The following is a 576,716-nucleotide window of genomic DNA, read 5'->3' as shown; positions in this document are numbered from 1 at the left end:
GAAATGCAAAATTAACACTAGCCCTTTCAAGCTTAAATGACACAATAAATGACAAATCAAAGGAACAAAAAAAGTAAAGGTAGACAATACATTGTGATCAAAGGTCTTAGCTGGAAGGCGTGGAGCCAGACAAAACTCTGAAACAAACTTTTTTGCTCTTTCTTTAAAGTTGGATGTTTCACCCAGTTAACTGACTGAATAATTGCATATGTACTGGTTATCATTAAGTTATAAACTAAAAATAATAATAATGACCTTAATGTATAATATAGGCTGAGTGATCATTACATATTCTTGGAGCAACAAGACTTAAACTGAAAGCACAGTTTCCCAGTGTTCAGTGCCACATAATGGAAATTGAAAGGAGACCAGGGTACAAAGAGTACAAATGACATTAATGCACATAGGAATTTAACAGTTCATTGGAGTAGACAGGAGACAAACCATTCAAGATTAACAGCAGTATTTTAAATTCTGTTCTGCACTCCACAGAGTGCCAGTGCAAGGAAGCTAACAGCACAATATACAGTATGTTCATGCATTTTAGCTTTGGTTAAAATCTGAGCAGCAGAGTGCTGAATGAATAAGCAGAAAGAAGTATGTTTGGCTAAAAACAAGCACTGCATATAAATATTCAAGCATAAAAATGACAAAAACATGCATTCATTTTTCTGCAGCCAATTGGGAGAGATCTGTATGGATACACATCATTTTACAAAGATGGAATAAAACACCTCCACAACACTGCAAATATGAGCCCTAAAACACTTACAAACATTCACATGACAGAATTCATGCAATTTACAGTTTTGTATCACTAGGTAAGCAGACTCAAGGAAATGTAAGTTTTAAACTGGAGAAAAGCTTCTTGGTAGCCAGGTAGTATAGTATTTGCAGAATCTTTCTTTTCGATCATTCTTTTTAAAACGAATTTTCTTCTGAACTTCCAGAAAATTTGTTGAGACTTGAAGGAGCAAGGTGAATTAGTGTTTTTTTCATTAAGAAAACCTGACAAAACACAAGATTTAACATATCATCCTCTAAACAAGAACAGTCATCAAGGAAAGACCAATTTGATTGTCTTAATATATAGTTATGTAATACAATATATTACATAAGTATAAATATGTAAATATTACACATATAAATATTACACATTCTATATAATAAGAATGTGCAGAATTGAAAACAGTGGAAAGGAAAAAAAAAGGAAAAGGTTTCTTTAATTTATATCAAACAATGTATTATCCATCCACATCTAACTTACCCTGTAAGTCCATGATTTTGCATAAAACCTTGAACAGTGTTCAATGCATAATAACAGAATATAAATTAATCTAAATGAGAATGAGATGTAATCATTTATGTAATTGTAACAGAAACAATTATACAGTACTTATTTTGGCCAGAGGATTCACAACTCTATATCTATTGTAACGCAACGGGGGTTCAGGCGGGCGCCCTTGCCGCATTAGGTCGGCCCCCCACCGTCGGGGGCTCGAACCCGGGACTCCCGCGTCACTCAGCAGGGACCCAGCCCGGTGAGCTAAAGAGAGATCTCTCTACAGCCCAGGGGCTGTAGTCCTGCTATCACAGGGAAGGGCGGTGACGTCACCTGCTCTGGTAAGAAGGCTCTTACACAGTATCTGTCGGCCGTAAGCGTTACAATATTTCCCACTCCCTGATTTATGATAGTTTTTTATATTTTGGTGATGTATGTTGAAGGGACATTTAACTGTGATTCCAAGTGGAAATTATTGCATGTATTGTAGCATACTGTAGTATCTTAGACTTTATAGCAACTATCAAGAAAAATTAAATTTATGGAAAGCAAACTACTGCTGCAAACGCAAAATTGATTTCATATGAATGTTATTTTGATTGTTTTTTCATTGTTTCTACTATATGCAAAACATTTCTTTTTTGAACTAGAGAAACAGCTGTCTTTACAGACAGCCGATACAACCCTCAGGTGAACTAACCATCATTTTAAAATCTTTAAAATGATTCTAAACAATTCTATTGAAATCAAAACACTACCTCACACGTAATTTGCCTACCATCTGTTGAAGTCTGTCACTCCCAAATGGATTGATTAAAAACAAAATGTTTTACAATTTTAAGATACTTACAGGTGCAGTCATCTAGAACGTGTGAGGTATCAGTAGGTATACTGTACCACAGTAGGCACTGTGGTGTCACAGATGCAAGAGTGGTATGAATTTTTTTTCACTTAATCTGATGAAGAACGGCATTACTCTGTAAAATTACCAGGTTGTGCAGTGAATCCTTAAAGTACTGTAGCTGTGTGTGATTGTCAGAAAAATCAGTGCAGTATTAAATGTTTATTAATCCATTAGTGCTTTCCTGTGCTTTCCTAATGTACATTCTGTATGCATACTAGTGACAATTTCATTAAATACAATAATTACATTGTTGAGACATGAGAGTCACAATAGTGTGTAACAATTATAGAGTTATCACCTTTTTAATTACATAGAGTACTGTATATAGAATTATTAGTATCAGTAACATCTAGATAGAGGTGCTGTATGCTGGACAGGTCTTTCGATTACCGCAGAGAGCAGAATTTCTTGGTTTCAAATGTTTTGCATTCCAGTAAGAAGACATGGGTATATATTAAAGAAAACATTAATAGCCCAAAACAATTAATCTTTCCGGTTTTAGGTTCAATCATTAATATACTGTATATCTCTATTCTGAAATAAGTTCAGAACTTTTGACACAGATTTCTGTTTGATGGAAAAGACTGACAATGAAAGGCCATGCAAGGTGGGGATTTTGAGTTCCATCAACTTCCAAATAGATATCAACTTCGTTACAAAACGTGACATTATTTAAATATTTTTTAAAAAGGCCACCATTAGCATGTAGGTTCTATCCACTACAGTAATAATGCATTTTTAGAACCTTTTGATTAGTTTTATATCTTCTTTCACCCCTGTTTTATAAACAGTTAAGATCTTCTCATTAAAGGTAGAATAAGATTTTATTTTTCCTACAAGATCACAGTCCTTTTTCACTGCCCACCTTAGCCTCTTGGAAAAAAAGAGGCAAATAGAAATGTGGCAGGCTAATATTTTCATTTTAATATATTTTTTAATGAAATCAACCAAATAAAATGCACAAAGCATAACAAATTAATTCATTTTATTTCAGTGTATTAAAAAAAAGTACAGATCACAGATGCAATTTCAGATGCCATAATTTTCTTGGCCATTCATTTATTAGGACCTTAATTATAAGCCTTCAAGTCTTCTTTTCTGTCTTGACATGGCTTGCCATATACTACATATGTTCTATCTCGTTCAGTAATAGATGAAAACATCCCCTGCTGGCTGCCCCTCTTTTCCTCTAATATCCAACGTCTGTCACCAGTCCAGATAATTCTGTCTCACAAATGTATCACTTAGAAGTGTTCATTCAGACAGATGCTTCACTAAGAGGTTTATCCCTAAAGATGCAGCCAGTTCAGCTTTTATCACTGGTGAAGTCCCCAGAAGCTTCTTTTTTCTCATTCTTTGGAGAGCCTTTTAATTGGTAGCTTTCTTTTTTACAAATAATAAAAGTCAAGGAGTTATGATGGATAGCTAAGAATAATGTTCATAAAGAGAATTTCGTGTTTAGAATTTGCAAAAAAAAAAGAACTTTTGACCCAAATATACTGTACACACCACACAAGATTAACTAGAGATACTCAGATTATCTCTGCAATGCTAAAAATTGTACTTTAACATGCTTAATATTGTGAATACTATTTATATGGGTTATATCATGACACAATATGCCATTACTGACCATGCATGACCACTACCATGTTAGCTGTTGTTGATACCAGGGGCATCATATTATTGCCACATCTAAGAAATTACACTCTTGGATATGTACAAGGTGACAGCAAAATGGACCTCTGTGAAACCAAAGTCTTAAATACTCTGTTCTACAAATTGAACAGTGGCTCTGTTCAATATTGTATTGATGAGAAATCAACAAAATGACTATATTAGCGTATATTATGGTTATCAGCTGAGCTTAAGATGAGTTACCATGGATATGGCAATCTTATTGATTGCTGATGAATTTAAGTAATAGAGAGGCAATAAATGGATGTGTAAATTGAGCATCTGCAAAATCTGTAGTCAGTACAAATGCTGAGTGTGACTGACAAGTGCCAATGAAAACAAATACATTGCAAATGTATAATATCCCAGAAAATATTTTAATTAATTTAAGTCAGTATTTACTTGCATAAATATTCAACCTTCAAGAATAAAAGTGTGTTAGCATTTTTTATTCTGCAATTTGCCTTGCTTTACAAAAACACGTACACACCAGGATTTATCATGCTTAACAAATTTAAGATGGTTAAGTGGACATCTGATCTCTCCCAGATGTTACTAGATCATCTTTAGAGGGGTTTATCTTTGTTTTTTTCAGAGTGGGTACAGCAGGGATTCTGTGTCACGTTGAAGGGAATCACTCCCCAAAACTTGGAATTCCAGATCCATGCTTTTTGCACTGGATCATGCAAATGTGTCAGTTTAGTAGGACACAATCTGGTGGACATGGAAGAGACTATCATGTTTTTATACTGTAATTCCCATTCAGAAGGGTAATTAATGAATGTTAATCCTTGCAGAATATCTCCTTCAGACCCTGTAATTTCCATTTGTCAAGTGTCCTTTTGAATTAGAATCACTAATATCGAATTGGACTGATGTCTACAGATTTAGATGGCTATTTAAGAACATTATTTTGTGTGCAGTTGTCAATGTGATGTACTATTTGCATCATTGTCAAGGTTGAATATCCATTTTCATCTAAGCTTGAGCTTTTTGGCAGAAAGAACCAGCTGTCCGGCCAAAATGCCCTGGTACTATTCATGTTGTAGTTTATGATTTCCTTTATGTTGACAAGGGCTACAGGTCCCATACAGTACATTTAATAAAATCCTGAAATATGTTTTAGGACCACATTTTCACAGTGGGCATGAGTGTTTTCTAAACATGAGCTTCTTTTTATTTACACCAAACATAACTCTAATGATCAAATTAAAAGTTTTTATTTAATCTAACAATCATACATAGTTTGATTGTCTTTAAAATAATGTTTCAACGGTTGGCAAATTTGAGCCAACTCTTTCTGTGAGTTTCCCATTAGACAAGTCCTTTTCCTTTCAGTCTAGTTACGGTATGAATGCGAAATTTACATAGGTAACTTCAAATGATAGTTTTCAATACTTTGCACCCTGAGAATGTATAAATTAGAGATGTCCAAATGTTGCCTTTGAACATATGGTTGCCTCCCTAACAGCTTATCTCACAGCCAAATGGTTGTAAGATACAATTGCATCCTTTTCCTGGCAGGTTTGCCAACAGTAGTCTTAAATGTCTTCATAATTGACATTGTGGCGCAATGTGGCAGAATGTGGTCCATTCTTGTTACAAGCACAGCCGGCATCAATTAATTCTCATTATTCAATCTCCTCTCCCTTCACTATTTAAACCCTCCGGTCACTCCTAGTCGTTGCTTGACATTAGGAATCTATCCACCTCCTGAGCTTGATTCGTTCTCGGACCTGTGACCACCGACACGAAGACCCTTCTAGTCTTGGACCTCTCGACTACCCTTTCATCTTGCCCCTTTCAGATACTGTATGTTTGCCTCGCTGATCTCTCAACCCGGTTTCGACCTCGCCTGGAACTCCTGACCACTCTGCTGCCTCGCCCCTCTCGGACTCGTACTGTAAGCCACTGGACTATCTTAGAGACTTGCACAGGGTTCATAATAACTAGCTCACAACAATTCTTTTGTCGATTCTCTTATGGCCAATAAAGGAATCTACAAAAGAATGGGATTCATGACCATTTTTCTTCAGCCCTTTGGCCTTAACTAAGAAGATTCATGCTACTATTCAATGTTTCTCTTTCTTTATTACCTCATATACTGCAAGTTCCTTGAGAGGCCTCAATACATTTTCTGAGGCTTCCATTGTTCTTTAAAGAGCAGAATGTTCCTGTAGTTCTTTTTTTCTTTTTTATTTAGAGAAATACTTACAGGTGTGAGTAAACATGACACCCTTGTTTTCTGGAATTCAGTTATTTACTTTATTTACAAGTATGCCTTTGTTCTGTGCAATGGTAATGTTTTTGTGTGTACAATTACAGATAATGTTGTTATAGTTTTTAAATGAGACACATTATTCAATTCCTAAGTCATTCTGCTACGATATTTTTATATGAATAAATCTGGAGGGCACTATATTTCTACTCCGATATGTACAACACGAGGATATGGAAGTAGTGCCCTAGGTACCATGCTACCACCAGGACATTTTTTTAGTCTTCTATCAGATCTTTGGTATTAATGTTCCATTTTTATTATTTGCTATTTCATGACCTTTCCTGACACTGAATTCTGTGCCTTCTGAACACGCACTGGTGTGCAACATGGAACTGAACTTTGTCAGTTTTTTGCTGATATCGTTATAATTTTTGCAAGCAGAGCCCTTGTGTTTTTCTGCTGAAATTGGTGTGATTTGTGTGATTTAAGGCTGCCTTCTTGTGCATTCATCTCATATATTATGCATCCTATTATTGTTGTACTTATTGAAAAATACAACAGAATCAGAGAATTTTATGTCTTTGTTATTGTAAATTTTAAATCAAGGACCCAGTGACAGTGAATAAATTATATTTTTTTCCCTCAGGAGTACTTTCCTGAACATAAAAAAGCTTAATAACAGGAAACTGAACGCATATTACTAAGGAATTTACTCCTATCCAGCCAATTCCCCATTTCAATTCTATATCACAGGATTTAGATTTTTAGGTCGTAGTCATTTTAATTGGTGAAATCTATATCAAAGGCCAAAGTCACCATTTAAGTGATATTTACTTTTAAAAATCATCTGTCTGCTCAGGAAAAACACTTATTATTATTATTTTTACTTATTTTACTTATAATGTGTTTGTTAATGTTCTTAGCAGTAGTATTTTTCTGACAAGACTCCATTGCATCTTGCAAATTCTTTCCTAGGATATAGACGATATGTTACAATGGTACATGGTGGCATAATTTTGAAATTTATTTTATTGTGAGTTACTTCTGAGCAAAACATGAACAATGAAAGCGAACACATTATGAAATACTTAAAGTAAGCTATGGGATATACAGGCATTTTGTCAATAGCTTTGAATTCATAACCAAAGTCTTTAAACTAATCCTACTAAATGATAACAAAAATGCTTTCAGTTCGAGTATACAATACTAAATGGCTGTGAGGGTCTCTTATTGATACAGATAAACTAACATCCCCAAATTCCCATCAGCAGAGACAATTAAAATGAAGAGGTACAAGTACCGTACAATCAGTAAACAGGAGTTAAACATTGTAGATAATATGATGCAAAAATATCATCGTCTATTTCATGCTTTCTTTGGATAGGAGGATTGTACAAGTAATTGTGTACACACAGAAAACTGTAGTAGATATTCTTAATTTAACTCTGTAAATTTCTAGCAATGCATTATTTTGCAAGTCCAGAATCACTAAAAAGTCTCAAAACTATATTAAATGTCCTGAAGAAGGTATCTTGCCCCTCAGCATTAACCACGATGTTCTGGTGTCAACAGCAAAGTCAAGGTTGAGGCACATTATGGACATGGTTCATCTGATGAAGCATAGTGAAGGAAGTTCTAAGTTGTCTCTAGGCTGAATAACAAAAACAAAACAGGGAAAAAAACAACAAAAAATGAAATGAGTTTAACATATAGCAATTTAGTAGTCGTGTATAGCATTAAAGTACAAACTATACAGTAATCAATGTCAGGCATAAGCGTATGATACTGTAGGCTATGGCTGTAATAAAATGGGTTACCTAACTCATTTGCTAGCTCATGCTCACTTTTTATTTTTCTCCATCTTGCATGTCTTTGCTCAGTGGAGTTGGTAATTTACTCACAGTGATCTTCTAGAATTTGTACAATAATATATTTAAAACAATAACTTTCAAACCCCAATTATTTCCTGGAAGAAAATGATACATTAGGTTGATGCATGATCATCCAAAACTCATAGTCACAGATTCTCAGCAGTAATTACAAGCAAGAGAAAAGGTAGCATGGGATCTTACAATCTCAGTGTCCTTGTGTAAAGTACATACAGAGGACTCATACTGTATGACAATAAACTAAAAAGCATATCCTGTATAATATCGATAAGAGTGGATGTACCATAAAACTAGTATTTACAAAATATCTCCTTCACAGGGATCAAACATTGTGTACCAAACCACTAAATGCTGTGGTAAAGACCCAGTAACCGTGCATCTGAGTGGCAATGTAGTCAGTCTCCATGCATATTTATTAAGGCAAACACCTTTACAGCAGCTGGCATCAGAATCAGCCAAATTTAGCAAGGTATGCTGTGTCTGATAATGGCAGGTTGATGATGTCAGTGTTTGAAGCCAACTTTGAAAATCTGATCTTGACAGATTCCTCCATGGACTCAGATGTGCTGTTTTCGTGTGTGTGTGTTTCCTGAATGTTTGACGTGCTTCTATCAACCTGGATGGCAAAACATACTGTAACAATGTGGCACTCCAAAGGCATCTCTCCCACCCAGCCTATCTTTTACAGCCTTTTGATACAGCTGGTTTTAAAGAGGGAAAGCAACAGTGAATGGAGAAGTTGTGGTACCATGGAAATGTGTCTCCGTCATGAAAAAGGAAGATTTTCCATCTAAGTCAAAGGAAGACCTTGAAGTGGTAGAGTTACAAAATCTGTATATTATTAGAACTCTGGGAAAACTGACCCTGATGAGCATGTCTGTGTCCATGCGGGCCCTGCAATGGACTGTTGTCCAATCCAGAGGCTATCCCTCCTTGCACCTACCACCATCTTAATGGTGTACATTTTTCAAAATCCTAGATAGTTTTGTTTGTTGAAACGATTCCTGGGTGAGGTACAGTCCTGTTCAAATAAAAACGTTGCTGTTCTTAAAAGAGATACTCCTGCACAGGGGTGTAGCCAGGAATTGATTTTTGGGTGGGCTGATGCAAAAGTGGGTAGCCAGGGCTCTAACTGCCAGCATAGGGGCACCTCTTCAACAATTTGCAATCCAATCCTCATGCAGTATAATCAAACAGCAGAATTAGCAGAACCTTATACTGTATATATTGTAGTGCAACGGGGTCAGACAGGAAGGAAACAGGAACTTGGGTGCTTTTATTTAAGAACTCGGTGCTTTATTAGTCAGACGTGCGTCTGGCACAGCAACAGAAATAGTAATACATAACACACTGGGGTAATTTGAGGTACAGATAAAGTACGTGGATATAGGGTGGTAAGTAGGTACAGGTATAAAAGGGGGTGCAACTGGGGATAACCATTTACAGGAATCTGGGCAACCTTTACAACGGTGTACAACTGTTCCGGGTGGTCAGCGGCACTGGCCAGGGGCTCCCTTAATCCCTGCCCTGGCAACTATTCACATCCTGCCCTTCGCTGCACACCTCAGCCGGGCGCTCTTCGGCCGCAACGCCAGGCAAGGGCATCACAGTATATACATAGATCAGGTGGGTAGCTGTGTCAGCATGCAAAGGCTGTAAAGGACAAAGTAATAGGTTTACTCCATGCTGAAAAGAGAAGAAGCTTACACCCGAAGAAGGCTCCACAGCCGAAATGTTGTGTTTTCTCTCTTCTCTTTTCAGCATGTAATAAACCTATTACTTCTTCCTTTACAATATACACATACTGTCTCTCTCTCACACACACTCATGTTAAGCAACAATTACCTACTGTAGGCTGCCTAACGCTACTGTGCCGCAGTGGACACACACAAAAAAAACAACTAGTGCCTACCTCTGTTGTGAGGTTTTGTCCTTCTAGACCAGACACAGGCATCAGGTCTTGGAATTGACTATTCTGAAAATCTCACTGTCTTGAGAGTTGACAAGTTCCCATTCAAATGATAGCATGATCTGATGACACTGAGGATCACAAACACGTCTTGACCAGATTAGCTGAAAAGAGTCTCTCAACACTGCATGATGTACTTTGAAGCGTGAATATTAATCTCAACAGTGCATTAACTTGCTAATAAACCAAAAACCTTCCGCTAGATGGCTCTAAAAGTTTCTGACTCTTTTAGCCAATTAGGCTATGCTATGCATACACTGCCCCACTGCAATTACATAATTTTTTTAGGTCACAAAAGATAAGGTGAGCCAAAAGCAAATAACATACAGTACCATTAAAAAATCAAATCAGTCCAATTACTTTGGACTGATTGGGTAGGCCTAGGATCAATCACGGTGGGCCTAGGCCCACCCAGGCCCACCCAGGCCCACCCATGGCTATGCCCTGCTATGCCTTGCATACTTGTCTTTACCACCTTCACCTCCAGTTTTAGCTCGATGATCCTGGTTTGAGCCTGGGTCATGTCACTGGCTGACTGTGACTGCAATTTCCCTAGCAGTGGTGCATAATTATCTGAGCACTGCCAGGGTAATGTCATTTGGCCAAGTGTTCCTCTATTCTCTATCAGAGAAACAGTGCCTCCTGTGGCCTTCTGGGGCCTTGCAAGTATGCGACAATGTTGGTAAAGGCTGTGGTGTCTGTGCATCTAAAAAGATGTGACTCAAAGATGGCAGGCTGGAGGAGACTGCCTACACTTCCTCATTCTCCCTTTTGTCCACTGCAGGGGTACATAACCCTGAGTCAAGACATGAAGAACCTACAATTGAAGATTCCAAACTGGGTGAGATCAACAAGAAATAATTGTTAATTTTACATTTAAAACCCCAAAAAAATATTACGTTTTAAGAGAAAACACCATACACGTAACAGCTCCCTACACAAAGCCCTTTACACCAAAGATATAGTACTGCGGTGACCTCAAGGAAATGCACATGTAATACAAGTGGTTTTGGAATGCTACAATATGTGCCTACTGTATTTCAGTTGCTAACTATTATAATTTTTTATTGAATTTTTAATTACAAGTAAAGCACATAAGTACTGTAAGTTCTGTTATCATTGAGAGCATTTACCAAGCTTTCAGAGCAACGTTTACTAATTTTAAAATTAGCAATTACTCCTATATTTCAATGTCCTTCAGGAAGAAAAGAAAATATGAAAGCCTCAAGCAAACATTTTATTTGATGAAATTCTATGGCTTAAAGGGCTTTCATTTTATGACCTCTGTTGTTTATTGTACTAACACTGGCAGTTTCAATCTTGGCACAGAACATCTAACAGAGAGCACAAGGACAAAAAGATTAATTTTATAAATTCTGTGAAGATAAAAAGTTGCCTTAACAGGATTTCACCACTTGAGGACAAGACCAAAAATCCCAAGTATTGTGGACAACATCCTAGTATGTAATTTATGGATAATGTCTGACTTTCTAACAAATACGTTTGGCATTAATACAAAATGTACTATTGGAGTACGTTTAAAAACTCTACATTTTTTAGGTAACAGACCTGTTGAGTGTGTGTTTGGAGAAACTGAGACAGTGTACCTTTAACCCTTTTTTCTGTGTTTTCTTTTTGTAAATAAATTAACAAATAAAACAAAACACAGACAAGTTATCCATACATTAATATGTTTCAGAAAGAAACTTGACAAACTAAAAACAAATGTTAAAAATAAAATCTAAAAATGTCAGTACTTAAATATGAAAATAATTAAAACTTAAGACAATTCCTTCAAAATATTGTATTAGTTTCCATATACAGAAATTTCAATTAAGATCCATTGTAAGCTGAAAATGTAAAAACATACTGTGTATTAAAAAACTGTAATAGCTGTTCTTGTGTTTGACCTGTGTATCATTTAATGTTTACTTGAAACAAAGTTCACTTGAAAATCAAAGCAACAAGAATGTTAGGCAGATTATTTGTTATGTATTAACCAGTAACATGATTTAAAAACAATGCATTATGGAAACAGCTAGTTGACACTGACAGCTGCATCTTACTCATAGGCTAGGAAGTCAAATGAGAGGACTGTGATATCTGAGGACGGATGGAAGTGAAGGACTAATTAGACAGTGTTTATACTGTCACAGCAAGACTACAAAATAGCTTCTTCCCCGGAGCCGTCAAGCTGGTGAAGCCCCCACTCCCTCCCATCATACTATGATCTCTCCTCATTTCTTCCTGTACCCACAATGTCTGTACTCCTACACCTCTACACACGACAACTGAATGTAAGCCAAAATTGTACTTAAAACTGTACTAGTTGTACCATTTAATCATCGCCATATTATTTTTGCACTGTTCAGCGTATTACCTTTGCACTGTTTTTGTCCTGTTTGTATACTTTTCTCTGTTTGTGTATTTGCACAGTTTTTGACAATTTTGCACTGGCACCATACTGTTGTTTACACTGTTATTGTCATTGTATTTTTGTCTATTGTCTTGTCTGTTGTTCTATACAGTACATATACTGTATACTGCACCTCAGAGACTAATGAGGAAGACTTTTCACAATACTATGCACCAATTAAGTATAATAAGTCCGCTTCAGGACAAGTGATTTTTTAATTCTCCTTACTGAAAATTATTTTTTCTTTTTTTTTATGCCTAAAAGAGCTAAATTGTGTTGGCCAGATCAAAAGTTGTAACCAAGCATTATTGAATCTAATACTGTATGTTTCCAAGAGCTTTTATCAATGCTTTTGATTGTTTCACACAACATAGACAGTTTTTACACTCAGCGCTCGATTTAGGGGCCAAAGCCAGTTTTAGAATGAGTGATCGTTCCTATAAGAATTTTTTTTTTTCAGAGACTTTTTGGTGCCTGGACAGCACTGTGCATCGCTTGGTAATTGTATCCCCAAACTGAGTCAGTTGGATCAAAAGCTGCAGCCAAACACTATTGAATAGAATACATTTGCAAGAGCTTTTATCAATGTTTTTGATTGTTTCAGACTCATACTTCCTTGTTTGGGGAACATGTCAAAATCCGATGCCTGGTGAGGTTCAGATACAGGATGCAGAAAGGTTCATTTGAAACCCCAGCTAGGGTTAGTTTTAGCATTCATACAATACGTATACAGTTTATACGTTCAGTGCTGGATTTAGGGGCCCAAGTCAGCTTTAGCAAGAGTGATTTCTTGCTTCTAACTGAAATTGTTTTTTCAGAGCATTTTTGTTGCCTGGGTGGCATGGTCCACCAATCGGTAATTGTATCCCAAAACTGAGTCGGTCGGATCAAAAGTTGTAGCCAAACAATATTGAGATTAATAATTTGCAAGAGCTTTTATCAATGGTTTTAACTGTTTCACATTCATACTTTTTGGTTTGGGGAACATGTTAGTTTCAGATGCCTGGTGAGGTTCAGATATAGAATGCTGTGTTGACACCTCAGCTAGGGTTATGGTTAGGGTTAGGGTTCACTCACCAATTAGACAGTTTTAAAGATGAAATGTGTTTGGAATATTAGTTCAACTCTCAAGAATTATAATGTGAATAAAGAAGTTTATACAAAAAAATTCTGCTGGCCAACACATCCTTGATGAGTTAAATTTCCCATTGTGGATCGGCTCGTGATTCGACATAGCAACTGCTCTGTGCTGCAGACCCTACAGATCAAGCATTGTTGGGTGACTGACTATGCTCTTGGGCTTTAAGACAGTGTCCAGATGTGGTTGTAGCTCTCTGCTAGATGCCAGCAGTGGACATCTATCATGGTGAGTTACTAAATGTGTGTGCATTTGTCTGGGTGTGCTTTGTGATGGACTGGTGTCCCATCCAGGGTGTATTCCAACTTGTGCCCCTTGCTTGCCAGGGAAAAATCTCGCCTGCATCCCTGTATTGAATAAAATGGTTAGAAGATGGATGGCTGATCAAATGTTTGCAGGGAACAACCCAAAATTAAAATATATACAGTGCCTTGCGAAAGTATTCGGCCCCCTTGAACTTTTCAACCTTTTGCCACATTTCAGGCTTCAAACATAAAGATATAAATTTTTTATTTTATGTGAAGAATCACCAACAAGTGGGACACAATTGTGAAGTGGAACGAAATCTATTGGATTTTTGAAACTTTTTTAACTAATAAAAAAATGAAAAGTGGGGCGTGCAAAATTATTCGGCCCCTTTACTTTCAGTGCAGCAAACTCACTCCAGAAGTTCAGCGAGGATCTCTGAATGATCCAATGTTGTCCTAAATGACTGATGGTGATAAATAGAATCCACCTGTGTGTAATCAAGTCTCTGTATAAATGCACCTGCTCTGTGATAGTCTCAAGGTTCTGTTGAAAGCGCAGAGAGCATCATGAAGACCAAGGAACACACCAGGCAGGTCCGTAATACTGTTGTGGAGAAGTTTAAAGCCGGATTTGGATACAAAAAGATTTCCCAAGCTTCAAACATCCCAAGGAGCACTGTGCAAGCGATCATCTTGAAATGGAAGGAGTATCAGACCACTGCAAATCTACCAAGACCTGGCCGTCCCTCTAAACTTTCAGCTCAGACAAGGAGAAGACTGATCAGAGATGCAGCCAAGAGGCCCATGATCACTCTGGATGAACTGCAGAGAACTACAGCTGAGGTGGGAGAGTCTGTCCATAGGACAACAATCAGTCTTACACTGCACAAATCTGGCCTTTATGGAAGAGTGGCAAGAAGAAAGCCATTTCTCAAAGATATCCATAAAAAGTCTCGTCTAAAGTTTGCCACAAGCCACCTGGGAGACACCCCAAACATGTGGAAGAAGGTGCTCTGGTCAGATGAAACCAAAATCGAACTTTTTGGCCACAATGCAAAACGATATGTTTGGCGTAAAAGCAACACAGCTCATCACCCTCAACACACCATCCCCACTGTCAAACATGGTGGTGGCAGCATCATGGTTTGGGCCTGCTTTTCTTCAGCAGGGACAGGGAAGATGGTTAAAATTGAGGGGAAGATGGATGCAGCCAAATACAGGACCATTCTGGATGAAAACCTGTTGGAGTCTGCAAAAGACCTGAAACTGGGACGGAGATTTATCTTCCAACAAGACAATGATCCCAAACATACAGCAAAATCTACAAAGGAATGGTTCACAAATAAACGTATCCAGGTGTTTGAATGGCCAAGTCAAAGTCCAGACCTGAATCCAATCGAGAATCTGTGGAAAGAGCTGAAAACTGCTGTTCACAAACGCTCTCCATCCAACCTCACTGAGCTCGAGCTGTTTTGCAAGGAAGAATGGGCAAGAATTTCAGTCTCTCGATGTGCAAAACTGATAGAGACATACCCCAAGCGACTTGCAGCTGTAATCGCAGCAAAAGGTGGCTCTACAAAGTATTAATGCTAGGGGGCCGAATAATTTTGCACGCCCCACTTTTCATTTTTTTATTAGTTAAAAAAGTTTCAAAAATCCAATATATTTCGTTCCACTTCACAATTGTGTCCCACTTGTTGGTGATTCTTCACATAAAATAAAAAATGTATATCTTTATGTTTGAAGCCTGAAATGTGGCAAAAGGTTGAAAAGTTCAAGGGGGCCGAATACTTTCGCAAGGCACTGTAATACATAATATATTGTACTTATCATTCATATTAATATCATAACGACACAGATACATTTGATTACTTTAAAGCAATAATATAAGTTTTGATTATCTTGTTACAATACTTTTGGTAGGAACTGTATGTTTATATCTTTAGCTTCACACCTTCAGCCAGCTCTCAATGTGTACACTTAATAACCACACTGAAAATGAAAGCTGATTGGACCTTTAGATTAACACCTTCCTCCAGCTCTTAATGAGCTTTAGTTTCCATATGTGAATATTAAGTGTTGATGTGTGAACAGTTGCAAAGAAAATATGGTGTGAATGTTGTTTGTGTCTGAAATGAAGGACAGATTAAAATCTCATTTACACTTGAGTTTCTAGGACAGGACAGGAAAATCACAACATCCTTCATGTGAAAATACTCATTTCATGTGAAAATAACCAATATCTAATCGAACTAGTCTACTATTTCCCAACTCAAAATTACCAACCAGGTAGAAAAGGAGATTAAAATAATAAGCAATTGCATTCTAATTCAAATGAATATAGATTATACTGTATATAGTACAATATTTACAATATTTGTATGGATAAATCAAGAGAATACAGGTAAATAAATGCATTTTATTTGTAAAGTTATGACATTATATTCTCAGAATATAGTAAAATGGTGATAACTCATTAAGTCAAAATCCTATTAGATTAAAATCTTGAATTTGACAATGATTGTATTGTTCCCTCTCTCTTTAAAATATACCCATGCAGGCTATAACCCAATGCTTCTTGTTACACGTTCCTTGATGTGATGAATAAGAACTATCTACAGATCAGAACAAGTCATTCAGCCCATTTAGCCAGTTTTGTCTTCAGTAATTAATAAATCCAACAACCACATCCAACTGTTTCTTGAAGGAAGGCATGGTATCAACTTCAACAGCATGGCTACTTCCTCTTGCATGAAGAAATGCCCATTGTTCTCAGTTATGATTGCACTTCTACATAGTTTTTAATGCTTGTTTGGGGTCCCCTTGTAATCGATTATGTTTAAGACTAAAATATTCTAAGATTTTAAGACTTTCCTCTGTTTCCAGAGCAGCAGTATCTGATTTAATCATATTAATATTTCTATTTCCATTTAGCTTGAAAATGGCAAACATATTTATGATGAGTTCACCTTTACACTTCTTGTCACACTTTATTACATTGTTTGTACTAATTGTTAAACTGAGAAATTAGAACAGATGATGTCACAAGACAGGGCCAAACACTCCCTGTCTTATGAAATGACCTATTCTTAGAAATATGTCAGCTGAAATAAGCAGTGGATAGGTTGAAAACTTATCAATAATAAATCAAAAGATAAAAGAAAATATTCCATGGATTAAATATTTTAAATGAAGTAATGTAAGATATTTACATTGAGAGCACAACTGTGTAGACTTTTGAAGAAGGAAATCCCTCTTTTAAAAGAGTCTCAATTTGCCCTAGACAAAAAATAAGTATTAATGGTATTTACCTATACCTGTTTTTATACTGTATAGTGATTTTCATTCTTGGGACTTTTCCCCATTACAGAATGTATGGTTTGTGCAATCCTGTAGAAATACTTCAAAATGTTCTTAGCATTAAATTGGAAAATTGTGACCAAACAAGGCAAAATAGCAGACAAGCCAGAAAGAAGACAACGATTATTAACATTACTGTTGTTATTTTATACTTTTACTTTTGGAAAATCTATTTATCTTTGCTCGTTACCAATATGGTAATCTTTCATCAAATGACCTCAATCTCTTTTGCGTTTTATCACATTTAATCTCTAATTAGCAATACCTTCTTAGCAGTAAAGTAAGAAGCAACTAATTATTGATTTCAAGAGAGATATTGTAATAGCAAAATAGTTCATAATTAATTGCAATATATATGCACAGTAATGAAATAAGGTTAATGAATCCCATTGTAATTAATTGACTCAGACGGACAACTGTGCAAAGAATGTGTGATTTATTACCCACTAGTGTAATTACATAGCACAAAGGCTGTACTTAGAATAAACTAAATGGGTTGATATATGTCAAAGCAATAAATTAATTATAGGTAAATGTATAGCTGTGAGACGTGCAATGTGATATGAAGTACTTTACGGGCTAAAGCTGAAAAATGTGAAATGTGATGAAGAATGTGATGAATCATCATTCACTTCTATGTCTGCACTTTGATTAGTTGTGATGCAGTGGCCAGATCTTATATGCTGTATGTGTGTGAGATATCAACAATCACACTATGGACATGATATCTTTTTGTATAAATTACTATTTTTAGCCAAATTAAGTGACGCTTTCTTTACGTTCCAGTTTTATCTCTTCATTTATTACGTTTATAATGGGTTATTCTGTGTTGAGATCAAAGCTGCTGTTACCGTTAAGTTAGTATTTGTTACTGGGAAGCTACATAAAGGCTGTGACATGAGAGATGACTGTGAAATTACATCTGAGGGTATGATATAGAAGGCACCAGGGTAAGTGATTTTCTTGCAGCTGCCTGCTGGATTGCACCTGGCAGCTCTTTTCTAATGCACTACATTGTGAAGATAATATTTCACAATTAAATTAAGTTTTTTATTTCATGAGATTAGATGTAGTCAGTCATACAGTATATTGCCTCAGATTAAAGGCAAGTAATCCACATGTGCCACTCAAAACTAACCTATCGGCATGTAGCTTTGTGATTTATTATTATTGACAATTACCGACAACCAATTCAAAGCTCCAATGAGTAAAAATCTGTTCAAGTCCTACTGTATATTCAGCCCTTTTTATAAATGCAAGTTCTGTCTGTAGCAAGGTAATGAGTGATGCAAAAGGTCTTACCTGTGCTTAATCATGCACATTTTAGATTAATAATATGAGACCAGATATTTATCATATTCATTTAAGCATTTAGAGATTTTGTGAAAAGATTTGTATACCAATGAAATTTTATAATTTAGCAATTTAGTGCTCGTAACACTTAAGAGTATTGAATACCTCTCATGATCTTTTTCCCTTGTTGTATAACATTCCTCAGTTGCTATCATATAGATATTTAACCCCTAGTATGTGCTACAAACAGGACCATTTGTCTTTGACCTGATAAGACAATGCCTGACTGACATGGTATTGATGGATACCTGTAAATTATGAGAGCAGTCTGACCTCAGGGTTTCTGCGGCACTGGAAGGTCCCTAGCAGCAGTACCAGATGGGTGCCTCAGATCAAATCAATTCTGGGACCTTAGCCCTCCCTGAGACTAGGATCTAATTTATTCTCACGGTCATGGGCTAATTAATAAAATGGCCAAGACCTGCACGCTCCCAGACTAGTTTGCTTTATTCCAAGACTTATAAAGGCTGATTTTACATTTTATAGAAAAACTTTTGGTGTTGAATACTGAACCAATACTTGCAAAGATCTTTAACTCCAAACCAAATACAGCTAAAGTGATTGATTAACAAGTCACTGATCACCTCACCTTGGGCCTAATTAATGGGATTAATGCAGTTTTATACAGTAAATTCCTTATGTCTTATGTTTCTCACAGTGTGCGACGTAGCCTAGTTATCATAAGATAATGCTGCATAAAACAAAATGAATTAGATACACTCCTTATAAAGAACACAAACATAATTTGAGGAGTCAATTCACTTTTTGCATTCTCTTTAACGACTAGCACATCAACAGTGTCGATATAAATGATCAGTTCTGTGCCCTTGGAAGCAACATTATTCCATTAGTGGTAGCTATTCTTTGCAATAGAGAGGACCATCGTGTGGTCAAGGATTACTGAATCGCCAAAAACATATAAAATTCAAATATCTTTTTCATTCACTTTCTATCTGCACCCAACTTGCATTTAACAAGATCCCTGGGTGTCTGAGCTCTCTGCTAGATGAAATTCCTAAATGGTTCTCAAACATCACAGAGCATAGAGAGTCAGTCAAATCATTTTTACCAATCATGATTCCGAATGATGAGATCAAGGGAATAACATGGGTGGACAACTGGTAATTTCTTGAATGTCCAGCAGTTTTTTTTATTTCAAAGAGTTTCACATACTGTATAGGAGAGGACCATTGCTTATTCACAACTAAAATGCTATATAGTACCATCCTGGGTGATGTGCAGCAGCCATTGTCCATCAGCAGCTCCACTAAGCACATAGAGTTAAAAATGGGCATTTTGATAAGAGTCTGATTAATGCAGCTGATGTTATTTACTTTAAAACATTTATCCTGTTCTATTATTCCATTATACAGTATTTATTTATCCACTATGATTTTAGGAGTAATTAGAATTTTCAAGAGGATTAGTATAAATCAAGGTTACAAACACAGAGCAAACATTATATTGCAGAAAGTAAATGGATCTGTGGATACAGTTTGTTGTTCTTGATCGTGCCTTGCAAAAGTATTCATCCTTTTCAAATTATTGTGCCATTTTTAATTAGAAATGATGAATACAAGTTTATTCGTTCCTATTTTTAAGTGAATATTCAATTCAGTTCAATTCAAGCCAATCTTATCAAATGTACAAAGAGAATAAATTTTCAGAAAACTGTCATGGGGATCAGCTGCTGAGATGTTCAAAAATAAAGTTAACTCTGGATTACAATTTCTGTCTAAAAGAAAAAAATATTTTTGGCCACAGTATTGAAATAAATGCCACAAAACCGCTACTCAGATTTGGAATACAGTATTTCAATATTGTTGATATCTGAGACTGGGAACCCGGTTGAGGCATAGGATATATGAAAGCACTCATATCCGCACCCAGGATAATATCAGAAACAGCAGGCTTCAGTGGGACTTGGCTAGGATATTAAAACAATGTCTGTGTTAAACATCCATGGGCATAGCCTGAAACAAATGCATGTTTTGTCCTGCCAGCTACACTTGTTTTCCTCAAATACAGGCTTACTGACTCCATCACTCTCTGACAGAAATCTATCAGTTCAAAAAATAATTTGCAAGACAATTAAGGCACCCTTTGTTTTGTTCTCCACAGAAGAGGAGACTCCCCTTGGGTCATCTTTATTAGTAATGTACCAAGTCCCATGTATTATGATAATATCAATGTTTTCCTCAAAGAAGAGGTAACCAATCAGTCCATCAAGCTCACTGGTTTTATTTCTTTTTGGTCCCATAGCCAGTAACAGCTGTACATTGGACCTCCTGAAAATGTACAATCTGGACTTTCAAATCCAGTGCAACCTGCATTTCCCTGGGAAGGATTTAAAAATGATCTTTTTCCATAAACAATCTCAAATTATGTCAAATGCAGTTTAAGTATAAGACATAAAACAACCTTTAATATTAAATGTTTAGTTGCTATAAAATAGGTTTGAACTTGAACTTCAAAGCTTGTCAATAGCAAATTATGGCTATTAACAGAGAGCTAATGCCATTCAGGAAGAGTGTGAACTTTCAAAGTTTATCCTGACGTGAAAACAGTCAAACTGGGTATAGAGTAACTAATGAAGACAATTGCTAAAGAGCAGGAATTACATGGTTTCTCAATGAATAAATACCCAATTGGAAAAGGTTACGCACTTTTGTGAGTTTGTTTAATAACAAACAGGTATGCTACACTGTGGTAAAGGTGTCTTCAAAGTTTGTTTGTTTGTTTGTTTTAATATTTGGGTACAAATTCAAAAAATATACCAGAGAAGTGAATTATTTCTTAGTGAAGGTTGACATTGATACAATTTATCAGATCTGCACCTTTAAATATTTACAAGTACTTGTAGAGAACCATGTCATTTTTTGTCCTGTAAAATGCTTTGAAACTTTTTCCTGTATTACATTTATTCAAGAAATAATAAATGTAATTACTAATAATCAATTAAAAACAGAAAATGTAACCTTGAGAAGACAAACCTGGTTAAGAGATACTCTGTTTGCAATTTCTGTATTAAAATCGTAGGTTTTTCTAAAATATTCCACATTTAAGAGTATTATTTGTATCTGATATGTCAAACTGTATTACATCAAAGACCACACTCCTACCTATTAGTATACACTCCTAATATACAGAAATATTGATAACATATTTGTTTCTTTCTTAAAAAAATATCATTATAGAGTTTGGTGAATCACATATTGATATTTAGTGATTAATATTGTTATGGTTATTGGAAGTGGCTGTTGAGGTGTCTCAAAAATAAACAGAGAATAGCCACACATCTACAGTAGCTAGTGTCGACATTTGTAGTTCTCAGGATCTTCAAAGCAAGAATTATTTGTAAAATTAAATGTGTGTCTGAGACACTGATCAAAGGAATCATCTGGTTAATAGAGATTTGGTTAAACGGTTAAGAGTCATCAGTCGAGGTCGAGGAACAGAGGATAACAACTAGCGGAGAAGAGGAGCACAAAAAATAGAAGAGGTAGAGTAGCAGAGAGGAAAAGGACATGAGAAAATGGACAACAAGACACAGGAGAAGAGGAGAAGGGACAGTTAATAACCTTGTTAATAGAACTTGCCATTCTATTACTTTTAGGAAAGTCAACTTTCCTGTATAGAGAATCCCGAGGTTAAAATGGCTTCTTCTGGTTAGAGGATACATTTTTAGAATAGGGAGATACTGTAGATTCCCATTCATTTTGTAGCATTTTATATACAATATAGAGAGATTTAAAAATTATTCTGTATTCTGTTTAGTGCAGGAGGTAGGTTTATCTCTGTTCTTGGGTCAGTTGGGTGCTATGTAGTATTCAAATACTTTTTAGCAGACAGACAAAACAGGGGGCAGGTGCATAAAATCAACTAAAATACGAAAGGGCAGGAACGCCCTTAAGAGGAGGGATTATGATCGTGACAACACCAGAGCTAGTTTTCCCAGAAGACAATTAAACTGCTGGTATTTCTTTGAAATGTGGGAGGAAACCAGAGCTCCCAGAGGAAATCTGTGGGGGGAGATCTCACAAATGCCATGCAGATAGCACCCCAGGTCAGGGATGTAACCCAGAGCGGTGAGTCAGCAGCACTACCGTGCCAGCCTCTGAATGAACCACATCATTAAAATTAATAAGAGGAACTGAAAGGGTAACTTTTTAACTCTATCATTTCCCATTGTTCTCAAATTCTTATTAATAATTTATACAGTCAGTTTCTCCTAGGAGCAATGTAAAAAACTAGACATACAGTAAGTAACCTCCAAAGTCCCCCCTTTCAGAATGCTGGAAAAAATGTATCCTTATTTTTCAATTTATTATGCACTCGAAGCAGATGAAATGCACAGTGGTTGTGTATAATAGTATTAACAATATGCAGCAGTGAGTCTCAGGAAACAAGACTTGACATTAGATATCATGTACCTAATAGAATGCTTAACTACTAAAAATAATTTCTAATTCAGGCTTGATAGCACTTTACTGATCTTGTTGGGACTGATCACTGGCAATTGTGTGTAAAGGCTAACTGGTCCCTCAGTTGGTGTCTCAGACAAGAATCTAATTTAACCTGGACGTGTAATAAAAAGAACAAAATGTGTCTTGAAGCTAAGCAGTTGTGATTTTTTATTGTTTTAATTATAATCTTCTGTAATCTTTCCAAAGCTGAAGTGTGACATTTACAAAGTCTTATGGAGAGTGCTTGTTGCAAGAATGTTCCCATCAATTCAGTCTGCTGCCAAATCATTACCATGGCTTACCAGAACTCCTGAGTTGCTCAGCTGGTAAAGACATTTGTTCAGAGTTCAGGTTATGACGTCAGTGCTTGAGCAGTATTTGTGATGTCATTAGCGTAGCATATCACTTATGTTTCCAGAAAGAAGTTTTAGCATAGAAATTCAGTTTGGAAGAAGTGAAACGCAAAGGGAGTATCTTTGAGGGATTGTGCACATTGAACAAAGACCCTTACTCGTCTAAGAGATGAGAAAAAGCTGTAAATTCAATAGTTTAATAATATTCTAACAAATGCAAGAGAGATGAGACATGCAGAGCATATTTTGTGTAACTCACCTGGTAGATTTTCAATGTGTGTTTGGGTTTTTGGTAAGAAAGAAAGAAAGAAAGAAGGCACTGTGAGGTTCAGATCATAGGTGAGAGGTGAGGTGAGAGTGAGAGAGGCTAGGAGTTTAATAGTTTGATAGTGCGTATCATCATATCCAGATTAACACCATAATTTTTTCTTTTAAAACTATTGCCTCTCCAGTTTCTTATATACCACAAGTCCACTCCAAACTGCCTTCCAGCCTGATGATTCCTATGTTGTTCAGCACACAGGATCACCCCCTTCTTGAATGCAAAAAAAGTGTCCTGTGATCTCTTTTTAATTTTGGATAATCAGAAAGGAATATAAACATTTTTATCAGTTGATCACATGCTGGAAACAAGCAAAATGGTGCTCTTACACATTACGTGCAAATGGTTCAACACTGTTCAGCAGTCTGGTGGTAAATTTGTCAGCAACGAGATCAACTTCCAACTATTTTTACTTTTATTCGAACATAAGTTGCAGACCAACTGTCCCATCCTGAAATTTGGAAAGAAAATGTGCCGCTTATATTCAGATAAATATATCCATAGACAAGTGTAAGCGTGTGAGATTTGGTTCTAACTTTATTTACAAATTTCTGTTCTAAACTCCATTATGCGAGTTGAATGTATGTAAATGTAATTTTCATTATTTTTGAAGTTGTTATGGTCCCTTTTTTCAGCTTTGGAGATTTGTGATATCTGCAAGGGAACTTTGGTTTGGGTGGCAATCTTTTACAGACACTACAATATGAAAAAAAGAAATGCGTGAAAAATATTTCTTGAAATTTGGTAGGTCAAACATAAGGTTACTAACATTTTTAAGGAGGAGTAGATTTGATTTTAGGCCTTGAAATAGATACAACTACATATCAATGCATTCTTTGAGACGTATATAAAGTTTACAATATTTAGCAAATACTGTATGACAGTGGATAATATGTGCAAACTGTCATTCAGGATTAAAACTTTTCTGTATGTTATTATTCCATATAATAAGATTGTTTAGAAAACAATCTGTGCACAAGAAAACTGTAATAAAACAAGATTATTTATATTAGCAATTATACTTTGAATTTTGAAAAAAAAAAGAAAATGTATCCCAATTTAAATTACGGTACAAATGTTCTCTTCTTTGCTAGTAAATGGGTTTCTCATTAACAGCCTCATTTCTCCAATTTAACCTTTACCATTAGAATTCATGTTAAGGATATCAATTAGAAAGTACTGTTTCTAACCTGTGTTTTTATATTTCAGTTTAATGAAGGTCACAAATATTACTTTACAGCAAGGATAGGTAAGGTTGATAATGTTTTTGTAATTGATTAGCGGAGAGTGTTCATTTACTCATGACAAAATGGGCAGACTTATGATAGAGAACAAAATGAAAATAGAAAAACTGATAAAAGTTCTGGTGCCTCTGTAAGCTCATAATTTAACACCGATAACAATAAGAGAATAATCAGATTTCACCTCTAGCAACTGTATACAACACTGTTACAATACTGTTCTTCCATTATGAAGATTTTATTTAAAGTTCATTTCACAGTGGTGGAGGCTCTGTAGAGTGGAAATATTCATTTCCGTGAGTACCCAGACAATTTATTGTACGTCTTCTGTAAGAGGAAGCATTCATGGAGCTCACTGCTTTCTATGAATAACAGTGTTCTTCTGTCTTGTTGAAAAGAAATTTTCAGAGCTAAATGCAAACAGTCAAGCTTTCAGAAAGGATACTTTTTAAAAATTAAACTGTTTTTTCAGCACATTCATGCTAGAATATTCTTGTTAAATTAATCAATCCATTCACCATTTATTTATGGATGCTAGTTCCAAAAGCAAGTTTGTCAGCTTTAATTCCATTCATTAAGCTGAATGTCTCAATTTAAAAAAAATGTTCCTTCAGTATTGTATTTTGATATTTACACCTCTTAAGTTACAATATTTGTACAACAGTTTCATTTTGAAGGCCAACATGTGTTGAATATTTAATTTTTGTACTAACTGGACAGGTATTGAATTTTTTTTTAATGCAATAACAGTACATCTTTATGCAAGGAAGGAGAATGCAGGAATGGAGTCAATGGGAAAAGAACTGGAAAGATAAAGACCTGAAGGAAAAAGAATGAGGATGATTTGAATGTCGTTAGCAGTAAAACTACAGTATAAACATGGGAGAAGATTACTGGATCCAAGGAGCAGATGTAGACAGATACTGTAATAGTGTGGAATCCAGAACAGAATCTTGGGGCACACCAGTGGAGAGAGCACAGCAACCAAGAGACCTGGTACAGTATGTGTGATCAGCTAAGTGCAGGTGGTAGGTTTGTGTCACTGAGCACAGTGAGATGTCAGAGTCAGAGAGGGGCAATAGTTTATTTTTCCTGTAATATTTAGTAGGTCTAAAAGAACCATTTTGGTCTAACTTTTCCTCAAAGACATATTACATTTCAATTGTTGATAACCGCTTAAGGTGGAGGTTAAGAGGGCTACACAAAATGGTACTAAATTAACATTTCTAAACTTAGACATTTAAACATGCTAATTAGATCCAGGCTAATATAACAAAACAAACTCTGTTTCCAAAACTTAGCACAGGTTGGTGCTTCCTTTACTATCATCCTTGGGAACAGTTTCCAAACTTTTATTAATATATATATGAAATTAAATACAAAACCATTTACAAAAACAATTATAAAAGTGAATAATAAATTAAATAAACAGCTAGTGGGTTCAGCAGTGCTCCTTTTAGAGCTGTCTAGGAAACAATTTAGATTATAATTAAATAAAAAAGGAACAAGTAATAGGTTTATTCCAGACTGAACAGAGAAGAGAGAAAACAGAATGTTTCGACTGTAAAACCTTCTTCAGGTTCTCTTTTCAGCATGGAATAAACCTATGACTTGTTCCTTTGCAGACTGTGCATGCTGACGAACTGTAGCTGCCCACATCAAATAAAAAATAACTATTCAAAAAGCAAAGAAAACATCCAATTTAAAAGTAATTTTGACATTTTCTGTTTTGTATGCATTAAGGAAAACCTATATTTAATAGGATATCCTTTCACAATAAACAACAAGCCTAGGTGTGTCTACCGTCTGTAGCACTACAACTACATTGAAAGTAACCATCATCTGTAATTGTGAAGTATTGGAATTTATATAAGTGATTGACACTAACTCGTTTTCGGGTTAGCTCAAACAAAACAAGAATTTTGCACCAGCAATGCCATGAGCCCAGTCTTTTTTCATGTTATTATAAACATAAAAAATGAATACTCTACAGATCTATATCATATGGGTAAATTAATGCATAGACATGAGTCATGGTAGCTGCCTATTACACATTCTTTATCATAAAAGTGCTGCACAACATTGCCGTTATAGAGAGAGATTCTCAAAATCGTTTCCCAAAAAGTCAGTCCCTCTGTTTCCAAAACTTAACAGCTATTTCTAAACACAATAAATTATTTTGAAACATAAGTTAGATAAAAAAGAAGGCACCTTACAGATTGGCGTTTTTCAGGACCCTATGCAGATGGCAGAATCCGGAGGGGAGTGAGACAAACACGGGGAAAAAGACTGGCATCGGGGCTGGAAGAAGAACAGGGGGGCATGTTGACGGTGCGCTGGTGCTCAGGGGAGCGTGTTCCAGGCTAACAGTCCAAGGGGAGTCCGAAGGGAAATCCAGGGCAGGCAAAGGTCCAGTGCCGGGTAATCCGATCCATGACAAAGTTAAAAGCTGGAGCAGGATCTGGTGAAGGGTCGGGGGAATAAGAAGGGGTAACAGGGCCTGGCGCTCCAAGCCCTGGACCCAGATGGTCAGGATGCCTTTGCGAAGTATTTAGACTTAGAAGCAAAATTAAAGCATTTAGAAATGAAAAATCAGGATGGTTACAGCTAAATATGAGATGTACTGTAGTCCCCCGTGTGCTTTACTTATTTATAACAAACCTTGATGACTCTTAGCAATCAAGATGTGTATCTTAATACTAAATTGACTACAATGTTTCCTAGTCATGATCCTTAACTAACATAGTGTGAGTAATGAGGTATTGATTAATTAAGTAATTAGCTACTACATTGGAGTATGTAAAATTAGGTATTTGCAGAATTTCTGAAAAAGAAAAACATGCTCACAGTACACTTAACGACTAAGGGGACAAACTACAGATGCGGGTCCCATCCACCAATACTAAATTAAAAGGCTATGAATTACTAAGAATTATGAGTGACAGTATATCTGCAGCACTTAAATCCTAGTGAAAATCATATTACTTCAGTCCTTGTAAGCCCTGCCTTATCTTTTGGCTTCCATGTGCTGGTTTATGACTGGCAATGTCTTTCCATGTCTGAACAAATGCATAGAAATGTGCTTTTCCTTGATATTGCTACTTTTTGTTGTGGAAATGCAGCAGATTCCAACAAGACATCAAATATCATCTTGAAGTGCAGCAAAAAGAAACACTCAAATGTATTCCTGTTTTCTACTGTCAGCCTGGGGGACAGTAAGAACAAATATGAGGCTAACATTTTTAAAACTTAGATCATTGATCAGAGAATAAGGCCTTGTGTAGCACAAATTCTTTCCCAAAGTTTTCTATTACATCTTTTTGCATTGATTTTCATTTATTTCAAAACAATTAAAATCTTAAGAATGTGATGAAAATGTCTCTGAGCAATTTTTGTGAATGGCCTTTTAAAAACTGACCAAATGTCTAGTCACATGTAATAAATGTGTTGTAGGTTCATGGAGCAAATCACAAACTACAAGAAAAAAACAGTTTTATTACAGCTGTTTTATTAAAAAGTATTTTTACTTTGATTTAGAAAATGACAGTTGAGAAATGGTCTTGAATAATTATAAACAGCAGGAAAGATGTGAAGAAGGAGTCATAAGGGATACTGCACTGAAAGATGAAGACAGTTTATTAAAAACATATGCAGAATATTGAACCCTGTTAAAAATAAGTGGGGTTACAGAGAAAACAGATGAAGGTACACTGCAGGTACTGAGAAAAAGTAAAGAAATAATTTAAATCAATGTAGGTGGATTGCCATTAAGTAGTTTTTTATTTTTTAATTTAAGTTTCCTAAAAGTTTCAGATTGTTCAGCTGTTAGTAGAAGGTTATAAAAATAAAATAAAAATGTATTTAGTGTTTGGCAAGTGCAGTGAAGACTCTCTTTCTGGTGGTGTGGCACTGTCAGGTCGGGACAGATTTTTTTCAATCTGTGTAACTTCAGTTTGCAGCTGAACAGTTGCTAATGAGTGTGATAGAGGGAGGAAAAGATCTGGAGGCTGTTTGGTGTTTTTTCTCTTCTAGCTGAGAGAATGGCAGCCTGACTGTAAGGTTGAGGCTGACCGAAACTCCGTCTCACATTCACAAGGAATAAACCAGGGAGCTTCTGCAAGGGTGTAGATGGTGGTGCGAGGGGTGCTAGAGAAATACCCTAAGGGAATTCCTTTTTTACAAGTATGTTCTGTATATACTGATATGGTATATATACACTGTATGTGTGGGTGAGCAGGTGAAGATGAGATTAATTTAACCTTCCTCCCAAATGTATGTTATAAACTCAATTTATCCATACTGAACTGGAAAACAGGGCTTATCTGGCACTGAGCCCCTGAGAAAAGAGGCACCCCTTTGGAATCTGCATAGCACTGAAATCCCTGTGGCAGGACGTCTGCTGTTATTCTCCTCTGGGTAGTATTGCTGTGTGGCTCTGAAGCCAGGGTTGCCCATAAAAGACCAAATACTGGCTAGAGCAGAGCTACTCCTCATACTAGTATGAGGGTTTTACCAGGTACCTGAGACAATTATTCCAATAATAGAAAAAATAAGAGTATCTGTGCCATTTTTGTATATTATTTAAATTCTAATTGTACATGTATTAATATTACCATTATAACTAAGTGTAAATGGCAAACTAAGGAATTACAAATCATTTGTCTGTAAAGCCAAAATGTTTTTGTTTTCCAAAATAAATTTAAAAGCAAGCCAAACTTGGCATTTCTGGAATCATTTTTAATATAAAAATGTCCTCTTTAATAATAAATCATAATATATTCATAATCAATGGTTTAATAATGACTTATATTTCACAGAGTAAGGAAAATTGACTGAAAATAAAAGCACAACAGTTTGTTCCATGTGAAAAAGTATATTAAAATCTGTTGTGATATAGTACAATTTTAAAGCACTTAAAATTTACAATTTAAATTTATTTAACGTTTAACATTAATACATTTTTTGTAACTAATTAAAAGGAATTTTGAAAAGGAGTAATACTGTATGTATAGGGTATCGTAAAATGTATATCATATCTACACCATATTGCAGATATAACACTTAATAAAAAGCATAAACTATCCAATCAGAACAGGAGTGTATTTGGAGGTTGCAGTACCCAGTATTAATACATTTTGACATTAAATACAATGGGAAATAGCTTTTAGATCACACACATAAATATAGAAAATAGTAAGAAATTGTGATTTACTCTGTTCAGATGTTTTAAGCTATAACAGAATTCACATCTGAGTTTTACTACATGCTTAGTCGATTTTCCTAATTGGCTACTCGATGCTGCTTTCATTAGGATTTTCACCTTTTTAAATCTGCACACGTCAGTCTAATCTACTAAATATGAAATTCTGATTAAGTCCGGAGGATTAGTACTTCTTCCTAGTAAGACACAGGAAAAAAGGCAAAGTAGCCTGGGATATTCTTAATATTTACTCAGTTAAACTCACAGGGGTCTAGAATGAAAGTCACCATGATAAGTATCATTTAAATGAAAGAATGTTAGTTAGCAATCACATTGTGACTTGCATCAGAAACACTACAATAACAATAAATAGTAGGCAGGTGAATTTAGATTTTTAACATTTAGATCCATAACTGAGTGCCTTTATCAAATGTCCAGTCCAGGTTCCACAATTTTTCCAAAGAAAGTAGCATACAATACCATTCCTTTTCAACCAGCATATTCAAATTTACTCAAAAATATAAAAAATAAAAATACTGAAAGAGTATTGTGAAAAGAAGAAAGAGAAAACAAACGTCAAGAATACAAACGTCATATATTTTATGGCACTGAGATTTTCATTCTAAAACTTCTTGATTATTGCATCATTTTGTTTTTATTTAGGCTACGAAACAATATGTCTAGTGCTGACAATATGAATCTATACAGCAAAATAATATACAAATGTATACACAGCTAAGACATGGAAGAGGACAAGTCACAGCTCTGGAACTCAAATGTTTAAAATATTCCCATGGAAACCTCAAATACCTTAAAGAAATAAAGTGGATAATTTCAGCATATACTACATCTAAAGACATGCTGTAACAAAGAACGATACGGTATATAGTAAAGGCAAGGGTCTTTGCTAAGCTTTCTGTGAAGTAATTTTAAACATATTATATTACAGTTGCTTTTAGGTTTTGCACCTAAGGACTGAGGAATCCAGGATTACGTAAATAACCCGGAATACAGTGATGCAGCTAATGCTACTCTTTGGGTTATGTACAGTAGGAGTGCAAAGGAATAAAAAGAATACAGCTCTTCTTTGTTCTCTATTTACATTTATATTTAGAATTATTCTCAATTCATTGAACAAACCTGCCCAGTTGGTTCGATTGGTATAAGATAAGATCACTTTATTAGCCATATACAATTTCTTGCATTAGGAATTTGTCTTTTCACATACCCCAGCTTGCTCTCCATGAGACACACAGACAGGGAGAGAAGCTGGGGTTCAGAGCGCAGGGTCAGCCATTTATTCGGCACCCCTGGAGCAGCTAGGGTTAAAGGCCTTGCTCAGGGGCCAAACGGAGTAGAATTACTCTGTCTGCCGTGGGATTTGAACCGGAAACCTTCCAGCCACAGCAGTGACACGATAGGCTTTTCCAATTGGTTCTGATTCTCCAATCAGGCATTGTGGTGCTCATAGTATATAAAAAAATGAATGGCTTGTACAGGTGTGTGAAATTAAGTAGCATACCCACACAACATTTCATTCCTCATGTGTGGTTCAGAGAGTGTTACTGTACAGCCGGGCAAAAATAAAAGGCAATTCTAAATTGGATAGGCATAAAATGCTAGAATTGGCAACTATATCTCACTAACTGTAGTTCATAATGAAAGTTCAGGAGGAGTGACAACAGCCAAGTCACTTTCACCCCAAAACTATGAATAATGTAAAACACTCTTTTTTGTGCACATTTGTCTTTCTGCATCCCTCCACCCCTTCTCCATCCCTATCTTCATCTTTTATTTATTTTAAAATAAAAAAACTCATAATTTAATGGGAATACAGTACCCATGCTCACACAGTTGTGATTTAATTCACCACATTAAAAAAACAAACTTATTTGAGATATGCTACTGCTGTGGTTAATAAATAAACTTTAAGAACAGGATAAACCCCAATTACTGCTAAGCCTTGGCTCTCCTGGGTATAAATAAAGACCTCCATGGTCCCCAGCACTAATGCCTAATGCCAATGCAGAAACTCTGCAATTTCTTGTAGGGAGTTATTTCCTCATCCATATGACCAGGCAGTCTTCCTGAGGTCAGCCATACATCAAGATATGCTCTTTTACATCATGCGATCACATTATTGGAATTTGCCTGTGCCTTCTGAACTTTCTGAATATACAGTACTGTAAGTCTGAAACCTAATTGCAAAGTTGAAATAAGTGGTATTTTATGTTCATACTGTATGTATTCACCAGGTTCATGGTCCTCAATTATCAGTAAATCAATATGTATTCAAAGGTAGAATCCATCCATCCATTTCCAGTTCTCTTTTCCCAAAGGTATACAGTTAGATATTAATGTAATTTTATTCATTCAAAATATATAACCTCTATAAACAGGAAAACCCATGACTTTATTTATAACCATATTTGTTTTCAGTGGTAGAAGGGTGAATATTGCTTAACAGTACACCAGATTTATATACAGTTGTGGTGATTTGAAGGTTTTCATTACTGTAATAAGTTGGAACAGTAAATTGCAGGAGTACTTTAACGACTGTTAGGAATCAAATCTCATGCATGAATTCTCAATCTACAATATACAATTTATTGATACAACTTCCAAACATGCATAACACAACAAACATAATAGAATAGATTTGTGAAATGATTTGCTACATACAAATACAAAAGGCCGATCATTCGCTTATTACAAAAATCAGAGTTAATAACTTCAGAGTGAAAGTATCTTATATATAACGTAGGTTTCATCAGTCTCAATACAAATCACATTTATATTCTCACATATTAGTAAATATACATTTATTATCATGAACTAAACTACCAAACGTGTTTGGAATAATGAGAATTATAATTTGAATAAAAACATTTTATACTCTAATATCCTCTGGCCAAACATTCTTTTTAAATTTAAATTAACAAGTTAAATTATCCACTGGAAAGGGTTTGTCAGTGGTCCAACTTGGTAACTGCTTGCTATGTGGTGAGAGTGTCCAGGTACAGAGAGGAGAGAGATAGAGAGTTTTTACTCCACCTACTGTATAGCTTTTATTAAATATATTTGGAAATTCAGGATGTTGCAAAAAAGAGTCCAACTATCTTATTTCATCGATCAGGTGGAAATAGCAGTGGGTTAGAAAACACAATATTTCTTCTTCTGTAGAAAGAATATCTTGGGCAGAATTTTGTACTTTTACTGACTTACATTCTTGGCATGGTGTCTTTGAGAAACGTTTATGTCCTGACTAGAACTGCTTGAAGCACTGTGGTTGGTAAAGTCAAATCACCAGTTCAGCTGGAGGGAAAAGATGAACGAGTCAGTAAATAAAAATTATCTGGGCTCTGGCTTTGAAGGTACTGTATGGCATCACAGTTAATGATTGGTCTTGTATGTTATCAGGTATAATACTGGTACCCACCTTGTAGGTCCCTCATTGGTGGATGGCAAATGGGTGATGGGCAGTCACCTGTACTCTTAGCAGAAAGAGGCAAACTAGAATTGATGAAGCTCATCTGCTCCATATATCCATAATGGGTTTTAGGTTAAAGACAGCTTTATGACGTCCTGGTCTGTGGACATCTTTGAAGATCTTTCTTAAGTCTTGTTTTAGCTGCCTGATCTCTGCTTTTACACACAGAGGCTCATTTTAGTCTGGCTGCAAAATGGCAGAAAATAACTACTGTAGAAACCACTAGGAAGATACACAAGACATTTTGTGCACTATTAAACTCTCCAAGGGCAATCAAAAGCTCCTATTTCTTTATTGGAACAACTAATAGGTTTATTCCATGCTGAAAAGAAAAGAAAGAAAATACAACGTTTTGGCCGTGGAGTCTTCTTCAGGCGTCGCCACTGCCGAAATGTTGTGTTTTCTTTCTTCTCTTTTCAGCATGGAATAAACCTATTACTTGTTCCTTTGCAGCCTATGCATGCTGAGGCAGCTACCCACCTGAACTATATTTCTTTATTGTCTATCTGGAAGTACAGTACGTTGTTTCCAGCTGAATATTTCTATCTGTACTTCAAATCCAAATCTGATGAGTACAGTAAGTTCTCAATGTGTATAACATGTACAGTACTTCACATACACCTGTGGATGCCACACACTTCATTTAGGGCTCTGTTATAACAGGCACATGGCTCCTCATCTAAATAAACTAATTTCAGTTTTGCAATATCCTGGACCTGGATCTCCTGGACCTCACTTTATGTCTGAATTTGTATGTGTGCAGATCCCCGAGATGGGACTGCCTTAGTTTAGGATAGGATCTGTAAAAGGTGGTTTATGCAGTTTTGGAACCCTCAGTTTGGTAGGAAGTCAAACCCTAACCTCACATTTTTTCTCTCATACTTACAATATAAATATATTGTCTCTAGAGCCCCATTCACCCTCCTCTTTCCATACCATCACCCTTGCAGCAGCTACTTGACTCATTCCTTTCAAAGTAAGTGGGGATTCCATCAGCTACATCTTTATGGGCATGTAGCCATTGCCTTAGCCAATAAAAATAATTTACTGTAAATCACACCGCTGATTGAATAGGCTTTGGCCAATCTACTTACCAGTAGTTTGGAATTAACTAATGATATACAAAATAATATTTTATTAAAGATCAAGATGGGGGAAAAATTAACGCAAAGGAAATCAGGTATCAAGTCACTGATTTAGAATGATAACATTTATGATTCATTAAAATTTCATGGAGTGGCTAAACCTGAACACATGAAGACAGGTACAATAATAACAAGACTTTTTTAGATGCTCATAAGTCTTGTATTTTTACTAGTTCAGCAGGATGTAGTTCTGATATTTAAAAACAGCTTGAAATGTACTGAAAGTAGCACTCCTAGCATTGTTCGAAAGCAAATATAGTAATAACAGACATACCAATGTGAAAGGTTGCAAATGAAATGGATTAGAGACTGTCACTTTTCATTTTCACTTATACTGTATCAGCTTTCATATGTGTGTGAACATATTAATCAGGAAATTTGGCAGTTCAGGTTGGATGCTTTTCAAATATTAGCAGTGCAAGAAAATGAAAAATGAAATGAATAAGAAAATGAAAATGAAAAAATTCACTCCTTTTGTCCAAAGATACTTAGTACACCCACTGGGTTTTTGAAACACGGTTAACCTACTACATTTAAAGAGTTCTCATAAAATGTAGCAGCTACATTTAAGTCAAAACTTTTATGGGTAATGGGTTTGTTACAAAGAATGCATGGTGAGGTGAAATTAAATTTTTAATCTTCTGCTATCAGCTGAAGTGTCTATTAAGAAGTCTATAAAAGGTTATGGTATAATTACATAAATTAATTTGAAGCAAGGCTTTCATTAGACATTTCAGTTAATTTGACCTTGAACATTTAAAAAAAAAAAGAACTAAACTTTTCCAAGTGCTTTAATTGGTCTTATTGGCCTTTAGCATGAAATCAGACACATTTAGATTTACAAGCCACTGAGGCATGGACTAAGGAGATTGGATTTTAAAGCGTCGGTTCCTGACTAAATAAGTGCAACACAATGTAAGAGACAAAACAGACAAAAGTACAGGGTACAAAGTACTATATCCAAGTTATAAAATTATATCACAAAGCAAATTGAAATGCAATTCTTAAAACTAAAAGATGCCAATTCAGCATTAATATGCTAACTTATACTGCTTACCCTTATACACTGTACGTTCTGCACCTAACAAAGTTTGTATGTTCTACTTTGTTCACAGTTGCTGGTCTTAAGATAACTACTTATCATTCTTGCCATCCAAGAAAATAGGAAAAAAGGTTGAAGACTTGATTTAAGGAACATGGGAGTCCTAAAATAAACCCTTCAATAAGGGATAAGGGCTGTTGATTAGGCACAGTAGGAGTACATGATTTCAGCTACTTTAAATACTTACTCATTTTAATATGAAATTAATCACCTAAGGTGTCCAAGATGTTTCAAAGGTACAAAATGTTTCGGATACAAAGACAGACTGCAATTAATTTTATTATAATGTGTAGCAGTACAGAAACATGGTCATGAAAGCATATTGTAAGAGTATAAGAAAGGCTATAAATGAGAGGAGACCACCCAGCAGAAGTAGCTTGCTTGGTTGTGCAGTGATTTGAATTTTTTAGACAATCGGAATTCTCACGTAAGAAAGGAATGTACTGTATGTGAGAATGCTGTTTGTTGATTACAGCTCAGCATTCAACACCATCGTAACTTCAAGGCTTATCACCAAGCTCCAGGACCTAGGACAAAGCTTCCCTCTCTGCACTGGGATCCTAGATTTTGACAGGCCGACCGCAGGTGGTGAGAGAAGGCACAAGTACATCCTCCACCCTGACTCTGAACACCGGCGGCCCCCAAGGCTATGTGCTCAGCCCTCTCCTCTACTCCTTATTCACCCACGACTGCGTCAACAGGAACAAAACAAACTCCATCATTAAGTTTGCGGATGATACAATTATCATCAGCTTAATCACAAACAGTGATGAGTCCGTAAACAGGGAGGAGGTAGAAACACTGAGAGGATGGTTCCAGTTCAACAACCTTTCTCTGATCACCAGCAAAACTTGTTGATCGTGGACACATTTACCCAAACATCCGCTGGCAAATACTTTAGGCAACCTATTTGAACTGATAGGGTGCACCGGCACCCTTCTGTCACTTTGCACTCTCAGGACACATATGAACAGCACTAAATGCCTCCTATCCTTATGTTACTTTCACACAATCTGTCATTGTATTGCAAATAGTAATTGTATAATTTATTGTCTCGTTATCTAAACCTAATCCATATAAATTTCTGTCCTTCTACTCTTCTATCCCTCTTAACCAGCTCGCGGATAAAGCTGTATGCAGATCTGTTCGTGCATTGATAAATAAACCTTGATTGATTGATTGAGAAACTGAATCATTAAATTCAGAGGGTAATGTTATGGCTACAGGGAGTTAATCATTTTAATGAAAATTCAAGGAGTCTCCTTTGGCTTTGGCTTTAATCTTTCTGTATACCCTCTCTACCCCATCTTCTCCTTAGCATGTCCCCCTTTTGTGGAAATTCTCTCTGTATGGGAATCCTGACTACCTTGGCCTACAGCCAGGTGGTTGGCCTTCAACCAAATGGGTTAAGCCAAATGTTCTCTTGCCTCTGATTCCTCAATCGGTATTTGTATTGGGTGATATTATTCTTTGTGAAATCAGAATTATTAGCAATTGGCACACATGAATCCAAAGAACACAGCATTTTATTGAAGAACAAGTTGAGGTTAATTCCTCACTGAATTACATGAAGAAGTTTCAACAGCCAAAACATTGTTTTTCTTAAAATTCACTTCTTCCTTTGCAGCCAATGCACACTGATGCAGCTTCCCACTCAATTTTATTAGGATTATAACAAATGTAGCAATTCAACTACAACAAGTGTAAATCAAACTGTCTTAAAAGCATTAAAAAATGTTACAAACGGGAGGAAGCCAATCAGCCCAAGTTTTCTGTCTCAGTTCACAGAAACATTGTCTTTTTATGAAGAAATACATGGCCTATAATTACATCATTTTGTTTTGAGTGACTGCTGGAAAGTATTAATGGCACATTAATAACTTCTCTTGTTTCCCTATTATTGAGTGATAAGGCCTTACAGTGTTTTACCTTGTCCAAGGTAAAACATTATCCTGTTCATTGAGGTGTTAACACCGATGTCCTGCATCCTGCCCTGTCTAAAATTCCTGACGTGTTGTGTAGTGGAACAACAGGAGCAGAATATCTACCATGTGCCACCCTGTGACATGTACAGTAGGTGGATGCTACAATTGCGTGGAGCATGAAGTGGGTCCCCTCCTATCCCTAAAGAGTTCTGTGATCCTACATTATGTAAAGAAAAAAGCTACTGTACATAAATGCAAGGACTGATTAATTAATGGTAATGTTGACTCTAGATGTACAGTGCTTGAAATGTCATTACAATTATGAAGTGTTTACAGACTTATTCTATTTTTGTTTGTGGAGGAATGTCATTTGCAAAGAAGTATCAAGATAAAATTAATGTTTTATAAGTAAGGAGCATGTATAATTTAACAAACATCAGATATCTTATTGCGTTTGACTTTGAATGCTGTCAAAGCCTGCAGTTTAAAGTGTCGTGTGTCCTCTGGCAAGCGGCCATCGTATCTTTGAAGGCCAAATTTTCATAGAAGCTTTGCTTCCGCTTGATCTATAAATATCTACCCTTCTGTTGTGTTTTCAACCACTTCATAAGATCTAGACAAGATTTAAAGGTTTTTTTCTGCTCATATTCAGTTCACATTCTTTGACAAATCTAAAAGTGAGCCCAGTGTTAATAAAAAATACATTTGATACATTTTTATATCTGTAGAACATGCATTCTCTTTTTGAGTTGGGTATTTATTATTATTATTATTATTATTAAGGGCTATCATCAGATTTGGAATGATTAAAGATTTAATAAAATTATAAATTTGGTGATTGCTACAATAATTATTCAACAAAGGCCTTGTCATCTAAAATATCTGTCCAATGCACATGTGGCTACACTCGATGTCTCAAGAGGGTTTTAATTGCTACAGTAGTGAAAAAGGTTTTCTTAATAATGTTTATGGAAGAGTTTGACACTATTATCTTGATTAATTATGCAGAAATTATCTCCAGACTAATGCCTGCTTTTTTTCTTTCTTTGACTCATGAACTACAACTAGTGACCTGAAAGCATGTGCTTTATTTTAAGGAAATCAAGATGTAATAATATTATGAGTGTGGTCTATGGCTATACTCCCACAAAATTAGAATAGGAACATCTTGGCAGTCAAATCTATTTTCAGTGGTGTGTATCCAAAATGTCTGTGTGATGTTAGCTTCTATTTTCTGCTTAATGCATATCAAGGTTTGTTTCATTTGGTCTTGTGTGCGCTGAGGAGGGTCATTCAAATTTTTTTTGCTAAATCCAAGATGGCAGCCAAACCACGTGACTGACTAATTTTCATTAACAAAAAGTTATAATGAATAACAATGTAGCCTGAACATCCAGGTTTCACACCTGTAAGATGTTCAACTCCAAAAAACAAAAATTGCTGAATGTTGTCAAAATTCCAATAAGGCAGCCCAAATTCATCTAGAATTTTCTACTAGAAGAATTTGTATTAGCACAGAAGAGACAGAATCATTACAAATATAAGAAGTATTTAAACTGTTTTTCAGGGTCTGATGGTGTTCTGTTATGTTCATAGATTGTTTCATAGATTCATAGATCATTAACAAAACCCTTCCAGTACTTAAAACTGAAGTAATACCCATTTCCTAGAAGATGACTAATGCAGTACATATCCATTTAAAGGGTGATGAAAGAAAACAAAACAATGATTTTATATTGTATAATATCTTTAGAGTAAATTAGAGATTAATTAACAGAGTATGTTAAAATTGCAGGCAGTAGGCATTCGGGGTGATACATATTTCTGAATTGAGAATGTGTTAATGGACAGAAAACAGAGTAGAGAAAAGTAATGAATGCTGAAATTAAGATGTTGTAATTAGTGAAGTACTATGGAATCTGTTCTGGGACCACTGTTTTGCTCTTTTTACAGTATACACTATATCAATTATATAGATTTTGATAGTTAGTAAACTACTGTAAGTAGTAATAATCTGCCATAGTTAGTAAAGTAGTTAAGTTTGAAGATAATAATAAAGTGGGAGGACTAGCAACAAATCTGCAAGATATCAGTACTTTCTTGATAAACAGGCTCATGTGAAAACAAGCAGAATGTATCCAGGGCAACTTTTGTTAACACCCCTAATCTTACAAAAAGTACCAAGGGATCTGAAATGACCACGTAGTTAGAACCCTTGATTAGATTCTAATCTAAAGAATGGCATCCTCTGCATCACAGTGACCTTACAGATCATTGGTTTGGAAAGATTTTCCAAAGAAAGAGAACCATCAACTAGTCCACCAACACCACTTACAGCAGCAAACAGTTTCCCCTAGAGATCTTTTAATCCATTACTGAGCAGGCATAGCAATGATTTGATTCTGACATAATATAAGATGAGGTTATGAGATGTTAATGACTCTGTCATGTTATATGCCTCTTTACTTCATAATTAATACAAATTGCTTTAATTGCCCTATTACTGGTTATAAACAGTAACAGAAATACCTTGATTTAATTAAAACCTTTCTTAGTTTCTGAATTTATGACAAAGGCATTGTTTTTTTTAATGTTTCAGCAGCAGAGGAAAGTTACTTAGTTCTCTTTTAAATCATAAAGTGTTTGCATTTGCTTTCCTTTTGTTCACAAGGGACAACATCCAAGAATGTTTTTAGGTAGGATAGTTTTGGCTTAATCTACTGTACTGTACAGTACTTGGTGAAGGAGCAGGACCCTGGCCATAGTAAGAGGAGGCTCAACCCCCAGGAAGAAACAGACACACAAGCCAGCTGTGCAGAGAAAGATGAAAGGAACAGCAGATACTAAAATAATACAGTGATTTGATCGAGTTGGTTTGAAAGTATGTGTAGAATGCCCATGAAAATTAGCAACCAAGTTTCTTACCTAAATGGTCAGGAAGCGGCGAACTGCGAAATGAGTGACCAGAAATTCGTTCTGCAGCAAATCCAGATTTTGTCTAAATTTCATGAAGGTGAAGAAGAAACCAGCTCTGAAATACTATAAGAACTTTGTCTCTGATGAAGAGAGGAGAACACCAGTCTTGGGAAATGCTTGTGTTAAACTGGCTTGTTCCAGTTCTTTCAAGATGAAATTTTAGTGCATTCAAAGATAATCTTAATGTCTGTTAACTAGGGATGAATAGAGGAATTGAAAAATGTAAAATAATCTGTAAAGACAAAATAGACCGACAAAAAGAGATTCAAGGGTTTTATCAATAATGATGAAAGGTAGTCATTTTATAAGCAAGATAATTTGTGAATGTGATATGGACTCCCGGATAGATCTATAGAACTATTTATGAAAGAAAACACTCAAGAAAAACATAAATGTAGATGTTTTGTTTAGTTTATCGAACAGGGATTACATACTGTACAGCTCTTAAGATGCACCAAATTTAGGTAAAAAGCTAATTTACAACTGTTTTCGATTTGCGTGGCACTCTCCATAGCTAAGTTACAAGACAGACAACATTTACTGAAAAAAACACATTAAGACGTCCCTCAATTGGAAGAAGCTTTTAGAAAATGGATGGATGGATGGATATCATTACGTACAGTATGATGAACAGAAAATAGATTTTGCACATGGCAAAGTGCACAAAAATGGCATATTAAATTAATACATATATTAAATTAATAAATATTTCTAAGGTTGCAAGTTACATTAGAAGACAATCACTTATCAAGATCAATGACATTAAGTTAGTCATTAAAAGAGACACCAAAATATTAATGAATAGAAGATTGATTTACTTGAGTGTTTCTTTGCAGAATCATATGAAGGAGAAGATTAAGATTAAGAAGCTTAAGATATCAAAAGGAAAGTTAGTGAGGTGAGAGAGATGAAATGATCAAAAATACTTCCATGCTTCCCAATAACCTAAGTGAACGAGGTGCAATTCCTAATAGACTTTCTGAAATTGGAAAAGAGAGAAAACATTAGTACTTAAATAGCCTGGGATGTTAGCTGCAACGATTTAGAATCGATTAGTAATGCCCATTTGAGACAATGGGTGAAATTCATTATAAGATTTGAGGAAGTTTTGCTTAATTGATACTGTGAATGATGGCAGATTTAACAGAATGAATGAGAAACTTTTTCCAGTTGTGACCCTAAACAAATGTGGCAAATACAATTTGGTATAATTCAAAACCATAGGATGATTTTGCCAGTTCACTACAGACCACTGACATTAATAATAGACTCCGAAGCTAATGGAGGGGCTACAACTGTAATCAACTGTAGGTCTTTAAAAATATTCATTGTAGATTAAGGAGAGCCTACTCCAGTTCTTCAAGAAGAGATACCATAATCAAAGCTTATGAAGAGAGATCTAAAAAATATTAAATAAGCACAAGACATTGTGGAATGATTTGCATAGAGTAAGTACTGTAAGGTGACCCAACAAAATTTTTTGTAGATGATTTACATTTTAAATATGTGGACAGAAACAGCTGAATGCATTTAAATGTATCAGGAGGCAAGGTACTGTAAGGGAAAGGCTGTCTGAATTAAGAATAATTTCCAGAAATTAAATGAGTATAAAAGGCCCTGGCGTTTTTTCTGTGGTGAGAGGGATACCTAGTTTTTTTAAATATGAGATTAGGATGGGCAAAGTTTTTGCATGGGGAGCTCTAAGAAAATCAACAAAGAAAATGAAAGAAAGTCAGAGACAAGATGAAGAAGGAAGTGAATTTTGTAGTTATTTATTAAGATCCAGCAGAAAGCTTTGGTTGGTTAACTTCTGCATCCAAATGTTTAATGAACTGCAAATCAAATTTTAACCAATATATGCCATAAAGTTGCCAGAGGCTTGGAAATGTCTGGCTTTAATAAGCTATGCTCCTGGGCCTGTTTGCTTAATTGCAGAAATGGCTTAATCTATGGTGGCATAGTAAAGATTAAATCTTTACCAGTAAACAAGGTTTTGATGTTAAGAATACTGTAGATGGGTTATGTGGAGCATAACTGATTATTAATGTTTCTTCCTGAATATTTCTGGATTTTTTAGAGATAAAAAACACGTTGCTGAAAGTGAAAATTAGGAAAAAGGTTAGACTCAGACTTAAAGGTGATAGTGGGACATAGAGTTGAGGAATGATTTTGAGCAGCACAAATGCTCCATGAGATTTAATGGGTTTTAATGGGTTTAAGCTCCCCAATAGTGTTGTTAGTTCCACTGGAGTAGGTGGGCTGCAGCTGTAGTGGAGAACTGTTTAATATATCCATAGAAGAAAAGTGCCCCGAAATAAATGGATACATTTAGAAGAATATGTAATTGTTCGGTTCTTGATGTCAATTGAGGTAGACCGAGCATATGGTGTCTCTGCATTTTTCAAAAAGCAAAATACAGTTCTGTAATTGTCCAAATGGATTGGGAGATTTTTGATTGACACAGATGGGAGTGAAACTGTTGGTTCTAGTTTGAAAAGATTAAATGGAGCAAGTATGATTAACATCCTCACCTTGTAGGATTTTGCTGGCAAAGTGGAAGGAAGGTGGGGTGGAAATGGCAGACAGAAGAATGGCTGTAGCAAAGGAGTAGCCTTTAGCTACCAGAATAGAAAGTGAGATGACCAGATGGCAGGAGTGCACACTCAACTGCAAGAGGTATGGGGAAGTGACTGAGACACTGCAAGGGATGGTGCGAGAGTGACTTCCACCAACCTGTGTTGGACACCAGAGAATAGAAGAGCAAGAGGATTTTGTAGGACGCCTGCTGATGGAGAACGAGGTGGTATACCAGACAGACCTGGGGACAAGGAGGCGGCATTAGAAACAGTAGGAGCTGAGGTCACCAAATATGTAGGTTTCCAGCAGTGTTGGATGCTGAAGAACAGAAGCAGAATAAAAGGCAGAAATAAGGTTACTGAATAGAGAAAGTATATGAAAAAAACATAGGGCCTTTTTGGAAGCCAGTAATAGATAGAGGTACTGTAGGAGGAAAAGTGGACATTAAATACTGTTGGAAGCATGTGGGCTGAGCCACGGGCAGGGACAAAGGCATCAGGGGTGTTTTGCTTGGAAGAAAAGTGGCGAGATTAAATGGTTGGATATTTTGTTCATATTCCAGTGCTGTATAGGCTGCCATTCCGAAACAGAAGTAGATTTTTTGTTTTCTTCCATCTTTTTTTTTAAGTCGTTTGTGAGAGCATGGCCCACGCGTCAAGCTATGCAAACATTTTAATGGAAGTTTTTTGTTATATATGTTATATATACCGTCTAAAGCTATTTGCAGTCATGATTACAATTAGGAACAGATGAGTTACATTGAACTGTTGTTATTACCCCTGTTGAACTTCAGTTAATAACTTCCATTAAGCACTATATATTCTCATTGGAAACTCTTAATTTAGAGAAAAGAGAAAATGATCATTTCTTATTATCAAAGTAAAATGTTTAGCAATTGTAACTCACCCCCTCACATTCATTTTTTTTTTGTAACAAATTTACTACTAAATTATTACACAATGAAGATATTCTTCATACTTTTGAACTAAAAATAAACATAAAGATCTGTGTTTGCTTTGAGGTATTCAGATCAGAGGACTTAGAAGTGATACACATAGTCTGTTTATTAAATTATTAAAATGATTAATACTCAATAGACTGCCAAGAACAAATCTGTAAAATGTGTTCAGAACTGTTTATTTCTAAGGGAAACAGTAACTGTCTTAAAAGGTTGTTTCAGGAGAAGGAAATATGACTTGACTATCATTTAAAAAAATTAAGTACTGGGATGTATGTTTCTAGCTGTCACGCTGAATATGTTAAATCAATTTTATTTTGGTTTAATTATTAAACTATTAACATGGTGTAATCCTTAAACCCAGTAGTTAAATTGGATTATGAGGATTATCTGAAAGAAAGAAACCAATAAAGAATTATATAAAGATTACAATAAAACAAATAATCCATTTGGCTGATTGGATTTAGTGAAGAGGGCCTTTTGCCATGCAGTTGCCAGAACCCCAGGAGCACAATCTTTCTCTGGTTTGTAGAATAAGCCATGCCTATGCCAGCAGTTCCCAGCTCCGATTCTTGGGTCTGGAATCCAGCAGGTTTATAACATCTCCTGAAGTCAGAAACATCCCCAAACCTGACAGAAGTGTAAGATTGATCCATTTGAGGTTTAACTGGCCCTATTTATCTCTTCTACACAGCTGTAAAATGTTGACGGAGCCCCTGAATTGGGAATCACTATCCTAAATTATTTGCTAATATTTGAAAGCCACTAAATAGTTATAGGGGAGAAAGGACTTCCTATAATTTTAGACTTCCATGTAGTAAATATTAGATGTACACATCATCTATCCTATTGTCTTGGTGGAATAGGAAATCTTGTTTAGCAAGGAGCCTAATAATTCTAAATTTCTGCATTATGGCTATAGATTTGCAAAGACAACTTAATGTATTTGTTTTTGTACTCTTGATAAGAGTGAAATATATAATGTATATACCAAGGCACAGAGGTGCCTGTCTGGCACCCCTGTCTGCATGGAACAGGCTCAAGAGTGACTCATCTGCGAAGAGAACCTGATGCCATTGCTGATGAATCCATCGTAGCCTCTGTCTCACCCAAGTAAGTCGGGTGTGATGTCTAGGAGGTGTGAGCAGAGGGCCTCTGACAGGTCAACTTGCTCTAAGGCCAGCAGCATGGAGACTCACTGCCCTGTCACTGATGCGAGCATTGTGTCTGCCAGCAGTTTCAGCAGCAGTACAGGTGTCAGATCTGAAATGATCTCTCAGATGGACAAGTTTGATGTATGAGTCCTGCTCTGGTGTGGTCACACGAGGGCAACCGGATCGTGGACGGTCACCTGTCCTGCCGGTCTGCTGAAATCTTCTCTGCAGTCGGGACACAGTGGTGCAGCTTACTCCATAGGGTCTAGCAATGCTGACACATATCACTCTGCAACTCACAACTGGCAGCCCACTGAAGCTAAGCAGGTGTGAGCCTGGTCAGTACCTGGATGTGAGACCCCCTGGGTAAAACTAAAGTAGCTGCTGGAAGAGGTGTAAGTGGGGCCAGCAGGGGGCACTCACCCTGTGGTCCATGTGGGTCCTAATGCCCCAGTATAGTGAGGGGGAAACTATACTGTAAACAGGTGCTGTCCTTAAGATGAGACATAAAACCAAGGTCCTGACTCTATGTGGTCATTAAAAATCCCAGGGCGTTTCTCAAAAAGAGTAAGTGTGTTACCCCAGTGTCCTGGCCAAATTTCCCATTGGCCCTTACCAATCATGACCCACTAATAATCCCCATCTATAAATTGGCTTCATTACTCTGCTCTCCTTCCCACTGAGAGCTGGTGTGTGGTGAGTATTCTTGCGCACTATGGCTGCCGTCGCATCATCCAGGTGGGGCTGCACATTGGTGGTGGTGGATTGGAGTCCCCACTACCTGTAAAGCGCTTTGAATGGAGTGTCCAGAAAAGCGCTATATAAGTGTAAGCAATTATTATTATTATTATTATTATTATTATTATTATTATTATTATTATTATTATTATTATTATTATGCCTGCCCACAGCATGCCAATGGCCCTCTCCCTTGCTTCTGGTGACATTTGAGGCATTATGGCATGCAAAGAAAACTGACTAAGTGTGGCCCTTTTCTTGCAGTGACCTAAGCTTTGAATTAAAGCCTTTTTAAAGGTGACATGATCAGGCATTGTTCCACCTGGACCTGGTTGGGTAAAAGTGCATCTAACGAGCTTTTGTGTGATTGGCCAGTTGTAATGCCTCACTGAACAAGATGTATTGCTGGTCAGATAGCTTAAAACAAACTTAAAACAGCTTTTTGTGAAAGAACATAAGCTATAACTGTAGTACTCTCATTCCAGAAAATATTGTGTTTCTTTTTACCATCAGTATACATAAAATTGCAAATGTCTGACAATGTATTCATCTGTTATAATATTGCATCACTTTGCATCAATTTGGCCAAATTGAAAGAAGGGCTATTGTAATTAATATTGCCAGTGTCTGTGAGAAGCAGTGATAGGCAGTCTTGTTCCTGATGAACACCTGCAGAAGCACAAGCCCTCCATAACCAGGAAATCCCACCACTAGTGAAGCATGAAACCTGTGTCTCATGAGGTCTGGGCTGTGGCCACCTACCTTTTTAAAGATGCCTTATAGCTGATATTAAGTGGGTGCATCAATGTGTTAAAAAGCACAAAATACTTATTTTGCCTTTATTCTCCTCTTACGGAATTGTTTATTAGAATCATGATGCCACAAATGTGTTTACATTGTTAATTAGTTTTACAGAGCTTGTAAATATATTGAACTTCTTGAACACAATTTGTTCATTAGGACTTTGAAACCTACAGCACTTAAATATCTCAGTCATGTTGTTTCTATTTTCAAAGTAAAATGTTCAATTCACAGTTAAGGCAATACTTAAGAAGACTGAACTTGGCATCCAGTCTATGTTATCGGAACTGAACTTTTAAAAAAGAGAGTTATTTTGAACAACCTATCACTTTTAAAAGGTACATTTTACAACCCTGATTACATTAAGGAAAACAGATTAAGATAGTGAATGGGGTGAAATGATGGGAATGTCTCAGCTGGCAAGCAAACATTACCAGGGGAAATTTAATGGGCTGCATTCAGTGCAATGACAGTCTTTGTCGGAAGCTGTGTTCTGAACAGAAATAACATTAACACAAAGCAGACAGCCAGCAGGAGGGAAGTGAAAATGGGGGCAGCGACAGACTGACGGTTAATCTAACATGACACTGTTATCCTGTAGGAAGCCACAGCAGGTGATCTTACATCAGCCTCTTCTCCATTCGGCCAGTGTTAGATACAACAAAAGACCCACCACTCCATGACTGTCAGAATGAGCTTTTTGAAGTTTCATTTTTTAACGTCCCTAGTTTTCCACTTTATTATTATTATTATTATTATTATTATTATTATTATTATTATTATTATTATTATTGTTTGGAAACTTAAAAAAAAGGTTTTTCATGTCACCTACTGTACATATTTCCATTTCCAGGAGAATCTTTGGGCATTCTCTGTTATTCTATTCGATTATTGTTTGTACTCTCATTTTTGCAGCAAGAAAAGCTTCTAAGAGATTCCCTAAGGATGAGTGTTTGCAGGGGACGCTGCTTTACGGCTTTTCTTCTGAGCACAGTACTTTAGCTCGGTTCCTTTTTCAATTAAGTCTTCATCAGAATAATTACCTCACTGTGAGTGTCTTCACGTTTTGAAAAATACATATTATATATACAGTAATATATTATATCAAATAGCATCTATAGCATATTAATATGTTGCTATATATTATATTATGGGCTATCTCCCTTACAGTATATTATTGTTTTTAGAAAAATGACACTTGGGCTGCAGATCTGTTTGATTCAAATAAAAATATCATGAAACAAAGTATGAAGCAGACTTAGTAACTGATACTGTACATTTTGAAATTTGACTTGTATTCATATTAATTTATATTTATGCTCTCTATCGTTTAAGAGAGGAGATGTCCCTTACAATACACAAACAGCACTCATGGGACAGAGTAATGATGAGTCATGACATTACCCATAGACATGGCTTATTTAACTGAGCATGATTGCAGGAGGTGTATCCTGATACTCATATTAAGTGACACTTTATATGATTTTCCTAGGGCATACTGGAAGTATTGACCGTATTGTGAATTATAATGGTAGTGAGATCTGGGTATTTGACAATGATGCTCAGATGGGTTAGCAGACATAGATCTTAACACTGGCGTTGTCAGTTCATTGCACATAGTTCAAAGGGTCTGGGTTGATCACAGGTCTTCCCATCAGCTGGTACCACTGCTGGAGTCAAGTGATGATGAATGGATGGCTCTAAAATACCCTAAAGACATTTCTGCCAGCAACATTTCCAGAGTGCATTTCCTCTGTCTTTCACTGAACTGTGACACTCCTGCAATGTGATTAAAACTGGTGAACCTGTGGAGCTGTCAAGTAGTCCTGCCTCTAAAGGTGCTTGCTCTGAGCACTGGTGCAAATCTGAACTCACCGGAAGCTGCAGTGAGTTCAAGCCTGGGTTACATCACTAGCCATTCCCCTAATTGGCACTAATCATTGCGAAGACTGCCCTGCAGGTTGTATAAAGATGGGATGTGCTGAAAATTAATGGTTCAATGGGTGCTCAGAAGCCACTGCCACTAATCGAAATGTAAAGATACAGTAATTGGTGATTGGCAACAATGTGTATGTATAAATTTAAAAAAATAATATGAACTTCTGTGTCCACTGTGCATGAGCCCATCACCTCTGTATGTTGATTGTATATTCAAATTGAAGTTAATTGTATATTCAAAATCAAATAGATGCACATAGATTTTATCATGCATACTGTATGTTGTCACTCTTTTTCTAATCAAGAGTACAAAAGGATGCTAAACAGGCTTATATTTCACATTCATCCCTAGTTAATATTTGAATATACAGTATGTTTACTGTTACATGTTTCAGTACATATTATTAATATTATTGGCTGTTTTTGATCAACTATTGAAAGATGGGCGAGAAATACACTGGGATTAACTGAATTTAACATCTTGCCTCACTTGAGTTTATGTCACATTCAATGCATTGCTCTTTGAGGTGTCCACAGGAATGTGACTAATTTAATAGGACCAAAATTAGCCAAGAATTTTCCAGATGTTAAAATTGATACTACGGCTTTAGGAGGTTTCTCATTTAAATAACCTTACTTAAAATAGTAGAGAGCTTCATTAATCTCTGAGTCATTTCCAAGGATAAGTGCAAAGAGTAATTATAGTTAATATGCATTCATTTAAATTTCTGAACGGATTTCCAGCTGTCTGCTTCCTAGTAATGGGAAAGGATTATTCTGAAATTGTAGCACCATCATAATGGTACCAAACTGTAGGTATGATTTATTATATATCATGGTATTTTTATCTTATTAAAACCATAATAACCACAAAAGAGAAAACTTCAAACATCTTTTAAGAACATAAGTAAGGCTTCAAAAGAGAGGAGACCATTCCACACATGTACTGTATCGCATTGGGTTTAGTTTATTGATCGGAGGATCTCATCTAGCCATTTCTTGATAGAAACCAAAAGATCCAATATCATGCCAGTCTCCTAGGAATCACTATCCTTTGTCTTTTCAAGCATAACACTTGTAAATGGCTGAAATTCCTAAAGAAATTTACTTTGCTTAAAAATGTATAATCTTATTTAAAAGTCACTGTAGGCATTTTCAGCAACTGTACTTCACATCATTACAATCGGTCACAGTTCCTCTGAAGAGCATCTGTGAAAATGATACAAACACAAAGTAAAGTTAGGGCAAAGTGAACTTTCTACAATTGGATTTGTTCCCTAATCTAAAATCATTGTCTATGGGGGGAATTGAACTAAACACAAATACACATCTGGGTCTATTGAGAGATAAATGTGAGAGAGAAAAAAAATGTAATATCAATTTACTAAATGTATAGATGACAACAAAGTGCTCTTTAAACTTTCGATTTTTAAAAGCTGTGCAGAAGTCTGAAAGTATTCTGCAGAATGTCTGTGGCAACTATATTCAAATTTAATCTAAAATCAGAAAGCTTAAGAAAAAATTGTTTCGTAAAGGAGTACCACGATGTTCCATTCTTTGATATGTAAAGAGATATAAGATATAATCCACTTTAAGTATGAATTCTTAATTCATTTCATGAGTGTGTGGTATTATGTGTTGTCTCATTTTGCAAATGCTGGTAGAAAACAGTTTATATTGCCTCTCTAATTAAAGTGTATTTACTAATGAACTGCATAGTAATTACATATGTACTGACATATAGTTGCATTATTACTCATGATTGCATTGTAAATCATGCAAATTCTTTTATTTGGGTATGTAACTTTCTAAAGCAAATTAAACTATTCAATTTCAAAAGAATAATCATAATATTGTAATTACACTGTTGAAATTGCTTATTTACTTCATCCAATGAGAAATATAATCATGAGGTTCCTCAGACTGTTCTAAACCACTGGGATTTTTTCACTCACTAGATTGCAATTCAAATAAAACATTGGTGCTCTGGTAAAGATGGTGTTTTTTTTGTGTTCAGGAGGGAAATATATTAAAAAACTTAAAAATAAGACAAGAACCAGGATATTCTTTCATTGTCATTGAACTGATATAAAAGCTTAAATAGCCATGAGATCCACAGCAAAAACTCTATATCAGAGATGCTTTTTAGGATTTATAACCTGTTGATAAGCTAAAATCGACTGGGACAGGTCACAGCATAGGCACACAGGGCACATTCCTTAAGCTCAAATATTTAGCAGGGGCTCTGTCAGGTGTGCTAATTGTTTAGGTGTAATTTTACAACAGTCCAATTTTTTCTATTTAACTCTAAATGTTTAAATTTAAAATCTAAGCTAGGGCAATTTATTTGTTTTCTAAAGAATTCAAGAAATATTCCTTGATGCTGACTAGTTCACGTTATTCTTTCTATCATTAATGATATAACAATCTCTCTCCACCTTGAATGCTGTAAGGAAAATAAAACAGGGAAGTGATACAATGAAACATAGTATTTATTCTGAAATGAGTAAAAACAACTCCCACAGACTCTCAAGAAAGTATGCTGCAGAGATACACTTAGTTCAATTAAGACCAAGGAGAGAGATTGAGCTTACCACTGAGTGTAACCACTGCAGGGACTGAAGGTTTTGCAGTAAATCAGAATCTGTTAAACATTTAAATTCACCTTTTTTCTTAGATATATAGTACTTCAACTGTGGAGCATGAAATTTACTTTTCATTGAGGAATTAACCTCTGCGTTTTCCTCTGTGACTCTTACGCTGACACAGTTCCCCATTCTCACCTCTTATCTATATATATATAGATCCATCCTATTAACCTTTGAGTCAGCACCAAAATTAGTCTACATAAAAGTTACCTTAGGGTAGAATTTTTCTTTTCAAGACAGTCTACTTCTAAAAGACACTTTATTTTAAAGTAGAGCTTATCATTCTGTGTGAATGAAAAACACTTAATACCTTCAGATTAACCCTAGTATTGAGTGGGTTTAGCAGGTGAGCAGTTTGATGTAGAGGTTTGGCCTTTAATTTGCTTGTCTGAGGGAACAGCAATCTGAGGACAAGGCTATCAGAACCCCCACACACACCAAACTTAATGAGTCTAGGAGCTCCTGCAAAGGCAACAATATGGTGAAGGGAGTGTCATGATTACATATAAATTCTGGGAGATGGACTTTTGCTTCTTGCATTTATTTTGTCATGGTTGAGGCTTCTTAGCTCTCGACTCACGCTGGAACATGTTATTACATTTACACCATATCAAGACATTTGTTGGGCAAAATAGACTTTTCAATATAATCTGCAAACTCTTGCCATCAGAAACAAAAAGTGACATTTCATTCCTCTCTTGGAATATCTGACAACCATGAACTCTATTTCACAGCTACACAATTTGAAACAGTTACATAAGGCATCACAGCTACAAAGTGGTAATAGCAGAAGTTCCCTGCTTTTTGGAATTTTAACCTTGTTTAGGTTTCACTATTCTTTTGTCATAAATTGAAATATGAAAGCAAGCCTAAACAGGATCAATGGAATACCTGAGCAGAAAGGTTGTTCTGTTAAAAAACCCCAACATATTATGACAAAATGACAGCACACCTTATAATAATTAATAATAATGATTACAATCTCGTATGTGGTCTTCAAATGTAAAGATAGGAGTTTAAACGTTTGGTACCAACGCCTGCCTTTAACAGACTCGGCTTAGTGCCAAGATTGCCAACACAACTCTTGCTCTGCAAATACGGGGGTCTTATGGCACTTATGGCTCTGGCACTGCATACTCCCGCAGTACCTCCCACAAGATACCCCAGGTATAAGCCTTCTCCAAGTCCACAAAACATGTTTATACAGGGGTGGCATACTCCCATGTCCCCTCAATTACCACATCTGTGTGAGGATAAAGTTGGTCTACTGTTCCATGGACAAGACAGAATCTGCATTATTCCTCCTGTATCTGAGGCTCAGCTATCAGGCAGAGTCTCCTTGCAAGCAGCCAGCACAGGCTTTTCCAGGGAGCTTGGAAAATTTGATCCTTCTGTAGCTGGAAAACACCTTCTGGTCCCCATTTTTAGATGGGGTTACACCAAGGTTACACCCCTACTCTTTTCGAGAAACGCCCTGGGATTTTTAATGACCACAGAGAGTCAGGACCTCGGTTTTACGTCTCATCTGAAGGACAGTGTAGTGGCAAGGCTTATTAAAAATACAGGAATTAAGTTTGCTGCTCCCTTGCCAGTCTCTGTCTCTCATCTCAGTGGTGCTGGATACAGAGAGGCCATTCCATTTGGTTCACATTTAAGGTTTTTTTCTAGCTGATAGAGTGTCCTGATAAGGAACAACTCTCAAGGCTGAGATTCTCCATCAACCCTAATAAGTGGTCATCTCTGGCGCTGTACTGTCTGGGAGATTCCAAGGGAGAGTCTCATCCCAAGTTGTTTACAACCCTAATGTCAGCAACCCTTGTGAACCCACCGCGAATGCTCACCTGATCAACAGGTGAACTACGGTCGGAACTGTGGACAGCTGAATCTCAGGATTCACGACTAGCGCTATATCAGGAACGAATCGGTCTTCTTCCTGTCTAAAGAGTGTGATCTGCTTGGACCTGCAGTCACTTTTCGTGTGCACAATCTCTCGCTAGTAATGCCAGAACTAACTAGCTGGTCTTCAGAGAGCCTACTACCAGAGCATCGCAGCAGGAATCTCTCCCACTTCTTTCACACTGAACCACCACTGCCTGGCACCGGCAGGTTTACACAGCAACAAGCCTGCCACTGCTTCTTTGTGTCCGCGAGAGATCTGAATCCACAGAGATTGGATGAGTATTCAACATTCTGCATTACAGCTCGAGAATTCAATTGTTACCCAGTTGATATCTCCCAGACAGTAAGCCGCCAGAGATTACCATTTATTAGGGTTGCTGGAGAATCTCAGCTTTGGGAGTTGTTCCTTATCAGGAAGCTCTATCGGCTAGAAAAACACCTTAAATGTGAACCAAATGGATGGCCTCTCTGTATCCAGCACCACTGAGATGAAGGAGAGAGGGACTGGCAAGGAAGCAGCAAACTTAATTCCTGTATTTTAATAAGCCTTGCCGCTACAACGGTGCCTTTTACAGTATAGTGTCCCTGTCACTATACTGGGACATTAGGACACACATAGATTGCAGGGTGAGCGCCCCCTGCTGGCCCCACGAACACCTCTTATAGCAGCAACCTTAGTTTTTCCCAGGAGGTCTCCCATCCAGGTACTGACCAGGCTCACACTTCAACAGATTTCTTCTGAGGTAATAATATGACAAATTATGTCATGCCTGTCCACTGGACTTGAGTCTCATTAAACATTTTCAGGATGAAATGTGGCAAAATGTGACAACGTGTTGCATCTAGGACTAAGAGACCAGCGAACAAGTACATGCTTGTCTAGAATCTGTGAGAGAATTGGGACATAATCTTACAGAACTGCATCTGTAACCTTATGCAAGGCAAGTGTTACAGATGCAGTATAGCTTTAATTGCTTTCAATGGTGTTCATACACACTACTAGTCTGTGACTTACACAGTAGACCCCCTGTTGATCAACCCCATCGATTACAATATAATCAATTTACAGTATGTAATGACTGCTCATGAAAATATCAGTATGTGTGCAATATTTTGTCATTTTCCTGATAACTCTGAAAACATGTTATAGCTGTGTCATTTCTTTTGATGTGCAGTATATAAAGCAAAGTCCAGCAAATGAAATTCAAATCAACAACTTAAAAAAAAAAATCAATTCATAACTATGACTTCCTTTTTAAATAAAAAATGTGAAAATTAAAATAATACTACATAGTTTTCCTGTAATAACTGTCCTTTAAGATTTTTTTAATTACTGCTCTAATGTAGCACAGTATATCATTATTGTTGTTTTAATTATTACTGTAATCCAAATGGAGAACATCTTGTTTGGACAAGAGCCAACCATTCTTCACTGGGAAACGGTTAAGTACACTCTTGTAAATGTTTCTTTTCTATCCTTCTTAACAGGATATATCACAGTTAGTATGTACATGCTAAGAGGACCAAAATATCTGTCCATCTTTTATTAAAATTAACATTTATGTATTAAATTAATTGTATTAACTTCTTCTCACCCTCTTCTGCTCCCTTACATATACAGTAAATGTCTCACCTCCTCAGCACCATTTGGGCATGTCTTTCTCACTCCCCACTCTCCAACCCATCTTCACCCTTGCAACCAGCTTCATTCCTCACAAGCAGGAGGTCTTTTGAGCCTTGACCTTACAGTATGGCTGCCATTTTCTCAGCCAGGTGAGCTACACCAAAATTTAAATGCACTTTCCCTATAAGCTTCATTGTCTCATTCCATTAAGAATTTGTCCAGACTGCTGACTGACTTTCAGTTCCTTTTGGTTATCATTGTACTGTAGTACAGAACTAGTTTTCCTTGTCAGTTACAATTACACAATGATTCAAGGTTTAGTACATTTGTTTTTGCTGCAAAGGGCATAAGCACACTGGATGATTTAGACATTTTCTGACCCCTTTTCTTCTTTCACAGTTTCATGCCCATGTGCCGTATATACAGTATTATATATTGACACTGTCCTTTCTGACTACCTCAGAGATGATTCTCTGCAGGTCGAATGGAATACAATATCAAGTGCCTTTTACGGTTCTCTAAATGGTTCCAGATTATAAATAAATGAGGCAACTCTCTTAAATGTCTGCCAAAATCTGGCACTTTTGCTGACAGTGCAGTGGGATCCTGCAGTTTGCCGATACACATGCCAGCAAGAAGTGTTTGCATGTCACTGCATAAAGTTTTACATCCAAGTTAAGGTCTGTTGCCTACTGCTCAATACCGTCCATTTTATTTCAACATAAATTATAATTAAAGGTATGTACCAAAAGAGAGAGCATTATCTCCCTAGTCATATCAGCTCTCTTTTTTTCTTTTAAGTCTTAAATGTCCTGCAGGCAATACAGTACATTAATCTATGCATTGTTCAATATATTCTTATTAACAATTATAACTGTATTCTGTTCTTTTGTGTCTGGATCTTTTAGAGAAATTGCAGAGCAAGCAAAGTAGATTTTTTTTATGAAAGCCCTGACTCAGATAATGTAATATAAATTGATTTTTTTAACTAAGCACTCTCATTTGAGATCTGCTTGTTTTCACCATATTTCCTATACCACAAAGTAAACTAAAATCCAAATGGTTTCTCATAACAATACTATTGTGTACAGAATATGTTACACAGATAATGACAATAAATGTATCTACTAAGCTCAAATGGCTGTCAACTTATTGTCACTTATCATTACATTACTGTAATGTACAATTGTATGTAATATGCTGTGGTGATAAAATTATTCCAAATTGTATTTATGTGATGCACTGACTTGGGAAAATTAATAAGAATAAGGAAGCTTTCTTATTAATTTATTATGATTGTGATTTTCAAAGACAAATACACACAAAAAAGTTCCATAAAGGAAACATTTCTAGTAACTTAATTGCAATTTATATGATGTTAATCAACATTGTGCCAATATTCTGTCACTACTGTGCTAATTAAAGTGTTAGATAATATATTATATTTTGATTTAAACAAATGTTTTGCCATAAAAATACTGTAGCCTGTAACCAAATACCTGGTGTGAACCAATGCATACTTAAACTATAACATCTGTTAGTTTATAAATCTAAACATAATTATACTCACTTTTTCACATATGCAAACTTTTCGTGTAACAAAAGATGCTGTAAAGCTCTTAATGTATGGAACTACACCAATAGGAAACATTGTTCGTTTGCAGCATTGAAAATCATTGCATTAACTATGCAAATTGTTAAACTATATATGGCTATAAAATATATTATGTACAGTATATACCATATATACTGTATATATAGGTGCATATTATAGCCAAAAACAGATAAACTGTTGATAGCCAGTTGTTTGGTTTTTCCTTCTGTGCTCCTCTAGTAAAACTATGAAGTAACACTCATTCACACCAGCAGTTCAAGTCTAAAGATATGAGAACTCTGAGATGGAAAATGTATTGGTTCTGAACTGGCCCAGAGGTCACAGCATTTTCAGAAGCTGACACGTGCTTGTTATCTTCTGATAAATAGCTACTGTCCCATCTTCTGTCAAATGACTGATGAATATACAGTAGCTCAAGCCAAATTATACAGACTGTATGCTCGACTGAAATGTCTCTAGAATTACACCATGAAATCCTTTTTTTATTCCATTGGATAACAAAGTTTATTTCTTCAGATTGTGCTGCAATGCCAGAGCATATGAAACACATGCAATGTATTGTTGTTGATGTGTAGCTTTCTTTAGCAGCAGGGAAGTAATAATGATGTACAGTCCATGAGTGCTGTTCAACCTTCTCTGACAAATCAGCTTTAATGGAAGAAGACCTTCTCTGACCCTAGTTTAAAGCCTAATGACAGCGTTTAACTGTAGCCAACCACAAGGCCGTAGAAGAACAGTCCAAAGACTGATGAATTGCAAACTCTCCTAAAACCCTGAAGGAATAAACTATAGCATTAACTAGGGCTCCATAATATTCACCTTGGGGGAATGACTAACAATTGATGCAGAACATAACCTTCAATTATTTATTTTTTTGATGATGAACCTCATTCATAACATTAGTAAGTTGGTCATATGCTGTGTTACGTCAGGGCACAAAGAGGAACAAAAAACGCTTAGACACTTAGAAACCATTAAAGATAGGCAATCAAACATAAAGCATGCACTTGCAAGTGTTTTCTCCCTATTCATACATTCATCAATAAAACAAGCACCAATTTTATCACTCTGCAATACATTTTGACATATTTTTTGTCTTTTTTTTTAAATATGCAAATTACTGTTCAGCAGCTGTTGTTTTTCTTTTCTTATTGTTTTTTACCTACCAGATTTTTTTGACTTCGTGACCTTCAGCTGCTTCTCCTCCATCCCTAATTTTCAGTAAAACATTCCAAACATGAAATCAGAACAATGTAAGATTGGCTGTGCTGGAGCCCAAAGTTGCTAAGGGTTGAAATCAAGAGTATTTGATAATAAATAATAATAAAGGAAAGGAAATTGACTGAGAAGAAGGGAAGGTGTTGCCTTCCATGGTTGGAGTTTGGAACTAGACTGAGTAAGAAGTGCCAAATCTGATTACAAACTGGACTCTGTATGCAACAAGCCCTTAAAATAACCTGGAGCTAGATCAGTGCAAAAGAGCAGGAAAATCAGGTTCACTCTGAAATGCACAGGGAGTCAGTACAGTTTGAAAAAAATAAAAATTAAGTAATGACGCAGAGTACTTTTAGTTACACATGAAATGCAGAATTTTGGACATATTAACTCCTTTCTACTACCTGGTATGATAGTACCAGGAAAGTAACACAGGGTTTTGCATACAGCTACAGGAGCAACAGTATATACAGTATGTAAATACAAAATAATAAACAGTAAGACAGAAAAGTCTACCTATAAAAAATACTTAGGTGTTTATGTTGACACATCTTTTACACCTTCTAGACAATGTGGGGAATGCAGCATTGTTAAAATGGTAAACATAATTTTTGGTCAATTGTAGCAGACCAGCTATAGAAAGACATGTAATTACAGCTGAACAGCCACTAGGGGCCTCAACACAGCTTCCAGTCTTTGTAAATAGCCCTACAGTGGGTGATAATTAGATGATTGATTAGTTTAGTGGTGAAGTGTGTTCCTGCACTTTCTTGCATGGGTGTAATTAGATGCTTGTTTGGTATAAAAAGAGCTGGTACAGCATTAGTTGTTGTTTTCTTTTTTTTCAATGCCGACTTTTCTCGGTTGCCTTTCTCCTGAATATGCAGAAATGAAAGTCTCCTGGACTTACTTAATGTGGTTTTGTTTGTGCAGATACTTGGGGCTGCTCTTTCACAGATGCACAGTATAGCTAAAGGTGTGGAATTGATATCAAGGGCTGTTATGTTAAAAGTGTATGATGCTCTGGAAAGACCTCATGTAGAGTATTGTGAATTCACCATGTCGTAGAAAAGCTATTACTGCTCTGGAATCATCTGGAGGAGAGAAACTATACATATAACAGATGTTTCCTCCCTCAGAAGACCTGTAACAGGCAGGTTGCACCTTGGAAGTGTGCTATAATGATCATTCAGCTGTTTTCTACCAGCACCGCAAGATGGTTTTAATTCACTTGATTAAAAAATGTATTATTTACTGTCATCAAAAACTGGCATAGAGGATAACAGCTTTTCAAGGCTATCCTCTGTAGTTGTACTATGACCATGATCATTCATTATGCAAAAAGGCAATGTGAAAACCTGGGAATGGATTCAAGCTGTTTGCCTTTCCAATCTCCTTCCCCTGAATATTTTAGAGTTGACATATAATGTGCCCAAACAGTTGGCACTGAAAGTTATTTTTCTTCAAAAAGGTTGGTAGAAGAAGAATTCTTTGTTAAGTGTTTACCATTTATAACTAGAATTTTACACCTGACATTAATGACCATCACTTTCTAATAGCACCGTGGTAGAGAATGTAATTAATTCTTGTGTTTCTGACACTCAATTTGTGTGAAGTGGTATCACCTACTCAGCAGCAAGTGTGTCATGGTGAAAAAAACACACTATATAAGGTGCAAAATATCAGGTGCAGACTCAGAGTATGAATTATAATAATGAGCTTGTTATCTTGGGTACTGCAGAGCAAGCTGCATCTGTCATTGAGCTCCTGAAATTGCGGGAGGTGAAAACTATCGAAGTATGTCAACACTTGGCCATTTAATTCAGCAATACTTTGAAGCACAATTATATTTAATCTTTTCAATTTCAATGGAATGTATTAAACATATGTAAAGGATATTAAAATTTCTATGAAACTGATATCACTGCTTAAAAACAGCAAATCAGGATTCTATAAAATATTAATAATTTCTTACATTTATGTAGTGCTTTTCTTTTGAAACTTCATTCAAAGTGATTAAATATGGAACCGTAACCTTGTGATCACAAAATGTTGCGTATTGATGTTCCAGTGGCCAGTGTCATTGATGTTCACAAAGGTGGCAAAAAATGTTCAATGAATATAGTGTCCAATAGAAATAGAAGAAAAGTGTAACCGATGAGAGGAGGATGCTACGTTTACCTTGCTTGTGGTGCTAATTCAGTAATTCAAGCATCTTCTCAAGATGTCTGTCTTTCCCAATGACGTAGCTGTCTCAATAGATTTCTGTTTTTTTTTCAACAAATAATGGAACACTACATTTTCAATATTAGTTTACTAAACATATGAGAAGTATCTAGTTCAAAAGGAATCCATTACAGCAGATCATATTGATTATTAATTATTTCTTACCTATCAATTCCAGCATCTTATTGAGATTTTCTTAAAAATAAGAAAGAGTTAGCTTCAAATATACAGCTACTATGCACTGCAGTTTGATTTTTGACAACCAAAACTATATATAAAGGAATTGCATTTGTTTTCAGTCATAAATGCACCAACTCATTTTTCATCTTGTCATATTAGGTCACTGTTTTTTGTTGAGTTGATTTTGTCAACAACGTTTTAAGATTATGAATGTAAAGGACTCATATACCCTTGAAATCGACTTTGTCCAAAACTTTGGAGTTATTGGAGATTATTTTGATTGCTCCTCTTTGAAAGCTTTCCAACTTCTAGGTGTCTCCTGATTTGTAACGTACTGTAACGACAGAAGTGTACAATTCCTAGTGAAATAGCTCTCAAAAGGTTTTACAACTTTCATTTATTTCTCTGCATTTGTTAAAATATCAATGCAGAAAAAGAAGAAAGTAATAGTGTGGTTAAATAGTGGCTGGACACTTTGAAATTAACTTCGAAAAACAAGCTTAAACAATATGTCTTACCAACAGAATGACATTTATATGCTCTTAATAATACCATAATACATTTTTATGTAGTCATAAAATCAAAAAAGTCTGTTTTCAAAGTAGTTTTAGCAAATCAGCATAGATGTAGCTGCAAAAAAATCCATCTTAACATTTTGCACTATAATTTTGGGAAATCTAGTGAACGCCACAGAAGAATTAGATACTTTATATCCAAAATACAGTATACTGTATATCCAAAAATTTCAGAAATTGCAGAAAACAGATTGTTTTGCCAAAGAGGACAAAAGAGTATTGAATGCCACACACATCGCTGTGGCCTTCCCCAGTCCCATCAGATAGAAATGAGTGGCCGCTGTAGGTGCCTGGCATTGTACAATGTAATTATAGTCATAAATTAATCATGAAACAGCTCTGTATTTACAGAAGTATAAATGCCTCTATGCTTACACTACAACACAGAAAACTATAGAAATCACACAGATGTACCACTAAAACCACATATACTGTACTTATTGTACCATATCCTCTATTCATGCACTATATTACTTATTTGCTGTTATAGTGATGCTTACTGGACACAAGATCCTTAGAGCTGTCATTCTTCTGCCATACATCTCCCCCTGTTTCTGCAGGCTGAAAGTGACTCTGGGGGATTGAGTGTGTAGTCACAGATTCTCTACAAGAGAGGCACTTAGGTGTTCATTAAGGGCGAATGGCTGTCTCAGGAATTGCACACACATCTGTCCAAACTGCAGAAAAAGACTAAGGACTGCTCTTTAGTAACCAGCTAAACACGTTTCAGACTCTTAAAGAGATGAGTTGAGATCACAACAACAACAGGTAGAGTTTAGGTAAGACATATTACTGTATGTAATGGCTTTTCATAAAAATTTAAAGCTTATACATTACACATCTGTTAAAAAAATTAAGCTCATTTAACACCAGCCCTATAAAGCAGAAACACAATCTGCATTGTAGATTGAAAATTAAGAGCCTAATATTTTTTATTTTGAAATGATTTTGCCAAGCAAACTCATTGAGTTCTGTATAAACACTTAATAGTATACAGGTACAGTATATGTATAAGGACATACTGTATCAGCACTTTTTAAATAGCTCTGTAATCCTAATTACCAAATCAATTTCAATTTTCAGGACAACAGATAAGTAAAATCTAGCCATCCATCCACATTGTATCCTGGACACAGTTTTATCAGTTATTAGCAGAAAATAAAGAAGTAAAGGAAACCAAATGACGTTGCTGTGCCAACAATAAACACAGAACAACACAAAAAGGACATGCTTACCTAGGATTCAGCTGAAAGACTCAAGAATCCAGTATTTTAAAGAAATTATTAAAGCAATTGCTGAACATTAATGTCAGTTACTCCTTAATTATAAAAAGTCACATAGCAACATAGTGATATTCTGACATTTCTGTAACTCATAGACTTATGCAAAAGCTTAAACAAAAAAGGAGCTGTGAATTGAATTAATAGTTCAATACAGGGCAGAGAAAATGGACCCAGGAATACTTCAGGTTTCAAGCTTTTTTCTTTAAAATAACTCATTTCATAAGAGGTGTACGCAAGTATACTGTACATAAGTTCATGATTTTGATTATCGACGTATCTTTGTATTTATATACTGTAGCCAGTTATAACCTTAATAGAAACAGTTCACTGTTGGTCAAACTCTTCTTCTATGCCCATTCTGCACCTACATTCGATTTGTGAATGCTGCTACCATTTGGGCTGCAGCTGATGTTCATGCAGGAGATGAAGCAGCAATCTCATATCTCACAATCTTGCATTCGTGCCACAGCCTGTGATGTGCAGAACTGCAGCAGATGGCCCTTGTGAGCTAGAATGGGGGGTGCCATAATTTTGGGAAGGCTATTAGGGGCTGCCAATGAGGCAGTCAAAAGACGTATTTCATAAATAATTGAGTGCAATGTCTGTGTTAGTACAAGGGGGTGATTTTTGGACAAAGGCTATTCATCAATGGGAGCAGGCCAACCACATGTGTGTAGGAGGTGCCTATGCTTCACTCAGGGTCACTGGATGAGGGCTCACAAACGAGAGAAGTAATCGTCGCAGCTGCAAAATTAGAACAGTCCTGCGAATAGTTTCCATCTCGAAAAAAGTCTGTTAGCTTGTGTTCAAACTCAGAAACCAGAAACCAGCTTGAACCTTTTATTCAATTCAAACCATTTATTCCCCTTATATTGCAGTGGATTGTCACCTGTGCGCACTCAAAGATTCCCTTTAACCACCCACCTTGGGTGAAATGACAATCCTGGGCTTTCCACAATAATATACAGAACAGTACAAAGATTTTAATTTATGTCCTTGAATGCCACTGTTAGGTTCTGCTGGGAAGAAACACATATTAAAGACAGATAAAACTAAAGCTCAGTTAGACAGGTGACATATGTAACCATCTGTCCAAGAGCTCATTATAACTAATAACATATGTTTATTGGGTACAACCAGGGTGAGGTTTTCTAGAAATTGATACTGAGCAGCTTTACAGACAAAACATTGATGAGTCATTGACGCAATGCGCATCTGAATAAAGGCCTTGAGTAGGCTGTTCCACCCCTGGAAAAGAGCTTTATTTTCAAAGAATCTTTGGCAGCATATGACATTGCAGATGCTAGGTTTGTGGCTAATGAGTTCCATCAATGTTGTGTCAGATAATGCTGGAGAAAGCAACACTTTAACGCTTCAGGAATTGTAAATAAGTCTGCCACAGGAGAACAGGGATTTTCATTTTGGAAGGTCACTTGACATTTGGACACTAACAGTAGCTTATACAGTTGCTTATAGCTCCAGAATCTCAGCCAAAAAAAGTCTGTGACACAGGACTGTTCAATATCAGGATCTCTTAAGACTGTGATCCTGGTCTTAAATGTTCACTCAGCCTTGACCTGTCTAGAATGCTAGTTGAAATGGAACAAATTGAAGTCTTCAGTACTTAGACAAAATTTAAGTTAGCAGTTCTACTAAAGTCACCGGTTCCCAGTCTTGGTCCTGGAAGACTTGTAACGAACAGTTCTTTCCGGACCCTATGCGGACGACACAGTCCGACGGAGTGGGGGAACACTGGGGAAACGTCATGCAGGAAAACGGGGCTGAAGACAAGGGGGCGTGTCCAAGGTGTGCTGGTGCACGGGGGAGGTGTGGCCAAGGCGAACAATCCGAGAGTAATCCGTAGGGAAAATCCAAAACGCAAGGGTAAGTCCAAAACCAGGAGATCCATCAGAGGAAGGAATTAAAAACCACGAAGGCTGGGTCGGAACCGGCGGACGGGGAACAGGAACGGGAACCGAGGTTAAAACCTTAACGGGACCAGGCGCTTCCTGGTCCCGGACTCGCACGATATGGAAATCAGATGCAGAGCCCGGAAGAGCGTCAGCGCCTGGCTTTTAAGGTGGGCAGGGAATGGGAAACAGGTGCAGAGAATGAAGTCTTTAGTGAAAGGGCTGGAGCACCCTTAAGGAGGGGGGACTATAGTCGTGACAAGACTATTATCTGGTCTTGTTTTAGCTTGACACAAAATTAAAGTCTTAATCACAAGTCAATTGATTTTGATTGTTTGTTTTACATTTGTTTTAAAATTTTCCTTCAACACTCATAAAAAATGTTAAAGTTGTTGGTATATAGCGAATGTCATTTTCTGATTTTCATATCCATCTTTATTCAGGGCTGTTGAGTAAATTGTAAGGGGATTGAAGCAGAAGGAAAAAAATGCTAATTATGAGATAACTCATCGTCATCGTGATCCCACCTGTGTCTGTTGTATCATAAATCTATCACCTATCATTCTATCACCTATCAAATGTATCACCTATCAGCTTTCTAGTTAAAAATTAACGGTGCAAGTTCTTAATTGGGAAGTTGAGGAGTGACTGTAAAGTTTTGTACGGTGATATTTTTAGAAATGTTATACTCTACTTAAATTATAAATTATATCATTATAATAATTTATCAAGGACTGGAAGCAGACACAACACCTAAATTGGCAAGCAAATCAGTTAAATGTATCAATTAGCAATCAATGATTAAGGACCCAATTGGAATATAAAGCAGCTTATAGGACCAGGACTGAAAGCCACTGTTACAGGTCATCCCTAATCAAATGTGTTTTTAAAGTATGGGAACACATGTAAGTTAAATTCAATTAAGAGAACCTTGATTCTTGAGGGTCCCAGTCCTGGTCAGAGAGTATTCAGATTTATTGTTTTGAATGAATACTAAATATTCATTCAGTGTTTATAAATCAAAGTACAAGCCAATGATGATGATCGCAGTTAAACTGTTCCTGATCTTCAGAAATTACTGATGACAAACTAAAACCTGCTGGGCAGAGGATCTGCAGAAGCAGTGTTCGAAAGTTTTTGAATATTAAAAATGATTATGGAGAGATGCCTTTGGACTTTTACTTTTTAATCTCTATGTCAAGAATGTGTTCCTGTGTAGAGTTGTTAACCTCTTTTGACTCCTTAGGATTCTATTTCCATTAATGTCCCTTGACAGTTACACAGACCCATTTCCCCACTTACTGTACATTACATTTCTGATTACTTCTAAGAGATTTAAAAAAAATGCAGTGTGACAGAAGTAGTTCCTTTTCAAAGTTTAATTTCACAGGAGAAGCTTAGAAGTACATATCGCTAAAAACAGGGCACATTGCTTGAAGGATAACAGGAATCTCTCAGAAAAAAAAATTAATATGACAAAACATCTAGATTTAGTTATTTAGAAACTGTTGTATAATCCAATATATTTTGAAAGCAAAAAATGTCTCCTTCTTACTATTGAGTCGCATCGATTGAGATTTATCTGAGTGTCCAGATAAAGAATGTGCTTTTCTTCCCTCATCCTCTGTGTCAAAAAGTTCCTGCTAACCTTAGTTTTAAGTGCATAAGAATAAAAGAATGGTTTAAAACAAGAGGGGGCCATTTTACCAGTTTAGCCTATTTGGTAGTTGATAATCCTCAACAGGCCATTTCTTGAAAGGAAAGGAGGCTTCTTTGCCTCCTTCAACAACATGGCTGGTTAGCCTGTTTCATTCTTCCACAGCCCTATAGGCAAAGAAGCACCTCCTCTTCTCAGTTTTAAATGCATGGCTATATAATTTTTTCTTGTGTCTTCTGGTTAGTGTTTCATTGTCGATTCTGTATATTCTGTACTGTCTTCAACCTGCATACACTGACCTTGAAGTTAAAATAATGTTAAGCAGCTTGATTTGTCAAATTAAACAACAACAAAACCTAGTGTTCCATGAATCAATCTATTTTCAGGAAGAGGTTTTAAGTGATGTTAATGCACTATTGAATTATATGACACTGGGACTTTGACAGAAGACAGACTAATGTTCAATTAGATAAATATTCAATTTTAATTTGAAATCCTGCTTTGTATAATAATTTGGACAATTGTATGTTTTTGCCACCACTTTTATTTATTTTTAAAGTGTGATCATTTAAAAGAAAAGGTGGATTTATTTGTAACACAATTGAAATGCAGAATTGATTTTGATGGAGCAGGGTTAACACCAACCTGTCTCAGTCATGTAGGGCATTTCTGCAGGATTACAGCAAATGTTCATTTATTCTCTTGAAGTTACATTGAGCCTCTGTCTGACCTATTATTGATCAGTTTCATTGATGTTTTATGAATCTGCACTGAGCTTTCATATTGTTGGGGCAATGCTCTAAACATGATCATTCGGGTATCTCATTTTGATAAAGTTAAATCAAAATTTAATCAATTAGATTAAATTGAATTTTAAGTCTTCAAATGTTGTTATAAAAAGGAGATGCTGAAATGAAAGTAATGGACACAACCAAAGTAGTGGACACACCTGAAGAAGGCTCCACGGCCGAAATGTTGTGTTTTCTTTCTTCTCTTTTCAGCATGGAATAAACATATTACGTACTTGTTCCTTTGCAGCCTACGCTTGCTGACACAGCTACCCACCTGAACTATAACAACAAAGGTATGTAATGTACATAATATTTACTGGGGTGCTGATAAACCGAAATTCCTGAAGGAAGTGGAGAGACTGGAGTCTTCCAAAAAAGAACATTCTGAAGTCAGCTGCTCTTCATCAGAACTGCAAATAACCGTTGGAGTATTATATCAGCATCCTTGACTTTATATTGAGCCAGGACTGTTTTGGGATTTCTGGTCCCAAAGAGGATATGCTGTCCGCATAGTTAAAAGACCCAAGGCTCTCCAAAATAAACAACTGACACACCTGCACATACTGTAATGTATACTGTAACTCAACTGCCACAGAGTTCATCAAGACATCCCCCTGTTTAAGCACAGCCTGACCTCGATCATACAAATGTGTCTGCACTCTCACTAATTCCGAATTGAGGAGCTCCAGCACTGAACTGCATACTCAAGTGCTATCCATGCCCTTTCATCTGCAAAGGAAATATACAAATCCCACAGCACATTCACATATGTTGCTTAAACTACAGTATGCTGAACAACATACTGTAGAAATGTCCAGAAATTGAACCAATGATTTAAAGCATGCCAGAACTTTGATACTGTAATTAATTACTATATAATTCTGTCAGATCCCTAAAATTGGTGGACAGTTGAGTGAGGAATACTAGAGCTGAAAAAGATGAAGGATTCCCAAAGCCAAGATACAGATGCACGAATATACATGAAGCCCTTTACTAAACATGACCCAGGTCATGATCAGATGTTCCACACTTCAGCTCAATATTCTGTTGCAGCCTTTTGATTAACTATTAAAAGAAAATGTTTTCTGTATTTCTTTGCTCGGGAACATTTTTTGATAAGCTTTTCAGAATTATAAGATACAGTAGGAACTATCATTACATGAGGCTGCTTATCAAAAAAAGAAAAAATGGCCTTACATTGATTATCCACTGCATTAAATCCACAGCTTTAAAAATATTTTTTTAAAGAAAAGGTGGGATTTATGTATTAATTTAAACATGCAAATTGTAAAGCAGGGAAAAGAGCAAACTGTAAAGTGCATATTAACAAGTTTTTTGCTTCCATCCTTCTATTTTTTCTTAAAATACGAAAATAATGGACCTGCATTATTTATAAAAATCAGTAACCTGTTCATTCATTAATATATTGAGAGAAAAAAAAGCTACCCTGGAAAGTATTCAACACCGATATTTTATTTTGGAAAAATTAGCTTTGACATTTTCTTGCTGTTCTTGTTTATGAAGAACTTGTAAATTAATATCTCTAATATTAATATTTTTGCAGTTTATGTATAATCCAGGGCACTTTTCTATTTGTTAGGATTATCATTACATTTAAGCAAATAAAACACCACACGCTGTAATTATTTATTATTTTCATTTTCTATAATATTTGCAAATGTGTATGAAAAACATTGTAGTGAAGCCTGTGAAGCCTGTAAAAGTTCTTACATCTTAATGACAAAATATTAAACATGATCTACAGTAAAAGTCACTTCTCTTCTGGCCTACAATATCTATTAGTGCCAGTGTGGAATTGTTTATTTTAGCACAAAGGTCAACTAATCTCTCTAATTTTAATACAAATCAATTAATTTTACTAAAAAATAAATTGCAATTTGCATCGTACATATTCTAAAGCTTTTTGGAAGCTGGGAGAAGGTTGTATTTGTGGGAGTTTTGTTAAAGAGATTGTCTTGTGGGTGTTTTTTTAGTTGTTACAGCTGCATAACGTCTTCAACTGCAGTTTCTTTAATGTCAAGGCAAACAAAAGCATTGCACAATACACAATTGACTGCATAGAAAACTGTCTTCCTACTCATTTTTTGCATTGTGTATTTCTATTAAATTCAATTAAATTTATTTTTATATAGTGCCTTTCACAACAAGCTTGCCCCAGAGCACTTAACAAAGCTGTGCGTTTTTCTTTCGGGTTTCAGCAAGCCTCCAGAATCTCTGAGCAGATGCCCCCTCTGCACTTTTATTTCCCCCCTCCTCTCTCGCTCTCCCTACTCTTACACCTAGGAGTTCCTGTGCGCTTCTGTCTTGTCTACCTCCCACCAACCCATCTACACTGCTGCGGCCATTCCTTCGCCCAGTCCTCGTAATACCGAGGGGGCATGTGCCTGGTTCGTTAATTCCCAGATATAATGTGTGCATCTCATCTTTTCCTTGCATTTATTGATCTAACCGAAATACTGAATTACATTATAGGTTTTAGTAGGTGGAATTCAATCATTTTAAACCTTAAACGCATCAAACCTTGAAAACGATAGACCAACTTTATCCAAACCATATTTTTAACGTTTTTGGTTTGCTTAAATTTTTCAAGGAACTCCTTTTTTCTCACCTCAGATGGTGCACACAGTCTAAAGATATTTCTGTTCACGTAGTGTGATTGTACTGTACAGTATATGCATAAGAATGCAGTGATTAAAGTCTTCACTGTAACAGATGTCTCTATGCTTAATTATAAAAAGTAACTGCCCCATAAGAGGATATAAGTTCAATAATATTGTTCAATACAGTAAGTATCAACCATAAAGGAGAATTTCTCACTTATAAGTGTTAATGCATCTTACTAAGGATTTCAGTTAATTATATCGCAGTCATGCAGGATAAAAGAGCACCTCTTAGAGAAGATTTGTAATGTACTAAAAAGAAAAGCTTCAGCTATTTCAGAGCAATCCTCATATCCTGTTTTCATTATGTGAACTATGCATTTTCCTTGAAACATGACCTAATTCTTGATACCTAGGGGAGAGAATCTGATTTGCCTTTTCTGTATCTTGCTTCCCACCATCAGTGTGGGAAAAAGGTTGCAAATGCTGCATTATTACATAAAGAGATATATAACAAATGTAAGATTTAAAAGTGAGCATACAGCTGCTGTTGCCTAGGTTCAAGTTCCAGTTCATCCGTGACCATCCACCAGATCATGTAGACATACAGGTAGTGCCCACTGTAGCTTCTAATTTTAACTCATGGATTTCAAAACAAAATGAACACAATGTTCACTCAGATACGTCTTGTGCTTTTATTGCGTGATGATTTATTTCAGCCTTGTCAAACATAATTATCACTGTCATGCAAATCTGTAAATTATTGATCTGGGGTGAGCTCTTGCTCAGCTTGTCAAGTCAATCAATAACTTTAAGAAAATTTAAAGCTGATTTCCTTCAAAGAGCTATTTGTAACGGAGACGGTCCTGACTCCTGAATGTGTTGTTTAGGACCCTATGCAGACGGTATAATCCGGAAGTGACTGGAGTAGGACATCAGGGGAAACACAGCAGGAACAGGACAGGATGACAGACGGGGGCATGACGGTTGTGATCCAGTGCTCTGGGGGCATGGCGCAGGCAAACAAGTCCAACACCGTCCAAAAAGGGAAACTGGGGCTCAGTCCATAATCCAAAACCGGGAGGTCCATCCAAGACAAGGACAATTAAAATCCCCAGGAAGGGGGAACACGATCCGGAACACAGAGTTTAAAAGGATATCGAAGCCAGGCACTCCGAGCCTCGGACCCAGATGGTCAGGATGCTGGGGTGAGGCCTATGCCGTCGGGTCACTCCTGGAGTAGAAGGTGGGCTTCCAGGAGTCCATCTTCCCGATGCTGAGCTACAGAAACGCCACACTTACATAGTAATCGGCAAACAGGGGGCAGGTGGACGTAATAACGAAACTAAAATACAAAAGGGTAGGAGCGCCCTCTAGAGGAGGGATGATGATCGTGACATTATTTTAATGTTGCTTATAGAAGTTTGATTCTACTTAACATGTGAAAATGTAAAACAGTAGAGGTCAAAACGTTCCCTACAGAATGGTACATGATGAAATAAAACCCCAAAATGCACATTTAAACCATAAAAAATTATACGCAAACAGGTATTTAGTAAAATATGCATGTAGAGTCATTTGTAACATTTTGCCAGGGCCGCTGTATACCAATACCCTCTAGAAAAGTTATTTAAAAGCACAAAAACAAAGCTAAATTTTAGCACTTCTATGTCTTTATACTATACTGTAGGTATTAGCCACCTTTTTCTGAGTATTCACAGAGAAAACAGTGCCTAGAACCTTGTAAGTTGGAGACTAATGTTTGTATAATAATGGATATGTTTTTAGGGAATTTAGATCTGTCCCTTCCTTATGTACCACAGTACATTCACTCTCCTTTGCAATTCAGAAATTTCAAATAGAATCATACAAAAGTTGCTGTTAATTACTTTCTGGTTACAATAAAATATTGACTATGAGATACTGTAAACACATCATATGACATTAAAGTTGCATTTTACTGAAATCACAATGGTACTTTAAGCAGAACTTGTCTCTTTCACCCTTTCCTGGAATTAAAATATGAATGGCCAGTAGGTCCCATACTGTTCCAGAAGTGCCTTCTGTTTTCATTTTTAAACACACTTCCAGATATTTTCCACTTGGTACATGATTCATTAATAAATCTGAAGAAGTATATAGGATTGACTTTGTCAAATCTTTTGATGATTTTAAATGCATAAATTACTGTACTGTAGGTCCAATAATAGTCTGTTTTTTCAAGACTAAATAGATTAATTTATTTTAGTCTGTCAATTTCCCTTTCTAGTTACTCATTTCTGAAATGATTCCAAATTACTTTCTTATATTTCCAAAATGCACATACTATTCGTAATTACATTTTACTAGATCATTGTAGTGAAACATTTCCTGATTTAAACATCAAACTATATCCTTAAATTCTGTTTGTGTTTTTTTTATTTCTTCCCCACATTGCCTGAAATATTAAAGTAATGTTTCAACACAAAAACCTAAGATTTTCTTATACTGTATGTAGGGACTATTTTTTTAACATTTTTTTTAAATCTTCTTCTGAAGACTTGTTAATTTAGAATAAATCATTGTTAATATACATGTTGAAAGAAATGCACCATGCTGAGTCTCTGGCATTGGGTTGTCTGAATCTTAGATGGCATACATTTTCCTAAGAAGAATATGCCAAGATTGTTAAACCACTGATCATGTATTGAATTCAACTAAATGGGCAGAATTATTCTGGCAGGGGTTTCCCTCTTATCGTAAGTAGACTACATGACCTTTAAAATAACCAATCATAATCCAGTTTATAGCCAGAGATATCAAATAAAAAAAGCGTGTAGTTTCCCCTTTGGGTACTAATAAAATTCTTTTGATTATGTTAGCGTGGAGCTTTTATTTTGTATGCAGATAAGCATATATCATATCACTGAGCGTACAATTTAGATTTTAGCCCCTTCACTTAATCCCTGACTTTTCTGGGTTTGCTTTTCAGTGAGTGCTTTTCTGACTGCACAAATGCTTTGTTGATGTAACTAAGTGCTGTAATTAGGCAGCCAGAGCATATCAAAATCTCGTAGCAAGTTGGTCAAGCATGATGCTGAAAACAAAACAGTTTAAAGTTATATTTCCCAAAGTGTGTGTAAACTTGTTATATTAATAAAATCACATTGGGAAGTTAAGATAAACCTTCGGGGTATTGAGAGTGACTGCTTGATATGTAAATGACTAGGCCAAGCCAATTGTAAGCAATAAACATGCTAATGCAGTAAGCACTTTTGCAGTGAGCACTTATCGGTAACGTTTTTAAAGTCTATTCTTAGAGGATTGAGTGTGAGTGTGTGTGGTGGTTTTGAGGTGGAGGGTATGGGGGTTGGTTTGGTTTACTTTTGTACTATCAAAACATTAAATTGTGTTTTTATACCAAAAAGTGATATTGTACTGTAGCTACATTCAAGTCACGCACAGAAAAAATACATTTGAAAATGTTATTCCCTGCCTAAGATGCATGCCATTTAAGTATCCATAGCTGAGGTAATGCTTTGAAAGTCAAGGCATTTTTCATTTACTATCAGTGTATTGACTTGGATGTTAAGAGATGTATCTAGATCAGCTCGCAAAGAGCACACACAAGCTGAATAATATGAAACTGTAGACCAGTTGATTACTAAATTACAGCCTGACAACACCATAAAGAAGACAGAGCAATGTACAGCAATAATGAGAAATTCCTTTCATCAGTGAATACAAGGAATAATGGTTACTTTATATGAGAAAATAACTCAGCGTATTGTAAAGTACTTTAATATACAGTATACTGTACTGTAACATTCTTTGCCCTGCTTCAAGCTCTTCTATTCAAATCATGAAGACCTAAATCAGGCTATGCATCACAGATGGGGGAGGAAAGATTAAAAAAAAAATTATAACCATTCTGCTTAAAATGTAAGTAATTTCATATTCATAATAGACTGTTGTTTCTGTTACTTTCCTCAGTATTTATGGCTTTTGCTGTATTGCTTCTTGAGGGTTTTACTGTACATTAGGTTTATATTTTGGGAACTAGAACTGTATCATGTACTGTATGCCACCACATGTAACATGTGAACTCCTATTTCTGGACATAAATTTATCCATTAACCATCCACGACTCTCTACTTCTGTCTATTACAACCCAACAGATTCACACAGCTACAGTATATCCTGTACACCTCATTTAACCCCACACATACTAAAAATTCTCTCCCTTTTTCACAGTTCCTCAGGCTCCGACGACGTTGCAGTGACGACATGGATTTCCAAAACCAAGCCCTCATAATGTCTTATTTTTTCATCAACAGAGGATACCCCACCCATGTTATTGACAGGGCCCTCTCCTGAGCCAAAAACAGCACTCGGAGCATCAATTCAATCAGGAACTCCTCCTCACCTCTAATGGCCATGATCACACTGATCTCTCTGTCTGCATTCTCAAAGAGGGTTTTGGAACTCCTATTGCAGAAAGACATCCCAAACCAAAATTATCCTGAAACTAGGATCACACCTTCCTCCTTCTCTCAACGACGGACTCGTTTCCTTCTAATCCTCTATATCATTTGCAGGTTTCGACTTCAGACCTCTCTTCACCTCTCTCGACTTCGCACCACCTGAGTGCCCACTCTGCCTCCCTCCTGCTCCAGCCCCCTCTCCACTCCCGGATTTTGTTCTCCCATGCTTTATCAGCTTCTGATTTTCCTCTCTTTCTCACGCACAAAGAAGGTTGTGTTTTGGCTAAGATCAAGTGTAGTATCTTGTCTTCTCTTTTCAGCATGGAATACACCTTTACTTTTTCCTTATAAAAACATAAATTAGTTCTACTAAAAGATGAATGGGTGAAAACATTACTGAGAGTCGTAGAAAGTACGGTCAGTAAAAGTGAGTAAGGGCAGACTCTCAAGCCCTAAAATGTACTTTGGGCGTACAACGTCTACTTAACGAAAGGAACGCTTTGTGGTTACTTTTATTTTCAAAGAAAGTTTTTGGAACTGGAAAGGTTAAGATGAAAACTGGGTATGAATTTCTAAATCTAAGTTCAACAGAACACTGTTTTGCAGGAGTGATCTGGATTTTCAACAGCGTTCATTCTGTCAACATAATAGTATTTTTTCTAGACACTGCTTGTAGGGCAACCAGGGAATATAAAATGATTTTGAAGGTTTAGAAATGAGCTGAGGTTCAGAAGAGGCAAAAACAATAGAAATGTAAATGTCAGGGAAAAATATATAATGCAAGAAAAGCCTTTCTTTTGATTTTACACCCACTTAATTTTATTCTTTCTATAACAGCTTTTCAAAAAAGCTCTAATAAAAGTCAAGACAACAGTGATCTACTTTATTTTTTTTTAGAAAAGAAGGTACACCATCTGAATAAGTTGATACTAGTAAAAGGTCACAGATATTGTGAAACCACGTTTTATGTGTCATTATAGACCTGGAGCAGCTAGTGAATATCTGTTTGCATTACATTGTTTATTTTTAAGATGAAGCAGCAATATTGTATCTGTGTAATATTAATACAGTAATGTTCTTACTGTAGCATTTATGGGCTCTAGAATAACTTATTGATATACAATATACAGTATACATAATATACGCATGATATACCGAAGAAGGCTCCACAGCGGAAACATTGATACACAATATTGATAAGGAACAAGTAATAGGTTTATTCCATGCTGAAAAGAGAAGAGACAAAACACAACGTTTCGGCTGTGGAGCCTTCTTCAGGTGTGACCTGAAGCTCGTGTGTCATTTCCACTTGTGTGCTCTGGAACGTGTTTGACTGTTTAATTTTTAAGAAGCCCAATGCATTGACTTTGCCACTGCCTTTAAGGATTTCGAACACTGGAATCAAGTACCCTCTCTGTTCAAGACTAGAAAGATTCATGTGGATGCTGATATTATTTGTTTGTTATTAACCCTTTTTTGTATACCAGATGCAGCAAGTCAGCTGAGTACAGATTTTTACATACTGTACCAGGAGGTATCCAAAGCCACATCCACAGCACCTCAAGTATGATTTAAACCCAAGTCCCTCCAGACAGGAACCCAAACCAGTTCTGCTGCCAGCGCTCTCCTGAGAACAGGATGACAGCTGGAAATCCACGACTAGATCACTGCTGCCACATTTATATCCAAATCAAAAATCTACATTTTGATCTATAAAGAGGTACTGTCATCAGTTTGGAGTCTAAGAGGTACTGCGAAGACTGATTTACTTCATACAGTAGGTGCTCAATGTGTCTTATCTGTAATATTAGAAATGCAAAAAAAGTTACAGTCACAGCCATTCTGAAATGACAAAATATTTAAATATTTATCACCATGGTAACCTAAAGTTAACTATCTCGTAGCAGGTGTTGCTTGGCAATGTTAGTTAGATCTGTAGCTGTCTAGCTGGCAGAGCATTCTACAAAATTGGTTTACCAATTATCAACCTTTCTAACAGCAGAAAGTAGCCCCTTCATTTTAAACCAATTAACAATGAAGTACCAGTACATCCAGAACTATGGCAGAGAAAAAGAGTAATTATTTATCACTGTAATTACATCTTTTTATTTTTTTAAGGATTAACAAAAAGGTATTCTAATCTTTCCTATTTGTTGATCATTTATCTTGTTGTTTTAAACAACTTAACTAGACTTTTCTTATGCTCTCATAGTATTTGTGCTATAAAGCCTGGTTGTAAAGCAATAATTAATGTTTCTATATAATACATATATAAAATAGTTTTTGATACTACCATTAATCTGATATACACTCCATAGTTACAATGCTAACCAGTGTTCTCATATATATATATAAAAAGAGAGGTAAATGAAATAGACAAGTGAAATGTTGCCCTGCTATCAAAAATAAACTGTAAGAACTCCTTTGCACTGGAATTACAGACTTAAGTACTGTATGTAGAACTTAACTATGTTATAATTTAGTTTATATTAATATCCAATATCCTTATCCTCATACAGTATATTGGAAAATGCTGAAAGATCTGTGTAATTTCCCAGACCTTTGTATACTGATTTCTTATAAGTGACAAAAAACAGTTAATTAAGCATGTAGATGGTAAAATGGTAACATTTTAATTTTCAGAAACATATGAATTCATAATAAAAATGAATATGTGAAATTTAACAGTCAGGTAAGTTAACCCATTAAACTCACTATTCGAATCATGCATCTGTTTTTCTTTCTCTCTTGACTGCATCTACTGTCACACTACCAGTTGTAGCATTGTGTGACATGAAGTTGTGATTAATTCTGGCAATAAAAGTGGCCTTCATTAGTTAAACGTTTATTTCTGTTGTGACAGGGGAGCTGACGAGCATATACTGACAAAATATGCACATGGATGAGAGGGTTGGTATGAGCTGTGCGCAGGCATGTTCTCTATTTAAGAGCAAGTGAGTGAGTGATCCTGATCGACCTAGGGGCGTCAGACCCTTGCTAGCATGTGTTGCAGTGAGCAACACTAGTCGACTCAGGGGAGACCAGGTGTGGCATCGAGTCTCAGGGGGAGCTCTTTAAGTCAACTTTGAGAAGTGTCAGGGCGAGTGATCCAAGGAAGTGCAGTTGTACCATTCTTATTAAGGAAGGAGCATTTTCGTCCTTACTCTTCTGCCTGTTTATTGCCCGTGTTACAGTTTTATTATTTAGTTCAAGTAGGTGGCTGTGTCACCATGTGTAGGCTGTAAAGGAACAAGTAAAGGGCCATACATTTCCAGACTGAAAAGAGAAGAAAAGAAACAATGTTTTGGCTATGGTGCCTTTTTCATGTGGCTCACGTACCCTAAGAAGGCTCCACAGCTGAAACGTTGTGTTTCATTTCTTCTCTTTTCAGCATGGAATAAACCTTTACTTGTTCCTTAGTATTCTTTATGTCATAATATGTGGCCCCTTGTTAAGTGAGGGTCACATCAGTTTGTGCTGAATAGGAATAATAGGTTCCACCAAAGGTCTGAAAATAATTTAAACAATGATATTCCATCTATTATGACTGTAAGATAATGTAGATTACATACTAATTTTCTAAAGAAACTAGAAACTATTAGATTGAAGAAATTGCCTTATGCACCTGAAATCAAACGATATACATTTTACAAATAATACCAAGTAGTCATTTTCGATCAAATGTTTAAATCATTTAATAGTATTCGTGTACAAGGCTACTGTAATCATTAATGGTTCAGTAATACCTGTACTGTACCTTCAATAACAATCCATAATATAACACTTTGTACACTGCATTATAAAGAAATAAAGATTGGGACTCTGGATTCTGGTTCAGGGGATTATATATTAAAACAAAGAGTAGGATTCTTCTGTTGTATGCTTGAGCAAGGTAAATCATTAAAAAACAGAATTTGAAATTGGATTTATTCTTAACCAAGTATGTGGAAAATAAGAGATGCACAGTACTAACACATAGGAAGAAAGATGTTCCTAATAATAGCATGTCTCATTGTATTGAAGTAGTTCAGAACTGCTTGGTGTAACTGATCCCAGATTACTGTCTATACTCAGTACCTTTCAGACAATTGTGTGAATTAAATGTTGGGTGATATTTATATCTGTATTCAGTGAATGCTACAGGAATGTTTGGGATGAACCTTATAGAAAGTGTTCTGATATTAACATGCTAGAAAGAAATATGAAACTGATCTACTCTTCTGGTGCACTGGACAGCTCCAAATGATTACATTTGGAGAAGTCCAGTATAAAAAGCACTCTTGCTGCAACATAGGCATCATTCGATCTCTCGATACATACTGTAAGTGTTCTTTTTTAGAGAAAAAACATGCTTTACTGCAGTTGTAAGCCATAGAGTCAAGGCCACAGATTACATTATCTTAAATGTGCCACAGATTACATTATCTTAAATGTGCAGCAGATTAGTAACAACAAAGCCCTTCATTATTAATAGACAGTAGTTTCTGATGTGTTCTGGAACTAGAAGAATAATGACCTGAAAGACAATTGTACAGACTGGCAGAAAATGACCATGAAAATGAGATGACATAAGATCTGACCACTGTATGACACATGATCACAAATCCTTTTGAGACAAGAGGTTCAAACCCATGACAAGTGTCAAGTGACCTAGCCACCTGTAAAGAGTGGTTCTTTCCTCACAAATCTCTTTGGGGGTGATGGAGAGATTTTAGGCCGTAAAATGAAAATGCTTACCCTTTATAAGATTCATTTCTTTTATGATGGCTCAAAAAAGAGGATAAAGACTTTCATTTTCATATATTTGCTAGAGGACTAGAGGAAAATATAGTACTACACAGAAAACAGGGAACATGGATGTTACCTGTTTCCCTGTAAAGCAGAGAAGTTGTTCATGGAGTCTCCTCTAAGGCACTCTGAGGAATAAGTGAGCCCATAAACCCCAATTGAAGTTCGAGTGCACCAATCAAAACCTGACACGACTAGGAACTATTAAGCATAAGTGGATTTCAACACATGAAGTGAGATATTGTTCACTTAGACAAAGTATTGAAACGCTGAAGAGATAAATTACAATTTTGACAAAACAATACTAGGAACTCCATGAAAATGCCTTAATGCACAAGAAACATTCAGTGCCTTGAATTAAAGAGAATTTCTACTAAAAGCAAAATAAAAGGATCGATAAAGAAAATTTGATCGTGCTAATAAGAATACAGATCACTGGAAAAATAAAAATGAAACAAGTTACAAGAAAAATATTACAATAAACAAATGAAAATGATTAGAGAAAAAATGTCTCACAGCCATCATCAAAAATGAGGTGAGCAATGGCATTAGAATTACAATAAGGGTGTGTAATGAGCACTTAAATACCCACTCTGAAAACTGCACATATACTGTACATGCATGTGTGTCTCCCATCCATTAACAGAAAGAAACTTTTTCTTGGTGAGGGCTGCAGAAAATTAGGACTTCTCATGAAAGCAAGGGACAAAATATGGGACAGTACCCTGAATGGGACACCAGCCCATCACAGCAACACACAAGTGCATGCAGATACAGCGGAAACCAGAGCACCTGGAGAAAACCCATGATCATGCAAGTGTTTCAGCTGAGAACTGAATGCATGACCTACTGCCATGCCACAATGCCTTGACTTCAAGATGTTAATCAGTCCTTAGTAAAGACTGTTAATATATAAAGTGTAATGTTTATGTTTTTCAATATTTATAGACATTTGATCAATAAAGTACAATTAGGACATTTACATAAAATAATATTGATTTATTATTTTGTTTAAAAACTAAAATCTACATTTTCTCTGAGGTTTCCAAGCTAAATCTATTGCAGTGCATGCCATGAATGTTTCCATTTTTACTTCCCATTTTTGTGTAAGAATTTCTTTTATTGGGGTTTTCAAGCTAAATACTAAATTATTTCAAGAATTGTCAAAGAGTGGCGAACCTGTGCTGTATTTCCCTATTAGATAAAATAGATTGACAAAAAGTTTTCAAAAAAGTTTTTTTCTGTGATGAATTCTCAGATGGAGCTTCGAATTGAAGAAACTCTGAGAAAAAACATCTTCTACATTACTGAACCATGATAAAATACACAGTGAGCTGTGTGTGCATTAGTTTATGGATCTCGCAGTAGGGCAATTTCTGGATGATGCATCATTAGACTTTAGAAATGGATATCAGAATCTCAGACATTCAGACTGATGAGCTTAATTTCCTTTATTTTCTTTCCTGAACTGCCCCGGCAGTGATGACATTTTTCAGGTAATAAATGGTTTTAAAATTTTAATCTAGAAAACAAATGAAAATTATAAATGTAATTCGACCCTTGTCTGCAGTGATAGGCTTTTTAAACATTAAAATTTTAGAAAAAATTTGGAAGTACATGCAAATGTTTCCCAGGAGAGAAATATAAGTGTACATTAAGTGACGTATAATAATAAAGATTTGTAAGTTATTATATAGTGTAGTAGTTTATTTTTTATCAGCACAAGATTTAAAGTAATATATATAGTAAGCAAACAAAGCACCAAAGTATCAGATATTTCAATACACCATTCAGAGAGATTCAGAACAGATGGGCATTATGCAGATCTTGCTCAAAGCTTTCTTTTGCCCTTATTGGTCGTGTTGTTGTGTGAATCTTTGAAACTTTGTTTCTATCACTAAAACATCCTGTTCTCCTTCTACGTGCAATTCATTTCCTCAGACCCAGAGCAGTGTGCACAGTCTCAGAGTTCAGTCTAGATTGTTCAGTGTGAGTGCTGGAGTCTACCAATGATATGTCTTGTCTCCACTCATGTTCATGGTTTTCATGGACAGGATATTAAGGAGGAGCCAGGAAATGGAGTTTACTGTATGCACTGTATGCAGGGGCTTGGAGGTGATGTACAGTAGATGGTCTTTACACTCCAATGTGCTGTTGAGTACCAACTACAAATCTGGGGTTATGGTTCTTTTCTGCATAAGAGTGGATTGCCCTTCCAGGAAACCACTGATCCTAGTGAAACAGATCTTGTTGTAAATGATGGTAGAGGGCAGTTCGAGACTGGTGCAGCAGACTGATGCAGCCTCTGCTGCACTGTGTGCCTTTTATTGGGCTGGAAAATAGCTTTTGTGAAGCAAGAATTGAATTGACAGGCAATGTTCCCAGTTTAGAGGGTGATGTGCATTTCCATGCTCACCTACTGTATGGTCCGTAACTTTGGATAATGCTTGAAAGGAAGTGATTGCCATTATTTGCTTAATCTGATACAAGGGAGCATTAATTATTTTTACACGCAGTGATTCCATCTCTTAAAGCATTACCTGTCCTGTATTTAATTTACAACCAATGATGAAGTGCAGCAGGCAGTTGTCTTGGCATCAGGAGTTTCATACCAATTGCATGCTGCTAGTGTGCAAAGTAAAGTATGCAGTGCTGTCAAGTTGGAGCATGAGCTAAAATCTGTTAGGAGACTATGGGTGCCACATGGATGTGTACCACAACCTTCATACTGCTCATACCTGCTACAGGCGTTTGTTTTGTTATACTTTGAAACACACTTGCTTAAATCTTCTTTAATTACTTTAATTGATAAAACTAGTGGATAAAGTGTTTATTGAACTTCAAACACGTCTGAGTCTTGATGCTGAATTAAATTGGCATAAGGAGAAGAGGGGCATCACATGACTCACCCAGCTTGTTTTTTTAACTGCGAGAACTAGCTCACAACTATAGTAACTGCCAGGTTTGTGAATGTTAATCAACAGAAATGCAAAACTGCCTGTCACTTGTGCTTTATAACATCATTAACAGATTAATGAAGAGGAGTGGAAGCCAAGAAAATACAGAAACAGGAGTAAGTGCCAACTACTATACATATACTGTACTACGTATTGTTTTGCTTGTTGGTTTCCAGGGTATTTCTGGAGATGAACTATACTACTGATAATAATGCAGAGTGTTTGGCTGTGTTGCTTTGGTCTTTCACAATCTTTATTCTCTTACCCGTTTCATCTTTGACATAATCCTGGGGCATAGGAAAATACAATATATTTGTATTTGCATATCTCCATCACCATTATTATTAATATTGCTTATAGTGAATAATATTAATATTTTAGATATGTGTAAGCCGTTACCTTTTGTCATTGTGTTACCTGTGCTGTGATATTAAGAATTAAGTGTTATTAAATGTTTTTAATAATGTTTCTTCATGAGACCATATATCAGCAGCTTAGGCCTCTCTGTGTTAAGCATAGCAATGCAGCTGCAAGGGGCCTCTCTGATAAGCAGCATCCAAAGTCACAAATACTGCAGGACATTGTCAGATTGGTCCAGTCTGAAACTACCTAAATGATGGCTGCCCCCAGTCTGCTGCCCCTCTTTATCTAAGACAATGGATCAGAAGTCATCATCCATTATCCAAAACATGACCAACCAATGAGAAATTTGCATGGTGGATAGCAATATCATACCTGATGACATGCTATCCAATCACTAACTGTGATTTCCTGTTTTAAGTGATAGTGCACATCTCAGTTCTTAGTTTGGGTGGTTGGCTCGCTGGTTTGCCCCTCTTCTCTCTCCATCTAACCTGGCTCTCTGACTTTCTCAACCATGTGACTACAAGAGTCAGGACTTAAACTTTCTTCAAGATGCAAGGGCAACAGAGTGAGTTAGTAAAGAACAGAATTCTTCCCAAGATATTCTTTCTGCAACAAAGAAATCTTGTGTTCTCAAACCAATTTGTGTCCTGCCATAGGCAGGACAAACCAAGCTTCTCAGATGACTGTGCACAGATTGTTAAAAACAAACGTTCGGCAAGACGCTTTTCTTTGGAGACACTCTTCCTTGGAGGGCTTTCTTCAGCAAAATGCTGAGCAAAATCGTCCTCTCTGCACTGGGACATGTCAAGCACAGAGCAAGCTGCAAACAAAAGTGGACCACAGACAACCTAGCCCAACTCCATCTTCAGCAGGAAGTTCAAACTCATCAAGAAATGTTTAGTCAACAATTGAATATAAAATTTTCGTATTCATATTATAATTCTCGAGCATTACACTATTACTCCAAACAAATGTGTAATAAAGTTTAGTTCAAGATAATTAATGGATATTTACTTGTCTTTGAGAATATGAATGGGATTATATATATATGATACTGCTATAACCTGTGAGGCAGATAATAACAAATGTTATTGTCGATATATTTTAATTCTGTTATTAATTTTTATGTTTGTAATCCCTAGTGAACAATTAACCCTTTTTATCACAGCAGATGGAGTCATAGTTTTCCTCTTGTTGGTTTTCTTTGCATATTTTGGTGATGTATTAATAAATTGTATGTTGTATATTTAGAATCTATGTGTGAGTCTTTAAATCATTGTGTTTGATTCCTAAAAGGTATCAGTGCAATCTCATAATTTACTGTTCCAATTTTAAATTGTTTCAGTAAATTAAAAATAACACATGGTTGGTCTAAAATGTTGCCCTTGTCTCCTCTCTATTCTGTCATTTTGTGTTGATTTAAAGACCCTAACTCACCTGTGGTTTAAATGGAGCCTAATCTATCCATCACACTGAAAAGCCGAAATAAAAAACGACATTTCATTTGTTAATCGAGTGTTTTCATATTTGAAGAAAACATTAACACTTGAAATGTTTCTTTTTTTTCTAATTTGCTGCATGAAATTAACCATAGGATTGCTTTGGAAAGCTTGCAGAGTATCTTGCCAAGAGGGAAACATTTGAGGTAGAGTTTTGAAAGTAACTACCAGTGTACTAGGAAATCATTGTCAACTAAGACCATGCTGAAATGCAGACTTCAATTTACGATCTGTTTATGACCACAGCAAGCATGTAGCCATCTGAATGAAAGTATACTGTAGATACGATTGAAGCTTAATGTCAAATAGCTATACAGTAACAGTGCACTGCACTTGAATTAAATATGTTCACAGAAAATGTATTGCTTTTAATTTTAATATAAACAGTGGCTGCTCTCTAGCAGCCATAAATGCCACACTGATCTTTTTCTTTTTGTGCATCCTGGGGCATGGTGATTACATTGGTACTTTACATGAACCCAGTTTTCCTCAGCATTTCCAGAGGAAGAATACATGATTATGATTGTATCTGTGTTATATTATTGAAATCATTGTAATCTTGTGCCCGACCTCTTCTAAATACTGGGTTTTGAAAAATGCTGCCTTACTGGGGTCCCTGACTTTAATTTTTCTTGTGTCTAAAGTGGATAATGGACAAGATAATGTTTATGATGCTTTAAATGTTCTGGTATACAGAATATATTGTGTTTTCCAAAGTGGAGCTTATCGTTAAACTGCAATTGATTGAAGTCAATGGTCTCAGGCTGCCCTCACACCTAAGCCAATCTAAATCAAATTACTTTTTAACAGATTCATTTTGAGTCATGTTAGATTTACAGTATGCTCCTGGGGCATAAACGAAGACGAACTTGCCTTTAACAGATCATAATCAATATTACAGTTTATGCCATAAAATGGCATTTAATTTCTATGTAATTCATAGTGAGTAAAGATTGCTTGTTGTTGAAATGAAATATCTCTCTATGGTAACACCTTTTTTTGAGACCATTGATCTTCCATAAGAAATGTCTGTTGGTTAAACTATAAATCATAACTATAGTTTAATAGATAATTACATCTGTGGTACGCAGTTCATCCTTTTAAAAAATGCTGAATTCTTCAGTTCAGTTCTCCTTCAATTTAATATTACACATAGCACATAGCGCTGTACGTGCACCTCACTGCTGTACAATAAAGAATGTGCAGGCACTTCAAATCTTATTTAAATTCTAATAGCAGTTGTTCATTTTCTTGCAATGTGTTATGTCTTTATATTACATGTGACTTTTATTGGCATTTTTCTAATTAACAAGGCACAGTTTCTCTTGGCTGCATTTTAACATGAGTCTTCAGAGACAGAAGATGGAGCTCTTAGCTTTTAGTTTCAGCTAACGCCTTGCATGTTTCTCACATCTGCATGGAGGCAGGCAGTGCTCCATAGCACTGTATCATTCTGTCCCCATTAGTATTGCTTAATCTGCTTGATTAGAGTTTGGCTGGAATTGAGTCCTGTTGCAGAACAGATGTCTCCAGGATAATGTAGCAATACATGTGAGGATCGCCCTTTAATCGGACTGTCTTGTTTGCATCCATATAGCAGAGTTTTAAAAGGAAGCTGGTTTGAAACTTCATTTTGAAAGATATTGATCATGAGGTCCATAATGTCAGTATATCATTTTAATTGTTGCAGACTGCATTGAGAAGCAATGACAAATGCAAACAAAATATAAGGACATGTAGTTAAAAAGCCAGAATTAAAAAAAAAAATGTTATGTAATAATTTATAATTGATTGGTAAGATGGTAAAACAATGTTTAGAATATTCTGTACAAGTTTGGTCTCCATTTTTCCTAAAAGATATTGCTGCTCTGGAAATAGTCCAAAAACAAACTAAACAAACTGAATCTTTGTCATCTTGAACAGAGAACCTGATTTAAGTATTCAAAATTCTCAAAGGCACTGACAAAGTCAAACTGATGGACATCTTCCAAAGCGAGAGTGAAACACAAACCAGATAACACATACAAAAAAAAATACATGGAAATGTTTGCAGAACTGAAATTAAGAGAATTATTAATCCTAGTTCTCTTAATCAATCCTACAGGATATTAAATCAAAACATTCTTGTAAATGTCCAGTTTTCTTTGTTAACCATTTTATTCAAATTTAAGATATTTTAATGTTGAGTTTTTTTTTTACTTCAATGTTATTTAATACTGCAAATATTTGTTCTCAATAGCTTTGTAAGTATCAGGAATTTTTGCCTAAAAAAATGAGTTAATATGATCAATTTTGTAGATCTTAGTCCATCATGATGATTATCATAATTACCCTATAATCATCATCACATCAGTGTTGCAACCAAGGACAGAATTCCAAGTAATTTTCCACTATTAACATTTAGCCGATGCAACATGAAAACAAATACCAGTCTTAAGACTACTACATCTTCACAACCTGTATTCAAATGGGTAACTCCATACCAAGAGAATTGAACTTCGTCCTTTCAAGTCACAGGGTTTTCATGTTTTTATGCTTTCATGTTTTTATTCCAATCAATTAACATTTGGCTGTACCATATTTTAATCAGTTCTTAAGACCACTGTTGATGATGAACACATGTGTTGTATAAGATCAGCAGTACTGTGACTTTCCAGGATCTGGGCTGTCGATCACTACCCTATACTGATTTTGTTTAACTCCCTTAATCTGAGAAGAAAGTTAAAACAGACCCTGTGCACTGACCTTCATTCTCTTGTTTTTATCTGAAAAGCACATCTTCTGTCTGACCAGTGATAAGAGCTCTTCTTTTGCTTCCAGTGTCTTATACCTGGTATGTGCACATAGGGAGGTTAAAATATTTGAAATGGAAGTTTTGTTAAAGAACATACAGTACAGTCCTGCAAGCCAGGCTCGTTCTCTGATGCATGTATGCAGTCTTGACAGTACAGTAAGTGCATGGCTCAGACCTGCAAACTCTTTAAAGTTTAATGTTGAACGTTCAAGTCAGGCTTCAGATTTACATACAGTAGAAAACACAACTTACTGTTTGTTTTAGCTATTTCTAAACAGAAGAAACTCATGAGGAGTCACCACAATGACCCCTGACAATATGCTGTTTCATATGCTTCTTATTTAGAAAAGGAATCATGTTGTTAACATTTACAGTATGTCAGTCTCTTTGACCACACATCACTTCTAATACAGGAAGTAATTACTGTACCTTGCTTAAATATGGAAATGGAACCCCTAACAACTGATCAAATCTAAAAGTCTGTTAAAGCTTTTGTGATTATATGGTTACATAACATAATATATAACAACATAACAAGGACCAACATATTGTATGCCAGCTATAAAAACAAGGTCTGACTGAACATTTGATAACTTACTTATTCTTACAGTCTGTTGCTATCTTGTATCCTGTGGTTAAATAAACCTTTTCATTGAAGCTTAGCATAACTACTGCATAAATACACACACAGAACAGACACGGTATAACTTTATGGGCCAGACCCATAAAGACTGATGCCATCTGAGAGCTTCAGAACCACATTCATCAAAGTAAAAAGAAACAATTGTATTGAACAGCAATAAATGAATCTCATCTCATATTGAGGATTGTGGCTTTATCTGCAGCTAGGGCCAGTCTTCATGAGGTATTTATAGTTCTCTGGAACAGAAAGACTTTTCTAGGTCACGTACTGTAGGTCCTGTTTGCAATTCTGATCTTGTTCATACTGTCTGTAACTGCTGTCTTGAAGCAGTCCTGTCTGTACTATTTTATTTACAGGAGCCATGAACCCATTTTACATCTGGATGTGCCAAGAGGACAGGATTCCTAGATTTACCATTTTCAAGGAAGCAGCAGTCTAACGACTGGGGCAGAGTTTAGCCCCTTTGCTTTTCTACACTACAGCAAAAATAGGGAATTTCACAAAAAGAGTCATTGTAGTTTGAGGATATCTGGGAGAAGATATACAGCATGGAACTGGGGCAAGAGAAGCGAGTCACAAAAGAGCACATTCAAAATAGGAGCCTTTTTTTGGATTTTGGAGCCATGGCACTCACTGGTAAAATTGTAAACACCAGAAGATTGGTTGTTTTTCCGTCAGTTTGCCTTTACCACATAGACTTTAGAAGCTTTTTCCTCATTGGTTTTTTTAATTAAAAAATACTGGTTCCAATTTAGAAATACATTCAGTAGCAGCTGCTAATATATCCTAAACCATTACTTTTACATTTTAAAGTTTTACCCTTAAATTTGTGTAGTGTATCAACTTTGTCTCAGGTATAAAGATAGCAATACATTGATTATGAGCCCCATTTCTGATATACAGTACGTCTGGAAAGACGAAGAGAAAAACAATTAGAGACATTGTTGGGGTAGTCAAACTTAAATGTAACTCACAAAGTCTACTCCAAAGTTGGGGGGCACAAGTATTCCCTGGTTCACAGGGGAACAAAGAATGAATTGGAAGCACTCCTTAATTGAATTTAGATGTACTTCACAGATTTTTCAAGGTGTGTTATGAGTGTCTTCTTTAAATAAATCCATTAAGAAATGGCTTAAGAAGACTCTTGTATTGCATATCTCTTAGCAACTAGAAGCATAATGTTTAATCTTTGTTTATTGTAGGTAGTCAGTCAATCAGTGCTGATTTGCAATAATTAAAAAAAATGACTTTTGAAGAAAAATAAAATGTTATATAAATCATATTAAATCTATTATACTTATGACTGTTACTAGTACATCTAGAGCTTTTAAAATCACTAATCATTAATACATGTCCAATTATTCTTTAATATCTTCTTCATCATTTATAAATCACTAACTTATGTATGAGATAGCACAGGTTTTGAAGAACCATTTAGTTCAATTAATTACATAAAAACTTTAGTGTTCAGACACAAAAACCTTTTTAACTTAAGTTAAAAAATGTCAGAGTTCATTATTTCCACATAGTAAAAAGAATTATAATCATGAAGTGACAAGACCTTGCTCTAAGCTTTTAAGATGTATTTTACCATTAAATTCAGTCCGCATGCTCATAATGTGAGAAAAATGTTTGTCATGAAAAGTTTTTTTTGATTTTCAATATATACATTTTATGGAAATTTTATGTCATACACCTGCATTTTTTTCTTAATTTTGAATTGTACTTTTGAAAATGGTATTAATAAATTTGCAGTGTTTAAAAAGAATTATACAATGTACATATGTGAATAAATATGTTAATTAGAAGGTTGCTTATTTATTCTGATTGTTACAGACATTACAGCATTGAGCTCAAGGAGGGCAGGAAAATTAAGAAATTAATTCTGATTTTAGAATAAGCAAATACATATTTTGATAAGTGTACAGATTAAGCTTTATAAAATTTAAAATGTAATACATTAAGTGGCATAATATGATTTATTTAATATATTTGTGTCACAGATGTCAGAAGGGACAAACCGTGGAATGGCAGGAGAGTGAAAAAAGACCCTATGCGTAGAGGCGGGATGAGGTTTAGCCTGGGCTCAGCAGTTCAGGAGTCGTATAGAAACCAACGCCCTCAGGTCACGGACGTGGGGCAACCTGGTGCTAGGCGGGTCTCAGGACATCCAAACCTCAATGCTAAGCAGTGAATCAGTGACCTGGAAATATATAGCCCCAGAGAGAGAGACACCGGAAGGACAGCAAAGCACAGGAAACTAGGGACAGGACAGAGTAGAGTAGCCCCTCTCATGGGCGGCTCCTAACACCCAACAAATAAATGAGCTGCACAGCACTGGGGGGAGAAAAAACCTAATTTAACTGAAAGAAAACCTCCGGGGGTCCACGGCTGAGAGCTGCCCCCTCCTCCAGTGTAGAAACCTTTATTGGGTAGAGGGAGGGGGGCCGGGTTGAGCTCCGGAGCGTTAAACAAAAAAAAAAACATTTACAAAAGCACAAACAACAAAAATAAACCTGGGAGACCAGGGTAACAAACCACACAAAACAGGTAGGAACCAAGAGTTCCATGACACAGGGGTCAGGGGGACCAGAAAGAAGGGAAAACCAGGAAGTGAAAAACCAAAAGAACAAGAGAAAACAAAGTAACCCGGGAATAAAAAAATAGAAAAATGCCGCAAACCGGGCAAAACGTGTTCAACATTCTATCATTGATATTGGAATAGACAACCCAAAGAAAGCCAGGCACTAGACCCGCTCACAGGCACGGATGTCAGGAGTAATATCCAGCAATGAGAATAGAGGAACAGACAAAAAGCTTACCATTCTATCACCGATATTGGAGTGAACAACCTTAGGAGAGCCAAGCACAAGGCCCACTCACAGGCACGGATGTCCGGAGTGATATCCAGCAATGAGGATAGGAGAGCCAGCTCAACATTTAATCACGGATGCCGGGAGAGACAACCCGAGGAAAGCCAGGTATTCGTACGCGGATGTCGGGACAGCATACCGCTGAATGACCTGCTCACAGGCACGGATGTCGGGAGTAGCATCCCGCGATTTGAATAGTGAAAAGTGAAAAAAAAGGGCCCAAAAAAGTGCGGAAAGACAAATAGTGCCAGGAGGAGAATGGCAGGAAAGTAAAAATATACCCTACTCGTAGCACCGGGAAGGGGGTTAGCCCATGCTCAGCTGTTCAGGAAATGCTGTATAGAAACCAATGCCCTCAGGCCACGGACAGGAGCGACCTGGTGCTAGGCGGGTCTCAGGACATCCGAACCTCAATGCTGAGCGAGAAGGAAAGCATGACCCGTAATTATATAGCCCCAGACAGAGACACACCGAAAGGACAAGCAAAGCACAGGAAACTAGGGACAGGACAGACTAGGAATGCCCTCTAGCTGCAGAAGGCATGACAATTTGCTAGAAACAATTTAGTTATTATAACACATTTATATTTGTTTTGCACTGGATTTTCAACAGTAATATGACATGTTGCATTATTCATTGCTAGACAACCATTTATAGGATACAAATATTAATCTATTTTATGGCATGTTTTAACAGTTTTCTGTTTAATTGTGTAGTTTTAATGTCTGTGGAGAGACTCTGTCTCTAATGAATCATTTACAGAAAAGCAAATCACTCAAACATAGAAATTGCAAAAGAAAACAAAAACACAATTCAACCAGTTATTATGTTTCTTCTGACTCAGAGTTCACACTTCAGGAATGCCAAGGGTGACAATGTAAGTTTAGAAATGTTTAGAAAATCCCTATAAATATCATTAATGCAACAGAGAGATTATTGTACAAAACTGCATGAATGAGGTGTAAAGATAATTTGAATAGACAATCATATCTAGTGACTGTATCCAGGAAGAAATCTGAAATGATTTATCTGAAAAGAAAGGTATTTAATTTAAAGATCTGAATTAATGACTGAGTAACCTGTTTAAAATGAAACCACTTTTGTTAGCTGGGAAATTAGGCTTATCATTTCAATCATTTCAATCAAAGGATATTGTTTGTTTATTCTAGGCCCTCTTGAAATATTTGGTTTGGTCACAGCATCAGTGAGACACGTTTAACAATCATCCATCATGCCAAGTCTTTGTTTTTACAAAATCCTTGTCAGTACTCATCACATATTCGTAGGTATTAGCAACTGAATGCCAAACGAGACAATCTGAATTTCATTGCTTTGTTTGTTGACAATGACTTGTTTTAATCTGATCCATAAATAATGTTTAAACTAAGCATCAAGCAGCAGGACATTATTATGTTCCTTTCTTAGATTTCTCTTTTCACACTGTATCATCCCTCAATGAAGCATATATTCTTCCCTGATTATCTCTGAGAAGAGAGTCTGTAGGTGGGCTGCTTCTTGTGACCCCTGCTCAATTTGATTGAAAGCTCCCTAGCAGCCACTTAGCATGAAGGAAAAACACTGTGTTCCTCAAATCTGAAAGCAAAATAAATTCTCAAAATGCCTCAGGATGGTCTCTTTACACACTGGCGTACTAAGTCCTTAGAATGAAATGTAGTGTTATATGTTCATTTCTTTTATAACACGTCAGGTTTTAATCTTTTTGTTTCATATTCATACAAATATTTCCATTATTTATGTTGGTTAATGATGAATTAAAGCAGCTCAACAAGCTACAGTTTCATTATTTCAGTCATATGTTGATGATAGTAGGTAAATTTGGGATAAATCAATATTTTTAACCAGGAAATGTGGCTTTAACACTGAAATTATGTGCATAAATGTAATTAGGTGCAAGTCCTGATAATTTAAATACAGCCAAACATTTTCAGACATAAAGGAACATTTCAGAAAAACAAACATACCGTATAGGGTGCTCAGCTAGAACAGAGTTATACAAGTGCCTCAAACAGAGTACAAAAATATCACTAGACTGACTCATTTACTCCATTAGACAGTGGGAAAGAGACAGACTCTGATGGGCTTAAGTGGCCATGGTAGTGCCCGCCCTTCAGCAACAGAGCAGCTATCAATGGCACTTCTTTTGAGCTGTTGTGCAAAGACATCTGTCCTCATACAGTGAAGCGCAGTAACTGGAAAAGAACATTTCTGACAGTAAGACTTGCTAGGAAAAATAATATAGAAAGCCTGCAGAAAGTAACACTCCTCTTAGTGTGTCCAATCTGATTACATTTTATTTTATTGCTTGAATTGTGTTTTATCCCTTTGTGTCACAAAAGCCTGTCCTTGAATGCACACGGACCTATTCCATCTTCATTGTTTCAACTTCAATTGCTGCCTTTAAGTCAGCTTGAAATACTCATCTATGTCTCCACCACAGATTACAACCACATGGATTCAATTCAGGTAACCTAGGTGGGCAAGGTGATTGAACCATCAGGTGGACTGTTGGACTATATCTATAACCTCAAGGGTCTGTTTGGAGTCACCGGGACATCTGACTCTTGAAGGGGGGACAGTGTAGTGCCCTCGTCAGGCAGTGACAGGGCACAGAGCAGACAGATAGATGGGGCAGGTGATGTCAGCCCTAAGAGAGCCTGCTGGGATAGATGGGATCCTGTCTGGAATAGTTGGGAGCTTGCAAGGACATTAACTACTGGGACATGGGGGGAAGGACAGGAGTTTGTGTAAATTTATGCAAGTGTACGTGTGTGACTGTCCCATGTTTCCCCATCCTGATCTGTGGTCTCAGGTTCCCAGCCTGACCTGCCTGGCCTGTGTTTGTCAGGACCACACACCTTCACTCTGTGTTATAGTGAGTGCAACCCTTTTAAGGATAACAAAACTATGCTATTCTGATTAATGAAAGAGCTCTTCTATTACCACTTGTCTGTATGATCATTACTCACATTGCAGGACTATCTTGAATATAAACTGTTGAGTAAATACCTATATGACAACACTATTAAATATGTATATCAATGAGCTGGTTGAACTTTTGGATAGTCTGCAGCCCTGGCCTCACACTACACAACACAAAAGATCAAGCCCCCACTGTTTGCTGATGACCTGTGATGACCTGGTCCTGCTGTAGCCCATAGAACAGTGGCTACAGCAGCCAATCTGGACAAGACCAGAGTCACAGGTTTCCTGAAGTACTACTTCACATTAAACAGCAACATATAGGAACACAACACCAGCTACTGAGAATCAGTTCATCTGGAAGTTTTGACTTGGCAAAGAGGTCACTTAAGGAGAAGGCAGGGGTTTATACACTATACCATAAGAAGCAGGCTTTACAATATCAACTCCCTAGATTTCTAGATTCTGGATCAGAATATTTGAAAGTGTAATCAAACCCATTGCCCTGTATGGCAGTGAAGTATGAAGTCCTATCAAAGACCAGGATTACACTTAATAGGACTAAAACAACTCGTATAAACTCTGCAAACAGGGTTCTGTGAAAACACTCTGTGTGCAGATGAGATGGTTAGAATAATAAAAAAACTCACTGAAAGGAGTGACAGTAAAATAAACTAACCTGAAAACAGAGATAAGAAGTGTGAAACTTTAAGCATAGCAGACACACTGATTAAGGTTTAACACAAACCTTTGTAGTGAACACTTACAGCATGTGTAAAATCAGTTCATCTTTAAATTAAAGACCAATTTGTACATCACAATTTGACTTTTGATTCACATTTTAAGACAGATTAATATTAAGTTTTTATCATTTTTAGTCACCGAGTATACAATGAGTCATAAAAAAACAATATAACAATGCTTTTATTGTTGAAAGGATAATCATTCTCTAGGATGAAGTGCAAATTGTTTAAGACAATAACTTTAAGACTCGGCATGAGCTTAGTTTATCACTTAACTGAAGAACATAGCAGACCTAATAATTATTATCACCGATGCTGTTTTGTCATTATTTCTTAAACCACTGCCCAAAGAAACAATTCCCATTCTGATCAATTTAGTCCAATCAGCAGGAAATGACAGAGCTGTCAGATATGAAAAAAATGTGAGGATATAGTGCACAGAACTCACCTGGAACAGAAAATACATATCAATACATCCCATATACATATCCCCGACATACCCCCAGTGCATATCCCATCTGTCACTGCTGAAACAACCAATTTGACATTTAAGGCATTATTTGGAAACAGTGCTTTGATCAGTTCACATACAGTATAGGCAACTCCTACTTAGTAACAGTGTCTGAAAAGCTTTACTGGAAGAGTCTACTGCAGGGTATGTGTTCACACACACATACTGTATACGGTATTGTACTGTATATACACCTCTGTTATACTCACACATTCTACAAGCTGTAGATACATTCTACATATACTGTAGATGTATATTGTGGTCATTGTTTCCCCACTAGAGGTTTGCCAGGGAGCTACCCTGGAGATGCCCTGTTGGCCGTTCTGGAGGGAAGAGGAGGGCAGCCAGTGTCAGAACTGGACTTTCCCCTAGTAACCCCAAGGGTGCCATCCTCCCTCAGAGGGTGCGTTAAGCACAGGGTTTCGATTATGCACAACAGAATATATTAGAATATATTAGATATATAGAAAATTATCTTCTAATTATCAGGAAACATTGTTTAGGCTCTAGCCATTTTCTGTTGTTATAAAGAAGAGAACACCCTGGGTATTATCAATCGTTCAAGAAACATTTCACACTGAAATCTGCTGAATCGGTGTTTGTTCTTACGTGCACCAGAGCAAAGAACACAGGGCTTTCCCAGCTATATTCCTTTTGTATGATATGTTACGGTATTACAGATATTCCTAATGGAGTTCTGTGCTTATTTATCAAGGTAGAGGGTAGAGTAAACATGCAAGTTACCTATGTTTAAAGTAGAATGGTTTCAGTAGAACAGAAAAGAAAAAAAATAGCTCAAATGAAACAGTTTGTCGTCAACATGAATAATGACCACGCAATACCATTTGCAGTTACAGTAGTTAAATAAGAACAAGTGCAAATCATTTTGTTGAAACAAATGTAAGAGGACAGTAGGAGGAGACAAGAGGGAGAAAATCCATTGCCCTCAATCGCCTGACAAGTACAATGATACAGTAGGTTAGATGATGGTATAACACCAGGAAGCGAAGGTTTCTTGGGAAAGTAGATTGCATGCTGCCTAGGAAGAACTTGAGGAGAGAATTCAGGCTCATGCTGAGTCCTTTAGAGACAAAGCTCAGGAGAGCTGATGGAGCTCGCCCATAAGTCTTGTTTCATACAGTAGCCTGTAGGACATTGGAGACCTCATGCATCTTTCTTCTAAAGCAGTGCTTGGACCTCATTTGTCACAATTTGGAGAGCCATCATGAAGCCATTATATCACTTTTGAATGACCTGTCTCTGGAGGCTCACATTTTTCCTCTGAAGTTCTGTATCATTTCCTTTGGGAAGGTACATTCTGGAACATGATGAGAACAGAAGATACTCTTCTCCAATCCGTAGCGGTAAACTGAGATTTTCTCCATTTTTTAGTCATACTTCGTCTTAGGTAGCAAGAAAAAACAGTGGGGCCAGTCTCCCGGTGAGGAGTAAGAGGCTTTGACAGTGTGGTTTTGTGGGCAAGTGAGAGGTAGAAAAGAAAGACCCAGCAGGAAAAGAGAGGAGAGAAGAGGGAAATTGAAACCTACAAAGCGGAAGAAAGGGAGGTGGGACCCAAACTGTTAATGAGATAGAAACAGTAGAAAGGGAGCCAGGACCTAGCATTTCTTTGGATTCCTCTCCATTTACTAGCAACCTCATAGAGAATCCTGCTTCTACACCAACGTCCATGGATGACAGGATATCCAGTTCTTTAATACCCACTTTTGAGAGGAACTGAGTAATGACCCTATTTTATGATACACTAGAAGTGATGGTAAAAAGCAGATAAGGGATGAATTAAAGGAAGCTAACTAAATTAAGACTCTCTGAGAGGGCAGAGGGCACTTCATAATGTTTCAAAATGACCATTGTAATCCTTCCCAGACTTGATAAGAAGCAACCATTCTTTCTCTAACATGAACACAGATTTCTTTTGAACAAATCTGTGTGCTTAATTCAGATTATTTCACTTCCTGTTGATCAACTAATCATTTGCGCATGTTTTGGTGCTTCTGATTCTGTATACCCCTTTAATCAAAATAATAAGGGTGCACTTCCTTTTTCACACAGAGATATTGAATGCTGTCTGATTTTTTCAAATACATTACTATCACAATCGTAAGCCCCTCCTCTTAAGGATGCTCCAACCCTTCCTTGTTTATTTTTGATTTCCTACACCTGCCTCCGGTTCCTGCCCCCGTCGTACGAAAGCCAGATGCTCCTACCAATCTGGGCTCAGTTTTGGAACATGCCCGATGCCCCCCTACCAGCAAGTCCAGGAGGGGCTCGACGGCATAGGCTTCGCAACGGCGTCCTGACCATCTGGATCTGTGGCTGGGAGTGCCTGGCCCCGTCAGCTCCTTTTATTCCCCCAACCATTCACCGGATCCCGCTCCGGCTTTTAACTCTTGTCTTGTCTGTCAAGATGGATCACCCAGCATTTGCATTCTCAGGATATTCTCACGGACTCCCTTCGGACTTGTTTGCCTGGACCACGCCCCCCCAAGAACCGGCGCACCTTGGACAAGCCCCTGTGTTCTTCCAGCCCTGATCCCAGTCTTTATTCCCTGTGTTTGTCTCACTCCCCTCCAGATTCTGCCGTCTGCATAAGGTCCTGAAAGGTCCTGTAATTCTTGACAATTACAACGTAGAATTTATGTTTGTTATTTGTCAAATGATGTTAGTTTTATCTAACATTAGGGCTCGGTAAGTATAAGGTAAGGCCAAATATTTTTATTAAATATGCTAAACCAAATGTACTTGCATTTTCACCACATAAGTCCTAAATCAAAGGGTCATTAACTCCTGCAAAGTTTCTATCTCAGCACACTTGCCAAAACATGTTTTGAGACATGTTGATGAAGCCTGTGGTCCAAAGGTTTAACACTTACATACCACTGTGATCAATTAGTACATCTTAGTCTATATATAAGACTGTAAATAAATATAATGAAACATAATCCAGCATGCATTTAACTGATGTGCATAACAAGAGCAGCAAATGGATATACCAATGTGAGCAATTCATTTTTATATAATAGTGACAGTTTATTTTTCTAGTACATTCTAACTTGAAATATAAAAATTACATTAAAGAAGGATGATTTGATTCAGGATTTTTTTTAAATACAATCATTTTTTAACCTTAAAGGAATCCCAGTAAGCTTTGCACAAAATAAGTTATTACATACAGTATGCCCTGTTGTATTGAAGGGACAGAATGTGATTGAGCATATGAGCAAGTGGTTGCAATTTTGAAATTATCAATAAGATTGGTTCAATAGTTATCTCAAAATGACTTTGATGAAGTTGCTAATTAGATAATTTATCAGTAATAGGTTCCAAAGTCATTAATCAAAGACATTGCTATCCATACATTGTACAAGTCAAAGGTATAATCTAATTTGAATTGAACAATCCAGTGTTATTCAGTGGAAACCAGATGAGTTTGGGCATGTTTCCTACAGTAACAGAAAAACACTTTTTCTTTTTTTTTTTTCTTGAAGATAACTTTCCTGTGGAGTTTATGAGCCAAGAATAAAATGAAAGTATGAATTAAAATCTTTTTAAAGGAAGGAAAGATTAAATATTTATACAGTTTGTGGCAATTAATTGAGCAAAAGAGAAACATAAAATTGATTTTGTCATTTTGATCAAAAGTGCAGAAGATTTAATGTGAGGGAGAAGTGTGCTGCAAAGGTTATGGCTCCCTTACAAAGCAGACAGAGTGTATATACTGCATATGAGAGTGCCACATAATAGGGTTACATTATACATTATACAACTCATATTGATTGCATGGGCCAAGGTAGCCTGTTGGTTTAAGCAATGGCTGCGTTGTGTCAGCGTAGACAGAAACACTGTCTCACACTCCACAAACTGTAGTGAATGACGATAAGAAATTATTACCCAACAGAAACAGAAATCGTGAAAGAAGAAATTCTTAATTGGCTTATATTGAAAATTCCATATTTCAACACATTAAGGTCTTCTCACTAGAACTATACACCCATTAAAAAAAAACAAATATGCATGTTATATTGAAGAAATGCTAGAGAAACACAGCACAGATGCAAACTCAAGACCTGCCATGGTGCATCCCTGATTCATAATTACTAATAATTAATAAGAATGATGAAAAGCAAATCTCGTCTCCACTTTGTTCTACTTTGCGCTGTCTCTACTGTATGTCAACAAAATGTTACAGTCCTTGAAGCCTGTGGAGTTTTGTTAAATCCTTTGAAAAGTTGAGGCTAACAACAATAGAGTAAACTACTTCATTAAAGACTTTACATTAAAACATTTGCAAAGTCATTATTTTTTACTGCAAATATCATGTAGTTCAGCTGTCCCAAAACAGAAAATAAAGACTAATAAGGAATTTAAAACGGTATACCAATAATGGGATACTGTACACTTATATTTAATTTACAGTACCTACTGTGAATCTGTAAAGAGTGGAAGGTTTAGTGGGAGTACAACCCCAATACTTTGATTATATATTTGTTTACTTAATAAAATTTAATGCAATTTTAGGTCAGCATATTGCACCTTGATGATAAGATGTTTATCTTAAAGCTACATCCTCATTGTAAGTTAAGTGGAATTTCACACATGAATAGAGAAAGAAACTCTTAAATAGAGAAAGCTTTGTTTAATTTTTCCTGCAGCATCTCTGCTTCCAAAAGGATGCAGTGATTTTAACATAAGAACTTTTTATGCAAGTACTGACAAGGATTCATCAATCACACTTGACAACAATGTGCAAGGGGCTTTTTTCTGTTTGATTGGTTATACTGTACTACACATTGTGGGATGAGCTATTTATTTTTGTTCTTCAGCAACATCATTTGCTCTGTTGTAATCAGGAAACCCTGGTGAATCCATGAAAAACAATAGTTTTAACCAAAAACTAATAACACTAGCGCTTGTGTTAAGTTATCTGTCACGGCACTGTATGTGGTAAAACATGCAGTAAGTAAATGCATACAAGCTCCCTTCCATGGACTGCCTTATTGTCCAGGGAGGAATTTTGTCTTGCTTCTTTTGTTTGCCAGGTTAGGATATAGTTCACAGTATAAAGTGGGCAGTGAAAGGGATGTCCAGAAACAATGGCAAGGCCATTACAAAAAGAATAAGACAAAAGCATGGATTGGGTACACACTGAATTAACTAAATGTAGTGTTGATAAATGCAGAGTGATCCACACAGAAAGTAGGACCATACTCTCTACACATCACATGGATAACTAGAGAAAGCTACATATGAAGAGATTACAGAAATATAATGATATATGGAAGATTATATGAGGAATTTACTTCATAGAAAAAGTAACTTCTCCTGTGTCTTCAACAAGACATTTAAATTACCCATTCCAACCATGGTCCATTTGATCATTACATTATTTTGGAAACAGTCCAAAAGGTTTCTGAAGCAGAATTCCTAGCCAGGTGGTTGAGTTGCGAACTCCAGGAACTTTCAAAAAGCAGCTGGATGAAATTTATATTTACTTAGTTACTACAAAAATGATCAAGAAAGAACAGCTTACACGCCTCCTCTCCTTTTAAAAAATAAAAAGAGAAAAAGAAAACACGCACAGATCTTTGTCAATTCATCAATATTAATTTTAACACTCCCAAGGCTGTACATAATAAAATTGCCAGTACTGTATATTATTTTATATAAATTTGTTGTGAATGTACTCTTGACTAATGAAATATTTAGTTGGAAGGAAAAGCTAAATATCTGCAGCAGCTATATTGTCTGTAAATAAAACATTAGATAAGGATTTTGATTCATGTAGAACAGTCTTTATCATACAATGCCTGGATACTGCACATTCAGGTTGTCCCCAGAGTGAATTTGAACTTGTGACTTCTTGCTCAAAGACATACTGTATGTGCTTCCTCAGGAACTACTAAAAACATCAATAAACCAGTTGTATGATGTGCTTTGAAAATCTGTAAATATCCTTCTGTGTTTTCTGTGTTGGAGCTTGTTTAGATTTACATGCTTGTTCTATTATTCTAGTAACTTTTCCATAAATAACTTCAATAACTTCTCCAAGACAACTGCTTCCACATTGGCAATTTCTGACAAAAATATTTCAGGAGCCAAACGCACCTATTCTATTATTCTCTAAAACAGGTGCACAAAAACAGCTCAAACGTTCAACAAACGAAGAATTGTAATTTAATTTTTTTAGTGTGGAACCCTACAGTGGTGCAAATGTGCATCTGTTGCACATCAACAACATTGGCACACTAAGCATGAACACACATTTATTCGTGAAGAATAATAATTAGATCACAGAATCATGCTGAAAAGTGAGAACAGCCAGTTTTCAAATTCAGTTCCCACCAGAAGATATCCCTAGCATAATTTTTACCATCCGTGACCTCCAGGTACTGTAGGTCTGTAAATGGGGACATCACTGTTAAAGCTCACTGCGAGCTGATTGTAGGGTGACATTTGTCACTGTGTGGATCACTTATCAATATGAAATTTCATTTGCCATGTTTCTGCTCACAAGGTTTTGTCATTTCCTTGCCACTGCTTCTGTACACCACTAGCCCAATTTTTGTGTCACCTGCAAATTTGACTAGCTTACAAATTATACCAGAATTCAAATAGTTGTTACAGATCGGAAAGTAACAGGCTTATACTTTAGGTTTAGATTTATGCAGCACACTTTTGCTTACATCTGCCCAATTGGAAGTTATTTCCCTTAAAACCATGTGCTGTTTCCTGTGCATTAGCCAATTCTAGATCCATGTGCATTACATTAGATCCCCATAGTTTTTCATTTATAATTGTCAAACGCTTTCTGCAAAAATATATATCATGTAATATGTTTTACCATGATTCTAATCTTGTTGCTTGTTTAAAGAATTATTGCAAGTCAGACAAAGACATTCCCTATCTATATCCAAATCAGGTCTTAAAATGTAATTATATATTTTATCAAGAATTCTAACTTAGTTCTGACTTTCTTTTATATAACTGGAACAGATGTTAGACTGATTTGTTTATGGTTTCCTGGTTTCATTTTGTTCCCCTTTGATGTATTGGTGTTTCGTTTGCAACTTTCCAATCTGTGGGAGTACTGCTTCTATTCTGAGAACTGATCTGTGCTTAAGTAGGGGTCTATGAAAATCAATCTTCCTTTCCTTACATATGGCTAGTGTAGCAACAAGGCTATGAATATGCTTTCAATTAAGTTTACAGAATCATTTTCAAAAGACTTAGATAATAAGAAATAATTATCTCACTCTCAACTGACAATGAAATTTTGAAACTGCTTAATTCCTTTGAGTCAGGTTCTTAGGCATGTTGCTTAGATACGGGACTCCACAATGTCCTGGCTCAGTAATGCCTAAACTAGAGAACCCTGAAAGAGATCCATCCTAAAGCCCTCAGTACTTAAATCAAAACCTTCAGTCAGGAGGCACATCTGGACTTAGCTGAAGGTCTGCTGTCATAATTTCACTGACGGGGCCTGACTGGCCTAACAATGTGGAACCTGCCAGGTGGAGATCCAATCACCACCCATGACAAGGCAATTTAAAAGTTTCTGAACAGCAGTTTGTGAAGCTCTCCAAGATCCTAACAACTTGAAAACAAACTAATCATGTGAATGTGACCACCACTGACCAAAAACAGATCAGCAATGGTAAACAAACTTAGCCAAAAGTAACTGCCTCACTGAGAGACTGTACATAAACCAGAATTCTGCCCAAGATGTCCTCAGCTACAAAGGCCGATTTGCAACAAGTTTCCGATTGTAATTTAATCTTACTTTAATCAATTGTAATCTCCAAAAAAATACAGTTGGACATGTTGTGAGACCACCGTTCATGACAAACTAAATCAGATGTTTAATTTTGCAACTACAAAAAAGAGGACTTTACATGTCTTTCCCCAATCTAAGCCTCAGTTTGAGTTCCCAAGTCCTGAGACTACTTTATGTGCACATTCCAGCGTGAGACCAGACTTCATCTCACTGCAAAGCAATTGATGTGATTCATCTTATGAACATGCTTCCTTGCTAACCACTGTAGGTTACAGAGCAACAATTCTTAATCTATCCATGGCATTGATCTCACCTGGGCTACTATCATATTAACACATAAGCCCAAGGGAGGTTTATTAATACTAGGGGTTGCAGCTTTTAGGCGCCTATAAATAAATCTAGGAATCTAACTAAATGAAATCTAAAGTCACTTTAACACCAACATTGATCTCAACATCTAACTACTTTTTCAGTGATTAATAGCTCTTCTATATATTCCATTTCAAGATTTTCATCTGAAGTACTTCTACATAACAATGCATGCTAATGCATTATGCATACTTCTGGTTGTTGCCCTGTGTATTGGAACCTTATCTTTTAAAATACACTTTGCTTGGCAGTTTCAATAATAATACCCAAAGATGTATTGTATATATATATAATATTCCTGGGACTGTTTTATACTAGATATATACAGTAGCAATATATGTATTTACAATAATAAAAACAATTAAATATTTAGACCTACACCAAGTATTTCTGCTATGGAATAAATATGTAGATCTGCACCATGAAATCTTATTCTTATTCTCACATCCTAACAAATTATCACCCATTGATTGTGCTAAAGTATCAATATACAGAATATAAGAACATAAAAACAGTTAAAAATGAGGGGAGACCAATCTCTAGTCGATTTGGTAGTTTGGTAGTTAGTACTGTAGTTACTGTGATTGATCCAGGGATCTCATCTCAAGAAAAGTAACTTATATTCTTTACATTGTGGAACACTGTCCCAGGAAAAAAAAAAGTTTAAAGCAAGAATTTGGATTGTGGCAGCAATTATTCAGAAAAACAAACAAAACAATTTTTCTAGGTATTTATAAGAACGTAATTTTCAGAAATTAAGGCAAAATAACTTTATGTAATAAACAAGAAACATTATATGAAATAATATTTTGGTATAGGCTACTGTGGTACCATGCATTTACAAATTCATACAAAATGCCCACATCATATCTAAGAGTATTATAGTAACATTTTTCCTAATACGGTATTGCCAAAAATAAGCAGATGGAAGTGCTTTCATGGCAAAACTGCCTAGTTAATTAGACTCAAAGATTTTAATGAAATTTGTTATGGGGAAAAAAAGCCCTTCTGTGTTTACTTTTACTTTACTCAGAGACTGGTTTCTATGGATACAGCCGTAGGCGATAAGTGTGGCGGTTACCTGCTCAGGTTCTAGCACTACTTCAAAGGACAGTCTTAGTGTGTTTTTGCTGCCCATAGATGAATGCATTAGCAAACTCTGGGCCTACTTCATTCGGTTTTTGAAAAAATAATTGGTGTAGTAACAAAAGTCTTCAGGTTCAGCGGAAAGGGGAAAATACATTGTAAAACATAGAATGGACTTAATAGTTACATTCTCTGGTGACTGATAAAGTTGGGAAGATGGCTCTTCAAGGGGATTTTGCCACAATGAACATGTATAGACCGTCGGATGTCACTTAAAACCGACAGGTGTCTGAAACAGACCTTTCAACTGCAAAAGAGGTTGTTTAATTTCTTTGAAGTAACACCCATCAATAACTGTAAAGGTACCCTTTGACAGCATGGAATCTGAAACACAGAGATGGCTGAAGTGGATTGTTCTCATTGCACTCCAACACCAAGAAGGAGCTGGCGGACAAGGATTGAACCCATATTATAACCAAGCTGATTACCTTATTGCTATAAGATCTAGGCCGTAATAAGGTTCTATATGTCCTACTTCAGTGATAAATTAAAAACCTTTTATTGCAGAAATAATTTAGCATTATTCATATTTTGTAACATGGAATAATTAGGATTATGCACAGTCTTTAAACACTGTGAATAATGAGTCATGGATTAAAATTATTGCAAATGATTATTTCTCATCCATTTTACCTATGTAGATAAAGGAACATTGCTTTTAGACTTATACTAGGATTCTTTGAGACTCCTTTCTTGAAGCTTCTCTTAGAATTTAGTTTACTAATTGGATTATTAGCCTTCTCAGGTATGCCTGGGTATAGATTGGAGGCATGACGTGGATTCTGATCCATGGTCAAAACAAGGAACAATCTGATCTCCAAACTTGCTGGTACAACATGGAAAGCTGCCACTACCACTCTCCGGACCTAATACTAATATACTGTCTTTCTCAGCAGCACAGTACTGTGCCACTCTCTGGTCAATGTCATCACATGCTCAGAGAGTAAACATCCAGCTGAAGGCCACCATGCGCATCATCACTTGACCCTATGCTCATCCCCTGGCTCCTTCACAGATCTGATGCTCCTTATCTGCCACCATACTTAATCTACCAACGACACATCTGCCTTCAAGAAAGCCAATCTGGAAAAACCCTTCCCATAAGATGTCAATATAGATTCCACCTGGACTCAAGAATGGGAAACATTGGACTGAAAAACAAGCACCTCATAACATCTCCTACCCAACAACCTGCCAAGTCTCTCCTTCCAAGAAAAGGAGCAGTGCTCTCTAAATTGCTTGAGAATTAGTCATGGTCCTGGGGAATTAGTGCAGCCCTCTGTGTTCCTCTGTGACGGAGCAAACTATACAGCCTTTCCTAGAGGCCTGCCAAATCCACAGTCTCGGTGGAGGACTACACACCCTCCACACAGCCAGGCCAGGAGCTATCGCTTTGCCCAGGGACTTTGAATTCACTACATAAATAAAAATAAAAGAACTGAATATTTTTACACATAGATACATATGTTCCAAAGGAAACTATGATGAATCAATTGAATTGATGAATCAATCATATCACAAGTGCAAATCAAATTAAATCTTGATTTTAAAATAAAAAAAAAATGCTACCTACTATCGGAACAGATTTCATCCTGATTGTGATTATTTAAATCACAAAAATACATCTAAAACAGTATGTTTTTGTACCTTTGCCAGCAAAACTGACAACAAAAAAGAAATCTAATGTATATGGAAGGAGAAACAAATAAATGAATTATATTATTCATATAATAAGCAACACAAATGAGGAGCAGTTTTATTTTTCAAAATTATCCCCTTACAGTTTCACACACTTCCACTTCAAAGTATCAAGGAATCTTCCGATGTAAATACATTTCTAATTGTCCCTGATCACCACCACCTTGTCTTCAGTGATATCAGCAATGTTCTGACCCAAAGGAGCATTGGGCCAAGCAGATAGAAAACTAGTAGTGAAATATCAGTGATTGGTGGGTTAGCTTTGCAAAACCATAGTCATTAAAGTGCAGCTTTCCTCATGTAGACATGCTCATGGTGATTCTGCAAAACAGCAGCAGTGCTGAGTGCCTCACAAGATACCATGCAAATTACTGGTTTCTGTTTTATTTGCGCAAGTGTAGAGAAGTTTTGCATTTTCTACCATTTTAATGGTCTACATTGACGTAAGTGTTAAAAATATGCTTCTGCATTCAGAATATCCTTATTTCTTCTTTGACTATGGTTGAGTCACATATCAATGGTGATGAGTGTTTTCATCACCTGGATGCCCATTTACTCTGGAGTTTTGCAGTGACAAAGAAATGTTTTGTTTGTGGTGATGATATGTGACAAACGCATTGCCTTTTTAGAACTAGCAAAAATCCTGTCATATTCTCACAAGTGACTGTTTGTGTTCATCAGTGAGCATTTTTGATGCTCTCCTAGGAATCCAGGCTTCTCTTCAACAGAACAATCTTGTCGCAGGCAGCCGTCTCTACTGTATTACTAATGGTGCCATGCATATTGAAGTCAGGTAATAAATGGTGGAGGAATGGTTCTTTTTTGGCTTTGTATCTCATATAATGTCATTTAACTCAGTTCCATGATACACGTGCATCTAATTGAAATTCACCAAATGTATTATTTACCCTCAAATATTTTATTGACTTACCCTCAGATGACATGACTCCTGTGCTCAGTTCACGAGTAGCCAAATAAGTTTTAATTTTTCAATCAGGAATCTACTAATAAGTTGGTTAGCAGTCGACTGCAAAGAACTGATTTCATACAATTACATATCGAGATATTAACTACTAGCTAATTATAAATGATCCCCCTTTAATGACGAAAGTTTAATTATAATTATAATTAATTGTAATGGTCTTCCAGAACTAATGCTTTTAAACAATAGCTACAATAGAGTATTATTTAATAGCAACTGTATGAATGTTTTAGCAATGCATATTTTAGAAATAAGGAGAAATAAATTTATGTTTCACTGGTGTTTTAATAGCAGATATTATACTGTACATATATAATGAGAGGCATAAAAATACTGAACCCTTACTGTAACAATTCCTCCTATTCTCTTTTAAATGTTTTATATGTATTTCCCCCATAGCATTTACCTGTGTCTTGTGGTTCCTGGTTCAATAATTATTCTGAAGAAGTCCACTGGAGTTTCATTGGCTTTGAGGATTAGATAGATTAGATACTTATTTTATTATTATTATTATTATTATTATTATTATTATTATTATTATTATTATTATTATTATTATTAATCCCGTGAGGGAAATTGCAGTGCAACAGCAGCCTGGCACAGTTAACACAGCACAGTGTAATGAAATGATATAATAATACAACAATACAATACAGTAGGTAGAGTCAGTGGGAAGTCTGAATCTGAATCAGAATCTCATCATGAAAATGCAAATAAAAAATACATGGAAAGCATCCAAATATTTGAGCACTCTGTGATTACTTACTGTACTGTATATCTGGAAAGCAGGATTAGAGTCTTTGCAGAATCATACATTAATATGCAATATTCTAAGCTTTGCCTGTGTAATTTTATTTTAACTGAACTGACAGACGAATGTAATCCTCCATGTACAGTAAATTATCTAATACTCATGAAGAAATTAGTTTATCAATATGAGGAGAGATTGTATTAACAGCAACTGAACTGTAGGATCATTATCCAAATTACCATACTTTCTAGCACTTTTTTGTTTTTAATATGTAAGGTCCTCAATTAATATGTTAGTGGGACAAATGAGATAAAGGCATAAAAAAGTTTTCTTTGCCAGACAGACTATCAGTGTAGAAAATGTCTTCACCCAAGACAGTTTGCAGCAGCATTATTGAATTATTTACACCTTTAACTTGGAAGAATAAACATTCCTGTTTCATGCTTCACTGAATTAGAATGTAGAAAGTGGACAGAGCATGTTAGATTTACATGACTAAGAGCACATTACAGAGTTTATATACACACCTATAGGCCATATTAAAAGGTTAAGCTGTGGAGTAGACACTGAGAACATCAATATATAGATTCCCTCCCAGGACCAACAAAGCTGTCATGTTAGGTCTGTTTCTGGTTCCACTTTGTTTATTGATGGTGTAATGGGTTTTGCTAAGCTTCTCAATCTTGATGGATCTTTGTGCGTTTGCCCTTCCAATGACTACCAAGCACCATATGGACTGAATTACAGCAGAGTTTTGAAAGTTTTCAGTGCATAATTTAGGCCAATAAATCTAGAATTTTTCTTGCATCTTTTACTGTTAAACTTAGTATTGTTATAACCTACTAGTGAGGTTTTCCTAAATTCAATACAGACATATACAGTGCAGTGTATCCAAATTTAAATTTTGAGATTCAGTTGTAACCAGCTTGTATGGTTTTGTGAACTAACCAGAAATCCATTCTTTAATTTAATCTATAAGTTGTTCCTATGTTTTCCTTTATATTTCCTAAAATCCAATCATCCATCCATTCTCTCACCACTTTATCCAATACAGGGCAGGATACACCCTGGATGGGACACCGGTTCATTGCAGGGCACACACTAACACCAGGACCAGTTTTCTCATAAGCCAATTAACCTATTAGTAGTTTCTTGGCTTTTTGGCTAAGATCAAGTGTGCGTGGTTTGACTGCAGCATTGATTTTCCAATGGTCTAGAAGGTCATTGAAGGCCCATGAACAGTGCTTGAGCTGAAAATCAATTTGGGTTGAGCCTATTGGGTTAAGACCAAGCAGCAGCTCTTTCCTCTTTTTGCCCTCTGCTTTTATTTCACTCCGCCTCTGAGATTCGGAAGAGTGCTTGAGCTAATACCGCTTTGGGTTGAGCCCATCAGGTTAAGGCCAAGCAGAAGGTGATCTGCGTGGGAACCAGCACTATTCTCTTCTTCTTCCTTTCTCTTTCTCTGCCTCCTTGCCCTCTAGGTGTTCATGGCCTGCCCGTGGCACTTGCTGTCTCCTTGAAACTCAGAAATGCTATCCTCTTCCTTTTTCTCTGGCTCTCCTTTTGGTTGGGACTGTGTTTGTGTGGCTTGCCTGCAGTACTCATCTCCCTCCTAGAGACCAGTGAAGGCTCTCTCCAAATCCATTACCATGCGCATGCACCTAGTTGGTCTGAGGAGTCCAGAAACAAAAGGGTGATCCATAGCCTGAGACAGAGAGATGGAGATGAGGTGCTGGAAGAGGTGACAAAGTGAGGCGGCGACCATGTTCTACAGGGAAAGCAGAAAAGCAGATAGAGGTGGGAGCAGGAGGTGTTTTTCTGGATGGGCATAAGGTGAAAGAGCTGGAGAAAGTTAGGGAGGACTTGGAAGGACCGATAATGGCAGGAGAGCTGAGGGTTGCACTTTTTTGTTCCATGGCAAAGTGCCAGGGCCGGACGGACTCCTCAAGCAATTCTACCCCTGCTTCTGGGACACCCTGGAGTCAGACCTGGTGGAGGTGGCTCAAGACATCTTCCGCCAGGGGAAACTAGGACACATGATGAGGAAAGGCATCGTCTCCTGCTCTTCAATGGGGTGGTGCAGCCAACCTCAAAAACCGGAGGCCAATAACAATGCTCTGCGTGGATATCAAGATCCTGTTCATGCTACTGGCCGGCAGACTGAGGACCGCCCTGCCCCACATAATCAACTGGATTTCATCCCCCAGGAGGCTGGAGTATGACAAGGGTGTCCTCTTTCACTTCTTCTCTAGCCGTTGGCAGAGGTGGTGAGACAGGACCTAGTCATTGATGGTCTGGTGCTCCCAGGAGGCACTGGGGAAGTCCTTAAGATCTCCCAGTACGCAGACGACACAATGCTGTTCTTGAGACAGCTGGTTGAAGAGAGTCCTGCAGGCTTTGGGATTGAAGCTCATCTGCCGAAAGAGCAAACCCATGATAAAGATTTAGGCACGACAATATTGACACATATTTATTTGATAAAATGTTTGTTAACAAAAAACTTTACTTTGAGCAACTGCATTAGAATACAAGAATATAGTTTTCCCACACATTGGAACATAAAATATAGCCCATTAATTATGTAATTTATTTTATACAGCCTTTTTTGTTCATCTTTATCAAAGGTACCAATAATTGTGGTGGTGACTGTATTAACAGGATGTGATGATAAATGCTGAAGTAAGGCTGGAGTGTTCTGCAGTTATTCCTCCAAGCTGTTTTTTTTTTCATTCAAAGATGAATTCTGCTGAATAGGTAGTGCAATTTATCACACTCCTAGATGTGAGCTGTGAAAACACCTCATTGTTTTAATAAGAAGGAATGACTATATGTATTCCAAAGACAGCAGTTGCACTAGCATATACTATCCAACCATTATTGGAAAGCTGCTTTTTCCTGGTAAGACTCATGGCAAACTAAAGCATATATTGGGAGCATAAAGGACAAGAGAGGACTATACACTGCATGAGACACACTGGGACAATTTTAAAGACCACTCAAAAGACATCATTTTAAAGATATCACTTAACCTACAGTAGCCAACATGTCTTAGAACTGTAAAAGAAAACGTATATGGACAGCATACAAATCCCAAACAGAAGCTGCTCCAGTCCAGAATCGAACCCATGACTCAAGATTTAACCACCAGGCTACTGCACTTGCACCATACTTATGCCAGTCACTGAATTAACAGGAAAAGATGAACATATCACATGACACAGAATTTTATCAGAATTCTTCATTATTTTGAAACTCTTATAATTAATTATCAAATATATTCTGTAGCACATTCTAAGGAAAACCATCAATAAAAGACGAATAATGTTAGTAGGATTCTAGATGAGGAAAGCGTTTCAGCATCTTCTAGAACTCTGCCAAGAAAATAAAGTGAGGCCTATTGGTTAATGAAATATGAAGACCACAATTATGCACTCAAAATAATTGAATAAGAATAAAACAGTTCACATCATGGCAATATCATAGTATGGCATATCAATACTATGTGTATGTGTGCCCCGTGATGGACTATGGTCCTGTCTCGGGTGTATCCTGCCTTGTGCTCCTTGTTTGCTGAGAGAGGCTCTGGCTCCCCCTGTGACCCTGAATTGGATGAAGCAGTTAGAAAATAGATAAAATAATGCTTCATTACCAGTATGATTAGTGCTCCTCATAAAAGAGTATGGTAAAAACTTTTAAATGAGCTGAGTTGTCTGACACCCTACCCTAAGGAGAACTTGGCAGACACTGATGAGTTAAAGTTCAGAATTCAAAGGCATGTGTCCACTGCAGCAAACTTGGGACGTACCTATATCTAACACAATCTATAAACAACTTTTTAATGTCCCTTGGAGGAGAGCCAGTTACATTCTTCAGATTATTAAGAAAAAATCATAACATCATATTCTTTAAGTAGCTAATCCCTTAAGCGAATTTATTCCCTGGTGTCTGCTTGCCTGGCACATATACTGTTTTGCTACCTCTGCTAAATAAAAGAAACTTAAACAGTGAAAGATGGGCTAATCCTTGTAGCCATAAACAGCAAAAAAGAATTATTCCTAACAATATAATGCAGGAACATATTTTCCCCTTTGTACCACCGTGCAATTTTAAATTAATTTCATGAAGAAACATGAAATAGCCTCTAAATAAATGCAGCAATTAGATAAAGTCTTAATCAGTCCAAGGACTTGTTGACAAGTATTTTAAATAACCATAGCATATTTCCAACCCACTAGCAATTAAAGTAACTGGATTTCATTTTTCATTTCCACACTGATGTGTGAATCACGCTATCACGGGGCCCATTCTGCTTAGCAGTCTGCTTGGTACTCTTGTAAAAAACAACTGCAGGCAAAAACCAAGGAGCAATTGTTTTTTCTCCCCTTGCTACTATTAATGTAGTTGCATCCTGTTGTTACCACCCATAATGACTCTTAAATGGTTGGTTTATATACTGTAGTTCCAGACACATGCAAACAACAATGACATGATAAATAACCATAATCTACCACACCAAAAATGAGAACTTAAGAAAGATTACAAATGAGGAGTAGTTCAAGTAGGTAGCTGCGTCAGCATGCGTAGGCTGCAAAGGAACAAGTAAAGGTTTATTTCACACTGAACAGAAAAGAAAATAGACACAATGTTTCTGCTGTGGAGCCTTCTACAGAAGAATGAAGAATTTGCATATTTATGTTGATGCACACGGTATATTAGGTACAGTATACAGATGTGATATATACTGTATATAATATAGAAGAGCTTTTTCCCATGTGATAGCACTACAGATTCAAACAAGATGGCAGCCCTGTCAGGACCACATTCCCCAGAATGATGTGGGAAATAAACCAGAGTCACAGCAACTAGTCAGTCAGCTGACTAGTTGTTGGAAAATAATTGGTCAGGTGGCAGCTTCAAAAAGGAAGCAGAGAGTTTCTGGTTTTGTCAGATCTGCAGAGAAGTGTCTTGGAGAGTTTTTAACAAGCTGTTAGTTATGGACTTGAAGAAATCTCGATAGCTTCCCTCACATTTTAAGTAAAAGGTATTTGTATGTACCTTATAACTGCATTTTGTGTCTGTTGTCACATCCTGTATATGCATATTTCATTATTCACAGACATTTCAGGCATGTATCCCTCACTGAGGGGTGAGTGTACAGTATATACTAATTTGTCTTATTTATAGCTCACCCTATTGTCTAATAGATGTAAATGATGTATCAACCAACATGAACACCTTTTTTTTTTCCTAAGAAGCCACTTGGTCTGTTTTTTTTTAATTTTGTTTTTAATATTAAGATGGGCGTGACCATTCATTTACTACAACTTTCGTGTGTTACTTGTTTCTTTGAAGAACAAAGTTATGTTATCAAAGAAGATAAGCTAGGGGCTTTTTAGCACTAAATAAGCCAGTTAATGATGATGTCACAGTTGGCAGGTGTAGCCAGATAGTGATTGATATTCTAAGTCTGTCTTTGTGGTAATCTTGACATAACAAGGAAAAAATGTACTAAAAATACACGTGTACATTGATAAAGTAGGAAGGTTTGTCAAGGTAGTCACACTCATCTTGTGCAAGAATGTCAAAGAACACTCTCTTAAAAGTCATCAGAAGGTAAAATTTAAAAACTCTTGACAATATTGTGTAAAATATAATTATGAAACTAAAGAGATATTTTGCTGAAACCTATTGCCATGGGTTCTGAGTACAAACAGTGCTTGGAGCACAAACCTGAATACCAAAGGAATGATACTGTATGTAGTGACTTTATTATAACTAAAATTTAAAACCGAAAATTAGACACCAATACGAATAGTTTCACTGTTGTACCTAATGCAGTTTATTAGGTTCTCAGTAAATTGCACTTCTGTTTTCAAAACTTCCTCGGTTCATAAGAACTTGAGAAAAGTTACAAATGAGAAAAAGACCTTTTTTGCCCATTTGGCTCTCAGTATCTAAGTGATTTGAGGATCTGTTGCTTTTTCATGGATGAGTGCTAAGTTAGCAATTTTCCAGTCAATGAGTTTTAAGTGACTGCTGGCAAAGGTTTATTAACAGCCTATTAAAAAAAAAACTCTTGCTCCTTCAGCCGCAAGGGGTCTTTGCTATTTTGTTTTTATTATTCAGATGGACTGGACCGCTCATTTACTACCACTTTCTTGCGTTATTTGTTAAGTTTTGTTAACAACGTTTTATTATATAAATATTTGTTATCCTTACATATCTTGTTATAGAATACGACCAGGTTCCGGAGATGGGTTAATTAAAGTACTTCTAATATATGTAACACTTCTTCCTCATGGAGCTGTAGTTGATTTCTTCCTGGATCACCTGACTGAACCATCCGTTTAAAGCTCTGCCATTTTGCTTTTATTGTCTAGAAGTCTGTTATTATCCCAGAGAATGTCTAATTTTATTCTTCCTTTGTTGTTGTTGTAATACTAAAATAAATCCTTTAAATATTCATTTTTCTTCCACTGAGACTTTCCTTATCTCTCTCAGTCTTTCAGAATATTGTCTTTCACCTGTGATTGCAGTTTATTCTATATTTCTTTTAACAGAATTATGTTAATTCGTGTAAAGTGTTTTCATTCCCATTATAAGTTTAAAATGATTTATTAAGAAATTTGGGCCACTGATTTCTAGCCTTTGATTTATTTGAGAAGTATTGTTCGGTGTTTCAAACAGATCTTTAAATATAAATAAATATCTTTAAACCGCTGTCATTCATCATTCAAATGAATGTTTCTTAAACTCTAAGAGCCAATTTCTTCATTATCTGATTTTCTGAAATTGTTAACACTTTTTAGTGTTTACCTCACTCTGTCTTGATTATTTGTACAGTCAATACAAGCAATCGCCCTGGTAGAAGCTCTGGTGAACTGAAAAAGAAATCCTTCGCTATCTAAAATGTAATATGTGATTTTCCCTCATCCTGTTTAACGAAATTTTAAATCTTTCACAATAAATACTGCTTTGTTTACTCATACAGTATATGTCTGGTTTCAGCATATACAGTAAGACTGCATTTCAGTTTATGTCAGGATGTAGTAATCTGTAACCCAAACCTAACACAGTACCCTGTGAATTTCTTTTTATATGTCTGACCCATTGTAATGGGGAGCCTCACAGGGCCTGAAGATATTTTTAGCCATGTTTCTGTTGTACCAATTAGATCATAATTGCATGTTAGTGCAGAACCTTCTGTTTCTTGCATTTTGTTCTGACAATAGTCCTGGGGTTTCAGTATAAGCACTTAATTAGCAGGTGCATTGACATTTTGTTTTTCCCCTGGGTTCTTTTTATTGCCATTCTTCATTGTGTATCTCTTTAGCAGATATTCTTTGGATTTTTCTTCTTTCCTCTGTAATTCGAGTGTTTTTTTATTTTCTAGCACCAGCCTTAGCCCACTGGTGCCCATCTCATTTGATGTAATGCATTGGGTCTGCGCAGATATTCTATGCCATTGAATGCTTTTCAGTGTCCCAAAATACTGAAGTCTTCTTCAGCACATCATGTTCTCAGCGTTGCACTGCGTTGACAAATCAACATTTGCAGTTATTCACCTTTACATGGCACAGGCAGAAATCCCTGAAGAGACCACTGACCAGTCTCCCAGCTTCTATGGTCTTTGAATTTGGATATCCTTATGGATAATGTGTTGCTCATGTTGGGTTTCTTTTTGTCAAGCAATTCATGTTCCTTAACTTGTGTGCATCACTGCTTTTTGCCAAGACCCATTCCAATCAATCCAGTGACTTTTTTATCCAGTTGATTCCTACAAACAGCCATGCCTTTTTTATATAATGCAGTGACCAGATGTTTAAGTCTTTTGTTACATATAAATACTGTACCTGTGCTGCTTCTATAGACTAGAAATAGCATTCTGTAACATAAAAACATTTTTTGTTTTTTTTTGGCTAGAGTAAACTGTTCTCACCACTCTTGTTTATTATCTTCATAGAGATGATTGCTTTTGATAGTAGTCTTCTGTAATGGTCTTAGCTCACATTCAGTACCTTAAAATTAAACTAAAGCTCATTAAATTTAAAATTGATAATGGCTGGTTTGAACCTTGTTCCAAGATAATCTGGGATATAGTATGATTATAGCAAAATGTTGTAAACTATAATTCAGGCCACAATAATTATATTAACTTTCCTTCTATTTCCACTGTCCAGCCTTTTTACAGATTGCATCTTCTGTGTCTTTCTCACTGCTGGTTTTCAGTATTCATTTCCTTCCTATGGTGCCATGTTAAATAAGAAACTGCAGCATATAGACTTTTTGAGATTTTATTTAAAACCCGAATGTTCATTCTGGAACTATTCTAAGACAAGATATGTTACAGTAAATGTCAGCAAAAACTAAAGAGAAAAAAATAAATACATTGATTACATAAGAATTCAGATCAGTGAACTCAATATCTGGTGAAAGAACTCTTGGCAGCCATTGCAGCCGCAAGACTTTTTGGGCAAATCTACCAATTTACATTTGCTCTAGGTTTTTCAAGTTGCTAGTGGATCACATGTGGCCAGGTCTTTCCACAGATTTTCAGCAGGGTTCAAGTCAGGACTTTTCCTATGTCTCTCATGGACATTGTTATTCCCAAACTATCCCATTGCGACTTTGGATCATTGGACCATTCTCCTGCAAATCAGTTTAAAAAAGTCTGAAGCAAGTTTTCCTCTAAGATCAGCAAGCATTTTACTCCATCTATGTCTTGACAAACTTTCCAGTACCTGCTGGATGAGAGATAGGTCTATAACATAATGCTGCCACGTGTGAAAGTAGGGATGGTGTTGACTGAGTGATGCCCTACTATGGTGGATTTGCATTTTATAAGGAATAATGACATCCAGGAATCAGATGCTTTGTTAATGTTTATTGAGTATTTAATTATGTCTATTAGACTTGTTTGTGTATGGTGTATATAGAATGTTTTTCTAACTCCAAGTATACCAAAGTAAATCCCTTGTAGATTAAATGTACTTGGCGGACAAAAGTAATTCTGATTCTGTATGTTCCTCCTGTCTCTGTTTCTGCCTTGGTAGTTTTGGGTCTGCTTGTGGTTTTTTGAGGGTTTGAGCCTCCTAGTCCTATGCCTGATCATACTTAAGACAGTTCGCATCTAGGAATTCTGGTTAAGCATAAAGGGAGCCCTAGGAAAGAATCTGTTCAAATACTTGTGGTTTTGGTCATAATCTACTAATAACGTCTTCCTGAGGGACATTTCTGAAACATATGTAACCTGAGGCTGAGTGGGAGGGATCATCAGCAATCTTTCCTGGCTTTCTTTTTTGAGCTGGAATTCTCAATGGAGGGCAGATGACAGGCAAAGACCATCTCAACAGAGTGAACAATACACTGCAGTTTGACTTTGGACTGGGCAGACACATTGTCAAACAAGCTGCAGAGGCAGTAAAACTGTGTAAAAATTGGTTGAGAGACAAGTTTTTCAGTTGGTGCAAAAAAGTATATTCTCTGTTGTACTTTGTCATACTGGTGTTACTCATGTCCCTTTTAAGGACATAAGAGATCATAATTCCCATAAATTTGAAGGACTCCACCACACTCATAGCCACATAGTTGATTACCAGGAATAGAAGGAATATTAAGCCCCAGGTGGTTGTTAGCACACCGTGATACCAACCAACTCACCTTCCTGCTGTACATGGTCTCATCATCACACAGGCAATAGGAGAATTTTGCTTCATTTTAAATGACTGAATGAAAAGCTTATTAAATGTTAAACTTTAAGGAATACTTTGATGTCCTTCTAAGAAGACCACACCAATTCAAAATCAGTGACAGGAAATTGTTCTCTGGAGAATCCAGAATTTTCCAAAGGTGAAAGATGAACCATGTACAGGACATAATGAGGCCTTTTTATTAATGAATAGAGGAATTGAAAACTAGACAGACTATTACCAATATTGAATAGCTTGGCATATCAGCTGAAATAATTAAGCACTGATCATTAATAGAAGGCTATTTAAAAAACATATTTTGTTCCAAATTGAGAACCCAAAGAAAGGGAGTGAAGAGTATAGTACAAAAAGGAAAAATGTCCATAATAGGATGCCTGCTGACTGAGTAAGGGGTAGGACGCCAGGCAGCCCAGGGCCAAGGAGATGGTATTAGGAGCAGCATTGACGGGGGGAAGGAACCCAAGTCTGAAGGCAATAAAGTTGTTGGGCTGTGCTGGATGCTGAGGATAGCAGCAGTAGGAAATGCACTTAACTTTAAAAAGAAAAGGAAGAAATTAAAAGCTATAGGATGCCTGTTGACTGAGGTGGATGGATGCTCATGGATGATGAATGTTGACTGAGCTTCAGGTAAGACGCTGGACAGATCCAGGGCTCAGGAGATGGTGTCAGGGGCTTAGAGGGAGAAACTCGGGGTTGGGACATGTTAAACACTGGGGATAGCCACAGGAGACAATGCAAACATAAAAGGAGAAGGCAGACATTATAAGCTGTAGGACACATGCTGACTGAGCAGAAGAAAAGACACTAGAGAGTCCTGGGGCCAAGAAGGTGGCATAAGGAGCAGGAGGAGACATGGGGGACGAACCTGAGTCTGAAGGTGATGGGCTGTTTTGGATGCCTGGGATAGAAGCAGAGGAAAGCACAGGAGAAAGCAGAGATTAAATTTAAAATCTCAAACTCTGAACAGCTTAAGTTAAGAGAAACAGAAAGAGTATGAGAAGGTGAAATGGAAGGTGTTAGCAAGAAATATACAGTACTCTTTATATCAAAAGACAGTACTGATTGTGCTTTAAAAGTGCTGAGTGAAACTGACTTTGTCTGTCCTCATCCCTCCTGAAGTTCAGTTAAGAACTTCTGTTTAGACTAAAAAGTTCCAATTTGTGTTGCCACAAATCCCTTTTTTCTACCAGTTTATAGTATCACTCAGATACTCAGTGATGAGATGTTACATACCCCCTTTGTGGAGTGACCTTCTGGACATTCTCTTCCACCTCAATCACTCACAGTAACTCTATAACTCTTTCAAAATGGTACCTCCTGGTACCTCCTTGTGTTTTCATGTCTTACAATTCTCAATAATTGAGGTCACTTTGCTAAAAAGAAATATTATGGATCTGTGATTTTCTGTCTCTCATCTGTGCCTTTATACAGCTTTACCCCTGTGTTGTTTTGAAAGCTCCTTGGTCTTAAAAGCTGAATCTTTGCTTGACATTCACTGATTAAAATATGTTACAGAGATGGTAAGAGATTTACAGTGATGTTACAGAGATCTCTGTAATACAGAGCTGTATTTGTTCTGAAATCATGTGATCCCTTTTTATTGCACAGTGGTAAGTTTTAATATTTGTTTAATACTTATAAATTTTCCTTTTTTCATATTATATACAGTAGTTACTTCTTTTTCTTTGCTTTGGATTTGTGGAGTATTTTGTGCATGTAAAAATATGACTGGCTGCTTCAAAATGTTATGACTCAAAGCTTAAAATGTGAAAACGGCAAAGGGTCTGAATATATTCACAAGGCACTGTATATGAAATAATTCATATTCTTGTATTCAGGCTCTCAGAAAATATTAATATTATTTGATGAAATAATCCAAAATTGCATTTTTCTTTTTTTTATTTGCATTATGGAATTTAATAATTTTTCAATTATGTGATGTACTGTATGTGTTAAACACATCTGCCCCTTCTATGTACTGCACTTCGTTATTTAAAGGGGAAATCTTGTTCAGTTCAGAACGTACTTAGTCACTGTAAAATAATTTTATGCTCAGACAAATAATCTTCATAATGCCATACTGCTGACCTTTTTCACAGTGCAGTCTTGAGACTGATGAAAACTACCTTGCACTCATACTGCAGGGAAGAGCACTTGTACTGACAGGATCTGCATGTCCAGTGTACTATTTGCAGTTGCAGGGAAAATCCATGTGGAAGCATCACTTAAGAGCTTTGTAAATCACAATATTACATTCTGTACATTTAATCTTGAATCTTTCATGTACTACCCATGGCCCTACAATGTTTAGAAAATTAATTAATGGACAGTATACAGCATATACCTGTACACTGAGCATCAAAATCGCTTATAATTGCAAAAGTTTTACAAAATTACCATTAGAATTTGATTAGAATTAGAATTACATTTCTGAAGTGGGTGCACTGATATTTATCTATTAGGCCAAACAGGTATTGTAAATTCAATGTTAATTAAAATGTGTCCTTAAAATGTTGATCATAGTACATCATAGGTTAGTAGCTTGTGTGGTCACTGTTTGAAGCAATACAAGATGCACATTTGAAATGTGACCTTTGCAGTTCTATTCTAATCTGAGGCTTGTATGATTCTGTCCAATTATCCTCATAGATCTTGGACAAGCATGTGTCTTATCAATGGTCTCTGAATACTAGACGTCAAATGTCACCCCAGCTCATCCTACAAGTCTTAATCGAATCAAGTCTATCAAGTAAGTATCCATTGCATAACTGTCACATTCTCATCCTGCAAGGTACTTGACTTAGATTGCTTTATTAATATCCCAGCTCTAAAAATGGGACATACATAGTGCAAATGGTGTCTGTACAACTGTAGCTTAATGAGAAGCAGTCTTGGCAACATCGGCCTATATTTTGTGTGATAATATACGCTTATCCAGTGTCTCCTTTACTGTCTGATTTCTGGTATCATAAATATCCACCCCAAAACAGCTCTCAACCAATATAACATAGTTTATTCAACTTGGTATCTGTAAATAAATAGTGTATGACTACTCAATGGTTATTTCTAACAGATGTTGAGATAGACATAGATAAAGGGGTAATTTCCTATTAATGTAGGTTACTATTCATGTGTTTGATTGTGCAAAATGTTTGTTAGGATCATGTATCTACTGTGAAACACCTGGGGGGGTCACACCTGGAGGAGTGATACAACACTCAACTCTAGTCGCTTAACTCAGATGACTCAGCAATGTGTATTCAGTCTCAAACTGGCTAGACAGCAGCTGGCTGATCTGTCTCTCAAAGTCAGCCACTTTATTTTTTAGGCTCTCCCTCTGCTGCTCATTATCTTGAGAGCGTCAGAGTCTTTGCAGAATCTCTTGTCAGTGTGATAGACTCTCAACTCTCAATTTTTTGTCATGCTGGCTTCTGCGGCAAAGCTTGTCTGAGCACTCAAAACGCCACTGTTACCGGACAAGCCTCCACTCAACCCGTAAACTTGCCTGATACCATTGTACCAAGATAGGGAAGAAAATCTATCCCACCTGTGTGTAGTACAACAAAGCTTGCCTGTTTATATTTAAGACCAGAGATGATGACATTAGATGCTCAGTCATCCAGTCTTCTCTTAAATCTAGTGTTGCTTTAGGCTCTGATTCTATTTCTTCTCGACTATGCCTCCTGGATCACCCTTTTGTTTTGTTTGCCTTCCTGTGTACCGACCCTGCCTGTTTGACGGTGTACTGGACTTTGTACTGTACTTAGAAGACAAAATAGACAAACAGACCATGCCTGTCCCACATTTCGCCATTGGGTTTCCCCTTTCGATTCTTCTGCAACCCTTGGCTTTGATCGCTTCTTGGTGTCTCTAGACAGCTAAGGTTCATACTGGGATCACAACAAGCCAAAGAAACATTGCAAAAATGGCAAACTCGTAATCCAAAATTGTCTCATGAAGTTCCCAAAAAAATCACATTAACCGATACTCCACAGGTTCCAGAGTCACTTGGATACTTCTGTCTTTACCCCCTTCACCCTCTGAGGCAACGCAAATCAGAGGTGTGACACACACAGCAGCCATATCCATATCATAGCCATATCACTCTGCAACTCAGAACAACAAACCCACTGAAGCACAGCAGATGTGAGCCTGGTCAGTACCTGGATGGGAAACCTCCTGGGAAAAAGAGGTTTCTGCTCGAAGTGGCATTAGTGGGACCAGTAGGGGGCACTTACCCTGCAGACTTTATGGGTCCTAATGCCCCAGTATAGTGACGGGGACACTATACTGTAAAAAGGCACCGTCCTTCAGATGAGACGTAAAACTGAGGTCCTGACTCTCTGGTCATTAAAAATGCCAGGGCATTTCTGAAAAAGAGTAGGGGTGCTACCCTGGTGTCCTGGTCAAATTTCCCCATTGGCCTTTACCAGTCATGGCCTCCTATTGATTGGCTTAATCACTCTGTTCTCCTCCCTACAGATAGTTGACGTGTGGTGAGCGTACTGTGTGTACTTTGGCTGCTGTCACATCATCCAGGCGGGTGCTGCACATTGGTGGTGGTGGTGGTTTCCCCATTCCCAGTTGTTCTCTTGTTTCCATTTTTTCCCCTACATTTTACAATTACACTGTATATAACACGTCACAAAAATATTACGCTTTTTACAGTCACAGAAAAAAAAAGAAAATTATCAATTAATATATATTAAAAAAGCCCACTGGACAAGGTATATACAATACTGTATATATGGATCCACCAAGTCAATAGCACTGTCTGAATTATCCCATTCTGTTAGAGGCTGGTAAGTTCTGATAAGACAGAGACTCTTGTCTGAACCACCTTTCCTGTTAGGCAATGGGAAATGGTAGAAGAAAACTGGTCAGGTAAAGCCAGGAAGCTGAGGCTTTCAAGTGCCATTGATCTCTGCTGACTAGAAGGAAACCGGAGCCTCTGACAGCAAAGATAGAGAGATAGGATAGTAGAGAGAGAAGGACTGAGCTTGTGGACATTATATTGTGAGTTTTGGAAAAGTTTGTTTTTGGGAAAAAGTTTATTTTTATCTCAGAGGGAGAAAGCTGTTTTGGATATTGCAAGCAGCTTAGCTGCCCATCTGTAAGGATAGATAGAGAATCTGAAGAATTCTAATTAGAACATGGTAAAAGAGCCATGGTTTTGCTTTGTTGTGGTCTTTGTTCTAAAATAATGAAAAAACCTGGAATCCTTTTTACATTGATGTTGAAGTGGAGTATTTTCACGTGCAAAGGTCTCTGGAGCATGCTTCCAGAAACAGAGACCTTTCACAACTTTTTTTTAAAGGTTAGAATGCAATTTGTACCTCTCCTGAGGTTGTTTGCTTCATAAAACCTTAAAAAAGTGATTTCAAAAATGGGTTTGTTAAAAATAAACTGTGTTTTACAAATAAGTTTAAAAATAAATCAATGATTAAAGATTTTGTTCATATTCAATTTGTCAGTTTGTCTATTTTCACACAAAGCTGAACCCACCTGGGTAGAAAAGGGTCTGGCTGGTGTTACCTAAAATTCTAAATGATTAGTGTCAGAGTGCCAAAGCCAATTGTGGTTCAGTGCCTGTGGGAATGGTTTATGTCCTCTTGGCATAATGACCCTCATCTGGGATACATATCAGTGGGTTTATGTGTCTGGGAAGGTACCTAATTCAAGATACTAGTTTAAGCCATCTGCATTTGTGTTGATCTGTTTCTCCTCTGTTTTGTAGGCCCTTAGGGTAACATTCTTCTGACTTGGATCTTGCATACGGTATTTATCTGTTTCAAATATTCAGATATAAAAGCTTTTAGAGTATGATGATTTAATAAGGATTTATTTGCTTAGCAGCTACCCCTATCCAGGGTAACTTAAAAATAAATCATTCATGGTTCAATTACATTAATTAGCACGGTTTCGTGACCTGCTCATATTTGACATATTGTAATCTTCTTTGTATAGTCCCCAACGGCTCAAAATCCTAAAATGAATCTTTCAGCCATGCTTACTTTATGAGTGATACAACATCTTTATGTCTGCCCTTGGCAAAAAGTTTGAATACAAGAAATAAGCAACAAAACTGTGACTTGGCTAGGTCAACATTCCTGAGGGGTTTATTTTTAGGTTCAGATTAAACGAATTGCTTACTTGAGCTGGAAACGTCATTAAACATGCTCATTATTTACAAAGGGTGAATAAAGGCTTGATGTTTGAAACTTTTTCCTAAAAGTGATAGACTAATGGATGGATGGCAGTATTGAGAGAAGGATAGATAAAAAACTGAACTCAATAGACTACTGTCCTCCTGAAGGTTTGTATGCTTGGAAAAATTGTAGGTACTGTAAGTATATTTCACTTTGTCTGATGTACAGTAATTATAGTTGTTTTCTAGATTTCAAATCCCACCCTTCATACTCACCCAGGAAGCTGGCCAATGAGCAATGACCCAAGTTACCTGTTATTCACTGAAGTCCTTTTAGGATCAATGGCAGAATGGGTAGAGGATGTACCACCTGAAATAGCACAACTGGGGCAAGAAGGATGCAGCAGAATGAGACCGCAAGTACACCATTGGTCACATTGCATTTGGAAAGCAAAGCCAAAAACTATTTTTAATTTACAGTCAAGCAGTCTATATGTGTGTTAATTGGCTTAATATTAAAGATAAGTTCAATGTAATGTGTTTTTTTTTGGATGATTCCACACACACAAATTTTAGGAACTTTTTATCAGAACAAAAACATGCTTTGTGTTCAAGGCAGTGATTTCAAGTGACCATAATTATTTGGACACATTCATCTTAAATCAATTGCAAAAGTCAGTATTTAATTGCATATCCCATGTAGACAATAACTGTGTTAAGTCTGTGTGTTTTCTTTGATAACCTTTTGTTGCAAACACTTTGAGTCTTTTCTTTTTCTTGGGGTGTTCTTATTTTTCCTTTAACATGTAAAATAAATGCTCAGTTGGATTTGAATCTGATGATTTGATAAACCTCTGACTTGACCAAACAAAGATTTTCCACTTTTTATGCCTAATGAACTCCTTGGTTGCGCTGACCACATGTTTGGGGTCAACAGTAAAGCTACAGTACATGCTAAAGTACTGTACCATTCAATAAATAAGGAAAAAGTTCCTACTATACACTTTAACATTTCCACCACTTTGGTAAATATTTATCTTGGACTCATTTATGCATAATTCTTCGACCATTTAGTCTGTTTCTCTGTTCTTGGTACTGATGGGAATTTGATGTTTTGTGATGAGGCGAAGACTGATATCTGAGTCTCCAGTAAACTGACATTTTACCCAGTTTACTGGAGACCACTGAGTGTGTAAGAGCCGGCTTACCAGAGTGGCGACGTGGCGAGTGGCTTCGGACAGCAAAACAATGTCTGGGCTGAGTGTGGTCGCTACAGAGGTGACAGGAAGCTTAAGCTGCTTCCCGGCCTTCAGCTGCCTGAAGAGATCTCTTGCTGTTAAAGTTCTTTGGTTTTCATTCTGACTGTGAACTCCAAACACCGAAGTCAAAGTGAGAGAGGTTGTTAGAGGGTATACATTTTGTCATGCCTGGACTAAGTGTGGCACACAGACGCATCGCAGCATCCTCACGTGTCCCCATCCTCCAGCCCAGCCCATGAGAATGAGATCAGGCCGCATGTCTGTCCATCTGGATCTTTATCAATCAGGCAGCCAATCATCTAATCAAGCCGCCAATTAACCACAACATTCAGGCTTGATTAAGGCTTAATCTACAACCTGATATTGGGCTACTGACTGCCACAGTGTTAAGCTCTGTGTTTGACCATGGATCCTTGTGGAAGCATTGATTAAACCATCAGTCTTTTCATCTGCTTGGAACCCGGGCAGTCTCATTAATCTGCTTGAACCCCCAATCATCCCTGTCCCACCCATCAGTCTACCAGGAACCCTGGCAGCTCTGCTCATCTGCTTGAATCCTGAGTAGCAGCAGCCCTGCTCCGGTCAGCCCCGCCTGCCTGAACCTCCACCCAGCCCTGTATCTGACAACCAGCCTCCTTGAAAACCCTAAACAGCTTGTTTGTTCCCCTGAAATTGGATTTTGGGCAGCAGCTCCACCTGCAGCACAGCAGTGCAGGAACTAGGGGTGTAACACATTGGTTTTATGATCCTAATTATTCAACAACAAATAACTGAATGAAAAGAGACACCTATTACCATATTGCCAATACTTTTTCTCCTTCAGAATAACTTCTTGTTTTTATTTAACAACCACAATGCTGCCTAGAGACTATGGTCTCTCCTATCACTATGGTAAGGCATTGGTCTGGAGAATAGGGCAATCCTTACTTTTCCACCAGTCTAGTGTCCAGCAGTGAAACGATCTTTCTTACAGTATACAGTATGTGTCTCACCGACATACCAGCTTGGCCCAGCCTTGCAAAACGTTTGAGTGCTGAAGGCTTCCAGGTTTTACATCTACTTGTGTTTGGTTGTAAATAACTAAAAGCTCATTGATACTTGTTGTACATCTTGAATTAACTTATCAAAGCTTCCAGGCTTAAAAATAAATTTCCTGGATATGTCTTTGTACAGTATCTGATCACTTTACTGTAATTGTTTAATAGGTTTGATTGCTGGACTGATTATGTCTTCACAAAAAGAAAAGTGTACCTGCTTCTTTCAAAAGACCTAATTCATTTCCTAAAGCAGATCTGATTCTTCTTGTGATAATCAGATTTAGAACAACACATCTGGGGCACTATCTTAAATCTGACCCGTAGGAAAGCAAGCCTGCTAAAATATGTATGAGTACTCATTTGATTTTTTCTACAGTAGACTGTCCCACAATTAGAATAAACTCACTCTAAAAAGTGAAGGGTGTATTCCATTTTCAAGTGAAATATTGTAGTCTTCTTGGTGTGAAACACCTTTTATTTAGAAAGGATTTTCTTTTCTTTAAAATAAAGAATCCCCTGAGTTTTGAAATAAATGTCACATTATCATACCTTACTCTATCCCAATTTTTGCTTTATGTTTAGGATAAATCACTCAACTAAAATAATTTTTGTTGGTTTTACAAAGTTTGTTGTGTTTTTCTATTGCATTTTGTGTTATTGCTGGTGTCATGTTTGGGCCTATGGGAGCACAAGGGCATTGAAAACTATCTTGGAATGCTTTTTCTTATTTTGTCTGTTAAAAAAAATCAACTAAGAACAAGCAATGCCTATTTATGGAGCTTTAAAGCCTTTTAAAAAGGTTGTAAAAAGTACAGTCACGTGAAGTACTTTTGAAATGTGAAAGTTTAACTACTGAGCAAACAATTTAATAAATGACTAAACACGTAAATCTCTTTATATCTATATATATTTAAAACGATTAGCTCACTGTGACTAATAGAAGATAAAAATACTTCTTTTAAGGCATTTTCTGTTTGTACAGAAGTGTTACTGACAATTTATTTGACTGCTTCCTGCAGATGTGCTTTTAATATGTAGCACTGGTTAGAAGACAGGATGTCAAGACTGTCAAAAACATTTATAAATGTACAGATTTTTTATTTAAATCACTGAGGCATATAGTAGTTTGACTGCAAAATCCACCAAATTGTTTACACTTAGAAAATACTGAATACCCCTCCTTGTCATGTTGTTTGTACCCTTTGATTCTTCAGGGAATGTGGACATTTCAGTAATAGTAAGGTTTGAGAACTACAAAAGCAACTACTGTACAATTTATTTTTTTTATTATTTAATATTTAAAAATTATTATTATTTATAATTATTTAAGCAATTAATAGCTAATATAGCACTGGTGTGCTTGTGGTCATTTATGGTCTAAATAAAGAAGCCTGATGTATGAAACGCTAGGGTTTCTTAAAAAACGCTGTTCTGGCTTTGCTACATCTGTTGTCTATGAAAACAAATCTTCCCGATACTTTCACTTATTCACTGGGGGCGCTATGTAGAATGACCAGTTTGCAACAATGAACAATCAGGACATGTGCACTTTAGTGGTGGTGGGGGCAGGGGCATAGAGAGAAACTATTTTTCCCTGGAACAATTCTCTCAAATACTGCCTTTTCCAAAGTTCTCTTTAAAGGGTTTGAACCCAACAAGTATCACTAAAAATAGAAACAATATTACTAAATCTTAATTAACTGTGGAATTGGATCTGCATCTGTTTCAAATACAGTACATTTAATTGGTATGTATTTTCAATGATAATTAGAAACTGTTCTTAACAGTTTGAATACATGATTTAATTAAATTTTCTGTGTTATTGGTTTGAGTACAAAGTTATTTTGTTGTAAACCTAACCTGTATTATATTCTTTGAGCTATCAGACCATTACATGTTTCCAGTCAAAACAATTCAACACAACATTTTTTTTTACACATACAATATACTTTACCTGCAACTGCTCCCATTGAAAAACACCTTGAATAATCAAAAACAGAATAATTTGTATAAACAGTATAAACAGTGTCAGAGACTTGAGACAGCAAAGTCATGCAATCATTATTGGTATACAATCAATATATTTGTATTTGTGAGCATGAGAATGGCACACAGTTATACATGCATCAGGAGTCTAGCACATCTGGGAAAGAAGTTGTGTGCTCTCTTCTGGGAATTCAACACACTTTGAGCTGTAGTTCACCATCAAAGGCCAGGAGGATCTGCTAGGCTTTGACGCACTAGCACATCCACGTCCCAGCAACCTAGACCCGCTTTAGGCTTTCCTCCTAGTTACACTCATCCCATGACGCTTCATGGAGAATTTGGCCTAGAATTCAACACTTAACTCTAGCAGTGGAAATTGTCTTGCTCCAGAACATAAGAAATACTTAGGGTTAGACAAAGGTTCACCATCTACCAGATGCATTTATATATACAATATTTCATCCTGCTGCACAGAACATTGACCTGACCTTGTGTCCAATCTCCACTTTTTACAATTTCTCCTTAATAAGGAAAAATCACCTACCATGATAAAAGTCTTCCTTACAATCAAAGACAGTATTTTTGACAATACTAGCTAACATGACCTGGCCTCTCAACTCCTCCAAGTAGCTTGTTGCTTATGACCACCTATCTGTCCACTGCCCAAGAACAGTGGTTTCCATTTTTCTCACTAGCCTTTTTGCCGTTATTTCTCAGTCTCTAATGAGAACTACTGTCCTCTCAGTCTTTTGATTGCTCTAGCCTGCAATGGATCCAGACTAGCCCGCACACATGCTCTGCCCAGTCCTATATTATTACTGTACATAGAACACTTCACCACTCTTCTCCTGTGCCTTCACAGGTAAGGATGGATTGTCTTCCAAACCAAGGTTCCCTGTAAAGATATGCTATCCTCAGCCTTTCTATGGTCCCTCTTAGCTGACGGTCCAGTTCTTAGTCAAACATCACCCACTGAGCAGCCCCTAGCATCTCATTGTCAGGGGCAGACCCCTTGGGATGATGTGGCTGCGACACTATGGGACTGATCTGGTATATGGACTTCTTCATGAAGGACTTCTTCCTAAGTGATGACTGCATTCCACAAACCAAATTGTAAAAGTTATGTTATACTTTTAATTTAAGTTACAAATGAACTTTTATTTTTCGATCATTATATATATACATACCTATATTGTAAACATTAACAGCAAAGGCATTGTAAGAGAAATACAATCATTAAAGAAGATTATTGCATTTATGAAAAAACAATGTGCTGGTAAAAATGCATTGACAATAATTCTGGAGAGTCTGAACCTCTTCCTCAACAGGTTCTATTGTCATCAGTAACAGATTCACAACAACTGTAGTTAGTAACATTGTAATACTATATTCAAATATTATTATATACAGTGCCTTGCAAAAGTATTCGGCCCCCTTGAACTTTTCAACCTTTTGCCACATTTCAGGCTTCAAACATAAAGATATAAATTTTTTATTTTATGTGAAGAATCACCAACAAGTGGGACACAATTGTGAAGTGGAACGAAATCTATTGGATTTTTGAAACTTTTTTAACTAATAAAAAAATGAAAAGTGGGGCGTGCAAAATTATTCGGCCCCCTTGCGTTAATACTTTGTAGAGCCACCTTTTGCTGCGATTACAGCTGCAAGTCGCTTGGGGTATGTCTCTATCAGTTTTGCACATCGAGAGACTGAAATTCTTGCCCATTCTTCCTTGCAAAACAGCTCGAGCTCAGTGAGGTTGGATGGAGAGCGTTTGTGAACAGCAGTTTTCAGCTCTTTCCACAGATTCTCGATTGGATTCAGGTCTGGACTTTGACTTGGCCATTCAAACACCTGGATACGTTTATTTGTGAACCATTCCTTAGTAGATTTTGCTGTATGTTTGGGATCATTGTCTTGTTGGAAGATAAATCTCCGTCCCAGTTTCAGGTCTTTTGCAGACTCCAACAGGTTTTCATCCAGAATGGTCCTGTATTTGGCTGCATCCATCTTCCCCTCAATTTTAACCATCTTCCCTGTCCCTGCTGAAGAAAAGCAGGCCCAAACCATGATGCTGCCACCACCATGTTTGACAGTGGGGATGGTGTGTTGAGGGTGATGAGCTGTGTTGCTTTTACGCCAAACATATCGTTTTGCATTGTGGCCAAAAAGTTCGATTTTGGTTTCATCTGACCAGAGCACCTTCTTCCACATGTTTGGGGTGTCTCCCAGGTGGCTTGTGGCAAACTTTAGACGAGACTTTTTATGGATATCTTTGAGAAATGGCTTTCTTCTTGCCACTCTTCCATAAAGGCCAGATTTGTGCAGTGTAAGACTGATTGTTGTCCTATGGACAGACTCTCCCACCTCAGCTGTAGTTCTCTGCAGTTCATCCAGAGTGATCATGGGCATCTTGGCTGCATCTCTGATCAGTCTTCTCCTTGTCTGAGCTGAAAGTTTAGAGGGACGGCCAGGTCTTGGTAGATTTGCAGTGGTCTGATACTCCTTCCATTTCAAGATGATCGTTTGCACAGTGCTCCTTGGGATGTTTGAAGCTTGGGAAATCTTTTTGTATCCAAATCCGGCTTTAAACTTCTCCACAACAGTATTACGGACCTGCCTGGTGTGTTCCTTGGTCTTCATGATGCTCTCTGCGCTTTCAACAGAACCTTGAGACTATCACAGAGCAGGTGCATTTATACAGAGACTTGATTACACACAGGTGGATTCTATTTATCACCATCAGTCATTTAGGACAACATTGGATCATTCAGAGATCCTCGCTGAACTTCTGGAGTGAGTTTGCTGCACTGAAAGTAAAGGGGCCGAATAATTTTGCACGCCCCACTTTTCATTTTTTTATTAGTTAAAAAAGTTTCAAAAATCCAATAGATTCCGTTCCACTTCACAATTGTGTCCCACTTGTTGGTGATTCTTCACATAAAATAAAAAAATTATATCTTTATGTTTGAAGCCTGAAATGTGGCAAAAGGTTGAAAAGTTCAAGGGGGCCGAATACTTTCGCAAGGCACTGTATACTACTTACAATACTGGTGTGTAAAATCTTGCATGTTTTGCATTGTTCTTCTCTTTTCATTCAACATCCTTCTTTTGACACAAAAATATGAGGTGATTTTCAGCTTAAACTTTAACATGATATGTTTTAAGATAACAATTGATCCTGTCAGAGTGACATTTTGTAGTACAGCAAGCATCATGAGTGTGTATGTAGCGGAGCTAGTTCGGACACGGTGACGTCATCGCCCTCCCTGCGCGTAGCAGGGACCTCGGCCTCCTGGGCTGGGGGAGGTCCCCTTTAGCTCACTCGGCTGGTTCCCTGTTGCGTCAAGCTGGAGACCCAGTTTCGCGCCCAGGTTTCACAGGGTGGAGTGGCGAGGGCACGAGCCCACGTGGAATCGCGGTGGTCACATGTACAGAGAAACAAATGAGTCAATTAGATCTTACTGCAACACATCATACTGGCTCCTGATAGTTTGTCATGAGTTGTTTAGGAATATTCTGCTCAATGAACAACAGGCTTAGTTTCTTCACCCTGAAACTAAACTTTATCAACAACTGTCAGAAGAAAACACTACTGGAAGCTTTGACTAGATGCATCACACATGGATACACTATATTGTATATCCATTAGTTGTCTACGATTTTTGCACAGCATTATAGACGCTGTATAAATTAGTTGAAAGAATTTCACAGTGTTTATGCCAAATGAAAGTGAATCAATTAAATGTTTCAGGTCAATCCAAACAACCAAGAATTAATCTATTGAGGTCTTTCAGTACCTGAGGTATTGGTTAGACAAAAGTGACACATAACAATAGTTTTATATATGTACAAGTTTACTCTAGTAGGGAGGTATACATTTGCTTTTAATAATTATTAAAATTATTCTATATATTTATATTCTGTCGTGGATTGGGATAGGGGACTCACTTCATCCATCACTGAATTGTAAGAAGGAACTTGAGGTAGGCCAGATTGTGCATTTTTGATGTTATTATTATTATTGATCTTTCCATGTGAAAACAGTCTTCCATTCCCCTGAAATAAGTACAGTACAGTAGTTGTAAATGCCTACTGTAAATGCATGTTCCTCATTACCGTAAGCCTGTGTATAATGATATTAAAAACATTGTGCTGAACTGCAGCAGCAAGAAATAAAATATCTACTAAAACTAGAAAACTAGGCCAAAGCAAGAACATATCATTGGGGGAAAATATTTCAAATGAGGGAGCAGGTGGGAAGAACATATGTCCTGTTAAGTGACACCCACCCCCACACGACTCCACTGAAATAAAGAAACAATGTAAAAGTAGTGAATAAAGACTTAAGAACAGATTATCAAAAAACTTTCTTTTTTTTTGTGAAGGAGAATTCCCCCTTCCCTTCCATTAACACAGGCCTTTAGAAAAAATGTTTCCAATTGTAGGGGAAGAAAACAGGAATAAAGTATTCCAAATTTCTAGCAGGTTTTGGTGTAATTATGTAAATTGCGTCTTAGTGTGAAATTACAAAAAAAAATCAGAAAATACAGAAAATTAGTTGTAAACACTTTATTGAACATCTTTGGACTTCATTTAAATACCATTTAAATGTTTTTTGTAGGGGGATAAATTAGGAAATAATCCTTTTTACAGCTAGTGAATTTACACAATTAAAACTGCAAAAGCAGTACACATCGAGCAGCTAATGTAAATAATTTACTTATTTGTTGAAAAAGACCATGGAAAAATTGTACACATAGCTGATCTCTAGTTGAGTGATAATCTTTCCATTATTGCTTGTAAACCTGACTTGTTGCCTTTACTTTGTAACCACTGGCTGACAAGTTGAATTACACTGTATATCATTCTGGCAACATTTAACTCGATTACAAAAGCAGCTTAATATATATTTGACCTAGTTGCCCCCAGCAGATGTAGAAGATGGAAGTCATAGAATATTTTTCTAGTGTAGATTATATGACATGTTTTATTATAAACACATTAGAATGGTGTTTTTCCTTTGGTAAAATAAAGGAGCACTGTTTTAGTTTTATGCCTGTCTTCCTACCAGCCAGTAGTAGTAATATAAGAGTTTAAGAAAAGTTGCAAAATGAGGAAGCTGTAAAGCTCATCTTTCTTCTTTGACCCAGAATTTTGTCCAGCCGTTTCTTGACAGCAGCCCTGTCTGGACCACATTCCACCGAAACCCCTCCTGCTCTCAGTCACCTGATCAGTTTCTCAAACACAATTGGTCAGGTGATGCCTCCTGCATTAGTTACCTGCTGTCTGAAGGGAAGAACCTCTTTGTGTGTGTGTGCTTCATAGGAAGGAGAAGGGCTGACCATGGATAGAATGATCTGTGAGTTTTTGTTAAACTAATCTGTGAGGTCTGAATATTTGAGTTTAAGGCTTGAATATTTTTAACAAGAGTCTCAGGGGAGACATGAGAATTATTTGTTTGAGTTTAGCTGCTCGTGACACCAGTTAGGAACATAGAGAAGTTCAGTCAGCAGCTCAAATATGACTTTTGTCTGGCTTACTGTGTTTTGGTGTTTCTTTACTTGGATTCCTTGCACTGCAAATAAATTCCTATGGTATTTTCGAACCTTAAAACCGAGTGTTTAGAGTGTCTGTTGGCCTGCACATGCCCATTTTAAAGATACCATTACTACATGCCCAATGGGCTGTTACAATACCTGCATATTCTGTTTTCCTATTGTATTGCTTATTCACATTATTTTCAGGAGGATCCAAAGGACTCTAAATGAACACCTGGACCTTTGTGAAGCAAACTGTAGCTTCCTGCAGCTCCAAATCAACCATGCCATATGCATTGTGTATGTTCCTATTCTCTGCAAGGCTGACTTTCCACTTGTCAAAAATACTTTTCATTTGCCAAGTGTTACTTCAATTTTGTTTTCTGTAGTTCCCCTGCTGTTCTCTCTGGGGGTTCCTGCTCCCCAGGATTTTGGCACCCCAGCTGAAGTATACAGCTTGAAAAAGAGAGAGAACAGACGTGAAGGTCGAAATTGGTATATTCATTCATGAACAACACTAAATCTGCAATATTTTGTTTGTTTGTTTGTTTATTAATAAACATATTCATTATCTGTTCTGTAGCTCAATGATGAACAGCGCTAAAACTCATTGGAGTATAATTTTCCTTGCTTGATTATGTCCTCCTTTCTCAATTGGTGCTACATTTGCATTTCTCCAGTCTGTAGGTACAGATTTCAGTGATTTATTATTTTTATGTCACTCTAGCCCCTGCAGAAACCGCCAGTTATGCGAAAATTATACAGTATTGATAGATCTCCTTCTATTACTCCTGCCAACTTCAGCGCCGTGTTTTCAATCCAGCCTAGCGGAAGTGTGGTGCATGAAGTCATCCCTAAATTTGGACTACAAATGACAGGCGATAAGAAATACTTTTTATTCCTTAATTGACACATCTTATAACTGATGTGTACATGTCACACAAGCTTATGAATGGTATAATTAAAATAAAAATTATCCAATTGTTTTTAATTGTAAGATAAGTCATTGCTGAAACTTTCTAGAACTGTATATTGTGTGTTTGTAAAACAAAAAAAGTAAAGTCCTTTGTGGTAATCATTGACATGAGAAAGCATCAGAAGGAACTGTTACTTTTTTATATGATACATCCTTCAGTAGTCAGTGTCAGCATTTCAATCCAGAAGTATTATTTCCAACCGCACTTAAAAAATAAAATGCAGGTCTGGCTGCTATAAATTCAAGCCAACTGTTTCAAGATACTGCCAGAACATTCCTTCAATCTAACATGTAACAAAACCAGATGGAAAATTAGCAGTGCCACAAAGATGTTTTTACAGTGACGTGACTGTGATTAAAGGAAAATGTTTCTTATAACAACAAATGTAATGGAATGTTAATTTGGACAGCCGCAAAGTAACACAAATACTCCTATCTAACATTCCAACCCAACAGTTCATCAAAAGAATTAGTAGACCCATATGGTTGCAACATTTGTACTTTACTGTATATTAAGAATGTTACAAACATTACTATGTTTGACATATTTCTGGAATTATTCTTTAAAGATTAAAAGAGTAAGACAAGTAAACCAAAAAAAAAATGCTGAGAATGTACTGGGAGCAACAGTAATCCCTGTCCTGGCATTATTGGATCCTGGTCTTTCTTAACATGCTCCTTTCTCATGTCCTTACACTCAGATTCATGGTAGTGGTGTAGAGGAAATGGAGGTTTGGATTGCTGCTCCAATAGCTACAGCTTGGATTTGATTGAATTGCATGATTTCATTTTGGGGTCCTTTGGCAGGAAACAAAGGATGTACTGTACTGTACCACTGATGGGAGAGATTCTATGGGCTGGTGCAAATTAAAAATGGCTAACATAAAAAAAACAGATTCAGTTAAATTTCTTTAAAGCCATCTTTAAAATATTACATTCAATGCTTTCATTTTAATTAACTAAAATGTTTAGAAAAGCAGAAATGTACTCTTTATTTGTCATTGCTAAAAATTTGCTAAAAATAACTTTCTTAGAAAATCAGGTATTTAGTGCACTTTTAAAAAAAATGTTTAGCCAAACATATCGGACATTTTAGGTACAACGGTTGTACAAGATTGTATAAAATGAATTTTCTGTAAGCCATCCAAAAGCAAGAAGACATGTTTTTAACCTAAGAGCAAAGACTGGAGTATAAATGGATAAGTACTGCTTCAGCAAATCTTCTGATATGATCAAATTAATTACTTCCTCTGTTATTTTGTGAAGTAACATGAGTTACAGTAAAGTTTCCAACTTATGTTCCAGAAATCTTAAATTGGGAAAAGTGCAATGGTATTATAATGAAATGTTTGATATATACATTTTATTACATAATGCAGTTTAGCCTTAGATTTCTGTGAGAGTCTTTCAAATATAGTGAACATGAAGTGTTAGTATTGTTTCTTTACAATATTGGAATAACACCATGCACTAGAGAGAGGTGTGGAATTAATTACTAAGCTGAAATCTACGGCAATAAAAAAAATAGTTGAAGTATGCCAGGCAAGAACTTTGTATAATGCCGTGTCTTAATCCAGTGGGAAAATCCTATAATATTCTCTTTGGAATTTATTCATTGTCTGTTCTCCAAGACTCCTTAATTTGCTCTTGCATGCTTTTTCTCTTTGCCGCGGGTTTTTCTCAGCATAGCTTAAGGTAATTAATTTGGTTAAGAGAAGCTCTGAAAAGATTAAAAACATTCAGAAGAGGGATATAAATAAATAAACTTGATGACAAATGAGATGAAAAAGGATTAATGGGTACAAAAACACATCCCTGAAAATTGGTCTAGATGAACAGGCTACCACCATAGACTAAAATGCTCCTAATTCTCCCTTCTGGTGAATTACTTAGACATTTCTACTTTCTATAAAAGAAACTGTACTGTACATTCATACAATGACTCAAGGTTTTGACAGAAGACAAATACATTAAAAAAATGTCTTTGTTGGACTTGTCTATTCTCTCCATTCGCCTGGGTTTGGACAGTCTTGACATTTTAATTGAACTTGAACCTGCCATTCAATAATCCTATTACATCGATAAAACTCCCTTCCACAGGTTGCTAAGAGCAGTCAAAACCCCTGGAGTAAAGATACACAAGTCTGGTGTAGCAGTTGTATGCGTCTTTGGGCTATGTGGTTTAGATACTCTGAGGTGTATTTAAGATAGTTTCAAACTTGATGTGAATATCAGATCACACAGATACAGAAATTAAAACAGCCAGTAATGTATCCACTTCCTTCTTTACTCTACACTTACAATTTCTTTTTATATTATGTAGCTTTCTCTTCTACCATCTAGTAGAATAGAAAGCTAGCATTCAGACCACCTGTGCCTATGATCTGAGAGACCTACTGTACATTTCCCTCTCGTCTTCAGCTGCGTCATCCAATGATATCCTCAATCTTTTAAAAAAAACTAAATCTTTTAACACGGTGTCCTCGAGATAAAAGTTTAGTTCGACTCGTACCACTCATCTATCACATGCATCCACATAAGAACATTAGAAGCACACTGTACGAACAAAAGAAGGACATTTATCCCAACTAGCCTATTTGGTAGTCAGAGCTAACAACTGTGGGTGTGTGGCTTAGAGACCAGCCAGAAAGAGAAAAGTGCAGGCATTCACATGAGGTTAAAATAATAAGAACGACTACAGCTGAGCTCAATCATTCTCTAAAAAGGTTCAGTGTGCAGACCTTTATGTCTAATTTGCTCGTCGTAAGGTTGCTAGTTTAAGGCATACAGTTAGGGAAAATGATATTAATTTCCTGTAGGTTAAAATGGAGACGCAAGCCGGCTCTCCCATACAGTAGGTTTCAAAAGTGCAGAGTTCACTTTGCCTTAAGGTTGAGGTTACTGTACAAAAAGCACAATATTGTATACAGCAGATTTTTATATTAACAGTAGGTTTTAGAATGAATCAGCACTGATGAGTGCATTTCAAACACTAATAAAAGTAAAATGTACACAGTAACATGTGAAACCTCCAATTTACATCACAAAACAGATGAACTTTCCAGTTCTGCGCAGCGCCATGTCCTGCCATTCAGAACGAGGCAGCAACATTTCTGGTGACGTGTGCAACCCTATAACATTGTAAACAAGCAGCTTTCTGAGTAAATCTCTTATAAAATCTCTTATAAATCTCTTATCTCCAATAGAAATATTGCTCTTAATTTCAACATGGTTTTGCCAACAAATACTACTTACTTGTTAACTTTCCATGCAGATTAAGTTGGAACATTACTGTGGTGTAATGTCGGCTGTACAACGTGAAGCTCGTGCATCGCATTATATTAGTCATTACGGAGACTACTGAGCAGGAAAAGCTGCATCTCGTCTCAATTCGTGGGAATTCTTTCCAAAGTTCACAATTTTGTGCTTATTCAAAATCAGTCATTTTTTTTCTAAAATGTCAATGCATTTTTTTGGGGGTTACCAAGATTTAATAACCGGTCTGAGAAATTGGGGCTGGAGTTCCCCTTTAAGATCCAGTTTACAGGGGAATCAGTAAGGTAAGGGCCAAGTCAGAGTGGGAAGGTTTTTGCACCAGTGTTGGTCCAGCCTCAGCCCTGGTTTCACAGTTCCCCAGAGTTATTATAAAGGTTACAGCATAATAGAGGGAAGGTATCCCATGACCAGGGGTTTATGATCATAAGTAGTCCATAAGCTAACTCAGCTTCCACAGCTTTGTATTTATAATTTGTTATTACTACTTGCATGCAAAATCATGTCCACATAAAAGATCATCAGCCAGGTGTTAGCCTTGTCATATTTCTTATCTCAATGTTTTTAATTGAATTTTGCTGCTTCTATAGTATTTACTAATCTTGTATCACCTGCAGCCTTGAAGAGTTTAATAGATCATCGATATGAATTAAAATAGAGCTGTGACCATAACTAAGACCCCTATGGTACTCTGTTAAGCTTCATCTGAGCATTCATCCCTTGTCTGTATACTCTCTTTTCTGTTAACCAGATCCCAATGCAAACTTTGAGCTTCCTAGAATGCTAAATTGCAATTCAGATTTAATACTGTAACACAGGCAATACTCATATACTGTACAGTAGACAAGTGGTAACAGAAGTGCTTCTAACCAGAAAGGCACAGGATTACTATTCTTAAAACAACTGTTCTCATCAGCCAAAAAGAGTAAAAACTTCATATTACAAAGTCAAGGTCCAGGGTCCTGACTAATACAGGCCAGGAGTGTCAGGGTGGGAACCTGAGATCACAGAACAGAATGGGGAAACACGGGACAGTTACTGTATACCTGTATACTAGCACTATATATACAAAAACCCCTGTCCTTCCCCCCAAGTCCCAGGAGTTAACAATGTCCCTGCTAGTTTCCAACTATTCTGGATAGCTTCCCATCTATCCCATCATGCACTCCTGGAGCTGTCATCACCAGCCCCATTGCTTTTCCGTTCAGTCCCCCATCACTGCCTGATGAAGGTGCTACAATACGTTATGAGGAACTTTAAAAAATGCCTTCTGAAAAGCTAAATGTCTTCTTGTGTCCTTTAACCCCTCTTATGGATAGGTATTGCATAAGCAATTCGTCAGTCAATGGGTACTGCGTGAGTGAGTGCTGGAAGAGATGTCAATGGATTCTAAATAACATTTCTTGTTTCCTTGACCAGAGTCCGTAAATTATCTCTTCATGGCCAGCAGCCATATCACTCTGCAGCTCACAACTGGCAACCCACTCAAGCTCAGCAGGTGTGAGCCTGGCCAGTACCTGGAAGGGAGACCTCTTGGAAAAAACTAAGGTTGCTGCTGGTAGAGTTGTTAGTGGGGCCAGCAGGGGGTGCTCACCTGAGGTCTATGTGGGTCCTAATTCCCCAGTATAGTGACAGGGACACTATACTATAAAAAGGCACCGTCCTTCAGATGAGAAGTAAAACTGAGGTCCCAATCTGTGGTCATTAAAAATCCCGGGGCATTTCTCGAAAAGAGTAGGGGTGTAACCCTGTCATCTTGGCCAAATTTCCCATTGGCCCTTACATAGCCTCCTAATAATCCCCGTCTATGAATTGGCTTCATTACTCTGTTCTCCTCCCCACTGATAGCTGGTGTGTGGTGAGCAAATAGACTCATTGTGTGAACAGAAATCTTGCGTAGATTTCCTTTTCCGCTTATTCACTGATTGCTAATTCCCCTGTTTTGGTAATCAACTCTAAACTCAATGAGTTTATTAATTACTCCAGATCATTGACATAAATTGGAGCAAAATATATATTAATAACTTACGAAAAGAGCAATGGTCTTAATACAGATCCCTGTGGTACTCCGATGATTATGTCACCACAGCTGGTGCTTTCATCACTTACGGTATATGTACACTGAGCTTTCTATCCATTAACCTTCTCTTAATCCAATTAAATGCATTTCCTTGAAGGCCTGCTGCCTGCAATTTGGGAATTTAAGAGTACATACTGTATATCACTTACTGAAAATCTGAACATATTATATCATATGCTCTGCATGAATTACTGTTGTGGTTTCTACAAATAATAAGAAAAATATGTTCTAAATCCAGGCTTGTTATCCTCTAAAATACTATTGTCTTGTAGATGATTGTCTATTCTCTAATTATTGCTTCCATAATCTTATGTAATAGCAGTTTATTGGTTTATATTTACATGGTTTAGTTTTGTCACCTTTCAATAGTTGGGTGTTTTGAGTAACTGTTGGAAGAGTTGGAATAATTTTCTATGAATAGCATCTCTTGTTACCTTAAGTGATATGGTAAAATATCAAGAAACCGTAGAGATTTGTTTATTTTAAGTGCTTTTAGCACTTATGACAATTTTGCTTCTTCTTCTGCGATAATACTATTTAATACAGAACTTTATCTTTGTCCTGAGGCTTGCTATTGATTTCTTCCTTGGTATACACCATTATGAAATATTCATTTAATACATAAGCCATCTATTTGTCTAGAAGTTTCCCTTTTTTATCTGAGACGTTTCATCTGCATTCTGACAACAAAATATGATAGTTTATTCGTCATAGACTCTTGAAGATGTATTTGTTAAAATTCAGGGACTTTTAAACATTTATTTCTCATGCAGTTGGACTTTCCCTTTAACTTTGGTGCAACATTATTTAAATCTCTCCTTGGAAATAACCCAGCACCAAACTACATACTGTATTACTTTCTTACTCAATAGGTCTTAAAAGCTGTAAGTTTCTCAATGCAGGAAAAAAAAACTTAAAAATTAATCTACTTTGGTGGCTAGTTTATACAATATTTCCTTCTGACTCTTCACATTTTTCTAACTAAAGTTAACATGAGTAAAATGTAAAACAGAAATCCAACAAAGTATCCATGAAGGTGAAGAAACAACAGGCTGTTACTATTACAATTATTGTTATTCTTCTCATATCTGTTACTGATAACTATTTTTATTATGTTGTGTCTCTTTTTTGTCCAGGTAATAATAATAATAATAATAATAATAATAATAATAATAATAATAATAATAAACTTTATTTTATATAGCGCCTTTAAAGGTGGCTTCTCAAAGCGCTTTACAGGATGACAATAACAATAAGAAGACTACAACAATAAATAAGATTTCACAAGACAGGACACAATTATAATTACAACAATACAACAATAACAATAGAGGAGACCGTGGAAGGTGGTATTAAGAAGAGCAGAGGGGTGAAGAATGGAACCAGTTAAGTAAAGGCTTTTCTGAAGAAGAAGGTTTTGAGTCTGGATTTGAAGGAGTTTAGAGAAGGTGACTCTCTAATATCCTTGGGCAAAGAGTTCCAGAGCTTGGGGGCATAGCAGGAGAAGGCCCTGTCGCCCATACAATGTAGACGGGCTTGGGGGACAATAAGGAGGGCAGAATTTGAAGAGCGGAGGTTGCGAGGTGGGGAGTAGGGCTATAAAAGTTCAGACAGGTATTGAGGTACCTATTGTTAATTTGCATTGATCTTGTTAAATAGTTGTAAGACAGTATAACTGTTGTTTACAGTATATCTACCCCCACTCCATCGGAATGAAAATGAATACTGTACATAATCTAGATATGCAGTGTGGTTTAGGGTTGCATGGGGGTGCAGTGGCTGGAATCGATGCCTTATACCACTGGGGACCTGGGTTCAATTCCTGCGATGCTATCAGTGTGGAATTTGTACAGTATGTTCTCTGGGTGCTCCGGTTTCCTCCTACAGTCCAAAGACATACTGGTAGGTTCATTGGCTTCTGGAGAAGATTGTCCTTGATGTGAGTGTGCGTGTTTCTGTCTGTGTGTGCCCTTTAGGGGACTGGCATTCCATCCGCGGTGTATCCAGCCCTGCTCCCATTGTTTGCCAGCATAGACTTGAATTTGAAAATGGATGGATGTATCTAATATTTAGAACCATGACTAACACATTTTTCATTTCGTAATCAATCTAGTAGGACCTTAGTTATGTGTCTATGAAATTCACTTTCTGTGACCAGTCTATTGAGCATTAAAAAGAGAGAAACATTCAGGTGTCTTGTGTTGACTCAGGGAAGGAGATGAGCAGAGAGTTAACTGAGATTGCAATGCAGAGATGTTCAAATGAAAAGTGTTGTGTGAGTATAAGAGATCGATATCTTAATGTCTCTTAGCGACTGTAGGCTAGTTCCACATTATTTTGAAGATATACAGTAGAGCACATGATTGTGATAGCCTCCGCATTGCTTTAAAAACATAATTTCAATCGGATTTCTCTTACTGATAAACCTTTGAAAAAACTCCTAAGCCCAAATTCAGCTGGCCTTTAGGACTTCGTCTGCAGACAGATTCTGGATCTTTGATGATGACTTACGATTTTCAGTCTTGATGGGTGAATGTTGAAGCAGTGACACGATGAAACTAATAGGTGTTTAGGTGACAAAACCCATGCAATCTGTCTACATCCACTGGCACATTGTATAAAAAAAATGACAGGAACCCCAGAGAAAACAGAGCCATCTGGACTTCAGTTTTTTTAGCATCTGGCTTATGATCTTATGAGTATGTATAACTTTTATGGAGTAGAAACACAGCACATATATACTGTATAATGGAATAATGTTTTACCTTGAGCGTATCTAGTAAAAAAATCCATAAATATACAAGAAATTGTCTTTAGAAAAGTAAATAACAGGACATTCAATTATCTACTCATTCTGATATTTTTAAATCATAATTGCTCTTCCATTGCACAGTTGTTAAAACAAAATATCCAGTTACAGAGTATGACAATGCTTTTATACTTTAATTTCATGTTGATGAGCTTAAGTAATTCTGTATTGCTACCCTTGTTAACATTTCCTTATTTGTCATGCTAATAACTATCCAATCACAGAAGGTTAAAACATTGTGTGACGCTATTGTAACGCTCACGGGGTTCGCCGACGGAAAGAAACAGGTCTTAGGCTCTGGCTTGGGTTGCCAGGACATTTATTACAGACGCTGAGGGGGGTTACACACACAGGGACAGGGAAGACACAGCACTGCACCACACCTACACAGACACAAGAGGGAAGCGGGCGTCCCCAGCCCTCGTCCCACTATACACGGGCGGCTAGTCCCGCCCCTCAGCCGCCGTTCCCAGCTTGCCTTGCGTGCGCATGGCTACAGCGCCCCACGTGGGCGCTACAGTATTTTTTTTTCCTGTGAGCAAATTCTAACCAATTTTTTAATCATCTATGCAGAAAATCACCAAAAACACACATAGCAGGAATTACACATATCCAGGTAGAAACAAATTTGCAGAAAGAGTAAACTACCCTATTACCGTATAAATGGTGTTAATAAGTTCCATTATGATATTTTACTTTGCAGCTGAAATTAGAAAGAAAAAGCCACATTAAAATAAAATATATAGAAGCAGCTTAAAATAGCGATAGTCTTTGTATTTAAAAAACGCAAAATGTTGTCATCTTTATTAAAAGCATTCCTGAATAATTGTAATAACTATTTCTAAATACATTGTAAAAATATTAGGTTATAATGTCATAAAGGTCATAACAGGTCATTCGACTCAGCGTGCTTAATGGTTTGAACTTGGTTTGAAGCATTTCTTTAATAAAACTTCAGTACAGTATTTACCCTTTTTGCTTTAATTAAAACCTTATAAACGACCTTACTGTCGAAAAAGAGCATTGCATCATTTAAGATTATATATAGTATATTTGATGCTAAGGGTTAATTTTATAAAGACAAAAATGCCAGTATATGTACCATTATACAGTACCTGCATGTATAAAAAAACGATATATCTGATTTGCGGAATGTAGCTTATTCACAACGAGTAACTGAACTGTTTTTATCTCTGACTTATAATGATGCCAGGAAACTCTCAACTTATAATTTGTTGAAAAAAAAATTAGATAAACGGGAGCTTGAAAGAGATGAACCGCAGCGATCGCTTGAAATGCATACCTGCTCTCGTCTCACTGCCCTGTCTCTCTTCCCTTGGGTAGATGATGTAGTTGGGGGGGGGGGGAGGGAGAGGAGAGATAAGGTAATTTAGGTCCCACCCAGCTAGATTTAAAGTTGCTTTGTATTGGCAGCAATAGCACGTGTGAGGAGGAGCAGGGGTTGTCTCTATCAGTAAGACAGCGCCCCAGTTGGAGAGCGGGGACCGTCTGTAGTGCGCGCTGCTGCTCCGTCTCTGTTTGTATACAGTGCGCTCTCTGATCGGGACCTGCTCGCATCCCCTCTCTATCGCATCGTGCGGCACTGCAGTTTAACGCGGAGAGTCTAGTGCGCTAGCGCTACTGTAATCACTTCCCAAAGGCACACAGCCTTGCGTGTAGCCCCCGTCTCTCAAGAAGGACTTACAGAAATCAATTTAGGGAATACTTACTCACTTTCTGAAAGAAACCGTGGCTAACAGGAACTGAAGGACTTTTTGTCACCGTGGACAAGCAGACAAAAAAAAATAAAATAAAAGAAATCCCAAATAACCAAGGGATGGGACCGTTTTTTGTGATCGTATTGTGCATAAGCGCCGCTGTCCCGCAGCTAGCAAAAGGTGAGTAACGAGCAATTGTACGGATCAAAATGCACATATACTGGAAGATTTGTACCTCTTCTGGTTCCGTGACACTGTAGAACGTGATTCGTGGTGCGAGAAATCCAAGATGGGATTTTCAGAGTATGTTTCAGAGTTATTATTTAAAGGTCCCGTTTCGGCAAATGCTTTTAAATGCATCAACTTAAATCACGCAATTTATAACTACACCTGCTCTGTGTTTAGAACAGTGCACGATGACCCTTTGTGTTAATTTTCAAAAGTTACTTCATTGTCTTTGGGTCGTTATTTATTGCACAGTACAATAATTTACTGTATCAAACAGTTAAAGCATTTATTGAATTAATGACTATAGTTGGATGTTAAACTTGCAAAACATAACCATGATCACAAAAATGACTTACCACCTCTCTAACCAACAATAAAAAAACATCACATTTATGTTTTTAATGTGCGAATGGCGGTTTTACCATGTAACTGACGAAAAAAAAGAGAAAATAAACTGCGCTGCACTTTGAAGCAATATTTTCGATTCTGTGCGATATAGTCATTTTCCATTTAAGAGAGTATCCCGGAATAACACGGTATATACTACCGATATTTGTCTTTTTTCTCGTATATGTTTTTTTGTCAGTTCTTAAAAGATTACTTACTGTTGTTTGTTAAAGTACAGCACAGTATGTGCAAATGCTTTTGCTTGTAAGGTGCATGTGACGTGTCTGTATTAGGCGTCAGTCACTGTGTAAATTGCGTTATTCATCGTTCTCCTCCTTTAATCGGTTTCATAATCGTTATTATGCGCAAAACACGCTTAGGAAGGTTCTTAAATTATTTGGTGAGCAACAGAGTGGCATCTTCTGCAGATACTACCTGCGTGTTTGTTTATTTTTATCTGCCCCGATGGTGTGTGGAGGTCAAAGACGAGGCTTGGGAAGTACCGTACAGTAGATTTTTGGTCCCTCGGCAATCTCTTTTGTTGTGAGGTTAAGTTGAGGGTATTATACTTTGGCTTAATTCTTACTACTGTAAATCACTGCAGTAGGTTTGATACATTGATACAGATGGGGGAAAGACGTAGAAATGATTTTCTGATGTTGAATAGATTAGTATATTTTGTGGAGTATCGAGAAACAATGCACAATATTTTGGCAAAGTACAGTCAAAAGGAATAGTATGTATTTAATAAAAACTGCGGGTAAAAATCAGTGAACAATGTGTTGCGGAAGAACTCATACAGTGTATATATAAGTGAATTATGCGCAACGGAGTATATTTTCAGTTCGAGAAGTGCCTTACAACACAGCAGCAGGGTGCGTAGAAACCGTCAAACTGGATAAATACAGTCCAAACAGTACATCATGCATTCAGTACATTTCCCGGCGATTGTCCTGGAGCCGAAATCAAACTGGATATTAAATCCGGAGCCACATTATTAATCACCTCTCTGTTTTAAATCAAATAACTTTCAGAAACATTTGAGCTAGCGAGCATTAGAACCTCATTTAAATATTTGCCCTCAGACCAACTCTGTAATGAGTCTTAGTCTGACAATCACACGGGTCTGCAGGCTCCTACAACAAAGGGCTTCTGTGACAGTTCTAGGTACTGCTTATCGTAATTTTGTTGACAGCTAAGCTAATAAATGTACTGTCATGCCTCCGAAAACTAAAGTCATAGCATCGATGACCAAATAGAGGAAGGGTTTGGTAAACAAGTACTGTGTAATTGCTTGGCAAATTGCAATAGTTTCTACTAAACCATCTGTTTATGGTAGAACGAAGTTCACTAACGAAGACCTGTCCAGCAAAATAGCCGCTGGACTTTGTGTAGCATTTATTTTTACAAAGCCCGCTACGAAATGATGGAAATGTACAGTATGTGGTAGCCTTTCTCAATACATTTGAAAGATTGCCTTTAGTACATTTTCTAAAAACTGCTTTAAACTGATTTTGTGGTAAGCTGCCGTTGGCTAAATTCTTACAGATGGCGAAATTCTTATCACTTAATGAAGAAACATGAAATATGATTTTCTTTTATCGGGTACAACTGTTCATTTGTACATACTGCTTACTATCACGCTGTGCACATAGACATTACCTTTTAAGATTTAAATCTTTTTTTTTTTTACCGTGACTTTCGATCGAGGACGGGCAGTGCTGTTGGGCGAGGCTTTGTACGAGATAAAAAGGAAAGTGGTCATTCATGCAGAACACAAAAAATTGATGGTATCAGTACACGGAATATACCTGCGAGTACTGCTGTGGATTAAAGGGTGATTTATTAAGCAGTAGATACAACTGAATCTTGGTCAAATGATATTCATTACTGGTATCTGTGTATGCTATGTACTGTACATTGGATGTACTGTACTGTATTAGTCAGAAAAGACCTCGTTCTTTTCCGAGATCGCGCATGGTAATCTGGGGTACATTTTAGACACTGGCTCATTGGGTTTTTGCTAGTTTTATCCTTTCCTTGTGTGCCGTGGTTATTAAGATTAAAAAAGACAAAAAAAATGCTAAGCAATATGTTAAGATACATTTGACCGATACTTTTTTGTCGCTATTCTAGTATTCTGCTAAAAATCCATATCAACACGATTGCACTGTAAAATACTATTTAATGTTAATGCATTTTAAAGAGATTACAAAACCACATGATTACACAAGAGCCAGAAGTTAATGTAGCGTAGCCTACTTTAAGAGAGTTTCAAATGTTAGAAAAAAAAGTTGCCTTAAATTAGAACCTATATTATACAGTACGTAGACACACACATATATATGTTCTATTTTTATATGCCTAAGTTTATCTGTTAAAAAATGATCCATTGTTCATTGCGCCTTGATCAGGTTGATTTCTTTGGCATTATGGAAGGCTTTTGGATAATGTTGTGGCTATTTGCCCAAGGCAGGTAATAACATTGGCCTCTAATTTGATGGTAACGCTTTTAGGCACACCAGACTTGCCTCTGGAGGTAAGGAGATGGTTTAAATTGCAAAATAACTATGAAGAGCACAGCTATAGCCACTTAGTTGTACTGCATCAGAACTTGGAATAGCTGAAAAGGAGAAGTACAGTACATCTGTTACAACATCAAGTTCATTTCTGGAGATTTTTTAAATTAAAAGGGCACTTTGTTTGGGGTCTTTAAATCCTCTGCAGTTCTCTAAAATACATCTTAACTGGTTTTCTCTATAATTTCTTGTAGCAACATTGTACATACACTTAACAGATGATCTGTAAGTGCCTATGGCTATATCAGTTTTTTTTTATAACTAATAGACCCATAGTTTAGCCTACAGGCAAACTAGCAGTGTTCGTCTAAGGAAATGTACTGTACATCAGTACCTGCACTTAACACTGCTGTTCTTGTTACAAAGGGTGTTTTATACATCATTACCTGCAAAGTTATTCCTGCTGTGTTAAGTAGAACACAGCCCGATTAAAGGGTTGGCATTGCCTTCTAAATAGATACGGCAGATTGATCTCTCTGCTTAAATTGACTTCTTATAATGAATTCTGTGATACCTGTAGCTTGAAATGCAATTGTAATATGTAGCTCTGTCTCATGCTTTTGTGCTGGTCATCACTAAATACAGGCAAATAGCATTCCCCAGTTATATTACAGTGTAACTTAAAGAACTGGTCGATACAAGGGTTTACTTTTTTCTAAAAAATTGAAGCAGTATATTGCTTGGCCCTTGCTGGTTTGATGAAAAGGTAATTAGTTTTAGATTTCTGATGTTTTCGGTAACATATAGTTGTGTGTTTTTTAACTACTGTTATATATGATAGGCAAGGTAAGGGTTTGCATTAAAAAATGATCTAGATTGCATACATCATTATCTATACATTTCACAAAATCTTCACATCATGTTAACTTTACCCACTGATTTAACCTGCCTGATTCCCATTCAGATGATAGAGCCTCCTTCAGCGGTGAAAGATGAAGAATAAAAATCTTTGTAGTCTCCTGCACAGAAATATTGGAGTTGATGGAGCAAATGATATGTCTTTATGCTGAAGAAACCTCTTTTACAAACGCATCTTAGTTTTGAGTACTTTGTCTTGATTGAGATTGATGTGTTGTGGAGGGGAGGGGGTTCTTCAACAATGTACAGTATGTGAAGGTCAAGCATGAACAAATCTGCTCATATCATATTGACACTGAGTAAAACACAACCCCAGATTAAAGATTAACATCTGATAGAATTGAAGCGTATTGGTTCTCTGTTGAGGAGCAAATCTGAATGTTGTGAAATGGTATGTTGCCTTCAAGCCATGTGATCAATACCTGTTGTGTCCAACATTAACCTGCAGACCACCAGAAATGAAGTAAAGTGACTGCAGGGATGTACCCCCATTCAGTCAGTGAAGCAATATTCTGTTTTTTTCAGTCTGTGACACAACAGCAAGGCTATTTGGCAGTGGTTGGCATTGATGTACAGTATGCCTCTAACCTTGTGTTTGACTGGGTTAAGATCCAGGGATACAGAAGACCTGTTTGTGATGTTGCTTCACAGACTGAAGTCCAGAACGTCCCTTGTCAGGTGGGATCAAACATGATCTTGTTGAATGCCTAAGAGTTTGCATTGACAGGCTTTCTGTGTAACAGTGGGTGGAGTGCATGCTTTACAAATGTGGTTAGGATGATACTAAGGTGAAATTAGCATTAACAAGTGCAAGATTGTTAGTAAATGTGGCAATGAAGTTCCCTACACCATTAAACTATCTTCTCTCAAATGAAGCTATTCATTTACACCAACGTCCGTAAAACCTTTTGTTTTTATCTATATGCTCTGCCATCACTAAATGAGAAGTAGGACCACAGTTCAGCATAAATCGGCATTGCAAGTTCCAGTGTTGCAAACCTCTGGCCCAGTAATGTAGAGTTGCAGTAGCATCATTAGCGTTGCTGTAATAACACAATCCTTTTACTGGGGTGTGAACAAACACCCATTTCACCAACACATGTTCTTGATTTTTCACTCTGAGCTTGAATAATGTAGCTTACAGTACCCCAAGTTCACAGTTAATTCATTTACTTGTGAAGTAATATCTTACTTCTCCACTTGAAGTTCTGCGGCAGTTGGCAATCAGGTGTCTTTGCATTTCAGTGGTACAGTATCACATTTCACGGTACATCATCTCAAAGCATGCACAACAGAACAATTATACATAAAATGCTTCAGGATCCTTTGAAATAAAATGTGCCAAATAAATGCAAATATTATTACAATTACAACTGGTAACATCTTCACTGTTAGATCTTTATATCCTTCTAAAGATGCTTATGCAGCCCAGGGAGAAAATCTAATGATTCTGGTTTTGTCTTGTGCTTTTAGTCACATTCTTTAGAAATTATTGTAATATTGTAAAAGGCTCCTACATGACAATTTTGGTATTATAAGTATCTCAGCTATTTATATGGTGTGTCATTCGGTTGGAAGTGCATCCATTTCATTTTGAAATAGTGCCCTTTAGTAAACAAAAAACCTATAATAAAAAATTCACTGCTTAATTTTGTTAAATGCTAATAGGATTTTATCCTTATTGGTAAGTGAATGAGTAATGTTGGAACAAACATCTGTCTTTTGTTTTAATAATGTTTTATTATAATGACCAGTGTACCAGGTCAATTAATCGCACATGTGATAAATACTGCAGAAAGAGAAGCTGGCCTTCAGTCAGAAGGAGAGCAACTACAGTAGATACATTCTGTCTTAAGGGAATGCCATGCACAGTTCAGGAGGGGCTTCTTTACCCCAAAAGTTGTAGAAGTATGGAACAAACTATTAATCCATGTTGTTGAAACCAATACAATACCCAGGCTCCTTTCAAGAAATGTCTGAACACTTGGATCATTCATTAACTACTGTTTGTAACCTTTTGTTATTATATTTTGTTCTATCATTTAGCCTTGGGGTTACATGTGTATAACACATTCTTTGCTTTGGATTCAGAGCAGTAGGGTATTTCAGTTTTTTCTCTGACAAAGTATACATGTGTGAATTTGTTCATTTTGTAAAGTACTGAACTGCTGAGCCTACTTTTCCCACAGGTAAGACGATAAGACACATTCTTTGCAAAGGACAGCAAAATTGCATGGTGAAACAAAAACACAATTTTTTGTGTGATTTTTTTTCATTTCTGTGTTTATTTCTTTGCTGTTGTCAACTAGCTCACTGCATGTAATTCTCTTACTTCTTTAGACTCTCATTCTTCCACATTTATTAAGTTGCGATAAGGGCGGTATGAATTTGAATGCTTCAGACAGCAGTTGAGTATTGATTTGGCTATGCAGTATCTTTATAGTTGTGCATTAATGTCTGAGGAAGAATGTAAGATTGTATTGTCAGGATGTATTATCCCTTTCTTTGTCTGCTTCTGCTAGAAAGCTTTTATGAGTTACAGTATTTGCTTCTTCTACTACATTGTCAGGCCAATGTATTAAGATCGTCTGCCTTACTGGACTGGCATCGCAATGGATTAGAAATGAAAACCTTGTCTTATTAATCTAAAGTATATGACAAGAACTATCAGCATGGTGAAACTAGAGGATGATTGCTTACCGGAATCAACTTAAGGGGAAGATCTAGCTACCTATGGACGTTGTTGGAAGCAGGTATCACTTTCTCAACATCATGAATACTGGGGAAATGGCACTAATATAGTACACTGGTATTAATGATATGTGACAGAGTGAAAAGGCAAAGCTGAAAGGGCCCTGAGAGGATTGTTCAGTGCAGGGTAACTGTTTGCTGCTTTGTGCTTGTACATTCCTTTGAATTTCAAAATCCAAAGTCTGGTGAGGGCTGGTGAAACAGCATATACACTAAAGTATAAAATAGCTCCTGATAGAAACAAACTTGAAATCTACAGTATCTGACTTTGCTGTGAAGAAAGATGTCTGTCATAACAATAGAATATGTTTTCTGAGATCTAAACATCAGATAGATTTGGATTAGGTGGGAAATGTGGGCTATAAAATAAAAGTGTATTGAATTTGACATTTGTCAGTCTTGATTGATCTATTCGAAATTTATTAGCGTACAGAAGAAATTTACATTGAAGTTTACCAATAATATTGAGGTCTTTCCCAAGGAATCACAAATGATGTGACTTTTCTTCCCCCTTAGATTATAAGCCTTTGGTGAAATGGAGAGCTGATGCATGCTTTCATGCTTTCAGGAGTGGTAATTTGCCAGGTAACACAATGTCTGTGAACTTGGAAGGAGAGGCAGCATACAGTAGCTGATGATTGAAGTGCACAGATGATATGGACACAGGCAAATATATTCATTAGTTATGCTTTTGATAAAATGCTATCACTCATAGATTTTGTTCCTAGATGTCAATGGTTGTGTAAGCTCTTCTCAGAAATGTTAATTTTTCAAGTTTCTTCCTTTGGTTTTGGGATGCTCTTGTGTACCTTTTCCCCTCTCAAAACTTGGTTTTTAATGATTAATAAACATGCAAATGTGTCTGCCACAACATGAATACTTTGATGCAGCTTAGAACTTGGAGACAGAATGCAGTAAGCAGCACTATGATATTCCAGCAAATATTTCTTGAGGTATATTAATATTGAGTTAATGTGATTTCAAAGGAATTCATTCTGACAAGCTATTGGGAAATATGAGTCTAATTATATTCACAGAATTACAAATCTTTTGAACCTAGAAATGTCAAGACAATACACTTAATCCAATATCAGATTCAGTTTAAGATATAATACCTTTTAATCTTGTACATAATCCATTCCGGGCTTCTTTCTCAGATAATAAGACATAAGTCAAGAAAATGTTTTAGAAAGAGAAGTATTCTTATTACTGTGAATACAATTAAAGTAATGTTTTCTGTTTTCTCACAGCTGGACAGAATTGCTACATTTGAAATTACACTTCATATTAATGTGCCTCAATTACTGTATATTTATTATGAAATTATATTTACTCAATTATGATAAGCCTCTTGGGGCAACGAATCAGTGTTTGCTTTTATCGTTTTAATTCTGATATTCACCATTGGTGTAATGCACTCAGTCACTAATACCTAAAGAAATCAATGTTTAGGTTTGTAAATTATTGAGGAAGTAATTGTTCTTAATATGTCAGACCTCTCACACTGGAATCTTCCCTTAGTTTTCTCAAGCTATTTGACAACCAAAGCACAGAAGCTAAAAAGTTGAATGGACTGAATGAAGCCAGATTTGGGTAGTATGTAAGAGAAATAATTTATCATTGTACAGTTTAGGACTAAATGATGGTACATACAGTAAATTAAAAATATTCTTATGACGATTTCGCCCTAAAATCTAGCATGAATGAGATTAAGAGATTCACCTTGTAATTTAAATCTTTTGAGATTTGTTTTTGTCACGGGAGCCGGTTCTGACTATGCGACCCTATGCGAACGGTAGAATCAGGAAAACACAGCTGAGGAAGGTACAGCGGGGTTAGAATGCACAGTGCATGGGGTATTTAAAGTGATGGAAATTAAATTAAATATATACAAATGAAGAGTATCTTCAAAGATGTTCGTATGTAAATTAACATGTAGTGATGGTATTATTTATATTTAATTTGCTCAAGCATGAATTTACACTTGATAATCTACTGTGCATAGATTTAACTTTTTGAGGAGTTCTAATAAGTTGTTTCAGTATTTTGTTTCATTTAATAAATATGCAAATATTCACTTCTGGAGACTTTGACTTATTCTGAGTATCCTGTAGTGTTAAATAGACAGGTGTTTTAGAGTGTATCTGAATTGCTTAAATGATTCCTTCAATTTTCAGAAAATTCAAAGACTGATTATGTTTCAAAATACATAATAATTTTGACACATTTAACATAAATTTGTACATTCATCTCGCTGATATTCATAATCATTAATAACAGTCATTAGAGGTAAATTCTTTACCAGGTTTGCACACATCAAAAGTCACATTGTTATTAACTCATTTGGTTAAAAGAGTAGAATTTCAGTGTGGGAATGTTATGATAACAATTACAAATTATTAAGACCTTATTTACATGAATGTGTGTATACTTAAGATGTAAGTTTGTTAGAATTATGCACTTGTTATACGGGGCTCATTAACTTTTAACTCAGTGTTCGGTACTGTATATCTGCAATAATTAATAATACTTTGTGCCGTGTAAACTATTTAACATTAAAATAATTTTCATTATTTTGTTCCAGATATTTTGCTCCAGATTTTTCTTAATTTGTTTTGGTCAAAGATTCACTTGAATTATGGCGTTTTAACTCTTTCCTATTCTCATTTTAAAGACAAATAACAGTGCTGTAATGAATCCTCATTTTCCATTAGAGGTCTCCAACCCCACTTTTGAACAAACTCACTCCAGTTGTCACATTGAATTCCTAACATGGTTAAAAATGAGAGAAGCCCATTTGACTCTTTTAGCCTGTTTGGTAGAAATAAGTAATTTGTTCAATTAAGAAAGTGTCCTGGAAAGCTGAATGGTCTTCAGATTTTGCTTCCACATTTTCTCTTAATCATTTAATTTAACAATATTTGTAAAAATGATCACAGTTTCCACAGTTTGGAAATTGATTATTTAATGGTTTCCTATGCAGCCTTAATTTCTCTTAAGATGGATGAAGACTCTCCAGGAGAAGTCACTGAATATGCTTCTGCTTCTAATTTGAATAAAATGATTAACAATGAAGTATATGAATTACAAATTGTACCGCAAAGGCTGAAAAAGAAAGGAAAGAACTTACAAGTTCCTTGGATTTTAAGTGAATAAAGTTAAATATTTAATTGTTTTAAAAACGATTTTAATGACCAGTGTTTAAGATGGATACCTAACATATAAGCCAAGTTATGTTTTTTTTTTTATGCGAATGGTGAGCATTCTATAGAATAGATGCATTTTGGGTAAAACAAAATGAATGACTGACTTCCGGTGAGGCAGTTGAACAGAAGGATATTGCAGTGGGTTAGCATTGCTACCTAGCAGTGCTGGGGATGGGGTTTCAGGACCTGGTAAGCTATCTGCATGGAGGCTGTATATTCTTCTCATGTTTGTGTGGGTTTTCGCCGGATGTTCTGGTTTCCACCCACAGACCAAAGACATGTTAATTGACTTCTGGAAAAATTGGCCCTGGACTGAGTGTGTGCATGCTTGTGCCCTGCGATGGACTGGTGTGTCCTGCCTTCTGCCTGTTGCAATAGGCTGTGGCCCCCTACAACACTGTATTGGATGAAGTGGTTAGAAAAAGGATGGCTTCATAATATATTGCCTTCTTTGAAACAACTGTAATGACTTAAAGTGACTGTTGAACATATGGAGCTTTTAAATGCTTCTGTAACTCTTCAAGAGTTTAAAGCGACTGTATAAGCTGTGGAATAATGGAAATCTGCTGGCCATGATAACATTTCTCCTGAACTTCTGCTGGCTGTCAGGGGTGCCGGTCCAGGCTCCCGTGAAGTGCATAGTTTAGGACCCTATGCAGACGGTATTATCCAGAAGTAACTGGAAAAGGACAACTAGGAAAATACGATGAGGATCAAGACGGGATGACAGACAGGGGAGTGTGGCGACGGTGATCCAGTGCTCGGGGGGTGTGGTGCAGGTTTCCCAAAAAGGGAAACCGGGCCGTAGTCCTGGGTCCAGATGATGGGAGATCCATCCAAGACAGACAAGGTTAAAATCCGGAATGGGATCTGGAACAGGAACAGGGAACCAGGAAGATAAAACCAGGATAACGAGGCCAGGCGCTCAGATGGTCGTAACACCGTAAATGAAGCCTATGCCATCGGGTCTCTCCTGGACTCTATACTCTATACAATATCTCCACAGCATGTACAAGTATATTTGTGCTATAATATCTTAGTTTGCACTTAGCAGAGTCACTTGGCATTCATATTCATTTACATTCTTCATGTTTTATTCTCTGAGGCATTAATATCTCCCCACTACTTCCAGTAGGTTTGTAATAAGAAAACACTTAATGTTGTTAACAAAATCAAAACAGATGTGATAAGAGGCTCTTCTTTATAGGTTGTCTACTACAAGTTAGGATCTGCATTATAAAAAAAATAATTTTCTTCCTATTAAGTTTTTTTTTTTCAATTTTCTATGATCCAGTTTGATCTAAAATACATTAACTATATTACAAATCTTTTTGAATGGGCAAGTAATCCTGCTTTCAGTTGACAATTTCACAATGTCCTAAAGATAACAGTGACTAGGCTGTACCTTATTTAATATTATTGGGCTTTTCAGCTAAGGGTCTTTATGAATTGGTCAGATCCTACTCTTGGCGCCTAACTGAGGAAGCAATTAGACATCATGATATTTTATTTTCTGCCACTGAGGGCAGGACTTTTTCTTTTTGAATGTGCCTAATTATAGTAAACTTTTTGGACATTTAGAAAATGTCAGCTACTTTCTTGGCTCTCATCCCTGTATGTCATTTTTATTATAAAAATATTTGTAAGTTTGTAAGATAAATATTTGTAGGAGACATTGTCTCTGTTTCTTATGCATGGGATGGAGAACTAAACACCCTGATGCTAGTCCACAGTGGGCTGCAGTCCTCGGAAATATTTTTGTCAATATTTAGCACACTGGTTGATCTATTCTAAACTTTTTTCACAGGCTGTTTTTAACACCACACAGATGCTTCCAGATGGGGATATCTCCCGATCCTCTCTGTCACTGATATTGCTCAGGTGTGACTGGCACCTATTTACATATGGTTTGGGAATACCCAGTGAAACAGCACTTCTGGCTTTGTGCAACTGGTGCAATATCAGGTGTAATTGCTGTAACCATACCAATGAGCCCCAGACATCTCCTGCTCAGTGAATTCAATGAATTCACAGATTGCCGTCGGCTTTCATATATGATGTCTTTTGCTGTCAAGTTTTACTGCAGCCAATAAATTGATCTCGTGGGGTTGGAGGGAGACCCAAATCCCTTCACATCACACATGGTTGCATTCATTTGTAGATACTATTCTTATTGAGAGCAAAACAGCTACATTTCTTGGTTCCACTCCAAAATCTTTCCCTGCCTGAAGTCCTTTTTTGATTTCCCCAAATTGTTTCAAGAAAACCCCTTTCCATTTTTTCTCTTTCTTCTTTTTTTGTTTCTGTTCCTAGCTCCTTCTTTTTGCCTTTTATTGTCCTTATATTTTTTTTTATTTGTATCTATGTTTATGTATTGCAGTCTAATACTTAGAAGAGAGTAAAAATAATGTTTACAAAGGCAAGAAAAGGGAGCTTGACTTAAAGAAATGTCCTGCACTAACGGGTTATTAATTAAATCTTTTTAGTCTTGGACAGGGTATCACAAAGGGAGTTAAACAAGTATTTAAAATCATCAAAAGAAGAGGTAGGCACCATTCTGAGTAACAGCAGGCATTGTTTTAGGAGCAATGCAGTTTCCTCTAGTACTTCTTTCTCATCCCAGGGACAAGGGTTGCCTGAGTTATGCCCTGCATGCATTTTTCATTCAGGAACACCTGAAGAAAATTGAAAAACAGCATCATTCAATTTTTTTGTCTTCCGGCAATTGAACAGCAGAATATTCCACATTTGCATACTTCACTATTGATGCTGATGATGTCTGCAACAGACAAGTGTGCCTGTCTATGGAAAGGGTGCCAAAGTCTGGCAGGTATCATATAATCTGGACAAGTGCTGTGTATTACTGGCAAATAGCAACAACTACAGGTTCAACATGGGAAAAACCAACCTTGAATAAAGGCTTAGGTATTTTTGTTGACACATCATTTACAACCTGTAGACAAAGTGGTGAAGAAATGAAAAAAGCAAACAGAATGTTAGAATATAGGGTTAAAATCATATAATTTAAATCAGGAAATGTTACATTAAAATTGTACGATGCAGTAGTAAGACCTCTTTTGAATACTGTTTACAATCCTGGTCACCACAATACATCAAATATATCTCTACTTCAGAAGCATTCCAGATAAGAAACATTCCCTGGCTTAAAGGAATATTTTACACTAACAGGCTAAAAGAACTGAATCTTTTTAGAACTGGACAGAGAAGACGATAAAGAGATCTGATTCAAGTGTTATAAAGGTCTTGAGGGCATATACAGAGTCAATCCAGTGGACATCTTCAGAATCAAAGGTGAAACATGAGCCAAAGGACTTGAGTATGAATTACAGAGAAGCATATTTAAGATTGAGAACAAAATGCTCTTCCTTATGAAAAAGGATTTTAAGCTGATGTTAGGCATCATTTACGAAAAGACTGCATATCAGTCTCCTACTACCACTCATACGCACTAGATGGGAAGAATGACCTCCTGTTTGTAATCAGTGTCATATATAATAATTACTAATATATAATTAATATAATATTAATATAATTAATGTGTGCAGTAACCGATTGAGTCTGAGCATTCCACTGAAACATGTCTGTATTTTAGATTGTCAGAACAAATTTTTAAAATTTTTCACTTGTCTACTTTCAGTTTTCAGCATAGAATTAACCTTTACTTGTTCCCATGTTGCACATACAGTATTTTAGTTTTGCTGACATTTAATTTTTTTAACCTACAGAAGTGTTCAGTTTGAGCAGTCACGTTTTGGTAAAAATATTAACTTTAAAAATGTGTATTAATTTCATTTGTAATTCAGCAAAATGGCATACCATTTGATGGGACTGAATATACTTTATAATTCAGGGTAAACATCTGGGACAAGCTGAGCACTGAGAGCAAATGCAGTGCTTGATTTGAGTGCTACAAAGCTCCCATAAAATTGATTTACTTTTTGATGAGGAATTGTTCCCAGATGCATGTAATAAAAATGGTACTTTTTTTGTATTTTTCTTCTAGTCTACAGTATCTTGCAAAAATATTGACCTCCCTATAAAGTTTTCACATTTTATTGCAGACTGATCTTGAATCAGTATTCTTTAAATTTGAAGTTTTCATGTTAGATCCTTCAAAAATTAAAGATTTTTTAATCTTTATATACATTAAGTACTTATTTGCTACGGCACCCCTACAGTAAATCAGGTCAGGTGCAAAAGAATAGTTTGAAAGGTCCCACATTATGAATAGTTTGAGAGGTCTCTGTGTGTAGAAACATGGTTTAACTTAACAGCATATATTCTTTAGAAGAATACTTTTTCTTCATTCTTTAGAAGGTGAACACTTGAGAGACCCCACTGTATTTTTTTCTTCACCAGATTGGTTTAATTTTCCTCTGGAAAAATACAGTTGCTATTGAAAGTTCTGTATGTTGTCCAAAACATCTAGAACTAAGAACTGGGCAGGAGCACACCTGACAAGAATTAGACATATGTACTATATTTAAAGTGCATTTTATTGCAGTTTAACCTATCTGGTGAATGCGATAGTTCAAAAGTTGTTGATTTGTTTTGCATTAGGGAGAAGGATCCAGTAGACCTTCTCCTATTGATTGTTAGTTAACAAGGACATTTTTTTTGTTTTTTATCCAAATACTATAGACAATTTACCAAAATGTATGATTGCCCGACAGTAGCAGAAATATTGCATAATACTGGTATTACAATCATAATACCAATCAGGTAGCAAATACACTACTTACTTACATTGGATGTCAGAATTGCAGTGCTATCTGAACAATTGTACTGAGAAACAGTTAATAAAATAAGAACTGGAATAAATTATTAAGTTAATTTATATGAACATGATTATCCTTTTGAAAAAATAAAATTCAACAGAATACATGCTTTCCTTTCATTTTAGTGTAAAATTACCTCCTTTATAAGTAACACAGCTACATGTACTTTAGACTTACTGTCTAGATGTATTTTAGAGTCAGTTCAGTTCTAAGAGACTTGAAACCCACATTTCTGAAGGTTACAGTTTTTTTGACAACCTCATTGAAGAACCTTCTGAAGAGATTAAGGTCAGGGCTGTGGTAAGACCATCACATCAGTTTTTAAAATTGCTTTTCTTTCTGACTGAAGAGAGGTTTTTTTTATCTGCTTTGTTTAGTCAGACAGACATTCTTGGATATCACATTTGAATAAGTAAATTTATAGCTACATGTTTAACAATATATGTTTTAGTTTCTTGTATTCAGCACCAATAATATAAACAAAACTAATGTGTGATCTCGGCTTTTGGTATTTTGGTAATTTTGCCAAACATACCAGTGTTTCTTTTTTTTTACAAATGATAAATTATACTTCTTTGTATTTTTCTTCTAATCTACAGTGTCTTGCGAATGTATTCACCCCCCACCTTCATGCACAAAGTTAGCACATTTTGTTGCTGTCTGACTTTGCAGTCATAATACTTCAAAATAGTTTATATTTAGAATCTACAAAGTCTAATCAAAAGTGATGAAGCTAAAAACAAATTAAAGTTTGCAAAGACTCCCTATTATACAAGTTCTTAACTCCTTTGCTATGGTAACCTTAAAAAAATTCAGGTGCAAAAGAAAGGTTTGAAAGGTCCCAAATTATGAGTAGTTTGAAAAGTTTATGTAGAAACATGGCTTCTACTTAAGAATACTGTAAATGCATCTGTCTCTGTATGTTCCCTCAGATAAATATTGAATTTCAATCCACAGCTCACATAGTCAAATGGCAGATCAACTGTGGAGACCAAGAAAGTTTTAAAGCAAATCACAGATAAAGTGGTAGAGGCATAGATTACAAGAAGGCTACTTCTCCCTTTCAGTACATTGGAGTCAATCATTAACAACTCAAATTTGCAGCATACTGCCCAGGCACTACCTAGATCAGGCCACCTTTCCAAATTGAGCAGCTGACCAAGTAGGTAAGTGTTTAGGAAAGTAACTGCGAAGCCAGCAGTAACTTTGAAAAATCTGCATAATTTGTTAAATTGATTTTTCAGCAAGACTACAAGACCAAAGCCTCTCTGAGGTGGTTTCACAAGAAGAGAGCAAATGTCCGTGAGTGGTCCATGGTGGAGATAGATGATTGCACTTGGTCAACTTTCCACAAAAAACGTATCAGAAATGGAGCAATTGAACCAAGAGGAATGGGCAAAATTACACCACCCCAATTCGCAAAGCTGGTAGAGATGAATCCAAAAATACTGATAATTGCTGCCAAAGGTGCTTCCACCAACTAGAGTCATAGGGCTCAATAAGTAAATTTGTTTATTTTCTTTGCAGGTTTGATGACATTCAGGTTCCTTTACATATAACAGTGTTCAGTTTTAGATCACATATATTTGAAAGTAATTATTTACATTACTTGTAATTCATCAACATGCAGTATTATTGACAGGGGGTGAAAACTTTTGCAAGGTACTGCGTGTATTTTGTTTCCAGTGCGGAGCTCAAAATGAAAATCCTTAGCCAATGGATTTGTTGTCAAAATGCTGATTATTCTGCAGAAACATTAAAACTGCTTTACAATGACCTTGTACTTTAGGCACAACAGTGGCTGTCAATTTAAATTGTATGGAAAGTCAATATGGATGAAGTCAACAAAGCAGGAATATAGATGTAAGCCTTCTTAGTTTTCTTTGAAGACAGAGATGTTATGACAAATCGCTCAAAAGCTTTTCTGAGCAAGAAAATCAGAATGTTTCTTGAGGCAAAATTCTACTCAAAGGTAAACAGCTGGAGAAAGTTTTTTTTAGGATTCTAAAGTGAAATGATGAGGCTAAACCTCTTTTGTATCAGGATTTGGTCCTAAAACTACAGCTACTGTGTAATAAATATTCCTTAGTGTTCCAAAATGTAGATTTTCATCAATAAAAACTGAGGGGAAACAGCTGTTGTCTCTTGAGTTCTTATTTTCTAAATCATCTAACCCATGTACCTCTCCACAAGTCCTTAAAGAGTTGCCCACACACACCTTATCAACTTGGCCCACATTTTCTATCACTTCTATTTCTGATGTATCTTTAAAGAAAATCTGTATTAAAGAAAAAACGTATTTTGGGCAATAATCGGACAAAGTGAAAAAAAACCTGACAAACATGCACAACAAGCTTACCAACTATCTGAAATGAACATTATATAGGAAGAGATTGTGCTTATTCCAAGTAGTGCAATATCCATCATCCATTTTCTAACCATTTTATCCAATCAGGCAATCAGGGTCATGGGGGAGTCAGAGCCTATCCAGTAAGCAATGGACACAGGACAGGGTACACCATGGATGGGACACCAGTGCATTGCAGGATACAGACAGACTCACACCAGACCAAGTTTCCCAGAAGCCAGTTAACCTATCAATATGTTTTTGGACTGTGGGAGGCTAACTAAATGATGTTTCATTAAATAATACTAATACATTAAATAAAACAAATAAAGGAAAGAAATGGCACAATCTCTTCATCCTGCTTATAAAATCCAATTTTTTGTGTGTGTTCTAAAGAAAGCTTAATTAAAATAGGTCCATTGGAATCATTAGAAAGATTATTGAAATTGTATCGGTAACTTAGTTTCATTTTGTCTAATCACTTTTATAAATACAGCGATGCTGATATTGGAAACAATGTGGGGGGAAATGTAGATTGATTCTTTTTTTATAATGTTCCTTAATCCACTTTAAAATGTCAAAACATGCAGTTACAGTATTTCTAAATCCGATCTTCTCCTCAGCTCTTCAGGAGCATTTTAGCAGTTTTTCCCTATTTGCAGGTGAATGATAAGATGAATTTTAGGTGAGCAATATTACTGGATTTTTATTGAGATCAGGTGTTCCATTAGCATACTGTAACTCCCTTAGGTTTATACTCCTTATTTCAGGGTTTCTGTCATCAGTTTGCTCTCACATATGAAATAAAATAAATGAAATATTGAAGGTTGTTCCAGCTGCGTAGAGCAAACTAAAATTTAGTAATAAAAACAGATATGCATCTCTTACATATTCTTTGGAAAAGTAATCCCGGCACTGTCAGGATTTGAATGTTTTTTTATTGCGAGATGTTGTTTTAGATATCTGATGGCTGAATAAATCAATTTTGTCCTTAAGGCAATTGTTTCTTCTAGGTACTTCTGTGTTAAAAGATTTTCTCCCAAAGGTACATTCTCATAAAGCACAGTCGGTGGACAAGATTGGCACCTCTTTCAGAAATGCAACACCAGAGGCACAGCTGTTGAAAGTAAATAGCAGGAGACAAAACATGGTTAAAATTCAAGGACCATGTCTCTCCCTTCAGTCCTCTTTGGGTTCATATGTAAATTCAGAGAAAAATCAACACCTTTGGAAAACAATAAACAACAAACAACTCTTTAATACAGTATATGTCTTTATAGGAGGTGAAATGAAACCATTTTACATACTGTGATTCAGGAAAAGTGGGCTTCTTTTTCTCATTATCCGTTTCTAGTTACTGTATTGGACCACTATACGCTGGTTCCCACAAATGGTATAGCAGTATTGAAACTCCCTGCTTACCTATTTATTAATTTCTTAATTTGCACAAAGCTGCTCAAGAAAATGCAGAATTGGTTTTGATAAGGGGACTTGAAGTTTCTATATGCTATGTGTTGCATAGGATCCAGACTCTATGCAGACGGCACAATCCAGGGTAGTGAGGAAACACTGGGGTGAAAAGCCATGCAGGAATCGTGAATGAATACGGGGGGAGGGAACGTGTCCAAAGTGAGCAGGTGTCCAGGGGGGTGAGTCCGGGGCAGTCCAAAGAAGAGGTCCAGAGGAGAATCCAAAACAGTGCAAAAATCCATGGCCAGGTGATCCATCCAAAACAAAGGATTAAAAACTGGAACTGGGTCGGGACCGGCTGGAGGGGAACATAGAATAAAACCTTAATGGGACCAGGTGCTACCAGGTCCGGAACTCGCACGATGCGGAGATCAGATGCAGAGCCCGGATTAACGTCAGTGCCTGGCTTTTAAGGTGGACTGGGAACAGGAGACAGGTGCACAAAATCAAGTCCAAAGCCCTTAAGGGGGAGGTACTAGAGTCGTGACATTTATATTCTTAAATTAATTAAGTGGATCTTTTTAGCTCAGCTCAGCAGTAACTGGTAAGGTGAGGCACATACTGATTTAAGAGGATTTCTCTGTTTTTCAGTGTAAACACATTTTAATACAACAATTTTATAATTAAACCAACACTGAATTCCTTCCTTTTTTATTGACAACCTACATTTGGGTTCCCAGGATAGGTGAGTGGAAATAAAGTATTTTGTTCAACATACAGGACAGTTTTGCAAATGATTTATGTATCTCTGGATTTTAAATATACAGATTCATTTCCCGCTGCCCCATCATACCTGTAAAAAATAGAACATAGTTATCAATCATGTTTAGCAAAACCAAACAGTGACAACCTTCCTTGTGATGAGTTCAGTTTGTTTGTCAGAAGCCACTTTCTCCTCTCCTGCTGCTGAAAATAACGCACAGACTACAAATGAATGCAAAGGCAGGAAATACTAATTTTGTAATTACCAAGTCTTTAGCAGGGTCCTTTCTATTTTAATTGATATTTTACAGGTTAAAACCTGTTTAAAGGCTTGAAAATTCAAAATTCCTTTTAAAGTGGCTGAGGACTCACTTTTATAAACCACCCCTTGTTCTTTAAGCCTCATGGAAGTAATGCTGAGTTTTACAGGAAGGATCATCTATATTTGAGCTACTTGTCACAACTGTGTTGGTAACTGACACAGAAGATTAAAAATCTATAAACACAGCGTGGAATTCATTTGTAAGCAAATCAATCACTTCATGCTATATCCTGAAGGAACCCTTATTCCTGCATACATTTGAAGTTATTTGCCTCACAAAGAACATATATTTTATTCTGTTCTCTGCATTTAACAGCACTTATTTATTTCCTAACCTAATCTTGATAATAATCTAATCATATTTTGGATTTTAAAAAGTAAATCAAATAACAAATGAGTAGATTAAGTGAGCTACATTCATTTTAGTAGTGCGATGCATTCATTGACATGGTGAAACTGATCTGAAAAGTTGGTTTCCTTTTTGCTTTTATAAAAAAAAATGTCTATTGAATGTTTGTAACCAAAAATAAGTTAAATGGTGCCTGCCGAAATGCATATGGGGGTATACAGGTAGTGAACAAAAAAACCCAGAAACACCAATGTTAAGTTCATGGTGTGGCCTGCGCTGTGGCTCTGCAGCCTGACTGCTATTCCTCTATGGAGTTCTCGGCAGACTGGTTTTGATCAAACCGCTGCGAGCTCTCCAGCTTTAACATTGCAGTCAGTTATTCTACTGTCACTTGCCTGTTTTGCCTTGCAAATTACCACACAGATATTATGACGGAGAATGCACTTCTGCTCACTGTTGCCCTTTTCTAATTATGTCTTCCCTTCCCATTTCCAAGCTGACATCGCCTTAGACACCGTTGCTTGTAAAGCGTCAGCGGGCTTATCCTGTAGGGCAGGGGTCGGCAACATTTCAGAAGGGCATGCCAGGAGTTAGCTCATGCACTTTTATGGATTTGAGTGTCATTCGTGCTCCTTTAATGTCAATATGAGCCCCATTTATATTTTGATTGATAAAAATGCAACATTAAAATATAGTAGTATCTGATATAAATGCGTTTACCACATTTTGTGTGATTCTTGTCCTTAAATTCCTCTTAAATAAGGCTCGAAACTGGAAACTGGAGCACCCGGAGGAAACCTGATTAAACCCGGCAAGGATATACAAAATCCACACAAATAACACCCAGGAATTGAACACAGGGCCCAAGAGCTGCGAGTCATCAATGAGTCCTACTTGAATCTTTGTTAAAAAATGTTTTCTTCTCAGGGAATTAAAATCTTTTATTAGTGTTCAGTGTCCTTGCATTAAGGACATCTTCATGTGTCTGCATGGGTAACGGAAACAGCACATGCATGAGCTAGCAAAGTAATGAACTTCTCCTTTACTCTAGGTGTAACCTGTTCTGAATGATTTGACGTTGATCCCAGTTTTAAACTAAATTTATTAAGATGATCAGCCTCTGGCTGAAGTGGATTACAGAGCTGACACATGCCTGGCAAACCACTGGGGCTACATCTGTGTAACAGATTGGGAAAACTGTGGCCAGCTCTGGCAGTGCTCACCCACTCAGGCATCAAATAGTGCCGCCAATCACAGCTGGAAAACCTCTGGACTGTAAGGGCAAATCCCCTCCGATTTGATGCCTTTACCGGTGTAGTTCAGCAACCCCTGTAATGACTTTATAGGGATATTAGTGTAAGGGTAGCTTACTTGCTAGAGTCGTGCACTACCAATAGAAACGAGGACTCCCCTTCTCCACCTGGATGATGCGACGGCAGCCATAGTTAGTGCACACTGCCTACACACCAGCTGTCAGTGGGGAGGAGAACTGAGTGATGAATCCAATTCATAGATGGGGATTATTAGGACGCCCCGATTGGTAAAGGCCAATGGGAAATTTTGCCTGGATGCAGGGGTAACACTCCTACTTTTTTCAAGAGACACCCTTGGATTTCTAGTGACCACGGAGAGTCAGGAATTTGGTTTTATGTCTCATCACTATACTGGGGGCATTAGGACCCACACAGACCGCAGGGTGAGCGCCTCTTGTTGGCCCCACTAATACCTCTTCCAGCAGCAACCTTAGTTTTTCCCAGGAGGTCTCCCATCCAGGTACTGACCAGGATCATACCTGCTGAGCTTCAGTGGGCTGCCAGGTGTGTGTTGCAGGGTGAAATTGCTGCTGGCATAAAAAAAAGGTAGCGTACATCATGCTCTTTGTGTTATTCTAAACTCCCCAGTTTCTGAAAAGAATATGGCAAAAAGGTCATAGAGTGTGTGGGGCACAGTGGCGCAGTGGTTGGTGTTGCTGAACGCAGCTCTGGAACCTGGGTTCAATTCTTGGGGCATAGAATTTGAGTGTTCATATGAGTTTCCTCCAGCTGTTCTGGTTTCCTCCCACAGTCCAAAAATATACCAGTAGTTTAATTAGCTCATGGGAATTTTTTTCCTTGTGTGTGTCTGTCTGTCCCGTGATGGACTGTTGTGCTGTCCAGGGTATTCCCTGCCTTGTGCTTGTTGCTTGCTGGGATAGGCTTCAGCTCCCTGCGACCCTGAATTGGAAGAAGCAGTTAGAAAATGGATGGATGGATCTTGAATGAGGGTTTTTTCTACATGTGCTTTTATAAGTGGGATGTCACTGCAGTCACTCATACTGAAGTTGTTAATTTTTTCTGAGGTTGCAAAATTTGGTGACCACTTTATATTGTTTTAACTGTGTGAATTTAATTAATATGTGTTAAGCATGAAAAATAAAACAAAGAAATGCAAGGTTTGTCTTTTTCAGGAGCTAACTCATCTAAGGCAATTCAGCTGTTTCTTAAAAAAAATGGTTCAGCGCAACAATATTGTAGAGAAGTTTGTTCTGAACACCCTCAATCCTTTTAATAAAATAGTGCCTCCTTTTTCTGTTTTAAATGCACTTCTGTATGATGTTCCACATTATGTTACTTTCCATATCTCCTCTGCTTCATGTTTCATTGTAGATCTTAAAGACATCCACAGGATTGACTTTGTTAATGCCTTCGAGGGTTCTGAATTTTGTAGTCTTCTCTTTTCAAGACTAAAAAGGTTTGGGATGCTTAAAAAAGGATGTTTTCATTTAAGTAGCTCTAAGATTAGATTTTGGAAAGATAAAAAAAAATACACCAGCCCCCTTATCTTTAGAGGGTGACAGTGAAGTGGAGTCTAAACTGGTGTCCACAGGGCACAGATTACACCTGAAAACAGTCCATTGCAGGGCACAAACACGCACATACAGTATGAGCGTCAAATTAGAGACACTATTGGTGTCTTACTGAAGTAAAATAGTTAATAGGGAAAACCCATGCAGACATGGAGAGAACACACAAACCCAAAAAGGTGGTGTCCCATAGAAATCGAACCCAGAACCCAAGAAGTGTTTGCTAGCATTTCTTACTGCTATGCTACCCATTAGTGATTGTTACAATTAGTCCTATTTAACATTCTGCTGGGAGCACAGGAATGAGCATTAATCTGATGTTCTCTGATTCTCTTTCAAGCGCTTGTACGTTTTTTCCTGTTCCGTAATGAGGTTCTGTTTCAACAGGGATAAAAAATAAAAGAATAAAAGTTTTGAAGATTATGTTACAGGTTACATAAAAATAATTTTCTGTGTTCTTTTTCAAAGACTGAGTAGTCCTGCTCAAGCATAATGTGTAATGAAATATCTTGAATACAGATGGTTTTCATAACAGATAACGGGTATTCTCTTGAGACATAATGTCCTCTGAATAACGGGAAATGTGAATGTAAATGTTCTAAAATTATTATGGTTTGCACACATTTGTGCATAGAAATCCCAGATTCCAGACAGAAGAAATTAATATTGGAACTGTATTTACTTTAGTTTTAAGCATAAAAACATGACCTCATGCTTTTCTTTTTGTGTGTGTGTGAACTCCCACTCTTTGCATATGTTCATTTTTGTGGCTTTTGAAAAACAAACAGAAATGTTTGAAAATGACTTACGGCCTTTAACACAAGCAGATGTGATATGGGAATATGGCTTTTTTTGTCAAATGAGTGGATCTTCAGAAATTATTCTTGAGAGCAACTCTTGAAATCCTGTATGCTTCATATAATATTAAAATTACTACGCGATCTATGAAAGGTTCCACATATATTCCACATAAAGACATAAAGAACGTTTATTTCTGTGATTATCTTAGACCCTTCGTAGGACTGAAGCATATACACCATGAACCTCATGACACCCTGCTGTTTCTAGTACCTTGAGAAACAAATGCTGTTGATATCATGCATGTTGATGTATTTCCTAAAACTGAATTTAAATATGAATTATTGAGAAATTTGGATGTAGCTGAGTGATTTAGAACCACTCGTGTTATCAACATAGCTCCAGTTTGTAACTGCATGTACTGTAGATATTGTAAGATGTGGAATAACCATTATAATACTGATAAGTTTACTGTATGATACATTAGTGAAATGTTAAATGTTTAGGCTACTATAGCCTTTGAATGGTAAACTTAATATAAAGCTGTTTACACAGAAATCCTTACTGTACTGTAATTTACTGTTCACAGTTTGATCTTATTTTATTAATGTAAAATGGTATATTAATAAAATTTCTAGAAATCTTAGTTTTTATAGAATTCTTATATATGACTAAATTATAAACATACTTTGCTGTTAAAATAGATCTTTAACATACTGTGTTTCCAATATATTGCAATATATTTCAATATTAATATTATTTCATTAGATTAACTTATTTCATTTGTTGATAAATGGAATGTTTTTAATTTACCTTTGACCTTTATTTAACAGCTACAGTTCTGTGAGAAAATATACATGCCCTTCCATATTTTCTGACCTTTTGCTTATTTTAGCCACAGAGCTTCATGTGGGTCCTAGTGATATATAAAGAGAGCCTGAATGAACAAATAACACCAAGTATCAGTGCTTGTTTAATTTATTTCAAAAACAAAGTCAGCCAACTTGTTCATGTGTGAAGTTAACTCCCCCAAAGTTCAATTAATTAAATTAAAATGATAACTAGGGCCAGCAGTGGGAATACTTTATCCAACAATAAGGACTGATTTGGGTGAGCCCTGCTCTACATAAAACTGACAAACAAAAGTTAACACCACACAGAGCATTATGGCATGCTCAACAGATATTTCTGCATACCTCCAAAAAAGGAAATGATGTTTAAAAGGTGACAAAACCATTTCTAAAACACTCAAGCTCCATCAATCCACAGGGTCTTGAAATGAAGGTTTGGGTCGATGGTGAATCTTACCTAGAGTGGCTGACCTGCCAAAATCATTCCAAGAGCACAGCTCAAAATCTGCCAGGAAGTCACAGAGAACCCCAGAGAAACATACAGAGACCTACTGGACTCTCTCGTCTTGGCGAAAAATCAGTGTTCATGACTTCACCATCAGGAAAGCACTGGTAAAAATGGGATTCATTAGAGAGTACCAAGGCAGAAACTGACTTTACTGCCTCAGGAACTGGATGACTTGTCAGTGAAGGAAGTGTGAGTTCTTTGGATCAGCATTAGAGGAAATACCAGGGCATTTATCCATCAGCTGAAGTGCAGTTGTGTCATGCAACAAGAAAAAGCAAGTGCAAGCAAATCTATAAGAGAATGGATGAAGGAGAAAAAATGTAACGTTTTGGAATGGTCAACTGAAACTCCAAACCTTAACCCCTTAGAAATGTTGGGGCAGGACCTGAAATGAGCAGTTCAAGCTAACAAACAGCCCTCAAATGTTATTCAGTTGAAGCAGTTTCATGGAGGATTGACTAAAATAAATTAAACAAACTCCAAACTGTGGTGTTATTTGTTCACTCAGATGCCTTTAATATATATCATTAGGATCCCCATGAAGCTTTGATAACACTGAGTGGTGAAAATATGCAAAAATTCAAAAAATCTGAAAGGGGGCGAATAGAAATGTATTTTATTTACATAAGCCAGACTGCCTGATTAGCTGAAGTAGAGTTTCCCAGGAGTACATACTTGCTTAATATTTCTCTGAAGAAATGGCAGCTAGTTATCAGAAGAAACAAGTGACTGGTTTGATAAAAAGAAAAACAAATCTCTAAAGTAGAAATCAAAGGGTATGAAGTAGTTAACTGTAAGGAATTTGCTTCCAGGCTTTAGAAAGCAAGTGGCAGCTTCAGAATTTACTATTCTGTCTGTAAGGCTTCACATACCATGTCATAAGGCTTTAAAAGCATGCATAGCATAAGCATATTCTACAGCCATAAATCTGTCCTTTCTGCTTGCACAACTAAAATATTTGAGAACAAATCCTAGTTCAACTTTATATGGAAACCAAACCAACCATGACAAATTTTAAGAATACGTACAGTATGATAACCTACTACAAATCAGTAAAATGTTCATTTGTGTTAATTATTATACAAATGATTTCTAGAAATTATATGATTACTTCAAATTCATATCCCCAGTCTGTCAACGTAATTTATGCTCTGTATATTTCTGTGGAAAACTATAAATAAAATCCCCTCAAAATCGTTTCTTTGCTAGAATTATGAAGTACTGAACGAAGTATATCAGATATTTTTACCTGTTGAGTTGTTATATAAGAGCTTGTATAAGAGAATATTGTTATTGTTGAATAACAGTTGATCAGTTAAGATTAAGATGAAGCATGCATTTGAATGCTGACGCTGGAAGAGTTATTGTTGGGTGCACTGACAATATGCAAATAAGTTCAAACAAGAAATGACATCTGAAACCTGTACTATCAGTTAATATCACACATCCTGTGGGATCATTCTGATGTAACAACATTCCAGCGGAACTGTCACAGTACGTCCCCGTGTGTGCCCGTATGTAAGGGAAAAAACTGAACTTTTTTTTAGTGATTATCGTAAACTAAATGCAGTCACAGTTCCTGATTCGTTTCCGCTACCACGAATGGAAGACTGCATTGACAATTTAGATTCCACTCGTTTCGTAAGTAAGCTCGATTTATTAAAGAGGTCTGACAGGTTCAGCTAACTCCCCACGCTTCTGAAATCTCTGCATTTGTGACTCCAGATCAGTTCTTACAATATGCCGTAATGGCATTTGGGTTACGTAATGCACCTGCCACATTCCAGAGATTAGTAAACCTAGTTTTAGCTGACATGCCTAATTGTAATGCGTATTTGGATGATTTGAAAGTGTTGGTTAAGATTGTACATTGTGCACACGTAGCTGGTCTTTGTATTAGTAACACTAGTTTAGGACGGGTGAGTGCCTTTTATCTTGTATGGTTTAGGGCAGTCAGCGAAGGTTAGCGAGGGCGTTAGAAGACACTGAAGACCGAGTGTTTCAGGTTTTGTTTTGTAGTTAGGTCAGCTTCCCCTCACTTTATTAGCCAGCTCCATTTTGTTTGATATTTACTTTCCTTTGGCAGCGCTCAAATTCTTTTCCCTCTGTGTTATTGTGCCCTGTATATGTACCAGTCACTTATTCACTTTAAAATAAATCACTTTTGCACCAAACTTTCGTTGTCACGCTTTCCAAGTCCCTCACCAGCAACCCACCTGCATCCATATCCATCCTAAATCTTACACCCCTTTACCCCTAGACACCTGGGTTCGTAACTGCCCGTATAACTATGGCTTTCTTGCTAAGTGAAATCCACTGAACATCTGAGATGTGCTGAGATGATTTGTGGCATCCAGTGTTCAGAGACCGGTATGTTCTTGTTTAAGGGTTACATAGGAGGATGGAATAAAAAAAGATAGCATCTGCAATCTGATGTAAAGCATGTGTTTCAGATGTACAGCACAGATTGTTTTGCTACTAGCCTATGATTTTCACAGGAGACTCCCTGTGGATCACATTTGGTGATGACAAATGGTAATTAGCAGTAAAGTAGCAAATGTAAAATGTAATTCTTTCTGCAGAACAGTTTCTGTCCTGTATTTTAAAAGTTTTTTTATTTTATTTACTGTATACAGTAAGTATTAAGTGTCTTTTCATGTTCAGTATACTTTCCTATTTTTTTTTCCTACTTCATGGATCTAAATACGCTAGAGGGGATGATTAATAATAGGTAAATATCCAAGGTACAAGGATATTTTGACAATATATTCCTCAATAAGGCAACTGCAAAGTTTAATTACAGTACATAATTAATCATATGTACTGTATGAAGTCATGCTTCTGTTAATGTGAAGAATGAGTAACAGCGGTTCATTGAAACACATCTTACTTGGATAGTTAGATTGGCATTTAATTTGGTTCTGATGAGTTATTTAAAAAAAACATTTTATATGTATTAGGAATATTACAATTGTGTGTTGCTTGCTGGAATAGGCATCAGTTCCCCCATGACCCTATGTTGGATACAGTGGTTAGAAGATGGATTGAAAATTGCTTTTCTTAGCTTGTTTAGGCATGTTTCTTCCTAACATTTGCTCCGCAAATGTTATAGAACATTTGTATACTATATTTTATTCCATCTTCCATAAGCCTGAAATATATTCTCACATACATACATCACACTCATGATCATCATCTAAGCGTCCTCGCTGTCCAATCCTCACTAGGATTGTAAAAGTCCTGTAAATCTTGTTCCCGTTTTTCCATGCAATTCGCATTGAAACTGCTGGGTTTCTTGGTAGCACCAGCTTCACTCAGACCTAGACACAATATTGGTTGGGATCTGTTGACAGGATCCCATAATTCGGTACGTGGTGTTGTGCGCTTTCTTGAGAACAACCTTGCATCAAAGCCTTGTCTGTTTTTCGCTTACTTAAGTTATCTTCAGTCTGTTTTTAAACATACTTAGTGGGTTCTTGTCTGTTAGGATGTAGGGTTTTGAAACCTCAAGGCTTCTTGTTTGTTTTTCAAATGTATTTCTGTCCCTGATCTGTATTGACTGTTCCCCCACCCCCCCATTTTTCTATACTCCATGCAGTTTCAAGCAATTAAAAAACCTCCTTTAATGTACTATACTTCATTCTTACTCATTGTTGTCTTTTGTGAATACCATTATTAAAACAATTCTGAGAGCTTTGTGGATATTTTGATTTTCTTCATGGATTCCTCTTCCTGAAAATCAGTTTTTGCTGTATGTGGAAAATAGAATTTCTATGATGAACTTAGAGAAAATACATTTTTCATTTGTAACAGTACAGCATACCTCACTTCTTAGATCAGCTATCCTTCCAAACTGAACATCCAGGGAAGGAAGAACCTGTCTAGAAGAGTTTAGATGGGAGAAAATGTCCAAGAAGAATATCAATATTCCAGTCGCTTGTATGTCAGTGACCAACCCTATCTCCAGTCGCACATGGACGTTGCAATGATTGATCTAGTGTTATTGGAACCAGGTGGAAACAGGTTTTGTAGTCTGATGGGACAGAATTTGAACTTTGTCAGAATCATAAGCTGGTCGTGTATAGGACCAGCTGTGGAAAAAACACCCCCCTAAATCTGTTACCCATGCTTTGTACCAGGTTTTAAATACGGTCTCTGGGGACATAAAAATGGATATGCATATATCTTTTAACTGGTCTCCATTCTCTGGATGTTATTAAAGTTCAATGCAGGGTTAGAACATTAATAACATAACTGTCACGTTCTCCTTTAGAAAGAAAGTAATTCTTGCATGAACAGGATTAAGACGTGCTTCGTCTCGCTGGTTTGTTGTCATGCCAGTATGAACATTCAAGAAGGACAGATGTAATTCCAGGACATGATCAATATACTGTAGCACCATGCAGGTAGGCTTCTATTAATTTCTACAAGTTGAGTTCTTTAACAGCTAGACACTCTTGTCAGCGTTATCATCGTTGGTCATCAACATCAATCACCGTTGCACACATCAATAAGAGTAAATTCTGTATTTCTGATGTACCACTCTCCTACTGTACGTTCATCAATTTATTGCTAAAAGGACTTGACTCCACTGCTGGATGATATAGTCCAACCTCCAGAATACTACTAACAAAGGCATTGTTCACCTCATAACAGGGCAAATCAGTTCCTTTCAATGTTGTTCTTTTATGATTTCCATTGGTGACTTTAATGTCCTTACTGTACATTTGAGACTAGAAATTAATCATAATAAAGTGAATGAGTTTTCTTTGTAGATGGCAGGGACTTGTGTGATTAATGCTTAGGGTTGGAATTGATTCTTGTTAGTGTGCATTTCTTAGCTAAACATATTAAATGTTCCTTTTTAGGGGACTGTAGCAATTAACCTTTTGGACTACTGAGAATGTGTTAAGCATTGCCAAACTGGTTATATACTATGAAATGCATTTTCAGTTGTAATTTTACGTGGAAAACACTATAACTGTACACAACTTTAATTACTAATGGCATAACTTTAAAAGAAGTTCATCTTTCTAAAGTTGCACCTTATATAAAAAAAAACTTTTACCTGGGATGGGTTTAATTCTTTTATGGAACCACTAATACAACACCCCTCCTAATTTCAAAGCTGGCTTTCCAGCAGCTCTTTTCTTGTATTTGCAAAAAAAATATGCCATGGTTTAAGTAAGTAAATGAAATGGAGGTCTGACTAAATTGACACAACCATTGATACACAGCAGTAACTAATAGAGGTACTGTACTTCAGAATGAAGAGTGGAAACAGATAGCGATACTACCTTTTCCATCTTTCCCAATTAACACTATCCTGAAAACACATTTAATCCCCAGTGACACACTAGCAGTATATTAGTACAAAATTGGACCGACTATAGAGTACATGGTGCCAAGGGGATTGTGGCCATCATCTTGGGCATGGTTAGGCTCCCATTCGCCCCGACATGCCCCTTTTTAGCCTCTTTGAGGTTCCTTATCTTCTTTACACACTCTCCTCCAATAGTGACATTTACACTGGCCCCCTCATTAGGGTAACAGGACACATGACTCCACATTCAACTACTTCTGGGTCCTTCGCCTGCAGTCCCAAACTCAAAGTTTCACCCTGTTGTCCTCACTACTAGGGACCTCCTACTCGCAGACACCAACACGGAGCCTCCCGTTCCTACTCCATTAGGCTACTGTCTCACACGCAACCAGCACCCCAGACTCCCAGGTCCACCTCCAGCCCCAGCATCACCAGGTTGGGGGGATACAAACATTTACTGTATCTATATCACCGAGTCTCTTCTATACGCCGTGCTGAGACCCAATACACTGTCCATCTCTAACACACACACATTCTCTCAGGCATCTCCCTCTCACACCCCTAGGTTGTGAACTCACAGCTGCCAGCACACCTCACTCTGTACCCAGACACCACTGCACTACCACACATCCACACAGCTGCCAGCACCCCTCAGTGTGCCCAGCCACCACTGCAGTACCTCTCAGACGAATGCAGCTAGATAGACCCCCGCTTGCTTCCCCAATACCATGTATTGCCAGGAGGAGGGTCCCTCGACCACACAACCCCCTCTCACTAATCAGGTCACAACTCACTCAAACAGAGGACACCGACAGCTCTGCTCTCAACCCTAGTAGGATGCGGTCCCTTTAAATCTGATGATCTTAAACTCCATTTCTCCCATCAGTCTCCTCCCACACTAACATTCTCACTCTTTTCCTCGCAGGCTATTCCTCTCAATCCCCTCCGGGATCGTCATTCTTCTCCACCCCTTCATGGGGTTACTGCAGCGGCTAATCAAGTCTTTGTTCACTCATGCACGGCAGCGTGCTCTCCTAACATCGTCCCAGCTAGTAGCGTCTCTCACCCGCTACTGTCGTGCTTCAGCCCGGCTCTCTCATAGCAGAGCCTCTGCATTCGGGAGAACTAGTCTCCCCCATACTCTCAACAATGCAGCCACGACAAGACTGCGGCCCTGCCAGTTCTTTCCCCTTCTAGGACGTATTCATGCTGTTTTTAAACCACTCCCACACCCTGCCAGTTCTTTCCCCTTCTAGGACGTATTCATGCTGTTTTTAAACCACTCCCACACCTGCTGTTCATTCATTTATTCACGTCAGGTGTGGTTTCCACGGCAGAACGTCTCCCTTAATCCGGTGCTCCGCCCCCCACACCTAACACTCCCTGCATTACACCACAAGTGAAAAAAACATCCCATCCCATCAAAATTGGCCCAAAAACAGTGATCACCATAATTTTAATTTTTAGGCAGTTTCAGTTTATGCACTCCTTTTAACTACCGGTTACTAATTTATCAGGGCTACATAGCAATAATGACTTGGCATGCTAAAGTGACTTTTTTGTAATTAACAGGCGGAGTGCAGTCGTTAACAAGACCACTCATGACAAGCCTATCATAAAAAATAACCAGGTACAGTAACTGCAGGATTCATTAGCCTTCACAGTTGCAGTGTGTGAATTTACAACATCAAACGTGGCGATTCCCCTACTTTTCATTCCCAAATCATTAGAAATAAAAAAGTGTATTAAAAGTCTTTACAATGTAAAAAACACCTTATCCAATAACAAATATGTACAGCTAAGAAAATAAGGCAGATACAGGAGAAATAACAAACACAAGAATGCCTTGCTGGAAAGTAAATATTCCCATTAGATTTAGAAGCACTGAATGTGGGCGAGTCCATGATTTGTCTTGGGATGGGATATCAACAAAAAGCCCCATCACCCTGGGAGCTTAGACAAACAGTGGAAAAAGATAATAAACCACATCAATTTGAGGGAGGGCCAACATGTCAAGACATGAATGTACTGTAAGCAGAATTATTTTTAAAATCAGAAAAAATGGCTGGAAGCCAGTGCAAGGACATCAGGGCAGGAGTGATATAATCACTTGTTTGTGACCTACTGTATTTAAAGTAATAAGTATTAAAAGTACTGTATTAAAAGACAAACGTCTGGATCGTTTTTTCCTGCTACAGGCATAGACAGTATAGGATGCAGCCCGACAATATTACTCACATGGAAGAACTCACATAATTCAATGTCTACAGTATTCTACACATGATGTTAATCCAGAATCAAAGAGCACCCCCAACTTCTTCATTTTGGATTGTAACTCAAGTTTACAATCTTTTGTCGAATTCTACAGAATTGTTGAGAGGGACCAAACAATGTAATTATAATTGAACGAGAATTGTCATTTTCGCTTTCATATTAAAAAAAGTGACAAGAAAATACATATTGCTACCTCAATATGAGGTTTAGCGTGCACATACCTTTGAGTGTCATCTTCCAATAGTCATTTGAACCAAGCCATATTAGTATTTGACCAAGGAAAAATATACTGTATAAATGCTGTGACCAAGAAGAAATATATACAGTACACGCTAAATGTAATCTACTGTAAGTCATATCAGTGGCACAGATTGTTAGCTTTCCTGTAAAAACAATAGGATAGCCTCACTAAAAATAATGCAGTAAGTAGCACAGGTGTATTTGTTTTTTCTACACCAAAGTTCGTTCACTGGGTAGAATGCTGTAGAGAATTATAGAACAGTTAAGCATAGTTTTTATAGCTTTTTAACGTAATTTCTTTGTGACTTATTAGACTTGGGTTGCATGTGCCATTAAAAATCCCTTTGCATGCCAACAATGGCACATGTGTGAATGCTGACCCCCGTTTTAAAATCTTTGAATGAAAACAACAATGCAGATATGGACAAGAGAGTGTTCAGAATGTTAAAGGACATGATATTTTCTTTTGCACTGGCTTATCTCCAGCAGTTACTAAAATTGCTAGTACCATGTCTGGGCATGGGGAATCCTTTATAATGTTAAGTATTAAGGGACAGAGAAACAAGAGTGAAATAAAGCAAAAAGGATACAGTCTCCAACAAACAGGTGGTGGGCTTCATACACATGCAGGAGAATTGCTAAGGTTTATAGACTGTAAAGGAGTGAAGTGAGATACAGAAAACTCCAGATAAAAAAATAACCTTGTCAACATAAAGAATCAAAACATAGTTAGTCAGATTGGAGATAAAAGAACTCTTAGTGGTCACTGAATCCCAGATGTTATGAAGCGGATCATGGACAAACTTTGTAAGACCATGAAAATCTGTAAAATCTGATACCAGAGCTTAGGGAATCATTTACAGTATTATGTTTAGCATCAAGGGGCATAAGGGAGAGAAACGGGAGTTAAATGGACTGGGTCCCAGCAAACAGGAAGCACGTGTCATATGTGATATCAGTTCAGCAAGGTTTGCAGGAGTAACCAGAGTAAAATGAGGGACATGAGAGCAAGCAAAGTCAGGTATACAGAGAGCTGTGCTGCAGAGGCATATGAAGAATTGAGAATGTTATGCCAGTTTGTGATTAAACTGAGTGATAAATTGTGAATTGATAAATTGATAAATTGAGCATATGCAGTCCATCCAGACTTGTCCCCCCAACAGGAATATGAGCAATGTGTGCACTTCTCAAGCCATGCACTTAGGCTCTTCTCAATGAAATCAGAAATGTATTTTTCCTGAGTTATTATGCACAACTGTATAATAAAGTAAATGTATAATAAATGTTACTAAAGTAATCTCTGACTTTAAAGTGATGATGAGTGATTATTACTCATAATAAGTAATAATTAGTGATGTTCTAAACCCAATTGTTCCCCAAAATGTAGTTTTATACTTTTTATACTTTCAATATAAAAAGTAATTATTAATAATCTAACCATTATTATAGCTAACATGTTCCTACCTGGTTGTATCTATAATTATAAAAACAAGTCATTCATGTATTTGTATAGCCAAACTGAAAATGTAGCACACTATGGTTTTGCATTCATTTTTTATCTGAATCTGCATTGGACAGATCAATAAAAGATGCAGAATTCACCTGAGGAAAAATAACAAGCTAACAAGAACAAGCTGGATGAGATCCTTGGATCAGTGAACTACTGTACTAACTACCAATTAGGCTGGATGTCCTGCATGGCCTATCATTTGTACCCTTCCGTTTTGTTCTATGATCTTGTTTAAGAAAATCTGAAGTTTCTTTTATTACCTTACATGCATCTTTTTCTTACTGCCAACGATTCCTTTATCACCAAACACTAAGTTCAGATTCTCTGGGAGCAATACTTTTAAGAGAGTACTTGTCTTTTAATCGCACCGCAGTCCACCAATTTTCAGTTTTCTGTGTGCACTATGATAGTTTATTATAATAATAAGCACCTTTTTTTCCTGGCACATTTTCAATTCATTAAGACTTGACTGTGAATTGAATAGACTAAAAAAAATAAGTTGACCTTGTGATGCCTGAAGCACTAAAGTTGTGGGAAGGCATAGCACAAAAGATTCATTGGCAGGTTTTTCCAAGACATCAGCATCTGGTGTATCAGCAATGACAAAGGCAAGAGAAAGTGGTCATTAACAAAGAAAACTTCAGCAGCAATAATTTAGCAAAGGACAGAAGGTTATAGTTTTTTGAGTCTGACTAGTATAAAATAGTAGTTGGAAGAAAAGAAGGACTGCATTGCATTACAAAAGATGAATGTCCAAATCTGATGTACTGACACTCAAATACTTGACATTTTATTATTATACTCGGTTTTGAATATTTGAATTTATTATGTTAAGTTTTCACAGTTTCTTTCTGGGGATTTTTAAAATATAGTTTTACCGTATAATCACACACAAAACATCATGCAGCAGACCATTCAACCCATTTTCCATGACTCACAGGTGGTAAACTATAAGTCACATCTCTCCCCCTCTTCCTAATCCTATCCCTGTCCTGGTGATAGTCCCTGCCTTCAAAACCACAGAGAACCCAAGAATAACCAGAAGAGTATAGTGCCTGGGGCCTGAGGGCCTTCAGCTCCCCTACAGTATCCCAGAGTGGACTTGAGAAACTGAGAGATCTAGCACTGGGTGACTATCTTCTCCAGCGGTAATAAAGGAAGCCGTATCCGCCTCTGCTGGACAGATACTGAACTGTAAGTCTGGGTATGAGTTGAAATAAATTCAACACAAGAAACATTGGAAGCATTTAAGTGTTTTCGATGTTTATATGTGCACAGGACTGTGAATTATTGTATTTATTTATTGTGCATACCAGCAATGCACATGAAATTTTTAAAAATTAAAAAAAGTGTTTCTCAGGTAGACATACTGTAAATTGTGTCAGATTATCAATCTGCGTTCTTTTATGTAGTTAATTCCTGTGTGCACTCAAAATTAGAACATTTTGTGTGCTAATTCCTGAAATAAAAATTGGATATTGAAGTGTACACTTCTGAATTCCAACTTTCTACATTTTCTAAAATTATCTAGCTGATTTAGTCTGTTCCTGTATATCAGCCTACACATTAGTTTTCCATTTCATAAAAACCATGGAAATCTTAGTTCTTTTAATGTAGCACATTATAAGCAATCTAATGTTCCCTAAATTCCATAAATATAATCATGTTAAAAAGCACATTTGGTATACTTTCAAATGAAGCTGAAAACATTTTTGTCCTCTTTAAACAAAGTTTGTTAATCCCAGTAATTTTGCTAGTGTTAAACCCTCTACAAAATATCCAAATGCATATCACATAATTGGGTTTCTAAGTCATTTGTCTAATCTCATTCTTATTTATATACTATTATCAAAAGATAGGTGTGTCTGAATGTGTGACCTTGACTAGATTCCTTTAGGTAAGACTGTTCCCTATCAATCTAGTACTTGGGAAGATTGGTACTCTGATGGTACACTGATGGTGTAGCAATGATGATTTGCAGAAATGTTATAAAATGGCTTGATTTTTTCCAGCAGCTGAAAATATCAAGGTGGAAATGCGTTATCTGTGTCATCTAAAGATCTGATATTTAACATAAAATCATATTTTGTAAATATGTGTTACATTACAAGCTAAGTTGATATTCTCATTGCTACAATATTATTTTCAGAAATGAAAGTACACTAGAAGCTGGTCCTTTGATACAAAAGCCTTTCTCCTCCCTCTCTGTGATGTCCCAGTACATTATTTGTGTTTCATTAGGTACATCTAAGAGATGTCTTTTAAAAAAAGGCATACAGTACATACCAGAATTAGGGATGTACAACATTAATATATACAGTAAATGTATACTTGTCAATATTAGGAGTCTAAATCAAATAAAGTGTATTGAATATACTGTATACAGTTAAATATTAATGTGTGTAACAATCGCTTTAAAAAGGGTACATTTTATGAAGTATTCATTGTCTGTGAACAAGGCATTAGTGATTTACTGAAGTTTTCAAGGTTGTGTTTTGAATCATATCCTGTTATTCAGATATCCATGTGAACTTGGAAATAACAGTATAGCACAAGCAACAAAATCAATGACTCAGAAATAAAATGAACAACAACTTCGATGCTTCTATGCATTGAAAGTAGTTAACACATACTCAGACTTGCTATATTTACTGTGAAAGGAATGATAAAGAGATCAGTGATACATTGAATTCAAAGTGCATGTATTATGCATGCTTTAAAATAGTCCATTATCTTAGGTATAAGTATGTAATATTTTTACACTGTTTTAACTCTAACTAAAATAAAAATATAATTCATAAATTATGCATGCCATTGCATCTGAGGAATGCCAAAGTGTTGCAACATAAAGAACCAGCTGAACAAACAGTTTTTTGGTTGCCATCTTTGGAATGGAATGTTGCAGCCATTCTGTGCCTGTAAACCTCCCATCAGTTTGAGCGGGGAAATGTCCTGAAATAGCTAATTATTTTAGGGAGGGAGAAATGCAGACATGAATCATCTTATTAACCCATAATGGATTTGGTCATGGTGCCACTGTTAACACCCATATATTGTACAGTCGTTACTGCAGTGTAATGTCTCCTGATCAATGTCAGTGTTTTTTTTAAGTGTTCACTGCAAGGTGCAAGGTGCAATGCTTTTATGGACTATAGAGTTAAAGCTAAAATTTCCTTACCTTACATTACCTTAAGAGATGCAGAGATCTGGCACCAGATATTCAAATGTAAGGGTTTGTTGGAAGAAGGAACACTGTAGTTGTTTGAAAACAGTTTTAGCCCATGTTTATCTCTTATTTAGAAACTCCATTTATTTCTGTTGCATCGCTACAATTTGGAATAGTAAGCTGGGTGAATGTGGCCAAGGACCTCATGACTGCACAAGGGGGAAATGGGAAAGTGTAGGGAGACTCCTCCGTCTTGTCCTCCTTCGAGTCACTCGTTTAAACCACCACAGGCTACACAGCCCCGTTCCGGGGAGTTCAGCATCCACCAGAGGCTTCGGGGGGCTCTGTGTCACCGGCAGTCAAGCGCGCAGTGTGGTGACTAATCCCACCCTCATCTTGGTGGCACTTTGCCAGTTGTGAACCATCGCTAGTGACACGACAGAGGAGCAGACTAGGATCATAGAGCTCAGGATGCTCTCTGTGCAGGTTTCAGGAGGCTCTGATTAACCCCATTCAGACCAACTGTATTCAAATCTCTGATAGCACAATATTATTCTGTGCTAGGTTTAGGTTTACCTGCCTACAGGTAAGGTTTATGGAATAATTACTTAACCTATAATTGTTCAATTTTTTCACAGTACTTTCATGCTAATGCTGTAAACATCAGCTTCTGAAAGGTTGTCTGCATCAAACCAAACATAAATCACAAAGCCCAGCTACTGTACATCCTTTCTGTGATTTGTCAGAATGGCATTAACAGTGTGACAGGGCAGCTAATTTTTATAAAAAGAGGGACTTATTTTTGAGTCATAGAAGCAAAAAATCTTCAAATTGCTGAGTGAAAGCTGGTGTGCCTGTTAAGATTGAAGGAAAGCAGACATACTGAAAGTGTGCATAAGAGGGATGTGCTGAGCTGTTAGCAAGTAATGACCGATAAAAGGCAGACCCCCTGATCTGTACTCTATCATTGCTAAGATTTTTACAGTTTTAAACAGGAGAGGTGACTGAAATAACTTATGGGCTGAATATTGTTTTTGAAGTGTCCGTTTCCTTCTGTGTTCGCAAGCAGCTTGCACTCATCCAGAAAGTTCTCACTTAATAATTAAACCATATCATCTTTTACCATCCTGATGACTGCCACTGAGCCCTGCCTCAATAAAATAAGCAGCCTTGTCATACTGTTAATACAACCATGAGAAATTAGAGGAAGGATGTAGTGGGGCTTTGTGATTCATGCTTGATTTGATGCAGAAACCATTCAGAAGGTGATTTTTATAGCTTGAGTGTGGTAGTACTGTGGGACAACTGAATAATTACCCTGTGGTGGAAGTGGTTAAACAAACTAAAACAAACTAGAAACAAACACCTTTCACAGCCTTCAGAAATAACATTCAGAACTGTGGTATCTTGCTAGAGGAAAAAAAACACTGTGAATCTGCAGTTGAACTTGCAATGGTTATTTTATGTATTGGACATACTTTGAGGCTGAAGATGAAGGGGGAACCACCGAGGTCACTTGGACCAGACCACTCCCTAGATGATAGCTGTAGTGGTTCTGATTCTAAATGGTTTGGAGACCTGCCATAAGTGCAGTTGGTTTTGACCCTTTGGATTGACTTCGAGGGACGGTGCAATGCAATGACATTGTCACACAATGAAAAGGCTATTTTTGAGTTGGTTCAGTTCTTCTTTTATTTTGTTTTTGGTATTTAATGCATAACATGTTTGATAGTTTTGTGTTCAGCATGAAAACAAGATAATTAAAAAAAATCAGCACACAGGATTTATAACACAACATATTTGTCAGACAATATAAAAAAAGCCAATTGGACAAAACAGTACATACTGTGCTTGTATTGTGTGAAGAACACCCATTATGAGTATTTCAGTCCTGGATTTTGTGTTAGTCGGAACTGAAGTTGTCAATGTGCACACGTCTTATTTTTCTTGTTGACTCCCTGCCGCGCTGTGTTTCAAAGGCATATTAAAAGTTGCTAAGGGAAAGGGTAAAGGACAGCAATGAAAGCTTCTTACAACTTCAAAATAGACAGACAGAGTCTAAGGTCTTTTCTCTGAACAGCTTTGGATTTATTTAGAGCTAAATGTTAAGCTTGTTCCCTTGTCATCACTACCTTTTATGGTCTTCCAATGTAAGGGCTTTGGCAGAGTTTTTATTTATGTCTCCCCTTTGTCTCACTCTCCCTTTTCCTGTCGTTTGTTTCGAATGTGTTGCACTGAGCTTGTGCTGTCTTTTATGTTTGCTTCTGACACAAAGAATCTTTCATCAGCAATGTCTTCTTGTCTTGGCCACCAGAAGCTAATCCTTTTGTCCACTACAATTAGCGGAGTAGTATAAGTAGTATTCCTTTATTATAGGGATGGAACTTCAATTACGTCTGCTGCCTTTTCTACAGAATCTAAAGAATATAATAGCATTTTGACAGAATAAAATAACTTTACTATTTCATAAAGTATGTGTTTATAAATGACAGAAGTCTTCATTATCTTAACATTCTGTTTAAAGTGACTTCTGATCAACTTCCATAGAACATTTTTTTAAATAATCCTCATTTACCTGTATTAGACTGATTCATTACAAAAATCCTCTGTAATGAAACTGGTCTGAGTTTACTATGTGTTTAACAAAGGTTTTGGTTGACCGACCCTGCTGAACTCCTTCAAAATGTGCTTCCATAAGCCTGGTAGTACACATAAATTTAAGATTGTTCTCTCATCATCTAAACAAAAAACTATCCTAAAACATAAAACATAACTTCTCACAAATCTCATATCTTGTTTCCTCTGGAAGTTGAAACTAGGAGTCGGCCTATAAATTGGAACATGGCCAAATATGCTTTGCATGTTTTAATAAATTCATGTGCCAGATTGTGGTAGCACAGTGGAGCAGTGGTTAGCATTTTGACTTGAGTGCTGGGGCCTGGTTCAGTTCTGGTGGTGTTCTTCCCATGTTTTCGTGGGTTTCCTCTAAGTGCTCTGGTTTCCTCCCACAATGCAAAGATAAATTGGTAGCTTCATTGGCTCCTGGGAAAATTGGCCCTGTTGTGAGTTTGTGCATGTCTGTCTCTTTGTGTGTCCTGTGATGGACTGGCATCTGGTTCAAGGTTTACCCTGCCTTTCACCCGTTGCTTTCTGGGATAGGCATTGACATTGAATTTGATGAAATGGTCAAACAATGGATGGATGAATTTACCAGATGGCCTTATCTCGGATGTTTAAACTCATCAAGTCTTGGAGCATCTGGGCATTATTTCTAAAAGTACATCTTGTATCCTTAAAGAAAATGAATTTGCAATTGCTTAGTTTCAATATTCATACAGTTTGCTGCATAAACATACATAGTGTTTGCAGAATGCTAAGCTTTTTTTAGAATATTGCATATTGAAAATGATTTAATTAAACATACCTTGTGCCTCACCTGCATATAGCATTACTGAAGCTTCAAAATCCTCTCCATTTGATTCTGATTTGATTCTAAAATCCTAGTCAATGAAACATTACCTGGCTCTCAGTATTGTGGAAATGCAGAGTCCATTTTTGAAGGTGTAGAGCTCACTTTGAAGTCACAAGTGAAAGCCAGGCCTCATTTTGCTGGACCGATATGATGCACTCCAGGTCAGTTTTGCAATGTTAAAATCGCATGTCTGAATGACATACTGTAGATAAATTTGAAAAAAAAAGAGAAAACAAGCATGAGCTCAAGTAATTGGGGAATACAGGCATTACTTTCTCATGCCAAGGAACTGGGTGTTCCTGTGATGGCTACTCTTTAACCTTCCTGTTTTTTTTTATATCTCTCGCCTCCACAGGGGAAGTGTGTGAGCCAAACCCATGTGAGAACGGGGGTGCCTGCTTTACGGGGTTGGCTGACGAGCCGTTTTCATGTGAGTGTCCCGCTGGCTTCACAGGTCCCAAGTGTTCTAGTGTTGTGGAGGTTGGTAAGTGAAAAGCACAGACTACGGCCACACCTTTTATCCTGCATGTTTGTTTCTTATGAGGCCCTGAGCTGTCACGGATTGCGGACCTTCATGCCGGCATTCTGTGGCCTGCTGTCGAGAGCCTCAGTTAGTGGCATTCCTTGTGCAGTTGCTGTCTTAATTCTTGTTGTCTTGTCCTGTGTTGGTGTCAGTCTTTTGCGGTGAACAGTAAGTGTCCAGTCTCAGTGTCACTGTGACAGTAATCGTTCTCCTGTTGTAAGGTGGAAACCCTGTGGGCATGCTCATTGTAAATTTCCAAAGAGGCCTTTTTGAGGCCTGCTGTCTTTTTGTGTGCAGCGGCTGCCTTTACAACACATACAGCATCTTGCTGTCCTACTGTCTTTAGTCATGCAGTGCACTGCAGGCTGCCCATAATCTGAAATTATTCATTCTTATCAACTCAAAATTTCTAAAAAGTCCCCTTTTTGAATTAGTTTTCCTATGAACGCACTATTCTAAATTCATGAAAATGCCTATTTTGGTTCAACGACCCAACCCCTGGTGCCTCTGTAGTTTGTGAAAGGCAGAAAACCTTGAAGAGCCACAGAAATGTGCAAATGTGACAGCTAGTTGTGTAAATTCTATCAGAAAAATTATGCTGATGCTGTCAGCACCATTTAGATCTTAAGGTGGATTATTTAATCAAATACATTTAGGGTTGAAAACAACTTTAATAATCACATAATGTTGCAGTGATAACCAGATGATCATTTGTCCTACTGAGTAAAGAGAACCCACTGTACATTTTGCTGAACAATGGAAGAACAGCCCAACTCATCTGTACAATTCAGTATTATTGGGAAAGACAGAGCTGTTCTGCTCAGATCTGCACACTCTGGGTTTTAAATTAGAGGTTTTCAAGATTTTTAAAAAATATATAAAAACTAAAAGAATGTGCAGTAAAATATATAAAAACAATAAACATACTAAATTTAATTTAAGTATTCTTTCTCACTTTCATTTAAGGAGCAAAGGATTCTGAAGGACCGTAATTGTATATAATTTGTCCTGAAATACTTTAGAAATTAATTGTATTAGGACTATGAAAGTTGATACAGCATGACCCTTTCATTTGTCTGTGACTCTAGACATTTCAGCCTCTAAATGCATATAAGATTATATCCAGACATTACCTCATAAACTATGATGTTTGCTTAAAAGTATTATGGGTGGTCTCAACTGCATCTGAGGACTTGCTTCAGCTATACGAAACTTGTGGTTTTAAATGATTTTCTCTGAAATGTTTAGACAGTTACATCAGCATTGCTTTATGTGAGCTTCCTGACACCACTGGAAAAATTCGGACATTTCACATACACTTCCAATCTTGCTGAAACTTAGATAACTTCTATTTTATTTTTTTTTGTTAGAATTCAGGCATAGCTAATAAACAAATACAATGTGTTTTGGTTCCTTTTACTTATAACTGTCACGATTGTAGTCCCTCCTCCTTAAGGGTGCTCCGGCTCTTTCACTTTGGATTTGATTCTGTGTACCTGACCCCTGTTCCCAGCCCACCTTAAAAGCCAGGCGCTGACGTTCATCCTGTATCTGCATCTGGTTTCCGCACCGTGCGAGTCCGGTACCTGGAAGCGCCTGGTCCCGTTAAGGTTTTAACCCCTGTTCCTGTTCCTTGTCCGCCGGTTCTGACTCGGTTCGTGTTTTTAATTCTTTGTTTGGGTGAATCACCTGGCTATGAACTTTCTTGCGTTTTTGGATTCCCTCTATGGATTACTTTTGGATTGTTTGCCTCGGCCACACCTCCCCCGTGCACCAGCGCACTTTGGACACACACCCCTGTTTTCATCCCCGTATTCCTGCATGACTTTTTTCCTAGTGTTTCCCACTTCTTCGGATTGTGTCGTCCGCATAGGGTCCGGAAAGAACTGTTCGTTACAGTAACAATCTCCAACACCAGCATCAAATTCCAGCCTCATGAGACACAAGTTAAGTAGTTACTTCTCAGAGTATGTGCCTTGTTCCAATTGAATAAGGTGACTGGTTAATTCAAAATACAGTTTCGAGCCATTTGAAATCTCAATATCTTTGGCTTTATTCTGTTTTTTTAAACATACTTTACAGTAGGTTACAATGTTATGCATTCATTATATCCATTCACTACAATAGAAATTTTTTGATGCACTACAATTACATTTCTCCAATATACAATGTTTAATCTTTATCGTAGTAAATATTTCTTCATTGTTAAAGTCAGATTTATTATTAATTTATTCATATAATATATATTATGCTAATGGTATTTATTTTACATTTTCTTGATACGACACAACATCTAATGAGTGTCATTTTTTTTATTTCTCCTGTCAAACAATATTTCTCAGTGATTGGCTGCTTATCATTGTCAGTGTCATTATAATGCTTTTTTCAGTCGTGTGTTTTCATTAATTCAATGTCTGCTCATCAGTGTCTTACATCTTCTGTCCCTTTTCCTATCAAGAGTACTTTATGTAATCATGTTGCACATCAATTGAATACATTTTATCAGATGCCCTTTCTGGAAATCTACTGGCAAATATTTGTTGAGATCTACTGGTAAATATTTATGAAAAGCTTAGTGGCAGTTTTTTGTAGGTTTTTGATTGTGGTTATAAACAAAATGACTAGACTGCCTGACTAGATTTTCTAAAGAAGTACTGTAGATCCCAAGTAAAAGACATATGGTATCACAAACATTTTGCAAGCTAATTTGCATATTCAAAATGTTTGCTGTTTTGTTTTGGTAACATCAGGAATACATTTTTCTTTTGCTAAAGAATTTGTTTTGTTTTAAATGTTTTATGTAAATTGTCATTCCAGTGAACATACATATAGTCATTTTTTTCAATTATTTTTTATTGGAACAGAGGGATGTTGTAAAAACATAACAATACCTGTATATAAATTAAAAGCTAAAACTTTAAAACCAAATTAGTGAAAAAAATCATTTGTATTTAGGGAATAACAGTGACATTAAGAGACTGCTAGTCATTAATCTTGTGAAACGTAGTCTGTGTCCAGTTAATAATTCCTTATACTTATATTGTTTATTATTATTATACCACTTTCAGCACCAACTATAGCTTCCCAGAAGTCTCCCATCCAGGCTCACATCTGCTTAGCTTCAGTGGGTAGCTAGTTCAGAGCTACAGGGTGACATGGCTTGTGGCCTTATGGGGAATAGTCACTCTTAAATTCCCATTCATGACCATAACATGGTTGGACCCTCTGTAACACTTTTGCAATTTGAAAAAGGTGGGAAATACACCTTCATCTCCTTTGGTGTTCTCCAGAAATGGCCATTTTCACTACAATTAAACTAATCTCAATCCTTCGCTGGACTGTGCTGTGACTTCTTGCATTCCTACAACAGTTTAACTTTAAAACAGAAGGCAAAACACAAGATTTAAAATGTGGATTGCCAATTTAAATTTATTAACAGCTGAGGATTTAGAAACAATATGTTTCCAGCAAAGTATACAAACTAGAGGGTACAAGTGGAAACTACAGTATGTAGAAGTGCCTTTATAACAAAGGGCTATGGGAGCCCAGAACAAGCTACAGAGCCATGTTGTTGAATACGATAAAGAAATAAAATCTATTACCAGCTAAGTACTAAATGGACTGGAATGGGCCAAGTGGCCTCCTTTTTTTTGTTATCTTTCTTGTGTTCTTAGAACAATTTTGGCAGTTGTACTGTAACTTTTCTCTGTGAATGTGTCATGTGTCTAATTTTCTGCCTGATGCTGGAGAGTATAATTCAAGTGCCATTGCAAAAACACTTCTGAATTCCTTTTGGAATTTTGATTCAATATTCAATTGTTTCCATTGTATTTTTCTATTACTATGGATTAAATAATAATTATAAACTTTATTTATAGAGCACCTTTCATACAAATAACATTGCTTTACAAATCAAGCATAAACATAAAATCTTAAAGACTGTAAAGTTATATTTTGCAAGGGGGCTTTGCAGAATAGCTCTGTATCTGACAATTAGTAACAAATAATCAGGCTATTCTAATCAAAGCCAAATGTGAGGGGAACAAGTTTTAAACGTTATGTTAAGTGGCTTTTTGACAGCTCTGCCAAACACTTTTTTGTTTCTGTTTAGGAAAAATATGGAGCCGGGGAGGGACCATTGATTTACAAGGAAAAAAAAGTTACAGAGGGAACGATTTACAATTCGTGCCCACGAGATAATGAATTCGTTCCTACGATTTACAGTTTGTGCTCACGAAATAACTAAATTGTTCCCTCGTTTTCTTTCATTCGTGCACACGAAATAAAGTTTTCTTACACTTTCCTTAGTTTTCTTTGCGTCGTGGTAGTCGCACGCACCTCAAACTCCAGCGTTATCTTCAGCTCCGAGACCTAGACATTACTGTCCTGAAAGTATCTTAATTTTATCAAACGCTAGTGAACACATTGTCACATCTTTTTAGGCTATCATATATATATCAAGACGAGGTAACGTGTTAACTAGCGTTTGATAGTGTTTGCTCAGAGCCGGGGATGATGCTGGCATTTTAGAAACTTTCTACAGTATGTGCACTATTGTGACACAAAGAAAACAAAGGAAAAGGTAATTTTGTACGCACAAATTAAAGAAAATGAGGCAATGAATTCATTATCTCGTGGGCACGAATTGTAAATCGTTCCCTCTATGTAACTTTTTTTTCCCCTACAGATGGCCCCTCCCGGGCTCCGGAGAAATAAAATTGGTGATTTTGTTTTGGGATAAATTGGTAAATGCAACAACAACTGGAGAATTTTCTGGACTAAACAGATGCTGCTATGTAATGTTATATTAACTCAACATTTCCTTTTCTTTGACTGTTGTGGAGAATTGGTGAAGACTGAAAGTTTTCTTAAATGGAAATTCTGAAGAAAAAGACAGCAGACATAACAACAAAATAATGTAGCACTTTCAGGTTCATGTGGGTATGCACCCTCACTGCTTCCACTTCAGGCCAGCCCCCCACTGCTGGGGGCTTGAACCCAGGTCTCCAGTATCACTCAACGGGGACTCAGCCAGCTGAGCTAAAGGGAGGTCCTTGCTATTCACAGGGAAGGGCAGCGACATCACCACGCTGGCAAGCCAGCTTGCACAACCTGTAATGTTGGCCATATGCGTTACACTCTCTCCCGCTTAATTTGCTTAATACGTCATCCTCGGCGAAGGGCTGGGGGCTCGTCCGTGAACATATATGCCATGACTGCATTGACCATATGTTTTGGGTCATCAGCATGATACAGTACATGTTGCATGTTGCATGTATGTATTTTCTTCTTCTACTTATGCAGCTGCCATCATTAATTACATCATGAACAAATGTGAGTGAGCCAGTTCTAGAGATGACCGTGCATGATGTTACAGCATCATTGCACTGTTGTTCAGTACTCTATTATTGTTTTCTTGATGAAGGAATGGAGGAAAGAGGAAGCTTAGATAGGAGGAAGCTTAGGTATACACCACTAGCTTCCATCCCATGGACCTAATGGTCTTAGGCTGAACAGTCCTGAATATGATAATCAATGTCTCAATAGATACAGTTTGACTCTTAATAATACTACAGCTTCACTGGTCTCAATAAAGAATGGACAATGCATAACACAAAACAGAGGACAGTTTATGCAGTTCTTGAAGAATTAGATCTGAAAGGAGAGTGGATTTACTTGTTATAATAATAGCTCCGAAAGAATTATGAAGGGTAAGGATTTATTGGTGTGATTGCATTAAATTAATCCACCTCCAGAGAGCGGATTTAAGCCTTTCATGTAGCGCTTTAAAACAGGCATTCTTCTCTTAGAAATTTGGAATTGCTATTTGAGACTGTACATTTGTTATACTGTCTGCATCATGTTTGCATTGTGAGACTGTGGGGCTAAATGAGACAGCCAGAGCCTAAGAGCGAGGGTAGATGCAGTTCTCTTCAATAACAGTACTCACTCAGGAATTCTGTATTCATTTTGTTTCTGTGTGCATTTTGAAACACCCTGTAGAAATACAAAGCAATCCTTCCTTTGCAGATTCAGGTACAGTAGTTCATTAGAGTACAATGCCTAGCAAGCGACAGTAGTATTGATTTTCAAGAGGAACAGTGCTGAGGTTCAGGAGCACATTAAACTGCAGTGAAGTCACGAGTTAGTTGTCAGTAAATCAAAATGTAGGAGATTTCTAGATTTTTTCTAATTATTCAGAAAAAATGGTTTTAATCACAAACTAAGCTCCTCACCAAGACAAGTTTTATATTTTGAAAATAGAATGAGATAATTAAATTACTTTTTTAATGTGCTCAGTTGATGTTATGTGATTTATCATTTATATTTGTATGGTGTGCTAATTCTGAGATACATGGAAATTAATTATACTACGCTTACTGTACAGTGATATACTAACAATGTACAATAATTACAAGATCAGTAAAAGAAACATCTAATATTTCCAAGTAGTTACTCTGAATAATCTGATCTGAGTTGCCCTTAACCCCAAAGCACATGGAAAAAAATATATTACCTACACCTAAACTGTCAATGTCTTTATCACAAATTAGACCATTTAGACCTACTGTATGACCTCAAGACTGACTAAAACAGTATATGAAGAAATGCTGCACAGCCTGCAGAGCAGTGCATGTCATTTGTGAGGTTCCTGATGATGATGAGTACTTCAGGCTTTAGCTGACTATGAATCAGTGTGATGCTCAGATCAAGATAGGTTTACAATGACCCCTTCAGAACTGAAAGCAAATATATCTTACAAATAACCAAAAAATATGCGATCAAAGTTAGACCACTTAATATTGTGAATACTCCTAAATCCTCTCTGTTCAGTTTGGTTTTCCTCTCCTCCTGTTCCTCCTGAATTGAATTCTCAATCTCTCCTGCTCTATGCCCATTTCCTTACTACTCCCTGCTCCTTCTTACCTGCTCTGTCTTTTTCTCTCCTGTGACTTATTTATCTGCTATTTCCCTTCTCTCCTTCACACCTGAAGAAGGTCCACAGCTGCCACAGCGTTGTCTTTCTTTTCTTTACCTTTCAGCATGGATGAGCCTTTACAGTACATCTTCCTTCACTATATACTGTATCTACAGTATATATAGGCTCTATTAATCTCAATATTAGAGCCTATGATTGTGTAAATGTTATGATAACTCAAGCTTGTTTATGCCAGAAATAACATTTCTGTGATTCCATGTTGTCAGAACTAAAGATTTGGCTAAAATCACTTATTCTTCTACAATCTGAAATCAGAAGATACTGTTAGAAATCAACTATGTCTTTTGTGGAAGTGTTATGCTAGTAAAATATTATTATGTTCAAGTAACTGTGCCATTTGCACACATCCAATGGTATTGTAAAAGAAGTTGTTGTTCAGTAAAGTTTGTTTTTTTTCTGTGGTTAAATATTTACAAGTCAAGGAGGATATTAGGATGGACAGATAGCATTTATCTGTAAACTACTAGATGAAAAATGGTCTACTTATTATACACATTTGATGATTTTATAAGGGTCACAGTGGGCCTACTGTAATCAAAACCACGTTTAAATAGCTCATAAAACTCCTCTGTCCCCTTCTCTGAAATGTATTAGCATACCAGGAATAAATCTACAGTCTGATTGGATCTTGCTGGCATTAAGTGCTACAGTAATTCTTCTTTTCACCACTCCAGCTGAAATGGACTGAATCTGCTGTAATGCATGGCAATATTTGTAGTGTCAAAAACAGCTCTAACCAATACAGCATTCAATTAAAACTGGTAAACCTTTTGTATTGATCATTTCCATTCCACCTGTAGATTGTAGACGCTGAATAGGCAAATTGATGTTTAGGAGGATTACTGCAGTGCTATGTACAGTAGTGAATGAATTAATTGATCTGTTTATAAATAAAATTAAATTTATTGACAGATTTAGCTATTTCAAAATTAACATCTGCCATTGCAGTGCAGTAACTAATTCTTGCATCTGTGCACAACAGGTGCTTAATGCTTCACTATAAGCAATTTCTGCAGAGGAATGGATTTATTTACATGCAGACGAAAAGCTAAATGTATATATTACAGTAAGCATGTGAAACCAGGGATTTTGAAAATTTAATTTAATGGGTGGGTTTTAAAAAAAAAACCTAGTTAAATATTTATTGGCAATCACAATAAATAAAAAATCCCTGGTATCACATTCTTTGTGAAACATAAACCGTACTTCCTCACAGCTCTCATTCATTGGTTTACCAATTCTAATCCCTGATTAAAATTCCAGAAGGAATGCAGAAATAAATATCAATCCCCCTGAGGTAGATAAATTGTATATTAAGAAACTCACTGCTTTTTAATTTCTGGGTGGGTATAAAGTCTCAAAACCTAAATACTATCATGCCATTAACCTACCATCATAGTACCATCATAATATTATCTTTAACCCTTACATTTGATTGTTTCATGAAAAGAGTTGTTGTTTACTAAGGTATTAATGATTGGAGAAAATAAACTTAGACATGTACAGTATATACCTGTCTGAGCTAAGGAAAAGAGTTATACAAAACATTACAGAGGGTAAATCACCTGAAATTGATGACATTCCTGCTGAATTAGTTTTGACATTTTGGTCAATAGGTCCCATCCCACTTTAAATGATGTCCATTAAGAGTTAAGAAGGGTTTTCCAAGAGGTAATCAAGACTTCTTGTTTACAGTGTAATTGGGCCTTTTCACATCGCCGGACGTTTTGTTGCCTTGTTCAAAATCACAGAATATGGCGCTGCGCATACCTGGAAAGTTACATATTGCTGTGTGCATTTTACTTTCACTGCAGGTTGAAATGTACAGTAATTGTCAAAATTCTTTCTGACCCTGAAATATAAAAATAGCATTGTAGTTCCCCTATATATGGCCTTTACATACGAATCCTTTACTGGATAGTGCCCTGTTTTGCTCTGAGACTATCCTTCCATCACCTTTAGACATAGGTTATAAATTTATGACACCAAGACTGTCTTTATTAAAAGCTGTCTTACATCTGCTAATGATAATTGCCTCTTCCACACCAGGAGCGATGCCATGCACATTGCATATTGCATATTGGTCTTTTGATCAGCCCAGGAGGGAATATCTGTTGTGGATCATATGGGCTGGGGATCAGGTTTCAATAATATGGTTGAAATTCTATACCCCAATCCATCAGGAAGGTGCTAACAGGCAGCAGTTGATCCCAGTGTGCCGTTTCAATGTGTAGTCACTAATGATGTCCACTTTCACCTTTGATGTTTGCCTTGTCTCTGGAACTGCTACATTAAGTTAAGTCATTAAGTCAAACTATCTCTCATCCTGTTTTAATTTACAACCCTTAATACAGTGCTTCATTACCGTTGTATGCTTATGCTGTTGTTATCATATTATCAGTAACATATAGTAGTTCAGGTGGGTAGCTGCATCAGCATGTGTAGGCTGCAAAAGAACAAGGAATAGATTTATTCCATGCTGAAAAAAAGAAGAAAGAAAACACAACATTTCGGACGTGGAGCCTTCTTCAGATGTGAGCAGTATGATATCATATGATATCAATCTAATATATGAGTAAAGAGAAAGATGACAATGAATTATGAATGACACATCAGGAGTGTTTTTAATTTAATAGATGTGAAATATGGGAATGTGAATATGAATTAGCTCTGACCATTTCACAGTACTTGAAGGCAGAGCCATCTAGAAAGACTTTTGATATACTAATTACTTATAATTTACATAAATAAAGTCAAAGTTAGTAGCCACGGGCAGTTGTTTAACGCTTTTTAGGGCTCATCGGTGTGTCATAGCTTACTTTGACCAGTTAGAGGCATACAGTACATATAGTATGTATCTTACAAAGAAAATATTTCATGGTCCCAATGTCTTTTTTAAAGAATAATTATTCTATCCATCTATTTTCTAATCACTTACTCCTCTTTGAGAATTAAGTAAAAGTGGATGTGAATCAGTTCTTAGCACAAGTGAAGTTCAGTACAGAACAGAACCAGTGCCAAAACATCCAAAGCTAATTCATATTTACATTCTTGTAACTCATAGTGACTGTTTGCTCTTAAGAAAGGACCCCATAAACATGAAAGCTGTACTTTGTAAGAATGGTGAAGAGATTTTGTGCAATTAGTGAGTTTAGAGGTTAATGCTCAAAATAAAAGACTGAAAAAAAGAGATCACAAAATGTTTTGTTTCATATTTGTGACAAAGTGTAATCTGTTAAAACCCGCTAACCAAAAAAAATTATAGGATCCAGTTGTTTCTACATAATATTATGGTGAGTATTATTAGATAACTTATACCAACCCTTGAGTCACTTGAATCCTAATGGTTATCATCATAGTAAAATATTATGTGAGCAATATAAAATTTCAACCTTATAAAATCTACAAAATGTAGAATATAATTATCATAGCTGTTAGATTGTAAGGATGTGACAGATCATCACTAATAGATTTGATTAGTTGTTAACCCATATGATCAATTGTGAATGAACTCACATTTATGAAGGCAACCTGGAGCATACCGATTTATACAACAGGGCGTTTACTGTAGCAGTTTGAGTGAACTTCTGTACGTTTTCAGGAGTAGAAGAGCAGCCTCCCATCTGAGAATGAAATCCAGAGCTTCCTGGTCAAGAGTCCAGATCACTACTATCCATTAATCCACACTGCAGCTCCTCTCCTGGATTAAAAAAAAGATATGAAAATGAAAGCACTTTTAACTCTTTTACATTGCAAACACTTATGTGAAGTATATACAGTACTAATAGAACATTTTATTTCCTTAAGGGAAATAAAAAATACTTTCTTTCACATTTCACTTTGTCAAATTTAGATGATTTTGCCAAACATAAGAATTACAACAGGAAGGAGGCTGTTTGGTGCACTTAGCTCACTTGATTGCTAGGAATAGTGATCTGTGGATCTCGTCCAGCCATTTTTTGAAAAAATTCCAGTTTCAACAAATAACGGACTAGTCTGATCCAGGCTCTCACAACCTCTTTTTTGTGTGAAACATTGTCTGCAGTTTTACATTTTGAATGTACTTCCTTGTAGATTCCTTCTGTGTGTTCTGGTGAAAATTAAGTGAGTAGACTAGAAAGGTGTGTCCTTTTGTTGACATCTGTTCCTTCTCAGGGAAAGACAAGGCATGTCTTTCCAAATGTAGCGTATTAATTATTCCTCCTTCGATCTGCATCAAATTCCATATGTGCAAACAACTGACTTGCAGGCACACTGCTCTACTACATTTCAGGCCATGGAGAACTGTGAACAGACAGTTATGCCCTTAGATCAAGAATGAGTGACTGCAGTCCTCAGACGTGGGATGAAAAACTAAAGCAATCTGGACCTTGAGAACTGGAGTTGTTCATCCCTGTCCCAGACATTTGCTCAAATTGAAAAAAATAATAAAAGAAAAATTAATGAGGCAAAAAGGTCACTCAGTCCATCAGAACTCAAAATCTCCCCTTATACCAAGGACAGGCTACAGAACAATCTTTTTGAGTAACAGTTGATATTTATCCAAAACAAGCTGAATTATGAGAGAGGTGAGAATGGCTTTACACTTTATTTTATGGGTTAATAATTCTCTGTATAAACAAGAGCTTTTTTTTAATACCAGTGCAGCGTCTTCTCTAAACTTGTTTACATTTGTTTGTTTATGTTTGGGTTGCAGAAATTAATTTGATGCAGCTCCTAGAGTCAGTTTTATTTTTTTTTCATGTAATCTGTCAGTCACCAACACCAGCTGCAAGAGGAATGTACTGTAACTCACAGTTGAGAGGGACTCAGTTGTGTAAGTCGATTGCAGACAGTTCTCTGATTTAGCGGAAGAATGAATCATTGACATCTCTATATTAGGGCTCATTTCTACTCTGAGCAAGAGCCTCAATAGTCTGAACATTTTGATAGCCCATTGTACTTTGATTTAAAAAAAAAACTAGTTTTAGGCTTTGTTTTCTATTTTTAGGCTTAGCAACTACTATAACATACTGTACATCTATGCAGTGGCATTGCTGACAACTGAAACACATACTGTATATTAAACTGTATTAAACATGCCACTACAGAGAAAGCAAATGAGATGGGCTATAAATATAATTTGAGAACAGCATTCATTGAAGAGATACTGAAGTACGTTGGCTGGGAAAGCTCAACCAGGGTGTCCTACTTAGAGGGCTGGAATTAATGACACTAACATTTTAGCAAAAGGAAATACATTACATCTTAACTATTAATAAATGTTGGTGTATACTAAAAGGAATCAAGCATATTAAGGCCACATGTGTTTTGACTCTGAGGAATACTGTACTGACCTCCATGTCTCTGAAGCCAAAGCTTCTGAAATTCTACAACTGCAGGCAACAAGGCACTGTTAAAATCAAGCCAGCTGCACTAACATACCCTAAATCCCCTATTTCTTGCCTATTTAAAACTTATTGAACAGATTTTTATGCATAACATAACAAGAGGGGTTACAAAGGAAGAGGCCTGTCTAACCTATTTGGTGGTTAGTAGCTAATAGATCTGAAGATCTCATCTCATCCAGTAATTGCTTGAAAAAAGCTATTAAATATTTTGTAACAGCTGAGATGAGTATTTTCTTTGTGGTTTTGTGGGTTCTTGAAAAATGAAAAGCTTTAACTGTAACAAATTGGAAAAACAAGCACTTTTTTGGATGTTTGAGAGATAATGATAGGTGATGATTTATTAGAAAAAATGTGTAAGGCCTATTATACGGAATATTCCTGTGTTTAATTGTAATTTACAGGTGATATGCTTATCCTATATTTGTGTGCATTCTGTGATCTCCCATATATTGTATATTACAAAGACGTATTGCAGAAATTACAATAAAATGCAGTTTTCTTGCATTCCAGGATATAATGATTTCAGCTTTAAATAATTAATTATCCAAATACGTCTACTAGCAGACAGATATTGCATCTTCAATTACCTCATTTCGAAATGGAAGGAAGAGCAGCTGGCTTGAACAATCACAATTTTTCCATTAGATGGGGGGATCTGGATTTCAGGCTGATCAGTTTCTGGCTCCTGAAAGTCATTTTTAGATTTGATGTAAGGGATTATACTAAGTACAGTAAATAATATTTATTTACATTCATGCTGTATAGTGCCTTTCATCACAAAAGATGCCAAAGTGCCTAACATACTGTAGAGGAGGGACTCACTTCATTCTCATGTGAATGGGTGATGCTCAGCAGCCATTTTGCACCAGCATTTTTCCACGATTCCGGGATTTACTCCCCTACCCTTCAGAACCGGCATCAAAACATCTGTTTTGTTTTTCCAATAAATGAATTTACTAGCAAATCTAACAGCTGTAGAGACCAAGAAAAAAATAAACACAGCAAATTAAGCTACACATTAAAGTTAAGGTTAAATCATAAAAAATGTGTAATTGAATGCAAGTGAATAATCCAAATTTGAAACATTTACCCAGAGCTGTACCAGGAGTTTGCTTAACTACTATTGATGCCCTAGCAAAAAAAAACAAGAAAGGTGTTAACCATTATCTAGAAGCCCACCTGGTGTTCTTTGTCCCATTGAAACAAGGACAGATAATTAGCCAGCACGTCAAGGTGTGCAGTTTTATATTCAGAGGGGAAATACAGCCAAACAATCAAGAGCTGAATCTTATCACAACGTCTGCAGAACGTCTTTAATGCATTAATTTCCTTCATCTCCATAAGTCATTGCCCTTTTCACAGGCCGCGGCGGATTAGGCTTTGTTTAACTATGAGTGATGTGTGATTTCAGAAACTCACATGAACAACAAATCCTTAACGCAGTGGGTAGGAGGGAGCGGGAGCTAGCCCAGATGTGTGCTTGAGTACAGCTACATTGTTTTAATAAAGGAACAAACCCACTCCCTTCCCCAAGTAAAAACAAAACATTTCAATTATTAACTAAAGGCTTTTATAGATTCCTTATTAAAAAATAGAAGGAGGCTGGCAAGAGGGAGTAGTTATTTGGTCAAATTGCTTGGCTTGGTTTCAGACAGGGACGTGCAAACACTGGATGACAATGTGCATTCAACAGCCATCTGAGTAGCTCTGAATGGGTTTCCCATATCAAATTACTAAACCGAAAGCTTTTATTCGTGCATTCCTGTGGGTTATATATTGGTTTTGGAACATAGAGAAGTACTGTATGCTTAATACTGAAAAAGAGTGATGTTAAGGCCTCACATTAAGGACTGAAACACGTGGGGCACAAGAGGTAAAGAGAACACTTTCCTGCCTCTTCTGTGCCATTAACTGTGATCCAATGCAAATCCAACTTTCATTTGTTTAGGTGACTGTTAATATTCATTAAGATGCCTACTAGAAACAACATTTTGAAATAACATTGACATTTTTTAACAAATGTGCAACTTTTTTAGTATATATTGTACATGTGCCCTCTGTGCTTCAGTAGTGGAAACTATGCAGAAATGCGTTTAGAACTGAGAACAGGAGGCACTTCTTTACCTAAAGGGTTGTGGGAGTATGGACCAAGCTACCCAGCCATATACTTGGAGCTGATACAGTGGCTTCTTTAAAGAAACAGCTTATATTTCAATATATTGACGCACAATTCCTTTTGGCATCAATACTAAAATTAAGATGACTTTTTTTACCTTGTGATACTGCTCCTTGTGGTCCACAGTACATTTTGCAGCTCTGTAGTTTGCTGTGCTCATTAAGACTACAGGGATCCAGAGTTTTGATTAAATGCACTTCATGAAATTTCCCGATGTCTGTAATGTATGGAAATAGCAATGTAAAAGGTTTTCAAACATATGGCTAAAGTAGTTCCTGTTAAAATGAGTTCAAAGCACAGATTTAAACAATTGCTTTAAACCTGCATAGTCAGCAATACGTGATAAGTATAAAAGTCACCATAAAAAAGCAGCAATGCACAAATCAAAATGAATCAAGCCCAGATTAAATAAAGGTAAACCATGGAATACTTGGAATACTGTGGAGCAAAATAATAGAGTCTAATCACAAAAAAAACACTGAAGTTCTAGGCTGTTTATAATTATAATTCATAGCAGAAACAAATGTGATTCCAATAAAAAGAGAGTACAGTTTATAGTAAAAACTATAAAGAAGAATATGTTATTCTGATTGGAATCATATTGACATAAACCATTAAATGTTTTGAAACACAACTGCCTTGAATCACCTACATGTTAAATAAACACTATAGAAAATGAAAGCATAGATAATGACTTCAAAGAGACAGAGGATAAAAATCTAAGATGTTATGATTTAAATAAATATGATTAAAAATGAATAAGAAAGTCATTTTGTGGTCAGGTAAATAATGTATTCATTAATTTGAATGTGGTTAGAACATTTTAAATCTTATTACAGAAGGAAATTAGTCTCTTTTGGTGCTGCTGCTGCTGCACAAAGTGGATGTTTTGTATTTATTATTGAGGTAAACCGTAACAGAAGATCAACTTTTTTTTTACATCAAATGTTGACACTCAAGAATGATGAATAAAATAAAATTCATTAATGCAGGATGAAAGTGCATTGAAGTATCTATATTCTCAGAGCTCATTACATAAGACACACATGATGCCTGCAGCCTTTCTATTGTCTTGAAGCAGTGGTTTCCATTCCTAATCCTGAGGGACTCCTCTATGTCTGCTGGTTTCTGTTCCAGCTGAGTCCTAAATCACCAGAGTTAATTGGTGCTTTTTAATTCATCTGCTTCCTTGTTATGACTTTTGTTTTCTGCACACAGTCCTGAATTTAAAAAAATATTCCACTTCAAGTACTGCATATTGTTTGCAACAACTTCAGCCTACAGATCTTTACACGGTCTCTCAGTCTTTCAGCTGGCTTTCCTTTATTTTTGACTGCACAACACTTAGTAGCTGATCAATATGTAATGAACAGATATGGTCGGAATGGCACTATATCAGACACATTCATAGCATGAACATTGCTTTCTTTCTCCAGTGGTCTAACTAGTTACATTGCATTTAATACACCTGCATGAGCAGAGTTAAAAAACTCACAGATTAGTTTAGTGGTGCAATGACAAATCCCATATAATGTTTCATGAGCTGAAAGCAAATTTATCTCAAATATAGAGCTAAAACAAACTACAGTAACTTGTGTGTACAAAACAGATACTGTAATTTGTTTAATGTGAATTGCAGTCTGAAACCTTTGATTAAAACCTTAAATTACGTTTTGTACTGTATGCTAATTGAACTGATTATAATTTCAATTTTATTCTAAAAGGCCAGGTGCTGCACAGTAGCATGGAGGTTAGTGCTGCTGTCTCATAGCTCTTGGATTCTGGGATTTATACCAGCATCTAGCAGGTAGTCCTCTTTGAGCTCACCTGAGTTAAACCAGGAGCTCCAGGTTCCTCCCACCATCTTATCTTAGATTTAGTTAATTCATGCCTCTGCATTGTGCCTGTTGTGTGTGTACCCTGATGTGGACTGCAGTCCTGTCTTTGGATCCTTTATTTATATATTGCCAGGTAGGTCAATTGAGAACTAACTCTCTTTTACAGCAGTGACCTAGAGACCTACAGTGCTTAGTGGAGCAGTCTGAGCAGCATTCTTTAGTTAAAACAACAATGTTCCACTTGGGTTCTGAATCCTTCACCAGCATCATGAATATGTGGCCTTCAGATAATGTATGATTGAATATAATATTGGTAGCGGGGGGTGTTCAGTGTGGAGGCGGAGTCCTGGATTATGGGGTGATGTGCTGCCTTAGCAACCACAGCTGTCCTGGCTAATTAAGAATGGGCCGCAGCTGTGGGGGCCCTTAAAGACACACTGGGCACCTCCCTGGGGGACGAGCAGACCCCGCAAGTGGAGGACCTTCCAGGGATAGTCCCAGAGGGGATTCTGATGAGTGCGTTCAGGCCGCATTTTTCCTTCATTTTGTTTTGTTTTCTCCTGTCTCACCTTGTATCTCCCAGTGGGACAGGTTGAGCTCTTTTTTTTGTTTTGGCCTTGGGCTCCTTTTCTTCCTGTCTGGATCCCGCTAAACAGGGATAAGCCAGACTTAATACCGCTGTTCCAAGCGGTTCTTCTTCCCCAGGCTGGACCCCTTTAGATAGGGTAATTCCAGCCTGAACGTTGCTGTACACAGCAGCACATTTTTCTTTGGCCTTTTGTTTTGTTTTCTTTTTGTGTGTTTTTTTTTTTGTTTTCGCGAGCCTCACACTCAGAAGGGACGTCGACTTTTGACCCGTGCTCCCAATCCCGCGTTGTCACAGTAGACATCAAATAAATTGAAAGATGTTTGTTTCTTAAACTGTAATTACATATTACACTTATATTTAAAGTATACAATTCCATGTAGTTGGCTGTATCAACTCCATGGTAAGTCTTTATATGTGTTTTAAAGTAATGTTAAAGATGTCAGAGAACCAGTCACAGTGGAAACGAGGATGGCATGAAACACACAAGGCTGTAAATGGGAGAAATCTCTTTCTGAAATATGCGTGTTTCATATCTACAAAGCTAATTCCAAGTCATTTTCTGTCCTGACAAAAAACATAAAAAAACCAGAAAATATCAGGATTCAATTATTCCATCTGGAATCTAAATGTATTTGTTGTAGCCCACTCTCGTCAGAAGTCATTTTTTTTAAAACCAAACCAAGCATTTCCATCCTACCAGTTCAATTTAAAAAAAGCTTAGTTTTATTGTTGTTTTATGGAAAAATTATACCTGGAAAATTACTTTATGGTCTTATTGCCAGGAAATGTGCTGATAATGAGTATTGGGAAAGCAAAGCAAATTATGTAGCTCCTGAGATTGGATGATGGGATTATGATACTGTGGTTTGTAAATAATCTGCATTTCATTTTGGCTTTCTTGAAGAAGATACAATAAGTTATATTGATCATGTATAGTCATTGAACTTCTTTCCTGATGTCTTTTTATCTTTTTTTCATAGACTGTTCTTTTTTAGAAATTCATTCCTCTTTTCTTATGAGATAATTGTGTGCCCTTTTTAAACTACTTTAGCAAAGAATTGATGTTTCACGCCTAAGTACAGTTCAGGATAATATTTCCCTAGAGGCTGCTGGTGAACTGTTGAACAGAAGACAATGACAATGAAAGCAGTGCGATAAGAGATATGTCTTTCTCTTTGTGCTGCAAGTTAGAAAAAAGACAAGGCATATGTGATAGGGATAGGGTGGACAGAGCTCATTCTGATAACAGAATTGCAGGCAATTGAAAAGTGGCCACTGATGTGCATTGACACAAGGATTTCAAGACTACCACTTGGACCAGTCAAGCTCATAAGATTGTGTGCTACCATGTCAGCGCTCCTGGGCACAGTCACCCAGTGGCAGAGCTTGAATTTTAACCAAGTTACAGTTTCCATCCTGCACTCTGAGCAGAGCCTTGTACTCAGACTTTGAGCCATTCGAAACATTTTTGCTACTTTATTAAGGATAAAGAAAGAATACAGTATACTGTATCAGATGAATATATAGAACATTTCATGGAGATATTCAATATACTCTCTATTACTGTATATGCCATGCATGACTAGAAGACTATGTTTAATGTATGTTCCTCATCTTTTAAGGGGACTGTGTCAATTAGATAAAGTGACAAATTATAGTTTTCCCCTGGAAGGCTCCAAGCATTAATGGCACCACTCTATAGACATCAGACAACCTCACATTAGAAAACCACTCCATAGACATCAAACAACCTCACATCAGAAGACCTGGTTTTATGCCACAGCACAGTTTTACACAGTCTAGATTTCAAAGAGCGCTGATGTCAGTGCATGAAGCTGTTCTGATGGTTCTGTCATTACTGTATATACTGTTCATTAGATCAAAAAGTGTGTGGAATAACAGGAATACAGTCAAGGCCATGTGACAAGCATTGCTCTGTATCTATGTGAACAACACCAACTGGCTGTCAGACTGCACAATGGTCAAACAGTCCATCGGAATTAAAATTTTGCAAAGGACGACTTGTGCATTGTGTCATCATAGAAATCAAGAGCTAGCATTTTCCGGCCATGGTGAATCAGATCAGAAATTATGAAGAGATGCTGAATCTTGTCAGGGATTTTGATCCTTTGCTGATGCAGCACTGGAATGGCTCAAATACGTTTTAGGTACATTATGTTCAAAATAATACAATTGCACAAGAATGCCATTGCCATTCTCCCCATTTAGGCCTCAGGTATAGTCAGTAAGTCTTAGGTTTCAAAAGTACTCCGTCATGTGACCAAGGACTATAATGCATATTTGCCAGCACATTGATGAGGTGAGGCACAAGTTCAAAATATGAAGTGACAGGTTGAATGCCCAGATATGCGATTCTGCAGCAGTAATGGTAGGCTAAGTAAGTGACTTTCAGAACTGTATGTGTGAAAGCTATCCATCTTTTACATATTGTACTGATTTTTGAAACAAAAGAAAAAAGTAACGCTAGTTTTTTTTTCTGAAATTTGGAAGGAATAGCAGTATTTTTCTCTTGATCTAAAAAGGAGTCTGACCTTCTTCACATCACTGTCAAATAGAAACTGCAATCAACTAATACAACACAGTATAATTTTTATTATAGGCTCATGCAAACTGAAGTAAGGCAGACAGACTCTTATCTAGTTTTTGAAAATGTGAAATTGCAAAGGTTTGTGGTGTAGAAAACTTCAGACTGGAACTCTGCATCCTCCGTCTGTACAGAGACATTTGTGAAACTACAAATGTGTTGTTCGGTGTGCTTGAAGACCATAACATGACACAGTGAAATTGATTTTATATTCAGCAGACTCATCAAATGAAACTGGCTTCTGAAAATGGAAAACAATTTATAAGTGTCAGAGCTCAGTGTGCATGTATTGAGGCAAAAAAAGAGCAAGAAAGTTTAGATGACCAAAAAAAAAAACATCATTGATAAAAGCACTGAACAGCTGACAATTAGAATCAAAAGAACAGGAACACGAGAGATTCACCATAAGATAAGAACGCTCTTTCTCCAGGTCTATGAAGAGTCTAGTAGACAGATTAGACAGAGACATTCAAATATTAGTTGTACACTTTATAGTCTGCTACAAGATAAAGACATATACTGTATTAAGATTTTAATGAACAGTTAACATTAATTTAGAAGATGTAGATCTGTCTTAACTAATGTGTTCTTTGAACAACCAACAGTAATGAACACGAAGACTTTTGACAATGTTTCTCATTACAAATAGTAATTCTCAAATTGCAGGCAGTAGGCATTCAAGAAAACTGGTGTGTTTGGATTGAGAACTATGTAATGGATAGATAGAGAGAGTACAGTTAAGGAGAGAATGTTCTGACTGGAGTGATGTAATTACATGAGTGCCACAGAGACTCTGTATTAGGACTCTTTCTTACTTAACAGTTTATCGGTGATCTCATTTATGGTATTGTATAGTTAGTAAACTAGTCACATTTGCTGACTCCCATACCAAAATGGGAGGAATAGTGAGCATTGTAAAAGAGACAAAATAAATTCCAAATGATGTAGACAAACTTCAATACTAGGCACATACATGTTAGATAACATGTAATATAGACAAATGTAGAGTTTTATATGTATTGTAAGTAGCAAAAAGGTAGACACAATAGGGAAACACTGAGCATGAAGAACATACTGATAAAAGACAGATGTTTATAGAATGTTGATGATTCCGTGACAAATAGCTAAATTGAAGAATTCAAATCAAGCAACACTATTATAAAATTGTATAACCCACCACCATTAAGATCACATTTCAAATGTTATGTAAAATGTTGGTGACCTTGTTATGAAAAGATATTGCTGCTCTGGAATAAGTCCGGATATTGTACATTCCCAATCTTAAAGGAATGCCCCCTGCAATCGGGCTATACAAACTGAACCCTTTAGTTTTGAACAACATAGACTACATGAAGACCTAATTAAATTATAAATCAAAATCCTCAAAGTCACTGACAAAGTCAACCCTATTTGTATAAATCAGAGGAAACTATGTGGAAATACATTTAAAATTGAGAACTTCTTTATACAATGGCTTTTGGGAGTATGGAACAAGTTACTCAGCTATGTTATTAAAGACCATAACCTGACTTTCAGGACAAGTCAAGATGTGATTGTGAACCAGTAAATGCAATCACTAGTAATCCTGTATGTTTTATTGTGGAGGGACGCTGTAGCTACAGTACACAACAGTTTGTTTGTGAAAGCAACTCATGTCACTGTGCAAATTTATTTTTCCATACACGATGTTTCCAAGGTCAAATTGAATTTTTAATCCAATAAATATGTAGAACATAAAAATGATAGAGGCTTTATGACTGAGGCAGTTTAACAGATTTTATACTGTATGGGTTTCCTGTTTCACAGGAGGTGGTGTGGTGGCTCTGTGGCTAAGGATCTGGGCCTGTGGCTGAAAGGTTGCTGGTACATATCCTGCAGCTGGCAGAGGGATCCTACTCTGTTGGGCCCCTGAGCAAGGCCCTTAACCCCCAACTGACCCTGCTCTCTGACCCCAAGCTTCTCTCCCTGTCTGTGTGTCTTATGGAGAGCCAGTTGGGGTATGTGAAGAGACAACTTCCTACTACAAGACATTGTATATGGCCAATAAAGTTATAACTTTTCTTAAGTGCTGTTTTTGATTACTTATTTTTTGGAGTCTTGGCCATTTAACAAACACCACCTTTTTTGTTGTTAATGCTGTTTCTTGTGATTTCAACATACTGTATGAAAGCAAAGGTAGATGCACTACAAGAACTTATAATCAGGAGCAGAAATAAACTACTTTGGTTTCTTTAAAGATGGCTCTGAAATCTGAGATGATTATAAGCACAAAATATTACTATATTTTTTTGAGTAAAGCTACAATTTTACTTGCCTTTTCAAACACTTTCCGTTATTTTTCAGTCTGTGGAATTTACTTTGCGGCTGTTTTTTAAATGAAACTCAGTCTGGGTGATGCACTGTGGAAAGTTTTTTGGTATCTAGTAGTATTTAATTAATAATTGTTGAGCCTTCTACACTTTTTAGAGTCGAACTGAATGCGCCCAAAGAAGTATGTGGAATATGGTCAAACCTTTAATATTGTAAAAGTTTGTAACACATAACTAAAGTATATTAAAACCCTGTTGCTGTTCAATGACGTACTGTATGAGATCCTTACATTCAGAAATCATGTAATGCAACATTTCATATAGAAATGTTTAGATATACTGTATATATGTTACATGTGAAATACATTTCCTGAAATAAAACCAGATTTTAATTGGAAAAGGTAAAAAAGAAAATGTCACCATTGTTTCTGAGTCTACTGTTTAGTTTTGCTTTTGCCTGGGGCCATTTCAAATATATTTTGCCCACATTTATTAAGGGTTGAGAGAAATCAACATCACTTATAGATGTGTGTTCTTCTCACACTATAGTAGTTGCATAAATGTAAAGTTATTTTCGGTAGCAGTTCTGACAGACACACAGAACATCAGAGCTTCCATTGTTACAGTACCATCATCAAATCTTCCTGCTTGTATTGATTAACGTAATTGATTAATGTAATATCCTCTTCAAAGTATAGTATATGATTTTGTGGAAAGCATGGACCTAATTTCACAAACGGCAATGGTTTCACACACTGGGATGCTGGGATGTTGCTGTCACTCCCCAGATGACAATTAGGCTAACTGAAGGGTGGGTGGATGACTAGCTGTGTGAATATTGTACACAAGCACATAGCTAGGGCTTAATACATATAAATAACTTATTTTAAAATGAAACCTGATAAGAATTATACAGGAAAAATCGCTTAGGATGCTTTTATTTGTAAGTTTTATGATTCCAGTTTGTATGTTTGTCTGTAATGCATGTTGTAGAATTTCCAGAAATTAATTAGTATGTTTTATAATACCTATCATAATGTATGTCAATTTATTGCAACCAAATAATTCAAAATGGTTTTAATAATGCATACATTTAATACTTTTACCAGAACTGGAAAGAAGTTCCATTTTCAGGACATTCCATGGTGAGATGTTTTAAAGTACTTACAGTGCAGTAAGTACTCTACAATACAGTTAAAATACTTCAAACTACAGTTGTACGTACTGTATATACAACACCATTGTCTTATTGCTGTAATTGGTAACATGCTCCCAAGGAGCTGCTGCTAGAGTCTTACCCTAGATCATTTTGAATTTAACGGCTCGATCTTGTGAGATGTCCAAGAACTTCTTTCTGAGACACAATCTGTTGAATGGAATTCTTGTGATTTTAAAACTGTGATTGTTTTCTTTGAAAGGCCAAACTAGGCAAGAAAATACAAGTAGTTTAATGACCAGGTTACAGTATATATTTTAAACAGAAAGAGGAAAACAACAATTACTAGGGCTCAGATATAAGTCCACTTGTAAGATTTTTGCAAGTAATAAACTATTTTAGGAACAAATCTGCTCAATTTAAGTACTGTAAATTAAAAAAATAACTTGGATTTTCACACACAGTATTTTCTTAGCTACAATTATGTGGTAGATGAAAATAAATGTTTATAAATGGTAAACCATACTATTATGCTCTTTGTAGTAACTTCCATTACAGTTTCCTTGATTTAGAAATCTTTTTGGGCTGTCACTATATCTCATCAGTTCAATACAGAAATAGGATTCAGTAGTCTCTAACTAGCAACCAGTTGTCATGGTGACCGATAGTTAGGGAACTAATTGACAAGGGCGAATATTCAGGTCCAGTTCTTACCAGCAGTAAGTTAAATGCTGCTTGACAAATGGATCACCTTTTTGAACAGCCAGTCTGTTTCTTTGTCTGGCCTTGGGCAAGGGCAATCTTTTATTTTAATTCAATTTTCTGATAGTGGTTTTCATACTGTTATGAAGTTGGAAACCAAGGTAGATACAATAAAAAGATAAGGTGTGTTTGTGAAGCCATCGTAATATTATTTTATTTAAGGTTATGCAAAAACTTCCGGGAGCAGCTTGCAAGCTGGGATGTTTGTGTTGTTTTTGGCATGGTAACAACCTTACGCTTACATCCAGACTAAACAATGCACAACTTAATTTTAAAAAAATAGGTTTTCAACTTGATGACCTAGTTCTCCGACTCCTACTGACCTCAACAGATAAATACACAGGGAAGCTATTTACAAAAGAGTGAAAAAGAAATGTAAATTCCCGTTAAAATGTTCTCTAGGGGAATGATTAGTTGGTAGTTGAAAGTCACGTACTATTACAGTTATTTTTATGTGCAGGTGTGATAGTTAACAAGGTGGGGTATATTCATGAGAAACTTTTTCAGCACAAGGAGTCTCTTGTTCCATTTTCCTTGGAGGTGATTAATTTTACATATGAAGCGATATCTTAGTGTTTTGCAATAAGACAGTACTGGAAACCCCATAGATTTTGGGCCAAAGTAAAACTATAAAGTAATTGATTCATGTGTGGAAAATACATATTGTATATTGTTTCTGATGCTTTTAGGTTTACTACTATGATCTGTATATGCAGCAATTAGGTTATGGAAAAGTTATGGTAATGAAAGTAGAACTAGACTATAAGAATGTGTGTGTGGCAGTGAGATTCTAGGGGATAGTTAGGAGGAATTTGGAAAACTAGGTCTTGCTGCTTAACAAGTTAGAGTTTTTTTTGAGCAGAGAATAATAATAATAATAATAATTGCTTACACTTATATAGCGCTTTTCTGGACAATCCACTCAAAGCGCTTTACAGGTAATGGGGACTCCCCTCCACCACCACCAATGTGCAGCATCCACCTGGATGATGCGACGGCAGCCATAGTGCGCCAGAACGCTCACCACACATCAGCTATCAGTGGGGAGGAGAGCAGAGTAATGTAGCCAATTCATAGAGGGGGATTATTAGGAGGCCATGATTAGTAAGGGCCAATTGGAAATTTGGCCAGGACAACGGGGTTACACCCCTACTCTTTTAGAGAAACACCCTGGGATTTTTAATGACCACAGAGAGTCAGGACCTCGGTTTTTACGTCTCATCCGAAGGACGGCGCCTGTTTACAGTATAGTGTCCCCGTCACTATACTGGGGCATTAGGACCCACATGGACCGCAGGGTGAGCGCCCCCCATTGGCCCCACTAACACCTCTTCCAGCAGCAGAATAGCATTATAAAACTCCTACATAGATAGTGTTATAAAACTCCTTTAGAATAAGATTAATTCTAAAATTGAATGTAGTAGGCATACGAGTAAATGTATTTATTATAAGATACAGGCTAATGCATAGAAGGGAGAGTTTATAGATAAGAGATGAATGCTTAAATTAATTATGAAATTGGAGTACCATAGGGAACTATAGTAGGTTATATAGTATAGTTAGCAAACTAGTTATGTTTGCAGATGATACCAAAATAGGTAGATTAGCAAAACATTGTAGAAGCTGCAAAAGAAATTAAAATAGAATTCAAGACTAGGAAAACTGGCAGGTGACATTTAATTTAATGTAGACAAGTACTGAACATTTTATGTAGGCAGCAAAACCATAACACATACATGTGTCAGACAATGTGTGAAAGGGATTTTAAAAGCCGAAGAGAACTGTAAAATATATACAGTAGTGCAATAGAGTAGAATTTAACTGAAGGGGTGTTACATTAAAAGTGTGATATAATAATAATAATAATAATTGCTTACACTTATATAGCGCTTTTCTGGACACTCCACTCAAAGCGCTTTACAGGTAATGGGGACTCCCCTCCACCACCACCAATGTGCAGCATCCACCTGGATGATGCGACGGCAGCCATAGTGCGCCAGAACGCTCACCACACATCAGCTATCAGTGGGGAGGAGAGCAGAGTAATGTAGCCAATTCATAGAGGGGGATTATTAGGAGGCCATGATTAGTAAGGGCCAATTGGAAATTTGGCCAGGACACCGGGGTTACACCCCTACTCTTTTCGAGAAGCGCCCTGGGATTTTTAATGACCACAGAGAGTCAGGACCTCGGTTTTACGTCTCATCCAAAGGACGGCGCCTGTTTACAGTATAGTGTCCCCGTCACTATACTGGGGCATTAGGACCCACATGGACCGCAGGGTGAGCGCCCCCTGCTGGCCCCACTAACACCTCTTCCAGCAGCAACCTTAGTTTTTCCCAGGAGGTCTCCCATCTAGGTACTGACCAGGCTCACACCTGCTTAGCTTCAGTGGGTTGCCAGTTGTGAGTTGCAGGGTGATATGGCTGCTGGCCATATCATGTACCATGGCCAGATATGTACCAGTATGATCTTACTTAGGGCATTGTATGAAGTTTTTTCCTTGTCAATTAAGAGAAGGACAATGAGGTACATCCCCAGGCTTACAGGGAGTGTCCTAATCTTATAGCCTAAAAAGTAACTAAATAATTATATAAATAATTATTACAGGCCATAAAACCAAATTGTCTTTATCTTAAACAAAGAGTATTATAAGGGGACCAGTTTCAAGTATTTGGAATCCTTTGAAGGCATTAACAAAGCTTATACTGTACATAAACCTATTTAGAAATGTGTATCCGAGGACAAGGATGGAAACTAAAAGGAGGCATTTCCCAATCTGTGAACAAGAGTTGTTTATTCTTACAAAGGATTGTGGGAGTCTAGAACAAGCTACCCAGCCAGATTTTGAAAGGAGATACCTTTTTTTTTTTCAAGAAATCTTCAGATCAGTTTTCTAAAACATAAATAAAATAGATGGGCTGAATGACTATTTTTCTTCCATACGCTTTCTTAAGGTGGTGAGAATACCTAAATAAACAGTCCTGGATTCAGTTTATTTAGATATAGTAATATTATTTAACATTTTATCCCACTAAAGACTTACAATAATATTAGTTTGGCATATTTCCACACAAAATGGGGTTTGGTTTCCCAGTATGCTACTCTATACTTGGATTCTGACAGAAGATTTTTTTGTGGGTTGAATAGTGAAAAAGCAAACAAAAAAATAACCAGTGCAAAAAGTTTTAGACGTGAGTGGACATTCAATGTGCTCTACTATTTCAATTTAGGTATGAAAGAGTACATTTTTAATTTAATTTCTACATATATCAATAAATCAAAATACAAGGATTAGAAATAATGCTTTATGCAAGTTCTATTGTATGTTAAGACATAGATGTAAGACTTATTTTGTAAATATCCAAACTGATATAATGATAAGAAAGTTACTCAGTGGTGCAATCAAATTCTAACTAGCCTACTTGAAATGTTAATTTATTGGCTCTAAGGTATTGTAAGTTCATTTCTAATAAGCATTTAACAAGCATTTGGTTCCTCTAAGCAAAATATGTTGAGAGACTATCATCAATAAATTACAAATCATTATCACATTGATAATGAACCATTTTTACTGTGCAAAATGAAAACAAAGTCTTCCATCTGTCTTGCATCTACTGAGCACACACCCACTTTTTAAAGGTACAATTGTTTATGCTGGGGCAGTAAAAGTAGGTTCATATGTTGTGCAGTTTTTTGCTGTACAATTATCAGCAATCCTGGTATGTGGGACTAGACTCCATTTCTGGCACAATATCCAGAAAAACATATAATACCATGAAGCAGATTTAATGAGACATTTTTTAGAATCAGTTGAAGACAGTTCACATGTACAGTATAGTACTTATTATCTGTGCATCATAACTGTGATATTGCCTGCCCACCCACTGGACATGAACTCTGTTGAGTACAGTATATACTATATATATATAGTATATACCTCCTAATAATCCCCATCTATGAATTGGCTTCATTACTCTGCTCTCCTCCCCACTGATAGCTGGTATGTGGTGAGCATTCTGGCGCACTATGGCTGCCATCGCATGATCCAGGTGGGGCTGAACACTGGTGGTGGTTGAGGGGAGTCCCCATTACCTGTAAAATGCTTTGAGTGGAGTGTCCAGAAAAGCACCATATACTGTAAGTGTAAGCAATTATTATTAATTATTATTATATACAGGCAATCCTCAGTTTATCCCTGTGAAAATCATGACAAAAGTGAGTCTCCAGCACCTTTTGTGCCAAGTATGGACTGTCTTTCAACAGAATGTGTAAATCTGCTACTCCGTATTGTGTGTCATGTTATATTATTAATTTGTAATAATTGTTGTTATGTATTATGTATTTTTCCTCTGATGCTTTTGTCAGAAAAAGTACCTTGCTAAGGTGTATAACAACAGTATCTCACTTGAAATGTGAGTGCATAACCTTGCAGCTATGAGTCCAGAACCTTAACCACTACACAATATAATCTTTCTTTTGATTGCAATCATGTAACAGATGAGACTGTCTATAGAAAAGGTAGCAATTTTTAGTCGCCAGTAAATTATCTTAATTATCTGTGAGGCTTATTATTGACTTATTATTAGTTCACAACTTTGACACCTTGGATTTTTTGGGGGTATATTAGCTGTTGCCGCTGGTAACTACTATAACCACAAGCAAAATGTTCTTGGTGGTAAGAGTTGGTTCCTCTTGGTTGAACAGAGAGAACAGAAAATGTGCTACATAGACATACTGTAATATTCTCTGCTTCTGTGTTCTGTTAAAGGCTCTCACTCCCAGGAAATACTTAAAAAATCATATCTTTTGAAATTATTGTAATGCCTAAATATTTAATAATAGTTTTCAGTTTATTATTACTGTTATGTATGAATCCCATCTTAATTGAAAAATTGACCAGGACACAATCCCTGCGATTTAATTGTGCTCTGACCTTCATCAAATACACACTGACACACTTTAGGCTCATTAGGAGCTCAGTTACTGAAGAGGTTGTCATTTTTGGGGTTCCTACTACCTTGTCTCTCTAGCCAGGTTGTTGATCCCTCAGTCAGTTGAGTTAAGTCAGCAATGCCACCAAATTTCAAATTATGCCTCTACTCTGTTTTAATTAGGTGTCGGGCTGAACTAATAAAACAGATTTTTAAACAAAAGTCTGGGACAAGGTCAAAACCCTGATGATGCTTACTTCTTCTCTCCTGCATATAAATATGATATCTCTAGAGAACTCGCACATCATCATTCGTAACCCTCCCTCCACCCCATATTCCTCCTTGTAGCAGCTCCCTGGCTCATTCCTCAGACTGAAGGGGGGTTCCAACCACCACATGGACTTCTTCAGGTCAAATTGTTCATTTGAATATAACTAGGAACATCAGAGCAAAAACAATATACTGTGTGCAAGAAACATTGCAAGATGTTTAATAGGTTTCCTGCAACCCTCCCCAGACCCTCCTACAATCACACCTGCCAGTCTTTCATGTACTCGAGTTGCAGCTTCACTCCATGTCTTCAGAGTGGCATAACTGGCCTTATTTACTCTGGCGGTAGACAGTTTCAGCATCACTATGTATCTGAATTATCACAACCATTGCCGTATCGGTGGGCTATGATGGGGGAGCCAGGGCTGTGCTATCAGTTTCTTTGCTGCAGTCAAGCCAGCGAGCTACTGTAGATTTTCCATTGACTTAACTTTTTGTTGAAGTTGTGAGTCCCCGTTAAGTAGTAACACAGTTAGATCCATTGGCATGTTTCTCCCTTGTGAGGATACAGCTTTTGTGTGGCATGTTTTTATAATGGATGGCTTATGAATCCTTTTCGTTTGATGTAACATATTAATTATAGTTATTATTAACAAACCCTCTTGGTATTTTTCTTTCAGCAAAGATTTAGTTAGTCAGGATTTGTATGATTTTAATCATGCTTCTGATTGTTTTCTCCTTGTTTTCCAACAGCTGCGGATGGCGAGGAGCCTACTTCTGCAGGTAGGATATTTCTTACCCCAGAATGTGTTTTGATTCCTTCATTTTTTTTCCTATTCTTTTTTACTTTATTTTTATTACTGACCCTCATACCTTACTTGTGAGTTTCACATGCACTAACCACTTGTCTAATAATAATCTTGTAGTATATGCTGTTTATTTCCATATGGGCTATATTTTATTTGTGTAAAAATGTCTAATTTAGTATTTTTTTTTCGTTGTTTAACAAATATTACTACCAGGTTAATTCCATACCGATGCCTCAGTGATACATTAATTATAAATACAGTACATTGATGAAATTGGAAACAAACAGAAAAGATGAATTTGCAGTTTTTCTGAGGGGGCAAGTGTTGCAGGAAATTGGCAAAGTCATTTACATTTCAGAGTATTTTCACATGTTCATGTACTAAGAAGAAAATAAAAAAAAATATAAAACAACTGAAGATTTAAGCCAAGCGAAACATGTAATTGGATGCCTTTGTGCACAGATTTCATAGCATGAACCACTGTTTTGTTTTTTTTTAAATAGAATTACAGAATTGTACATCTTTTGGAAATGTTGCAAATTTTCTGCACAGCCAGGGTAACAACAGATGAAGGGAAACTGAGAGCTATGAATTAAATGAGATGGAAATAGCAAAAACACAACAAAAGTAAAACATACAGTATTTTATCCTTTGATCTCCCTCAAATTCTGACATGCTCCTGCAACTGAAGAGTAAGAAATCATGTTGCAGGACTGGAGCCAAACCACTGTTATGGAGATGTATAGGTTGTTTGTTCAGTGTCACTCAGTTTTGTGTTGGATATAATCTGATACCAGACTGGAAAATCCTGGTCACCACATGATAGGCTTGATTGATTGCTAAGTGTCTCTGCAGTCTGCTTGCCCGAACACATTTTCTTTTATCCCAGATTCAGGCTTAATAAAAAGCTCAATAAAATTCTTGGATTTCTCTCTCTCTGCGAGAGAAGCCCCAGTAGATAGAGACAAAAAAATTGCAAAAAATTAAGTAGGAGGAACTGGCTAACCCAGCCTCAGCACTGTTGTTTTTGTTATGCATAATATTTCACTTCATAAAATTCAGACTGCTTCTTCTATCATATTGCTGTCTTGCTTTGCACCTTAAAACTGATCAGAATTTATGATCATTGTGTTTATGTGCTATTATTATTGCAATTAATACAATAATTTAACATAATGCAATGCAATAGCCAGAATAATGGTATCTACATAATTGCAATGACTATTATAATAAAACAACAATTTGTATGTTTAAAATGTAAAAACAGTTTAATTTGTTTTATTGTTTACACTTAAATGTTCCCATTTCCATTGCTAGGTGAGACAACAAGCGTGCAGAAGGTTCATGGGCATCGTCTGAATCTGATGTGTGTTTCCTGTAGTACAGTAGATGTTGCTGTGCACATTGCTCGTAATTGATTAATTTTGTATACATTTTGATGATGCACAACTATATACAGTATATATATATATTTAGTAAGGTAGAGTATTCATTTAATAGAATTATTTTATTAGGTCCTCCAATTTCTCCTCACAGTCTCTGAAAATTGTGAGTTTGGGCATGTCTGTATCTGTGTGTGCCATGTGGTGTCCTGTTCAAGGTGTATCATACTTTGCACCCATTGCTTGCCGGGGATAAACTCTTGCTCCCCTGAGACCCAGAATTGGCTGAAGCAGTTAGATGGATTTTATTAGTGACTTATTTCACCCATGGGGGTACAGTACCATGGGATACATTTAGACTAAGATTGTTTGGTTGATACAGCTACATTATTACTTCTTGGGAGGGGTTTCAGTACTTTTCTTGCCTACTTGCAAGTGTTTCCTGCAGGTATTGACGGTACAGTACCTGCCACCTCTCAAAGACATGCAGAGCACGTCTAACTGGCTATTTTACAATATATTGTCTATTTCTTTAGGGTGATGGGCACAGAACTGGCCCTGGTGCTGCTTAGCCTGTACAATTGTTCTAAGTGCAGCTTGAACAGAGTATCAGTATCGTCAGAAAAAGTGTCTCTTTAATGTTACTTTTTCTTTTACTCTTTAGTTGTGGGACAAAAACATATTCTCCTTTGGTTTCTGTTTGTGAACTGCCTTATTAAGTTCTAATGTTCACATGTTTAATTGGATTGGACTCTAGAGTTTATTTCATGCTGTTTAATTTTGTTTTGTGCAGTGCTGTTGTTGTTGTTTCAGTCATTACTTGTTCTTATAACTAATGTGTATTTACTATATTGTAAGTCTCCATGGATGAGGGTGTCTGCTAAGCATATAAATACAGAATTAAAAATATCAATCTGTAGCAAAATGCTAAGGTGCTGCCAGAAGGTGATATTATATACATGGGGATATGAATATTATTTAGCTCTCATTGTTCCACAGTTTAGAAAAACATAAGGGTCTAAAAAGACTTATAGTGCCACTTTGCTGCCACTTAGCATATATAAAGTCAACATTAGCAACCACTACCCTGGCTGCTTCACCCTTAGAAAAAACAGAAAACGATTTACCATTATTACATAGTTTGCCAAATGAAAGAAACTGGAAAAGAATGTTTTAAGAGTCTTTTATAGTCTCCATTTTCTTCTGTACTATAGGGATTGGTGTGATAGAATGAGCATTCATCTCATCATTGCAAGATCATATGTACAGTATGTGACTGTTGCACAGCAGACACAGGTCTGGACGAAATCAAAACTTTTGTTTGCCTGCCAGGTGTCTGTCAAGAATTGTAGATTTTCCTTAAGTAGAAGGGAAAGGTTTCTTGTTAATTAAAAGAAAACACCATGAAGTGCTGGTTTGAAAATTTGTGATTGTTTAATGGGTCTTAGGTAAAGTGGATTTACTATAGCTGGCTGTGCTTATTGTGTATAAAACCCAACCTCTTTGATTAAGCAGGGCACCTACCTGTAAAAGTGCAGAGTAATCAAATATAATAATGCATCTAAGGTATAAAATGCTGTATAAGCTTATATAATGTTATGGTGAAAATATAAATACCACTGACTAGTTGAGGCGCAGCCACATGGCTGGGATCTGGTCACTCAGGGGTAGAGAAGGAAGAAAGATTCTGTGCTCCAAGATACTCCTACCGAGATCAGTTTCAGAGTATCTGGAGGACTCCTACATCCTACATGAAACCGGATAATTGGAGTGCTGCATGGAGCTGAAGCAAGACATTAGGCATCCCTGGACCTGTAGAGAATTGCTTTGAGAAGTGTTGTCTTATGAGTGGGAGCTTGACCCTCAGGGCACTGAGGTAGGAAAATTAGTCAGTAGATAATCGGGTTGGAAAGCATAACCGCTGCTAAGGATAGTTTGCCTGGGGTCCCGTCTGGCTCCCTTAGTGAGAACCTTGAACTTGAACTTTATTGCCATATGTAACCGGTACATATACTAGTACAATGGAATTCCTACTTACAGTAAGTCTCTCGATTGTTAAAACAAGTGTAAAAACACAAAGTGCAGACAATGCATCAAGAAGTGCAGACAGTGCATCACCTCCCTTGAGATCTGGCAATCTGAGGTTGGGGAAGTGAGCTTCACCCATCCCCCAAAGGATGGGCCCACAACCCAACACTCTTGCCCAACATCTGTGAAAAAAGAGTGTGCCAATGCATAACAAATAAAAATAACAAACGAAAAGAGAAGGGTAGACAAACAGGAGCTGGGGCATGAAAACCTCTGGTGCCAATTTAGGGGAAAACCTCTGGTGGTCCTGGTAGAACAGACACCCCCACTCTGGGCAAATCTAAGGGAGCATAATGAACACAAAGGTTATTTGCAGGAATGGAACAGCGTCTTAAGGTTTAATTAGATAGAGGTCCATCCAATTTTGCCCTGGCTCCAATTCAAAAGGACCGGAGTGTCCACTAAAAGTGGCTGTATGGACATTGGATGAACAGAGCAGTAAGTAATATGTGTCAATTGTGCATGGGCTGCTGGCACATTGTTTCGTACATTGTAACACAGGTTAGAGGTTCAGTGTCAGCTGCATAAGAGAAAATGGTGATTCTGGAGCTGGAAGAAAAGAGAGAGTTGCTGAGGGTATCAGATTGTGGAATTTGCAAGTCTGCAGATATCTGCGAATATTGCAGATAAAAGAGCAGTAGCTGCTGGATTAGAGACTCCTGAGAGGTATCAAGCCATAATAAAGAAGTTATTACTTGTTGTTAACTGAAATAGATAGATACATACTTTATTAATCCCGTGAGGGAAATTGCAGTGCAACAGCAGCCAGTCACAGTCAACACAGCACAGTGTAACGAAATGATACAATAATACAACAATACAATACAGTAAGTACAGTCAGTGAGAACTGCAGTAAAAAAATGGAGTATGCAGAATTGCACACAGTACAGAAGATACAAAACAAAACCAGAAGGTACAGTACACAAGAAGATGTTACAGATATGAGCACTGTGAGTGCTAAATATACGGAGGAAGAGGTCAGTATCAAGAGATCAGTCCCCTGTATAATTGTCCACAGCAAGAACAGTAGCTGCTTTGGCTGAGGAAGCTTTGTGATATCCGTCGAGCATAGAAACACTATAACAAATTGAGAGGTCTGCTATGTAGTAGATGAAATGATCCAATTCCCAATGTCTGTGAGGACAGGCAGAACAAAACACACCTCTGTAAACAGAAAAGGCAGGGAATAGAAGTCTTAATTTTGAGAGTGAAAGCAAGGTCACTGAAGTCCACTACGTTGTGGTCAACAATTTCTGAAGTAGCTGGGGAAAGGGGCGAGATTTACCTCTTTACCTTCAATAATGTGGTGGTGCAAAGGAGGAGCAAGGGGGTGGTTGTTAATGGTGGGGCTTGGTGTGAACGTGAAACTACTGCAGTGCTGAGGGTCAAGGGGTGGGACAGAGGGGACTGGATGTGGAGATAGAGGTGGGGGAAGGACTTTCCAGTTTATCCCAGTGGGGTTTGAGGTCATTGAGAGCGAATGAGTAGCTTGAGAACCTGAGTAATTGTTGAGAAGCCTAGAAGGGAAGTCTGGCAGCTCTGAGACAAGAGGGGTAGAGGGAACACCTGCTTTGCTGAAGGTGTAGAATAAATAGGTTGAGGTTGAGGAGGTTGAGGAGCTGGTAGCTGAGGAATGGAGGGAAGGGGACAGGACTGGGTCTGCTAAAGGGAGTCACAGAGTAGAAAATAAGAGGCCAGAGCGATCGCTTTGAGTAAGAGTGGGAATAGATTTCAAAAAGGAGATTTCAGGAATTGGTAAGAGGCACGTCTTTTTGTAATTAAGTCAAGCTGGCATATCCTGGAAAGTGAGGTGCCGCTTGAGATGGCATAAGCCTGGCACGGGCTGTGTACAGTAGGAGAAGCTGGGAAAGAGGTGTTGTTGGCAGGAGGCAGTGAAGGAATAAAAGAAATTAATTAAAGGGCTTGCTTGGAGCACATCAGCTGGAAAAAAGCAGGAGGAAATATCTTTCTCATCTTTGGGGAAACGGAAGAAAGTTTTGTAGGTAAGCCATAGTAGTCTAGTGAGAGATAAACCAAAGACTTTAGATAAACAGTAAGCACTTGAGAGCTTGAGGTTTAAATACAGAACAGGCAATTGAATAACTGAGAAAGCAGAGGAGCAGCTGCTTCTCACCTCAAGCCTTCACCTGGCGGTTAGCAAAACACATTTTGCTAATAGCTAAACTGAGAGAATATTTTACAGTCTCCTATGACAGGATCAAGGAATCAAATGGTATTGCAAATGGAATTATTAAAATGTTTAAATTGTAGAAAGAGAAGATAAAAGATTCCAACAAAAATCACATGTATAATGTGTTTCATTATCTGTATAGACTTAAATCCATCCATTTTCTAACCACTTTATCCAATACAAGACTGCGGGGATGCTAGTGCCTTTCAGCACGCAACAGGTACAAGAAGGGATACACACTAAACGGGACACCGATCCATCGCACTCACATCAACACGTTAAAAGAGGTTAGCTGGAATGATTCTTTCGTGGGCTTGATTTATCAATACCCTGATTAACCATCACGCTAAAGTAACTTGTGCACCATCTGGCACAAGACTGTCAGATGTCCTGTGTGCAGCTTTTCCACCATGACCGGTGCACTGAGCCAGTTCCATACCATAGTGGATACACCACAGAGGCTGCTGTCAGGTCAACATTCTCTTGGAAACAGACCAATCCCTACTTCACGAGGAATGTCAAACACTCAAGAATAAAGCATCATGGAGCGAAACTGTGGCTTAACCCGCTTGGCTGAGGGCTGGTCTCCCGGTCAGAGGACAAGGAGACCAGGACCCCCCTGCAGGGTGACTGAGGGGCAGCTGCAGAGGGAAAGATGGGGTGGAGATGGGATGCAAGACATGTGCAAGAGAGAGAGATAGGGATCTCGTAGGTATTTATAGCATTTGGGAGAGGATTGTCAGAAGTGATTGCTAATTACTGACAGCTGAGTCCAATTGAGCTTGGTTGTCATCCCTCCTGAACTTTTGTTATAAACTCCATAAAAACATCAGAAAGCTCCAACATAATTGTATTTGTTTTTTTTTTCTTTGGTGAAACCATAGAGGGTCGTTGTTTAATATGGTTCACTTTTAGGATAGGAGGTGGTTTAGTTTCCAAAATATTAAAATTCAATGTAATCAAAACGTGCTTATAACCGCACTTCATCTCATAACAGTGAGCTGGTATCACTATATCCTGTAGGTCTATGTCAGGGGTCTCAAACTCAAGTGAATATGGGGGTCGCATTCATACTTACTAGAACTGTTATTTACGTAACAAATGGTGACATCACCGGAAACAAAAATGACAGCGGCATAAAAAAATAAGAAAAAATTATAATTCCAAGGCTATTATTGAAACAGAAAAAAAATCTATAAAATAAAAAAAATGTATTGTAGCATACGTGGGGTTCATACAGAAATAATCAAGACAGCGTTCTTGACTGCACCAACAGTTTCTTTATTAACAGTGCTCTGTCAGCCAGTAATCAGACAACAAAGAGACACACCAACTTGAGTCAGGTTAACAAACTGTACACAAGGGCTGTGAATAGAACACACACCCAGGTTTAGGGTGGTTACAAGGCAAGGGACAAAACAGGAGTAAACAATTAACTGCTATTTACTGTACATTTAGTAACTTTTTCTTAGTCCAAGTGAGTTGTTGCAGGCCGCATGTTTGAGACCCATGGTCTACAGTACAGTATGTTCTGTAACACAGATTCAAATCTCAAGCTGTTGAATTTGCTTTGAGGAATCTACCCGAGCACCTGTATTTGTTTGCCTTGCTTTTGTTTGATGTTCACATTTTTTCCAGTCACCTTCCAATAAATACTGTATATACATTATTCAAACTCTCATAGAAGAGTTTCAAAGCAAGATTTCAGGCTGTTTCTGCTAGTGAGATTACTTCAGAGCTTTCATGAATTTCGCACATGGCAAAACAGCAGTGAAGAAAGTTCTTTGGATCTGTATTATTGTAGCAACATAATGTATATTGCTTCTTATCACTTATCTTTGAAGTGACTATAAATACTACATTAAACCTTCTCAAGCATTAGAGCTATTTGATGCACTTTAACATAAGACTGGCTATGTCTAACAATTATATTAATGCATTATCGTAAAAGCATGCTAATGCAAACACAGCATTGCTATTTAAGATCACATGCCATTTTCATTAAAGTGAAGCACACTATGATAAAACAACATACTGTACATCTTTTATTACTGTACTATGATATATACTTTGTTTTAAAATTAAATAAATTATAAATAAATACCATTCATTAATAAAACCATTTTACACAACAATTAGTGAAGACTTAGTTGAATTAATGAGTAGTGAAATTCCTAATTTTTATTGTAGGCAGAGAAGATAAACGGGTAACTTTATCGATGTGTGCATTATAAATGTTTGTTTTACTGTCCCAGTTTTACAACACAATATTGGATCTTGCATGCATATATAACAGTGTATTTGCAAAGGATTAAAAAAAATGACAGAATAATTCCTTGCTTCTCTGTATCATTTATTAATTTGCTCTTGGCATGTCACCTTATGTCTTGCAATCTAGCCTTTCTTAAAAACCTGTACTGTAGGTGATTTCTGGTCTAGGTTCCATTTTACAGTCTGAATGCACCATAACAGAGCTCTTTTCATTTGGCTGTTAATTCATTTGGGGAAGTAGACAACTGATAAGATTTTGAAGGAGAATCCTGTATATACTTATCCCTTAAAAACATTTGTGTGTGTATAGCCAATTATGTCTTACTGAATTCAGATAGTGCTCTGTCTTCTTTGCTTCTCACAGTGAGTAGATATTTGAAAAAGACACTAAAGAGCTCTGAGTCAAGCTTTTCTTTTTGTTGTATTCCTTTGAGAACAACAGGATAATTGAAACTGACATGTTTGAAGTGCCAAAAACCGCCTTAATATTTTAACATCTGAGTCAAATGCCCTGCCCTTTTATCTAGCTGAAATTCGGAGAAGAGGTCACCGGGTAAGAGTTATTTTTCATTTCAGCAAAGAATGCAAGGCACTCTTGCATGCAGAGTTTTAAAGAAGGAAATTCTAATGGTCTTTTTCTGAATCATGTTTTAAAATAACCAGGAAATGCTGTTGCTAAAACAAATTAAAACACAAGATCAAAGAAATAAAGGAAAGTAGCTCTTATTTGTACACCAGCAATACAGTATATAATATGTCATTATTATGCATACATTTAGAAGTGTGTGGGAGTCTTTCTTAAAGTGCTGCACAAATAATTTCCTTAACAGCCTAGCATGAGAAAGTACTTGTGGACTGGAGGTTTTTTTGTCAGGTGAGGGCTGGCAAGCTGTTTTTAAGGCTCAAATAATTGATGACACCTGTAGAGATAAATTGGGGAAAACACTATGAAACCTTACTGGATGTTATTTATTTTTTTCCGAATTCTGTGCCTTCAGATGATGCTTTACATAAAATACATTTTAGTAATGGCAGTGATTTGCCTTAGCCAACTTGATTTAAAACAAGCTGAATGTTACATGGCCAGTTTAAAGTAGAAGTTTAAGAGACAGCTGTTTTTGAAAGGCAATGCTGTAAATGAGGATGGAAATTAATGATATTGAAAGAGCCACCTGTGGATATTGTATGCTGATTATAACTACACAGTATTTAGACATATTAGCTATGGTTATATTTGAGCTGTTTCCTATTCTTAGAATTTGTGGTATTTTCACATTTTGTGGTCTGAAGTGAAAGCCACAGTTTAAAAAGCTTGTTGCATTACATGAGTATGATGTGCACATTCCAGCTGTGTATTGGAAATAATAATTGATTAAATTGATACTGTACATAACCAGCATACAATATTGTTAGTTTTATTCTACCAGTAGGCATTTTAATACAATCAGAATGAGCCATTAGCTTTTTAAGCTCTCACCCGAGTTAACAGTTTGGAGAAATGAATTCCATAAGCATACAGTATAACAGTGAAGTGACTCTGAAGTTACTACACAATGGTATCCCACAAATACTTTACATGTGACTATACAAAATGTGGACATGTAAGGAGTTAAACCAGATAGGTTTCTTACGGGAGGAATACATGTATTGATAGTTACAGTACGATACAGTATACGATACAGCTGTTTCTGTAAATGAATGTGAACTTTTTAATGCATTACATTAATATAATGACTTAAAGAGAAAACCTTGCACTGTTCGGTGCAAAATCGTTTTCCCTCCCCAAAGTAATCAGATAGTAATTTTAGAATGGAATTGGTATGTAGTCTTAATGTCGTGGGTAACAGTTGTGAAATGACATATTCACTTAAACTTTTACATTGCATTGATCTTTCTTTGGGTAGTTACAACAGATTAGTAGATTAGGCCCCTGAAACACTTCAGCAATTATTGATTTCCGGATCCCCAACTATTACAACAGACAAGCACATTGACTAAAAAAAAACATATGTACAGTAAGGCATACATTTTTGGTCTTATCAAAATATGTTGCCAGATATTTTACTTGTTGACACCTGGAGAGAGTTTGAACCCTGTAAGAAAGGCAGTTTTGTTATCAACCCTGTGAAGAATCATTTACTGGAATTATCATAGAACATATTTCTTTTTCAATTTATTGATTAAATATTTTACTTGACATTAGTGGTGTTACAGATCACTAGGTATAGTATTTAAAGTGTATTTCCTGTTCAAAAGGATGGACACTAAAAGACAAATTAAGCTAGATTAAATATTTACATATCTGTATCCACGTTATTGTTATCACTAAAGGGTGATCGTTATCACTGAAGGCAAAGAATTTCTAACAGAGGCAAATGTGCACTGGAGGTTTTGCAATGCTCATTGCTTTTCCTTTCTGTTTCCTGAAATGAATTTTAAACCTTGCAAGTTCAAAGGCGAAAAAGTGTAAACATACTCTCTAGAGAGCTTGGGGGAACAGAAATAGGAAATAACATCAATGCTTTTTTTTTATTTAGCTGTCATGTTGACGTTTATTTGAAGTGTGAAGAATCAGTGAATTTTGCATAGAAAGAATAATAGCATTATCCTGGTACAATTAAGCACTGTAGGGAAAGACTTACTTTGGGATTGAATTAAGCATGGAATAACATTTAGGCTAATATAAAATACAGATTTCTATGTTTCCTCCCATTTCTTTTAAAAAATAAAAACTCAGAGGAAGGATTAGAAGTTATTGCATCCCATCATTTGCATGTTTATGAACTCCATCTTTCAGGATTTCCTGTGAACAACACTGAAATTTACTGTACACTTCTTCTTGAACTGGAACAGGCATGATCGAGCAGTAAATATGATCTTTTACTTGTAATAAATTTACCTATTGCGTGCCTTTGATGACTGTGTCCCACATTGTGTGTATTTCCACCTTGTGCAATGTACAGTACAGTGTATCTGGGATAGGTTCCATGTTCCCATGACTCCTAAGGAATGAGCAGCTTTCTGAGGGCTAAATGGTTATGGATGGATGGTGGCCCTGAAAATCAAATGAAGGGAATAACTACAAAATAAGGGAATAAGAAACAAATTAGAGAAACATACAATGAATAAAGTGTGCTCAGAATAGTATAATTTAACATTCAAATACATATCTCTGCAAAAACATTTTTCACAAGTAATGACAATGCCCCAAAATCAAAGCGTGGTGAACTATTGGGAGTGAATATTTGGCTTAACCCGCTTGGCTGAGGGCCGACCTCCTGGCCATAGGACGAGGAGGCCAGGACCCCCCCGCAAGGTAACCAAGGGGCAGCTGCAGAGGTGGAGTTGGGATGCAAAAGTCGCACGCGAGGGAGAGGGAGATGTCGCATTTGGTATTTATAGCATTCGGTGGAGAAAGGACGAAGGGAGTGATTGCTAATCGCTGACAGCTGGGGATGATTGAGCGTGGTTGTTGTCATCCCTCCCGAACTTTAGTTAAATAAACTCAATCTTTCAGATCAGGTGAGAGATTTCTGCAGTTCCAGGTGCTCTGCATTCAGCTGGAGAAATGAGATGAAAGAACCGTTTGAATTACAGTGTACTAATGGGAATCAATGCCGTATGAATATTGAGAGGGTGGATTCATGTGGAAAAAAAAAGTTTACATTAAGTAGTTATTGTAAGTTTTTTCTGTGACTCTATTTTCACCTCAGGTATTCCCTTTTTATGTAAATTTTAGTGGTAGATACTAGTTCAATTTTTATTAAATCTAGTGGTATGAATCCTTTTTGTTCTCTCATCTGCCTTTGACATTGTAAGGCACTGCACTCTCAAGAATCACTGACCTAGTAATTTCACACTTGATTCTCCACCTATCTTATTCATATCAGGCCTCCACGTGAGGCTTGCTCTTTGCTCTTTTCTTTCTCACCACTGACATCTCACACTAGGTCCTTGATCTCCTATGGTTCTGTCTCTCACCTTCTCGCTGGGTTCTCTCTCATCTCTCATCTCCTCCCATGTTGTTTAATGTCATATTAATGCTGTGATGGTTGAATCCTCCCCTCTTTCCCCCCACTGATACTCATGTCACCTTCCATGTCTCTGCCTCTCAGAATATAAGCTTCAGCGGCAGGACTGTTGTCTGAGCTCTCAAAACTCTTTGTGTAAAATTGTCCCCCAGTTTTAAATGCACCATTCCTGTAAATTTCACTTGTGACCTCTGCGTCATATTTCAATGCTGATTCTGAAGATATCTATTAATCCATTAGGTTGACTCTTATCACTGCCTTTGAGACTTGTGAATAGTTGAATCAGGTTCCCCCATAGTCTTCTCTGTTCAAGACTGAAAAATATTCAGTTCTTTTAGCCTGTCAGTGTTGTACATTCCTTTGAGCTTAGCAGTGTATCTTTTTGATCTTCTCTGCACTGCAGTAATATCTGTAACGAACAGTTCTTTCCGGACCCTATGCGGACGACACAATCCGACGGAGTGGGGAAACATTGGGGAAATGTCATGCAGGAAAACGGGGCAGAAGACAGGGGGCGTGTCCAAGGTGCGCTGGTGCACGGGGGAGGTGTGGCCGAGGCGAACGATCCCAGAGTAATCCATAGAGTATCCAAAACGCAAGGGTAAGTCCAAAACCAGGAGATCCATCCGACGAAGGAATTAAAAACCACGAAGGCCGGGTCGGAACCGGCAGACGGGGAACAGGAACGGGAACCGAGATTAAAACCTTAACGGGACCAGGCGCTTCCTGGTCCCGGACTCGCACGATACGGAAATCAGATGCAGAGCCCGGAAGAGCGTCAGCGCCTGGCTTTTAAGGTGGGCAGGGAATAGGGCGCAGGTGCATGGAATAAAGTCTAGAGTGATAGGGCTGGAGCACCCTTAAGGAGGGGGAACTAATATCGTGACAGTACGCCCCTCCTTTTCAGGGCGGCTCCGAAGCCCTAAGAAAAAAAAAAGGGAGAGAAAAAAAAAAACCGATGGAATCCAGGCTGCCAGGGTGCCGTCCGCGGGGTCCAGGTGTAGGCTCTGCATTCTGTAACGAACAGTTCTTTCCGGACCCTATGCGGACGACACAATCCGACGGAGTGGGGAAACATTGGGGAAATGTCATGCAGGAAAACGGGGCAGAAGACAGGGGGCGTGTCCAAGGTGCGCTGGTGCACGGGGGAGGTGTGGCCGAGGCGAACGATCCCAGAGTAATCCATAGAGTATCCAAAACGCAAGGGTAAGTCCAAAACCAGGAGATCCATCCGACGAAGGAATTAAAAACCACGAAGGCCGGGTCGGAACCGGCAGACGGGGAACAGGAACGGGAACCGAGATTAAAACCTTAACGGGACCAGGCGCTTCCTGGTCCCGGACTCGCACGATACGGAAATCAGATGCAGAGCCCGGAAGAGCGTCAGCGCCTGGCTTTTAAGGTGGGCAGGGAATAGGGCGCAGGTGCATGGAATAAAGTCTAGAGTGATAGGGCTGGAGCACCCTTAAGGAGGGGGAACTAATATCGTGACAATATCTTTCCTATTATGTCGTGATCAAAATTGTATATATTGTTTTAAATCTCTGTAGATCTTCTATGGTTATACCCTGCTCATAGGATGCATATATTCTTTTTTAATTTGCTTTTATTTCTTCATGCTTCCATGTATTTTAACCTTGGTAGAGGCAATTGGCAACACATAAGCTCATGTTCCCATTATATTGCCAGAGGAATCAGTAGGATTGTATATGGACTGTCTGCCTGTGTTTAATCAATTTTGAGCACTCTCAGATCTAGACCTGCATGCTGTGTTGGTGGCTTCATGGCCACTGAGGCGCCATTAGAAGCAATGATCGAGGTCAGTGGTAGTACTGGCCCCTGAGATCCCACAACCCCCTACTTCCAGTAGAGGGGAACTGGTGACAGTGGAGTACCACTCTTCCCCCATGGAACACTCGATATACAGTACAACCTCTAGCTGCCCAAGTACAATTTATAATTGATCCAAGGACATGGACTGTAGACATCAACTTCCCAGTGGTTAGGTAATGCTTGGTGTGATGCAGATTATGTTTTATCATCTGCTTGGGACTCACTTTATTGGACAAATGCAAGGGCACTTGCACACCTTTATTCCTTGTGAAGTACCTTGTGCCACACTAGGAAGAAGCCTTGTCTTTGTGCCTACTGACCATAAAGTGCATATGGCTACACAGCTCTCTAACCATCATAATAACTGCAGGCATGGATCCTACAAATTCCTGAATGATGGTCTTGCAGGACTATAGTACCAGGGTTAAATGTTTGTCTCAGACCTTTCTTATGGATGGTTGTCAGGGTGGTAAGATTCAGTACATTGTATCTGTTGCAGGGATTCTTAGTACTGGTGTGTCCCCAGGCACAGGAACACTTTGCTAAATGTATCTGACACAAAGTTTCTCTTCTGATCCCTATGCCAATCTTCTGGTGCTCCCAGCCTGGTGAATAAGCCCTCCAGGATCACACCTACAACAGTGGTGGTGCTCTGGTCAAGCAGCACATATGCTTTGAGCCACTTTGTGAAGTAGTCCTTGGCCTCTGGCATGTAGCAATTGTCAGCTTCCTTCTGTGCCTTGCAAATAGCATAAGGCAGGATTCCCTATTGTCATGTTATGGACAAAGATGATAGTGGCCATTGTATTCACTGTCGTGCTGCTTGTCCCTGGGAAGTCATTTTTAACAGGAGAGGAATGTCAGTAATAGTACTGCCCAGTCTCTCCCCTTTCTTTCAGAGTGGTTCACAGTTGCAGAAGCATCTTTCTGTTGCCTCCAGCATGGTGTCTGCAATTGCTGCAGTTAGGGTCCCTCAAACACTACAGTGAATTCTTTAACTAGTGGGATTTCTCCAATGCAGTAGCCTGTAGAAAGATTTGAAACTGGATCTTATATGAATTCCAGCTCAAATGTCCCATAAAAGAATGGATTCAGTTTGAGTCCCATCCCGTCTTCCCGACTGGAGGTGGCCGAGCCAGGTATCTGCTATAGTTGTGAGTTTGAAGGCAAGGACTGGTGTTATCATAGTCGCTGGCTGCTGTCTATCAGGGAGAACTGTTACACTTGAGAAGTTTTTTTTCTGCCCGCTGTGCAGGGTGATCCAGATGAGCACCCTGTTCCCCAGTAGGACTGCTGTTGTGATTCTGGCAGACACGGAAATACGAGGATTGGATTGGGAGAATTATTTCTCTCTAATCCCTTAGTATTTCTTGCGGAAGCAGCTCTTCTCTGTGCTGGCAATGGGTGAAACAGCCATTCCCCTCTGGGTAGCCAGGTCTGCGAATACAGTACAATGTTTTTCATGTTATCCAGCTCGGCTCTGACAAGGCTGTAGTACTTTATGTAAAAATACTGTGGATTCCTTGTAATGTTTGGATAGAGAGAAGTAATGGGTCACTAAGTCTACAAGGAAACATGGTACCCTGTTTAGTGCAGAGCACAGCACTGCAGGAAACACAACTAGGGGCCTGACAGCCAAACTCATTGTCACACTCATGGTGGTGTCACAGGCATGAAGAGAACAAACAGTAGCAATTAAAACATAAACTAATAATATCAGCATTAATAACACAAAGATATAAAACACATTCTGTTTCATCAGGCCCTCCCAGAAGCTCCTGGGGATGAGGGCCTGATTACAGTCTAATTCAATCCATGCTGTCCTGGATAATATGAGTAGTCCAGAGGCCCTCAGGCACCACAGTGATTTCTAGCTCATTTCAAGGAAATCTGGACAGACACCAATCTTTGCAATTCAGAACTAATCTAAAAGCAACCTTATTTTCTGAATGAAAAAAAAAATACTGCCATTTTCTTATGTCTTATAGACACCCACCATTGAGTGCTATATCACATTATATTTAAATTGATGCTGAATGTTTGTATAAGAGACCTCCAAGAGACAATTACTTAGGTTTTCAAATTTTTTTTGGCTTTTATCTCTGTTATATTTTAATATCCAGAGGAGAAATACGTATTGGTTCTACGTATAATATAAAGACATCCATGTCATGGTAGGCTTTAGTGTCCTCTGGAATGCCCATTCAGTAAATGCAAGTGGTAAGCAGTAATCTCATTTGATCCCTTCAGCCTTATCAGTGATTATTCATATTTAAGGGAAGTAACGTGTAAGGATGGCTTAAGAGTAGGTAGGAAACCAATGACATTTTGGTTACATTTTACAGCGGTTTTGCCTTTTTGTGATTCCTGAAAGTCTTTCAGGGTGACATTGAACTTTGTTCAATTCCTGTCTCTTGATGCATTCAGTTTATCTGACATCCCTAGAACAGGTTAATGAGTGCTTTCTTCTGAATTATTATTTTTTGTTTCTTGATTTATTTATCTTACTTGTGTCTAAATATACTTTTCACTTTATCTAAGAATTTGTCTATTTTGTTCATGATGTGGAGTGTACATACACCAAACCTGCCGTACAACTGCCATACTTATTGAAGTGTACTCTTAACATAATTGTTTTCAAGGAGATGATTCACTGATAGTTTCAAAATTGCTTGTTTGATTTGGTGGGTGGAGCAATGGCCCTGCCAGTCCTTGGGATCAATTACCAAGCATTTCCTCAATCACACTGTCATGCTTGTAGTGGTGTTTTCTTTTCTATACCCAGTCTGCTCTTTGCATTTCATTACAGCTGTAAATACTGATAATCATCTGATTCAAAACCTCATTGTGGTAGAGGCATTCTCACTAGTTCTAATAGAATCAAGATTACTCAGACAAAAAAGAAAGACTTCATATTCTTTTTGTTTCTGTCTTTTCAAGTGAAAAGAGAGATATTTGTATAGTTTGTTTCCATGTTTCTTGTTGGTTTAATCTGGGTCAGATTCCAATGAGTGGTGTCATCAATAAGGTGTAGTTGCTATTGATTATTTCTTTTTAAGTACAGTAATGCTGTTATGTGATGAAATCTTGATTCTGGGCTCATATTACCTCAGTAATGTTTACTAGACACTTTGGGGGTGAGGAGATAAACTGAATTGTGACTATGTGATCTGCAATCGTTAACCTATTTAATGTCAACATGAAAATAGACAATGTTGCCCATGTAACAACAGTAAGATGAGCTGACTTGTTTAGTGAAGCTCTTGCCAAATGCACCCCAACAATCACCCTTACTTCAAAGTCAATGAGACTTTCCCTATTGCAGTTCTATAGGCCATAATTATTGGCAACCTGCCCTGACCAGCATTTTAATGCATGGCCTTAAGCATGCTGGGATGTTATTGGTTTAATTAGCACGTGAGCTTTCAGTTTACTTGGTGTATCTAATTCACCCAGGTGTTTCATTTTTTGTTTCGCTACCTGTACTAAGATTTTATTGATTGATTCAATTGCATCTAAATGACCTGCCTCAAAACAGATGTAAGCTACTGTACAAAGAGGCAACCAATGTGGAAGCCTTTTTTGTCTAGTCTGCATAATGATAGTAGTTTTGTATCATCTGTTGAACAACCTGAAGAGGACATCTTGTTAAATTATTTGTCCACCTCTTTCAGGTGATCGAAGAATTGCAAGGCCTCTTGTAGAGATACAGTTTGTTCTCCAACCTCGTGTTGACTGTGAAAGTGGCCACTAAATTGTCCAGTAATCATGGCAATCTTTCTTATTATACTTGTAACTCCAGAATGGAGTGCACATTTGTATGGCTAGAGTAAGTGTCCCTATAATTGCCTCTCTGCAAGGCTGTTTTGATTTTCTGCCCATGTCTTTTGGAGTGAACTTATCCTGACATTACCCACTATCAGCAGGCAACTGTACAGCACCAAATTCAGACTATGGAGGGATACATCTTAATCCAGGTCCTAGAGAGCTACAGTATATGGTCCTTCTAGTTTTCATTTTCACTTCGATTCTAATGACCTGCAATGAATAATGTATGAAATCACCCATTCTCTAAAATGATTTTAATTGCCACTGTTTCAGATTATTTAGTCATTAAGGATCTTGAGTTCTCTGTAAAACCTGTTTTGAATTTCTAACCCCGGGATAGTGATGAGTGAGGATTAGTTCTATAGATTGAGGATCAAATTGAGCCACTTAGTTTGAAAGCACAAAGTGTTGCTGACACTAAGGAAACATACAGTATAAAATAACAATAACTGTTTACACTTATATAGTGCTTTTCTGGACAAGGGTAAGGGCCAATGGGAAATTTTGCCAGGACGCCGGGGTTACACCCCTACACTTTTTGAGAAACACCCTAGGATTTTTAATGACCACAGAGAGTCAGAACCTTGGTTTTAGGTCTCATCCGAAGGACAGCGCCTGTTTACAGTATAGTGTCCCCGTCACTATACTGGGGCATTAGGACCCACATGGACTGCAGGGTGAGCGCCCCCTGTTGGCCCCACTAACACTTCTTCCAGCAGCAACCTTAGTTTTTCCCAGGAGTCTCCCATCCAGGTACTGACCAGGGTCACACCTGCTGAGCTTCAGTGGGATGCCAGTTGAGAGTGCCATAATAGTGAGACATTTCTTCAGATGCATGGCAAATACAGGTGAAGATCTATTCTAAATGCTAGGGAACCCTTAACAACCCTCACTATCACAAAAAACACCCATATCAGTTTGTAATTATGTATATCATTACAGTATGCAGTTCACTGAAGAACAACATTTGCTAAAGATCTGCCAATGATGCTGCTATTTTCCTCATCTTTTATAAGGATATACTGTACAAAGAGTGAAACAAACGCAATAGTTAAAATGTAACATGTTGCAATAAAGAAGTGAAGAGTGAAGAGGTGAAATGTCAAGCTGTATATAATACCAAAGCTTGTATGCTTATAAACAAGAGGAGGCCATTTTATTGATCTTCCTTTCAATGCTGGTACTGTAGCTATTCTTAATATCCCTTCCAGCTGCTCCTTTAATATTTTTGTGCCTCTTATTTTCAGAGCTATATGCGCCCTTGATAGGCAATTTCTGTGGTCACTCATTTTAAAGTCTTTCAAGATCAGGAAGGTTATTTTTTTGTAATGTGGAAACCAAAGCAATTTTAATATAATTAGCAAAGTGTGTACATTAAGGTTTTATGTGCACCTACCTCTACCTTTCCATGTCCTACTTTTTAAACAGTATGTGAAAGTTTTCTTCATGAACTGAAAGGAAGCTTAATGATTTTTTAAAGCAACAATGTGTTTTGCTGCCTTTTATATGCTACTAGAATTGAAAGTGATGAACTGAAGCTGATGTGTGGCTTCTATGAACTGAATTAACAATCCTTTTTTATTCAAATGGAAAGATGCTGCATCATTAAGCTGGTGCTTGCAGTCTGTCTCTGTAGTTTTAAGGGTCTCATAAGTGGCAAAAATGTAAAACCTTTTTAGGTTTTCTGTTTTAGTTTTTCAAATGAATTGAATGGGGAAATGGATAACTAATAGAGAGCTCTCTTAAGTAAATTTATATTTATAAGACCTTATGGAAGGTCTGCCAATACTGTGGATAATATGGAAAAAACAAGCAAAAAACTTGCTTTCTTCAGTATGTAAAGGCTTTAAGCTATATTTCAAAGGATATTGTGCATATTCAAGCTGAGCATACATTATTTTTCCTGACCATCGTATTCAACTGCTTTCTTCATTAGAGCCATTAGTAAGTAATTTTCATGTAAGTACGATTCAAGATTTAATGTTTGAGAGTGTACCTGCCTGAGCATAGATGTTTGCATTAATAGAGCCATATAATGCTATTATACATATTTTAATTAGTGGCTCATCTCTTTAATTACCGACTGAGGCCAACATGAATTGTAAAAGTGAAAAAGCTACTGAAACAGGTAGATACTGTTGTAAATGGTACCATATATTGTTTGTGTGTGCATTTTCTTTGCTAAACCATTCTATCATGGCTAGTGTTAATGAACATTAGCTTTGTATTACAGAAAGTGTTGCAATGCAGTCACATATACAGTGATTAAAACTATGGAACTACAAAAAGTGTTGGTGTTCACTTGAACAAATTATTAAGCAAGTGACTAGGAAAGTGATTTCCCACAAGTAATATTTTTACAGTAGAAAAAGTTATACTACAGCAGCTGTTTTATTTTATTTTGTGTTTCCTTGTGAGTTTATCATTTAAAAGATGAATTCTTTAGATTAAATAGCTGGATTTAGTATTTCAGTTTCATGCAATGCTGATGGCATGCTGGATGGACTTTAGAAGACTTGTAACACCAAAGAGAATGTGTAGGATGGATGGAATCGTGTTGTTAGGACTTAGCAAGGTCATGTCCAACACAGAGATAGACATTACAGTAAATCAATTTTCTTTTCATGTTGCAAATGTTGAAGAGGATGATAATTTGGGATAGAGAGATGATATAATAAATAATCATGATAATTCTCATTCTTACATAGGAAGTATTTAAAGAGTGGTATATTTTATTATTTAATGATGGGGAAGTTTTCCTTTATATCTGCTTTGAATCTGGGTCTTTAATGCACTGGAGTGAGGCAATTAGAGTCTGTTAATGTCAATTTTACTGTAAGTCGTTACTGATTTTCATGAAGAGTGTGTCAGTTGCAGGATACAGCTGATTGCCCATCTCTAGTTGACAATGGTATGTTGTCATTTTCATCAGACTGTGAAAGAAAGCGTTCTATGCAGACAATCTTTTAGAAGGTGCTTTTGATGGAAGCACTTCATTGTGTTGTTTTATCATTTCAAAGAAAGGAAGCCAAGGACAACTTTGTGAAAGAAAAGCAAACATGAGATGAGCTCAAATAATAGGAAAGCTGGCAACCGAAAGGAGACCTATCTTTTCTTGCTAGTTTAGTAATGAAACTAAAATTTCCAGCCATTTCTTAAAACTGTTTGGAGTTAGCTGCTTAGCCTTCTCACAATTCCTTTTGCAAAATAAATTCTCTTTAAGTTTAGTTTCCCTTTGTGTCCTTGTTTCACTAGTAAGCATGAAATAAATCTCTTCCCCAGAATTAAGTCCCCTGAAGTAACCCTACCTTATACCCAATAGAATCTTCTATACATGAATCAAATCTCCTCTCAATTTTCATTTTTAGACTGAAAAGATTTTTCTCCTTTAAACCATCTGTATCTGGTAATCCACTAAGAACAAGAATCCTTCTTGTGGCTTCCTTTTTGAACTCTTTCTAAGGCTATACTATCCTTTCTGTGGTATTGAGAACAAAACTGGACACATCATGACTTTCCTGGAGTCCACACGACAAAGGAGAGCCATTCTGAGCTGACACGATGAATCATAAACACCCAAATCACTTTCGTGTCATTTCCTGCAGCTCCATGCCATGTCGTCATCCTATAAACAGTGTGGATAACTCAGCACTTATCAATGTTAAATGTCATGTTCCACATGCGTGCCCGAACCATGATTTTGTCTAGATCATTAGTAATTCCTTTGCCACTATTTCTTTCTTTGCTACATACTGTGTTTAACTAGTTTTCTAATGATATTCATTAGATCAATCAATCAATATTAAATTGATATAATGATTATATGAACAACAGGCCTACATGCTGTACAACTACATACATTGGAGGTGATAGCTTTTAAGATGTCTTGCTGTATCCTGTTCTTTATCCATGTGCGTACTGTACTTATTTCAGAATTCTCTGGCTCTCAATTTAAAAATCAGGCTTTTGTAAGGGACTTTATCAGAGGCTGCCTGGAAATCTAAATATGTCATTAGATTTTTTTTTTACCTGCTGTCCTTGTTGCTTGATTGAAGAATTCTAGCAAGTTATACAGGAGATTCCCTTTCTAAATCTATGTTGTTGGATGCTTAAAATGTCACTGATTTAAAAGTATTAATTTAATGTATCTATAATTTCTAGATCTTTACATTACATTAGTAATCATTAGTAATGATTGGTCTATAATGATTGGTCTATAGTTTCCTGGTTCAGTTCTATCTGCAATTCAGTATTTTTTTTCTGTGGCACTAATAGGCTTCAGTAGTCCTGTAGGTCCTTCCTCATTATACATTTTAACTACTAGCTCTGACATGATGGAGCAAAGACAAATATTTACAAGACATTTGTATTTTGTGAGTGACATTTATTAATTTTACATATTTTTTTTTTCATTCTAAACGGTCTGTTTAACACAGATTTGTCTACTTGTCTCCCTTATCAAACACACAAAGCATGGACTGTACTAATTTTTAATAGTACAGTTCTTAATTCATGCTGAGAAGAAAAGAAACACAACATTTCGGGTGTTGACGCCCAAACAAAGCTCCACAGCCAAAATGTTGTGTTTCTTTTTTTCTCTTTTCAGCATGGAATAAACCTAGTGCAGGAAAGCACTAATGGGTTAATTAATGTTAATATTAACAATTTGTCTGATAACCACACACAGCTGTGGTACTTTAAGGATCCACTGTGCCACCTGGCAGTTTTACAGAGTAGTGTAGTCCTGCATCAGATTATTTGAAATGGTAAAAGAAGTGATGAAGCAGTGCACTTGGTGACACCACTTTATACCTAGTGACACCTTACGCATTCACAGCCTTGAGCCCCTGACACTTTATTGGGTTTTAGCCACTATAGCTCCTTTAGAACCTCAGTATCAGTTTACTATAGCAATACCGGTGACAGGTTCTAGATCATAAAACATCTTAATGACATTTTCTGTTGTGAAAATCTGTGTGAAATATTAATTTAACTGGAAACACACAACATAACCTGTAACCATCTGACTAAAAATGGCAAGAATATTAAACTAAGAGTAATTAATCATAATAATTAATTAATCCTGTCCATGCTTTAGCACAATTCTTATTCTAGTGAGGGGTGTGTCAAGCCAGCCTATCCTAGAAGCATAGGGTAAAAGATGGGACATAGATCATGACTGTTCTGAATGAAACACTGAATGAATGCACACATAAATTCACTAAAGTTTCCCATTTCTTTTATGTAATGATTCTCTTGCCCACACAAATGTCTCACTAAATGTCAATATGAGAAATTAAATCATACATTTTTAACAACAGCCAGAAGCTTGACTCTTATTATGTTCAGTTCTTCTGCTCTGATATTGCATAGAATAAAAGCAAAATAGACCCCCATCCTAAGAACAATCCTAATAAAACTTGTTTGCAGTCATATAATCAAAATCATCTATCGTCCTTTCGCAGAAATGCTTTGTAAACTCAGTCTTTCAATAAATAGAGTCCTTGTTACTGCATATCTCGACCGTGCGGAGCGGTGGCTCTGTGGCTAGGGATCTGTGCCTGTGGCTGGAAGGTTGCCTGTTCAAATCCTGTGGCTGGCAGAGCAATTCTACTCCGTTGGGCTCCTGAGCAAGGCCCTTAACCCCAACTGCTCCAGGGGCGCTGTACAATGGCTGACCCTGCGCTCTGACCCCCAGCTTCTCTCTCTCTATCTGTGTGTCTATGTGTCTCATGGAGAGCAAGCTGGTGTATGCAAAGAGACAAATTCCTAATGCAAGACATTGTATAGGGCTAATAAAGTGATCTTATCTGGGGAAAAATCCAGTGCTGCTGAAGCACTTGCTGAACTGGAAGGTCTCTCAAAGATCTACTTCCTAAACTAAAACCTTATGTTGAGTTGAACCATGTGGATGTGAGGTTGGTGATTTCATTGCATATCATATTGGGATTCACTGGAAAGGCCACTTAGGCCTCAAAATCCCATGGTATGACTTTCATTAGTTTCCCTCAGTCAGAATATGTCCAACCCTAAAGTAATCAGTAATGACTGTCCATCTGTCATACTTTCGAGAGCTTGGAAGGGGCCTCTGAAAAAGTCTATGAGCTAAAAAGAGGATATAACCTGAAGATGACATCAGAGGAGTCCTTATTGGAATATCTGATTATATGTGTCAAGCCGGTTTTATGATGATGTAATGAAAGTCACAAATCACCTTTGTGTGGAGAAGCAGAAAAAAAAACTCAAAATTACCAAGTTCTCATCTACGCAAATCAAGTTTTTCTTTGGAATTGTTGGCACATTAGTTTGGTTTGGGCTGCATGTTTTAAAATTTAACACAGGCAGGGTTGGACACAAACAATAATTAAATGAGGCAAAATCATAAAAAACGTGTAGATGGGTTTGAAGGATGCACCAGCTTGTAGATTCTTGTTGCATTATTTCCTCAGGGTTTTATTGTATGCAAATTATAATTATGAATGTTGCTAAATGGTATTTTTCATCCCGAATACAGTATAAAGCAGGGGATCCACTTCATCCAGCAACACCACCTGCGTCACATATAGCAAACATTACGCGTCACCTATCCCACTACACAGCAGATCTGGTGGAAACATGAGAAAGTAGTTCACTAATCAAATTAAGGGGAAATCTGCAGTTAGGCTACTGTGGAAACCCAGAGTGAAGCCAGGACACTGCTCTTCCAATCAGAAGAACAGGATCTGTAATGATAAAGTAGTAGAATATATAGAACCTGTGTCTCATCTGAACAATGGCACATCTCAAAGCACAGTACACCTGGTCAGTCTACTGGTTTGGATATTCAGGTATAGAGAGAAAAGTGCCCCAAATAGAAAGCAATTAAACCTTAAATCTGGGGACATCAAATGTTTTAAATGATTTCATGTAGTAAGTATCTGTTTTATTCTATTACAGGACCTTGCCACCCAAACCCGTGTCACAATGGAGGATTGTGTGAAATAAGCGAGACTTACCGAGGTGACACCTTCATTGGTTATGTCTGCAAATGTCCAGCTGGCTTCAATGGAATCCACTGCCAACACAGTAAGATTTTTTTTTTTTTGGGGGGGGGGGGGGGTTCTTCTTTTTCTTTCATGTTAATATGCAAAAATCCAAACAATATTCTTGGGACAGAAAAACTGTACTTCTTGAAAGTAAACATGCCTGTTTTTGGAGGCAGTATGCCTTTGTCACTAGTGGTGACTTTGGAAAACTCAACCAATTGCAAAATAAAATTAGTAAAATGTAGTCTGAATTATTTTATTTTATACATCTCATATTCTTGCACATAGCTGAAAATTGTGGATATTTGTACATTTCTAAAATATTCAGTGTCTGCTGATTGCATTATTTTGTAGTCTGTGTTCTGTATAATGCATCAGTAATAGGGGGTTGTATAGAATAGGTGGTAAGCCTTTGACATCTGATAGGATGTGGGTTCAAGTCCCCTCTGCAGTCACTGCTGTTGTACTTTCAGTGAGATGCTTCACTCCAGTTGCTCCTGTAAGTATACAAACATTGCTGGGGATAGGTGTCCCATCCAGGAGGACGCCTTGTGCTTTCTAATCTGCTTAATGCTACAGAGCCCAGAATAAGCTCTGGTCCAATGAGCTGGTCTGGTGCGTTTCTGGTATGGACTTAACTTTTTTTTGCAAAAGTGATAAATCAGGCAAAACAAAAATAAAAAAACATCAAAGCATATGGGTGAAGTTATCAAGTTTTCCATTAACAGTATATAACAGTTGTCATTTGGAAACACAATGCAATATTTTGAAACTATTAAACTAAGGAATTAAGGTACTTTCTCCAGATATTCTCTGGGGTTTAACAGCAGCTGTAAATTGTTTGGAATCCAGAACCCCACTGTTTCCTTTTGAATCCTTTTGCTAAGTTGACTACCTTTCCTCCATTTTTATTGATGCAGTTTACACTTTGGCTACAACAGCTACTGTATGTTGGCTGCTATCCCTACTTTCCTGCTGCCAGAGCAATGGAAAAACAGTTCACAGGTCTGCAGGAGCTCCTCAAAATGGTATAGCACCAACACATATTTATAAAGCAAGCTGTGTTTATTTTCATTCGGCAAATGTGTTTAAATAGAAAAACAAGTTGCATTGAAAACAAATGATACCATTCCTAAAGTACAGTTACACCTCTGTATTCTCTGTCCTTTATAATGCTAGCTCTTTATGATAGAGTTAGATGATCAGTCTTTACATCCCGGTGGTTATTAGCAGCTGTAATGAGATAAGACAGAAGAAGCTACAAAAAAATCCTATTATGCACTTACACCAGTTAGAGGGGATCTGTGGATAGACTTTGTGCCTAAAATTAAATCCTCTCCTGTAAAGATCTAAAATGCCAATCAACAACCTACAGGTTCAGGTAACATAAAGCAACAAGAATGATTGTAAGATGGCTATACCATATGTGGTTCAGGTGGTTAGCTGCGCAAGCATGCATAGGCTGCAAAGGAACAATTTATAGGTTTATTCCCTGCTGAAAAGAAAAGAAAAAAAAACACAATGTTTCAGCCATGGAGCCTTCTTCAGGTGTGACCCTTATATTGTGTGAGACCTTTTTCCTTTGTACTTTTCCAATACCGTATGTATATATAAATATATAAAAAATAGTGTTAGTAGAATATTGCTATAAAAGTATAATTAACAGTAAAATATTTAATACTCATTTTACCATTTAAAAGAATGCTGTGGTGTCTCCAAACCAGTGGTGGATTTGATGGTCAAAAGAACTTGTTTGTAGTAAACAATACACTGGGTTTTTGTTCTTCTTTAATTTTCCAGTTTACACCATTTCAATGTTTTCACCTAAAACGAAATCTGAACATTTTACAGATTACAGGGCTCTACTACAGTAGGTATCTTGGTTTTCTGTGATTTTGATTTTGTATTTTTCAGGTAATAAGCCTTACAATTAACATGGCTAATTAGTTAATAAGTATGTGTCTGATTGTACTGTATATTACTATAATTATGAGTGTCATAATTATATTTTATTTCAGCATTTTGTTTCAAAACCTTGTTATGTGCCAGAAACAAAATTAATCTGTCTACTTAGACAGGGTATTGTGCGTCAGAAGTGTATTATTTGGGGGAAACATAGTAAACCAATCAAGTTCATGTCAGCCCTGTAAATTCTGCCTATAGCAAAAACGTAATTGATTGTCTCCACAGAGTAAGAGAGTCACAAAGCTTTTTTTTCACATTAAGTGCAAAAGCATTTCTGAGGTGCATGTCTTGTTGGATCATGCATGAATATAGTAATTGTAGGCAATTTCATCTACTGTAGTTATTTAAAGTAAATAAAAAAGTTATATGTCTTTAGTTATTAGTAAACAGCATTTAGTGAATGTTTAATTTACCAATTAAAAGAGACATGATAGTTGTGTGGAAAATTACTGCTTAACATGCTTTGTGACTGCAAAGACAGACTTTAATTGCTTCTGAGTTTAACGGAAGAGAAAAAAAGTTGAGACTCTTGGATTTTACCAGTTTTTAACAAACTTGAGTACATGTTCTGTTTAAATTTAATCTTTTCTTTATTACAAATTAACAGTGTTTGTAAGTTTACAAAAAGTAATAACATGGGGGAAAAAGTCTGAATATGTTTACAGTATATAACAGGTGGAAGTAGGGATAGACTCATCATAATGTTTTGTCTTATCAATGCCTTTGATTTGTGATGTGTAAAAAGTGTTCCAAATTTTCCTTGCCAAACTGGACCTAAAATAAATGCATTGTTTCCCAAACAGTATTCTAAATATCTTGCTGTCAAACAGATTGAATAACAGCTACTGTACTGTAATCCAGGGGCCGACTAATAATATCTCCTTCCATTTATTTCTTTAGTCAGATGTCCAGGTGAGGTTTTGTCACAGGGATTATCATGCCTTGCCACACTGACAGTCAAACATTTGAGTTCAGACTTGCAAAGCCAAATAAAGCTGTGAGGTATTGGACCATACAGCTAGTCAAGATTTGTTTAATTCCCATATTTTAAGATGCTTTCATAATCTTAAAAAGATAATTACACTATAAAGAAAACAGTTTACATGTATATTATTGTCTGATTAGCACAGATTTGTGGTAGTGAATTTTGTCTAAGTTTTACTGTTTGAGAAAATTAGATAATGGGAATCCCTTATTTTAGAGCTTTTTACATTACAACTGTACTGAAAGTGTTTTTTTTTCCATGGGCTAGAGTTTAACACAGTGTGAATGGTACATTTGTGATCAGATAGATAACAGTAAGCTCTAGTCTTGCAGAAAAAAATATAATAATATTGCAGTCGTCATCTTACAGTTTTTTACAACGCATACTGTAAAAATCACATACTCTATCACAGTAAAAGTAAAAAGTAAGATTACCAGACTAAAAATGAAAACAAAGCAAACTCAACAGATGTTGATATGTATAGAAAAACATGCAATTTTAAACACATTTAATGTTTCTAACATAACATAACATCACTTTATTAGCCCTATACAATTTCTTGCATTAGGAATTTGTCTCTTCGCATACCCCAGCTTGCTCTCCATGAGACACACAGACAGGGAGAGAAGATTGGGGTCAGAGCGCAGGGTCAGCCATTGTACAGCTCCCCTGGAGCAGCTGGGGTGAAGGGCCTTGCTCAGGGGCCCAATGGAGTAGGATTCCTCTGCCGGCTGTGGGATTTGAACGGGTAGCCTTCCAGCCACATTATGTTAGGATTTGCAAATATGCAGTTTGATTGAGTTACTTTTTTTTTCTTTTGGATTTGTATTCCAGTTCTGTGCGATATACTGCAACAATGAAAGGCCCTGTCACTCTTAGAGTGGAGACGAACAGATAATGAACCAGAACCAGTTGAGAGTTTGTTTTGTGGAGCCATGCAATGCCATGCACGGCCTTGAACATAAACAGGACTAAAATAAATTAAAAAAACAGGACAAAAAGCATTCATTTAAAAAATGGACATAAAATGAAACAGGAAGGTATTGTGAGGTTTCAAAAGCATGAGGGATGTGGTACTTGTGTGTGCCTTAGCCAAGATTTTAGCTGTTGAGTTCTGAACAGACTAAATTGTGAAGTAGGGCATTACAACAATTAATTAAAAATCAATACATCAAGATCAAGAAATCTCCACCAACGCTTTGGAGTGAACTTAAAGCAAAATATAATCATATGACAAAGTTACAGCATTGGTTTTACATTACTGATGGGAGGAACTCAATAATAGAATTTAGATGCAAAATATTGTAATCCAAGTTTTCATATCAGAATTTGAGTGTACTGAAAAGGTGTGATATAGATTTAAGAAACATTTGCATATAAAGGGTAATTCATTACCATGTCATTATAGCATTTGACCCTGTGGAACACCACATGTAATCAACTCAATCTCAGGCCTAAAACAGCAAACATAATTAAACTATTGATCCTCAATAAGGTAAGATACATTATAAGCTTTTATGGGCAGTGCCAGAGATGTTAAACAAATACATTAACCAAGCTAACCAAAGATCAAATTTCTTAGTTTCATATGCTACAACGAGATAACAGACAATGCATACAAATCATTAAATAGGTCTGCTATCTAAAGCATTTTAGTTCAAGTGCAACCATTTGTACCCTAAACAGGTAAGAATGCTATCCCAGGCAATACCTATTATAGCTTAAAAAATCTCAAAAGCTATTACTTGTAATGTAACATGGCTGTTAGGCTTTTCCAACTGATTAATGGTGGAAAACCAGTATATATGATTTTTTATTGTCCTCGATAATATGGGAAAATAACTGGATCTAAAAAGTTGTCATACTGTAGCATCTGTATTAGACCAAGTACTGCTTCCATGTCTAAAGATACACTCTCTATGCTCCAGTTTATTGTTGAAACTGTTGCTGAGTGCAGCTGGCTGTAAACAGTGTACTAAGGTACAGTATCTAATGTATGTATTACGGAAATGTTGATCAGGTCCATGTTATCTTTCAAAAAAAGAAAGTGAAGAAAGAGCAAAATTAGAAAATCTAATATAAACAAAAGCCATAGGATCAGAAGTACACAAATAATGATTAGTCAGAAGAAAAAAAAATGTATTATGACAAAGGCGAGTCATGAGTTTGTTGATTAATTATTAAAGTTACCGTAGATAATAAAGTACAGTACATATATGACTGTTTTTGCCATAGACAGCCAAACTGATTATTGTATTAAAGCTGACTTCCGTAATAGAGTTGACATTAATCTGTAACCTGTAGTGCAAGTTACAGTAGGTTAATAAAGAGTTTACCACACATTATTTCACATGTTATGCCATACAGTTTAAATAGCATGGCTGAACAGCTTGTTCCAGCTTGTCTTACAGCTCTGTGTAAGAGAACAATTTGAAACTAGCACACTAGAAGATAATTAAAATGAGTCCTTAACAATTCATTTAGTATACTTATTCGAAGATTCGGCTGGTGATTTTATCCAAAGCAACTGATAGGGACTATTTATTAAGACTGGACATGTTGATACCCATTTACAGAGCTGGGTATTTTAGAGCCCTGAGCAGAAACCACACTTCTACAGAGTATGAAAATAATGGTAAACAGAGTCAATGCCAAATTCCAGTCTGGCGCTATTGGGCACACAGTCATCGCCAATGCCTGCTCTCCATCCCTACAGTAAATGCAAAGCATTTGGGATGAAAGAGATACTGCAGAGTAAACTGTAATGTCAGTGTTTGAGATTTTTTTTTATTTGCTGCTATTTATAGCAGTATCCTCTTGGCTTCAGCAAGACGTCTATAGGGATTATCATCCGTCCGTGTGGGAGTTTGTGGGATCCAGTGTTCCATTTAAAAGCTGTTTAGTAGACTTTAATAATACAACTCATTAAGTCTACCTAAGCCCTTTACCGTCTGGCACACACAGAGAAGAAAAAAAAATCCTGGATCTGACTAATGGGTATTTATAAATCTGCTGCCTCCAAATACAGAACACCATGGGTGCTTTTTCCAGGTCTAGATGCACACAATGGCATAACAATATAGGCTGCAAAGGAAACTCTTCTCAACCAGAAACAAAAGTTGTGGTATACTAGTTTACATAGTCCCGTGAATATTACATGCAGCTTAATTGTGTTTAATTTGATCCTAAGGGACTATTAATACAATTTTTTTGGAATACAATTAGGAAAGTATCAGATGTTACTGTGAACCTATAGGTTGAACTGAGGTTATGTTTGTTTGGTAATTGTAAAAGCATTTAGCAACAATTTTAAAGATAGTTTTTTAATGGTCTCAAGTGGCTTTAGAATACACTCAGAGGTTCACTAGGTTAAGTATGAGAGCATCAACACTACTGTTTCTGTACTGTAACCAGATACATAATTCTAGAATGTGTGTTTTTTCATAGATTACACATAGGTACAGTAAATACTGTATGTGCGAATCAGGTTGTCTGCTTAGACCCTTGTACCTGCTTTTCAGAATCCCGTTGTTCCTCTTGATTAATGACTTTGCAGATGTCGTACTGTAAGTGTGCTAAGCTGCTTTCTCAGGTTTTGCCAGATTTAAATGTGTACAGTATCTCTTGTACCAAGGGGTTTAAATCCGACAATTAAAAGCACTGAAATACATTGCAGAAAGATATACAGTATAATACACAATACGTTAGATGTCAGGCAGACAGCTGACACTAAAATTAGAAAAAAACCCTAAAGCTGTATTTTAAATAAACAACTTCCTTGAAATATTGTTCCTTTGGGCATTCTTAAAACATATGGCATTTTTTTAAAAGATCAAATCAGCAGATTAATAAAAAAATGAGAAAATTAAGACATGATAATTAACAACAAATGGAGTTATTTTTACTCCTAAGTTATCAATCATCAATTAGATCAATGTTGCTTAAACATATGCTCTAGAGCTGAACTGACTCCTCTTCTGTACAGTCTTTCTCATGTTCTAATTATGAAATACTGTAGTACCATACATTAAGAATTTATTGTCGTGTGAAGAATGCATTAAAAATGCAACAAATGAGTAATGGAACCAATAACATTTGTAACATTTTAATTGCTTCTCAGTATATAGAGTGTAGAGAAAGTCTGCTAATTCTTCATCAGTTAAATTAATTCTAAATGAAGAATAATTTAATTAGAAGAATTTTGCATTCGTTTACATAGATAAATACACTTTTTATGTTAAAATCTTTCCCATGTCCATGGCTCTGTTATATGTGGTTGTGAAAAAAGACCTCTGTGGTGGTATTGTCATTTTAAATTCACGCCTATATCTCAACAGGACAAATAGGCAGATTGGCACAGTACTGGATATGAACATAGCCAATTATTATAATGAAGTGTCAAGCCAGTGATGTGAGTGATTGCCTCATGGGCATGTATCTCCAAAGATTGTAAGTACTATCTCTTATAGAAATTAGGAACTCAATTTAAACTCTAATGGCATGCATTTATGTAAAAAAAAACAGTAGATTTTTTAATTCTTTCAATTAAAACTTTGAAAGACTTCACTTTATGGAGGGCAGACAAAGCCTCAAATGCTGTAAGGGACTGACATGGTAGGAGTAGATAAGATGGTAATGGCTCAATGGAGGTCATATTTTTTCTTAGATAAGTGTGTTGTCTAATAAAATGATGTTTCCCTCTGAAATGGGCAAGTAAAAAAAAGCCTACATTTAAATTCCACATTCATTTGTCTCTGCATTTTCACTTTAAATGTGAAAATTACAGGGACTGTCTGTGAGTAAAATCAAGTCAGCCATGTACACTTTAGTACACACATTGTGCATGTTAACATGGTTTAGGTGTTTTAAGATCATCTTTATATGCAGCTCAGCCATGAGAGTTTTCTTTTCTTGATTCTGTTTCCTTATCTGCAATCTAAGGCAAATAGTGTGAGATTTCTTTCATCTTAATTAGCTGTGATGGCCATGAGATGATTAAGACACGGAGATTACACTGCATCTGCTGTACAAATTCTCATAAAGCAGAGTGATCTGGATGCATAGTGACCTAATTAAAAATACATATTTCTGTTCTTTGATTTCCCCCACCAATAACCTTTTGCTTACCCTACTGAATGTGACTTTCACATCTGCATAGATCTCAAAAAGTTTTAATGTCAGCATTTTAAAACAATCATCATTTTTTACTTCTAGGATGACAATTTGAAGGGTATGTGGAAAGTCACATTTATAACTGCTTTATAACTCGATACCTAAAATATTTAAGGTAATTTATGCTGCTCTATCTGTGGTGTAAGAATGAAATACTTAGAATAAGAACTGCACTATAAAAACACATTTTCACATTTTGAGTCTGAATTGATATTTACCAGTTTATCAAATTCTGAATCAAAACTAAAACTTGTCACAATAGTGGCAGTAGCAGCAGCATGTATAATCTCCATTTTCTTGTTAAAAATTTAAATCTCTTGCAAATAAAGAGACGATTGCCGCTGTTCTCTGCTGTGCACTGTGTGCTGTGTGGTAATTTTCACAGCACAGAAAAGTAATTTTATATATATATTCGTATAGCTGGAAGATTTCTATAAACAGCACAAAAAAAGCCCTCGACTCAAATCCAAGGTTATGCCTTTTCTGTTAAAATTGCATTTAATTTAATTTAACAACATGTTTGTTCACTGCAGATTTGACCGTTTTTCTCTGTCAGGAAACCTTTTATTTGCTCAGCACAGCAGCGGCACTTCACTGTGCACTCCAGGTGACAAGGCCAGACAGGCTTCTGAAGGTGTCAAATCTAAAGTAAAATATGTCTCATCAGAAATTCATGTATCAGCAACGTTTTAAGCATGAAACACCAAAATAATTGAACACTAAATATTGATGTAGACCTTTATGTTTTTATTTATTATTGCTAGCTCCAAATGTTTTGCAGTCTACATTGCTGTGACTTTTTGAGTCTTGAGCATAATTAATCAACAATTATTCTTTACTTCTTTCTCTGAAAGATGATGTGCGTTGACCTCTGAAAACAGCTGCATCCAATACAATGACACTTTGAAGTTTTACAGTTTCACAATAGCTGACAATGAAAAAGGCGCTGGGTGAGAAACACTGTTTAGATAGGCAGAAAACTTAGGCTTAATAATTGTGCTACTTTAGAGCACAATGGGCTGTGACTAATTTTCTGGTTTTGCTGATGCAATGCTTCATTGCAATGTGAAATCCAGCATATGCAAATGTCATTTAAGTATGTATAGCCAATTGCTGGGTTAGAATGTACATTAAGCAATCCTACAAAGTGATTGCAGGTGAAATCTTTATGCTGACTAATCAAGCCTATACTGTAGGTATAGAATGGACTGCATGTCTAGCATTTGAACAGTCTGTGAAAGAAATATGATGCTCTGTATTTCTCTCATTGTGTTCCATTAGACTGCTCAGTCACCACACATACTTCATACCGTCCTCTTTAGACAAACAGATGTTGAGTTTAAAATTTCTTTTGGACAATCTCATGAATTGGATAGAAGTATTTTTCCATTTGGTTATCTCTCCTTGACAGAGTCATCTCCATACCTCCATTCCGGTGTTGGAATATGATATAACCACTCTCTGAACAAATAACATGCAGATTTGTGAAAGGGATATTTTGCTTTTTATTTGGATGGCTAATTCTAATTAAGTTCTTTATTTCTCTGAGACTGACTATAAAAGACACTTTTAATAAAAGCAACAAAAAATGATTGAGAGACAAAAGATTTAGCCAAAGTATTTATTGGAAAACTATATTGTTCAAATTTCAGTTTAGCTCTGTCCTTGACAATTCCTCTCTGTTCTCCACACTGAAATTCATTGCAGCTTCCTTCTTGGCCCAAATCACTGAATCAATTCTGTTTTATTTGAATTGCATTAATTACATGAATTACATCAGGCCCATAGATGCTGTTATGTTTGCAGAGACATTTCTTCAGTTTTGCTAAAAAAAACTCAACATAAAGCTGGCAAAGACATGACACCAGTAGAACACATACTATACACAACACAGCATGCAGAGATTTATGTGCATTTTATATAGCACAGGATGAAAATAGGAAATTACACTGCATAGTCATATTTAATTTTGAAACATTTGCTCTACTTTGAGACTACAAATTTCCTGCATTGTGCCTCTTGGGATGTGCATATCATTATGCCTTACAAACCTTTCTATATTTATTTGTTTGCATGTTGATACTTTTTTGAGGGGGAGCTGGAGTCAAAAGGTATATATAGTGTATACTGTACATAAGCTGGCCATGAACTGCAGCATGAGCAGTATGACCTTTAAGACCCATCATTGTTGGTTCCAGTTCAAAAGTTCTCTCATTGCTGTAAGAAGACAACAAGCAAAATAAAAAAAAAACATTATTCCTTTTCAAACGAAATACCTGTGACACAAACAAATGTAATGCTGTTTAATCGGAAAAAAAAACATACTCACATACTCTCTTTAAATTTATGATTAGTGATGTTCTATGCATGTACAGTTGTCTATTGATCTGTTCCTTTCTTGAACTGTATGTTCTGAAAGCTAAAAAATCAGATCTGTTTCCTTCAAAGTTTATAACAAAGGAGGAAAAAGCCAAAGTTATGTAAAAATGAAAATTATTCATAAAGCAAAGGAAATGCTTTTATACTGTACATATCACAGATTTGTGTTTATTATTCTCTCATTAAAAAACACCCTTTGGGAGTATAGTGTTTTGCATCTTATAATGAGGTGTGTCCTTTAATCAAGGGACTTTTAATTGGATTTAATGTTGCTTGGAGCCAAAGTGTAGTCCATTTACAATGAGTAGTCTAGTATTCAACTTCTCTGCTTACAGTATGTCTATTACTTATTCATTGTTACTTAAAAAGAAATGGATCAACAACAAAACAAGTAGATTCAGGTGCCTTTTGTGAGATTTGTAACAGTGTTTGTAGAATATCCTGTCTCCAAAGGTTACATATGAAAAGGAGAAAATACAGTACCTACAAATATATCTGCTAGTCTTTTTTTTTTCTGTGGCAGCAATAGATGCATCTCAGAAGATAAATGATTGCCTGTTTAATTTATGACAAACCTTTTCAACTGAGTCTACTGCAGACTTGCTTGTTTTATGTTCTCATGTGCAGAAAAAAGGATATACAGTACAGTACATTAAGATCACTTCATGAAGAATAACAACCCACAAGAATGAATTGTGTTCCAGGAAGTGTACAGTATATAGTATTAAGGTATAGTGAGATTTAGCTTAACCCACTTGGCAAGCTTACTGACCATAGGGCAAGGAGGTTAGGACCTCCAAAACCTTAGCCCATGGAAAGGGTGGAGGAGGGGTGCATGAGAGAGGTTTGCATGTGATACAGTATATTCAGTATATACTTCAGAAATGACATCAGGAATGATTATGCTTTAGAACAGCTGGGACAAAAGTGTCTTGGTTGACATCATCTTTCGCAAACATCAGTTAAGAATATCCAATTTTTGCCCCATATGGACATAAAAAGATAAATGTGAAGGTAATTAGTTATAGTATATATGTTATTAGTTATACAGTAGGTAAAACACAGCAATGTGTGTTACCCTCTTTCAAACACAGTAGTATTTGTTTTTTTCAGTATTTTCTATACAGACGTCAATCAACAGAATGTGAATGGTATTTCAATGTTAAAGAAGGGGCTTCTTCTAAGCAGCCAATTATGCTCATCTATCCCTGAGGAGCTTTTAAAAGCTAAAGTATCATTCACAGTAGAAAATCACGGTAGAGAATGAACTGTTGAAACAAAAGCCACAAAAATGCTAGAGCTGGAAATAGGATTACCAAATGTACTGTGAATGTGAGAAAAGTCAAGACCATGAAACTCTGGTTTTTCTACTACTTTTGACGCAACATTTGCCAACTCAGCACCATAAGCAATGCAGTGAATGTGCCATCTCCTAAAGCATTTACTCAGCTGATTTATCTTTCTGGGGAGAGAAGTCACTTGTAATGAGCATGTTATATTGTGTTTTCTGTCAGACATGCCACACTGTAGCCTTTGCTTTCAAACTCTGCAGCAATTTCAGCAATTGGCTTACAGCCAGTGTATAGAAGAGATGCACAAATAAAACAGTAGGACAGAAAACCTGCTACTTCTCCAGAGGTCAGCACCATTTATTAAAAAAAAATAAACAACACTTTTTGCTATGGATAAGGCATTCTGGACAGAGGGAAGGCCTCCCTGGCAAAATTTTCACATTCATCAGGAGATTTCTTCCATGCATTTTTTCAAAAAAAGAAATGCCTTCTTTCAATGTTCCTGAATCACTTCTTGAGAACCAGATGAGTTCATTTCATTTTTTGTACTTTTCTTGTGCAGGCAATTCTGCCAAATTGGCTAAAAAAAATAATCTTTTCACTTCTGCATTCCTACCCTACATGTACATATTCAAAATTCACTGACCCCTGGTCTGACAGATGACACCTACTGTACCTGTATGATCACGAGCAAAATATCTTCAGATCCTTTGCAAATAAAGAGAAAAAATTAAGAACATAAGAAAAGCTATTAAGCCCATCTTGCCTGTTTGGTTGTAGGGCATAGTTCTAAGGATTTCACCCAGGCATTTCTTGAAAGAAGTCAGGGTTTTGGCTACAACCACATAATTTGTTTCATAATACCATAGCCCTTTGTATAAGGAAAAGACATAAATCTTTTATGTGAGTTTATCTTGCATTGCACAGAACTTTTAATTACAGTATATATTGTATCATTTTCTTTGCCTTTTTATTATTATTCCTTACATTGTTTAGAAGATGATGTGTTAACATAAACATATAAGTCCTTTTCATAAGTGCAAAACCTTGCACTTGTCCACAGTAAACTTCATCCACCAAGTGTCTACTTGAATTTTATCTAAATCTTTTTAGCTGTTACAGACAATTTGGGGATCAAAAAACTAAAATGTAACTAGTATTCTGTCCCTTTTAAGATTAATTTCTCTGGTCTGTATCCTAACTCCTGGTTAGAGTCCTTGCTTTTTTTAGGACACAGGTTTCTTCCGTGCCTTCATAGTGTTTATGTCTCTAAAATATCAAGAATTCTGGGTTTTCAGTGTCTATAGAAGGCAGCGTTCTCACTGAACTATAAGTGTGTGTATATAGGCATGACATGTTGTGCGTGTATCTTAATATCTGTAAGGTGTAAGGTTTGTCATAAATTAGTATCTGTAAATATTTGTTTGTCCCATGTAAACCTGCTGCCTATTTATTACTCAATTATCAAGCTGTAACAGAGAACAAAAATCACATGCTGTGATATGCTTAGAATTCCCTGATTATAGGGCGTGAAATTATCATTAATCTTTATAATGTGCTTCCATAGCAAGCTGGTGTCAGGGTCTCAGTTTGATTCAATTTGATAACTCCTTATTTTATAATTATATCACCCCCTATTACCATCAATAAGGTGATAACAAGAATATAGAAAATAATAATGGATAGAAAAATAAATAACAAAAATGTTAAAGGAAGATACAAAAGGAAGGATATCCTGAAGGAAAAAGGAAAATTACAGTAAGTTAAAATTCTTTCATGACATAATAACCTACGTTATTTTAACCTATTATTTTATTATTTTTTTTAACCTAAAATTATTTTAGGTTGCCTTTTTAAGTGCAGTATTTTCAGTTTTGTTTTTATACGTTATTTTGCTAGCTGCATTATGCATTTGCTTTAAACATCATCTGTCAGGTGTTTGACAAGTGCTGAAATGTATCTAGATTTTTTTTAATTTACTTTTGAACTTCTACAGTGTTTGTTATAAGACTTTAGTGGCTATGTGGATGCATAATTTTCAGATTTTAAACACTGGGGAATTAAGAGTGTTATATGCAAGAAATAGAATCCTAAACTACAAATTTAAATGGGAGAAATTTGAGCTTAAAGAAACAGCTACATAATTTACAACTCCTAGACAATGTGAGAAACAATTAAAATGGGTACTGTATGCAGGTAAAATTGTGTATCATTTAATTCAAAGGAAGTTATAAGAGATAAGATAACTTTATTAGCCATATACAATTTCTTGTATTAGCAATTTGTCTTTTTGCATACTCTGCATACTAACTTGCTCTCCATGAGACACACAGGGAGGGAAGCTTAGGGTCAGAGCACAGGGTCAGCCATTTGTACAGCACCCCGGAGCAGTTGGGGTTAAGGGCCTTGCTCAGGGGCCCAACGGAGTAGGATTCCTCTGCTGGCCGCAGGATTTGAACCGGCAGCCTTCCAGCCACAGGTCCTTAGCCACAGTGACACCGCTCTGCCCTGTGTAATCTTGTCCTGTATAAGGTATTTATTATCTGTTATGATCTGGTCCCTGATGTATAGGGATCGTGATGAATGGCGAGCCAAACTGAAAGAGCTGGTGCTCAGAGGGGCTCAATTTGGGGAAAGTGAGAATATCTGTATAATTCCCTGTCTAGACGGTGCTCTGTGGTTGTGAAAAGAATAAAAAGTGCTCCAGTTCAAGGTAGTCATACCAAGTGTTGGCTCAATGTCAGAGCACTGAACAGGAAGGGAATAAACCTTAAATAAGAAGCTGAATTAGATTATTGAGGTGTGCCTGAATGCTAAATTAATGGAGGCTGGGAGATGTGTCACAAATGAGTTTGTGGTCCCCGTGTGAATGCGTTGGTTGTTAGGGGCAACACTGGGACACAAGTCTCTCCCAGCCCGGGTGTATCATTATCATTGGATAAAGTGAGTGGACAGATGCACCAAAATCAAAGGTTTCTCTGAAGTAGAAACCACAAGTCTGGAAGCTACAGTATAGTGATCTGTCATCAGTTCCAATGGACTTGGTATGTCATCCATTTTTCTGACATCAGTCTTTCAGGTTCTCTTCTCCCATTTTAGCCAAGGCAGTCACATTGGGAGAAGCCAGTAGAAGTGTATCACAGATACTGTAGGTAAAAGCAACATTGCAACATGGAAGAAATGCAACATTGTTATCAACACCACAGAGATTATGGTACTTTACAGAAACAGAACCTGGGAAGGAACCTGACACTTTGAGATCCCAAGATAACAACCAAGTAACAAGTAAGCAACGCTAGCACCACCAGTGGGTTTCTATCTGCCCGGGACTCCACTGAGTTTTCTGTGTCTGCGGCCCCTCAAGCCACTACTGCTCCATCATCAAATACAGTAACTTCCTTGACACATCTACAGTAGTCTGCATGTTTTTACACTCCCTATTCCACTTCATGTTCTCCCTTCACCCTCTAAGCATTATAATCTCAAATTAGCCATTCACATTCCGCCCCATCACAATGCCCTCATATTCAGTTCTCCTCTCACACCCTTTCCCCTGCACCAACAACTTATCCAATATGCATTATGCCGTCATCTGTCCTCAAAAGCTCAATTTATCCCGCAGTCCCATATTGTAGACCTCTGCATTTCTGCATCACGTTGAAATCTGCTGCTTGTTCTTACAAGTCCCCAACAACCTCTGCCCTTAATTTTCTGCTTTGCATTACATTGTGTGCTCCCTATATTCTTAAGCAGTGGAATGAACTAGACAGCTACAGGTATACAGTATGTCCATAAGCCTTATCTCACTTTTGCTGCAGTGCTCATGTTCCTCAGAACACAACAGATCGTTGTTGTTCAAGGCTGCATTCTGCCTCCAGCAGTAGAAGCATTGCATTTACTGGTAGAGAACGAGATACTGAACTTTATTGTCTCTGTTGTACCTCTTTACTGCAGCAGAAGCTTGATTCCATTAAGATGTTTCTCACCACCTCCCTCCAATCTCACTGTTGTTTGAAGTGTAATCTCCTATCCCTCTTCAGACACCCAAACTATGCTGCTGTATGTACATCAACCTTCAAAGGGTGCTTTTTTAGTTTTTATCTCCACATGTCTTCTATAGCTTTACTTAACATCACTCTGGACGCTGACTGCAGGGCAGAAGGTAGGCATTGGAATCTGTTCCCAGGGCAGTGGAATCTTCTGAAGACCTCCAAGTGTTTCATGATGCTACAGCTTCTATATGTTGCAATACGTGGTACACAGGAAAATGTTTCATTGCGTCTTGATGGCTCTCACATTTACCCTGTTTTTGGATTCTTCATCAGTGTTCTTTAAAGCTGTACCTTGCTGTCACTTATTCAGATTTCCACTTGGATCCAAGAAAATCAGTCTTTGTTCAATTTGACAAAATGGCAATTTTTTCACATGGTAACTACAGTAGATAGTTTTCTCACTCCCCACATATACTGTATCTTCGAACCCATTATGAAATACTTTGTATATTACTTAAAGGGAATTCCTGTCTTGTGTTTTTATATCTATAAATTTGTTTTCACCTCAAGAACATTCAAAAGGCAGAAACACCTCTGCTCTCCCAGCTCCTGCCCCTGACTGTCACATATAACTCAATTTTATGACATAATCCTAGGCATTTTATTTTTATTGACCTTCTTCGATTTCCTCCAATATTTAAAATTCACAGCCTCATATATGACCTCTGACCTTTTTCTTCATTTATTTATATCAGATATTATTCTTATTTCCTATAATGCATCATCACCTAGATCTCAGAAAGAAGTAAAAACAACCTACTGGGCCAAAGGACATACTTTATATTCATTATTTTAAATTAGATATAGTAATCAGCCCTTGCAATCAACCTTTCTCTTTACTCCTGCTCCCAATTATAATTATCTCAAGTCAGCCATACCATTCCACCCTCTTTGAGAAAAAGTAGTCACTTACTAGTCACTTTTACTGGTTCTGCCTTCAACACATGAGCACTAAAGCTTCATTGCTGATAATTCTCAACTCATCACTTCTGCTTCACCTGCTGCATAATTGGGTGTCCTGGGCCCCAAATTCAAAATCTAAGGCCTTTGCACTTCTCAAGTCTTTAAAGTGTTCATCAGATCGTAAATGGCTTAAACAAGTTAATTCTAAACTCAGGAACTAAAGACTTCTGTACAGGCATTGTGGGGGTCACACTCCCTCATTTTGGGGTTCGTATAGCTTCATCCTTTGCTGATCTCTTAGCCAGTCAATTAAGCCAATAAGTCAATCTAATTTAGATTACTTCTGTATCCTGTTCATTTAGGGTGTGTCTAAACTACTGAACTGGAATTTTAAGTCACAGATCCAGGGAAAGTCATACTCTAATCCCTGCCTGTGAAGACTAAGTGGGGTCTTTCCAGCTTCATACCTGTGTCTATGCAGAATTCTATGGGCTTCCCTATGCCTCATTCTCCAACATAAGCAGATGCCTAGATTTAATTATAATTAATGTATCTGTTTGGTAATGCTAATATTAGTGGGTAACACCAACTATATAAAGCATAATACACTGGACTGCTGACTTTTAATATGGTGTGATCTGCTTTTATGCTATATACTGTATACGAGAGGTGTTTTTTTTTGTGTGTGTGAACAAAGCAAATGAAGTTCCTTGTGGAAAAATAAAGTTCTTTTAAGTCTAAATCTAGCTTCACCCAGTTCCGAGCAGCAAGCATTTGTGTCACGTCCTCTACAGCTAGAGGGCGCTCCTACTCTCTCCTGTTCCTAGTTTCCCTGTGCTTTGCTTGTCCTTCCGGTGTGTCTTTGTGTGGGGCTATATATTTCCGAGTCACCCTTTCCTCCTCGCTCAGCATTGAGGGTTTGGGTGTCTTTAGACCCGCCTTGCACCTGGTCGTCTCCTCCGCAGCCAGAGGGCATAGGTTTCTTCCTGACATCGTCTGGATAAAGAACCTCCTTAGCCCGAGCTAACCTCCGTTTTTGCCCCTACGCATAGGGTCTTTCTTGCTCTCCTGGCCATTCCACGGCATGCCTTTCCGACATCCGTGACAATTTGACTTCAGTCTTCTTATTTTCGATAAGCATTGCGAATGTAGCACGGTTGCTCTTTATCACTTCACACCCCTCCCTTCACCCCACCATCGCTCTTGCAGCCGTTTCCTGTCCCTCATGTTGGAGGGAGTGGCCCTACTGACCTTGTCCTTACCATAAAGTTGTTGTCATTTCAGCCGAACAGCTGCAATCAACATAATCGACCTAATTCAAATTACAGTATGTCTGTGTTCTGTCATAATTATGGTTTATCTAATTATGGTGGAAATGGTGGATACTTGTACTCTTGCTGTTCTTCCAACTTTTCAACTTTGCTGAGAAACCTTAAACATCTAATGTTTTGGCATGAATGTTCTATCTCCAACAAACACAAATGATAAAAATGAAGAAGAATCAGTACGTACCTTAATCATGCTGTACTGTATATTCACTGAATTTTACATTGGTGTAAACTGATAAGTTTTATTTTTAACCAAGTGTCACTTAGTTTCTTTTGTAATATGTACAGAAAAGCTTTTTTTTTTGCTCATAGGCAGTCTGGATTTGCTAAGTTCATTCATGTAGTACTTGATATTTCTCCTGCAAATGTTAGGACAGTTTCTGTTTTTGAAGGAACCTAGGACTTCAAATAACTTTGCCGGCAGTTGAAATTGTGTCACAAATGTCAGAACATTGATGGCGCATTAATAAAAATAATTGACACCCTGAAAGTGTTAAAACAGAAGGAGATAATTTTTAAACTCTCTAATTAAGCAGGATTAATTTGGCAGTAGGCTAGTGGCCTCAATTATTTTACTAATGCTTGGAAAAATGAATTGAGTATAGGGCCAGACTGGATTTCAAAGAGTCATGCTGCTTTTGAATGTGAAAATCAAAATGTGAAGTGCGTTGAGGCAATGTGATATCCCATGCTGAGAGAAAACGGCAAGCTCTGGCTTATTTGATTTGCAGTCTGGTTTTAGAAGTCTGCTGTTTTTTAAAAGTGGAATCATTAAAATGTGCATGGGCATACATTTGTATATCTTTTCTGACTATTTCCAAAATTCTTGCGTATTGTTGCATTTTTATTGGCACGTTTTTACATAACAAATTTGTGTTAACACTTTAATATTTAGCAGTAGTGTTAAAATAGTTGTACTAATATGGAAATAATATATATATATAAATCATTGTATTTGAAAAAGAAAGCTGTTTATAATCGGCATATACACAGTATATAATATTATAGTAATATTAATTTATCATTCTACTGTTCATACATTGTTAATTGCTCTGAAAACATTTCTAATGTGATTGCAATATTCATAAGTACTGGTAATTAGTAGGGTAACACTTACAAGACTGCTCTCATTAACATGTCTGAAATAGGTCATACTTACAGCATGGTGACCTGCCATACTTTGCCTAGTCAAAGAGTTTAAGGTGGAACACAGGTGTAGAAGCCTATATTCTTAAGTTAACTTGATTAGGAAGGACCTTAACGTTCTCTGTACCTGTGCATTTTCAGTGTGAGATGCTCATGATATAACGCTGTTATGAAATGAAATTAGCTTTAGTTTATACAGCTTTAGAGAGATGACACTATGTGCATGTTTAAACAGTTTAAAGTGGCACATCATGTACTGCCCTAGATGTAAATTGATGGACCTTTCGTTAATTAACCTCTTGCAGATAAAAAAGCACGATACGTGTCTTTTAAGTTCACAAACAGTGATGTCAACATTTTCCGTATGTGTACATCTGTGTATGCACTAGGTACTCAATAACCACGGTTTGGAATGGAAACAAATCACTGTGGAAACTCACCCCTCAGCCTCTTGGGGGAGGGTGGTTGAGGTACAGTAAATGCTCTCCCAGGAATTGTTTTTAAATTGCATGCAAATTCTGCATTGTGTTGATGGGAAGGAAATACATACAGTATCAAACCTTTATGAGACTGTAACCAGTAGATTGTTTCCTGTCTTTTATATTTAAGCCTTTATAAAAATAACTCTCTGAAAGTGTGGACATGTTTTTTTTTTCTTTTTCATTATAACAGATTGAGTCTACACATCAAGAACAAAAGTGTTCTTTCTCAGTGCAAAGCCTGTATTCTTTGGTTTGAGGTGTAAAAAATGAATTTTTCACACTTTCACCTTATGAAACATTTAAACTACACAATTGTATTGTGTTGCTAGTGGAAGAAACAAACAATACCGTTAGTCACACCTGGAGCCCTGACATAAATTGATCTAAATTGATCTTTACTGTCCTTGTGTCTCACTGTCGAAATCTGTAGCTGGAATCTCTCAGAAGTAAAGAACAAAATATTTAATTCAATATTTAAATATTCAATATATTTATTATTATTATATTAAATTAAATATTTAAAATAATGAGGAGGATGATGGGGATGGGTTTTTGGGTATGAGTGTGTGGCAGTCACCATGAGAAATGAGAGAACACAGTCAATGTCACTTGTTTCCACTTTAATGTTTGTTTGTTAATTGTGGAACCCCAGAATGCACTCACATAGAAGCTTATTTTGTTTCTGTCCACCTGTCACATTTGTATAAAATTGCCTTTTTCCAAGTCTTTCATTTAGGGGGTATAACTTGTTCAAGCATTGTCAAACCATGGTAATGAGCTTTTCTGGACACGTTCTGTATCAATCACAATATTCTTCACAAAATTATGCTTTGTGACAGTGTGCTAACAGTGCTTGGTAACTTTTTTAAACACCTTTTTGTATGAACTCTCGCCAGATCGACAGTGGCAGAGGGCCTCACTGCCCACACACCATCCAACAACGAAAAACACCTACATTTCCCCAAAATACAAATATGGCGTTAGAGCACTACTGTAATAATAGTATCAATATTTTTTGTTTTAATAGCTTTCAATGTGTCTGTTGCTTACTACCCAAAGTTAACTAGTGCAGGCAATATTTAATATTTTTCATGTCAATGCATAATCAAAATTACCTGCACAACTATTATTTGTGTGGCTTAGCACATTACTTTCAATCAAATGTGTAAATATTAATGTTACAGTATATAGTGTATTGAACACATTACAAGTGGTTACATGCAATATGTTGGTTTTGGCTAATTAGCTCACCTCCAGAGAGAGACCAATGCGATCTGAAGCTGGAAACTCATGTAAGATCAGGTGGGGCAACTATGACAGTGGCATGCAGGTGAGCTAATCAATACCATTTCTCTCTTGGAATGGATCTGATCAGGATGTCTTTCAAAACGTATCTTGAATCTTGAATCTTGATCTCTCTATGAAAGTTCGATCTCATATTTTTGCTTTGTGAATGATGTTCCTAAGCATTCTCACCCATTTCCACCAGGGGTTAGAGTATATCAGACTTCTTGATGGTGTTAAATTAAAGACACTGTCTTGAGTTAGAACATTTATGGATCTGTACATTTAAAGTACTGTATTTAATCTAGAATTAAAGATATAATAAATATAAGTTATATACTGTAATACTATATCAATAATATATTATATTTATATAATATAGTATGCAAAGTATTATTATTGTGGTACTTCACTTTTAGTAAGAAAATGTATGAACTGGGATACCCTACAGCAGGCAATTTTAAAAGCAGACTCCTGGTCTTTGTGACCCCTCCTGCAGATTTAAAACTGATATTTCTGGAAACTTTTTTTCGATCAACTGTTGCAATGCAATGTTTTTTATTGGATATAATCAATGACTGCAGACTTACTTCCTCATACAAAACGCTAGAGGTTACTTTAAAAAGATGATGGCATAATGATACACTTTCATTTCTCATTGCAGCTGAAACAGTCTTACCTAAAAGCAGGGCTGAAGAATGGAAATGGCATGTTGTTTTCATGTACTGTAGATTTATCAGTGGAGTAGGGGAGTTGGAGAAAAAGGAAGAGAGAGGTCATATATTTTAATATTAAATTAAAAGTTTAATAGAAAATAAGTAATTTTTCAAGTAATTTACTAAGATTTTCTCATGAATACCCCTGGGCCTTGAAGCAAATAGTATCCATTCCAGTGGTGTGAAGAGCTGGAACAAACTCCACTCCTTGTGACTCCTGTCAATTTTGGGGCCACTCAACACTCAATTAAAATATACTGTAACTGAATAAACGTTCAGCTGACAATAGAAGGACAGCTCACTCTACTGTAATCTATAAAACCAGAGGGACTGAGTGAAAATATGTATAAGAAATAATTAACTGTAGCAGGCAGAGTGAGGCCATACTGTGAGGAGATTCAATTTCATCCAGCTAATTAAATGTTGGCCGTTTACAAATATGACAGGGCCACATCAGGTTAAAGCTGATTGTAATGAAGGTTAGCCTGGGAGATACATGATACATCATACCCAGATGTGCTTTGTTATGCTTTATTTGATATGATCCTGCCTTTTCAACATTGGGTTAAGATTCCCTTATCTATAGTATACTGCACCTTGACTTTTGTTTGCTTCAGTAGAGCAGTTAATATGATCTTCCTGATTGGGACTCTCTGTCTCCTCTTGAACAATGCACTTTTACAAGTCAAATACTGAATCTTTTTGAGCATGATCTAAATGCACGTTTATAGTTTTGAAGGAAAATGTCTTCAAACCAGGGGACATTAACTTTTGCCAAAGTTCAACTTCTTTCCTGGTTTGTCTGAGTCTGAGTAGGCTTTGTTTGTTATTTAACTAAGTCATATACAGTACAGCCACTGAAGAATAAGAATAAGAAAAATACTTTTCTTTCCAAGAGATCCTAAATCACAGAACATACAGTGTAGGAAGGGGTATGCTTCATCCAACACTGAAGTCAAGTTCCAAACTGAGTAATGACCGCCAGCCATTATGCTCCAACAGACCCACCACACAGCAGATCAGGTAGGGAAGTGAGAAAGTGCATGAGAGGAATTTGACTTGTCATATTAATGATCTGTGAGTTTAGTCTGCCAAGTTGTTTTATCCAGAGAAAACCTCTATTTGTGTATGCTGTACTTCTGTCCCCAGATGTGAGTTGAATTAAACTCTCAGTTGGATTCGACTTACCAATTTAACAATATAGCTAATGATCCCAAATTTTTAGTTTCATTATATTATTTGAAAAGACAACTTGGCTTCAGATGTGGTCTTTCGAATGCTGTCTTCCAGCTTCTGCTCACCTCTTGCGATGCACACAAAAACAAGATGGGTTCACGATCTGTGAGTTGAATGTCTAGTCAAATCTGTTTTATTGCTTTCTTCTGTATATTTTTTTCCCCTGCATATCAGACCTCCGGTGCTCAGGAGAATCAAATTCAATCTGAAACAGTTTTGCATGATTTTTTCTAAGGACCTGTTCAATAGGGGTCACTGCAACCCACTGAAGGGAAAACTATTATCCTCATTCTTACTCACCCTGCTCCCTGTGAAGCGGTCAATTTTAGGCTCACCGTGATTCCTCCAGACCTGTATTTATGCTGGTCATTATGTCATGTAGGACAAGGGGTTTGTGCAATAGATAGTAATTACAGATAGATTCAGTACAGGCTCATTCTCAGGATACAGAGATAGGAGGTAAATAAAGACCTTTTAACATGCCTTCATTTTAGGATCTAAACAATGATATTAATGAGCAAATTCTCATGGTTGAAATACAGTTCTCTTATTACTACTTCAACTAGTAACATTTTACTTCTGGATAATTAAACTCTGGTGTTAACCCTTCTTTATCAGACAGAGGAATATGTCTTATTCCAGAAGCTTCATATCTGTTTTTTTATTATTATTATTATTATTATTATTATTATTATTATTATTATTATTATTATTATTATTAAAGATAACTCTAGTGAAATGTAACATCATGGACAATTACAGTGAAAAAATGGTTTGCTGGAAATTAAGATTCATCCCGAGGATTTGGACAAAAACACACTTGAAAAGGGCAATAGAGCCAGTAGTTTCGCACTGCATGTCTGAGTACATGAATTAAGCACTTTGCTGCATCTCAAATCACATCTCAGCAATCTGATTTAATTGTCGGAAGATTAATTCTAGCAGAGGCTTCCAGCATTTAAAAGCACTACGGCTCTTCATGAACAAAACATATTGATGCATGAGTGGAGGAGAGGCTGTAAAATGTGTCTTTTCATCTCTGGATTGAATATTGACTGGAATGGTATGCTTTTGTAAAATCACTATTTATCAGGAAAATGAAAATCTTTTTACTTTTTACTCTGTGCCACAGAGTTATGAATTGATCCACATTTTGAAGATGACATTTTTTCTCTCCAGAATGATAATTTCTTCTGAAAATGAAAACATTTCAGCTTCTTTCTTAACAATATTATTTTCTCCTGTTGTATCTGCAAGTTGCAGCAGTGGGGGAGGGATTCTCTGGATAAATGAACACAGAAAGCACTGAAATGGTGTCAATGATATTCTACGAATATTAGCCGATAAGCCCTGTGCCCCTGATGAGGCTGTGAAAAATGGTCTTAAGTGTTTTGAACATCAAATCAGGTTAAGCTAGCACTGTCTGCTTCACAAGCACTTCATCAGGCACATCCTTATAATCGCTTTAAGGTTTCTTGGAATGCTTTTGGCCTCACTTGTTTGTCATATTGAATGCAACCTCTGAAAGTAGAATATGTTAATGTAGACAGATGTGCGTTGAGAATTAAGTAATTCAAAACATAAGAATAGTTGGGAAACTGACAAGGACAGAAATATATGTGTGTACTGTATCTGTACTTGCAAGGTTCTTTAATATTGGGTTTAGTGTACGCTGAATTTTAGTGAAGTATATCTATCTTTAACACTCTTTAACACTCTTTATGCATATTAATATTAATAAACACTATCGCTCTTTCAGTGTATGGAAAGGAACAGTCAAGATAAGCAATGTAAGATTCTCATTTGCCATCTGATATGTAAGATTTCAGAGAACGAATATTGTAAGCTTAGTATTAAATTGAAAGTGTCAGTAAATTATAGTGTTAAGCCACACTCTGTAAAATGCATGTCCAATGCTGATTTCCATGGCTGTGTCCCAAGAGACATTTTTTTTCTATTTCACCACCAGGAGCTGTCAACAAATGTGTTACATTTCCTGCCTTTGACAGTAATATATATATATAATGTGTGATTAAGTAAAGTAGGTGAATGCAATGTAGAGAGGAAAAACTGTGCTGAACTTCTCGGAGCATTTTAATTCAAATAAAATTGTGATTACATTCTGCTGGAAAATTGTCCCTTTTTTAACAACAATGACGGGGTTAGTTCATGAAATTGGTACTAAAGAAGAAGTTTTATTGCTGTTGCTAAAGGATAGATATTGCACAGAAAAATAATACAATTGAACAATAGCTTGTGTTAAGGCTTCCTGAATATTAGGTACAGTACTTACATAGCTTTTTGATATGCTTTGAATTATATTTTGAAACTGCACGTGGAGACCAAAACATTAATTGTAGTTTTGAAAAAGCAGAATACGAAGGAATAGGACAGGACTTTCTGAAGAACAATGGGACAGGATAGATATGGAATCATTTCGGAATTGTAAATGGTACAGTACATCACAGAATGGTTTGCAACAATTTAAAAATATACTGCTTAAAGCGCAGAACTGATTTATATCAAGATTAAGTAATAAAGTAAGGATTGAATATAAAATGGCATGCAGCAGGCATTCGAGGTGTTACTACATGTGTTTGGAGTGAGAATTGGCTAATGGACAGAAAACATAGAGCATGTACTATATAAGAGCACCAAAGGAAGAGCACAGTAATACAGAATGTAGTGATGGAATTAGTGAAGTACCTCAGGGGTCAGTATTAGGATCAATGCTCTTCCTAATTTATAACTATATTATATTCTTGCAGAAGATACTCGAGGATATTCAACAAGATTTAGACAAAGGGTAATACTGGACAAACACCTGGCACATGACATTAATTAATATAGAATTAATATTGCTGTAGAATGTTACCCTAAACAAGCAAAAACTGAAAGTACAGTATATACATAAAATGAGAAATGCTGAGCTTGAAGTCACAACCTATGAATAAGACATAATGTTCAAAATCCTTAAAGGAATTGCAAAGTCAAACTTCTTCAGATTCCAAACAAGCTAGATGGACTGAATGGCCTCTTCTAATTTGTAACGGTTTTTATGATGAAAAAAATGTGTTTATTCAAGAGTTATTAAAACATACTGTACAGTATATGATGTTATATTTCAGCAGCATTTGATATGATTGCTTGTATCGTATTCTGTATGATATTATGCCATGTTGCATTTCCTTGTAGAGCACAGCAAATAAATCTAGAACTGATTCATAATAATGTTTTGTTAAAAAGCAGTACCAAATAGTCTGTTTTCTTTTTTTAATTACATTTTGAATATAAAAATACATTATTCTTCAAGAATAATACACCTTTCAATTAGGTTTAGATAATCTAGGTACAGTAGGTTTATCTTGCACATTCTTAGGAAATGTGCTCTTTTACACCTAAGCTACTGGAGTAGTTGCTTTACCTGAGACTTCTTATTTTGTGAAACCTCCTCATTCAGTATTTCATGGACGTATTTGCTTTAAAATAAAGCTTCCTGGACTGAAGAGAGATGAAACAAATATAAAAGTTGATCTGAACTGTGTGTGCTTTAGCTCAGAAAACAAATATGGCTGTTGTAATGTCATCTCTTAAGCTTAGTACACATCTGCACATACAGTATATAACAGCACACCACAGATGTTCTGGACATCAGGGAAATGGAAAATATTCAAACCAAGAAATTAGTTTGAAAGAAAAAAATATAGTTCCAAGTTCAGATCCAAGCATTAAATATATTTGCAAAATTTTTCACTGGAATGTGAAGTCGATGTAACAGAATGAAAAGAACAGCAATTTACTATAGATTTCATCCACTTGTGTTAGCATAACAATCAGTTCATGATTTTGAATTGATTTATTAATTTTGTTCATTATGTCATTAAGTTTCATGAAATATATCATTGTGTGAAGCACACTTCCTTAAATTTCAGTACTAGGTGGTGCATTATCAGTTACACTTTTAAATATTCGGTATACAGAAATTATCACGAAAGCAATTGTTTTACTTTCTGAAAACCTTGTTTCAATATGTAATGTGATGCAAATAAGGAACTTGTACAGTATAATGATCCAGAAGTAATTTATTTGTAAACCTACAGGGGCATGTTTTGTTCATGTCAACAAAAATCGAGATGTTTTGGGAATTGCCTGAATCCAGTTTTCACACAAAAGGACAAGGACCTGGTAACTTTAATTCCATTGACCCCCCCCCCAAAAAAAAACATACCAAACATGAAAGCTTTATATCTTGCCATAAATGCAAACACCTTTTAATGATGAAACTATTGTGGGGCTAATAGTTTGTAGAAACCCCTGCTTTGCCTTTGCCTTATTCAGCATAGTAAACTGCTTTAACACGGAGAGGACAAGATCAACAGGCCTTCCTTGTGGGATCACAATCCCATCCTGAGAAGAGCTGTACTTACTGAGACACTTTCAGAAGGATGTACTGGGAATAACCATTTATATTTGTATCTAATGGCCAGATCACAACTGAGTTGTGACGAACCAACTGAGGCACGTTCATCTTATATATATAAAAAAAACACTGCCAGCTTCTGTGAGTTGACAACCGTTAGAGACAGGAAGGAACACTTCCAGGAAAAATCCTGACAGATCAATAGAGCAAAACCTACCAGTTTCCAGTAGCTGCCCAAATTATGCCCAGCATAAAGGACAGTAGGGCTTGACAACTCAATCTTTTTTCATATTCTTCAGAAGACTGTGCCTGTAAACACAATTCCTAGGATGTCCTAAAACAATTTCTGTGCTGGGACTGGACTACAGTGCTACAGACATAGGCTGCTGATATCATCTATAGATGGTCTTGTAATAAGCAGGTGCTTTTCCATTTTATCTTACTATTTTTAGTCTCTCTGCCTTCTTACTTCATGTAACTTCAACTTGTAGTTTTACTGTACAACAACAGTACAACATTAAAGTATTTTCTTAACATGAGAAGGAGACACGTTTTATCTCCTACCTTGATAAACAAAATCTCTTCTCAGTAGAAAACAGACTACCATCATTAAACATTTGAATTAGGCACTTATCATTGCTTCTCTACTGCATTTTCATTACCTCACTACACACAGAAAACAGTATGAAAAAAGCAATAAATCAGTGGCATTTTAACAGTTAATGAGGCAAAATTAGTTAATGCTAATTAGCTTTTTGTCAGCAGTAGACCAATATATATACTTAAGAAAACTACTGATAGCTTAATAGCTGTTAACAAGCTCATTAGAGCACTTTAATGTTTATGAATTGCCATACAATATAATAACAACCTGGTTTAGTGATATTAAGTGGAATTATCTTTTCCTAAACTACAGTATTAGATGAAAAGTTACCCATTTGGTAACAAACATATTTTTGATACATTTGTATAAGTTTAATCATTAAGGAATGTTTCATTTCTTTAATTTAATTTGTATGACAAAGTCACTTTGTCTGATTGTTCTGTATGCTTAAAGCTTAACTTTGTTAGCAAAAGTGAAAGAAAGCAAACATTTTTCCAAAATTGGAATGTTTCTGACATAACTAGGCCAATTGACAGATGTTAATAAAGTGTGAGGGAAGATTAAACATTTTCTATGCTCTCCTAAGTCAAAAGCCATTTATGTTTCTATGTTTAAATCCTTCTTGAGTATTCAGATGTAACTGTACAGTCAATAAAAGAGTACTGGGCATTTCTCCATTGGGAAATAACCAGGATGCCCATGATGTGGTGAAAGCAGATAGCATTGTGTGTCTCTCAATCAAACATGCGTAGGTTTATAAATGAAAAAAACATCTTTAAAGGACCAAGATCTTCCATGTTAAAAGAGTCATAAAATGAAATACAGGGGTCTCCATTTGATGTCCAAAATGAGGACCTGAAAAGGGTGATTTCAAGTGAATCAACGTTAAACTAATTGATGAAGCAGGAAAGTATTTCCCATAAGAAATAATGGACATAGGGGTTAATGAGGAGGATGTAATTTTTTCCTGGATGACGTTAAATGCAACATATTTCTCCAAATTGTTGAAATACTCAATGTATAGTTTCAACAGTAATAGGGACCAGAGAATGATTACTTAAGTCTGTTGTAGTGTACATTCATATTTTCTGTGTTGAAAATCATTCAGTTTCCTGGGTTAAACAAAATGATTACTGGTGATGAGTGGTGTATCACACATATACAGCACACACAAAGAAGAAAGCAACACACAGCAAAGTATTTTTAAAATCAAAGTATATAGAGTATGATACTACATAAAGTTATATTATGGTAGGTCATATTAGAGCCACTACAGCTGCTCATAGAACTGTACAGAAGATAAATAAGGATATCTTATACTGTAAGATTACTAAGATTACTGTAAGATTAGAGTAAGATTACTAACATTTTAACTTAAGGAGCAACAGTCTGTGCCTCATGCCACTCCATTAGTTTTTCAGGATGTAAAGTTTGTGAATAGAAAAGATTGCATAAACATTTCAAACACATACAGCTATAATACAGTAATAATATATCTATAATGATTTCTTTATATAATACAAACAAAATGTATGATGATTTTACAAATTTGCCATTTTTTTACACTCTGGACTTAAGGTTCAGTTTACGTCCTTTGGGCATAAAGTCTGAACATTTTTATGTCCACAGTCATAAAATATAAATGGTGTAAAAGCGGGGACATTAAGCGTGGATACCTTGTACTGTCATATTTTATTTAACTCAAAATCTAGCAATAAGATTCTTCTTTTATTCTCATAAAATGTTTTCATAATATGCTGATATTTCCAAGGGTTTTTATAGTTTCTTCATAAAATGTGTTATATTGTGTCTTACGTCCATACTGTCTCATTTTTGGCAAAGCTAGAGTAGTTGCAAGACTTCACACAGTCTATAAGTGTACTTTATATACAGTGTAATGTCTTTAAAGCAAATTGCAGTGCCACCAGCTGTTCTAGATGTCTAATTATAGTACTGTTAATGCAGTGACATCAAGGAATCAATCAATTAAGCAGTTCAATACTGATCATCATGCACAAGCATTGTGTAGCACAGAACACAGAAAGACCATTTAAATATCACATGAAAAGGCTTATTAGATTTATGACATATATCCTGTACAGTGCATAGTGTCAATCAGCATGTGTTTCTTCCAAAAGGGCATTCTGAACCCCAGAGCCATAGTGTCATATGAAAGGACTGAATCATGATATGGCAACCTCCTGCGGTACTGCAGCAGGCTTGAAAACCTCATGGGGATCGGAGCAAAGTGAAAGCAAAAAAGAAGGAATACGGAATAATTAGGCCACTGAGGTAGGAAAAAGAACAGTACCACAGTTATTGACATAAAATGCATTTTAAAACTTGGAAGTTTCTAAGAGCAAAAAAACAGTAAGCAGTCCTGAGAACTAAACTGGCACATGCACTGGGATCTATCCCAGTTGTGTAAGTTGTCGGTGCAATTTCAAATAAGGGTTTCAAGACAAACCACAGAATAGTCTTGGAAACTGCAGCAAAGGAATCAATAGCATTCAAGCCTACTGTATCTATAGATTTTTTGTAGGTTAATTTCTGAAAATAACCTTTATATTTCTAATATTTTTCAAAGGAGATTCGAGTTTTTAGATTGTAACGTACAAATAAATGAAAAAGAAAAGAACCTTTTTATGCTATAGACATTCTAGATAGATAAATATAGAGCTAAATTATCATAGGAATGGATATTCGATTGCTAAAGTCTCAGGTGAGACAACTGAAATGTTACATTGAGACTGGTAGAGTCTGTTAGAAGATTAAGGGAACTTAAAAATGCACCAACGGCAGCCATTTTAGATTGTCATAAAAGTACATGGATTTAAAGAGGTCTTCCAGCGAATTAAATGTGACATTAGCTAAAGGTGGAACAGCTAAGGTTAAGGACCTTATGGTAATGAGGATAATAATGAGTATATGGTAAAGAGGATAATAAGGCAGATGGCTTAGGGATATACTGTATAAACTGTACTGTAGGTACTGTATATGATGTATAAATGTGTTCACACTGCAGTTCAGCCTCTCATGGTAGTTTGGACCAGTTTCTTGGACCAGTTTCTTGGACCACAAGAAAGACTTTTCTTGTGAAAATGGAATTTCGAAAGAATAATCAATTTTCCCACAAATAAGCAGGTTTTGAATAAAATGAAGAATGCTGAATCTCAAGAATTAAGGCAACAACTACTGAAGCCAAGATGTACATTTCAGTCCATTGCTCCTGCAATTGTGTTATGCTTATTTTATATACTGTATACTGTATATAAATGCCATGTGGTATCTCCTCCATTTTAGTTTTTTTTCTTCTTTCCAGAAAATAGGAAAAAGGAATCCAATGGGGAGTTATATGTCCTATCATATACAGAATTGTGCTTTTCATGCACACTCTCAGCTCCAAGTCCCTGTGGTGTGGAATGTACTGTATGAGCATACTAGTGCCTTTTTCACTGTCACTTCATGGAAATGACTCGCATCTTCATTTTGTTTGAAAGATGATCCCAGTGTTGATTCTATTTGTGTTCAGTATATTTCAACCCACCTTTTTAAAAACAAAGATTGCTCACTGTTCTATCATCAGGAAAGAGTGGGCAAGAAAAGAACTATTGATTTTTATGTGCGCATGATCAGTCCTTATAATACTCAATGACAGTACAATAATAGTGTAGCCACTATTTTCTACTTTAGGTTAATGAATATTTAATGGAAGGTTAAGACCCAAGTGGCTTTAGACATATAAGAAGTGGTATTAAATACACAATAAGTGTTGGAATTAATGGTATTTGTAGTATTATTAATGCTTCCCAGTGCATTTTGTATCAAAGCAATAACAAGCAGCCTATTAATGCAATTACGTTTTTGGAGTTGTTTTCTTTTAGTTTTTAGGTTTCTTCCAGTCTAGTTATTATTATTTAGACATTGATCGTGTTCAGATGAAGGCTTTTTTGTTATTGCCATTCTTATTCAATATGACATTCACATTTCAGTGTACGAACATGACCTTTTATCTTTGGGCAGTTTTGTGTTTGTAGATGTGTCCCACACAGATCTAAAAGCAGATCTAAATATGAATCTGACCAAAATACATTTTGCAAACAAGTGTAAGAGCTTTTGTTTGATTTAATTTAACTGAATTCATCAGCATGCAAAACAGAACTATAAATATGACATGTTATGTTTCTCTAGTATCCAGGTTTGCCCTGCTGTGTTGATAATTAGAACAGGGCTGACAGCTTTGACATTATATTTTGTGCACACGTTGTTGCTATACTAAGGAGACAGATGTCATGCTTTAAAGGGAAAATGAAATCTGAGTTTCTGCAGAGATATAGATATTTAATATCCAGATGTGTGAAGAATAAGTGAGAATTCACTGGAGAAGGCAAAAAACCCTCACTAAAAAAATACATATACTGTACCATGTATATACTGTACAGCAGTTTGAAAATAAGTCTAATTAATGATTTGTATTGGTGTTGGTGAAAACTTTTGTAAAAATACTTCCTTCTAATCCATTCAACAATTTTGAAGTGGATATCTTTAAAACTTTTATATATAATATTTTTAATATTCCATTTCCTTTGGCAAAATATGCGAAAACTGATATTAACTGCTTTTTTTAAGGAAAGTAAGCTATTGTTAACATTATAAGAAATGTGGCCTTCAGAGGTCAAGGTTATGTTCAAGAAATCCATTAGTTGCAGTAGCTTTACCTCCATCTAGTTATTAAAAATAAGATTCCATCTTAAAGGTTTATGATCACAAATCAAATAACATCTCTGGTGTTGTAACCCCAGTTTAGGCTGCACCTTTGACGTGATATACTGTAGTGTGAGCAGTCGAACTGAAAAGAACCTGCAGATTTAGAACATAACTACATAAAAACATGACTGATTGGCTTATCTTGATCTAAGGTTGTCTGATAGATTTTGATAGGAAGCCGCCTCCTAAGGTGGGAGGAATAAGGGATAATTGCACGGGGGTGTCATGGTGCTGACCAGCTAGTGATATTGTCAGAGTACTGTATGTTTATTGAAGTTCATGTCAGAATGTTTTTAGAGCAGGCCAGAATGGCTCCATGGCAATTTTCCCTACAACAATTCATCCCCGAAAATTGGTCCTGGCAACAATTGATCCCAGTGATAATTCACTCCCCTGATTAATTGTCCTGGCAACAATGCATCCTAGTGATAATTGGTTCCCACTATAATTCATCCGAGTGACAATTCCTCTCTCCACAACAATTTGTCCCTATAACAATTCATCCCGGTGATCGTTTCTTCCCACAGCATTTCATCGTAGTGGCAGTTCTTCCCCACCACAATTCACAGCAGCGTCAATTTTCCAAGTGACAATTCCTCCCCACAGCAATTTGTTCTTGTGACGTTTTGTCCTGTTTATAATTGTTCCCAGAACATTTCATACTGGTGACATCTTCTGTCTCTATTTTTTTTCTTCTGTTGTCACCAGCCTTCTCTTTTTCAATTAAGAAAGGGATAGTATTCCATTACAGACTGGCTAAGCTTGTGTGTACGTCTGTATCATTGCCAAATATCTTTAAATTATAGGTAACATTTTTCACATCAATATTGTCACAGCTCATCTGAGATCAAGATGGTGCCCAATTTCCTCCCATGCCTCATGGAAAGTGTGATTGAGCTTAACAGAATTAACCTACCAGGTTGTGACAGCTGTAATGTTTTTAAACATTTTGTGTCATCATACATGAATATACTATGAACATATCACCATATGCTGCCAGAGCACAATAATGTGCTCTGTACTGTGCACACGGCTGTGTTGTAATAGATTTAATAGAAATGTCTTAAAATATTATATGAAACTGTTACTATATGTGTTGTGTAATGTTGTGTTATATAACGTTCGGTATTAATCTGCTCATAGTTAAATCATCTCAGATCTTGAATTGCTCAGGTTGAGGATAATTTGCTTGTGACCATTAATGACTTTTCTGCAAATGCTGAAGGTATTTGTTGTGATTGTGTACTGTAGTGGTATGAATCTCACACTCTAAATTGTTTTTAAGGATGTACTCATTGTCAGGTTACGGGAGGAACTGATGGACAGATCATTGAGCCAGAAAACCATTTTATATTTCTGTCTTGATGAGTGAATATGTTTAGTGCTCAGAAGCCAAACAATACTCATGCACCTCAGACAGCTACAGTATGTTTTACATCAGATAGTGATTTTGCCTCCTTAAGGCTGAAATGTTGTTTAACTTACAGTATTTCCACTCCAAATGAGACCCACGTTTTTTAAAAGAAAAGCAATAACTGGCACAATAATTTGTATAAATGTACATTTTTCAGCTCCTGAAAAGCTGGGGAATTCTATTTGCTTATAAACCTATGAATAACTTGAAAACATCCCTAAACATTTAAGTAATGCAAAACAATCAATTCAAAAATCTAATTAGTAAAATGTCTTTAATTAATGTGTTCAATTCAGAAAATGAGAGCTCTGATGTACAGTAGGTAAATCAAGGCATTCCCCATACTGCAAAACAAAAGTGTCCAAGGTCCTTGCACCTTGAAGCAGGAACTGGAATGCAAGATTAATTTTCCTTCCTAACCACATTTAGGAAAGCTGATATTGATAATGGTGCAGAAATGTCCTGGTCCTGGAATTGTTGTGGCCTCTGAATCAGAAATAACTTAATCAGAAGTCCTTAAAGGGATGCAGAAATAAAAGATTAGCTATGCAGTTGCAGTGTCACCTGGATAAAACTAAACATTAAAATAAGCAGAGAATGAATGGAACTTCATCACTAATTTCACTTATTGTTTTCTTTAAATCTTGTCTCTTAATCTTGTCTGCTAAATCAGTGGCTAATTCTCAATACAGGTTTTTATCTCCTTTTAAAACTAATGCTGCAAAATGAATTGAAATTGTATCTAAACCTTTTCTGTTTTTTGGCCGCCTTTTTCCCCCCATTTAAAAACTGTACGATGCAAAACCTAAATTTTCCAGAAAATCATGTGAATCATTACCAGTCCGCAAAGATTTTTAGACACCTTCTAGAAAGGCAGAATTACAGCTTGGTGTACAACGCTTCGGCTGTTTCTGTCAAAGCCTAGTTAAATATTTACTAAGTCAACACAGGATGCTGTGTCTTAGGCCTTTTAGCACAGAAAACAAAGAACAGACCCAGCTGTTTGGCATTTCCTTAAATGCATTTAATTTCCTAACATCACCAAGTTGACAAAATGAGAATTCAGATTGTACTTTTCACCTCAATTTCTTAGGTACTGCATTAAGACATTCTATTTTTTATAAATGCCCTTGAAAAAGAACATTTTATAAAGCTGTTTACGGTGAACTACATACTAAATATACAAAAATAAAGTTGTTTTCTGTAAATTGTGAGAAAAGTTCTCATTTCCTCACATATTTAAGTTTTCCTTTAAATTTTCTTTCTGCTAACACCCACTGATTATGAAAGTGCTGTATTTGTTCTTTGACTCTCTAAGTTAATGCAAAAATAAGCACTATAAATTAAGACATCTTAAAAATAATTTTATAAGAAAAACTTATCTTAAATTGTGCCTTGTTCCTTCAAAGTTTGCTTTCCAGCAATTGTAGGCTTTTTCTTTTCGACGAAACCTGAAGGATTTCAAAATATACTTCACAGCCCAGTTCTCAATTGATTCTCTTACCTCGGGTTACCTTATTCTGTGTTTGTTAAAAAAAGACAAGATCAATTCAAGAATTTCCCCTTGTAGGTTCTCAGAAAAACTGGGTAAGAAAGCAAACAGTACCCAAGTCTACCATTTCTACCATTTTCTGCTGCTGACTTTGCTATAGGTTTGTCTCCAGTCTGTGAGGGCAAAGTTGAAGTCTCCCATACACCTTACTTCTTTATTTGCACCTAAATTCTTAATACCATTATGTGGTGTTGAATTATAATCTACATATGTATTCATACATGCAGCATATAACACTACACCTGACACTATCTTTCCTGTTTCTCCAGAACAGTGCATTTCCATTATTTTCATCCCCATTGTTAAGCTCACTTTCTGTGATTCCAATGACATTTTGTGTAGATCTTAGTGTAGTAGGAGAAGATGAACGAGTAAAGGTTTATTCCCTGCTAAAAAGAGAAGAAAAGAAACACAAGGTTCCGGCTGAGGGTGTGAAAAAGAGAGGGAAGTCGGAGTAGGAGAAAACAGAGTAACCATAGTCAGCAGTTACGGGGAAGGCTGTAAATATCATACAGTACGCAGTGTAACAATGTGGTTCTCGGAGCCGCAGTGAACGCTGGTTTGAGTCGATGTCTCTATGAGATAGGCAGAGACACTGATGGGAGATTAGCGTGACAGGCGACCGCTAATGCTATTCAGACACCGAGAGAAAAAAGAAAAGAAAGAAAAACAATGCCCTGCGCAAACGTGGAGAAAAACTGCTCTCTGGAGAGCGGAGAAAAACGCCTGAGCCATTGGTGAAAATCATGCTAAACACCCGTGCAGCCGCGTGAGGAATTCTTACAGCTGAGCCGAAATCGGACTCAGCTGCAGTCGCTAATGCAAGCGTCGCATTCTCACGCAGCTCTGGAAGAGTAAAAAGTAATAATGGTGGGCTTACAGCGGAGCTTTTAGGGAAAGAAATGTCTCGCTGTGGCATTTTCAGAGATTACTGACTCCACCCACTTCTGAACCTTGTTTGAGAAGACCCACAGTACATACAGAGTGGAGAAAATTGGAGGATTGATGAGCCCAGGATAGCCAGGAGCCTGCTCCCTTCAGTAAATAGGAGGCAGTGCTAAAGGGAGATTCCATTATTAGAGGTGTAGACAGTACACAGTTAATAGCAATCTCATGAGGCGTGTTGCCTACCTGGTGTCCAATGCGTAGACAGCCTCCTGGCAAGAACTAGGATGGATCCAGTTGTTGTTGTCTGTGTTGGAGCAGCTGACTTGTAGAAAGAAATGACTGCAGGACACGTCTATGAAAGTGTCTTGTAAACTTCAGTTGTCTTATCAGGAATTATATTGGTGCAGCATGCAAGAGCAGGTATGGAGATTTAACAAGTGGCGATAATCTTGGAAACGATATCAGGGGTTTGGTGTATTTGTCTTTAGAAATCCATATAAGATATATAACTTGTATACAGATGAGAGTTACTTGTGAATTAGGAAGTCACCAATATACAGTATCTGATTAATATATATGCAGAGGATTTGAGGAATATTTTAACTAGAAGAAGTGCCGTAGTGTTTACAGTTTGTTCCTTTTTCTTGATAGGTACTCTATCATGTGTTTTATTTGTATGTCATGCTGTCTGATGGCAAGCTCTCATATTTTTTATTAAAAAAACAGCTAATGCCATTTGTGTCATAGTGTCTGAAGATTATTTGTGTGAAATAGTTTATTTTACTCCAAATGCTCCAAGTTTGGGTGTTGAGCCTCAAGTTGTGTGAAGTTTAGTTGCTCAGCAATCAATTTTTGTATTCACAAGAGGATCTGAAGTGCTTTTGTAATTCATTGTACCCAAATGATTTTGTTTAGTTTTGTCAAATATTCAAAAGCTTATCACACTAGTAGTGGTATCTCTGCTTGGGATTACACATACAGTATATACAAAATGCTATGCCATCACCATGCAAGTGTTTGAAGCCGATAATAATTAGGAATTATTACTTACATGAATAAACATGATGCAGTTTATTTTTTCTATCAAGAGGGGATCAGTCTTTTTGCAAAAAAATCGTACAAAAACTCTTCTAATTAGCCATCTGTCTGTATACAAATTAATTAACTTTTGCTTGCTTTTCAGATGTTAATGAATGTGAAAACGATCCCTGTAAAAATGGAGGGATTTGCACAGACATGGTTGCCAACTACTCCTGTGAATGCCCTGGAGAATTCATGGGAAGGAACTGTCAGTATAGTGAGTATCCTGATCCTTTTTACTGCTGTTCATATTGGAAGTGATGCCGTAGTGAGATTCACGCCATATCAGAGTGGCAAGCTGAAACTTCTAGTCAAGAGAGGAAGTGATTTTCTACTGTCATCTTTAGGACCATGACAAAGGTCCCAGATTACAACAGCTTTGGCTTCTACTCCTCATGTGCTAGCTAGGAGAATTGTCATCAAATGTGTTTGATGAGTACCTCAGGGTATCAGCTTTAATAATATGGTTACGCAGTTTCTTGCCAAACGCCTCACATATTTATGAGTAAACTAATTTTGCACGTGTTGACATGTGTGTCCTTGGGTCCTGGAGTTCTTGAATGAGCCTGAAGTTGCTATTTGGGCTGCGTGGGTGATGTCAGTCATTTTCAGGTTTTTGAATACTGATCTGTGAAATAAGTATTTTTCATTCATTTATAATGGCTATTCCAGTTAGCATTGTTTATATAGGAGCAGTGGTTAGAATTCTGGGTAGCTGTAAGTTCGAATCCCAGGTGAGAGACTGCTGCTTTATCCTTGAGTAACATACTGTACTTCACTCAGAATGCTCCAGTAAGATACCCATCTGTATGAACGAGTACATACGTACGTACTGTAAGTTACTTTGGATGAATTAATTAGCCAAATAAGAAAGCTATCATAATTATAATTCTATCACACATAGTCTTTGATGAATAGAATTAACTACTGTAGACAGGATATTCCAAGTTGTAAACAAGAGTACATGACATGGTATTTTTATTTTATAAAATCTATTTTATTTTATCTATTGATAAAGTAAATTATGAAAGATTAAATCTCACATTGCAGACAGTAAGCATTCAATGTATTGCATTTCTTTGGACAGAGAACTAGTGATAAGAGGTGAATGCTCAAGTTGAGATGATATGCTGTCATTATAGGACTACCATCGAAAACTATATTAGGATAACCAGTCTTCCTATATCAATGATAACGGCTTTGTTATCGCTGATAAACAAGCCCATAGCTGATACCACAATAGGAAGATTAGCAAATGAAGATGTACAGAAAATTTAAAAATCAGAATGTACAATGTGTTGTGTTTGTGATTTTTTTTTACACAGTTGATGATCTATACAGTACTTGTAAATCAGCAGATACAAAACAGAATGGTTATATATATATAAAATTTCAAAATGCAATATTGGTCATCATATTACAAAAGGACGTCGTTGCTCTGAAATCAGTCCAGAGAAACTTTGATCAATGGCTTGATTTCATTTGTGACCTTCTTATGTGCTTATTATCAAAAATAATAAAATGTTAAGGTAACATAAATTATTTAATGTTGCTTCCGATAGTGCAGACATCTAGATATAAGAATGATTCAGATAGAACTAAAATTAAGGAGGTCCTTGGAATTTGTTAAAAGCGGAAGCAATGCAGTAATCTCACAGACATAGTCTACGTAAGCAAATAAATATTGTATGTTTTAGCAGGAGATGTAGTTTTGTGCATTATTTGTCAAAAATGAGCCAGTAAGAAATAAGAAAAGCTGTTTTCCCTAAAACATTCACAATAAATAATAATATTTAATAATAAAAGAAACTGCAAAACCTAAGAATGATTACTCAAACTGCTGTGTGGCAACTGTTGAATAGTTGAAAATAAATGCTTTTATTTTAATGAACCTTCTGTTTTGAAAGATAGTGCTGTATTAATGATATTGGTATTAAGATGTTTAGATGTTCAGGTAAGCTCCCAGTTTTTTCATTTTTGCATGTTTTCACTTCACAGAAAAGTAGCTTTCAGATTAAGGCTGTTAATATCGTGTCAGTTTTAGCAAACATGCCCGATTCGCACATGATTAAAATGACAGAGGGCGCCAGAGTTTGAAATTACACAGGAGATCCCGATATCCTGTAAGAGAAGCAGAGGACATCTGTGAAAATTATGAGGGACTTAACGAAATGCATGATTCACTTAGGGTCAAATTTCAACAGTCGATAAAAATTCCAAAATTCTAACATCTCACCATTTTAATGTGATGAGTTAAAAGCCCGATTAACACAAAACTCTTGTCTACAGAAGCTTAGAATACCAGGCGATTCCTTATTTTTGCAATACAGAGATAAAATACCATGAGGGCAAAGGAAAGCAATTACACAGATATTTTGTTATTCGTGCTGAATGGCAGTTACACACAAGTTCTATTTTTTACTCTTTAAAGTGCTCCATTGTTACAGCCTTGGCCTGCACCTGAAAAAAGGCAAGTAAACATTTTATAAACAAATTAATTTGGGCATCAATCTTCATGAACTGCTCAGTATCGACCATTCAGCAATGTTCCTTCAGAACAAGACAGCTGTCACTGGGAGATGAAGGAATTCTCAAAACCGATTGTGCTGCCATTTTCCACTGTCTCAAATTTGATTGTAATTGCTGTATACAACAAAAAGTTCATTATATTGAATTTCATGCTGGCAGTTCAATTAGGCGCCTGTGACCCTTGAGACGTGGTCAGAGAAACTCCACTAAATACTATTTCCACCGATAGTTATCACAGTCTCGTACAAGCAGTTCGGCTTGTGAAAATCTGATCAACACATTGAAAGTTCATCAGCAAATTTCTGTTCAAGGCAAATTAAATAGTGCATAAATTCCCTCAGATTAGTCCCTTGGTATTCCCATAAACAGTACAAACTTACCCCAATATTTCTCTCATCATAATTGCCTTTCATAATCCCTGATTTCTGAACTATGGGGGAGTGGGTGAGCTAGTATTTTAAATTTTATAGCTTTACATTGCTTTAATCCATACATACTGTGTGTCCATTACAGTGTTTACCAAGATTATATTTATATTTATCTTATTCTCAGAAGTCAGCTATTATATGGTTTGTTTTATTTTGCATGTAATTTATAAGGAAGTATGTTTGCACACAAACAAGAAAAGGTTTTTAGACCACAAAATATTTTTGTTGTTTCTTATAATCCAGTTAATTCATGTTATGATTGTCATCACAGACCATGATTAATAGTTCAATTTAAGATTAAGATTACAGTGTGACGTATTTTGATGTTTCTAAGCAGATTTCATTATACAATTAGGAAAACTTTGTGTTATATGCTTTCCTTCATTCATGCTTCATTGGGGGTTATGTGCATGAACACAATATTACATATGGGTGGCATGGGCTCTGGCCTCAATTTATAATTGAGGTAATGTGTTTGCCTTGGTTTTCTCAGGTGTTCTGGTTTCTTGCTGCCTTCCAAAGTTATACTGCCTGGATTCATCTCTCTAAATTCCATGTGCGTGTTAGTATGCCTGCAATTGCCTGGTGTCCAGTCCAGGGTGTTATGCTTTTTGCCCTAAATTTGTGGGATAGACTCCAGTTTCCGCAAATTTTTCCAGAAAAAACTAGAAGTGATAATGGATAAGTTACATAATTCTGTTCCAAACATTTTTAGATAGAGCTTTCATACCTAGATATACATACCTGAGAGAAAATGTCAACTGTGGCTTAATTTCAGTTTATTTTGGCTGGTGTGAAGTGTCCAAATATTAGTTTTGGTATGTGACAGGCCTAAAATTCACCTGCAAGCTGTCTAAGTTCTTTGTTTCTGGAGATAGCAACATAGTCTAAAGGCTTAAATCTTTGAGCCCCATAGTATAAAATGAGACTATAGTTGTATTCTGCAGGACTTGAGGGAAATCAAACTCCTTCCAGCATGAAACCATTCCTTTAGTTTAGCAGTTTCAGTACATAAGGTTGTGTGGTCCATACGGTCAGAGATGCTTCTGAGATGGTGGTTGAAATCCAAGGTCCAATCAGACATGATATACCTGTACCCAAAATATTGATTTAATTTTTTACTTTCTGGGCTAGTGCCCTCCAAACCTATTCAGTTCTTAATTTGTACTTCATCTGAAATTTCTAATAACTATTTTAATTGTAGAATGTTTTATATTAACTTGTCCTGAATTGATTGATGACATTTTTGTTAAACTCTGAGGTAATTTACATCTAAAATAAGACTGTGGAATTGAAGTTGATTGTCCTCACCACAGCACTCAGGATTTGTAATAGCTTTACAGAACTAAGTAATCTTGGCTCATAATGAATGCACATATAAGCTTTTACCTTGAAGGCAGTAACAACATTTATAACAAGGTTTAGGATTATTTAAAAGCATTTTGAATAATTCTTAGTTAATGCTGAATTTCTTAAAGGCACTTAATAATAAATGGCACCTCACTTCAAAGAAGTGCCTAACTCATTTTTTTTTGCAGCTGGAATAGGGTATTTTACTTTCGCTGCTGTTCAAAAGGGTACCTATTGAAACCTTGAAAAATGAATACATACTGTATATTTCTGAGCAAAACTCTTAGACATTTTAGATACAATCAGCAGCTGAAATATGTGCATGTTGTATGTTCTCAAGACCTTGGCTAATGTTTTCTACTATTATAACAGCATTGGCTGTTATTAATATAATTGTGTGTGGTTGAGAAGAAACCAAGTTTATAATCTTGACTTCGCATCAATAAAAATCCTAAAAAAAACATGATCACAACAATTCAAGGTCAACTATATATGAACAAAGAAGTTTTATAAGAAGCAGTCCATCACATTTATAATCCAAATCTAATTGACACATATGGGGGAACCGAAGCCTACAGTATACTGGCAAGCAACAGGTACAAGGCAGAATACACCCTAGAGGAGACACCAGTACATCACAGGGCAGACACATACATGCAAACACTGACACTAGAGCCAATTTTCACACTAGAGCAGCAGTTCCAACATGTGCCACCCCTTAGAACGTTATCTGAACATTTAGTTCTGCATGCAGACAGGAAGGCATAGAGAGAGAAGAGTACAGCATTGAAAAATGCATGATGTCTTAGCACAACTGTGCATACATTTGTATGATTTAATTATTACACAGCAGCATGGTGATGCAGTGGTTAGTATTGCTGCCTAACAGGGCTGCGGCCCTGGGTTCAATCCCATATATTTGAAAATCCTCATTAATAATAATAACTAATAATTAATAATTGCTTACACTTTTATAGCGCTTTTCTGGACAATCCACTCAAAGCGCTTTACAGGTAATGGGGACCCCCTCCACCACCACCAATGTGCAGCCCCACCTGGATCATGCGACGGCAGCCATAGTGCGCCAGAACGCTCCCCACACATCAGCTCACAGTGGGGAGGAGAGCAGAGTAATGTAGCCAATTCATAGAGGGGGATTATTAGGAGGCCATGATTGGTAAGGGCCAATGGGAAATTTGGCCAGGACGCCAGGGTAACACCCCTACTCTTTCGAGAAACGCCCTGGGATTTTTAATGACCACAGAGAGTCAGGACCTCGGTTTTACATCTCATCCGAAGGACAGTGCCTGTTTACAATATAGTGTCCCCGTCACTATACTGGGGCATTAGGACCCACATCGAACGCAGGGTGAGCGCCCCCCTGCTGGCCTCACTAACACCACTTCCAGCAGCAACCTTAGTTTTTTCCCAGGAGGTCTCCCATCCAGGTACTGACCAGGCTCACACCTGCTTAGCTTCAGTGGGCTGCCAGTTGTGAGTTGCAGGGTGATATGGCTGCTGGCAATATCACCCATTATAATGGAATTAAGAACAACTGGTTTATAGTCATTAAGACAAGCTATTTTGTCCTTCTTTAGTACAGGGACAATAATGGAGGATTTAAAGCAGGAAGGAATCTTACACTGATCCAGACACTGATTAAATGTGTCAGTGATCACCAGGGCTCACTGCTCTCCACAATGCTTCAATGTAGCAAGGGAGACCAGGTCAGGTCAGCTTTCCTGCAGTCCTGCCTTGGAAAGAGCTTCTGAACTTCCCATTCTTTTATAATCAGAGGAGGCTGAAGAGGAGAGGAGCAAAGTGAGATCTCCATGTGTGCTAGTTGGGGGTGAAGGGAAGAGGAAAACAAAGAGTCTGAGGAGGGCTTCTGAATCCATGAGCTACAGTATGATCGTCATTAAGAAGCCTCTGTTTTTCAAGCTTGCACTGAAAGCTATTCAGTGTGTCTGACAGAGGCAATTCAGTGATAACACGAAAGGTTTCTTTTTATAATTTGTGATCATCCTCCAAAGAATATTATTATGTATTAGTCTTCATTCATATTTTATTGGTTATTTGTATGGTAATAATCCAAGTAATAATACACAGACTCTTCAGCTAGGAGGTTGTATTGACACAACCTGTCATTTTGTTTTTCCAATCAGAGTTTGAGTTTTAGGCAGGATATCTTTTTTATTTTGTCATTAGGTCATAGACCTTTTTGGTGTATATATGTGTTTCACATAATTGCATTCTAAGCTGTAGCCAAAGTTTCATGTGAAACTCTAGTGTGTTGAGAGTATAAAAACATTGACATAACATGACGTAATACATGTACTGTAGTGCCAAGATGCAATAATAAAAACTCTATCCATGTATTTCATAACTAACTCTGTATCATTTGATACCTTATCTGTATTTTTTTCATTTCATTTCCCCTCTCTCACACTTCACTTGCAGCTTCTCTATCTTGTGGCAGACTGTTTATAGTTTCCATGCTTGCAGTCAAATTAAAATATCAGCAGTAGGTCATCTTAATGGTGAAGTAAACCAGACAAAATAAAAACAATAGCTCGCTGCACATTTCACTGTCTGCTGCTCAGTACAAACCATACACATCTATTTAAATTAGTAGGCTATGGTTTTCACTTACTGACTCTCTACTTTCATGTTTAATCTAGCTCCTTGCCCCTATGTTACATACCGTGACTGCTCCAGCCCATATCTGCCATTCCTGTCAGTGGTATCATTAATTCTACAGGGAATACTGCACCACACATGTTGAATTAAGACCTTTAATTTGTCAAACACTAAGCAGAGGATGCCGTCTACAACCACATAAACCCCCACAAAGGTAATTGAAATCCATGAAATGATGCAGAAAAAATATTCTGACAAGCTGGAAATGAGAAAATAATGTACTACTGCTCACGTCGCTTAAATCCCATAATGTTGCTGAAAGGAAATTATATGTTTTTCTTTGCTCTTGCTTTGAAAATACTTCTTCTTTAATGTGACTTCATCCATATGTATGGAGTTGAAATTACATGAACTGATTTAAAAGGGGCGTGACCCATATCAGGACAGCATGCAATTATTTGCTTCTAATAGAAAGTCAAAGCTTTCTCCTCCCCCATCTTCTGGACCTTATAGTTCAGTCCCTTGGCTGGTAATTAACCTATAGCTAGTGGGCGACAATCTCAATTTCAAAGCAGGTGGCTCACTTTATCATGTTGTTAATTCATACTGTACACTGCTGTCATAAGATTATTATACCTGCCTTATCTGCTCGCAGATACTGGATAATGTACAGAGCCTTGCCATATGTAAAACATAAGTATTTGCCTCCTTCCAATGATGTACTATTTTGTTAATTGTAAAAATGATGTACTGTACTGTAAACGCAATTTAAAGTATTTTTTTAAGTTAAAACTTTGAATGCTTCAACTGATCACTTGTATTCGTGAAAAAAACTTAAATGCCAGCAAAAGCCACAAAGAAATACCAAAAGCACTTTGTGTGGGGTTGGCCACTGTATGATGTTATACAGTACTTACAGCAAGGAAAAGCAATTCGTTTGGAAGGATCGGCCGATCACATTGATAGCCAACATAATCACTATTACAAAATTATAGTGATCCTTCTGATTAAATGCAGTATGTTTGCAATCCATCTAAACGGTGATTTATGACTTTGAAAAAAAAACAGGATGCATTCAGCTTTATATTATGGCCTTCATTAATTATTTTTACAGTTGGTGATTAACAGTTGTTTTAAATTAATTCATTTTTCCAATGCAGCAGTGCTTGATAGAATGCCTTTCATGTGTACATTGTGTTATTTGTAGGTATTTTGAGAGATGCAATGGCAAATCACTGTGCACTATTTATGCAGAAAATAATTTTGCTTTCTGGGATGGTTTCTTGGTTTACGGATTATTCAAGGTGTATAAAGCTAGTCATTTATGATCAACATGATACTCTTATTAATACATCATACATTTACATTTGGTCTTGTATTTTTATGATAATACACTCCTCTTAATCAGTTAAGTAAAACTATTAAAAGCATTGCTGAGTGGAATGTCTGTGAGAAGCTCACGTGAACAAAAGACAACCAGGCCAAAGTACCGTGTATCACTAAATGTGGAAAAGATGTTCTTCAGGACATTTAATTGACTGCACATCATTAGGTGATTAGCACTGAGGTTTGTTGGCATTACAGCAATGTTAGCATTGCCCTTAAATCATAATGATACAGCTCTGAAAATAATGAATCAAACATACATTCCAGTCACTTGACATAGATAAATGTTTATTTTTCAAATGGAATGTGTGGAGTGGAGAAATAGTTTTACCTCTGTCTACTATGAAGATTAACTTACAATAATACAGACCTTTACACAGTTTTCACAATTTGTTTCTTTAAAGCCTGTAGTCGTGACACTTTGAAGTAGCAAATACAGTATTTGTTATGTACAGTAATCACCTTTCTCTGCACACTCAAAGCAAAAAAAACAAAAAAATAATAATATGAAAGAAAAATGTAAATGTCACGATTGCATAAGTGTTCAAACACTTTGTTGTGGCAAACATGAATTAATTAAGATGCACATTTTTTTTTTAACAAGCCACACGGTTAGTTGAGTAGTCTATGTCAATAGTGCATGCAGAAATTGTGGTTCCCTTGATTTCAGAAAACAAAATGATCTCTTCAGTCAGGTGCTTCAGTCAGGTAATGCATTATAAGTAAAAAATACACAAAGACTAAGGAGGTTTCAAAACAATTTAGGGTTAAATTTGTAGAAAGACACAGACCAAGAGAAGCAAATAAAAAAAAAAAAAGATGCAAACACACTGAATATCCCTGTGAGCATGGCGAAGTCGAACATCAAGGGAATGGAACGTGTATCATACCCAAACTGTACTCAAACACTGCCTAGATCCACATGTCCCTCCAAAGTGAGCAGTCAGGTTAGGGATACTAACTGTGAGGCCAACAGCAACTTTAAAAAAGCTACAGAGTTCTCTGGATAAGGTGGAAGAAAATGTCTGTACTGTAAGTCAAAGCTGGCCTGTGTGGCAGACTGGAAAGAAGGAAGCATTGCTGAAAAAAAAAACACACACACATTGCCTGAAGTTTTCAACAAAGCATCTACGTAAGTGATACTACAAGCATGTCCCAACATTTGTTTTGTGGTCAAAATTAAAATATTTAGGCTTAATTCAAAATATTACATCAAGTGCTTACTTTACAGTGCATCACCCAGTCATCGCCTCCCTTTATGTAAAGCATGGTGGTGCCAGTGTTATGTTATGGACCTGCTTCTCAACAATGGAAGTAACAAAGCACAGGCAAGTAGAGCAAAATCTGCTCCACACCTAAAATTGACAGAAATGAAACTTTCAGCAAGACAGGGATTCAAAGCACAAAGCCAGAGTTACACTCGAGTGAGTTACAAGGAGAACTGGAATATCTTTGAATGGCCCAGTCAAAGTTCTAATTGAATATTATTGAAAATCTGTGAGTAGACTTGAAAACTGCAATCACTCAGCAACTTAATAGAACCTGATAGAATCTGCCAAAACGCCTGAGCAAAAATATGCACATACTGTAGCCAAAGTACAAACTTGGTAGAGAAATACTGCTGTACAGTAAATGGTGCTAAATTATTGAGCTCACGGGTTTACTTGCATACTCACATTTTTACTTATATATTTATACTGTATAACAAATACTATGAGGGAGAAACTATAGGAAAGGTCAGAGATAATGTCGAGGTAAGTGATTGTAATATACTGTAGCAAAGCAGTTATAAGTAATATAGCAAAACAGTTACTTTAAGACATTAAAAACCACTTTTGTTGCACTGATTGCGTGTTTATGCTGTAGGGCTTTTTTTACAGTATTTACTAGTCATCTCTGACTAATTTAAAGACTAAGCATATGCACTGTATCTCAAATTATAAGAGCAAACAGCACTTTGAAGCTGGCAGACAAGAGGTGTTCTCATGGTGTTAAAGAAAATAACGTACAGCTGCCATCCACACACATTGCCAAACAAACTTGCTTCACTCCAAGGTGTGAAAACAGACAACTTAGACATGGAAACTCAAGGCAGTACTGTTGGTCCCAGGACACCACCATCAGATACTATTCAGAAAAACAACAACAATCTGTACCAGAAACACTAAACTCACATTATAAAGTGAACTGGTGGTTGTTGGAGACCATTCTTGGGAGTGAGGTACAGATCAAGGACCATGGAATACAGTATCATCAGTATCCTGTCTTTATGGAACTGAAGTGGCTCTCATCCCAGCAAAGACTTCTAGCTTCACGCAAAGGCAGGTGAAGACCAGTTGTTCTTGTTGGGACAACAGGCATTTCTCAGTTGCAAGAGAAAATCTGCAAGTGATGAAAGTAAAAAAAGTCTCCTAGGGGAAAAGAAAACCCCATAAAAAAGCGTAATTAAGTGCTCCTGCCTTAATCTACTTAAAAGCTTGAAGAACCAAATACCAAAATGGAAGGTACTGTACTATATTAGCAGTAGATTATGATGTACTGTAACTTTAATCACTGAAGCATGGCTAATGGAGAGATTACGCAGCATTTCAATAAGTCAAGAAAGATGGAAAAGGTGGAGGTGTAGCACTATAAACCAGTGAGAGCTTTCAGTTACAGAAAGTTAAGCTAAATCAAGCTACTCTAGTTGTGAAATTTGATTGGTGAGGTTTATAATTATTTTATTATAAGGTTTGGTTATTAAACCTTAAAAGGGTATAAAGTTAGGAATGCAGTATGTTACAGAGTACCAAATTCTGAGATCTGTTATAACACAGATTTACATAATGACATCATGAATGCATCTTTAAAAATGTGAGTAAATTTGCTCACAGATTGGCTGTGTGCTGAAATGGTAGACAAGGCTAACGACTGCTGACTTTATCAAAGCGACTACCAGAGGGAATATTCATGCTGATCCAGTCTTTTCAAGCAATCAACATAAAGTAAGAAAAACAGAGGTGAGAAACCATTAGGGGCAGGTAGATTCACAAACAAAGGCTTAAATGTCTGGAAAGCAGAATATGAAGAAATGAGAGAGAGAATAAGAGAAGCGGACAGGGACAGGATAGGTATGGTAAAGATAAGGCACAGAATGGATGGAAACAGTTTAAGGATATTCTTCTTGAAGAACTGAAATGGATTCATCCCCAGAGTAGGTCAATCAAAGGTCAGGAGCAGCAATCCAAAACAGATAGAAAAAGATTTAATATATCACTTAATGAAATATGAATAAAAAGAACAGAAACTAGTTAACCAAAAATAATACAATAAATTGCAAAACCAGGTTAAGAGGGATGTTTGAAAAGCTAAGAAAGAGAAAAAGGATATTTTAAGGGAAGCTATTTTTTTTCAGTATTACTCCAGCAAAGGAACTGTAAAACAGTAACAAATATTTGAAATGATCTAAAGTATTTCTGTCTACTGTCTCTTTTTAGTCTATAAAACAATTGTTAGGAGAATTTGTTTTGTTTGTTACAATCCCTGTGGTGGGTAAATAAAGTGCAGCTCTTTCTTGGTTTTGTGTTCTGTGGTCCCACAGCATCAACATAATTTAGTTGAATAGATTATCAAGCAAAAAACTCAATTAGCTTTCCTAATGTGATAACCCATGCAAAACTGTTTATTATTTTAAAACTGAAAACAACACTGTATCTCAAATCTGACTTTTAAAAAGAGCTCTTTATTTGTTCTATTAATACTGTTAATGCTTGAAAGAAATAGTATCCTTAATGTTCTTTTTGTTTTTATTTAGAATTGATACAGATGCAGCCATTCAAAATGCATGGTACAAACCCGTACCACACACAACTACCCACAAGCAACTGTGGCATACCGCGGTCTTTCATTGGAAGGTTCGCCTCTTCTACTTTGAGAATGAAGAGGGGGAGGAAAAGTACCCATGGTCAAAACTAGGGAGAAATTGGAATACTAGAGTGTATTTTTTCTTTAAAATACCAATACTAGCCATATACAGTTTGTAACATAGGGATTTCTATACGTCTTTATTTGGTGGTTACATTAGTGACAAAGGCTAAACTTTTAGCTTCAGTAACACGTACGCCATATGGAATACATGTTTGTAATGACAATATAGTGTTGATAATATTTATTGTAAGTAATAATATCAGTAGCAGTTTGAAATTATTCATTGTTATTAATAAATGACTTAGCTTCGAACATGTTGTGATATTTAGAAATATAAAAAGTCAATATAGTGTCCATGATATTTGCTATTTTAGTTTTTTAAAGAAATGTTTTTTTTATTTAAAGAAAACTCACGGCAGTAGCTGGGTTTGAAGGCCAGACCTCAGGCTTACAAGTCAGTCACGTAAGTCATCAAGCCAAGGACACAGACACGTAGAAATCGGTGAAACAACCTTACACATATCAATAGCAGCCATATACAGTTTACATAATATGTTTATATTCCTAAATTAATATCATTTATGAGCATGTGAAAGGCATGGTGAATCGGAGATTCTCAAAACTTACTTTGTATGATTGGAAACAAATACGTGATCGGATCAACGAAATGCTGTGGTGTTACTTTATGTCAATGAAAAAATAGTCTTTTTGTTTACAAAGACGGTTACAAAGAAAGTGGACCAGGGTAATTCTTTGAGTTTACAGCTTATCCAAGGTCATTCATTATTAATTCATTATTAGTAATATCTTCGGTAAAGACTTTGATGGATAAAATATTACTGCATAATTAAAATATTTATGATAAAGGTGGTAAGATGTGTACTTTTGTCCAACTGAGCAATCTTGCTTTTATAAAATATTACAACTTTTTAATGTTTAATGATTAACATGCTGTAATACACAGTTTAAAATTAAAAGTCTAAAGAGTATACAACTTAAATTCTTAATTGAATAAAGATTGTCCCTCGGCAGTCATCGTGATTCAAAACCAAGTGTTTTCTGGTGAAAGCTCAAATTCTGTACATGGGAATTTAAGCTTTATTAGCTCCACCTGGTGGTTTTACAAGGTGTTTTTGGATATTATTAACATAATCCTATTTGCGTGCGGTAAAATGCGGTATGACACGTTATGACGTGTTTTTATGCGATATTCCCACCACGTTGTACCGCAACATACCACGCTCGTTTTGAATGAGTGCATCTGTACAATGAGGGCAGTACTGGAATTGAAACTCAATGGAGAATTTCTTCAGCTGTAAAAATATTTACTTTTTTAGGAGATGATCTTGTGAATTAAAGAAGTAAGACCTACATTGTGTTGAAGGAATGCATTTCTGCATGATATGTACACTGCAGCTATATACTTTAATGAATAACACAGCTCATTCAGATAATGTGAATAAAATAACTTGTCTGACTTTCCAACCAAAATATCATCATTACAGCTCGTTCAGCAAACAAGTGCAAAAGAGTAATGTGCTTTATGATTGGCCAAAGCAAACTTTCAGGAACACAGTCATAAAGGGATCACAACCTTATACTGTATGTTGATTCTAATAAACATGACTAATTTCTTCTTCCTTCTCATATTTTTTAAACAACATCCAGTACCTTTCTGTTTACATTTTTTATCAAAACCTACAAAGATGTGTAAATAACTAAATGACTCATTCGTGTCTTTTTTTGTCGTTATTGCAATGTTTTCCATGAGATTATTTATTCTGACAGTTTTTAGGAAGCTCAACATAATATATACTTTTGTAATTCATTTCTACTGTTTTAATAGAGAGTTTCATTCTCTTATTGAATTTCTTGTGAAATCTTAACCGATTGTAATAAAAGCTTAAATGTCCTCACTGAATCTTCTGGCTGTTATGTGAAATTGTAGAGGATATTGCTTTTCTTTTACTTATTTTAGATAACTAATGGAACAAAATGATAATTTTACACTTCTGTGTCTTTTGTCAGGTTTTTTATTTTCTCAATCCGACACAAATAATTCATTTTCAAAGACAAATCTAATCTATGTATAGCTGTAATTTAATTACAAAAAAAACACTACAGGATAAACTACAGATCAAAGGTAATCACAGCTCTACTGCAGAACACTGAGGTAAACAATTTATTCATGTGTTACCTAATTACTACTATTAATTAACATGATGTTACCTGTGACATTGGAGAATTGTGCTTTGGTCAGTAGATTAAATATTAGAAGTTACTGTGAGCATGCAATTCTGTTCCACAATCAGGAGGAGAAAATGATAACTGCATAGCTCTAATTATATGGAAATAAATATAAATGCCTGAATATGCTGGAAATTGTTTTTTAACTTTCCCTGAATTACATACATCTACAGTAGGTTGTCATATCTAGTCATTTCTATATATTTGAGTCTGTCATAGCTATTTTAAAAATCTAAATTAATTCACTACCACATATTAAAGCATATTAGATTCTAAAATGCAGACCTAAATGCTAGCTTTCAAACAGGATAAATAAACAGCAATAAAGGTTTAAAAAAAACACTGATTAGACTTTATTGATGTTCCTGTAAACTCACTTGTCCTTATTAACTTAATTGCCAAGTTTTTCTAGCATAACGTATTTTATTTTGATTTGGAATTAATGCTAATGCTTGTCTGGTAAGGAACCATTGTTTAAATCGACGTTAAAGTTTGTTTTGACATTTTCAGTCTGCTAAATAGTTATTGCTGAAGTATACTGTAAATGACAAACCACGTTGATGCTGAAAGGCTTATAAAAAGGAACCTCTTAAAAGTTCAGGCAGGAGAGCTTGTGATTTTGATCCCTTTGGGAAAGGGAGACCCTCTCAATTACACCGCCCTAGTTGAGAAAGTGACCTATCAGGAAGGGGCAATCCTATTGACTTACTGATCAGTATAAAAAAGCAGCAGTGTACCTTTCTTGACTCAACCAGTGACCTGGTATAGATACCCTTGCTGAATTATTTGAGCCACTGCACCCCCAATATGAGCGTTAAAAGCCAAATCCAGAATTGAATTACACCTGAACCCCTGATTTGTTAATTACACCACATTACACTTGAGCCCTTAATCATCTAACTGCAGTCATTATGTGCTTAACTGGTCTACTTGAACTCCCAAGTTTGAAAGCGGCTAATAATTTAAAAAGAACTATAAAAAGCCAGAGCATTGTGAGAAATTGCACATAGACATGCCAGAAGCATGTAAACTCTGAGGTACAGACCGTTCCCAAGTCCTGTATCAAGCTCTGAACCTAAGAGCTGTGAAGAAGAAATGCTAACTGTTATGCTTCTGTGTTGCTCTCCTTAACTGTATAGAAATAGGCAGAACCTAAAAGAATGTTTGCAACTCACCACTTTGATTTACACAAACGCAGCAGTTTTGTGGCGAACTGGAAAGATGTTTGTTTCACATTCCATTAACCATAGTGTACATGCTACTTCTTTTCGTAAAAAGTCATTTGGATTTGTGCTTGGAGAGCTAAATCAAATATACCACTCGTATTCTGTGTTCTGTTTGGTGTGGCTATATGGTACTGTACATAAAACTGTGACCTGTTTGCTTCATGAGCTTGGGAATGGTGCTTGAAAGGGCAGAGAGAGTGTCAAAGGACAATATTAGTACCATGGGCTGTGCTGGTTCTACGAATGTGAGTATCAGATTCCATGAATGCAGTGCTGTTATACTTTCATGAAAGGAGAAAATGTAAAGATTAAATTTACATGGTTGCTCTAAATCAAAATATTCATTCTTTTCACTTCCTGCAGGTTTTGTGTTTTCAGATCCATGCTTTTGAGGCAATATATTGGAAGTTAGTATTTCAACTTTGGTGAAGCTGTTTACCTAATTGTGAATGTATTTGATGCTGTTTACGTTTATTTTTACCTTAAATATGCACCCATTTCTATAGCTGGGTATTTTACTGGAACAATTTGCTTACACTAAATAACATTGCTCAAAGATACATCATCAGTATCTCATCTGATCCACAACCTTCCAGTTACAAGTGCAGAACACCAGCCACTGTGTATTGTAACCCATAGCTCATGGTAGTTAATTATTGCACTTCCCAGTTTTCAAATAATGTAATTGCAGTGTATTTTATTGAGTTCAGTATAAATGTAGCAGTGAAATTATGTTGCAGTAACATAATATTAATTTATAATAATTGATGCTTTCAGTAGGAATGCTGAATCAATGCTGTAATGCTCTTGGGTCACAAATATTCTGTCATATTCTTAGTTTCTATTTGAATGACTGTTTTTAGTCTTACCATACCTTAGTTCATACCATGCATATCACGCATAATCATGCACTTACAGATGCAGCCATTCAAAATGCGCGGTAAAAACCCGCGGTACGGTAACCTACCCACAAGCCACCGCGGGGCACCGGAGCATACCGCAGGGCAAGTGATTGGCTGGCCAAAATGACCGACAGGGGCACTCGTGGTGCATTGGTTGGTAGTGCAAAGATTGAATCATTTAATGTCTTTACTGTGCACATTTTAATCCGCTTAGTTTTGAATATTTATATGGATTTTACCACTAAAGGGAAATTTTAGTAGCTGAGCATAAAAAGAAGAGGAGCATAACGCATCTGAAGGTCATAAACGATATTAATTTAAAACATTACTGTATGTATGTAAACTGTACTGTGTATGGCTGGTCTTGGTAGTTTAAAGAAAAAATACACACCAGTCTTCCATTTCTCCCTAAACATTTTAAGCATGAAAGTTTTATGAAACGGTACCCAAATATGCGATTGCTGTATAGAATGAATTTTAATTTAAAAAAAATATTTAACACGAACATTAAGCTGTTTACATCTTCCGCCTGAGAACAGTCACCCGTTGCTACCCAACGCAGAATGGTGATTGGCTGACACTATCTGACACCCCTCTGATTGGAGAAAAAAGACGTGCTGGTTTGCTATACCAGGAAGAGAATTTCTTTCAATTCTAAACGTGTATTTTAAAAGTTTAAGAAGTAAAAACCTTACAGCGTACACAGATTTCTAAACTGATCAGGATCGTTATCTTTGTCTTATGCATAATAATGTTCACCGCTCTGTCCAGCAAATTAATAATAAACTTTATTTTATATAGCGTTTTAAACGAATAAGTAATTAGATTGCTCATAAACCTAATCACTTGCTTTTTCTTTTTATTTAGGCTCAGATTACAACTATAGATCGAATTATTAATAACCATAATAACAACCAACCAACAAAAACAACCATATAAACATAATGGTGGTGCTGGACCTTCCAGTTTTATTTATTTATTTTTTAATCGCGTAACATAAACATATTACCGTATGCAAACTGTACTGTATACAATATGTACATGTATATTTAATGTCTTAACTGTGCCCGTTTAAGTATTGAATATTCATATCTAATTTTACCACTGAAGGGAAATCTTAACATAAACATACAGTATATGGCTGGTCTCGGTACTTTAAAGAAAAAAATACACACCGGTATTCCATTTCTCCCTAAACATTGTAAGCTTCGAAGTCTTTAACTAACGTGATACCGGAGTCAACAAGCATACTTTTAGAATTTGATTAAAAGGGAATATAATATGGAATCGCGTATCTCAAGAAATTAATAACGATATAATTATATTCATGTTGCAAAAGAACTGCAACGGACATAAAAACTCCCTTGCATGGTTTCATTACGACCAGAATCGGTCTTGAGATATTTTTAACTTGATTTACAGTATTTGAGAGGTATGTCTTAACACCGATACTACAGTGCTTAAGTACTGGTCACGTAAATGTTTCTAGGTTTATATTATGCATTTCATACGGTCAAATTACTTTTGAGCAATAAGAAGCGAGAAACGGTATGCGTTTTACTTTCGTTTTGTGCTGGGACCCGTGGATTGATTAGAGATATCAAGTACATACAAGTCATTTTTTAAATGTTGTAGTTCGTCTTGAAAAAATGTTACGAGTACATCATCTATCAACAATTACACAGGTTCTGTTTCCATATTGCGGATTTTGGTTACGTAATATTATTTTCTAGATTTCACGTTGTGAATATGATGGGATGTCTGATGGGATGTTTCTAAAAATCCACCCTCTGTAAAACGTCTTCTCTAGTTGTCCTGCATATGTATTCGCTAATGAAGCTGTGTGTTCTGAGCCTAGATCTCTACATTTCTGTATGAACCAGCTTAGAGGGCTAAAGACAGCTTGTGTTTAAATTGAGTGTAAGGCAATTTATGCTTCTAAAGTCATGGTCAGCATTTATCTTTGTACTGTGTTGTAAACTTGTTCTGTGCCAAGTCACATTATTTTATAGCGTTTTTAAAGCGTTATCAAATACGGTGTTACTGTAGTTTACTGAGTCCCATGTCACATGGTCTGTGATTGAAACCTGTAAAACCGGTTTAATTCGTCACAGCCAGCACTCTTCAGGTGTGAGGGTCTTCTGCTCAGAATGAAACGCTAAAATGTTTGTGTATATTCTAATGGTAGTGGGGGCGGGGTGTGTGGGAATAAGTTTGGTTGAAACATTTTCTCTGAAAGCATTTTCTTCTTGTAACCGATCTTGTTACAGCATGTTACAGTTTACTATTATTAACCATATTAATTTTAAGTGCTTAATGTAAAATCTTGTAAAAATATATTTTCATTGTTCAAATATACATTAAGTCTGACTATCATATAATAAGTTAAATACAAAACTAAAGAAAAAATAGGGTTAAATATAATTCAAAATATTTTGCTAACAATGTTAACTGTTTATGAATAATAAAATGTATTAACTAAGGAGTAGGATGGCACAGTTGTTAGTATGTTTTGTTTTTTTTTTTAACCCAATCTCCGGGAAACCATTAGTACGATGGTGAATCGGAGATTCTCAACCCTTGCTGCGTACGACTGGAAAAGAATTCGTGATCGGATCAACGAAATGCTTCGTAGGAGGAGGCAGTCTTTTCCTCTTGTCTAACAGTCTGTCCACAAACAAAACATTCCTGTTAGACAAGAGGAATTGAAAAAAAAACAATGTTGTCAATGAAAACCGGTGTGTGTGTCTCTCCCTGCTGGATGTCCCTCTCACAAACTGCTGAATGAATAAAATAATTTTATTGAAAACGAGTTTGCGATTGTCTGGTCTTTAAATTCTGTAGATACGCGATTCCATATTATATTCCCTTTTAATCAAATTCTAAAAGTATGCTTGTTGACTCCGGTATCGCGTTAGTTAAAGACTTCGATGCTTAAAATGTTTAGGGAGAAATGGAATACTGGTGTGTATGTTTTCTTTAAAGTACCGAGACCAGCCATATACTGTATGTTTAAGTTCCAAAATTAATATCGTTTATGGGCTTCACACGCGTTGCAGTATGCTCAGGCACTAAGTAAAAGGAGATGCTTCGTATTGCTTGACTAATTTTAAAAACTAAGTTATAAATATAAAAATTGCAGGCGCTGCTCTGGTGCGTCGGCTCCTACACAGTGCCTGTCTGCCGTAAGCGTTACAATATACATACAGTACCCAACACTGCTTGTACCCATCTGTCATGTAAATAAAACACCTTGAATTGAATTGAATTGAGGGGAGAAGGGGGGGATACTAAAGCCAATACTGGCTCAATGGGCTTTGACGTGCTAATGCGTTAACGGTCCGGGTGTGGCAGGCTTCCAATGTCAACTCGACTCGATTAGAAGACAATGAACGTATTTTAGCCCTAAATGAATTAATAGCAAACATGGTTTACATAAAATACATTTTTCCAAGAAAGTTTATAATAATACGATCTATAGTTGAAATCTGAGCCTACTTTAAAAATAAAGGAAAAGCATTTTCAGAGAGCAATCACGCTGTGTTTATGAAGAAAAAGTGATTAGGTTTATGAGCAATCTAATTACCTATTCGCTTAAAATGCTATATAAAATAAAGTTTATTTAGAGATGAATGATCAGTGTCGCAGTTTAAATAATGTGAGTCAGGAAACTAACACAGCGCCACCGGATTTAATAACGCAATAAAAACGCTATAAAATAATGTGACACAGTACAGCACAGTACAACAATACTGACCATGACTTTAGAAGCATAAATTACCTTACACTCAATTTAAACACAAGCTGTCTTTCTGTATGAACCTCTAAGCTGGTTCATACAGAAAATGTAGAAATGCATTAGCCTGATCATGATTAAAAAACACATAATTAAACACGCGTTTGCGATTTAAATCAGAACACGATTTAAATCAATATAAATGTTTATATTGTAACGCATACTGTCCCGCCTCCATTTCTCTATAAAAATTTACTGTTGCACACACACACACAATAGAAGCAGGAACCACTGTCAGAAGGGAAGATATATTCAAAATATCGCAAATATCGATCATGTTGCGATATTTTGAAATATAAAAGTCAATTGATTGTCCATAATATCGCTTACCTATTTTTTCGAAGAAATGTTTGTTAAAATAAAAGTCCAGCACCAGCTGGATTCGAACACACAACCTACCAGTTGGAAGTCACGCACCTAGACCAGTAGGCTACAAGACAGCTCGCATGTTCAGGTAGGCGAAACAGCCTTACACAGTCCTGCCGCAGTACACGGATATAATCATACCGTTATTAAATTCTTTAGATACGCGATTCCATATTATATTCCCTTTTAATCAAATTCTAAAAGTATGCTTGTTGACTCCGGTATCACGTTAGTTAAAGACTTCGAAGCTTACAATGTTTAGGGAGAAATGGAATACCGGTGTGTATTTTTCCTTGTGATATTTTAAGCTCTAGTTGAATGATAGGTGTCGCATTTTAAATCATTTTCGTAGCTAGAAATTATGAAACGCCCTGTTAAAAGCAAGGAAGTTTTTATGCCCCGTTGAAGTAAAACAAAATGCCTGACAAAGTATGGCTTGGACAGATTCCAAGTGCTTGTACAAATGTGCTAAAGAAATTATACTTTGAGTATACAGCTTGTCCAAAGTCATCCATTATTAATACTATTAGTAATATCTTCAGTAAAGGCTTTGATGCATAAATATTTCTGATAAAGGTAGGTTGTGTACTTCTGTCCAACTGAGCAATCTTGCTTTCATAATATATACCAACATTTTAATGACTGATGATTAACATGCTGTAATACACAGTTCAAAATTAAAGGCTCAAATGCTGTACATGAGAGGTTAAGCTCCCCCTGGCGGTTTTACAAGGCGACGCCGGATAGTTAGTCACGTGACACACGTGAAATGCGTGATACCGCGTGATACTGTGACACGCCCACCGGGGTATGCCGCGAAATACCTCACCCATTTTGAATGGCTGCATCTGTATGATATATAGGCTGGGACGACTTCAGTTCAGTGTGGTTCTAATTTATTTGTGTTAATCATTGAGCCCTGTGAGATAGATTTAGCTGTCATTTTAGTGCTCATAATCCATTAGTGATGTCACTTGTCATCAGGATGATATATGCTGTGAGGTCATTTTGCAGACACTGCACACATCTGTTACCTTGCATTGACTGAATTTGATGGAGGCTCATTAAAGAGAATACATCATCCTCATAGGTGAGAATTCTGCACTCAGGAAAATAAGTTGAGAAAAACGCAGGGCCCAGATGGGTTCCAAATGATAAAAATATGATTCAACATGCATGACTCAACTCAGTTTTCTTTGGCTGTCTGTATTATCTGAGCAAATATCTTTCATTTCCCCTAAACTGGACTGTTTTTCAGGTTGGCGGGATTTACTGCAGTCCGTTAATGTTAATAACTACATCTCAGGTTACAAAATGCCATGTATGAGGATTTTCCTTTCTGTCTTCTGTATTCCTATTGAATGATAAATTCCCACACCGGTAGCAATAATCATCACTAGAAAATTAAATTAACTTAAGCTTATTGTCCTCATTTGTTCCATATATCTTCTCTTAAGTGCCTTACTCCCCCTACAGTGGTACAAATAGCTGATTTTCTTACCTGTACAGTAGGCCTATTACACCACCCTTTCTCCCCCCAGTTACATATAGAGTACATACTGTACACCCAGGTGCCCTGGCTGCTGTCTGAGATCCCAGTGTTGGAGCGGATCAGGAGTCATGCCCAAAGGGCTTAGGGGGAGGTTGACACGCCCCTTCCTAGAATTGTCTTAACTTGGTCGGTCTTCATCTTCTCTCTAGCAGATCCTACAACGTCCATAGCAGAGCTCTGACCAGATGGGTGTAACATGCGAATAACGTGTGCTGCATATTACAGATACATTTGTCAGACAAATATGGGGACTCATTTCCTGTGAACAATGCAAATACTATGGTATATATATTTTAAAGAAAATAATAAAACTTTAAAAGAAGAAGTTTTGAAGACATCCTTCAAAAATACATACAAACATACACAAACAAATATTGTAATAGAAATTGTGAAATAGCTTGAAAAATAACTAAAATCACTGCTGTATATTTTAATATTTTAGGTTTAGGCATTTTTTTAGTTTTCAATTTACATACATTTACATTTCCAAGATGAGAAAAAATATACTTTTTCTGATTTCTTTACTTGTATGTGACAGCTTAACCTCTTGGCAGGCATTAATAAAAACTATTATTATGGCTCATAATGTATGTACGTATATCACAAGAACTAAAGCTTTACAACTTTGACAGTTGAGGTTTGAAGAGTGTGTTAGTAGTTTGCCTTATGAGTTTCTATATATTTCAGTAGAAAAACAAAGAATACACAAAAAGAACAGTGACAGATTAATTCCATATTAAAATAAGGACATTCTCCAAGGTATAGTAGTTTTGTAAATGTCAGCATTCATATAGTCAACTTGAAATAAACCTTGCACTGAGTCTTTATCATCACAATGCATTCCATCTCGTCTTCACCAAATTCTTCACTGCCATGAGCTTAATGTTATTCATTTGCATCTTTTAAGAAACTGCTTCCTCAGTTTATTTAAACCATACAGGCCAGTTCAGATCTCTGGATGTTGTTTTGATTTGTAAACATTTTACAAAAAAGAATATATGTAGTCTCAAAATAAGATTGGAATTTGGAAGCTTTCATGTTCATCTGAGTTCAAATTCCATACACATGAACAAACAATTAAAAATCTAGTGTGTTTGTCTACTAAAAAGAAAAATAAACATTCTCTGACAATTTGGATGACTCGGTAATCCAGAGAAGGCTGAAGAATGCTATTTCTCAATAATGTTTCAGTAAATGTGTACACTGTTAACTAATTTATTAATCTTATGTCTTTAGATGTTCATTGCCAATGAAACGCTATCAATGAAATGGAAATACTGTATAAAGCTTATCTGTGAGTTCTCACTTAAAGAATTTAATGTCATCGGAATACAAAGTTTTGATAGTGAAGAAGTCATACAGTACATAAAGTTCAAAGCATTTAATTTCTGACAGAGTTTGGATCGCAGTATTAAAAAGTGTATAACAAGTCCTGGATTGTTATAAAAATTAAAGTGTCAAAAGTGTGAAAAATATGTAATTTCAATGAATGATATTAACATTAAGATGTTTCAATACAGTATGTGTACATTTGTTTTTTCTTGTTTGTTTGTTTTTGTTTTTGTTTTAATCCACCACAGTTTTGGAGATTTTGAGACACCAGTTGTTTGGACAATTAAGTCAAAAGAAAAACCTTTAATAAAAATTAAAACCTTATATTTAGTTTTAATTTTTATTTGGTTCAATCTGCTCATCTAAGGGAAGGAGACCTTGGCGGTACTGTAGGTATAAGGTCATTAGAATCTCAAGGTAGGAAATGCGGGGAAATTGTGTTAGACACTGATACCAGGGTTTACTGTAGGTGACGTGAAGTAATGACGTGATTGGGGTTCCTCTCCAGAACCTCAGATAAAACGGGTGATAACTCATTTATGAGAATATAAGAAAGTTTACAAATGAGAGGAGGCCATTTGGCCCTTCTTTACCCATGTGGTAGTTAATCGCTTATTGATCCAAGGATCTCATCCAGTTTTTCTTCTACAAAGCCATGGTATTGGCTTGAAACACATGACTGGGGAGCTTGTTCCATACCTCAGCAACAATTTGGGTAAAGAAGTGCCTCCTGTTCCTATAAATGCACATAGTTTCCACTAAGGTTTGTGTTTCTGTGTATTTTGAATACTTGTATCAGGAGCTCTTATAATCTTCTCTGTTCATGACTAAAAGACTCAAAGACTACTACAAAATGTAATTGCCATGGAAATGTTTCCAGTGGCAAGAAAGCTGAAGCCTTTTTCTCCACATTATGTGGATTAGGATATACAGTATTGTGATTTGTCAGATTAACCTTTGTAGCAGTGCACCTTTGCCTAAAGATGCTGGATTCCTGAGAAAGTCTGAATTATTCCTGTTCTTCAGAAGGTTGTCTAAATGCATTCTGATTGCTAAGTGTGCTGCTTATACCAGTATCATTTGTGCACATGTGAAAAACAGCAAACGGATCATTGCCTACCAGAAACCTTTAAACTCTGATAATAGCAGTCATTATAGTTCCAAGGAGACAGCAAATTGTTGCTGTCTCTTGGTCCTCGCTGCTAATTTCAGTTGAGTATCCCACAACCCACAATTCTCAATTTTTGTGATATACTGAAATAATATATTCTTTGTGTATTATTTGGAAAATCTCCATTTGCTTCGTTAATATGGCTGGAGAAACACAATCTTTTTAGCAGTGCTGCTTTAAAGTCAATGCTTGAAACCAGAAGGGTGAGAGGTTGTCTCAGAGAGATTACAAAAACATTCTGGATTATTTGCATGCATACTGTAACTGTCACTGCTTTCAGAAAATGTACAATTTCAGCAGTGCCAGACAGCACATCTGTTGTTTGAAAATTGTTGCACGAAAAACATTCTGCTTCCAAAAATAGGTATAATGTCACTGTTTTCTTTTACAAAATGCTAAAAAAAGAAAGCCATGGCTTTCATTAGGGGACAATTTCCAATAGCTGTGAATGAGGCATGTGCACAATCCTATTGTCAAACTTTTTTAATATCCCCTGTTTTTTTTCTGGTTGCATTACTGCGAAAAATGGTGAACCATTCCTCTTACTAGAGGTGAATAAAGAGTATTTCTCTTTAACAGTCGTGTCTTTCAGAGAAATCTAAAAATACAATATTCTTTTTTTTTTTAAAAGGACAGACGGTGGCCTTTTGGGAGAAGCAGAACCAGTGTTGTGGTCATGGCTCCTAATCTGTGGCTGGCTTCAGGGCTGACATTTCAGGAGGAGAAAATGATTTTTCAGTGTGAAAGGCTTCTGCAGTGTTGTAGAGAATATACTCGAATTCTGAAGTAGGACAGACCACCCAACGTCTTTTAGTTGTCTGCTTAATATGACAGCTACTGGTTTTTGGACAGCCATACCAAAACAATACAGCTTGTCTGATACAGTGTAATACAATACAAAATAAATATTGCTTTGGGCAGCTACATTTCTCATGAGGTCTTAGTAAGAAAGAGGATGGTAGAGCTGATTGCAAATTAAATTGTGCCTAAGTAGAGGATCAGTCTACTAAGAATAAGTACTGTACTGATACAGTATATTTTCTGAACAGCATTTGCAGCCCCCCAAAAAATGTATACCTTTGTAATTATTGAAGCAGTTCACAAACATTGCCTAGGGGCAGTTTTAGGGTGGTCTCCGTGAAGAAGGTTACTGAACACGTTTTGACAATGAACCATACCACTTCCACCTTGGATCCTGTTTCATATATAATAATTTCTTCCAACAGCTCTGTAATCAGGCTTGTTATTACTGGAATTATTATTTCCTCTTTTCCATAGTGAAACCATACTTGTATTTTTAAAACAAGGAACTCTAAATCTCCTGATGTAAATTCTGTTCCTTAATTCCTATTAAGCTAAGTAACTACAGTATAAACCCAGTTCTAATTTGATTGTTTTGGCCAAGGTTTCTGAGTCTGTGTTTCTCAAATACAGTACATTAAGAATCAGCTTTATATCTGTGAGACTTTTCAGCCTGGTGTTCTTAAATAGCACATTAGAGAAACAGCTCTTGTTGGAGTATTGAATGATCTCTTAATGGCTGTTGATTCAACATGTCTTTCCATCCTTGATTTACTTAATCTTTGTACTGCATTCAAAACTGTTGACATTGTTTTTTTTCCTTAGCTGGTTGGAAGAGACTTGTTAAAGCTTGTTTAAAGATCTACTAATCTGAATTTGGCTTATTGTTCCACCTAGTCATGTACTGTTTGGGGATGGCGGGCTCAGTGACTAAGCCAGTTGCCTCAATAATGACAGCTTGAGCTTTCAAGTGCCTGCTGCATTCATTGCTGATGTATCTTGAGGGAGGTACTGTACCACACTTGCTTCAGTCCACCGAGCTGTATAAGTGGGGAGCAGCATTGCTGGCGGGTATTTCCTTTGATGGGCTGACATCCTGTCTTGGGCTGTTGGGGGGGAGTCATGTGCTCTCTAATTATATCTACTTAATTATACAGAAACCAGTCCCTGGAACTATATCTTTTACCTAGTTATGTATGTTATAATATTTGTACAGGTAGTTCAGTTAAATCCTAATGATTGCGACATTGGGGTGAAATATAGGATATTTGGCATGGCTTGCCCAGCTGAGGCAATAGTAGCCTAGCACTGAGGATGAGTGCCAAAACCCTTCACACTTTTGCAAGGGTTGAGCTAGGAAGCTGGCTGCAAGTGTGTAGATTGAGAGGCAGGGAGGATATGGGAGGGATACACAAAGGGAAGTTGGGCTCCTGGGTGTGTAAGGGAGTGAAAGGGTGGAAGATTTATTATGTTTTATATTTCTGAACTTATTTTAACATTGTTGATGTTTCTAAAGTTTTTGTGATAGATTAGAGGAGCCATGGCCTATTCATCTTATGTCATTTATTAAAGAGGTTTATTCTTCTTGTTATTCTTCTTTTTTCTTATTGTTAGGACTTCAATGTACAGTAATTGCCACTTAAAAGGGCGAGACATTGCTTGCAGACTTTTTTTTTCCGCTCTCATTTTGGAGGATTTAATTTAATTTAGATCCGATTGCAAAGACATGCTTGTTTTCCTCTCATTTTAAGGAATATTCTTTTTTCCTTACCATTAAAAATAATCAGTGGGTGTGTTGTTTTTAGATTTCCTTCTGATCTTAAAGGGGGCTGACAATCAGCACCTATTTTCAAGCTTACAATAAAGTGCAGGACTATAGAGAACCAACTTCTCTGATGGATCAGTTTTTTCTGCCTTAGGCGCACGTCTTTCGCAAGACACCTGAGAAAAGCAGATTTATATTCTCTCCTTGAAAATACTTTCCTGCTTTCAGTTTGCCTAAGGCGAGATGACTTTAGGGCATTCCCAATCACTTAACCACCTACTAGCTTAGAAGAGTGAATACTGTGTTAGACGCCCAGTAACATACTGTTGGTCTGGGGCTTCTTACTGGAGCTGTGCAATTCACCAATGTTTCATTCTTTTTGAGCAAAACCTTTCAGTGAATCCAACTCATTTGATTACAGAATCATCCAGGTCAGTGAAGCAAATCGAGCCTAGAGGATCAAAGCAGGAAATTATTTAGTTCCAATCTCAGATCTTAGAGAATGAAGGGAGGAACTGAATAATATACAGTAAACATTAAGACATTGTAAGTTGTCAAATTACTTAAAAAACATATAGCTCTCATATTAATTATGTATATTTGACAGTTGTATTGTACATGAATAATATGGTTTGCTGGTTGTTTCAGATGACTGTATATCCAAAACTTCACAAATTACTTCACTAAAGTCGATAGTAAATATTGGATATACCTAAAAGAGGAATGCATCATTTTGTCTCAGTTTGTAATTTGGACAATAAACACTGGATGTGTACAAAACTAGGAATATACAGTACAGACGGTACACTGAACAACATCTTTTTTTTTTCCCCAAACAAACCTGGTCTGCAAAGTTGCAGCAGCCTGCAAAGTAGGGAGATAATTGGCAGCTAGCAGTTTAACTTTTCTGATTGAATTGTTGTTTCCATGAATAGGTGGGTGTGGATGTCATATGAAGATCCTTGTTTTTCAAGTAGAACTGTGTTTTACTGTACATGTACTGTAGATTTCAGTTGCCAAGGTTTTGGAAATTCCTGAAATTATACATATGAGTTCAGTTCACATGTGAAAAATAACAGAGATGGTAACCTTCTGCGCAAGTTCTCACATAAAAATACAAATGGAAAATGGACGCTTCAGAGAAGTGTAGGAGAAACCTACACCTACATTCCCAATTATTAAAAATAATTAATTAAATTAAAGATTCTTCATTGTATTAAAATTGTATTCATATCTGGGGATATGTACAGTATGTCTTTCCAGTCTGGCTGTATGCAAAGATGCATAACAAGATGCATTAAAGCAATACTTTCCTCTTGTGAATGTAAAAAAAACCAGAAGTCTAAGGATTGCATTGTTTGTTTTAATGTTTTTGTACAACTTTAATTGTAGGTGCAATAAACTCATATTCTATTATAATATATTGTACTGAATTAAATCTCTGTAATTTTACTTATTTCCACTTATTTTCCCCTTTCAAGTTCAGTAAAACGCAGAATTATTTGATGCTAATCTACAGCAAACAGGTTTCCGGAATAGGCAAGTTCCAAATAGTGATGATAACATTATAAAGGTTTCTTGTTTTTAAGAAATATATTTCTATATATGTACTATTGAAAGTTGTATTAAAAAAAGACTAAGGTTGGGCCCACCTGTTTACATTAACCTTCTTAAGAATAGTGCTCTTTGAGGCAGGAGCCTGGCAGTATAATAACATTTTGAGTGGGCTTTTTGTCCAATGTTCCCCCATGTGATTTAGAAATGGTTAGAAACATCTACAGTACACAAAGAATAGCATTCTGTTTTTGGAGAAAAGGAAAGGTGGAGAAGTTTCCAAGAATCTTAATTCTGTGAATCGTGAGGAATCTAGGGGCAGGATAGCAGTATTCAGGTTTCAGTAAAAAGAAACAAGCCATGTTGCAACACTGTGCTGTTGTTTTGTCTCCTTTACTATAGAATCTCAAGCCTTAAACATCTAATCTATGGCAGTTAGTATACAATAAGTCATTTTGACCTACTGTTTGTCTAAGTCATTTAATGTTCTACTGCTTCTTGCTCTCCTCCAAAAAAAGATAAGTAAACACATGGCCAAAACTGGTACTTTTATGAACTTCACCAAGCAGTTAAAGATTCATTTTATGAATGGGTACAAATGGAGATGTCAGTGCTCTGTGAATAATGTTTCAAGAAAGAAAACTATAATTGGCAAAAGAACTGAAGCAGTTCTGATTAAAACTTTGATCAGGTAGTATTTTTTCTGTATCTATATTGTAATTATATGTCTTTATTAATCATTTTATCAAAGTCTGTTTTTGTTTTGTTTCACTGGGTCTTTCATTGTAAATTTGCTGGTTGAACAAAATACAGTAGTTCAGCATATTCCTGAACTACCCAACGTTAAATCTGAGAATGCTGAAGCAATTTAGTTCCCAGAAAACACAGCCAGTATGCTATAAATTAGCTTTTGTCTTAATGGTTTTTATCTTGTTTTTTACATTGTTTCAACTATTGTAAGTATCATTTTAGTAGTCATTTTAGTGCAAAGTCCTCTGATAGAATGAGTCAGGACAGATTATTAAGTGTAGACCAAAGGATTACTATTACTTTTGAGAAAAAAAAACGTGCTGACTCTCTAGAAAAGTGTCTTCAACGGTAAGCAGCCAATGCATGCAGCCCCTCAGGGTGTTACACAATAACTTACTGTATATCTTCTCACAGACACAACAGATCTTCAGCCAAGCTATCCTTACAAAGTGCTCTCTGCTAACAAGACATTTAATAGAAGATTCTGTAGCGCTTTTCTTATTGCGTGGTTGCCAGATGTGTTTAAAATGAATTATTTACTGAAATAAAAAGACCTCCAGGTTATAACTGTAAATGGGACTATAAAAAGTTATTTGATTTGTCTCTCATTTCAAATGCATTCATATCATGGTGCCTAGTAAGCTGTAATTGGAAAATAAGATAGGAGGGTACTTAATACCCAGATGTGGATCATCAAAGCAGTGCTCAAGAATACTAGCAAATAGCCTCATCTATTTTTGAGTCTCTGCACTACTTTACCATATAGTAAACTACCAATTTCTGTCTACTGTGTATGATGCAATGCTCCATCCCTCTTTATTTAGGGTTTCTAGCTGTAATTTTACTTGTGTACTATTTGTATGTATTGGTTCTGTGGTGAATTATTATTGCTTTGTGCAGTTTACCAAATCAAATTATTGCATTTTTAATAGATGTTTAAATAAATGCACTGTTTCTGGGGTTTTTTTATTCTACAGATTCTGATTATGTAGAATGTTGAACTTTATGTTAAACTTTAGCATTGTAAGTATTCTATATTGGTGTAATTGTGAAGAATAAGAATCTTGTGACTGGTACCTTCATGCCAGAGACTCAGAAAAATGACCTTGTCTGAATATTGTATTTTTAGTATATAATATTAACTTAAACTTATCGAATAAAAGTTTCTGGTGTCAGAAATAACACCCTGAAGAAATATTAATTTCATTTGTTTTTTTCTTTTCATAAAGAATTACTTCATAACATCTTGAGGAATATGAAGTCTAGGATATACAGTAGGTTTTCATTTCTAGCATAGCAAAGCCATTCTTTTAGTTTACCAGTCATTGCTTCATGCTAGTCTGAGACCATCTCTAGCTGAAAAACCACGGCAGCTGTTCAGCCAAGGGAGACAGAGAACAAGACACTTTTAAACTATTTCAAGCGGGTAAATGAATGTAATTACGATACCTACTGTATACAATATGTTTAGTAATTAATTATCACTGCTTTTTAGAATGAAAACATAGGTTCGTCATAGGTTTACATTGCAAATTCATTTTTTCTCTTAAAATTGCTGAATAGATGGCAAAAAAGTCGTTGCAATAATTGTGTATGAAAAGATGCTTTGCTGCACATGTTATCTGAGGTTTTGGAATTTGTATCTGTAATAAAGTGTTCACTTTTCCTCAGATATTACAACTGCTTCATCACTGGAATATGCAGCAGAGCTATAGTATTTATTACTAATTATATGCATGTTATATGTTTGGAATTAAGAGACATCCTAGATAATTACTAACAACCACATGAGCTAGACAGCTGCTTCCTGTTTGTAACTTTTGTTATGTTCTCATCCCACTGCAGGCCAACAATGTGTTTGTGTGTTTAGGTAGTCAAGGTGACATAAGATCTTTTCCATTAATAAATGAGGATATGGGGTAATGCTTATTGCTTTATGCAAGTGCCTACTGTTGGACTTTATTAAGCTGGAATGCTCTACAAAGTTGTTTACATGAAGTGCTGTAAACTAAAAACAAAAGGATTTTTGTAGGTAAAAGATTAGATTTGCCCTTGCACGTCACAGAACGATCGCGTGAAAAAAACAAGGTTATATATTGTATATCTGAGCTACTGTAGCTTAGATTTGGTTCCTCTAACATTAACAAGTTCATTTTAGTAGTTCTGGAGGATTATGTTTTCTTTTTTCGATGCATAGAGAAATTTACTTTGATGTTAAGTCCCTGCTATAATGTAGACCCAATTGACAACAAAGCGTCCTGAGGCCCTTGTCCGTGAAAACATTTTCTTAGAAATCATATTAAATCTTGTAAATGTCCTCATTTTTAATGTGATATATGCTCAGGACTGACTCAGGATTTAGGTAAAACAGATGTGTCTTGTCATCTTTTATCAAGTGAAGAAGCATAAATTATCCCTATCTAAGACAAGAAAATGGTCTCTTTGGCTAGCATTGAATAAAGATTTTACTCTTTAAAAATATTGTCAGGATTGCCAGTCAACAAGATGTCAGCACATGTTGCCACATAATAATTTATTGTGAAGTGTTGCTTGGTGATATCCAATAATAAAAATAGAAAGTGAGATGTTTCATCTCCAATGCTTTGTGGGGTGCTAAGGAGTAAATTAAAAAATGGAAGGAATTAAATTAAAAAGCAATTGGTGTCATACATCTCTAGTTATGTGTGTGCCTGGAGAAAGTATTTAAAGTTAAAAATACATGTTGACGCTCTCAAGCAGTGATAATCCAAGAATAAGCATTAAAGCTCATCTTTTTCCAGAAGCACAGGGAACGAAATGCTTCCATTAGCTGAAGGAGGGGAAGATAGCCCCCAAAAGACCCTTCTTATTGAGACAGGGATTCTGGAAAACAGAAATAAGGAACATTGTTTTCTGGGTACTGGGGTACTATTTTTATTTTGGAATTTTTCATATCTTACAGTATATATTCTTCCATTCAGGTTGAATTATGCTAATCTGTCCTCGGTTACATTTTTTTTTTCACAGAATGCTCTGGTCCTCTTGGAATGGAGGGCGGTATCATTTCCAACCAACAGATCACTGCGTCCTCAACTCACCGAGCCCTGTTCGGTCTGCAGAAGTGGTACCCCTACTTCGCCAGGCTCAACAAGAAAGGACTGGTGAACGCTTGGACAGCTGCAGAGAACGACAAATGGCCGTGGATTCAGGTAACTTACTGGAACATAAGAACAAGGAGGGAAAAATAATGATGTCGAGTGTAAAAACATTCTGAATTCTGAATTCTGATAAGTCTAGAAAGACAAAGAGGAATTATACAACTTTGTTACATACAGATAATGAAATAATTACATATATATTGGATTATTCATCTTTTTCTCAATCAAGTAATGATCATGTGTCATGATCAGTCTGTTCTGAGACTGCCCTCACCACCAGGTATTGGCATGGTGTTACTGTACCTGAGCACAATGACTTAGGCTTCTGTGTCCTTGTTAGAAAAGGAGACATAATTAGTCATACTCATGTCTTAATTATCATTATCAAGTTGAAGTCTTGACCTTCAGCATTCTCACATCCTGCAAGGCAGATTATTAACTTAAAAGCACTTCTGTTCTTGTAAGTATTCTAACTACTGTATGTGGCATGCAGTACTTGAGCACAAAAATGTTCATCACAAATGTAAATTAAGATCTAGTGTTGCAAACGCAGAACTTTGTCTTTCACAGTTCAGTACATTTCACTAATAGAGACATGTACGAGCAATTACTCAAACCATTCCACTGGAGGTACTGTATCGTCAGTGGAGCTTTAGATGTTGCTGATTAGTAACTGAAACCTTTATATACTTTCTCACATCTCTTCATATCGAAAGGCAACACTCTAGTGCCATGTCGCAGTTCTAATGATAATTCCTTGATTGTAATGGTTTATTGTGCTTTTATTGCTTTACCTTCAATCTTCAAAAGTCTCCATCGTTATAGTTTGGTGTTACATGTTCTGCTCATTGTAGCAGCATTCATGATGCGTTTATAGCTACAATATTAATATATTGCTGAATAAGAAAACTTGCCTATTTTCTTGCAGAAGAGAACTTGGATCGTGGTCCCAAATTGACCTCTAAATTATTCAAATTTTAAATCACCCATTTAATATTTTGTACTATATTACTTAACAAACCACCTGCAGTAATAATAGCCAGAAATACTGTATTTGTTTTAACTTCACTGACCTAAAATGGTAAATAAAGTAGGGCTGTGACTTTCATCATACCATGAATTTCAAATTACTGGTGTGGTGAATCAGATCAGCACTCTCGACTTTGAGTTTTGCCCTATTGGACTATGAGATCCAGGCTTCAATGATGTTGGTTTTGTTATTATTGTAAATACTTGTACGTTTTTGTGTTATCAAATTCTTCCCCTGCAGTGGTGTGATTCCAGTGTTGATCTATTGCCTTAGGTGCTTGAGTTTTGATACATATATGAAAGTATGTTGCCGTCTGAAGCCACAGACATCCATTTTGTCACAGTTAACTTTTAACAGTTGCCAGGCATATTCTATTTCTAAAGACATGTGACTTCTTCCATATGTGAAACGAAAACAAACCAACTCCCTAAGCTTGACCCAAGTTTATTGTGTGAGGTTCCCAGAATCCTCAAAAAAAAAGAATGTTTCATAAACTGGAACTATCTACAGTATCATTCAGAAAATGTGAACTTAAATTTTTCCTTGTGATATTTGGTCACTTATTAATATACTGTGAGTATGTAAACATTTCACATTTTATTTGACTTTTAAATATGCTGAACTGTATTGCAGGTTTTCACAGCTGACAGCTATAGTATATTTTCACTAACAAGCATCTTGCACGCACATTTGCAAGATAAAATCACTGAGTGACCTAGGGGAGACATGTTGTAGGTGAAAAATGTATAATGATACCTGTAATTGCATGTTGTAGATACCATGTGTCTTATCATCATTCAGGAAATTTGTCTTTCATATGGTGTTGTGCTAGAATGCCTTATGCATGCAATAATAGATTATTATTTTTTTTATGATTTCTAAATATAGTTAACATAAAACTAAGATAGGTCTACATAAAGTGCATAATTTACTACAACATCCATGTAACCAGTCACAGCCTTCTATTTTTTAATAATTCTGTGTTTTTATTATTCTGAGTTACTGTTACTGGATACTGGAATCTAAATGAGTTAAAGGTGTTTGCTTCAGGCTATGTTTTACTGAGCAGGAAGGTATACGTTAATACGGTAATTAGCCTTTCTCTACAGTACATACACTGATGGTCAAAGTTATACTGAAACCTTTCATGAACCACACAAACATACAGTAGGTGAAAAATATGATGGTTTATTACCCATTCATGTCTGACATCCCTTTTACTTCCATGAAACTGCAGCCACTTGTAACTGATTGTACTGTACATTAAATTCCTCTAAATCAAAAGGCTGCAACTATGAGTTTTGAAAGACATTGGGAAGTCCCATTTAAACATGCCATTTAGATGTGCCGTCAGCTACTGATGTGAGTTACCGTGTGATAAAATGTTATGTCCTCACGTGTCTTTCTTGTCTTATATCAGGTTATGAAGACTGTAGTGACCTTTTTTAGAAGGCAACAGTTTCATGGGAGTCAGTGGGATGAAATTCTTGAAAAACCATAATTACATTTTCTCTGTGAAACTGACAGTACACTTTGTAGCAAGCTAATTGTTAATGATTTAATTTTTCATTCATGTTAGGATGCTGGTAAGAATTTCAGGTGTCCCGAGTTTTCCTTACCACCACATCAAGTTTCTGTAAAGTCTGCAACATGCACTCTAGTATTACTTTGCAAACCTTTCACAGTTAAATGCTTAGCGCTACAGCTAATAATTGTAATAAACTGTATGCTTGTGGGTTTTCCTAAAGAGATTTTTTTTTAAAAAGGTGTTTTAACACCATGCAGGAAAATCACATCACAGACATCTAATTGGCCTTTAGGCATTTTATTGGTTCCAGCTGTGAAGCTGCCCCTAAAACATTAGAGGAAACCCTCTGGCATTTTAAGTTTGCAAATATCGATTTTAACCATTATTAACAAAACAAGGACATTTTGAATGTGTGGGAAGTTGCTATTTGGATACATAGAGTATAAAAAGGTGAGATATTTTATTAATATAGCATATGGTTACATACAGCCATGCATTTATTTCAATACAAGTCTTCTTTTTGAAAATAGCACACATTATTGTTAAAGTTCGGTAACTTTATTGTGTATAGTAAAAAGCCCATGCATGTTTTTTGGATTAAAAACAAGATGTAGAAATTTAGATATGAAATTTGTGTTTTACAGAACTCAGAATAAAATCCTAGTCATATGTCAGATATTCAGAATCATAAACAACAGATTGAAGACAATAATATAAAAAATCTAAGGTTTTGCGGTCACATCGTTATTGACAGCATTGTTACCACACCTGCCATTGGGCCTTGTCAATACTGGGACAGGAGACCTCAAGAAAAAAACCGGATACTATTGGAAGTAGTGATTGTAGAACACTAGGGGGTACAGTTACCTCAGGACCAGACTTTCCAAACCAGCATTCCTGTTTGGTGACAGTGGGATATTGAAATGTAGGAGGCACCGAATTTCGCATAAAACATTAAACTGAAATCCTGACTACCTGGTCATTAAATAAACATCCTACAACATGAGGTCATGCCCTGGCTAAATTCCATTCTGGGCATGACCGATCTGGTCTCCCTAAAGTACCCCTTTAATTCAATTGGAGAAGCCTTTCACACTCAGCCACCTCATCTCCTTGTGGCATAATGGATCCTGCATGACATTCATGTGAGTGTTTGGTATAAGTCCTCCTAAACTGGTATAATGGGTTTGGAGGGCCTGTGCACATAAGCCACCTTTTCACTACGGGAAAATGCAGAACAGGGATTGAGAAAAGAGCAGCTTAATCTACCAGCTGATCCTGTTTGGCCAGGGATATTTCTCCAGTAAGAGATACTGACTCAGCAGCAGTTTATCTCTTATTGTCTCATGAGACTTCACCAATCTACTGAACATTCACTGTGAGGTTTAGACTCTGAACCTAGCTGAGACATTTTCCAGTCTTTCAAGGTGTAGACCATCTCTCCTCTATGCTGAGACTTTTTATAGAGGACTCTTCTCTCCATCAGCTGCATTTGATTCCTCTATCCTCCTCACGCTTAGGTGTGTCCTTTTTTTTCTCTCCTTGAAATATCCCTCTAGTGGCTTAAACCTGTATCAACACTCTCAAATCCAGCTACTCTGTTAACACTGTACTTCAGTTCTGCAGTATGTGGACCCCCTCCTGTGCAAAAATCACTTAGGGCTCCTTTGCATTATATTAATGCAAGCAATTATTGCTTTTTATAATGTTGAAGAACATCATAAGCACATGCAGCAGAATATCTGGCATCAAAGAATGGGTGCCGAACAACAAAGAGATAAATGGAACAAGCTGATTCTTTGTCTAATTATGTAAATTCATATGAGCTTTGTGATTCCCAATGCAGACATAAACAGAGACTCGCTCACAAGCGGAATTGCATAGCTAACATTTTTCTTTACATTGTTATTATTATTAACATTATGTGCCTCTTCTGCTGTGCTGAGTTGTACCAATAGTTATAATAAGTTATTTCACACTAGCATCTGGATTTAGACTTTCAATACTGTAGCAAGCCACTGTCTGAATAGACAAAGAAAACCTCTCTGCCTAATTTTGTTTTGTATCTTATCATATCCCAGGTTTGGCCAGCCAATCTCTAGTCATTCTGTACAGAATACTATCAAAAACATACTCTTATTGTATGTTAAAATAAAATTCTGAAGGCTGTTGCTAGGGAGAGTACCTCATCACATGTCTAATTTAAAACTTTAATAGTGGTTAAAAACTTTGTCATTTGTCAACATTGACAGAATGAAAGAGCTACCGTAGATAGATCTGGATTTACAAGTGAGATATCTCATACAAAAAAGTGATTGTGATATGGCCACTGAAGCCAGTAAAACTGGCAAACACACAACAAAAATTGTTAATTCCTAAACTGGTTAACCTAAGAACATAATCAATACAATAGGGAGATTTAATTTAACTGCACTTAGACATCTGTGCATTAAGCATAATATAACAGGCTTTTAAATGTCCCTTCTTGTTTTAGTGCCACTGTTCTTTGTACCAAATAGCAATACAACATTAAAAGTAATAACTGTAGCTTCTGATTTTCCTGCAAATGAAAGACAATTTTTCAAGGTTGAGAAAGGCCGACGAAGAGGGAGCCATGCTGTTCATGACAGCTTGCTGTTCTAGAGTTGAACCAATTAGGGACAATAAGCTGTTTGGCAAGCAGCAGGCCTGCAGGAAGAGCTTATGTTTATGTTGTTTAGATTAATATCACAGATCAGCCTTAGTGCATATTAAACTATAATTTGAGGAAGATTCTTTCTTAAAACACCAGACAATGCCATACCTTGTAGGCCGAATAAAAGCAGCATGTGAAAAACAAAAACACAAAAGTGTATCACTTTGTTAATGTTTTAGGAATTTGATATTTTTACAATATAGGGCGAAAAAAACAGAATGAACATTAGTATTCAGAATGCTCATTAGTTAAATGTGAGAAGCAGTTCTTCATATTCTGTAGTACTGTAGTTATCTTAGTCCTAGTACTGTAATTATCATAGAAGAGAAGGCTACTTATGTCTTTTAACCACACATACTACAGTATATACTCTAGTACATTATGCAATGCTGTAGGGGTGAACTTGCTTATATGCAAGTTTGGTTATTTTCAGCACTGAGCCCTCGCATACTCTATGTCGAGTCCCTACTGTATACTGTGAATGTTCTAGACTTCACGGCCACCTAAGTCACAACATTGTTTGTTGTCAAATTGTATTTTGGGCTTGGCTTGAAAATAAATCATACAGTGTTATCCTGTGCATAACGTACGCCAAAAGTTTATTGGTGCTGAAAACAGTTGCTGTGGGAGCCTCTGTCCCATTGGACAAGGCATGCACTGTAATGTGAGAGTTGTGAAAGACAAGTACTGTCGGTGGAAACTGAGCAAGCAATGATAAATTCTCATGGCTAAATGAGTGAGACTGGAAATGGAGAAATGTTAAATCTAGAAAATATCATAAGTAGGATATTGTTTGTGTAACAAACTCAGAAGTGCTTTGGGCTTTAAATGTGGAGGCAACTTTAGTTATTTAACACAACATATGTGTCATATTCAAGCAAATATACTGCTTTATTCAGAATGAATATGCACTGTAGTGCACTGCACATATCTGAGCCTGTAAGGCTTGCGGCATTGGTAGCCAATTGAAATGTTATTTCCCAGACTGTCACCTACAATTATAAACAACTACAGTACCTGTTTTTGTTAGCTTTTTATCAAAAACCACAATAGTCAGTTGTCATTTTTGTTCCAGAAGTTCAGGAACAATTTAAATGATACAATTGTTGGTATTTTAACATTTGTATTTTTCAATTTTGTTTACTTATATATAGAATATATAAGAATGTTGAACATGACATTACATGTCATCCTCACATGTAATGTAAATGGACTGTTTAGACTTAGCTGAAGAGAGCTGGCTTTTCACATTCAATCATTTTCCTTAGCCAACTTTAACTATTAATTTAACATGCATTCACAGTTTTCTAGCTCAGAAAAGCCAATGTTTTCTGGAAAAGTGGTTTATTTTAAAAAGGGAAAAGTGAGAGTGGCCTGTGATATTTACGAGGAATAGCACCTGACGCAGGTGGCATGGTGGCACATTTAGCATTGCTGCCTTGTAGTGCTGGGGCCCTGGGTTCGAATCCGGACATGGATGGACTGGCATCTATCTGGGAAGTACCCAGCCTTGCGTCCATTGCTTTCTGGGATATGTTCTGGCTTTCCCTCGACCCTGAGTTGGAAGACGTGTTAGAAAAGGGATGGATGGGTGCATTGGATGTCTCCAATGTAGAATTACAATTGATCCCTGAATTATGCCGCACATAAAGACAAGGTGATTTTGAGCTATCGCCTAGTAATTACACACCGTAAAAACCTGTAGTTAAATTACCTTAACAGTGCAGTATTATACTCTAGAAAAAAATCTTTATTTTAGCATCTAGTGTTTTATTTTTCAGTTGGTTTGGTGTTCAGGAGGTTTAGAGAGAGGACAAAGCCCAGCTTCTTATAATTTCGCCCTCCCTTTTAAAATATGAAAAATATAGAGTTTTCTTTGGTCACCATTGCTCTGCAACACTCATTGTCTCCACTCCTGTGGCTGCCCCATGAATCACCCTCAAGGGGTAGCCACCTTGCAATTTCATGCTAATGGACATCAGAAATCCTTCTTACCCTTCAGTAAGTCTCGCACAGTTTTGTGGGGTTTGGTCTGTAGCTCCTCAGTTATGACCAAGTTATGAAAAGTATCTTGAAATCAGTTTAAGAAACATATTTTTTTCAACACAATTGGAATCTATGGCAGCATATAAATCTTCTATTAACATGTGATTAATTGCCTTGTTTCAGCACAGTTCAATTTTAACTTTAAAAACAAATAAAAAAGTAGATCTGTGCTCAAAGGTCCAGACAGGGGGGTTTGATATTACTGCTACTCAGTGGCAGATCTGAAAGTCCATTTTCATCATATTGTCTCATTTGTATTCAATTATTTTTCTCACATACTCCAGTGCTAAAAATGGATTTTCCCAGACATTCAAAGGTAAGCTCATTGTCAATTCTCCCCACATTGAAAAAAGCATTTAGACAGGCAAAGTTGTCATCATTTAAAACATACGTGAGTGGGAAGTAAAACAAAGTAATCGATGATAAGACCAGTTATTGAGATTGGGCTGTTGATATAATAATGAAAATATGACTTTACAAGATTTATTTTCCAACTTCAGAACACCCTATCATTTTATTATGCAAACAAAATTCATTATTATGTAAGCGAAACTGAGTTAGTTAGTGTTATCAATTAAAATCTTGTAAGAGTGTTATAAAATGCATTTACAATAAATTAGATACATCAATATACATGGTTCATAGTTCATTCTATCTAGTGTTACAGAAAGGAAATTTCAAAGTGCTATTGCCATATTCTGCAATTAATTAATAATGACATCTTTTAATTTCATGTTTTGTATTTTGTATTTCCTAGCAGCCATATCACGCTGCAATTCACAACTGGCAGCCCTCTGGAGCTAAGCAGGTGTGAGCCTGGTCAGTACCCGGAGGAGAGACCTCCTGGGAAAAACAGGTTGCTGCTGGAAGAGGTGTTAGTGGGGGGTGCTAACCCTGCGGTCCATATGGGTCCTAATGCCCTAGTATAGTGATGGGGACACTATACTGTAAAAAAAATGCGCCATCCTTCAGATGAGACATAGAACCAAGTTATAAATGTTGTAAATGAATCAAGGTCCTGACTTTGTGGTCATTACAAATCCTAGGGTGTTTCTTAAAAAAAGAGTAGGGTTGTTACCCTGGTGTCCTGGCCAAATTTCCCATTGGCCCTTACCAATCATGGCCTCCTAATAATCCCCATGTATGAATTGGCTTCATTACTCTCCTCTCCTCCCCACTGAGAGCTGATGTGTAGTGAGTGTTCTGGCGCACTATGGTTGCCGTCGCATCATCCAGGTGGGGCTGCACATTGGTGGTGGTGGAGGGGAGTCTCCATTACCTGAAAAGCGCTTTGAGTGAAGTGTCCAGAAAAGCGCTATATAAGTGTGAGCAATTATTATTATTTGTTCTGTAACTGTCAATACACTTACACTTTTACATCAGCTGCTTTTTCAAGGAAAGCCAGTTAGAACTTAAGTATATATTGTAAAAATAAGTATATATTGTATTATATACGCATATTTCTTATCATGCATGATAAGATAGGAAGTTTGGATAAAACAAATTAAATATTTAATAAAGTTGTAAATGAAAGTTCAAGAAGAGATCAGACCCTAATCTCACCCACCTCTGCCTACCTGTGTGGAGCTTCTAGCTTTGAGTAGAGAGCTGCATTAGCACGCATAGGCTGTAAAGGAACAGGATCATTGAATGTTGAAAGGTAACGAAAAGAAGCAAAACGTTTCAGCTGTGGAGCCTTCTTCAGGCGTGATGCTTCTGGCTTTTACATCCCTCCCTCCAGCCTATTGTTGCCCATGGACCATCGCTCATAAAAGGGTCAGGGGAAGGTCTGACAGCATCGTCCTCAGAGACAGGTTGTCATTCTTCTCAGCCAAGCAAAACTAATCAATGAAGGATACTAATTCCAATCACACTTCTACTCCACAAATGAAGCTTTTGATAAACTACTGAAAATAAAGGAATCCGTGTGGCTAGGGTTTATGTGGTTTCATAAATCTTATTTTAAATCTTATGAAGAATGTGATTCCTTTAGGAAAGCCATTAAAACAAGTAATGATTTTAATAACACTGAAGTGGTCTATTGATTTTTGCTTAAATTAATTGTCTATTAGTGATACTGGGTTCAGAATTTTAAAAGTTTTGATAATTAATTCTATCGTAAAATTAATAGTATTAAGAATTGTATTTTATAGACTCTTTAATGTCAACACACCTCAAAGTGCTTTACATTATACATTTTATAAATACATACATTATACAAAGCTGATACTCAACAGCTGATTGAATATACAGTAGTTGTGACAAAACACAGAGGCTTCATTAGGGACATCAACATTGAAAGATTGAGTTCTTTGTGAATGCTTGAAATACTTGTTGAGAAAACTTTGGCTTTACCTGCTTAATGGGTAATGGGTAGTCTCCTGGCCACAGGATGAGGAGGCTCGAACCCTTTCAGACTGAGTGAACCAAGGGCAGCTGCAAGATGGAGATGAGGTGGAGGAGGGATGCTTGAGACAAATGCAAAAGGAGGCATCCAAGTTCAGTTTATGTTGCTGTTTTGGTGGTGATGTTGATTTGATTCAGCTGTGTGAGACTGGCTTGTCACTGTTATCCATCCAGAACTTCAGTTAATAACTTCCATGTAGGAATAGGATGAGAGAAAAGAGCTATACCGTGATTTTAAACAGTGTTTCAGTCATAGTGGACTACTGTACTCCCATCAAAACAGAACACAATAGAAAGTTACACAATATAATCACACTGGGTCATTGGAACAAACTGATTTCTGATATCGTTTATTTTGCTCTTGAAGAATAGGAAAAGAAATTGAGAAACAGTTGAGAAATGTCCAGCATCAACCTAACTGTTATCTATAATGAAAAACAATGATGTTCTGTTAGGGCCATCCTCAGTATGTATTATCCTGCTTCCAGGCCTGTTGCTGAACAGGGAGCCTGTGTCCTCCCTCCTGCTCTCTGTCATGTGTAGCTGCTGGGTTAACAAGGCAAAGTGATTGGTGGAAGAGACGCATCACATTTTCACTGGGGCGAAACAAATTCTTTTATTTTACCCTTGAGCAAAGTGCTTCATTGAGATTGCTACAGTAAAAATCCAGGATGTACAGTATAAATGGATGCAAATATAAGACACCAGCAAATACATGAATAATAATTCACTTAGAAAAAGACTTCAATAAAAGTGGTTACTTGCTTAAGCAGCAAACAATTTTAGTTAATCAAATTTAGTTAGCTAAATTTGGCCTAGGGACAGGTAAAGGTTGATTCCATGCTGAAAGGTAAAGAAAAGAAACACAATGTTTTGGCAGTGGAACCTTCTTCAGGTGTTCTAAAGCTAGCCATTTTTTGCCAGCTAAATCCATTAACAATAACACAGCAAAGAAATACAAATCAGTGAAAAATGATTGATTAATAGTGTATGCGAAAAATGTTGGAGCAGTTTTATGCAGACAGATGTTGAGACTTTAACTCTCACTTTTTTGACTGTTTACATTTATCATGTCACACCTTGCACTTACTCATCTTTCAACAATAATGAAAACATTTAGGTCTGTTTGAACATAATTACCTTTCTTTTTACGCACAATTATGCATGTGGATTTCATCAACAGAATGTGTTGCTAGATCCTACATCAGTTCATTTTGCTAACGTTTCCACTCTAATTAACATTATATTTATGTTGCAAAGAATTCAACACTAACCATTTCTTATCCTTGATGTTTAACTGTATGGGGGTTTTTAATTTGGACTGCCAGGTTCTCCAATTACCTGGCACTCACTCTTGTGGAAGTGCTGCAAGTCAGCATTGTGTAAATAATTTGAATACTCTCTTAGAGATAATTATTTTCCACTGTATTCCAGTGTTTAACTTCACTTTTACGTCTGCAAAAAGATTCAGTCTTGGCTATATCTTCTGAGTACAGATTGAAAGTTTGTATGATGAATGAGGCTGGAGGCAGTGCCTTCCTGGAATCAATTGTTCATATGTGGTTCAGGTGATCTTTATTATACTCTGAAACACCAATGCCTTATAGAATCTTCTCAATATCCATTAGTGACCATAACAGCAGATGTGTTATGGTCAGTAATGTGGTCCATTTAGAAATAACCGCTGAAAGATGTATAAAATCTGTATTCTCAAAGGATGGTATCACCTCCCTAATTATAAAATTATTATTTTTTCTTCCTTCCATTGATGCAATAAATGGTTTAATAGTACCTCTAGATGTGCATGTAAAAGAATGTGGGTATTCTGTTCATTTTCCTGCATCATTGGGTTGGTTGTACAAAATCATTGTGTTATATTCAGTTCACCTTGTGAGCAGATATTTGTATTTTGGTGCTTTTAGTCCATCAAACCTAGATGACAGCTGGTCTTTTTAGGATATCTCCAAAGTTTTCACTTTTTAAATTCTATATATCTCCAAAAAGAAAGCAAGGTGGTAATATTCTCTTTTCTTGTCACACTCCTGCTCATATTCAATTTTTATCTCGCACAGTGAAATAAAGTTATAACTCAAGCAAGTTTCTACCCCACAGCTACTTCATTTCTGTTTTTTTCTTAGCTGGGCCTAACGGAGTGCTCTTTTTCACAGTTTTTCTCTGGAAAATGTTGCTGTAAGTAAGATCACAGCAGAACCCTGGTTGTCCTCTGGAGATGGGGCACAAGGGTCTACATTCAATCCTGTGGTGTGGTTGAATGTGACTAGAACTTGTCAAAAATATCACTTAAGATGGACACAAACCCATTAACATAACTCAGACGTTCGGTAGAACCCAAATGTAAGAAACGCAATTTTAACAACAGGTAAGGATGGATGACAGCAATGAAGGTGACCTTTGCTTCTGCAACCCAAACTCGTAATTCTTCATGACATTTCTCCCTGAAAAAAAAAACATACAGACCATAGTAAACCTCTCTTGCTCGTTTTTGTCTTCGTGCATCCCTCCTCCACACCATCTCTACTTATGCAGGTACCCCTTGCTTAACTTCTCTCTTTGTATGGGGGTCTTAACTTCTTCGTCCTACAGCAATACAGTCAGCCCTCAGCCAAACAGGTTAAGGCAAAGCTTCTCCTGCCTAACTCCTTGAAAAACATTCCTGAATTTGTGATGTTATTCCCTGTGAAGTGTATCTCACTGCCTTAAGTAGTCGGGCTGAGGAGAACAACAAGCTCTCTGTTAGGAGGAAGTCTGCAGGTGGAGAAGATTGAGGGGGTGAGGGTAGTCATGGGCCAAGTCTGCACCATGGTGGATACCAACAAGGATGGAGAGAGGCCCAGTGCAACTGCAGCCTGGGGAGCAACCGGGGCACTTGAAGGAGCAGAACCACATTGTCAGCACCGGGGGGGAGGCAAGGTTTGAGAGAGGGGAAGTCGGATGCAGACGTAGACTGAGCTGCATGTTCTGGCCCCCACAGCACGCGAGCAAGCATTGGTGGTGGAGCAGGTGTGAAGTGGTGGAGGAGAGGTAGGAAGGATGACTGACGATGACAGGGAAGGTAGAAGAGAAGAAAGGAGATGGGAAAGTGCAGAGCCAAGACTACAGGAAGGGCGAGAGAGAATATAGGTATTGAGAGGTATTGGGAAGGAAGGTGACGCAGGGGCAGAGGTTGCAGTAGTGTTCAGTGTAGCTTCATTGTCGACAAGTCGATGAAAGAAGGGAGGGCAGTGTGACAACTTCGGCAAGCAGGTTGTTTTCTGCTGCACGTGGAAAAGGCCAGACTAGTGGCAGGCGTGTAGAACAAATGCAAGATGAGGACAGGTTCAGCAGCTGCAGAAGTTGTGAGTAGACTGTGGTGGCCAGATAGAGGTATTGTAGATGGTGACTGGCACTGGGAGACTTGTAAAAATCCAGGTAGAAACAACAGCCAATAGGGGATGGTGTTGTAGAGAGCCTTGAACTCTAGGAAAAATTCATTTTCTGAATATAGTTCTAAGGTTTGCTGAGTTAATGAAGGCTGAAAGTTTGGTTAACTTGGCACAGGTAGATGAAAGAGAAGTTACATGATAATATATTACATTTGAGAGAGCTAGAAACGTTCATGTAACTTAAAAACTTGAAATTTCTATGAAAGGTTTCCTGATGTCTCTGTTGAAAACCTCTTTAGTGGCAAGACAAGAGCAAATGCTTTGGAAATAAGGCTTTTTTCAATATGAGGTTGAAAAAAAGCAACACAACACAAGCCACACAAAAAAAGCCACCAAAGACTGTGTGACAAACTGAAACTTTGAACTTTAACATTTATGAATTAATTAAGTCTGTGCCCATTTTACATATTTTCTCTCCATAATGTGCATTAAATAATTGATCGGCTAAATTCATTTTAATTTAATTACATTTTAATAAAACAGCTTAGGTTGTAATACAGGTTATAATACAGGTTGTTACTGTACATAGGTCTGAACAACACCTCAGAAGTCTGAACACACTTCAGAGGATTTTAAAGTATTGTTATATACAGGTTTTCAACAGTGAATTCCATAAATGCATTTAATTCTTGTAATTGATGATTGGCACTGGTCGCAACTGCCAAACCCATTAGGTTAAATTTATACTGCCGTACTTTGTATTTAAGTTTTATTTCAAGTTAAATAAAAAAAGAATTATATAAAAATGCAGAGATTTTTAATTAATACTGAAAAATGTGTGAATTAAAACTGTCTGAAGCTGAAGCAGCAATTTGTTTGAAGATTACTAAGACTATATTATATTATTATCCCTGTGCCCCCATAATTCCCCTTTATACAAACCCTGTGAGACAGAGCAGTGCTTTTTAACTTCTCCTGAAACTGAAATAAATTAATGTGTAAACCAACCACTAAACCTTTATAAATATTAATTGACATTGCTACTTTTTTTTTCCTGAGGCCAGTCAATACAATAGTCACAGGTTATTTTTTAATATAAATTCTAATACAATTGAATAAATCTAATAAATTTCAATCTAATAAGATTTAATAAAAATGTTAATATAAAATTTAAGGTAAAATATTAAAATAATATCATATAAAATTTAATATAAAAATCATCTTGAGCATTTTTTCAATTTCATTGTTCAAAACCATTTAATCTTTCCTTCATTTTGAGCCATCATTCCTGTCAATAAAAGCTGCCATTTAAATTGCCCTTCTTCTAACGTCATAATTGGCACAGCCTGTTGATTAATTAAGTAATAAGATATGCACTGTGCCTTTAAGATGAACACCGCATTGGAGAGTGATGGTCAGCTGGAAATTAGCATCATGCTTTACTCATGACAAGTTTCAGATTTTAATAAATGGGTCAAAATGAATAACTTACTGTAAGTAAAATGAAAAATAAAAATCGCTCAAGATAGATAAGAAAGAATTAAGGGAAAATGTTTACGGTATTTGCTAAATTTCAATTCCTGATTCTCTTACAACAGTTAAATCTACACATTTTAATTTAAGGCTTGTCATGTCTCTAAGGCATTCATTGAAAATTCTGCACAAAATGTGTACACCTCAAATGAAAAATACATGGTTAATATTTTTTTCTTGTGTGCTTATGGGTAATTTATATAGTGAGTTAGATGTGGCAAGATAAACTATGCTCTGCCATAGAACATACAGTACTAAGATTGTTTCATTTCAGGTAAGATTAGAAGAAGGGATGGCTTGATATAACTCAACATGGATGACTTGTTTTTTATAGCTTACTGAATTAAAAAAAAGGATTTGACAAAATAATATATTGTATTTCTGTATAAGAATGATAATGTAAATAATGTATGATAATGATAATGTACTGTATTAGAGGGGGCATGCTCCATTTGCCATCTGTTTGATAGTGTTAAATATTGCTAATATCTGTTATGTACAGTAATTTACTGAAGTGTATCAGTGTTTTTGGAAAGTGACACTCCTGTATGCTTTTCATTGAATTTAATTATTGTCATTATTTTGGTTCTGTCATTCTTGTGGAGCAGAACCTTCTGTACTGTTACTACGATGTGATGTGCTAAGGACAGTTCATGCAATGCCTTTGGATAGTCGTGTGCTGCACTGCAAGTTAAAGAGAGCAGCAATTGTGATTAAGTGCTTCAGGCAAAACAAAATGCATCATTTTTTGTTAACTGCTTCATACTTATTACTATCTCATTACATTGTGTAGCATAGAGAGTATTAATATTGAACACATTTTTTGTTCTCCCTCTAAATCTGTAAAGGTGTGTTAAGGCCTTTCTACACATGTGGTACAGTACTGTATGCAATGACTGTTGGGATACAGCCCTTCACCACACCTAATTTGTTACCGTCAGGTCTATAATCTCATCTCCAGTGTAATTGATCACTGATAAATGAGGAATATCTGAGATTACTAAATTCTGTAAAATTACAGGTACAATAAAAAGCAGGAGTTAAAAACAAAGTGGTTTGTTTAAATTAAAAGATGTGACGCCTAAAGGGATCTGAAAATATACTACAGAACGTGAGCCTTGGGCTTTACAATCATGAAACGCACATTTTTTTTAGCTGTTGATTTCAGGAGATAATAAAAGGCAGAGACAGTATACGTTTTTCCGCAGATGAAGAATATTAATATAATTCCTTGCTTTCCTCCTTTTCATTGTGCTGTATGTGATGTGTGGTTATTATGGGAGGATATTAAAGGAGCCCTCATGTGCTAGAAATTAAAATGAGACTTTTGCTTCAGATTTTTTGTTGTTGTAAATATTGCCTGTTTCTTGCATCAATGGGATAGAACAGGATAAAAAGCTGTAGCAACACAGATATGTTACCTTTTTAAATTTACAATCATGTAAAAGTTAATCCAGCAGGCTGGACTACGTCTTCTCATTCATCATCAGATGCTGATGGAGCCATTGATTATCGTGTTTTTCTTTCTAGATAAATCTGCAGAGAAGAATGAGAGTTACAGGACTGATAACACAAGGAGCCAAAAGAATTGGAAGCCCTGAGTATGTGAAGTCATACAAAGTAGCCTACAGCGATGATGGGAAGACGTGGAGAACCTACAAAGTTAAGGGTACAGATGAAGACATGGTAAGATGCCAATGCCTTTCATTTAATGTGCTGCAACACAGCCTCAGGACTTCTTTTTAATTAGCAGAAATTATGATGTTCATCATAAACCTTGTCTTTGAAACTGTCTCGTTTTTTATGACTTTTTAGATTGAATATTTTTATTATTGGGCAACAAATTAGTATTGCACATGGACTTCAGTATTCCATCATTTCAATTACATTTTCAATGGTCTTTTCACCATAGTCAAGACACTCTGGCCCTTTGTCTCGCTCCTATTTAATTAGTTTGCTAGTAATTAATGTGTTTGCTGTTTGCTTTTTATTGCAGTTTGATGTAAAGGCTCATAAAATCTATGGGGCTTGCAGTTCATCAATACAGGACTGATCCCTCACTACCGCCGTTCAGTTTTTTAAAGAACATTAAAAGGAATATCTGTTTTTGGAAGGCAGTGGAAAACAAGGTTTATGGTGTGTGAGAGTTCAAGCTGCAAATGTGTTTTAGTAAAATGCACAATTGCACAAATCAACAGATGAGTGAGACACAAGGAACTTCACAGTTTTCCTGACATGTTAAAACACTTTTAAATAAGCAAATTTACTAAACAGCATTTGAACATGTATATTATTTTACTCAGCCAATATGAGAAGGCTGCTTCTTCCTTGTAAGGATCCTGAATAGCTTCTTAAAGAAAACTCAAGACACACAATTTAGAGATACAAATTAACTTAGCCAGCGTGTCTTTGACAAGTAAGAGGAAACTGGAGCATCTAGCAAGAAGCCATTTTAACCTATTGAGAACATGCAAACTTCAAACAGAAAGCATTCTAATTCTGGAATCAAGCTCAGGACCCAAAAACTTTGAGGCAACAGTGCTAACACCACTGTTGAACTCTCTATTACTCTAAATTACTGAAACACACAATTATGAAATATTCTGGACATTGATCCAGAGCCCATTGACATTTCTTCATCATAAAAACGTTTTATTTGTATTTTTTTAATGCTTAAAGAAATATAATAAATATTAAAAATGTAATTTCATAAAAACCTTAATAAGTACAAATGGACTATGGTAGCATACCTATGTACAAGTGATAGTCATGTACTTTGAGGAAAGGGGGCGCTATTTTTGTTATACAAATCATCAATTGGTTTTCCTATAACCCTGTACCATAAAAGCTCAAGTAGAATATTTGGTCAATCATATTGAATTTCAAATAGGCATCTACTTAAGCCTGGGACTTTTGGCATAGCGTTTTTTTTTCTTTTATAATAAAATTTGTGGTTTAAATAAATCTTTGATACAGAAATATTTATTCAAATTTAAGTGAACTTGAAAGCTGTTATTAAAAGGTTAATTAATTGTTGATGATAAATGTAGAAGTGATGTCTATAGTATGCAGTAGCAGATCTGCTGTTGTCAAACTATAATTCTATGAAAAGTAAAAATATCTGTGTGACACTATAAGAGGGCAACATTCATAATAAAAAATGTCTTTATTCAAAATTATACCATCACAAATGTCAAAAAGACAATTAAAATACTAAACATATACAAGATAAAACAATTGTTGAGGGAATTCCTATCTAGTGTGTCTGTAGTTGTAAAATGTTTCTGCTTTTTTCCAGATATTCCGTGGAAATGTAGACAACAACACTCCTTCTGCCAACTCCTTCACTCCTCCCATTGAAGCCCAGTTTGTGAGAATTTACCCACAGGTGTGCAGGAGACATTGCACTCTCCGCATGGAGCTGCTGGGCTGTGAACTAACAGGCAGGTCAATGCAAACATGGAAGAACAGCAGTAATAGCAGATTTCTATTATCATTGTACTGCCGAAAAATATTTGCAATAAATATTGTAACAAATGTAAATATGAATATATCTCCATACATATATCAACATAAACAGACAAATATAAACAAAATATGCAAAAACATGCGAGTCCTATACAGTAGATTAGATAGATACTTTATTGATCCCATGAGGGAAATTGCAGAAATTATACAGATTATACAGTACGCATCTGAAGTTCACTAAGCAGTTTACAACATTCGAAAATGGTCAGGTTGATTTAAAAGAAATTAAAATGGTTGACATGTTGACACTTAAGAGGGCTTAGATATTTGTCTTTCTCTATTTCTGCATATGCTTTTGTATTTCTTTCATTTGAATATTTGATGCTATTCATTCTAAGATGGTAACTGTTTTAGCAAAACTGAGCTTGACATTACTCCCCAACCTGATTAAGACAATCATAGGATGGAAAAGTATATTACTGTATACCAATGTATCACCATAATAATTTAGCTATGTGTATACAGTGAGTAGAAAAAAATTGTGAATCCCCTAGGATGGTCTGTATTATCATATTGTTACAATGTGGTGATGAGCTGGAAAGCACCACATTTTTTATGAGGGGTGTTTGGTCCCATGGAAGGCCGACAGAGAGGTGAGAGCTGGGGACTATATTATACAGGCAGGTAAAGATGGATGGTAGAGGAGTTGCAGGCAGACAGAGAACAGACTAAGCAGGAGGTGTGCTGTGCCAGCAGACACAGGAAGGCCAAGACAGTGTACTACAGGTACAGGAAAGCTGCGAGGCTAAGCGAGTCTGGAAAAACAGGAAGCTTCACAGTCCTGCTGGTCTGGTCTGTGACTGGAGGTGTGGAGGGTAAGGGATAGACAGAATCGGGCAGAATAGTCTTATTGAGACAAGCAGCTGATCATGGGCAGATCTGGGATTAAGTAGCCTGGAGCTAATGAGATAATTACCTGGTAAGTGGGAGCAGGTGGCACTGATAGCCTTTCTGAATGAGTTCTCACGGCACTGAGAGGTGTTCAACTCCAAGTATGAACATGGCTGGTTACAGTAGAGATCGAGGGCTGCAAGCTCTGATTTGCCCGGATGTAACACATATATTTCAGACCTAAAACATACTTAGATCTCAATGAAAGTCTTTGTAAACAATGAAGATACCCTGATTAAATGTACAAAACAAAGACATGCAGTTACTTATATTTAACAAAATAATTCAACAGTATACCTGTATATCCTTGAGTGAATAACTACTGTATGTGAACCCATATATTCAATATCTAGAGAACCTCCTTGAGCAAGAACTCGACACACATGCTACTAGATGTTTCCTGTCACTGATGAATCTAAATGCTTTTGTTAATTTAAGAAAAGACCGATTTCTACTAAATAAGGGTAGTAAGAAGTTGTAATTAATGTAATAATTATATTCCAAGTTCAACAAACATTTTTCTTGGTACTGTAAATGCATAGGATCTGAGAAGCTATAGCATTTACTGTATCTCAGCATAGATAAATGCAGATTAGATATTGGAAGATAAAAACAGGTAAGAAGTCTCATGAGTGGATGATGAGAAGGAAATAAAGCATCCTTTCAGGACAGTTAGGAACCATCTGAAGCTCTTGGCTCATACGGTACTTGTTTTCCCTGAAGCTGTGAACTGTTCTATGTGAATTTTCCTAAATCATCCCAACATTTCTGACTTTGGAGACTGACTTTTGCAGTTTTAAATCGCAATTATATCTGGGCTTATACTTCATTGAAAGACAGGGTGGATCTCTGGGATAAATTTGTATTTAATCCCAGGGAAAATGGTTTCTCTGAAGATGGTATTGCCTTTTTTCAAACGTTTTTTTTATATCTGTAAACATACAATGATGTTCATTCTACAGCCATTATAATGGCTGAGTTTTAGAACACATTTCTGTTTTCAGAAGGGTACTGTGTGTTTGCCCTTCATAACCTTGTTCCTTTGCCTTTAGATAAAGAATTAATGCTGGGTGTTACAATGCATTTAATATTTTTGCTAAAAGTAATATTGCCCAATTCAGTGATGGTTAAACTGAACTCTTACATATCATACTTATCGTTTCCAAAAAGGACAACATATCACTTGAGTCTGTGCTGACAGCTGAAAAGAGTGAGTACCAGCCACAGACAAGACTCTAATTGGAATGCTACTGGCCTGACCTAAAATGTCAACACTACAAATAACTGAGTGTTCTAAAATAGATTATTACAATATGTTCAAATTGTACAGACAGCCAAGTTTGAAAACGTCAGACATTTAAGATGATTTAAGTTACGAAGAAAGAAATTTAACAAACTATTTCCTGCACAACCTGCTTCTAAATCTGCACATACTTTACACAGTAACTACTGCACATATTCATCATCTGTTTTGTGACCTGTTGTAACATTGTTCTAATGGCATAAAGCAAATACTTTAACTCAGAACAAAGCAGTAACTGAAACATGTTTTATTAATTTGTAAGACCTGCTGTATTTAGTGTAAGGGAAGAAGTTAAGATTAATTCCACACTGAAAAACAGAAAGGAGAAATAATATTCTCCCCCTGCATTCTTGAGCGGACACCTGTTTTTCTCCCTTATTAATGTTTTGTTCCTGTTGTGCCAATGCACGATGAGGCAGATCTACACTCAAACCTTTTTGTGTATATTCAAGGAAGAAGATTGATGTTGTTTTTTTTTTTCGAAAAAGGTTGACTTTTTAAAAAACCTTTAAATAGCAAAATAATATGTCTAATTTTCGATTGCTTTCTAGGTTGCTCTGAGCCACTTGGGATGAAGTCAGGTCACATCCAGGATTATCAGATTACGGCATCCAGCATCTTTCGGACTCTCAACATGGACATGTTTACCTGGGAACCAGGCAAGGCCAGGCTTGACAAACAAGGCAAAGTGAATGCCTGGACAGCTGGGCACAGTGATCAGTCACAGTGGTTACAGGTAGGAGCCTCATCTCTCTTATGTCCTTGCCCAATGTATGGCTTAATACACAGCTGGAAACAATTTTATCATAGTTCTCTCTGTCTTCTTTCTATTCATGTTTCATGCTCTTGTTATCTTTGGCTACAGTTCAGCACTTTCAGCCAGGCGAGAAATGTTGTCGTGTTCATTAACTGTTCATTAAGGTAACTGATGGCAGTGTGCACTGAAATATTTCTCTATCTAGACCTAAAGGGAACTCTTAGGTCAGATAGAGCATGGCTTGTACTAACAGTTTAGGGTTTTTTTTCTATTACTTTTTTTCTCCAACAAGTAAATATCGAAAAACAGCAACAGCAATGACAACAGCAAAGAAGCAAAACAACAACAAAAACAACAACAACAATTTAATGTATTGGTATTTTCTTTATATTTAGAAACATGTTAAGCAAAGCAAAGGTTTCTAAAAAGTAGAAAGTAGAAAATAATATTCAGCTGTAAAGCTTTCTTCACATTTTTACCACAGTCTGTTTTTGTTCTAAAATAATAAATAATAAATTCCCATATTTCAAAACTGGTTAATTCATACTGCAGAAGATTTGTTTAACATCAGCTCATCTCTTCAAAAGTTTTTTTTCAAAATTAGTGGTGTTATATCTTTACAGTTTGATTTATATCTTCATCCTAAACATGTCCAGCATGAGAAAAGGTTGTTCCAGTACATGGTGGATTGGAGGAAGCACTGTATCATTGTAAATCAATGGTTGGAAAGGATTTCTATGGATTGGATAGGTTAAGATCCAGCTGTGGTACAGAAAGAGCTTCTGCTAAAGTCTTTGTCAGATTCTAGTCTCTAATGTATTGAGACATTAGTCTCTGCTTCTGTAATATTATTTGGTAAAGCATTCCAAGGGTTGATTTCCTGCTCTATTATAATGTTATTTTTCCATTCAGTTTGTCATTTCCTCCTCTTCTACTTTGAGTAAATTTGCCTGGATTTCCTGTCCTGTGAAAAGCAAGTCTCTGCTTTAACTTAATACACACAACAGTGTTGTCTCTTCTTGCATGTGGTACCCATATTTTCTTTAATTTCTTAATTATTAGAGAGTTCAATGCCAATGGTCTGAAATCAGTTAATGTCTTGGAGGAATTGTGTTTTGCAACTGTTATAGTTGCCACCTGTTTCCAAATTTTGGGCCCTGATTCACAGAGAGTTTCAGAGAGAGAGTGACAATGCCCACTGATGTGGTCAGGTGTGTGACTTTTTTCTGAAATTTGTTTTCATGAAAATGTTTGAAATTCGCTGTGTAGCAGTTTCAACCTTGATGGAGGAAATTAACTTCTCTTTTAAGCTCAGTAATTTCTGCATTGAAATCGTGCATGTCAGACCTAAGGACCTGTACATACAGTACAGTAGCATTGTAGGTGTATTTATTGGAATGTCTGACGAAAAATAAAGGATATTTCTCCTAAGGTACAGAGTATGGGACAGTTGGGGCTTGATGTGCTGGTGCTGATGTGGTTGGTCAAATCCTTATTAAGCTATCGATTGTTTCCCTAGCTGTAATATTTCATTTGAAGGGTTCTTTGGTGGGAAGCTTAAAAAGGGGTTATTAGTAATTATGTTTTTTAGGAACAAGTAATAGGTTTATTCCATGCTGAAAAAAAAGAAGAAAGAGAACACAACGTTTCGGCCGTGGAGCCTTCTTCAGGTGTGAGAGAGACAGGGCAGTAGGCCTACAGTCTTTGCCTACTGCCCTGTCTCTCACACCTGAAGAAGGCTCCACGGCCGAAACGTTGTGTTCTCTTTCTTCTTTTTTTTCAGCATGGAATAAAACTATTACTTGTTCCTTTGCAGCCTACGCATGCTGACGCAGCTACCCACCTGAACTATTATGTTTTTTATGTTTGTTTTGCAATTTGTTAAAAAGAAAACAATGCTTAGGAGATACACACTACATTATGCGATTGTAGAAATCACTTATGGTTATGGAACAGATGAATATATGGATTACAGTGATCTGTTTACTGCGTGTACACATAAATCTTACCTATTTGGAAATTTACTTTTGTGAACAAGGGCCTGTGAGGCTTAATCAAGTCACAGTCAGTTATGTTGGCTGAAAGGGATATTTACCAACATTTCAATGTGGATGACTTACAGTAATTTTCAAGATATTCTTTCAGCAAGTGCTGTACAGTACAGTATGTGCATAGAAAATAAAAACAAATACCCCAAAGCATGCCTGTAGTCATATCAGTGTCACGATTATAGTCCCCCCCTCCTTAAGGGTGCTCCAGCCCTTCACTTTAGACTTTATTCTGTGCACCTGATCCCTATTCCCAGCCCACCTTAAAAGCCAGGCGCTGACGCTCATCCGGGCTCTGCATCTGGTTTCCGTACTGTGCGAGTCCAGGACCTGGAAGCGCCTGGTCCCGTTAAGGTTTTAATCTCTGTTCCCGTTCCTGTTCCCTGTCTGCTGGTTCCGACCCGGTTTCTGGTTTTAATTCCTTGTTTTGATGGATCTCCTGGTTTTGGACATTTCATGGCATAATTCAGTTTTTATGTGAACTCTTTTAGAAAAAGTTTTTAAATGACAGCTGATAGTAAGAATGAATTATAAAGTACACTGCTGAAAGACTATATTTTGCATATATTATATAGCACCAAATTAAGCCATGATTCATGAAGCTTTCATCCTTCATTATTCATGAAGCAAAACAACATCCTAATGTTAATGATTATGTTAACCAAGACAAGGGAAAGCTTACCTTTGCTTTATTGTCTCACAGTACCTACTTAATACCTCCAATTATTCATAAGCACGGTTTTAGGCCAGAAAATGAAAATAAGTCATTTTATGAAAAGGGAAGCTGTTATACTCAGTTTGACACAATTTTGCACATTGGATGACAGCAGCAAACAAACATCATAAAAATAATTTAAGCGCCTGCTGTTTACACAATAGAAAATGCATAATGTTTTAGATTCAGTAAGCTAGAGTAAGCTAGTGGGCATACAGTATATGGTCACACTCCCACATAATCAACCACCTAACCTTCCTAAACACCTGCACATTCCCACGACCTCAGATAACCAGACACCAGCTCGATCGAATTCTCGGAAACGACAGCGCACTAAATAATTGTCCTATCACGTCTCTCGCTGTTCACTGCTCCTTCTGCTTATAGCTTTCTCAAACCACCCTTGATGACTTGGTATTAAACAGGCTGCTATTTCTCCTAGCTCATCCTTCATTTCAAACCCTTGCAAAGGAAATCTGTTCTCTGCCTTTTGGATTCTGGCACTGAGCCTGCCTCACCAACACCGACACCGACCTCACCTTGTCCTATTGAACATTCCTGTGACAGAATACCTAGCCAGCGAGAGACGTGCTAGGACGATTATTTTGTGCGCTGTCGTTTCTGATAATTGGATCGGGCTGGTGTCTGATTATCTGAGGTTGTGGGAATGTGCCAGCGTTTAGGAAGGTTAGGTGGCTGATTATGTGGGAGTGTGACAATTTAGTTAAAACAAAAAGAAAGACGGGGAGCAAATTCCATAGGATTAGACAAAAGAATCTGTGTGAAATCTAGATGTGATGTGTGCCATTCTTTTAAGAAATTAATCTTCGTAAGTCTTACAACATGTAATATTTAAAATGTTGTCGTCCATGTTTTTCTTCCAAATTTAAAAAATAAGAAAATATTTTTCTGTGGCACTTGACTCACATAAGGAGAAGAATAAGGAGTTTGGAGTCAGAAATGGAGTGCTGAGTATGAACTATGCAATTCAATTATATAAAAGATGCTTACAGGATACAGGAGGCTGGTAAATATGAATGTCTACAAAGAAGACAATATGAAATCCTGAGCATATTATTAGACCTACTCATCTGTGCATCTTTGATTACAGAATGGCTCCAATAACAAGATCTGCTATTAGAACAAGAATAAAACAGGAAATTGCACAATACCACGTTATCAAAAAAGGCATTCTGCTTACCAGCTGTAAACTTGTACACTTTGTCATCCCATATTCATATTTTAACAAGATATTCCGATTCATCTGCAGATTTTCATTGTATTCACTAAAAAGGAAAAATAGAGAACATTTAGAGAAAAACATTCCACAGCTGAATTTAATATTTCATTTTTTAAATTCCTCTCATAACATTTCCTTTCTTTAGTTTTACAAATAATGGTATCCATATACTTTGTGATTTTGAGTGCTGTGAACTAAATTCCATTTTTACATTACAAATAAGCCAGCTGTTATTACTATTTTAAGTACTGTACACCTCTACTGTACTGTAATAAAATTTATTACAGCCCAGTGATAACAGCCAAGAAAGTAAATTACGTTTACTTAAACCCTTCCCACTCAACCAACTCGCTCTCCTGCTCCTGCGATTTGTCTTATTCTCTTTCTTATATTTTGTTTTCTTACCCTCTTCCATGACACATGCAAGAACTGAGACAGTGATAACTTAGGGGAACACAGAGGTTTTATTTAAAATTTAACATTGATTTTAGAGAACAACACTGAGTCGGATAGTGTACAGGAATTGCTCTGATAAGTGTACACACAATGCATATCTAATGTTTCCTGAAGGAAACTAAAGGAAACATAACCTCCGATGCACTTCTACATAAGCATGTTTGTTAACTTTCGTCATAACCAAGTTTTGCCTTCAATACAGAGTTCGCAGCAGGTCGGGTGAAGAAGGTCTGGAAAATGAAAATGTGGGTTCTCACATTTACTCTCCTGCTGCACATTTACTCTCTCAAAATTGGTCTGCGAATGTGGACAAAGTGGTCACTAAACAAATTTGCGGGAATCGGCAAAATTGCAAATATTGATATTGGTTACTTGCTGCGGTGATGTGCTGGTAGGTTAATTTAGTCTGTAAGATTGTCTGTTGGATGAGGAGACCTTGGAAACCCACTGTTACGCAATGGAAAACCAAAGACTGAGGCGGACAGGTTTCACGGACGTCTACTCTCATAGAGCTGACTGAAAAAAGGGCAGACACCCGCCAAGGCACCCTAGTGCCCTAATGCAGTAATGGAAACATACGCACGACAGTGTCGTGAACACAAATGGCCACTTGCGTGTCGACATAACACCCACCTCTTTAATCCTTTCAGTAGTTACGCTTATGCTTCTCTGCCTAATACACAGATTCGAGTCCTGGGTTTCTAGCATTGCAATACTACTAGCATGTCAGAAAGAGAAGTGGCAAGAATAAAATACATATGCTACGTCATGAAAAACCACCACATGATTCTTTTTTCCAGCCTTCAGGGACTTTCCACTACTGTTTTTTTAGAGGTTAAATTGCAGTTTATTAATTTAACAGATGTCTGCTTCTAAGACATTGCCACTTGAATGACCGTCTAATTCCTTTTCTCTATAGGAATACCTACAGTATGCAGCCATAGAAGCAAAGATGTGTTGGTACTTTTGATGTTGGGGTGAATAAGGTTTCTAGCAGTTAGTGATTGAAAGGTCATTTGATTGGTTAGTGTTTGTAAACATCATATACTGTACATGTGTGTCTCATAATCAAATCTAGGTTTTTTCATAATGTTCTCATTTGTGATTCATGAACATTTCAGTTTTTATTCATTCTCTGTGAACAAATTGATTTATGTTTATTAACATGTAAAAAATGCTCAAATAAATTAATGATTAATACTAGGCTTTTAACCTTTAAGTACATAAAGTACATGCCATCTTTTGGCTCCTAACATCTGGTATACAATGAAAATGACCAGGATTGCCTGACACGTTGGTAGCCTTGAGGAATACCAGCTGTAACTTAGAAATGTGTATAAAGATTAAAGTCCTTTCAGGAAGCATTACAGCTCTGTTTCTTTTTTTTTGCTTGTGTAGACAACTGTCCCCTGAATCTGCCTCATGCAAGAAAAAGTGTAATTGCTATTAAATTCCTCCCAGCTCTTTTCATGCAACTGACCAGTACACTTTAAATGCTGACACTGTAGATACCTAGATAAGCTCATTTTCTAGAATTGACAGAAAGCAACTTCCAGTCATTTTAAGCTGTTCTTAATTCAGACTGGTATTGCATGTACAGTATAATATTAATTACCTCTGCATGTCTGAATTTAGATTCCAGTGCAGAAGTTAATTCCTTCAGCTTCTCTTTGTTGCAGTGGTGAAAAGAAGGCAAAGTAGGTGAACATTCAGAAGCTGCCCGAGGTCATGTTTGTCCCATGTCCATGGAACACTGCCTCTGTCCAGTCTTACACCTGCTGTTGCTGCAGTATTAACGTCTAGCTCAGGGAGAGCAATAAATCTCTAGGCAGCAGTGAAATTAACACACTGTGAAAAGAAGTAGCTAAGAAGTGATAAAAGTACCTTACTTACTAAAAGCATACCACAGAAATATACAGTACCAGGTACGAGATTTCTGTAAATAATAACCCAACTTTAAAAAAAAGTCAAGTTTATATTTATATTAATATTAGTGTTACAATTGAATGGGAATGAAACTACAAAATCATGAAAGGAACTAGAAATCTGCCACACTTATCTACAGTATATCTATACAATACTTCAGCCATTATAACCTTTAAAAACCTTATGCCATTCTTCACATAGCTTCACATCGTGTTTCACAATCCAACATACATGTATAATTGAGCCACAGACTATGAAAATTCAAGGAAGCAACTTCGTAAATAAAAAACATAAACATTTTCTGTAAGGTGATTTTCCACAAAACGTTTTGAAGAAGAGACAAAGTGATTATATCTCAAAAACCTTTGTTTGGATTTCTGAAACTAAACCAAATATTGGATTAATTGGAGCTCTTTAGCTGAATGTAAATGGTTTTGCAAATGTGATGGCTTATAAAAAAGATCTCATTACACAGCAGGGCTTGTTCTAACTGCAAAACAAAGTGATTGAGATGATAATTATGTTCTACAATTCTGAAATGCAGATGTTATCTTCTGTATTAACTCAGATGATTTTTGAAAAACATGTTTTTATTTCCATGCATGTCTTGAAGACATATCATAAGGCATAAAGAAATATGCAATATAATATGCCAGAGATAAGTAATGACTTTCATGAAAGGATACTATTGTACTTCTAAAACGATATATCAGAGAATGTGAGGACATTCTTGCAGTGACAGTCTGTTTTGTTTCATCTGGTATACATGAATGAAAGGGCAATGAAAATGAATTTATACAAATCAGCACTGAAAAGCATTAATCAGTTACCTACAGAAACACGAACATGTATGCTGGTGGGAAAAAGTAACCTAACAAAACAAAGGTCTTCTCTCTAACTTCTCACTAAGTATGCAAACCTAACAGAATTTGTTAATTTTAATTTAATGGTGTTTGAGATATGGTTATGCGGTGATATTTCATACAGTAAATCTCAAAGAGACAAGCTACTATGCATTTTAATATATACTGAACATCAAAAGAAACATCGCTGCAAGAAATTCATGTCACCAAGTTATCAGGAAAATGAGATTCTTTTTGCAGCAGGTGCATGGACATTTTATTTAAAACATATTTCAAGTCTGGAAAGTAGGACATCCAAATTGTAACTCATTCTTATCTCACAAGAAACTATTAGATGTGGGATTATTATGTGAGAACATGACATGTCCTGCTGGATTGATTGGAGGATAAGCCCACCATAAATAGATTCCAGGCCTTGATCAACTTACTGTAGCAATGTGCAATAGCTTTGTCGTCAGTCACTACACGCGAAGCTCTGCAGGAACAAGTCATTTCGGGCCAGACCATCACACCTAAACCTTACCATAGATCTTGGTGAGGTGATGTGACTCATGGTCTAGATTGTGGCCTGGCAGTGATGAGCCGGATCTTATAATGAGTCCTATACATCACTGGATTGGAATGTCCAAAACATTTCGAGCCAGGACTCCCACCAATCCAGTGTCCTTCACAATTTCTCCCAAAACGATTTCTCCCTCAGACCATCAAGGGTAATAGTCCCTAGTGTATAGCAGTCCCACCACCAGGGACTTTTAGGAATTTAGGAAAATTCAGGAATTTTATGTCTCTGTCTTTGATGTCTTTACTTTGTTGTGGAAAAGCATACAGTAGATTAAGCTTTTGTAGAAAGTTAGCTGGTTCATTTAAGAAATGTTTTGGTTGCCTTTTCTACCTTATAAAGGTAACAGACACAACCAAATCTAAACCAATTTCAGTTTAACATCCATGTAAAATGTTTCTTTATTTTAAATTACTGTATCTACAAAAAGTGTTTGCTTTTATTGGCATAGCCTTATTTTTGTTATTGGTAATAATTACAGTATATCCCTGTAGGGATTGAGTAATACTTTAATCCACTGGGGGATTTTGAGCTCCATTTAGTTTCTGTCTTTTAATCAGGCAATGAGGTATAAACCCCACATAATGAAGTATAAAACTGTAGCATCATTTTCTTTTGTTGTGAATTTTACCATTGTCTATTTGTATGGGTTTGATATAACAAAAGTCTATTAATCACAAGTATTACAGAGAAATAAATAGTTTTCTCTTTTAAAATAATATTCTACAAAATGTGCATTTCCCATTATTATTTTTATATTACTATGCAGGATTAACAGTTCCCAGTTGTCCGTCAGAAAGAGCTCTAAACTGCAGACCTGTTGATTCAAATCTTGTGTGGAAGAGCTCTGTTGGACCCATGAGTAGGTACTTCACTGAAATAGCTTCACACAAATGTCAGTCGTAGTGAAAAAAACATCAGCTGAATAAATTAATGTTTTCTTTTGTCTTTGAACTCTGTCAGGAATAAATTCTTAACTAGACCGCCTTGCTCCTATCTACAGAAACTCTGAAAAGGAAAAGCAATTCAAGTGTTGCTTCTTAATACTTTGCCAAGGATGAGCATCTACAAAGTGTTTGGTTAGATTCAATAAATTTAAACTGTCTTTTTAAGATTTCATTGCAAGCAGTAACTGTAGAAATTTACACACAACTACGCAAACAACAACTTTAGATGAGTCATGACATCTGAATCACAATAGACTTTTTTTGTCTTTTTGGCCACAGAGACTATTTTTATGTTATCTACGGTGGTACTCCGTCTTCAGTAGTTTGCTGACTTCTAGTGCTTAGGCTCCCTGTGAAAACAACAGAAGGAAGACTTCAGACTTTCTTCTTGAAATTGCAAAGCTTAACTGAATTTAGGAATTGCTACTCCCTGCATTTTAGAGTTAAACAAAATGATAACATGCAAATGGATACTCTGCTTTTATACAATAGGTGTTTATTTATTCATTTTATTTAAAAGGATGAAAAATCACTGTGTGACAAGTACTGTAGATATACTGAAGTACTGTACATTCCAGGCATAGTGTTTTTCTGGAGTGGTGGAAGATTTCAGTGTTGAAAGGCTGAAAGATGTAAACCAGTTCCACTGGAAGATAAATATTTGCACCATTAAAGAACACTGTGAACACTGACTCTCATTTTAAGCACCCCTGAAACGTTAAATCTGAGGTCTTTCCTTACCACTGTTCTTTGCATGACAGGATTCTCCTGGCCATCCAGAAGACAACATTTCAGAACTTGGCTTCTCTGCTCTTCAAAACAATACAATTTATATTAACAGCAACACATTTCCTACTGAAATAATCATTTACCATAATAAATCTTGCTAATTTGATACCCTTTATAAAATACTGTTGTGCACCATGGGCTGTATTCTCAAAAAATCATAATTTTATGAGAATCTGTTCTCCACTGCAATATAGAATATGAATCACATCTGCTCCTTTGAGTCTCAAAGTACAGTTGTATTGAAATATTCCTTTTCAAAACAGTGTGAGAATCTATTTTTACTTGCATTGAAATATCTCAATGCCTGCTTCCTATTTAAAGAAATGAGCACACGTGATCTCTCTGTATAGATTTGAATTATACCCTTGTTGTCCTTTACAGGTATCCAAAAACTTTAATGTTATCTAACCTGAAAGATGCTATCCAAAGATGCCAGTTGGAGACAGAAGAGAGTACATATTAAACATAAAATAACCAGCTGGACATCTCTCTATTTCTTGGACTAACTCATCAGGAATCCACATAGATTTTATGATATATGGAAACAGTTTTTGAAAAGCACATCAGCTAATACAGTATATGCCCAATAAAACACACTATTCAATATGCTTTATTACTATTAAATAGGGATGACAAAATCAAATGAATCAGTACATTCTGATTTTTCTTTTTTTTTATTTCTTTCAAATCATATCAAAAGTAGATGTAACGCAGAAGTCTTAAAAAAAGAAAAACAAGAAGGTTGCATAAAAGCAATAGAAGTATTCTGGACATCTTCAGCTGTATTTATGTGTAAGAACTATAATATTGACACTTTAGTACTGTAGGTTCAATAATCTAAACATGTAAGATGCTTATTGTCACGATTGTAGTCCCTCCTCCTTAAGGTGCGCTCCGGCTCTTCCTTGTTTATCTCATTCCCCGCACCTCCCCCTTGTTCCAGTCTCCTTCCTGTCCCTTTAAAAGCCAGACGCAGTCGCCAATCGAGGCTCTGCATCTGATCTCGTGCGAGACCTGGTTGGGCCTGGCTCCGTTATGGTTTTAGCTTCCTGCTCCTGCTCCTGCTCCTGCTCCTGTTCCCCCCGCCTTTTCCGACCCGGCACCTGTTTTTAGTCCCTTGTTTTTGGCGGATTACCCGGCCATGGACTCTTGCTTGTTTTTTGGATTCTCCTCTGGATTTATTCGTTGGATTTGTTTGCCTCGGCCACACCTCCCCGGATCACCAGCACTGCATGGACACGCCACCCCTGTTTTCATCCCCGTATTCCTGCAGGACTTTTTCCCCAGTGTTTCCTCACTACTCTGGATTGTGTCGTCCGCATAGGGTCTGTTTGGAACTGTTTGTTACACTTATGTGAGTACATTACTGTATAGTGGAATTCACAAATAGAACAAGACAAACTACTAACTACAAATATATATAAACTAAACACACACCTGAAGAAGGCTCCACGGCCGAAACGTTGTGTTCTCTTTCTTCTTTTTTTCAGCATGGAATACACCTATTACTTGTTCCTTTGCAGCCTACGCATGCTGACGCAGCTACCCACCTGAACTACAAACGAATACTGCCTCTCTCTTTCTTAGATCCCCAAGTTTATTAACATAAACTCCCAAGAAAATTATAGTTGGTGGACTTTTTGACATCAACAGTAACAAACTATAGTGCGTTTGTAGAGTACAAGTCACTTGCACCCTTCACAGACTTTTGAAAAAAAAACTGCTATAGAAAACAACTTTGCAATAACATGATTCACAAACCACAGGATAATTATAAAACTGATAAGTTGTTGTTTGAATATAGGCACTTTTAAATGTGTCCCTTTTTTCATTAATTATCCTACACTTTTTGCAACAATTACATTAAGAGGAATGGAATCACAAAGAGAAGTTATTAGTTTGCCTAAACCTTAATCTTGTTTGATGGAACTTAGAAAATATTTGAACTGTAGCAGCAAATGCTAAGTACTCCAGCTGGCACATGCTGATTGCTTAATTACACACATTTAACAAAGAAAGCACACAGCAGAGACTGAGCATAGTAATAAATACTTCCAATATATTTAACTTTAAAAACCTCCAAAGCACAGTACTGGCTTGGCATGAAATTGTTCAGCAAATGTGTTTAAACATCAATTAAGTCTGAGGATTTTTAAGTCTTAAAATTAAAATGACTAATAATAATGATGAATATGATATATATATATACTGTATATAACCTTGAATTTTGGTATTAGGAGCAGGAACAATTTTCAGATAATTTCCAAAGTGGTATGAACTGGAGATGATTCTGGTGAAAATAACAGAAAGTTCATTTTCATTGGTTTGTTATACAGTATCTACCCAGCAGACAAAATATAAATTTGATATTATATATTAAGGGAATTCTGTAATTTCTAGGATAGCATTTGGATTGGATTAGAAATTAAGGTCTGGCTTCCAGAATGTGCTTTATATTATTTCTTTAATTTAACCATATAAATCAGTTTCCATTTTTTCCATGTATTGTTTTGCCAGCAAACATAAATCTCAGTGAATTATTTTGTAGGATTGATATAAATACATGCAATTCAGCCTTACCAGGATTTTGCTGTTCCTATTGTTGTCCTTCATTTTAGACCCATAGCGACTAAACCAAACAGTGCTCTGTTTCTTACACCCAAAAATAGATTCTCTTGTGTTGTATTGTTCTATTCAAATAATGCAATTAGCTGGAAATTAAAGGCTGCTGTACTGAATGGCTTATTTATCACAGTGTTGTCTTTCACATTAGGGAATGAATTGCTCCTTTATTAAAATGAATAAATACAATATAAAAGAGCTGAAATTTGCGCAACAGGTCTTCAAACTTAAAAGCATCCATATTTGGTCTATGTTGTTATTAAGCACTTTGCTACATGAATTGTCCTTTGTTTCTCATGCATTAGTGAACTATTCGACACAATCCGTAATATTAGGAATTACAGTACATTAGCAATGTTGCTTCCCTGGAGTAGTGCTTTCTTTTAAAGAAATAAAAGGATTTTACTAGAACCATTAAAGATTCCTCATCTCTACATCCGTATGCAATTTAAAAAGTGTTGTACCTCTAGATTTATTTTTGCAGTACGTTTGTGTGCAAAAATGCTTTTCTCATCATTATGCAACATAGTCCATGGGATTGAAAAGACTGAATGGTTTAATCTTGGAGAGATAGAGTAATGTAAAATACACTATACTGTAATCTGTTCTTGTATGTAACATGATGAAGTCTTCTCTTTTGGATGGAGTTCAGATTGAAGCTTTTGCCGCTCCCAGGTTGCAAACAGTGAATTTCAGATGTAGATTTTCACAGCTCTTCTTTATGAGTAGGGTCCTGAATGTAACTCAGATTCCCTTCTCTTTACTGATCAAGTAAATGTATATCACTGTGAGGCAGCCACGTCTGCAGGCAACTTACAAAGTAACACGTGAAGAATATTTCCACGCTGAAAAGGGGGGAAAAAAAGGCAAAATTTCATCTGAATGAGGGAGAAAGCCAGAATGTTAGACAGTCCTCACTCCTTTGTCTCGTTCTTTTTGCTCTCCCATTGCCTCACACAGCAAAGAGAATGAAAGAGGGCTCCACAGCCAGAATATTGTACTGAATTGTACTGTATTGAATATCCCAGAACCAGCTCACCGTTACAGTTTCAGAAAGTGCTTTTTGGACTACATCTGAACATCTGAAAGATGGTAGGATGATGTACAAATCCATCTTGTGGCTTGTAGCCCAGTAACCCCTGATTCCTATACTTCTTTTGTGTGAAGCTCATTAATCTACACAAGCTCCACAGATACTCATTATTTTCCTATCAAGTTTAAATGTAGGCCAGAGATCACCGATTTCACTCAAGGCAAAAAGATGAGTAACACATCAGAGTACATTTAAGAGACTCCCAGCACGAATCAGAGACTAAAATACACAAAAGTAACATTACTTTGAAAAAGTCCACGACAAACAAAAATGTTCACATTTCATCTTCTGCCCTCAGGAAATGCTGAGAAACTACTGAACTCCATGCTTATTAAAGTGTGTTGTGTTTTCTTACAAAACTGCAACACCACATCATGTTTCAGCTTGATTTCTATACAATACTGATGAAAAGTGTACAAATATCTAGTGATTGTTTTTAGCTGGATGTAAAAACTTTACTATATTGAAAACAAATGTTGCAATTGCACCAAAACAACTTATATGCACTACAATATACAATCCATGACACATTACAGTCAATACACATTTTTGTATAGGAGAAAAAAACTGAGAATAAACAAGTGCAAATACAGTATAACTACCTAAATAGAACATTTTATACAATTTTAAAACCATTTTTATTTTCTAAAATGTTAGTTTAATGTACCGTAGTTTATCTTGTTGTTAGACTGGACAGAAAAAAAAGGAAGAAAATCAAATTTCCTTTTCAGTGCTGTCAAATATAGAGTGGTTTTACTAACACATATAGATGTAATGATCCTTGACACCAGAAAATTGAGACCAGCATTTCAGTTTCTGTAAACTTGTAAGTGAATCATAGACTGGAAATTGTTTCTAAATCAATATTACAAGTTCAAACACAGTCATTGTATTATGAAAGGAATAAAAATAAGCAAAATATTTGCCAAATAATTATATTTTAAGATGTTAGGGAAATGAAACATGATACTAAACCCATTACTCAGCTGGAGCACAGGATACAAAGATTTTCTAAGAAAGATGCTTACTTTCTTAGCTATCGAACATCATCTTGTAATCTCCTCTCAAGCGGCATTCTGCTACATTTGTGCATGTTAGAAAGGACCCTGGAAATATCTAGGTAGCGCAAATGGAAAGTGCATTTTATGCAGTAATGTAACAGTCACTGGAATCTACAAAAAGCTGAGAAATTATTGTGCATTTGAAATTTCAATCTGTAAGAAAGTACATTTTTAGCTGACCATTTGTCATGAGGACTATCTACAGCTATGCAGAGCAGTGATAAATCTCAGCAAGCCACATATCAGTCATTTTATAGATAGTTAAACATTCTCTAATGCACTGTAAAGAGTAGAAGATGTACATTAAAAGACTAAAGAGCTAGTTAAAATTCTATAATTGGTTCACCATTTCATGGGCCCTGTGCATTGCATTAATCCTGCATCAGTGAATCTGTTCTCTAATGTAATAAAGTCCCTGGAAAAAAAAAAACAACTTTCCAAACTGTGATTAATAATGGATTTCTTGTCAGTTTTTGAAATCATGTTTTTCTTATTACTTAGCTGTTAATTTCATTACAATAAAGGATTTAACAATCAAAATATTAGGAAATACATTAAACAAAATAAAATGTGTGCTGTACAATTAGAGAAGCATCCATCTATTTATGCAAGAAGGTTTTTAAACAAAGCGTAAAGATTTTAGATATCGATTAAGTGTTTTTTTTATCATTTTGATTAATTGATCATTCATGGCTGACCATGATATACGTAAGTGACTTTAAGCTGCTGAATGTCAAGGCTGGTGAAAATCAAGATAGAATAACACATAACAGGAACAGAATCCCACTCTTTTCAATTTAAAACTTGCCTTAATGCCATTGATCTGTAGGACTGAGTCACATCATCCATATTTTCCTATACGGAAGCCAAGCTTTCTTTAGCAGATAATCACAATTTTGTATAGATAACTAGAATGATATCACTGAGTGTAGTGCAGAAATGCAGGATAATTTACTAATTGCTCTATACACAAGACCAGTCAAGTTTACAAGGGAAGACGTGCAGTGGTCTGGGCAGGAATGTACAGTATAGTACATTGGAGATGTATTGAAGATGGCCTTCCTGATATGACACTATCCCAGCAGGACAACAGCAACTTTCTTGTGAGATTAGAATTAAGTAACAGTAACAGTATGTCTTGGGTGCCCTGCTCACCAGGCTTGCAGCCCAGTGAACATTTGTGAGATGGCATCTAGGGCTCAGTGACCTGTTCACAGCAGACAATGAGCACAAAGCAACCTGGATGCAATATTAATGTAGTGCACAGTGTGAGCACATACATAGTCACAAAAGTGTGTGTGTGTGGGGGGGAATCGGCAGATGGCAATTTAACAAGGCAGCATGTCTTTAGACTGTAGGAGGAAACCAGGGCACTCTAGGAAGTGCAGAACAGTATGCCCCTGGCCATTGAGAGAACATGCAAACTCAAACCCAGGACACAAGAGCTCTGAGGCAGTACGGATAACTGCCATGTCACCCTTGCTCAGTATACTGTAGATGCCCTAAGACAGTTTTTTTTGTTTGGGAGTATTGTAGTCAGAAGACGGTTCTTTTCTCAGGCTCAGCTTCAGAGTATCTGACTGATTTTCAAGCCTAGTTACTAGTCTGATTATCATCTGGATGAAGCAAACACTATTATGAAAAGAATAATGCAAGTGCTGAGTGTATAAACGGCAAAATCAAGTTGTCGCTCTGCCTGCACACCAGTCAGTTCTTGAACTTTTCTACCACTTGTATAATGATGAACATAATAATAAGGTAATGGACCTTGGAAGTTCGAATGAAAGCTGCCATAAAAGTATTGTATTTCAGTCTTTTTTTCTTTGTAATTTGCATCAGCCACATATCAATGGCATCTTGTCCTTAGCTTTTTGACTGCCTTTACTGGCCTGATGTGCCCTTGGATGCTAGAGAAATGTGAAGGGGAATATATCTTTAAAATATTTTTTTTCTATTTTCTTGGTGAAAATCATAAAGGCCAGTTTTTCTTTACTACTTTACAATGTTAGACACGTGGTTGGTGCCGTGGATACACCTGATGTATTTGGGGAAAGCACTGAGGAGCTGTCAGTTTGAACTCATGGTTGATTCATGTGGGGTTCAATCCCTAACCTAAATTATGAGGCCTTTAAACCTCCCAGGTTTGCTCTAAGAATTATTTTCTACCTCCTTGATGTGCACTCAGACAATTATTTTTCTTTACTTCTTCATTTTTTATTCATACATGAAACACTGACGTATTCAAAATTTATGCAAGCACTGCTCCTCTGCAAGTCTATTGACATTTTAGTGTACATTGACAAATTGCACAAAGTGTTTACCTAATTACATTAGAAATGTGGTTGGACACTAATTAGGAGCAATACAAGATTGATTCTCTTGAGGATTGTGTGTTTAATTAACGTAAGGTCTTTCCAACATGGGGCATTTTCAAGAAAGACTTGTTCTTGTCTGTTTATACAGATGAAAAATTACTTATGCATTATTTCTGGACACATTTTTAATTAGAATTTTTTAACAGCACTGAAAACAACCACAAGTAATGTATCTTAGGATAAGAGCAACACTTCAGTATTGATTGTGTTCTTGGGTCAAATCTATCAACTGTTCCCTCTATTTTTATTCAGGCGATTAAGATATAAAATTCTCATGATATAAATTACATTTTGAGCACTTTGAAAAAAAAAACTTAAATAATACAAGATATAGTAACACAGAAGCAAGGCACAACTGAGGCACATCACAGTCCGAAGTGCCAGTAAAAAGACCAGAAATCCTAAATGTTATCAATGCATGTACAGTATCAGCCTCTCGGTATGTCACAGAGAAATAGTATGTTTCAGTTTGGAAATATTTCTTAAGAGCATGAAGGGCACTTGGGTATAATTTCTGAAATGAGGTAAGAATGAAAGATCTGGATCATAGAGAACTCTTACAGCTCTCATCTCAACTTTTGATTCTTCTGATGAAAACAAATAGAGATTGCAAACATATTCATTGCACTCCTATTACATCTAAAGTAAAAATAAAGTTGTTTTTTTTCTTTAGAGTAAACTGCTATGTTTTATTGTAGGCAGTGGTTATAAACAGAGGCAGGGGCATTTAATCCCATGAATAGCGTGAGCAGCCCAATGCCACAGTGGTTATCATTACTGCTTCACAACTCTGGGGCCCCAAGTTCAATTCTTGATCTGGGGTGCTATTTGCATGGAGCTCACCCTGTGTTTGTTAGATTTGGGTTTCGCCAGGAGCTTCTGTTTCCTCCCACAACCAAACACATACTAATAGGTTAACTGGCTTCTGAGAAAACTGGCCTTGGTGGCCCATAGTGTGCATATCTGTGTGCACCCTGCGATGGACTGGCGTCCTGTCCAAGATGTATCCTGCCTTGTGCCCATTATTTGCCAGTATAGCCTTTGTTTCCCTCCAACCCTGAACTTGATGAAGCGGTTTGAAATTGGATGGATGGAAAATCATTAGATCAAATAATTTGCTTAGTGAACATAATGTCTTATAGGTATAATTACATAACCAGAGTGGTACAGTATATATCTAGTGGGTGTGATGAAAGACATTGCCACATTCTTCTCGTTGAAAAACTTTCAAGATGTTACCATTTTGGTTGGCAAAGAGAAACTAAAAAGACAAGTGCAATTGTATAAACTGTAAAAGGGCAAAAACAATATGTACAGTATATAGTCCTGAGGTGAAAGGGAAAGAATAGATCTGTTTTTGAATTATGTATATCTGTGCTCTACCTGTAGCGGAGCCAACTGGATATGGTGACGTCAGCGCCCTCACTGCGCGTAGCAGGGTCCTCAGCCGCCTGGGCTGAGGGAGGTCTCCTTTAGCTCACTCGGCTGGTTCCCTGTTGCGTTATACTGGAGACCTGGGTTCGCGCCCCAGGTGCTGCGGGACAGAATGGGTGGCGGAGGGCACGAGCCCGTGTGGAACCGCGACGGTCACATACCCAACAACCATATTAGAGTATGAAGTTCTTTTTTCACTTTATCCTCAAACATATTTAATGACTCAAACCGAATCAGCAACATGAGATAATTTGCAGATGCAAAAGGCATAGTACATAGTTGCAATATACTGGATGCTTAAAATGAAGTTGTGATGCTCTCATTAAGCCTGAGTAAAATGTTACAAATATGTACAGATCCCTGTGGTCTTCCATATTGGTTCTGTGTTGCTTTTTTGGACAAAGAGTATTATGTATAGTGGGATTATATTTTTCTCACTGACTCTGAAATTACTTTGTGTTAGATGTAGGACTGCACTCATCAGTTATGCTCCACAACAGGGATTACTGCATGCTCACTCTTGGATGTGAAAGATTTGATTTATTTACTCAGTGTGTGACATTTGGATAGAAAACTAAGGTTTTCTTGGGAAGATCTTAATGAATATTTTTTTATGTAAAACTAAAGTTATATGATACAAATATATACTTGGAATATATGTTTGGAACCTCTCCATGTTGAAAAACATGATTTAACCTTGTGAACCTGTGTTGTTGGTGGTATCATGATTTTTTTTCAAATTCACAGACTGATTGTTCTCTTAATACTGTAAATAACACATTTTTCATTTTTACACCTCAGGAAAGAAAATAAACAGTACAAGTCTGTCTCAGAAGGTCCCCCACAAAATCTTTCAAATTCTTTTGTAAAAATATTTAGAATGTTTAGAAAGTATTTTTATATGTTTTTTATTGATTTAGAACTTACATTTTTCATTTTGTTTTGTTTTTCAGCATCATGATACCAAATTATTGTGTTTTCCTCCCACTATGAATGTGCGTGGCTTACTGATTTATTATTATTGATGCATTTTGCTGATGCATTTACCAAAGGAAACTAAAAGACCCACCACATGCATTCATATCCCTAATGTAATGTGAAAATAACATCTTTTATTTTATTATTTGGTAATATCTTGACTAAAGAATTCTACATTCACCAGCAGCCATATCACCCTGCAACTCACAACTGGCAGTCCACTGAGGCTCAGCAGGTGAGAGGCTGGTTACTACCTGGATGGGAGACCTCCTGGGAAAAACTAAGGTTGCTGCTGAAAGAGGTGTTAGTGGTGCCAGCAGGGGGCACTCTCCATGTGGGTCCTAATGCCCCAGTATGATGATGGGGACACTATACTGTAAACAAGCGCCGTCCTTCAGATGAGATGTAAAACCAAGGTCCTGATTCTCTGTGGTCATAAAAAATCCCAGGGCGTTTCTCGAAAAGAGTAGGGGTGTAACTTTCGCATTGGCCCTTACCAATCATGGCCTCCTAATAATCCCCATCTGAGAATTAGGTTCATTCTCTCTGCTCTCCTCCCCACTGATAGATGATGTGTGGTGAGCGTTCTGGTGCACTATTGATGCTGTTGCATCATCCAGGTGGGGCTGCACATTGGTGGTGGGGGAGGGGATTCCCATTACCTGTAAAGCGCTTTGAGTGGAGTGTCCAGAAAAGCACTATATAAGTGTAAGCAATTATTATTAACATATTGTTATATTAGTACCACAGAGTTATTTCAGATTGATCATACAGTATATCACTGAATCCAACACCTGAAAGTACAAAGGTCACATTTATTCACACCTCTAAGAACTTATTGAAATGAAAGTCAACAGAAAGAAAATCTACTAATAATCTGCTCTTTGAAAATGCAATGAAAGACTATGGATCTACAGTACATAGAAGCTTTTAAAAGTTTCCTATTACCCTGTGGTATAAAAGTGACATTTTACTGGAGCAATCTGAGTGACGTGCCTTGCTCAACGGTACTGAAAAAGTACCCAGCACAGAATTTAAGACATAATACTGCAGTTGTGATTTAATAGTCCAAACCACTATGGCAGTTAAACTTCATACGAAACTTTGGATACAGAGAAATGTGCACTGAATAAGGGTGTAATAATAATATAAATTAAAAACAACGTTTTGGGACTTCTCAATTCAAGCTACCGAGGGTTATTTCTGACCCATTGTATTGTTATTTCTGCTTTAGTTCTTCTGGGATTCCACTTTTCTCAATTTTTCAGATCTCAAAATAACGATTATAAAACATCTTCCTCTTGGAAAAAAAATCAGTAATCTTTATACAGACGCTGTGCCTCACTATAAAAAAAAGTTTAACTGAAATATTTTTCTGGTGTTGGCATTACCTGAGGCTGCCATATACAATAGTGGTTAGGGCTCAGGGTTCTCCACATGAGGGTTATAGGGTTTTGTCCCTATAAAATGAGAGATTATATGAGATTATATATACAGTATGCAGTATATACAGTATGACAAGTAGTTAGTAACAGTGAATGAGGGAAAGTTACATTTTAACATTTTAAAAAGACAATTTAATTACATTAAACAATAAACATTAAAATCAATGAAAGAGGCCTGTTAGTGATAAAATTCATTGTTCAGTAGATGTATTAGTAGTAGTTGTATTTTTATAATGATATTAATCCCAGAGGAGCCAAAAGCATTTACTGTACTTATAGGAAGGGGACCATTGTCATTCAGTGTTTATCAATGAAGTTTAATTTTATTCCTGCTCAAAATTGTACTTATTTTTCTCAATTTACTCAGTTTCCCCCCATGTTAAAATGCTAATTCAATTGGCCTTTAAATGAAGTTGCTAGACAGATGAAGGATGACAGACACAGCTGCCTAGATAATTCATCTAGGCAACAGTCTTTAAATGTAGTTACATTCTAAGGTGTTCCCTATGTACAATATCATTACACTTGATTCAATTATCCTCAAAAGAAGCAGACTGTACAGTCATTTTGTCATTCAGCCACAGCTCTCTTCGTTTACAGTATATACTTTATCTTTTAGTGATTGATTTATGAGGATTCTTTCAGTGCAGTCTTTAACCTCGTAAATTCTTTTGTGACATATTTCTAAAACAAAATGTGGATCTGCACAAAACCTTCCCTGCTCGGATTCCTGCTGTTTGTATTTTGCTTTTTTTTTCAACACTTTCTTAGTATTTGCTTGTCCTGAGGAATTTTACAGCCTCAAATTACAATTACAGCTTCAAATTCGGAGGGGGCTAAATCATCAGAGCCAGCTGTTCAATGAGGGTCATTAGTTGGGTGGGTCTTATATGTTAAATAACTCCCAAGTCGATCAAGGAACTTCAGGCAGCGTACTATTTGTTATGGCAGCACTATTAAGAATAAACCAAATGTAATCTAGTTCACATGCACACACCATGAAACCCTACTTTACGTTAAAACTCATGCACAGAGTGTGATTATACTTATACTTCAGGCATTTTGTTGCTTACAATTCCTAAACTGTAACACAGGGCCACTTTTAAACCATTAGGTTAAACATTAAGGTATAATATTAAAAATAAAGCTGCATGGAATTTCATATATCACATATTTCATTTCCTGTGGTTTACTATGTTTAATGAATGGACTGGCACTAATCTAAAACACAAGGATTATCCCATACAATGCATTTTCATTTACAGCCATTATACCAGTCTGTGCGCATATTTTGACATTGCTGATTACATACCTTGATTTTTTAAGAGTACTTTTTATAGTTGTTTTGTTTATCTGCAACTTCACTGTATAAGACATTGAGTGAGACCTGATGCATATCTCAGTATAAATAATGTATTTCTATATATAAAGTTGATTAATACATATATTTTAAGATAATTAATAGCCAGTCCTAACACCATGTTGCATACAGGCTAAATAATACAGTTTCTAAAAGCTAAATAATAAACACCCCTGTGAGTCAGAGAATAACAAGCTAGGCCACATGGATTAAATTTTCTGTGAACAATTTAGTGGTTGAGAAATAAATGAATGCTAGAGGATTAGGATTTACTCAAGAACACCAAGACACTAGACACACTCAAACTAATATTTACAGACTACTACAGTATGTGCAACTGGAGTGAGTCCCAGACCACAAAATACAGCATCTAACTCTCCACACTCTATTATTATCATTCATCAATCCTAACACAGTCAAATTTAGACACACATCTTTATCTAGGAAAGATAATGCCTATTTACAGAAAAAAGGAGTCCTCCAAAGTTAAACTCACACTGATTCTAAAGGGAGACAATAATCTGTCCATATGAGAAAGCACCGAAATACAAGAAAGAAAAATACATTTTGCAAGACTTCAAAAAGGAGATTCAGTATGAACACAAATATGCAGTGTTCAAAGAGCGGTGTAAAATAATTGGTTGTCCTCTTAAACCTGTGTTCCTTGTTTTTTTAATTTCCTTAATGTTTGATAACAAAACAACATGTAATAGGTTTATTCCATGCTGAAAAAAAGAAGAGAGAAAAAACACAACGTTTCGGCCGTGGAGCCTTCTTCAGGTGTGAGAGAGACAGGGCAGTAGGGAAAGGTAAAGTAGCGGGAGAACAAGGGCTGGGAGGGAGGAGGGGTTAGAGGCGGGAGCAGGGGACAGAAAGAGAGGCCAATCAAGAGGTGTGAAGTCAGGATAGGTGTAGAAAGGTGTGAAATGAAACTTCCAATGAATGGAGAAATTGTAGTAGAATAGTAGTCTGTCGTTAAGAGAAGGGGAAAGGTGTGATCCTAGCTGCAGGATAAGTTTGGTTTCTGTAGTCTTTCTGATGTATGAGTTCAGAAAACAATCTTTGAGGACGCAGACGGAGAGATTAGAGTGGTCGTGGCCATCAGAGGTGAAATGAGAAACGATGGGCTTGGAGAGATCTTTAATCTTCACAGCCCTGACGTGTTCTCTGAAGCGGCCTCCAAGTCTCCTTCCTGTTTCTCCAATGTAGAGAAACTGGGCATTTCCTGCAAGAGATACAGTAAATAAGGTTGCTGGAGGTACAAGATGCCATCTGGGTGATCCGGAATTGTCCTGAGGGACCTTGAATGAGTGTGTTGTTGGATGTGTACTTGCAGGTGATACAGCGAGCTCTGTTGCAAGGGGAAGTTGCAAAGGGAGCTGTGAACAAGAAGGTTGCGCAGATTAGGTGATCGGCGATATGAGATGATGGGGCGATCAGAAAAGGGGGCCCCAATGGAGGGATCATCCTGTAGGATGGAAAAGTTGTCGTTAATGGTCCTGGGGATAGGAAGTGTGTTAGGGTGGTAGGGTAGCCCAGCGGGAGTTGTTACGGCGGGAGTTCCTGATTGGGTTGATGGTCCGAGGGGTGTTTTTGGCTCGGGCAAGGGCCCTGTCAATAACACTGTTGGGATTTCCTCTGTTGATGAAAAAGGAGTACATTTTGAGGGCTTGGTTCTCGAAGACGATGTCATCGCTGAATAGTCATCGTAGCTGAAGGAACTGTGAAAAAGGGAAAGAGTTTTTAGTATGTTTGGGGCGAAATGAGCTATACAAGAGATAGCTGTGTGAATCCGTGAGTTTGTAATAAACCGAAGTGGAGAGTCGGGGGTAGTTGATGGAGAAATTGATGTCTAGAAACGGAAGAGTAGTGGAAGATATGTTAACTGTATAACTGAGGTACGGGTGGAAGATGGTGAAATGGTGCAGGAAGCACTCAAGCTTTGCAGCCTACGCATGCTGACTCAGCTACCCACCTGAACTATACTATATACTATAACAAAACAACATGACTACTCTCACTGTATGTGTAAGTATTGTTGCACGTTGATTTTTAGGTGATTATTTATTCGTCGGCAATATGAATTAGTTGTGTTTTTTTCAGGATATATAATTATCAGTATATGTAAGATAAGATAGATAAGATCACTTTATTGGCCGCATACAATTTCTTACATTAGGAATTTGTCTTTTCACATACCCCAACTTGCTCTCCATGAGACACACAGACAGGGAGAGAGAAGCTTGGGGTCAGAGCGCAGGGTCAGCCATTTACATGGTGCCCATGGAGCAGCTGGGGTGAAGGGCCTTGCTCAGGGACCCAACGGAGTAGGATTTCTCTGCCAGCCACAGGATACAAACTGGCAACCTTCCAGCTTGAGGCACAGATCCTGAGCCACAGAGCCACCACACCGCCCTGTATTCATTAGTAAATTAGTAACATTGTTGCACAGAAAACATTCACTTCTAACTGTATTGGTAAACAAATCTATATTATTTTATTGCATTATACTGTATATTTTATGTGGTCTTTCAATTTTTTTTCAGTACAAATAGCCATAAATTATCTTTTGTGTTAGTGATGGCTTGATTGTTTTTTACTTCACATCACTGTCTGCTGTGTGAAACACTTAGACAGTCCTTAATGGAGATGGTTTTGTTATAGCCTTGTCAATTCAAAGTAAGACCTTTTTTCAGGATTAGAAGCAGCAGAGGAGATATAGTCAGAGGAAATGTCTTCCTTTGGTATCATGATCCAGAAGTTCAAAACTGTACTGTACTGTTTGCTTCTTAATGTTATTGCACAAAATCAAAGGACAAAAGACGTGTGTGATATATGACATGGTAGATCCACTTGGTTAGCATTTTTAAAATAACTACTTTCATCATCTGATTGATGTAATCATCATTCTGATAAGAATACAGCTTTTCTATTCAAGCCTTTATAATGATGAGTGCAGCTCTGCTCCCACTGCGATTTAAAAGGAAGCAACTCAAGTTTCATACCCATACAACAAATGCCACTCAAGAATACCAGTAAGGCAGAAGACTGGGTCTTCCTCTATAGGAGATTACAGTGCTATATGGGTTCCAAGGTGGCTCAAGACCAATTAAGTACTATTTACTTCTTCTTCTCCTCTGTAGCTACCTCAATGACTGATAGACAATGTAGTTCATGATATAAATGTGAAGAGCACAGCTCTGCTGGGGTTTGATCACAACTTCTCAATGGGAGTCCAGATCACAGTGCCACTCCCCAGACAGTGGTGAATTCCACTATGGCAAAATAGTGAACTTCCTGCTGTCTCCTGCTGTGGGAGAAAACAACATGTTCCAGGCCAGGGAGATCACATCATCTCAGAATCAATGAGCTCAATTACGTTTACAGCACAAGTAACATAAAATTAGTTTTAATTTTCATAAATGACCCCTAAACTAATTTAATAGATCTACGAAGAATATTAACTTCTACCTCAGATGTTTTTACATTTTCAAATGCTGCTATTTTTTACTCAGTCTCGACAGCATACTGTAATTATTCGCCTGCAGCGGCAGAGGACTTTAAATGCATGACCTTTCTGTATGAGCACGAAATATGCCTTTCAATGGAAAATGCCACACTATTGGTTAAAAGGAACTAAAAGCACCTTTAGATGTGGTTGTGCAGCCACCATTTACTTTATACTGATGAGAAATAGATAATGTGAAATGTTTACAGATCTACAAGCCTTGAGGATGTGGCAGGATCCGAGTTGAGATTAAGTTATACCACCCTGAGCATCCATACATTTTAACAAAATAGATGTTTTTCAGATACATGTCTTCAATAACACACCTGCATTAAGGATATTTCACACTAACAAAGCTTATCTTCCCACATTTCTGTTCACCATCAAAGGAAGGGACATTCTGGGTTTGAGATTCAATATTACTTTGACCAGAACAGATGACAGTAATTAAACATTGCCCTCTCAAGCTCTTGGTTGGATAACAAACTTGACTTTCCAAAGTGAGTGATGGACTTGAATGAGATGAAGTGATTTATGTATTTTTAAAATTAATCACACACTGAAGTACTTTCATGGTAGGCATATCAAAAAGACTTAAGATGAAATAAAAATACCTTCATACCCTTAAGATATTATCTTCTATATGTTTTATGCATAAGAATAATGCACTTTTATTGTTAAATGATTAATTTTTTATTAAAGAATGCTGCAATTTATGACACAATTGCAATTTCCTTCATAGACAACTTACTTGTTCTTTGTTTTATTTTATAGTGCAGGCAATGTTGGAAAGTTATGCCATAGGAACATTCTTTTACTGTATACTGACACAGTGTATGGCATGTAACAGTCCCACATTGGGGTCATTGCCTCTTGTGATCATTTTTCAGGTTATGACCTGATATGTTAGAGTGAGAGTTGAGAGCATCAGCTCCAATAACTTATGGATAAGAATATTAATTAGCTCATGAAATGAAGAAGGAGACAGAATTTCTTCTGTATATTTGCACATACTCTATAAAGTCAAATTTATCAGCCACACTACATTTTTCTAATTAAAATTATATACAGTAAATCCAAAATATTTAAAGTATCAATAGAAATGCAACTTAACATAAAACTTACAAACATAAAACCAATGTATTAACAAGTATACTCCAAACAGAAACAGAACAAAGAAACTACATATTCATTCTATTTCATTTTTTGTACAGGACAGAGTTTGCCCGTACCAATAGTCCCCTTCCTGCCACTATTAACAAGCCCGAGTACAAACACCAGTTTCCTCAAACCCACAAATATGACCAGTATCCTCCTCTTTAGGGGTGGAGTGGTGTCTCTGTGGCTAAGGATCTGCGCTTGTAGCTAGAAGGTTGCCGGTTCAAATCCTGTGGCTGGCAGAGGAATCCTACTCTGTTGGGCCCTTGAGCAAGGCCCTTAACCCCAGCTGCTCCAGGGGTGCCATATAAACGGCTGACCCTGCGCTCTGACCCCGAGCTTCTCTCTGTCTGTGTGTCTCATGGGGAGCAAGTTGGGGTATGCAGAAAAGACAAGGCAAGAAATTGTATATGGCTAATAAAGCGATCTCATCTTATCTTCATGTCCACGAGGCCAACCCTCATGCAGCTTCATATACAGTGAACTCTTCTCTTAAAAACAATCTACAACCTTCCTAACGCTTCCTTAAATTAGGCCTAAATTTTCCTTAAATGTGCACATGACAGCGCTGGAATCACCGGAGCTCTCACTCCTTACTGTGCCAGTGGACTTCTTAGAACAAGTCGCCGAGAAACAGGGACAGTCATGGGGAAGCCTCCACCCAATTTGCCACCACAGCCGAGCAGCCTGAAAAGAGATGATAAGAAAATATCACCACTGCAACAGGCAGAATATTATGGACAATCAACCCGGAGAGGTCCTGGTGCCCTTCCATCAGAAGGCAGCATCCTTCCGTGTCATAGCTGTGTGTCTCAACACAAGGCCTGTCACTGGTTTTCTTCCCTGCCAAAAAGGAATACCTTATCCTTTTTGATTATGAAATAATTAATTTCATCCATAACAACGGACTGACCTTCACCTAAAAAAACTCCCCAGACAAATTTCATTTCCTCTTACACACACAACTCGTCCGTCACGTATCTCTTGTTTGTGTGACATCAGGCTCAGGTTGACATCGAATTCCCTGAAGTTTGGTAGTGACAAAAGAGAAATTTTACTGGTTTGCAGCCAAATTTCAGCCGGAAAAGCTGGAGTGCATTACAGTGGTGGTGGTTGGCTTCCCCGTTTAGGCATCGGTCATAGTCAGCTATCTGGAGTCACACATGTTCTTCACCTAACGTTTGAGCCATGGATGAAAAAACAATTATAAGTTCTCTATTTTTCACCTTAAAAATATTGCTCTCATTAGGTAATTTCTATTAATGCCTATTGCTTGATTTTTGCACGTATAACATCAAGGCTTGATTTGTGCTACCCTAGCTCAAACCAGACCTTGGCAACATATCACTCCAACATTTAAATCTCTACATTGGATGTTGATAAATTCACACATCCAATATAAGATCTTGTAACTGCCATTTAAAGCTCTTAATAATCTGGTGCCATCACACATCTCTGAACTCCTTTATCTTTGTACTCCCTCCCATAGGCTTGATCAGCTGAGGCTGGTCCTGAGCTCACTGCACAAATTCTTTGACTTTTTCACATCTAAACTTAAGACTTACCTGTTTATTCGGGCCTCTGACTGATTGCCTCATAATGTACCTTCTATATTAATGTTTATTTTGGTTTTCAAAGGTGCTTTATTAATAAAGGTTATCTATTAGTGTTATTTAATATATTATTTATTAATCATATGATAATATATGATTATGATATTTTTATAATAATTTCTTTATAATTTATCACATAATGAACAATTCTAAATTGCATCCACATTCAGCAACTCAAGATGAAGACTTGTCATGTTACAAAATCTTGACAACTGAGTTTTACTGTCACCAATCTCTGCTATGTTTCCAATAGTTTCTGAATCCATGGTGTACGTACAGTATATACTGTATAATGCAATAATATACAGTGTACAGGGAGAAATAGTGTATAGTGTGATTTCAGCACTACAGGAATTTTAAATGTGACGTTTTTATGAAAAACTGCCTGCATTTTCTAAAACCTCCATTAAATGTGTATTATTTCTTTCAAGACTCAGTCCATGGTGAACTGGAATTGATCAGAAAGTAGACCGTACCAACAACAATCTAGCAGCAGTCTTCAGACTTGCAGGCAGAATTTGCTTTCAATGCAGAACATGGTCCAGCTAAAAATAAAGCACAGGAATACTGGAGGCTTTCTGTGAGAATATCCCAAGGGAAAAGCAGGAAATTAAACCTCAAAAGTGCAATCTGTTGGATCTCTGTATGCATATAAATTCACAAGTGCAAGGAGGTATACATATTCTATACACTGCATGTTGTATCATCCAGCAGAAGTTTCACAGAATGGAGTTAAATGTACAGTATGGCTATTGCTATTTAATTGATCATCCTCTGTAAACAGAGTTTTGTTTCTTCTGTTCAGACTTGAAGGGGAAGCAGTGAATTATTTCTGGGAGAGCTGGAAATGAAAATTGCAATTGAGTCTAAAATAATTAATATTAGCATAAAAGAGGCAGGTGTGTTACAGGTTTTAGAAGCACTTAAGATAAAAGGCTTGCAGGCTTCATGTTATTCTAGTAATTATACGTAAGGAAAGAGGAGATGTTATTCATATGCAATTAACAGAATTCTTCCGGCAGTTGCTCAGGACATGGGTAGTACTCATGAACTTAAAAATGGCTAATGTAGCACCCCTTACTGAAAAGGATGAAAAAGCTGAATCAAGTAATTACAGAACAATAAGTCTGCCTTCTATTACATGGAAGGTTCTGGAAATGATAACTGTAGCTAAACTGCAAAAAGTGAAAATTATATATTTATATTTTTGGATGCGTTTGTTAAAATACAATATAAATGATTTATTGTTTTATTTGGAGGTTTCAGGCATCCAAGGAAAGGCATGTATTTAGATAGAAAAATGGTTAATGGACAGAAAACCGATAATACAAATAAAGGGTTCATATTCAAATTGAAATGGCGTAATTTGTGGAGGATCAAAGAGTTCTGAAATAAGACCATTGCTCTATAACATGATCTGCTATGATTATTTTTATGATTTGCTCATTTTATTTTCTTCCTAAAAAAATCTTATCTGGCTGCAAAGCAAAGGGGAACAAAAATTATAACAACCCCTACATTTTAACTTAGACAGATAATGTTTGGTCAATATCACTCAGTCATAAAACCAGTTTTTTTTCCAGTCTCCTTATTTGCTGCATTGCCACATACTGTAGCTCTATATTATGTGCTGTCAGTCCACAAAACTGTACATATCACAGCAGGTAGTGGATTTCACAGTATGAACTCAATATCTTGGGCTGTGACATGATTTTCATAGCCATTAACTAGGGTCCCAGTTATAAGAAGATCAAGATAAGAAGTTACCCAGCCATAGCATCAAAGCTGATACCATGATTTCTTCCAAGAAATGACTGAATTTGGTCTTCATATCAAATAGTTATTTGCAGCCAAATGAATTGGTTTGGCCATAATGCGCAAAACATACATATCTTTTGTTACTTTAAAATATTTAAGCAAAGTCATTCAAGATCATCAGTAGAAGTGTAAAGGGGACAATGTTTAATTTAATAATGAATTAATTAAATAATTATAAAAATCAGTAAGTTAAGATAATTTTTAAAAAGGGCTGTTTATGTGTGATGAAGACTCCAAATATTTTACGTAAATCACTAGTTTCAATCATTAATTAGACTGGAGTTACAATACTAGACAAAATGATCACAACACAATTGTAGGCCATAGTCAAGGAGCCATGGATATTTTCTCAAGTATAAGTTAGCCAGTATGACAAAGTCAGAGCAATTAAAGTTCAAGATACTGTATTTTATCCTGCACAGCACACTTGAACCCCTGGGAATTCCTCCTCCTCTGACCTCAAAACTTTCCATCCACTTCTAACAGAGACATTTACCTGTAACTTGGTTCTTTGAATTGATAATACATTTTCATTGCAGTGTACTTTTTAACTGGAAGTGATGATGACTTTCAAAACTTTAATTGCCAAGCCCTGAGCAAGGCCCTTAACCCCAGCTGCTCCAGGGGCGCCGTATAAATGGCTGACCCTGCGCTCTGACCCCCAGCTTCTCTCCCTGTCTGTGTGTCTCATGGAGAGAAAGTAAGGGTATGCGAAAAGACAAATTTCTAATACAAGAAATTGTATATGGCCAATAAAGTGATCATATCCATCTTATCTGACATATACTGCTAACCACTGTGCCTAGCTGCAACCCACTCCAAGTATACATGACTTTACTTATTTTTCTACAAACAGGGGATTAAGAAAATTGGGAATTACAAAAATACCAAGCAGGGTAATCCATTAAATGAAATAATCATAAACCTCATGCCAAGAATATGCCCAAATGCTTGGTATAATTAGAGGCACCTACTGTCCTCTGTCCTTTGTTCTCTGGCACATCTTTGGTAAAACAGTAATAAATCAGTCATGCTTGGTCAAACAAATATTTATCAATGTGTTGTGTTAATGACAATAACACACACTAAACTACACAGCATAAAACATACAGTATAAGTTACTCTATTTATAAACAAGGCACCTCAGAGGTCTACAACGAGAAAACCAGAACAACCAGGAAATCCTCAATTTTTACCAGGTATCCAAAAACTCTATTTAACACCTACACAGGCCAAACTCTGTCTTTATAAGTTTGGATACTATAAAGTAAATGGGATCCCAACCGTATTCTAAAAAATGTATCCCCTAACCAGGAGAAACCATTTGTAACCTAGGGATTCTTTATACAGGAAATCAGTTTCCTAAACAACAACAGAATGGCAAACTCTTTTAAAAAAGCTCAAATGCTTAAAAGCTTAAATGCTTAAGAATCCGATCCTTAAGGCTGATCAGAATAAGTACCTCTCACTTCAAGTGTCTCCCTTTTCTGTTTCCTTCTCTCTTTTTTCTTTTTTCTAAACAATTTCTTTGATCAAAGTACAATATCTCAGACCCTCTATAACTCAGTAAACACCTGTGTTCCTTTCTCGCCTCGAAGCTTCCGAAAACTGTGAATGTTTTTAGATACTGTGACACCTAGCCATTTCAATGTTGCAGCTACTGTACTGTAAGCAGACAGCTATACAGTAACTGTTTTTAATTAAAAACATTCTACATATCAGTGCACTCATCTCAGAAAATTAACATCATACAGTATACAGGAACTATAATTGCCGTGATAAAATTAATCTATACTCTCTGAGCACAAATTGCCACTACTGTAGGTCTCACTGAGTAAAAGTCAGCACTCCTGATATAGTTATTTAAATTAATAGAGTGTGATGAGTAAAATTAAGTTAATCTATGATGAATTCTTAATTGTCTAAGAAAAACTGTGCATTTGGAATGTTTTACTTTAATTGAAAAATGGCTGAGTGATGTGAACATTCAGAGGGTATTGAATTATTTGATGTTTAAAATGAAAGAGCAAGAAAGTGAGCTGTGGGTAGAATCGATACTGTATATATATATAGATATATATTTCTAACCTTGAAATTAATCGTGAAATATGTCAAAGGGTCTGAGAAATTCTACAAGTCATTAAAAGATATTGTAGAGAGTGTACTCATTCTGTTACAAAAGTGCTCTGAAAAACAGCACTATTCTATTTGCACTTTAAGGTACAGTAAAAGTAATATTTATAGGATATTCCATTCATATCATTGTTGTTTGAAACTACCAGTTATACTATACTTTATTAACGAGACATGGAGACTTGTCCTACAAACTGGTAGTTCACTTTCTTCTCTATTGTAGTTTAATTTACATAATCTTTGCATTTTGAGTCCCATTAGAAGAGAACTTCTGAATTTAACCATGTATAAACTGAACATGGCTATAGCATGTTAAATATGATAGGTTAGAGATCTAATGTGTTTCTGTTCATACACATGGTTTGCCTTCCCAGTATTACCTACTTCTACTGTAATATATTTTCTCCACTGTGATACAAGATGCTATTGTCTTGGAAAAGAGATGCAGGTGTGTTGTGTAGCCATGGTAGTGTGCCAGAACATTTTATTCTGATCAGTGGTGGCATCTACAGACCTAACTGGATTAACTGGATTAGTCATCCTGTAGGTTGATTATGATAATGAGGTAGAATGATTACAAATTTTTTTTCAAGAAACAAATACGCATTTTAACAACATATCTGCTCTCCAGATGCTACAGTCTAAGATGTTTTTTCTTGCTGCTGAGCAAACCAATCCAATGTCACCAATGAAACCATTTCAGTCAATTAGTTGATCCTGCTGGGATTTACACTGCTAGGATCAAATGTGTCACTAGTATTACATTTTATCTTGTGAACATATGATTTCATCTAGTAGCATTAAAACTGCCATGTTTGTGCCAAATTAAACACTACCATTGCATTACAATGTAGACAATGTCATCTATCCATTCATCCACTTTCTCCAGTACAGGGTCACAGAGGAGCCAGAGCTGGGATCCAGTCCAGGACACACACAGAGACAAACATGCACACACCCACACCAGGGCCATTTCTCCCCGAAGCCAGTTAATCTACCAGTATGTATCTGAACTGTGGGAGGAAACAAGAGGAGCCAGAACATGCACAACTTCACACAGATTTAAACTCAGGGCTCCAGTGCTGCAAGGGAGCAATGCTAGCCAATGTGTCACCATACTGCTCTGACAGTACCATGATTATTTTAAAGGTACGAGGTGATGAAAGTTTCTTTGCACTAGGCCTGGACTATAGAATAGGAGGAAATGAATGCCTTTGTATAGTCTTTTTTTTGTGTTGCTGTGTTGAGTAAACCCTGTGATAGCACTGTACCAACTCAATAAGTTCATGTGATGTAAGAGCAGGTGTTTATTTTATTGCAAAACTAGATGCATGATCTTCTCAAGACAATATGTGTTAATCTCTGGGTCACTTGTGATATCCTTGACAAACAAAGTGAGTGATGCAGTCAGCTGAATAGTTGTACCACTCGAAGGGCTCAGAGCACCTGCTGCACGGGGTTGTCCATCTTTAAAGTGCTTCTTCCATGTAAACTGCGGTGTCCCAGGGGTTCGTGGACACCACTTGGGTGCAAAATAGGCTTGTCCAAAGCAGCTGACGTGCTCCGACTTTTAATTAATTATTTTACCACAGTTTCAGAAATAAGTTTCCCGAACTTATACACACTCTCCTCCGAGAGTGGTATTATTACTCAACCCCCTTTGTCGGAGCAACTAGGACATGAGGCAGAATTTTATACATATCTCATTGTCTTCCCTGCACGAGCTAATCTATTCCCAACCCTCTCTGAGCCCTCAGCTCATGAATTCTTGGACTCAGAGTTTTGTACTTTTGACAACTTTCTTCCTATCATATTATCTCTCACTCTAATTCTCAGAAACTCCCTCGCATTCACTCTCGCCTTGGTCCTCTTTATCATCTCCTACAAGATCATCTGCTTAATGTCCTCCCATTTTCAGTCTGCTATTATAGCCCTCCCATAACTTCATCTCATTTTCACAATTTCATTCAGCTGTGGTTACCTCTCCACCCTTCAGGAACTACACACCTTGGCATTACAATACTTCGTGGACTGGGCCTTACACTTGGGCCTGTAAACATACTTCCCACCCCTGCTGGTGATAGATTTAATCTGCACTCTCTATTCAAACACAAGCTTCAAGAATGATGCCATTTTGACTGGGAAACAAATAAGATTTAGTAAGCAGAATGGAAAGTACACTTTCCATTTGTGTCATTTCCCATCTATTGACATCAGACAACCTGCTTGAATGAAAAGAGTGCTTAACACGATAAGAATCGTAATACTTTCCTAATGCCCCTCATGTTTTCCAGTATAATTGCTGTTGATAATTGACTGCATTTTAAGTCAGTCTTTGAACCATTTTCATGGGTGCTTACATTCACATACTGTAAGGCAGTATTCCATGCACATTCTGCACAAAACCTCATCTGAAAGCTATTTGTAAATTAAGTAAATCACACAGTGAAAAACATAGTAAATCCATTTGCTTGTTTTGCTGAAGGGCAAAGCATCCTTTTTTATGTGGCAATATTGTTAAGAAAAACGCAATCCATGAGGTTACTTATGATACCACAGTTTTCTTCACTGTAAAGGCCTAATGCTAAGTTTTAGTATCTGAACATCTGTTTTCTTTACCGCTGTTGTGTTATTTATTAGCCTGCAGTTCAAACTCAGAACATAAAAATTGAGAATAAAACTCATCTATCACTTCCCTAGCTTGTTTTATTTTTCTCATTTAGCCCTTTCTGAAGAAGAAGAATCCAATGCATGTTTTGATTTATGATACCTTGGTCTACTGTACCCATCTTAATCTTTCTCGCTGTTTTGGCTTTTTGATTGATATAGCTCTTGTGAGATAGTAAATGTTTACTTTGCTTTTATCCTTGATCCTTCCTTGAATTTGAATGAGAAACAATTTGCCTTCTTTGAATTTTAATGAGAATATCCATTGTAAACTCTACCACAACATAGGTTTCTGTCCACAGGAAATATGTATGAGCACAATTACACTTCTTTGAACAGTACCAATTTACAAATTAGCGTGTTTGCTCATACAAAATGTTTTCATATTGACACAGTGCCAAGTTATAGTAAAGTAGATTTGCTAAAAAGTGCTTCTCTAAAATTTTCTGTTCTTACAGATCATTTCACATTTATGCAATACACAGTTCATGAATATTCCATAGATTTCTGAATGCACAATTCCATATTCTACAAAGGAACAAGTAATATTTTTATTCCATGCTGAAAAGAGAAGAAAGGAAACAACAACAAAGGAAAGGAAACAACAAAGAAAACATCGTTTCGGCTGTGGAGCCTTCTTTGAGTGTAAGCCTTACACCTGAAGAAGGCTCCACAGCCGAAACGATGTTTTCTTTCTTCTCTTTTCAGCATGGAATAAACCTTTACTTGTTCCTTTGCAGCCTACGCATGCTGACACAGCTCCCCACCTGAACTATTCCATATTCTATTTGATTCTGATTCCATATAACTTTAAATATTCCCCAGAGTTTCTCACATCTGTGAAAGGTGTACAAGGATGCTTTGTCTGAATTGTATCTAAATCCACACATTATTTTCATTTTCAAAGTATCAGAACAAATTGAAAAATGAATAGGCAAATCAACAGTAGCCTTCTTGTCACACAGAATAGTAATATATTTATTAGTTAATTCAACATTTATATCACAACAAGTTTTCATTCATTCATTTTAATACCTTTTTTAACGGTTTGATACTTTGCCTCCTGCCATCTCCAAAACCATTGTCTGCAGTATTATCAGACATAAATGTATTTTATTTTGATAACACATTTGTTTTAAGGTGGCTTTGTGGGCAGTAGAGTAAATTTGTATACCTTGTACATAATTTAATTATTCATGGATTGATACAGGCTACTTTGTCTCTCTTTCCACCTCAATCCTTTTATTATCTTCAATCTACAATCTTCTAATTTTCCTTTTATGTTTTAATATCATATCAATAATTGTTTTAAAGAACTGTTCTCATTTCTATATGTCAGGCTCTTTTAGCCCATAGATTCTAGAAGTTAAAAACAATAATTATATTTCACAATTCAAAAACAAAAATCAATATTTATGATGCTGAGATTTTTATTTCATTTTAATGATTATCTCATGAAACAAATGATATTATGAATTTGGTCACCATGATGCCCGGCACAGTTTCAATCAACAAATCAAAGGATATAAAGACACAAATGAGTAAATGTGAATGAATGAAAAAAACAGCATTCTCTCTCTGAAGCTGCTATGCTCTGTGAAATATTTTGCTGATCTCAGGTTGTCTGAGTCCTTCTGCTGTGAATAATTGAAGTTGACTTTTTCATGGACTTTACAATGTCTTTATAAATCTTCTTCTAAGATTAAAAAAAATGCACACTTGCTAGAAAAAGTAAGCAGTGTACACTTTCTTTTATAACATATGAATGTTTATATGTTGTCTTTTCTTTTTCTTTATCTCCATTTAATAGGTGGATTTGCTTCTTCCCACAAAAATCACTGGCATTATCACCCAAGGTGCCAAAGATTTTGGCCATGTACAGTTTGTGGGCTCCTATAAGTTGGCATTCAGTAATGATGGGCTACGATGGACCATATATCAGGATGAAAAGCAAAGAAAAGACAAGGTGAGGATTGAACTGCATGTTTTTTCTTCTACAAAGCAAAATTGTTCTAATAGAATGATTTCAAAAGGTAGCTCTGTATAGTAGCAGTGCATGGCACAGAGTGCTTTTCAGAACCCTGGTCTGCCTGGACTATTATAGTTTTTGTTAATATGATTTTCTTCAAGCAAGATCATGATTTAAACATACTGCTAATATGAAAAGTGGAAAAAAAAGAAAATACCAAAAAGCTATTAAGAAATCAATATGGAAAGTGTTGCATTAAAAGCGCTTGAATGGTCACCACAAAATGTGTGACATAAATATACAAGTATGTCAAATGGGATTACTTATTTAGAGTAAAAGAAAAATGAAGTATCAAGAGAAATGAATTGACATTCCCGCAACAGGTCGCAAGTGAAGCTATGATGTACAGAGACAAAAATGAAAGTCAAGGAGGAAATGCAAAGTGTTCACTGCTGTGTGGTCTTACATTGTCCTGCTGGAAAATGAGCACTCCTGGGTTGGCTTGCAGGAACAGAGGAACTCCTTGATCAAGGGCTTTGTTTGTGTAATGCTCAGCAGGTGCGCCATGCAATTCAGTTTCACCAATTTGTTCTGAAGCTCAAGCTGTATATAAGGTGCTTTCATACCAACTAGGGGTCTTTATGAAAATATAAGTATAACAGTATAACGCAAAGGAACAAGTAATAGGTTTATTCCATGCTGAAAAAAAGAATAAAGAGAACACAACGTTTCGGCAGTGGAGCCTTCTTCAGTATAACACTGTATAACACTGTCAAACAGGATTTTTATCAAATAGTATTCTTCCTAGTTCCTCCCAAACACTCAGCAGGGCTGCACACTTTCACCTCTGGTGTTTTCTTGTTTTGTGAAACGCTGGGTCAGGCTGTCTCCCAATCTACATTTTCCATTTCCATTAGAAATTCTCAGTATTCTGTATCTCTTTATGCTGCTGCTATATTGTTATATGTGGACATTGTCTCCCAATCCTTGCCTCTTCTGCTAACTGTTTTTGGTGATTTCAGGACTTTATTAGACTGGCTGTAGAAACATGAGGTGTTATGGCTGATGCTGTCCAATCTTTAGGTCACAGTAATTTTGTCATTGTTGTCTTGAATTTAATTTATGAATCCTTTGGTAGATGCTTGTAAGAAGTCTCAGTGATTGTGAAAAGTTGGTAGTATTAAATTGTCCTGGTTTTAGAAATTCTGAAAACTGATTGATCTGCACCAGAGGCATTCTTGTGCTAAAGATTATTCCCCATCCCATGACACGTTCACCACTTCTCTGGTTGACTTCAACTACCCAGCAGTAAACCTAACACCAAAATACTCCACCATTATGTCCTCCACTATGTCAGATATTCTTCGGCTCAGAGAAAACAGCAGTTTTGATGTGCATGTTATTTCGTCCTGAAATTCCTTGTGTTCTAGACACAGTAGTTTATGATTCCACAAATGGATCTGGCCTACAGTAAGTAGCAGTCCTGGACCACTGTGGAGACTCAGTGGACTTGTTTTTCCTCACAGAGCTGTGATCCTCAATTTCTCTAGACCAGTCTGCTAATTGTTGACGCAGAACATTTCATTCTCCTGGCACTTTTTCCCAGACAGGGCAATTTCAAGTTGAGTCAGCATGCTTAGGCTGCAAAGGAACAAGTAAAGGTTTATTCCATACTGAAAGGTAAAGAGAGGAGACAGTACATTTTGGTTGTGGAGCCTTCTTCTGGTGTCACACATTAAGTATCTCTTTTCTTTACCTTTGAGCATAGAACAAACCTTTACCTGACACTTTCAATCATGCCAATAGCATTAGTCAAGTGAAGCATGCTCATATCTTTTTCCATTCTTTTTGAATGGTCATTGTTACAGATTCTTAATCAACACATTTTGGCAATTTTAACTCAAATAGTAAAGCTTTCACTCAACACTAACTGCCTGGATTTTTTTAATGGACATACAGTACTGTAGATTTCATAAAGCTGCATATTGTTTGATCCCAAGGAGCTGTATTACTCAGCTAATGAAAAAAAAATCGATGTTCTTAGTCTTAAAAACTAAGCCAAGTAAATTTTGTATGTGCCCAGTGAACTCCTTGGGCTTTTTTGTTGTTATCAGTATTGTTATAAAAATAAGGGTAGAAAAGAACTGCTGCCGCCAGTGATAAATTATTAGATAAGGAGTTATCCAATCAAGAAAGAACATCAGAAAAGAATCGGGTAATAATACCAGCTTGATGAGCACGTAAACTGTAAAGATTAAGAATACTTTCAATCACTAAAGTCAGGGATTGCTACACAGCAGTGTCTTTTGCTGTATCTTTCAGATGAGCTTGATACAAGTAATTGCTAGAAAGCTTGGACAGCACAAATATTGATTACAGAAAATAGCACTAACAGACAGCTGTTAAACTACAGTATATACAGTTATTTATAGATAAGTAATTAATCAGAGCACTGTCTTCTACAGACATAGAAATCTCTGGAATTCTACCCTCATAATCAAAACACTAAGCACTTTACGAGGCTAAAGGAGACCCTGTGTCCTATTAAACTAAATGGATAGTAACTAGGACAAAATCTGTGAACAAGGATGCTTACAAATGAAAGGGAACCAGGTTGCCTATTCTAATAATTTATCACCAGCTCAGAAGTGACAGCCTATGGATTCCAGAACAAGGAAATCAGAATTTCCAAATAAATAAAACAGCTATCTTACTAAAATAAGAAGGCTCAGACAGCAGTACTCTTTTAGCGGTCAAATTGCCTGGTCAGAATTTGACTTCAAATCTGATTTCAAATCAGATAAGCATAGTCTCTCACAGTAAAATTCACATGAGCTGATAAGGATTACTGATAATGATAATGCCTCTGTGTTGTCCATTTTTTTATTCATCCTGTCCTGACACCTGTGAGTTATTATTGTTAATACTATTCCTTTGATCTTTTGTATCACATTTCCTGATCTCCCAATGATAGCTACAAACTGTAATTACAGCAAAACACTACCCATTGTTTCATAATAAGTGCAAACAAGCTAGCCCAGCTAAAACTCAGCTGCAGCAGTATATCCACTATATTGCTTTATTGCTGTGCAATTCTTGTCAGTTTAGATAAAATGAGCATCACAATATGATTCAGTATTTGACTACTAATTTTTAATAGAAGCTGAAACTGTGAAGTTGATACAATATGTCTATTCCAGTTCAGTAGTATGAAAAGAATATTAGGCTGCTTCACTTAGTCTTTTTCTTACAGTACTTCTTAGGCTGCTTCACTTACTCCAGATGGTCAGTTTAAGTTTTACTCAAGCATGTCAACAGCAAGATTGCTTTGAATTAGTGTCTACAGTATGGCCCTTTTAAAGATGTAAAACACTGCACTTTATCATATGATTTATACAGCAAATGCCGACACATATTTGATTAACTTATTTTTTTCCCCTGCGAGACACCATTCAGACATTTTTGGTTAAGGGCCTATTGAATGTTAATGAGTCAGGGTGCAGGTGTGCTTTAGGTATGCTCCCTGTAAATGTTTAATTAAACATGCAGATATAAATTACAATAACACTGTCAAAATATCAGATAAGCTGAGGGACATTTTAAGTACTTTGAGAAAGTAAGAAAGGGAAATTAGTGTAGGTGTAAATAAGTTACCGTGTGACTTGAAGGAACATAATACTCTAGAATCATGCCATCAAAGATATTATAAAATTAAGTATCTCCTGTATTTGGTGTACTAATAATAGTTGAAAGCTGCATCAGTGTGGAGGCAGCAAAGGAACAAGTAAACATGTCCAAAGAGTGAATAGCAGAAAAAACAATGTTTTGAAGTAGGTGCATGAGAATAAAGAGGAAGAGGTTTCATGGAACACGTCAGAGGAGTGAGGATCAAAGTTTGTACTGTCATCATTTTACGTCTCCTGGCTGTGATGACAGTGATGCTTCTCTGTGTTTCCTTTCATAAGGATTCCAGGACTTCTTTTCCAGAAAGCTATCAAATCCTTAAGCTTTAAGCTTTAACCTTTAAGTTCACAAATTCCCCCAGATCAGTGCTTGATTACTGTATGTTCTTTCTAAATCTCTCCATTAATAGACAAATTTCTGCATTACACACTCCCCATTTCCAAGAATTCTGTACACAATCCTGTTCCTTTGAGATCCTTCCTCACCTCCCAAGCCCATTCTCACATTCTATTTCATTTGTTCTCCTTGCCTTATATTGCTGCCATCGCACTCATTGTCCCACACACCTGTATTTATCTTCTTTCCATGTGGATTAACCGTTATTTGTTCTTATAGGGGTTATATGCCCTAGTAATAATGGGAAGAGCATTTTCTTGGTCTACTAATGTGCTGTATAATGATTTATAGGTTCTCCTCCCCTATGTGCAGTGAAAGTGATCAGCTTTGTAACTGTTCCTCCCGAATTCTGCATGCACAGCATCTTTACATCTGACACTTTGACTGCTTGTGCTGATGCAGCTTGAGAATTATTCTGAGGCTAGATCTGATAGAAATGCACATAATGGGCTACGCACCACTGTTAGAAATCTTGTTTATGGTTTTTAAATGAAATACATGTGTCAGTTTATATCCCATAAGCTAAACTGCTGACTACAGCGGGCAAAGAACTGTTTATAACACAGGCTTTTTTTTTTCAGAAGGATAAGAACTGTAACTCCAAGTCTCAGCCCTTAAAGTTTAAGAGTTTAACTCTGACAGGAGATCAGGCTTTCCCTTATGTTAATGTTAATGCAATTATTGTAATCTGTGGAAAAGGAAATGCATGTCTGATGCTATTTTTCTTCAGAAATATCTTTGGGTGTATTTCTAAATTCTGTCAATTTAAATAGCAAATCATTTGCACTGTGCACATTACATACACATAATGCACAGTACATTAAGGACTGCCCTGGTTTGGTAAGAACACTTTTATGTTACCTTCCATTCAAAGACAATTTTACAGTATGCGTGGCCCTGAAGAAAGCTGTGATAGCCAGGAAACACACCAATCTGAATATGCTGAAAGTCTGAAAATCTAAAGGTTGAAGAATTGAAAAATGAGCTAAACTTCCCAGATGATATAACGGCAACACCTGCAAGAACTACAAAATCATTTTATTAGGATAAGTTCCATGGAATATTAATATCTGTGCACGATAGATAAGCTTGCATGATTTTGTTTTTTATCTAAAAGATTTATTTAACCAGACTTGAAAAAAAATGATGAAAAAATATCTGAATGAAGTAAGTTTCACAAGGGCAAAAACCTCAGTGCTCCCCCTGGGAACTGAACCAACAATGTTCCATTTATTACATTTATTTAGATAAATATTCCAGACCAATAGACTGAATTAGAATTTTGCACTTCAAAGACGGGCATTGGTTTTATTTTTTGTTTCAGTTTGATGTAGTTTTTGCAATTATTTTACTGACACAATACGTTGTTTATTGCTTGAGGGAGGAGTGCTATCACCAATTATTGTTACATTAATGGTTGCATGCAATTGACACGTTTTTCAATTTGCATATGAATTGTCATTCAGGTGGTTACACATACAAACTGTCCACTTCAGTATGCAGTATGGTGTCTTTTAGAAGAAAGTTAATAATTTCTGTGTACAAGATTATATTTGGATCAGTGCCATCAGATATAGAGAGCAATTTTCAACTCTGGTACCTCAATACGTGGCAAGACTGGTAGTGCATGTGGATGAAGAAAAGAGAGAAATTAAGGTTTTAAAAGAAGTAGGAATTTTCTTTAGAAACTTCATGAAGGTGGTTACAAATGCTTGTTCATTTTATACTACTGGTTATTTATAAAAGACAGTGGCATGTGCAAGTATTGTTGTGTGTGCACCCACAAAGCAGACATCAGGCCAGTTGCAGTTTTAACTTGGTATTTTGCTGTGACATTTACATTCACAGAGCTGTGCTGAGGTTCACCTACATGGCAATTATACTGTAATTATAGCTATAGTTTCAATCTGCAATAGCCAAATTATTGTAATTGTAATTATACTATATAATTTCAGTTATGATTTGGTTTTGAAGTTTGTTTCTTTTTAGAATGTCTTAATAGTTTGTGAGCCTCCATGTGCCAGGATTTTTGTTGAGTGACAATTGTAGCAGCGTTCTCAGATGATTCTTGACATCAGAATCTCTCCAGCATATCAGGTCTAAAGCCTTTACCAGACAATGGAGGAAGAACTATACCCGCATCTGAAACCAAGGATCCATAGGAGTTTGGCTTGAATTCAATTATATTCTGTAATATATAAGCTCATATCCTATTATATGTGGCAAACTATGCCATCATATTCTTGTATTTTCAGGCCTCTTTCCTCAAGTTATGTTCTGCTTCAGTACCCAAGAAGGTCAAAACAGACTCACCTTCTGGAAACAAATCTAAGTAACCTTAATGCAGCTTTTCCACATTTCCTGGCATAGGCCAGTTTCCCCAGGAGTCAGTCTGGTTTTACATGCTTGGAAGATTCTGAATGTGCGTTGGAAAATTAAATTATTTTAAAATACTTTTCCTGTGCATACTGTATTCCTTTTTGCATTACAGTACTTATTGTCAGGTTACATAGAATAAAAAAGAAAGTGTGATCATCGTGGTTCCACACGGGCTCGTGCCCTCGCCAATCCACCCTACTGGGTCGTCCCGCAACACCTGGGCGTGAACCTGGGTCTCCAGCGTAACGCCACAGGGAACCAGCCGAGTGAGCTAAAGGAGACCTCCCCCAGCCCAGGCGGCTGAGGACCCCGCTACGCGCAGGGAGAGGAGATGATGTCACCAAACTAGCTCCACTACAAAAGCATCCCTTCATCTTCTTATTGCTTCATCTTACTCAGTGTCATGGGTGAGCAAAAGCCTATCCCAGCAAGAGACAGGTGCGAGACAGGATGACGGTTTGTCACAGGCACACACCGACACAAACACAAATATGCACACACTCACACCAAGGCCAATTATCCTCAAAGCCAATTAACCTACCAGTTTGCGTTTGAACTGTGGGAGGAAACTGGAGCAGCTTCTGATCAGGGAGAACATAAAAAACTCCAAGCAAACAGCACCCCAGGTCAGGTATCCAACCCAGGGCCCCAGTGCTGCAAGGCAGCAATGCTAAACACCACATTGTTTATTAATTAATGTTGAATATTTTGTACTATTGTACAGCCACAACGTAATTGTAGCTGTAGTAGGTGTGTTATTCTAATTGTAATCACAACTAGAAACGCAGATAATTGTAATTGAGATTCTAATTGTATTATGCTCTGCAACAGAGAGATGAGTAGTTTCATTTTCAATAAGTTTTTTATTTAAATGTATTTAAATGTAAGCCTCCATTTGGCAGAGCTTTCTAAGTAAGAGTGCTAACTGATATGACACTAACAATTTCAATCAGGGATAGCCTGTATTTGCCTGTAGTGCTGGCTTAGCCTAGGGTGGCTAAATGCAGAAATAATACACAGAGCAACATAAGATGTAATGCACGAACAAAAGAAATACCCTTGTACCAATTCTACACATTCCTGAACATTTTGCATTATTTCGAAACATATATTTGAATTCATATATTATCTGTCCTTGCCAGCTAACCCCAGGGCTGTTGTCTGTACCAGGTTTAACTTGGCAGATTGGTTACAATCTTTTTTCTGTATAAATGGAAAAGGTATATTTGTTCTGTATATTCCAATACCAGGGGGCTGCAAGAGTTACCTGACTGGAAGGTGAAAAATTATTTCTCAGCTGGTGAAGTTTTTTGTCGTTGCTGTTGAACAGAATTCTTTACTTGGACAGATGGTTCTGTTAGATTCTGGTTGCTTTCACATTCACTGTAATTCTTATACTATCACCTTTTCTGGTGTTTTAAATAATGCAGAGTGTTAAAATTGCAGCTATAATTAAAGTCTTACAGCTATGAGCGGATAGCAAAGGTCTCAAACAAGGTCTCCTGTCACATGAGGGTATAATTCTAGAAATGTAATTCTACAGTGTATATGCAGCCAGCTGGGACATAAAGCCTAGGGTGCCCATCTTTGCTGAAGATGAAATATTCAACTTAGGTATGTGTTAACTTAAACACTAGAGAAAAAAACACTGTCATATGCAAACATTCCTAGAATGGCAACATGGGAACTTTGATACTGTACGTCCACAGAAGCAATCATGCGCAATTGTAATTGATTAGCATCTTAAGATGCAGCAAGATGCGGTAGTGAATTAATTAGAATGGTAACCCTGTCACTTACTGGGGTCAAGGGTTTCAGTCAGGGTTCATTATAACTTGCATCTTTATAGTGAATATGGCATTCTAAGTTTAACACCTATTGGTTTCCATTTTTTGCGCCATTGTTGGCAACCTCTGTAGGCAGTTGATAGAATAAGTCCTTGGGTTAGCTTTTTGAGAAGGGTGGTTGCTCCAGGAAATGAGGAGGATTAGGGCTGCTGGTGAGTCTTTGCTGTGTTGTATCTTCTTTAAGGCTGAAAGATTTATTCAGTTTTCTTTTTTTCAAGGACTAAAAAAAGTTCAAAGACAATTGTTCAAAGCAGCATTGGTCAAGCAAGGAAGTCAGGGACATGTCAGTGACCCTTCTAAAGACTTAAATAATTGGATGTTTCACCTCTTAGCCAGCAGGTCATTTCTGTAATGGTTAATCCTGACATTTTCACTCTGGAATCAATACTGAAAAACAGTAGTTCTGCGGGTCATTTGGAAGACATGCAGTGATGTGTAAAGCAATGGCTTCATCAGTTCTGCTCTCTGCGAGTAAACGTTGCTTAATTTGTGCCAGAGCACGTCTCAGATTTAGACTGTCCACACAGCACAGTGTCCACAGCTCCTTGTGACATGAAAAATTTAGATCTGTACAATTGTACGATTTCTGCATTTAAAACTACTTTAAAAATAGACTAATATAGCAGCTGTGCATGCTGCTAGTGTAGTAACATGCAGTGCGACCCCCTCCACTCCAGTGAAAAACAGTGAAAGGCACTGTGGATAAAGCCTGTGGAACATTCCCAAAATAAGGTGCACTTGAAGAAGGCACTTGTAGCCATTTGTAGTATTTTGAAAGAAGCTATAGAGGACACTTTTGTGCAGATCATTGTCAATGATCGATCTGAGAAAATATCCACCGCAGAGTTTTCTGAATTACTTCTGAAGAGGTTAAACATCATAAATCTGCTTATGGTTTTGTAGAAGGAACTGTCAGGAATAGAATGAGGTTGAAATGGGATGGATTTGCATTCGGATGTTGCATACTACTTAACTAAATTTCAACATCACATTTCTTCAGGAATAAGGAGAGAAATGCTTCAGAAGATAGTACAGTGCTTCTCAAAATCTGGCTAGTGCATCCCTACCAAAGAAAGGTCTGTCAGAGTGTAGATATTTAAAAAAAGTATATAATAGCATACAATTATATTTGAAATCACTATTTAAAGAATGTTTTTAAGTTACTTTGTTAGCCCATTTTGAAAAAGAAGTGGTTTAATCATGCATTGAAAGTGAATTATATCGATGTTATGCATGTGTCATAATTAAGTTTCTCCCATTCACATTGAGCTCTGGCATCTCTTAATTTACAAATTAAGCACTGGAGTAAACATGTAGTTAAACTACAGATTGAAAATGAAAAGTAAAAAAAAAATCAAGCTTTCAATATAATATAATGGTGCTTTCTGGCCTTTAAATAATTTAACTTTTCTTTATTAATCATTAACTTTTTAAACCAGTACTATGCCTTTACTAGGATACTAGCAAAGGCATAGTACTGGTCTTAAAAAGTTAATGATTATTAAAGAAAAGTTGAATTTATTTCTAAATTGTGAATGTGCAAAAGCATTATTTGGAGTCATTCCACTAGCTGCAGAATATAAATCTTAGTTTTCTATCCAACAAACCATCAAAGTGTGGTGTGGTTGTATATTTTTAAAAGCTTTCATATTGCTAGGAAGGTGGAAGAGTCTTTCATGTGGCTTCACAACAGTAGTTTTGTCAATGAATAGTTACTTTGTAGAGAACTGATAACAACCGTTATGCATTCCACAATTTAGTATAATCCTAATATTTCAAACACTGCTTATTATGGAAGTGCAATAGAATAAAACAACCTAGAATGTTTGAAAAGAGGACAGTGAAGCTCGATATTTTTCATCATGACCAGCTTGAAATTTTGCTTTACTACATTAATTCTACAGTAGATTATAGATCCTATGGAGTTAATGAGGCATGTCAGGTGGAAATGTTAATTTCAGTTTATAACCTTCCGAATGGTCTTACTTCTGTGAACTTTAGTAATGACATAACCTTTGCTATTAAAACATGGGGGTTATAAAACTACAGTAATTCCATGCTTCCACACTGTGAAATGTTATTGTATTTTTCGGGGGAATGTGATGAAAATCTGAAAAAATGAACAGTACTCAGCTCTGGCAGGTGTTTTTGTACATCCTTGGGAGGACTGCTGTATTGTCCCCTCGGCGTTCCTGTGATTAATGACAGCAGCATACTATGATAGCAGTTTAGGCAGCCTCAGCTGTGCTTTTCAGTAACTCCCCTGTCACTTGTGCACACCTCTACTACTCATCAAAGCTTGCAGTCCCTTGCCTGGTCACTTATAAGAGGCCCAGGAAACAAGTCAATATCCTTCAGGTATGCATCCAGGCCCTTTCTCTTTTGTTAAATCAATATGGAATCAATATTTCCCTGTGCCTTTCTTTACTCTCAAAGTTATGCAAAGTGACAAATTGTTAACATTTGTTCTTGTCACGATTATAGTCCCTCCTCCTTAAGGGTGCTCCAGCTCTTTCACTTCAGACTTAATTCTGTGCACCTGATCCCTTTTCCCAGCCCAACGTTCAGCCTGGCTCTGCATCTGGTTTCCGCACTGTGCGAGTCCGGGACCTGGAAGCGCCTGGTCCCGTTAAGGTTTTAACCTCTGTTCCTGTTCCTTGTCTCGGTTCCGACTCGGTTTGTGTTCTTAATTCCTTGTTTGGATGAATCACCTGGCTATGGACTTTCTTGTGTTTTGGGATTCCCGCTATGGATTACTTTTGGATTGTTTGCCTCGGCCACACCTCCCCCGTGCACCAGCACACTTTGGACACACACCCCTGTTTTCAGCCCCGTATCCCTGCATGACTTTTTCCTAGTGTTTCCCACTTCTTCGGATTGTGTCGTCCACATAGGGTCCGGAAAGAACTGTTCGTTACAGTTCTAACAACCAAAGATTTGAACTCGAAGATTAAAAGTGGCATTTTCAGTTTATAACCTTCAGAATGGTCTTACTTCTGTGAACTTTAGTAATGACATAACCTTTGCTATTAAAACATGGGGGTATCAGTCATGGAATTAAATAACATATGTCAATATGTGAGGCTGCATTCGTGACACAAAACTGATTGTGATTTCATAACGAAACAGTGCTATAAAAAAATGGTAGTATATCACAATGCTCCCAGACTATTTTTTTCCTGCTTGATTTTTAAAATTTATTCCTGTTTATGCATTCATTGTAATGTTGTTTTTCATAAGTTTTTCATATACAGTACCTACATTGTGGTTTGTTAATACTAAGTAAAACAGAAAACTTTGCTTCTGTCAATGTAATGAACAAAAATAATATTGTTAGAAATAGGGGGTTATGAAAATGGTGAATAACAGGAATTGACTTAGTCAATAACTAAAATAAATAAGCATAGCCCCCTGATTTCTCCAAGAATGTACTGTATAACCAAGCAGTTGGTACAGTTACAGGCAGGTGAATTAGCTCATCTCTGGCACAGCTTTGGTGAAAAGAGTAAGAAATCAGACTGGGTTAAACAATAACCAGTGAACGCACTAAATAGTGTGACAATACACACACTGCTCTAAATACAATATAAACCTACTGTACAACACCCACATTTACTTATGTGCATTACAAGTTTACAGACAAGGTGTTTCAGAGACCAATATCTAGACTACCCAGAAAACCCCAGACTACTACCAAGTATTTGATTCTTAAATAATACTACAGAGGCCAAAAGAAGAGATATTGTAGATGCCTTCTACACTAGAAGATTCTTTTGATCAGTGTGTCTCAGCACAATTAAGTAAACATCCCTTGGTTTGAAACTCTAGAAAGTGGAAATATTGACACTAGTTAGGTTTCATTAATTGTGTCAAGATTCTTAGACCATTGTCACCTACCTCAGCATGTAATAATATCACTCAAAAATATACTGTAGTATAGCTCCCTTGAACCTCTTGAACACACATTTGCTTGTCTTGTCAAAATATAAACTCTACAATATTGCAATAATAAAAATGTATAGAGGGTTAGTAGAAAATGGATTACTGTAAATGTGTAAAGTGTTTTACTGATCATTTTAATGCATAATACATAGTTTTGAATGTCTCAGTCCTTCTGTGCTTTTGTAAACAGTGAAAACTAGGATACATACAGTATATGAACAAATTGAGTTAACTGTAGATCTGTAGGTGTAGTGGTGCACCATTCCAGTCCAGGAGGTCCAAAGAGTCTTTAATTCCGTAATTGAGCTATTTCCTTAATTGGGCCTTTCTGCACTTTTCAAAAGCAATGAAGATTTTTAAGTGGCCTGAAAGACTTACAGGATTTTGTCCCTGGAGAATGGGAGAGGTACACTTCTAGCTTGGAAAGCTAACCTCAGTTTACCCTTTCTAATACAGCAGGTCACACTTGAGTCATCAACTTATTAAGACAAATATGAGAAATAGAGTATTGATCAATTTTAGTACAATGATCGTTACAGTTTTCTGGACACTTCACTTAAAGTGCTTTACAAGTAATGGGACTCCATCCCTCACCACCACCAATGTACAGCCCCCCCCCCCCGGATGACACAAAGGCAGCCAAAGTGCACCAGTACGCTCAACACACATCAGATATCGGTGGGGAGGAGAACAGAGTAATGAAGCCAATTCATAGATGGGGATTATTAGGAGGCCGTTATTGGAACAGATGTGGCCACCTCTGATTTATGGATTAGGTCGTAGTCTACAATGAAAAATAGTCATGTCCTGATCTGAAGAGAACCCTTTATATAAGGACAGCCCCCAGTTATGGATTTATGTAACGTCCTACCAGAAATGCTCAGACATTTTCCTAGAGCCATCCTCTTCTCATCCCCCACATACTCTGTCATTCACTTCTATTATGCTAGCACTGGTAAACACTACTTTGCTTTAGTCCTTTTTGACTTTATTATGTTATTACGTTCCTTTTTTATCCATTCATCGGTCATCCTGGTCTTTACAATGTCTTAAACACAATTGACACTGTTCAAGTCTCTAGACTGCAGGGATGCAGTTCCTGTCACATTTCAATCAGCGCAGGCTCTTCTTTCTCTCCAGACCTTCCATTGTGCCACACCCATAGACTGTCTCACTTTTTTATCTCATCTCTCTCATGTGGCCAGTGTGGTTATGTTACCTTAAGAAGAATGACATAGGGTAGTCTGGGAGTCTGAGTGCTGAGTCTGAGACTTCTGGTTTTCAATACAATTTAACACAGAGCTTTTTCTGTCCTGAAGAAGACTCCACAGCCGAAACGTTGGGTTTTCTCTCTTCTCTTTTCAGCATGGAATAAACCTATTACTTGTTCCTAAAAATTCAGTCAGTCAGTCAGGCAGGAAGGCCAATGCAGGCTTTGAAAGAATTACAAAACTCAGTGGCTGACATGGGACAAAATGTCCATGGGTCAAAAATATCCTAGTCGCTCCACAAAGAGGGCTTCTATGGAACTAAACAAAAAGTCTCAAGTCCAAATAATGTTTACAACAAATTACCTGATTGATTCTGAAAACATGCAGCAGAAGGTTTTATGGTTCTACATGCAATGTTACATCTGACACAAACCCACCATAGTCAGTTAATCAGTCAACACCATCTCGACGAGCATGGTAATGGCAGCATTATGTTACAATTGTGCTTCTCACCAGCAGGGACTAGGAAGCTTGCCACGTCTTACATCAACATAGATGGAGCAATATACTGGCAAATCTCAAAGGAAAATGCTCTGCTCCAGACTTAAAACTAGGACAAAAATTCACTTTTTAGTAGTACAATGACCCAAAACAGAAACAAAGATTGAGAACAAGTCCTGACTTGCATCCTATTATAAAATTATGGGAGACTTGAAAATTGCTGCCCATAAGCAACGTCCAAGAACCTTAAGAGAGCTTGAGCACATCTGCCATGAAGAATGGGCAAAACTGAACCACGTGAAAGGTTGGTAGAGACCAACCCAAAAAAGACTGTTGATTCTACCAGATATTTAGTTCACGGGTCTGAATACTTATGCAATCAATATATTCTTTTCTCTTTTATTCTCCTGACAATTACTGTAACTTTTCTTGTCCTCTGAAGTCTTCAGTCTACATATTTCATTTTTGAATAATATATTAAGTTCTTATCTAATATATTAATAACATCATCTCTGTACTCTGCTACCTTTAAATGCACCAAGGTGTGCACAGTGCCCCCTTCACTCATTGTTGCCTTCATTGTTCATGTGAAGATGTAACAGATGGAGTTAAAAGTACATAGCTTTAGCCATTTCAAGCAGACTGTTTTTTTCATGTTTACTCGACAGCTGCTCTTGTGTGCTGACATTCTCACAAGAAGCGTTTGGATGCCCATTTAGGACTGTGACAGCGGCATTATTACAGGAACATTTTCTCTACTGGTGCTTTCCTAATGTGTCGTAGCAATAATTAGAAAAGAATTTCAACTAATTTGTGACCTTTGTTATACATAAACTAATATCTGTCTGGAAATAGTAGATTGAGATAGTTTTGGGTAATCTTCTATGTTGAAAAGTTTCTAATATGCTAGTTTTGAAGGAGACACTACTTTTACAATTATGTTATTACAGCTTGTAATGGATTTTATTTCTGTGAATCAGACTGTATGCCTCACAATACATCTGTTTCTATAAAAGCATTTTTCTACAAAAAAATGCTCATAAGTAACAGATACAGGAAGCCATGTACCAGTGACATTTAGCTTTGTCAATAAGACCTTGAAGTTCAAAACAAGCATATGAGGAATGCTTTTATGTCCAAGAAAATGCTTTTATCTAAAAAGTATTTATTATTTTTGTAATCTAAATGTATATTTGTGCTTATAATGTATCGTTTTTTTTTTACCTTTAATGTTTTCTGTCCACATGTTCTTCAGTCATTTAGAAAAATAAAATTTCTGACCTCCTTTAAAAAAATCAAGGGCAGACAGTACATGTTAGGCTATGCTGTTCATATGTTGTTTTTACAATATCTTGGCTACTTTTGGTTGTTCCTTGGCTTAAATATTGTATATACTGTTGTACAAAAGGTTTTTTGCTTTATTCTACTTTTTCCTTAATTATTTTCATTTTGTGTGCGTACACAATTATAACATTTTCAGTCCTCTACTGAAACTTTAGTCTTTTTGTTTTAAGTTGATAGTTCATTCTAATAGATCTGATTTTTGCAGTACAGAAAATAGCCTTTAAGCTTTCGGTGTATTGGGAGGTATAAATTATGTTAAGGACAAGAAACACCCGATTAGATGAGTTTGGTAAATGTGGTTAATTAGTTACACTTCTGTTATATATGAGTTCCAAGGGCATGCATTTACTTCTGATTTACTAAAAGGCTAATGCACTAATCACTTCTAAAAGACGAGTACTGCCAATTATTCTTTACCATCGTATTTACTATTTTCATAACCTTGTGGACACAGACGAGTTATTAGCAGTTATTGTTGCCCCTGAACAGCTGGGATCACACTTTTAAAGATTCTGATCATCATGAGTCAACAATTGCTCAATTACACGGTTCAGTAATTATCAATCAATCAAAGCTGTACTAATAACAGTCAAAGTTCTTTTAAAAATGAAAAACACTTTTGGAGGCTTTGAGTAAATTATGAATGTTCATGACATACATGTGGACAATGTCTTAGTTGTCTTAAGAGTTTTGCATGGCTGTGTATAAAACAAAGATCTTCTAAGATTAGCATGAAATGAATAAAGATCAAATATTTGGCCAACATGCTGCCTGTAGGACATGACTTCTGATATTATAATATACAAATGAGCACTTTTCTGTTCATTTTAGCTATTCAGTTTGCAGGGAAGACTGTATATGTATATATGTTCAGGTGGGTAGCTGCGTCAGCATGCGTAGGCTGCAAAGGAACAAGTAATAGGTTTATTCCATGCTGAAAAAAAGAAGAAAGAAAACACAACTTTTCGGCCATGGAGCCTTCTTCAGGTGTGAGCTGCTCACACCTGAAGAAGGCTCCACAGCTGAAACGTTGTGTTTTCTTTCTTCTTTTTTTCAGCATGGAATAAACCGATTACTTGTATGTATATACTGTATATATTATTTGTATTCATATTAAGCAAGTTAAGGTACTGTAACTGTTTTTTCTGCTCTTTATTGTATGTTTTAAAAAGTATCAGGAAATCCCATAATCAGTTTAATTGGAAAAATCTAATCCACCTATGTCTATAAACAAAACTTTGCTAGTGCAAAAAAAAAGCTTTTCAGATACAAAGCCACTATTTATTCATTTTCAATAAGATATCTATATTCATCTGTCATTAATATATATATATCACCATCTAGAATTGTAGATATTTTTTGCAGTTTAGAAATTCAGAGATTATGAGCTTGTTCGACCTCAGGATTAGTTAGCATATATGTCTCTGTATTGTTATTTACTTGCCCTTAATAATTTTCCTTCAGCATTCTTTGAAATACTGCTTCCATTTATCTCTAGCTTTCTGTGCTTCCTGCATTATTTAATGGTTGTTGAGGGTTTAAAATAATTTATTAAGATGACATAAACTCTAACAGATTTCTAACAAAAAGGCATTCTTAAAATAGTTTGTCTTTCCAACCAACCATGAGTTGAATGCAAATGAGTACATTCAACTTATTTATTATTTATCGTAAAGGTGACAAAATAACTGATTCATAAAAAGTACATGTATTTTCTATCGAGCTGAAGCATGCCTGGAGAAGTGAAATTTCCTGATGTACTAAATGGTGGTAATTTGGACATAGTAGTATTATATACTGTAAGTACAGATCATGGTAGCTGTTATACACAGTGTCTAACACCTTATCTAATAAACGAATTATGTTCAAAACTCCACACAAAATAGCCATGAGGTAAATAAGCTGATGCTAAGAGGCAGCAGTTGAAAATGGTAACAGAGTGACATATAACAACAGGGTAGTGAGCAAACAATATAACAAATACACAGGTTGACACGGTTAAGAAATATTTTACTAGAGTATTTTTACTATTATCCCCCCATACTTTGTCATTTTACATCACAGAAATAGCAATAAGAACTAAGAAAAAGATGCTTTTTCAAAGCGGTGGTTGATGAAATTCCAGATGCATGTTGGTCTCTCAAGAGGAACTAATGCAGTCTAAAATGGGGTGAGAATACAGTTTGTATTCACAGCAGAACAACTTATTGAAGCATCGGGAGTCTGGTTCATGCTCAGCAAGTTAAAAAAAGTGTTGAGTGAGGGTCAATTTGTTTGGAAGTTTCTGAGTTCAGGTTTGATTTCTACACTCTGTAAAATCATATTGATTTCTTCTTTTCTTCTGTAGCTTTATGGTGTTGAGAAGAAAAAATGTACTCTATATTTATATCCTCTGACTAGGCATTATTGTGTCAGCATGCCCAATAATTTAAAAAAATCTTATAATGACCTTACTGTAGCACTGCACTTGCTGCTCCTTTCATCTTACTTCTACAATTCAGTAATCTGTATTAGTATTTGTGTGTATAAAGTATGTGCTGTGTTTGGAAATGGCTTGTCAGATTTTGGCGTGTCACTCAACTATATTACAGGTCCATATTTGTACTTCACATCCTATTTTGCATGTGTGCACATTAGTGTAAAGTAGTTCAGGTGGGTAGCTGTGTCAGCATGCGTAGGCTGCAAAGGAACAAGTAATAGGTTTATTCCATGCTGAAAAAAAGAAGAAAGAGAACACAACGTTTCGGCCGTGGAGCCTTCTTCAGGTGTGAAGAAGGCTCCACGGCCGAAACGTTGTGTTCTCTTTCTTCTTTTTTTCAGCATGGAATAAACCTATTACTTGTTCCTTTAGTGTAAAGTAGATTGGTACACAGTATTACAGCATTTTTGGTCTCCATGCTGGTAACTCCTCTGTTTCCACAAGGTGACGGGAATAGCCATGTGGTGTGTTAAAGGTCATGTTCTGCAGGGAGGTGGAGCCCTTGCTAGAGAGACACGCATTGAAATGCGAGCACACCTGAAAAGAATTGATTTGACAAGACTCATCTAGAGGCCTGCATATGTGAACAAGTTGAGTACTTCCCTGAGTGGAGACCAAGCCTGTCCAGAGCAGACCCATTTCCATACATGCTGGGGCTAGGCAGTTAAGATAAGATAAGATCATTTTATTAGCCACATACGATTTCTTGCTTTAGGAATTCGTCTTTTCGCATACCCCAACTTGCTCTCCATGAGATACACAGACAGGGAGAGAAGCTTGGGGTTAGAGCACAGGGTCAGCCATTGTATAGCGCCCCTGGAGCAGCTGGGGTTAAGGGCCTTGCTCAGGAGCCCAACAGAGTAGGATTCCTCTGCTGGCCGCAGGATTTGAACCGGCAACCTTCCAGCAACGGGTGCAGATCCTTAGCCACAGAGCCACTGCACCGCCCCATAAATCAATTCTGTGTTTACTAATACATTTTATACATAGGCAATTTCATTCAAGGACTCTGTGTATTACAGTAAGGGAAGTCCAAATTTCATCAGCAGGAAACCACAACACAATGACACATGACCCTGAGTGGAGACGAAGCCAGGACATCCATCTTGCACTGGGTGGATTCCAGAGCAGACGGAAGATCAAGTCTCCCAGTTCCATACATGCTGGGGCTAGGCAGTTGCCAGGCCAAAGTAGTGAGAGCAGTGGGCGCTCAGATAGAGCAAGTCTGGGCTATGAGAGAAAGAGGCTGATGCCCCCAATAAGGAGAAAAGAAAGTACGAGCGACAATCTCGGAGGAGATTGTAAATAGATTGAGGGAATCCTGGAAGGGATGGAAAAAAGCTGTAGTTCTGCACGGGAACAGTCTGCAGCCTGTTATTGTGTGTGAGAACAGGGCTGTCCAGTGAGTCCACTGTATGTGAGTGTGAGTTATTGTGTTAGTGTTTATATGATTGTTAGTGAGAGGAGACAGAGAGAAAGGTGCAGCGGAGGAGCATGAGTGATCCCCGCAGGGAGGCTTAGCGTCAACGAGTGAAGGAGTAAGAGAACTTGCCGGTTTTGAGAGTTAGCAGTGGGGGCCAGGCATTAGAGAAGGTGTGCTGGTAACTGTGGAAGTGTGTACAGCCTGAGATGCAACAGGGAAGCATCGGAGTGGTTGTGTGAGTTCTAATTAGAGTGTGGGTGGACTCTGAGTGCGAGAGTAAAGTGCTGGAGATTGTAGAGAGGGTGAGACCCAGCCTGGTGGCATCAAGAGATGATAAGGAGCAAGTAATAGGTTTATTCCATGCGGAAAAGAGAAGAAAGAAAATACAACGTTTCGGCCGTGGAGCCTTCTTCAGGTGTGAGAAAGACAGGGCAGTAAGCAAAGGTAATGTAGCGGGAGAAGAAAAGCTGGGAGAGAGGAGGAGCGAGGGGTGGGAGCAGGGGACAGAAAGAGAGGCCAATCAGGAGGTGTGAAGTCAGGATAGGTGAAGTTAAGTGTGAAATGAAACCTACAATGAATAGAGAGAATTTAGAAGAAAAGTAGTCTGTCGTTAAGAGAATGGGGAAGGTGTGATCCTAGTCTTTCTGATGTATGAGTTCGGAAAACTGTCTTTGAGAACACAGATGGAGAGATTAGAGTGGTCATGGCTGTCAGAGGTGTAAAGAGAAACAATGGGCTTGGAGAGATCTATAATCTTCACAGCAATAACATGTTCTCTGAAGCAGTCTCCGAGTCTCCTTCCTGTTTCTCCAATGTACTGTAGATTAGATGGCTGGGCATCTACTGCAAGAGATACAGTAAATAAGGTTGCTGGAGGCACAAGATGCCATCTGGGTGATCCAGAATTAATATCAAAAACAGATGATCGTAGTGTAAACAAGTTATTATTTCCTCCTGTCACGTACAGTACGTGATATAGAAACAAGGGTCCTTTAAATTCTCTAGTAGATATTTAATACAAATTCTCTTCCAAAGTAACTGCTCAAACTGCACTTCACTAATTCTTTGCTGCTGCCTTCACATGATATTTTCTGTATTTCTGAAATTGCTCCAGAGCTTAGCATTCCAGTTTGAGGAGTTATACATTATGCCTTTGATCTCTTATTCCTATTTTCCCTATAAAATGCCCTTGGAGATATTTTTTTCTGCTTCTCTGAAATCTGTACATTATAGGTCTTAAAGGAATATCCTACACTGACAGGCTTATAGCCTGAACCTTTTAAACTTTGAGCAGAGAAGATGACGAGGGGACCACAATCAAGTGTTCAAAATCCTGAAAGGCACTGACATAGTGAGCACAGTGGTGTTTTCAGGAAACAGTGAAACAAAAACCAGAGGTCACAAGGGAAAATGACAGAGACATGCATTTCAAACTCCAAACAGGAGCCATTTCTTACTTACTCTAAGGGTTGTGAGAAATAGAACAAGCTTTCTAGTCATGCTGTCAAAGCCAATACCTGGCTTCGCTTTTTACTAAATGTCTGAATGAGATTCTAAGACCAGTTAGCTTCTGAAAACCCTAGCTAGATAGGATGAATGGCCTTCTCTCATTTGTTACGTTTCTTATGTTCTTAGGTGTTTTAATCTCACTTGCATCTTGTTATGTAGTATGGAATACTGCTATTTTTATTAATTTAAAGCTGATGAAGACTAATAAATTGTGGTATTGTCCCAACTGAAGATTACCGTTTTACCCTCAGAGGACTTGTTATCACTACTGGTGTATACTGTATCTTCCATTAAAATTAATGAGTGTGCCTAGAGATATCTTGAACTGTTATAACCCTGGTATCACACAAGGCCCTTTAAGAAGGCATAGACCTCGGCTTAACACGTAAACCACTCGGATTACCTGTTCTACACCACACCCCCGGCACTGTCCTGTTTCGGGTAGTCCTTGCTTTTCCCTCATTGCTCAGTATTGGGTTTTTACCTGCTCCAAGCTATTCTCTGCCTTTTGGTTTGCGTCCTTTGTGCTACGGATTTTCGGACTCTGCATTTCTTGGACTATGATTTGATGATTTCGGCTCTTGGACTTGGCGTTTGTGTTATTTATCTGCTTTGTTCCCTGAACTCTTTTGGCTAGTACTTTGACTACGGTCTGTGGAATCCGGATTTCAGCTTTTGCTTTGGTGATACCTTTCCCAGAAGTCTTTTCCTGAAACTCCGCACATGATCCTCCTATGCCCCATCGACACGCCCAGGCAGCTGAGCGTAACATATACCGAGAGGCATTAAAAACGTTTGATTTTTATTCTCATTTATTGGGTTTTTAATATCTCTCAGTATTTAAAAAAGAAACATTTTGGGGGTTGTGGGATATGTTTTGTATGTTTCATATTCAAAAAGTTCTATAAGGGAAGTATTTTCTTTGGCTCCCAAGCACTATTTAAAACCCTTTTCAGAAATACACCTGTGTGTAATGGTGTTATTTACATGCTGTGAGTAGAATGACTCAATCTGTTAATATTTATAACATGTATATAAATTCATTTTTTTTTCTTAATGCTATTTGTTCCAATCATAGTTAGAACTTAGGTTCACTAGCATATTTGTTAAGTACATACTATGAACATTCAGCCTCCATAACTGTCATTATGGCAAATTAAGACATAATTATACACAGTACCAGCAGAAAAATGAAGCTTTTTATAGTCCAACTTAAAAATTTAGGGAAAACCTTTTTTTATACTTTAATTTAGTTAACTTCCTGTGCATATACTTGTCACATGAATCTATAAAATGTGTTTCTTTTTCCAGTTTTCCCTTTGTTATATACAGTATTTTTTGTCAGTAATAATATTATCACTGGAGCTAAGATGATTAATCGTATAACTCTCTTTGTGGCCATTGTGATATGAGACTGCTAATGTTTTTATATGTTCCTTAATAAAGTGGGTTAGAAAGCAATCCCTTGCCACCAGTAAAATAATAAAATAAGCCTTCAGTGCTAATCCAGGAAGTTCCCACTGTACTCTCTAATAACCAGATGTGTAACTACCTGCCTTTTGCCTTTGATTCCTTGTTTTGTGTGTGGTTCATATTCCTTCAGGGCTCTACTCTTGGGTTGGGTGCTATTTTTTCAATATCATTCTCCACCTGTGAGAGTATAATCAAACTTTTCAACTATATTGCCTCAGTAAGTATAGTATAAGTTAAAACTAGCAGTCATTTTTAGAATCGGCTATTCCCTGCTGGATATGCAACAGATTGTTTTAAAATAATAAAGCGCAGGCAGCTGTACTAATAGTTAACTATCGCAAAACCATTTCCGGTTGATTTTAAAATGTGCCTTCTTTAGAATGGTACAGAAAAAGGGTAGTCCTCAATACAGTAAAAGTACTACCAATAAACAGGTACAAGGAAAGGTGTAGGCATCCTCTCACGAGGCACCAGTAAATGTAGGGGTTTGTGCATTTACTGGGACAATTATTAATTGTAGCAGTAAGACACAAAATGATTCTTTTGCTGGTATTAAAATCAACCTTGCGGGAAAACTCAAACAACGCACACACGGGTACTAATACAACAGGGTTAGCAGAATACAAAAGGTATATATTCAATCACGAAGAGTTACAAATACCAAGAGGATATACATTCAGTATATCATTCATTTAGACCATTTCGTAAATGAACCTGGATTACAACTTCTACACTAGATACTCAAAAGCAAGTACATCACTCATAGGAATTAAATTGATATCAACTGGGGTTGAGGTAACAATTGAATTCTCGAGCGGTAATGCAGAATGTTGAATACTCATCCAATCTGTGTGGATTCAGATCTCCTGCGGGCACAAAGAAACAGCTGCAGGCTTGTTGCTGTGTCCAATCGGCGCTCTCTGGCTCTGTGCTAGGCAGTGCTGTTGCGGCGTGCGACGTGGTGGGAGAGATTCCTGCTGCGATGTGCTCCTGATGCTCTCTGAAGACCGGCTAGTTAGTGTTGGCTGAAACTTGCAAAGTTTGTGCACAGGAGAAAAGTGACTGTGGGTCCCAGCAGGTCACACTCTTTAGGCAGGAAGACCGGTTCGTTCCTGATGAAGCGCTAGTCCTGAATCCTTAGATTCAGATTGGGTTCACGAGGCTTGCTGCTGGCTAACCTCAAGTGGATCCTTTGGTTATGCACTGGCAACCTCCGTTCTCGACTCTTAGAACAAAGGAAAGTCCTGGCACTCGGACACACTGGCCGTTACGTGGTGGTCCGGGCTGAGTCTAAGGATGTTCAGGAGGAGCTCTGAGTCTGAGAATGTCCAGGAGGCGCTCTGGGGAACTCTGTGTTGCCTTTTTTACCTGGGGGAACCACAATCGTTCATTGGTTGAAAGTTTCATGGGCATCCGAGAACCATGTGGGGTTAACCTGCCCTACCAGTTCCTGATTGGCTGATGATGAGTAGCAATGCACTCTGACCTTAGAATTGTAAACAACTTTGAATAAGACTCTCCCAGAATCTCCCAGACTTTGAGGCGCCAGAGATGACCATTTATTAGGGTTGCTGGAGAATCTCAGCTTTGGAGTTGCTCCTTATCAGGACACTCTATCAGCTAGAAAAACACCTTAATTGTGAACCAAATGGAATGGCCTATCTGTATCAAGCACAACTGAGTTGAAGGAGAGAGGGACTGGCAAGGGAGCAGAAAACTTAATTCCTGTATCTTAATTAGCCTTGCCGCTACACAGGAAAAGGATGAAGAACAGAACTGTGATCTTCTGTTTTCTTGAATAGACAACATAACACAAATATAATCTCACAGTAAAAGACTTTCTTTTTAGACTTAGGTAAAGAGCTTAAGATGATGGTGGAAATATTTTGGTGGAAATATTTTTTATTCACCAGGTTAAAGAAACCTCTCACTTGTACAGTGATACATGATTTGGAGATGAAAGAAGACTGTATCTGTGCGATTAATTATTGTAAGTATCTTAATTATTTGAAAACCTTAAATTAATTAATATTAATATTCGCTCTATTACGTATTCTGTCAGACTAAGTAAGAAAGCAGTCATTAGCCATTTTTAACAATGCATAAAGACATTTTCATGGGAAGCTACAAATATCACCACACAAACTGGTAAAAATCTATCAAAATGTCAGCAGAAGAAACTAATAGCAGACATGCTTGTTACTCAGTTTGAAGGAGCACCTACAAGAGGAAGTGTTTGTATAGATCTTGTATAACTGAACAATACAGAGTGAAGCACACAGAAGTAAAAGAACCACAAGGGACCTTTGATCACAATTAGGTGTCCTTTAAGTACAGTATGATAAGTATAGTGTAGATATACTGTATAAGTCAAATATCACAGGCCTCCAGAATACTTCTAATATATAATAAAATTGGGAATCCTTCTTTTGGGGACTCAATACTGGTAGAGAATCATGTGGTTTGTACAGATAATGTCTAAAGTAGGTCAACTATTTTAAAACCTCCACACAAGGCACAATTGCATCTACAAACAAAATTTTGCTCAGCAAAAGACAAGATTCCTCAGGTGATAGTCACATTACTTAAGAAGTCAGATGTCTTATTCTACGAAAACAAGTATTAAAAGTTCTAAACTGTAGTCCTGTCAACTGTCACGCCCTCTGCAGCCAGAGGGCGCTCCTTCTCTGTCCTGTCCCTAGTTTCCGGTCTGCTGTCCTTCCGGTCCCTCTCTTTCCCTTGGGCTATATATTTCCGGGTCTTGCACTCTGTCCTCGCTCAGCAGTGACGTTCGGATGTCCTGAGACCCGCCTAGCACCAGGGCGCCCCACGTCCGCTCCCTGAGGGCATAGGTTTCTATACGGCATTCCTGAACTCTTTGCACTAATGAGCCTGGACCTTTTTCCCGTCTCGCCGCTACCCATATGGGTCTTTTTCTGCTCTCCTGCTCCCCACGGTTAGTCCCTTTGGACGTCCGTGACACCAACTATATATATAAGGGCTTTTGGAACAAAAATAAGAATGCAACTGTTTTCTCAAGGTGGATTATAAAAGGCATCTAAGGACAACTCCACTATCCACACACAGTTAGACAGCCAGGTAGCAATTCACTCCTAATTTAAGAGGTACATCTGTTGTTAATGTGGCAATTACTATGCTAGTCTATAGACATAAAGCATTATATGACGTTATAACTATAATCTAAAATTTAACACAGAGAAAAAAAGAAACAAAATAGAGTGAGTAAAGCTTTGGAAGAGATCCGTGGAACAAACCTGCTAATTGTGCTTCTCTCTCCTTCCAGTCCTTTAAGAAGACCTTGAAGGGAAAGATAAAATCCATTAATACTTAGGTTTGAAATTGAGGGGGTGGAGTCTCTTTTACATTATTGCCATATGTAACCGGTACATGTACTGGTACAATGGCATTCTTACAGAAAGTCTCTCGAATGTTAAAACAAGTGCCAAAACACAAAGTGCAGACAGTGCATCAAGACAATATACAAACAAAGAGTAGACAATGTACAAGTAAACAAGTAAACAGTTTGAATGTAAACAATGCAGACGTGTAAACAATGACTGAAGATGTGCAATAAATAAATAAGAAATGGTATAGGTGTGGTCCTAGAGACATGGCGAAACGTGTTCACCAATCGCACTGCTTGTTGATATAAGCTATTGAGGAACCTGGTGGTAAGTGTCCCTTTGCTTTTGTATCTCTTGCCTGAGGGCAGTGGAGTGAAGAGCTCATGCCCAGGTGAAGAGTGGTGACTGTCCTCTGTGATGGCCAGAATTCTACCACGGCAGCGGTCCTCAGAGCTGTTTAATCTCGGTGAAACCACAGCCGATGATCTTCTGGGCCATATTGACCATTCTCTGCAGTGCCTTTCTTTCTCGAGAAGAGGTGTCGATCTCCTGGCTGCAGCCCTTGTAGCCTGTGATTGACTGTAATCCTTGCCACAGCCTCCGGGTGTCAGCGCACTGCGTTTCAAGCCGCACTCTGTAACTCTGTTTAGCACGTTTTATGGCTTCCTCTAATGCATACCGTGATTCCCTGTACAGCTCTTTGTCCCCCGATTTGAACGCGGTGGATCTATCTTTTATTTTATTGCGAATGTCGTTGATGAACCATGGTTCCTGATTAGGAAATGTCCTAATTTTCTTTTCTGGTTCACAAATGTCGGTGTAGTATTTAATATAGCTAGTGGCCGCGTCCATATACTCATTTAAATCTGTGTCGGGAGCTCTGAATGCGTCCCAGTCTTTGCTATCAAAGCAGTCTATTAACGTGCTTTCCGCCTCCTCAGACCAACAGACCTGTTCGCAATGGGAGAGGTCTTCAGCTTCTGTTTGTACCCAGGAAGCAACAGGAGAGCGATGTGGTCCGACTTACTGAAACTCGGTTTGGGAAGGGCTTTGTATGCTCCTTTTATTGTTGTATAGCAGTGGTCCAAAATATTGCCTCCTCTTTTCGGTACAGTGACATGCTGAATGTATTTTTGCAGAACTTTCCTCAGATTGCAGTGGTTGTAGTCCCCGACTACAATTGAGATGGCTTCCAGGTGGGAGTTTTCGTGCTTGTTGATAATGTCGTGTCATGAATTTTAAAGAGAAAATACTTACCAAACAGGACAAGCAGGAAGGACACAGTATTGATGCTGTAGTGAAGAGAATCATCTGTTTACAATGAAACTTTCTGCTGTTGCTTCTCCACAAGCAGATAACAATAGCCCTGTCTAGTCCCATAGTCGAGTGTAGACTGTTTACAGAGAATATCATTTATTATCATGGACAGATGCTCCAGGAGGTAAATATAACAACATTATCTAGATGATAGACTTGAGACCCCACATGGTTTCAAGGAGAGCAGCAAATAAGAAATCTCTTTCACAGAATCAAAAGGCTATCCTCCATCTACAGAAACAGTAGCCTCAGGGAAGACATTGTAGTTGACTCTCCTAACGTCCATTGTGTGAACCAAGGACATTATTTTTCAAAGAAATGCCAACTGTGAATTAAATGTGTGTTGACAGGCTAAAGGAATGCTGTCTGGAGGAGGACTTTGTTCCATTGATCCTTATGATGTCAATATCTACTTGTTTTTCATTCTATAAGTAGTGCCAACTTGTTACATTTAAGAGAAAACTCTTTGATGGTCTTCGGCTCTTGAATATATTGCAGTTTTTGAGTAGACTACAAAATTTTAGATGGAATTGAAAGTTCCCAGTAAAAAAATAAAGTTGTAATTTAAGAAATTACTACTTCAATTGAAGGTTATGTTACTACCCCAGGTGTCTAGGGGTAAAGAGGTGTAACATTCAGGATGAGTAACAGGTGGGTTTCTGGTGAGGGACATGGGAGCCGTGACAACAAAATGTTGGTGCAAAAGTGATTTATTTACAAAAAAAAGTGAATAAGTGACTTGAACGTATTAACAGGACAAAAAGAACACACAGGGACAAGGACTTTGAGCGGTTCCAAAGAAAAATAACAACACAAAACGGCCCTACAGTAGCTAATGCAGTGACAGTGAGATCTGACCTAACTAACCAAAACAAAAACACGAAACAAAAGGTCTGCGGCATCTTCACACGCCTTCCCTACACCGACTAACCAGAACCAGAAAAATTCAAAGGTGGCACTCGCCCTTAACCTAGCATGTCTAGACAAAAACAAACCTACGTGTGCACAATGTAACCCGACGACCTTACCTATACCTTTTCCCCTGGTGTACAACAAGTTCACCAAAACCAACAAACAAACGAAACCGAAGCTAACAACAAACAAACACGAATTCTAGCAAGCAAATGCGCACACGAGCAGTAGCTAACCGAAGTTAAACTGGAAGCTGATGGAGTCGAGTCTTCTTCAGGCATATAAACTGTTGATCTAGGGTTCTGATTGGCCAGGAGTACACTGATGACACAAATGCAGCAATGGTGTAATGATGGACCAATGGCGGAGGTACCTGAATACAGGAAGTGGGGGAGAAAAAGCAAGGGGACATTACAGTTAAATATAATGAAAAGAAAAAAGAACAATTTTAGGAACAAACTAGCAGATAGTGAAGCCATAAGGGCCAGGACTATAAAACCAGATTTTCTAAGGTGTGATAAGGCTTTAGCCTTGGGAAAATGTAGAGGAAAAGAGAAATAAACAGACAGGTTATTAGACACAAATCAAGGGTGTCTAATTCTGTCTAATTGACCAATTCTGGTCCAATTCTTGTCCTGAAGGTCCACACAAAGAAGGCCCTGCTCATTTTTCTTTTGAAGGTTCCTATTTCTATTTTATTTAATTGAAAGTTGCAGATTTTCAGTTAACATAGGCAATTCCTAAAAGGTTTGAAATCAATTACATGACATGCTACTATATGTCACAGAGAACAGATGTGGAACAGTGGGAGTGGAACTTCTGATCTAGCTCTTTGAATTGCACTGTATGAGGTGTTACTGTGTCAATTGGGTCTTATGTACAGTAGATAATTGATCTCATCCAGCAACACCTTCGCTGGGTAGCTTGTTCCATACTGTCACAGCTCTTTATGTGAACAGGTGCATCCCATTCACAATTTTTAAATCCACTTCCCCTGTTTTGACTGTTTAGTTTTTTTTAATGAAAAATGCTTTATGATGAAAGATGATATGAACAGTTTTTTTTTTAAATATTTCTGTCATACTCAGCTTGCTTTTAATTGTGATACAGTACATACCTGTAGCAAATTAATCTTTTTTTACATTTGTACCTCCCTTGCAAAGATTTTGCATGCTGTCATTCAAAACATTATATTTTAATGATGTTTTCTGTGAACAAATACACTGAAGTTAATCCCTCAAGACATTTATATAAATATATTTCTGCTCATCCATTAATAAAGTTTAGTTACACATTGTGAGAAACATTTCAGAGTTCTTTAATTATGTCAGTTATAATTTGATTTGTTACACAGGAATGCAACTTCTGCCATTAAGACTGTATTGTTTTAGATACTGTTTTTTCTATTTCTTAACAGATCATTACCATATGTTTCTTGATGAAGTGTTTTCCGTATATGATAACTGCAAATATTAGCCATCCCTATAATTCTGTCATTATGTATCAAACTAAAGATTAGTAATATGTTCAGATGATACCTGAGAATTTATTGTATCATTCTAAGAAGGTGATAATTATTTGGGGGCATAAATATAACCAACATTACAATTGCTTTTTAAGTATATGTTTAAAAAAATACTGTACATCTTCTTTTGGTGACGAGACATATTAACTGCTATGTCAGTCTTCTTTTGAAAAACGCTACCAATGCCCCAAGGCAGTGATTTTGTTTCTCAAGTGCTGGAGAAGAAAAAATAAAAATGGATAAACTTTCTTTTCTTATTTTACAAAAAAAAACATGAAGGGGTGTAGTGAGAGACACAACCACAGATTTTTCAGTGGGAATATTCCTCCATAATGCTTAATGCCTAATTAATCTTGATATCCATGTATAGTAAACCCATTCAGAGCTGACAAAAAACTTTGAATATCTAGTAACACTGACAACTATTCACCAAGGATTTTTAGATGTGTGTTGCAACCTTCATATTCATTTGTTTACTTATTATTCTATATTATTAAATTAAGGATGACTGGATTTCAGTTGGCAGTGAAAAAGAGTTTCTATTGTGCATCACAAATGATAAGTAAATTGATTTCCTGGCATTTTTGTTTGGTACTGTAATTCTTCACACTGCTGTAAACAATTCGGAATACATATGTCATATTAAAGTTTTTATCTTCTCCAGTTATATTTGCTGACAAAGGAACTACGATTTAGTTTACATTATGTTTGGATCTGTGTACAATCAGCCTCTTCTACAGAAATAAAGGGAGTTGTTTTATAATTTCAGTCATATTAACTCTTTGTATCTAATAAGTTACAAAGTGTATTTGTATAGGAATATCCGTCATTTTTAAAACACTGCAAGTTCTTTTATCATAAGAGAAATTATTTGTCATCCCTTTTTACTGAAGAAGGAAAGATACAGTACATAGCTGTAAGCTAAAATGAATTGCACTATTATCGCTATAAAACCTATTAAAACCACCACAGGTTTTTCTGCAATTATATGTCCCTGCTTCAAATGGGAATTGTTTCTTGTACAATGAAGACTAGGCTCATTTTTTAGAAACAAGGTGACCTGTACCAGTTAGATGGTCCTGAAGGAAATCTTGGTAGATTACCACTGCTCTGGCAGTTGCTTTTTTTGATGCAGCAAAATCCCACAGGGTACACAGCCTCACACTTCAAAACGAAGGTTTTTTTCAGCTTCATGTACAGATGCAGCCATTCAAAATGCACGGTAAAAGCCCGTACAGCTCGACATTATCTGCAGATTAGCATACCGCAGTACGTGATTGGCTGGCCAAACTGACCGGCAGGCGCCACTCGTGGTGCGTTGGTTGTTAGTAAAACGATTGCTTCATTTAATCTCTTTACTGTGCATGTTTAAATCTGCTTAATATTGAATATTGATATGGCATTTTACAACTAAAGGGAAATTTTGGTAGGTGAAGAAGAGGAGGATAATGTGTCTGAAGGTCACAAATGATATTAATTTAGGAATATAAACATATTATGTAAGCTGTAAATGGCTGGTATTGGTAGTTTAAATAAAAAATACACACCAGTATTCCACTTTCTTCATAAACGTTTTAAGCATCAAAGTCGTTCATTTTAGGTGCTCCTTCCTACTATATTAAGTTTATATACTTTATAAAAAGTTATAATGTTTTAACCTTTTGTATGAATCGCAGTAAAAAAACACATACTTTTTAGAATTTGATTAATAGGGAATATAATGTGGAATCACGTATCTAAGGACATTACAAATGGTATTTAAGGATTTTGTTACATTCATATAGCTCAAATTATTACCATAGTACACTTTCTTTGTAAACATCTGTAAACATCATTCACCCGCGATTAAAAAAAAATTGCCTGCCATTTTCAACGAGAGCTTAAGTTGTCAAGTGGCGAGTTGATATAATAGCTTTGACGTGTGACTCACATGCTGGAGGTTCGGCATTCGAGCTCAGCTCTCGGCATGACTTTTCTTTTAACAAATAAACATTTCTTTGAAAAACTAAAATAGTAAATATCATTGACACTATATTGAATTTGTTGGTATTTCTTAACATCACAACATGTTCAAAGTGACAGTAAATGATTTATTAATAACAACTAATAATTTCAAACTGCTTGTATTTTAAAATTGTATTTTGATCGGGGTGATTTGTCACTGTTTTCACAACCTTTTATTTAATTTATTAAACGTCTGTTTTTGAGACAGGGTGTTCCACACCTCTGTTTAATTTCTGAAACTCCCTCTGTATTCCCTGTTTTAACCTTTTCTATGAATACTTGCACTCATTATCACAGTAAAAAAATGCATACAATTTAGAATTTGATTAATAGGGAATATAATATGGAACTGCGTATCTAAAGAAAATAATATCAATATTTTAGGATTAAATTATATTCATATAGCTCAAAATATTACTATAAATTATTAGTCCACTTTCTTTGTAAACATCTGTATCAATGTCACTCACTAATAACATGGAAACATTTTGCCTGCCCTTTTCAGCTATAGCTTAAACTGCCAAGCGGCTTGTTGGCATAATGGCTTCAGTGCATGACTCGCATTCTGGAAGGTGGGTGGGGTTCAAGTCTTGCTCAGGGGAAGAGTTCTCCTTTAACAAATGCGTATTTAAAGTACTGTAGTTAATATGTACATTATATTGACGTTTTATTTTTATGGCACAATCGGCAACTGATTCTTTCAAATTTAAAGAAAATAAAAAATAAGAAATAGCGTGTCCCTACCTAAAATTGCATGACTTTAAATTCCATGAAAAAGCGGGGTTAGATAGTTACTTATGGGTTAAGTTATTGACACTTTTTGTGCACGATCATCTTAGAATCTTTGTGTACGATGCATTTTTTTTCTTTTTAGTGAAAAATTTTAAACATTTTGATTTTGTAAATGCAACACGCATATCATAGATAAAATTGCATTCCTTTTCATCTGTTCCTGAAGTGTGAAGTAATCAGCAATCAGCAGGTTGCTTAGCAACTCAGCTAAGCCCATCTCCACCTGGTGGTATTACAAGGTATTTCACCCTATTTAAGCAAAACACGTTCGTTGCAGTTCGTTGCGGATCGTCCACCGCGTTTTAGTGCAGCATACTGTACGTCTCACATTTTGAATGGCTGGATCTGTGACAGTGATATGAAACTTATACTGTATAATGGTTACTTATATAGTAAAGTAAAAATATCCTTTACATATTGATGATGACAAAATTAACCTTCTCCTTATCTTTAATAACTTGAAATAGTGTAATTTATGGGAATATGTGCAGCATGATGTATTTCTATTTCTCTATATTTAGGTCAATCTCATAAGATACAGAACTCTGTTCCATCTAAACATACTGTATATAGTATAGCGCAGATTGGCTTCATCAAGTCTGTACTCTGTTTATTACACAAGGGATCCTCCAGTGAACGATCAGCAAGATGGATATCAAAACTATACCTGATAGTATCTTAGCCAATCACTAGCTGTGTTGTCATACCTTAAAAGCTAGAACCCAACTAATTTTTGTTTGTTAGCTCCCTGACTTCTTATCCCTCTTCACCTAAACTGGAAATCTGAATTTCAAACCACATGATTGCAGGCAGTCCAAGTTAGGTCTTAAACTTTCTCCAAGAGAGGCCAAGACAGCAAGTCCTTAAAGTATAGAGGTTACACAAGATATTCTTCCCGTAAAAGGAGAATTTTTGTGTTTACAAACCTGCTGTTATTTTTGCCTGATCAACAAAATAAGACAGTTGAACTCTTTTTGTCAACATCCTGAATATCAGAGCGTATTCAGCACCAAGCTAGAGCTCAAACCAAGTTCTTCCACCTGTCTAACTTGCAGATTAAATTTGATATTTGTTATAAATGTTTTTGGTGTTCTATCAATAAATTGTATATTGTATATTTATAATCTGTGGGTGAATCCTTGTAAATTATTATGGTTGATTAATTCAAGTTCTCTTACAATTTAATTTTGAATTTCTGATTAGTACAATTCACAGAAAGCTTTCAAAGTCTAACTTGGATAGATAACAAAAATTGCCATTGCAGAATTAAGCAATATTTAATGCTGATTTTTATCTACTGTATTGTAATAAATTACAGAACTCCACAACTGAGTACAGCCATAATCTGCCAGTGGTTTCAAAAATGTTTAATTAGTGAAGTGCTCTTCCCTGCTCTCCAGACTTTTCAACAGCCACCTAAAGAGGCAGGCTTGAAGCCAAATCTCTCTCCCTGGTGAGAATAGTCTCCAAGACACCTGATTTGTAAGGTGCATCTACTTCAAAACAGCAATTTGGTTATTAAGATGCATTTAATCTGTGCTTTGATAGTCAGGAAAATTATGTTAAGTCAGCCTCTCCCTGTTTTCTTAAAAGATTGGTATTTCTAGGTGTTTTATTGATGTGAAGGTAATCATTATATATAGATTATATAATATTTTTACAATAACAATTTAACTAATAACTATTTTACAATAGAAAAACATTGCAAATTTTAGTACAAATAGTATTTATAAGTTTTTTAGCAATATACAATTGATAACCTATTGATAACCTATTTACTATGTACATTTTTTAAGAGCTCTAAACCACATGTAAACTGGAATAATCTATTATATAAAGTTTTGGCTAAAGCCTAATTAATGAGAAATAGAGGCAACCTACATAGTGAATATGTATAAAATATAGAGGACACTGTAGATACTGTACAGGCAGTGAGACGAATATGGAATAGACAAGAAGGTTGATGCTGTGATAGAGTTGTTTACTGTTCATTGAAAAAATTGCACAAAATCTGAATGTGCTTGCTAATAAAACTTTTCTTAGAAACTGTTGTGCCAGAAAAAACAGCATCAGCTGAATTGTGTGTTGAAAGACGTCTTTAGTCATATGCATATGGAAGTCTTGCTTGTGGAACAAGACTTCAAAACCAACGTTTACAGTGCTCCTTTATATAGTGGAACAAACAATACAAGATACTGTACACTTCTCACATGACTCCCAGCTTGCCTTCTAGCTATAAATGGTCATTCTAAAAAGCTGACCATTACATGTATATCCTTTACTGCCTGCTCGTTTGACCAGCAGCCATTCTGCTGAATTGACCTTTTGTTCCAAGATAGGTCATTCGGTCATTTCCCTGAGAGCTATGTCAGATGAGCATAAAGACATCATGTGGCTACGTATGTTATCTTTTGAGACCAGATATCCTGAGACAGCTTTAGTAAAATATAAGTAAAAAGATATATAGTTAACAAGATATAATACGAACTTACAGTTTAGTAAAGCACTTGTAGTTAATTCCCTCAAACCATCTTTAAAAACCATATTTAAAGCCTCTAGCTTTTACATTCTGTCCACATACAGTAGATGTATTATTTATGAAAGTAGACCTGAATATTTAATAAAGGGTTCCTAAATGTTCCATTGTTACATAAAGTTTTCGAGTTAATACATTGCAATATTTTATGAATGAGAGCTTTGTATATTAACTTCTGGATCATTGTTCATATCTGTAATGGCGTTCTAGCTAAATAATGCAAATAAACAATTATCAATTTTAATTTATGTACATTATGGCTGGATAAAAGCAATTTCTGGCAAATTTTCAAAAACTGACAACATGGGTACTATAGAGCTTTACTATACCTATACTCCAAATGAGCACCTCTACTGCCAGAAAGTAGGTTGTATGAAATGTATGGTTCTACAGGGGTGACAAAATGTGTTATTCTGAGATGTTGGTAGGTTCTCTATCAATATTTTAGATGTGTAATTCTTAAGGCACAAAGATTAATTTGTGAACATTGTTTGTGGCAGTGTTCTTCCCAACTTTTGTCAGCTAAAAACAATCATAAATAGAAATTGAAGATGACTTGGAATTTCTTCCCAGAATTGCTTAGAAAACCAAAGTGCAGTTTGCATTACCTCTGTAGCGCTTTACAGAATGAGTACTGGAGCTCTGATTTCCGGGAGAGGATGGCATGCTTTTCTTTAGTGGTAGCGCTTCATCTCAGAACTCTGAGCAAAACAGACAGACAAAGCTCTGTCAGCAACGCTATTTAAGAATGTGCCCCCCAAAAAAAATTCTCTCAGCATTGCCGGCTTTCACACATGGGTGGCAGGTGCTTTCCAGGTAGAACCCAGCACGCAAGTGTTTTGCGACCCCTGTATCTTGCTATTCTTGGTTCAGTAGCATCTTGTGTTTTCCCTCAATTTAATTTCTTTGTGTTCTTCACACACTCAACAGGTCTTCCAAGGAAACTTTGACAACGACACGCACAGAAAGAACGTGATAGAGCCTCCCATCTACGCCAGGTTTGTCCGGATCCTTCCTTGGTCATGGTATGGCCGCATTACTTTGCGAGTTGAGTTGCTGGGATGTACAGAAGAGGATTGAATACTCCTGCGTACTGGAATATTCAGCTGCCTAGAATATTGCTCCAGTATCTCACCATAAACTGTGTGAAATCTGTATAAATCTCCAATGGGTTTTTCAAGAATAAGTGTTTGGTTGTGGTAGGCAGGATTTTATGTTTTGTAAAATGGTCTAAGCCTGCCCTTGTCAAATGTATGTCCTTTTTTCTTTTTTTTACTTGAGATAGATAAGTTGTCATTTTTATATGGTATGTATTGTTTTACATTGGGAAAATAATATTCACACTGTGGTTAAAATGAGTTCTAAGGAGAGCTGCAGTGTCACTTTTTTAACAAAGAAATTAGATCATTGCATTCCATGCATACATGAACTTCAATTTCTTGATTTAAAATTATTTTTCAAGTATGCAACCCAGTAAACATAAATGTCAAGTACACAGTTTCATTTCTAAATGATAAAATGCATAATACTATATCATCATTTCAGAATCTTTACCATTCACATGCTCCTAATAGTGACTTTTCTGAGCAAACAAAAGTTTTATGTATTAATGCCTAACAAAGATTATTTTGTTATTGTGTTATTTATAATATGTTTAAACACATACAGTACAGATGCATTGCACAAAAGCTCTTACTACTAAACTTTTTTGTGTTTTGCATTTAAAGTTATATATGCCAACAATTATAAACCTAATATGCACAATTCTGTCTAATTAGCAGAAATATTCAATACATTTTTTCGTGTTACATCCAACTATGCTTGTGTGATCAGGCCTGGATGCATTTGCCAAAACATAAATGTTTATTAAAAAAGTAATACTGCAGCATTAACACACTGAGGTACGTCTTGGATGATCAGGATCAAGGAGTCCTTTCACAGTTGCAATTTTGTGTTGTCTTTAATTTATTTGAAACATTGGTTGAGTACTGTGGTTGACTTCATATTCTATTGAAAGTGTGTCACATTGATAAGTTTTTCTTTTTACTTCTATTGTATGTTAAGTCCTGCTTTTAGATCTCTATGAAACAATTTGAACAGCTCAGGATAGATGTCACGCGTTTTTATTGTGTTTCTTTTTTTTTACCCACAATTTTAAGATATGCCTAAGAGTAAACTCCTTCTTAAAAATGTTAAAAAACACAGCCTATGTGTTTGTTAAAAGTGACAATGAAAGGATACACATAGTTAAAAGGTACATGATATTGAATGGCATACAGTACATAATTTTTACATTGCTTCATAAATATTTATGAGGTATAACCATCACGTTTTATTTTTCTCAAAGGTTTTTTTTTAAATAAAGTTTTCTTTGCTTAAAGTGTAAGACAGACATGCATTATGTCACCTTCATTCAATGTTACAGTTCCGATTATGTCATAGAATTCCTGGGATAAAATGAGAGTGCACTTGAAGGAAATGAACTGAAAAATACGCAGCAAATGTTGTACTATACAGAGCTACACATTATAATCTCTTAGTTTTGCTACATGATAAAAAGCCAGTAGACTGTTACTGTGTCTGTAACCGTATTAACGGCACTCCTGGTGAATTTATATGTTAAGTGGTCTCTGAATAAGTTTTGAAGTTGTTCTAAAAAGAAAAAGTCAACCTTATGTATTAATTACTGTATACCCAGTTAAATGTAATTCTAGAATCATCTAGAAATGTGTATGGGCTTTCTTACATATGGATGAAATTTACAGACATAAACAGTAACCTGTGTCCTCTTAGTATGCCAGTCCTTTTTGTTGGGGAAAAAATGCAGTTATCTCTACAGTATGAGTTTGTTACTGTTACACATGCTCTCTTATAGATTAAAACATTAGAATTTCACATATTTGTGAGTGTTTCAGATTTAAGAGTGGAAACTATAATAAACTTCTGTGTTACTTGTAGTAGTCCAGTAAATAACTTTACATTTGCATATTATTTCTCTTACACAAGCAGGAAAGAGAAATTGCTCCTAATGTCTCTGGTATTTGGAGACATTAAAGTAGCTCTGATAAAAAATATGGTTTAGCTGGACACATTTTTCAGAGGTTTGTAAATGTTCAGTTTTTTACAACATTTAACTGCACATCTAAAAAGTCCACCAATCAATTTTGACAATGCACTTTTTTATACTGTGGAATTATGAAATGTTCTATACTTCTAAATGTAGGCTACGTGACCATAGATACAATATGTTGTAAGTAATGTGTAATGGATGTATGGACTATAAAGTAGCAAAGGCAAGCTTAAAAGAGAGTAAGCAAAGAGGTTAATGGCACATAATTACACATACTGTATGATAAGAGAAATGTAAGGAATAAGTTCTAAAGTCTCTTGGTTTATAATGGCTCATTAGAATTCATTCAGATCTGTTATTTTCTTTTTAGAGTTCAGGTCTCTATGAAGTAGCAGATGAGCATCAGAGGACCAAATGTTCTCCTTCTAACTTTTTAAAAACTCTTCTTCCATGCACATAAATAAGCTTTTCATTTTCAATGTCAAAACAAAACAAGACAGTTGAAGCATTAGATACTGATTATTAATTTATTTATTTATTATGAAAATAGAGAATTTATCAAATTCATCTCAGTTTTATAATCTAGATGGGAATTTTCATGTATCACCATTTTCTCCTTTCTGTGTATAGTAATTGTAGTTTACATTAAAAGGTAACACTGTTCAGACAACTTTCTACTATTTTTTAACTAGTTCAATTAGGCATGATGTTGAGCTTATGAAATGGCTGATAAGCACAATAATTTATAATAATAATCACAACAATTTATTTCATTTGTATTGAAGATTTAATTCCACAGGATCCCAAAGTTCTTTGTACAGTATATTGGAAAGAATCAATTTCATCCACCACTGAAATGCAACATCCACCTTGGTGGTGCATACTGTAGTAATCATTATGTGCCAGCAGCCCCACTATATATTATAAAAGATCTGACAGTGAAGTGAGAAATTATTTCACCAATTGATCTGCAGTCCAAATTTATATATGCCAGTTTGAGCAAACAGAGTAGAATTTAGCCAAAACATCAGTGTTAATAGTTATGAACCATATTAAAGGATCTTTAAAAATCAAGCATACAGACCTTGATTTAAAATCTCATCTGAAGGATAGGTCTATTAGCACAGTATCCTCTATGTACAGTATCACCATCCTGGAGCACTGATTTTGACTCAGATCTATACAGTACGTCCACCAACAGCACTTAAAACGTATAGTTTTGCATATCGTCTTTAAAGCTTCACTGTCTAGAAAGCAGTAATGACATACCAAATGTTGTTGCCCACCAAACCTTTATTTTGTTCCACATTGGAAATGTGTTGGGCTACATAAAGTACAGGTAATGGACAAGAAAATTGAAACATCTGGATAAATGAGGGGCACCAAAATACACTAAAATCAAGAATGAATGTATGTATGTATGAATTCAGTAAATAACACTCCACAACATTTCTGGTCTAAGATGATGCCTGCATGGAACATCCAGGGAAAGACATCATCACCAGACGATAATATTGAACAGACATGCACACCCCAGGATCTTGATATCTGTACCTTCATGTGAAGTACAATGCAAAGCAGATGAGCAACTATACATTAATTTACTCATCAATTTACAACTTTTAACCTTGGGCACAAAGCAGCCAGTTTAATCAGAAATGGTCCACAAACCACAGTCAGATAGTGAATCCAGTAGTGCAAAAATAACAGGCAATGAACTGAGCAGTGGAGAAAAGTAAGGTCAGATGAATCATCCTTCACCATGTTCTCTTCGTACGGAACAATGGATGTTTGTCATCAGTTTAAAGGATTCTGCCGTCCTCAATGCTTGATTCCAGCAGTGAAGGGTTCTGGTGGGTGTGGGGCACATTTTCCTGGCATGTTTCAGATTCACTCATTCCCTTACAAGGCAAAGCCTACGCCAAATCAGTACTTAACGGTGCTGAGTGATTATCTCCACCCCATGTTGTAGCATTTCTTTCCTGTTGAGGATTGAGGATCACAACGCTCCTGTTCACAGCTAATCCATGGTTTGATAAGCCGTATGCCATTGCCTCGATGGTCACCAGATCTGTAACCAGTTGACCATTTATGGGATATTGTGGAACAGGGCCCGAGACTGCGTTTTTTTTTACCCGCAGCAACCAGGCACGAGTTCATTGACTTTCACAGTGAAGAATGATGATCTATCACCTGCAAAATTCGAGACACTGGAAGATACCATGCCATGGTGGCCCAAGTTACTGTACATTGGTGTTTCCTTTTCAACTTCAACTGCCTGTAATTTTTTTAATGTATTTGTGTCATTGGTTTGTTTCTAGATACATTTCACCTAAGCATGTTGCTGCAATAACAGTTTTTAGTGTTGGGAGAGGGACAACAAAAAATTGCAGGTGGGATGTCCCTTTAAGATTTAATCAAAAAAGTTTTAATGAGAGTAAAGAAGTAAGTGTAGGTTCTTAATAACAAAATCTAACTGAAATATTTTACTTTTTATTCCCTTGTCAGTTCTTTCCATCTTTAAAACCTGACCATACGAATGTTTTTAATTTGTATTTTCATATGTTTCCTGTTTTCTTTCTTTTTTAGCATCAGAAAAACAGTACCATATTGTCAAAATAAAATGTTTTTAATCGCATTTATTGTGCATGTTTTCCTCAACATGTGATTTTCAGTTAAAAACTGTTTGAAATAGCTCAGTCCAAATTATGACAAGACATATGTCAACCAGAAGAAAAACAAGAATTCTGGTAGTTGATCAAGTTTTGGAAACTTTGAAACATTGAAAATTGTTAAGTCTTATTTTTTACTATTTCCTGTATTTACGTTCAAGAACAATCAATTATAATTTGTTATACAAAATTAGAAGAAAATACAAACATTTCACACCATTTAAGAATGAATAAAAAATGAATCCTTCTGATCTTAAATAAAAGTATTTGCCAATAGGAGACTGTCATTACAGCATATTTAACTTAATGTATATACTGTAATAGTAAAAAAGAAGGGTAGATTTTATTTTTTTCACTTTGAAGATGACATCCAAGTTGATTTTTTTTCATATACATTTACTGTACATAGGCATTTCCTAGACTTGATTTCTGGAGTAATTTTTGAAAATGTAATGCAGTCTGATGTTCAACAAGTGCATCAGTGCATTACTGTTTAATTAAACCTGATACATTTGGTTGACTGATAAAACACAAACTTTCCCGATTTATCAAATGGTGCTGCTGCTGTAAGTATTGTGGTTATTTTTAAGTAGCAGGAACATCTAACAAATTACAATCAAGAACGAAATTAGGTTAGGCTGGGCAAATGTCTCTTCTGTGCTCACGTACTGTATATACTCTATTACTCTGGGAGTTCATAAATCTATATTACCTGTTTACAATTTTCTTCCTCAATTTTCACTCAGCTAAAGGTACAGGTATCTGTACTGGGGTGATCTCTGCAGACTAGTGGGGGGGGGTATGTTTTACAGCCAATCAATGCATAATTAATACCCTAATACCCATCAAGTCTTTAATATTAGACTCGATTCTCTTTTTTAATTACTACTGTATATATCACAATTTTCTTTAAAAGGATAAAGCTGAGTAATATGTAACATTAAAAAAAGGTATTATTGTAGCAAAACATACAACATTAAATTACTATAAATTTTCTCCTGGTGCCTAAAATTGTAAAGATTGTTGAACATCTCCTCTACAGAACATATAGATGGGATGGAACTGAAACCTTATTTTTATAATGATTTGTTTGTTTTTTTCATTTATTTTTGTTTAATTGGGGGGGGGGGGGAGATAAAAAGCCATCGCTGTGGCATAGCAGAAGGAAAGACTGCCAGCAGATTTGTAAACATGTCAACACTGTCTGTGCAACTTGGGCAGAGTCCAGCAGAAGACAACAAACAGGAAGACTAGCTCAGCTGGAGCCCAGCCACTGGAGCTATTAACTCCTCAGTGACTGTCAGTTGTGATTTTTGTTTTGGGTTTTATTTAATTGAATAAGTACTTAAATGGAGGAGCTGCCATGCATAAACTTGACAGGCCCACTCAAGCCCTATGGTGAAACATTTTGGCTGTTTGTGGAAAGATTAAAAGACCTATTGTAGTACTGTATGACTACAAACACCAAATCACTTTATATTTTATTCTATTCATAGAACTGGAGGGAAAATTAACTTAATGCAATGTAATATTTTTTCTGTGTGGCCCTGCTCTGGATTGCTATTCTGACCAAGCTGAGGGCAGTCATGTTGTCCCAGTCCTGTCTTGCCCCTTGTGCTTCTGAGATTGGTATCTAGGTCACTGCCTTGATCCTCACCAAGAAATTAGGCTTCTTTAGGATGGGTAGGCGATAAAACATACTGCATTCACTGTCTTTTCTGGAGGATTTTTTTTTGTTCTAGAGAGGAACATGCTTGTTTGTTTTCAGCTTTAAATCTTTACATTTATCATGGAATTTTAATAATGTTTCCACTCCTAATTCTGAAATTAAATGTAAGGATATGTATGTTCTAATTGTCCACAGGTACAGGTACATGTGTTTTTTTTCCTCTTTATTAACCCTAGATATCTACCTTATTATTCTTGAAAGGGCTTCTGATTTAAACTATATGAACTAATCTATGGTTGACTTTTTCTTGCAGATCATTGCATAAATTTCATAGCAATTTTGAAAACAAATTGTGGATTCAATCTTGTAATATTGAACTGTTGTCAATATGATGTGGTGCTGGCTTATGAATTGTCAGTGATTGCAAAAAAAGTAATATTAATGAAAACATTTAAAAATCTTATTTATAGAAGGCAGAATGACCACTGCAGCCTTTGCAATTGTGTGATAATGAATTGTTTTTTTTGTATATAATCCAGCCCTGCAGGTTAATGCAAAAGTTAGTATGAGCTTGTCTGGTCTTCAAACTTAAAATAATAAAATCATGGAAATATCCTCAATGTTTATGTGTTTCCTTCCTTTTTTCATTCTTGATTTTGAATACTTTGATCTTTGAATGATAAACATGTCCACAGCACAGGATTAAATTTAAGCATTTAAAAGATCATTTCCAGCACAGCTTCTAAATCCCTTCAAATTGCAAGTGTATGAGTCTGATTTTGATTTATTTTTTGAAGGAATCATGATCTGAGTAGCTGTCGATCTTTCATTAAATAACTGTTTCTTGGGGAAGAAAGTTACAATAGTATGGTGTGTGCAATAAGGCCAATGTAAGCACATTGTCAGTATTTCATGTTCCCACAGTCGGGGGTGAAGTTCCAATCCTGCATGTATATGGGAAGCCAGACCAGATTTGACTCTGTTTGTGTTTTTTAGTACTTGTCTTACAGTGTCATGGCAGACACTGTATTTTTTCATGTTGTTTTTCAAGAGTTCACATTTTCAAGTTAATCTCTTTGTTTACGTTCAGTCTGCTTGGTCAATCTCTACTTCTCCTCGTTTGCCCCTGCCATAGTATCCTGTTACTTGCCACTGGTCTTGCACTTTTAAGAAGTTTTACTTCTTAAATATAGGGTGTTAAAACTCACCATCCCTTGAGTCTTTTTATTGGGAAACAGTCTGACTGCATTAACCTTACGTTAGGCAGAGCTTCCCTTTTAACATCAAAATCTCTACCATATCCTATGTGCAATTATTTTGCATTATAAGAAAGATTTATGAGAAAAATAAGAACAGAAAATATGTCCATGTCGATTGTTTCATTACTTGTAAGTTAATGATCCATGAATTAATTAAATAATTTTTAGACATGATTCCAACCTATCAGCACCAACAATGTGGTTAGGACACTTGTTCCTCTGAAACACGGGACACATACAGTAGATGGATAGTGCATTCTGCAGACAAAACAAGCAGATAACATGTGGTGGAAGTGATGCTTATGATATTGAAGAAGCATCATGGATTGACTTTATCAATACCTTACAGGACTTGGAATGATAATACATTTTATTTATAGATCTTTTTCAAAATACTTCAAACACTATACACAACAGAAGGAAAAAGAGGACAGTAAAAAACAAGATTAAACCTACTGTATATCATCCATTAAATGCTGCAGTGAAAAGAGGTTTTAAAAATGTTGCAGTCACAGAGTTTCTGAGGATTTGAACAATGAGTTCCACAGACATGGTGCTGTTCTTGAGAACACTATACAGTATACCCCATTGTGTAGAGCTTAGTAAGGAAGCTTGAATCTGCTGACTTCAGATTTTCATTGGTCTATACTCATAAGAACTTAAAAAAGGTTACAAATCATTCGGCCCTTCTAGCTCATTTGGTAAGCTCATATAGCCCTTAAAAAGTCCTTGAAATAACTTGAAACAAGACCATTAAATGCCATAAATGTGAGCAAGAGAACCACTCTTGTGCCAGGAGTCATGTGCTTATGCAGATGAAGAAGATTTAGTCAACACAAGAGCCTCAGAATTCTGGACATACTGAAGCCTATTTAATTAAGCACCTTAGTAAGGCATAATGTAATGTACAGTATGTTATGAGAAATTTCATATTTTCCAATTATTTATATATAATTCCATTAACTGGATTCTAATTTATAGTAACATCAGAGAAGAAGTCTTGCATACTTATAGTGTGCTATAGTGTAAGCTCTCCCTCTGGTGTTTATCTTTTCAAGAGAAAGAAAACAGTACATTTTGACTGCTACTTGTTTTCAACATTGTATTGGCAAGTAAATATTTATTTGAAATTCTGGGCTTTTGTTATTGCTTGCTATGACCTGCCTTTAAGGCTAAACTCAAAAACGGGCATGAGACAAATTATTGAAACTATACAGTATGTACTGCCTGTGTACTCTCTAATGAATCTGCAAATCTTTAATGCCAAAGAAAAATGTATGAAACAGCAAATTTGGGGAACTAACATCTTTTCTGATTTTGGATCTGAATATGCCAATATGATTCTAGGATTTGACATGCATAACAATAAGATAAGATGCTTACATATTGCACTTTACATCCCAAAGGATCTGTAAGAGTTTTACATACACTGTAGGGGGAACCCACATCTTCCATCATAGAAGTCCAGCATGCACCTGGGTAGTGTACTGTACATCAAGTCACTACCTTCTGCAGCCCCACTACACATTCAGTGAGCTAAAGAAGTAAGAAACTGCTTCACGGGTTAGGTTGAGGGAATCTTGAGGAAGGCCTCAGTATGCTATCCCAGAGCAGAATTTAGTCACAACACAGTTCAACAATCTTGCTTTACCATTGCACCACCTTATACAGCAGTGTTCCAAAACAACACATGGGGGGGCATTGGTTTGAAACTTCTGCACAAGAGAGAATAGTGCCATCTACTGGTCCAGCAGCAACCTGGTTTTTCTTAGGGTTCTCCCAACCCAGTACAGTTCAGCTCCAGCCTCGCTTGGTTTCTAAGTTCTGACTAAATATAATTATAAGGTGGTAATGCTGATGTGATCATAAACCAGACAGACTTTGAGCTGCTTGTCACGGGCTCATGTGGCATCCACAGCAGTACAATCAGAGGGCGATATGCTTTCAGTGACTACAGTTACTACACTGCTCTACACCTCAATATGGTTTCCATTAAATAATCCGTTTTTTAAAAAGGGGTAAATGTTAAAACATTAAGCTTCTAAGAGAGAGGCCTGGACTATGTGCAAAAATAATATTTCCATACATGGTAGATGTACCAGAAAGGAAGACTCTGCTTTATGTTACATTTTCTTGCTAGACACTGCAAGAAAAATTAGAGCAGATCAATGGTCTTGAAAAGCTAATATTGCCAAAACATATAAAATAATTTTAGTATTACTTGTTAAAGTACATATTTTTTACGATCCATTTTACAAGTGTTGTAATGAAACTGTGGAATGCCGTATCAAAGGTCATTTTACTACTTCAGCTATACAGTATATTGTATTGTCAACCTCATTTCTTTTCCTTACCTTAATTCACAAAACCCATTAAATTTTCAGTTTCCACAGCATTGACTTGCAAAAAAAAGTTAAAACGCGTAATCCTTTCACCAGTGTTAGCTGAGATTACTACCTTAATAAATTTCTTTTGACTTATTTTCTAATAGATGTCCCTTTCTGAGGCTGAACCTCAACACAATACTTAAGGATGGCACTTTCTGAAGTTCCAGGAATATGTACTACTGTATATCCTGTGCATCTGATGTAGGTCACACATTAAGACCTTAAGGCAAGAGACTTGACAAGCCCAAACTTATCATAGTTTTCAAGTTAGGTGGACTGAGAATATTTGACCCTTCCCAATGGGACTGCTCTATTTCACGGGACACTGGACTGCTCCCAGCAATTCTAGTACTCATAAATAAATCTGGGTGGACTAGAGTATTTGAGGTAATATAGTTTGCTCAGGGGTACAACAGTGGTTAAGCAGGCTAGATGGGCCAAAAGGCCTCTTTTTTTGTTTTTGCAGGATATCCAGTTTCATCCACAGGGATTCGAATCACAACCTTCCAGTATGAATGTGAACCCCATATCCTTTACTCCAACTCCCATGTACACTACATGCTGAAGATGCAATACTTAAAACCACTGGTATTTGAATAACTTAGAAAACCATGTGATTTAAGGATTTTAACACATTGTGACTGTATTTCTCAGTAAACCTTTGTGAACCTTATTTCTTTCCAGATGGTCAAATCATGTGACATCTGGTGTTCACTTTATGGTTTAGAAAAAAATAAATACAGTGAGGACTTAGATATGTGCCAACAACAAAGGTAATCTCATCCAAACACATAATATCATTACCCCGTGCTACAGCTGTGCAACTGCTCTGAAAAACTGCCCTGGTGCATAGATAAATCACAGTAGTAATGGGCCAGAGAAAACATTTAATCTATCAAGAAATCACCTTCGGTAAACCGAAAACCACCTCCGATTTTCTCCACTATTCCAAATGTATGTGGAAATTAGAAATATTCTCAACAATATACTGGATATAGGTTTGGCTTTTATGATTTAATTTTGATAACAATGTAGGGATTTTGTGCATGTATTGGGACAATTAATAACTGAAGCAGTAAATCATCAAAATGCTTCTTAGATGGATATTACAAAATCGGCCTTGCGGAACAACTCGGCAACGCATACATACGGATACTAATACACGAGAATACATTTATTAACACGTAAAATGTGCATCTTATAGTGAGGGCTAGGAGAATGCAAAAGGTATATATTCAATCATGAAGTGTTACAAATACCAAGAGATACTGTACATACACTACATTTATTTTAGCATTCAGTTATTCCGTTTCATTAATGAGCTTTTTGACTACAACTTCTACACTAGATACTCAAAAGCAAGTACATCACTCATAGGAATTAAATTGACATCAACTCAAGTTGAGGTAACAATTGAATTTTCAAGCTGCAATGCAGAATGTTGAATACTCATCCAATTTATGTGGATTCAGATCTCCTGCGGACACAAAGAAACAGCGGCAGGCTGTTGCTGCATCCAATCGGCATCCTCTGGCTTGATGCCAGCCAGTCCTGGTGCAGCTGGAGGTGTGGGAGAAGGAGGGAGAGATTCCTGCTGGGGTACGCTGGCAGTGCCTCTCTGAGGACCTGGCTGGTTAGTCCTGGCTGAACTAGCAGAGTTTGTGCACATGAAAAGTGACTGTGGGTCACACTCTTTAGACGGGAAGAAGGCTGGTTTGTTCCCAATGTAGCGCTAGTCCTGAAAACTAAGATTCAGCTGTCAAACGTTCCGACCGTAGTTCCCTCGTTGATCAGGCAAGCATTCATGGTGGGTTACCAGCAGTTCACAAGGTTTGCTTCTGGGCTAACCTCAGGCGGATCCTTTGGGTTACACACGGGTGACCTCCGGTCTTGACTCTTAGAACAAGGTAAAGTCCTGGAACTCAGACGCACTGACCGTCATGTGATTGTCTGAGCTGAGTCTGAGAACGTCCTGGAGGGGCATCTTCTGGGCCCTGTGCTGACTGCTTTATCAGGGGGAACTACGGCCGTTCATTGGTTGAAAGTTTCGCGGGCATTCGAGACCGATGTGGGGTTACCCTGCTCTACCAGTTCCTGATTAGCTGATTAAGGTGGAGGATGAGTAACAATGCTCTCTGACATTAGGGTTGTAAACAACTTGGGATGAGACTCTCCCTTGGAATCTCCCAGACAGTAAGGGGCCAGAGATGACCATTCAATAAGGTGGCTGGAGAAACTCAACCCTGGGAGCTGTTCCTTATCAGAAAACTCTATCAGACAGAAAAACACCTCAAATCTGAACCACATGAAATGGTCTCTCTGTGTCCAGCACCACAGAGATGAGGGAGAGAGAGACTAGTGGGGGGGAACAGCAAACGTATTTCCTGTATTATTAATAAGCATTGCTGCTACAACAACTACTGTATATTCATAATACAGTACAATAAATGTATAGATTTTTACAAAAAAATACATACACATCCCACAACCACTGCTTCCCCTCAAAAATATTTTGAATTGCCATTTATCATGTATTTGAACACTTAAAATATCAATTCACCTAACTCAAATTCACATAGTATACTATCCATGCACTATAACAGCTCAAGAACTCCACACTGTTAATGGTCAATAGCTCATTTTTCAGACATGAAAGAGACCAAGGTTTATTTTTCCTTGTCTCACAAATAAGCAATTTTGCGCGTCCCATAATAAAATTGATTAGGTGAATAGCGCTGCTTTAGTTTACAAAGTGGAAATCATAGTTTTGTTAAATGCAAACCATCAATCAGAGCCTTCTAAAAGACAAATAATGACTTCTGCCTTGCACAGTATATAAAAATGTGAAAAACAGTTTTCTTCTACAAGCAGAAATGATATTTGTCTTTTATTACAGGCTTAATTAATCAATTATTAATTAATGCTCAAAAGTATTAATGACAATGAAAGTATGCAGGATTCTCCACTGCAAACCTACTGATCTCTCTGAGAGTAGCTGTTTATGCAATGTTCTCTAATCCTACCCTGTTTGTCTATCTTCCATGGAGAGCCCGAAGCCCTCCATCTAAGCCCATTAAGCTTTCCACATCAATAGATTCTCTGGAACATCGAGTGCCCTGCCTATCTTATAGGGAAATAACTAATGTGCCGAAAGACAGAGCCAATCAGTGGATACTTTTCCCCTTGGCCGTCCCAATAGTGTTCTACAGAGTGAACTGAATGCGCTGCCAGCTCATTATATCTGTTTAAATGTAGTGTTGAATACTTAGGGTGCACAAAAATCAAGGCCGTTCCAGAAGTCCAACCTAAGGAGCAGTTCAACTTTTGTGATCGTGGGTTTACAGCTCCATAGGTCCACATGAGCTAGGACCAAATAACTGTTTAAACACCTGTTTACCGTGACTTGGCACTTGTAGAAGTAATGTAAGTGAGCATGTAGAAGACCAGCATGATACTCCCCTGGATGTTCTGCAGTAGGAACACCTCTTACCTCTGTGAGATTCCATTCCAGCACAATGTAAAACAGAGAGCCTGAAAGGTGCAAAGCTGGGAAAACTACAACAAGATTTTACCAAACTGATCTGTGAGCTGAGGGGGACAAACAAGTCGCTGAAGGCTAATAAGCAACAGAGGGAGAGACTGGAGTCTTCTTCATGGAGTCTTCAAGTTTGAGATCAGTCAAAGACTTTTGTGACTCCCGCGGGAAAATTTGACAATATTTGTTTTAGCCAACCAAACTTAAATCTTTGCAAAAGTCTCCAAAATACAATAAGGCATAACATAAGGCATCCTCATATGAGACTGTTAAGGTTGAGGGTGCACTGGACAGACACAGTACATACAGTATCAGTTGTTACCACTGTGCTCAAAAGTGCACAAAGCAATGATGAAACTATACATGATGTTTTATAGCATAATTGATGCTAGCAAACTACTTTTTGTGAACATGTTTTGAGAAGCTGACTCTAAGACATGATTAGTCACTATGGCTGCTTAAAACAACTTAATTTCAGCAGCATGACTGGATATTTCTGTAATTGCAAGCTTACAAGATATATGAAAGACATACAGTACTGCATACTGCAACTCACTGAGTTCTCATCAGAAATTTCTAAAAGCAACATCTGCCGCTTTTCCTGAGAACAGGCAAACAATGCAATTGCAAACTCATATGCAATCAGTCAAAAAAAGTAATTTTAAACCCTTCTCTCTCTAAATTGAATGTTGTCTGCTGTTAATCACTCCCTGTCAGCTTGAATTTAGATTGCAATTGGAATAGGCTGTGGTAGATTCTGAAAATGAAGCCAGACCTTATTTTTCATTATCTAGAGGCAAAATAATTTAAATTGTACTGAAAATCACTAAAACCATTGTAGGTCCCTGGTTTTCCTTAGGCCAATTTCCACAATTTACGTTTTGATCTGTTTTCTATCAGATGCACAAGCATTGGTTTCTATTTTATTAGACCTGTACAGGTTTCAATAAAACTTCTGACAATGTGAAACCAACCAATAAATTTGTTTTAAAGAAGAAAATTATTTTGAAAAAATTACATAATTACACAATTACAAATACAATGTACTGTACATGAAAGTCAGAAAGTATATCGCCTAATTGAACTTGAACTTTATTGCCATATGTAACCGGTACATGCACTGGTACAATGGAATTCTTACTTAATTGTTAAAAAAAAGTGTAAAACACAAAGTGCAGACAGTGCATCAAGACAATATACAAACAAACAGTAGACAATGCACAAGTAAACAAACAGTTAAAATGTAAAAAATTCAGACATGTAAACAATGTCTGCATATGTGCAGTAAATAAAATTACAATGAGGTAGATGGTGTTGTTCCTGCCGATTTCCTGGCTTGTAGCCTGTGATTGATTGTAATCCCTGCCACAGCTTCCAGCTGCGTTTGAAGCCGCACTCTGTAGCTCTGTTTAGCATGTTTTATGGCTTCCTCTAATGCATACCGTGATTTCCTGTACAGCTCTTTGTCCCCGGATTTGAACGCAGTGGATCTATCTTTTATTTTATTGCGAATGTCGTTGTTGAACCACAGTTTCTGATTGGGAAATGTCCTAATTTTCTTTTCTGGTACACATTTGTCGCTGCAATATTTAATATAGCTGGTGACCACATTCATATACTCATTTAAATCTGTGTCGGGAGCTCTGAATGCATCCCAGTCTGTACAATCAAAGCAGCCCATTAACCTGCTTTCCTCCTCCTCAGACCAACAGCGCACTGACCTGTTCACAATGGGGGAGGTCTTCAGCCTCTGTTTGTAGTCTAGAAGCAACAGGAGAGCGATGTGGTCTGATTTGCCATAACTTGGTTTGAGAAGTGCTTTGTATGCTCCTGTGATCCTATTTGTGATCGTATGTTATTTTTAATTCATGTAAAGATAAAATAATACAATTATGGGTTACAAGGAGGAGGAGGAGGGGTGGTCATGCGCTCTCTGATTGCTTCCCAAAACTAGGATAAGCTTTGGTCTGATGACCTATTTACCCATTAGTAGTAGAGATTCTGGGCATGTGGTGTGGCGGAGGTGGAAAGATGGCTCTGGTACCAAACTTTGCAATCAGTTGTGGTTACTTTCTTACAACAGAGTGGACCATTTGGTCCATTGGGTGGTGTGTGTATCTAATGAATGGGATGTTGGTTGGATAAACTCAGGAGACCCTTGTTTGTTGCCAAGGAAAATCTGGCAAAGGAAGCCCACCTCACCTTGTCCGCATTCCTGATTGATTTTCATGACGTGGATAACAAGTTGCAGCAAAGTTATTGAAAGTGTCTGGTTTGTAAAACCCTGCTGTTTGTAGAACATAGAATAAGATATCTGATCTTCCCTCCTTCATATGCTGCCACGTATGGATGGATGATTTTCCTTTTACTGGCAAATAAATGGCATAAAAGAATCTAAAACTATCTGAAATGTCTAAACATACAGTCATGTCCTTAAAATGCAAGTTTATTCTTGCTTGTTTTTAAGTCCTGGTAAAAAACTAGCCTTTGTTTGGGACTTCTTTATTTCTTCACTGTGTTTGATTATTTTCTGGCAAGTCCCTGCTGCGCAATCGTCAAAGAGACACTGAGACTGTTAAAGAGACACATGCTCACCCTGCAAGGTGTCTGCACTTCTGAAAAAAAACATACAGTGATCAATCTCCAGATTCAAGCATCTAAGCACTCATTTTATTGAAAAACAAACTGAAGATGTATTCACTTTTGGTAATTTGAGGCGTATCCTTGAACACCTCAAGAATAAACAAGAAATCAAAGTGCCTGTAGCAAAACATCCAAAATGATTATACAAAGAGTTTAGTTTGCTCAGTGGTCACTGACTTGCAGTCATTGTTTCAAAGTAATCTGCAACCTACATTTGCACTCTGAAATTATCATAAAGTGAATTTGTCGAAATGCGTACAGTCACTTAAAATCACTGGATTAAAAACTAAGTATGTTTTTATATGATCAAATGAATGCATGGAATTAACCTAATATACAATGTACATTCTATTTTATCTACCATCCATTAATCACATACTCACAAATACATATTGCTTGATTGTAAAGTAAAAATAATATTGTCCAATTGCTTTTGGAAGACACTGTATATTCTTATAGACTGGTGGTCCACTGGTGGTATAGCTCTGGTCCTCGTGATCTGAAATGCATTATAAACAATTCTACCTCTGCCTGGGAAAAGAGTTATATTGATCCAAGGTTGATCAAGTTGATCACTGATACACTGCTATCATGTTCTCAACCAATGTAAAATAACTCACTCTCTAATCTCCTGAAACACTGTTGCCATGAACTCTCTGTTGTAGGTGTATTCATTTTGTTCTTTCGTTGTTTTGCTGTGTTGGACTTTGCTGTAAAACAAATTTTCCCCTGAGGATAATAAAGCTTGAATTGAATTGGGGGAAAAAAAGGTTTACCGGGACAGGTTTATCTTTTCTGTTTGGTCATAAAGTGTTGAAGATTTAAAGTGACTTAGAAAACCTGCTGGAGTCTTAAGTGGTCAAGGTTTTGACCTTGTAACTGCAAGGTGGTGGGTTCATATTCTGATGGTTATATCTTTGAACAAGGCACTTAACTCAGATCGCTGCATCGAATGGGTTTGCTGTTACTATTCCTGGATAGAGAAGTAAGTCACTTACAGTGTAAGTAAAAAAGCATCAGCCAAATAAATTAATAATAATAAAGATTGCTTTCATTCAGATTTAAGGTTTGGCCTTTGAAACAAGACCATGATGCATAGTGAAAACCAAGCATTAGGCTGTCATTGACTTACTAACTCTTGAGAACACTTTCCTTATGAGTTCATGCAAGTCCTTTGGGTTCACTGTCTTCCAGTATAAAAATACAAGATGTACTCATAGTGTTTCAGGATAAAACTCTAGTGCTATGTCAGGGTTAACCAACCTAAAAATTTTACAAATCATATTTAAATCATTTTCTCAAGATAACAGTAGTTGCCATGATTATCTACTTCTCAATTTTAGAACAAACTTTCAGTATGTAGGAAGTGTTTTGAATATTTTTATTTAATTCCTGCAGGACTATGGCTCTGTAGGGGAAGAACTGGCTGCCAATACAATGCTGTATTTGCAAGGAGTTAAACGATAATATGACCAATGCCAATTCCTCCAATTAATCTTATTTTACACTTTTTTGGCTCTCTCTCCAAATAAAAAAAAAAACACAAACAAATATAACACACCAATTTTTAAGTCAGTAAGAATGAGAGTATTTGATATGTGGTTGGAGAACTGCACTTAATAAGAATTGTTCTCCCACTTCCTGCTGCATATATATGTAGATTATAAGTCTTGCTCATGTCACAGATCACTTTCTTTCCCACTGTCTAGAAGAAATGACTCTATGGTAAAACATTTGATTAAGTCAACTGAAATTACAGTTATTGCGCTTCAAACCACACTTCCTTCTGCTCCCAGTACATGGACAGGCAAAGTGATCAAATGACAGCTGATAGATCAAAATGAGAGGTGGATTGAGGCGGAACTCAGAAGCTTGAAACTGAACAATCTAAAAAAATGTTCTGTCATTGATTAAACTCCAGGGCTGAGACCTGCGGTAGCTTTCTATTTAGGCTCATTTAATAACATCATATGCCAAGGACTCAAAGTCCTCCCTCCCATTTCTATAACAAGTTGGGCTATTGACTCTTCTGTCACCAATAAGCAATAGCCTGTATTAACTAACCGATAATATTTACCCAACAAAATGGTTCCCTCTCCCTCAAACGGTACAGATAATTTGGCATTACAGAATGATTCAGAAGCAAATAAAAGCGAGCCTTGTTAAAAATACACATGAGTTTTATGTGGTTGGTTAATTTGCCAAACTGTCTTTGGCTAAAAGCTCACAGGCCGTACATGCTAGTAAGCCAAACATCAGTTTATATTTCTGTGCCAAAGACTTTAACAGAGACAGAAGGTCGAATGAATTCTTTGAGTTAAGGTTTCTGCTGACGTTAGGAGATTTATAGATAAGCCACAATAAACAGTAACTCACAGAGTCCTTAGTAATTCATTGTAGGAAATTTATACCAATAGGCATGAAAACACAAAACTAATGCTATTACAATATGCATTTGTGTTTTTATTGCCTCTCATAATATATCTGATATATTTAACGATTCTTTGGTGCATTTTGAGTGTTATTAAGTAAAAGAAACTTATTATTCATCTAGAAAAAAAAAGCATTTTAATCAGACCTTTTAGGACCTAAACATATTCCTAAATCACTTAATGAATTCTGAAAATTCCAATGATAATGTAATTCATCCTTTATCAGATAAACACTTCTACTTATTAATGGTCGTGGCTGTCTAGGGCCTTATCCTAGAAGCATAGGGCACAAGATGGCACAAGATACAAGAACAAAGTAATATTTTAGAGACACTAAGTAACCTAACCAGCATGTCTTTGAAGGAAGCTGAAACTGGAGATGGACCTTATTGGAGAGATTTGAGGAGTCAGGAGGTGCCACTGAAACAGTCTTTCTTTTAACATGGATTCACTTCTGAGGTTCTTGAGTGAAAAATCTAGAGGGGAGGAAGGGGAGTTTAAGTGGACAGGTAAGTGAGGGAGGAGGTTGTGAGGTGGATACAATGTTGTGTTTTTGATTTTTTTGTATTAATTGTTTTCTGCTCTTGAAAGTTACAATTATTAAAAATGCTCTCAAACCAATACATACAGTACCAGAATAAGTTAATATAAATCATATATAGATCAGTTTAACTACAGGTATTCTGTTAGACCTTTGCTTGGATTTTATTATTATTATTATTATTATTATTATTATTATTATTATTATTATTATTTATAATAATAATAATAACAACAACTCCTTACACTTATATAGTGCTTTTCTGGACACTCCATTCAAAGCGCTTTACAGGTCATGGAGACACTCTTCCACCACCACCAATGTGCAGCCCCACCTGGATGATGCAACGGCAGCCAGAAAATATTTTTTGTTCCTTAGACAAAATTGAAGTCTTTGATTATACAGACTGTTTAAAGGTTTTATGTTTTTCTTACCTTTTCAACAGTTTTCTGAGTAGAAATCTTATTAACATCTGATTTAAAATCTTATTAACATTTGCAAGTATAGATAAACCTTTTCATCATTCTTTATCACAAAGTTAACTGCTAACAAAAGTTAATGGGTCAAATTGTTGTCAAGGTTCAATATGTAATCAGTTTAATTTTGTTCTTTTTTGAGATCACAATCAAATACACTCATGTAGATTCTTGCTGAATTACATTTTAGGACATTTATCCAAAGGTTATCTTGAAAGAAATACTAAGAAACAGCAAATGGAATTAAACATAAAATAATGTTGGTATCATTACAGTGAGAAAATGCAGCCTGAATTATGATAAAAAATCCCAAGTAATTAGAAGGGGGATTCATGCGTTTTGTTTTATACAGAGGGATGTACTGTAAATATACTATATACAGTATGTATCTTTTTACTTTGGAGTTATATAGTGTATTGAGCTCTCATCTCCATAGGAACAGATATTCAGTATAGTACACTAAGCAGGGTTTTGGGCCAATTAATTGTAACACAACTAGGAGGCTGCAAAGTATTTAATATGCTGAAATGGTCACCTTTTCTAAATATAGTGTGCATGAGAACTCCCACAGGTGTATTGGTATGAATTCCTTTAAAATACATTTTTATTCCATCTAACTGAAAGAAATCAATCTTCCTTATTTCTCCCTTCTTCAGTCATCGACAGAAGGGAAGACGAAATCCCAGAGGGGCTCAATATGTAAGCTTCTATCCATTTACAACTATACCAGACTGGTATTACAAGGTATTTATTTTTCATTCTGTCCTTCCAAATTCTGGTGTGTTGGCTGTAAAGACAGGTAAAATAAATTACATACCTTGCCAGTATTCCACCTTTTGGGAAATTTGCCTTCAAGTGGAAATTGCTTATCAAGACAGCAAACTTTATATATACTGTACATTAATTTTTCAATACTTAAACCAGAAAAACAATGTATTTCAGTGGATAATCAAATCATCAGAAAAACAATTTTTGAATTTTCCTGCTGAAGAACTGTCTTCATACAATACACAAGAGCTGTGAGATAATCCCAAAACATAGCTGCAAAGCTGGAGATGGAGTGAAGGAAGGGTTTGTGTGCAACAAAGATGCAAAAAGTGTTTTTTTGGTAATATATGCTGTATAGTGAAAGGGTTTCATAGTAGCACAGTGTTTAGCATCGCTGCTGTAGTTACAGACAAATTAGTTCTAGAACCCGAGATGACGTTTAAACAACTGAGTTACTTGCATGCAAGGAACAATAAGACCAAAGTATTGTTCGAAATACAGGTACAAAACTTCCAGTTTATATAGCAAATTTCAGCCGCTTCTGATGCAACTTCTTACCATGGTAATGGGGGGGGGGAGCTCAAAGGAGCTTTAGCATGGAATGTCTTGTGCCACAAGAAGTCTTTGTGCAGAAAGAAATCAGTTGACCCCCTTTTCACATCTTATATCTTTCTTCACTGCCTTCAAGCGTTGTGGCCCTGGATTCAATTCCTGGGGTGCTATCTGTGTGGACTTAGTATGTGTTCCCCATGTTTGTGTGCATTTCCTCTGATTGCTCCAGTTTCCTCCAGCAGTCCAAAGAGACACTGGTACAGTAGGTTAATTGGCTTAAATGGAATATTGGACGTGGTGTAAGTACTATATGTGCATGTTCGTGTTTGTGTTTGCCCTGTGATGGACTGGCGTTTCATCCAGGGGGTATCCTTCCTTGCACCCATTGCTTGTCAAGATAGGCACTGGCTCCCCCATGATCCCGTTTTGGATAAATCGGTTAGAAAATGGATGATGTACATATAGTGAAAGTCATTAATAATTATGATTTAAAATAGGTGGGTGCAATAGGCTTTGTCTTTCGTTATCCCTCCTGAACTTCAGTAAAGCTTCCATTTAATGTTCAAGCACAGACAATAAAATTAGATGTTGTATTATTCCATTAGGAGTACAGTACAGTACATGTTTGACTTTCACTTAAAGTCATTGGTGATGACAAGCTTATCCAGAGAAATACCTTATAATTTACTTGTCACTGTTCTCATAAAATTCATGAAATGAGGATAGAGCATACAAAATGTCTTGCCAGAAAGTAACCTTTCAGTCCAGAAGGCTATAAAATAGGGAGCACACAGGTATGAATAATGTGTAGTGTTAAGGGCTCTGAACTGGAGGGTCATGAGTTCAAATACAGAGAAGAATGCTACTGTTGTACCATTGAACAAGGCTCGTAGCTTGGTTTTCTTTTCCCTTTGTTTTTCAATGCCATCTACTATGACAAAAAGACTGATCCCGGAGAATCAAATTGAAGTAGATTGAAGTGAATTGTAGGAGATGACAATTGCAAAAATGAGTGATCTAATCTCATTCAAAAGCAACAGCAGAATTGTAGGTCTATGGTCGCAGCACACCTTCCATGTTAACCCAACCTGAGAAACAATCACATTGAAAATTCAAAATTAATTTGGAAAGGAGCTTTCTGAATGGTTTTAAACTTTAATATGTACAGCAATGCCCCACTCTGTTCTTACATATATTTTGACAGGTAACTTTAGTACTATCCACCTTTTAATGTAGTTAAAACATATAGTGATTTGTAACTAAGCATTCTACTGTAGTTAAAGTACATTAAAAATAAAGAGATGGAAAGAGGAACAATAAAAGTCAAGTGAAGAACAGCAAAACAAAAAAAAAACAGTTTTTATACAGAAATATCAACAATTTACTTGTTTATTTCACATGTTCCACTTCTTGGTATAATACAGTATACGTCTTAATAGTGTTATTTAAGTTGAACTGACTTCACCTAAAAATATTTTGCCAAAATATTTACTGGCAAAAAATGATTCATGATTAGTTATCATCTTTATTTTAGAATTTAACATGGAAATATATCTGGTCAACCAGGTCTGTTTTGGAAAATACACATTTTACAATGACATTCTCAATTATTTGTACATTCAGACTTACAGAAATCTTCAGAAAATCAGTATCGAGAGAGACAACATGACCTATCAAAATGACATTCTTTGTGTGAGTTCCAGATACATTTAACCAAAGCAGGTGGTTTTCATATGACTACATGTGGCAGCTTCAATTAGGACCTTGTTTAACCTCACACTAATTCTTACAACTTCTAGTCTTTGCTGGACGTTTTACAAAAATGACGTATTTCATTTGGAGAAAGAAAGTGTTTTCACCTAAATCTGCACAAGCCCTGCTCTGTTCAGCGTACTTTTTTGCCACACCCTCAAATAGGCAGATGAACACGATTGAAAAGAAGTTTTGGTCTCTTTTGGAAACTTATTTATTTCAAAGTAATGTTTGTAGTTTGTCGCTTCCTCAAAATCAGATGCTAGCCTTTTCAGTTAGGGCTTGTTTTTGGCGAAATGATGGAGTAATTAATCTTAGAACATTCCAGAGGAATACATCATGACCTGCATGTTAGTCATGTAGAGTAGCAAAATTATCTGTACATTTTCCTTCCTTTCCCCAGTGGGCAAAAAAGGCTCAGGTGCACAAACTTTTCAATTTATTGAACTGACTTATCAGAGAAACATTAGGTACTGTAGACAGCCCACTCAAATGAAGGAGAAATTAATAAAACTTCACATTATTTTGTCAAGTTTAGCAGAAACTTTAAAAAAGTCTTTTTTTCTTCTCATACTGTAAATGAAATACTGTAAAGAAAATAAAACTGGAAAGAAGTAATAGTAATGTAATTCAAGCCTTTAAACCTTATTTAATAGGAATAACAGTCCTATTTAATAGTTCATAACAGTTGTCTCTAAGCTGTTTTATCTTACCTGAAAGTCACACTCATTGTAGATGGATAATTTACGCTTTAACAATCACAGGACTTAAATACAGAGAAGGCAAGTAAATCAACACATTCAGATATACTGTAATCCAATCACTACAAGATTATATAAAGGGAGGGTAGAGAGCAACAAAACAGTGACTTTACAGTATGTGCTGCAAGATTAACGTCAGGACATCTTTTCATGCACTTAATGCAAAGACAAGCATGACCTTCAGGACTGTCCCCTGAGTGTTCTGATAATGGTAATAAAGTAAGTGCAACTGTGAAGCTCTATTCCAGTCTTATGCGGGACATGACAGATCACCTACAGTACATATACAGTAGTAGTTACAGCAGAATACATCATGGGTATGACAAATAATCAACATGAAGTTTAAAAAGTCTCCAAAAGACTGTAGATCATGAAAATACTTGTAATTCATGCAGTAGAATGATGTTTTTTTTAAGTAATTTCACCTTAATTCTTAGTTTAAAACTTTTATTGGAATTTTGTAAGAGGAGGAATACTTCAAAACTAAACAAAGTTTCCAAGTTATACAGAAAATCCCCTAAATTTTTTACCCTAGATCTTTTTAAAAACAAATAACATCCAAAACAAATATGAAGCTTTAACTGAGATAAATAATAAAGAAAGTATTATAAAATATAAGAAAGAGGCAACAACAAGATGCTCAGTTCCTCGTGGCTTTGATACAGTATGTAGGATTCATCTTCAGAGTTTGAAAGAGTTAACTCATCAATGTTGGTTAGAACACATTGACAAATACAGTAGACCTCTTCAGTGTAAGTCACATTTTTCAGTCTAATGAGGTGCATTATGTCTCTGATCCAGTGCACATCCAGCACAAGGGGGGAACAGAATCAGGTGGGGAACAGGTCTCGCAGACATCTCAGACCCCTGCTATGCCAACTGTGGAAGGTAGAATCTAAAAAAGATGGTGGAAAGGAAAATTCATTGCAATTGGGAGAAAGGTGGGAAATGACTGAGAACCCAAATTCTTCCTCAAATAGTCCCAGATTCTTAAAATGTTTCAAACTACAGTGAGTGTTAGAGCTGTCTGAGAGAAGGAGGGGTGTGCAGTGGAGGGCCAGCAGTGAGGCAGAATTACACAAGCTGGCTTCAGTATTGATCCAAGCCAGCCCTGCATGTCGTAAATGCTAATGAGTCCAGAAGCCAAAACAGTGGATTGTTTTCAGCTTAATAATAGAACCAAAAATTAGACAATATCATACCACCCACTTTTCTAGATCTTTGTAAAATAGATGTGCAAATACAGTACGATAGTTTTTGTTAGTGCATAGAAATGAGGCCGTACAGTATGTGAATCAATAGCTGAAAAACAAATTTGTTTTTTATATATTTATCTAAATAATAATCTATAAGAACAATGAAATACAAAGGATGCAAAAATAAAATAATGCATGTGATAAAGCAAATTTATCCATGCAACAAAGTGTAAAACTGCCAGATTACTACAGATACTGTAGTGATACTACAATTTATGAGCAAGACATTAATAATCATATACCAGAAAGGTAAATAAACAATCAACAGTAACATCGCAGAATATACTACAGTATATGCCACAACATCAATTAGCAATTCCCCTGAGATCCCCTTCCCAGCAGCACCACAAAAAAACTCAGAGGAAAATTTAGTAGCTCAAAGCTTGCACAAGCAAGTCCAAAATTATTTTATTTTGTCTTCTACTACAGCCCTCCAAACCACTTGAGAGATTCCAATCTGGTTTCCACTCAGGGTACAACACTGAAACTGCATTAACACGAGTTGTAAATTATATTCTGTTAGCAACTGACGCAGGCAATGCAGCAGTGCTTGTGCTCCTAGATCTTAGTGCTGCCTTTGACAAAGTTGACCTTTGTATTTTACTACACAGGCTTGAGTCTGAGGTTGGCCTATGTGGAACCGTCCTTAAGTGGTTTACCTCCTATTCAACTAATCGTTTTCACTATGTTCAAACGTTACATCATTACATTGCCTATTCTCTATTCCAGTGGTTCCCAATCCTGGTCCTGGCGACCCCCACACCTGTTGTTTTTTATTTTTCAGGTGAGCCCTCCATTAGAAGGTCCACAATCGACCCTTCATCGACTTCATAATAAGATTAATTTTAACTATTTGTTCCCAGGTCTTAACCACACCAGAGCTTTAATCATTCTATTTTTTCTAAGTGAAATAAAATCCCCAAATGACTAGAAACAAAATGCTAATATTCAATTGAAGCAACTTCTTAGATCTACTAAGGCTTCAATTATCTAATTAAAGTCAGATGGAATGAAAACCAGCAGGTATATGGGTCACCAGGACTAAGACTGGGAAAAACTGCTAGACCCTGGTTACTATTGTGTCTTGAATGACCACTGGAAGAATTGGGTCAATGGCTTATGAATAGCATAAGACATATGGGTAGCATTTTTATGAATGGCTTATGCTATTCATAAGCCATTGACCCAATTCTTATGAATTATGTTCAGTATATTTTACTAACAAAAAGTAGAAATACTAGCAAAAAGTTGTACTACTTTTGGACTGGAGTCTTTGAAAGTTAAATAATTTACTGTCTATTCAGTAAATAAGCTGGAATCCAGTAAATTACTTGTACAGTATGTTATCAAATGGACCTTCTATTGAAAATATATTTTGGGCTATGAAATACTCTTGTTTGACTGCAAACTGGGCTTTAAAAGATTCTGTAATGGTTCTCAGACTGAGGATTATTGCATGCATACTGTCATGAGATAGGCAAAAGAGGCTGGCAAATCTGAGGATTATCAGCACTTCAAGAAGATCTTCCAGAGGGCCTCTCAGTTTACAGAGTTTAATACCTTTGGCAAGTCAAAGAATGCTAAGTGAAGAGTTTGGTGTTCAGTCTTGTAATTGATTGACTATATAAACGTCAGTCAGCAGTGCCTTTTAAAGGTCTGAATCTACACTGTGATTCCGGGAGACCTCCATTAACGTCTTCAGCAAGAGGAATGACATGATTAAGGACTAGTGGTCTTATTGCAGTGGGTAGCAGCACAGTAGAATCACTGTTATGGTATGACAACTTAATTACCAATTGATGATTCCATCTTAGAGTACACAATAATATAATCATTTTTCCATCCAATCAAAAAGCCACTTAATGTTTCAGACATGAAGAAAAGAGAAATCATTGCTTTATATTGGTTTGGAAGGACCTGTGAACCTAAAGAACCCTTTTCCAGATAATTCATGAACAAAACAACAGCATCCCAAGCAGCTCTGAGCATCTGTAAGGGCAGTGAGGGGAAAACTAGCAATAAGTGCCATTTTTCTGCACAAATTATTATTCATATGCAAGTCAAGGGTCTTTGAGAAATAGCTTTTTTTATTCTGAAAAAATAATGAAATTAGCATAATATTATTGCCCACATTTGCCATTGCTTAATTTAGGTTTAATTTTCTTTTCTTTTATACCTTTTAAATATTTGCTTTGTTGCAAGAATGAAACCCTGGGGTTGTTTTTATTTCTAATTTTACACTGACACAAGCCATTTGTGAAGGCAAACAACAGAGATTTAATTAGTTTTTTTGTTTTTTCTTCATGTTCACCATAGCTTCAAGCGATGGTGCTTTGTAATAGGTAAAGAGCTTAATATAATTTCTGTCTAAAAGAAATATATATTTTGAAAAGAAGTGTCAATTTCTAAATACTGGTTCTTGACAATGAGCAAATTATTATTAAATGTTAAAATAATCAAACCACATTCTGCACTTAATCTGTAGGGCAAAATACAGTTTTGACACTAGAAAAAAACGAATAATATGACACTAGCAGAAAACTCAGTAATTTGTTCTCCAGATCATTCTACTTTAAAGGCACATTTATGATTAATTTTATGAACTAAGACTTTGTGGTGTCTCTAGTGTGGAACGAAAACAGAGTAGCTCCCCATCCATCAATCTAATGGCTCCAACCATTCTAATATAAGGAGTTAAATGTTTTCATCTATCAAAAATGCCAAGTGAAATACAAGTAATTAAAATAGTTTTCAGTGCCACTTGAATTACGATTTCAGAGTTTTTTTATCCTGAAGCACATTGATGCATTTTCTGCAATGACACTGCGCACATCAACAATGAACAAGTAAAGAGTATTTCTGTAACACAAGCACTGTCGCATCACGTGTCCGAGACCAGTCAACAAAAACAAAAAACCCAAAAGGCTAAAAAATCTTTTAATGGTCGGCATACAATAAATGTTCAACTTCTCTGACAGCATTCTGTTAAAGTGTCTTAAAGAGCTGCTGGTCTTAATCAAGTGACAGCACTTAAACACACACACACACACACACACACACACACACACACACACACACACACAGATCCAACAGGATACTCTAAAAGTGTAGGCCTTAAAGCTTTGTGATGTTTATACAACTACATTTTCATCTTGCTTTTCACCTCATTAGTGGAACACATTTAACTGTTATAGATTTAATATACAGTATTTGACACTGGACTATGTTTTAATTGAAACGTCAGGGGTAGCTGGATTTCAGCCAGCTGTTTTCAGTCTGTGGAAAAATTCTCTGCCATATAATAAAAACTTGATGGAATACCCAAGATTGCTGAAGGGCTAGTGCTTGATCATACTGTAAATACTGGTATGCAATGAAGAAAGCTGACTAGATGAAGCTGTTATAGGATCTCAGTTTGCTCACATGTTGTTCTCAGAATACACCTTTATTTGTACACAGAAAATAAGAGAAGAACAATCAATAGACAGTGTACTGTTAAATTAATCACATCGACTAAACAGTGACTGTGTCCAGTTGATAGTCTTGAGCCAGTCGAAGTCTAACAGTTACTGAAAACACTTTTCACAGCATTTTCAGGCCTCTCTACTCACTTCCAGAGAGATCAGATTCTTGGTATATTTGATCTGATCTGATTTTAAAATAATATAATCTTCTTAATATGCAATCATACTGTACATTACCCTGTGTATAGTGGTGAGCATAGCTGCTTTCCAAGCAGTTGATCCGAGTTCGATACCCGGCCAAACGTTTGGGTTGGTGCGGTGGTTTTGTGGTTTAAATGCCGTGGTCGGCAGAGGAATCCTACTCCGTTGGGCCCCTGAGCAAAGCCCTTAACCCCAGCTGCTCCAAGGGTTGACCCTGTGCTGTCTGTGTGTCTCATGGAGAGCAAGTTGGAGTATGTGAAAAGACAAATTCCTAATACAAGAAATTGTATATGGCCAATAAAGTGATCTTATCTTATGTAAATAAGCATAATTACAACCTGCGAAACTAAAAATGTTATGGCCACATTGCAAAATTAGCCCCTTTGGGAATTGTCAGTTTGTTGTTCGCAATATTATATCACACTGCTGTATTATAAAGAGCTTGTTTCAAGAGGTTGGAAGGATGTAATTTCAATTTAATTTGGGGATGATTAATCATAACTTTAATAATTCCTGTTAATGCTATGATTACTAATCATATTGGATGCACTTCAGATACCTGTAGTAATTAGATGTTTTTTTTCAGAGAGAACACAATTTTACATGAATACCTAGCATTTGCAATGCCTCACTGTAAATAAACACTACATTAAAATATAACACTGTCCATTACAGTACAGTGTTATACAGTAGGTTTAAATGTAATAGATCTATCGATCTATCAATCTATTACATTTAAACCTACTGTATAACACTAGCCATACAATACCATCATAATATCGTAATGTTAGTCTTTTCAGAATTTAACTGGTACATCACAACAATAGCCTTTTTGTTATTGATATCACTATCTTTTTATGCTTTGAATGTATCAATAAAGGGTATATTGATACTTGGCTAAGGGAATACTTACCATCAGTTACAATGATCTTAGTAGTGTGTAGTGTTTAGAGAGTTAAAGTTAAAGTACATTTTGAAAAAGTAATCCCTTTCACAAGAAACCTGTGACTGTAATGGATTACTTTTGTAAAACTAACTTTCCACAACAGTTATGTAATATATGACTTGCAATAAATGACATGCCTTAGTAAAGGAGTCTGCACTCCTGGTTCTCAGGAGTTCCAATCCAGTTAGTCTTATAGGTCACTTTAAATCGCCTGCTTTCAGAGATTAGGAGCACTTGGAAGTTATTGATCAATTAAACAGGTAATTTGTTCAGTTAAAGCAGCATTGGTCCTTAAGGGCTGAAGGGATTTTTTCTTCCAAATCAGCTCTAAATTGCTTAATTAAAAAATCACATTCAATTGATAAATAAACCTGTAAAATTGTTCCAGGTCTTTAGAAATTGATGATTTAAAGGTGACCTATAAAACTTGCTGGATTTGGACTTTCCAGGGCCGGCACAGGAGACAACATCAGTGATAATGATCTGTCTGAAGTGTTTATTTTCTATATGCTCTTATGTACTACTGGTTCTGATTCCTTATGAAGAATCAATTTTCTTCAAATCAAATCTTTATTCTCACACATATTTATTATTTTATACGGTATATTTATTTATTCATAACTTTTACTTTGTAAAAGCAAATTCGTTTAATTGCACACTTCAAATATTTTTCTGTTCACTTATTCTATGATTTTATAATTTTTTATGAATATTTTCATGATACATTTAGATCCAGAATTTCCTAAAGCAGTGAAGTGGCACAATATTATTTTGCATATAAAAAAGATTAAACACTGATCTCTGTGCAAAGATTAACTATTGAACAATAAATATTGAAACCTCTCTGTTTAAAAAACATGACTATGTTGTTAACTTTAACAATACAAGTTCAAAGCTATTCTAGCTTTGAATTATTTACAAACATGTTAACCTTTCAATTAAATCCTTTCCCTGAACATTAGGTTTTTAAAAATACATGCAGCAGCACTTTAGGAGTTGCGAATCCAATTAACACTTTCTTTATAATCTGTAATAGACGAACAGAACAGCACATTAATATTGTAATAATCATCCAGTAGGAACTGCCCCCTAATACTGAATTGCATGTTTATTAACAAAATAATATAAATGCCTTATCAATGGTTACTTGAGTGTTCATAGCTTGTTTTTATGCATTTATAAAGTATTATGTGCAACCAATAAATTGAAGTGATAGCATAGATGCTTTTTCAATTTTATTTTAGGAAGAAGACTGACTTAATGATACATGCAAAGTACAAATGGATCTTAATTACACTGTTTGTCCTACACCTCAGATGGCTTTAGGTGAGTAATCAGGGTGGAAAGAGAAATAAACTCAATCGAGGATACAGATGAAAATGTAAATAACATACTACAGAGTTAGATGAGTGGGATGTGAATGAGCTGATCATCTCAGTTTTCCAGGTCCTTAAGAATCAGTGTTCTTTAAAGTACAATGAGAAGATACTCAAAGAAGTGAGTATTGTTCCAAAGAATTTTCCAAATATGTTGTTCTTTGATAAGTATTGCAAGAGGCCTCACCATCTCACTGTGTATATATTACACATGGGATTATGTTGTTCTGGAAACATTTGTTTGTTCTTTAAAATGGAAATGTGACACTGTGAAGTGAGGCTAAGGAAGCTACTGATGCACACACAGTGAGATGAAAATAACAGCTCTTCCCAACACCAGTGTGGACTCAGAGGTAAACAGAACCTGTTGATTCCTTTGTCGTTTCGGACATTTGTTCCCTCAGGAGACATAAAATGGAGCCGCACGGCTGAGAGCCCATCTAGCAGTATTTTAAACTTTAGCTGCTTTCACAGCTGTTTTTTTTTAATCTTCCAGAATGCTTTGCTACTGACTAAAGAAAACATATATTCAGCCCACCATTTCCCCTAACGATACAATTTAACATTCAAATTTTGTAACATCTTATGCAAATAAAATCCTAAACTTCTGTCACTGTGAACAGAGAACGTGTGACTTTGATTATGTCTGCAAGTTTCATCTTATATCATACCCTAGGCAGGTAGAACAACTAATTTCAATGTGGATCAAAGCAGCCAGAACAATCAATTGGCCATGATAACAGAGTACCCAGTGCCTGAAGACTTCTCGCCAGACAGGGTCATTGGCATGACCTCGACAGATGAAAAGCATCTCTGGACAGCTGCTGGAAACAGCTGTCCCTTCGAAAGGAGGAAATGATACATTTGTGTTAATTGCTCTTCTTAATGATAAATACCTTATGTGTTTCTCTGGCTTTTCAACACTATAGCAAACATCTGTGCTACAGTACAGTATATCTGTGCTATAGTACATGGATTTCACCAAGGGATCATTTTATATGCTGCCATATGGAAGAGAGGTTTTAAAGACAAGAAAAAATGAAGCTACTTTTACAATCTCATGACAACATAATTCCCTCAGATCAAATATTTGCACAGAAAATATCAATTATCATAATAATAATAATAATAATAATAAAAAACAAAAATAATACGGAGACAAAATAACTGTCTAATCAGTTAAGCCAATGTGTCCTACAGTATGTGTTACGCATTGAAAAAAACACTGGACATTGGCACCAAATCCATTTTAGTCCACTTTTTCTAGTGAGGGCTGTAGCAACAAGAGCAGGAAAAGATTCAACATTTTTACTGTGCAACAGATTTCATCTTATTCCTGAAAGATCTGCAGGAGGTTCCAGGACAGCCAAGAGATACAGTCGCTTTAGAGTGTCTTGGGTCGGGGTTGAAATTACCACTGACGGGGATGAGCCCAATAAAGGTCCTTTGCGATCTCCTGGGAGCATCACCATCACCATCACCATATGTCCATATGTCTTTACCAGCTCCTCAGGCTGGACCTGGAAGAGTCTTCTCCCCGACAGCTGAGCCTCACTCTCTCTCACAGATTGAGCCCTCTAGCCCTGCAGAGAAACCTCTTTACCACCGCTTGTCATTCACAACCTTGTCATTTTGGTCATCTTGGTTCACTACCAAGAGTTAATCACTGCCGATGAGTTCATTGTTAACCTGTAAATGGAGAACTCCAAAAAATGAGCTCATCGTCCGAGCCACAAAACAGAGAGGAGAGCCGGCGTTGAGTCTTTAAGCTAACTAACACCCCCCCTCCCCCTCACAATCAATGCAATTTGAACATTCAAAAAGAATGCTCATGGAGAATTGTTAATAGAAGATGGACTGATAAGGTCAGCAACACTGACTTACAGGAACGTACCAGACAGGAACCCATTGCAGAGGAGATCCGAAAAAGAAGGTGGGCGTGAATCAACCATACTTGCTGCAAACACAGTCAAATGCCATATGGCAAGCCCTTACCTGGAGTTAAAAAAAGCCCTTACCTTCTACCACAAATGAGAAGGACAAGAGGGCGTCCAAGCAACACCTGGCAATGGGAGATGGAGTCAAACTTTGGTGTGATGGAGAAAAGTTGTTAATGGCCTATATTCCAAAAGAAGCTACGGGCTTAAGTAACACCCCCACTATGGGTAAGAAGCTTGACTTTAGTGACTCAGCTCAGCACTTTCATCACTGCCTCACGTTCCCACTTATCATCGTGTACAAGAGTTTTTAAAATACTGAATGCAAAATACAAATACAGTCTGAAGTTGATGTACTGTATCTGTATTACCTCACATTGTTTCCCAAAGAGAACATGGTCAGATGATCTTTGGACTACAGAAACTGTAGGAAATCATTGGTTTAAATCGATTAGAACAATCTGATGAAAAGGTTAGAAAGATCATTAAAAAAGAATACTGTAATGTGACAGAAACAATAGTTTGTACTTTAGTCTTTTAATAGCTCAGATTATTCTCAGGTGGCTTTGTCAAGCATAACATGCATACAAATATGCTAGTCAGTTTTTATGCTGTGCAATAATATATTGTATCTTATTTACTAGATGAAAATGTTTTAGTGCATTTTCATTTTTTATTAATCTGAGTAAACTCTTTGCCTCAGCAATCTCCCTTTTTGTGTTTTGTGATTATTGTACACTGACAGGGATTTTCACATCATGATTTTAATGCCATTGAGGTTTTGCTCCAATATCCCAGTGACACATCAAGTGCTCTGGATGCCATGAGGTTTGTTTCACATCATTTGCCAGCCCTGCTTGTCAGTATTCACAAGGCAACAGTTCAGCTGGAGCAGTGGAGCAAGGATGGAGTGAGCTGAAGAGAGACAATTTCTGAAAAGATTTCATTTCTCCTTTCATTTGATATTTGCTTGTGGCTGGGTGCTATTAACTTCTTTAAAGCCACATAAAATGATGAAAGAATATAAACTTAACCGCCCAAAAAACAAAATGACACATAAGGCCAAGTTATATTTATAGACTGTATATCTCATCTATTTTTCTGATTCTCACACTGCTTGTATATTTCACATGAAAACTGATAACAAAGTAAAGCACTCGTCTGTGATATCTCTCAACCTTCTTGAATTGCGCATGCAACATGTGGACCTAATTTATTCACTTGTACTCATGTAGTTACTGTTTCAAGACATCATAATATGATGAAAAGAAAGTCCTTGTAACAAATAAAGTGATGCCATGATTATCTAATAATGAGTGTGCTTTAAGCTGAAATGTATCATCAAATTGTCTCAGACTGCTCCAGTTCTCACAAAACCAACATCACTCCTAATGTCATCATAATATCAATGAAAGTGCATATTCTGGATGTTCTTCTGTAACGATGGTACCCCAGAACCGAAAATCACACCCATAATTTCCTTCAAACAGCAGCTGCAATAGTCACAACATGATATTCCCTAAGAGACACATATGCTTTGCAGCATTTGAGCTTCCGTTATTGACTGATGTGAGAATATGGAACAAGTTACCAGCAATTTTGTTGGAGCTGATACACTTGTTTGTTTTAAGAAACGGTTGGAAGTAGTTCTTGGATCAATTAGCTACCAACTACAAAACAGGCTCTAATTTATAACTGATCTTATGGTCTTAATTAATAATTTTGTTGCTACATTTTATATTTGCCATTCCATGCACAGTATGATCAAAAGTCACTTCCTTTTTAACAGATTTACAGGACTTACTATGAGCCTGTCTGGTCAGCAGGGGACTGTTTTATATATAGATACTGTATACTGTATCATCTATTTAAAAAGAACTCATGTCTAAGCCACAAAACCTGGGGAAATCACTTTACAATGGTTGGCAAGCAGTCTTATTCTACTAAGCAGTTGCTCTAGAGAGACCATCTGTTAGTGGGTTTAATTTAAAGGCTGTGTAGAATGCTGAGTGTAGTAATCTATGGTCTCAAAATTCCTATGAAGACCATTAATGAACTACTCTCATAAACACAAGATCACAGTTCTCTTTAACAGCAATTCCTTCAATAAAAAAATAATTGCAACATTTACAGATCATAATCACACAATTCGCTCATAATCCAGTGCGTCGGTATTCCACAGGTCCAGCCCTGAGCATTCTACAATACCACAATAACTCAAAACAAGGGGATAATGAACCAGATGTTGGGTAAGATTGTGATTTGGACATATCTAATCAAACTGGAGATTCCATAGTTCATCCACCTGCTTTCAAATAAGGCAATCTGCGATTCTTATAAAGGTCTTGTGTCCTTTTTTGTACACAATATCACTAAGCATAAATTAGGGACATTTTCTCTTTCAACTAGTCAATGAACAAGGTCTGCAGACACAGAGTGTATAAATAGATAGACAAGACTTTATTGATCCCGAAGGGAAATTGATGTGTTACAGTAGTCCAGCCCAAGACAAGCAAAAAAAACAGACATCAGAATAGATGAAAAATTAGAATATGTACAGTAATATAAAATAAAAATAAAAATAAAAATGGGTGTGTGCAAAATATGATCATAGTATATGATCGTATATGGTATTCTATAATACTGAATCTTTTCCTGTGCCGCTGAAGGTAGATATTAGTGTTTTAGTAAGGTGTCTGCTTTTGATACATAATAATTTCCTTTTGATTCTTCCTGCAGGGCTTCTGTGTCATGTTGTCCTTTGTTTAGTGCAGGATCTTTTTTGCATTCTGGTTTCTCTCAGCTTTCTATCAACAATTCATTAAACCCTTATTAAGTACTGATTGCTGATTGAGTGGGATTTCATTTAGCTCAGCTTTCACTGAATTAATTTGCTTCCTGTACATGTTCACAAACCCTCCCTATCTGTCACCTTACAGTTGTGATCATGGTACGTTATTACTAATCATTCTATTCATCTTCCAAAGCTTGCTGATTACGCTACTCCTTTTCTGATTTGTTTTTTCCCCCAAACCTACAATCAAAGGCTTGTGTGAGGACCCAATGCTTATAACATTACATTAGAAGGTCAACAAAGTGTCTTGTAAATGGCGACTGTAATAGTTACCTATTGTTTGAGTGAGTTACTTGGAGCAAAGGAGGTATTTCAGAACAGCAAGACATGACAAAAATTAACATATTGACAAAAACCCTTAATCACACACAAAATTATAACATGTGGGATGGAATTTTCCCAGTGATAATGCCTGTAGATAATTGCAAAAGACACATTATTGTTAATGAATTTAAAAAAACATCCCATGGATTTAAATACCTATCTCATGTCACCCTTGCATTTGATAAATTGCACGTAATGGCACAGACTACTTTTAATTGCTGAAATTAGTATATTATTTTCATTAGGAGTGCAGCATGGTGGTGCAGTGGTTAGCACTGCTGGGTTCAGTTCCTGGAGCACTATCTACATGAAGTTTGTATGTTCTCCCAGTGTCCATGTGAGTTTCCTCCGGGCGCTCTGTTTCCTCTCACAGTCCAAAGACATGCAGATGCAGCCATTCAAAACGAGCGAGGTACGCTCCGGTACAACGCGGTGGGCGTCATAACATACCGCGTCTTACCGCATTATACCGCACGCAAATTATCTATTCTAACAGTATCCGGAATCACCTTGGAAAACCACCAGGTGGAGCTGTCACCAGAGAGCACTCAGTTTCGAATCCCCATCACTGCTGAGGGACAATCTTTATTCAATTAAGAATTTATGTTGTATACTCTTTAGACTTAAAAATGTTAATATACTTTTCTCTGTTTGCATATTTGATTATACTGTTATTGTTATTACACTGTTATTGTTATTGTTATTGTGTTACTGTCTATTGTCTTGTCTTTTGTTCTATTTATATACTGCACCTGAGAGACTACTGAGAAACACTTTTCGCTATACTATGCACCCGTGTAAGTATAATGACAAATAAAATTGAATTGAATTGAGTTTAAACTGTGTATTACAGCATGTTAATCATTAAACATATTTATATATTTTTTTTTGGATAAAAGCAAGATTGCTCGGTTGTACAAAAGTACACAACCTACCACCTTTATCATAAACATTTAAATTATGCAGAAATATTTTATGCATCAAAGTCTTTACCGAAGATGTCAATCAGATGCCAATGTAAATGTCATATTTACAATCTGTTGATAATAAAAATGTTATGTTCTTTAAAGCTTTCTCAGTCAAGTATGATAATTGACCTAGGGAGCTGTGTAAGTATGCGTAGGCAGCAAAAGAATATACACAAAGCACTGAAATCTTTAGAGTAGATGACCAGGTGTTTCACAGACATAGGCATAGTACGTAATTCAGGCTTTATGAACTCACACCTGGGATTCGATTAATTAGGGTTATTAATTATTAGAGTTCATAAAGCCTGAATTATGTACTATGCCTACGTCTGCGAAACACCTTTGCTAGTTAATACTACTTCACTTTCTCGGGCGTGATTTTTTAGGCAAAAACCAGGCTAAGATTGTTAAGCGCGGTCTCAAAATGTTTCCATATGAAAGGATTCATATGAAAGGCAGTGACGTTACTGTCCTAAGGCGTGTGTGTGGCAGGCAGGCCGTTTAGCTTTTGTCATTAATGAAACCACTAGATAAAGACATAAATTTAGAAATCCCTACATTACAAATTCCAAGCATTTCATTTTGTCTATTGCTACAATATCGACAGCAGTGTAGTTACAAGGAAAATGTCAAAATGTTTCCAAAAGAACCACAATTGAATGAGTTTTGATAATAATAGAGAAATAATAAGAGTTTCCCCATTACCCCCATTTTGATTTAAATAGCAAATGCGAGTTTAATTAAATGCCTTTATTGATTCACAACCTGACATTGCAACGTAAATCGTTATCTTTGTCCTTTAAGTATTGAAGAAAGAAGTGAAGACGGGGGTTTGAATTTAATCTTTTCTGTAGGGGGTTTAGACTTCCAAGTCACAAGCTGGGGTTTATGGCAGGAAAGGGGGTTAACTGATAAGGATTGCAGATGCCAGCTAGGAACCCCCCTGGGTGTAATGTTAAACTGACCATTTGCCCAGAACATCGTAAACTGGCCAAATACCATGAACCCCCCTCTTTACCATCAGACCGAGTGACGTCAGAAACGGAGAAGAAAACTGTATATAACCCAAAAGTTTGTACCAGTACGGCGAACAATACTTCGGTTTTGTTGTTTCTTGCGGGAAACAAGACTTCGGCTTTATTGTTCCTTGCATGCAATAAACTCATCTGTTTCACTTCATCTCGGGATCAAGAACCTTATTTCTTCTGTTACAACAAATTTGGCGTAGTCGGCGGATGCTCCAGAAGGCGCAGAACTTCCCATCGGCAGGAGAGACGGTCAGCGCGCACATAACTAAGAGGTAAGGACTCCTCTTTTATTTAAAAGTCCCGACTCTCTCTGACCGATTGGGAAATCTCTGCTCCCTGCGAGAATCGCCCGAGATGACGGAGTAAACGTGAGTTTCTGAATTCCTCTGGCCCGGGGAAGGCACCGGTGTATGTAATGGGTTGTTTGCTGTAAGCCCAGAATTTGGTCTGGCAGGGGTTCCGCGGTATTGTGTACAGGCGTTCAAAGCTGGTGTATGCCTTAATTGCGCGTGGAGTTTTGAACGGGTTTTGGACCCTTACCGTGAAGTTCAGGACTGGTGTGGGTCTTAATTGCACCCGGAGTTCTGAAGGTCAGAACTGGTTTGGGTCTTAATTGCACCCGGAGTTCTGAGGCTCAGAATCGGTGTGGGCCTTAATTGCGCCCGGGGTTCTAGAGCAAGTGGTGCATTAAATGCACGTAGTTCAGGACTGGTGTGGGTCTTAATTGCACCCGGAGTTCTGAAGGTCAGAACTGGTTTGGGTCTTAATTGCACCCGGAGTTCTGTGGCTCGGGATCGGTGTGGGCCTTAATTGCGCCCGGGGTTCTGGAGCTGAGTGGTGCATTAAATGCACGTATAATTCAGGACTGGTGTGGGTCTTAATTGCACCCGGAGTTCTGAAGGTCAGAACTGGTTTGGGTCTTAATTGCACCCGGAGTTCTGTGGCTCGGGATCGGTGTGGGCCTTAATTGCGCCCGGGGTTCTGGAGCTGAGTGGTGCATTAAATGCACGTATAATCCAGGATTGGTGTGGGCTTTAATTACGCCCGGGGTCCTGAGATTAGCTACGCCTTGATCGTGCACAGATTGGCGTGGCGTGGTTTTTTTTTGTTTTAAAGGAAGCAGGAGTGGAGGAGATATATGTATGTATGTTTTTGGTGTTTTCCTTGTTTGTGAAATACATATACACACGCGCGACACTGGCATGGGCGCACCTCATAGTGGGGAGCGGGGCATTAAGTGGCAGGATTTGGGGGACCCGAGAATCGCCCTGATTGAGCTCAGTGCGTAAGTCCACCCCGGGGCAAAAGCAGCGATGCTGGCGTTCTGGGGATGGTGAATTACTGATCAAGAAAGGGGGTTTTCGAGGTCTCGTTTCTTACCTGTGAACAGTGCGGTGTAAGTCCTCTCTAAAGTCTCGGAGAGGCATTTAGATCCTGAGGTAACAGACGCCCTTGGCTGAATGAGTGCAGGAATGCACAGGTTTTTCAAGTGAAAGCATCCCCCTACTGAATGAGCTGTTACCTCACACACGACAAAAGTAAATCTTAAAGAGACCGAACATGTGCGCTAACTGATGGTTTGAGAAAGTGGTGGAAGGGTCCGTTTAAATATCGGAAAAGTGTAAGTTGACGGAAAACAAGGAGAAAAATATGGAAAAAGCTGAGTTTGTCAGAGGGAATTTGGGGCGAAGACGCCTGTAAAGAAAGCATATATGAGTATTGATTGGCAAAAGCACAAGCATGTAGCTCCCACCCTGGTGCACGGCCGGCACCAGTAGTGGCAGATACATGACGAAAAAGAAAGAAATTGGGATGTGACTTAAAAGTGTGTTTACGGGGAAAATAAAAACCCGGAAGAAAATATACTTTACTCGCTACGAAAGAGTATAGAAAAAAAAAAGCTAAAAGAGGCAGTACAGGAGAATGAGAAACTAAAGAAGGAATTAACTCCTGGTCACGCTGCACTGGTTAATGTGCTGCAGCCAGCGACTAAGTTATATCCTGCTCTCCCACAGGGGAACAAACAGGCAGGAAACGAAAATAATTGGGATCAATTCCCTCAGTGGCCATATGGAGAAGGGGGGTAACACTTGGTATGAGTGTGATAAAGACGGATCAGGGTCTCCCCTGTTAGAGGGAGGGCGCCCGCAGATCTGTACTCTCACTCGAAGTGGGAAAGGACTTGATGTAGCAGGGGCTGGCGCCGTTGATGACAGCGCCACTCTAACACTGTCTCGCACCCCGTCAAGGGGGTCTGCAATCGCACCTACCTTCCCTGATTTCCCCCATACGATCAAATCCAAAACCGTAAGATATTGACCGGTGGGCTAAAGTACCGCACCCGAAATTAGAAATGCAGCGAACCTGGAGTGTGCTTCAGGAATTAAAAGGATTCATGTAGAAGTAAAACAAGAATACAGCACATTGTATTACGAAGAGAAAAATATATTCTCGATGTGTATGGGTGTTTTATGAATTTGTGTGCCGGCATGTATGTGTGTAACTGTGAGTTTTGGTATACTAAATGACGGTGTGAGTGTGTTTAGCCAGCGGGACTGGCTAGAGACGTAACTAAAGAGACTTGACGAAAATCAACTTAAGGAGATTGGAAAATATAAGAGCGTCTGAAACGTATAAGTACAGTACAGGTGGACGTAAAAGTAGTTAAACAGTTTTTGTATTATTAGAAATTATTATAAATTGTAATTTATACAATTAGTTGCAATAGTGGAAACAATTTGGTTTTATTCGAATGTCTCGAAACCAGACATGCTGAAACGCTGTAGGTTTAGAATCGAGACTGGGGAGAATAACGTCTTGTGAGAAAATCTGTTTACCTAACGATTAGATCCTGTAAATCCCTTGTAGCCTCCCTAAGTCTGTCCCAGTCCAGTGGTTAAAAATGTACTGTTAATGGAGTGGTGGTTTCTCTGTTAGGGGATGCTGGAGCACTACTGTCATGCTTGTTTCACTCCTCTGTTCAACAGTGTACTATAGAGCAATGTATAGGGGAAGATGGCAGGAGGCCACAGGAGTATTGGGACAGCAAGTTTTACTTGCCGAGTACCAGATTTTAATGGGTGGTTTGATCCCAGATCTATTGGGCTGAAATATTATGCATTACAAAGAATGACTATGCAGAACAGGGTATCACGTGGCTTCAACTGGCTGTGATCACTCAGTATGTTGATGATATTCTGAGTGCTTCCCCTGACGAGGAAACCCACAAGTCTGAGTTGCTTCAGCTTTAGAGTGTCTAATAGAAGCAGTTATGATAAGGCCCTTTTGTGTCTAGAATTGTGAAATTTTAACAGGGCCTGGGTGCAATGTTTTTTTTTACAGGGTGAGCACAACTCTTAACAGATCTGCTTAAGGGGGGAGTGCAGTACAAGGACAAGATTGCCTTGGTTCCTGCAGCAAAAGCCGCCTTTAATAATTTGAAACAAGTTCTCTTACAGGTGCTGAGACTGGGGTTTCCTCAGATGGATCAACCATTCCTTTGTATTATTGCAAGTAGCTGACAGAGGCCACCCAAGGAGCCCGCGAGCAGGTCCTGGAGGCGTGGGGACCACCACCTGAAGGAGGGCACAACCTCATCCCAGGAGAGTGGGTGTGGATCAGGAAATTTCCTTCACAGGTTCTCCAGCCCAGGTGGGACGGACCCTACCAGATCCTGTTGACAACCGAGTCTGCGGTTCGAGTGGAAGGAAAAGATCGCTGGATCCACGCGCCACACTGCCGACGAGCCTCATCCCCATTTACAGACTCAGAATGAAATCATTTCTGTTTATAACAATAATTGTTGCTGTAGGACTATGTTCCGCAGGAATTAATGATCATCTCTCCCACAAAGGAGAACATGGAATTAATTCCTTTTTAGGCCTCTCCTATCTGACAGCTAAGAAAACCAACCAAAGTGCCTGCTGGGTGTGTGCCGCATTACCCAAATATGTACAGGGAGGACTTCCTATGGGAGCCATTACTTGGCGTCGCGAGGAAGTCATAGGCATGATCATTTGGAGGGATAATTTAGGAGATTTTAATATGACAAACTATGGGGGGTTGCCATAACACGACTTTAACCTGCACAACATTACAATATCTACAGGAGCGAGGCTTAAAGCCCACGAGTTTCACAGGCTCTTACGCTCCTAAATATAACAGAAGCCATACACCACCATACCTGACTCTCAATAAGGAACGTGAGGGAAACATATGTTTTCAGCACACTAATTGGTCTGCACTTGGTTGGATGGAGTCGTTGCAACCTTACCATCGCTGCAAATATATCCACCTCTACCTTCCAAATTCCAGGATGGGATCGGCACACCCCACAATTCGGTATAAGTTTCTTATTTTCAGAGGCATGGGGAGCGCCAAACGGAACATATTTCATTTGTGGAAAACGAGCCTACCCATGGTTGCCAGCCCAGTGGTCTGGCTCATGTTATTTAGGATATGTGGTTCCTCATATCCGTGTTCAAACCCACACCCCCTTCGGACCTAACCACAGACCACAAAGAAAATTGGCTGATTGGGAATATTATTTAGGTATAATATTTCCACAAGCCGGCATGAACTTTCTGAGTCGAGAGTTAATTCAAATGGCCTCGACTTTAGAAGAATTAACAAATTCTACCTCATCTAGTCTGAAGGCTGTTAATTATGAGATGGTAGCCCTCAGAACAGTGGCCATGCAGAACCGACTAGCTTTAGATTATGTACTGGCGGCCCAAGGAGGAACTTGTGCAGTAATTGGCACTGAATGCTGCACATATATTCCTGATAATTCTGAGCACATCTCAGATCTGGCCCAACACATTTACAATGAGGGACAGAAATATCAGGACTATTATACTGAAAATTGGGGAATTGGGTCTTGGGTAAAGTCTGTGTTTGGGGCCTGGGGTGGAACCTTTTTATAGTGTTTATCTGTAGGAGTAGTATTGTTTATATGTATAATTGTAATCATCACATTCACAAAAACATGTATCACATCTTGCCATAACCGTGGAACGTACAATGTCATGGCAATACATACCTGTTCGCCAAGAAAGGAAAGATCTGCCCTGACATTGTATGTATAAAAATAGGCTACACTGACGTATGCCATATTTTATAAGGGGGGAATGAAGAAAGATGTGAAGACGGGGGTTTGAATTTAATCTTTTCTGTAGGGGGTTTAGACTTCCAAGTCACAAGCTGGGGTTTATGGCAGGAAAGGGGGTTAACTGATAAGGATTGCAGATGCCAGCTAGGAACCCCCCTGGGTGTAATGTTAAACTGACCATTTGCCCAGAACATCGTAAACTGGCCAAATACCATGAACCCCCCTCTTTACCATCAGACCGAGTGACGTCAGAAACGGAGAAGAAAACTGTATATAACCCAAAAGTTTGTACCAGTACGGCGAACAATACTTCGGTTTTGTTGTTTCTTGCGGGAAACAAGACTTCGGCTTTATTGTTCCTTGCATGCAATAAACTCATCTGTTTCACTTCATCTCGGGATCAAGAACCTTATTTCTTCTGTTACAACAGTATCTAAATTAACTTTAAGCATAAGTTTCTCACCATTTAGATTTATTTTTCATACCATCATTAAACAAAGCAGGAGTGTATTGTCCTTCCTCTTGGGATCAAACGTGGAAAGATTAGATTGTAATCGTTTTTATTTTTTTAACACATTTTAGAAAAGTGTAATCTATACTAAAAAGTTGTATTTATCTAATACCACTTGATAGTTATATTAATAGAGATAAGAATTCAAGTTGATACTGTTTAGACTTTTAATCATTTTAAACTGTATTACAGCATCTTACACATTAAACATGAAAAAGTCGGTATATTTTATAAAAGCAAGATTGCTCAGTTGGACAGTATAAAGCAAGTATGTTTTTTAATGTTTGTAATTGCTATTCTTGCAAGTACAAACACAACATAAACTGGAATGCTACAGAACCCTAAACAGACAATACACACTAGCCGAATATACTGTAGCTGTGTCAGTCTTCTGTGTAAAAAAAATCACGGACATCATGATTTGAAAATCATTGGGTGCTGTTTTTAAAAAGCTGTTGAGTAAAGAATATGAATTTTCCTGCTGAATGAAAACAGGACGTAAAGAAAGGGTTTCAGAAATCAAACAAAGCTTTATTCCCATGCTTACAGTCTGGGTAAATGGAGACCGTGCTGTTCTGCTTCCTATGGTTCTAATCGCACAAAGCCGTATTGAGCAGTATTTCTCGCGTTGTGAACGTGTACACAGCGGTCCCCCAGTGCTCCAGTTAGTGCGTAATTACGCATCGATGAAAAACCTGACATTTACAAAAACAGAATTATCTCACTCATAGTTTTATGTAGAGGCTGTGAACATTTTCATAAGTCAATAACTCGAGGTCTTTAAAATGCATTTTGTGCTATTTAGAAATACCAACAAAAATTCAATTTAGTGTTGATTATATTTATTATCAGTAATAATATCAGTAGCAGTAGCAGAAATTATTCATTGTTATTAATAAATGACTTGTCTTCGAATATGTTGTAATATTTGTCAATATAGTGTCCATAATATTTGCTATTTTAGTTTTTCAAATAAATGTTTATTTGTTAAAAGAAAACTCATGGTAACTGCAAGGCTTGAACTGCAGACCTCAAGACATATAAGGCAAACACTTAAGCCATCATGCCACAGATGCAGTCACATGGAAAGCAGTGAAACAGCCGTACACATATCAATAGAGACTTATACTACTGTTTGTGCTACAGTATATCAATATAATTATATCGTTATTAATTTGTTTAGATACGCGATTCCATATTATATTCCCTGTTAATCAAATTCTAAAAGTATGCTTTTGTTTACGCCGATAACAAGCGAATTCACAGAAAAGGTTAAAACACTATCACATTTCACAAAGTATACAGTATAAACTTAATATGGTCAGAATGAAGTTTCTAAAATAACCACACGTAAGATTTTGTTGCTTCAAATGTTTAGGGAGAAAGTGGAATAATGGTGTGTATTTTTTCTTTAAAATACCAATAACAGCCCTATACAGTTTACATGATATGTTTATGTTCCTACTGTAAATTAATATCGTTTATGACCATCAGATGCATTATGCTCCTCTTCTTTTTATGCTCAGCTACTAAAATTTCCCTTTAGTTGTAAAATTTCACATAAATATTCAATACTAAGCAGATTAAAACGTGCACAGTGAAGAGATTAAATGATTAAATCTTTTCACTACCGACCAATGCACCACGAGTGCCCCTGTCGGTCATTTTGGCCCGCCAATCACGTGCCCCAGTACGGCGCGGTGGCTTGTGGGTAGTTGCATGCGGTACGGGTTTGTACCGTGCAGTTTGAACGGCTGCATCTGTACTGGTAGATTATTTGACTTCTGGGAAAATTGGCCCTGTATTGAGTGTTTGCGTCCCACTGGACTGCTGTCCCACTCAGGGGTATCCTCGCACACTGTGACCCTGTAATTGGTAAAGCAGTTTGAAAAATGACGGAATAATTAGGGAGACCTGAAATCAAGTCTCTGCATACTCTTATTATTGCATGTGCAACATGTTTGTTTTGAACCCATTATGGAGAATTGTTAAGAAAGACAAGGGAAATCGTCTACTCTCCCATTTGTTTTCAATTGTTTTGCAGGAATTATTGTTACAGAAAGGTGACAGATTGAGAGCACTGGAGGCCTTAGCCTTAGTGCATTATTTCCTGGCTTGCATAAAAAAACCTTGTTCTAAAAAGCAGCATCCACACTTAAATTGTACCTTAAGCTCTATGGATTCGAGATCAATCGAATTCCACATAAGATGTTCCCCTTCTATGTTCTTTCTGTACTTATCATTAGGCACCCAAATGTGAAAACTGCATGATAAAAATTATTTCAATAATAATATCTCCCCCCATTCTGAGCATTAAAATTGTAATGTGAGCATATATGATAATGAAATCAGTCCTCTCAAAAATGACACAAGTAATTTGGAATTTACTCTATTATGCTGCTTTTAAAAAAAATCAATTTTAATTGATGAATGTTTTATGAAATAGAATGTCTGCCAAAACAGTATATTTGATTAAATATGAGACAATTTTCTCTTGCCAGTTTTAAAGGCAAAATGTGTTTTTAAAACTTCTGAAGCACTAAAGATGTTAATTATTAAAATGTAATCACAAGGAGCACACTTACAGTAGGTGCAGATAGCAGGAGAGTTTTGTTTGCAACAATATTTTATTTTTCAGTTCTAAAGGGCTAGTGACTTTTTTTTTAGTTTTAGGATTTATCATGTGCAGTACTTCACTGCTAATCAATTTTCATCTTACTATCTACTACAAAGCTGAAAATAGCAAGCTCTAAGCAGTTTACCAGTTAAGGATTTACTTAGTAGTAATACTGTATACACACGAAGAAGGCTCCACAGCTGAAACATTGTGTTTCTTTTCTTCTCTTTTCAGCAGAGTTAGAAGTACTATTTTAAGTACAGAAGCAGAATAGTTTCATTATTACTGTAAATATAGAACAACATACTGTACAGGCTGCATACAGTGTATTTTAAGGAATACAATGCTCTGTGTACTAAAAAATACTGTACTTGTTATATTTTGGGTCTGTAGGAAGGTGGAATTCACCCACAGTGTCTTGCCTTTATGCTATAAAGGATAAGAGAGCCCTGTGGACAATGCAACATATAATATAATATACAGTATACTTGTCACTGTCATCATCCCTTCTCTAGAGGGCCCTCCTACCTTTTTGGTATCGAATTTAGTTTTAGTACTCCCCGCTGTGCCTAGTCCATTTTGCGGTATATAACCCCGGGGACTCTGCAGCTCCTGGCTCCGGCCGTCCGAAAGTCCACCTAGCACCAGACTTGGAGAGAACCTGAGGGCACAGGCTTTCACCCCGACGTCCTGACCTCTGAGCCCGGGTCCCGTTATGGTTTTATCTTCTGTGTCCCTGGTCCTTGTTCCCCGTTCCCTGGATTTTAATGGTCTTTGTCTTGGATGGATTTCCCGACTCTCGGATTACGGACTGTGCCCTGACTGCCCCTTTTGGACTTGCCTGGACTTGGTTGACTTTGCATTTCCCCCCCGTGCACCGGATCACTACTGTAACTGCCCACTGTCTGTCAACCCAAATAAACCCTGCTGTGTTTCCCCCTGATGTCCGTCTCCAGTCTCTTCCGGATTTAACCGTCACGCATAGGGTCTTAATTGCACACCTCACGGGAGACCCATCCGGCTCCCGTGACAGTACTGCATATGACATAAAATATTATACAAAGGAACAAGTAACAGGTTTATTCCATGCTGAAGAAGGCTTCACAGCCGAAACTTTGTGTTTTTCTCTCTTCTTTGTTCAGCATGGAATAAAGCTGTTACTTGTTCCTTTGCAGACTACTCATGCTGACGCAGCTACACACCTGAACTACATAAAATATTATATATAATTATACTGTACTGGTATATGTAATATATAATATAGTAATAATATATTAAGCTGGTCTGCCTATCATTAGCTTGCTACCTTATTGACTTGTTTAGGCATGTTCCATAAAGGAATTGAGATCATGAGACCATTAGTCATCTAGCTCATTTGATTGCTCGTAGAGAATTCATCTGAACATCTCATAGAAGTGTTACATGAAGGAAGTATTGTCTTCACCAGCACAGTTAGTTCCAGAATCCCACAGCATTTTATTTAAAAAGATGCCTTATATTGTTATTTGTATGATTTTATTTGTATCTGCTCTTCCTCTTATTTTTAAATACACTTCCTCTTAATTTTCATTTGTGTTATTTAGTTTTTGTATCAATTTTGATTTTAAAGGGAGGATTTATTAACTTTCATTTAGATGTTCCATTTTGAAAGCATTTTTATTAAAACAGAACTGCATTTCAAAGAGAATCTAGTTCCAGAAAACAAATATTAAATGAAATTAGTTTTGTCATTAGTACAAAGCTGCATTTCTTAGTCATAATTGCAATATATGTTTATTTTAAAATAAAACAATCAAACTTTTAAAGATCAGAAATCTGAGGGCAAAAAGAAAATCAGTGTAAAAAATATTTAGTTCCAGTGCTGATCGTGAATATTAAAAAAATAACACAAAATATCAGGGTACACATATGGTACAGAACATATCCCACATATTGTTTCTGAAATGGTGCATAATACTTTTTGTCAGTAGTTGAGCCATAAACCTCATCAACAGATGGAACCAAGAAAAATTCATCCAACTCATCTGTGCCAGAGTCAGACTGATTTTGAGCAGTCACGCAGAAATCACATGCATTGAAACAGTAGCTAAAGAAATACTGTGTGAGACCTTACTTACTGATATTTTACTACTGATGATGTGGCTCATACTTTAGGTGATGTTTAATCAAGTAATTTGTGGGAGGTCAGTGTTTAGTGTAAGGTAATAGATATTAAAATATACATGTACTAGTTTTTTTTTCTCTATTTTCATCATGTACATGTACAATGTTTCTATTGTACCATTCCATTATTGTGGTAGTATTAACTTTATACACTATGGACAAGTTGCTGGTGGGCAGTTGATATGTATTAAGCCAATGACACAATGTAATGTATTCTTTACCTTGTGACATTGAACTTAGGCCCTGACCTTTAACCTAACCCTGCCTTCTGAGCAACCCTTCATAGCTTAACATGCTTGATCAGTGGCAATCTGTAGGCAAAAGGCACCACACTGGAGGCTGGGGAGGAGGGCACAAAATTAAAGGAGTAACTTCAAAAATATCGCCATTTACTGGACATAAAAGGAAGGTACAGTATGAAGAATTACCCACTATTCACTGGACCTACTTAATAATTTATATTAAAAAAGTGCTACTTACATATTTAGTTCTATGACAACGTACAGTATGTTGCAATGGAAGTGAACAAGCATGTATTAAAAATGCTTCAGTGCTACTGTGTGTGTTGTTATTGTCACAGGGGGAAAAATTAGTTTCTTTCTTGAATCATTGCTTTGCTTGATTGCTATCTTGATAAGCCATCATCATAATTTGAGTGGGCTGTTAAAATCCATATTCTGCATCTTCTTCAGTGTAGTGGTACAAGTAGTTTATTTAAGAAATATGGAACTTCTGGGAATATTATTTACCACTTTTTACAGAAATGAAATTTAATTAAATAATCTGCGGCAGTTCAGGCCTTTATATGGCCACGGGAATTCTGGAGTCAGGGAAGATGAGAGGATCAAACAATATTTATTAATACAATCAATGTCTCATTGATTCCATGCAAAACATTCACTGAAAAAATCACTTAAAATAGGATCAAGGGCCCATCAATCTATCAAGAGATTTGGGACAATCAAACTTTCTTCAGTTACTTTATTGAGGGTTTATTGATGAGGGCTGTGAATTTCGTAATTTTTCTTTCAACTTAGTTACTATTTATTAAGCACTAAGCACAGACAGAAATAAACATGTTGTTATTTGAGTGGTTATGCTTCTGTTCAGTTATACTGTATTTGAATATATTTCCCTTTCTCATTCTCATTATTGCCTTTTGTCTTATTTCAAGGAGCTATCAAAAATTACACTCGGGAAAATTCAGTGAAGTTGTAACATTTTAACACTAAATGTATACAGCTGTAAAAAAATAATGCAAGTGATTTTCTCTGTAGCCTGTTTTACAGTTTTCATCATTAACAAAAATAAACTGCAGTACAGTATATGGCCAGACCATGTTTTAAAAATGAGGTGGTGTGATTAAATTTTGATTCAACTCTATGTAATATGGTATAGAGGACTTAGTGATTAATACATTCACATACTGCATTTCTTTAGAATCACTATGTTGATTGGCTGCACCTCACCTCACACTACTGTATTTCTTTTCAAAATCTGGCAAAATTCACATAAAAATCACTGATGTTTAGACAGAGGTGTTTTTGCAAGAACTGGAAAGGGTGTTTAAAATGGACATTCAGAAGTATTCAGCCCCAACTGCAGGGCCCCGTACAAGGAGCTGAGAGGGCAACTGGTCACTGGAGAGAGGCTGTGAGTTTCCAGACAAGTCTGGGAAAGGACGCAGCCAAAGGAACTAGATAACAGATCAAAGGACATCAACTGGATGGCCATGCTGTCACGCAGCGTTAATCAGGACCCTATGCAGACGGCAGAATCCGGAAGGGAGTGAAACAGACACAAGGGAGAGAAGACTGGGAACGGTGCTGGTAGACGAACAGGGGGGCGTGTCGACGGTGCGCTGGTTCTCAGGGGGGCATGGTCCAGGCGAAAGTCCAAAGGGAGTCTGTAGGGAAATCCAGGGTGAGCAAACGTCCAGAACCGGGTAATCAATCCTCGACAGACAGAAGCGGGATCCGGTGCATGGACGGGGAGATTAAAAGGGGTAACTGGGCCAGGTGCTCCAAGTCCCAGACCCAGATGGTCAGGACACCGTTGTGAAGCCTATGCCGTCGGGCCACTCCTGGACAAGCTGGTAGGTGGGCTTCCAGTCGTCCATCTTCCAAAGCTGAGCCCAGCATGGTATGAGCGTCTGGTTTTTATAGGGAGGGGCTGGAACAGGAGGCAGGTGCAAAAAATCAACAGAAACAAGAAAGAGCCGGAGCGCCCTTAAGAGGAGGGGCTTATGATTGTGACACATGCACCAGAGGCTGGTGACCAGAGAGGTCCTCTACAGACGTTGCTCACCAGGAACCCGCAGTGCCCCCCGGATACATGTTTCATCAGGGAGACGCAGGAGCACGTGTTCTGGAGATGCCCCTTCGCCTAAGCAGTGGGGCAGAATGGACAACATTATGCAACTCCTGGCAGCAGGAATGGTGAAATAATTAGGAAGACCATTACTGAAAAACTGAATATAAAAAGGTGTTCAAAGCTGATGACTTGCAGTTCTAAACATGCTCAACTTATGGTCACTTGAAATCATTGGGTTGAGCACATTTTTGTTGTTTTAATATGGCCATATAAATGTATGGAATTACACAAAGAAACATTAATTGTACTCTTCTTAAATATTAACTTTATTTATCACAAACACAAACTGCTTGATGTTAAAGTGCAGAAATTTAGACATTTCTGTCTCAATATTTGTGAGGGCATGATACTGTATGTGTAATGTGTAATCACCAAGCACACACACTCTGTTTTAGCAGTCTTGGAGGGTTTTGTAATGAGGCCTGAAGAATAATATGGAGATATTTTCCCCTGGATCCAGCCAAATCCAGTTCAAATATGTGGAAATCCTGATGTAATCTGTTTCATTATGCTAAGAGCTATGAACACATCAAAAGCCTTTAGTACTTAAACTTGTGATTTCAACAGATGTCTTTTTATCCCATGCTTTCAGCTTCTGTACAGCTACTTGCATATGGAACCTCTTTAATTGTAGTCTGAGGTTCCAGAAAGAAAGTACACTTTATTTTATTACACCAAAGGTCCATTAAGTTGGAACAACTGTAGACTGCAGATAAACTGTGGCTGGACTGTATATCTCTGAACACACAGCAATGCTTAATTATTTTGCAAAAAATGTGTTTTAAAGGAAATTGACCGATTTAAAAGCCTTTACACATTTTGTATTATATTACAATTTAACATACAGCACTATGCCCTGCTCTTTGTAAGCATAACAATCTTCCCATGCAAAAAGCCCAGTAAGAAATGCTTAAACTATGCAACACGATTTCACTTAATCTCGTTACTCCAACCGTGCAACAACACCACTAGATATGAAGGTGAGAATAATCACAAAAGAAAACAAAAACATTTTAAGCTGCTTTGGGCCTAAACAAAGTAACAAATAATTAATTAATTTAAATGTACAAATGTAATGTTGGATATCATGCTATTTATTATGACAAACAACATATGACCTTTTACAATTTACAAATGTGTAGTGCTGGATCTTCCGATACACACCTTATGAGACGAATTTGTTCCTTTACTGAACACAGTTTTTTCCATAATCTTTCCTTTGTGGGCAGAGTCATCGTGGGTACCTTGATGGGATCAAGTTATTCTGTGCTGACATCTTTGTTCGTCGGACAGAAGCAAGCTTACCCTCTAATACAGGATTCATCCCTGAACTCTACAAGTGATACATCAATGGCTGTGCTGACGTCACCACCACCTCTAGCAATCAGTTACAGCCATTTTTAATTCACTCCACCAACTTCCATCCATCTATCAAATTCACTGTTAATGTGCCTTCCATCAGTCTTTCTTTTCCAGGCATAAGCCTCATATGTGTATTACAGACCCACTGATTCCCAGTTATCTCTACTATATCTATCCCTGGTTGAAAACACACCATCAATATTGATTCTTTTCTATTCAGACACCGTATTCCGGTAAATCATCCTCTGTACCCCTTTTTCACAATCTCTCACAATGCTGTTTTTAGTGCATTGCACCCAACACCCTGTATGTCTATTGGTCCACCTACAGTAGACATATCACCAAAGTTTCCTCATCTAGACATATCACCAAAGTTTCCTCATCTAACTTTATCTTACTTTTTTATCCTTTTGCAAACATAACATAACATAACACACACACAAATCTCATCCATCACGATATACTTGTTTGGGATCAACTTTCAGGCACGTGCAAACTTTCAGGGTTCTCACTCAAAAGATTACAAAATGCTGAATTTGCTCCATCTACTGTAAAAGATTTGAAATTTTAACCTGTTGCATCTCCTTGCTTGCTGACTTGCTGACTTGCTTGCTGACTTACCGTAACCCTCTAAGCATTATACAGTATCTTCTGTTTTTGTTTTCCCTCCACTCTCCCTAATTCACTGCTGCTAGACCCTCATGTGCATCCCTGTGTATAAGGTCTTTTAATTTTCCTCCCAAAATACAATCACTTTCCATCTCAAAAGGAGCAGAATAATCCTGACAGGTCAAGGTGTGTTTATTCATTACTTCAAACTAGACTCTGCAATTATAAACCTCTTTATTTTTAGTACTGCAAGCCAGCCCACCTGACCTTCTATTAATTGATGAGAATCAACAGGTTGCCACTCTTCACTGGACCCTTCACCACCTTTGAGGCAGGCTAATTAAAGCTTTAGTGTCAAAACCTTTCCCGATAACTTCTTTCAGATCAGTGAAGCATTTTCCACTACTCGTCAGGAAATTCCAGTCATTACCATTAGAAATCACTAATGACGTTTATAAAGGTTTTGCTAATGGTCACCTTTTTCGTACTTCTTAAGAAGCTAGATTCTTTGACTAACAGTTTCTCCATTATTTGTTGGTGAACCTCATCATATATTCCAGCAGCATAAAACCAGAATATGAACTCTAAGACGTATCTCAGCTTTCAAGACACTATAAAATCTAGATTTATATTTAGGCTGACAGGGATCCAGTATATCCTGGGACCAGCTATGTCAAGCAGCTTCAACAGCATGAAAAATACTTTTATAAGGAGCCTCTTTCTCTCATTCAATTGACAGTATGCAGCTGTCATTGCTAATAATGGGATGGTTAACATTGCTTTAAACTCTCTATAGTGTATTTCTACTAATAAATGATTCTTCTGACCACTTGACATTGCAATTTTGTATTTAAATTGGATATTACTCACAAAAAATACATTATAACCTTACATATGCCACATCTAAACTTCAGAAAGTTGCACATGGGAAGTGAGTTTTGTATTCCTTTTGAAGTTGAATAAATTATCCCTTTGATCTTAAAATAGACTAAACCAATCAATTTTGTCAAAACACGTGCGGTGCTTTCAGCAAATACTATTTCCCTGTATTATGATTACTTGACTCTTAGTTTAAATCTGAGGGCCTGTAATGTGAAATATTGCTGGTTCTATCATACATATACAATGTGTAGCCTTATATTACATACAAGTGACATCTCGCTTACTAAGATTATGTCATGAATCTCTAATATTGTGTTGCTTATAGTTTTTGGAATCCTTTAACTATGAAGACCGACCCTAATAACCTAGAACTGAATAACAATCACTGCCTACAATACTAAGTAAAAAATGAGAACTACAGTATCATTCTGTGAGCTTCTTACAGTGGTTTCTAGAGTCGTAATTAACTTCTCCATTTTATGTGCCAGCGATTCCCAACCCTAAACTTGGTGGAACACTGTGGCTTCTTTCCAGCCAAGGTCTGATTCACGGACAATTAATTTCAGTTTACTTACTTACTTCCTTTTATTGTCCCAAATGCAGGCTGGTAGGAGACATAACACAATGCACAAACATTTAACGCAATGTGAATTCATGAACAAATGAGAGGCATAAAGTACAAGTATGATTGTCACACAACGGCCTGAGGAAGGCCAAAGTACAGTAGGTCAGTTTTATAAAAGAATGGCTCTGCCGCAAAGCACTCAAGTAAAATAAGTGCAGTTTATTTACAGTGCTCCCAGTCCCCCACACCAGAAAAACCCCAAAAAGGAACAAAAATAATTCTTCAAATAAAGATAAATCCTCCTTTTCATATTGTTTTAAGTCACACTACCTGACTCAACGACTCAACGACAACAACAACAACGCTCTTAGGCTGAGGAGCCATCTCAAATAGCATGTAAGCCCCTCCCAGGAACAAACTGTTTCTCCAATTCATATTCAATTAAGCAGGGTAATAGCCATGGGTATAAAAGATAGTTTCGCTCTATTGCATTTGAATCAGGGCAGTCTAAAGCAATGCCCACATGGAAGGAGCTCAGATTCACTGTGCAAGGGCTGGTCACAACAGTCAGTGATTACACTGGCCATCTGTACTGTTTGTTTGAGGTAGAAGTCTGAAAACTGTAGCTGTCGTGTGCCAATAATTTTGTTGGCTAGATGTGTTGCTTGAAATTTGATCTGTACAGAAGTAAAATATGCTAATTGTAGGAATGACCAGTATAGGGACATTTTCACCAATGTCTATGTCAGTGGAAATTGATCAACTAGTAAAAGATTTTTACTTAGATATAATAAAAGGCAAGTTGATGGAGGAGTGGCTGTTTAAAGTTCTTTATGCTGAAGTTGTTGGAAACTATATCCTTGAAGTAGGGTATGTTTAATACTCGGAATTGACCAATGAAACCAGTTCAATAAAAGTCTAAACAAGGATGCAGATAAATTAAATCATCAACTAGCACTGGAAATTTACAGCTCACCTAGAAAGAAAATGAGCAGACATAATGTTCCTCCAGGAGCTCTCCAGGGTTGTTTCTAGTCTCTCACATTAATTAAAGAAACTATGGAATATGCAGGGAGCATCTTGTCTTTGTGACTGTTATATGGAAAACATGGACAGCATAGACAATATTTCTGAACAAACCAATAACAGCATATTGTGTAGATCTGCAAGAAACCAGACATACCTTGTGTATTTCTTTTATAAGCTACAATGATTTTAAAATCACTCCTTGTGGATAATGACAATAAATAATTCCTTACTCTTACATAGTATAGCACTTTTCTGGACACTTCACTCAGTGCTTTACAGGTAATGGGGACTCTCCTCCACCACCACCAATGCGCAGCACTTACCTGGATGATGGGTCGGCAGCCATAATGCATACAGTGCACTCACCACACACCGACTATCAGTGGGGAGGAGAAAAGAGTGATGAAGCCAATTTATAGATGGGGATTATTAGGAGGCCAAGATTGGTAAAGGCCAGGGAGAAATTTGGCCCGGACACTGGAGTAATACACCTGCTCTTTTTGAGAAACACCCAGGATTTTTAAAGCCCACAGAGAGTCAGGACCTCGGTTTTACATCTCATCCGAAGGACGGCACCTTTTTAAAGTATATTGTCCCTGCCACTAAACTGGGGCATTAGGAGCCACACAAACCGCAGAGTGAGCGCCCCCTATTGGCCCTTCTAATAGCTCTTCCAGCACCAACCTTAGCTTTCCCAGACGATATCTCCCATCCAGGTACTGGCTGGGTTCACAGCTGCTTAGATTCAGTGGGCTGCCAGTTGTGAGTTGCAGGGTTAGCGTTATGGTTGCTGGGTGCTGAATAACAGAAGAATGATGGGTATCACTGGCTTTAAATTATTACATTTTTGGTTTGTAGCAAGAAGTTCAGTACTTGAAAGCCAAAGCCATTTGGAAACTGCCAAGATAAGAAACATCTTGGTTATGGGAAATATGAAGGTGAACCATAGGAAATACAAACCTAGTAATGAGCAATTAGGAAAGCATTGGTTACGTTATTGTTTCAAGTAAAACTGAGATTTTCAAAAGCAGGCAAATTGTACAGTTTAATATTTTTTGATAATTCAAGTTAAAGTTGTATTCAACGTTCTTGATTCTGACCACTGGTAATCAAACCTCTTTGGTCGTAGGGTTGATTCCAACCTGGATATACTTCTGTGTGGATTTTGCTCATTAATCCTACATGAGGTTTCTTTGGGTGATCTTTTTGTAACCCTGTCCAAGTTATTCCCAATAGTAGGCAGAATATTTTACTATATGCTGCCTGGGCACACATGTCAACTGCTCAGCACTGGATACAGAAAAAAAACTATCTAGTACAGATCTTGTTGGCTCAGAGACATTGCTCTGCCTATGTGAACTATCTAAGTTGCCTGTCAGTTCTGACATCCTGTAGGTCCTTCCCAGGCATGATGGTTTCACTGGTGGGGTTGTAGTGTGACAGTTGAGTTGAGAATGATCTAACCTGGGATCTCTTATTTGAAAGGTTTATTTATGGAAAACAAATACAGTGGGAAATGATGATGATTCCAGATTTCTTAAAATTGAAAATTGTATCTCAATTTGTAGCGCAAAAGTCCACACTGTGCCACACCCCTTTTCACCTGGTCACAATTACACAGAGATAATTCATGCTGTCCAAGTTAACTGTTATCTCTAAATGCCTGCCTTATGTATATGAGATGGACTGGGGTCCTGTCTAAAGTTCATGCTGTCTTATGTGCATTGACTGTGGGGTTAGGTTATGGGTAACTGGGATAAAAACATCATTTATATTTCTATGCAGTACTTCCATTTTCATCCCATATGTCCTCAAAGCACTTAATTTGATCTAATTTCACATGCATGTTTCTAGCAAATCTTTTTTTTCTCCTCCAGAAATGACAACTGGATAGTCCTTTATGTGAATGTTTTTCAAAGTAATATTACTGGAATCAATGTTTCCAGAACTGTTTTGCTCACACTCATTTTATGTTTTCGGAACTTATACTGTACATGACACTGGTTAACTTATTTTATACAATTTGTTTTCACTGATAAAACTCCTTGGCTTTTTAACAGGTACTGTAGTCAGTATCAGTGCATTGATTTGAAACTATTGGCTATTTATGTGAATTATGTGAAATATAAAGCTCTGAGCTTTAAGAGTAGCTTTTAGTCCATAAAAGAACACAAAGAGTTCAACTGTCCATAAGCAAAATACAACAAAAACAAATCAAATATTGGAACTATTATTTTCTGAATAAGAGTCCATTTTCACATTATTAAAAAATTGCCTTCTGTTTGAAAAGGGCTCTACCTCTGAAAGTTACTAAATCACAGAAGCTCATGCACATGACAGCTGTTAAAAAGAAAAACAGTGACTCTGCCAAAGTCTTTGATACAGGGGATCATGCTTTAGGGCACTAGTAAAGAATTTAAGATACTGCATCTCAGTTCTTGTTATAGGTCAGTTGAAACATCCAGGGAGATCTATTTTCCATCCTTATAATGTAGCAAAGGGCTATGAGCACTTCAAATACTTTACCACAGCCCGTTTTGTCAAGTAAACTTAATCACAAGGTGATGACAAAACATTTGTTTCATTTTAGTGACAACATGAAACATATTGATGGTGAGATGTTTTACTTTTTTTATAAATTGACTGAAATACTCTCCCCATATCCTTCAACATGCTCTTATTTTAGTCTTATTATTCCTCTGGGGGAGGAGAGGTATCTTGTCTGAAAATAGATGTTTGTTGTTATTCTGCTCACACTTTCAGAACCTGCCATAAGGAATTATTGATATCTGCAGGTAGTGGACAAAAAACTATGCAATAGGCCACTATGTGTTGCAAGTATGAAAGTAGGAAGTGACATACTGTAGAGTCATTTCACAGCAAATGTCTTCACTAATTGAAGTAAGGGGAAATTTCAGGAGGGATTTGTAGTGTACAGCACATGTTATGGTCTATTAGATCTAGCTCATAGGTTTTAAAAGTCTCATATAATTACATCACATTTATTTTCAGTTACAAGAAAAATATGCATTTACTTTCATTAACTACTGTACATATCAAACATGTTTGGAGTAATAATTCAAGTCTCAAGAGTTATAATATGAATAAAGACATTTTACCCTCAAAGACCCATTGGCCAAACATCTGTGAGTTTGAACTTCCCACTGGTAAGATGGAACTAGTTGGATTAGTGTGTAGTCAGGCTTAGCAATTGCTCTGCACTGGGAGTATCCTGGATACAGAGGGAGAGAAAGAGGGAGAGAGCTTTGCCATGTATTTCTGGGTACTTCTGCCCAAAGTTAGCGTGGCTGAACTTTGGCATTGAAGTGTGTTCAGATTGTCCTCTTGAGGTCTGGCCACAGACAGGTGAGGAGAACTAGTTCCAGATATAAATAGGTTCTGAATATTTTTGGACAGTGGTTCTCAAACTTTTTGGACCAAGTACCACCATTGATCAAACCAAAGCATCCAAGTACCACCTACAAGTCATCTCCTCATAGGAACCACAGAAAATCTCAATGACCAACATGAGCGTGTGCACACACACACATATAATAAAAATAGCACCGAGCACCTACCATTTCAGTGAGAGGGGTGAGCCTGTTTAGTCGAGCAAAGCCTTGCAATGTCAGGGACAAGGGCAGTGAGCTTCAAATGCAGATCTGGCTCAGCATCCATTTTGTTGCGGTACTTTGTCTTGATTGCAGTGAGGGCAGAGAAGCCTTTCTCACAAAGGTAGGTAGTAGCAAAAGGCATCAAAAACTGCACACCCTTTAATGAGAGGACTGGGTATTCACTCTATCTTTGGATCCAGAAATCCAACAGTGACTGTTGTTTCAATTCTCATCAGATGATAACTCGAGCAACTTCTCTTGTTCAGCACAGGTCAGATCCTTGGGTATTCCTACAACATCAACAGTAAAGGGGTTCCTGATCCACTCTGGTGTGGCCTCAACTGGAAAATACTCTGAGAACTGTTCTTCCAATGACAAGAGATGCACTGCAATCACATCATGAACAGCAGCATCAAGAGCCACACCATATGTGTGCAGATACTGTAATTCTCCAAAGTTGGGAAAGCAGAGACATCACTTGCATTGGTTTTATTAACAAAAAGCTGCAGCTTTCTTCATAGCAGTGATCTTGTCAGAAACATCAAAAACTGTTAAAGAGTGCCCCCGCAGTCCCATGTTCAGCTCATTCAAACGTGTGAATATATTTTAGCCAGGTAGGCTAATTTTACCAGCCACACTGGATCATCAAATAGATTTGCCAAGGGGATTGTTGGTCATGCAAAAACATCTGTACCTCAGAGTGCAGTTCAAAGAGCCTCATGAGCACTTTTCCCCTTGATAACCATCTCACTTCAGTATGTAGCAAAAGCTGCATATGTTCGCTGCCCATTTCATTACAAAGCACATTGAAGAGACCTGTTGAATTCATTGATCGAGCCTTAATACAATTTACAACTTTGACAGCAGATTCCTCAGGAATTGTCTTGGCTGCCAAGGCCTCATGGTGGATGCTACAGTGCATCCATTTCATATTTGGAGCAACCTCTCTAATTCATGCAACTACACCTCTGTGTCTGCCTGTCATCGCTCTAGCACTGTCTGTACAAACTCCAACACATTTTTTCCAGTCAATGCCATTCTCTTCAATAAATTCATTCAGAAGCTGAAATATATGCTCTCCTGTAGTTCTTGCTTGTAGCAGCTTGCAGAAAAGAAAGTCCTCATGGGACATACCCTCAAACTCGTATCTAACATGTCACGATTATAGTCCCCCCTCCTTAAGGGTGCTCCAGCCCTTTCACTTGAGACTTTATTCTGTCCACCTTATTCCTATTCCCAGCCCACCTTAAAAGCCAGGCGCTGACGCTCATCCGGGCTCTGCATCTGATTTCCGTATCGTGCAAGTCTGGGACCTGGAAGCGCCTGGTCCCGTTAAGGTTTTAATCTCTGTTCCCGTTCCTGTTACCTGTCCGCCGGTTCCGACCCGGCCTCTGGTTTTAATTCCTTGTTCTGATGGATCTCCTGGTTTTGGACTTACCCATTTGTTTGGATACTCTCTAAGGATTACTCTTTTGGATTGTTCGCCTCGGCCACACCTCCCCCGTGCACCAGCGCACCTTGGACACGCCCCCCTGTCTTCAGCCCCGTATTCCTGCATGACGTTTCCCTAGTGTTTCCCACTTCTTCGGATTGCGTCGTCCGCATAGGGTCCGGAAAGAACTGTTCGCTACATAACATAAATGAGAAAATTGGCCAAATCAACTACATCTACAGGAAACTGGAGTGACACTGTTCCTTATGGTGGACCTGCACTGCTTCAGATCTTTAAGTTTCCTTTGAAAAAAATCAACAGGCTTATCCTTCAAGAGCACATGTTTCGTACTAAAGTGCGATGTGCTGGATTCATGCTTTCATTGCTGAGAATCTCACAGCACATGACACACTGTGGTCTTGGCTCTTTCTCAATCCCAGTGTAAGTAAATCCCAAACTTAGATAATTTGGATTGTACCACCGTTTACTGACACTTGCTAACACTAGCAGGTAATGCAGCAGAGCTAGTGTCGGTGGCTGATGTATAATCCTCCTCATTCTCAACAGGTGTGCCTGATCTATCAGAGCTGGCAGCATTACTCTTGGCATCTATTTCTTTCAGCCATGACATAATACTTGATTTGTGAGAAGTATTCATTTTCTATCAATTGCTGGAGATAATATTTTTTAAATACAATTGGCCACTTACGTTCATAGCATGCATTCCTATACAGTGGTATAGAATTACATAGTAGCTCTTGTGTCCACTCAAGTATTAGGGTGCACTGTATCGTCATAGCTAAGTACATAGGCTGCGTATTTGACACATAAACTGATTTTATTCAAATAGAATATATGAAAATATGCACACAGCAAATTTCCAGGGTCATCTGGTCTACCAGAGTTTGAGAACCACGGTGCTAGGACATTCAGGATGTAACAAAAAGAGTCCAACTGTCTTATTTTGTTGATAAGGAGAAATTAACAGTGGGTTGCCAAACAGTCACTTGCAGTCACATGGTTGGATAGGCCTGATTGACAGTTTAGTTGGAAAGATGAAGAGCCGTTGAGTTAACCAATGAAAATGAGCTAGGTTCTCATTTTTAAGGTATGACATCACAAGTTGGTGATTGATTACTATTGGGTGATGTGTGATGAATGGTGACCTTGGGTCCATGGTTTTGGGAGAAAATAGACTCAGACCTGATGGAGTCCATCTGTGCTATATATCATTACACTGTTCAGCAACCTGTTAGTGGTGAAGACCCTTTCAGCCAATGTCCGCCTGGAATTTCCTCCCCTTAAACATTTTGTTATATCTCTGCAGCAGAACATAGCAGGAGCCTGGTTCAGGTCTTAAATTGAAGCTAACCCCTTTGGGTTTGTGAACAGATTTCTTATATTTCTTAATGTGTCCACTCAGCAGACAAACATATGAAAAAAAACAAAAATAACAGCAGGCAGAAATGTTGTTTTGGTCTTCAGAGGTCAGAATTTTCCATTCTAGACCTGCCAGGTAGCTGGAAATGATTTGAAATCCTTGTTCTAAGTGACTACTAGCTTGGATAAAAATTTGGGACAAATTGATCAATTAGAAAAAAAATCTACATAATGTTTTGTAAAGACTGGACCTGGAATGAAATTTCTCACATATAAAAAAATAAATCCTAAAAATATTGAAAGTAATAACAATAAAAACCATTGCAATTGCTATAAAAACCTTTAGACACTGCTAAAGAGCCTTTTTCTGCTGTTATGCATTGAAAAAAAACCTCAGAGTTGCCTTCTGCTGTGGAAAAAAGGAGCACTGATAAGAAACTGATTGATTACCCTTCTGAGTCATTTCTAGCTGTCAATGATTGACAGCTAGAAAGCAAGTGGCATACAGCTTGAGGCTTCTAGAGGAAGTCTTACCCCCTGAGGGCTCTGAATGGCTGAAAATACAATGAATTACAGCGTTTTTTACCAATCAGATCACCTTATTTCTACCGGTCCTGCTTCAAATATCTACCACATAGTCAATAACTTATCAGTAGCCTCCAGGTCTGGAGGAGGGTTAGTCTAGGCTCTATGGATATGCAGTATATCGTGTTTCAGAATAAGGTAAAAACATGGGATATTTTTTTTTTTGGGTGGTGCAAATGCATATTGGAAGTTTGGAAGTGCATCATCATATAAAAAGTGACTTTGTGATCCATCATCTAGTTTTTTCCAAGCTCCGGTTGTCCTTTTTCGTTTGATAGCATCGTTTTGTGGTTTTGTTGGTAAAAAACTATTACAAATGACGCAGGAATCAAAGGTAGATATTGATTTACACCATGGACACCTGTGACCAAGCTAGGGATAGGACACGTTTGATTATATAAACGTTTTTTCTGTCGGTTCTGAAAACGGTTATGTGAAGCTCTAGTTGAACCCTTTTCGATTGATAAAAGGTTTTCTGTAAAGGTTTTGTGGTTTTGGTGATGTAAAACGATGAAGTGAGACTTGGTCAAGGCACACAAATATTTTATAAGAAATCTTTAATAACACTTAATTCTAAGAAATAATAGACTTTGTCCATACAGTAGATTGTGCTATCTCAGAGTGGAATTTAGGCAGAACACTTACTAACAGTGCCAAGGGATCTTTAATGCTAAAGTGGGCAGGACCTTGGTTTAAAAGCATCTCAATAATACAAACTCCTACAGCACAAGCGTATACAATGTAAATCACCTATAAGTGAAATTCATATCTTCCTTTTCAATATTATACAATATTTGTTGCTCAACAGCAAATACAGCTTCTGAAGCTTCACAGGCCTCAGGTAAAATGTCCTCAGAGTTGAGTACACTAGTCACTTCCCAGACTATGAAACTATGGGTTAAGTAAATCAAAATCTAAAGCATTCATATAACTCTGTCAAAGTAAAATATCAGACAAAAATATCACTTTTATCCTGTAATCTTTATCTGGTACAGGTACTTACAGTGTTAGTGTCTGCCATTTAAGAACTGAACAGTGTATCTTTAGTGAAAGCAGATTCATTCTTTTAAGGGAGGCTGACTCCTTACCTTATCTCTTATTAACCTTAAAATGTTCTATTCAGGCAGTGTTCATATATGTTAGTTTTCTAAACCTCTGCAGCACATAGCTTCTGCAATAATTCTGTGCTAGTGTGTTCAGCACTAACTGCATATAAACTCATGCAGTCCTTCACAGGGAATCTTTTATTCATGTAGTTTCCTGCCACATCTTTCAACCTGTGCCCCATTTCCAAGATTCTCTAAGAAGAAAGATTGGTTGGGAGGCAGCTCACATCCCATGACACAATCAAATGTCAGATTCACAGGTCTCTAACTGGCAAATAATTTTTGTTAATGTTCCTCCTGGCATCTCTAACGTCAGTTATATGAGTTTCATTCAGACAGAGCTTTCCTTTGGTGTATTTGAATTCTTGGTATTAGTGTACAGTACCTTGTGTTTGCAAGCTAGTAGTGAAAGCAGCACCATACTTTTCTATTTCTGTCAGTGTGCAAAATATTAGCATTTTAGCATATAAAAGCGGTATTTCTAGTACTAACCAATAAGGCCAAAGGGTTCAGTAGTTGAGTTCAATTACTGAGCAATAAACACATTGTTATCTTTGTGGAACACGAAATGAGCTATACAGAGCTAAAATGCAAAAAGATTATTTTGTTCTATGAGATTTAAAGTGAGGCTCAACTCATGTTAGTAGACTTGTGGCAGTGAGCTCTCTAAGGCATTGCCCTGCTTGCCCTGATCCGGAAGTTGAGACATGCTAGTTTCAGCAATGGCATGCGTTGATGCTGAAATGCCAGCTATAGCCGAAGGGTACTCTTGTGATATTCCCATGAACATTTCAATAAATACTTGCCATTGTACCTGAGGAGCTGCAATAGCAGCCTTAGTAAAATACCGCATGGAGTGAAAAATCCAGATACATGCTTTTCAAATTACTTGCTGCATGTAGCAAAAAGCATTGACTTGCTTGTCATGCCAGCAAAGTTTTGAGGTGGATATATTCAATCTTGGGTGTGATTTTAGTCCTGGGGAGACATCTATCCTTCAATGAACCTTGTGAGCAATTTTGACAACCAGGGTGATAACCAACTATTTTTAAAGGACGCCTTTGGACTTTGGACAGATTCATGGAATACTCGTCCAATCCCGCAAAACCAACTGGATATAATGTTATTGTACATCCAAAAAACTGGACATTTGTCTTTGGCATCACCATACAAACCACAAGAAACAACACTCAGCATAAAAATAAATATATATTAAAAATAAATATAAGAGAACACACAGAGAACCAAGGATTTCTTGGCTATAGGCATTCTGAAATGACTCCCTAAAGACAGAAGCTTTAAATAGGAATGAAAAGGATGAAAAGGCTTGCTTGTGACCTGTAATATAATACAGATCTTTAAGCCAGTTCTGTGGTCCACCAATTATTTTACTACCCATATTAAGAAGTATGGCCAATTTCCAATACCAATGCCACACTGTGATACCAAAAGTAAGGATGCTTTCTACAATACTACTATTTTATAAACCCTCTCTAAAACGTTTGCATTCACCTCAAACCCTATTAGCTTCCTGAATAAAAATATATTCTGTCTAGCCTTCTTAAAAATGCAGTTGGTATTCTCTGCAAAGTTTAAATGTTCTAAGTATTTGAAATACTCCACTTGCTGATTAATAAGGGAGATACTTTGAAAATCTGACATATTACAACCACAAGTTGCCTGTTCTTTGATTTTATCAACATTAATATGAAGCTTGCGTGACTGACACTACCATCTGTCTATAGTTCTTAAAAAAGCTTTTTGTAAACTCAATATTACACTTGGTTTACAAGGAGAGAGAGATATTGGTTGTTTGAGTACAAAGAAAGAGCTTGTAGGAATTTGTCTTGAAGTCTAGTTTACATTTGGGTTTTAATGTGACTTTTGGGTTTTTACCTGATTGCATTACAGCATGAATAACTAGATTTATTGCCTGTGCAGAAAAAGAGATTAATCCAATGACTTCACTAAGGATTTATTAAAAGCAACCAGACTGTACCATTGACTTAATTACAATATATATCCTTATACTATTACACCATGTATGTCCCGCTATTGACTCTTGTTTAGGTTACCTTTATTTGCGTATGAAAAATAAATGTTCTCATGGACTAGCTACAACATTTATTTTAAGACTCCATAGTAATCCTCTCAAATACAATTTCTATTTTCACTTTTTGTATTAATGTATTTCAGTAACTTCGAAACTTATTCTTTAGTAAATATAGAATTAGATATAGAATATAGTCAGATTATTGGGTATTGGGAATACCTATGACCCTTTTAAGAAGTCAGTAAAAATCTGTTGGCGATGGATGTGCAGCTTTTGGGGGTTCGCACTTCTAGGGTTCCTTGATGTTATTGGGACGAATGTTATTCTTGTAACTTGATTCCATTCAAAAAGCACCTGAGCTTTTTATGCAGTAATTGAGATTTAAGAGATTAAAGACAACTTTTTCCCTGGGTCAATGTCTATTTATGACCTTACCTGGAAAGCACATCTACATAGTGTCTCAGAACAATTATGGCTGCTATTCACTTTCAAGTAAAATGATTTTAATAAGGCTGTCAGGAGAATGTGGCCTTTTCTTAATCTGAGGTCATTGCTAATGCTTATCTGAATCCAGCTAACTGCTCCAAATGGGAGAACACATCTGTGAAAGGCAGTAAAGAGGTGTCTAATTCCCAAAAGCGAAAGTAAAAGATTAAGGAAAAAGACAGATATTAATACCATGTGACCTTATTTTTAAAAAATAATTATTTTGTATGGATTCTTATCTAAAACAACTGGCGCACAGCACGATGCTTAAAGGGTGTAATCATGCTGACTGAAGTTAACCAAATGCAGGAAGCAGGCTCAGAATGTTGGGAACAAAAACACATCACACAAAACAATGTAGACGTGTGCCATTGGGATTGTAACTGCAGGGTTGCACTGCTAGCAAATTGTCTGGAATGCAATTGAAACTGTAGGCACATGGGCAAAGTCTAGACATACAGTAGGCACATTAATTTGGAAACTGTTTTTTCTTAGATTATACATAGCACTTATTAAAATATGTAATGTCTGATGGATGGGATCAGTTTTCCAGGTGTGCTGTACTGTACATGTTTGCAGCTCATTCCATGTACAGAATGTGGGCAAGAGAATTTTTGAAACTGGATTGACTGGCATTCATGTTTGTAATACATGATTAAATGTATTGAATGTACATGTAGAACTATATACATTATTTATTGCATATTCTATTATGTTTGCAAAAGAACAAGTATTAGGTGTCACGAACCGCATTCCTGCGAGCACCTCTCCCCGCCAGCACCGACGCCCTAATGAATCGATTGTCCTTCCTCACGCTCTTCCCTGTTTATACCCTCTCACTCCACTCAGTCCCCGCTCACTCGTGAAAAGTTCTCTTCGGCTTTCTCTGATGCGCGCTTCTACTTTCGACTTTGGATACCCAACCTCGTTCTAGGTTGAAAAACTGACTTCGATTTTTGCCTTTGGATTTGGTTGCTTATCTGTTCCAGTCATCCTCACGCTCAGCACTGTATAGGGTCCAACCTGGTGTTCCTAACACCATCTCTGACCATAGGTTTATTCCATGCTGAAAAGAGAAGAATGAAAACACAAACTTTGTTTTCTTTCTTCACTTTTCAGCATGGAATAAACCTAGAGTATTACTTGTTCCTTTGCAGCCTATGCATGCTGACGGAGCTCCCCACCTGAACTCTTTCTATTATGTTTGTAGGTTTACTGTTACTATGCTTTAACTGGAGCTATTCTTTGTCACCATGACTCTGATTTTCCTGTTTCGAGGGTTAAAACACATAATATGACACAGAGTGCATCTAAGAATGGGATGACCTCATTTTTGTTTTCTTTGGCTTCAACATCTGTGAAGGACTGCAGCTGAACTAACCTAAAACGTCTGTCACTATCATCAGTCATCACTTTTGCACACTGATGACTGGCATATTCAGATATATTGGTAGTATCTGAAATTGTAAATAACGTATTAAGGAAAGTAAATGGAATCTCGCACTGCAAAAAATACTTTGAAGACATAATCTGGATACAGAAAGTAGAGTTTTGCAATTCTGACTCCAAATAGTTATAGCTCAGTTCTAAAGAGAATTACCCTGTGTTTTGCATCCTGGCTGTACATGATTTCAGCAAATAAGTCTAAACATGACTATATCAACACAGGTCAGAAATCAGATAAACAATAGGATGCATTGTGGAGTACTGCCAGTTTCGTAGTTTACACCACAGTATGGCACGTAGACCGAAAACATTACTTAAAAGACTTTAATGGCACATCAGCGTGCCAACCAAAAAAAGGTTGGGAGGTTTATTCTAGTCAAATAAAAAAGCAGTTTCTTTAAGCATTTGTAAAAAAGTTCTAAACATTGTTCTATTATTTTCTTCTAGTTTGCAAATGCCTTGACTTTTAGTATGTGCAGTATACACAACACAAAACAACACCTGAACCAGACCGAGGAGGTTTTCAGTAAGTATTAAGTCCATGTGTTTTTGGTGGTTATTTTGGGAGAATTTTTCTACATTTAACATTAAATTCTGTTAAATTGATGTTTTCCATTACATGAATGTTGTTTTCATTTATTTCATTTAAGGAAAACAAAACAAGATTATGATTTGCTGTTGAATACCTGTTTTCTTTCCATCAACCCCCAGAAATCTGACAATAATGGCTGAAGGTAGCATCCATCTGTTTAAAGCCTCCTCAGTGCATCAGAGAACACAATGTCCGCAGTGTTGAATTCAGAGATCAACAGTAGTGTGGTCTCCCTTGGCAGGGATAGACAACCCTGGTCCTCAAGTGTTGCTATTGGTACACAACTCCAATTTTTGAGGGCCAGAAATCATCAGGTTTTCTAGGTTTCTGTAGATTATCAAGAGCTGAAGACCTCAGAGGACCAGGGATGCATCAGCATAGTGACTCTCTGGACTGAGCCTGGCAGGGCATTACACATGTACAGTCAATACGACACCTTCCATCATTACTTTATGTAGGACACAATTCAGTTTGCCTCATTTACTCATTTTTGAAAGATATTTAATTCTGTAATCCCAAAAATATTATTCACTATTGTGTTAATTGCACTTTATCCATATTCCCTGATCATAATTTAAACAGTACTTTTTACATACAGTACTGTACATCCCATATACCCAAATACCTGGGTACCATTCAAAGGTACCGTTATCAACAACTTGAGCCTCTCCTCAACTTGCTTGCAGTTATTTTTAATCAAACAGCTCTTATTAGTTGTTCAATTGATGATGATCAACTAATCAGCTAGTAAGAACAGTGGTCTATTTAACCTGAAAACATGTGAAACCCTTTAATTGCACATTGGTGGGCTCCATTCTACTAATTACAGTAAGTGACTCCTAAAGACAACTGGTAGTACTAGAGCCTTTTTAGGTGTTATAGCAAAGGGGTTGAATACTTAATGTATGCAGTCAGTTATTTTCTGTTTTATATTTCTAATTAATTTAGGAGGATCTAAGAATTTTGTTTTCCCTTTGACATTATACATTGCGTTTTGTGACATTGTATCAATGGCAGAATATTCCAATTAAATACATTATCTGTACTGTAATACAATAAAATGTGTAAAAGTCAGAGGGTGATTAATACTTTTCATAGAAACTGTATGTTCCAAATGAAAACCTGAATTTAGCCTTGGCTAAATTCATTTAACCAATAATGACCTCGGCTGGATTAAAAACCAGGAGACAAGGAAGCCTGGTATTCTTCAAGGACCAGGGTTAGGAACCACTGTCATCGTGCATAGCCAACACTTGCAGAGAAAGCATTTACAGATTTAGGCACTGTGGTACTTAACCAGAGGATTGTTGTACTGGTCAGGCCTTTAGCAAGTGGTTTGCTTGTGTTGCTGTGTCCCAAAACTCTGGAATACCATCCCAAAACAAATCAGGGACTCTGGGTTGCTTTTAGGTCCAGAAGGATTGTTTTGTGATAGTTTTATTTCCTGTATCTGTTTTAATCGATGTGTTTTTCTTGTTTATTATTATGGATATTAAATATTTGGAAACTAAACAACTTACTATTTTTTACCCAAGCACGTGATGACAGCTGTAACTTACTTACTACGTATTTGAAGGCTGAAGACAGTGACCAAGGCAAAACCGTGAGAGACTTCTAGACACGAATGCTTCTAAACATGTTTCATAATGAATTATTTACAGACGTGGGTTATAAAAAGCTATTTCTATACATTTCCTCTTTGCCCAGAAAATGCAGAGACAGATGCGTGAAGCACAGCCCAGACAGAGGCATGCATGTGAATATACATCTGTCTTGACATCACCCAGAACTTGCAGATATAACTCATGCATTTTTCATTGCTACAGGCTAAAGTTTCAACTCAGCATTCACAAAGAACCTGGGCATATTCCCTGTTTGGGATCAATCTTTAATAAATTTAGATGCCACACAATATAAACAAGCCTTCAGGGACTTTCAAGAAAACTTTATGACTTCCCCAATACTGTAAGCATGCAAGTAAAATGCCTGTTACTGTATATTGAGTACAGATACAAATCATACTACATACTGTATACTGAGTGCAAATACAAATCATATTTATATGGATATGTGTTTCAAAGTTTTTTATAGCAAGAATACAAGTGAATGAAACAATGTAATTTTTACAATAGAAAAATTCGTTCTCAAAGTAAATGTTGATTTTGTTAAATAAAAGACATTTCAGTATCAAAGGCTAAAAGCAGTGTATGATTAGATCTTGGATCTTCTCCATGGTAAATATCCAAATGAAAAAGACATTTATGTCCTGTTCCTCTCTTTGAACAGTCCCTAAACTACAGGGTACTTGACATGAACTACAAAATCTTACCCAGTGGATGTTACACATGATAAAAAAAAGAATGTAAAAGTGGGCTTCAGATTTAGATAGATAATACTTTATTAATCCCAAAGGGAAATTGATGTGTTACAGCAGTCCAGCCCAAGACGAGCAAAGACAGACATCAGAATAGTTATAAAACAAAAAACAACAAAATAAATAAATAAAAAATTAATAAATACATAGGTGTGTGCAAAATGTGATGATCATAGTCACTGTAAAAGCAATAAAATATGTGCAAAATGTGAGTAGGTTTATACAGACTGATTGTCCAAAAAGTACAATGGAGCAAACATGCTGTCCATAGACGAGCAAATGAAGGGCTAACAGTCCTAGCCAAGGGCAGCGTTATACACCCTGACAGCCGCCGGGAGGAAAGACCTGTGGAAACGTTCCCTTGAACACCGTAGCTGGAGCAGTCTGTTGCTAAAAGTGCTCCGCTGCCCAGTAACAGTCCCATGAACTGGATGAGAGGTGTTGTTCATGATGGCTGATGGATTTGATGATGGATTTATGTGCAAGATGTACAAAAAGATCATAGAGTACAACATGTACATACAAATATTTTAAAAATTAAAACAATATAATAGAGTCATTTAAGGTTGTGTTTTTCTCTTTTAATACTTTATAACTTCTATACATGCTGTTTATTAAGCAAGTATAAAACTTAATATGACATTTATGAACAGTGGAGTCACATATAAAATGCTATTTATATAGCATATAGCGGTGGTTCTGTGGCTAAGGATCTGCACCTGTGGCTGGAAGGGTGAAGGCCTTTAACCCCAGCTGCTCCAGGGGCGCTGTACAATGGTTGACCCTGCGCTCTGACCCCAAGCTTCTCTCTCCCTGTCTGTGTTTGTGTGTCTCTTGGAGAGCAAGCTGGGGTATGCAAAAAGTCGAATTCCTAATGCAAGAAATTGTGTATGGCCAATAAAGTGATCTTATCTTATTGAAATTTCCTTGTGACAAATTTTCCTATATGAATAACCAAGGTGAGGAGAAGATTTGATTATCCAATTACTTGTGTCAACAAACCTACCTGACTTTGTTGTTTTGAGTTTGTTAATGTAATGAGTGAGAAGGACATCAAGGAAAAAGAACTTGAAATCTAAGCGTAATACTGACAATAGCAGCCTGCAGTGTGGGTCATGTTACATGCACTATCAGTCAGAAATAATTAGTTGGATTGCTAATAATTTTTGTAAAAATATGATTGTTTTGGGAAGTGCATGTAGGATTTGCTGGAATCTATCAGACCTTTATCTTAAACTGATCATTTCACAAATTCTCCATTCTGATGTTGCAGGCAGGTGGGCACATTATTTTGTAATTATTCACATACAGTAAAAGGTTAGAAACAGTTTCAGATTAAGGATTAAAATTTGGTTTATTTAGCCTTGAGTAAATTAAGAGCCCAGCAAGGATTACATTTTTGTGGAAAACAAGAACAAAAAAATGAGATATTGTTGGGCATATTTTGAAAGAAAAATGTCCTGAAGCTCTGGTCTTTTGAAAATTCAATCAGCGCATAGTTTCAGTGTTTCCTGAAACTCAAGAATGCAATTATCATTAACCTCAAGTGTAAATTCGAATTAACCTCTTCTGAACATTGCCTTTAAGGACATGCAAATTAGTTTCATTATCTATGTGGAACAGTAGTACTTGCAGAAAAAAAAAACATCATAACAGGTGATAGGAAAAATACATTTTATTATTCTGTATAATTTAAATATTTATACCAGATTGTATATAAATTTACTTCATGTGTCCTTTAATAGAATACCTATAAAATACAAAAAGAAACAAAGTGAACTAAAATGTTTGCCTTGACTTTACAGTGACAACAATGACTACAGATTTAGTTTCCTTTAGGTGCTCAGGTTTCGTTCCACAGTCTAGAAACATACTGGTACTGTAGACTTCTGGAAAAAACAGCCCTGGTGTGAATGTGTCTGTCTGTCCTGTAATGGGTAAAGTCCCATTCAGGCTGTATCCTGCTGCTTGCTGGCATACAGTGTAGGCTCCGGCCCACCCACAACCCTGTGATGATAGAAACGGTTAGAAAATGAATGACTGGGTAAAAAGAGGCAGAGGGCAGTCCAACCAGTGCCTACATTGGCAGGAGAGCTCTGCTCTCTGACAATATCACAACTCAGTGTGACTTGCCTAAGCGTCACATAAGTTAAGAGGCACAAGACCCAGAAAGACACAATAACTGTGTACAAACTGGAGTGACCACAAGGGGGCTCCAGCACGGTCATACTGCCTGCACTGCCTATAGCTACTCCATTGCATGAGCTTCAATAATCACAGCCATGCTAACATATTTCCATTTTAAATAAGATGTGAAAACATTCTACTTTAGTTCAACAAAACTGTGAGATAACATAAATGTGTGTCCTCACAGCTGCATTACCACAACTTTAAGAACACAATTGCTCAAACAGAACAATGACAATATTATCAACAAGCAGTGGACGTAATTGGAGTGTATATAACTTGTTTGATTGCAAATAATGTACAAAACCTTTAAAGGTGTTTCAGTATTAAGAGTGTGTATATTATATTATTAGACATGAGCAATGTTATAAGTACACATCATATAGGATTTGAAGCTACAATGTGCTGAATAATTCATAGATGTTAGTGTACCACTACTGTAGCTCATTAACGCCACAAATAAATATTCGTATAAGCAAAATTCCCTATCGTACAAACGAGTTATTATTTTTCTCCGTAGAGCTAATAAGCTTCCGTATACTACCATGAAAGATTACTTAATTTCACCATCTCAACAAAAAATACCCTTTCAACTTTTTAAACAAGTCAGTTGTCAATGAATTCATTTTTACAGCATTTCTCAGTGGATTGAAAATGTACCTAAAAAAGATACATTATTGAAGACAGTATATTTCCAGTATATTTTCAATGGTTTTGATTGTTTTAGATGCATATTTTTTCGGTTTGCCTAATATTTTCAAATCCGATGATTGGAGGGCTTCATGGAAATATTGCAGAATTGTTCTTTTGAAACCCCAGCTAGAGTTATGGTTAGCATTCCAGCACTACTTGGATTTTTGGAAATTTGCTCCTATCTTTCGGCTTTCGGCTGCCCATATTGTATATTGCACCATTCAGTAGCTGTACTCCAAAAATGTAGCTTTGCTCAAAGAACTTACATCATTGAAGAAGATACATTTTCAAGAGATTTTTTCAACAGTTTTAATTGTTTTAAATTCATATACAGTACAGTATGTTGGTTTGAAGAACATTTTCAAATTTCATGACTGGAGGGCATCAGAGTCATATTGCAGAATTTTTTCGGTGTCTGCATGGTGCAGTGCACCACTCTGTAATTTTAACCCAAAACTGTGATGAACGGATCAAAAGTTGCAAGCAAACATGATTAAATCTAATACATTTGCAAGAGCTTTTATCAATGCTTTAGTCTGTTTCACACTCATACTTTTTCGGTAGAAGAAAATGACAAAATCTGATGCCCAGAGAGGTTCAGATATAGATCCAGGTGGGGTTAGGGTTAGCATTCACCATACATACATCTTACTGAGCGAACATGCTCAGTTGACACTCAAGGAAGCTTCAGATATAGATCGCGGAAATGCTCTGTTGACTCCACATGTAGGGTTAAGGTTAGCATTCACACACTTCTTAGACAGTTTTTAAGCTTGGGGTTCGATTTTGGGTCCCAAGTCAGGTTTAGGACGAGTGATTTTTACCGCTTATCTGAAAATCTTTTTTTCATAAACTCCCAGGGCCCTGGATGTCGTGTTGCATTGCACTGCGATTATATCTCAAAACTGAGTCAGTCTGATCAAAAGTTGTAACCTAGCATTATTAAATGTCATTCAAATGAAAGTGCTTCTGTCCTGTGCTCTTGATTGTTTCCCACTCATTCTTTTTGGTTTGGGGAACATGTCAAAATCCTCTGCCCAGAGAAGTTCTGCTTAGTAGACCCAGGTAGGCAGGGTTAGGGTTAGGATTCACACACTACTTATACAATTTTTAAGATTAGGGCTGGATTTTGGGTCCCATAGTCAGGTTTGTGACTAGTGGTTTTTACCTGCTATCATCTCCCACTGGTGGGTTCCAGTTCAATTGTCATCCTCCAGTAAGTCGGGTACAGTAACAGAGGAAAGCAGGTCATTCCTTATAGTTGTCTGGGGAAGGTGAGTAAGACAAGTACTCTACCTCCATCCCTACTGCCCTCTAATACCACATGCATTGATGTTAATTTACATGTTTTATTCAGTAAATTGTAGTAATTAAGAACTCATTAGTTGATTATGGTACTATAATGGACCTGAAATATAGGTAAGTCAAAAAAACTTCAAACCTTCAGTTATAATCATGACCTACACGCTTGCTCTTGAACACGTTGCTGTTTCTATTTTCACAGAACTGTGCCACCAGATAATGTACTGTAAGTCTTTTCAGATTTTCTGCTGTAATCCTCTTTTGCGTGCTTTAATTTTACAGTATGCTTTAAAAACACTTTATTGCAAAGATTGTGTTATTATTGTAATGTCTTTGCATCCAGATTTGCAGATGAGCTACATTAATAAAGTCTGTAGAATCACATAATAAACCAAACTGCAGAAACCAAACTTGGAGATGTTTAATGAAAGAAGCAGAGGATGCAGATGGGGGTACACTAAGTACTAGTCTGCCAGGAAGCATTAACGTACAGTAAGTTAGTTGGAATGTTGACAGATTATTACAGCAAAACTTTATTGAATATGTTGAATGGTAAATTAGCTCATTTATGGAATACAATTAATTTCCACTTGCAGATTTTAGCAAAGTGCTACAAGTAGAGACTCCCAGAGGGAACCCAAATTACTGCACTGTTCTCAGTTCTATTAAGTTCACAAACATTAGTAATTGATTCATATAGTTTACAGTGACAGGTATGATAAAAGCATCCAGATATCTGCAGAATCTGTAGATTCCTAACACGAGGGAATAGGCAAGATAAATTCAAACTGTAATAAAAGAAATACAATGGAGACCACAGTGAGCTCCACTCAGAGGACTACAGTTATAATAGGGTTAGCCTTCAACAAATGTCACCATCTGTTGATACATTTTGAGTTAAAGAGAACATCCTCCCAGTTGCCTGTTAATAAGATTTCATATCCATACAATAGCATTAAATCCCTCCTCTCCTAGGAAACAATGCATTCCATATGGTGGAATTTGGAATATGGGCATGAAGCAGATTATATACAAAATCAACTGAAGTATCAGGACAATACCTTAAAGACAGCACTCCAAGTGCAGGCTGAGATCTAGCTTCAAGATGTTATGAGGCTGAACTCTGAATTCGGGCCTGTTATGAGACTGTGGGTCTTCATTGCCCCTAGGTAGTACAAGAGGTGTTTCAGTGAGCCACAGAACAACTGTTGTTTCCAGATTGGGGGAGTTTATAATAAAAAGCAATTGATTTTAACTTAATAAGAAAAGGAACAGCTGTTCACTGTGTACTGTATATAACAGGGTGTACACTCTCCGGGATTTAATAACTGCTTCAATTGTAGAACAGAAAACCTTCTCTTAGCTAACCAGAGGAAATGTGGTGGGTTGCTATACAGGCCTACAAAAATAAAGAAACTGTGCACTTACCTGTTAGAATAGTTCTGCTGTCCAAGGCAGCATCAAGTCAGCAAAGGAAAACAAAACTGAAGAAAACAAAGAAAAAATAAATATTGTAAAATAGTCTATCAAGACTTGGAAGAGGAAGGTGCTCTAGCTCCTTTGCATATCTTAAATCTTTGCATATTTAGCTTCTTGTCATTTTCCTGCTGGCTGCGTCGTAAATAAATTGGCTTTTTTGTTGTGGACTGGCTGAGCCTGCGACCCCACTGTTCCCACTTTTGATGGTTTCAGATGCACCGTAGATGAAACAATGTGGTCACTGATAGTCTATGTAATGGCTCTGTGGCTAGATACCTACAGTAGATAGTTTGCATCATGTGTGCTACTGTTTGTTGTGAGAGCACCATCATAATCTTTTAGATAGATAAGACTTTATTGATCCCGAAGGGAAATTGATGTGTTACAGTAGTCCAGCCCAAGACAAGCAAAAAAAACAGACATCAGAATAGACGAAAAATTAGAATACGTACAGAAAGACAAAATAAATTTAAAATAAATAAATAGGTGTGTGCAAACTATGCTCATAGTCACTGTAAAAACAATAAAGTTTTTAACTTATCACCACTAATTAAATCGCCATGCAGGTAAGCTGGAATATCAGGAAATTAACAGACAAGGTAATTCAGAATTGGAAATGTGTGAACTTTGGTTAACTAATAAAAATGACTTGGTAGGTAAAATAAGACTGAAGAGCTCTTTAAGATCTCACATCTAAGCTCATTTATACAGCCTTTGCTCTCCAGAAAGAATGCAAAGAACTGCTGAACACATAATACGGCAACAAACTAATCAACACAAAACCCTTCTGCAGTACATGACAATTCAGAACCAAAGGTCATCTGAGGTTTGAGATGGTCACATTTCTCTTTTCATTTCTTCATTTTAATGTGAATGAAAATAATGCCTGGGGGAAGGTACCTTAAAAAGAATAACAGGGAAAAGCAGTAGCTGGTGTGTTTATTTGTCTGTTAGAACTGCAACAGAATAATTGTGCAATGGGTGGGCTGAATTTAACCTGAATACAATCTGAAAGGCTGAATGTTCTGGTCTGGAGAGGTGAAAGTTGTTTTTTTTTTAGAATTTGTGAGAAAATAATGCTTGAAGGGAAACAAACACGAGCAGAATAGTACCATTAAACAGATTTGTGTCTCCCTGTGTGTTTTGGCTTAGTTTATAATGCAATAAGAGTAATGAAATTCAGTGGGGTTTTCATTTGGAGAGAATGATTCACACTGACAATACTCACTTGACAGCTGTATTCACTTTCTTCTGGCAGGTCTGAAATGCCAAAAAATTGTATGCATTAGAATGCACACTAAATTAAGGGGCTTTGGATTCACAGGAAAAGGTATTTCAGCTCGACTGCGAGAATCTCTAGTTTGATGTTTCCCTCAGCCTGATAGCAATCACATTACAATTCACACTGCAACAGAAACCGAACCTGTTGGCTGATCCCTATCATGTTTTCAATTCACAATCCATTTAATTCAGATTTTCTCTTTAGCATAAAACAAACAGTATGGAATAAACATGAATAGGAAGTTAATCATCATTTAAACCTTCTTCAACTGTTGCTCAAAAAACAAACACCCTTAAAAAACCCATTTTGCAAGAAAACAGATTTATCCTAATTAGATATCAACAACAGAATATATATGGAAAAAGAGAACAGTGACATGGAAAACAAAAGAGAAAGCTCAGCCATTGATCCCAGCATATTGAGTTGTAGAAGAAATCTCTGCTGCTACATCTTAAGGGCCAGTGTGCAGAGTTATTAGAAATTGTTTAGTCTCTCTGTACATAATGCTGAAAAGAAGAAAAAAAACAAGAAAAAATCTAACTTTCTTGGGATTTAATTGTTTATTTGCAACATTTTGATAACTTCTCATTCTTGTCCACTTTAAAAAGAACAGCTTTTGATGTTCAAATACTATATCAGAATTTCATAACTGAACTGGCCTACAGTACATGCTTTCTTTCTAAAAGGGAACAGGTAAAGTTTATTCCATACTTAAAGAAAAGAAAAGAGACATTTCAGCTGTGAAGCTTTCTTTAGGTATCAACCTGAAGGTGTCAGCCTAAAGAAGGCTCTACAGCCGAGAAAGTGTCTCTTTTCGGTTCCTTTCAGCAGCGAATAAACCTTTACCTATTCCTTTGCAGCCTATGCATGCTGATGTAGCCACATACTGTACTCAAACTTCTTTCTAAAATGCTATTTAAATGTTATCATTATTATCATGATTAAGCAATAGTATGTGCAGTCAGGTACCTGAACCTCTAAGTGACCATTTGTAAAACACGCAACACATGAAACTTGTGGTTTGAAGGCTCCTGGAAGTACTGACGTGGGATGTTGGTGTAATCCATGATGATAAATGATGTCATTAATACCTGATGACACGTGATGTCACTGAAGTGTGGATGAGTGGTTGGGATTCTGGGTTTACAACTATTATGGGTGGGAAAGTACTGTTGTATCGATGAGCAAGGTCCTTTTCTTCCAGTAAAATATGCTGCCTTCCATATTTTGTACTATTATCTTACTATTATAACATATACGTTTTTATATGTATTAAAAATAATATATTTTATTTATATTATAAAAACACGTATAAAAGTGCTATATATGTGTAATTGTTATTATACTTATTTAGCACTTTTTTGGACACTCCACTCAAAGAGCTTTACAGGTAATGTTAACGTAATGTGCAGCCCCCACTTGGATGATAGGACAATGAGTGAATATCTCAGGGTTACTTGCTCCATTTGCCATAAAGCAGGAAACAATCCAACTGACTACCTGGACACTGACACACAGCGCAGAAGCAACAGTACTTAAATGTTTTCATATTTGTTCTTGTACCTGACAGCCGTTCATCTGTATTTAAATGTACTGCGAAGCTGAAAGATTTCAATGAATAAGTGCAGGAAAGTCAAGAATACAAAACTTAAAGACACCAGGTGTGATGACAGTGGATGTTTCCACTGGATTCCGGTTCTGCATTTGCAAAGCTAGAAAGGCTGCGAGGCAGCTGATGATCTTTTTTGTTTTTCCTAAAGGTTTCATCACTGAGAGTCTGAAGCTGGAATTGCTATCCTCTGTGAGCCTGACCCTCATATATATATTCCTTATACTGCATATTCCTTTTTTCATACTCTCAATTTCCTGTAAACCAGCATGCATTATGCATGCCTGTCACCTGTACTCTACCCACAGCTGCCTGTTTGTGCCTCATTTTGTATCAAAAGAATTTCTATCATAAAGCAGTGTTACAGTGCTGATAACTTCACAGCACAGGAAGCTAAATCAATAGGTTACAATATATTCATTACCTCTTTTACTCTGCCCTTCAATGTGAAAAGAGCACATGACTTCCATGAACCACGATACTATCTGCTGATGTGTATACAGTCAATGCAACAATTATTGGATGCTTTGATGTAAAGGAAATACATCCTAAAAAAGCAGGCATAAAACAATGTACTGTAACCAAATTAAATATATTCCTCTCTCAAACAGTAGACACAATTAAACTGGCAGACACATTTCAAATAAGGTTGGTGTTGACACGAGTAAATGAATTACCTCCTTCCCTCTGAAATATGATCTTAATATGCTCCATTAATTGTTTGTATTTCAGATGGATGTGCATTCTTGCAGTAGGAATATCTTAGTACTGATTCTAAAAGTAAAACATATATACGTATATGAAATATACTGTATGATGATTCCCCACTAGCTGTAGAACATTTATATACAGTACAGTATACAGTAACAGGGAAAAACAATTGCTATACAATTGTGATTGACTGCATCAGCACAATGTAATAATTCCATTATGCATAATTATTTCTTTAACACAAGTAATTACTGTTACCTAATCTTCAAGTGCATCATCACCTTGATTCCTCACTTTCATCACTTTTTCTGCTGCAATGCATTAAAATTGCTTAAAGCTCTTTTCTAGATTCTCAAAGGTACCACCTGCTGCCTCTGGACGCAAAGTGTGCAAGAACACTTGCCCTTAACAGGAATTTGTGTTTTCTTATAGATGGTTTTGCTTTACTGGTGGTAATAAATTAGACATTAAATGTCTGAAACTGCAAAGAAAAATCCCAAACTAAATTATTAGTTTTAGTTTTGATTGATTGCTTAAGTATTCACCGACATGAATCAATACTTGGTGGAAGTTCCTTTGGCAGCAATTACAGCTGCAAGTATTCTTGGATAAATCTCTGTCACCTTTATACACCAGGATGGGAAAATGTTGGCCCATTATTCTTTGCATACTGTACGTCTTCAAGCCCTGTCAAGCTGGTAGGGGATTGCTGATGGACTTGGATTTGTCTTGCTGCAGATTTTCTGATTCATGTTTTATGAATGTAAAACCCAATCAGAATTACAAGAATGTAATACTCAGCCTTTTTCTACACTAAATATCATCTCCAAAATCTTTGCCCTTTCTTCTATAATTATTTTCGCAACTTCCATACTATATGCTAAATCTCCAATTTTGCCTGTATTACCTGCAGACATGGATACTTTACCAACACAGATCTCTACAATACTTCATTAATCACATTCACCCCTTATTTTTACAGTTTTCTATCCATTAATAAGTTCTCAATCCAAGAGAATCACATTACCTTTAATGCCTACTGCCAGCAATTTGAAAATATACCTTTCATGAGGCAAAGTAATAGGTGTACTCATTTAAACATGAAAGAAAACCAACTGAAAATAAACTATGAACCTATTTCACACCTGTACATATAGGTGTGCGCATACCTGTATACCTATATGTTTATACTGTATGTATTTATGCCTGTATGAAACAGGTTCTGAGTTTATTTCCAGGTGGTTTACTTTCTTTCTCGCTTGCATCACAGGATTTCCCTTTCTTTTCAATATATAGTATATTGCATATAGTATATTAGAACGTTTAATGCTGGCAGCAGCATTACCAGCTTGCAGGCTGATCTTGGAAGCTAAGGACCAGGATGGGAGACCTCCAAGAAAATCCATTGTACTGCTGTAAGTGGTGCTTGCTACAGCAGTCCACTAGGTGGCACTCTTTTCTTCCCACCCAGCCAGCTGTTAGCCCTGCATCCTAAATGTTCAATTTTCCTGACACCACGATGATTCTGCCCTTAGTCTGCCCAAGTACCCAACATTTCACATGATAATTCTCAAATTAGAACAAAGAAAAGAAAGAAACGCACACCTCAAAACCATGGTGCTGTCCACAAAATATATCTAAGTAGTGAAAGCAGATGGATGCACACTCTATACTCGGAAATTTATTTTATTGATGGTATCTCATTTTGTTTAGTACAAAAGCCTTCATCTGGACAAATGATTAAAATGTTATGCTGCAGTATAGAGTGTGTGTTCAGCTGGTTGTAGAATGGTCTAAATTGAGCACATTTTGTCTAGAAGTGATGCATAACTGCTTAATTAATCTCAAACTCAAAGTGATTTTAAATGGCATACGATAAAGAAGATTAGTCTCTGCATCTGACCACAAAATAATGGCATTAGTAGGAAGTGTACAACTTGTTGCAGTACAGTACAATATAAAGGTATACAACACAGTAAATATATATGTACTGTATATGTGTTACAGCACAGCAGATCCTTTCCTCTCTCTTGTGGAAAAACAGCATCTCCATCATTGTGCTACACAGTGTGTAGTCCCTTGTTTGAGTGTTTACTTGCTTTCCCTCAGGCTGTGACATGCCTGAGAGCAGTTCACACGTCATGTGTGCCACCTGTAACGAACAGTTCTTTCCGGACCCTATGCGGACGACACAATCCGACGAAGTGGGGGAACACTAGGGAAACGTCATGCAGGAATACGGGGCTGAAGACAGGGGGGCGTGTCAAAGGTGCGCTGGTGCACGGGGGAGGTGTGGCCGAGGCGAACAATCCCAAAGAGTAATCCTTAGAGTATCCAAAAACACACGAGAAAGTCCAAAACCAGGAGATCCATCAAAACACGAAGTTAAAACCACGAAGGCCGGGTCGGAACCGGCGGACAGGGAATGGGAACAGAGGTTAAAACCTTAACGGGACCAGGCGCTTCCAGGTCCCGGACTCGCACGATACGGAAATCAGATGCAGAGCCCGGATGAGCGTCAGCGCCTGGCTTTTAAGGTGGGCTGGGAATAGGGAACAGGTGCACAGAATAAAGTCTCACGTGAAAGGGCTGGAGCACCCTTAAGGAGGGGGGACTATAATCGTGACACCACCCAGTTTCTATGGTCAAGGTGTGGTTTGTTTAGTGTTGTTTTGGGGTTCGGGATTTTTAATCCTGAAAAGATATTCAGCAAGGGCAAAATATTATAGTGTCCAATAATGTTTTATGTTTTGTGTGTACTCAGCATCTTTTACAGCACGGAGTAGAGTAAGAGGAGCTCTCCCAGTTCTGCTCTGCAGGCAGTGTTGGATACACTCCACTATACCTGCAGGAGGTTTATGAGGAACTCCAGATGTAGGATTTCTGCAGTGTCTGTATCCCATTTAATGTCATTTTGATTCATTACAGCAGTGGTTCTGAGACTTGGTCCCAGAGGCCCAGAGGCCCACAGACCCTTATGGTTCTTGTTTCTGCCTAGCTCCCAGTTACCCATTTGAACCCTTAAGTGACTTCATAATAGGACTAATTAATTTGTTTGCCGGAGGTTGCCTTTTTCAATATTGCATTTCATAAGCAACATACAATTCCAAACTTTTGAATAGAAAAATAAATCAATATATTCCAGTCAAGCATCTGTGAATAGTTCAATAACTAGGCTCGGCTTGAAACAAAACCAGTAGGTGTGTGGGCCTCCAGAACCATGATTGGGAACCTCAGCTTTAGCAGTGCACATACTTTACAACCCTATAGAAGAATTGTATAGTTGCAAAGGATACGATTGCACAAAGAATTAAGTGTTATTCAAGATTTCCAATATTTTTTTGTGTGCTTTTGACAAACCAGCCTGGACTTCTGTGTAAAATCATAGGAATGCAGATAAAAGTGGCAGAACTAGGCAAAAATCCTCTCCCCACCCTCTCTCTGCACCGAGACACTCACAGCACAGTGCAAGCAGCTGAAGAACCTGGATCGTAGGCAATGCAGTCCAAATCCACCTTCAGTGGGAAGTTCAAACTCATCAGGAAACTTTTGTCCAGCAAATCTTGAAGTATAAAACTTCACATTATAGTTTCTGAGAGTGAAACTATTTTTTCCACATTTGACAAATTGCAGTTCATTACAGTAAATGCATATTTATGTGTTTGAGAACACAAATATGATTACAGGAGACTGCTATAACCTGAGAGACAGAAAAAACGTTATTAGCAATATATTTAAACAGTGACATTATTAATTTGTGTCTTTGAAATCCCCGATTGAACGATCAATCCAAAGTGAATGATCAACCATTTGCATTACAGTGGATTGATTCACAAATACTCTATATTCTATTACTCTTTTGGTTTGCTATGCATGTTTTGGGATCGTATCAATATATTGTATATTTAGAATCCATGTGTGAGAAGTTAGTGCTTGATTTATTCCTAACAGTCGTCAAAGCACTCTCACTGTTTACTGTTCTATTTTCTAATTGTTTCAGTTTATTACAAATCCTTACATCATTACAATTGGCTTGATCACCCTGTGAAAGTTTCAGCCATATATTCATGGATGATTCTATTGTGTTCAGAAGATTTTCTATGGTGTGAATAGTTAGTCTTTTAATGCTGCCATTGCCTAGCTGAAGCTTCTTCATAGAGAAATAATGAGGACTAGGCAGCTGTAGCTGGTGTGTTGCTCCAGGGTATTGAAGCACTGTTCTCCTGAGATCTGTCTTTCCTTTGGAAGACAATTATGTTTTTTCTCAAATTTACTGCCCAAGCAGTAACAGTTTCTGCTTTAGCCCTTGCTCTGGGGGCAACAGCATGATCGTGTCATCTGCATAGAGTAGGCATTTAATATCCATTTTGTGTAGATTGAGGCCAAGAGCTGCAGACTTCTTCAGTACAGCAGAAAATTAATTTCTTCATAGATGTGGAAGAGTTTAGGACTCTGAAGGGATTCTTGTTTTACAAATATTTGACGTTTTCTATAGTTTTTATTTTTGGTGTACATTGACTTTATAATGTTATACACTTTTCCCCTACTTTGGAGTTTTTAAAAACACAAATATTCCTTATACTAGATGAAAGACTATGAAGTAGGTAAATATGCTTGTTTGGTTAATACAGTTAATACAGTACAGACACAGGTTCAATTATTTGCCATAAAGATCTGACCATTGCTCTAGACACTGCAAAAAGGAAGGATAGTTCTAAAAGGCGAATATCTTTCTCAAAAGACTCATTACACAGATGTATTTATAGTCATCAGAGTGAAATATGTCTTTACTTCTATCTGTTGGGAAATCTATTATGAAGCCTTGATTTCAGACCTTCTCCATGTAGGGCTTCTGACTCTCAGTATCTTATTGTAGATACCGTCAGGCCTTTAAGTTTTCTTCAATTTCTTCTGGTCTTATTAGTCCCTCAAAGGGGGTCTGGTAGTTTTAAAAACTCTTTCGTAATCACACAAGGACTTTTGTTCCACATTCAGGTCATTGGTTTTGCGTTTTTTGTGAATAGTTTGCGCAGATGTTAGTATTTTGGTTGGCTAAATCTTCCCGTTTTTAGATGGTTGAAATGTTCTCTTTGCTCCCGGAAGACAGTCTTGACCAAATTCTTCGATCTGGTCACAACTGAACTCCCTTCATTTGTTTCTGAGCAGCTGTTTCGAGTAGCTCAGCTGAGCAGCCTCACATTCTGGTTTTCTGTGTTTCTGATTTGACAGCTCTCTCAGTTTTTTTTCCTTCTGGCTTTACACTCACCATCAAATAATGCTGTTTATTGATTCCCATGTTTCTGTCTTTTGACAGTCTTTGTGAGCTAGAAATTGTCAAGTGCTCTTCCAGAATTATTTAAGCTGTTTTGGCCAAATCAATTCCACTTTGGGTGGTTTGGTCATTTTAGTTTTGAAAGGCATCCGATAATTTTTCATTTGTTCTGCTAACAAGGATTTGCTCATATTTTTCAGTCCCCTTCTTTGTCAACTTACAGGAGAGAGCAATTTGGTTTGTGGTGAATGTCTATTCTGTGCCGGGCTGATCTATTTTCTTTTTAAGTATAGAATCATCCCATTGCAGTCTGACAGGCGGGTCTGCTTTCCGACTATTAAAAACTATATTGGGTCCGAGTCCATGTCTATAAAGGGAAAGTCTCAGAGAATTAAACAGTAACTACATGAGATGGGTTTTAGACTTCTTAACGAACAGGTCCAACAGTTCAAAGTGGGAAATATGGATCTGGTGTAAGCTGCACTTCTACTGGATCACCATAGGGCTGTGTCTTGTCCCCCATATTGCACATTTTGTACAGCCCTGGTCAACTTATTAAAGGACCTTTCTAAATGATTTTACTAAATGGGGTGATGAGATGTGTTTGATACTAAAAGTTTTTAAAGAGCTAATCGATTCTAGGAAAAATGCTTCAACCTACTGTCAGACAATAGAGGTTGACTACATGTCCTTAGGATTGGTCACTCCCAAAGAAGGCTCTACCTCCAAAATGCTGTATTTCTTCTATTCTTCTATCAGCTATACATTTTTATTTGTTAATTGTGCATATAATAAAGACAGGCAAAATTATGAAAAATTTAGGTAATTTAGGCGCTCATGGTGTAATCATTTCTAGTTTTGATGGTTTTTAATCGTTTTAGTGCTTTGTCTGTTCAGAACGAATGAACTTTTTATTTACATGTGTGGGTAGAGATACAGTGCCTTGCGAAAGTATTCGGCCCCCTTGAACTTTTCAACCTTTTGCCACATTTCAGGCTTCAAACATAAAGATATAAATTTTTTATTTTATGTGAAGAATCACCAACAAGTGGGACACAATTGTGAAGTGGAACGAAATCTATTGGATTTTTGAAACTTTTTTAACTAATAAAAAAATGAAAAGTGGGGCGTGCAAAATTATTCGGCCCCTTTACTTTCAGTGCAGCAAACTCACTCCAGAAGTTCAGCGAGGATCTCTGAATGATCCAATGTTGTCCTAAATGACTGATGGTGATAAATAGAATCCACCTGTGTGTAATCAAGTCTCTGTATAAATGCACCTGCTCTGTGATAGTCTCAAGGTTCTGTTGAAAGCGCAGAGAGCATCATGAAGACCAAGGAACACACCAGGCAGGTCCGTAATACTGTTGTGGAGAAGTTTAAAGCCGGATTTGGATACAAAAAGATTTCCCAAGCTTCAAACATCCCAAGGAGCACTGTGTAAGCGATCATCTTGAAATGGAAGGAGTATCAGACCACTGCAAATCTACCAAGACCTGGCCGTCCCTCTAAACGTTCAGCTCAGACAAGGAGAAGACTGATCAGAGATGCAGCCAAGAGGCCCATGATCACTCTGGATGAACTGCAGAGAACTACAGCTGAGGTGGGAGAGTCTGTCCATAGGACAACAATCAGTCTTACACTGCACAAATCTGGCCTTTATGGAAGAGTGGCAAGAAGAAAGCCATTTCTCAAAGATATCTATAAAAAGTCTCGTCTAAAGTTTGCCACAAGCCACCTGGGAGACACCCCAAACATGTGGAAGAAGGTGCTCTGGTCAGATGAAACCAAAATCGAACTTTTTGGCCACAATGCAAAACGATATGTTTGGCGTAAAAGCAACACAGCTCATCACCCTCAACACACCATCCCCACTGTCAAACATGGTGGTGGCAGCATCATGGTTTGGGCCTGGTTTTCTTCAGCAGGGACAGGGAAGATGGTTAAAATTGAGGGGAAGATGGATGCAGCCAAATACAGGACCATTCTGGATGAAAACCTGTTGGAGTCTGCAAAAGACCTGAAACTGGGACGGAGATTTATCTTCCAACAAGACAATGATCCCAAACATACAGCAAAATCTACAAAGGAATGGTTCACAAATAAACGTATCCAGGTGTTTGAATGGCCAAGTCAAAGTCCAGACCTGAATCCAATCGAGAATCTGTGGAAAGAGCTGAAAACTGCTGTTCACAAACGCTCTCCATCCAACCTCACTGAGCTCGAGCTGTTTTGCAAGGAAGAATGGGCAAGAATTTCAGTCTCTCGATGTGCAAAACTGATAGAGACATACCCCAAGCGACTTGCAGCTGTAATCGCAACAAAAGGTGGCTCTACAAAGTATTAACGCAAGGGGGCCGAATAATTTTGCACGCCCCACTTTTCATTTTTTTATTAGTTAAAAAAGTTTCAAAAATCCAATAGATTTCGTTCCACTTCACAATTGTGTCCCACTTGTTGGTGATTCTTCACATAAAATACAAAATTTATATCTTTATGTTTGAAGCTTGAAATGTGGCAAAAGGTTGAAAAGTTCAAGGGGGCCGAATACTTTCGCAAGGCACTGTATGAGCCATGCATTTCAAGTTCGTCGAGACGTCTGTTGTTTGATGGAAGCTGAACTGTTTTGTTCTCCCTATCGGTCATTAAATCTTCATGGCCACATCTGCCATTCTTGGCTGTGTCTTTCCCTATGCTTTGCTATTTCTGAGAAACACTAATATACGGTACATTTTCATGGGAAGGTGCGGCCTACCAAAAAGACAGACTTGGGACTCTGACATCTGCTGTCTGTTTAATTCACTTTGCCAATGTTTTGGAGAGTATTTTTGCATCCAGCATGGATCACCTGACACTTCGTAGATGAATGTTCATCATATATCCAGTTGTGAACATGAAGTGACATAGGCTTCGCTAAAATAAATTGAAAAATACGGTATGTGCATCTTCCTTGGTTTCGTTTCCCAGATATGCTGCATGTATACTGTATGTGGGTGGCAAGGTGGCTCAGTGATTAGTAATTGACCCTACACAGGTTACAGTTCCTGGGATACTATCGGTGTTGAATTTTGTTCACATGTGTTTCCTGAGGGTGCTCCAGCTCCCTCCTACAGTCCACAGACATACATGTAGGTTAATTGGCATCTGAGAAAATTGGCCCTGGTGTGATTATGTGTGTGTTTGTGTCTGTGATGGACTGTTGTCCCATCTAGGGTGTATCCAGTCTTTCTCAAGTTGCTTGTCTGGACAGCCACGAGATCCCCCACGATCCTGTACAGGATAAAGCAATCATAAAATGGATGGGTGGATTGCTAAGAATTCGATGCAAAGAGTACAATAATTGTTTTGGCTTCAACATAAACAACCATCACCATCTTGAATACTTTTGTATTAAATAAAAAGGTAATGCCTTGTCGAATGCCTGATATTTATAGAAGCAAAAAATTATCTTTACATAGTTTATATCCAGGCTGGAGTGAGGGATGTATTCTAATGGTATTGTTATATGTGTAGGGGAGTATCCAAATACTTAAATTTCAGATCATAAATACCATCACTGTTGTTAGTACCTCAAAATTATTCATTCACTCCTCTGTATTTGAAAAATCTATAGTTTACTTTTTGCTGCATCTGCATTAATTTTTCAAAACTAAAGAGAGGAAGGTGTTTGCATTTGTTTGCAGAAAGGGTTTTGTTACTGGAGAGAAGTACAGTTAGATGTATCAGTGTAAAACCTTCAGCCTTTTCAAATGTCCACTTTTACTTGCAAGGATTCATTGACTATTCCCCTTTTCACCCTGTTAATGTTTTTCCTCAGAGATCTCTTATTTACAGTATGCGATTTACAGTATGTGATTTTTTATCATTTGCTTAGTTTGTTTCTTGTATTTTGAATGTTTAATTAAAAAAATGTTAAAAGGGGGAGAATGTATGTTATTAGGGTTTCTAAATACAGATCTACTGGAGTTTTTCTGTGCCACTTCGCTGGTAAAAGTTCTTGCTCTCAGCACAGGGAGTTTCCCAAGATCTCAAAAGTTCAAGTTTGTGTCATGTCACTAGCGGGTTACGACTGGGATACTGGGGGGGCTGGATTAAGTGGTTAGACTCATTTCTCAGTGAAACAACTACCTGGGCTCTTGCAGACAAGTGCAACTGCTTCACTCAGGACAAACTGTTTTTAGGCTTTCCAGAGCTTGGGCCTTGTCAAAAGACAAACAGGCAAACTCGATGGGTGAGCTGTAATGTTTGCCAAGCCTTTTTCTCCCAGAGTTGCTGCAGTGAGATGAAATAAACAGAAGCAAATGGTGATTCCAAATCGGGTGGTTGTGAAGTGGAAAGCAAAAAAAGGTTAAAATACAGACTTTTGCTAATTTTACATCTTTACACATTCACTCTTGGCAATCTTGGGACACTGAATGTTACATCTCAGGGTGCAAACTGTTTCTGTGTAATTTTGACCCTGCGTGGGAGGTGATAAAACTGAATTTATTTTCCTTTTTTCGACATTTTGAACTCATGTGGAAATTACACTGTTTACAGATATAGTGTATATGACCTTATTTTGATCAGCCACTGTTTTGTTTTCCACCATCTGTGCCTTAGTATTTGTTTATTACAATTTTGCCTTATTTTTACACTGATACTACAGTATATCTCCTACAAAGGGGAGGGTTAACTATCTGTTATACTATCTAAAATAATCATCTCGTTTCTAACCACTCCATCTAACACCAAAAGCCAATTAACCTAATAGTATGTCTCTGGATTGTGGGAGGAAATCAGAGCACACAGAGAAAACCCACACAAACATGGGGAGAAGATACAAACCCTATGCAGACAGCACCCCAGGAATTCAACCCAGAGCCTCAGCACTGCAAGCCAGCAATGCTAACCATTGCTCCTCCAAGCCAACATGAGAATATCAACCAACAGCAATTCAGTATTTCCGTATTCAGATAAAAAGGAGTACTGCAAGAGTTATTCTGGTTGGTGAATGCGTTTGGCAGGATTAATTTGCTTTCCTCGCAGAGATAACAGTCCATCCATTATCTTGTCTAAGTGCTCAAGGAATATCTGAGTCTTTATAAAGAACTTGTAATGAGATCCTTAATTAATGCTTGATTTTGAAACAAAGCATGCACAAAGCACCGTTGCTTTCATATAGACTTTTTAAATGTGCATGAATGTTTTACAGGTTTAAGACCAATTGAAAACAATTTTCTATATATACTGAGCATCAAAATACTTGTCACTTATGAAAGCAACAAATTAACAAATTATTATCGGAGATATCACAATCTTTTCTAGAGCATGTTCACATTTTATTAATCTGGCATGTCATAGATAAATTCATTACTTGATTATCATTTGTCATCAGTGGTTCTACAGTATAGTGAAAGCCACAGATAGTAGCATGCATGGCACTACTGGAAACAATATAGCAGCGTGAGATATTCACCAGGTTGCAGATACTGTCTTGTAGGCATTCCTCTGCCTTTGCTATCATAAAGCCTAAGTAACTGGTCTCACTTAATGCACTTAATGTAACACATTGTCTAAGTTCCTACAAATGTTCATCAGGGTTCAAATCCTGGCAAGTACTGTAGGGCATCCATGTTTAAATATTAGGTTATTTTCTGGCAGGAAAGCCATTGTTACAAGAGTAGCATGAGGACATGTTTTTTTTCTTGTTCAAATGTTCATCCAGACACAGCAAGATGAAGTCTCAGGAAGGGCAGTGAGTGCAGTGCCACTGGTTACAATCTGGCTACAATCTCTGCAACTGTAGTCCTGCAGCAGTCTGTCATGACAAAGAGAAAGAGAAGGATGTGACTCCACATCTAGTGAGTCCACCTGAGGTGTTGCTCACACCATCTCATTCTGTTGTGTCGATAAACATTGGTGAGCACTGGACCCACGCATGGTCATCTGGCCTGTTGCGAACCTTGCCTTCCCATGTTTTTTGCACGGTATGTGTGATACCAGACATTCTCATTATCTTTGTGTGAAGGTTTACAATGAATACACTCTTAAAGTTAACATAGTCATGAGATCCCTGAAGATTTTGCCCTGTGACGGTCACATAATACACAAGGGGGCTCAGTTTTTGCTTCATGCGGTAGGAAGCAACAACACAGGAGACAGGGTCTACAGACACAGTGTATTAGTCATCTTGCACAATTCCGTGAAATTATTATGAATAGTTGGTGTTTGCCTCTACGTTCATGTACTAAAACATACTGATGTATTTGGAAACAAAAACAGTTTGTAAATTTACAATTCATGTGTGAGACTGTAAATTACTGCGGTTAATTGACATCTAACAGTCAACAAAAACTCTCACAATTTACTGTTATAATTGCTAATTGTTACAACCCTCACATCACTACATGAGGAAATCTAAATGAGAGATTAATCTTTATGATGAATTTTGCATAACATGCATATTATGAAGAACAACATGTAAAAACTATTTTTTGCTCATGTACAGTACAAATAGCTATATTATAACAGAGACCTTTTTAGGCTGTATTATGGGAATGTGAACTTTTATTATTTCTGGCTGTTTTACAGTGCTGGAAATGAGCTTTCTAAGCAGACTTGCAATTCCAGTTAAGTTGAAGTTATCAGCCACCAAGCCCTTATTAGGAATACTCGGAGTGACAGTACAGCAAGCGAATCAGGCATATACCGTATATACTGTACTGTGTACAGTATATGCATCTTGGAAGAAGCACATGTTGGGGTTATGCTGTCTTTAAAGAGCAATGGGATCACTGTGGAAGTGGTGTCCTGGCCTAGCTAGGAATCATAATCAATGACCATGCAGACTGACATTTCTAAGGTAGACCTTACCGATAATACATTAATCTTTGCAGAGGTGCAGTTAATGGATGATAACATAAGCCCACATAGGGTTTGGCTATTAGGGTGTGTGACTGGAGACTCTGTTTACAGATCACCTGGCACTCGTGAGGTATCCACGTGTCCACACACATCCACATACGCAAACATTTCACTCCCTAAACAAAGGCGATAAATCTGGTTCCAAACGTGAACAAACTTTACCTGGTCTGGAATTCTGGGGACAGCTTTGCTTGCTTTAAAAACATTAACTCAAACCAAACACCGGTTTTCTTTGTTTTATAAGCGAAATGAAATAAATTGGTGTTTAACTCACTTGTTTCAGATAAATACCTTGTTTTGGTTTCTCCCGCAAGCTGTAGGACCCAAACCTTGGCAGTGCAACAGGGGCTGGCTTAGTAGTGCCTGTTCCAGGGTTGCGCATGCATGGATCGATTTGTAAGAAGATACCATTAAGAGGGGGTAGTATTTTCTTTAAAATATTTATGTACATAAAAGGAGTAATGACATTTTATTTTTGTTAATAATATCTTAATTGTTTAATTGTGTACTCACTGGAGAATGGTGTGTATCAGAATTCTGATTATTATATTGTTGGATTCTATTTTGCTTTATAGTGGAATATTCTAGGGGGGAGGAGTTTAACCTAGAAAATGAGAAGAGATATAGCAGTGTAGGATTTTACACTTTGTTTTTTTGGGTGTGGACTTTGGGAACGCAGTTCCTCACAATAAACACTATTGCACTTCTTTGCAATTGTGGTTGTGCCATCATTATTATTGCATTCCATCCAGGACAAGACTGTGGCAGGATGTTAGGGTGAGAAGACTTGAAAGTGTGAGTAGTCATCGAATAGATACATACTGTAGCAAGTTCTGCTTCCCGATAATAATTAAAATAATTGCTCACACTTATATAACACTTTACAGGTAATGGGGACTCCCATCCACCACCACCAATGTGCAGCATCCACCTGGATGATGCGACGGCAGCCATAGTGCGCCAGAACGCTCACCACACATCATCTGTTAGTGTGGAGGAGAACAGATAGATAGATAGATAGATAGATAGATAGATACTTTATTGATCCCGTGAGGGAAATTGCAGTGCAACAGCAGCTTAACACACACAACACAGCCACAGTGTAACGAATTATATACTAATAGTACAATACATACAATACAATACAAGAGTTACTCACAGTCCGGACACACAAGAGGAAACTAGAACAGAACAGTACACAGAAAATCGTATCACACGTATGAATATAAATATAGATGTAACCATAGATATAAATATAAATATAAATGTATTGCACAGGTCCCTGGCATATATTGCACAAAAGTGGTTGTAAACGGGAAAAAGAAAAAGAAAAAGAAAAAGAAAGAGAACAGATGTAGCAGTATATGTGTATATGCGTTTAGTCCAGAAACAGGTCACTGTCGCTGTTGCCTCTGCCAAGACGCAAGGTGGATGCGTTGTACAGTCTTATGGCAGACGGCAAGAATGACCTCCTGTAGCGCTCCCTGTCGCACCGTGGGTGAATCAGTCTATTGCTGAACGTGCTCTTCATTCCTGCAAGCCTGTCATAGAGGGGATGGGAGAAGTTGTCCATGATGGCCTCCAGTTTGGACATCATTCTCCTCTCAGCCACTACCTCCAAGGGGTCCAGGTCAGACCCAATGACAGAGCTCGCTCTCCTGATGAGCTTGTTCAGCCTTTTGGAATCTACTGCTCTAATCCCAGAGCCCCAGCACACCACTGCGTAGAAAATGGCACTCGCTACCACCGACTGATAAAACATGTGTAGCATCTTACTACACACATTGAAGGACCTGAGCCTCCTCAAGAAGTAAAGTCGGCTCTGTCCGTTCTTATAGATGGCCTCGATGTTCTTAGACCATTCCAGTCTATCGTCGATGTGCACTCCCAGGTACTTGTACGAGTCCACCATCTCCACGCCACTCCCATGGATGTAGACAGGAGTAGGTTTGACCTTTTTCCTCCTGAAATCTACCACCAGTTCCTTTGTCTTTGTAACATTCAGTTCCAAGTGGTTCACCCCACACCACTCCACAAAGCTGCTGACCAGTCCTCTGTACTCCTCCTCCTGCTCACCCTTGATACATCCCACAATCGCAGAGTCATCTGAGAACTTTTGCAGGTGGCATGACTTTGAGTTGTACTTAAAGTCCGAAGTATAGAGGGTGAAGAGGAATGGAGAAAGAACTGTCCCTTGAGGTGCCCCTGTGTTACTCACTACCAGTTCAGACACGCAGTTCTGAAGTCTCACAGACTGTGGTCTGCCCGTCAGGTAGTCAGTGATCCACGAGGTCATGGAGGCATCGACTTGCATCTCCTCCAGCTTCCTCCTTAGAAGTAAGGGCTGGATGGTATTGAAGGCACTGGAGAAGTCGAAAAACATGATCCTTACAGTGTTGCCAGCCCTGTCCAGGTGTGAGTAGGCCCTTTGCAGCATGTAGATGATCGCATCCTCCACACCAACACTGGGCTGGTAGGCAAACTGTAGGGTGTCCAGTGATGAGCTGACCATGGGTCTCAGGTGGGATAAGACCAGTCTCTCCAGTGTCTTCATGATGTGAGAAGTCAGTGCAACTGGTCTGTAGTCGTTGAGGACAGAGGGGCGCCCTTTCTTTGGTACCGGGATCAGGCATGATGTCTTCCAGAGCACCGGGACTCTCTCCAAGCGCAGGCTCAGGTTGAACAGTCCATTACTCCATAACAGAGTAATGGAGCCAGTTCATAGATGGGGATTATTAGGAGGCCATGATTGGTAAGGGGTAATGGGAAATTTGGCCCGGACGCCGAAGTTACATCCCTACTCCTTTCGAGAAATTTGGGATTTTTAATGACCACAGGGAGTCAGGACTTTGGTTTTACGTTTCATTCAAAGGACGGCACCTGTTTACAGTATAGTGTCCCCGTCACTATACTGGGGCATTAGGACCCACATGAACCGCAGGGTGAGCGCCCCCTGCTGGCCCCACTAACACCTCTTCCAGCAGCAACCATGGCTTTCCCCAGGAGGTCTCCCATCCATAACATAACATAACATCACTTTATTAGCCCTATACAATTTCTTGCATTATGAATTCGTCTTTTTGCGTACACCAGCTTCCTCTCCATGTGACACAGACACACAGACAAGGAGAGAAGCTTGGGGTCAGAGTGCAGGGTCAGCCATTGTACAGTGCCCCTGGAGCAGTTGGGGTTAAGGGCCTTGCTCAGGGGCCCAACGGAGTAGGATTCCTCTGCTGGCTGCAGGATTTGAACTGGCAACCTTCCAGCCACAGGTGCAGATCCTTAGCCACAAAGCCACCGCTCTGTCCAGGTACTGACCAGGCTCACACCTGCTTAGCTTCAGTGGGTTGCCAGTTGTGAGCTGCAGGGTAATTTGTCTGCTGGCTAGGGTTAGGGCCAGGGTTAGGTTACGATGAATGGTTATGACCTGTGTATGACACCTTTTTAAGGCATTGACCTGTTTCTAGATGATGGTTGACATTTTAACAACCTTCTTCAATCTTTGTATGTATATACTAGATTACACGAGTGAATTGAAAACCTGACCAAAATAAATTTGTTCTCAGCATTGAACTTAATAATTCACATCAATAAAAGTGATAGATTTTTCACTTTGCTTGGCACTGTAGTATTTGAAGTAACATTACAAATAATAGTCAATAAAAACTGACTTCAATAAAATTGTGGGTTTACAGGGCACCACAGATGTTGATGTGGTTTAAACAGAATTTACAGTACATGCTAAATACCTGCACTCTTTATTAACTGTTTTGAGAAACTCCACATTTTTTTATTTGTTATTACCTGTAAAATGCAATTCTAGAACTATAGAATAGCTTGATCATTTTTATCAATTATTATACCTTTGATGACTAAATGGTTTTCTGACAGTTTTTGATTTTGTCTTTTACCATATCACAATATGGCCCGACAAGGTCAAAAGATTAATTGCACTTGAATTATTGCTGACCTACTTGCACACCACTCTTGCAACAACTCTAAAAGCAGGGCTTCAGAGCTATCCCTTGTGACTGCTGAAATTGCTGACTAAAATGTCATATCAAGGTAAACAGCAATTTTAAACTTTGAGCGTTTTAACTGTAACAAAAGCAGGTATATCAGAGTGATTGGAATAAGTACTTCATAATAAACCTAAGTTGTGATAAACAACTGAAGTGAAAAACTTTAATTGAACAATGTGCTACAATATCTGCAAACAAGGCTGTTTTATTTTAAATATGAGCAAATAACGTTACTATAGTTATCTGTGAATATCATTCAGGACAATATAGTAATACTGTGTATAATAAAAATTTAAGTTTTTGCCACTGCTGATGATGATCAAAAAGTTCTGTGATGCCAAACCAGATTAAATTAACAGTATTTCCATGAAAAATAAAATCTTCAGAAAAACCAATGAGACCAGACAAAACGCATTGTGCGAGACAAGCCACACAAGCAACTGCTTTGAGGGAACTAAAAAGAGAAAACTTTAAATTTCATTACTTTTAAAACCACAGTGATATGTAATCTAAATGACAACAAGGCAGCTTGTAAACCAGTACCAGAAGGCGTGGGGTTGAGTGAGGAAACAAACAAAGTAATCTTCTCTTTGTACCTCTGGGTCTCTTAAACAAACACATGCACCACAAAGAAAAACAAGATAAATGATTAAAAATCCAATGTTTTTGTCTCGGTGCCACCTTCAGTCTGGAGCCAAAGTATTTTCATTTCAAATTTCTTCATCTTGATTTACTTCTGTGAACCTTTTAAATAAACATGCACACTTGTCTATCAGGCATGAACACACTGATATTCTTTCCATGCGTTTTCCAGGGGCTCTGTCAAATCTTTCTTTCTGCTTTTGCTGAAAAGTCCTGTGCTGCTTCTTGGATTTAATGTCAGTGTTAAACATAATTATTCATCTTTCTTCTTTGAGATATTAACATGCCCAGTACCAAATTATGAAAGACAAACTAATCCTGCAAAGTTCTTATTTGTACTACAAAGCTTTGGTTTCTGCGTTAAACATGTCAGTATAGAAATGTCTGTGGGAAAATGGATTGCAACAGTAAAGTGATTCCGCTTGAAACATAGATCACCCAAGAGTTAGCAAAGATAAAAACAGTATCACAAATTCAATTAACAAAACTCTAAGGGAAACACAAGCACTTAATGGCAGGATAAAAAAAAACAACAGAACCCACTTAAAGAAAAGGAGAATAATGGAATACAAGCAAAGGAAAAAAAAAGGATATCGGAAAGGTTAAGAGAAAGAAATATTCCGATGAAGGCCCTTGGCTTGGGCAAACTAAGCGACTCTTCAGAGATGTTGTACTAGGGGTTAACAGATTCACATTTCACATTATTTTTAATGTATGTTATCTTGTTGTTTTTAAGTTGTTATTATTATGTTTTCTTCAAAACTGTTAATCAAAAGTTTTCTAATTATTTAATTAAATTATTGAATTGATATAAATAGTAAAATAAGTTATATTAGAACAATACTCAAATGAGGACACACGATAACAGTTATACAAATGAATCAGACATTTCATTGTTATAATACTTGTGTTTCCTACTAAACATTTATATGAGGGTGTTGGCTTTACATTTGTTTTACACTACTGCATATGTCCTAATTTCAACAGTATACTGTATGTACTGTAGGAAGACAAATGCCTTTGCATTTACTGTAGCTGTGAATCCAGATACTGTTAAAAAAATCACTCTTGCAAGTCATAAAATACTCTTTAAGTATGTCTTTTGTAAGCACGCCTAATTTACTGATTATTTTACACCTGCTTTGATGATCTGTGGGATTTAAGGATGACAGATTTGTTTGAATGAAACAAGCTGCACTCAATTAAAAATCTGCCTCATGTTTAGCTCAGTCAACTGTTGCTCATCGAGCTTAAACAAGTCCTCCCTTCAGTGTGCAATCGCTGAAAACACTCACTATTTCAGGGTCAAAGAGTTTCAATGTGTGCTGAACAAGCCACAGTCTTTCTGTCCCCCAGGGATGAGATGGCTGCTCAGAGAATGATGAGTCTTTTCTGCAAGACCTGTGTTTATTCTCTTGTACTTTTTTGTGCCATTGCAACGTGACTCATCCGTAATGCTTAGCACTCACCTTGAAAAGACCCTCTTCAAAATAAAAATCTGATAGGTTGTCTCACAGTTATCATACATTTGCAGCCAATAGTTTTACACATGTATTAAATAAACAGAAGCGAAAGGACTGTTTTTGATCCAAAAGCACCTACAGACACAGAATGTATTTAATTTAGCTTCACTTTTGCATAATATTAAATAAGCCTGCTGACAGTTAAGTAATTAAGCTAAAATTCATCTGTGTCTTCAACTAATGTAACACTGTGCTTTGTGCTTTGACATTGAATGCACATGTCCCTCTTAGATTGGTACTAGTGCTTACTGTTTATTTGTTCTGTTTGTAATTGGTGCTGATTTCTCTAAGATTAAATCAAAATAAGTACTGTGGGAGAGAATCAATAATGGTGGAAAGACTTCTAAAGTGAGCAATCATGGTAGATTTAATCCAGTGTTGTAAAGTAATGTGAATTTATCATTTTTTTGTATAATTTAAATGGCGATTCATGTATTTCATGCATTTAATTTTTCTGGAAGCTAAATGCAATCTTTTGCATTACAGAAGTTATTGACAAAATTACATGCCATTTACCATTCCATTCCATAACTGAATTTCTATAAATTTCACAAAAACAAATACTGTAAAAAACATATTTTTCTGTATGTTATTATTATTTAATTATAAATAATAGAAATCTGATAATTATGCAGAACTATCTAGGAATTAATTGACATGTTTTTGTTTGTTTTTTGTTTTTTGTTTTTTGTTTTTTATCTACTGCACTTTGTGCTCAGTGAAATATTCAACATGTCCCCTTTACTTTAGCAGTACAGTATGTAAAACTGGGCTGGGCTATTCTCCCTGCTGCAATAATGTACTGTAACAGCTAAAAAGTAAGTGCTATTAAAGAGCTTAATGATCTGTTGACAAAATGGTACCTTTTTATTGTTTTATTGTATTTAAATTTTATGTTTTAAGACTTGCATGCACCCGGTGTCTAGCAAAAGTTGAACTTGGTTTTAGGGAATTAAAATTATTTTTTGTTAATTTTCCCTATGTCTCCATTTAGTAGTCTGCCTAGACTTGGCTAAGCTCAGAAATGTAATAAACAGGTTTCCAAGAAAAAAATTAAGAAACCAATAAAAAGCAATTTGACATTCACTCCTTTTTACTTGACAGGCTGTCCCAATTAATCTCCTGCATGAGAACAGATTCAAATTTTTGTCTTTAACATTACATCATGACATGTCCTTCTCAGACAAATTGCAATTTTAGATTTGAGAACTGCATTTTTAGACTCAAATATATATTAAAAAACATCTTTAAATACCAAGGCTTCACAGAGTTTTTTCACTAACCAGACATCTGTGTGCACTTCCAATAATACTCCGGTAGAAACCTGTGTAAATACTACTGTACACATGTTTGTGAGACCTTCTGCTGCTTTTCTGCTGCATACTGGAATATGCAGTTAGAACATCCTTGTAGACAAGCTGAATAACAAAATTAGGAATGAATTTGAAAATCTCCAAATTATTAAACTGTTGGGAAGAATGTCAATGCTGCAGAAAGGTAAAAAGGACATTGGAGAATAATTAAGTTCAATGTTCTTTCCTTACTTGCATGTGTAAGGAGGATGTTTATGAAGACAATAGCTGGTTTGTCTCTTTTTTGTCTCTTTTTGCTTCGTCTTTATGTGCTGTTCATCCTGTATACACTTTCTGAGGATAAGCATCAGAAAGCCTTTTAGGCAGCTATTTTTACTGATGTGCTTAAATACTAAATAAATAAAAGACAACAGAAGACCACACAGAAAAAAATATTATTGGATGTTTAATGAAGAATTAAACAGAAAACAAAGATGATTTACATCAGCATTGTAAGGCCTCCCGACCTCCTGGACACACTGTAGATCCTGTGCTTGGAAAAGAGATAGCACACTCTGCTGGTAGTCAACAGAAAATTGTTTCTGTTTTAGACCAAATGCAGACTACTACTGCAGTGTTTAGCATATGATTTTCTATCCCCTCTTTTTAATAGGCATAGTCTGAACTCAGGGACATTTCTACTACAGGTTTTTAATAATTTATCCTTTTTATGTTTTTAAGACAAAACCCGTGAGGTTCCTTTGTAAACAATGCCTCTAATGGGTGAAATGGAGTGATGTTTGTTTGCTTGCAGTTTTTACAGTAGCATCATATCACCTCAGATTTTCCAAAGAGGCTTTCCCTGCTGTACAAGGTCTTTCACAGATGGAAGAAACTTGGGACTCCTGAGTTCAACCATTGTAAATATCCATCAGGAATGTACGATTAGCCCTACATTAAGGACCTACAGGTACATATCACTGTTCAAAATTGTGCTATGACAATAGCCCACTGTTACTGGGATGCCAGAGGTTGGTATCCTTGGTTTTTCATATATCCTTTGCTCCATTGAATTGCCAGGTGCCTTAAAGTGTACAGTGATATCCATAAGTGTTGCATTAGTACTCTGATTTGAGGCATTAGAATAGGTGTACTGTAGGTGCTGACATGCAATAAATGTTGGACACCCCCACCATGCATGACTATACAGTCAGTACATTTATAATTAAAGATTCCCAATTAGAGAAGTTTAAAAAGGAATGTCATTGTAAAAAAATATAGAATACATTTTATAAAAGTGTAAGAGAAATGTAGAACTCACATGCTGTATGTAAACCATTCTATCTCAGCTTTGTATCTTCAGAGCTTTGCAACAGTTGTTACAGAGATGTTTTATAAAGTTAGAAAAATTAAAGGTTAGTTCACAATAAAAGGTCTATTTTGTTTAGATACTAATGCAAAAACCTCTGCATAATAACAAAATAATAAAAATAAGCATTTCCATTATATGCACAGGGTTTCATTTCTTCACGCAGTTTGCATGCATGGAAAACAGACGTTTGCTGTTTGCAGTGTTGTGCACTGTGCCAAAGGAAAACAACTGTTCTGGTATCTGTGAGCCAATGTCAGTCAACAGAGCAACACAGATCCTGTCTTCTGGAAGTAGGAAAGTTATATCAAGCAGAGCAGGCACCTGGAAAGCACTGAGCATATTGATGTCTTTCCAATGACAATGAAGGTTTCAGTTGCTTGCCTCTTCTCTTATCAATTACTGGTCCCTTTCAGTCTGGATACAGGCAGATTAAACCCTTCCTTTTGAGATACTTCTACTGGTCAAAGACTTTGGAGTCTGTAATTTCCTGATGTTCTAGGTTTGCAGATAATTTACTGAGAAACAGATATTTTCCACTGAATGTGATGAGCTAATTATCGTGCTCATTGAGCCATTTCTCTACTAGGATTCCCTTATACATTATAATGCACTCTTCAAAATTACTGGGATTTCCAAAAGAATCAATATCAAAATATTTATATTACTTCATCATGTTGTTGGCAGTAAGTACCTGTTTTATTGAACATTCAAAATACAGTACTCTGGTGAAAAGCAAAGCTTCACATAATTCGTTTCCAAAGTGTAACCTGATCTGGTGATGGCTGTGCAGCGGGAAAGGTAATATTTCCCACACATTTTGCCTTCCTCCATTTAGCATCGGATTCAAATGAGACTGTAGAAAGCGTTTTATCTGCATTGCTTCTAATTGTATGTGCTTACAGGACATGGACAATAATTAAATCTTCTCAAAGGATGTGTCCTAGACAGCGTTCATGAGAGGGCGTGAAAATGAATGGACAGGGGAGAAGGGGCAAACATTTAGGAAATAACAGAAATGGAGATGTTTTCGCTCAGCTGAGAAGGGCTGTCTTCGCATGCCATTAAGAAAATCATAGGTTTGTGATGCCTCATGATTCCTTTGCGGGCTACACATGCTGCCGCAGCTACACACCTGAACTATTAAAAAAATCATGGTCAGTCCATCAAACTTTATGGTCTGTATGGCAATAGTCTGTTTATTAGAATATAGATGATTGTTTGCCGCCGATGAGATATTGGTCACAGTCTATCTCCTCAAAATCAATGGAAAGAATACCTTTCTTTTGTGACGCTAATGTGATAGATGAGTCCCAGAGTCTCATAGTCCTACATGCACAAGCCAATCAATAGTTCAATATAGATACATCTAAATAGAAAGAATGGCTATATCCTGAGAGCATACGATTTGTCATCAAATGGAGGTGTTCTGTTATAACTGGGTAATGATCCAGTGTGGTGCTGGAAGGGAGGACTGGTGGCTATCAATAACTCTTTCCTTTTGTTTGTTTTTTGTCATACTGTCGAGCTATGAGACAGAAAGGAGCACAGTGCTTCTCCGTAACAGAGAGCAACACCTCTTCGTCCACAGGAGGCTCAGGAGATTTGGTACGGATGCACTGTAGAAAGTATTCTCACTGGATGCATTATATTGTAGTTGGGTATGGCAATCGATCAGCTCATGAGCGTAAACCACAGAAGAGGGTTGAGACAGCTGAGGCCATTGCTGGTACAGACCTCCCTTCTACCCAGGCCATCTTCACTACACGCTGCCTCAGAACAGCAAATAATAGAATCAAAGACCAAAACCTCCCTGGGAATGCACTCTTCTCTCTTCTTCCTTAGGGCAGAAGATTTAGGAGTATAAAAGCCCGGATCTCCAGGTTCAAAGAAAGATTCTACCCCACAGCCTTAAGAGACCTTAACTCCACCTCTTAAATCCTACCCACTTAAACCCCTTTGTTAATGCACTGAACTCAAAATACTGCCCCTGCTGAATTTTGCACACAGCTGCTATCTCTGTTCCTGTCTCCAAGAATTGTTATGTCATTTGACATGTGAGGAACACATGCAAGTAAACATTTCATTGTACTCAGGTACATATGACAATAAAGTTTGAACTTGAACTAAAAATGAAAAAGCATAAGTTACATTTTGGAAGATCTGTATAGTAAGTGGAAATATATAGTATGCGAGCTAGTCTTGGAGACAAACTGGATATCCGTGTTAGTAACCAGCATAATGCAAGACTTGTCAAAAATGAAGGCAAGCTACTGTACAGTATGTAGTCTAGACAAGCATTTGCTAAATCATACATTGAAAGGTTGACAGATGAAAAGTGTGCATAAGAGTATAAAGCCTAAAGACAATTGCTGGAGAGAGAGTTAATTTTGTACCAGTAATGAAAATATTAAATGTTTTGAGTGTTTAGATGACCTTTAATTGCTAAATTAACTTAGCAGAAAATCAATCGACTTGCAAGCTTCCCGTTTAATTGTTTAAAAGGGGAAGGCAATTACCAAACATCAACACTGGACTGCAGTGACAAGATAAAAGAGATCCTAATTTCTTGACGGCAATCAAATCAGATATATTTAAATCAGAAAGAAGTTATTTAAATAATGCTGTAGAATGAGCTAAGCATTGTCACTATTTAAGTAACAGATACATTCACTGTAAGGATTTCAGCATTGATTCTGTCATCGATTTCAGATTTTACCTGTCTGTCCTTTTGATCTACAAACTGCAATCAGTACATTTCTCACAAATAGATTCATGACTGAAGGATGTCTTATTCTACAGCTAGGGAGAGTACTCAGTAGGTCCCAGTCCAATATTCCCAATCCTTGAATGGTCCTGGAGAAACCAAAAATGGTGACCCCCGCTCCCAGTAATGGATCGTTCCTGAATCTGCAGCAAAGAACCAGAATCGGCACAAAGATGCATTTTAATGATTACCAAATGCCTTCACCACTGAAAATAATAATAGAAAAGGCCTCTGGAAGCATATGATTGACTGTTTTTAACATTTCAATATGAGGGGAATTGCTACTGCCTTTGTACCATTTTTCATTTCTGGAATCTGTAACAGTAGGCTGATGTGTAGAAAAAGCATTGACACAGGAGTGGTGCTGTGGCTCTGTGGCTCAGGATCTGTGCCTGTGGCGGGAAGGTTGCTGGTTCATATCCTGTGGCTGGAAGAGGAATCCTACTCCGTTGGGCCCCTGAGCAAGGCCCTTAACCCCAACTGCTCCAGGGGCGCTGTACAATGGCTGACCCTGCGCTCTGACCCCAAGCTTCTCTCCCTTTCTGTGTGTCTCATGGAGAGCAAGTGGGGGTATGCGAAAAGACAAATTCCTAATACAAGAAATTGTATATGGCTAATAAAGTGATCTTCTTGTAGTTTCAGCAATGATAGTGTCGCATAACCCTTTGGAACATTATTCCACTTGCACCAAAAAAATACTTATACCAACTATTAAGTCATTATATTGAAACAAACAGATTTTCAATTATTACTAAAGAATCAATAGAATCATGCTACCCTCTTACATTTAATTTATTTTAAACATTATGATATGTGATCATCACAGCCCTTTGTCTTCGAGGGAAAGTTAAAGCATTTTGCTCTTCTTGTACATTTCTAAGAGGAATCTCCCCATTTTGCTTTCTGTTATAAAAAAAACTTACAGACGATTATTTCAAACTCTGCTGCTTCCCTCAGCGTCTTGAACTGTAAGAGGGTCTGCCTTGTCTGTGAGGTGAGATGTGCACCGTGGGAGTTTCTGGTGGAATACACACTATGACTAGTCAGGATTCCTCTTTCACAGGACAGACTTTCCTGACAACTGCTGGGTAAAGGTGGGGTGGAGACAGCTGGGTTAGTTTAACCCGGGAACTAATGGTTCCTCTCCGCAGCAGAGGGCCTCTGTGACTCACCTCATTAGTAATAGCAATGTGGTCTTGAGAGGAACCTGAGAGAGAATGCAGTTTCACTTAATCTGTCTTTGGCTGGTGCAAATTTTCCACCAATGAGTCAGATTAAATAACAATCGGTTATTCCAAATTGTGAGAATGAACAGGATTAAAAAAACAACGAATGGCTCCAAAATAAAGATGTTTAAAATAAATCACATATGTTAAGTTACTACAAAATTACACATTTCATCCCTTTTGTATAATTGCCTTAACAGTACAAGTGAGTGATTTATATAATACTTGTGTGCTAGCTGAGCATTGTAACTTTTCAAGTGTCAGATAAACTCACTGGAAGGCATTAGGATTTCAGCTTTGATTGTGTCTGTCAGGAAACAGTTCTTTCCGGTCCCTATGCGGACGACACGATCCGTAAGGTGAAGAAACAATAGGGAAATTATCATGCAGGAGTCGGTCAGGAGACAGGGGAGCGTGTCCGAGGTGAGCAGGTGTCCAGCGGAAGTGAGTCCGGGGCAAACAATCCAGGCATAAATCCAAAAGGGAAATCCAAAACGGGAGGCGAAGTCCAAGACCAGGGTATCCATCCAAAGAAACTAAAAACCAGAACCGGGTTGGGACCGGCGGGACAGGGAATCAGGAACAGGAAACTAAAACCATAACGGAGCCAGACGCAGCAGGACCCCGGGCTCTCACGAAACGGGATTCAATGAGAAGCCCCGAGCAATCGCCTGCATCTGGCTTTAAAGGTGGAACTAAAGAGGGGCTGGAATAAGAAACAGGTGTGGGGAATGGGACAGAACGAGGAAGGGCTGGAGCGCCCTTAAGAGGAGGAGTAACGATCGTGACAGTGTCATTTATTTCAGATTTCCAAGTGAAGATTCACACAAACACAGTGGTTAATAAAATGTGCTTTTCACCAATTTGGTGTGTAAAATTCACATTCCGTTTCCTGGGATAAACTATGTTTCATATAAAATTGTCTTCCCAAGAAATTACTGAGCTTTAAATGACTGTATAAAAGGGAAAACATAAAGTTACCACATAAATGTCCAGTCAGTTTCCTATTCAATTGTTTTCTATATTTTTTTGCAAAAGTTTAGTATTGCTGTCTTACAGCTCTTGGGTCCTGTATTTAGTTTTGGACTGGGGTGACGTCTGTGTTAGAGTTGACATGCTTCTTCCCAACTTTGAGTAAGTTTTCTTTGGGTACTCTGATTTCCTTCCATCTTCCTAGATATGCTGGCTGGGTTAATTTGGGTCTTTAATTTCCCCCCTGTGTGTTTATGTGTGTTTATCTTTTTACCCAGTGCTTCTGGGATAGGCTCTGGGGTTCCATGACAGTCAGGAATTAGCAACTTTTGACAACAACTCTGACAACATTGTTAATTCAGAGGAAAAAAATACTCTTGAGTGACAGGAATCTTTCTGAACACATCATTTGTGGATTGAGAACATACAGTATGTATCATTCATTGACGTTTTTACAGTTGTGCTCTGGTTTGAGCATTTTACACGAAGGGCTGCAATGTGTTCAAAATAAATAACACATGCTGCTTGGTCAGTATTGGAATGAGAGACCTCTGTGGAAAGACCGGCTGCTTTTGTGAGGAGTGTTGATGGACAAAGACAGTAGGAGATGATTCCTACTGTACGTCTAGACCTAGACTTTACAAACCAATTACCCAGTATGGTGACAGAGACACTGTGATGTTGGAAAATCTGTACTTTGGATGAGGCTGAGAAAGATCACATGGTCCTGAAATAGGAATAAGCATAGAGGTGGTTAACCCTGTAATTCTGACCTCATTCCACTCTAGGCCTCAACAAACTGTCCTACGTAATGTTCTACCTCAACGCATTTCATGAAGCTTCTTGTTTCTCCACAAGAATTACTGTTTAGTGGGGCTGCCACATGTCATCCAGGAGAGGCTATGCTTCAACGGTGAATAATGTACACCCATTCCCCGGTATCTGTACCTAATTAGTTCCTAGAAATATCTGTTTGAAAGGCGGGAGATCGTTCATCAGAAATAAAAATCCCATTATTTCTTATAGGGAAAAATCTACCCTGTTCCATTTTGAAGACAAGTTCACTCAAAAACCACCCTAAACATATAATACTATACAGACCATTTTAAAAGATTAGTGAACAACGCGGTCCTACCCAAATAAGCCAACTATAGCTGTCAAAAATGTCATATTTACATTTTTCATTTTTTTGGAATAGATCACTATCCGAGCGATCAGCTAGCATGATGTGCATACTGTTGTTGACTGTTACATAAAAGAATCTATTTCTCTTCCTTGAGACCCCATAAGGAACAACGACTACAAAACAAACACATACAAAAAACACAAATGAGAGCACAAGCTTTCGTTGTGATTGTAAACAAAGCACTGCTGCCTCATGGCGTCCTGAACTACAATGCCTGTCAGAGACGCAGAAACAAGCCAGCTACAGCCTCTTCTCCCTGTACAGGCAGATGGAATCCCAAGCATTCATTTCAAAATTGTGCTTTTTAAATGTTTTAGCAGTTACAATCAAATAATTATCCCAACACAAGACACACACACAAAAAAAATCACTACAATCCCATGTAGTAAAAGAAAATTCCCAAAGGGTGTTCTTTGCACACTCTTGTCTTGCTGTTTCTTGCCACATTACACAAAAACACCCTAAAACAAAACCGCCTGCAGCAGGTATCTCTTCCACACTGTCGCCCTCTGTACGCCTCACACAGCTCAGTCCACCCATACAGGCACCCACCCATCTGTGGTAGAAATGAAAGGAAAACTCTGCTTAGTTCTTCTGTTGTCCCTCTAGCATCAGCAATATTTTCTATAATACCTCCCTTACCCTGGCCATGTGGTGGTGGTGGAGGGAAGTCCTCATTACCTGTAAAGTGCTTTGAGTGGAGTGTCCAGAAAAGTGCTATATGAGTGTAAGCAATTATTATTATTATTATTATTATTATGCGCAACAAGATTCAGAAGAGGAGGAAAGTATAAAAACTTTCTTATAAAAAGCACTACTAACCTCTTATGGTAATTCAAGATATTAAACATAAGTATAATAATAATAATAATTGCTTACACTTATATAGCACTTTTCTGGACACTCCACTCAAAGTGCTTTTACAGGTAATGGGGATCCCCTCCACCACCACCAGTGTGCAGCATCCACCTGGATGATGTGACAGCAGCCATATTGCGCCAGAACGCTCCCCACACATCAGCTATCAGTGGGGAGGAGAGCAGAGTAATGAAGCCAATTGATAGATGGGGATTATTAGGAGGCCATGATTGGTAGGGGCCATTTTTAATGGCCACAGAGAGTCAGGACCTCGGTTTTACGTCTCATCCGAAGGACGGCATCTTTTTACAGTATAGTGTCCCCGTCACTATACTGGGGCATTAGGACCCACATGGACCGCAGGGTAAGGGCCCCCTGCTGGCCCCACTAACACCTCTTTCAGCAGTTTTAGTTTAGTTTTTCCCAGGAGGTCTCCCATCCAGGTACTGACCAGGCTCACACCTGCTTAGCTTCAGTGGGTTGCCAGTGGTGAGTTGCAGAGTGATATGGCTGCTGGCAATAAAATGGTAAATAAATGTAAATAAGATGACTGTGTGGGCTCATTAACTAGCTCTCGTGGGTGTACTTGATGAATTGTTCATGGAATAAAGCATGTTGTCAATATTTTTATTCTCAGGACCACGTGAAGCTGCGATGGCATACGTTGAGAGTGCAATAAGTTGCGAGTCGACTGTATATTTTTTCTGGGCAGAACTCCTGGTTGTGAACGAAGAATATCCAGGTGATCACCGGAGGGAGGCCAACATGAACAAACGTAAAGGAACAAGTAATAGGTTTATTCCATGCTGAAAAAAAGAAGAAAGAGAACACAACGTTTCGGCCGTGGAGCCTTCTTCAGGTGTGAGAGAGACAGGGCAGTAGGCAAAGGTAAAGTAGCGGGAGAACAAAGGTTGGGAGGGAGGAGGAGTGAGAGGCGGGAGCAAGGCACAGAAAGAGAAGCCAATCAAGAGGTGTGAAGTCAGAATGGGTGCAGAGAGGTGTGAAATGAAACTTCCAATGAATGGAGAAAATTTAAAAGAACAGTAATCTGTCGTTAAGGGAAGGGAGAATGTGTGATCCTAACTGCAGAATAATTTTAGTTTCGGTGGTCTTTCTGATGTATGAGTTCGGAAAACCGTCTTTGAGAACACAGACGGAGAGATTAGTGTGGTCGTGGCCTTCAGAGGTGAAATGAGAAACAATGGGCTTGGAGAGATCTTTAATCTTCACAGCCCTGACGTGTTCTCTGAAGCGGTCTCCGAGTCTCCTTCCTGTTTCTCCAATGTAGATGGCTGGGCATTTACTGCAAGAGATACAGTAAATAAGGTTGCTGGAGGTACAAGATGCTGTCTGGGTGATCTGGAATTGTCCTGAGGGGCCTTGAATGAGTGTGGTGGTGGCTGTGTACTTGCAGGTGATACAGCGAGCTCTGTTGCAAGGGAAAGTGCCTGGTGTGGATGGTTGTTGAGGGCGGTCAAGGGAGCTGTGAACAAGGAGGTTACGCAGATTAGGTGGTCGGCGATATGAGATGATAGGGCGATCAGAAAAGAAGGCCCCAATGGAGGGATCATCCTGTAGGATGGAAAAATTCTGGTTAATGGTCCTGGGGATAGGAAGTGTGTTAGGGTGGTAAGGAAGCACCAAGGGAATGCGGTTGTTACGGCGGGAGTTCCTGATCGGGTTGATGGTCCGGGGGGTGTTTTTGGCTCGGGCAAGGGCCCTGTCAATCACACTGCTGGGATATCCTCTGTTGATAAAAAATGAGTACATTTCGAGGGCTTGGTTCTCGAAGTCGATGTCGTCGCTGCATAGTCGTCGTAACCTAAGGAACTGTGAAAAAGGAAGAGAGTTTTTAGTGTGGTTGGGGTGAAATGAGCTGTACAGGAGGTAGCTGTGTGAATCCGTGGGTTTGTAATAAACTGAAGTGGACAGTCGGGGGTAGTTGATAGACAAGTGGATGTCTAGAAACGGAAGAGTGGTGGAAGATATGTGAACTGTATATTTGAGGGACGGGTGGAAGTTGGTGAAATGGTGCAGGAAGAACTCGAGCTGATCGTTGGAGCATGTGGCGGCACCGACGCAGTCATCAATATATCGTTTGTAGAGGTCAGGGACATAGCCAGTGTAGGAGGCGAAGAAGCGTTCTTCTACCCAGCCGACAAAAATGTTGGCATAGCTGGGTCCCATTCTGGTGCCCATGGCAGCTCCACTGACCTGTTGGTAAAACTGACCTGTTGGGCGGTCAAGCTCCACTTGACCGCCCTCAACAACCATCCACACCAGGCACTTTCCCTTGCAACAGAGCTCGCTGTATCACCTGCAAGTACACAGCCACCACCACACTCATTCAAGGCCCCTCAGGACAATTCCGGATCACCCAGACAGCATCTTGTACCTCCAGCAACCTTATTTACTGTATCTCTTGCAGTAAATGCCCAGCCATCTACATTGGAGAAACAGGAAGGAGACTCGGAGACCGCTTCAGAGAACACGTCAGGGCTGTGAAGATTAAAGATCTCTCCAAGCCCATTGTTTCTCATTTCACCTCTGAAGGCCACGACCACACTAATCTCTCCGTCTGTGTTCTCAAAGACGGTTTTCCGAACTCATACATCAGAAAGACCACCGAAACTAAAATTATTCTGCAGTTAGGATCACACATTCTCCCTTCCCTTAACGACAGATTACTGTTCTTTTAAATTTTCTCCATTCATTGGAAGTTTCATTTCACACCTCTCTGCACCCATTCTGACTTCACACCTCTTGATTGGCTTCTCTTTCTGTGCCCTGCTCCCGCCTCTCACTCCTCCTCCCTCCCAACCTTTGTTCTCCCGCTACTTTACCTTTGCCTACTGCCCTGTCTCTCTCACACCTGAAGAAGGCTCCACGGCCGAAACGTTGTGTTCTCTTTCTTCTTTTTTTCAGCATGGAATAAACCTATTACTTGTTCCTTTGCAGCCTACGCATGCTGACGCAGCTACCCACCTGAACATGAACAAACGTAGGCTACTTATGGAATCAACTGTAAGTGTTTATAGTCCCTCCTTATAGTCCCTTAGTCCCTCCTTTCTCTCTCCTCTCTGTTCCTGGTCAGGTCTCAGCCAGCTCAGCACCCCCAACAATCTTAACATGCCCCCTCTGTAGTAAGTTAAGCATGTTTGCTGTACAATTTTCACATGGTGGCATGAAGACCTAAAAAAAGAGAGGGTAGCAGGCACAAAAGAGATAAACTAGCACATTTTAACTGACAAAAGCACTGGCCATTATATGCCTAATTCAAGTAAACATAGCCCCCAGCCACTGCCTTTTTCCTCCTCCTGTCACCCCCAAACAATTTACACACAGTGTTTGTTGGTGTATCCCAACATGTTCTTAACAAGAATGTTCAGAACCCAGCTGCTCGTATTGTAACTGGAAATTACAACGCATGAACACACACTATACTGTTTCTTCTGTTCTATTTTTCTTGGATTGGCACCCTGTCGTGTTCTGCAATTCACCTTTAAAGGCTTGAATAGTTTCTCTTTTGGCTGCACCAATGAATAGTGAACTCCCTGTGAAAAACAAGGCTTCAGTCTCAGAGACAATGTGCATTCTGTTCTATTGCACCAAGGCTATGGAATAAACTCCTAGTACTGTAAGTAAGCACTTTCAAGGCCAATCTTAAAAATTAATCTTATTCTGTGGCCTGTTTAATTTAATATACTGTATGTATTACTGTACATGTCTATTATGTTTGCCTTTGTTTTATTTTAATCACCTGAATGTGTTGTGAAACGCCCTATATACAGTAAACACATATATACAGTTGTTGTTTTGTTGTTATGTTGTTGTTGTTGCTGCTTCCTAGTGCAGTTTGACAAATGTTCCTGGTGTTCAGCAAAACAAATCTGAAGGCTCCACTAGGGTGACGAGGTTGGAGGTGCTTGAAATTAATTTGAACATGGCAGCTGACTGCTGGGAGATCAAACGTACAAGTGATGTACAAGAAAAAAACCTTGAGCAATGAAATTGTTTCTGGCATGACACACAGGTGGTCCTCTCTCTAAAAGCCATTTCCTTCCATCATTATTATGTTTCTGTGTGATGAAATGCATGACTTCTGTAGGCCATCTGTCGCCTTAGGCCGGCCTAGGTCATAGAAGAATCAGAGCTGACAGTTCATAGGTTTGGGATGTATGAGAAAATAACAAAGCTAAGGAATGTTATCAGGTGTTTAGTTGTGTTTTACAATGTGGCAGTCACTTCTGTTGTTTGGGGAGTACTTTATCTATTTAACTCTTCATTGTGTATTGTGTAAACTACTTAGGAATTCCCTGAACTTTGTGATTCGTTGTCTCTCAAGAGTTTAAGGAGCTCTTTTTCATCCTCTGCCACACCAATATTCAGAAATGGATGTACCTCTCTTACCTTATTGAAATGCTAAAGGATAATAATAATAATAATAATAATAATAATAATAATAATAATAATAATAATAATAGCTTACACTTATATAGCGCTTTTCTGGACACTCCACTCAAAGCGCTTTACAGGTAATGGGGACTCCCCTCCACCACCACCACCAGTGTGCAGCCCCACCTGGATGACAGCAGCCGGAGAGCACCAGTACACTCCCCACACACCAGCTCTCAGTGGGGAGGTGAACAGAGTAATGAAGCCCATTCTTAGATGGGGATTAGTAGGAGGCCATGATTGGTAGGGGCCATTTTTAATGGCCACAGAGAGTCAGGACCTCGGTTTTACGTCTCATCCGAAGGACGGCATCTTTTTACAGTATAGTGTCCCCGTCACTATACTGGGGCATTAGGACCCACATGGACCGCAGGGTAAGGGCCCCCTGCTGGCCCCACTAACACCTCTTTCAGCAGTTTTAGTTTAGTTTTTCCCAGGAGGAAAAAAATCACTACAATCCCATGTAGCCTGAGTAAAAGAAAATTCCCAAAGGGTGTTCTTTGCACACTCTTGTCTTGCTGTTTCTTGCCACATTACACAAAAACACCCTAAAACAAAACCGCCTGCAGCAGGTATCTCTTCCACACTGTCGCCCTCTGTACGCCTCACACAGCTCAGTCCACCCATACAGGCACCCACCCATCTGTGGTAGAAATGAAAGGAAAACTCTGCTTAGTTCTTCTGTTGTCCCTCTAGCATCAGCAATATTTTCTATAATACCTCCCTTACCCTGGCCATGTGGTGGTGGTGGAGGGAAGTCCTCATTACCTGTAAAGTGCTTTGAGTGGAGTGTCCAGAAAAGTGCTATATGAGTGTAAGCAATTATTATTATTATTATTATTATTATGCGCAACAAGATTCAGAAGAGGAGGAAAGTATAAAAACTTTCTTATAAAAAGCACTACTAACCTCTTATGGTAATTCAAGATATTAAACATAAGTATAATAATAATAATAATTGCTTACACTTATATAGCACTTGTGTGAATGTGTGATGCAGCCCCACCTGGATGACAGCAGCCGGAGAGCACCAGTACACTCCCCACACACCAGCTCTCAGTGGGGAGGTGAACAGAGTAATGAAGCCCATTCTTAGATGGGGATTAGTAGGAGGCCATGATTAGTAAGGGCCAATTGAAACAATTGTACTGTCTTTGTTATTATTATACAACTATTTTAGTCTGGACAGTTTAGTTGCAAGCTAATCTTCATTAGCTTTTCATCCATTGGAACATTGATTTTTACGATAGTCATGGATCCTACCAACAGCACACACAATCTAATGAAAACTGATTGATTCTTGCCGTTTTGAACTGCTGTATGTTATGTTTAGCAGTATTGAACATTTCAAAGTGGCATTACAGACTGCAATGCCAAAAACTATTTTGATGTGTTGCCATAATCAGGCGTTCACCAGGTTGTTCAGATCCTGTGTTAAGACAAATAATAAATGTGTAAAGATTGTGGTAAATGCGAGAGGTGTGCAAAGGGAAACTGAGGAAGTGAGTTATATATACGTAGGAGTTAGGACGTAGATGAGATTGGGATCTGACCTTCCACCTGAATTTGATAAATAGCTATTACATGTAAATAGTTTTGAGCAAGATTTGTGTTTAATAGTATTGGTTTCATGGATTGACCTAAAATGTCCAATACCATCTATAAAAAAGATTTTACTGTACTTTTCTTTCGAAAATGAAAAAATACATTTAGTAGCATATCTGCTAAATACACTTTAGTGACATATCATTGAGAAGGGCTTGTGAAGCCAGGCAATTTTGCAATAACTGCAGCAAGTAGGAACCAGTTACAACTGACTACTGAAAGCAGAAGAAAGCAAGTGGATTTAAAGAATGCAATAGGAGACAATAAAAAGTACACTTTTGAATGCTCACTTGTAACACTGTGCTACAGATGATTGTTCCTTTCCATCACATTAATATTCAGAAAAATCCAGTTTAAAGCCTGGATATAAAATGGCGTCCTTCTTACATTTGATGTGCGCATACGGCAAATGAGTCACAAACATTAGTGGTAAGGTGTACGACTGAATTGTAGGGATGGGTGAAAGAAAGACCCACATGAGCTGAATCATCCCAAGCCTGTCTACAAGTGAGAATCCCTGGTGTTTGCTCTTTAGATCACTTGGCCATAGACAACTTCTTGTATTAGGAACCTCTTGAAGGTTTGCCATATTTAACTTTGCTGGCCTTAAAGCAATACCTGTTATTCTGCTCTATTCAGTGAGTGACAGCCTATTTCACAGGCATAGATATATAATTGTTGTTGTTGTTGTTATGTAAAGAATTAGCCCCTCCAGAAATAAGAAAAACGTGTGAATGTCTGCTTATCCAGTCATTTAAATCCTCACCATTGTTGCAAATTGATCAAATTACTTTTGTACAAGGGAAATACACTAACACTTTTCCAGTAAATTGGTATTACCCCTTTCTGTTAACAACTTACGAATATTTCCTTACATACAAATTGAAGATTACCATCAGTCTCTATAGATTTTTCTTAACTGCTTCTAGTGCTGCCAATATTTTGGCCTCTTCTATGCTAATATTATTTAATGCATACTTTTCTTTCCACAGCCTGAGGTGTTGTTTATTTTATCCTCTGCCATTTCCCTTTAATTCCCTAAAAGCTTCCAATCATTATCTTCAAAGCACAATGCTTTTTTCATTTACCTGGTTTTTCCTGTTATAATACTGAATAAAAAAATGTACTGTCTAAAATTCCATTGTGACATTCATTCAATTTCTCTGTTGGACTCTCTAATATCTTTTTTAATTATGCCTCCAGTTCATTATACTAATTTTCATTAACTAAACCCAGTTCGTTTTTCTCATGTCATAAACTGCTTCCTTCATTCTTATATTTTTTCTTAATTGATTTATTAAACCACATGGGCTGCAGCTTTCTAGACTCCAAAACTGTTCAGTGCTTCAAGCAGAATATCTTTAAACTAATTTAATCAATTCCTTAATTATTCCATATCTGTCCTCTCCCATTCTGCTTCTTTTAAATTTTGTCTCATTCCTCATAGTCTACTTAATCCTATCAACTGTTGCCTCTCCAAAAAGTCTACTCCTCAGAGAAAGGCAATATGCCTCTTCCACCCAGCCTTGGAGACCTTTAACCTCTGATCACAGCTAAGGTCAGCTTTCATCCTTCAAGGGAGATATCTTCTGATAGTAGTCATTCACAACTACACTGTTGTTTGATGCCTGTTCTGTCTTGCACTCTTAATGGCCTGCCTGACTGACTTAAAAGGCGCCATCCTCCGGATGAGAAGTAAAACCGAGGTCCTGATTCTCTTTTGTCATTAAAATCCCAGGGCGTTTCTCGAAAAGAACGAGGGTGTTACCCCGGCATCCTGGCCAAATTTCCCATTGGCCCTTACCAATCATGGCCTCCAAATAATCCCCATCTATGAATTGGCTTCATTACTCTGCTCCCCAATGAGAGCTGGCGTGTGGTGAGCGTTATGGTGCTCTCTGGCTGCTGTCGCATAATCCAGGCGGGGGCTGCACACTGGTGGTGGTGGAGGGGATTATTACTACTGTATACTGATAACCTGTTTTACAAGTAGAAAATGAGCTGATTTTCTCAGTAATGAAAGTAGAAGTTCCTTTCAAAGCAGCTGCTTCTCCTTTCTGAACTTGCTGCTTTGTTTTATGTCTTCAAGTGGCCCCTACAAAAGAGAAATGTGGCCACTGATTAACTGTATTGAAAAGAAGGTGGGTGGAGGGATTTTGAGTTCTATTTTCAGCGGAGGTGCTTCTTGTTTTGCATATTTCATTTAGACATTTTTGAAGTGGCTTTTTTTGAAGGGGTTTGAAGTTCTATTTCTAGAGGAGGTTCGTCTTGTTTTGAGTACTTCATTTAGAAATTTTTTCTTAACAAATGTAGACTAACCTTTTAATAGGAATACTTAAAGGGCACATTGAGTTCTTAGGCAGGTGTCAGAAAAACCCATGGTCACACCCACACATATTTCATTAAAGTGGATCAAAACTGAACAGCACCATACAGAACAAAACTGTAAAAAAACATTTAATCTGAGCCACACACACCCTGAAATTCAACATTCTCCTGTCATTTGGCTAAAAGGAATGAATGCTCTCATTCACAGTCAATATGCAGGGGTTCACAGGAATGTACTTTAAGGAAAATAATTGCAAAGTTAGTAAAAAAATCAAATAAAAAATGATGGGTCTATTCAGTTTATGTGATTTAATGGCAGTGTTTGAGGAAAAAATATGTTTTAAAACTGCACTGAGTCCCTTGCTACAATGTTATGTTTTGCTTCGTTTTTACAATAACACAAGCAGCTTAAAAGCAGTCAGTTACACAATGGCCACAGTCAATCAGTGCTGTTCCCTTCAGTTGTGATACATAATCATCCTGTGTTCAATATATCCCGTGGCTCAACATTTATAAAGTACTCTGGGCTGTCTCAGGCCAATGACAGATTCTATTCAAATCAATAAAGAGCTGACTATTTGGGACAACCACATTGTTCACAGATTGATAAGTCCACATTGAGCCCTTTTAATTTTAATCACTCAAAGTCTCTTATTGTTGCAGTGTATTGAAAATGAATATGAACACCTGTAGGTTTGTTTAGACTCCATTAAGTAAAGTAACCCATTTTATTTGTCTGCAAAGACCTAAAACTAGGATAAAAAGTTACCTTTCAGTGGCATCACAAAAGCTTGATTTCAGTTTGGCTCAAGCACAAAGCCTAATTGGAGGGTTTATGTGTAAGAAAGTGACTGTTCTTGAATGGCCCACTCACGTCCTGATTTACAGTAAATCCAACACAAACTCTGTAGTGAGCCGTCCCTAAGTGGTCTCCACCCAATATGACAATCAGCATATTTTAGTTTTTGATTTATCTTTGCAGTTTTGCCGACACTTAACTTCTTTCACCCATAAAAGCGTCCAGTTTGAAAATGTATGACTTGTAATTCAACAAAAAGGAACATTTTTGGAAGGGGGTGAATACATTTTAAAGGCACTACAGTATGTATTCTATTTTTCTACAATATTAAACATTTGCAACAGTTAATATAACTTCATATATGGCAGGTCGGAATAAAACAGTAAACAGGAATGTAGTCAAAGCGTCCAGGACCTTAGCATCGACATTTCCTTCAGGGCAAGTGACTGTGCTAGTGCACCATTTTTTTCCTCTTTAGAATTTCGGTCATTGAGTTGGCTTTGAGCTTGTGAGCTTACAGTACTGACAGAAGACATGAAATTACTTTTCAATTCCACTACTTTAAAAAAAAAAGCTTCATGATTTGTTAAGCCACGCTGTTCTGTAAAACAACAATGTCTTTCTATACTTTTGTATTCCGTACTGTAGGTACTTACTGTAGTTTCATGTGAGTTCCTGACAAAAGAACTCTGTCTATGGTTGTGCCCATGAATTGTTCAGAAATTGTTGGGCCGTTCTCCTATGAACTAGAGTTTAAGGTTCTGTCATGTCATTCAGTTGTTAATTTGTTCTTAGCAAAGGGCTTTTATCTCTAAAACAGTTGTTCATCCTAAACATTACAAACATTACATTACATTACATTTATTTTTACTTAATCACCTGATCTCCCAGATCACTTGATTTTGTGAATGTTCTTGTCTTCACATGACCTCAGTGTTTTATTTTTGTTAAAATGTTATTTATAATGCATAGTTATTTCCATCGTTTTCTTTGAATTCAGTAAAGATAGGATTTTATTCTTCTCATGCAGTATATTTCTTTGTAAAACACCAGGCGGAGGGCAAACGTTTACCCCTTTGCCCTTATTAGAGCAAGCCAGACTTAAGCTTCAAAGTTATAAATGAGAAGAAACTTACTGCAGTTTAACACTAAGGTGCGAAAGTTTAAAAAAAGAAGTGAAAAAATGTGCATTACTTAGGGGAAACACACGGTAATCACTATTCTAACACTTACACTACATCACAAGGGCTCATTACTGTATTTTTCCCACTTTTTGTGGGGTGGGGTATACATTCGCAGGGGTATCATTTTTAAGAACCCTGATAATTCTCTTTTCAGTAGATACTGTATATGTTGTTATCATTTCACTGGGAGACACAGTGTCTCTCTCTTTATCTCAGGAATTATCGTTCTTGAAATGTGTGCATTCTGATAATGTCTGGCATCAAAAATAAACTGTTTCCCTTTTGTAAGCAGGGTTTCCAGTTAAGTGACTTCATTGATCAGTTATAAAAATCTCCAGAGACTCTCTAGACTGTCATATCTAGTGCTTTTTATTTATGTATTTAAAGAAAGTCAAACTGTTAATATAAATTCTGAAGTGATATGGAAGGCACAGCAGAGATAAACCTGGGCCACAGTTTAATACTACAGTGGGATTTAAATGCTGACACATGCAAGGACAAAGGTTCCTTTACTTTAACATGTGTCAAAGGATTAATTAAAATTAGATAGCTCTTCACTGTAGCATCTGGTTAACTTAGAAACTGGAATGAACCTCTCAATTTGTCTGAAACATCAGTTCTCCAGTCTGAGTATTTATCAGCCTGAACTGTGTTCATGCTCAGATTCAATGTAATAAAGTGGCATGGAAGCTCAGAAATTAATCGCATTTCACTTCTCCTTCGAGAGTATCACGCTAAAGCAGAATGGAGTCACGCCTGTTGTCCCTTTCTTGCTCTCGTCTTCTCTGTATTTGTGTAATAAATGTGTGTGAGTACCGTACAGTATATGTCCATCCAAATTCTAAATCGCTTTTATGAAGTTCAACCTTCTGGGTTCCCCAGGGAAGGCCAGAGCTTAACCCAGCAAGCACCAGGCATGCAACGGGATACAACCTGGACAGGATGCCCATCCATCACCATGTGTGTGTACAGTGCATTCTACAGTCATTGGAACAGCATAGTAAAATCTTATTTCTGCTTTATGGTCAAGCAATTATAATTTAATGTGTGCACGAAGACAGTTCAGGCTGGTAAGTACTCGGATTGCAGAGGTGATATTTTAGACAAATTAAGAGTTGCATGCTAGTGTCTTAAGTTCACCAGATGTTACTGTACTGTATGTATTACTTGCCTTGGCCACACATTTTCTAAAATCGGAACAATGCAGAGATGATTAGCATGGTTCCTGTGCAAGGTATTTCTTTAGATAATGCATTAACTAAAGGACACAACTGAAACTACCCAGACGTGCATTTAAAATCAAGATGAGGAGGCCCTTTACCCAAGTTGGAGTATGGAGCAATCTACCCAGCCTAGTTGTTGAAGCCGAGACCTAGACTTCTTTCAAGAAACAGCTGGATGAGATCCTGGGATCACGGGCTAAATGGCCTCCTCCCATTTTTGATTGTTTTTATATTCTTAATTCAGGCCGACAGAAGTTAGTGAACTGGTTACCACATGTTATCTCATTCAGAGCTGTGTCAATTGCTGTGGGCTGGGTGGGCCCATATCTCCATGGGTACAGTGTACAGTATGTGTGAACATCTGGTGGAACTGATTTTGCAACATGTCCAAATAACAAGTGCACAGACCTGTTAAGAAGTATTTGCTGTCTTCTTGATAGGTAAAAAAGTAAAGTCCATTGGTAATGAATGTGCAAGATGAGACAAAAAGCTTCCTGTCTTTTGTAGCGCCTGTATGTTTATTACATGTTTTTGTACCTCCTTTGCAGGCATTTGTTTTAAAGGTATCAGTAAGCCAATTGAACATGCCCTGTTTCAAAGGGTTGTTATTTCACAAGCATAACTGAAAGTAAAATGGCAGTAGATCTATGTATTGTGAACCCACTGCACCAGCTAGTACAGTAACTGATGTATAGTTTTAGTTTCTTTAGTTTCTCAGATGCTTCTGATGTGTAGTTTTCTTAGTAGCATTTCAGACAACTGTACAATTTTAAAATATTTTAGCCTACTCTTTTAGAGACATATCTTTATGGGGTTCTATAACTTGACAAAACATTACAAACCAGTTTAATTTGTTGCTCATTATGTTCTTTTATATTAAAACTGGAATATCAGCTCAATAAGATTATTTCTTATGACCACTGAGGACTTCATGCCCAGTTTGTGTACGTGAATTAGCTTTCAATATTAGATGTGTGAAATTATTTCTGAGGAAGACTATTCATAGAAGAACAGATTTAATTCAGCCCTGTTTTTGCACAGTTGTGCATCATACAGTGTCATTAAGCAAGTTGTTTTAGCACGTAATTCAGTACCGAATTTTTCACACACTTATAAGATATATGTTTTTGGTATGCATTGGTTTACTAAGGTGTGCAAAGTGTCCTACTGTGCTTTGTAAATTTGTTCATGTATAATTAGCTTTATTATGCTGTCACAATGATTGACCTCACATTCACTATAACAGCACAGCAGTTTGCCAAAGTAACATTTTTTTAAGGGGACATAATTTGAGTAAGGTCTCCAGAATGATCCAAAACGCCACTTTAATGATGTGCTGTCATTGTGAACCTCTCATCTGTGTTACTTTGCCAAATTATACTCTTTGTGTTTCTGAGCCTAGAGAATTGTCCTTCAGGTGTTAAATGAAGTGGAAAGGGTTTAATCAAGATGCTGGAGAACAAGATCTCAGAACATTAACACTGCAGGCAGCATTCTCCTGTTGTAAAGTTAACACATAATATTGATGGGTACATTATTATGTTCAGAAAGAATTACCTTCCTTCTGTCAGTGAGTCTGCTATTAATGTTAATAGCATCTGCTAGTAACATTAACAAATGCCCGTTGCAGTGAGGAATTTTCACCTAAACCTAAGAAAATGGAAAAGTTCTAGTTAAAATACAGTACGGTCAACTTGTTCCCTGAAAAAAGGCATCCTAATCATAGAAATACAATAAAATATGGAAAATCAATGAAAAATTAAATTAATTAAATTGTATAAAAATATTAATAGTGCCAATTTCAAAGTTATTTTTAACCATTAATCTTAAGGAATTAAGATGAGGATAATAATTATTATTTTTACAACAGACTGATCAGTAAAGTAGTAATACAGTGATTAATCTAATTAATCATCTCTATTAATAAACCATGTTTTAGAATGTCCTCTGGCTAATCAGACGGATTCTTCACTGTACCCCCATGCCCAGCTCAGGTAATTATTGACTTTATATCCTTAAGGGGATCTGTTGCTGTCACGATCGCTAACCCCTCCTCTTAAGGGCGCTCCAGCCCTTCCTTGTTCCCTCCCATTGTCTGCACCTGTTCCCTATTCCCACTCCCCCTTAAAAACCAGACGCGGACCTCACTCCTGGTTCCTTATTGATTTCTGCATCGTGAGAGCCCAGGGTCCTGCTGCGTCTGGCTCCGTTATGGTTTTAACTTCCTGGTCCTGGTCCTGGTCCTGGTCCTGGTCCTGTTCCTGTTCCTGTTCCCCTGCCCCGCCGGTCCCGACCCGGCTCATGGTTTTAACCCCTGGATGGATCTCCTGGCTTTGGACTCTTCTCTCCCGTTTGGATTCCCCGTTTGGACTTTGGCTTTGTTTGTTCGCCCGGACTCACTTCCCCAGGACACCAGCTCACCTTGGACACGCCCCCTGTATCCTGACCCTTTCCTGCATGACTTTCTCCCTCGTGTATCTTCACTATTCTGGATCGCATCGCCCGCATAGGGCCCGGAAGGAACTGCTACGTGATAGTTGCCAAGTTGCTGTGGGCCCTTCATTTCTTTCTGTGTGTCTGAAATAAGCAAAATGAAGTCTTTGAGCCTGTTATAGGATGTACTGTAACCAATACCTTTCAATCTTTTAGTGGCCTAGCCAACCACAGAGTTTACTAATAGTTATTGTAGTTAAATTAGGGATTCACCTGCTGCCAGGCAGTCACTGAGGGTCAGGTCATGGAAAAGCGGTCCTCAAAGTGTTTGAACTCATTTTTCATAATATCCCCATTTGCAGAAACCAACTAAGATCTGCGCAGTGCAAAAATAATCAAACTATGAAAACTGTCTGCTAATGGACAGGTCATTATTAACACATTTAATAGACTTGACTCCAATGATTTGCCTGTTATGAGAGCACAGCCCTGTCAGGACAACATTTTCCAGATACCTTTGGGGGAGTGAGCGGCTGCTCTCAGTCACCTGACCACTCGCTGAAAGACCATTGGTCAGTTTAAAAAGCAGAAGCTTCCTGAGCCAGTCAATTGCAATTATGTCTGCTCAGGCTTAAATAAAAGGAAATTAATACATCACCAGATACTGCCCTGTTAAACAATCTCCAAAAATCATCTAAATACATAAGAAGATAAGAATCTCATCTTCCCCAGATCACAAGGGATGGTGGATCTGAAATATTCATTTGATAGCTGCAGTTAAACTGAACCAAAGATAGAATGAAGTTGCAGAATCAATAAATGAATGTCTTAATACCAGTACAAGAAGCATGCAACACAGATTTCACTGAACCTGTTAAAACCTGCCATGAGGTTTCTAAAAAAAAGGACTAATATTACAAGACTAATCTAACAAACAATGAACGATGTAAATCGTAAACTATTATAACAATTACAGACCAATGTAATTATATTTTATTTAAACTTCTGAAGGCAGTTAAAATATTTGACAGACCAATCATGTAGCTTAAAATCTTGTTAGATTTTATTCCACGCCTCGATGTTGCCTGCTCATATAATTAAATAAATACCTACCTACAGTACCAATACCAATTGCAAAATGGTAGTGGAAAATCTGAATGAATCTTTGATTAAAGCAGAAACAAACAGTTGTCCTATTCCATACATGTTCCTCTTAAATGAAAGCATTTCAATAATTTATTGATTCATTCTGTGAAATATTAGTGAATCTAACAAAAGGATTTCAATAGGTTATTGGCATATTTTCTGAAATATTTTTTAATCAAATATAAAATGCATAATTAAATAAACGCTGAGAGCCAGGTACAATGTTCTATTCATCAACAAGTAGTGCACACAAATTGTAGTAATATCAAGGCTAATTAAGATAAATGCAACACAAGGGATGATTGTAAATGACTACTCAATTTGTGTCTTAATGAGGAGGTTATGTCAACATCTTGGAGCTGGAAAACTGAAATACTGGTTACAAATCCAACTACTGAGCCATAATTATTAGCTGAAGGCAGATCCACTACACACTAACTTACAGTGTTAATACGTTTGTCTATTTACAGGCGCAGGTTCTCATGCCATGATGTATTTTGCATAGATTAGACAACAAGACAAATGTTTTTCCTAATTATAACAATTTATTCTGTTGTGAAATTTGCTATTGTCAATCATACTTTATGACAATGCATAGCAGTTCCTGGTAAACCGGTTCATACTGACGGTGACAAAACAGGGTGAAAAAGACAACCAGAGGAAAAAAAAAGAACTGCAGTCTGACTTTAGCAGCTGTATCCACGGATTGCTATAGGACTGAGCAGGAATTCTGCCCGTTTGCAGCAGGAACACTGATAAAAATAGCAGTCAAATACTATCACACTTTCAATTCACTCTTGGTACTCACGCTTAGTTTATGGGGAATCAGAACTGTCCTCAATAAAGTCTTTAAAGATGGACACAACTTTGCAAAAGTATTCAGGCCCTTGCACAATGTTCTATTTTTTTTTTTTTGCTTTAAAGCTTGCTGTCATGACACATTTAAATAGCAATTATTTATTTTCCATATATACAACATTTATTCCTACTCCACACATTCAAAGCAAAAATTAGAAGTACGGTAGATGGATAATTAATAAGAAAGCGAAAGGAAAAAGTCATGTTTGCATGAGTATTCCCTTAGTTGAGGTAAACGAAAATTAATCGAGGTGCACAAAATTACTTTGACAAGCCACACAGGTAGTTGAGTAACCCCTGTCTGTGTGCAATGATAGTGGTTCCTGTGATTTCAGAATATACCTGTCTCTATAAGACCCCACATTCAAGTCGTAAACGTCAAGCAAAGATTCCAACATGATGTCCAAGGAACTTCCAAAACAACTCAGGGATACAGTTTTTAAAAAGGCACATCAGGAGAGGGATATAAAAACATTTAAAAAATCGTTAATCATTAGAAAGTTAAAGTCACCCAGACATTGCCTAGATCAGTCTATCCTTTCACACTGAGCAGCCAGGCAAGGAGGAAATTGGCTACGGATGCCCTTGTGAGGTCAACAGTGACTGAGTTCAGCTGAGATGGGAAAAAATGTAAACCAGTCAACAATATCCCTGCCAGTCTGTAAAACTGGCCTACTGTATGTGGCAGAGTAGAAAACCCATCTCATGTCCTGCATTGACTTTGCAACAAAGCACCTAAGTGATCCTGAAAAAATATGGTAGATGGTGTTTGGTTTAATTGCCATGCAGAGCATACAGAGCACCACTCCTGGTCAACACCATCCTTACTGTCAAGGATGGCGGGATAGTACAATCTCCTGTAAGTGGAGATTGTTCTTCTTAGTGGTCTGTCAGATGGTAGTGGGTCTTCTCACCCTACAGTATATATGGTCATGCCCAAGGGCGAGAGAGGGTTGCGGTGAAAAAAAGTGATAATGTGAGAAAGTGGTGCGATGTTGTGAATAGTGAGTGTAATGGTGAAAGAGCATAATGATGTTACGAATATTTGGGAGTGCTGGTAATAGACGTTGTGAGACCGGACAGTAGGAGATGCAGCCAGAAGAGCTCCGTGGTCTGAAGGAAGAAGAGAGTGGGAGGGCCTGCCTGTCCAGCATACCTAGCAGAGGTGGGCCTGGCGGCATCAGTTTCACAAAGTGGAACACAATAGGAAGGATCTTAATACTCTAACTAGGCTCTGTACCATAAAGTATGTAAACATTTTATTGTTACATTTCTTTCTAACCAGCTGATTGAGTTTTGTCTGAAATGCCCTGAAACAAATGAGTTTCAATCAATTAAAACTTGAATGCAACTTCAAATCATTTAATATTCTTTTCTGGTTATGTAGACATAAATACAGTTGAAGACACGGTTTTAAGAGATAAGATCGCTTTATTGGCCACATACAATTTCTTGCATTAGGAATTTGTCATTTCACGTACTCCAGCTTGCTCTCCATGAGACACACAAACAGGGAGAGAAGCTTGGGGTCAGAGTGGAGACTCAGCCATTATACAGCACCCCTGGAGCAGCTGGGGTTAAGGGCCTAGCTCATAGTCCCAACAGAGTAGGATTCCTCTGCCAGCTGCAGTATTTGAACAGGCAATCTTCAAGCCTCAGGCATAGATCCTTAGCCACAGTACCACCACTCCACCCAAAGAAAGCTCAGGCCGGGAGTGGAGTTTGAACCCTCGCCCTCCAGCATGTGAGTCACACACCAAAGCCATTACACCACCATGTCGCTTGATATAGTAAATATATGCCATTGAGCTCACATATGCTACTGAGCTTTTATTTTCACCTTTTTCCATTAAATTAAATAGGCCATACTGTATACGGAATTACCTAGCACTTCTTCATCTCAAAAGCAAGGTCTAAGCTTGTGAGCAGATAATGAAAAGGTGAAATTCTGCTTTGCCTGACAAAATCTCTCATTTATCCAACAAAGGACCAGATGTCAATGTAAGTATGTTAATGCACAGTACTGTACATGTCTTCAAATGAAGTATCAGTGCAATCTATTCCATTATGCTGGACTAGTTAGCAATCATTTGGTTTTGAATTACAGCACTACACATTACAACACCAACAAAATAAATCAGAAACTGACATACTATACAATGAAACAGCTTAACATTGTTCTCAGAAAATATCACCTTTTTTTTCTGTTAGGTCACCTGCAGTAGTAAAGGTCAGGACATTCAAAATGTGGGTTCCTGACTTAAGATGCTAAAAAAGGTAGACTGTCTCTGAAACAGGTCAAAGTCAGAATCTTCTGGTCTATTGAATACCAGTGCTGGACACACAAAAAGAAAACCCTTTCTCCATTCAGGTTCCCACCATACACACTTTCTTAATGACAAAGATCTGTTCCACTTTTATAACTCCTTTCACTGTGTCTTTCAAACAGCTCCCACCCTTCCAAAAGACTTTTTATCACCTCATTTCCTCCAGCCGCCCAAGCAAAACGTTGCCGTTTAACAGGAATGTCTTTAAAGAGTGCCAATGAGATTTTTAGAACAGGTCTTAAAAAAAATCAATCAAAAGTGTTCTTTAACCTCTAGAGAGTAAAAGTATGCACCCCATGCACGTTCGTGAATGGTAACAGTGTCATTTATCCTTCATGGAAGGTATTAAAAAGCATTAAGTACATGAAGACCTTTATTAGGTGTTCTCAAATCTTGATTCATTAATTTGGAAGGTGATTGAAAAGCCATTTACTAAAACTCGCTTCACCTGGCCAGTGCTCTGGGCATATATACAGCATGTCATTACACTATTAGATCCTACTTTTTACATTTAATATTCCAGTGCATTTTGTTTCTTCGACTCCAGAAATAAGGTTCGTGATTTTGAGTCGTGCACACGGGGGGTAGAAATGTAAAAATGAAAATAAAATGTAAAAGATACCTGTCCATGAGAACAGTAACATCAACCTCTGACTTGACAAATATTGGGAGAGAGTGTTTTGGTTCCCGTTGCTGTAACTGTAACAACATCCCTGCTGTCTTTAAATGAGATTGGTGAATTCAAATGTTTAGTGGCCTTATTATTGACAAAAGGTGTATGCAACACACAAATACAATTTTTCACTTTGTTCAGTAAGCAGAAATGCAAAAAAAAAAAGGAAACCGTCACCCTGGAGGGCCTGACCAGTAAATTGCTGTTGGCTCTTTTAAGAATGAATTGAACCTTGTGATAGAAGCACAGAGCCTGCTTTCTGAAACCAGGCCTTGCCTTGTGTCTCCATACAACATGGACTACAGAAGAAATCATTCACAGCAAAAGCCAATTTTATGATTACTCCAAGAGGCTTGCTTACATACATCCCAAAATGGTTTCTTTGTGTGGGTGGCTGATTGTAAACAGTAGTTACAGTCATTTCTCAAAACCTCTGCGTATTGCGCTTAGGTTCAATCCAAGTGAGGTAAAAAACATAGATAAAACGTTCCTCTCATGGCTCTTTTTCCTGAGGGAAATGGTACAGTCTCAAAGCACTCATGGACTGACCCCCTTGCCTTCAATATTATAGATCAACATACAGGTATTAGAAGAACACTAATAAAAATGCCTTTATTTATTAACGTCTAAGCACATGCCCCTGAGGTGAACCAAAACAAAAACGAGGGTAAATCCCTAATTTACTCATTTACAGGTCTCAAATATCATACTGCAGTGTTGCAGTCTAGAAAATGCAATTCATTTCTCGCTCACCTATTTTGTTATGTTCCCATCTGTTCTAAATGCAGGATGAGATACTGAAGAACGGAATGGTATGAAAAAAATATCTCCAATTTCATCTAGCTAGGAAAGGCATTTTAAGATAAAGTTATTCGAGTAAAAACAATGTACTGTATGAATGTAAAGATCTAAAAAACAAATTTGTTTCTTATTTGTTTCCCTATTTCCTTGTTATTACTATATGGAAATGATTTACTGTTATATTGTAGACCTAATCGGACAGACTTAAACTTAATGACAGCTATCCAACCATGGAGGAGGGAATTCATCACAGATGATATCAGTTGGGCATTTTTTGCATCTTTTCCAATCAAACCATTTCTGCATGTTAATGCAGATCAAGGTGACTCCAATTCAGACCATCTTCCTTCCTGTGAATACCAAGACCAAGGGGTCACAGGCAATAGACACCCTCTCCAGACCAGTATGGGTGGTTATGAACCAATGCTATCTCTAGATGTTAATCCCAATTTTTATTGACATATGTGACCATGCAATTGAAATGTTGTTTGCTCTTTCTATTGATTATCAGGTTGCTGTTTGTTGCTGTTTCATAACTAAGGATATCATACAGTAGTATACATTGTGGTCATTTCAGTTTTTAGGATCTATGGTTCCAAGATGAGTACGTCTTTTATCATTTTTTTCAGTTTATCCCCCTTAGCTGTGCTATTAGGACTGCAGAAGGGATATTCACAGACTCTCTCATAAATAAGCAGGCACTTATTTATGTCTGCATTCTTAGCACTACACTGTTATGTCAAGCACAGTCAGGATACCAAGAAAGTCATTACAAAATTAGATAATATCCTATTTTACAGTAACAAAATAATCTTTACCCGACACAAAGGTTTTCCCCCTAATTTAAATTAATAATCCCAAATATGAGTCTTTAATTAAAAAGGCATCTATCTGTAACTTTATTGCCATATAGCAGTTCAGTTGATTTGTAAAAAGATATATATAAATAAAAATAAAGTAATTAAATGAAATATTGAACTGAGCAAAATTAGCAAATGAAATACTGCTGGTTTATGGCAATAAACCATAAAGCACTGTCATTTCAATTTTCTGCCACAAAAGATATGATTATAAAGCTATTCATTATGAAATGGACTTTAGTTTTCACCCTCTGCTTTTTAATATAATAGATACAATAGACACAATTAATTATTCCATCACAACAATATTTACTCACGAAATGAGCTATTCTCTGGTAAACAAAATCAATGTTTTATCATCTTTAACAGTTTTTAAATTAAAGATGAAATTTTTCAATTTCATTAAATGCTTTCTTGAGGGATTTCTGCAGTCTCGTTCAAAAAGTGTAATAAAACCCATTACTGTATGAAATAAATTGCAGTTTTTAAATCACATCAGGAGTCTTGACACATTAAAGCACACAACATTGACACAGCCTAAGATGCAGTAGTCACAATGATTGCTCTGTTCAGTTCCCCCTCAGTTTAACTGAATTTTGAAAGATGTCTTGACCATGAGTTCCTGGAAACAACTTTGCTAAATAAAGAGAAAAGGTCAAATTCCAAGAGCACTACACGTTAAATGTACCTAGCTTCAAAAACAGGGATACACACCCTCTACACAGACGTGCAATGTGAAATGGCTGTTAAACATCCACATTTGGAAATAAAGAGACTGTTACTGGGGAAGGATGTAGGCTGTCACTTTCAACCATTTTCAGTAGGTTTAGGAAATCTGCTCAGCCAGATATATGCCTGTATATTTTTTCGCAGTTTAGAGAAACCACACATGCAGTATACTGTACATAGGCATTTTTTTTTCACTGAAAGAGAATACACCAATGATTGCTTTATGCAATGAATAACCATTATGCAGTACTTAGTGGAAGCTTATTTTTAAAACTGTTTTCTGCAAAACAAGGACATCGTCCGACCATTTTACAGAAATAGTGTATCTCAGAATGCATTTAAAAACTGAGAAATAGACACACATCGTTACACAAAGGGTCATGGGAGTCTGGAATGAGCTATCCAGCAGTCTTGTCCAAAATAATATCCTGGCTTCTTTCAAGAAATGACTGGATGATATTCTTGGTTCAAAGACCCAGCTACCAAACGAACTGTCAACTACGTTTGACAAACTAACGTCTGTCTGTTGTTCCCAAACCTTTGAAGGTGGTGTGATTATTGTCAACAGCTGACAGTGTCATGGAAACATTTAGCATAGTTTAACTTGTTTTTCTACACATCCTAATCCGTTATTTTGTTATCCCAAAACAACTCAAGTCTGCAAAAAACCTCAAATATTTATTACTTTTCCAAATGCTTAACATAAAAAATGTTGACACTATTTTAAAAAATAGATAAATATACTGTATAATTTTATATTTATTATATTTTGGTAAAATATAAAAATATGTTTACAGTACATTTGCCCAGTCATTTCATATTTGTTTTGCTTGTGCTTTTATTTTCCAACTATTTGTATGTTTTTTATATTGAACTTTAAATCTTGATCATAATGAATGATAATGCTTATCTCCAATGCTTATTTCCAGAATAGAAACAATCTTATTTCCAGAGAATTGTATAAATAAGCAAAAGCTGTCAAATTTGCAGTGGCACCAATAATGTTATATATATACAGTATGTAGAAAATCATAGGGTAGGTGCATTTTCCTGTCTTGGAATTAATCTGATCTTTATTTGCATACTGAGAGTTAACAAACGCTTCACAATGAGCTGTGGTAGGGAAGAACCTGTAAAGGTTATCAGAATATTTCAGCACTGAACAGCAAGAGAGTGGAACATAATTTTAACCTAATTTAACTTTTTAAATTTTTATATTTTTATTACACATGTGGGTTCTGTATTAATTGCATTACATCCATTTGATCTTTGTAGCAACATTTTTCTCTCTTTGTATTTGTTTTTCTCAGAAAGTCTTGAATTGCCCAAACCTTGCATTTTATCTAAACTTTTTTTAAAAATTTAGTTTTTAATGTTTATCTATCCTCATCATTTGGAATTATCACTAACTATACGAGTTATCTATATAATTGTTACACATTAGGAATAGCAGTGGTCCAAGTACAGATCCCTGTGGTACTCCACTGATCTTATCACACCAATCTGAAGACCAACCCCTTCTCTGTACTCTCTGTTTTCTATTTATTAACCTTCTATTTATTCATCTAATGCCTGTTCTTTGTAAATATAACAATACCATCACAGATTGTAATGTAGGAGTCATTCACATCTATAATTAAAAGACATACTGTACTGTAGCAGTGATTAAGCAGATGATTTTGTGTCAATTTAGTATCTTTCTTATGCAACTGTAATGGAGCAGCTGGACCTGGAGTGTTAATATTGGATTTGACCTCTAGAAGGTAGCATAAAGACAATCCAGAAACCAAGTGAGAGTAATAAAAGTGAAGCGTTTTCACAAGGCAATTGGAGTAGGTTCTTTGTAAAACAGTTGACACAAAAGAAGTTGTCTATTCTGGATTTGACTGTGGCTGGAAGGTTGCCGGTTCAAATCCTGTGGCTGGCAGAGGAATCCTACTCCGTTGGGCCCCTGAGCAAGGCCCTTAACCCCCAACTGCTTCAGGGGTGCTGTATAAATGGCTGACCCTGTGTTATGTACCCAAGATTCTCTCTCTCTGTCTGTGTATCTCACGGAGAGCAAGCTGGGGTATGCGAATAGACAAATTCCTAATGCAAGAAATTGTATATGACTAATAAAGTGATCTCTAAGTACAACAAGTCTCATTGTATAAGGTGAGACTTTTAAAGTTATATCCCAAGCACCTTCAAGAGTTTTCAGAGCCCCTGTGGCATGGTGCTGTTGATGCTTGTTAGGCTATGTACTGTACTGTATATTGGGCTTAGAGGTGTAATTTAGTTCTGCTCTAGTTTTTGACTGCATCTCATACAGAGTTGCCAAGACTCAGATCACTGAGAGTGGTGCCTATCAGTCACTCAGATTACTGTGGAAGTTATGTGGGCAGAATGGAACAGATCTCAAAGCGTAAGATGCCCTGAATTCCCTGCAGTTTAACAGAAATGGCTATTTATGGAAATACACATCTTTAGGTGTTGCAGTTGCAGTTCTGTCGAAATGAGCTTCTCTGTTGTGATCCTTGCTTCTGTCGTAAACAAATGATAAGTTAGAAGAAAACAACTGTTGTATTAATTTTTCAGTTGTGCCTATTTTCTGCCTTATCTCAAGTGTGTCCTTGCACTGAGCATTTGTTTTTTGTACTTTCCCATCCTTAATGACTGGGGTCTTTCTGGAAACTGAATATTTTGTTTTGTTGACAATGTCTTAGAAATAAGATGACACCTTACTTTTTCCATGGATTCTTTTCATATTAAGGAGGTGCATATTTGTGAGAATATTTTTTTCTGGCAATCAGCAACAATACAATATATGATTGTTTGTTATGTTAGAATGTTATTATAATATAATAATTATACATTTGTTTTTACAGTAAAATTGTCATCCTTGTATGAACACATATTGCTACATACAGGTACTTAGAGATAAACACTTAGAAATATGTATCCCTCTTAGTACACTTGGAACAATAAGGACATCTCACCATTAATGACAAATAAGTAATTAAATAAATAACATACTTGGAATCTCAATTCATTGTTTAAAGGAAGTGGAGGTGTCATAAGTGTTATAGTTTAGGATTCCCATGTATCCCAAAGATTAGGAACTACCTGATGTGCAGTTTCAGGTTTCCTGTTTGACTGTTTAGTCTTTTTTTTTTTGGCAGTTTTTCAGTTTTTCACTTTTAACAGACTTGTCTTATCATCTGCCAGAGGGGGTGATACAGGACTCAGAAACAGTGACTTGGTCACTGAGGACAATAGGAGTGTAAAGATAATTGTAGGTAATTAGCTTCATCCTGGGTCTTAGATTGCAAATGGCTGAAATGGCGCTATTGTTTCTTGCTATTGTGCTATTTTATCTGTGTGGTCCAGTCTCTGGTGTCCCTCTGTGTTAGATGTCTGTCACCCATGAGGTTAAGTGAAGGGCTCAAAAGAGGTGCTAAGAGTCTTGAGAGTTTTCAGACTGTTCTGGATTGGGTGCTGAAGTCTATGCCTGTATCCTGAATGTTGGTGGGTTGTACCAGACAAGTTAGTGAAAGCTGTGACCTTTTCCACAGATGTACCTACTGTAATAAAGAGAATGAAGTCCACTAGGCTGCTTGTTGATTGAATCCTCACAGACCATGTTGGGTTGCTTTCCTGTTAAAAAAAAAAACATTTCGTTTAAAATGAGGTGCATGTTTGCATGTTTGTAAATGCACAAGTTTTAATACTACGTTTTGTCTGTCCACAATTGTATTAAAAAAATCAAGAGATCATATTGCTTTATTTTTACATTTTCTTTTCGTCCTTGTGTTTTCATTTCAAACGCCGTGGTTAATCGCACTTGCATTTCTTTGGCATTTCTACAATTAATATTACAATTAATTTAACGGGATTTACAACAAAGACCAGAAAGCTAGAAAGGAATGAAACTTCCTAAACATTTAGAAAACTATTTTATTTTTCAAAGATTTTAAATGGAAATAAGAAAGTTAACGGCACAATTTTTGTGAATATAAATAACATAGTTTAAAATAGTCGTGGGAAGATTACTCTTTATACCGTATTGTAAAATTATTGTGCTTCATAAGTAGAAATTGGTGGGAACGCGTATAATACTATATGGACTTAATATACATTCACTCTGCCATATTACCCAATACTAGATTTAGATGTATGGATTTTCAGTGACGTAATAATAAACCCTCATTTATTTTATATTTATTTACATCAGTGTAAAACTATTTTAATTTCATGACTATCGTACAATGAAAGCCCCGCGCTCGACGTACAAAGTATAAAATATTAATATCTACTTTTACTCTGTGAAAATACCTCTGCTTTATAACTCAACTTCTATTTTTCCTGTTCGTATTCCACGGACAATAGCGCCACTTGCTGTGTAAATTGAGACATTAACCCACAGACGACTGAAAAGTCGCATTACTTTAAATATGCGAAACTGTGGAACATCTGTGGAACTGTGAAATCTCCACACCTTCTGTACATGTCGATGCTGCAGTGACACAAAGTGTAAGAATTTTAACATCATAAGGCAAATACTTGTTTGTTCGTAGGTGAGACGCACTGTAATATAACCAATAAATAAACTACGACCGCGGCGCAGATAAATGTTCTATTAATACTATACAGTATGTTGCAATAGGTTTCGTAAATGCTAGCCCGCAAAATATTAAGTAGGCTGCACTCAGAAGTTACATAACCATTGCAAAGGAATAAGTAAGAGGGGGAAAAGGCGGAGTTATATAGTACGTTAGGGATGCTTTTAAAACTTATTTTTATGTTTTCTCACCTTATAGGCATTTCCCTACTTTTATATGGTACACCAGCTACTCGGTTTTCAGTGTTTCAACCCCACCCACTAAACTTATGGTTGCTGTCTAGCAGGTCATTTTAGAAATCACCTTGAAATACTCCGGATCCATCCCTAATTAAAATTATTTAATTGCACAGAAACAGCTTGCACCGATGCTCTGATTGCTTTGCTGCATCGATGAAGACTGTAAACTTTAGTAATGGTAAAGTCATTCTAATAAGTTTTTTTTTGGAATATGGAATATTGACGAGTCTGAAACAAGAAAAAAAACTACAACTACTGTACGTACATAGGACTCTGAATCGTCATGCATCTTGCGGTAGCGATACCTGTGTGCCTAACGGGTGGGTCTCTACGAGTTGAGTGTTTGACCAGTAATTTTGAGTCCTTGTGAATCCTCGCTCCCTGCCTGTGACGTGGTTCCTCTTTCTATTTGGTGAGAAATTGGGCTTGCTCCTCCCGGAGAAAGGACCGTTCTGAATCATTCCGAGCTACACGCGCAACTTTGCAAGGTGAGCACGTTTGACTTTTTGTTGTTCTGTAACTCTAGCCTGTTTCTACATCTGAACAAACCGCGCTTTCAAGTAGCATACTTATTTTGCGGGTATTGTTATTTACTTTGCTCCTCTTGCAGGAATGGAAATTAAGGTCAGGGTCCCAATATTGGATAACCAGAGTGAGAGTGTCATTTGCAAGTAGTTAAATATGATTTGCGAGTAAAAAAGGGACTAAAGCGGTCTGAGTTCACATATGAAGGGCATTGGTGCTTATGGCGCTTTTAGACCATAAGTGCTCTTTTGGGGACTCTTGAATTTGCTAAGGGGCAGGGTGGAGATGTTTTAAAACTCTGAAATCAGTGCGGTAAAACTTTCCTCAAACAAAATGCCGTTTGCTTGAATTTGTTCAAGGGCAGAACCTAGTTGATAAGTCCTAAGGGTAGTGTGTAATTACATTAGACCTTTGTTCAGTATTATACAGCATGCTTGTTTCTCATATTGGAACTTTGCTGGAAACTGCACAAGAGCTGTTGGACAAGCTATCTTCGCGTATGATGTCATGATCACCTTAGGACCAGCGCAACGCTTTTTTGGAACTTGTAGTGTAAGCGATGCCAGGTTTAAACGTGAGAGTGTGTTTCCTGGCGTTTCGGATCAACATCATCGCTGTAGAATGTATCATTGTATTGGTTCTGAAGTGTTGGAACCGAGCCCCATTCTGTGTACTGTATGTACTAGACTAATACACGGAACTATATATTGAGTGTGTAAATTAAAACTGTGGTCTTTTCCAAATTAGGAGAAAAATTATCACGTATGATTAAATCATAACTTTGATTTCAACCAAGTTAGGAACTAGTCCGTCATTTAATTGCAATATACTGTACAGTATATACCTATTCGAGTGGGGTAGCTGTCAGTGCATTGGCCGCAAAGAAACAAGGTTATTTTAATGCTGAAAAATAGGAGAGGCACAACGTTTCAACTGTTCTTGAGCTCACATCATAAATCCCTAGCCAAAACGTTGTGTTCTGCTTCATTTGTTCTTATTTATGTTTCTTTTCTCTTGGCAATATGAACACTTTAAAAGAAAATGTTAAAAGACGACTGTTGCTGACAGATTACTTTCTGGACAGATTACAACTTGTAAACTCGTTTAATAACCTGAAAACATTTTTGGGGAAAAAAGGCATTTCGAAGTGTTAGCCGTCTCAAATGTCTGAGCGGCGTTTTGTATTTGAATTGAAAGTTATTGAAACTTAATTTTGCAATGTTCGCGATGCCAGGAAGGCGCGGAGATGGGTGTCAATACTTGTTTTCACTCATTAGCTGGAAGTTCAAAAAGTGAAAAGGCAAAGTAATGCATCTTTTCTGCTCCCGCTTTGCTTCTGTTGATACTCCCATGAGTTATGAGACTGTCTGGCTCCAGAGAAACCAGCAACTGTAGCGCACAGTCCAGTACCTGAAAAGGTTGCTTGTAGTACTAACTGACAAAATGTTCTTTTCGAGCGAATGGTCTTGGGGCGCATTTACATAAGGCCCACTTCTTTAAAGTTAAAGGAGTGCTGGAGGAAACAGCTGGCAAAACAAATATTGGGAGCTGAGCGTATGTAATGGTATAAATTAATAATGCAGTTCTTTATTTCCTGTATGAATGGGGTATTTGTGGAGTTAAGTAGGTTTAGCTTGCCATCTACTGGTCTGTGAAAGGATAGAGCTCCTCCAATACGCTATGTTTGAATTTATTTGCGCGCATGTTTCGCTGACGAGCTGTATAATCTGCAACCAGAGAGGTCATGTTAAAAGGGGGTTGTAGTCAAGAGCCAGCCGCATTTTAAATCGTTTAAGGTACACAGCACACTGGAGGGAAGTCAGTTATGGGTTTAATTTGTCAAGATACTCATAAATGTAATTATGAATGTACAATGTAGTGTTCATTTCCACTTAGCTAATGGTAACCACTGGAGTGATTTTTTTGTGGGTTGCGTTTAATGCCAAAGCTAACCACTGCTTTTTAGGAACTAATGATCCAATATAAGCAATTATCCAATCCAGTTACACTGAAGGACATCATTTTTTTGTCCTATGAATAGGTTATTTTAAGTGGGTGTGTCTTTAGTATAACTACTGTATGTGTACACACTCATAACTTTAAAGAAAACATTTCAGCCAAGTACAGTAAACTTCTGTTGAAGTTTTGGCTCTGGACATTTTACATTTTAGTTGAAAACAAATTCCATAAAATGTTACTAACAAAGTGTATTTTAACTGTTTTCTGGATTAACATACTGTAATACCTAAGGAGTTTTAGAATATACAATAAATTATTTTCTTTCAGGTGTTGCATTTATTCCATGTTTGTCCTCTAGTAGGAGTAACAGTTTTTTTTTTGGTGGAAAATGTGGAATTGAAAAAGGAAATTACATGTTCCTTTTCTGTCTGCACACTATCACAGCTGTCCATTTATCCTCACATAAACTGATCTATTCTATATGTATTAGCTTATAGTGCCTTCAAGGACATGTAATATACACCTTTTTCTTTCACAACATGGCTAGAATTTCTGTTTGTTTTTATATTGCATTGATATTGAGTTCCATGATTTAGGCCTTCTTATGTTTTTTCCAAAATTAGTATGAAACACCAAAAATTAATTTTAATATGTATCTAGGAAAATGCAAAGTAAATCCGCAAATATTATTTAATTTGGTTTAACGACTATTCAAAGGGAAATTACTTGGTGTATTTCATTACAGATAATTTATGTAGGCTTCAGCTAAATAATTATCTATAAGTGTTGGTGGGGTCCAAATACTCAAAATGGTAAGAACACATTGTGTGTACTTTCTGCTGGGACTCAGGAGCTGTAACAAATCCAAAAGATGACATCATACAAGCATGAAATGTGTATAACAAAAACTGTTCTGTTACAGCTCCTTAAGAGCAGATCCTTTAATTAGTACAAGGAGCAGAATGCCCATATTATAAGCTTGGACAACATGGAATAAAGTTTGCCTTCAAAAAATAAAGCAGCCACAAGCAATCAAGAAAGGCTTAAAAATGTCCATTTTAAAATGTAGGTAATGTTCTAAAAAAATAATTTCAAAATAGAATGCAAAGCAAATTTGGGCTTTACCACCTCTTTAGTTGCAATGAACTATCATCTCGCAGGTGAGTTACATAAGGAAGCTGTACTAGCTGTACAATGATCCTAAAAGCTCTTAGCTGTTTATTTGAAAATCATTAACAACAGCAGGCCACACACACGCTGTTTTTGCATGTGAGACCTCAAGGGCCGTACTGTAACTGTTAAGCAGAAATCCTTGGATAGTTTATCTTGTACTGAAAACAAAAAAAAGTACTGCTGTTACCAATAAGTTTTCTACCTCATGGGTAAATTGTAAATTTGGTGGTTTGCACCAGAGAAATTAAAAACACAGTTAAACAATATCATCAATACGTTCATCAGTACATGATACATTTTAATGCAGTAAATTCCCTTTGTTAATATTAGAATAAAGGAATGTTGACTTTGCATTATTTTTTGTGTAGTTTATAAAGAAGGTGCTGCTTTTTTGTCTAAAAGATTATAAGGTTTAGACTGTATAATAGTTTCTTCATTTAATATTCTGTAGCAAAAAATATTTTCTTAAAAGAATAATGCTTTGGCACAGACTTCAAACAGAGCCATTCACTATTCATTACATATCTTCTTTGAAAGTCTTATCAGAACATGTTGTCATGTTTCTTTTTCTTAAACAATACAGTGAAGGTGGTCTCCTTCAGATTCTGTTATCAAAGCATGGCTGTATCATGACACTGAAGAGACTGCATTGCAACAGATAGCCTGTTTCAACAAACACGATTTTACTTTCATTGTATCATTGCTCAGTTTTATTGACTTCCATCAGTGTTTAGCTCAGGTGACAACCTAAGGCTGTCCACCTGTGTAAACCCGGCCTCATTGATGAGCCAGGGCAGCCCACCAGCACTATTAGAGAGAAACTTTTACCAGCGTCAGATTAGAAAGATTACTTTGTAACCGTCTGATAACAGAGCAAATCTTGGGTTTCATTGATAAAAACATTCTGAATGTGAAAAGCGAGACTTGGAGGAAGCCACCTGGTGAAGTGCAAACAAGACACTCATCAATTCATCTATCCATCTGTTTTCTAATTGCTTCATCCAGTTCTGGATTTTGGGGAGCCTGAGCCCATCCCAGCAAGCAATGGGCACAAGGCAGGATACTCCCTGGATGGGACACCAGGGCAGACATAGCCACGCTCACACTAGGGACAATTTTCCCAGAATCCAATTAACCTCTTGTGTGTTTTTGGAAACATATCTAAAACTAAGGTTAGGAGCTGCCAGTCTAGTAACTGTGATCTCCGAGAACTCCCCCAATCTTTTCATTTTCATTTTTCTTTTCATATCTTAAAGATGCTCTTTTTCATTTTAGTTGTACTTCCATTGAAATGTTTCTTTTCATTCACAAAAGAAAAATAGCAAATTTTGGTTAAATTAATCATATACTTTGTGTGACTTATCACAGATTATTTAGGTTGTTAAGCACAGGTTACCATTATCTTTTACAGGAAAATGTGAAGAGTCCTTATTTTCTCATCTTTTGCTCAGAGAAGCGTCACGTAAAAGACTCTGTATTGTATTTCATTGAGTGGTAGATAAAGGGTTAATTTGTTTTACAGCTATTAAATATTTTAACCCAGATGTAAAGTTTTGTAAAGTCCACTTTACAGTACTGCACAGAGATAATAAATGTTTTTTAAGAAAATGAAATCATAATTTCTTACCGATTCTTTGCTGCCTAAATTATACTGTAATTTAATTCTATTGGCATGCTTAAGTGCTCTATTTATAAACGATTCCTGAAGTAATAATAATAATAATAATAATAATAATAATAATAATAATTGCTTACACTTATATAGCGCTTTTCTGGACACTCCACTCCAAGCACTTTACAGGTAATGGGGACTCCCCTCCATCACCACCAATGTGCAGCATCCACCTATATACTGTATCTTCAGACAAAAGTCAGCAAGGCCACTATAAAACATTGATTTCCTTTTCTCTTTCTTTCAAAAACAAACTGAAATGTGAGAACAAAGTAAATACACTCTTTTATTGCATTAGAAAAAAAAACATTTTTAAAAGGAGAAAAATACACAGTGAAAAACCATTATGCTTTTGTTTTAATGTGTTTTACAAAGTCTTGAAATATTTGATTTTGTAAGGCAACCACTGTCCTTAAACAGTGAAATAAAATTCCAATTAAATCACATATATAAAAAAGTCTTGTTAAGACCTTTATATTTATTTTAAGAGGACATTAAATATCATGGACAGTAAGTACTACATACTTTTCAAAATAGGTTATAGTAGTTATTTAATTCTATCCTGGAACATTTTTCTGTTTACAGCTATAAAAGGGCATAAATCCTTTCAGTACAAAAAGCCTATCCAGTATTATGATGTAATTGAAGTAAAAAGTATATTAAGCATACATTGGAAACATAACACAGTTCAACAGTACTGTTCATTAAACATTAACATTAGCCAAAGCTGGCAGAAAACATTCTGCAGTCTCCTGAGCTTTCACTGTGCTGAAGTCTACTGTGTAAGAAATGGTGGGTGAGAAAGATACTGTAGGTCTGCCTGTGTTCCTGGTTAACGAGTAGTTCCTTAGAAGGTGTTGCACAGTGCATGAAAATTATTATTCATTTCATGCAGAACAGTTCCAAAATCATCAAGACACTAAAGCTTATGATAGTGAAGTATAAAATGATTTAATAAATCTCTGATGATGATGAGCTTACTAGACTGGAATTGAACAAAATCGGGGTACCATTTTAGATTGCACAGAATGGCGTTTTATGTTGAATACACTTTAAAGAGTCATGTTGCAATGCATTGTTTTGCAGTCAAAGAACAAGAGGAATACAGAATACTGGGAAAAAATAAAAAGACGATTTCATGTTGTATACAAGGTCTACATGTTTGAAAGATCCCACTCATTTTCACCAAATAAAAAAACAAGTTTTCTACAACAGATTTAGTACACTAAGGTTACGTTTCTTTCTGAACATTTCAGGAAGCACTTCGTTTGACAAGTCCTAAAAATATCTTTTAATAATTTAAGACTTGCACATAACATCATTTTGTCATTTCCAGTCGTTTATGTTTACACTGCAGCAGTTCAGTTTACTGAAGAATAATAATTATCTTCACTCTTCAAGAATTACAGGATATGAAGTGAGCTAACCAACTTGCAGGATTCATTTCAAAGTCATTTACATTTCTTTTAGCTAAGAATCTCTAAGCACAACCTTAACCACCCCCATATAGTGGAGTAAACATCTTGATGATTAAAAGAACGTCTATATGAGAAACAGAAGGTGTGTCCTTGCTTTTGATTAGACAATGGAGACCAAAAGGGCCTCTCTGACAGCTTCCAGCAGTGAGATCAGGAGAGAGTGAACACTTCAGAATCAGACAGCAGATCCAGGAGGGGAGAGCAGTTCAATATAAAGGGTGATATAAAGGGAATGGGGGATTGAAAGATATTACACAGAAGCTGTTGGGCATTTAGAGTAGGTGAGCTGAGGTTTGAGAGAATGTGTCCCATTTGTAGTTATAATAATAATAAACTTTATTTAAATAGCGCCTTTAATGGTGGCTTCTCAAAGTGCTTTACAGAATGACAACAACAATAAATAAAACGAATACAGAAGCAAAAACACAATTACAATATACAGAGGAGACCGTGGATGGTGGTACTAAGAAAAGCAGAGGGGTGAAGAATGGAACCAGTTACTGTATGTAAAGGCTCTTCTAAAGAAGACGGTTTTGAGTCTGGATTTGAAGGAGTTTAGAGAAGGTGACTCTCTGATATCCTTGGGCAGAGAGTTCCAGAGCTTGGGGGCATAACAGGAGAAGGCCCTGTCACCCATATAATGTAGACGGGCTTGGGGGACAGTTAGGAGACCAGAATTAGAGAAGAGCAAAGGTTGCGAGGTGGGGAGTAGGGTGATAATAGTTCAGACAGGTACTGAGGTGCAAAGCCATGCAGAGCTTTATCAGGTCAGCATGAGGATTTTAAAGCCCACACAGAATTTGACAGGAAGCAAGTGCAAGGACTCCAGGATAGGAGTAATGTGATCACTTGCACTAGACCTGGATAGTTATTATCTTTGGTTGCTGCATTTCATCCCAGTGAGCAAATATGGGTTAATACAGAACCCTTTTCACCTGCATGTCAGTACGTCTTATTTCACAACAACAAAAATATTAAATGAAGGGAGGATAGTATTAAACCATACATATTGCTTGGATCTCAGTTTAAAAACAAAAATTGCCATAGAGTAAGCAGTTATATTTACATGTATTATGTAAATATTACATATTTTTAAGTATGACAGAAAGCCTGAATGGACTAATTGAAATCTTGCAATTAAAAAAAAACACATAAAGAATTTAACAAAATTGTTATACAGTACATATTTGCATTTTCATTAATCAAGGATGTGAGGTCATGATCTAGGATTGAAGACATCTTTAAATTCTGTGCAAATGAACCGTGTGGTTATCTAAAAGGCTGTACAGTATATACTAGCTGGTAAATGCCCCGAAGCTAGCTTGGAGCCTTTTCCTAAGATTTTGACTTTTCTTACATGTTATTTTTTTTCCTAGGAGGTGTTTCTATGAAAGCATGGGCTTAATTAAATATGGGCAACTGAACCTCCAAGGACTGCCTCTTTTCATAAATTTTCTCATGTTCCCATTTTTTAATATATGAGTAAGATATTCAGTAGGAAGCAACTGAACAGATCTTCTGACCGATCTAGATTTTTACATTATACATATGTATTGTAAAACAGGTAATAGAATGATGGACCCAATGTCATTTTCTAGTATATAATGAAATAAGATCTGTTAAATGTATGGTGCAAGGCCAGTTCAGGATTTTGTGCCGTTAACTGGGTGACACATCTGAAATAGTCCTGTAGCTACAGACTGACAGATGTGTGTATTCTAAGAACAGTATTTCCCTGTATGTGAATAGAGAACCTCCAGATTTTGGCAGAGGTATAGTATGTGCTGAAAAAATACTGTAAAAACAGCATGAAAACGTTCATGCACATAGTGAACACTCAGAATTTGCTTTGTTCTCTTCTTGGATTCTTCTTGTTCATGGATTGATTGTATACCATACATAATTATAAGAGTGATTTAATTTAAGTTCACGGTAAATCCATTCATATTTTTCTTCAGAGAAATATTTATCAGGGGGTTTATGTTCAAAGTAAACTAAAAATATTTCCTTTTTTTAGATTACATTTTTCAAATCTAACTGTTAAACTTTGATCTATAGTTTTCTGCGACACTGTTCTGAATAAAGCAGTTAGAAAATGGATGGATATACTGTATAAACTTTATATACTGTGCAGTATAATGTATTTATAACTTTATGTGTATTAGAGAAAATATCAGAATTCATGCATGCTGACCTCATACATCTAGACTAAATGTGTGCAGTAAATTGTAATTGCAAAGTGAAAACTTTAAAGTAAATACAGAAATGGGTGTCTTGCACAGAGCATAAAATTTGTCTTGGAATGGAAACACATGGCTCTTGTTCCAGAATTAGGAAATGGAACATTAAAGAAATGTTGAACTTTGGTTTTTAAGCATATTTTGGAATTATTTTTGAGTTATTGTTTAAGGAGTTAAATGTATTTTTTTAGCATTAAGATGGACATGGTAATTGTGATCGGAAGATTTTGAATTTGAATTTTGAGGACAGTAACACATAAGTAAAAAATTGTGTGCTTTATAATGATGTGAGTATCAGGAGATGAACACAAAAAAATTAAAAAAAACTTAAGGGATTATCCAATCTAATGTGATCTACTTCCTTACGTTTCATATGATGCACTTAAAAACTGGATCACAGAGGGACTAAAGAATATATTTTGGTGTATTAAACAAACCAGAAAACATCTGCACTAAAAATGAAGGGGACCAATCTGTGATATTAAGGGAGAGACTTTATATATTACCTTGTGTTACCATTCAGTCATAAGCTTTGGAGGTTATAATGACATACACATACAGTAACAGTTAGTTTCTTTAACAAAAAGGGGTTTCACATTAATAGCGTAACATTGATACGCTACGCTAACAGAAGTTCTTTCTTTTTAAAATGAAGGGAGATTCTTCAGGTTCACTGATGGTGGAAGGGCTAGGTTTTAGTTAAGAAAATACTAAAACAATGCTCATAAGGCGTAATTCACAAAAGGTTCTCACTTGCACTGTGTGTTGTGTCTTATCCACAGGGTGATCATTGAATAAGGTGCACCTTATTTCATAAGAACAAAGTACAGTATGAATGAGACCCTTCAAGGACGGTGACTCTTAGAGATCTAACCTCCAAATACTACTTGCCAGTAACCCAGGTGAAGTGCTCACAATGAGCCACCATTGTAAAACCCTTCCAGTTCAAGTTCTTACGCAGCTCTTTTTTGTTTGGCTTCTGTTTGCTACCTGACTTTAATGGTCCACACATTTGGTTTGAAACCATTAAAAGTTTTTTGGCTCTATGGATTGAAAGGAATGTGAACTCGTTCCAACAAATTCAGTTTTTTTAAAAAATCTGCGCTTGGATTGATGTCAATGTAAATAAACATTTATATTACCTTTGCTCAATGTTTAAATTGGCATTTTTAACATAACTACCGCTATACACATGGAGTACTGTCCTAAGGTTTCCTTTTTTAACACAAAAGACCATTAACTCTGAAACTTGACTTTATGCAAGAATCTCTTTCCAAATGTGGCTGCATGACTGCTAAGCCTTTAGTAGCTTCCAATGTTTTATCTCAGAAAAAAGCACATTGAGTTTTGAATTAGAAGATCCACTCCACAGAACAGTGAGCCTTTGTGCGTGAGCTTTCTTTTTCAGATTGATGGCATTCAGTCGTGAATGAATTAAGAAAATGTCTAAGTTGCCATAGAGACCATGCAGTAACATATCCTTTTCATGTCAAGGTCTTCATCTTATTTTGCGAAATTCCTACTTATGTCTGCGTTACTACTTTGAAGGCGGCCTTTCTTCCTCTTTAATGAAACTGGGAATAAAGGTAGAATTCGTGAGAATGCTAAACAAATAATGATTTTGGAATTCCTTTCTTTAAAAAAAATGGAAAAGTGTAGTGGAAAAACATTTATTTTCCTGCCCCGATTCACATACTCGTCAAGAGATCTGTCAAATGATTATTCAATGTGCATTTGGGGTCTTTATGTGTAGTGTGAAAAGTCAGACTCTGCTTATCAGGGTTGAGATTAGTATAGCAAAGAATGAACAAACAATTTTATAAGCAAAAAATATGAATCCTGTGTGTGTTAGATGAGTATCCATTCAAGAATGGAGGAACCCGCAAAATCAGGTTATATCCCTCTTTTACATAGATGTGACTGTCTGGAAGATTGACTGATTGATAGGATAACCTGATCATTTTTTTACTTTTTAGTATTTCCTCCTATCAAAAAAGTTGATTCAGTTTTCTGAGTTATGTCTTTGCAGATCTAACGTTCCCGAGACCCCATGAGAACTGTCAGTTTCCTTTGCCTCGTCTGCCAGAATGGCACAGTGCCAGGGTCCGTTCCTCTGGAGTGGTGTATCCGTTGGATCACATCGAAGATAAAACACTGTTTGCCTCACAGTCCGTGAGCTGGGACTTAGCCCATGACACCTGAGCCTTGACGTCTAAGAAAGCTCAGCTTTGATGTTTACCAAGCGCTTCTCAACATGTTTTAGATCAAATGAGGCACACCGCTGGCCTCTACTTCGTTTTGCTTTCAGTACGGGCAAAAGGCAGTGGTTATGGAATGAATGTTTGTATCGCGTTAGACTAACAAACTTGACTGACTAATAAGACCTACTGTATGCTATAGCTCCTTTCTGTATCCAGAAACCTCAGAATCAAACCACCCATTTCACTGCATATAATATTTATATTCTAAATATATTCTGTACCTTTAGTATATTAATTAAAGGAACAGCTACAACTGGAGTACATTTCTTTATAATGTAAAATAAATTTACCAGTGGACTGTACTTTTTGAATCACCTCATTTTAACATTGACTGATACATTCTGAGCATATCACATCATATTTTCTACTGCAGTGACACAGTCAATTAACTTTCATTTCTGTTCTTATGAAATACGAACTGTCCTAATCAATAGAAGAAAAGCACTGAACCGATTGAAACAGCCAAGCAATTAAACTCTTATTAATTATCAAGCGAGTGTCTGACTCTGAAAGCTACTCTCGATCTGCAGATCATCTTTCATTTGGCTTAAATCTTGGATACTATCTTTCAGTATCTTCCTGACTTGGCTTTCCTGTTGAAAGTGATAAAGTAATATATGTAAAGTATTTTAATAATATATCCTAAGTACCCACTGCATAAACTGCCAATAGTAGGCAATTTAAAAAGAAATTGTATTAGGTGTGCTAATCTTAAGTCATGTCATTTGCCAAACCGCTTTATCCCATACGGTGTTGCAGGAAGCCGGAGCCTACCGGGCCAATAGCGAGCGCAAGGCAGGGTACACCCTGGACAGGACGCCAGTCCATCGCTGGGCAAGTGCAAGCCAATCACACATGGGGACAATCTGGAAACCATGATACAGGCTGAGGGGGAAATCTGGCCCGGACACTTAGGGATAAGTCCCTACTCTTCTCGAGAAAATGCCCGGGGATCTTTAATGACCACAGAGAGTCAGGACCTCGGTTTAACATCTCATCCGAAAGACGGCGCCCACTACAGGATAGTGTCCCCGCCACTATACCAGAGCATTAGGACCCACGCAAATCGCAGGATGGGCGCCCCCTGCTGGTCCCACTAACACCTCTTCCAGCAGCAACCATAGCTTCCCAGGAGTCTCCCCTCCAGGCACTGACCAGGCTCAACCCTGTGAGCTTCAGTGGGCTGCCAGTTGAGAGCTGCAGGGTGATATAGCTGCTGCTGCTAATCTTATCACTTTATTTTTTTCTTATCTATAAGAACATCTAAACCACACTCTACAAAGCTGTAGGATGCATTCTGGATGCATTGTTCTAGTAGAGATGAAACACCTTATGAAAGGTTTTGACTGCGCTGCCAATAATAAAAGCTGTTTTAAAGGAGAAACTCAATATCTTAAATAAAACTTTATTATACTTTATTATAAGTTGTATAATAACCAGACTTGATGGGCCAAATGGCCTCCACTCATTTATAACTGTTTGTAAGCTCTAAATATGTTATTTTTGGGGGATGCTATTTTAATGTGGATTGATTTGCTGTGATAAATAACCACAGATAAAACAGTGCTCACATGATGGTCCAGTTGTTACTGGTGGAAACACTGCATAAGATTAACTGTGCAAGGGGTGGTCATGACAGTCAATGATTATACTGCCCTTCCACACTGTTTGTTTGATGTAGTGTAGATGTCTGACATCTGTAGCTGTGATGCACCAATAATCTTGCTGGCTACTTTCACAAACCTGCTCAGTCTGTTTTTATTACATGTATTAAGGTTACCAAAGCAGGCTACCACAGTACAGTACATGTAATAACAGATTCCATAAAGGTTCTGTAGAATAATGTCATCATTGCACTACACAAATTAAAAGAGCAAAGTCTTGCATAAGACATGTTAGCTTTTAATCAACAACAGTGCCAAGATATTTGTAACTGTTGGCAATTTCAGCTTCTTGCTCCACAATGACTTTTGGTTTTGCAACTGGTTGTTGCTGTCTATAGTTAATTATCATGTCTTTGTTTTTTGACACATTAAGCTGAAGGAAGGGGGTGTTGCACCACTCAAAAAACAGTCCACCACAGACCCATGATCAGTGTCTAGATCATGGAGGAGACTTGATAATTACAGTCATCATCAAACTAGATGATGTGTCTGTCCTCTACTGCTGTCTGTATAAAGAATGTGCAGGATTGGGGATTGCACACAGCCCTCGGGACACCCGGTGGAAGAAAAAGGATGCTCTGATATAAAACCATTAGCCCTCACTCTCTGTGATCTGTTGGTCAAAAAGTCTAAAATCCAACCTACAATGTTGGAAGTCTAATTTCGAACGGCTCTATCCAAAACAGGGGTTGTGGATGAGCCTCCCCTTTAGAAAAATCAAACACTTAACTCTTTGTGCTAATTGTCTTCCGTTTCAAGTAGTGTGTTGAAAAGGTGGGGAAGCCACCTTGACTCAATCTGTTCTATCCTGTCATGTGATTTTGGAGATAAGTGGCTATAGAACTAAGTCTGATGACTAGCTATTGATTTGGAAGTCATTCAGAGACTTGTTATTCAAGAGATGCCAAACAGACCACTGACATTACCATCATGTGCAAATTGAATTCAGCTCTTTAACCCAGAAAGCGAAAGATTAGCTCTAAGTAAAAATAAAATATTGTCATTGTTGTGTGAATACAGTATATGAAAAAGTAACTCTTTTAACGTTTGGGATGTGTTACTGTGGTAGTGGATGTAAATTAACGTAGTATGTAGCTGACAGTTTTTCTATATACTGTACGTCATTCCTCAAACCAGTGTCAGCATATTGTCATCAATGGAAACTATGTGGAAGTGCATTTAAAACTGAGAACAGGGGCATTTCTTTAACAAAAGGGTTGCGGGAGTATGGAACAAGTGTCCATGCTGGTGAAACTGATACTGTACCCTGACTTTTTTCAAGATATAGCTGGATCTATTGCATCTCTTGCATCTATTAGTTATCAAAATGGGCTAGAGTGGCCCAATGGCATAGTCTCATTTTTCTAACGTTCTTATGGTCTTACAGTATGTCTTAAGCGTACTTACAGGTCACTCCGAGACTATGGCATGATCCAGCCATCATAATTCAAACCAGGGCACATACTGTACCTGTATTTAGTTATAGAATCTACCCATCACATCATACTTATACAACAAACTTCATACTGTAGGTACTATAAATAGGGGCTCAGTGGGTCATGAAAAGATTTGTTAAGCAGTGTCAGATGGAAACGAATGGCAAAGACAGTAGGAAGTTGAAATTTACACTCGTGTCATGAAAGTGCATCATGAAATTAACCTGCTGTAACTCTGGAGAGCTTATTATTTTGGGATCTTTCTCTATTCCTGTGATATAAACAATTATATTGAAAAGCTTTTTTGACAGGCAGTATAACAATTTCTGGATACATCCCATTCTAATTACAGTTTACAATTTCTGAAACGTAAATAAAACTGATAGATTGGTGACTTTGGTATGACTTTGAATAACTTAGATATAGCCTGTAAACCTGTGTGCACATAGTGCTATTGTAGATCCCTGTCCTATTCTTCTTTAATACCTAAAATATTTTACATTGTATTTGTTGCATTTCAAGTACTCTGGATATGAAAATGACATTTTACGTGTTTTTCTAAAACTTGATTGAAATGAATACTCTTATGTGATGAAACATTAACTTTTCCACAATCCACACGTATATGGCCACAACCTAAAATACTGTATAATGTGCTTTTAATGCCGTGTTTTACTTACAAACCCTTTGTTTAATTATTTATTTCATAATTGTGTTAAACTACCTCATGAAATGAATTCCCAGCCAAACATAACAGAATGGGGTAAGGAGCATTTTTAACAAAGCAGTGATTGTTTCATTTCATTTTTCTTTAAAAGGCAATGTCTTGAAATGTCAAATTGAAGAAAACACGTAACACTACAGATAGAGCTTTTTTCCTTGCATTTTCTTATTTTTAATAAGTTTCTCTTAATTAGTCTCAGGCTAATGAAGTGTAAGTGATGCTATAACAGAGCAAAACACTGGAGTAGCTTCCAAGTAGCTAGGATACAGTATTTAAACTCAGTTACACAGTATTGACTACTTGTCTTAGTTTATCAGGTAGTCTCCCATTTAAGACTTCATGGCCTGAGATGAAACAGAGTGTTGTTGCTCACACTATGAAAGATAATGAGGCAAATTTACTCAGCTAATGGACTTTTGATGTTCAGATGTGAAACAAAAGACTAATGAGCAGATTGGAAGAAAGTTTATTTAGGACTGAAATAGAGTGATTCACATATCCTTCAAAAACTGGCTGGAGAGGATCTTTAGGTGAATAACCCACTGACATCTGAATGAGGATCAGATCAATTTTAAACTTATTTTCAGTGAAACTTATTTTTCCTGCTGAACTCCCAATTTTTACATAGTAGTTTCACGACTAATAGGACACAGTTCTGCTGTGCTACAGTGCTGTTACTCTTAATGGTTAGTCACTCAGGTGCAACAGCCACCTGATTTGTTGCTACTGTGCATTTTTAATCTCCTCAAAGTCACCTAGAAAAGTCTTACAAAACACAACCTGCTGCTGCATTCTCTTTCACAACTACAGACTCTAAATATAAAAAAATGTGACTGTTTTTTGCTACAAGCTATCCAAAATGTATTACAGTTTTGTTTTTAAAAAGTAACTGTTACTCATATTCTATGAATTTGGATGCTGAAATTCTCCAGACCATATTATAAGATGATTTGTCTCTTTCATGCAGTACATGAACAGCCAAGTCAGAAACCTATGAAGCTCTGAAACCTGGCTTTCTCTGTGCCAGCACTACTGCCAATTTAAGATTAGCAATCATAAGATTTAATATAAAAAATGACAAGCTAAGTAAGACCGTTGTGCAATTATGACTTGCCTTTTACAGTTCCAAGACCAAGTAAATGACAAATGAAGCTGACATTTTGCCATATTAGCAAGTCATAGGTTGCTCAGCAACACTTATGTTCAATAGGGTCAAAAACTAGCTTTTTAAAATGTCTGAAAGGTGATTTGTTTTCTTAGGACCAGTTAATTATCTTATTACCAACCTTTTAGTCTCATATTGTCCCATATTTGCTGCCACTAAATGCATAGTAATGTCCTTTGAATCTATGTAATTTCCCCCCCCCCAAAAAATGCAGCTTTCTCTAATTCCTTCCAGACGGCTCCCAGGTCCACTCTGCCTGCTTTCCAAATAAGTACCGGGGGTTAGTCCTTTCAGATCATTCTGTTAATGTAACAGGCTCTGACCTGTGACTCTAGGTTCTGGTGGATCCTGAGGATTTCCATGGGGGCAACATCTAGTTCAGAAGTGTCTTCATCTAGTCTCCACTTCTAGACCTAGTTCCCTGGAATGTATCGAGACAATGGAACAAATGAGGAGGCAGATACAAATCGGAGGACGCCATTTGGCCTCATCTTATAGGTAAAAGTAATGCTGAGGCTAGTTTTCATATCAAGCACAGTGCGTCTGTCATAAAATCACACATGTAGGGGTCCTAGCGGTCTTGATATTCTGGGGGCTAAAATCCATTGTGTTATGCTCTTGTTTCTAAATGGTAAGAGGTTGATATTCTGAATGTACAGTATGCATGCAACCATTTCTTTTATGAAAATCATGTGGGTGATAGAGGAAGCATTTTGTAAGAGGTCTAACTTCCTGTTCTACTCCAGCTACAGGAGGTAATATAAGGAAATCTTGAAACCCTCATTGTCTCATAACCATCTAAGACAGCCGAGTTGAGCCATTTATCGTCAACTCAATGGGTTGCACTGCCATTGTTTCCATCCAGATTCCTGAGTAAACACAATGGTTGTAATGGGTAAAAACCATTCAACACTTCAGGAATGAGAGGCATTTTACATATATCACATATAACATTCAGAGCATCTGTTACTATGTCAGTCTCCTCCCCAGGATTGACTGGACTAACATTTTCAAAAGTAGATGGCACTGTGCCTCTGTAGTGTGGTCATGGAAAGAAATTAGGGCAATTTACAAATTCCCATTTTCTTGCCACTATAATCTAATGGAAACACAGAACCTTAATCAAACAATGTAATTCAGCATGGTAAATAACATAATTTCTGCTCTCTGGGTATTTCAAGGTCTGCGTAATTTACTTACAGTTTAAAGGTGTTCCCCATTATTCTAAAATAAACAGTGTGGGTTTTCAAATACATGATGTTATTACTAATGCCTTACAGGACATGTTCTGTCAGAAATATTGGAAACAGATGTGGACTTAAGAATCTCTAGCTATTACAGCTTGTGAAGAATGCATTGACAATTAAACCTGATTCATGTACATAAGAAAGTTGGAATTCAAGGAGTTTCAGTTGTTTCACAGTTAAGGAATGCTCCCAGACAACCATCCTGGTAGTCCACTTGTTCTCCATCATGGTATTTTGCTAGAAGGCATGATCCTTCTTATGACACAGTAAGTAGTTTTGATTTTTACAGGTGTGTGTAATTCTGAAAGACTTCCAAATTCCATATTTTGCTGTATCTAATATGAAAGAAACAAGTGTTTTCTTCTGTGTAGTTAATGAGCAAAAGATTCTAAAATGTCCTAAAACATAAGCAGTCAGCTTTAAATACACTGCTGTACAAGCTATACAATGAAAAATAATTTGGTTTAGACATTGGAAAATTATTTCAATGCAATGTGAAGTTCCTGAGATATGAAGTAAAGACACATCTTGATTTTTGTAAATGTCATTTAGATGTTACAGGGTTATTTTTATAATAAGCATGTTACAGTGAGCTCATTTCCCTGATCGCTCAGGAGCATGTCAGGGGCAGGTCTATTGGTTCAGTGGGTCTGGTGCTCATTTAAGCAGTGCAGCTGAGCACGAGGTGGGACAGTAATAAAAAAGCTAAATGAAAATATTAAAATGTATTGTTAAAAATGTAGAATGTGCATAAGACCTCATTTAGAATATTATTTTATTCTATATAGGATATTGCTGTTCTCATATCAATCCAGAGCAGCAATAGACAGTGCATTCAAGCTTAAGTTCATGCAGGCTCAAGTGAATCTTTTTAAATATTAAAAACCGTCAAGGGTACTGACAAAAGACAATCCAGTGAATTCCTTCAGAATAAACAGTGAAATGTGAACTAGAGTGCAAAAGTGTCATATACAGGGAAATGCATTTAAAACTAAGATCAGGAAACTTTTTTATGCAAAGTTTCGTAATTACCTACTGTCATGTCATTGAAGACGATGCCTTAGATACTTTCAAGACGCAGCTACAGTAGATGAGATCATCAGATTATTTAGTTTCTATCTACCAGATGATCTAGAAGGGCCGAATAGATTCCTCTGAACAGATATGGTGCAACAACAAACTTGGTACTTTTCCACATGCAGCCTGATCTTGTACTGAAGTCTGCTGGGACATATAGTCTTTCTTCATGTCCTACCCTGAGGAAAAACTGCAGTGTCTCTTTTTTTCTTTTATTTCTTAGTGTGTTGGGCATGCAGTACTGGATTTCTGGGGCTCCACAATATGCAAGAACCATCTGAAATCTTTCCCAGTCTCTCAGCACCTCTGTAATTTCATGTAAAGCAGGAATATAACATCTTCTCCTTGCTAGCAAAACATTAACATACTCTTGCTGCAGTTATACATTTAAGAATTAAGATGGGTCCTTATAAGTAAGCAGTGGTAAAGAAAGACTGTAGTAAGAGAAGAAAATGACAAGTTTTCGTGATATACACCAACTTTTCTAAAGACTTTTGCCATGCAAGAACAGTTATCTAGCAATTACATGCTCTTTTAAGCAATTTTAACCTTTCTTAGGTCATTTTCAAAGTAGTGGTAATATTATTATTATTATTATTATTATTATTATTATTAATAATAATAATAATAATAATACTAATAATAATAATAATAATAATAATAATAATACTTTACACTTACTGTATATAGTGCTTTACTGGACACCACTCAAAGTGCTTTACAGCTAATGGGAAGTCCACTCCACCACCACCAATGAATGATGCAACAGCAGCCCAAGTGCACCAGTAGGCTCACTACACATCAGCTCTCAGTGGGGAGGAGAATAAAGTGATGTAGCCGATTCATAGATGGGGATTATTAGGAGGCCATTGCCAAAGGCCAGTGGAAAGTGTATCTAGGACGTCAAGTTTACACACCTACTGTTTTCAAGAAGTGCCCTGGTATTTTTAATGACCGCATAGCGTAAGGACCTTGGTTTTACGTCTCATCCAAAGGACGACTCCTTTTTACAGCATGGTGCCTCCTACAGGCCCCACTAACACCTCGTCCAGCAACAACCTTAAATTTGCCCAGAACATCTCCTATCCAGGCACTGGCCAGGCTCACATCTGCTAAGCTTCAGTGGGTTGCCAATTGAGATAAAATGAGTGCTGGGGTTCTTTGCATTGTAATAGCGTCATCCAGAGTTATTACTCAGGATCTTCAGCATTTCAAAGGGTGTTACTAAAAATTGGCATTTCAAGGCACTTTTTACAGTATGTGTTGCTACATCATAGTTCAAGCGATCTGAAGGATGTGGAATCTTTGACCAAAAGCAAACACTGAAAGCACATAATTGTATAAAAATGAGCAAACAGTAGGTTACAGTGCTGCATCAATTTTCTAACCACTTCTTCCAATTGGAGTCATAGCCTACCCTGGCAAGCAACAGGTGCAAGGCAGAGTACACCGTAGTCTGGACATCTGTCCATCTCAGGGCACTACACAGAAAAGCATATACACCTAGGGACAATTTTACACCTAGACACCAGTATGTTTTTGGACTGGAGGAAGAAACCAGAGCACCTGGAGGAAACCCACACAAACACATGGAGAAGATAGGAACTCCATGCAGACAGGTCCCCGGGTCTGGAAATGAACCCAGGACACCCAGCACTGCAAGACAGTAATGCCAACCACTGTGCCACCAAGCTGCCTGCTGCAACAATTTCAATAATAACCTCAGTTTAAAATGATCTGACTTTCTCTTGAGTTGGAATTCACAAGCCACCGTATGAAATTGTCATCACTGAAGTCCTCTTTCAGCGTTTTGACATATCTGCAATACTGTGATTCCTGCTGTGAATAACAATACCTTTAGTAACTGGAATGCAGAGGCTAAGTACCTTTTGACAGTTCATCTTTTTTGCTGCTTGTTTTCTCTCATTTTCAAACAATATTTATTTGCTTTTTATTACATTCTATACTGGGAAAGGTGACAGCAATATTGGCCAGTGAAAGAATTATCATAACAGGAGGTTTATCTGAAAATAATTGCTTAGCAGGCTCACCGAGCCATAAACACTTTCTGTCATAAAGGGGACCCTAAGGTTTGTTTAATGGTGCAAGTCCCTGCGATGTCCTCCCAGCCTTGCCTAATGTTGCGTAGAATCTGTTTATTGATAAAGGACTGAAGTTCTGCATTGCCAGTGCTGCACAGAGCTGTAATAAGCTTGCATGTTCTTCACAGAAAGTACATTCAAATGGGAAATTCCATCTATAACGTTCGATTTCCCAGAGGAAAGACCACTTATTTCTGTGTCCTTTTCTTATCTATTTTGGATCCTCATTTGCCTAATTACTATTCGTAGGCTGGAGAGGGCTGCTCTGCAGCACATAGTTCTGCTGACTGCAGAAACGCTACCTGGCACACTGAGTTAGTGCGTCAGCATTCTAGGTAGGAATGAATGAAAAATCAATCAGTGTGACTGCAGTGCTAGCCCTCACAACTCTAACCTAGTTTGTGTATGGGTCTCTACATACCCCTTTCAGGTGCAAGTACTCCTTAAGATGGTAAGTTAATATTCATATACAGTATATATAGCTATAGATTTTAATTCAACCACAGAAAATGTTGATAGGATGAAATTACATACAGTAATCTCTGTTCTGCAAGTTTATCTTATCTTTACAAACTGAAAAGAGCATTGCATTCGCGTTGGGTTGTTTTATTTTGCTAGTGGGGACTGTTGTTTCAGATATTTGTTGTTAGTGCTTCATAAAAGGGTACCGGTTCCAAAGGAGCTTAAGAAAATGTATTTTTTAATACTGAAATTTAAGTTTGACATTTTATAGCTGTGCTAATCAAATATTCACACAGACAAATATCATATTGGTTTTCTTCTGCTGTAAGTGTTGCTTTGGCTCACTTTATATGATATATTACTTGTATGTTACGTATTACTCAGTATTGCATTGACTTTGAAGGGCACAGTCAGGACTGCATTCTATCGCAATCCTTTAGTGCACTGGGATTGTACTGCAGCTGAAAATGTGTGTGTATGTGTGTGAGCACACTGTAGAGGGGTGAAGTAATATATAAGTGTGCTTGCATTTCGTGTAGCAGATATACATATACTTAATGTGCAGAATGCAGTAACAGCCCCCTGGGATAATGCTGTAACTAAGACCTGTTTAAAAAAGGTACTGTGAAGAAGTTTAACAAAGTTAAAACCTGAACATGGCACAACAGTTTTAAGCCTATTCATCGCATACAGAAGTGCTACTTAATGTTTACATTTCTGTATTTTTTCTGTGGATTGCTTTTTCCTTTTGCAGTGAAAGGACCCTTGGTGCTATAAAAATGAACTCGCTGCTTCTGTTTGCATTGTTTTCCCTGTGCCTGGCTGATAGCTATGATCATACTTACACAGACCTGGAGCACCACAGAACCATCTACATATCAGGTAAGTGATTTTGTTTTATCGTGGAAGGGAGCTATGTTTTGTACTTGCATTTGTATAATTGTTTTTCTACATTCAGATAGTTGTGTATTCCATGTGGACTGCATATAGGACTGCAGTAAGGCATCTAGTTGATGCAGCAACCATAAAACATATTCTAATTTCTGAGGTTTTAATTTCAGGATGAATTGAATTGTTCCCATGACTCTATCACTGTGAGTATTTGCCAAAATCACCATTGTTACAAGAAAATTAATGTTAAATAATGTTAATGTTATTATAAATACATTATAATATAACAGTCCAATTTTACTTTTTTTTGTATATGAGTTGTCTGTGATGTCACCAATGATTAGATCTGATTTAGAAATTCAAGAGCCAGTGCAGCACATGCCACTGTGTCTTTGAATGGGAGACATTAACAGCTGCAAATGGATATGAATGCAACATAATTTAATCAAATATCTTGGTTTAAATCCAGACCTTTTCCCAAGTTTCCAAAGAGAGAAATCTGGGCAAAGGAATAGCCTAGAGAGTTGTTGTCTAAGGAAGAAGGTAGATAAGGGTAGAAATGAAGCTGACAAAGTCTTGAAAGCAAATATGAACACGAGCAACAATTTAGAATTGTCAGCTTTCAGAAGTTCTAGAAGCGAACTGGGCGTCACACCATGTGGCTGCAGGGTCTTGTTCTTGTAAAACCTCTCATAAAGATTAAAACTCTCGGATATGCCCCTTCTTTTATCTGAATATCCACCGCAAGATATAGAAGGGAAACATTGTACTGTATATGCATCAGAATTTAATATGTAACATATAATTTATGTTTTCTAGCTTTTTTGACTGTTTTGTATATTTGTAGTTTAGTTATCAGGTCCCAGGGAATTATGAAGTAATACAGTTAGCTGTTGCCTGGTACTCTGGTGCATTGGGAAATACATACTCTCTGATTCACAGACCCCCAGTATGGGGGTCCAGACTTATGGTCTAAATTTACTAAACCCGGCATCTGCAAACATTTTAGCAGTGGAAAAAAAAAACTTTTTTGGATTTTAAAAACTATTTTATCCATGTTGATATCAGCCACAATAATCCGGCTTTCAAAACCAAAACAATTTTATCACTCTCTCCGATTGCTCCCTGATTATACCACAGATTGACTAGACAGTATTGTGGACAAAGTGTAATAGTCGCGTGCTTTCATGTGGTTTTACGAAACAAACTTAACAGATTTGATTTACAGGACGGATAAATATAGGGCACAGCCAAGAAATTTGATCTACCGCACCAGTGGGGATTGTCACTAAACTGTTGAAGCCCTGTAGTGTAAGGAGTTTCACCATATGCTTACTGTGACCTTCAGTAATTGTTGTTAAAGGAAAGATTCAGTGGCTGATAGAAATGGTACAGCTGCAGCAGTCCTGCTGACACAGAATACAATATTTGCTGTGTAGGACCCTTTCAATTCAGGATCTCTGGTGGTTAAAGCTGTTCTGGCCAGTTTGGTACTTAGTAGCTATTGATCCAAGGATGTCAACCAGCCATTTCCACTTGGAGCTCAGTATTTGTTGCATTGAATTCTGTATTTTGAATTCTGGAAATTAGTCATCCAGAGAAATCAGAATTTTGAAGGAAGAATTACAGTGATAGAAAGGGGGAAATCATTAAACTGCTCCAATATTTCTCCAAATGATATTAATCTACATGTTCTGTTCTTTGAAAACCATACACCTGATTTCCAAGGCACATTTTTAGTGTAGAACAAAAAGTGCCAACGGAGTCATTTTAGCTTGCATGCTGGAATTCTGGGTTTGTGATGATGACATTTTAAATGTCATCATTCCCTTCTTCAAATTTATGAAAGTTCAGTGCATGTCACTTCATTATTACAGGGTCAATTCAAAGAACATAAGAGTGTTTTTCAGAAAAAAAATTAGCTTAGATCTTAAGCGATGTGTTTTGTGCATTTTGATTTTTCATTGGCATGAGAACTCTTAATATAGTACTGCAAAATCCAGTAAGTCACAAGGATAGAGTGGTACTGTACACAATTGGTCTCAGACTGGAACTGTTCTGACAGGGACCCTGACAGTTAACATACTGTAAGCTTGTCTGTTAGCTGGTGTTCCTGTCTGTGGTGAAGTGGTTGCACGAGGCGAGAGAAGGTACAGTGTGTTTCCACAAAGGAGCTGAAAAAGAGAGAGAGAAGGTAGACACACCCTGTTGGGGGAGTAATGGTCCCTGTGTGGGGGACATTAAAAGAAAAAGGAAACCCTCTGCTGGAGAAAGGATGACCTCCTCTATCCTTTTGTTTCACGTGGCTCCCAAACGTGGTAAGGAGAAGGATCTTTCACCGAGGGAGGGATCAAAGTAAACTAATTGCGAGATGTATCTTGAGGTAAACTGCTTCATTGTAAATGGAAACCGCAGGTGCAGCTGCCATTATGGTTGAAGTGTTGCCTGTGCAGATTTGCTGGGACTACATTCTGGAAAAGGGAACGACTGGTGGAAAAATCCAAATGTGTTCCTCCTTAGTGCCATACGATTATTTCATTGGGATGTTCATTGTATCGCCAAGTCAAAAAAAAAATAATAACACTTAATGAAACTACAATGTAGAAATTGCCAAATGAACACAGACTTTACAAACTTTAATGAGGTTGTCAGGATGTGCATATCAGGAGGAGTTATGAACTTTTTAAAATATTGTAATTGTAAAGGATGGATTGTAAAGGAGTTTTGTTGCGTATTGTTGTCATTGTTAGAGACCTCTCAAAGTAATTTAATTTACACATTCTTTCAAGTGCTATTTATAAATTGTATTATAAATATAACAATTATATATAAATATAACAATTGTTTATTTTTTGCGTGCACTTGAAAGAATGTGTAAATTAAATTACTTTGAGAGGTCTGTGTTCATTTGGCAATTTCTACATTGTAGTTTCATTAAGTGTTATTATTATTTTTTTTGACTTGGCGATACAATGAACATCCCAATGAAATAATCGTATGGCACTAAGGAGGAACACATTTGGATTTTTCCACCAGTCGTTCCCAGCAAATCTACACAGGCAACACTTCAACCATAATGGCAGCTGCACCTGCGGTTTCCATTTACAATGAAGCAGTTTACCTCAAGATACATCTCGCAATTAGTTTACTTTGATCCCTCCCTCCGTGAAAGATCCTTCTCCTTACCACGTTTTGGAGCCACGTGAAACAAAAGGATAGAGGAGGTCATCCTTTCTCCAGCAGAGGGTTTCCTTTTTCTTTTAATGTCCCCCACACAGGGACCATTTCTCCCCCAACAGTGTGTGTCTACCGTCTCTCTCTCTTTTTCAGCTCCTTTGTGGAAACACACTGTACCTTCTCTTGCCTCGTGCAACCACTTCACCACAGACAGGAACACCAGCTAACAGACAAGCTTACAGTATGTTAACTGTCAGGGTCCCTGTTAGACCAGTTCCAGTCTGAGACCAATTGTGTACCACTCTATCCTTGTGACTTATTTTGCAGTACAATATTAAGAGTTCTCGTGCCAATGAAAAATCAAAATGCACAAAACACATTGCTTAAGATTTAAGTTAATTGTTTTCTGAAAAACGCTCTTATGTTCTTTGAATTGACCCTGTAATTATGAAGTGACATGCACTGAACCTTCATAAATTTGAAGAAGAGAATGATGTCATTTAAAATGTCATCATCACAAACACAGAATTCAAGCATGCAAGCTAAAATAACTCTATTGGTACATTTTTTTCTATTGCAAAACTTCATTTCTATGACATTTCCAGTTGATCTGAAGACCAGCATGCAATCAGCTAGTTTCACATGAATATAGGGAAAGCTGTAGGCGAGAGCGTTCCTGGCTGTCTTGCCCTTGGCTGAATAATGAAGGTGCAATGCAGAGCAGTGCAGACTCAGCTTCTAAAGCCGTAGTTCAGTGTAGCTGGATATCTAGCACTTGAGCCCTTCAAGATTTGTGTCTTTTTCTTAGCCTGAAAGGATATGATTCAGAATGCTACTATGCTACTTATGCTTCTATTTTGTATCTTTGTCTTTACTTTGCTATTTACATGTTTGAACACATTCCCAGGTACTTTTAAGCTTCTGTGTAAGTTACATTCATTTCATGATGAATAATGGCACGTCGTAGAAATGAAGTTTTGCAATGGAAAAAAATTATAACTAGCTTGCCCACAATGAAGATATTAAAGCAGTCTCCTATGTCAGCATGTGCTTTACTAAAACTCTCTTGCTATATCATGTGAAACAATGATACAAAACAATTATGCAGAATATGAAGTTAAAAATTAATTTGAATTACTATACTGTATGTATCATCGAGGTATTTTTTTCAAGGCTCTGTGTCATTATTCTCAAGCATCTTTTGTCTTATGAAATCTGAGAAACCTGTGGGATGCTGAGACTTTGGGTAGGGAGAAAATGTCAATGATAGTTCTTCATTAGTACCGGATAGAGAGAGGGGCTTTTCTTTCTAGAATGAAAAGCCTTTTTTCTCTGTTGTGAGAGCTTTTGACATGTGGCTTCTACCAGAGGATTCCCTTCATACCTTCACTCTCCCAGGACAGATAAATAGAGGACGCCACTGTATGAGCAGTTGTTGGAGTAGTGGTCTCGATGGGCTGCGCTGTTACCTCTGCACATCTGTGACTCTTTTAGATTCACAAGCAACTGCCATCCCCTTTGGGCTTAAAACATCTCGAGAACCCTCTTAAATCAAGCTGTCACATCACAGTAGATCTCTTCAGGTCTCAGAAGCCAGGCAAGCCTGCGCCTGGTCAATAGTGAGAAGGGAGAGCTCTAATGAACACCAAGTTGGTGCTGTAAGTGAGCAATTAGATTTCTCGTCCACAGTTTCCAAACCAATGTACTGTATTTGTATGGTGACTGGGGACACTGTGCTACAGGAGTTGCTGTCCTTTGATTGAGATGTTAAACCGAGGTCCTGACTAATGTCCATGGTCATTAAAGGTCCCATGGCACTTTTTGTAGGATGAGGGGTATTATCCTCATGTCCTGGTTCATTTCCACTCTTGATTGAACAATTTAACCTGCCCTAAATTCACCCCTTAATTTAACCGGTGAAGTGATTTCTGAGTCCTGCTGCTGGGTAGTGCATGTATCCCATGCAAGTCATTTAAAAATGTTATTTATTGTTAGGTTTGTGGTTTCCTCTAGTGTTTATGAGTAACACCATTTAGTTACATGCAACATACTATTATTTTCTTGCCATGAGTGAAATCTTTAATCATTTCTTAAATATTTAGACATTTACCCTTTTTAGAATTAAGAACAATTAAATAGAACAGCCTACAGTAGAACAGCGGTTTAGGGGTTTACAAATCCAGATACAGCACTAATTGGAAAACTATGAGAAAAACCTCCAATGGCCAGTGCTAATTAAAATTCTCATTTCCATAATTCACAGCGACTGCTTGCTCTTAAATAATGCTATAACACTGAAAGGCATTCCTTGTGGGAAATGTTAATTTACAAATACAGAAACTCCCTTTTCCATGCACAGCTGCACAATAAAATACAGAACACCATTCAACAAAGGGATCAGTTCAGCCTCAGTGCCTTTCAATTTACCCATCCATAATTTTATTTGTAAAGCACTCCAAACCAATAACAGCTATACAGCCCCACAATAAAGTTTACAACCTTCCTATAAAAAGTGGATGATGTATATTCCATTGTAGTCAACAATACCAATCAGAAACTGACTTCAGTCAAAAGGTCAGGGCCCTGTCCAACAGGCTAGGAATCTAGCCAAACAGAATTCCTATCCATAAACAATCAGGTATGTGGATGGGCTATTTTTTACCTTACCTATATCATCACCATTATCACTGGCTGCTATTACAGTAGAAAGTGACACAGTGGTGCTAACAGGGGCTCTGTTATATGGAGGCTTTTGCTCAGTGACCACTCAGTAATATAGTACTGAGCTGTATAATATCAATTATAGCATGGTAGTAGTGCACAGCACTTTTTTTTTTAGACTGACAAAAACTCCATTGCACCCAATGAGGGCCTTAAGTGCTAGATATATAGTATGCTTCATGATGAAAGAAATGAACACAACACATTTCCTAATTTCTAATAGTCTTGATGCATAATGTCAGCAGCTGCTAGTTTCTTTTGGAGAAGGAACCTTCTTTTCTGTTGGTGCAATTTTGCTTTCTTGTTTTGGTCATTGCTTTAGAATAATTTTGTTCTTTGATTATGAGATCGCATGGTATTTACTTTTCTGTTTCCCTTTGACAAACTTTTCTTTCTTCCAGAGAAGAAGAATTTTAGTACATGGCATTTAGAACAGCAATTGCATTTGCAAAATAAAGAATATTGTAATCCACTGGGGTGCAAGACAGATTAGTTTCCTTTCTCTCAAAGCATAGAAAAGCATTCCATTTGAATAGGGTCCATCTTTTGTGGTAAAATGTGATATGTTTATACAAAATATTCTTTCAAATTCTACTGTAAAATAGAAAGATCCCTGTGCACTGGGGAATAAACCACCTGTGATATTTTTATTGCGTTCATCTTACAATATAAATCTTTTCAACATTTTCAATCATTCTGGGAAGCTGAATAGCTCAAGTCATTTAGACAATTTTGTCAGGTTAAGAACGTGAAAGGTAAGATTTTAAAGCAATTCACTGTTAGTGAATTAAGAGACCCAAGACAAACTTGATTACATACAGTGCCTTGCGAAAGTATTCGGCCCCCTTGAACTTTTCAACCTTTTGCCACATTTCAGGCTTCAAACATAAAGATATAAATTTTTTATTTTATGTGAAGAATCACCAACAAGTGGGACACAATTGTGAAGTGGAACGAAATCTATTGGATTTTTGAAACTTTTTTAACTAATAAAAAAATGAAAAGTGGGGCGTGCAAAATTATTCGCCCCCCTTGCGTTAATACTTTGTAGAGCCACCTTTTGCTGCGATTACAGCTGCAAGTCGCTTGGGGTATGTCTCTATCAGTTTTGCACATCGAGAGACTGAAATTCTTGCCCATTCTTCCTTGCAAAACAGCTCGAGCTCAGTGAGGTTGGATGGAGAGCGTTTGTGAACAGCAGTTTTCAGCTCTTTCCACAGATTCTCGATTGGATTCAGGTCTGGACTTTGACTTGGCCATTCAAACACCTGGATACGTTTATTTGTGAACCATTCCTTAGTAGATTTTGCTGTATGTTTGGGATCATCGTCTTGTTGGAAGATAAATCTCCGTCCCAGTTTCAGGTCTTTTGCAGACTCCAACAGGTTTTCATCCAGAATGGTCCTGTATTTGGCTGCATCCATCTTCCCCTCAATTTTAACCATCTTCCCTGTCCCTGCTGAAGAAAAGCAGGCCCAAACCATGATGCTGCCACCACCATGTTTGACAGTGGGGATGGTGTGTTGAGGGTGATGAGCTGTGTTGCTTTTACGCCAAACATATCGTTTTGCATTGTGGCCAAAAAGTTCGATTTTGGTTTCATCTGACCAGAGCACCTTCTTCCACAATTTTTTTGGTGTCTCCCAGGTGGCTTGTGGCAAACTTTAGACGAGACTTTTTATGGATATCTTTGAGAAATGGCTTTCTTCTTGCCACTCTTCCATAAAGGCCAGATTTGTGCAGTGTAAGACTGATTGTTGTCCTATGGACAGACTCTCCCACCTCAGCTGTAGTTCTCTGCAGTTCATCCAGAGTGATCATGGGCCTCTTGGCTGCATCTCTGATCAGTCTTCTCCTTGTCTGAGCTGAAAGTTTAGAGGGACGGCCAGGTCTTGGTAGATTTGCAGTGGTCTGATACTCCTTCCATTTCAAGATGATCGCTTGCACAGTGCTCCTTGGGATGTTTGAAGCTTGGGAAATCTTTTTGTATCCAAATCCGGCTTTAAACTTCTCCACAACAGTATTACGGACCTGCCTGGTGTGTTGCTTGGTCTTCATGATGCTCTCTGCGCTTTCAACAGAACCTTGAGACTATCACAGAGCAGGTGCATTTATACAGAGACTTGATTACACACAGGTGGATTCTATTTATCACCATCAGTCATTTAGGACAACATTGGATCATTCAGAGATCCTCGCTGAACTTCTGGAGTGAGTTTGCTGCACTGAAAGTAAAGGGGCCGAATAATTTTGCACGCCCCACTTTTCATTTTTTTATTAGTTAAAAAAGTTTCAAAAATCCAATAGATTTCGTTCCACTTCACAATTGTGTCCCACTTGTTGGTGATTCTTCACATAAAATAAAAAATTTATATCTTTATGTTTGAAGCCTGAAATGTGGCAAAAGGTTGAAAAGTTCAAGGGGGCCGAATACTTTCGCAAGGCACTGTATAGCTGAGAGAACAAGGATTATTACTAAGTGTTTTAGAAATCCAGAACCTTTTGAATGAGAAACAAAATGATATTGATTTAATCACATCAGTAATTAAATCACCACTATAAAAATCATTTTTTTAATTAAGACAGCTGTGACATGTATAAATTAAAATTAACATGTCTCTTACCTAAATTTAATCAAGGCCACAGGGGCACTTTGAAGATGGAAGGACGCTACAGGGATATTTTAAGAGTCATTACTGTTTCTTCAAATTTCATGTGTATCTGAGAAAGCTCTTGGAAGAATTATTTTATGTATGGGGGTATTTTCATAACCATTTTTCTACGGGCAATAAAGTGGTGTGAATTAGACCTCAACCTTTTACTTTTCAGAATTCATATTTCCCGTTTTAGTTTCAATTCCAAACCCTGCCGTTCAGCACTTTCCAAACACCTGATCACCTTGGCAGGAATGACAAAGCAGGTGCCTAAATCACAGGAGGCTTTAACAAGTTCTCAGAGATAAATGGTGTGCTAGGACATTGACAGACAAAATAGCCTGTCCTTATTATTAGCATTCCTGTAGTTCCTTTCAAAAACAGCCTTTGCAGTGTTCATTGTTTTTCATCAGTTGTGTAAATTGGAATGAGATTGGATGACTGAAGTGATCAGTGTGTGAAAAAATGTCTGTCTTCACCAGTTTGTTCCTGTGTTCATCTGTTCTCTGTCCATGTGATGTGCTTCAGCCTATTTGTAATCACAGTCTCACTTCTGATGTGACACATGGGGTGATGGTGTTTCTTGTGTCCTGTCTGTGCCTAAGGACAGTGTCCACTTTTTATCAGTTTTACATTTGATGCGTAAAATAAAATTTAAAAAAAGTCAATCGACACCCCACAATGAAAAGTAGAAACAAGAAGCACAACATTTGAGTTGTTCAGCCCTTTTCACATTGTACGAGGCCCCCACTCGAGCCTGGTTAACTTCTCTCATTTTTATTCCAGAAAATGGCCCCCGCCTTTCAGTGGTGATGGAACAGTCCAAAGTCATCTCCCGTCGCGGCGGCAACGCCACACTACCGTGCAAGTTTGTCCGCGATGCTGGTTCCGCCACCGGCCCCAGCCAAAAGATGAGGATCAAATGGACTAAGCTCACCTCAGATTACCTCAAAGAGATTGACGTCTTTGTTTCCATGGGCTATCACAGGAAGAGCTATGGCAGCTACCATGGAAGGGTGTTTCTTCAGCAGGCCACTGACAATGATGCCTCCCTGGTTATCACCGACATCACGTTGGACGACTACGGAAAGTATAAGTGCGAAGTCATCGAAGGCTTGGAAGATGACATCGGCGTTGTTGCGCTGGATTTACAAGGTAACAGATTTACTATGTTTCCCGATGTTTTTTGTGGTATGGGGCCATTCAGCAAAGATGATAATTAGATGTGCCTGACTTTCTAATTGGACCTGTCATGGAAAAAACATTAAAGCGCATTTGTGACCGGTGATTATCCAGGATAGGACAGTAGTCACCTTTGCCTTTTCCGTAACATTTTTAGAACAACACTTTTTGCACTTTGCATTGCATTGTTTGATTCACTGGACTTCAGGAGCACTGTAGTGATCAGGAAAAAAACTTCCTGATCATATATGTATAAAAAATTAAATTTGAAAACACAAGTTTGTACAAATGCAATCCCAGTCACTTGTATGGGATCTGTGGTTTTAAACCAATGCGCTCAGTGTAAGAATTTCTTCTTAAATTATATTTGTGTATTGTTTTACCTAAGGTTAATATATTGTTAATGAGTTTGTCCTGGTTTGTTAAATAACCCTTCATCCTACCACTTAGTATTCAAAATATTTGAGTGACTAAATTAAATTGGGAATACAGAGTGCCAGTAGTAATGTCTGAAATTTACAAAGTTTCTGAAAAAAGACCTGATGGTGAAATTTAGTGCAATTTACTGGTGAACCATAGCATGGTGCAGTCTGGGTTTCATAGTTTCTTCTCATCCTTTCTTGGAAAATCACATAGTTTTCTTTTAGGACATGAAGTTAGCATTCAAGGAGAATTAACTCTTTTATGAACTCTTTCAAATGTCCATATTATCAAAGTTTTAAGGACTACATTTTCTAGTCTAGGAATATGAACATTAGGAAGCTGACAATAGGTGAAAATTCATATAAGTGCAAGTTGTACTTACTGTACAAAAATAATTTCTGTACGGTTGTGCTTGTAGGACTTTGATTCATGAGCAGTGTATGTAGAAATTAATCTTTTAATGGTAATCTGTTTTTTTATGTCGTTTAATATACATTAGAAATATCTTAGAAGTGTTTTCATGTTTTATAATATAGATGTGAAATATAACACTAGCATTTCAACAAGTTGAAATAATTTTAAAATACAAAGAAAACTATCAAAACCAATTTGAGATTTCTAAAAATAAACAAGATTCTGCAGAAATCTGGATAACTGGATATCTATTTAAATTATCAGGAAATTATTTTCATATGTTTTAAAATAACCCAAAGTAAGGCATCTAAATACATTACCATTAAAACATTACCATAGCAGGAAAATATATTAAGGTATCTTTAAATTGATTTAATGACCTCTACAAGCCTTAAAGTTGTTGCAATTTATTTCAAAGATTTTTAAAACAGTGTTTGAGCTTTAAATGTGGGAGGAGGGAGCAGTGTGCTGACATAGCAGTTAGTGCTTCTATCTCACAACGTTTGGATACATTGTTTGATTCTGGACATGTGTCCAGAAACCACATGGTTTTATGGTTTTTCTGTTCCAGCTTCCTCTGGTTGAATTAAAGGGGAACTGCAGTCCCAGTTCCTCAGACCCGTTATTAAACCTCTGTATCTAAATAAATTGATGGTTTTTTTTTTAATTTTACACATTTCGGAACAGGCACAAAATCATGAACTTTATGAAAGTACTGTATGTGTCACAGATGCCGGACACATACAGTACTTCCAGCTGTGGAATGTTGGTTTCAGAGGTTTGCTCCAGGCTCAGTGGTCAGGTGATGTTGGGGATGTGGCCTATGCCATCAGGACACCGAGGTGGGGTGACCTGGTGCTAGGCGGGCCTTGCGACATCCGCACCCTAATACTGAGCAAGGAATACTGGAGACACAGGGACTAAGTAGGACACAAAAACCAATAATCACACTAGGAACTAGGAATAGGAAAGAAGTGGAGCGCTCTCTAGGGGTTTCATGTATACCAAGTACTACATCTCATTTAACTGTCAGGAAACCTCCGGGGGTCCACTGCTGAGAACTACCCCCTCCTCCAGGGTTATACAATAAACTTTATTAACATGTGGTAGAGGGAGCCGGTAGAGTCTCTCGTGGACTGTGACAATATGTTTGCCATGTTGTCACAAATCTCTCATTTCGCCACAGGCAAAAGCAAGAGTTTGCAAGAATTGTGACATAAAACCAGCCATTCCTGCTCACTAATCACTTTAATGACTAATGTAATGTGATGTAGAGGCAAAAAAATACAGGTGTTAACAAGTAAGTTAACAAGTAGGAATGATTTGTGGCAAAACTGTCACAAAGTTGATATACTGAATTCAATTCGATAGCACTTGGCAATTGCAAATCAGAAGTCAAGTTAAAGTATTTAAAAAACATGTCACTGTGTATGTGTAGGTTTAATAACATTTACAGTCTATAAATTAATACAGCAGCAAAAATGTTCTTGTTCTGAAGCATGTGCTTTATTGCAAGAGAAGTGGATTGGTTTTCAAATTGTCATTTTGGGATAGAACGTTATGTATTTGGTATTCACCAGTCTGATTATTTACAATATAATAGGGCCGCATGTCCCCGGCAGTTTTGTTGCCTTGTTCTGAATCACAGACAATGACAACAATATGGTGCTGCGCATACCTGGAAATGTAATCTATTTTGTGATGTAAATTGGAGGTTTTACATGTTACCATTTACATTTTACTTTCATTGTGGTTTGAAATGCACTCATCTATGCCAATTCTTTCTAACCCTGAAACATGAAAATAGCATTGCAGTTCCCATTTAAATGCTGTCTCATTTGTTCCTGTGTGTTTGTGTGTGTACATTATGCTTTATAGTCTTGTAGGATAGGTTCCAGAAATATGAAGTGATTTTCAAATACCTTTTATATAAGGAGAGTTACAGTATAAACCTCTTCTATTCTAGACGCAGGCTTACGTTAAGTAAAATGATTTGTTGCCTTTGAAACGGCTCCCATTGCAAATAAGATGTTGCTTTCTAATGTAGTCTGGCACATGGATGGCCAAAGCAGATCTCTATGGGCTGAAGCCAGATTCAAGAATAGACTATGAAAATTAGGGCCTTTCCAGACCTTCAAGATAGAGGTCATTGGCAATTAAAGCATCACTCAAATAATGTAGCAACCAAATGTACTGTGCCTTCATAGTATCCTGTATATTGTGTGCATTTGCATTAATATTGTTTTACATGAGTTTAAATTTTAAGACACACTTGCTGATTCTTATAGCCTTCACCCCCATTTGAATTACCAGTGTGGTTTCAAAGAAGGCTGACCTTACAGTGGTTATATAAAAGAAGTCTTCTAGATATTTATTTTCCTAGTGCTCTTATCCAAATCAACTTTTATTTGTATTCATTTATACAACTGAAGTAGCCTGAAGAAAAAACGGAAGTACAGTATAACAGGGTATAACGGGAATGTACAACCAAAGGTACAGTATAACAAGGATGTACAACCAAGGATTTGAACCCCCAACTTTTTAAATGTAACCTCAGGGCTCAACCACTCCTATACCCATATCAACGTCTTACATTTGCCTTTCAGTATTTATTCCCCAGGATGGCCTTTACCTGTATCCCGAGGTGTTCAGTAAGAGTCTGAAAATCTGTTACAGGCTTCAGCTGTATTTTTGCTTACGCGCTTAACCGCTAATTTACCGTTGCAATTTGCAGGTATTGTTTTTCCATATTTTCCCCGCTTTGGACGCTACAACCTGAATTTTCTTGACGCGGAAAAGGCTTGCCAGGACCAGGACGCGCGAGTGGCCTCTTTCGACCAGCTCTATGATGCATGGAGAGGGGGGCTGGACTGGTGCAACGCAGGCTGGCTCAGTGACGGCTCGGTGCAGTACCCCATTACCAATCCCCGAGAGCCCTGTGGGGGCAAGGACACTGTCCCGGGGGTCAGAAACTACGGCTTCCGTGACAGAGAGAAAAGCCAATACGATGTCTTCTGCTTCACTTCGAACTACAAAGGTAGGAACCCCATCTGTGGGATATGGCCTCCTTTGGAAGTCAGGGTGATGTACTGTACAGCTGAGTATTCAGTTAAAGCTTTTTACTTGGCCATTTTCTAAATTTAAGCATTTATAGATAACAGATGTAATGTATTTAAGTTAAATCAATTCGGGCAGGTGAAATTTAGTTTGGGCTTTCTTATCTTCATGCTATGCTTTGTTGAATATGGTGAAAACCTATTAACAGCTGAAAGGCTGCACTAAGTTGCTACATACACATAAAAGTGCACCCATGGATTCTGAGGATGGTGAAGCTAATTTATCATATAAGATAGTAATTGCTTGTCAGCGTAAAGATTAATGACACTACAAATGCTGATCAACAGTGACTCATCTTTAATGAGCTGCAAAAATACTGAGGGCAATTTTCAGAAACCACTGCAATTGTGCATTGCTGTCGTAACAATAAAGGGCACGTAGCACATAGGTTGACTGAGCCACTAATGTCAGGATGAGAAAACACGTACTGTATGTGTTTTATACTATTTGATTTTTTTGTATTGGAATGCAACAGCAAACAAAATATGTTCTCCAGTGTTATGTGAGCAAATATAATCAGTGTGATAAGTCACATTGATTTTCTGTGATCTCTAGGCCATCTCCACATATAAAGTATGCATCCACTCCATGTAGTGGACAGGGTGTCTCCTGTCACCATACTAAGGAGACAATTTGGAAATCCAGCTCTGGAATAAAAAGCTCCCCCCCTGCAGGTCCACTTGTTACACCTCCAGATCCACCAAACCTCTCACCTTCTTCATTCTAGTTTTATTTTTCTCTCTTTTTCGCTCAAAACCCATCTCTCTCCCCCTCTCTCTCTTTCACAGGACGTTTTTACTACTTAATACACCCCTCCAAGCTAACTTATGACGAGGCAGTCCAGGCTTGCCAGAAGGACGGCGCCCAGATCGCGAAGGTCGGCCAGATGTACGCGGCCTGGAAGCTCATGGGATACGACCGCTGCGACGCCGGCTGGCTCGCCGATGGCAGCGTCCGCTACCCCATCTCCAGGCCCCGGCGACGCTGCAGTCCCACCGAGGCAGCCGTGCGTTTCGTGGGCTTCCCAGACAAGAAGCACAAGCTATATGGTGTCTACTGCTTCAAAGCTTTCAACTGAGAGTCCAGCTCCAAACCCGTTCATTTCCAAACACATGTGGGACTTCTTCTCAAATAGTATGAACTCATAATGTTACCAAAACTGTGATAACCTTTTTTTTAATTGCTGTAAGAGGAAGAAAAAAATCATTTTCATAAATAACAGAAACATTTTTTGTAAACTGAAACCGCATTATTTCACTTTTAACCATTTTTTCAGATATTTAAAATTAATATAATTTTATCTGGAGTTCTATATAAAAGTAGCACTATAGCAGAACTAAGAGAAAAATGACAAAAAAAAGAATGATCGCGTTAACATTATCCAAACATAACTCGATGGAGCATGCAGTAGCTTGAAATACCTTTTGAAATGAGAAACGGAAAAGCTTCTCAAAGTAGTGTCAGAAAGCTTCAGGCACTTAAAAGGCATTTTGAATAAGATTAACTTCAAAGTGATTGAATAATCAAATTGTGGAACATGATAGTAAATTATGTACCATTAGAATACTTTTTGCATTTGTTTGCAGACACATTTTTTATCACCTACAGCTACAGTAAGTCAATCATTTCAGCCATCTCCAAGTGCCAGTCTTTATTCTGGATAATTCACGTTTTATAACATCCAAGGGCTTAATGCACAAAAAGAAAAAAACACTGCTCCTCACAAACAAGAAAGGAAATTCTTTCATCAGTTTCCTGTGCAAGGTGCTAAACAATGTACTACAAGCACACCCTAGCATTGTCTTTTGTCATCCAGAGTTGCAAAAATTATTTTAGGGACCAAACTTTCAACCTTATATTCTACTGCTGGTATTAAAAAATGTGGTACTCAAAATATGATCTTATTATTTTGGATTTGAATGCTTTAAGTGAAACTTAATAGCAGAGAGTGTATAGCAGAGTGTGGCTTGTAGTTTGAAAAGGGCACATCTCCAAAAAATCCAAATGATGCGGTCTGTTTTTTGTTTTGCTTAAAGACACAGGCCTTTTCCAGATATAATCAGCATTGTGCTCAGCACAGACAGTTTGATGGTAAGCAGAATGCTAGCACTGTTCTCTAATTCCTAAAAGTAATTATTTAAGTTAAAAGAGAGGAAAAGTTAAAGGTGGCTTACTGCCAACATGGAGCATAATGCCCCTGTGACTTTGCCATCTGTGTATGGAATTCTATTGCTTCACAAAGGGAAGGAAAAATTGTCCCAAGTCAACTTCTTATCTTCATTATAAACACTAGCAGTTGTTAGAAGCACTGGAGCAATCTATCAATAGTAGATGTATACAGCTTCTCTGGAGAACAGCAAGCCAATGCTTATCACTGATTTCAAAGCAAGTACTGACTGCACAACACAGCACAAATGCAGCAGAAACATTTGCACCATGTAAACATTATTACTTTGCAAATAATGGTGACACGCTTGCTTAAACGTTTAAGGCGGACACATACTGTAGAAGATTGTCTGAAACCAGCCTGAAAGGTATCTGTTCTCCTTTGAGTGGCTTTTCTGTGATCTCTTTAAAACGTGTTTAAAATAAAAAAGCATAATATGTCAGCTCAGGGCAGTTACCATGATGAACTGCTGGACAGAGAACGTGTAAAAACAAGAAGCTTGGTTTTTGAGTTAGCCTGGAAAATGTTATAATCTTATCAGATATGTAGCTGTAATATTTTAAGATTTTTTGCATCAGAACACTGTGAAGGTCACAGATAAGGAGATTAAGGGCACGATAAACTGAAGACGCACCCTGAAGATTTTGTAATACTAGGAACTAAACTAGTCATTAGAAAATTGTTAGTTAATGGAAGAACCATGCAGCCAAATGACATTGCTGGCAATATCATGTATTCTTATTCCTGGGAGTCTTCATATTGCTTGCCAGCTTGTTTTTTTTTTTGCTAGTTTTCATCTGGAACCTAAATAAGTAGAATTTAACCAAATGGTAGATTGGTCCCATAAACGGCAATATGTCACAGTAAGTTTGAAAGTCATGATACATTCCTGAAAGAAATATCAACTATTAGTTTCCCTGTTTAGTTTGTGTACAGAATGCTTTACTCCATCAGAGTATTTTTTGCATCTCTGTGTAAAATACTTTTTGACCCAAATTCAAAAGAGGAAATAAAAACTTGAAAAAGAGGAACTGGTGAAATATTTTGCATTTATTTCATGTGCATTCAAGAGAAAATAGAAAGAAATGAAGTGGGCTCAAGTTTCCATTTTACATTTACATTTTGTTCGTTTTTATTTTTTTGGGTGTGTCAATTATTGTCTTAAGCTACTGTATATTTGCATGTCCAGGTAAATTACTTTGAAAATATTTGTACTATTTTAATTTCTACTGTATTTGCCATCTTTACCAATAATGTGATAATAACTTTAGAATTATGTTCGGTTTTATGGTTATGTTTTTTTCTGAAAAGAAACTTTAAAAACATGGTGGCACCTTCTCACAGTAGTTAGCATTACTACCTTGTAGTGCTGGGGCTCCACGTTCAGGACTGCTATACAGTTTACCTGCAGTTTGTACTGTATGTTCTCCCCTTGTTCATGTGGGTTTCCTCCAGGTGCTCCGTTTTCTCCCACAGTTCAAAGACATACTGGTAGGTTAATTGGCTTCTGGGAAAACTGGCCATGGTGTGAGTGAGCATCTTTGTCACCGAGGGTACCCTGTGATATAAGGCATAAATTATAAAGTACTTAATCATTTTGAGCCAATCAGATTGCTGTGTTCTGTTAGTTTGGTTTGCCAAATATTAAAATTACGAAATTGGGTAATGCCACATGCCTTGTTGAATAATATAAAACATAAGTCTTTGACATAATAAAATCAGGTTGAAATATAAACTTTCAAGTTCAAGTATAAAGATATTGTTAGATTAAATCTTTACTTTATTACTTTATTATATATAATATTTATATACTTTATTACTTTATTAAATAAGATTTTTCAAAACTTTTCTAAGAGGAACATAATCGGAAATTGTACTTTTAATTTCAAAGAAATGAAATTAAACATTGGGCACTCAAACTAATGAGGATTTGAGGGCACTTTTATCGAAATATATGAAGGGATGAAACACCACTAACTAGGTTTGTTTGTACATGTGTTAGTCTTCTCAAAAGAAGATGAAGAATAATAGGCTTGAGTGATATTTTCCACTGTTATTTTATCACAAATCATGCTAGTCAATCAGTACAATCAGTAAATGTCTTTTCCATTAGA

The 576,716-nt window shown here is 37.0% G+C and overlaps 2 protein-coding genes and 1 pseudogene across 4 annotated transcripts; all 3 read left to right on the top strand.

Moving 5' to 3' along the window:
• The first annotated feature begins 142,695 nt into the window (after positions 1 to 142,695).
• edil3b (EGF like and discoidin domains 3b) lies at positions 142,696 to 409,978 on the top strand. Of its 2 annotated transcripts, none has more exons than XM_088630643.1 (11): positions 142,696 to 143,121; positions 184,279 to 184,353; positions 214,229 to 214,258; positions 238,845 to 238,973; positions 276,702 to 276,815; positions 309,306 to 309,487; positions 325,588 to 325,743; positions 327,356 to 327,500; positions 330,331 to 330,515; positions 367,155 to 367,310; positions 402,883 to 409,978. In XM_088630643.1, exons 1-11 carry the CDS (start codon positions 143,061 to 143,063, stop codon positions 403,030 to 403,032), a joined length of 1,383 nt encoding a protein of 460 aa, XP_088486769.1. In that variant the 5' UTR covers positions 142,696 to 143,060; the 3' UTR covers positions 403,033 to 409,978. The 2 variants fall into 2 exon arrangements, with proteins under 2 accessions (XP_088486769.1, XP_088486768.1); XM_088630642.1 differs by having other exon boundaries at positions 184,279 to 184,407.
• A 111,963-nt stretch (positions 409,979 to 521,941) lies between these two features.
• On the top strand, positions 521,942 to 522,042 carry LOC148673796 (U6 spliceosomal RNA; annotated as a pseudogene).
• A 14,549-nt stretch (positions 522,043 to 536,591) lies between these two features.
• hapln1b (hyaluronan and proteoglycan link protein 1b) lies at positions 536,592 to 575,633 on the top strand. 2 transcript variants are annotated; one of them, XM_088630639.1, is made up of 5 exons: positions 536,592 to 537,159; positions 558,611 to 558,738; positions 568,086 to 568,454; positions 572,053 to 572,355; positions 573,224 to 575,633. In XM_088630639.1, exons 2-5 carry the CDS (start codon positions 558,636 to 558,638, stop codon positions 573,511 to 573,513), a joined length of 1,065 nt encoding a protein of 354 aa, XP_088486765.1. In that variant the 5' UTR covers positions 536,592 to 537,159; positions 558,611 to 558,635; the 3' UTR covers positions 573,514 to 575,633. The 2 variants fall into 2 exon arrangements, with proteins under 2 accessions (XP_088486765.1, XP_088486767.1); XM_088630641.1 differs by lacking the exon at positions 536,592 to 537,159 and adding an exon at positions 557,672 to 557,845.
• The last annotated feature ends 1,083 nt before the right edge of the window (positions 575,634 to 576,716 follow it).

The sequence above is a fragment of the Lepisosteus platostomus genome, chromosome 4 (genome assembly GCF_059453375.1).
Source record: "Lepisosteus platostomus isolate fLepPlt1 chromosome 4, fLepPlt1.hap1, whole genome shotgun sequence".
Lineage (NCBI taxonomy): Eukaryota > Metazoa > Chordata > Actinopteri > Semionotiformes > Lepisosteidae > Lepisosteus > Lepisosteus platostomus.
Note: the sequence above shows the minus strand (reverse complement) of the source record. Positions and strands in the feature narration are given on the sequence as shown.

Excerpts from the sequence above, each read along its gene's own strand:
- edil3b (XM_088630642.1), top strand. The coding sequence starts at position 143,061 with ATGGGACCGTTTTTTGTGATCGTATTGTGCATAAGCGCCGCTGTCCCG. Across the intron at positions 214,259-238,844 it reads CGAGGAGCCTACTTCTGCAG|GACCTTGCCACCCAAACCCG; the intron begins GTAGGATATTTC and ends ATTCTATTACAG. Across the intron at positions 309,488-325,587 it reads ACAAATGGCCGTGGATTCAG|ATAAATCTGCAGAGAAGAAT; the intron begins GTAACTTACTGG and ends TTTTCTTTCTAG.
- hapln1b (XM_088630639.1), top strand. The coding sequence starts at position 558,636 with ATGAACTCGCTGCTTCTGTTTGCATTGTTTTCCCTGTGCCTGGCTGAT. Across the intron at positions 558,739-568,085 it reads CAGAACCATCTACATATCAG|AAAATGGCCCCCGCCTTTCA; the intron begins GTAAGTGATTTT and ends TTTTTATTCCAG. Across the intron at positions 568,455-572,052 it reads TGTTGCGCTGGATTTACAAG|GTATTGTTTTTCCATATTTT; the intron begins GTAACAGATTTA and ends TGCAATTTGCAG.